General features: G+C 40.4%; 11 protein-coding genes, 4 long non-coding RNA genes and 1 pseudogene across 41 annotated transcripts; 8 read left to right on the forward strand and 8 right to left on the reverse strand.

Moving 5' to 3' along the window:
- Nucleotides 1-16,526: 16,526 nt before the first annotated feature.
- On the forward strand, nucleotides 16,527-47,894 carry LOC102085211 (opsin-5). The gene is made up of 6 exons (XM_013367426.3): nucleotides 16,527-16,763; nucleotides 25,477-25,682; nucleotides 40,140-40,239; nucleotides 42,220-42,324; nucleotides 45,247-45,470; nucleotides 46,026-47,894. Exons 1-6 carry the CDS (start codon nucleotides 16,643-16,645, stop codon nucleotides 46,461-46,463), a joined length of 1,194 nt encoding a protein of 397 aa, XP_013222880.1. The 5' UTR covers nucleotides 16,527-16,642; the 3' UTR covers nucleotides 46,464-47,894.
- On the reverse strand, nucleotides 33,752-74,437 carry LOC135579095 (uncharacterized). Of its 2 annotated transcripts, none has more exons than XR_010471527.1 (4): nucleotides 74,325-74,437; nucleotides 72,898-73,009; nucleotides 70,360-70,438; nucleotides 33,752-33,868 (listed from the first exon to the last, which is right to left on the reverse strand). It is a non-coding gene; the product is annotated as an uncharacterized LOC135579095 (long non-coding RNA). The 2 variants fall into 2 exon arrangements; XR_010471526.1 differs by lacking the exon at nucleotides 33,752-33,868 and adding an exon at nucleotides 45,403-45,539.
- VIT (vitrin) lies at nucleotides 68,793-122,227 on the forward strand. Of its 4 annotated transcripts, none has more exons than XM_065057970.1 (19): nucleotides 68,793-69,088; nucleotides 81,359-81,428; nucleotides 83,262-83,327; nucleotides 84,268-84,424; nucleotides 86,374-86,507; nucleotides 90,751-90,828; nucleotides 94,023-94,103; nucleotides 96,384-96,590; nucleotides 97,238-97,288; nucleotides 101,273-101,311; nucleotides 101,412-101,468; nucleotides 102,103-102,165; nucleotides 105,876-105,923; nucleotides 111,987-112,049; nucleotides 114,768-114,915; nucleotides 115,110-115,213; nucleotides 115,731-115,957; nucleotides 117,944-118,457; nucleotides 119,068-122,227. In XM_065057970.1, the coding sequence occupies exons 2-19, from the start codon at nucleotides 81,398-81,400 to the stop codon at nucleotides 119,244-119,246; spliced, it is 2,247 nt and encodes a 748-aa protein (XP_064914042.1). In that variant the 5' UTR covers nucleotides 68,793-69,088; nucleotides 81,359-81,397; the 3' UTR covers nucleotides 119,247-122,227. The 4 variants fall into 4 exon arrangements, with proteins under 4 accessions (XP_064914042.1, XP_064914043.1, XP_021145077.2 ...); XM_065057971.1 differs by having other exon boundaries at nucleotides 105,879-105,923; XM_021289402.2 differs by having other exon boundaries at nucleotides 68,814-69,088; nucleotides 84,253-84,424.
- Nucleotides 84,925-107,462, reverse strand: LOC110359718 (uncharacterized). Its single transcript, XR_010471525.1, has 7 exons — nucleotides 107,089-107,462; nucleotides 101,526-101,651; nucleotides 100,783-100,905; nucleotides 98,548-98,800; nucleotides 91,527-91,702; nucleotides 88,970-89,079; nucleotides 84,925-86,553 (listed from the first exon to the last, which is right to left on the reverse strand). It is a non-coding gene; the product is annotated as an uncharacterized LOC110359718 (long non-coding RNA).
- Nucleotides 122,228-124,594: 2,367 nt separating the features above from the next.
- STRN (striatin) lies at nucleotides 124,595-195,736 on the reverse strand. 5 transcript variants are annotated; one of them, XM_065057965.1, is made up of 19 exons: nucleotides 195,206-195,736; nucleotides 181,518-181,621; nucleotides 174,112-174,185; nucleotides 171,173-171,251; nucleotides 169,002-169,166; nucleotides 157,628-157,763; nucleotides 156,528-156,663; nucleotides 152,673-152,783; nucleotides 150,278-150,364; nucleotides 149,597-149,740; nucleotides 146,806-146,942; nucleotides 142,447-142,622; nucleotides 141,340-141,387; nucleotides 140,542-140,663; nucleotides 139,855-140,022; nucleotides 137,540-137,680; nucleotides 135,052-135,156; nucleotides 133,624-133,710; nucleotides 124,595-133,537 (listed from the first exon to the last, which is right to left on the reverse strand). In XM_065057965.1, exons 1-19 carry the CDS (start codon nucleotides 195,719-195,721, stop codon nucleotides 133,368-133,370), a joined length of 2,706 nt encoding a protein of 901 aa, XP_064914037.1. In that variant the 5' UTR covers nucleotides 195,722-195,736; the 3' UTR covers nucleotides 124,595-133,367. The 5 variants fall into 5 exon arrangements, with proteins under 5 accessions (XP_064914037.1, XP_064914036.1, XP_064914038.1 ...); XM_065057964.1 differs by having other exon boundaries at nucleotides 131,339-133,537; nucleotides 135,052-135,159; XM_065057966.1 differs by lacking the exon at nucleotides 150,278-150,364 and having other exon boundaries at nucleotides 131,339-133,537; nucleotides 135,052-135,159.
- A 1,131-nt stretch (nucleotides 195,737-196,867) lies between these two features.
- On the reverse strand, nucleotides 196,868-256,001 carry HEATR5B (HEAT repeat containing 5B). Of its 4 annotated transcripts, none has more exons than XM_065057957.1 (36): nucleotides 255,879-256,001; nucleotides 253,170-253,337; nucleotides 252,425-252,636; nucleotides 250,714-250,822; nucleotides 249,587-249,736; nucleotides 248,918-249,089; nucleotides 248,438-248,595; nucleotides 247,240-247,489; nucleotides 245,478-245,633; nucleotides 243,779-244,029; nucleotides 243,219-243,330; nucleotides 241,847-241,999; nucleotides 241,471-241,570; nucleotides 240,655-240,764; nucleotides 239,638-239,801; nucleotides 237,585-237,760; nucleotides 236,251-236,356; nucleotides 234,266-234,456; nucleotides 232,569-232,728; nucleotides 229,606-229,795; nucleotides 228,553-228,722; nucleotides 226,757-226,901; nucleotides 225,676-225,915; nucleotides 223,554-223,805; nucleotides 221,413-221,594; nucleotides 220,308-220,376; nucleotides 217,813-217,992; nucleotides 216,574-216,811; nucleotides 215,674-215,934; nucleotides 214,588-214,715; nucleotides 214,277-214,421; nucleotides 209,171-209,440; nucleotides 206,860-207,084; nucleotides 204,276-204,427; nucleotides 201,102-201,315; nucleotides 196,868-199,557 (listed from the first exon to the last, which is right to left on the reverse strand). In XM_065057957.1, the coding sequence occupies exons 2-36, from the start codon at nucleotides 253,293-253,295 to the stop codon at nucleotides 199,253-199,255; spliced, it is 6,222 nt and encodes a 2,073-aa protein (XP_064914029.1). In that variant the 5' UTR covers nucleotides 253,296-253,337; nucleotides 255,879-256,001; the 3' UTR covers nucleotides 196,868-199,252. The 4 variants fall into 4 exon arrangements, with proteins under 4 accessions (XP_064914029.1, XP_064914032.1, XP_064914030.1 ...); XM_065057960.1 differs by having other exon boundaries at nucleotides 255,898-255,916; XM_065057958.1 differs by having other exon boundaries at nucleotides 255,850-255,916.
- Nucleotides 255,867-261,730, forward strand: GPATCH11 (G-patch domain containing 11). Of its 3 annotated transcripts, none has more exons than XM_065057979.1 (9): nucleotides 255,867-255,991; nucleotides 256,252-256,384; nucleotides 256,472-256,698; nucleotides 257,443-257,484; nucleotides 257,564-257,684; nucleotides 258,407-258,497; nucleotides 259,631-259,735; nucleotides 260,535-260,616; nucleotides 261,165-261,730. In XM_065057979.1, the coding sequence occupies exons 2-9, from the start codon at nucleotides 256,338-256,340 to the stop codon at nucleotides 261,218-261,220; spliced, it is 771 nt and encodes a 256-aa protein (XP_064914051.1). In that variant the 5' UTR covers nucleotides 255,867-255,991; nucleotides 256,252-256,337; the 3' UTR covers nucleotides 261,221-261,730. The 3 variants fall into 3 exon arrangements, with proteins under 3 accessions (XP_064914051.1, XP_064914050.1, XP_005503834.1); XM_065057978.1 differs by having other exon boundaries at nucleotides 255,869-255,991; nucleotides 256,238-256,384; XM_005503777.3 differs by lacking the exons at nucleotides 255,867-255,991; nucleotides 259,631-259,735; nucleotides 260,535-260,616 and having other exon boundaries at nucleotides 256,107-256,384; nucleotides 261,165-261,484.
- On the reverse strand, nucleotides 261,360-279,697 carry EIF2AK2 (eukaryotic translation initiation factor 2 alpha kinase 2). Of its 8 annotated transcripts, none has more exons than XM_005503840.3 (17): nucleotides 279,468-279,697; nucleotides 278,936-279,062; nucleotides 275,245-275,359; nucleotides 273,919-274,085; nucleotides 272,988-273,114; nucleotides 272,078-272,160; nucleotides 271,130-271,214; nucleotides 270,633-270,661; nucleotides 270,329-270,460; nucleotides 269,759-269,878; nucleotides 268,390-268,527; nucleotides 266,599-266,791; nucleotides 264,518-264,643; nucleotides 263,851-263,946; nucleotides 263,041-263,103; nucleotides 262,908-262,958; nucleotides 261,360-261,941 (listed from the first exon to the last, which is right to left on the reverse strand). In XM_005503840.3, the coding sequence occupies exons 2-17, from the start codon at nucleotides 279,037-279,039 to the stop codon at nucleotides 261,600-261,602; spliced, it is 1,971 nt and encodes a 656-aa protein (XP_005503897.3). In that variant the 5' UTR covers nucleotides 279,040-279,062; nucleotides 279,468-279,697; the 3' UTR covers nucleotides 261,360-261,599. The 8 variants fall into 8 exon arrangements, with proteins under 8 accessions (XP_005503897.3, XP_064914044.1, XP_021145082.2 ...); XM_065057972.1 differs by having other exon boundaries at nucleotides 271,130-271,211; nucleotides 279,427-279,642; XM_021289407.2 differs by having other exon boundaries at nucleotides 279,427-279,642.
- Nucleotides 279,698-284,247: 4,550 nt separating this feature from the next.
- Nucleotides 284,248-286,782, forward strand: NANP (N-acetylneuraminic acid phosphatase). Its single transcript, XM_065057980.1, has 2 exons — nucleotides 284,248-284,593; nucleotides 284,844-286,782. Exons 1-2 carry the CDS (start codon nucleotides 284,504-284,506, stop codon nucleotides 285,537-285,539), a joined length of 786 nt encoding a protein of 261 aa, XP_064914052.1. The 5' UTR covers nucleotides 284,248-284,503; the 3' UTR covers nucleotides 285,540-286,782.
- A 78,063-nt stretch (nucleotides 286,783-364,845) lies between these two features.
- LOC102085752 (cytochrome P450 1B1) lies at nucleotides 364,846-372,711 on the forward strand. Of its 3 annotated transcripts, XM_065057983.1 has the most exons (4): nucleotides 364,846-366,201; nucleotides 366,347-366,427; nucleotides 367,025-368,250; nucleotides 369,865-372,711. In XM_065057983.1, the coding sequence occupies exons 3-4, from the start codon at nucleotides 367,241-367,243 to the stop codon at nucleotides 370,475-370,477; spliced, it is 1,623 nt and encodes a 540-aa protein (XP_064914055.1). In that variant the 5' UTR covers nucleotides 364,846-366,201; nucleotides 366,347-366,427; nucleotides 367,025-367,240; the 3' UTR covers nucleotides 370,478-372,711. The 3 variants fall into 3 exon arrangements, with proteins under 3 accessions (XP_064914055.1, XP_064914054.1, XP_064914053.1); XM_065057982.1 differs by having other exon boundaries at nucleotides 364,846-366,646; XM_065057981.1 differs by having other exon boundaries at nucleotides 364,846-366,427.
- Nucleotides 372,712-391,793: 19,082 nt separating this feature from the next.
- RMDN2 (regulator of microtubule dynamics 2) lies at nucleotides 391,794-440,866 on the reverse strand. Of its 2 annotated transcripts, none has more exons than XM_065057985.1 (11): nucleotides 440,697-440,866; nucleotides 439,674-440,140; nucleotides 432,017-432,212; nucleotides 430,722-430,824; nucleotides 428,621-428,681; nucleotides 415,729-415,804; nucleotides 413,976-414,053; nucleotides 405,143-405,241; nucleotides 403,355-403,408; nucleotides 403,186-403,266; nucleotides 391,794-392,013 (listed from the first exon to the last, which is right to left on the reverse strand). In XM_065057985.1, exons 2-11 carry the CDS (start codon nucleotides 440,126-440,128, stop codon nucleotides 391,927-391,929), a joined length of 1,290 nt encoding a protein of 429 aa, XP_064914057.1. In that variant the 5' UTR covers nucleotides 440,129-440,140; nucleotides 440,697-440,866; the 3' UTR covers nucleotides 391,794-391,926. The 2 variants fall into 2 exon arrangements, with proteins under 2 accessions (XP_064914057.1, XP_064914058.1); XM_065057986.1 differs by lacking the exon at nucleotides 391,794-392,013 and adding an exon at nucleotides 392,068-392,764.
- On the forward strand, nucleotides 440,779-442,305 carry LOC110359750 (uncharacterized). Its single transcript, XR_002415129.2, has 2 exons — nucleotides 440,779-441,082; nucleotides 441,176-442,305. It is a non-coding gene; the product is annotated as an uncharacterized LOC110359750 (long non-coding RNA).
- A 47,313-nt stretch (nucleotides 442,306-489,618) lies between these two features.
- LOC135579189 (uncharacterized protein ENSP00000471857-like) lies at nucleotides 489,619-511,497 on the reverse strand. The gene is made up of 3 exons (XM_065059534.1): nucleotides 510,610-511,497; nucleotides 491,410-491,517; nucleotides 489,619-490,843 (listed from the first exon to the last, which is right to left on the reverse strand). Exons 1-3 carry the CDS (start codon nucleotides 511,495-511,497, stop codon nucleotides 490,769-490,771), a joined length of 1,071 nt encoding a protein of 356 aa, XP_064915606.1. The 3' UTR covers nucleotides 489,619-490,768.
- On the forward strand, nucleotides 500,768-538,386 carry CDC42EP3 (CDC42 effector protein 3). Of its 3 annotated transcripts, none has more exons than XM_065057988.1 (2): nucleotides 500,768-500,790; nucleotides 536,266-538,386. In XM_065057988.1, the coding sequence occupies exon 2, from the start codon at nucleotides 536,545-536,547 to the stop codon at nucleotides 537,307-537,309; it is 765 nt and encodes a 254-aa protein (XP_064914060.1). In that variant the 5' UTR covers nucleotides 500,768-500,790; nucleotides 536,266-536,544; the 3' UTR covers nucleotides 537,310-538,386. The 3 variants fall into 3 exon arrangements, with proteins under 3 accessions (XP_064914060.1, XP_005503836.1, XP_064914059.1); XM_005503779.3 differs by lacking the exon at nucleotides 500,768-500,790 and adding an exon at nucleotides 510,618-510,761; XM_065057987.1 differs by lacking the exon at nucleotides 500,768-500,790 and adding an exon at nucleotides 511,118-511,261.
- LOC135579096 (histone-lysine N-methyltransferase SETMAR-like) lies at nucleotides 511,571-536,259 on the forward strand (annotated as a pseudogene).
- A 23,053-nt stretch (nucleotides 538,387-561,439) lies between the features above and the next one.
- LOC135579097 (uncharacterized) lies at nucleotides 561,440-574,967 on the reverse strand. Of its 2 annotated transcripts, XR_010471529.1 has the most exons (4): nucleotides 574,809-574,967; nucleotides 574,292-574,481; nucleotides 563,386-564,525; nucleotides 561,440-562,123 (listed from the first exon to the last, which is right to left on the reverse strand). It is a non-coding gene; the product is annotated as an uncharacterized LOC135579097 (long non-coding RNA). The 2 variants fall into 2 exon arrangements; XR_010471528.1 differs by having other exon boundaries at nucleotides 561,440-564,525; nucleotides 574,809-574,962.
- Between the last annotated feature and the right edge of the window lie 1,749 nt (nucleotides 574,968-576,716).

Genomic DNA, 576,716 nt, shown 5'->3' on the forward strand with positions numbered 1-576,716 from the left:
TTGTGGTTTCTCTAACAAGAAAGTGGCCACTTATTTATTTAGCTGATACATTACAAGCTCATTATGGCATGCTTCTTCTATAGAAATACTTGATGTTGACTATTGATGCCTGGAAACTGGCAAAGGGGATGACTCTTTGCTTAATTCTTTAAAAAAGGTTGCATGTGTGAATCACAACATGTCTCAATCTATTCAGAGATGTTTCAATCTAATTTTGAGGTTTGAGGTGACAAAACGGAACAAAAGAAAAAGAAAATTAAGGGAAGAATTAAAAAAACAAAACCAAAAAACACCCACACCACCCTACTTCTTAGTAAAAAGTTTGTATTATTGATTGTAGCCGATCTTGGATGACATAAATTTACAGAATACTAAAAATAGTAAAACTTGAAAGAAAACCCAGCACTAAAAACCAGAAACAGTTTTAGTACAGTAAGCGTCTGCTTGGGTATATCATGCCCCTCAACAGTCTAAACAAAAGTTCATTATGAAAAGTACCTGTTTACCTTTTATGTAGAATCCTGGCATTGAACAATATCTGCCAAAGGTGAGAAGTGTTACATAAATATATATATATATATATACACCTATATATGTACAAAAAAATAGATCTCAAAGTACTTGAATAAAAAGAACCGTGCAAATCTGCGTTTCTGCTGAGTTCTGTGTACTTCATAATCTATTAATCCTTTTTCCAGATGCATTATTGAATCTTGCTTTCTTTCAGGGACCTGGATTTCATTATTCTTTTTAGTTTTAGCATGTGCTAGCTGTAAATGGCCCCTCAAGAACAGCTGGTGACAAATACCCTAGAAGAGGTTTGTTAAAATACATTTTTACCAAAACCCGTTTCATTTTTAACATGAAGAGTCTTAAAAGCAAAGTTCCCTTAAAATCATTGAATTTTGAGTTACTTAAAGTTAGGCTATTTGTATCGCTTGCTTTAGTAGCCTTGTTTAGTTGGTTTTTAATCCAACCCTTCTTCTGGGTTTCAGCTATTTCATTTGATATAAGCTTATTCACTTGCTGTCTAGAGTCAAATTTTGAGTTGGGGACTGTCTGGACAGTACGTCAGAGATAGGCAAGAGTCCTAAAATTATAATATGTTGTCTTGGTTATGAAAAACTTGAAAACCATGTCAATTCCCTTCTGGTGAAAGATAATGATGTAGCTGGTCTCTCAGCTGGTGTGTAGGTAAGTGGTGATAGAGAACATCTGCTGTAGACTGTGCCAGGCAATCGTAGCCTTTAACTTGGAGTGGTGCCCATCATTGTTCCTTCCAGCAGGTTCCTTCACTGAAAACAGCATCTACACCTTCGCCTGGGAAGGGCCTAGAAGCCAAGCTTTCTAGTGAAGGGTTCTCACTTCTGATGCACTCAAGCCTGAACTTACTGACTTGTCATTCTGCAAAGCCTATCTTTCTTTTGGGCGATGAGGGTGTATTGTGATGGTGTCACATCCCGCCCTCAGGTATGAGTTGCGGGGAGAAGTGACTCAGGTTCGTGGGTCCCCTTTGGTTGGAAAACAGTACACACAGTATTTCAGGTCCGCAAACAAAAGGCTTTTATTTTGCAGATTGGCCCAAATGGTATATGATCTGGTGACAGAAGGTAGGTTCAATTAGTAAACAAAAAATTTGTGGCATATGCAGGGCTGTAAATCTTATGTTACTTTTAAAAGGTAGAAGTATGGGAAAGAAAGAAAAGAGAGATAAAGATTTCACCATCCTTACGTGTGATGGAGTTCACAATCTCAGATCCAGCAATGTGTGGCGTCCTCTGGTGTCTTGTTCAGTTCATGTGGTGAGATACGGTGGGCAGAGTGGTCCTCAGGATGGTGGGTGGGCGCCGCCAGTGCTTGTGCAAGGTGGGCATTTATAGCCCTCTGGGTTGCCCGGTTGTGTAACTTTTGGTCTTTTGTGGAGGTGTTATTGAATAATGTTGGGTGAATTTAGTATTCTGCTTCTCTTGGGGGCACAGCAGTGTTTATTTTAAGCCTAAAAAGAAACTCTCTGATTGTCATACAGGAAATCTACATGTTCTAACACAAAGATAATACAATTTCCTCTCAAGATGTCTACGATTCTGCAGGTAGCTGTGTGTGCTAGGAGGGTTTTATAGGGCACATTTAATGATGGAGAAGTGCTAGATACCTTCCTTGCAGAGAGTTTATCGATGAAGAACTAGAACCAATGTTTTCATTTTTTAAGTGCTTTGTCCTAGCTAGTGAAATTAAGTCTCTTGTTTCCTTGCTCATGTTGTTTCGATCAAGACCTAACTCAGGATTTCTTGCCTTTTTGTTTGAATGTGTTGATCAGTGATGGCTCTCTGGATTAGCTGGTCAGTGTTTAGTCCTAACAATAGTGGTTGAAGAAACTGTATGACCTGGAGGAACTACTTAACTGACTTTTGTTGCTGCATTTTGTATTTTTCTCCTTAATAATCTGCAAAAGTTGGATAGAAGCCTCTTTTTGCACTGAATGAACAGAGCTCATAATTTTGTTGTTCATTTTCCAACCTATCTTTGTGTTTGGATTTTATGTTAACTTTATGTAATAAATATTGATTTTAATTTTCTGTAGCATTGCATACAAATTTATGAATGCAAGTACATATTTATTGGAAAACAAGACTGAATACACTGGGATGAAAAACTCAGAAGATAAAGTGTTTGGATTTTCTTGATCAGGAGAGTGTTTAGAGAATGCCCCTGTTCTTTTTTTCAAAACTCTGGAAACTCTAGAAAGATGTGGTAGTTAGGGGACTGACCAAGGAAAACAATCCAGATTTTCCTACTGACTGCATTTTTGGCCTTCAGGAATATTCCATTGCCCAGGTCAAGCAGGCTGGGGGTACAGAAAGTCTTTTGAGTGGAATGGCAGCATTGCTGTTAAAATGTCAGTTCATTTTTGGCTGTAGATAAACCATTGACTGCTCCCAGGAATGTTTCTCCTTCTGCCTGTGTTGCCCTCATGGGAAAACTAATCATGCAAAGTAAGCCCCATATAAATCATACTGCTTACCTGCGTATTTTGTAGTCTGGGGTTGGAAGATTCTTAAATTAGCGTGGAGGTCTCTCAAAACACCTTACAGCTTCTTCCTTCCTTATTTCAACATGAAAAAAACATCTACACAGTATTACGTGCATTCATCTCTTTCCAATTTGAGGGTTAAAAATGGTCCTTGAGATAAACATGAAAAAAATGCAGAACCTCTGTCACTTTCAGTTCCAGAAGAAGTTGATATGTCTGCTAGTGATATCATGGAAATAGTTGAGTAGAGAGCTACCTCCTGCTACACGCATCTGTCATTGGTGCATGGAGGGAACAGTCATATCAGCCTGATCTAAACCTCATTGTCACCAGAACCACTGAGCTTTTGCCGAAAATTGAATTATTTCTTCCTGTAAATGCATATCTGAGATCGTGAAAGACTGAGCCCTTGAAGGCTTCACTTTGCATTTGGTGCAGTGAGTGATGCTCCTGTGAACGTTCTGGACATGGAAGCACAATGTGGTGCTGGAGTTTCCTGTTACCCCGGACAGCATGAGAGCCAGCTGTGCTGCATGAGAGCCAGCTGTGAAGCACAAGCACTTGGTACTGACAGAGGGTCTTGCAGAACCACTGTACTTTACAGCAGTGGCAGCTTCAGTAGGACAGGGCCCTTCCATCCTTAAGGTTTCTACAGACCATATCAGCCGTGAAAGACAGAAAGGTCTTTTTTTCCTCTTTCTGTAGACATTGCTTTTCCAGTGCCTCTTTACATTTTTGATTGTGCAAGAGCCGGCGCCCAGTGGCATCTGGCGGCTGAGGGAGAGAAGAGTGGATCACGTCACCCATGAATCAGAGTGCTTGCCTGGCTTTCAAAACATGAAGCAAGAAGCAGCCTTTCTCAGGAAATCACAGCTCTTGCACAACCAGGACTTTGTCATGGTTGTGCAGGAGCTGGTGCCTGGCAGCATCTAGTGGCTGAGGCCAAGGCAAGTGGGTCACATTGCCCATGAAGCGGAGTGCTTGCCTGGCTTTCAAAACTGTGAAGCAAGCAGCAGTACTTCACAGATGGAAGAGCTCAGGAGTAGATGGATGGACTTCGGAAGGTAAGATCAGATACTCAGCATTACCAACAGCAATGACATACTGACTCAGGAGACAAAACAGCAGGACTAACTGGAAGGTCTTCATTGCTTCCTTCTGGCCTGCGTTTCCTGGGCAGGGCTGAGTAGCACAGTGGCCAACCTGCCCTGCCTCTGCCCGTGTTCCCCTCCAGGTGGCCCTTCCTGACCGGTCGCTTGTTTGTGCTCCTACAGCTCCCCTTTCCTGTCTGCCTGAGGCTACCTTTTGGTAACCCTCGCTCCATGCCTCAGTAAGAGGAACATGATGGGACCACTATCCTCCTACCCTCCTACTCCAAACCGAAGTTTTTCTTTCCCCGCTTTCCCCCTAAGCCTGGTGGCTCTTCATTTGTGTTACCAGCTGTAATCCCTTTCTCCCTTTTAAATACCCCATGGGACATAAGTAGTTTAAGACTAATTTCTTTGAAGAGGGAAAAATCATGAGGGAGCGATGTGTTGGGGAAATGGTGTCTGAGTAAGCAAAGAAGCGTCTCAGAAACTGAGCAAGGATGTGTTGTGGGTTGCTGACAACACTGAGGGCAATCAAGGAGTGGCAGGGCTGGCTGTGGTGGGCTGTGAGCACAGAGAAGCACTGTCAGAGCCAGAGGTGGCTGGTGGGCAGAAACACTGGCTCCTGCAAGCTATGGAGTGCTGAGCCCAGCAGAAGGGAAAGGGCTGTGAGAAGGAGCAGGTCTGGGTGAAAGAGAGGAGGTTGTCCATGTGTGACTCAGAGAATAAGAAAGAGTGTACTGGGAGACTGGAAGTCCCCTTCTGTCTGTTTTGGTTGATTTGTGGAGGCTGTCATGGTTTAGTTCTCAGCTGGGTATTGAGGGACTCTGTGGTTTTTCTGCCTGCTCTGTCATCGTGTGCTAAGGGGAAAACAAGGCTGGGCTACATATGCATCTGTGGGATGCAGTCCTGCTGTGGTCTGTAATGGCTTCTCATCATCCTTGCACAGATTTCACAGTTCAGAGAAGATACACCTTCCTAGTGTATACCTGTCCTTTAGGTTTAACAATCTAGCTGAATGCCTATTCTGCTGAGGTCTTGGGCAGCACAGGTTAAGTTAGCAGGAGGTGGGTGATACCCACTCTGGTGTGAATTGGACTTGAACCCTCATAGAACCTGGTATCTGCAGGGTGGAAGAGTCTCTGCCCTCACACTTGGAAATTGGAGCGTGCACAATCTGGCGTCAAAGGCAGGACTGACACAAGTAACCTTGGTGCTTGTGAATTGTTCCCAGTGGTGTCTAAGGGCTTATATTATGAAAGATTGGGAACCAGTCTGCTTGCAGGATGTGTAGGAGTCCTGCAAAGTTTGCTAAACAGTACTGTGAATCCATCGGTGTGTCACTTCATGGCTTCTTCAACAGGCGGATGCCATTGTGCCTGGGAGGGACACATTAGTGTGGAGAGTGTCTTGCTAGAGGAGCCTGTGGGTGACTAGGTGCAAAGTCTCCTGCGGTCCACTCTGTCGCAGGGCCTGTTCCAAAGATACAGCGCAGCTTGCTGTAGGACACAGCAGCCTTACGTAGGATACCAGCTAGTTTTCAGTCCCTGTGAAGTCTTTGGTTCTCTAATGAGACTACAGTTCTAGAAATCTGTGTCTCAGTTGTGGCCATGTTTGCCAGGGCTTGTAGAGTCTCAGGTATGGTGTCTCGGTCCCACATCTTGGCCAAGGGTGAGATTCAAGTGTCATACCTCAACAGTTCTGGTCTCTTCTGCAAACTGTAGCTTCTCCAGAATAGTGTGATCACTGTGCTGTTTGAGGGGGCTCATTTTTTTTCAGGCTGGGGTTTCTTAAGCCTTCAGTTCATCTGTATCTGGAGTGTGCAGCTCATCTGGAGCTAAAAAGCATGTTGCTGTCAGTCTGCAAGTTCTCATGTGTCCGCAGGTACCTGGGTCTACACAGCCATGTTCTAGAAAACTATTTTTCCCTCAAAAGACCGAAACTGGGGACAAGACGTGAGAAATAGATTTTTGGAATTTAACAGCTCATTTGTCATCCGCTGGTTTATTTCTATTCCCCACCCCCCCACACACACACACTTTAGATTCAGTGTTAGGAACAGTGCTATTGTGTTGTGCTTGGATGCAGTCATAGCAGAGGACTCACGTTATCCGAGGCATCTGATGGCTTTTACAATGGAGGACACCAGCAGAGTTACCATCAGAAACAGGGAGATCCTTGTAGTCATGTGCATTCTGGAACTGGCAGTCTGATAGCTGGGTTAAGGTTAGAGCTGTGTTAGCATTGGCATCCCTTCTGGAGTTAGACCACTGAATACTGCATTGCCTCCCCATTTAAAGGGCAGACATGAGCCCCTTCTCATCTTGTCCTCATCTTCTGATTAGGAGAGTAATTTCTGCTAGAATCACTGTAATAGCCCGTGGCTTTCCAAGATCTGAAGACTGTTGTTTACAAATGACTAGCTTTCCTTTAGTGGCACTTAAGAATAATACGAGTTGGTAACCTGAGTTCTTTCTAAAAGGAGACTGTTTAAGGAATATTTTCTCTCTGGCAAGTGTCAGTCTGAAATACATGTGTCTGCCACAGGATGGCAGCAATCAGTCACCTTTGAAGCACTTTAAATTTCGAGTATTGCATTTCAAGATGAAGTCCAAAGATAAACTATTCATGCTAGGTCACTTTGTGAAGATGATATGACAAACACAGGAAAGCCTTTGTGTATTCCAATTCATAATTAATGAAAACCGTGTTTTACAAAGTTTATTACAATGTGATAATTTGCTTAGCTACAAAAGCTGGCCTGGGAGATGAGCTCTGAATACCTTATCATATAGTAGTTTGTATAGGAGTTCATCCTTTGGGGGATTAAATACTGAGAGTGAGGTATGAAATCTTTTTTATGCTCTCAATTGAGTATGTATTTAATTCTTACCAAAATCTGAGTGGTTTCCACTTTTAGGCCTGGGTTTCCCGTGCCTAAGGTCATCTAAATGATCCATCACTGCAGTTTCATGGGGTTGCTGTAGAGTGATGCCCAGCTGTGATATACCCTTAGTTTCACAGCCCAGATCTACCATCATCGAAGGTGCCAGACCATAGGTAGGATCAAGGACCTATTTGACAAAGCATACCTCCTTCTTATCCCTGATATTTTAGCAAGTGTACGTAAGGAGAGGGAACAATTGAGCCATTGGCAAGATCTATATGATCTCATATGTAACACAGGTCTAGGTTATAGATTTAAAGATTTAGGAGGATAATTCTGAATTCAACGTCTTCAGTCAGAGCTCTCTACTCGCCATTGCTGCAGGGCGCGTGCAGGCACCTGAGCTGTGTACTGAGTCACAGGGATGGAGTCAAGAAAGCATCTGAAATATTATTTCCCTTTGCTGTTCACACAGGTCAGAAAATTTTCTTTCCTGGCTAACAGTTGATTGCAGTCTTTGTATTAATCCATTCTCTGTCTCCTGCTGGCAGCAGCTTTTCTTCCCTGAAATCCCAAACAAGGTGAAAAATCCAGCATTTCTGCAGAAAGCCGTCTCGGCCGCCAAGCTGTGAACGATTTGCCTGGCTATTTTGCTGCAGGGAGAGAAGGAACATCAGAGACCAGAGACATGACATTCTGTCTATGACTGATTGCTACCATTTTTGTGAGTTTGTCTCTGTCATTTGGAATAACCTGGATATCTTTCCGTCTTGATCTTGCACCAAGTGGAACTAAACATTCAGTAGTAGTACTGCCACAGTATGGACAACTATATTGGCTTCTCTTTCCTGCCAGGCCATTAAAGTATCAGTTCTTGTAGCCTTTTAAAGAAAACTCTTGGTAGCCTTGAGCTTTACAGCTCTCCTTCTCAAGCAACACAATATGATTTAAAACGTTACAAGAATGCAAATGCATTTAATCTCTGATCTAGTATCAGAAGAGATCCCTAAAACTCACCACAGGTGCAAAAAAGGCTCAGATCACTCAGCTGATGTGTGACCAAGTCCTGAGCTTGGCAGGATTCTGTTAGGTTTGCCTGGACAAATAAAATGTCCTTTGTGGAAAGCCTTGGCACCCTAATGGTGAAAAGTGCCATTCAAATTTTAGGCTTTATTTTTCCAGTTTGCATTGGGAAAGTGACCCAAGGACTGGCTGACAGGGTTTTTGTGTATCTATGAACAGTGATGGTCTCTGTTTTCCCCTCAGGAGATGGAGCCCTGGCTGACCTGCTTGAAGGATTATGAGTAAAGTGGGCAATGTGGTGCAGTGCCCAACTCCTTGGCCATGTTGTGAAGCTGCGCAGTTTTGATATAACTCCTCACCTCTTCTGACCTCGCTTGGCAGTGTGTGCTCTTGCCCAAATAAGCAGGCTGTTTACTTATACACCAAGCAAACAGGCCTGAAAAGCTGATACTGCTCCTTTTGAAGTGCTGAAGAACTTTGCCATTCATTTGCAAGATCAGAGACACTGTATTTTTCAGGCAAGCTGCTCTGAAGTCCATACTGGACTTGTTTGTTCCTATTTTTTCACTGAAAAGTCATCTGCTCCATCCTGTCCCTCAAGTGCGGTCAGAGCTGAGTGTCTGCAAACAGTACTGGTGTTCTAAAACTTTTCAGGGAAAGAAGAGGTGATGTTCTCTCTTCTGCAGGGCTTATGTTGTGCTGAGTCTTTTTCTCTAATAGGAATGTGTGGAAAAGCTGTTTGTAGCCTCATATGGTTCTTCAGTGGAAGCTACTGATACCTATTACATATCCATTGTCAGTATTTTGATTTGAAATTGCAGTGTTAATATCATTTTGTTAAGTAGATCAACTTGCAAATGTGAAACGATTGAAAGTTAAAAAAAAAAGAAAAAAAAGGAATATTTTGTCTTGAGATATGTCTTGCATCAGCATTTACCATGAGAAAGGCTGGCAGCCATAGCCTTTCTGTGTACCACCATGGCATCTTGAAGACTGCTGAGGGGATGGTATCTCTGACTCCTGTGAGACTGTTGATCTCAACCTTGTGGTGAAGGCAGATAGATCCCACTATTGCCCTTTCTTAACGTCCTTTTAACAGAAGAGGTTAGGAAAGCATGTTAGTAATTCTCACTTGGCCTTCTTAAAGGCTGAGAAAGCTTTTCCTGAAGCCTTTTGTCTGAAACTACTTTTCTGTTGCAGGTGGTTGGGACTGGCACATAGCTTCAAAGTTGCCAGGGAGGAGCAGGCTGATAGAGTGGTGGCACACATTTTTCTTTAGGAAATGATGCTGAAAAGCAGTCATCTTCAAATAAAAATCCAATGAAGTGAGAGAATCTACCTTCTGGTTCTGTACAAGACCTGGGGTTTGGATGGCAAAGAAAATACTTGAGAATTTCAGCTCCATGAGATCTTTACAGGAGAGACTGTAAGGAGAATCAGCCTTTCCCTACACACAAAAGGCTCGGGAAGAGAGAGTGAGGCAGGCAGTGGTAATGGATGAGATATGAGCTGAAGTGCTACAACAGACACAGACATCTGCCTCTGACCCCTCATCACACCAACTTCGTTACCCCTATTGTATGGCAAATGTGCATGGCTGCATGCAGGCTTTATCCGTCACAGAGTCATAGAACAGTTTGGGTTGGAAGGGACCTTCAAAGCTCATCTAGTCCAACCCCCGTGCAATGAGCAGGAACATCTTTAACTAGATTAGGTTGGCTAGAGCCCCATTCAGCCTGACTTTGTATTGTAAATTCAAGAGGCACGAGCTGCTCATTGGAGATGTGGGACTGAATCATGGCTGATGGGGATGTTGGGGCTCAGGTTTTAGAAAGTCAGTGAAGCAGCAGTGCTGCCTCTCCTGCTCAGACTCTGATGTGCACTGATTGCATTTTATCTCTAGGGTAACCTATAAGGTATCTATAGTGCTTCCAAAATATTCTTAGGCAGAGACTGGAAAGCCAAAACCCTAACGTTTGACAGAGCTTTCTGGCATTACAAAATATAGAGATTGTGCCATTTTTTTTTACTTTCTTTTACCTGTCTTGTTGCAAATGAGCATGAGTCTTTAGTAAACAGAAGTTTAATGGGGTCAAAGTTTCTTCTGTAAAATCTCACTGCTTACATGGATGTGCAATGCTTTCCTCTCTAATAGAGAGAATATACTTCAATGTGATTATAAAATATTGTATATACAGTATATTGGCAGAAAGCTGTCTGCTATCAAATGCCAAACTAAATTCTGAGCCAGAACAGAGTACCTGCATTAAATGTCTTGTATTCCATGACATAACCATGTTTCTGTTAAAACCATTCATGTGAGGAAATAATGTCTGTGATACAACTCATGTGCTTTACTACATGGCCTAGATACGTGGGATTTATACACAATTCCTTTGGCAGTCACACCAGTAGGTACCCAGTAGTAATCCAAACCTCAGTTTGCTTTTCCAGAAATTGCATTCCTGATTTCTTCCCCAAGTTTGGAAGAGAAACTGAAGTGGCTTGTCCAAAAATAGTTGTCCCACTAACTTTGCAGAATGTGGACATTAATCTTATACCCATATAACCTGTTCAACAAGGGACCTTTACCCTCGTGTAGGTAACAGTGCAACATCTAACTTTTAAAATATATTTTTGATGTATGGAAAAGAATTAGTGTGTTATAGGAAGTCCAGAAAGGGTAAGAGCGGAAGAAACCAGCCTGTCTAGGATTCCTCTACCGCAGCAATCTCCTAGACTGGTCATTGTCATGAGACACTTCTATTATCTTCTCCCACACCTGCTGGAATGCTAGTATTACATAGGAGCCTATGGTGTATAGTTTATAATAGTAACCAGCACCTGGAAACAATTAAGTGGATTCAGCTGACAGAAGCATAATACCAAGTAAAGATTACTTGTGTTTTCAGTTATTTCCTCCTACTGCATTGTATTGTCTTAATCCAGGATTAAATTCTAATTGTGGCTAAATCTTTGGAAAGCTCATCAATTTGAATTGAAGTTTTAGGAAGCCAACGTATCTGAGGTTTGAATGGGAAGTTTTAGGGTATGAACCTCACTGCCTTGTAATTTCTGGATATTTTGTAGCAGGCAAGCAAAATTACATAAAATTAATGAAGAGAGAATCCTTGCAAGCTCTCAGACATGATGGCAAAGGCAATAAGGTGAAAGCACAGTGCCTTGGGTTTTGCTCTCATTTGTGCTGCCTGCACACAATCTCATATGAACACGCTAAGACAAAAATCTGTGTTGTCTTGCTGGTGTGAATGTTAGAAATGAGCACATAAAGCAAAAACATAATCAAAAAGAAAAGCCACACTTTTTTCCAAGTGGTCAGAATCAACCTGTGCGTAATTTGACACAGGACAAGGATAGATGGAGTTTAGCAGGAGGTTTGCTTTGTTCTATAATTTTTATATGAAAGAACAAAATTTCACTGAAGTCAATGCAGCTCTATCCAGCTACTGCCTGATCTGTGTAACCTCTATCCCCACAAACGGTTATTGATATTGCTAGTTATCTGCCACAGGCTGTGTACTAACAGCGCACTATTAAGGCATGTCAGGCTTGCTTTGCCTCAAATTGCCTTGGCCTGCCTACAACTTTGTTTTAGCTGCCTTAGCTATGACAGCATTTCTTTTCTTTTAATTATCAGGTGAATATATCCTGATTTGTTTTACTTGTGTCTTTTTAATTTGTTGGGGGGTTGTGTTTTTTTTGTTTTGTTTTTTTTTTTTTTGTATTTGTTTGTTATTAATCATGGGATATAATCACAATTTTTGTACAGCCGGGAGTAGCAAATTTTTATTCTGTGTAGAATGAAATATTTGTGACACCGTCTTAATGTTGCAATGTAGGAGAATATAGTCCCGGCCTGGCAACAGAGGGCTTGCCTGTGGCAACCCGGGGTGCAGGGGAGAGGAGTGTGGATGAGGGGGCATAAAAGAAGAGGCCACAGAATGTCAGTTCAAGGCTATGAACAGCTCCGCAGCAAACAGTTAAATGCAAACCTCTGAGCAGGGCCAAACCGACTTACAGGTAGCAGAGAAAGCAGATATGAAGTATGCAACACACGTAAGATACTTTTTATATAGGATATTCAGACATAATGTGGAGTTGCAGACCAAATAAAAAGAGTGAGGTGTAGAGCATGAAAGAAAATGTACAAAAATAGCCCCAAGTGCACCTTTTCAAGAGAAGGAAGAAATCAGCAACTCCAACATCGTGCTTCTCCTGGCAAAGAAGGGGGAGAAAACTCTACCACCACCATCATATTCCTACCTGCAAAAACCTAGGAAAACTGAGGACTCCCTGTAACCATTCCCTCTCCTGACTGAAGCCAACAACCTGAGGACTTCAAAAGAAGAGTGGAAGGGTAAGTATGACACCAGGGAGAAGGGTAGATGCTGGGAAGTACGTGTTTTACTGAATTATTACGGAGACTTTTTTCCCATGTTAGTATCCTTTTTTTTTTTGGTCATAAATTAAATACATTTTGGGACGTTTATGTTTCCACTCTTCCTCAGTGGCTGCTGAAAGTTCCTGGTCCCCTCTCTTCCTTAGGAAACTCTTTCTGTCATCTCAGAAGCAGGACTTCCTGCTCTTCACCGTGATCTCTCATGAACTGATTCAGCTGCCCAAAGGGTTTTAGTTTCCTTTAGCATCACCTAACCTGCTCAGCGCACAGCAGGGAGTTTAGATAATACAAAGCCTCAGCCACCTAATCTGCACAAGGCAGTTTTCCCCTCTCCGGAATCATCTTTCAACATGGAAGTAGCATATATTTAAAGCTGCAAAGTAGTATGTTTTCATATTGGCATCAATTTAAACCCAGTGGTCCCTCAGAAATTGTTCATTTCGAACTATATATTGCAGTAATAGGCACTAACCAAGCATTTTTTCTGACAGGTAATTTTATAGATCTGTCACAAGCCACAGAAAACAATTCCACAGAGAAACATTAGCTCTCAAGATTGATGAGAATGAGAGTGAAGTATGAAGCAGAGTAAACTAAACTCCATTGAAGTCATGGCAGAAGCATGGATTTTACAATGTATTAATTATATGATGTAATCATTTTCTTAACTGAATTTGGCAAGTAACCTAAGACAGGACCTGAAATGTGGTTTGGACATTCAACCAGGGAATGCATCAAATGCACTTGTTTTCATGCAAAAACGTCATCGCAAAGTAACAGTCTACGGTTAAACAGGCATGTTTTGAAACATAAATGGTGAAGAATGTTTCATATTATGATCACTCATCAATTGAAATATTTCAGATGTGTTTTTCTGCTATAAAATTGGAGGCTGTTATTTTACCACCAGGTGAACCTCAGCTACAAAAAAGCAGATTCAAGTCTTCATTCTTATGGGGGAGCTATTCCAAGTGGCATGCAGCTGGCACAGTCATTTCCATTTAGCCACTGGTGTGTTTTAAGCATTACTGACCTGATCTGTTTATAGGAGTTTTTCTTTTAATTCAGTGGGTGTTAGAAAGATACTGTGTAAATCTTTCAACAAATGTATTTTCTGGGAAGCAGTGAACAAATACTTGATATGATTTTGGAAATATCATCTGTTAGCGATATGAAACGCATTTTCTGAGTACCTCAATGAAATCCATAGGCATAACTGAGCATTACATGATTATTCTTTGCAAGGCTAAGTGATGTCTTGTTGGATACTAACAGCTTTTTCATTTTATAATGAATAGTCTAATGAGAAATGTGAAGCAGAAATGAAAATAATTTATTTTTTAAAAATCTGTATTAAGATGTTCCTACCAACATGGCATTGTATTTGCCTTGAAATCCCCCTGATTAATATTTCTATAAAATTTCACAAAGTGTTATGCCTTCCAGAGACAAAACTGTATTTTTATTCCACAGGGGAAAAAAAAAATATCTGCTTATGTTTGTTTTTTTCTAACCCATGTCTTCTGCATATTTTTTCTTTTGCCTCCTCCCTGTTTTGTCCCTTTCTTTAATCCATATGTAACAGGTATCATGCAGAAATAGTGCCATGATAACTTAGACTAGCTTTCTGACAAAAGCATTCCCTTGTCAACTGCCAAATTCTTAATACTCCTTAGGGGAAACAGGTGCTTCTTAGAAACATACATCGTGTGTTTTCTGTCGTACATAAATTTTAATTCTTAGGATTTTTCTGTTATGAGGTAGTGGAAACAGCCTGTAAACTGAACTCTGATGTAACTAGCCTGAATATCTCAGGCCAGTTAATGCTGCTGTGATACTTCCCTCATTGTGCTGGTATACATGTCACTTTGAAAGCATTTAGAGAGATAGTTAGGGATTAAAAGGCTGTTGCACAATTTTACCAGCCCAAATAGGGGCTACCTGCTGGCTTATATCCACTCTAAATTGGCTTTGCCTGCCATCTCAGAGACCATTGATTGGTTTGCAGTGTCCATAAAATGGGTTTTATTAACTGGTTGTATCATAACCCGGCCATTTCATCACTTGCTTTAGTCAGGTACCCTGAGGTTTTGATGGTTTCAGAGGGTTTCTTCCTTCATTAACCTTCCAGTAACAGCCGCATTAAACCCTGAAGTGCAGCCATGAGTATTAATTTCTTATATTCTTTTATACAGAGCATAGACATTTCAGCTTCTGTTAAACTTGAAAATGTGGCTTACTGATGGTCTTAAAACCCCAATTCTACTTTTACCTGCAGCAGCAAGGTCATCAAATTTCATCTGGCAGGTGGCGTGCAGGACTGACCCCGCTCTGCTCATTGTGCAGCTCCTTCCTGCAAGGCCTGTGGAGAGCAGTTCAGGGGACAGCTGCAATGTCCGGCTCCAGTGGGCACTGCTGGGCACGGACAGGACTTGCTCCTCCAGCTCCCAGACCTGCGCTTCAGACACACGATGGGTACATGCCTGCTCCCCCCGGACTTGGCAGGGAGTGGGAAAGGTCATCTGCCATCTGCTGAGAGAAAGCCCTTATGGCCAGTCTGCAGTACCACTACAGTGTCTCCTCCCGCAGCTGACAGGAGATGGGTTGCACGACTCTGCAGGCAGGTCACAGCAGCGATGAATGCACGTGTGAGAGGTTTGGGCGAGCAGAGAGAGCTATAGCAGGAGTCATGGCACCAGTCTCCCAAGGTGCCTTTGCATTGCTTGTGTCCCTTCTGTGGAGCCAGCCTGCAGCTTCTGTTTATTTAGGAGTGTGGCACTTTAGGGTCCTTTCACAGACTCGTTTTGGTTGCAAAAGACCTTTAAAATCATTGAGACCAACCATTAAACGACCACTGCTAAGTCTGCCTCTAAACCACGTCCTTAACAACTTCATCTACTCATCTTTTAAACCCCTCCAGGGATGGTGACTCAACCACTTCCCTGGGCAGCCTGTTCCAATGCCTGACAACCCTTTCCATGAAGAAGCTTTCCCCAATATCCAATCTAAACCTCCTATGTCCAAATAATTTTTTTCCACATCCCTTCCCACGGTCATAGCTATGCCAAACACAGTTATTTCTCCATACCACCACAGCATTTTAGTTTTCTCCTTTTTATAGAACAGCCTGCAGCATATACTGTTCTAATCTTTTTAAAGCACTTCGCAGAGTTAGTAGAGGCATTCAGGACTAATCTCTGTGAGGTGAGTAGGTTGGTCACCACCGAAGCACTGAGAGACATGAGACAAGGCAACTGTAATCCGCAAAGGGAGCCTTCCTCTCCTTCGGAAGAACAGGGACCGGTGGTCGCATGAAACAAGCCACAGGAGTCTGCAAAGCCTCTGGCTTTTATTGAAGGATGCCGCCAGAGGGAGTACGGAGAAAACCGCAAACAGGCCAAGATATTAGCCTATCAGTGTAGTGTGTGAAAACCAGGGATTAAAAAAAAAATAATGATAATAATCAAAAGGGATCCTTGACCACGAAGAACAATTCAATGTGATTATTTTTTTCCTCCTTGATGTCAAAAGACTTTTCTTTTTGTCATCTCACTATTATTGAAATGTGCAAGGCTTGGCAGAAGACTTTCTCATTGAAATGCAAAGTCAAATTGAAGTGACTATGGAGCTGCAATATTTACATAAAACTAAGAGAAACTTGCAGATCTATCCTCAATTTAATTTGAACTAAAACTCTACTGATCTCCAGTTGTCACAGGGGAGTGATTTAGGTGTGGGGGGGTGTAGAATGCATCTGCCTCATCAGCAAAGACAAAAAGACATAAGTATTGTCATTTTAGCAACAATCAGTGTGCACAATGTTTGTGAGTGTGTTTGTGAGCCTGCAGGTTATGTGGTATGACCCTATTTTAAAAGAAGTTGTCTTTTTGTCAGATACAGGCTCTTCATTCAAGATTTGTGCACGTAACACTAATAAGGTTAGGAGGAAATCTGCTGTCTTGGGCTGGTGACAGATTCACAGGCTGTATTAATAGAGAGGATTAGCAAAGAAGAACAGGTCAGGAGGCTGCAAAGCTCCTGTGCCTTGAGATTTCCTTCTTTAAATCATCAGTCTCATTGGAGAGCTCCCCTGAATACAGGGAGCAGAAACTGAGGAAAGGGCTTGAAACCAACGTATTTCACTGGGACGTAGTGAGGAAAGGAGAATTTCTGGGCTACAAACTCCACTGAAAATGTCTGTCCAGTTTTCTCCACAGGCACCCTGGAGGAACAACAACATCAGTTTCCTGAGCAGAGAGGCAGCTGTAACAGAGCAAGGAGAGACTATCATAGGTTTCTACCTACTGGCTTTAGGTATGTACTCGGCTTGGATGAGAAAGGAAACTCCTAAGCAGAGCTTGGCATAAAGTTCTAAGTGGTTCATATGGGTTTCATCCCTAATGGAACAGAATGTTAGAAAATGCAACTTTTTTTCTTCGGTTATTACAAGATCAGAGGAGCTACAGCTTTCTTTTGTTAAAAAGAAATTAATAAACAATGCAGAAATCTTGTGGAAGAAAACAGTCAAGCCTGTAAATTTTTAAGTAATGTTCACATAAGTTAATATATGGGAAGATAAAGAAATACTTTATCAGAAGTGCATGATACATTTGTGTCTTCTCATGTCTCAGTAGCACTGAATTAATGTTCTGTAATTTCCAGAGTTTTGACTGCTGACTGTCAGTTGGCATCCTACAATCAGCTCCTGCAGAGACAGAAAATATAGTTCTGTAGTTTTAGACTTTTTAAAAACTATTTGTACTGCTCTTGGTTTGACTGTTTAATGCACATAGAAATAAACTTCTTCAAACAGGATCTATGAAAGATCTAAGTACTAGGATATTATCCTGTGTTAGCAGTCACAGTACTTTGTGTTTATTTTGGTTCTGCTGTAAGACAGCTATTCTAAGTGTATAATAAGGATTTGAAAATGCACTCAATATGAACTGTCTTGGATCCCAGCTCAATTTTGTTTTGTTTGTTTAAATATTGCCTTTTTGGGGCAGATTCATTGCAGGATCTAAGGAAACTTTATGACATTTCAAAGAATTCAGGCTTGCTAGGTAATCAAAATTTTCAACCAGAAAACCTCACAGGAAAATACAAAAAAACCATAATTTTTATCCAATCTGTTCTTCTAAACAGCATATACTTTTTTTTTTCTGTTTTTGAATGATTGATTTAAACAGTTTTTGTTGTTGTTGTTTCTTTTTCTACGTTTATCACATATTGCAGGTAGCTCACTTAGCCCTCAGCTTATGCTCGAGAAAGGTCTATGGAAGTTGCAATGTAAAAGGCTAATTATTTTCATATGTTTATATGAGACTTTCTTTTTTACCTGTAACAACTAAGGAGGAAAAAAATGTGTTTTGAATAAAAACAGAGATTCTAGTAGAAAAATTTATGGTTTCTATTTTAGGAGGCTTAATTAGAAGAGTGGCCATAAGATAAATCAGAGTTGTTCCAGTTTATCCCCAATCTGTTCACATCTGCGTATCCCTTCATGAATGGCTGGGAAATAGCTGCACCATCAGCTAATGGACTAATCGGTTGCACTTGAGACTAGAAAGAACATCTTGGGTCAGCAAGGCCAGTCCCCTGCTTGACAATATATAATCTCATTTACCAAGCTATCATGCTCCCTTATATAACTGGCTGGGGTTTTTTTGGTGTTGCTACCACTCTTCCAAATGACAGCTTGTTCCTGATTTTGTTTCTCTGTTCGGTAGGAGCCTTTTCCTAAATTCTTATCTAAAGTGATCACACCAACTTTATACTCTCTGTGTCACTCCTTTTAACTGAAATAGGTTTTTTTTGCCTGCAATTAACATCCTATGGCCAGCCTGTGTTCCTGAGGGAACAATCATACCTTGTGGTTAATCATTGTAATCCTATATCAAGCAAGTGAGGTGGGTTTTTTGTTATTGTTCAGTTGATTTGGGGAGATGTTTTTATTATAATTTATTTATCTGCTGTCATAATATCCTTCCACTTGTCACCCCAGCAGGTCATTCTGGCAGCCTTTTACACTGTCTTTTCCAACCTGGACTCTTTATTTTTCTTTTTTAACTTATAGCCAGGACTGAATGGAGCAACCAAGCAAGGTCTTGACATCACCATTCACATTAATATTTATTCTTCCCCAGCTGCACTGATCCTTTCTAGTGTTGTCTCTGTATCACACTGGTAATTCAAACTTCTTCCACCAATTGATCAACAGAGGTGTTTTCCTCTGCTGCTTCCTAAAGGTCACCCCACATCTTCTAGCAAATACTTTAAAAAGTACCTAGGTGCCTGAGATTTTAAGTTGTATGTCTGTTGGGCTTTGATTGCTCCAGATCCTTCTGCCAAGCTTACAAGTGCTTGTCATGTCATTTGTGGCTATCCTTGACACTCGAGTTGTATTTCTTGCTAAGTATATATAACCAGCAACAGCACTACGCCAGGTTATCATTGTGTCGATCTAGTTAAAATGTGATGGAGGTAGGTAAACCTTTTTGCATTAAGAACTTTTGAAAAAAAAAAATCTTTTAGTAATACAAAAATCAGAAAAGTCCTCAAGTCTTTTTCTTCTTGAAGGTCTACTGCCTCACTTCTGCAAGCACCAACCATGACAACCTGCAGCTTTTATTTTATGTGCACAAATAACTCAGACTATCTGGGGAGCAGTGATGTGGCAGAACAAAATACTCTGTTATGCAGACACCTTCTTGCCCTTCTGGCAGCAGAGGTCAAAGGAAAAGATGCAATGCCAATCCCATGGCAGCGAGCCATCATAGCATGCTTAGAGGGACCACGTGCAGGTGACAGCAGCCCCTGTGTTACCCTTCCTTAGGTCAGCTGTGTCAGCATCCCTGTTCTGAACGCAGCGCTCTGTTTCCATCCTTCCTTTCCATGAGCTCAGAACTGTCTTTAACAGAGAGGTGGGAGCTTGTCCTGTTGCTAGCATTACATCTGACCTCTTTTTGCCTATTCCATAAGTGGTTATACCACTTATAGTACTGTGGAAAATAATTGTATAGTTTATATTATTACATGCAAATTAAAAGTACTATCCACAGCTGCTAGCTAAATCAAACTTAGTTCTATGGGGGGTGGGAAACTTACACATTTTTTTCTTCATAATTATTGGTTGGAATTCTTTAGGAAATTTTTATTTTCTGCATTTATACACATTTTTTTCTGTGCTCATTTTCCATAGTTTCACAGTTAACTGGGATGGTTAAGAGTGAATGCTTGGCATAAAAGGAAATTTTAAGTTAGTAAGAGATAATATTTGTTAGAGAACAAATTCTGACTTTTTATGAGTGCTTATATCAGAAAGGCGTGATGAGAACATTACCAATCCCATCAGAAAGCTGGAACAGACCACAAGACCCAACCATGCATTTAAATGGCACATTTCCAAACAATAACAGTAAACCATTATCTGACAAGTGACAAAGTGACTGTTATTTTGGGGACATTGTTTGACGGAAGGTGGGAAATGAAACAAACTATTGACAAAACATTTATCCACAAAATGACTGTATTTATTGAACAAACAATCTCTCCATGCTTTGTCAAGTCTAAAACATGATGACTCTTCTCCTTCCTGCCAAAACTGGCAATGTGCCATAGACAGGGTAATGTGTATATATATTTAGCAGCAAAGACTAAGAACAGAGCAGGGTCACTTCACGGTTGCAATACTCAATAACAGCATGGCAAATTCTCTAGATTTTATCATTTTCTTAAATAAAATTACCTAGTCTGAAAATTTTTACAGCTAACCTCTTTAGACATTTATGCTAATGTATGGGTAGTTGAATTGGTAACTGACTTCATTCATGCCTGCTCTATATCTAGATGCTCAATCTAATCTCTGTCCTAGAGATAAGATTATTTTCTGAGAGAAAAGCGTATCTTGTCTTGTGGCACTAAGCCTTCACCTTTTGCTCTTGTTTCTTGAATTCTTCCACTTAAGGCTTCCTGTAAATTTTAAACTGCAGATGGGTGAGTTGTAGCACCCATTTTTCCAATTCATTCTTGTCAGATTTTACAAGTAAAGGCCATGCAACAATGTCTAATAAGAACAAGTCTAAGTACAAAGCATAATAACCTATTTTAGCTGGGCATGTATGCAATCATCTATTAGAAATGTAGATGACCAGCTTGGAGCTATCAGTTCCCTTGTACCAAATTTAATTCTGCAAAAACATTAATTCAATGTTAGCAACTAAATTGCATGCAGCCTCAGGTGTTTATTGCGTGTTCAAAGACCACTTCAGGTACATGAGAGAAAAATAGGTTATGTCTGGATGCTCAGACTTGAGTGATTCAGCAGAAATTATTGTAAAATTATTGTGTTCCCTCTTAGCTGTTCCTGGCGTTAATCTCACTGTCCTCAGTTGTTTTCAAGAGAGAGATTTTCAATATCCTTAGTCACACTTGCTGGCTACTTCTTCAGTGCTTTCTTTCCATGGGCTGGTGAACAGCATGCTGATACAGGACTTTGTGGATAAGGTTTCGGTTCCTAACTACCACCAGCTTGCTTGGCAACCTTCCTACGCCTCCACCAAGAAATCATAGATAACAGGACCAGCTTCCTTTGTGGAGCACTTTTCACATCTGTGGACTACAATGCTCTATTAGAGGGTATTATTCCAGGGGAAATATTACTACTGAACTACATAAGGGCAATACAACATTTTTATATTGCTGTCCATCCTATTCCTCCTACCTCCCAATGTTTGCAAATGTGGTACCAAGTTGTTGAGGGTTTAGATTGTGGGGTGACAATAAAACCCTGGCAGATGTATTGTTAACCTCCTCTCCCCCCTACTTCCCCCTTTTGGCCCTGCCTCTCCCCACTTCCCACTCAGGACAGGCGATCGGGAGGGAAAGGACAGAGAGAAGAGAGTTGGAAAAATTAACAATGTTTTACTAATGCTACTAATAAGAATAGAGAAAATAATACGGAATATACAAAACCAATCCTGAAAGTCTCAGCAACTGCAGAGCCGGCACCCAAAGTCCTGGATTGGACTCTGCAGCCAACCGGAGCTGGATTCAGTCTGTCACTGGGCCTCAGTTCTCAGGGACAACTAGCAAGGTCCTCTCCTAATGTCAGCCATAAGCAGAAGGGAAAAGAAGAAGAGAGAAAAGGGATGAGATCCTCATGATCTCCCACTTTTATATGAAGCATTCACGTGAATGGAATGTTGATCAGTTGGTCGGTTTCTTGGCCACCTCTCGTCGCCCCTCTCGCGAGATGTCCATCCATGCTTATCAATAATTTCGCATTCCATTGCTAGGTTTACCAAAACATGTAACTGGTTCTCCAGGAAAATGCAGCTAATATGAAGCCTTAGCTGACAAGCAAATTCACTGAAAGAGAAACTTGTTTTTTAACAAAACCAGGACACAAGTACTTTTCTGTGGGTGTCTGAGGAGTAAAGATGACTCATTAGCTGTTCGATATTTAGCATTTATCAACTCTTACTTAACCTGTTCTACTCTGATACTGCCAGTCTCACAGCAGCTGCTCCAGTCCTGCTCTTTGCTAATGAACTTCAGTAACTGCGTGTTACCTGTGTGTATTGCCACTTCAGAAGGGCCAACAGATCTGGTTGATGAACAGCCCATATCAGACAGCCTTACAGCTTATGGGGCAAATGTGGTGATTCCTCTCGGAACCTTGTGTTTGGTGTAAGTGCTCAGTGTCTTCCTGTCTGCTGTTTTTTTCTCAGTCACATTTTGATCTCAATTGGAACCTGTCCTTTCTCACCAGGATTACCTTAGAGTGCTGGGGTTGGATTTTGGGTTTGGTTTTAGCCTTTTTTCATATACTCTTATGAGTGAATGTTGCTGGCTGTTTGCAAAAAAAATGAAACTAGCTCCCTCAGTTATTTCTTTTCTATCCTCTGTTTTATTGAGATGCCATCTGGTGACACCAAGGCCTTATAGCACTTCAAAGTTCAGAGGATACTTCCTGGGTTCTTGATCTACCTGTGATCTACCCTGAGGCACACGCCACCTGCATACAGGTGACACTCACTGGGAGTGTCAGAGCTATTGCTGTGCTTCCTCCATAGCGTGTTTGCAACCTTTTCCCCGGTTGTGCTCTTAAGGTTTAGGGGACAGGGGGAAAGAGGTTGTTAGGTTTAAGGTGTTCTTTTAGTTGGGCGTGGCTGGTTGTGGGGTTTGTTCTTGTTTGTGTTTTTGATTGTTTGTTTGTTGTTTTGTTTCTTTGTTTTTTTTAATTAAAAAAAAAAAATAATAGTCAGTCAATATAGTCAGCAACCACCGATCAGCACATCTGTCTGATGGTGCAGAGATCCAGTGTCCCATAGTCACTGCTCTAGTTGATAGCACTTCTATGTGACCACTGTTTTTGTTACTCCACGGTTTACTGAGAATTTAGTTCCTCCAGGTTTTTTTATCACAGTGTTGATATGGTCTGCTGCCCTGACAGATCAGCCATTTTAGGGATTGGATGTGCCAGTGCAGGTTTTTCACCTGTTTTGGTTAAAAGGATTGTGCCTACCTGTAGAAGTCATATTCTCTGTAACCCTGTCACCCTCAATGCTTCCCTCATCCCCACCCTCAGTGTGTGACTGTAGTTTCAAAAAATTATCACAAATGCTAAGTCTTTGTCACCTCCATCTAAAAGACGTATTGTTATTTTACATTCTGTTTTGCTCAATTTCTTCTTTAAGATACTTAAAATGAAAACTACCTTACCTTCCAGGCTAGGAGGAACTTGCTCTACGTGTTCGCAGGGAGTTCACATTTCTGACACTTTAAGGTTAGCCCTCCTAGCCATTACATGGCATTGACAAAATTTTGCTATATACAAAGGAGGTGCCATTTTATTTTGTCTGCCATTTTACCACTATGTATTTATATTGACAGGGAAAATATTTCCATGCCTACTGCCTTAAAATCTCTCTTACCTTACAGAAGGTAAAGCTGACATACACAAACACAACTACCATGTTTGCATTGCAGACTATCCTGGTGCATGACCAAAGCTGCCTTCCTCCAGTGCCCTGCTGTGCATATTTATAATACCCAGACTCAGACAAAAGTCAGAAACAATTTCTGACTTACAGTACATGCAGCTGTTGGAAAAGAGACTCGATTAAGAAACATTGTCACCTAGTGGCCAGAATAAGATATATTTATTATTGTTGATCTTATCCTTATAACAAGATATATATAAAATATATGTATGTATCTCAGCATATCATTGCATCAGTGACTTATGGTTAATACGATACGCAGACACGTCAGCTCTTCCCAGTTCAAAAGCTCTTTAGTAAACCATGTGCATTTGCTAAGCAGGCCAGAGCAGCAGCAGCAGTTTGGCAATTTTGCAAAGAGAAGTTTTTAAAGGAAATTGCATTGCAGAAAAAACAGTCCCTAGTGCTGTACAGAGTCTGTTCCATCAACCATCTCCTCTCCCACTCCAAACTACCCAGAGGACCTCACTAGGTGGTAAGTACCCAACCTGTTTGTTTGGAAAACAAGTGCCTTGCTCTTTGACATTTCATCTTGTGATCCTCCTAGATGTCATGGAGATTCGGAGGTAATTTCCTCCCCTCCCTTCCTAGCTGAGGCAGCCCAGCATGCTACAGCATTAAATGTAACAGCCATCTTTCATCTCATGAACTCCTCTGAATACCCAGAGATGCTGTGCAATGCCACCATGTCATGTCCCTCTTCAGTGCATATATTCACGTCTTGCTGTGCCTATATGCAGCACACTTACCCAGGCATAGCTACCGCTTGTGCCTGGAGAGAGGGCTACAGGCCAACTCTTCTCCCTCGCCTGGTAGTTGCTGTTGTAACCCGGCATCAGCTGTCGGGAGCAAAACCACCAGCTGCTGGGTTCCCAAACCTGTCCTAGGCTGCAGGCACTCAAAAGAGGTGGTGTTTTGTTCCACATTACCAAGGTGAAGTGGGGCCACCTGTGTTGGCAGTGGCAGAAACGGGATACAACGGCGTGCTGCCTGGCCTGCTGCTCAGCCCCACTCCAGCAGCCACCCTGGAGCCATCCCCTTCGCTGGCTAAGCCTCATTTTCAACACTGAGCCTGGCACGTATGAGAAAACATTTTGATAAAAGCCGTTTGTTTCTATGTGTCTACATCATTCCAAAAAGTGGGATGCAAACTACCAAGGTCTTAGACTGATGGGTGGAGTAATAGCCATGCACATTTGGAAACTCTAGGTCTCTCTGCCTGCATAACTGGCTGGCTTTCACCAGATTTACAGTCATCTCCCTTGTGTTTTCCTCATGTAACAAGAGATGTAAAAGTCAGGCACCTCTGTTCCTGCAGACAGAACACAACTTTCTTTAAAAATACATTTTAAAATACTTCAAAGCTTCTGAAAGGTCTGTTCCAAATGTTCTCTTCATACAAATTATCAGGTGTATTACTGAAAAATATTCCCATCTGGGACAAGCTTTGCTGCAAAGAGATCCCAGACAGTTCTAAGCAAAGAAACTTAATCCTATGAGCTGCAGTTCTTGGGAGAGGACTGACAAAGCAGCTCTCTGCCTACATGCATGAACTTTCAGTATCCATTATTATATATAATGCACCTAAACAGCTGCAGCTTCTGGTAAGTTGTTTGTAGTCTCTGCTCCAGCCTACCAATCTTTCCTTCTTCCTTTTTTTCTCTAGGTGTTACATTTCGTGAGTTTCATCTGTCCACTTAGGAAAAAAAAAAACAACAAAAAAACACAAAAGCAAACAACTTCCCTAAGCCCTTAAATGTCAGATCTTTGACAGATGCAGTAGCAGCATTTTGTGCTTGTTCTGCTTTATTGCTGGAGTCATTTACTTGTTCCTGCTTCTGTAATGTACCCAGCAACTTAAAGAAGGCTTCTTGCATATGTTTTGCAGTGGATAATCTGGTTTTATTTGTTTATAACGGGACAAAAGGGTAATTTTAAAGGAGACGTCACACATTTACACACTGAACTGCTGCTTTCTTTATTCGCTTTTTGATTTAATGGATGATTTTTTTTTTTTCCAGGTTGGCTGTCTTGGTTTGGAAACAGCATTGTGATTTTTGTCCTGTATAAACAAAGACATCTTCTGCAGCCCACTGACTACCTCACATTTAACTTGGCAGTATCAGATGCTAGTATCTCTGTGTTCGGTTATTCACGGGGGATCATTGAAATCTTCAATGTCTTCAGAGACGATGGATTCATTATCACATCAATATGGACTTGCCAGGTAAGACTGGATTACACTTAATCAGACAAAATAATTACAGCTATTTCTGTGTATATGCTGTGTATAAATAACCAGACAGGCCCAAAAGAGTGCAAAGAAATACTGACTCATCTTCTAAAAGGACAGCGTTCTCTTTTGTTACAGACATAAATCTATTAATTTGATCAGAGTTTGACCAATTTTCGGTGATTTCTTTTTTCTATCTATCCATGATATTTCCTACTTCTTTGGGTTATTTTAGCATACAACTTCTTTTACTAGATTAGTTGTAATTCTTCAATCCTTCTCCTAAATTCTTGGTTGATTCATTGCCTGTGGTAAGACGTGTGACTTAACTTTAAGGCACAGTCATCCCTGAACTTGGATACAGTTTTTTGTTGGAGAACTCAGAAAATGTTATTATTGTTAATTCTGAAGCACACCTGTGAAAACAGAATATAAATACATCCCATGGACAGATAGGCACCAGCCTGGCTTCTTGGTGCTTTTAGTAACACCTGTGAGAAAGATTATACTTACTGTGTCTATTTCAGGAGGGAATAAAAAAATCTGAAAATGACATGATGGCCTACGGCAAGGTGTAAGAAAGATGATGATTAACGAAAAGGGAGAGAGAAATAATCCTCTTTTCCTGTTGTTTATTTTTTTCTTTTTTCCTGGTTGTTGAGCTTTTTAATTTCTTTTTTTTTTTTTTTTTAAGAGGAAGTTGGTCTGTTGTGCAACATAGATGAAAGAACTATAGCTCATATCCCCTCCCTTCCAGTACAAAGGTTCTGTTAATCCAGCGAGGAAGACTTCCTATAGAAGACGCTTATTAACCTAGGAAATGTACTTTGATCTAAAATTACAATCATTTTCTTCTTGAAAAAGTATGTCTATAACCATTTGGCAGAAAAACGATTTATCAAAATGAAGCTAATTATTTCCTCAGAAAAATCCCACTGTTTATCTAATGAGAACACCTACAATGGCAGTCTGAAGTCTGTTAGGGAGAAACTTCAAGGACACCTCTTTAATTTTTTAGTTAATGGAAACCTTTGAAGTCATCAAATAAACAAAGACATATCTGCAAACTGTAAAACTCACACCCACACTCAGAATGAAACAGATCCCCATTTTGCTCTGTTTCAAGGAAGTTTGGAGCTATGGTTAAGAAAGGAAAGCTGAACTCTGGATCTCTGGGTTCAGTTACAGCTTTGCTACAGAGTTCCTATGTAAGACAGGGTAAGGCATTGTGTGAAATCCTGAACCAAGATCTGTGGCATAACCTAATGTTTACAACCACATGGTTTGAAAGAGGTAACATGAAATGACCCTTCTGCCTCCCCAGTCCAACCTTTTCCAGAGCCCCATCTATGCCGTGCCTCCTTTTTTGAGCTGTAAAAATCCAGCACACACAGGGATTGACACAGTACAGCACACTGTGTCCATCCCCTTGTTTGCATGGAGTCTCCTGTCAGTAGCCTTGCAGCCTTCTCCAACAGAGCCTCTGCCTGGGAGTCCTTTATTGGCTGACTTTGAGCTATTTAGAGTCTCATTACGATGATCTGGCAATTTTTTTCTTTTTTCTTCTTTTTTTTTTCCTAAGATGTAAAAATCCTGGGATGGAGGTGTGTTTGAACTTAATGTGGTGGAGATGTGCTTAATCTTGCTACGCTTGAACCTCCTTTACAAGGATAGAAGCGGTCTGTAACACTTTTGGGGTACTCAGTTTGCCCATCAGGGTTTGTTAAGTAATCTTATATTTTGTTCAGGATATTAAAAATGCATCAGATTTTCTAAACACTCTGATTTACAAAATATTAAAATTTCTGCTTTGGTAATCCTCTGTAGTCTCTAAAAGTTAACGTTTAGCATTTCAAACAGGAACTGATACTGTATTAATGCTAACTAAAATGCATGGTAACCTGGAAAAGTCAATCTGTACTCTGAATGAGTAGTTTGAATTGGTTGTGACTTGTTGAGTGATTAAGCTGGTTGTGGCTTGTTGAGAGAAAGTCATGTAGGACTCCTGTTTCCATCGAGATTTTGTTCTTTGTTGGAGTCTCACAAACATGTTTAAAGCCAGATATCCAACTTATTGATTATTAAGCTTGACAAAAAAAATAGATACCAGTGACAAATAAAGTAATTTATGGAAGTAGAGTGGCTGTTTTTAGGAATAATATTGTGTAGAAATAGCAGGAAGCTTCTGTGCATGAAAAAAATATGTGAACAATTTCATGTGTGAGCGTGGACAGCCAACAAAAAGGTCATCCTAAAAATATTCAACGTTGACCAGCGGTAGGGTTTTGATTGCTTGTTTTTTGGTATTTATAAAATATGATACATTCATAGTCCAACCAGAATGGGTCTTACATCTGGAACATGAGGAGGAGCTTGGTGCCGGGAAGGTAAAGCCCATCCTTTCTGTCACAGCTCTTCAAAGTTGTCTCTTGTTCCCCTCACTGTACCCAAGCTCCTCTGCAAGTAGCTGAGATGACAATTCAGGCTGTTCCATACAGGAACATTGCTCTTTCTTAGCATGGCCTATGTGTTTTCCCTGACTTTGTTTATTTTGCTGAGTCCAGAGGACAGCCTTACTTGGCTTGCTGTCACTGGCTATTTCATTACACATTTGCTCCTATTTGATCAGTCAGCTTCTGCTGTCAGGTATGTTTAAGGAAGCTTTATTTTCCCCAGCCAGCCTGTCATTTCTGTTTTTGAAGAAATTTCATGAGCTCACCCCACTTAATCCACCTAACTATTTTCCCTTCCTCTGACTCTGGCCTCCTTCTGTGCCCTGAGGTAATATTCTTCAAAATTAAGGTTCAATGTTCTTGGCTGCCCCAGTTAGAGGGAGTGGGAAGAAGACAGACAGATACTACTACTTTTCTTTCAAAACAGCCTTCTCTGTGAAAACTCTCTCTAACAAAATATGCATCTCCAGCTAAAAGGACCATTTGGCAGCATACCTGCTGAATGGGACAGATATGTGTGGTCCTGTTCTCCTCTGTATGGAAGAAACACCACTATTCTTCCCCATGCCAAACATTATTTTTCTTTTTGGAGGTCTGACAGACCTGACAGGTCCTCTCAGGAATGAGGTTCCATGGTAGGTCTGTATCCAATGCTGCCCATGCTGAATGCTGCATACAGATGTGGTTTTCCAAAGGCGGCTTTTAGACTCTGCTTTCACTTCTTTTTTCATCCATTCCCTGCTCCATCACTGTGCCTTAGTCCTGCTGGACAGAAGCAGGACAGCCAGTCTCTAGCACATTTGCTTTTTAGCCTTTGGTAATATTATCAGTAAGTAAACTAGTTCTTATAGTAAAGTTTAGATCAAGGAATGTAAGCCAGTGACCAAGAGCCGTCTGCTCCTTCATTGACCGTATATTAAGTGAAAAGTTACCTCAGGATATGCTTTTGTCCTTCCTAGGTGTTTTTTATTTGTATGTTCTGCTGAATCAGAAGTTGCACTGAAACCTGTAAATAACATTGTGCACAAATGTTCTTACATGTACGAAGGAAGTATAAATTATTTTCAGGTAAACAACACAGTTTCCTCTAAACCTTATTAATCAACCAACAGAAAGCTTTTCTTGTGTCTGCTAGTGGTGAATACAAGAGATGTAGGCTTCAAGAAGTCTTTAAATATAGGGGAAGGATTATAACCTATCTGATTACTGTAGATTCATTGTAGTCGTGTCGGAAACAAAGGATGGGCTGTGGAGTGCCTTGGAATTTGAAATCCTTCATCATACTCGTACCTCAGTTTAAACTTATTTCCACTAGTCCACTCTTCTAATCTGTTTTGGTTTGGTTTGGTTTGGGTTTTGTTTCTTGGGGGAGGGGGGGAGATGGTTGGGATTTTTTCTTTCATTGTTTATTTGAGAGTATAGTTTGGTTGTTTTAACATTAACTTTATAAATATGTAAGAATTTTGCTTCGAGTGTCAAAAAAAATTGACTGCTCTTATCATATGTGTCCTCTGTTGGTATAGGCTTCCTTTAAAAAAGTTACTTATTTCTGTTTCTTACGTATGTGTGTCAGCTGTGCACAACAGAGCACAAGGTAGTTATCTCCAGGTCATTGTACCATCACAGATATACCCACTACCACTGACATGCTGACTGCCACTATCATCACAGATGCACTTATCTCACTATCAGTCTAGGTAGATTTGGTCCATCTGGCCAGCCAGATGGTGCCAGAGCATCCCCAGCAGATCTGGCTCTGCACAGAATGAGCCTTCAGGAGGAACCAAAAAAAAAATGTTCAGCTTTGAGGTATCAGTGAGCAGGACAGTAGCCTGTCTGACAGGACTCAGCCCACACTGCCTCTGTCCCTGCACCCTGCCCTCACCATCCCACCAAGGGCCAGCCTGAAAGGGCCTGCCCTTACCCTCTTTTGCTGAAGCTGCTTTGTGTTGTGTAGAGTAATAAAGCTATAGAGGGGAGTTGGAGAGGAGTGTTGACTGTCTTGCCCTGTGGTTGGGTTTGCTACATAGCAGAAAGCAAACCTGGAATCCTGCACTGCTTAATGTTTTATAGGGCATTTTTGCCTGGCATACCCTGGACAGAAGCAAGTGGTGATGTAGTGAGCAGCAGTGAGCCCCACCTTGAATGCATGTATTGTTTTACTCAGTTATCCCTAATTCATTTGTGCAGGGCTTGCCTAACGGCACCAGACCTGTGGCATATGTGCACTCTGAAAGGTCACTGTGTGGCTGGGAAGTCCAAAATGTTCCACAAGTGACAGAATAAGTGTGCGTGCATTGGGGATGATGTGAACCATGGAAATATCTAGGATTTCTTACATTTTAATGGACTTTTCTGAATTGTGGTGATGTAGCTGATCAAGCTGCCAGCTGAAATCCCAGAAAAATAGGGATCTCTAAGAAAAGCTGGATGTGCAATAGCTCTGCTTCAACAATGCTGTTGGACAACGAGGGTTCCTCTCCTTCCAGTGAGAGCCTGACCACTCAGGCAGGGAGTTTGTCTTTATCTCTGGCCCTAGTATTTATTTTCTCTAAGGACAGCAGAGCATCACAGTGTGATGAATAGTCTTTGGGCTTATGTTCCTAGGCAGGGAATGTGGATCTGAGAACCTTTGGATGGAGAAAAGTGAATCCAGCTCTCCCACACCCTCCATGAGGGAAAAGAGAGAATGGATCAGCAATCCTTCTGCTTTTCGCAGTGATGCTGCTTAATTTTTGAAAGGTCTTGCACAGTTAAGGGACGGATATGGCTGTGAATACCAAGCCATTCTAATATTTTGCAGCCTGCAGTAAGGCACTAAAAATCAAAAGGGAGGTCAGATATGCCCCTTGCCTTGTTCTCTTGGCTACTTTAGGAGCCTCGTTTGTCCACTAGCTTTTGCCATGTCCGGTCTAGGAGAAGCACTCAGAGGCATGACTGCCCTTGCACCAGGCAAACAACCAGAGCTGCAGCCCTGCAAAGCTGAGCACAGTGGCCCTTACTCCCTCTTGTAGATTCAGCTTTCAGTCACTGTCTCTTGCTGACACTTAAAAAAATCCAGCATTTTCAGTGTTATTAAATGTTAGAGGTCTAGTGTGATGTTTCTGAGAAGTAATAATGTCCATCTTTTGTAAAAATTAGAGGTGGGATCTGAAACAACAAAAGGAAAATTGCAATAGTACGAAATTCTGAGATCAATAAAGATGAAAACACATGGGGTCTTTTCAGAAGTTTTGAGCGGAGGACTTGTAATCCTGATTAAATTATTTTATATATTATTTATGGCATTTGCTTCCTCAGAACACACATTTATCTCATTTCCTATACACAGATTGGAAAACATTGCTAAATTTTTTCTGAGGAGGAAACAGAAGACTAATACTTTAGTTTTTTAACAGAATGTTCAGGAGAATGTCTGATAAATCAAAGACCATAGAGGCATGTATGTTTTCTTATAGAGCAGTTTGAAGGACATATTGATTTCTACCCATTTGATAAAACCAACAAATTGTGGACTTAGTTATACTGTTCACACTGTTGACTCAATTTAAGATTTTATGTATTTGTAAATGCCAAGATAGTGTTTACGTATTACTGTGTGTGGTATGGTATTCCCTCATGTTCTGGGTGAGATGACTGAGCAGTGGTGGCTCAGCAGCTACCATGACCAAGTAATAAAAGCAATGGCAGATGGAAAGGACCCAAATGAAAGTTCTCAGGCTTCCTTTCTCCTTCCTTCCCAATACCTGCAAAATTACTGAGGTATCTGTGTGCATTCTTCATTGAACTTCTTCCAGTACAACCACCCATTCACACTGCTCCATCATCCATTCATTTTTTCCTTCACAAAATCATCTGACTTTCAACTCACTGCATATGTAACAACCACCCTTTGCATACGTCTCACCCCCCACCTCTGCCTCTCATTCACCCCAGCAGCTGTCCATGTGAGTAACCTACTCACCACAGAGCTCTCATTCATAAGCCCCAGACAAATCCACAAGCTGCTCATCTTTTCCCCTCTCAACATCCATCAAGGAGGATAAAGATTTGCTCCTGCCCACCCTCCCTCCTAGCTGGATGCGGGGAGATCTAGTGATGGTTGCTGTTATTGCCCTTGCCCACATGTGAGAGCATGTGAATGTTCTTCCATGTTTTTCCTCCACTCTCTCCCTGTGGGAAACAGTCTGTGCAGATGCACCTCGAGTTCACTAGTGTTTGTGCACAGGGAAACCTTCATCCTCAGCACAGCTTTCTGCAGTGTCTAACTTTGGCAGAGGTTTCCCATCCAACGACTGAGCTAGCTAACCTTGCTTGGTGTAAAAAATCTTGCAATGTCACTGTATATCCCAGTGTCCAAGCGTGTACCTCTAAGACTGAGGCTGGGACAGAAGAAAACAGGTTTGTTTTTGTTTTTTGTTTCCTCAAATCATAATAGCACAGGAATGTGGTCTAATGTCTGCTTAGTTGAAAAATGTTCAGCTATCTACCTGTAAGATGTTAAAATAAATTGAACCAAACACAGAAAAGGAGTGAAAAATAGTTATCAACTACCTTAGCACAGTACTGTGGTGTGATATTGCTGGGATTTTACTTATATATAGTTCACCATTCCTGACATTTCAGTAAGATGAAAATAATCCAAAGTCAAATCATGGAACTGGCACTAAGAGCATTAACAGATAGAACAGGTGTTAAAGGTGCTGAAGAAAATCTCCGTAACATTAGCCTTGTATTCACCTCACCTTAACACGCTGATTCACTGTGAAAGGTAGAATGTGGAGACCAATCTATAAAGCAAATTTAAAAAAAAAAAAAAAGGAGTGCCCTTACTTTACATGCTGCGCTACACAAATTTTCCTCTCCCAGATGCGTTTCTGACCAATTTGATGTCTCGAATATTATAAACACTGGAATATATCCTCATCCTTTTTTCCTTGAATAAATGAGATTTGGATACTGAAAAAAATAATAAGTTGTGGAGATATTAGTCTTTCCCATTTCTTTATTTCTGGTCCTCCTTGATATTATCTGAAGAGTGTGCACATTGCAGTCAAAGAGGTAAAAGCAACTCATGCAGACATCTGTGAGCTGAACTTTAATGAGAAAAATGCTTCATCTGGAGAGAAGGGAGGAAGAATGGTGCTTTTGCACAAATAAAATCATTAGCAACATAGAAGATCATCTCAGTGGAACTAATGAACTAATGGGACTTCAGGGAAGTTACAGCCATTTTCATTAGCCATGAATTTTTCCTCATTTTCCTGTAAATGAGAATTTTTGTAGCCAATTGCAATAAATTAAGGAAGTTTTATTTTGGGTACTTGAAAAATTGTGAATGCTCGAACTATCTATTTCCCTGTTTAACAAGTCTGATGTAGCCCAGCCCATGCCACCCAAGCACTGCAAACCACACACTGCTGCCCAAAAAGGGCATTCGTTGTCTGATAGTGCTCCTACAGAGACAGGATTTTCCAAAGCCTAGATTTTAACTCCTGCACTAGGTTTCTCTCAGAGGGCTTTGAAACATCCTTTTCTTGTTTGCTTATGTGGAAAATAGTAGCCTTCCTCTTTATTCTGTGCTAATGCGTGTTTCTAAGAGATTAAATGTCTTCACTCAAAAAATGCTGTCCATGACTTACCTTCATTATTCATGATCTTCTCACCACGGGGGTGAACAATTTGTATTCTTCTGGCTCCTCCCTATGTGCCACATCTTCTCACTGACTTTAAAGCAAAATTTCATATGAAATTTAAAAATCTTTCCAGTAGTATCTGCAAGTATCTTAAATAGTGCTACCTCACATTTACCTGTCTTCTATTCCATAAATATGTATTCCATTAAGTCGACACACCACTAGTGTGTAGGAAGCAATTTGTACTCAGGTCCTGACTCTGATTCTGTCCCGATTTAATCAATGAGAAGACGACCTTTGCTTGCAATGGCTGTATATGACGTGACATACGTATGACATGACATATGACATCCAGTTTTTCCACACCACTGTCCCTACCAAAGGGATGACATTGCAATTGGTAGCTTTCCAGATTTCTTGGCCTTTTAAGGCCAAGAATGGCCTATATCTTTTACACTTTCTTTCAGACTCTCTATGGGCTACTAGGACTCCTTGGCAATGCATGTGACTTTCCTGTTAGGAGCTGTTAGGTCCAGCTTATCACACACAATTGTGATGTGAAGACCCTGACAATCCATATCCATTTTAGGCCTATAAGCATTTTCTTGGGATAAATCAGTTATCTTATGTTTCTTCCATTATTTTGGGACATGATCCAGAGGAACTAAGAGTATCAATCTAAGAGTAGATCCCCTAGCAGCCATGAAGCTTTTTCAGGCTTTCAGGCTTTTGTGTCTTGGCCACTTTAGGAGTGGCTGAACTAGTACTGTTAACTAGCATCACTAACCCACCCTGACTTGTGCCCAGGAGCTGAGATGACCTTGTATTAACCTAACGGTGATTACAGAAGCAGATTCCTTTTTGCTGGGAAACAGCACAGACAGTTCTATTTTGGAGAATGTGGTCACTTGTAATCTCTGGGCTGTCCTGACAGAGCCTGTGAACAGTCTGTGGGACCTCTGCTTCCCTTGAGACGTGTAGGACTACAAAAACATTTACCATAATATTCTGAAAGACGAAGATCGTACTTCTTTGCTTTGAAAATAAAAGTGTCACTTCAATCTGATGTTAATGAATCTCAGTAACTAGGGTAGGATCACCACTGGCCGCACAGCCAAGTCTTGCTTCTTGTGGAAATGTAAAGATGAGATGGGTGACTTATGAGGCCATTCTCCTCTTTTATCTGTCTGTGTGTTTGTTTCTTTATATTAATCATGTTGCTAGCAATAAACAAGCAGGTTCTGAATTAACATCACCAAAGTGGAGAGGACTTTTGGCTCAGGCCCACTGAAAAGAGTTTTACACAGTATAGCACAGAAGTTCCCAGAGGGCAATGCTATCTAGTGCTTCTTAATTTTCCTGTACAGTAATTCACAGAAAGACAATGGCAATACAGCATTTAACCTGAAGATGGGAATCTTTTCACTGTATCTGGATTATCAAATGTTATGAGCTACGTGTTTGGTTGCTTCCTCCCCATTCATTCTTCATGGATGATTGGGAGAGACATGAAACCTGCCATAGTCCCATGGCATCAACCCAGAGCTAGGAAGCACATGTTCCCAAGCATGTGGAGATGGGGTACTTGAAGTAAGGTTATATTCTGACGAGGCCGTATAAGGAAACTCTCAAAGAAATTTCTGTCTCTTTGTTAAATGATGTGCACTTGGTGAGGTTGTTACATTTATAATTGTGCTTATCAGTAGGGGCATGTACTACTATGAATATAAATTGTGACCTGAGAGGGCTACAACCATAATAGCTGAAAATCAGCCCAAAGGAAGTATATGTTGAATCTCACTTGACTGAGTATATAAGCCCAAAACAGCTACAAGCAAACAAGTAGATTTATTCTGGATTCCATAACATTATGAAAGCCAAAACCTGACCTGCGCATATAAATAGCTGGTACTAAGTATACATTTAACTATATGGCATAGTTAGTATAATTACATATCTGTACACAGAATTGTATAGCCTAAATATCACATTCATATTTTTACTATATTTAAAATATATAACACCAACAGACAGGTTTAATCACTTGGTGAATGAAAAGTACTGTGTGTCTGATACTCTCACTTAATGGCTTAAACTATCTAGTCCTGTAGCATATCAGTTTTCATTGTTTTTTAGTAAATGAAGTGCTGTTTATGTCAGAGACCTAAAATGTCTCAGATTAATGCAATCACCTCAAAGAACAGTTACCCTTGAAGCCTGCTGAGACATTTTAAAAGACAGAATGCAACCATAGCTGAGCAATGTCATATGAGCAAAAGATGTTGTGTAAACTGTGGTAAGTCTCTTTCCTATATTGTAGTAAATGTTAAACAATTTGAGTGCTTTAGGAATACTACGAATTGGGAGTTTTAAGTAGTCTCCTGTGAAGACTGATTTTGATTATGAAACTTGGTTCTTCCTTTTGACAGAAGAGTTACTATAGTCTGGTTGACACATTATTGATATATTGGAAAGATGGGAGAATATGTTGTCGTCAGACATGAGTGGAATATTTTCTCACTTACTGCAAACTTTTGGTAAATTTTAAATTAAGGATTGATTTAAGTGCTTTTTTGTCTAAGGATGAAGGAAGTTTGTTGCTTTTATCAATCCCTGTTTAAAGTTTATATTTTTCTTTGCATATTCACTATTTCGTATTTAATAAACGATAAAAGCAGGACAATGTGATTCTGAAAGAAAACAAATTGGCTTCAGGAAATTGCAACAGATTCACCAGTTTGCCAGAGGAGGGAGCGATAAAGCCTTTCTGGCTGGTGAGATCTGTGCTTCAGCCTAAATTGAAATGAAATAGCTATTTTGGCAGTCTGGTTTCGAACCATTAAACATTGAATAATCCAATAATAAGAACAATAGGTTATATTTTACTCTGTCTACTTTAAATGAAGACAACCATTATGAATTCAGTAGGGACGCATAAGTATTAAAAGTAGTAAAAGGGGGGGATACCCAAGCTCATAGCTGAACATTTCATAGTGCACCGGGGATTTCTGACTCTCCCTGTTTTGAAGCAAAGTTTAAGAAATGGATTTGCATGCAGTAGGAGGTTTATGTATTGTGGGTTGTAAATACTAAACCGAGAACATCAGTGAGATTTATCATCAAGCATAAGTACAAAGCAGAAATATCACAGCCATTTTTTCAGTTCTGTCTTAGCTTCCAGGCAACATAAAGATAATGAGTGAGTTCTGTGAGTATCTATATAGCCAAGGGAGTAATATCGGTATAGCACTGAGAGAAAAGCTTTTAAAACTGCTAATCTATTTCTGTTTCTTAATGAATACAAAGGAAAGCTGGTGGATCAAAATTACTACACAATCAACTTTGTGTTTATGTCAGAATTCACTATTGCCTATTAATGCTGCTGCTATTTGATTGTAATTGATAGTATGAAGGACAAAAATTGCATTACACAAAAAGGGAAGAAATATTATGACCGTGGAAAGAGGGACCTGGCTGAGGGGGTAGGATAAAAGAAAAAGAAAAACAGAACTGAGGAAGACAAAGAGCATCCATCTTTCAAAGTAATTAAATATTATCTACTATTCTAGTATTTCCTTGGTTGTCACGCCATATATCTTTAAAGATGCAGAAAACTGAAAATACAATGTATTTTTGTTACTCACATATATTAATATCTCTGCCTACAGAAATCAGTACTGTGCCAAAGCAGTTTTTCTATTGCTAACTACTTTGGGTTTCAAGCAGTCACTTTGGTTGCTACCTGCAGCCAGTGTTGTCTGTTCAGGAGCAGAAAAGGTAGCAGAGATCTTTCTTCCATATCTGGCAAGTGTATGCTTGAAGCACGTTGGCTACAGCTAGAGTAAGATCATTCGTTCTCTTCTGAAGACATATGTCTAGGTGACACCAATATAAATGTATTGCAGAATTGATAGACTGGCTGGGAAATTATGTATGCATAGCTCAAGAGCTAACTTGCTGATAGAAGTTTGGCAGGGACAATACTGCCTTGAGAACTATATTCCCAAAGCAGCCCTAAACCTGTCGGATGCTCTGCCATGTCTTAATATTCCAGATACCGTGGCCTCTGTACAGGCTGTTCTGCAGCTTGAGAGCCATCTCACTTACCCCCTTTATTCATTTCATCCCAGCACTTCTTGTCACCCCCATAGCTCCCTCCCCTCCTTGGCATTTCACCCTGCCACTTGTTCCCAAACCGTTGTGCCTGTGGCTGGCACAGGGCAGTGAGCACACCCTCCTCTGGGAGACCGCTGCCACTTCAGCCACTTACTAACCATACGGCCCTGGCTAAATCTCTGATGGTAGCCTCCACACTAGCAGAAGCAACAGTATTTTGATCTGCTGAAATGCTGTTACAAAATAGTATGAAAATGAGACACGGCACAAACAATGGCGTGGTCCTACGAATGAGGTTGATATAGGTCAACCTACTTTTTTTCTTTTTTTTGCTTTCTTACGGTGACAGAGTTTCATCTTGAATGGTAAAGGACAGAAGTGTATTTTTAGGTCCACCTTCCCCCCTGGTTAGTGTGTTCAAAGGCTGTTTGAACTGATCACTTAATACAATTGTCTCTCTTTTTTTGGCAAGAGGGAAGGAAGATGGGAGAATAAAGGTGACATCTGCAAGTGATAAAACATACATTGATGTATTTCAGAAAAACTCCGCTGGTTTCCGCATAGGAGTGCTAACTGTGATGCAAACTAACAAGTTTGTCCTACTACTTCAGAATTCAGTTGCACAGCTCTTTAGATTTAATTTCCAAGTGTCTATTTGCATCATTGCTGAAATACTTCTTCCTTTCTAATCTAATAACTAATTAAATTGCTTAAGCTTATGCAGCATGATTTCTCAGTAGCCCTTGGCCACACTGTTTTCTGCGTTTATGAAGCATTGTTAGAGCAAATGGAGAAATGGCAGCTGTTTGCACCAATAAGGGACTGATTAAATGCACAGCACATTTGCATATCCAGGTATTTCACTAATTTCCAGGTATTTCACTAATTTCCACAGTGCATAGTGGGTCAAATTCAACCAGCTGCAGCTTCTAGGATGTGGCAGAGACATCCAAGGAAGTCTGTTTTCTGGTGTAGAAATGGTTGCATTTCTTCACCAAGCATGAGCTGATTGTAAGTCGAGCATACGTGGATGTAGATTGCTGTAGTATCAAGTCTCATGTGTTTAAAATGTGGTGGGTCTGTCAAAGTTGGCACTAAGAAGAATATAGAGTGTAATATATAGGGGTATTGGTGGCAAGAGAAAACACCAGTGAAAGAAATTATGAAGCTGCCCTTTCCTAACCCTTCACCCAATTTAATTTATACAATCTGCCATGGTCTCAGCTTTAAGCCTGGATTAAAGCCCCACATTCAGCGCTGGGATAAACTGAATTCCAAGGGAGTCATGCCCGTTCACACAAAGACATTTTGTTCTGGTAGAATAATGATGTGCCTCTCCACTGATAATTTTACCACTTGAATGCCAAGTGACAGTCCAGAGACACTTGTTTAATATTCCTGCTTCACTTGGTGCAAAACTGGAACCTCCAAGAGCTCCTCTGCTCTGGCCGGTTTGGTGTATCCTTGCAAGCTTTCAAAAAAAGGACTGCCTTCAGCGTTTTGCCTGGATCATTTCCCAGCCATACAGTGCTCCCTAGCAGATGGCTACAACCATCTCCGCGACAGTTAGCAGCAACTTCCTTCCTATACCCACAAGTGAAACTCTCAGAATTTTAACCATCCTGTGCATATGTTGCTGAAATGCTGATGTCAGTGGGAGCCTACACAGCCATACGGCTCTGCCTGTGTCACTCGGAGGTGGTGAGGATCCGGGCTTAATAAATAGCGTGCAATCAGCGGCACCAGCGTTGAGACACAATCTACTTGAATGATTTAGCTGTGGATGATGTATTTTTTTAAAAACCTTTTCTCAGTCAGTCAAGCCCGTTACCTCCCATGTTCTTCCCTCTTTGACCTGAAATTCATGGGTTCAGTTTGCACGTTTGCTCTGCCTAAGGAGGGCAGCTGCATTCAGTGCATTTTTGCCTGTTCAGGGCTTTTTGTCTTTTCAGTTCAACATTTTTCTCCTTCATTTGGCAAGTCATTTCAGGAAAGCATAGATATGCGGCTGTGCTTCCTTATTTATTTTATGTACATGACAGAGCACTTATATAATTTTGAACATTACTTGCTCACTGATCCTATAGAAGATAACTGCACCTGACATTTTATATTTCCCTGCTAGTTCAGTTTCTGGAAAAACTTTCAAGAACACGAACATGAAAATGACAGGAGTAATCCTCATGGTTCTTTTCCCCTTCAGCTCACTACAGTAAGAGAACATGCTGCACTGCTTTGTTTTTCAGGTCGATGGCTTCCTGACACTTCTCTTTGGCCTGGCTAGCATTAATACCCTCACAGTAATCAGTGTGACTCGCTACATCAAAGGCTGCCATCCTGAGAGAGGTAAGGAATAAAGGCAGGTCCAGTTCTGCCTTCACTGAACCTGGTGCAGATCTGTATTCCTTTCAGTAGCAGGCTATATCAAATATAGATTAGATGCATTGAAAAACCAGAACATGACACAGTCATTCATATTGCAAACATGTTTGCAGAGAATCCTTCAAGGTTAATGCAAATAAAAGCCAAATTATTACTAGTACACTTTGGTCACCATGGATTAAATTCACCCTTGCACCGAAGATACAACAGGTCCTGCTGACCCTTTGTGTTCCTCAAAATGCAAATTAAATTACTCCAAAGTGATGCATGCATTGTTGTCTGGATCTCAATGAAAGCAATGAATTTCATCTCCTGTGAGATGATGTTTGGGAAGTTCCCAGTCGTTGATAAGATCCTTGGTTCCTGACTACAATCATTTTCACTCTTCAGGGTGTTTTGCTGAGGTTTATGCACAGCAAGCATCAGGCTTTAGATGGCACTGGGAACATTCAGCCTGTGCATCTTGCCTCCAGCTTTTGTAGCACTGCACAGCCTCCCCTCCCCACATGTCTCTCCAGCCTCCCATCAGTGGACAGGTTCACACCATGGGACATGAAAATTATTCCCACTGTCCCCAGAACTGACCATGACCTGACTCTGCCCCGATGGTCCTTGTTGCCTGTCTGTCTCCCAGGTCTGCAAAGCATCATCACCACAGCCTCACACCTGCACTTCTTCCTTCTCTATTGCCATGTTGATCTGTAACCTGAATATCTCAACCACCCACTATTCAGTACTGTCGCCAATGCTAAAAACCTTTTAAACACTCTCTTTCTGTGTTTGTGTTGTGTTTGGTTTGATTTTGGTTTTGGTTGTTTGGATCAGTAGAAACTCTTCCTTATCATTCATCCTGGATCTCCTGTCTGCTGAAAATTTTGACTTCCACTAGGAACATCATGCAATCTCTTTTCTTCATGCCTACATCTTCCACAAATTCTCCCTAGTTTTCCTATTACCCATCCACAGAAAATGTATTATCAGTTTTCCTGCCTTTGTTATGACTGGCTTGTACCAACTTTCAGGCAGAAATCTATTAATGTCTGCAGGTGAAGCATGCATAAGTACACTGGATACATCATGTGGGTTTTTCTCTGTAATTGCATCAGTAGTATTAGCTGTGAAAAGAAATGCTGCAGGGCAGTCTTCTTTTCACAGGAAGTTCTTTAGCAGTTTGTTATAATTGATAGATTTGTTGAAGTTCATTTCCAACACAAACTGCTGTTGGAGCTGCTAGAATTTGGCTGTGATGTATTCTACATCTTATATTAATTTAATACTATGAAGTCGTATTTAAAATCCACATTTCTCTTTTGCAAAGCTGTACCATGTTCATCTGAGGGTGTGCATAATTTATGTTTGCCTCTTGAGGAAATCTGAGCAAGCACCCAATTTAAACTTACAGAAATGTTGGGGAAGAGATTGGTGGATGCATAAATATTTCCCATGTAAATGCAGAAATAACTGCAATGTATGGCAACAGCAGGACAGACTAAATAATTCGTACTGAATGGCTAATGTAGTTCGAGCATCTAATATATTCTCTCCTGTTTAACAGGGAAAATCTTGAAATGAATAAGAAAATCCTCAGAATTTAGACTTGTTTGTTTCTATGTAAAACTTAACATACAACTAACTGTTTCATGTTTTTTACAAAATTGCAAAACATAACTCTAACTAAGAATTTGCCAATTTTGTAGTGCTCAACAAACATGCTGTATTCCACTTAGAGGTCATTAATTTCCACTGTTCACAAATGGTCTTGAACACAAGCCTGACAGATGCTTTCAAATTCAAGCTTTTCTTATGAATACGCATTTTTTGTCTCTATATTATTTTTTAAATGGCTATATTTTCAGTATTAGCTGTTGATATGAGTGCATTTAGATTTCAGATATATGCTTGCCTTTCTAGATACTATTTTCTAACTAAACCATGGCATTGTAGGTCACTGCATCAGCAACAGCAGTATGACAGTGGCTCTGGTTCTCATCTGGATAGCAGCTTTCTTCTGGTCAGCAGCTCCATTACTTGGCTGGGGCAGTTATACAGGTAACAGGTACCTTTCAGTTGTAGTTATTTGGCACCTCTCTGCTTAAATAAACAAAGATACTTACCTTTCTTTTTTGCTGTTTGTGATAAACCAGACCAATTATCAGTTGCACTGAGAAAATCATTCATCATGCATGACGTACACACAGAGTGTTGCCTGCTTTGGTATCAGCTATAAAGAGATTTATCTGAGGATATCACAGGAAAGACTTGGAACAAGTGCATATCATATATGAAAAAAAGAGGGGCCAGAAATATTTGGCATCAATAAGTAATGAGATAAAGGAAACTATCAAAAGACATACTTCATAAACTGTCAAGATTAGGAAGCTAGAAAAGAACACAAGTTCCAGCAAGTTAAACTTGAAACTATAAGACAAGCCAAAAAGATTTGATGAAACAGTTTGTTGAAAATATGAAAACTAGCATAGCAGAAGAAGAAAAAGATACCAGAAAGTTTGTCAGTGCAAGAAGTTATTAGGGTGCAAGACAAGGCCATAGCAAAAAAGGAGGTGAGTGGGGGAAAGGAAAAATTTTGAATAGGGGATGCTGTGAAAATTAAGTGGTTAAGAGATATTCCCACACCAGAAAATTTCTTCATATGAAAAAGTTGGAGAAATTGTCTCGAACTAAGTCTCGAAAATTTCAACAAAACAAATCTCTAGGAACAAGTGTCAATGATACAGGAGTCCTAACAACTGAAATATTGTGACTGAAATTGTCCAGTGCTTATCTGCCTGGATCCTGTAGGCATCTGCATCCTTTTAGAAGTCATTAAATCTATGAAGACTTATTAAAGCAGCTATGTGAATATATCCTCTTACTTATTAAATACATAAGCTTTGAGGTATCTCTGGACCCTTGAAATAAGCATGTGAGAAAAGTATTCATTTCTATGATTGGTTAAGTCTTCTTCCCAAACCAAAATGCTACCAGGATATTAGGCTCAATGGATCCTTTATTTGAATCAAAACCAAACTGTTTACTAGACTGTTCTAATTTTATGTCATGTTTTTGCACTCTGGATATGCTATAAACTTGGGGTGTTCGGACTGCTCATTTTCTTTCTATCTTCTGGATATCCATGTTTTCTTTTTTACATTAATGTTATTAGCTCTTCATTTGTAGAACAATCTCTGATGACCATTTTTGGCCTTTGCCTGGCGCACTGTCTTGCAGTGTCTTGGGCATCCAAGTGCCCCTATGGGTCCTGTTTGTACTCCGGATTCAACTCCTTGACAGTGGTCTTCAAGACTGCTTCTAGGAGCACTCTTTCCTACTGAGAATCATACCAGTTTCAGGTTCCTGGGCTCACTCTAAACACATTTCCATGGAGGGCACCTGTGGAGATGTGGGAGCCCAGCAATGGCAAGTCCAGCAGTGGAGCACGCAGCAGGTGCTGGCAGAACAAAACACACTACATCTTGGACCTCTCACTTCTTCCCAGCAGCTGTAGGGGTCCCCAAGGACCCCACTGATTTTTGGAAATGCCACTTGCTAGGGTGTCTGCAGTAGGAGAAAACAGCTCTGAATTCTGACTCACAGAAAAACTGCAGAATTTTCTTTTCATGTCACCTGGTGGCTGCTTTCTTTTTTCAGTCAAAAATTTTCACAAACCAGAAACCTGGAATTAAGCCAGCTTTTATAGTTATCTCTTTGAAACTTGGGGTCTACTGATGAAAAAGGCAAAGGAGACAAAAATCCGTTTCTGTTACTGAACATATCCAGACAGCAACAGCTAGAGCTTTTGGTATTAAAAATACTGAGTTCTTTTTGATGAAAATCACAAAGAAGATTTTAATCTTTTGCTCCTTTAATTCATCCTGTTCAAACCTCCTATCACCTGCGAGGAATTAAGGGCATTTTTTTTTTTCCAGATTTATCACTGGATGTCAGGGAGAGATCAGTTACGAAATCATTCAGGCTTCACCTGTATCGTATCTCCAGGACTTGTTAATACTTGACTTACATAATTTTGGTTCATGCTTCATTTATTTATAATTAGATTTGCTGCGATAGCTGTCAGAAAAAAAAACAGCTTTTTCCACTGGAAAAGAAAAATCAACAATTCACAATCTATAGAAAACTTCTAATGCTATCAAATTCAAGTTTTATATGAGGATACATTTGCAAACACATTAGAGGGTCTAAAGAAGTCAACTGTTTTTCATAAAAGTATTTAAGCAGAGTCTGCACCTTATTCCCACTGCCCTTTAGTTCCTGACCAGCTGGTGTCCTTTTGTGAATCCCAGTAGCTGCAAATCCTGCAATGTGCCTAACTTCATTTTTAAGAGCCTGCAGCTCCTTTGTAGTTGCAGAACTGTATGCTTCTCATTAAGCAAAGGGTCTCATATCTCTTTAAGTATTTATGTTTCATGTTCCCATAATCTTTATCATTAGGTGTATTGGTTTTATTTCATGGCTTTTTCTACAGTAAAAATTTCATTGCCTTTTTGTTTCTACTAAAAAACCATCAAGATTTTTATTTCCTATTTTATTAAGTAAGTAGTGACTTTTTACATTTTGCATATTGTCTCTTTACAATTGCTTGTTATGCTGATACAGTTACTATGTAGAAAATTATCACAAATAAGGGTAGATAACAGTCAATATCAAACCTGCTGAATGAATACCTATTTTATTTCTAATAAAGTATTGTGATTTCCTGTTCTGAAACAACAGTTTGTGCATTATGAATTTACACTGAAAATCTAAACAGGACAGAATTACAATACACATAAAAACTTGTTACAGTGTAGCTGGTCTTGAAAAATTGTTTATGAATGAAATTATGCCACAGAAAGATGAATCCATTCTTTAATGCTTAAAGGAAGAAAACTACAGCATTTGAACTGATAAATTAATCATTCAAAACCAGATTAATGTTCTAAAAATGCTAACCAACTGATTTTTGCTTTCCAGATCGTATGTATGGCACATGTGAGATAGACTGGGCAAAAGCCAACTTCTCGACAATTTACAAGTCCTACATTGTCTCCATTTTTATCTGCTGTTTTTTCCTACCTGTAACAGTCATGGTCTTCTCATATGTGTCAATTATCAACACCGTCAAGCTAAGCCATGCATTAACAGGACTGGGTGACCCCACAGACAGACAGAGGAGAATGGAGCGGGACGTCACAAGGGTGAGTTTGGGTTTCATGTTGGGTGGGATTTACCTCAATTAAATCTGTCTTTCCCAAAATTGGTCCCAACTAGAACAGAAGAGAATAGAATGTATCAGTCACATTTCATTTCTCTATAAATTCTATTTAGAGAGTCTGAACTCAGTGAAGAATATGAGGATTGTTTAAAACTGCTACCCTAACAGTTGGTTAGTATTTGTGCTACGTAACATGTGAAAAATAATCTAAATATAATTGGAGTGGGTTATACTGCCCAAAATCAAAAGTTTGGTTTGGCATATGCTCTTTTCTTTCAGAAGTTACCTTACTTCTAAGCATATACAGAAGTTACAGTGGAGCTTTCAATTTATTTACCATTGACTTATGTCCACCCAAAACCCTCTTAATTCATATAAACATGCAGGAGACTGTAGCTACTTTCATTCCATTAGATGAGGCATTGCTCAAGCACACCACCATGTCAAAATTAGCATCCAAGCTGCTATTCCCAGTGTATTATTTCCTTGATGTAGTCTTCCAGAATAGATTTAAGACTATTCTTCTTCTGTTTTTTAGGTTTCTATTGTCATTTGCACAGCCTTCATTATTGCATGGTCACCATATGCTGTCATCTCTATATGGTCTGCCTATGGTTACCCTGTGCCCAATCTTACCAGCATCCTTGCCAGTTTGTTTGCTAAGTCTGCCAGTTTCTATAATCCCATTATCTACTTTGGAATGAGCTCCAAATTTCGGAGGGACATTTTCATCCTGTTCCATTGTACCAAGGAAGTCAAGGACCCTGTGAAGCTCAAACGTTTCAAAAACCTCAAGCAAAAACAAGAACCTTCTCAGAAAGAAGAGAAGTATGTGGGAGAAATGCACCCTGCACCAAGCCCTGATTCTGGGGTGGGAAGTCCTACCAATACCCCACCTCCAGCAAACAGGGAAGTGTATTTTGGTATTCTTGATACACCATCTAATAACCCTGATATTGAATGTGATAGACTGTAAGTTTTTTGGCCACCTAACACATACACTCACTTTGTGTTCAGGAAGACCCGTTTCAGATCTGTGCTTGAGTGATTTCTTAATTTCCAGTCCATCTGTTTCTTTCTATAGCACTGATGACTATGCAACTCAAGCAAATCAGATGGTAAAGTGATATTTTCCTTCTATGTAGGTACAAAAAGCCATGAAGCACATTACAATGTGGGCATAACACCCAGTGCCAGAAACATTTAATCTTCGCATTCATGCAGGAAAAGGAGGAATGTCTTGTGAAGAGCAGGCATTAGCTAACAAAAATAACTAATATGTGGCTATCCAAATGTTACTAATTAGGACATTGTATTTCCAAATACGGTTTTTGCTCTTCAGGAGTCCCACCCATAGAGGTCAGTTTTCCATGGTGCTGTAGGAGAAGACAGGCCCTGCTGAGACTGCCATGGAGCTGCTGCAGCTCCAACAGCTGTGGACTGGCAGGCAAAGCCATTTGCTCCCTGCGGGCACCGACGGGTGCCTGCCATGGGCTCCCAGATCCTGTCCCTGCATGGCTGTGCATCTGATCCGCTGTGCCTGACTCTGTGTGTGTCTAAATGGGTGCTAGGAGCTGTAGATCTTGGCACTTGCTAGTGGCTGCAGTCTGAACAGTGGCTTCATACTTTTCCTCATTGGTCTGCAGAACTATTTCCTCCTTCCCCGACCTTCCCAGCAAGCAGGGCTCAGGAAAGCTGGCCTTTAATTTTAGTGATCTGTCTCCAAACTGGTTGTTTTTCTACCTGGTGGAGCAAAAGATGTTGTACAGGCAATGAGACCAAAAATGACACTACAGTTTTAAGAGTACTGATGAAGTGTGGCATCAGAGCTATTTACAAAACATAATCCAACACTTCACTGCTGCTTCTAAAGAAGGTTTTTGTACCTGCCTATGGGTAAAAATGACTTTTAGGTAAACGTAACTAAGTAGCAACTAAGGACATTGATTCAAATAGCTGAGCTGTAGGCTTAAATTGGTAGCAAGACTACAATTACTACATGTAGTAATATCCAATTATTCCAGTTTATTTTACAGATTCAAAGGAGATATATCTTCATAATTTCCCATCTTGGAAATTAACTGCATAATCAGAGACTTCTGTAAAAATGTCTCAGGATTAACTGTGGAAATTGTGGGTTCGTTTAGTGCCATTTGCAAACTAAACAAGGAAGAAAAGAAAAACCCAACAACATTAATTGCTAACTTCACTGCTATTTATGACTTTCTGGAATCTCACTGTCTGGGTGTGCTAAATTGTAGCTGTTTTGCGAAAGAAGTATGCTTTTCCAGATGTGTTTCTTGGGACAGTTGCAAAGAGAGCCGCCTTCATTTCCCCCATTGCTTTATTTGTTTTGAGAACATCACCTGTGTTTGAAGTTAAAAACAAATAAACATTATAAGCGACATTGAGGAACCAAGTTTTCTTTCATGGCCACAGAGCTGAACTACAAGAGTATTCATTTTTGTGGAAAATTTTAAGATGCTGGTGCTATTTCATTACCATAAATAATTAAAAACAAACAAGCAAACAGTTTGCTTCCAGATAGAAGTGCATACCATAACTGCAGAAATAGATTAAATCATTTAGGGCAAACTGCTGTCGCAGCTGCATGAAGCCTGCCTGGGTTTGCCAAAGCTGGCACGCAGTTTTGAAAGCTCCTACGTGTAGCATGAAATCTGCCTTGGTAGCCACACTGGACTGAGCCTTCTTACTGCTGACAGTGCTCAGGTTTTCCTCCAAAGAGGATGACAGTCACACAGCTCCACTGGCTGCAGTTCTCAGAGGTATCTGCAGCCACATGTGTGCCAGACAGGTGTGCCAGACCTGCCCATAGATGCTCCAAGGCCATAGATGCCAGGCTAGGTTTCAGTCTGTATTTCCACTAATTTATGGATGGCCGGGAAAACTGCTGCCCTGCTGCACTGTAGTTGATCTGCAGGAGTCAGACTCTCGACAGAGAAAGATGTAAAAAAGGCAAAGGGTAAGGTGGAGCAACAAGGCCATTTCCAAGAGCACCCACAAATTCCTGCACTGAGCGTGCCAGCTGAAATCTCTGCTAGTTCATATGCCATTGAGTCCATATGGTCAAGTTAGATTGGGGGAAGAGGAGGGAGTAGAAAAATGAATCAGAATAGGAGCAGAGGAAAATATGAGAGGAGGAGAACGAGATAAGCAGGGAAGCAAGAGGCCAGGAGCCAAAGGATGCATACCCGCTGACAGACAACTGGAAACAGCCAATACAGCACAAGCCTTGGCTGGGCTGTGGCAGACCTCCTTCCTGCAGGGCCTACGGCTACTCTTCTTTGTGGAGATATGATAATATCATGGGACTGCATAACTGTAGACCAGAATATCTGGTTTTGCAGGTCACACAAGGGAAAAGAGGATGGATACCTTTGCAGGCAGCAGCTTGTGCTCCAGGTACAGTAACAGCAAGAGCACATTTGTCACTGAAGTTATTCAGGCTAAAAAGCTTCCACCCCAAAAGCACCAGTGCCCTGTAGCTGCACCTGTGACAGCAGCAAGTGGCTGAAGGCAGATGAAAAGGTCCAGAATCCATTACCACTCAAGTACAGGTAAGGAAATGTTCTGCAGAGTTTCAAGCATCTGAATCAACACAAATCAGTTTGTAAAAAAGTTTGCCTACGTCCTGTGTTTCTTCCCTTGTCTCTGGTCCCACATGTGCCCAGACAAGGCTGGTCACTGCTGCTTCCTCCACAGATGGGTTCCTCTGCCTGTCCAGCTCATGCTGCTGGTCAGGGAGGCACAAAGACCCCAGGGGCTTGAGACAGTCAGCAAGGCTAGACACAGTTTAAATATGCTGAAGGGACATGGTGGGGTTTTGCACTTTTTACTCCGCAAGAATGAAGTACAGTGCAAACAGCATAGGGAGTCCTGGAGTCAAATTACTCCTCCCCATAACCTCGTTGCTCCCCACAACATGGATTTTCTTTTACAATGGACCATCCCATCTGGGATGGTCTTACAAGAGAGCTCCCACTCACCTTGTCGAAGCAAAGGACTACCTGCTTCCAGTGCTTTCTGTTTAGAAACACTATAGTTTTACGTTAATGCAAAAAGTCCATGGGTGTGCCAAAGGCAAGGCCAGATGTCACATCTCAACAAGAGAGGACATCCCATCCTAGTGCTGCCGCTTCACCTTGTGTGAAGGCACACGGTAACAGGCAGCATGGGCTGGCAAATAGGACCTGCTTCTTCTGCTACCTCTGCCAGAGGCCTTTTTCAGTGTGTTTTGTATTGGAGGGATTGGTGCCAGCCTGCACAAATGAGCTCTTCTGACTATTACTAGTATCCAAATGGTCTCCTGTCATGTGGGTGGAGTACAATATTCAGATCTTCCTTCCTTTGGTGTAGAAACTCCACCAGATAGGCTCCTTCTGTCTCTCCGGCTCAGCCCTGGACATGATTGTGATATTTTTTAAGTGCTGGGGTTGGTTTCATATATGGCACACTAAAACTAAGTAGCGTCGTTTGGCAGAAGGCAGTAAGGCCAAGCAATCCTACCATTTCCAAAGGATGCTCTCAGCATTTGCTGGCTTGTTACACCAGAATCTGAGACAGATTAGCTATGTTTCACTGCTAGATGCAAGAAACTCGGCCAAAAAATCCCTGCTAGCTGTTCATCATCCATTTTTGTACTTACAGCCCTGTTGACATCATTAAAGCACTCCAGCATAAATGACATGCCTGAATATAATAAAATTCATTCGGCAAAATGGTTGAAGCCCTTAAGCCATGCTTTAAAATCTGCCTTTAGCTACTCTACATATTAATTTCCAAATGTTAGCTAATTGTTTTGTTTAGCTATTGATTAGTACACTCAGCAGGTGAGTTCTTAATGGCTATGTAATTAATGTACTTACACGTGTTTCAGAATCTCATCAGCTCTTACTTGATTTCTTCTTATTACAAATATTACTCATAATCATCAACAGGTCAGTATTATACCATAATCACTGCAGTTGTTAATCATGAAGGGCACTCATTAATATTTATGTGTACAACTTGGCATTGCAGGTGGATTACCAACATCCCTGTCCCTGACCAACCCTTTCACTTGGGCTGCTTACTTGTGTTCAATTTCCACATTTCTCATTTGGGGGAGAAAAAAAAAAAAAGTTACACTTATCATTTGTTCATTTATGCCAAGAAAAACTTTTGGGCCCACATTTCCTCTGCTGGATTTTTTGCCAAGCTGAAAATCCTTTAGGGTGTCAGCACATTGAAATGCACAGCAAAATTTCTTAATAGCTTTGACATTTCTAATGGTAACATGAATAACTGGAGTGTGTAGTTAGAGGGAGTGGGATAGCATACTGCAGTCCACTCCCTGTTCTCAGTGCTATTATGCCTTTTTATCTAATGACTCATGTAAAAGCATTTCTTGAAGCAGAGACCAGAAAACAGGAAATCCCCCTCTACCTCCCTTTAGACAGTGACTTTGTTACAATATGAACTACTCAGACTTGCACCCCATTGCTGGTTCTCTCTCCACTCCTACAAATCCTTCATTCTTTGCTGCTTAGACTGACAAAAGAGATCCATCCAATCATGTTCTGCTGTTTGGCACTTTCCTTAGGAGCACAAGATGGAGACAAAGTTCTGTCAAGAGGGTATGGCTGGACAAGAACATCATTTTCCTTCAACCCTGGTGAATGTTCTCACCCCAGCCAATAATAAAAAAGGTGGGTAATACTGCCAGGTGTGTATCTTCAACTATCCTGGAGACAAGCCAGCCTGGCAAACCACGTTCTCTTGCAAGGCTGTATGTGTCCCTCTGCCTAACTCTCAAATCACAAAAAGGTTGGAGTCTGAACCTTCCCAGTACATCAACAAATGCAAAGGATCTTTGCAGCACTCCAGGAACTCTACAGACCAAAGTGAGGATGCCTGCAGGGTCAAACGTGGTTATGTCTAGTATGTAGTCTGAAGTGAGTAATTCCAATCTGCAGCCAAGACTCCACAGTAGCTGGCCCAAATCCATTCCTGCATTGATGATTTAGGTATATGGAAAGCTCCAATACTGTGCAATTGTAAAAAAGAAAAATAACCTCAGAGGTCTTCATGGTCAGCATATGTTCCTGCAATGGCAGTTATGTGATTCCAGATGAAGCAGGCTAAAAGTTGAAAATGAGATCTTCTTCAGAAGAATAAAGGTACTATTTGATATACATCTACACAGATCCTTCAAGATGCTTTGTGCCTGGAAGACTTATAAAACTTCGTATATCCACATTCAGATTAAGAGAGGTAGCTAAGTGAACTGCAGTGACTGCAGGAGAGAACAGGAGCCTGTCACCTGGGCCTATGTTTTTCTCTACAGTTTTCAGTGCACAAATATGTATTTAATACATAGTCCTGAGAGTTGGGGTTTGGATTTTTTTGGAGGATGTAATCTCTATATAAAACAATAGCTCTTCATAAAAAGGAAGAAAGAATGCATCCTTCTCGATACACAGGAGAAAGACAAAAATAAATATAATATTTAAGTAATAAATAGTAATACAATAAGAACGCAGAACAATAAGAAAATTACTTAATGGAAAGTAATAATCCCCTTATTAATACAAAAATCAGGGCCACACTGAATGATAAAAACTAAAAAAATCCAAAAATAAATGTCTACCAGCTGTCTGTGCCAATAGTCATCATCTTCAATCCTCATTGAATGAGACAAAAGCCTTTTGGGAATAAGAAACACACAACATTTATTTACGTAATAGGATGTAACCATGTAAAACGGGACTGGAAGGACTTACAGAAATCACTTCAATAAACACCCTCCCTTGCTGATATCTGACACCCTCCAGTAGCTTTTGACACTGTATGCCAGCCAGCCTGGTTGCTGCAAGGAACCACCATGAGAGCAAAGCTGGGCTGGTCCTGGAGGGTGCAGATGTGGCCAGAGGCACATCAGACAGGTCCAGCACAAGGTCAGTGCAAGCTGCTCGAGCAGGAGCTGCCTGTGTGTGTCACATCCACTGCAGTATTTGCAAAAGGAAATATGAAGTCAAGAATAACGTTTGGTAGCACAAATGGGAGCATGAATGTGTCTTAGTGATGTGACCTGGCAAAGCCTTACCATGAGCCCAAGATAAGTTTCAAATGGATTCACACCATATAACCTTCACACAGAGAAGTGGGAGAAACTTAGTGAACTCAGAGCATGTTTTTCACCACTGGTAAACTGCTCTATGAAAAGAACAAAACTAATTTATCTGAGAACAAGCTAGCCAATCCGTGGGATAACATGTGGCCTATATGTGGATTTAAAGGGAATGGAAAACAGGCTTTAGCTCATCCTTGATTGATACTGTGTTACCTGACAATCCAGTCCTCAGCTTCCTCTGCTGGAAGGTGGTCAAGTATAGCAGCGTTCTCATGTGCACTATACGAAAAAAATCAGCCCAGGCAAATGAATTTGAGAGTTTAAGTCCTAGTTCAAGAATTTGAGAGTTTAAGTCCCAGCTCCAGAGATGAGACCCATATCTCCCCACAATTTAAGGGAGCTATTACCAGACCATTCCCCATCCTTGGAGTCATGGCAAGGGAAAACATTCACTTTTGGAAAACTGATACACCTTATTCTTTGAAAAACATTATACATTCTTAAAAACACACATGCCTGGAAAGATAATGTACCTTAATTTGATGGCATGGACAGGGCATCCAAAGGAGGGAAGGTAGGACTCAGTCACTGATCACTGCCTGACTACCAAAGCACAACAATACCTTGGCAAGTCAGGAAGACTCAGGTCAGCCATGCAACATAAAAAAGGACAAAGTAAATGGGCTACCAGGACAGTAAAATTGCTATGCTTATCTCAAATTTCACTTTTCCCTGGGATGACATAATCCAGCTGAACCAGGCAAACACCTGCATGGACTGGAGGTGTAGCACAGTATATTTGCCCAGAAAATTGCTTTCATGGGCTGGGAGTGCAGATTAGACCCATGTCTGAGGAGCTGTTGCCTTTTTGGTTAGCTCCAGTACTGCTTGAACCAGCTATCTTTTCTTTGGGAGACAAATATCACTGCTAGACCTTGGCTAAATTCACTAGAAGGTCTTAAACATTTCAGCTTCTGAAAGAAGTCAGAGCTTTTACAAGAGGTGGAGCATCTGGGATCAGAAAGTGTGGGAAAAGGTGACTCTCTCTTAGAGGGATATGAGGAAAGACCAGGAGAGCTCTAGGATAACCAGTCAGATAAAAAAGCCTACTGATAAAGGAGCTGAAAACCTTGACAATCACAACTCACGCCTAAGAAGAGTAAGTCTCTGTCAGCTTCTGGGCTGCAACGGTATTTAGCGAACTTGAGTCTTCCTCAAGATAGTTTAGACCCCCTCTTTGCTCATGCCCCACTCACTGGCTTTGTGTAATGGTTGCTGGTGCCCACCCACATCTCTGTTGATTTGCTATGACTCTGAGGAGAAACGGCACCCTAGTTTCACATTTTCAGTCTAACAAAATCCCATGTTCCAAGCCCCATGTTTGCAGCTCGTTTTATTGCCACATACCATATTATACCCAATATGTACTATTGGTAGGTACTTTGGCAACAGATAAGGAAGAGCACAGCCAACAACCAGGAAGTTAGCACAGGTGAATACAACACCAAAACACTTTCTACTAAGATTTCTTGCTGCGAAGCAGGCACAACTTTTCCCAATTGCTTTTCATCATCCAGCCTACTATGAAAAGAGAACATCACCATGGAATAGTGAAACATGAGAAGTTCCCACAACGTTAGCCCTTACCAGTTCTGTCCATAAGGAGCCCTTTAAGCATTTACCATGCTAGCAGCAAAGAATAGGCCTAACATATGTATCAGAAAAACTCTATCAACAGTAACCTCCCTGAAGTCCTCCTGCAGAGACTACATGAATTTGAGGCCATTTCCCCTTTACAACCATATGCAACAGAAATGAAGTTAACAGTGTTAGTTATATTGCCACAATCTGCACCCAGGACAATACTTCTGGCTTCATTAAGTTATATTCTCCAAATAAGACCCACTCAGTGAATCTGCTCAATAACCTAAAGACTTTTCCCTAATGCCTTCATCTGCAAAATCTGGAGTTGTACTTCACCCAGCAAGTTCAGTTGCAGTTCAGTGGGCACAGTCAGCCCAACATATGGTCTCTCAGCTGTAGATCCCAAAGGTTTTTAATGAAGATGACATGCCTCAGCTGCCTCTAGTTCTGAAGAATCTGATTGCTTTCTGAATAGCAGAATGCACCCAAAGCACTTCCTCCATGAAAAAGTCAGGTTTATCTTATTTTTTAAATATTGTATCTTGCACGGTAAAGCAAACTAAAAACTAGCTGTAGTCTAGGCAGTCACACTCATTAACGGTGTTGAAATTATTTGCTCTACTTAATCGCAACAGCAGGTTTACCACCGTTGTTGGTCTCGTGGACTTACTGACTTACTTTCACTGACCTATCTAATCTTCAAAAACCAAAACTGTCCTGCCACCCTAACCTACAGCTGACCATAAGAATCCCCTATTTTGAACTGGGCATTTTCAGTCCTTAGGATAAGGACAACACGGCAAAGCAAGCTTCTCCAGACCATGTAAGAAAACTAGCTTATCACCGTTGGTCTGTAAATCCCTGTATAAGCCCAGACTATAAGGCAGCAAGGGCTGCCATTCAAGCCCTTCCTTGACACCTGGATAAACCCAGCAAGGAGTAAGTATGATCAGTAGGGCCAGAAAACTAGCCTGGTCTGTGTGGCTGATCTTCCCCTTCAGCACTGCTTTGACTTAGTCACTATCATTTCAGGCTTTGTTAACCAGATGTGGGTCGATTTGACTTGCTCAGCAACAAGCTTTAAAAACAAATAACCAAATTAATGAACGAAGCAGAGTGTAAAAGTGTTGGGAAAGCCAGGAGGAATGGCTGACACATCCCTGGTGGGACATCTCCCCCCAAACACAGGCACACAGAGGCACCTCGTTAACTTGGTGGGGACAACAACGTGGCTGCTCTTTGAACCCCACAGCCCTCGGGACTGTGACATTTCACTGGGACTCAGAAAACCAAGGAGGAAAGGGATAAAGCCCCATATACCATGCAGACATCCAGGCTTGCAGTTAAATAAACTCCAGAGACAAACGCCAACATTTGCAACTGCTGCCCACTTCCAGTCCTACAACATCTCAGCAAGGACTTACATAAAACTTCCCTTTAGCCCATCAACCCAGCCTTCATTAGGCAACAACAAAGAAATGTCAGAACTGATTTAAGAGTATATCTTTAGCCCTGAAATGAGTGTTTGTGCTTAGGCTGAGGGAGGAGAGTGGAGTGGGAAGGGGAAAATTGAGGAGCGTTCACAATTATTCACATTGCAGTCACAGAATATATGTGTAGGGCTATTCATTTGAAATGTTGTCATTGATTATGGCATTTAGCTGCAGAAATCCCTAAATATATTTAGAGAGAGACAACTCCTCTGCCTGCCTGGAGTGATGAAAATTCTGGGCTCAAATTCCTTGTGCCACTGCTACAGTCCTAACCCTCACTGTATAAAACATTGTGATTAAGAAGCAGTTTAACAGCAACAAACCCCACCGTCAATGGTCTCCTTCACAAAGAGTCATGACACCTGCATCCTCCCTGCAGCTTCTCCCCACAGTGCCAAGGGAAGGAGAGACAGAGGGCAGCAGAGGGAAAACATCTCCTCTTCCTTCTCAGTCATGCCCACGTGATGTGTTTATCTGCTTCTTGGAGCAGGGGCAGAAAAGGTCATTCGTTTTTATGCTAGAGATAGGGGACAGAAATCCTATTCCCTTGAAACCAACAGCAAACCGATTAATTGTAACTCGCAAAGATTTCATCCACAGCATGTCAACATGAGGCCAAGTCACAGAACAAGTGAAATGTTTAGAGACAGGAGGACACTAAGACCAACTCCTTGTGCACTACAAGATAGATTTAGTCCCTCTTGTCAAAATTATTGTGCCTAAAACTGTTGTCAGACTTTTTGAAGGTTTGTAGATTAGGAAAAATAGCCACAACAACAACAGCAAATTACATACTAGCCAACAACCATTTATGGTGCAAAAACTCATGAAACCTGCACATATCCCTTCTGTCATCCGTCCATGGGGTCTCTGGGACTGCTCTTTTCCAACCTGTTGATTTCCACTCTATATACTAGTTGACGTCAGAAGTGACGATGTTGCAAATCTCTTCTGCAATACCAGCCCAAGCACTAACGTCTAGTTCCAAGGAACTAGTTTTCATAGCAACTGACTCCATGGAGATTTGCTTGCACTATGACAGATTGCTACAGATGAAACAATAAAGACATCACAGAATGTCTTCAAAAGCTCTTCCCAGAAAAAGAAATATAAAGACAAAGGTAAATGAAATCTAGCATTTGTACCAGTTTCCTCAGTTACAGGTGCTGCTAAGTTCTTGATCACCCATTTTCTGCACTCAGCCTGTTGATGTGTCATGGTGTGCATGCACAGCTCTTGTAGAAAAGCAGACGTGATGACAGAAAAAGCTGATGTGCAGAGGGCCATACTCAGTTTTCTTTTGAAGTCCATTTATCCGTTGTCTTTCATTTCTTTGATCTCTTATCAGACAGCAGCCTTATTTTATGCCCTGACTGTGACCTTCGGAAAGTCCAACCTTGGAAATGCAAACCAAACCAAATAGGGAGTTTATTCAAAACTTCCCATAACTAGGTAGAGTTGTTTGGCAAACTGCATCTCTCACAGTAACACCAAATTCTTTCCCCCCTGCATGAGAAAATAAATAAACAGAACAACAGACTAAAAGCAAACAATTACTCATCACAAATTAACCCAATTTATTACACGAAATCAGTACTTGTTTCAATTTTCTTACTCATTCCTGTAAACTGGTTTTCTACTAGGTGATTAAAGGTATTCACTTATTGAAAGAAATTGGGAAAAAAAGCAAGCTGTAAAGCATTAATTTTGTGAAGACCAAAGAAATCCACTTCAGAGCCACAGAAGCTTTAAAATGTAATTAAAAAAAAAAAAAATCACTGTCTGCTTAGTTCGGCAAAAATAACCAAAAGGAAACAATTGTTGTTAGCAGGTTTCTTTACAGACTTTCCCGTGCAGTGCCACAAAGGAGACAAAGTGAGCTCTTGACAGCATCCCATCGAGCACCCAAGCTCCTTTAAGTGTGGATGCAGAGTACACATACAAGCTCTCCAGGTTCATGGCAAAGAGGGCTCAATGGCAGAAAGGCTGTGTGAGGAGGACACAGTGAGGGGGGAGCTCAGCAAACACAAGGGGGGCTGAATGCTGAACCACAGCGTGAAGCACCAGGGCTGTCAGCAGCAACTCCACCACACCAGAGCAAACAGCCAAGGCAATCAGTGAGCTGTAATGCAAGGCAGTGTGTCATGTTTAACACTGCAGCTGATGCAGCCTGGTTACGTACTTTATTAGCTCACTTAGGAGGGGAAAACATCACTTTACGTGGCTCTGCAGGCCTCACACCTTCTCTTATGCTGAATCAGGATGATCTTCTCCATTCTCCCTGAAAGGACATTACGCAAGTACAACGTGCCAGCTGCCAGTGGAGATGCAGAAACTGAACCAGGATCTGGACATACCAAGGTATGGCTGTAGCTGTAACTCACCAAACTTAACACAACAAATGCCTTTCTCAGCCTTCCTCTGGCCCTAGTTATTCCCTGGCCTTCCCAACCTCTTACCAGGATGCCATAGAAGCCATTAGGATTCTGCAAATCAAAGTTGGAGCACTGACCTCAGCACATGGTGTGGTGTTGCAGGGCTGTGAGTGCAGCAGCAGGAGTGAGTGTGAGCAGCTCCTTCCCCAGCACGCACATCACGGCATGTATCCGCAAAGCTCTGGATGTCTCCGGAAGCTGTGAGGGCTGTGGGCATCCCTCACAGGGCTGGGAAAACCAGAACCTGCCTGCAACACCTTTTTTGTTGTTGCTGGATTAAATAAAAGGCAATATCCTCATACATCTCTACCTCTTCTGACAGAAGTCACCAGTTTCAAAGCTACTTGTTGAGCTATTTGCAGAAGAGCTGCCTTATTACCATCAATCCAGAGGAAGCAGGCCAGGTTAGAGGACAGAGCTCTCCTACAGCAGCTCAGGTTTGGGAAGGCAAGGGCTGGCCAGGACAGCTGCAGAGTGGTCATTGGCAGCTGGAGATGGCAGCAAGCAGCTGTGGGGAATTGCCACTTTTAGGATGCCTTTTGTGGAACAAGCCCTAGGAGATAGGCTCCTGGTCCTCCTACAGATACACATCCTCCTCTCTGTCTTCAGTAACCCAAGGTCCTTTTCAAACTTGGTTCTGTAAGCTCTGTGATACTCAGCTTTCTTTTCTGCAAAAGCTGCTTGCCTTTCTTTTCTTCTGATACTTTATAAGAACATGCATATAATTTAATTTTCTCTCTCCTGAAACATTTTTTTCACTTTCTTTCATTGTTTGCTTTCTTCTGGAAAGAGCTTTGAGAACTTAAGGTGAAAAATGTCAATTATTAAAGTAGTTCAAAAGCCTTTATGGTATTTTGCATAGTATAAAACACTCTAAGGAGTTAGCAAGCATAAAACGTAGAGGCTTTCCTCTTACAATTCTTATGGAGATTTAATGCCAGCAATTATAAGAATGCAAATGGTATTTCCAGCTTAACTGTGCTTGTGACTAAGCAATTTATTGGAAGTAATTTACTTAATTTGGGGATCAAAATGCAGAGCTCACCTTATAATATGTGGTTGTGGCACTGAAGGCAAGGAACAGAGGATAAGAAGATAGGACTTATTCAGAGAGATTTATTTTTCCTAATAAGATTTGAAGAGTTTTGGGTGGGCTTTTTTTTTTCCTAATGTAACAACAGCATTTCTTCCAAAGGCTTGATTTCAGAGAAGCATTTAAAAATGCACTGGATCTTTTGGTGGCCCTTAAAAGAATTATAGAAGAAAGATGGCTCTCACTTGCTATTCTATTGCTACATTACTGAGTTTATAGTTAACTGAACTACTACAGCACAGAGTGATATTTATGCATACTGTCTGCTTTCTGCTTTTTTAAGTGGAAATGAGTTGTGAGAAATTACCGGCTTACAAAAAGCATAGATACATGCTACTGCACTGCAGAAACTTGTGTCTACATCTTTTGTACCTTAGGGTACACCTCATAGCTCTGTGTGCCTGGAAATGCCCCAAACAACTTGATGCTTGGATGAAATGATGAAAATTAGCAGTAAAAAGGTTCATAGCAGTTCTTCACAGCCTGCACTCCCCAGCCCTGACCCCTTTGCACACACATTCAACAAAAGCTTAGTCACAAATACCCTGAGCAGAAGGAAGGTATGTGAGTGTCCTGCTTGCAGCCCTGCCTCACAGCCCCCAAAGAGGCAGAGCTACTGTCCAGCCCAGCTGCCCTGGGCAGACAACAGCATTTCTGTTGTTGGGCTGGTTCACACACAGCAAAGTAATTTTTAAAACTTGTTTTAGTGACTGATAGCACTTGGGAGCTTCAATATCTTCACTGGTGGTGACCAGTTAAACAACAGAATCACCATTACTCCCATCCCACTGGAGGTGAGAGCAGCAGAGAGATGGGGCAGGGATGATGGGGGAGGCAAATGATGACATTCCTGCCAGTCCACTGGGGTCTGCACGCCCAGAGAGGTCCTTGCCATCGCTCTACACTCTCCTTGTATCCATACCACAGAGTGCCTAGGTGCACTCCCCAGCACCTTCCCCCTGCCTCATCCTTCCAGTAGGACCCCAGTTTTCCCCTGCCATTTCTCCATTGCCTTTCCCAGCTCTGCCAGCCCTCAGTGCCAGGGCTCTACAACCTCTCTCCTTTCCTTCCCAACTAAATTTAACCTTGCTGAAACATGGGACTGTCTGTTTCTACTGTGTGTACCATCCCCCAAGGAAGGTGTTGACAGCATCTGGATCCACACAAAGAGAGGTTTAGGTGGGTGCAGCACCACACAGGAGTTTGGGGGACCCAGTGTATTCCCACCGTATGCTGACATCCCCTGTTCCTATACAGGTACATGGGCATGATCCCTCCTGGAAATTTTCCATCCCTAGGGGCAAATGGGCCTCTACAAGCACAGTGGGCAAGGAGACCACGGAGAGGAGCCAAGCCATCACCATTCAACTGGGAGAGAGCGATGTAAGCCCTTACATGGTGAGTATGTGCACAGGGGTGCATGCAGAGGGGCTTTTCACGAACTCTGGCAAATAACTGTTTCAAAAAACGCATACCAGTAAAGAAAATACCCTAATCCGCCCATTAAACAGACTGGCAGCTCTGGCTCCACTACATGTTTGGACACTTCTGCTTGCCAGAGCAGCACTCTGATTTCTGCATTTTGCCTCCAGAAACACTGCATTTTGTACAGTCCTCAGTGCTGAGAGCCAAAGCTGGAGAAGACAAGGATAAGGGCACCACAGAGGGGATGCATTAAGTTGCTGGGATACAGCCATGAGCTCTCTACTGTGAAGTGGCTTTTACTGGCATCACCTACTTGCTCTGACACCTGATGCCCTACAGAGCATAAACAGAAAACACATCAGGAATATAGTCAGGAAGAACAGACTGAAGACTGTTACTGGGTTTACATTTTCCAGGCCCGATTTGTAGCGAATAATCAAGCTTTACTACCAAGGTAAGGAGCAGTGGGATCCAGAGTGAGACCTGGTATTCTGGGCAAACTGAATTAACGGTGACAGTGATAGCACATGGCTCACGCTGGAAGTAAACAGATAGGGAAAGCATGCTGAAAAAGCCATTTGTATTTTCTGAGAGCTGTAGTCCTCAACTGCAAACTTCAGCACTGAATCCAGCACTGCTGAAACTTTTGATTAACAAAGTGCACTCTCCGAAACAGACAACTTGATTTCTTATACAGGAAGCTTTATGCTAAAGATTCAGGTTTTATACGAGGTAGTACAGCAATGAAATATATTCCACTTACTCTGGGAAGACTCAGTCCCCACCCATGCTGGATTGAAGATGAACAAAACCCATATGTTGCACTTCCTACAGACCTAGTTCTGTTCAGTCATAACTGCAAGTTTTGCCAAAAAAACGGTTCTTAAAAATGTATTTCCATTGTGGTGCCACTTGGTTTCTGATAGTGGACTGGTGAGATACAAGCATCACAGTCCACCTCCATAATGTCCTCCAGCTTTTAAAGCTGGTTACACCCTTTCAGATCCAAAGGCCTGTGGTCACAATCAGGGCAAACTCCTCCCAAGCAGCCACCCTTGGCATTTCCTCATCCCAAATGTGACAGGGGCTGTTCCAGCCCCAGTATTTATGGTTCACTTTATGTTTCAATACAGCATTTGTGGCAGCCTCTGCTCTAAATCTGGCATGGGGAATACGTGGCATAGGAGGTATGGGTAGATTCAGCTACATGGTGAAAATACTAATTTTGATGGTCGTGATAGTTCAAGTGCATCCTCCATCTGCTTTCTTTTTTCCTACAGAGCTATATCTTGAAATAATCAAAGAAAAGCAACAGCTGAACATCACTTCTTTCTGGTATGGTCAAAGCTCTATAGGCAAACCCAGCTGTCTAATTGGTCCTTTTATTGTCTACATACCCACAGCTACTGCACTACACATTAAATTGCTATCCGAGTATACAAACACTCTTTACAAATAACAGTAACTTCTGAGTTTGCTCAAATGCCACATTAGATTTTCTTTTCAAGCCTGAGTCCACTTTTCTTGTCTCTTAATTATTATAGAATCAGATTAGGTCACATTTTCCAAAAGTAACTGTCCAGAACTTTTAAAAAAGAGCAATTCAAATTCATGACAGTTAAAATTGTCAGTGTTCAATAGAAAAGACTCAAGCTCTCCACATATGATTCATAGAAAAGGGTCTCTTTCCCATTTCCCACAATGAATCCTCATTTTTTGAGCCTGCCCAGCCAGGCCAGCAAGCTCCCAGCCAAGCCCCATTCCCTTGCCACACACTGCAAGAGATCCAGGGTAAGGGGCTTGCCACCTCTCACTTGAACATTGCCTCCTGGTAAACCTGAAAAGGCTGATTTTTGTTGCCTTTTTTCCCTGCCTTCCCTGTGGAGCAAACAAATGAACCTGGGGCCTACTGACAGAGACCAGCTTCTCTACAGTCTCGGGAAACATGGCCATTGCCATCTTCACTAAGAAACACTCAGTGGGTCAAATTTACACAGTGTAAGTTTGGTATTCATCCATTTAAGCCAAGCATGCCAACATTATGCATTCATTTGGCCCATGAGGTCTCCTCAGTCATGAAAAGAAAAAAAACAGATGCCTGGCTACCCAATTGCTCTAATTATTTAAAGACATTTCTGATGCTGGCAACATCTACAGCATACATAATTCAGCCTCCATAACTTTCTCAAACACAAGACAAACACATCAGTGTATTTCAAATAAGCCTTCTAGGGCATTTGTTATTTTATTTACCTAAGGTCAATTTAGATGCAGGTGCTTTAAGAAGTTAAAGCCAAACAATGTTAACCCCCTACCTGCCTTGCCGTCTCAATTATACTTGCAACTTTCTATTGTGTTCTCCCCATGCCTTGTTTTCTTGTATAAATGGTTTTCAGTCACAGATTACCTTAAGTGAAATAATGCATAAGCTAATATTCTATTTCACATAGCCTGAGAAATGCGGAAAAACTGCAGAATTTGAACTCCACTGCCACTTGTTAGGAGTTCAGCTCTAAAAAGCGTGGCTGCATCGTCTTTGAACAGAGCCAGCACTGCCAGGCTGTGCATGACATCTTGGGGTGTTACAGCTTGGAGAATATTCTGCTCTCTGATTCCTGTGGTAGTATGTGGTAGAAAAGACTTGAAGGTACTTGCTTGAGAGCAGAAAAGTTATTCCTTTCTGTTGAAGCACTTGGATGGAATTAGATGTGACATAGCTATGCATGACCTTGCAGAAATCATTTGTCTGTCCTTTCTGTCCTTATATGCAGTCAGGACTTTATAGTACTGGCTTACTAAGCTTGCAGTGGTCAGCTGAGAAGATACGTTTAACAGTGGCTGTGTAATGATCACAAGCCAGTGATCTCAGTCCTGGTCACTTTAATTCCTTGTACATTTCCTACTCACAATCTGGAGAGCAAAGGATATCATGGTTTTAAAAGCGTGGCCCACAGCCCCATGCCAGAAGAGCAGCATGCACCTTGGGTCCCACAAGTGGGACAAAGACCCAGCATGTACGAGACTCTGCACTTCCCACTAAAAATTTCCCAAGGAAATTTCCTATTTCTCTAAATCTTTTGCAGGCATAGCTTGTTCTGTAACACAGATTATTATTTTCTTTGTCTACATCTACACTAGTAGATCCAGGAGACTCTTTCGAGTGCTGGGGAGATGGGCACAATGGGTTGTGCTGCAGCACGCACCTGCTTCACAAGATGTGTGTACCCATCGCCACCTTGTACAGACTTCTTCGAAACAATTTATGGCCTTTGAAGCCACCATTCTCTGCATTCAGAGGTGGACCTACTATGTGAGCCTGCTATATAGTAAAACCTTTCTTTAGTTCCCCTTTCTACAAAAGTTTGACCTGTTCGTGTAAATCACTACAGAAAGGCCAACTGTGATCAAAAGATTATGGGCCAGGTGAGTAAGAAATTTGGGCTGAATCTGGACACCTGTGTCCAAAACTACACCTATCTCTGGTGGTGCCATAAAAGTTACATACAGTCATGTTGTTGCCTGTCCTCACCTCAGGGGACTGACCTGGTTTTGTTAGAAATTTTTGTTAGAAATTTTGTTAGAAATTTTAGTGAATTCTCCTGTCAGCTAAAGTCTTCTTATGAACTGCACTTTCCTGAAAGTTAGATACATATTTTGGTAGACATAGTGATGGTATGCAAGGTCATTGATAAGGCTGGATGTACATCCCGCGAGACCAGTGAACTGAAACAGGTGACCAAAAACTGACCAACTAAGTATTCCATCCCATTCACGTGATACTTCATATAAAAGTGGGAGATCACAAGGATCTCGTCCCTTTTCCTTATGGCCGATTTTAGGAGAGGACCTCGCGAGTAGCCCTGCGAACTGAGGCCTAGTAACAGACTGAAGCCAGATCTGGTTGGCTGCAGATTCCAGTCCAGGACTTCGGGTGCCAGCCCCACATCTGCCGGAGCAGTTGCCAGGACTTTCAAGATTGGCTTTGTATATTTTGTATTATTCTCTCTATTTTTATTAGTAGCACTAGTAAAACATTTTTAATTTTTCCAACTCTCTTCTCTCTGTCCTTCTTTTCCTTCCGATTGCCTGTCCTTAGTGGGAAGGGGGAGGGGTTAAAGAGGGAGAGTGGGGGAGAGGGGGCTAACAATACATCTGCCATGGTTTATTGTCACCCTGCAATCAAACCTTGACAGGGACATAGCACTTGGTGAGTGTCAGACCCTGAACAAGTGAATTTATTTGTCATTTCCAAATAGGAGAGGCTTCCCCTACTTAATTTACCTGTGAATCACTGCACAAAGAGGGAGGGAGACATGAGCGATCTTACGTTTTTGTGTTGACTGAAACATGTAAGTCTGCTAGTTAAATTATTAAAAAAACCTTCATTAAAAAGTGTTGAAGTTAGATGTGTAATGAGGATGAGATGTAGTCTAGTGAACTTCCCTTTACTGAATTCACATTGTCAGCTGCTGACCAACATAGCCTTTACCCAGCTGTTAGCCAAAGCAATGCCTTTTAAACAAAAACTGTATACCTTAAAAATCCTGCATGAGAGATGATCTCAAAACTAAGATTTATTTAAGGGTCTGTGACTAAGATCCATCAGCAAGTGCCTGATCTTCTAGGCCTGCTGCTAAACCTGTTTGAAAACACCAAACCCCCTTAGCAAGTTTTTGCCAGATTCTCTCTTCTGTCTACACTGACATTGCTTGTATGCATCTTGTCATATCTCTTGCTTTCTGCTGTTGTGTCTCTCGGAGCACAGGTAATCTCTGTGTAGATCACAATTCAATGCAGCCACTACATTTTGCTCAAAAATGAAGAATCTTCTCAAACTCTCTTTGAAACCGAAGTATTTTGACTTACTGGTCTTGTTTGTTAGCTGCTTCATTAAGACTTTCAGGGGACAGGTTAGAGGTCTGCATGCATTTGCTTTCAGTCTTCATATTACAGTGGAAACAAAGCTACTCTGCATGTCAGTACTACCCACTTAGAAAGGAGTACTGCAGTAATTTTGGTGAAATATTTTAATGAAGAGAGTTACTGAGCTGCTGTTGCTGTGGTAGAGTGAGGCTGTAATATGCATCAGCCTTACTTACTAGGTGTGTATGTGTATTTGTGCATATCTGTGTCACAAAATAGTAAAGACTTGAAATTTGTCACCTACTCTAAGTGTGCGTTCATATATTTAATATTTTCAATGGATCCTACTAAATCCTTTTTTACTAACTAGCAAATGAAAATACAGCATAGTAAAACTTAAGTACTACCAGTTAGCAGAAAACACAAGGCCTCTGACTAGAAGCGATGGTAGAAGACATGAACATGTGCAGATACAGAGCATTTGTCCAGCCCCTAGACAATAGTGTTCAATATCTATTGTCTTCAAATGAGTGGCTTCCTGATTGCATGGTCAGCTCTTCTGCAAACAGATCTTGCCCTGTGGCAAGTCCCAGCACAGAAGTCGAGCCACGCAATGTGGTTTACCTCTTCTCCTGCACTTTGTGTTGCCAGATCTTGGGTGGCTGGAAATTGCTTCTGTCAGGAAAGAGCACAGGCAGCAGCATTCGGAAATGTTGTGATAAAAAGAGACAGCCAGTGCCCTCCTCAGTGTTTTGTTTTGATACTCTTCAGCTCTCCATTACACATGATAATGAGAGGCTGAATACCCTGGATAATGACAAACCTAGATAGTTTTTCTTTTTCTGCCCACTCAGTGTTTCTGCTCCACAGTTCCTGGGGTGCTCATTTCCAGGATGCCGGGCTAGCTCACAGGCAGTGATGCAGAAATGTGCCAGCCCACTGGCAGCATCCTTGACCCCAAGCCCTGAGTGGAGCCAGCCAGGCCAAGAGAGCTCAGGTGGGTGCAGCGTGGGCAGGGCTGCACCACGGCTGGGTTTCTGGAAGCAATAGAGCTGTGTTCACACACCGCTGCATTTGAGCTAAGTCCTGCCAGGTCCACAGTGGATCTTTGCCCTTGATACAATTTACCCGCAAATTAGATAATCTGTCCATGAAAATGAGAAATGGATCTATCAGCTGTTCCTTTTGTAAAACTACCACCCTGCAGCAGCAACAAGGAAGCACAACCACGGTGTAGACACTGTTGCTTTGACACCTTGCCAGCCACTTTCTGCACACCAACAGCTATACCCCTCAATGAGCTGATGCAAGTACCAGAAGCTGAACTTCAGGAGGACTTCTTGCCTGCGCCAGTTATCCTGACTGTCTGCTGCATCCAACATGTCAGCTCCATCACTCAGCACTAGTCCAGCTGTTTTTGTGCATTCCTGTCGTGTCCACTACGGGCACATCCTGAGCCTTTGCTATCCAACCATGTCTTGGTTTGCTAGAAGCTCGCTCTTCAGAACTCTCACTTTTGGTTTAAGATCAAGAGGCTTCTTCGATAACCCACTGACTTGAGTCTTTAAAGCCATACAAGCAAGTCAGCTTGTACATAGATACCCGCGGATTTCTGAAAATAATCTACTGGAGTGGAAAATAAGTGGCTAAATACCAGTGAAGGTCTAGTGCACAAAAATTTTAGAGTATTTCTGTCAGCATCTGTAGGTAAGTTGTTGTCATGGGGACTTCAGCCTTCTACTAGCACTGGGAAGTAATACATAGCCGCTTAGCTGCAAAACCCCACTATTTAGATGTTTGGCTTCCAGTACCTGTGTACCTCTAAATTTCCAGTCCCAAAGCCTCAGTCCTTTTGCCCATGGTTATCTGAATAAATAAATTTCAGCAAGCCTTTTGAAAAGAGTGGTGATATGTTAACTTGAATTAATAAGCCTTTGGGGTTTTTTTGTTTGTTGGTGTTGGTTTTGGTTTGGTTTTTTAGTAGATCTTCTAGGTAGATCTGCTAACAGATTTGCTGTCTGGAGAGGCTTTCTGCTAGTCCACTGCATTCTGCCTCATAAGGAATTACCATGGCAAGTTTGAACTTCTTTATTGAGAGAATCAAATGAATTATGAATCATTATATCTTAGTAACACAGTTAGGACTTCTTGATAAACCTTTGTTGCTGTACTGTTTATTGATATGCTGAGCTGTAATACAGTTTCCATAAGAACTGGAATAAAGATTCACAAATAACAGGTAATCACTTTCCCTTAAACCAAATGTATTTACAAGATTGTTAGATCAGATGTAGCCAGGAACTACGTATCTTTTCAATGTGCCTTCTGGACTTTTTCTCCTGTATTTATCATATATTTTGATATGTAAACTTTCACTAATAATGATCTTAGATAAAACAATGTATATGCACTCATATGTGTTACCTACACACTTCTGAATCCATAGGTGGAATTGCAGATTATAGTTTGCACTCCAGCATCCTGGAATATTACACCAGCCCTTTTTGTGATAATCTTATAACTACTGTGATCTTGATTCTCTCAATAACATTTTGTTACCAAAGAATTTTAGGAGATCCGTATACAGATATTACTTTAAAAAATCAGTCCTTTTTTGTACCTCATTTGGCCATGTCACACTTCATGAGTGCCAGTTTAGAAGTCTTTGAGAGCATTTTATTAAATTCCCTCAGCCAACCTTGTTAGAAAGGAGTCCTTGCTAACCCTTATGTCATACTTGTACCTCTCTGTGCTCAGGCTCACATACTTGCTCTGTCACTGATCCTCCAGCTTCAGGGAAGCTGTTGAAGGAACACGATGTTATTCACATGAGTAAAGGCATCAAAGCCTATCTCTTCAAAAGCTATTTTTTCCTCTTTAAATTTGACTTGTGCCTAACTAATCTGCTATTTATCAGCTTTAGAGCTGTATAGTTAACTCCTGGCTACTACTAGTTGTAGTCCTTTTACTACAGTGTTGAACTGCACAGGGAGTCTGAAAAAAAAAAAAAAAAAAAAGAAAAAGAAAAAGAAAGAAAAAAACCCAAAATATCAGTCAAGTAAAGCTTTGCTTCCCAGAAAAGAAAAACTTGACAAATCTGACAGGCTAGTGCAAAAAGGAGCATAGAAATCCCTACCAAAAACATGTGGGAGGGAACATATATTTAAAATAGGACCGCCTAATTCGGCTGCTAAATCAGTGTAAGGAGCTCTGTACGTCTGTGTGTGCGGGAGGGAGAGACAGAGGGAGGGAGAGAGACACAGGGAGAGAGGAGCAGAGGGAGGGAGGGAGGCAGGGAGGGAGAGCAATGTGCCTTTCACAGAGCTGGGAGCTTGATGGGAATGTTTGATTAGCTCCTCTCTGAAAGAGAAAAGGTGTCCAGGCCTCCCTCTGCTGCCTGTCTCTCTTTCTGTAGAATAATGTTGACTGGAGTTTGGGGTACAGAAAAGCTTGGAAATAATAGCACTTTCATACTGTGTGGAGAAAAGGAATAAAAAGTTGCACACCTCAAGCAAGGTAATTCTGATGTAATTTCTCTGCTCTATTTATTTATGGGGGAGAGGGTGAGTTGCTTTTTTGCCTGTTGATAAGTTAAATACTTTCACTGCTAAGAAACTATAGGGATGTAATTTTTTGTTTAGCTTTCCAGCTGTGTGCATAGGATCAAAGACCTAAGGAGATAAGGACATAGACATAGAATGAAACTGTACTTTAAATTATATATAGTTCATTAAGTATTTATAAAGGCATTAAACCCCTATTGTTAAAGTGGACACATATACTCACTGCCTGAACAGCAAGGGCTTAACTATTTGATAAAGAATGGTGTATATTAATCACATACAAATAGACATCTCTATGTGCCCACTGTTCAAATAGTGTGTAACAGGTAATGCAACTTGTTCCCTAGGTTTAAAATTATTTTGCTTTCAAGACTTTGTCTCTTTGATCAATAAGTAGGTGTGTGTTGTATCATTAATTAGCACTACCTGACACTGGGAAATACTCATCTCCAAGATACAGAATGGAAAATTGTATTATTCCAGTGATATGTATTTATACAGTGTGAACTCCCTTGCTAGATGGATAGATACAGATGTATGAGCAGTACAGTAGCCTAGACGCTATGTATCCTTTTGTGCTGAGTGCCTGTTTTGCTGGTGAGGCTCCAAAAATGAATAGCATTGTCAAGCCTGCCACAGCCGTTCAGCTCTCTGTGGGGAGATTAGAGTCTCGATAAGTCTCTTCAAAATGTGATTTCTCTCAGACTAGTATGAACACGAACCAAATGCCCCAAGCAAACTTTCAACCCTAGTTAATATTTTGTTCCTAGAGTTTATGGGAACGATGCCACATCCAGAGCAAAAAAGGAATTACAGATTACAGATATAGATCCTTCTTGGACCACACTGCTTTTCCTCTAACCTCTCCAAAATTTAAACAAAACACCAATACCAAGCAAGCACACACAGAGAAAAAGTAGTTTAGACGGTTTTTGATTGAGAACAGCAATAAAGTCCTATATGTTTATAGCTTGTATTTTACCATATGCATCCTAAAGTTGAAAACACCTTGCATTTGACCACCCTCAAAGAATATCTATGCTTTTCTGTATCAGTGTTACTATGTTCTTCAGACTTTATTCAGTTGATCACTTGAATGACAGTCATGGTTGTAAGACTGGTTTCTTTCAGAGATGCAAAGAGAGTTCAAGCAAAAGTAACTGCATTACACACACACATTAGTTTTGGAACATTAGATTAGTATTTTACTTTAAAGACACTTACCTTTTTTGCTTATTTTATCTAATCCTTCAAGTTGCTGGGGTTGCTCTCAATTGGATGACAGAAAATATGTCTTGTCTTTCTGTTATTAAAGACATAAAAAATACTTTTTAAAACAAGAAACCTTCACTGTCCTGCCAGTATAATTGAATATTGCTTTGTGTTTCCACCCGTAGTAGGTATGTTATGTTCATAACTTGCTCACTACTCTAAGTAAGACAATTCTTTCCCCGGTAGTATTCTAACACATGACTTACCACTGGCTAGTTGAACCAAGTAGTTTTACTGGCTAACCCAGGTTTCCTCACACTTGGGATGCAAGAAAGCTACCCCGTATATATTCTCCGGTGTCTAATAAGAATGAGATCCTACCAAAGACTTTCCTTTAGTGGAGACATTAACAAGGTGTTCCCCCCTTCACCCAGCTATTTACTTTCACAGAAATAGTGGGAAAATAATTTTTACACTTCCTTTTGTCAAAATTGATTAACTGGAATATTTCTTAAAGGGGATTGCCTGAGACACAGTGAAAACACAGTGTTTACCTCATGTGAAACAACAGAACTATTTCTTATTTCTGGCCATTGCTTTTTAGAAAACATTGATTAAACTGCACCTGAAATTTACATAACAATGGCATCAAAGACTTGATTGTACCTGATATGCCTGGAGTTTCTTTAAATTTTTCCTTTTCACTCCTGAGCCACAAAAAAAGCTCTAGAAAGAAAATACTGCCCAGCAGCTTAACATGCTAATCCAAGGTTCAGGACATGCATGTTCAAGTCTTCGTTTTATCTAAAGTCTCCTAATTGATGATAGATAAGTCATTTAGGGCACCTGGCTGAAATGAGCAATAAAAGTGATAGTTCAGTTTACCATCTGCAGCTGTGTTGTTTCTCTGATGTCTTGAGGCTAAACCATAGGAAAGAACACTGTGGCGTTTATAGATATTAATTACCCCTACAGAGGGAACTGAACGTGCAGTGCCAGACCAGTAAGGTTTGTGTTGGCCCATTGTATTGAGGTGGGGAGGCATCATCTTTTCTGGATGGGTAGTGAGCAGCAATAGCCCAGGATTTCCTGAGAGCCCTGGGGGATGTTTGGGCCCCCTGGAGCTCTGAGTCCACCAGGACTTCTCCAGCATTGGCTGAGTTTTACACTTCCCATTCAGGGCTCAGAAAGTGGACACTGAACAGATATGTCCTTCTTTCTGAAAGCCCATCCATCATACAGGTCTCATTGGTCTGTGTTTGAAAAGAGAAACACAGAAAAAGAACAAATGAAAAACTAAGTGTTGGTTGGTTGGAAGTTTTTTTGGTTTTGGTTTGGGTTTTTGTGGGTTTTTTGTTTTGTTTTTTTAAGGAGAGAAAACTAATAGCTATAGTATGTGTTGTGCATAAATCCAGGGAGGATGCAGCTATACCAGCTACAGGTCTGCCCTCCCCACCTTTCTCCTGTGCGTTACTTTTTAAGTCCAGAGTCAGAGAGAGGCAGATAGGTGCTTAACACCTACTTAGAGCACTTCAATTCCTCTTTTGAACTTGTCGGGGCACAAGGAGCCCCCTTGTCCCAGTGCTGGCCTGGGGTTCCGTGAGAGAGCTCAGCTGGGACCTGGGACAATGCAGCCCCTGTTCTGCGCCCGGCTGTCACACAGAGACTATAATTATCTCTCTTCTAATGACCAGCCAGGCAAGATAACAGTTTTTACACTATGTTTAGAAAACAATGTCTTACTACAAATTGACGGTTCAGTCGCCTGTAAAAGAGCCTCTCTAACAGTCCTGGAGCAGCTGCCATTCTTTTGCATCCCAGGTCCTTTATTTGCTGCACATTTCACACTTGGAAAACTTTAGTGAATGCTGTGCAGGCAGCACAGCCTCCCCCTGCCACAGCAGAGGCTTGGAGAGGTGCAGAAGTGCCCAGAAAATTTGTAGCCTTTTCGATTGTGTCTGTATTAGCAAATTAAACTCTGACTGCGTGGCTCACACCAGCCTGCATCACACTTGTGAACTCTTTTAGCCCCTGCCCCGAAGGGGCACAGGCACTGCTGCCAGTGCTACAGAGGGGAGCTGTGAGACTGCCTTTTACTGACTCCTGATAATGCCCTGCGGAAAGCAAGCTGCTGCAGAAAGTGGGATGTGAAGGGACTTGCTGCAGATAAAACAGGAGCCTGTATTACTGATGAGCTTTTCTTCCAGTGCTCTGGCCCACAGACAAGTTGGGGGACTACTGAAATTATGTAGGCTCCTAAGGCATCTATGGGGTAGCTGTACTCACCAGCTGAATTGCAGCTTGTGTGGATATATCTGACCCTTGCAAATACTGGGAGTAATCAGACGTGGGCAGTTACGAGAGCATGGCACTCATGGATTAGCTACTTGAGTATTTGCTCCGTGCTCTGCAAACATTTTCCACCAAACTTGGTGCTGGGGCAGCTGTATATTTAGTGGTGTCTGAGGGCTGCTCCCACATCCTCTGCTGGTGGCCATGCCAATGGAGGAGCAGAGCCTGCTCCACCTTTCTGCAGCAGGATCACCTCACCTCTCTTGCCACCTTCTCTGAGCTGGCATCTCTGCTCTCCTCTGCAGCAGGACGTGGCTGGGTCACCTTGGGCTGCCTTTTCTATTCAGGCTCATTTTTCAGCAAATGAGTCCTGGAAAAAAAAAAAAAAAAAAAAAAAAATTAAAAAAAAAATGTTGATCAGAAAGAAAATTTCCCAGTGAGTTGGAACCAGAAACATTTCTCATGAAAATGTATTTTAATTATAAAAAAATAGCACCATCTGCAGCTTTTGCTTTCCATTTTAAAGCACAGCACCCGAATCTATAGCTCATATCCCAAACTGGAAACACATTTGCATTCAGAAGAGTATTTATAACCACCTCTTCTTCATTCAAGTCATCTAGGTTTAAGCAGTTCTTAACCTGACAAGTCTTACTGTCATGACTGAACTGGCTTTCTAGTACCCATCAAGTCTATCCTACCTTTGCTTTATCTCCAGAGCTTCAAAGTGCATTAAGAGGTCAGTGACACATTAAGAACATGATCTGTGTCAGTTATCCTTTATGTGTCTTATTCTACAGGACATCCCATAGACACAGATATGAAAAATACTTTAAAGATCAACTTGTATTTGCAACCTGCTTTTTCAGCCTGTCACCTTATAAAATAGCTTTAGAAATGTAACACATGTAACACAGCAGCCAACGGTGTCTCAGCTGGCAGCTGGTTTCATACCAAAAAAAGCGCATAATTGCCAAGTGACAGTTTTACTTGTGCCAAAATTTCTGGAAAAATTCTGGAAGATTTTGTTTAGCTTTATGCAGTCCTTTAATGTCCCCACCAGGAAGAGTTGGGGATTTCCAGCTCCTCCAGGCTTGTACATAAAACTAAGGAAATTTTTACCTTTCCAAAATCACATATTTACAGGAAAGTTTAGACGTAGCCGCCTCTGTGCTTCTCGATTTCCCTGCCAGGTTCCTTTAGAGATTCAGAAGGCTCCATTCTTTCTATTTTCCCCAAATACATAGTTTACCTTTGAGTCTGTAGAACAAGGGTGAGACATTGAGGAAAGCTGGCAGCAGCACTGTGTATCCTGGCCCAGGCCACCTTCAGTGAGTCAGAGTGAGGAACAGGTAATGGCTCCATCACTCCAGGGGCTACTTTCACAGCTGCCAGCCAGCTGAGGACAACGGGAGCCCATCCTGCTCACCTTGGTGGTAGCCCCTCTTTCTCACCTCTCTTGCAATGCGTCTGCAGCACTACAGCATTTTGTTCTCTTGGGCTTGGTGGAAGAAGGTTTTGGACACGAAGAAAGAGAAGCCTTTTGGACAGAAGGCTAAATGGGAAGGAAAAGAGTGTCCAGATGAGGGAGAGGACAGGTTAGAGAGTTGTAGAATAGTTGGTACAAATGAGATTGCTTGCAAGGTCAAACTCAGGCATCACACACCAGACAAGTCTTCTCTCACCCTGCTTTGGGGACTCTCTTTCTACCAAACTGCATCTCAAAATATGTGATAATTTGGGATGTAAATTCTCAGGCTTCCATGGTCTACATCTTCTGTTCTCAATGATGAAATCTGTGTGTAGAAAAAAATATATGTTATGCAATAATTACATTTGAAGTAGAAGCTCGTATAGTAATCTCCTAAAGCCAAAGTTCAGAACAAACTTCATGAGCATGGAAGTGGATTATGCAATATTGAGTCTGCAGGCTTAGTTTTGTTTTAAAAACAAGAGATCTGAAATTATGAGTTCCTGCTTCCAGACCATATGATAAGCCCAGTTCACGTTTTTGATCTTGTGGTCTCAGAAACAGAATCCTGTGATTCATTTCTATGCCAAAACATCAGGTTTTAAAAGCTTCTAGTATGCAAAATTAGTGAATCAGTGTCAGCCTGGTCCTGTGGCACATTTCTCAATGATTCCTTGCTGCGCCTACACTGTCACAGTATCCAGGACTGGCCTCTGGCTGCTTTCTCTGCCACCATGTTTTCTAGCTTTTCACGTGCCCTCCAGGGCATTCGGATATTAAGTGATGTAGTTTTGGAAGCATAATCATCCCTCATGTTGCCTGCATAACCCATATGCTCTCTAAGCCCACTCCTGCCAGTTGCCAAGGGCTGCCAATACACATGCCATAAGGCTGCACAGCTTGGCCCACACTATGTCAGGTCTCTCACCAGTATCTCCACCAACAGCATGTCTTCAGAAACCCAGTGCTACTATAATAGCCTCATTTATAATGCTGGCACCTATGCAAATCCATAGCTCACTTTCCTCCCAAAAGCAGCATGGAGTGCCAAGATATCTTCTGTACTCATTAAAAAATGGAAACTGTGTTCACAGGTCCACAGCTTTCAAATGGGTCCCCACAACAGCCATGTCTGGTGAGAGACCTAAACTTCAACGTGCTTGTTGGGTTACAGGTGGGCTGCAGACTAGCACCAGGTGGGAGGGATACAACTGAAACAGCCTGTAGCAAAGCCAAAGCAGCAATGGCCACTAGCTGGGGATGTCAGCCTGCTGCTACTGCATAAGGCTCCCTCCTCCCTGCAGCTTTGCACCATGAGCCCTTGAGGAGCAGGACTCAACTCCAACCCAAGAGGAGAGGGGACCGACTTCCAAACCCTGAGATCACTCTGGAGAAGACGGTAGAAAAGCATCGAGCTTATCCACAGAAGTAGTGGTGGACTCTGCCTAAAGACTAGACTAGACTAAAGACTAGCCATTGATATTCTCTGGGAGGAGTAGGAGAAAGCAAAGATCTAGTGAGTGACTTTAGGAGCCCCTCATGGCCTAGACGTGCAGGACACGAATGCCACCTCCAGCGGGGGATCCACAGATGTGCCTTTTGTGCCTGCCTACCAAAACTACTCATGCGTATCTTCTGAGCATCCAGGTGGCACCTCTGTACCCCATGCCCAAGGAAGGCAGGAGCCTGGGCTCCACTTGCAGGGCATGTGGTAGGGTGGCCACACACCATGCCCTGGACTGTGGGGTCAGGCATCCTGGTCCTCGGCAGCTGACTCTGCAAGGAGGCAAAGGATTTGGAAGTGCCAGCACAGCAGCATCAGAAGATGACCAAGGGCCATATGGCATTTTGGGGTTGTTTTCTGATTTATCTTTTGTAGCAATCCCCTTTGTAGCAGAGATTGGACTTTTCTAAACTAAAGGTATTGGAGGCATTTCTGAGAGAGCTGGAGGGAAAGGTTCCCAAACAGGAATAATGCAGTTAGTCAGGAAGTAATAATATTTTTTGAAATGCACAAAATATATAAGGGGAAAATGTTAAGTAGTGCAAGGAGCATGAAAGTATCATTTTTATAGAGAACTATAACATGAAACTGAAACTGCTTTCTCAACTTTGTTCCACTGGTTTCCACCACAGAAGCAGCTTTCAGCTGAGCTTTCCAAAATGCTTTCTACAGCTTCCCCAGTGCTTCCTGATTTGCTGAAGATAATTTGTGTAAGATGTTTCCTTGATCAAATTGTTATTGCTAGATATCAATAAACTTCACCACCTACTGACTTATTTCAGAATGCAACCATCCTAAAGTTTCTCTTAATTTCTGCTTCTAAGTTTCTACCAAAAAAAGAAAAAGGTGTCAAGTTTTGTTTGAACACGCTACAGAAATTCCAAAAAACATTCCCAGGGTGGTGTGCAGTTTCTTTAATGCCTTTAACACAAATTCTTCACTGATAGACCAAATATGTACCTTCAGGGGAATTCTGACACACTACAATAATTCTTAGTTTGCAGGCAGCACAACATCATGGTTAGTCAGCACTCTTTTCATTGTGCATCCAACCTGAGAAACAATGTATTGCACTTTAAAATGTCACTTTTACTTGTTAAAACCAGTTGTTGGAAACAGAAACCAGTGCATTTTCTAAAAAGTGAAAGAAATGTGGCCACGAAACTCATATCCCAAATTCAACACAGCCCTCAGGCACTGCTGAATTGCAGGTACTCCCCTTTGCCCTCAGTTTCCTGGGGAAATGGCAGTGCCAGGGATTGATGGTACCTGACTGGTGTGAAGCAGAAGTAGTTAAATTAGAAAAGGGAAAGAGGTTCTCTGCAACGGTGAGCAAGCTCCAGCGTGCAGAGGGAGCACAGGCTTGAGCCTGGGAGCTGGTGGGGCAGATACAGGAGCAGACAAGAGCCGTGGTGGGGAGGAGGATGGAGAGAGGGAGTTGTCTGGACAGGGATTCACAGGTTTGAGCTAACAGTGATTCCCAATGAGCCATAAAACCCGCTCATCGAAGTGAAAAACAATTAATGCATTATATATTAACAGAAACTAGGAAAGTACAATGCAATGACCTGCACACAAATGGTCATTGGGATAGTCCAAATTATATTTTCTCTGTGAGTGGGTGACATATTCTAAATGTATCTCTTCCTCTGCTGGAAGGGGCAGGTCAGACCAGCATAATTGATGGTTATCTTGCTGAGACAGATGAAAAAGTATAATCATTGCAGTTTTATTTAAGCTCTGAGAAAGGTCTGGCAAGTTAAATCACACTGCAGTTTTAAATAAATTACCTTCTTCTGAGAGAGCTCTGTCAAAAGTAGAGAAATCATTCGTCACTGTTACTTCAAACTTATGTTGGTTTAATTTCAAGGCATTGCATGAACACAAAATGAATAGCACAGGGCTGCTTGGGTGTTTTTATTTAGCTCTAAATTGCTAGGTAGAACATCTCTTCATTATACCTACCTGAACTGAGCTATTTTGGACTAAATTCTTCTTGCAAACTTTCATATAAACATTTCTTAAAGCAGCTCTGAAAAAAAGTACTTCTGTGCCCAAAGTAGAACTCAGACCTCTGAGTCCACCCAGACTTGAAAGTGATGTGAGAGGCACCCTGCAAGAGGTACTGGCTACCAGCAGTCCCCTCAGCCCTCTTCTGAGTCAGGGACCTCATGGAGCAGAGCAGGCACCACTTAGAACATGATGTGGCAGTCACAATAATCAAAGCTTTCGTAATAAGAAGCAAGTGGTAAGAACCCTTATTCAGGGATAACTGCATCATCTTTCTTATAGAGAAGGTGATGAAGTCTGTGGTATTTTTTAGTTCCTGGATGAATACATTCTATTTCATACCACTCAAAGAGTACCAGCATTCCATGCAAACAAGCTCACCCTTGCAAAATAGCACCCTGGATCTTACCTTTTGGTACCCAGAGGCCTGGCCTGGGATACCTACAGGTCAGTCTAAGCCTCTGAAATAAATATATCTAACAACTTGGCTTTTCTAGCTCAGCAGAACTCATTACTCGGCTTTTTAAAATAAACAAACAATAGGATTTTTTTTTAATATATAGACTTTCGGATCAACACAGTGCAGTGAGTGTACACCATTCCTTCTCTCTGACAAGAAAGAGGATGAAACTAAATTGCATGTGTTAGCCATATTACCTGGTGTGAAGCAAAATGAACAGCTATTATACTACTGTGCAAGGTGCAATACCATGGGGACAGAATATAAGCATGAGACAAAGAAAAGGTTAAACATTTTTTTAAAAAGAGACAAAAAAAAAAACAGCTAAAACATTTTATTCTAGAAGACGACAATCAGCTCTTATTCATTCAAACAAGTTTACTCACACCTACACTAAGCCCACTTGATTTTCCCATAAAGGGCACATATTTGACTCAACCCACAGTGCTTAGAGATCGTGCTGTTAGCTCCATGCTACTTGCTCAGAGAGCTTTCAAACAAAGTCCCCTTCTGGTTTTGTATGGTGCCAGTGCTGCTGCAATATTACAGCCCCTTGAGAAGGCAAACAATAACACACGATTGCGGTATAAAGAGAGTACACAAATTAATTTATGCAGCACAGGAGATTACAGGAAATAAACTGCTTACTCCTGCAGAGACAAAGCACGTGGCACCAGCAAAGAATTTCCATTTGCACATGGAACAGACAGCAGTGCCTGACACCAAATATCAAGGACTTAAAACCTACACCTCCATCAGAAAATGTTGTAGTTTGCCATACAGTAACAAGTAATATGGATTTAACCATCTGGTTTTTTGTAGCATATAGCAGCTCTCAGATCTTTATAAAAGTCAAGCTGCTAATAAAAGGTCTGTGTAAAAATCTTATTTTATATGCAGAAAGAATAGTTGGCTAACTCTGTCTCTTCCTTAACATTCAAGATTTTTCAAGTATTATTTCTGGTTGGAAAAAAGTAATCAACATTATTCCGAATTGAAATTTGATTTTAAAAAATAAAATAGGACCTGCACTGGAAGATACTGAAGGAGATGCTTCTTCGTACATTTGTACTTGACTTAGCTGGAATTTAAGCCCAGGTTACTGTAATGTATATACTTAACTACTTTGCAGGTATAAGCATAACTTCTGTTATGCAGTCTGAAGGATACCAATGAGAAAATGTACTCTGATAAACAAAGATCCAGAATACGTTTTAGAAGGTTTACTGAACAGTCACTAGTTACCAGTACTGATTGGGACTGCAAATACCATATTAATGGAAATCAGGTAAAGAAAAATCTCAGCAAAGCTCATACTCCAGACTAACCCAAGGTAGAAACTTTCACATTTGTTTTAATGGGATCCACTCATTTGTTAAAGGAACAATAGCTTTGTGTTTAATAGCAAAGTATCATTCCCGATCTACAGATAAAACGTCCCAAAACCTCACATTGGATCTAAACGAAATAAAAAGTCTGTTGGATGCGTCAGTCTGTTTGCAGGATCAGAGCCCTGCTTTCCCTTGCCTTCCCAGAGACACAAACAAACAAAAAACCACTGTTTTATTCCATTTACTCCGTTTACCATTTTGAAGTAGCAGATGCCGCGCCTGTACACGGTATAGGAGATCTCATACGACTTAAATCAGGTGACTCCCATGGCCCCAAATACAATGAACACACACAGACTTCCCACAAGGGAGAGCTTGGAGCCTCTGAACCAGACACTAATGGTGTAAATCCTCCTGTGCCTTGCCCTGTGTGACAGCTCAAGGCATGAAGGCCAGGACCTCCCTTGAGAATGTGGCCACCAGAGCTGTGTCACAGGATGTCTGTGCACTTTTCTTGGCATACCAGTGCCTAATGCAGAAATTAATACAGTGGCAAAAAATAAGTTTATTCGTTATTATAGTTCATTTCCATCAGGATCATAGCACACCAGCACTGCACCAGCAAAAGTAGAGTCCACAACAGGATGCTTTCAAGTGTAGCTATGACAACAAATCTGTTAAGTAAAACTAACAGACTTGTCTCAATGCTTCTGTTAGCCCCTCTATTGATAAAATACCTGTTATTACAAGCTAAGGGGTCTGCTGAACTCATTTGCCCCTGATTGGCTTTATTTGTTAACTCCTTTTAGACCTGTTTGCCTCCTTCTGCAGGAAACTGTTTTAGGAATAAAAGAAAGGGGGGGGGGGGAGGGTGCAAAACAAAACATAAAACCCCAAACAAACAAAACACCAAACACTTTCTGCTACCTTTAAAAGCAATATCAGCAGACCAGGTAGAGATTGCATTTGCAGCCAGGAAGGACTGGGATGGCTACTGGGTCACCTGGCCTCGGCTTGGGGACAGCAGGGCTTGGAGATGGCAGAGCCTCCAGAAAGCAATGAGAAGTCTTGTGCTGCACTGGTGGTACAAGTGATTTATACAGGCTCTTTCAAAAAGATGGACCAAATATGTTACAATTACACAAAAATTTACAAATGGTTTAATGATTTACTAAGCTTTAGTAACCTTTTTATAAATGCTCTATGTTCCCTCCACCTGCTGTACAGACGATAGTTGATAGTTTGTGGTTGCAGAGACATAGTGATTTCAAATTGGCTCCACCTTTTGAAACACCCTGTACATTGTGTAAGACAGGAAAAGTTAGGTAGAGTTGGACTGTCACCCCAAAGCACACAGCAACTCACCCATGAATCTGGCTTTTATATGGATCCTTTACCATCTCAGACCTTTTCTACTCTAGTTGAACTGCAGATGAAAATACCTCAGCACCAAGAAACCAGTGTCACCACAGTGTCACAATTGCAAGATACTTTATGCAACACCCTGCAGGAGTGAATGGACTTACAGTCTTTGTATCTTCATGAGATTACATGGTGCAGTTTGAGGTGCAGACAATACAATTCTGTGAATATGCCCTACAAGATTAGTGAATGAACTTGAATAGCTATCAGAGCATGTCCACACCCATCATGCCGTCTGCTGCCACTGGCTTCAGAAATAAGTTTGTAGAATGAAATATTGGTTTCTTGAGGCAAAAGCCAAATCTTGGACAGAAGTAAAAAATCAGTCTGTGGAACTGCCACAGCCCAGATACTGTCTCCTCTGGGGACATCATCTGCTCTACAAAGCGTGAGAAGAAGATGCAACATGTGAGGACTGTGTAAGATTGAAAAAAAGTGCACAGTCCCTCTTCCCCTGCTGTTCCACTATCACCTGTAGTATCTCTGAATGCAGCCTGATGTACTCTTCTTTTCCTTTTCAGTGCTCCTTAGTGACAGATCCAGATTTTGCTTTACTCACCATGAAGGTCACAGTCATTGCAACCTTCTTTGGTAAGTACAGCTGATGTGTTGCAATCAGTTTGTGGGTTTGTGCTCTCCTGTCCTGTCTGACCAGTGGCTCCTGGCTTCTCCTCTTTCCTTTGGAACCCATGGCTGATGAATGTCTCAGCAGTGGGTGGAGTAAGCCTTGGCACAGCTTTTCAGAAACGGGCTACCCAAACTTCTTGACTTTGGCATAGTGACACTATTATTTGCAGAGATCTCTAAGTACATGACCAGCTGTATGCAGTCCATATCAGATAGCACAACTGGGCCTGAAAAATGTCTGTAACATAAAGATTCACTCCAAACTAAAATCAGCTGTGGGAGCATCCCCTCTGAATTTTTCTCTGTGGTCTTCCTCTCTCCATGAACAAGAAGGTGCCAAAGGAAAAAGTGTATAAATGTGTCTCAATTCCTTTCTTCTGGCAGTCAGACAGGTTATTGCTTTTTGGGAACATGTAGAGACTCCAGAATTTGCAGTTCATCTTACATGAATAATCTGGTTGACCAAGCATGATTTCTTAGTATACTTTACTTATACGTCTCCCTTTGATGAAGATCCAGCCACCACGTAGCCCAACAGCACTGCATGACTTAAAATGTGATATTCTGAGGCAATGTTCCCTCTAGCTGGGACCCTCAAGTCTGGTAGAACATCAATTCTTAGTTCAACTTCACGGCTATTTATGTGGTTCTTTTGTCTTTACTAAGAGACCAAACTACTTTCTCCACATTAAATTATGCCCTAACATTGCATGTAGTTAGAACTTTGCAGTCTGTTTTCCTCTTGTTCTCTCCTTCTATTTTCTATCTATGGTTTTGCCTTGGTTACACAACTGCACTAGTGACGAAAGGCCCCAATACTACATCTATATGCTTTCATTTCAGATATTGTGAGACTGATTTTTCTTTTGAGCAAGTTCATCTGTAAACTCTCTGCAACCAGTCAAGGGGGAGAAGAGTGTAAAAGAAAGTAATAAGACTGCTATTGCATATTCTAGCAATATTAACTTAACAAATGATGAGAGGATCAGCCAGCATATCATAGAGAATTTCAATTCCCTCTGAAAGTTCAGGGAAGGGAAAGGTGAATAGCAAGGTCAAGTTATTTGCAATGAAGTTATTAATTACCCATAGTATAGAGCTTATAAAATAACAATGTCATGCACTTAGCAAATACACCTGACAGGGTAAACGACATGCATATATTGTGATGTATGTTTTAATACAACAGAGTTTGACTCTTCTACCATTACACTTTTCAAATAGTATTTCTACTTACTAAAGAAAATCAGTTCCCTTGCTGGGACAGGATACCGGGACATGCCATGCTAGAACCTCATCCAGTCCTTCATGTTGCCCAGTATCCCATACCTGCTACCACCCGAGATATGCCACAACTCACAGGATAACCTCTCCATGGGGTTATTAAGAAGGATCTTTCTCTCCTAACTTCCCTGTCACTTTAGGCACACTGCATATTGTTTCACTGACATCTCTGTCACACCAAAGAGTTTCCACCACCTGTGGAAATACTGGGGCCTTTCATGGTTTTCTGGACCACGTGGAATCAATGGCATCTTTTGATCCCAATGACATCTTTCCACAGATGAACATGTGAGCTGAATTCATCTTTAATCCTCTTCAAAAAACTACCCCACAATAGATGCCATCTTGACTGCAAAGCTAACCAAGTAGAAACCTAGTTGTGGCTGAGAACATTCCAATTTCATTTTTTTTCAACCTATTGATTCCAATTTGGGAAATCTGATGCACAGGAGCTTGTGGTGGCTGATGTTTATAGTCCCACTTTTTCCTAATACTATGTTTTCTTCGTTTTAGGTGTGTTTCTTTTATGTACATACGCAGCTAAGGAAGCCACAAGGAAGACAAAAAAGGCTAAGCTATGTAAGTGGACCCTTTAGTATTCTCGGCTGCTTTACAGCAGACATGTCTGATGCATTAAAAAAAAAGTGCCTAGTGAGCTTATATTCTGGTAACCCTTCACAACACAACGGTTGTTGTGCAGTCAATGCACAGTCAATGGGATCATATGGTAACTCACATTACTCTATTGAAATCAAGTCACTAAGTACAGTGTGTGCTACTGAACGTGCATAAAGGGGAAATTGTATACTTCACTACTAAAATGTCTTCACAGGTCGTTAGTTACCACACAAGGATCTAAGCAAGCACTAAGATTTTCACAGCAAGACATAAGTGTGTGAAATGGACTTGCTGTAACACAAAGCATATGTAGCTGATTAGCATGAGACAAGTGGTGCATGTTCTGTGCATTAGGATGTATAACTTTCACTATACTCCTGTAAGATTATTTTTGTCCACAAATTATTTTGCTCATTTAGTTGAGAAACAAGCCTCTCGAGGGCAAGCTAATGCGATGTGGCTGTAGCCTGGCATTATAGCTGGCACAGAGCCACATAAGCACAGATGGAGGCTTGGGAGACATCCCTCCTCGTGTGTGCAGAGTCTTTCCCCTAATCCTTCCCTCCCACATGTTAACCACAGTCTGGGTGACTACATTGCTTTCTCTCTCCAGCAAAGAATCATAATGGGTATTTCCTTCAGAGAAGCAAACACTGAAGGTCAGAAATATCCTCAGGCTTGTTTAATCCATCTTTAGTTACAGCCACATCCCTTAGTAAAGGGGTTATTATGTGTTATATTGCAGATGCAGAACACATAGATGTGTCTTGTATTCCAAAACCACTGATACAAAGACATAAGAAGAGGGCAACCCCGTCACTCAGTTACTCATTGTTTCATGACAAGATCACTCAGCTATAAAAACATTCGGTCTGACTTTACCAAGATTTTGTACTCACAGATGTACCCCAGATCGATTGCGATGTCAAGGCGGGGAAGATAATCAATCCAGAATTCATTGCAAAATGCCCTCCTGGATGTCAAGATGTAAAATATCGTGTTTATGGCACAGACATTTATGCTTCCTTTTCCAGTGTGTGCAATGCTGCAATTCACAGGTGAGTGAGTCTAAATGAGCAAAGCACTCAGGCAAAACCATCATTTCAGCGTAGGGAGCTCTTGGATTTTCAGACCCTTTAAAGTTCCCACTGCCTTGTAGGTTTGGCTGCAGGCTGCTCTTCTAGTAGAAAAAACCTGCAAGAAAGACCATGTGTGATGCTATGGATCCAATCTTATAAAGTGCTGTCAATCTAGTATTCCTCTTGAAATCAGTCATGTTTGAAAATGTTTCTCAACTTTAGGAAAAGTGTCTTGAGATTTGAAGATCTCTCATTCACACATAGCAAATCACTATTGTATTATTATTATCGAAGTGGAAGATCGCAATGGAGCTGCTGTTACTTATAAAGCTTATAAAAAAGTAGGCATACTACCAGTGATGAACACATACAACTCTCACACTTCTGGGACTGGTTTTGGTTCTCCAGATTTGAATTTAACTGTCCTTGACATCAAAGGCTGAGTAATGTTCTTTCCTGCCACAGAAAATGACACTGGATGAGAAAAATGTATAATACAAATTTTATAGCAGAAATTTTGCAGAGTTCCATTAGCCATGCAAAAATGTGCATAAAATTTTAATGGAGAATAACTTCACAAGCAAAACACACCATCATTGCAGACAGGATGCAGAGGCAACTGAAAATGCAGTAAGAACTTACACAGCCTGACTGACAACTTGACTTTGTTCAGAGGTATTTGAGCTATGGCAGTGCTTCCAGTTCTGTAAAATAGCTGGGATCCTGAGTGAAGTTAAATGAATAGTTCAGGCTTTGGGACTTTGCACCTTCTCTCTACACAGTGCAGTGCACAGGCTGACGTGTCGCTGCGCGTAGGGCTGCCACCTCCTGGCTGCAGCTCCTGCCACTCAGCCCCTCGCTGGGGAGATGACTGCCCGGTGACTGGCTTCAGATGACAAATTCTTCCTTCAGATGCTGTGCACAATGGAAATTGTGTGTCTCTGCATGCAGAGCTTAACCCAAAGGGAAGTTACAAAATACTGATGGCGATTGTGACTTCCCCATAGGCCCAGTGCTGGCTGCTTGTATTGTTGCTGTGAGGGTTTCAGTTTCCCCATTTGCCAGCTGGGTTTGGCTTTGTTAGCTTACATGTTGCATTTCTGCAGACAGTGGCCTTCCTTTCCCTACAGTTGTTTTACCAGCAGCTTCTTGCAATCATCAGAGAAAGCTACAGCTCTAATATATTCTTCACTGTTTGCTGCCCATGTCTTGTTTTCCTGCACAGTGTCATTCCTGCCAGTCCTACCACCCCTCTAGTTTCACAGGCAACTCGTGTTTGCTGCTTTCCTAATGACGCCACAGCAGGTTGCATGCACTCAAGGTTTTCTGTTTGTCTTGAGATACATGTTACATCATGTGTCAAATACCATTGAATGTGCACCGCACATGGAGCCTGCCAGGTTTTCTACAGCTTCCAGCAATACTGTTTACCCCATGCAGAGGTCAGAATCAGGCTTAGGTTTTTGCAGATAACACATACTGGAACTCAAAGAAAACATTGTCATTAGAAAAGAAAAAGTCAAGCAAGTGGGAGGTTTGCCTCATATTTGTATTTCTGTCACATAGTTGGCCTGAAAACTCCTCTGAGTACCTCTCCTGTATCTTCAGTCGTTCAATCAAGCTTACAGGAATTTTAACGAAGACAGTAGCTTGTTCTTGCATACAACTAGGTCAGCCTTAAACACAGGACCAGTAGATCAGTGGGAAGAGCAAACAGATCCTGACAGCACTTTGTAACAAATGGCTCTTCTCTATGTGGAAGAAGCACAAATATTTCTGAGCAGCAGGCACAGCAGTAGTGTTGCAGCTCCAATACACCCCCTGGTTTGAAGGTAAAAGTGAACATTTCATACCTCTTGCACTGTTGAACAGTTTCTAAGGTTGGGGGCGGAATTTCCACCTTCAGACACCATGTTTTCCCCTTGCAGTGGCATAATTGACAACACAGGTGGGAAGATCCTTGTCCAGAAAGTTGCTGGCCACTCTGGTTACCGCGGGAGCTTCTCCAATGGGGTCCGGTCGCTGTCGCTGCCGCGCTGGAGGGAATCCTTCCTCGTGTCAGGTACCGCGGGGCCACCTGTACCCCCTGCTTGACCCCCACACAGCAGCTGGCAGAGGAGGAAGCAGCCTTCTCATTTTAAAGATCTATTCAGTCAGCGCAGGCCCACCCCACCTAGCTTTAGCCTAAATAATGCCCTTCACGCAGTTTTTATTCTGGGCATCCTACATGGCCTGCAGGGAGACATACACACCACCAGCCCTGTGCTCAGTTCAGCCCAGCATGGGTCTGAGCCCACTGCAGGAGGTGACAGGTGCTCTGGGTTTACTCCCTGAGGGCACCTTAACTCCTGATATCGGTGCATAAAATTCAAGCCTCAGTACTGAAGGGGAGGTCTTCCCATTGTATTTGCTCTCCACCCTGGTAAGAAGTGCTGCTGAGGGAATTAACGAGCCTTTTGACCATTTGAAGCATCCTCAGCCTGCACCTGAGTTCACATCTGAAGTGACTTCTGGCTTCTGTCAACCCACCTCAAGCTATATATAGCCACACTGTATTTATGCAAACTCTCTATTAAGCAATCCTACTGGTGCATTCCAAGCATGTTATGAATTCTTCCCACCTCTATTAGTCATACCGTTTTGATACCTACTCAGTGCAGGGAAATCCATCTTAATTTAATGCTCATTCCTTTTTTCTCCCCATAGTATATACAGCAGCTCACTTGCATCCATTGACAAAATTCACAGGGGTTTTTATGGTCGTTTTTCATTTGTTTGTTTTTTTTTTTTTTTTTTGTAAATTAGATCCCCTTTATACCAGCTTCAGATTAGCTTAAACCTATTTGCATTCATTTTACCTGTGTGAAAGGAGGATCTAATTTACTTTGCTTCACATACAATTTCTACATCTAACTTCTTGTTGCATCCATACAGCAGGTAAGTTCTTGCTGGTCTGTACTTTCAGAAGTTTAGGATAGGTATGACCAGCTGATGTTAGTTAACTACATCAAAATCAACAGCTCAAGCAGCTGAACAGCCACTGAAAATAAACGTTTTCTTCATGTCAAATTTTGTGCACAGCAAAGGAGGTATGAGAAACTGACCAAAACAAACTGTCATCTGGTGCTTGCATTAATATATTTGGATGCACTTTTTACAGCATTCTGCCATGGGTACACCACATTAAGAGGAGGATTTATTTTTGATGAGTAGGAATTTCCTGGAGAAGCTGAATTGCTACTTGTTGCTGTTTTTTTCCCCAACAAACAGCACATTGTAATTCTAATACATAAATTGGAAATACACTGCTGCTCAGTTGTTATCTCATAAAAGTGTAGGAATTTTTGATTTATAGTAACAAATCCTTATTCTTAATTAATGAGACACTATAAAAAACATCCAAGAAGAGGTTGTTATATAAGCACATGTAACAGGGGATGACGAGAAATCTGGGTATGTGTAAGCATGATGAGATTTGTCTCTCATGCACTTAATTTTGTGCAAGCTGAGTGCTCTCACTCATGTGAGTGGAACTACTTAGTTTATAGACTAGCTCAAGCATAAATCTCACAGCATATCATATCATATTTCATATATAAATAGGAAGAAACTCTCACAATACCTACTGACAATGTGGAAATTTTAGACTTTTAGAGAGTAACTTAGAAAACTAAAACCCCAGGAAGGGAGGGCTATTCATCTCAGCAGCCTGAGGCTGAATGCAGTTAGATCTCACTGTCAAAAAGAGATGAGTTGTTTGTTGTTTGTTTTTTGGGGTTTTTTTTTGTTTGTTTGTTTGGTTGGGTTTTTTTTACAATTATGAGTCATAAAAAGACAGAGTTGCATAAAGCATTCCGCAATAAAAATATGAAGTCACCTAAGGCATTAATTTCAGGACAGCTTTAGATCTTGAAGTTAGTACCCTATTCTCCAGCTGAATTCCTTCTCAGCAGACAAGACACATACACGCTACGGTACACTGGAAATGTACCAACAGTTTATTCCAAGTTAGGATATTGTCACCAGGAGTTTGTGATGTTTAAATTGTGAATGAGCATCCACACAAAAGAGCACAGAAAGGGGATCCTCGGGGGACCCAGGCAATGAAGTGGCATGATTTAGGGGCAGAGGGGGACAAGGTCTCTCCTCTGGGATGAGAGCAGCCAGCACACCAGGAGGTATGCAAATGTGCTGGTATTCACTTTCAAGCACTGAAATGCCTTGGCACTCAGTTAAATGACTCCATTCAGTTTAGTGGGAGTTCTGCAGCTAGTGGGTTAAGAAAATAGAGTCGTAAACCTCTGGGTTTGCTCATCACAAATAAGCGTGAGAGAAGGAGCAGCCACCACCCCATGGCTTGTACTTCAACGGCCAGAAGTTGAGGTTTTCAGCCCACATGTAAATCCATTTTGAAGTCTGTTAAGCAAACTCCAACCTAGATGCAACCTTTTCCAGACAGTGGAAAATACTTATAACCATTGCTCCAGAGAGCAAGGCCACATTCAGGTCAGAGCTCAGACCTACCTCTTGATCACATATGAGATGCAAGTTGCTGTTGATCAAAAACTCCAGCATCCAGGAGCAGCCAGCCTCCTCACGCCAGCTAGTTTTTTTGCACAGTAGTGGACTTCAGACTTGCATTAAAAATCAGATTAGCACAGAAAGATTCTAAATTAAGATCAGATTATTACACTATTGCTATGTCTGTGTACCAGCCACTCACACCTGGCAACTCTGCCTCTGTGTGGAATAAAGAAATGCATTTAGAAATCATCTGCAGTCCTATAACTTTTCCGTCTTTCTATAAAATTGGCAGAAGAGTTCCCTAGTCCTGCTTGGCTCCTTATCCTGGTTTTAATTTGGGGAGAAATGGAAGGGAAGACCTGTTTGGCTTCACCTAGGTCAGCCTCTGTGAGAGACCCAAGGACAAGGAGGAAGTTCATTCCAGCTTGTCTTTGCATGCTAACTTGCCAGATCTGGTCTTTGCCAGATCTGTGTTGACTTCAGTGGAGCTGCTCTCAGTTTATACCACTGTAAATGAGAAATGGAATAGCTCTTTACATTGTTGCCCTGTTAGCAAGTCAAACTAACTTCTTCATTGAGGGTTTTTTAATGACATCTGAAATTTCAAAGAGCAGCAAAACAAAGGAACTAGAGACATGAAAAGGGAAAAAGGACAATGCCTCTCCAGCTCTATGGCCATCCCTGCACATAGAGGACAGGTGAAACAGCCCCCAGTTCCCAGGAGTGGCTCAGACTGTAGCAGCTAATTCTGTTCAATGCTCTGTTTGTCTCTGGGTTAGTCACCCAGGATGATAACTGACATGCTCACAGTGCCATATACACCTTCTGAAAGAATCCACCAAGGGGATAAAGTAAAGCAAACGTAGCATCACCATCATGACTTAGGTTTTGCAAGAGGTGGAGGTAGGTCTCACCTGAGGTGGTCTAGATGCATGACATAGCACAGCATCTTGTAGAGACAGCCAGCAGGTCTGGAAGTCCTACATCCACCAACTCCTAGAGACCTGTCTTCCCTACACTGGGCTTCTCTGCCACACTTTGCATTCAGTGATATAGACATACGTTGGGAATACAAAAATTGCCACAAGAGATGGAATTGCATGGCCACATATACCAGTAGAGATGGCATCTGCTGCAGTACTAACAAGACTTGTGGTTTAAAGCTTAACTGGGAAATATACCTCATTGTTTTAAGTCAGGACCCTCATTTTAGATCTAAATGTAGGTACCATATGTTCCCACACACAAGCACAGCCTTCTCTCACTGTTATTACTGCAAAAGACTGTTGCCAGAAATGGCGTGTTGCAAAAGTGAGGTCAGAAAGGAATGCTGCGTGTGACGAAATGAATCCCACATCAAACATGCTTTCTAACTCATCTGCATAGTTGGACACTGGAAAAGGCTGCCTAGGGAGGCTGTGGGTTTAAGTATAGGTTATACAGATGTCCATCAGAAAAGGTTCCCTTATGCTTAACACCATTTGAGAGCAAAGGAATGAACTACCTGACCTCTTCAAATCCTTCCCATGACTATGTTTTCATGCTTTCTAATTTTGTTTATCTGTTTGTTTACGATGGTGGATTTAGGCATTGGTATTTTTAGTGGCATGGTTTTGAGATTCTACCATCAGATGAAAGAAATCTTCAAGAAAGTTAGTTGGGCAATAAAGAAGCAGGGCCTGATTCTGAATGCATATGTTAGATGGGAGTTTTGTTGCTAGAAAGCTTAGAATATTTTGTGATGGTGTCTAATGATTTTTTTTTTTTTTTTTTTTTTTTAGAGGGCAAGCCAAGAAAAGGTGTGACATATCCATCAACTCTTGAATATTCTTCCTCAAAAAGCACAATTGTGAAATCAGGCAAGTAATTTTGACTGACTTTCACTTACTTCCATTCACAACTATCTGTTGCAGTTTCTCAGTTATATTTTGTAACCTTTATAAGAAAGATATAATTATTCAAAGTGAGAAGTCAATGCATCCCTTAGTATCTAATTCAAATCTCTCGTGGCATTTTTTATGTTAAGCATATGGAAATCATTCCAGACATTTTCTATTTTCTGGTCATACCATGTTTCACAGAATTCTGTTTCCAAGTGGTTTCCCACTTGCTTCGTATCTGTTAGTGAATATGATGCTGTACTAATTATACGAAAGCATTTGAGGTTTGACATATTAACTTTCTTCTAATGTTAGTCATGTTATTTGGGGGATATTCAGTGTTGAGAACATAATAATAAAGAATAATAGTAATTACAAAGATGGCAATGCACTGCAGATTTAGCTAAGGATGATACGATACGGACCTATTCTGTATAACCATTTCAGTTGGCACCCTACTCTGTTAGACTCAAATCAGTTTAAATTATTAGCTGTTTTCAGAGTTCCTTAATTAAGTTTCACACAAGGTGGTAGTTGATATTTCAGTGAACATGAAGTACCTCCATCACTGAAATGACACTTATTTGTGCTCCTTGTATCAAGTGTGTAATGTTCAGACTCTTCCTTGGGGGTGTGAATGAAAACAAAATGAATGTCTCATACTACTACATGCTTACTTAACATGGCCCTTTTGCTGATTGCTGGGCCTGAGTTTATCCACTGTGAGATGGAGTATAACAAAACATGCGGTATCTTCTCCATGAACTCACATGCCTGTTGGTGGATGCATCCATCCAAGGCCACACAGAGGTTGCTTGAAGTCCTGCTCTTCTCCTGTACGTTATTGTTTGGTCTGTGGAAGCAAAGTACAGAGCTCTTTCCTCATCTTTAGACTTTTACTAGCACAAAGACAAATTTAAATCTCAAAGTTGTAGTTGTTCAGACTGAATATGCATCATTCAAACCATGCCTCTAGTTTGTTATTCCTTTGCACTTACAATCAAATCTGTACAGATTCATACATATCTTGACTGGGTATGCAGGAATTAGAATCATAAAATAGTTTGGGTTGGAAGGGACCTTCAAAGGTCATCTGCTCCAACCGCCCTGCCATGAGCAGGGACATCTTCTACTAGATCAGGTTGCTCAGAGCCCCATCCAGCCTGGACTTGAATGTCTCCAGGGATGGGGCATCTACCACCTCTCTGGGCAACCTGTGCCACTGTTTTACCACCCTCTTTGTAAAAAATTCTTCCTCATGTCTAGCCTGAACCTCCCTTCTTCTAGTTTGAAACAATTACCCCTTGTCCTATCACAACAGACCCTGCTAAAAAGTCTGTGCCTATACTTCCTATAGGCCCTTTTTAATTATGGTAAAGCTGCAATAAGGTCTCCCTTCTCCAGGATGAATTACTGACTGAAATATTATGCACTACTGGAAGGGAGGGAATACCTTACAAATCTTTGCTTTTTCTAAGAAATATTTACTAAAACCACATCTCATCATTCCAAAATGTACCCACGCTTCAAGTATCAGCCCAAACATCTCACTCCAGACCAGGGACAATCACAGCCAAGGTTGAGCTCAGCAGGTTGCAAAAAACTATTTCTTTCACAAGAGCTAAAATCCACATTATGTAAGGATAAGTACAGAAATGGGAAGTGTCATCAATTCATGTTTCAGTCATGCAAACAAAATACGATGAGCCTGTTCCTGCAGCAAACCAAAGATGCAAGTGGCTTCCGTCACTTCATTCTTGAATCGAACAGCATGAATGAAAATGTTAGGATCCTAGCAACAAAGACTAGCATGCACACAAAGAAAACCCACAATGATCAAAGGAGCCAATAATAACTGTTACATAAAACACAGTGCTTGAGGACGCCACTACCTTGCTTTGCCCAGCCCTGTCCCACAGGTAGCACAGAGATCTGATGGTCACTGTCCACTGTCCCCAAGACCCCCTTGGCCCCATCAGCCCTCTTTAGCCCTGCCACCTTGGCCCAGACATCTCAGCTATAATGTACTAGAAATGACTTGTACTTAAGGTGAAAAATCTCTGTAATATTGTGCTGGGCCATCTTGAGACAGAGGATTTCCTACTTCTTTCTGAATTTTAAAAAAGTTACCTTTTTTCATATGATTTAAATTATGGAGACCTCATTGCACACTTGGATACTTCAACCCATTATCTGTAAGAGATCAAGGCAGTCCTTTGAGGATTACACTCACTTGCTGCCAGATCAGTCAAAAAAAATTCTGCTTCACACCTGATCAGTTGTCAGAGATGCGATTTTGGTTCTCATCCCAGTGGCAGTGGAGATTCATGGTGCCTGTCATTTCACTAAATGTTGCTGGTGGTTACAGTGCTTCCCAAATGCTGGGCATGAAGAAACCTTCTCAAAATTATAACTACTCACAGATGGCAAAAGCAATTGAAAGATGTTGTTCTAAAAAATAATACCATTTTTTTGGAAACCATTAACCCTGAAGTAATTTCTCAAATAGGTCAATGCTACCAAAATAGCTAGAGAAAAAAAAAAAAAATAGGAGATCAAAATCCTCAGACATAACAGCAGAGGTAGATTCTTTTTCAGGGTAGCAGCAAATAAACTGTAATAAATGTTCCAAGTACTTTTATGACTTTGTGTCTTAGAAGAAAAAAAAAAAGGTCTAAGAAAAGTCCCCCTTTTCCTTCTAAGCCAGTTCATGGCATCCAAGATGATCTGACAATGTCAGGCAAGAAAGAACTACATCTGAATGTGAATTAGTGACTGAAATAGCTAGTATTAGCTAGTATTCCCCAAACACCCTACATACACTGTGACCCTAATTCTCAGGACATGCTGCTACTCAGAGGAAAAATCAACACTATGATGCATTAATCTTACGAATATTTATTGCTCACTTCAGAAATTCTATTGACGCTGGCAGGAGCTTTTGGGCAGTGAAAATGCCTAAATTGAGCACCAAAAATATGAAGTGACTACTCTCTAGAGGCACCCAGTCATCACTTTTTCTCACTAGGTGAGAAAGCTCTTATTAGATTGATTGACCTTCCTAATGCCAGGTGATGGGATATTTTCCTTTGGGGCCGATAATCTCTACATAGGAGAACTAAAATTATTTTCTTCCAGAGCTGAATTTCCTAATATGCTTAATTTTTCTTCAGAGCCTAAAAAGCCAGAGCAAGACCTAAAAGCTATGAAGAGTGCAGATACCGCTAACGCATCAGAAAAAACATCGGAACAAGGTATGGGTTGGGGATCTCAGTGCTCTTTTACAGCATTTATCCCAGTCTAAGCTGCCTGCAGATGTGTATAGGAAGCAGACACTGGCAACATATACAGCTTCAGCGCTCTCATCCAACCTCCTCTCTACAGCCTCTTTCCCACCAAACCAGCCCCATTATGTGACCATCTATAACAATGCCTGAAGGGCATGTGCCAATTCAGAGAAGAGAGGGCACCCTCTCAGTTTAATTTCTGGCTGCGCTTTGGGTGAGTTCAGGTGCCATGAACTTCAAAAGCCTGCGTCACAGCTCTTGGCAGTTTCTTCTGCAAGGCATGTGCCCTGCAAACCCTTTGATGATGCTGTGAGGGAGATGGGCACTCTGCCCATGGGAGCATTGGGAACGGCTAGTCCTTGACAGCCCTGCTCTTGTGTGAAAAGCTCCACCAGAAACCCAGCCAACACACACCAAGGCAACATCTTTGCTCTTGCTATGCTGCTTCCTTGGGTTTTCTGCTAACACTGTTAGCTCTCAGCTCCCTTGCTCCTCGCAGCCTGGGGTATAAAGCTGGCTGATGTGCCTGCTCCCCGCTCCTGCAGCACCAGATTGCAGGGGAAGAATCACTGTGCCCTCTGTCTTCTTTCTTTTAGTGCAGCGGCGTGGAGCAGGGCACCGTTCAGCCCAAAGAGAGCCATTCATACTGATTTTTTTCAGCTGAGTTGCTTTGTTTTTCTTTTGAACTCTCTTTCAGCATTATCCCATTAAAACTGTCTGAGATCTGAGTTTTTCACTGGCTAGCATTAGGTGGTAATTAATCCACCAGACAGTTTCATGGCGATGCTTTCCAAAAGCAGAACATCCAGCTATAAAATACAAGCTTGTGCTGTGCAGCATTGAATAGGCTGCACACCGTTGCCTTTCAGTGTACACAGCATGTCAGGCCATCCCTGGGGATATGGGCAGGGAGGAGAGGAACAAGATTGAGGTGAACATGGGATATGTTTTAGGGCAGTGTTTTTGTAGATAGGTGGAGAAAATAACCATGAAGGCTGTTTTTCAAGATGATGACTTGAAAGAGCTGTAAGCATGTTAACAGTTTCATATAAGGATATTTAAGATGCAAATTTTGCAACTAGAATTGTCTCTGTTCTCACAACAGATGATACATTTTAAAAGTAGTAGGAACTGTGAGATGAGTCAAAGATGAAATCAGCACCTCCCAAGTGGTACTCTCCCCTGCTTCCCTCAGCTAAAGCCCTATCGTTCCTTGCTCTAGCTCTGACCTGTTCCCTGAATCACCTTTACATAAAATTTGTCTTTCTGCCAAAAGCATTTCAGTGCTGTGGTGGGCAACGCTTATTTTATTCTGGTCTTGGACTCCGAATCATCACCTTTTATGTCAGTTGATATCCATTTATGTAGACTTTATTCATTTATATTTATCCATTTATATGGACTTTCTATCTGCTTAATTACACTGAGAAAAGATGATGGCAAAATGGAAATGCAACTGCAACTGGCTGGTCAAATCATTTCATAGGTCTGAAACGTCTGTCAGGTTGAAAGATGTTCCTGGCCAAAGAGAAAGTGTAGGGGCAAGACTAAGTCTATTACAGGCTGTGTCAGCGCCCTCTGCAGAGCAATGTAATTCTGTGTCACACAGGCACCTGGGCCACACATCCTCACAGCAACAAAGGCTCTAATGGCTGCACAGGTGAGGATGCTAGTGGACATCCTGAGGAGAACACCGGTGCCTGCGTTGCCTTAAACAGTGAGTGCTATTAATGATGGTTCCATGTGTGTCACACATCCAGCTGCAGTGATCATAGAATCATTTTGGTTGGAAGAGATCCTTAAGTTCATCGAGTCCAAACATAACATAAATCTAGCATTAAACCATGTCCCTAAGAGCCTCATCTATGTGTCTTTTAAACACCTCCAGGGCTGGTGACTCTGCCACTTCCCTGAGCAGCCTGTTCCAGTGCTTCACAACCCTTTCCGTGAAGAAATGTTTCCTAATATCCAATCTGAACTCTCCCTGGCACAACTTGAGGCCATTTCCACTTGTCCTATCACTTGTTACTTGGGAGAAGAGCCCAACACCCTCCATGTTACAACCTCCTTTCAGGTAGTTGTAGACAGCAATAAGGTCTCCCCTCAGCCTCCTTTTCTCCAGGCTAAACAGCCCCAGTTCCCTCAGCTGCTCCTCATCAGACTTGTGCTCCAGGCCCCTCACCAGCCTTGTTGCCGTCCTCTGCACTCTCTCATCCAGCTGCAGTGATCATGTCAATGTTATTACAGGGGACACAATCCACAAAGAGCATCAGACACCTCCAGTGCCGACACCAGCTACACAAATGGCCACCACAACCCCGACACCAACAACCACAACAACGGACCCTTCCACCACAATGCCAAAGCCAACAACAACAGCTGCAACAACCAGAACCACAACACTTGCAGCTGCAGCCAAGACTCGACCTGGACTGCATAGGTTCAGAAATATAGGTCAGTGGCATGGATGTCTGCATTGCTTTCCTCCTGACTTACAGCTTTTCTAAAATTTAAGGAACAGGACATGCTGCTGAATATACCATAATTTAGTGGCTCATGAATTCAGTAGTTCAATGCAGAAATATTCGGCATGGATAAAGAAATTAATTCCGGCAGATGGGCTATGGTTAGAGTTGTGCCTTAGACATAAATACAAAATTAGTGTGTCTTACATAAACACAAAAGCATATAGATTCTCTGAGATCAGAATTCATCTGCAGTAAAATTGTGCTTAGTCTTTATCTTTATATATAATATACTGGCATATAAACTGATTCATATGAGAGTAAGCTCTCCATGCCCAAATGCTGTCATGATTTTCAGGTATAGGAGTCAACAAATACTTCTTTGATCCACTGAGAGTTCAAAAAATAGGTCAAGACTCATTTCAGAATTAATTTTGTGATAACTTTCAATAAATGAAAGTTGTAGTAGGCATTTTTTGTAACAGCTTTTGATTCTTAAAGATTTAAACACTGTGAGGGAATTCTCATATGATTTTTGCACACCAGGTTTTCCTTAATCTCTCCTCCATTTATTCCTATTCATTAACACTGGTGTTTTTTGTTCAAGAGGTGAAAATTAAAATCTCTTATTTTTAGGTTCTAGCAATGTCCACCCAGCATACTCATCTGTGGTAGCTGCAGCATCAAGTAAGTATGGTAAAGAAGTATGTGCCACGAGGCATGCAGTACAGTGTATTTTAAGGCAGCAATGATTCAATAACCTTTCAAGCCTCAGCAAATTCAATGACTGAATCCAAGTCTGGATTTAAACTGAAAAACAGACACTTGGCCTGAATGTCAGAGGTGCTGCTCACCCACAGCTCTGGGGAAGCCTTTCTAGTGAATATCTGCTCATTTCAGCCTTGACAAATGCTGGGTTTTGGAACACTTGAGACAAAGCTTGTGCTGTTTGAATTGTGTTTTCCTATTGCTTCTTTCTGTCTTACTCTCTCAAAGGGAGACTTGATTTAGTTGTAAGATACATGATGAAGAGGGCTGCATAGCTATCTAAACTTCAGGCTGAGAGCTCTGAGACTTGTGTTAAACCAATGCTCTTTGGAAAACCTTGGGCTGTGGTTCTGAGCCTGGTATAAATGTGATGTTATTCCTGGCATGCCTCTTGTATTATTGGCAGCAGAGCGGCGGCTGCTCAGAGCTCTGCATCTTGATCCAGAAGCCTACTCCCATTGCAGCCCACAGCCTCCAATACAAGTATTTAGTGGTGTTTTCAGATACAATGTGTAACTACTCAGCTGTGCAGTCAAGTAAAGGAGAATATTTTCAACTGTTTGCAAGTTGCTGAGCATGGGGATATGATTGCTTTTGAGTGAAAAGCAAGCTAGGCCATCATTAGGTTTTATGCTCTATTGCTATTTCTGAGTGCCTTGAGCTCAGCTTTGCTCTCACATATGTAACTGCAGCCATCCTTGCTGCCGAGTAATTTAGAGCCAAGCACGTAGCAGGTATCATCTGGGCAATTCAGGGCCTGAGGACAGGCATCATTAAGTCAAATTTACCTGTGAGCCCAGAATAAAAGAAAGGGCTGGAGGGGTTAATCTTACAGAGACAAACATGGAGGTATGTATATAGCATAATTTACAGAAGTTCCAACACAATTCAAGAGGATTTAAAGTCAGTGGGAATCTGCATAATTTGGTACTTAACATTCCTGTAAACCTGGTCCTGCCTCTTTTCTATTTCCTATTCCTGCAGGCTGAGCACTGAAGAGGCCATTATTGTCTTTACTAGCAATTAGAAACACTGTTTGAAGTTCCTCAGTCAGTGAGAGGTGCATGTTGAGAGTGAAGTTCTGGCAACACTGAAATCAGTGGGAAGGTTGCATTTGTCTTTAAGAACACCAAACTGTTGGTCAAAAAATGAAAAAAAAAAAAAAAAGCAACACTCACCTTTTCAAGTCTTTCAATGGTCACTTCATTGCAATTTGGATCCATCTCTCTACACAATTTTCTTTACTGAAGTTCTAAGCATAAATTAACTCCCAAAATATTAAATTGATCAGTCTTAGGAACAGGTTGTTGTGGGCTGGAAGAGTGGTGAAGACATACTTCTGATTTCACAGACATACAATTTCCAGGACCATGTCTAGCATGTCTGTTCTCAGTATCTGGCTTCCTGAATTCTCCTGGTCTCTTATTGATTCTAAAAGAGAAGAACTGGCTAAAAAAAAATACAGAAAGTACACATACAGTTTTGAAGCTATAACACAAAGCAGTTTATCAGTTTTCTCTGAGAAGCCTTTAGGACTCACTCCTATTATTCAGGCTAGAGCTTCTGATGATGCCCTTGGCCTTAACCAGAGTTTAGCTTGACCAGATAGAATGAAATGTTCTGTCTATCTTGGCTCAAAGGGACTCACAGATTGACCTCTCACAGGGCTTTGGTAGTTTGCCTGCAAAAGACGCCTCAAAAGTAAATAGCCTTGAAATAGACCACAGGCTGTGGCTGCTGTTGTCTCCAGTATTTCCAGTTCCAGCCACTGGTACTGGCAAAAGTTCACAGGGGCAAGAGAAAAGCAGGACTTGCCGCTTAGAGCATTAGAGCAGGGGCAAAGCTCTTCTGTTCTAGCTCTTGTTATTCTTTCCCCTTTATCTTCTGCTTGTCAAAGATATAGAAATGGGAAAAGTATCTGAGACTCTGCTTCATTACAGGACCCCTGCTTTAAGGCTTGATATGGCAAAACTGCTAAATGAAAAACCACTGATGTGACTAGGATGACATCTGACAGCTCGTTCCTACCTGCCCTACCAATGAGTGCAGCACTTCACCAGTGCAGTATGTAGTCAGGGATGATCCTGGGGGAAAGCAGAAATGGCAGTGAGCTTTGAAAGTAGATGCAAACTCTCTCCTGCTCAGGGCACAACTTTGACTTCAGCCACACTCTGGTACAATGACGACTTCTTCTTTCCAACGGCAGTTAACCAAGCACGCTCCCAATGGCCACCAACCCACTTGCCCCCTCCTATCCCAGCTCTTCAAGCAATCCTTTCTTGCACAGCTGCTTGGACCCTAGATGAGGACTGGGAATTAATCCAGTGCTCGTGTGAACACTGCAGTCATCAACCATGCCATGATCCTCAGTGCCACACAGAGGCCAGACTGAGTGAGCACGTGGGGCACAGCAGGAGTGAAGAGTCCCAAGGCCAAGCGCAGACAAAAGGAGCATAGATAGAAAGCCAGGTTGCGGAGGGTAGGGTAGACATGGAATTAAAAATGCGGCATAAAATACTGCTGATACTGAGCTAATCTCTACCCCATTGTAATCTGTTTCTACTGACCTTGTAACTGGTGCTATATACACTTTCGGGCTTGCTTGTGGGAAACCCAAAACAAGGAGATCTCTCAGACTCAGAGTTAATTTTCTTCCACCTCACTGGCATATAGCAATCTCCCGCAAGGAAAGTGTGCCCTGCAAAAACCCACACAACGCTGCTGCACAGACAGACTTTTCCCTGCACAGCCTAAGAAGTCAGACTGGGCCAGCCATGGTTCACCTGGAGCCAGAGGCACAAGTTTACCGAGTTTAAAAGCCTTGCCGGTTTTGGCAGATGAGCCTGTTATTTTCTTAAACAGGATCTCTTTGGCTTCTGGAGTTCACCAGGTCTCCCAGGACAACTCCTAGAAATCTCATCAAAGGGCTTCCAGTGGCCTGTGAAGGGTCAAGTTTGGGTCAACCACAAGCTATTTGCTGTCATGTAATTTTGCAATATCAAGTTCCCAAGGAGCAGCAATTCCTGTTTTCTGAGGCAACCATGCAAAATGGTCTCATTTATGATATCTTATTGATAAAAATGTCTCATGGGCCCCGTCCAGTGTTCACAGGAGTCAGCTAGAACATTCCCACTGATTTCAGCAGGCTTTGGAATTAATCTTTCTGGGAAAATGAACGAATAACAGCTTGTTAAAGGATAAGTTTGTTAACAAGCTTCTTGAGAATAATTAATGAAAGGCATGATTAAAGATGTGGTTTTCATCTGCAAATGCTTTGAGCCTTTAGTATTTTTGAACAATGGGAATTTAATAACCCAATCACCTTAAAAAAAGCCTTTTGTGTAGATGGTGGTGAAGACGTTTCAGACACATGAATTCTCCCACATTATTTTTGTCATTGGCTCATTACTTACAGTCTGCCTGCTTGCTTGTGTTCACTCACTCTCTGCAGAAAGGGTAGAATCTGGTCTGGGGCATTGTTTTGGGTTGTATTTTTTTGTTAAGCTTCCTCACACAACTAGGACAATTGGATGGTACTGAAATAGAAGTAAACATAGATAACCAGGGGGAGTGAGAGAAAGAAAATTATAAGGGAAAGCAAATCACAGCAGTAACTACAAACCTTTTAAATGCAGACCAGAGACCTGTACAAGTAATATTCATAACTGAATGGGATGTTAACTAGGCTGATCTATGACAGAATGAGCAAAGCCATCCTTTCTTAAGTCAGGTCAAAATGTATGGAGTTAATATCAGAGAAAGTATATTAATAAAAGCTTTCTCTATACGAGCCATTAACTCTGACAGCTATAAAATGAGAGTCAGTGAAAAAAAAAAAAGGTAGCAGTAGTCCTGACCCCAACATGGTATAAATTGCACTTTTCCATCTTAATGTCTACTTAGGACAGGTTCAGACTGCACAAGGAAGAGGACAGAATACAGGTATGTCTTAAATTAATAATCACTAGTCATTTATATTGCTAGAATACTAGGAAATCTTGTATTTGAGATCCATGTACTAACCAATGTAATATTTTGAAAGCATTCAGGGGAACTTCCACCTCTGCAAGTAACAGAAATATTTTACAACCCAATACAGGTAAAGACATTACAATCCCTTCTCTTGTTCCTGCCCGTAGCTAGTTCTGCCACTCACCTCTCTTGACTCACACAGTAATGCTCTGTTTTCCACTCCTTACCACGTTCATAGCAGGGTGCCGTGGGAGCAGGTAACACACTGGTTATTGTTTTCAGGAAAAACAGACAAACAAACCAAAAAACCCTGTGGAATAATGAAAATTAGAATTGTCCTCAAAATAATATTCTAAAACAATTTATAAAAGTTTTTACAGCATCTGCTGTTGTAATATGAAAGGGGGACTTTGCATTTGCGTACGTTTGGAGGATGAAGGCCTGACCCTTAGAGGAGACACTTGCTTTCAGTTTCCAGGCCCTGAGCATGATCAGTGTCTTAGGACCTACTACTAGCTGGTCTTGTGCACAGGTGTATAGCTACACTGCATAGCACCTACTAACATTTAAACTCTTCACTTCTGCCAGCCTCTTTCAGCTTTTTCTTTTCTTTTTTAATCCATAGTTTCCATTTTCCTTTTCCATTCAGTTTGAAAATATGTGCAGAAAGGCAGTTCAGGGCCACCACGTCCCTTGTAATCATGCTTCTTTCTCCTTGGCCACTGTCCTCTAACCTCTCACCCCTTTGTTGGCTCATGCAGGTCTTCAGCGCCAAGAGCCTGTCGCTGCCTTCCGGAGGGCTGCCGCCTCTCCAGCCCACCTGGGTGAGCAAGATTACTAACAGCAGATTCTTATGCTCTCTTTCATAGTTTTAGCAACCTAGAATTAGCTCTCAAGCAGTACGGCACATCATTTTCGTGTGTCCTGGAGGAGGACCAGGGCAAGCCTCAGGCACTGCATGCCAACTAGCAGCTTCCTGAGTGTGGAAGGCAAAGGACAGCTCAGTCACTGGAAAGCTGTTGTTTCAGGCCGTGGGAATCAACATCCACCACAATGCTTGCCCTTTTACTTATTTGTTAGTCAAAATGAGGAACAAAAAAACAGCTCTGTGCAGCCTATCTGGTCTGTGATCAAGCTGAATCTTCTATTCCTGTTGTTGCCAGGAGCCTCCAGGCTGACTGTGGCTGTAGAGTTTTCCTTTAATAGTGAGGGTAGAAACATCACCAGTACTTTCCTTCTTCCTTGGCTGCGCAATTCAGCATCATTGCCAGAAAGCAGGCCCATCAAGTGGGCATGCAGCAAGAACACCAACTTCCTGGGGCAACAGACTGCTTGGTGCATGTACAAACACTAACTCTCACTTGACAGCAAAATTTCTCAGAGGTGTTTTTTGTCTGGGAGCAGCCAGAGCAGGGCGAGGGATGGGAGCCAGGGTGGCATCAAGGCAGACAGAGATGTACCTTGCTGACAAGTGCTGCAGACCCAGAAAGCCCCAAGAAGAAGAGCAGAGCAGGCCCACTGGTGGTACCTGGGGCCAGCTGACAGCTCAGGCTGCCAGGCAAGTCCCCAGCAATGAGGCAGGTCTGACCAACTGAGGCAGGATGCCAGACCAGCAAGGCAAGGTTGGATGAGGATCAGGATAGCAAGGTACAAGTCTCAGCACAGATGCAAGGAGCAAAGGTAAGGGTATGTGTTTACATGATGTCCCTGAGCAGCACAGATGGAGGACTCACAGATGCTTCCCACAGCCCTTGCCAACTGTTGTACTCAAGCCTAGTCCAGAGCAACAGAGCTGTGCTGCAGAGGAGCTGACCTTGAACAAAATCCCAAATCCCTGGGGAGGGAGAGGTTGCAGTGCTGCAGTGTGTCCCAGGGCCCTGAGGGCTTTGGTGAGAGCTGGGAAGCAATGGAGGAAGCAACAGGAGAGAGCAAAGTAATCTTTGATGCTGAGGTTAGAGGACATTATTATACAGTAGGGCTTTCTAGATAATACAGGCCAAGTAAGTTTACGCAGCAATCTCCCCATCAAAATGACAGTTTGTAGCTGACCTAGTTGCAGCATACTTAAAGTGGGTATACTCCTCTTCCTGAGATTTACTCTGTTCCCTCACTTTTATACCTCTCTTCCTTATTTCTGTCTCCCTTTTCTTCCCTCTGGTTTCCATCTGTGTGTCATACCCTTTTGGCCATACCAGCACCACAGCCATTTCTCTTTTTTTTTTCTCATCACATGGTTTTTGTGGTCCCCCAACTCTCTTTGCTCTTATCAAAAACAATGCTCACCTTTAGACGGGAGACAGCAGGTCAATATTTGCCTCTGCAGAACAGCAGAGCAAATATGTTGTCTGCAAACATGCCAGTCATGGCACTGACTATGTGAAACCATGTACAGGGCAGGTATAGCCTGTGGTGAGAGGCCTGCCTTCCTGGCAGGGCTGGAATGGGACGAGCCCTAACATCTGGACCAAAGGGTGTGCTGGTTAATCCTCAGGCTAGCCAAATCTTTGCCAGAGAAGCAGGATGATCACAGCGCTGAATCTTGTTTAAATCAAAGTCAGAATTTGACACCACCTAATTGCTTAAGGCATCTTAAGGTCCCACCAAAGGTTCATATGAAGTACAAATTTTCCATCATGAATGATTCTGTTTTCTCCATCACAGAACAAGAAGGTAAAAACCCACAAACACATACTTGCTATACTCCCAATGAGTCCTGATCTTTTTTTCAGGCCAGGTTTTGGCAGCTCAGATGTGCTGTTTCCAAGCAGCCAATTTTTCAAATGATCAAAGGGAAATTCCTGAACAACTCCTTGCTTTCTTGGAAAGAACAGTTGTTTTTCTTGATCCTACCAATTGTGCACATGCTGCTCTGCAAACAACAGTGATCAGTTCTGCAGGTTTGGCCGGGCTGTCGAGGAACTTCTCATCGGCTCAGGTTAGCAAGAGGGTGTGCTGGGAAAACACCCATCCCAACACACTGGTTGCCTGCAGAGCTTCTGGCTGCACATTCTTCAGAAAGTCTCAACTTTTCCAAGCTCTTAACAATGCACATTAACACTCTTGAAATTCCATACTCACTTAGCCCAGAGCTTTTTTTTCAAGACAATTATACTGAAGAGTTGTGGTGGTGGTGGTGTCTTTTTCTTTTTAAATGCCAGTCTTGTAGTATTTTAAAAACCAAACCTTCATTTTTATGGGCATCAACAAGTGAAAAAAGAAGAAGCCCTAGTGGCTTATAAGAATAATAATTTCCTTTTCAGATATGCATTTCATCAAGAGCTTTCTTTGTTATGTGCTTAGGACTACATGCAAGAAGGTGCTTTTGCCTGGATTTACAGGTCACTCAGAAAGCTGTATATTCCACATGTTTGCAGCCAGCTACCCAAAACCCTTAGCACTTTTCCAGTGCTTTTCTTCATTAAGAAGGAAAAAACAAGGGCTTTCTCACCACAGCAAGTTTTAAAAGGTTGTGAGACGTGAGAAGAGTGCTCAGAGAACCAATAGACAGCTTTTACCCGTATGGGTTTGGACAGACTAGAGCACCTGCGGTCATTGAGCTGAAGTAGTTCTTGAGAAGAGTGAATCTCAGAAAATTTCAGTGTTGCTCCTACTGACAAAAAAAAAATTTTCCTGAAGTTACCAAAAAGCATCTGCATGTTTTTTGAGCTTAAACAGTCAGAGAAGTGAGAGGAGCCTGTGCAGCAGTCACTGAGGACAGTCCCTGGCAATGCGCCACCAGCAAATGCAGACCTGTGACAAGTGGGACAGGCACTTACCCTTGCTACATTGTGCTTCAGCCATTTGCTCTAGTCAAGAGCACACCAGCTGCCGGTCTGGGCAGGGACACTCGGGCATGGGAGGCAGTATGGATTCAACAGGCCCGACATGTCTTTGTAAAACCCTCTGAACAAACCTGGAGATGGACTGTCAGGGGCCAAGGATCTCACCAGTGCTCCTTGTTACCGTCCTTGTCCTAGTCGGCTGCAAGGGCTTTCATGGGGCTGTAGCCCAGAGCAAAACATCACTTTTTGGGAAAGCTCTTAAGCAGGTTCCAAAAAAAGACACTTTGGGGTTTATTTATGAAAGCAGCAGTTTTGGTAAAGTTTTCCATGCCTGATAGGCTGCAAGAAAAATTTAGACAAATTCTTTGTTTTGGATGGGTTGAGAAGACAGAAAAATCATAGATGAGAGGTACTTGCAGATTTTCAATGAAAACCAACCTAAGCCAAGAAAAAGTATACTGAAGTCAGTATACTTGCCTCAGTATCAATGCAATTTAGAGAAGCAAAAGAAAAACAGATCTGAAGAGGCATATTTAAAATAATAAAACATATTAATGCTCTTGAGGCAGTTATATGAGGCTCCTAAATATGGCTGGAAATGTGCACATAAATGTTTCTAGGTTTACCGATTTCCTTAGGTCCTAGTTGTTCACTGTATGATTGTTCACTATCTAGACTGAGTCAGAGCTTTGTAATCTCTACTAATTTCATTATTTTCAGTAATAATTTTTCTTCTCTTTCATGTGCAAAAGCAGTGGAAACAGACTTGTGGAAACCTGGATTGAACCTTTTTGATACAGGTAAATATTTAAAGCATCCAGTAACTAGTTTGGGAACATCTGGTTTCCACAGCACATGGGGAAAGCTAACCCTATTCATCAGGCCCATGACATTGCTGATAACAATCTAATTTTAAGGAGTAATTGCAGTATTTAAAATTATAAACGAGGCATATAGTTTACATCTTAGTAGTTAAAATTATTCTGCGCTTGCACACATCTTGAGTTCCTGCCTAAAGTATGAGCAGAACAGATGAGCTCTAGAAAGAGTTGGCAGGTACACTGCAGGAAATGGGCTCAAACCACTGAAATCCATCTGTAAACAAGGTATTTTGGGAATGCCACAGTTGGATTAGCAGTCTAGAATTGCAATCTGTGAAGGAGGTGACAGATTATTCTGATGTCAATGTACTTAGGAAACACATTCAGATAACTAAGGAAGATGAGCATAAAGAATGAATATCATTGAAAATTTCTGACATTTTAGCCTTTAAAATTGATGTGGTTTAACGTGGCAGACAGCTAAACACCACACAGCCATTCACACTCAGCCCCACCTTCACAGTGGAATGGGGGAGAGTACTGGGGGGAAAAGAACAGTAAATCTCTGATGTTAGGATAAAGACAGCTTAATAGGACAGAAAAGGAAAGCAATAATAACAACGATAAAATAATACACAAAACAAGTGTTGCTCAATGCAATTGCTCATCACTCACTTGCTGATGCCCATCCCATTCCTGAGCAGCGATCACCTTCCCCAGCCACCTCCCCCAAGCTGATATGCTGAGCACGACATCATATTGTATGGATGGATTGGATTCCTTTGGCCAGTTTGGGTCAGCTGTCCTGCCTGGCTGTGACCCCTCCCAGATTCTGGTGCACCTCTCACCTTCTCGCTGGCTGGCCAGTATGAGAATCTGAAAAGTCCTTGACTACTTAGCAATAACTGAAACGTCAGTGTGTTATCAACATTATTCTCATTCTTACAGCACTATACCAGCTACTAAAAAAAAAAAAAAAAAAAATTAACTCTATCCCAGCTGAAACCAGGACAAGTGACAATATGGAGCTGTCAACATTTTTATAATTACTGATGAGTGAAGGAAAAAAAAACCCCTACATTTGTAGCAGGCTCAAGTAGCAGCAAGACCCAGACTTGCACAGCTCTTAATCAGGCACACTTACCAACTGCAAATTCTATGTGTTCAATATTTAAGAGATCCCTTTCCTCAGGAGCACTTAAAGCAGGCTGCATGAACTACAGGCCAGTTCATTACAGGGTACTCTCTCTCTTACGAGTGGCTGGACCATCCAACATAAGATGTCTTCTCCATCTCCGGTTTTGTTGTTGGAGAGGGAGGTACTGATGGCCCTTGTAAAGACCATTCCCTTGAACACTCTGCTTACTTCAAAGCTGAGGCATGACTAACCCTTGCACCAGCTGTGACAAGCAGCACAGCCCGCGTGCATTAGCTTGCAAATCTAGTGTCAGCAGCTGCCATCAAAATTTGCGTTGTCCCAAACACAAACAGATCTCCCTTCTCCCACAGCGGCAGTCTGAGCCAAAGAGAGGAAGTGTTTCTATTTGCTGTAGCCTCCAGTGTGCTTATTTAGAAAAAAAGCTACAGCACTAGCACCAGATGTGCAGAGGGGTACTTTGAGGCACAAAGTGATGGATCACATTAAATGCAATGAGAGGGTGAGCGTGGGGGAAGGGATGTTGTATTAATAGTTTCTCAGCAACTGAAGTGCCTGCATAGACTAGTGTGATAAAGTTTGATGAATTCAGATTGTCACTTCAAAGGAATGTTTTCTGGCGTGGATGTAGTCACTGCTGTCTTACTTAAATGAATGGGAAGTTTAATCAGGATGGACAGCTGTGACAATCAGTGAAGGGAACTTTAATTAGCATGGAGTAGACTGCCCATGCAGCAAGCTGAAATTCCCATGGCAATAACAACATTAAATTGGACTGGCAGAACAGGGAGGCCCATAGAAACTGACCACCTCCCCAATTAGTTGGGGAAGATTATTTGGTGGGTGACCTTGTTGTTATACTAAGCACAAATCAGCTAGCTGACCTACAACCTTCAAGAACTGGTAATTGCATTGGCAAATAAAAATGAAAAGTGCTGTATCACTTGGGTTTTCCATACCAACAAAGCTAATGTCAGTTGTATTCCTGGCTAAGAAATATGGATTTTTATTGGATGCAGATAAATGCATGAGGCAGATAACTATGAATTATCTACCCTATACAATTTAATTGCTAAAATGAATGGCACATGTTAATATCTAATTTCACTACAGTGTTAAATCCACCTACTTTCTGTTCTGCAAATAAGGCGAGTGTGGGGAACTGCACATTTGGGATAGCAAGCTGGCACATGTGAGGTATGTGGTGCACAGGCTGTGGGACAAAGCATGTCTTTGGTCTATTACTAAGGAACTGTTATGGGCCCATGGAATTAAAGCCTGTACTGGAACATACAAAGTCAGGAGGACAAGCCACCAACTGTTTCAGGTTTTAAAGAAAAAAAACCCACAATCATTCTCATCCATGTGCCTGTCAGAGAGGCTACATAGAAGTCCAAGCTATTGCTTCCTTTCTCTTTCTCTCCCTCATATCACCAATAACTTCCGCATCAGATAAAACCACCATAAGCCAGCACTGCCAGCAGAAAGAGCCATTGTGCCTCCAGCCACCCTCTGCCCAGCCACCTGCGTGGCCAGGGCTAAGCTCTGTCAGTGGGCTGGTCCAGCCCACCATTAGCCTTGTGCTTTCCTCAGAGTTTTAACTGCGTTCTTTCCCCTTTCTCATTGCGTCTCGTCGAGACCAGGCAGGCACTGGGGCTGGCGGTGGGGCAGGAGCAGGTGGGAGGGTGCCTGGCCAGAACAGGGCAGTGAGGCTGGTTTGGGCAGTTAGGCTGGTTTGCACCACCTGAAAGTGTCTGTGGGACTGTGCCTGCAGGCATTTATACACAGGCAAAGCAAGGGCAAAGTGGGGGCATTGCCAAATCATACTGATGAGATTTTCCTCTCCTGGGTTTGGGAGTCCACGGCTGCTGGTGGAGCGTCAGGGTCACCAGACGCAAGTACACAGCCCAGCCTCAGCCTGCAAGAAACACTTGGTCCTGTGGCCTCTTCGTTCAAAGTGCCCTTCTGCAGTGCCCACTGCCTTTGCCTGGCTGCTGAACTGCCTTCCTTTGCATTTATCCAAGGAGGAGCCATCAACCACCAGCCTAACCCTGAAGTTTAGTCTCTGCCTCTAAGGCTGTCCTGTTTCCCCTCCCTGCACTGCTGATGTTTCCACCTCATGGTGACAGTGCCTCCCCAGGTCACACTCATGTCTTTCCACATCTGCAGCTGGTGGGTTTGCTCTCATCAAGTATTTTCAGTTAAAATACTCCTCAGTCACCCACATCCCACAGTGCCTAACACAGCAGAGGGTTTAGCTCTCAGAAGCAGCAACTGCACCTGTACAGGATTTGCTTTGTGTCCTTCCTCAGGCAGATTTCATCCCTGGCAGCAAGACTTTTGGGTCTGAGACAGAAGTGTTTGCTACAGCAGATGTCACTGGACGGAGCTGCTTTGCATCTGTTCCAAAACCATCACTTTTCCTCAGTCGAGAGCCAGTGCCCAGCCTCAGGCAGCGCTGCCCAGCATCACCTAGCTGCCTCCCCCCACTGATGTTCCCCCCATCCAAATAGGTCTCCTGTAGGCAAGCACATACCCCCAGGAGCCCTGTCCCCTGCTACTTGCTTGGGAGCTTGTCCCAGGTGTGCAGAAGAAGGGCAAGATGAGGCACAAACCAAAAACATGCTCGACAATAGGTCCAGGTGGGAAGGATGAAGCCAGCTGGAGCCTGGCTCCCCAGCCCACCTTCCAACAGGGCCAGCCTGCTCTGGCAGGAGGGGGCTGGCTCTGCTAACTGGGGGGAGTGAGGCTTTTCTGGCACAAGAGCCCATGTTGGGATGGGTGGAGAGCCCCTGTGCCCTGACCAAAAAGTATCTGCTCCAAAGCCTGGGTAGGAGAGCAGGGAGACGTGCCGGGGCTGTGGGCACCGCAGTGTGCCAAGTGTGTGGTGACAAAAAGTAACACCAGCCAGGGGAATTCTCAAACAAAACACACAAAGGAATCACCAGCTCTTGCCATAAACAAAGAAGAGCTAATCTTTGTGTCCTTTACCTATTTTATTCATTCACAACCACATGGGCTCCTGTACAAAGTCAAGCCCAGCACTCCAGCTAGCTTACTGTCCCTTGCCTAGACAGGCAACAGCAGATGCCTGGGGACAAGCAAAGCAGAGGGAAACCACATAGTGCTGCTGTTAATGGGTCTGTTTAGTCCCTGCAGCAGAAACTTTCTTCACTGGCAGCTGAATTAAAAACAAACAAACAAACAAACAACACGAGAAGCCAAAGCAACATTTCTGTCCTGTAAGGATGTTGTAGTGTGCTATAGCCACCCAGCGTGGGACCAGGCATCAGGCCAGCTTTGCGTTAGGCACTGCATACTCAGACTTAATACAAACTTGGCCATGACCCAAAACTATGTGTGGCTTTCAGCATGCGGGTGTAAGGACTCAAGGTAGTTGTATTTGCCCCTTATGAGGGGTGGATCATTAGACATAAATGGAATAGAAACAGGAGTAGTGATGGAGGGAGCTAGAGCTGGTATTTCCCCCCATTTTCTTGGCTATTTTCTGCATTATTATGGCATGATCATGAATATCTTCAGAAGCAAGCCGAGGTGGTACATGCTCTCAGAACTGTTACACCTCCCATCATATTTAGGTGGTGACCTTCACTGATGTCCTTTTGCCACCTGCGTTCTTTACATACACTGATGCCCTCATGCTTGGCTTGCTGGTGGCTGGCTGGCTGCTGTGGAGAGACAAGCTCTGTGGCACCTAGTAATTTCTCATCTTTTTTCTATATTAAGCTCATGCTTTCTAAAGTTATCTTTTTACTGTCTCTCTGAAATGTGCAGTCTTTCTTTGACTTATTTGGTGATGAAGATTTAAGGAAGCCTTCCTCCTCCTTTTTTTTGTAAAAGTTAATACGCATTTACAAACATAAGCCATTCTGCTATTATTTTCAACAACTGCTTCATTAGTGAGTATTGGTTTGGGGCTTGCCTGATCACTGCGGTCTCTTCTGGGGATTATCCCAGCTAAATTCCCTTAATCTTGCCTTCCTGTAGTGAAAAGAAACAGCTCCTTGCCCTTTCTTGCGAGGGAGATCCTATACTGTAGGAGACTCTCACCAGACATTCAAGTCATGAGTAAGTTTAGCATTTTCAAACCTTCTGATGCCAGCCTGATGATGCCCTGTAAGTCAATACATCTCATAAGGAGATACTCATGTTGCCAGGGCTACTACCATCCAAATACCTCAGTTGGGACTTCAGCTAAAACTTACCAGTGACCCATGAGACTGTTTCCCATGACTGGACTGTAGCTTCATGCCACCATTTACCCTGTTTCTTTTGTGCTTTCCAAAATAACCCAGCCCTTTCGGAGCACCTGAAGATCTGTGGCTTGCTTTACATTGCAGCCCCAGCTGTAACATGGTGGGGGTGAGTTGCTGCCGGTGCCTTCCTCTCCAGACAGAAATGTGCTAAATCTGTCACTTATCTGCTTCAGATGTGCAACCCATTGTAAAGCACAGGTGAAGCATGATGGGCAAGCAGTGGAGCCGCGCTGGTTCTTTCAGAGGCAAAGTGCTGGGAGGTTACCACCCCACACCATGGCCGCCAGCCTCCGCACCTGAGGAACCCTCTACTTGTGCATGCTGCTCTCAAGCCCTTGCAGTGAAGGCATTGACTCACAAAGAGGAGTCAAAGCTGGTGCTTGGAGAGATTTTGGTGGCACTTCTAGAAATGCCTCCACTCTTGTTTTATACTAGAAGTGACATAGGTAAAAAAGGTAAGCTCCAAGGATGTGCTCCCCATCCTTGTTTTCCTCCCAAGTCAATCCTCAGGCCAGGGGGAACTCTGTAGTCACCCCATTGCCTGCTTCCTTCCAGAGCAAGGGCAGCCACCAAGCACACACTGACAGAGCCTTTCCTTCCTCTCTCTAGGCTTCAGTTCAAAGGAAAAATTGAATCCGAAGCCGCTGGAGTCCATCTCCCAGGGGAACCCAAGTACGTACTTCAGAATTAATTTTATAATTAAGCAATATCATTTTATTAATTACACATTGCTAGAACGCGTTCAAATTAAATAGCAAAATGTAAGTTTTCAAGAAAGCCAGAGAAACTCGAGGAACACGTTTTTCCCTTGCAGAAGAACAGTGATCGCTCTCCACTGGCCCCTCTCATACACATAACTGGTTTTTGCTTCTACAGGGGAGGAAATAACAGCCAAGATTTATCTTACCTGGGTGGGGAGATGGTGGCTGCTCACCGCTGCCTCTTCCCAGACGGTATCAGCTCCACGTTCCTGGGGTGCAGAGCTTCGCTCAGGGACTTCAATGGTGGAGGACAGCAAACCAATGTGTTGCGGCCAGGGTTAGACGAGCGAGCCCTGCTGACCAAAGCAGGCTCCTGTAGCTGTGCTGGGTGTGGGCACCCTTCCCACCGCAGTGGGTGGGAAGGAAAGAAACCACCTGAGAAAGGGACCCAGTGCCTGCCACAGCAAAGAGAGAGGGGAGCATGGAGGATCCCTCCGTCCGGGGGTGGAGATGTAGGGTCCCTGCTTGGAAATCTTCTACAGCCCTTTATAATTAAGTCAGATTTTCCCATTAACTCATCTTTAGATGGGGCCCAGAGTAGAAGGAGAAAGAGAGAGCAAGCTCTGAGTGGAGAGATGGGGTCGTCTGACGCGTCCTCATGGGAAGCTGACCTGGAGAGGGGGCTTCACCCTCCCACCAGTGCCTGGGTCCTCTCTTGCCCATCCTCCAGCAGCTGAATGCCAACTCTCACAGAATTGGCATTTCAAGGACTCTTTACATTAACTACTGAACTGAATGTCTGCACATTCCCAGGCACTGCTCCTAATAGTTAAAAGTGTTTATTTCCCCTATCAAAGATGTCAAATACACCTAAAACTGATACAGAAACAAGGGAAAGAAGAAGAAAATGGGAAGCATTTGCCCTACAGACCCCATTGCACTGGAGGAAAGCAGAGCTCAGTGTAACAGAGACGGAGGCAAGCACAGCTGTGTTTCCAGCAGCTAAACTGAGATAAAGCACACCAGAATCAAAACTCTCATCCTGCTGATACCTCTAGGACCATAAAAGCTATAATTCAGATCTTGCCTCCTTGCAAATCAGAAAGCACTCCGCTCCCTCCAGAGCACCTTTTGGCTGTGCCCTTGCAGAGTTCCACTGATGTCCCAGCACCAAAATACTCCTGTTGTCTGAATCCTCCCCAGAAATTAAGTCTGTGTGTAAGAGTATGTAAATCTTTGCATGCCCAGACCCTGCTGTCTAACAAACTCCCATTTTCCACATATAGACTGCATGGTGTAGCTCCCTTTAAAGGACAGGAAATTCAGGAAAACTTGGCCGTTAATTGAGGTATTATTTGTTGTGGGTTCCCGGCCTTGCCTCATGATATGCTGTGAACGAACACGGTTCTCAGTCACGCTTCTATAATTCAGCATTATTAAAATTAGAAAAACAGACAGCTACGGGGGAAAAAATTGAAGGTAATGAGATGGGAGACAGTTGCATAAGCCAGTAAGAACAATCAGCGCTTTGTAGCCTTCGGGCTACCTAATGATTAAAACACACTATTTTGGACAGTCTGATTGATAGGAGACATCATCGGGGGGAAATCAAGAGATGAGGATGACCCGGACACCAGAGGGGGAAAATGTTAATTAGCGCTCTAGTTAAGCCACGTTTTGATCCGCTCCTGGTCACAGTCCAACCAATGAATGTTTTACCACTAACTTGCAGAGAAGTAAAAGCAGGCCAGCAGTGATGAAGACAACATTCACAGAAGGACAAAGGTTAGGTTCATCTGTTTAATTAGAAGGAAGAGAGTGTCTGGGTGCAGGCATAGCTTTTCTAGAATATTGCTTTCAGCCCAGAGAGCCAACACACAACAGCACACTGCTGCTGCTGTGCACGCAGGTAGATGCCTACAGCCGCATGTGAAAAGAGCCCCCACTCAGTCCAAATGCACCAAACAAAATCATCATCCCCGATCTTAGCTCCAGACCAGAATGCAACTGCTGAACACTTCTCATTCAGAAGCACAGTGTTGCCAGGACTGCTGTCAGCAGTTCCTCAGAGACCCCACAATGTCCTTTGCCGCAGGGTGCATCCTGGGCATCAGGGAACTGAGCCTTCCCTCCCTTCTGAACAGCATTAACATCACATGTGAAGACCTGTTCCTGTTATGTCTATCATACTAATTAAGCCCATAAAACTGTAACCAAGGAAATCCCTGCAGCCTGTGCTCTGCAGGCAGCCAGAATTCAAAATCCAAGGGTCTCGGCTGTCTTTACAAACTTTCTCCACCCCTGGGCTGAGAATAAAGCGGGCTGAGCCCAATCTGCATCTCCGAGGACACAGGACATAAGACAGCTCACTCTTGCACAGCCAGCCTCTCCTCCACAGCCCCCAAACACAGTGCTCCCAGACCAAAACCTGGGGGCAGCTTCTTGCACTCTTGTCACCTAGCTAGGCTTGGATGTTGTGTGGGAGAAAGTCACATGAAGAACCATGTTTACCAATAAGCAGGACAGACTTGAGCCCCCAGCTGTAACCTGGCTTTGTCAAAGGCTTTTTGTAGAGCTTGCTCAGCAGGACAAGTCACTGAATGGACTTTTTAGGCCTTTGCTCCTCATGGGAAGCACAGCTATCAGAAAGGACCAAAAATATTTTCCATGGTTCTGTGTCTCTCCTCAGATTGCAAGGTTGATTTGTCCTTCTTGATGGATGGGAGCTGGAGCATCGGTAAACGTCGCTTTCAGCTCCAGAAGCAGTTCCTCGGTAACGTGGCTCAAGCCCTTGGCATCAGCAGTGCTGGTCCTCTGATGGGCATCGTTCAGTATGGGTAAGAGCTTCTTGTGTAGCTGCTCCCATTGCCGTGGGGCACAACTGCACACTCTGGCAGCTGTAGGTCTGCAGCTGACCTGTGCTCAAGGTCTCACTCCAACTCACACCCAAGAAGCACAAACAGGTCCTACAGTGTTTGTATTTTTGCATGTGAAGTGAAAAACTGACAATGGCTTTCATTTCTCCTTTTAGTGATGATCCTTCCACCGAATTTAACTTAAAAACGTATGTCAACTCCAAGGATGTAAGAAATGCCATTGAGAAAATCTCACAGAAAGGTGGACTTTCCAATGTTGGTAGGTGATGGGCTGTTTGCATGTCCTCAGCTCAAGGACAGCTCCAGAGCTTGGGCTGTGGTGATCCCACACCTCCTCGCTGGGTACAGAGGCTGTGACTGAATGGTGCTCAGTGCTAGGGCAGGGCTGCGGGGGGAACTGTTCCCACCGTGACCTGTCTGCGTTAGTCCAGGGTGCTGTGAGTCCACCACAGGTGGACAGGACTTACCTTTCTCCTCACAGGGAGGTCCCACCAACATGTTGGGGACCCTTGCTAACCCAGCTTGTCACCCCCAGCCCATCTGGGGCATGGTGAGGGGGCGGATGTGGCTTGGCACACCTGGGCAGGAGGGCCCAGGAGGAACTGGCACCAACAGCAGTGACCTCCCCTCCTGCTCACAGTCACAGAAACAGCTTTCCCCAGCTCTCAGCAGGGCTCCAGCACTTGAGTCAACCCTCTGCCTACCATTTTGTGAGATACTATCAGGCAGAGCGCTTCAAGGCCTGTAACTCATCCTCAACTCCTCTTTTATTCCAGGGAAGGCACTTTCATTTGTCAACAAAAACTTCTTTTTGGATGCTAATGGTAATCGAGGTGGAGCACCCAACGTGGTTGTGGTGATGGTGGACGGGTGGCCAACAGACAGAGTGGAGGAGGCCTCCAGGCTGGCCAGAGAATCAGGGATCAACATTTTCTTTGTCACTATTGAAGCAGCTGCTGAAAGTGAGAAGCAGAATGTTATCGAACCAAATTTTGTGGACAAGGTACTTACTGGGCTGGGCTCTGACTCTACATCTTCCAAGCTATTTCATTAAGGCTTTTCCCGTTCCTTCTTACCACTTATGGTTATTTCTTGTCCTGCTCATACTGTCTTGAGGTCTCCCATGTGAAGAGCCAGGCAGAAATGCTGAAGTCAGAAATGGGATGAAGTCAGTAAAGTTCTGGTTTGAGGTGCAACATGGAGCAAGTGGCATTTTACTGACTAAACATTGGCACAAACCTGCAGTCGTATTGAGATGGGACATTTTCTAAATATACAGTACGGTTGCAAAGCACAATTGTGGCCTGAGCTTTCCACAAGCCTCTTGCTGCACATCTCCCACTTTGCAAAGGCTGAGGAGCCCTGTCAACCTAATGTCAGTGTTGCCTTTGCAGGCAGGTCCCACACACGCAAATGTTGGGATATTCCAAGGCAGTTGTTCAGCTATACTGGATAACTCAAACATTTATTTCCACTGTTGGTCCAATGTGAGTTATTTTTCTGTTGTTTGTTTCTGCTGCTTTGGACTTCACGGTATCTCTCAGAAAAAGAGTAAATCCCTGACATCTGCAGGGAAAAAAAAAAAAGTAGTGCAAGCCTTGAATGGTTTGTATCTGGCATTAACAGTAGCTGCCTGCTCAACAGTGCTTCAGGGCAAGCTGGCACCCCGTTAGGGCAGGAGGGATCTACCAAGTGCCAGACCAGGCTGGGCTCAGGAAGCAGATTTGAGTTATCAGTTACTTTCAGAAAACAGATTCCCATCTGAACCACATCGCTCTGCCATTAAATAATCTCCCGTGAGTTTCAGAGCTGCTCCAGAGAGCTGCTTCATCTCCGGTCAGCATTTAATTGGATTGTAGTCTCATTTGCATTTAAGGTTTTTAAAAGGGCAAAGCTACGCTGAGTCTCTGCAAACCTGCCAGGGATATGGCAGAAAGGCGAGTAGAGTGGGGTCAGAATAGGAAGGGGAAAAGGGAATGGTGACTTGATACTGCTGCATCGTAACACTAAAATAGCAGCAAGACAGTAAGAGCAAATGAGAGCAGGACATGGCAAGAAGCCCAGGCTGGTGGGAACCATAACTCCCTTGGAGCTGTTGGGCTTTATGGAAGTCAAGACCAGGCACCAAGAAAACAGTGCCTCAGTCTTTTAAAACACACAGAGACACACCAAAGTTGACAGATAAAGGCTGGCTTAACAAAATATTCTTACCCAGAGATCGGAGGCATTAGCATTTAAAAGGCACTAAAGCCAAGGACAACTTGATCCAGCCTGTCCCCACCACCCAGCTGACTTCTCCCACTCCCTCTTCTATGCCACCCCTTCTCCTGACCCACACTCACTCGACTCCCAACTAATCCTATAGAAGCCTCCCACACATCCACTCCCTACAAATATTCAGTTATAAAAGTTAATGATTTTTCTTTTTACTGTTTGGCAGAACCAGCACAATGGAAAATCCTTGTGGGCTTTTTGCATTTTCACTAAAATTGCCTGGGTTCTTTTCTTCTTAGAAGGGTATAAGCCAAGGACAACCCAACTTCAGTCCAAGGTTTTAAGTTCGAGATAGTAGGGTTTGTCAGCCGGCAAAACTTTCCTTGTTGCCCTAAATGTCAGGAGCTGAAGTTGCCACCCGGCAAACACACAGGCTCCATAATGCCCACTGGAGCCACACTAACAGCAGCTCTGTGATTTGGGTGCTTTTTCTGCAAACAATCTAACTCATCTAAAAAAGCTTGACAGGTGGCAAACTTGCTTATTATATTTCTTTCACTACTATAATATCAGCTCCAACCCACAGCTTAAAAAAAAGCGGGGGCAGGGCAGGAAAACTGTCTTGTTAGACAAGTGTCTGTGATGTTACACTGCCATAATTTCCCAGGGAATCAGCATTGCCCTTTCCAGGAGTCTATATTTACAATTTAGATACACAGCCTGGCTGAAGCAGGCGGGCTGAATTTCTGTTGCATCCATCCTTGTTGCCTTGCAGGCCGTGTGCAGGACAAATGGTTTCTACTCCATCAATGTGCCCAGTTGGTTCAGCCTCCACAAGGTGGTCCAGCCCTTGGTGAAGCGGGTCTGCGACACCGATCGGCTGGTTTGCAGCAAGACGTGCCTCAATTCGGCCGACATCGGCTTTGTCATCGACGGCTCCAGCAGCGTCGGCACCAGCAACTTCCGCACAGTTCTCCAGTTTGTAGCCAATATCAGCAAGGAGTTCGAGATTTCGGACACCGACACCCGCATCGGAGCAGTTCAGTACACCTACGAGCAACGGCTGGAGTTCAGCTTTGACAAGTACAGCACGAAGCAGGATGTGCTGAGCGCTATCAAGAGGATCAGTTACTGGAGCGGCGGGACCAGCACGGGAGCAGCCATCAGCTACGCCTCAGAGCAGCTGTTCAGCAAATCCAAACCCAACAAGAGAAAGATCATGATTCTCATTACAGATGGCAGGTCTTACGACGATGTCAGAGTGCCGGCCATGGCAGCTCACCAAAATGGTAAGCCCTTCTATTGCTGCCTGCTCTCCCTACATGCCTCGTTATTTATCCAGGTCAGAGAAATGCAGTTTGCTACGATTTGAAGCTTTATAAAGGAAGAGTTGTGCCTCACTCTGGGCTCTCATTGAGCTATAACAAGACCAGCATCTGCTTAATAGCTGAATGAGGAACTTAAACAAACAACAACAAAAACCCCATAAATCTGGCAAAATGCAGCTATGTCTAGGAGATTTCAGGGGATTTCTACTGTCTTAGCAACACATGAAGCCTCCTTTGGCTTTCCAGTCAGGACAGTCACATGTCTTCCAACATAATTATAAGACATTTGCATTGGAACAATAACCTGTTGTTCAGTTGCCTCTTGTTCAGATGCAGAGCAGAAGCTTTACTATTTTTTAAACCTTTTTGCTCTTGGCAAAAGGTACTTGCAAGGCACGATCTAGGCCCTTTCTGCAAATTTGAAAGTACCATTTTTTTTCAGAGATAGAGCACTGCAACTCACTGCCCACATTTTTCTGGCCTGGCAACTACCTTTGCAATATTGGTCTTAAATAAAATTTAATGCAATGACAACTTTTATGCTCATTGTAAACTCTGGGTTTCTTTCCAGGAGTTATAGCTTACTCCATTGGAGTTGCTTGGGCAGCCCAAGATGAACTGGAAGCCATCGCAACAGACCCTGACAAGGAACATGCCTTCTTCGTGGATGAATTTGACAACCTCTACCGCTTTGTTAATCAGCTCATCCAAAACATTTGCACAGAATTTAATTCCCAGCCACGGAACTGAGGGACTCAGGCAAGGCGGGACCCTCGAGCACTGCACACACCAAGTGCCACAGGCAAAACATCGGCCCTCAGTTCAAGAAAGAGTGGAGGTGCTTTTCTCTGGTTCTTTCCACTCAACAAGGTTGATCGCAGCTCTGTCCCTATGCATGATAATGCTCTGCGTAGACTGTTGTTTTTTTGGTTTTTGGGTTTTTTCCCCTCTCTGCTTTCAGGCTGCAGTAACTCTGATTTGGATGGATAGCAAAAGAGGCAGAAAACATGGAGGAAATAACTGGAGCTATTTGAAAAGCTGCTTCTGTCATAGAGCCCTGGCTTGTCTAATTCCCACCTTTGGGCACAGGCACACACAAGTTCCTTAAAACATACCACCTGCTCCCTGAAGTGGCCAGGTCCCTCCAGGGAGCAGCCACACTGCTCAGCCCCTCTGCGTGGCATTGCCCACCAGATGACACCCACGTCAGGGCTGAAATACCAGTCACTTTTTTGGGGGAAACAGGATTCAGATTTGAGTACGTTCTCAAAAGCAGGCACTCTCTCCATACAGCTGTTTTGCCAGCAAGATAAGCTTCAGCTAGTGTAAATTAAAGCATTGAGATTTATCCAAACCCAGAGACTGGAAAGCAAGTGAGAGGAGCAAGTCAAGCTGTGGGACTCTACAACCATTTGACAACCCCAGTAAAGCCCCAAATCAACAAAGCGGCCAACGGGAATCTAGTGTCCTACAGTACTACATCATCATTTGATTTTGATAAGTGTCTCATCCCCTTAGCTCTCTTGCTCTGTTCTCATGTGGCTCAAGGCCTGCAGGAGAGTTGCCAGGACAGAGGTGACTCTTTGAGAAAAATGGTGGGTTTAAACTGCTCACAATGGCAAAAGCATTTGAGACCTGCTGCTCTACCGTTAAACCACAGCTCAGTAGAGTTTACAGCAGTCTCTAATGTGAGGAGAGCTATTCAAGAGCCATTAACAAGATTTAATTTAAGGGCGAATTATCTGAACTTCTGCACTATACTGGGAAAAGCAGCATTTTGAGAATTTACAGATGCCCGCTCGCAAATCTGGGATTGACTGCCATTTTATGGATTTATTTCAAAATGAACCTACTACAGCTCTGAATTATTCAAACAACACAGTTGTTCCTTAAGTAAGAGATAGCCATATCACTGGTCAGTAGCGGAGGAGTGACATGTTATTATAAGAAAGTCAAAAGAATTGCACTTTATTTAAGAAGCAGCAGTTGCTGGCTATGTTTCCATCCAGTACAATTTAAGAAAACATGTTCATTAAGCAAAGTTATCAAAGGAAAGGAACAGAGTTGCAGAGCCAATAAAAATGTGTGTGTTCATGCACCTTATGGCAACCAAAGCCACACCACGTCGTGTTTGTGGAACTAACAGGAAATGGAAAGCAATTAAAACTCAAATTTCACATCTTGCACACAAACCAGGCTTCTAATAGCATTTATAGTTTCAATGACCACGACCCAGGATGTCTATTGTTCACATAAAAATGTTAATTGAAGTATATCTGTCAGTGAAAGCCCAACCTTTCAAATTGTTATGTTTAGAAATACGACACAAGTAGATAAAAAATTACCAATTATGTAAGCATAATGTAAATTAATGAGAACGGCAGTTTCTGCATGATCTCCCTGGTATGGTAACACAAGCCAGGCTGGGGTCCTCTCAAGAGCTGTCCTGGATGAAACAGTGGTTCTACACAGGGAAGGTTCAGATCTTCCTTCCAGAAGAAACAGTTCCAGCTTTAATAATGCTATCCAGAGAGAAGACACCGGGCACTGCCAGCTTCCAAAAAAAGCAAAACAAAGACGTAAAATATACATGTACACAGAGCTTTTAGCATTCATCTGTGCCACTGCACTTCCACAGCAGTATCATCTTGGCTTGAAAAAAGTAAAGATTAAGCATAGAGAGTGAGGTAGAAGCAGTGCAGCCCCCGATGCTCCCATCTCCTGACCCACCTCCCTCACCACTGTTCTGCAGAAAGCATCTTTCTCTGTCGACAAGGCACATTACACAGGCTGGACAAAATTAAAATGAATTTACTATGGACTTCAGTTCAGACACCAGATTTATTGTCTGGAAAACCTGTTTTCTTGAGGTTTAATTTGGGGCTCTCTGAGAAAAAGGCCTAAGTCTTACTTTTTAGCTACCCTTAATATTGTGGTTTAATTTTTGATGCAACAGCTTACCACCACATACTGTTTTCCATCCCATACTTTAGCAAAAATGGAAGACTGCAGAGACTCACCATTTTACTCGTGCTCTGCTGAAACCACAGCACAGACAGCAGAGACATTATCAGCAGTTAGAGCTACATGGGTTCTTTAGGATATGCATTTTAATTTCTTCCAAAATCTTAAACTTCCAGCAATAACAGTAAGCTTTCAAACGCTCTTTTACAGGGAAGTTGCACAGCTATCTTCTGTGTCAAGCGTCAAGCATTTATAAAGGGCACTTCAAGGTTTGTTGCTGTTTAAAAGGTTTATCTTACATTTATAGAACTATAGCCCTCAGTTGACAATGTGCTTTTTTATTAACTTCTCAGGATGACTTTGAAATTGTTGTATCTCAAAGGGCAAAAGTGGTTTAATGTCTATCTGATTCTCATCTCAACTTAGATGTCCTACTCATAAACACTGTAAACTTGAGCATAAGCCTCAAAACTTTTAAGAAAATACCCTTCCATTAACAAGAGTGGATCAGCACAGAACACAGTCCTCGTAACCATTACCTTTCATAACAATCAAACTACTTGCCATCTAATAAGGTCTCTAAACATTGTTTTTTGAAAAAAACCAAGATAACTTCCATCTAAGTCTTCATAAATGTTTGAGGGGGTATATTTGTTTGAAGAAAGCAGCAGAACTCCTTCTGTAACATATACAAGCTATTTTGAGCTTATCAATACAAGTTGCCATATCTTTTGCAATAAAATTGTCCCAAAGGCGTATGTAATAAACGTCTCGTTTGTAGTTAAAAAATAAAGACCAAATATGGTCCATGCCATTTTAGTTTCTGAGATGCCGCTGAGGTTCTTACTAGATTACAGAAGATCTAGCAAGGTTGGTAAAGCCCCAGGGGTTTCAATGTCATGAAAAAAGGCCTAGGAGTGAGCTAGCAGGGGAAGGATCACCAAGTTACCTATCAGAGGAATCAGCCGTCGAAGCAGAGCCTAATGGCCAAAAGGCATGAAAATCATATGTACTTTTCCAAGTCTGCAAGATCACGTATTTGGAACCAGACTTCTTTTGGAAGCTGGAAAAAAAAAAATAACTGTTTACACACTTTCTAAATGCAGGGCTGAATCAGAGAGCATCTAGATGTCCAGATGCTTCATGCTGGGCCACTTAGTTTCCAATGCCTGACCAGCGCAGTAGAACCTGTGTCTGGCTGAGGCATCCAAAATCAATACAGGCATTCACACTCTGGAAGACTTGGGAGAGATCTATGGCAGTATCTCTTGCCTTTAACTCCAGCATTAGCTACTTACGTTCTGGGTGAACAACCAAAGATCAAAGTTCAGCCATCACTTCAGAGAGACGTAACTCCAAGCCCTGTTTCCCAGCAGTATCTTACCTTGCTGGCCCAGGGGCAAGATACTCAGCACCTCTGTTGTCACTGTGCCACTCTGCTGTGTTTGCTCTCTTGCTCCTCAGGTGCTGCTGCTTTCGTGGGTTTCCCCACGGCAGCTGCTGAATTTTGCTTTTCTCATCGGCAGGCAGATGATCTTCCCCTTCGTCCTGGTGTTCCTTCCCCCAGGGCTCTCCAGCACACAAGGGGAACTGTTCCAGGACCAGTGCAATCTAAGTGTCCTTAATGGTTTTAACACCCTATCTGTAAACTCCATAGAAAATTATCCACGTTATCTACTTGGCAAATCAAAGCAAGCTGCAAATATAAATATTACCCAGACACCAAACACTAAGTCAGTCTTCTGTGGTATACACACCTTAAATTACTTCATGGTTGAACAAGGTCACTCTCTATCATTCTTCCAGTTATTTTTCTCTGCTCATCAGCAACATTACAGAAAAAACTTGATCCCTTTTCTTTCCCATTCCCATCTCAGTTTGAGAAGTCTTAGATTTCTCAAAGGCCATCTACATTTGCTAAATCACCTACATATTGAAAACATTGCAAGTGTACATCTATATAGCTGTGTGCCTCAAATTCCTGAAAAGCAGTCTTTTTTTTCCTTGATAAAAACTTACACTGGGGGGGTATCACAGGTTTTAGCACGGCATCAGCTACTTCACCTGTGATCAGCTGTCAGTCACACTGAATGGCAAGAGACATAAGGGCTATTTTCCTTAACACCAGTTTAACCCTTTCTCCGATTTCTAATAAAAACTCTGATAATGCAGTTCAAGAACTCCAGTACTCACTCATGGAAATTATTTAAGCACAAATGATAGCTAAAAGTTTCACCATACAGAGAGAAATATGCTCACTTTTCTCACACTCAAACCATCACGTGGACATGTCTTGTTCATAAGCAAAGCCATAAGGCTGCTGAGAAAGGCCTCCCATGTGGGAAGGTCACCCCTACATTGTGAAATCTTCTTTCTCTCTGCCTCAGGAATCTTCTGCTGACCCTCTCTGGAGGCAGAACAGCAGGGTGAGAATGCAATTGTATTCTCATTTCATAAAGTAATTCCTTCTTTCCTGTAAGAAGCGAAGATGGGTAGGACTAAATCAGGAGGGTTATTTTACCTACCATGGAGAGGAGATGAGAACTTCACTTATCCCACCCTACAAGCATAGAAAAGCAGGTTGGACTCGCTAACAAGTTGTTCTGCTCAGTTCTGTGTAGGTTCCTGTACCACCCCCTCACCAGTGCCATTCTGAGCCTCTTCCCGTAGCAACGCGACTGCCATCTGTGGTGTGTGGTTTGCTCTCCCTCATCCCCTCCCCAGGGGCAGAACCATGTGCTTATTTTTATGTTAAATGAATGTTCTCCCTGAGAAGTGCACCATGTCTCACCGGGATCAAGGCACCGCTGAGAGATCAGCTCCTGCGCAACGGCACCGTGCCCACCCTGCACGTCTGCTCCCCTCATGAAGACACAGGGGACTTAGTGCACGGAAAGACATAGGATGCCAGCAGTGACAAGACCACAGAGCTGTACAAAACCAAGACATATGGAGAAATGAAAAAATGAGACGCTATTGAGAACGGTAACACTTTGCACAGCTCGAGAGGAAGTTCATGTGAAGTTTCCTCACGTCCCTCCAAATGCACGTCTGAGCGCACATCCCCCTCCCAGTGCACGCTCCAAGACCACACATCTTGTGATAAAACACAGAATTACGAACACAACACAAAATGTTGAAAAATAGTATTTATTAGCACCCAATTTACATAAGTATATGGTACAAATGACACTTACTTGCTGCCGTAACATTAAATAAAGCTGCTCTGAAAAACCATTGCTTTTTTCTGGAAGTCCATGTGATTTTGCTCAGCACAGACGGCGGGTACAGCACACAGCTACCCCACTGCACTACTGTCATACCAACACTAACACCTGCAAGGTTACCTCAACATCGGCTCATTTGAAACTGCACACTAACATAAGCAGATCTATATAAACTTAATGACAAAATATTGACTTGATGTATCCAGGCAAGTGGATAGGTTATATTTAAAGCTGCATTCAAGAAGTTTCACAAAATAGGAATTGCAGTGAAAAGGAGAAAATTCAGGGCTGCAGTTGAAAAGCTCAAAAATAGACTGGCATATTTCAAAATAATCTCCCTCTGAATCTTCTGGTTTTGCCATTTTAAATGCTTATCCAGGATTTTAAAATATTGAATTTGAGTAAGAAGTTTAATATTGTTTGAAGAATCATTTTCATTTAAAGCAAAAATGTATACTTTTTATAATAAATGCTTATCAAATCTTTGGAGAACTAATCACTTTTTCACTTATGTCACATGATTAAGAAGCCTTTCTAAAATCATGAAATACATGACATTTATGGATCCCAAGAAAACGATTTCCTTTCACAAGTTAGAAAACAGACTTTCTCACTTAAATTGACATTCACTTTTGTACGACAGTAGCACTTAAACAAGGTAATTTGGTGGTACTGAAATTCTGACACAGCCTCGTACTGAGCCATACACAAACTGACAAGCAGCCTATTCCTCAACTAGCGGGTCTTTCTCATTTGGATCCACCACTTTGCAAGACACTTGAAGCCCAACATTGTTTCAAAGTAGTCATTCAAAACTGGCGTGCAAAATCATAACTTCAGCGTAATTCTGAAGGAGAGTCTTAATTTCCTTTAGGTGTTTACATATCAGTCACAGTAGCCTTTTTGTATCAACTCTCTGTCATGGAAGTGACCCAAAAAAGAAGAGGAGCAACTGTAATTACTAACATTTAAGTGGTTATCACCTGTGGTATGTTCTCCAAAAGAGAACTGTCAGGTAAAGCTAAGTTCAATAGTTACTCTTGAAGAGAGAGAAAAATAAAAGTATATTAACAGTAAAAAAAATAAAAAAAATTTTTTAAAAATCACACTATGCTGCATAAAGCAAATAAATTTGTCTGGATTTTTTTTTTTTTTAACCTGACAGCTTCTTTTAAAAGAAATCGATTGAAGATAGTTACACAAAATATGATGCAGGTAGTTGATATGCTGACAAATGTCAACAGAAATCTTACAGCAACAATGGTCTTCTTATCACAGACCTTCTCCTACAAGTTGTTTCAGATGCATGATTCACAGAAAATATAGCACAGGACCGCTTTTCAGTCTGTTTGGGCTATACAGGTACAAGAAATTATTACCTAATGTGCTCAGTTTGCATTTCCAGAAAAAGTGCTACCACATATGACACAGTGTTCAAAACCTATGTATGTTTGTAAATGGCTGACTGCAAGGAAACACTTCTAGGAGTCACACATCTGAAAACAAGCTACATTCAGAAAGCACTACCGCGATGACAGGAAGAATAAAAAAATAAATTCTTAATGGAAAAATATCAGCTTGAACTCCATCGTTCATCCCTTATACAATGTTTTTGGCTGCTTTTAGTAAGAACTCCAAAAATAATGAAAATATTTGGTTTGGCAACAAGTCATCCCTTCGCTTTTGGAATAGTACAAATCCAGCTGCGTAAATCTTTTCTCAGTGTCCCAGTTTAATACACTGGTGTGAGGACCAAGGGCATCTTGGAATAGCAAGGAAGTAATTTTGGGAGCCTGCAATTCAAACGGAGGGAATGCAAGTAGACTGGGCTTGAGGACCGTGCCCACACAAAGCTCTGAGCAGCTTAAAAACCACATGTGCAGGGATGGTTTACACATGGGTGTGATCTTCCAGGATCACAACATGGCTTGTCAACATGAGCAGGGCGAAACTAGTTTAACACACAACTCCAAACCCCAGACCTAATCCGGAAGATAGCTGGGCTAAAAAGCACTTCTTACTAAATGTCTTTCTAGGTCAGCCATAGTTTGGATTTTGTCATCCAGCAACAAATCTCTTCTGACAATGAACCAGCCGAGATCAACAAACTGTAGTACTGAACTGGATTTACACTTTCTGTAGTGGAATTCAGATTCTCAAAAACATCTTATACAGCACTTCCTAAGTTTCCACAACAGACAACAAAGCAGCAAAATGAAGTCAGCAGGCAGAGTAACTCAGTAGAGTTAAATGAACTGGAAATAAAGAGGTACAAATCAGCCTTTTGATGGTGGGAGGGGCAGGGCTGAAGCAGACGCCCCACCACTGTTCAGAAAACACTCAGAGAAAAATCAATAGCCCTTTATGAAATTGACCCTGCAATGACAGTACACTGCAGATACAATTTTTAAATCCTTGGAAAATATAGCCTGAAGGAGGATTTAAGTGGGAAGATAAAAATCAGATATCAAAAAGACAGATAACCTGCCCAACAGGTACGTTCATTAGCACAGGCAGAGACATAATTTTAAAGGTGTTACTTCCCACCATCCTCCCTCCTGGGATGAGTCCCACCAGCTGAACAAGAGCACTTGCCCGGGCAAGGACGATTTACAGACAAGTCACCCTCGTCGTGCCCGCTACCCCCCGCCTCCCCAGGTGTTTGTTCCTTTGCTCTCTTGTATGTGACACTATCTGTTACAATATGGGTTATTTCTTGTAAAACACTCCCTATATAACTGGATGGATTAAGACTGTGGTTTTCATCAGGTCCTCTGCTGCTCAGTAGAAACATTGCAGAGGTTCCGAACAGCAGTTACGGGCCATGCATTTCAGTCATGGTGTTTGTCTCTAAGCTTGAAGACACCAATGATGAAAGATTTAAGACTAGCCACCTATTGTAACCCTCTTCAACCAAATACATTATCAGATTTAGATAAAATATTCTCAAAGCTTTCATGTCCTTATGGAAAAAGAGAGCTTCCTGCAACATTTGAGTAGTTTTTTCTGGGAAAACTTTGCTTCCTCTCTGTGACTCAATACTAAGAGCTATGCTGTGCAACCCTACAATGCCCACCCACAGCAGATGCCCAAGAAAACTCAATCTACCATATCAAAGATTGCAACATCTTATACAAACCAATTCATCATATGTAAGTGGTTTGCTATCATATTATGATTTCTTAATTCTTAACAGTGTATCCAAAACAATTTCCACTAAGCAGCCACAAATTTCAGAATCTTTTTAAATTCTAGATTATAAGCAGCATCATGTTTTCTCAGTTATTTCCATCAATCTTATCAGCTCACCCATTGGCAAGCTGAAAGACACACATGCTAAGTGACTCACAAATTACCTAGAAGCGGGGGGATGGGGGGGGAGTGGGAGATAGAAACAAGCCTAAAATTCTACTCTGCTTCCAAAATGTTGTGGTTTTGGTTCAATTCTAACAGACATCATGAGACAAAGTCTTAGTCCTGCAATCCTGTTTTTAAATAAATGTTTATCTGGAAGCAAAGGAGTAGTCCCACTACGGTGTCTGAGGAACTTAGCTTCACATAACTGTGTCCCCAACATGAAGACTATCTATGTCAGCAGAAGAGTAAGCTCTCTTCTTAGACTTAAGTAATCAGCTATTACAAATCTCTTGCCATGTCCTCATCTAAAGTGACATAGTTTTGAAATCTGAACCATCTCCACCTTGTACTTTGACACAAAAGTGCATAATTTGGAATCTGGATATATACTAGATTTTCTCCTTCATAGGACCTGCAACCAACGGACAAATTAATAAATCTAAGGAATCACTATGGAAAAGGCTCCCTAAACTTGCTACGCTAACCTTTTAATGTCTTCCTCTGTGATACCATTGGGCTTAACTCCACACTGCTCCCCAGCCCAGTTCTCCAGAGACGACACCAGTCACATGGAGGACACATCAGTTCCATCCATCCCCTAGAGAGTTCAGCACATGGTCTCCCTGCTTCCCTTGCTGTGCAGCACACAATCCAAACGACCACTGCCCACAGCTCTGCAAACTAAAAATACAAATAATCTAATGTGCAGATACTCTCACACTGCAGAAATTACTCAGACTGCAAACCTGATGCTTCAGCAAAGACGACTCCAAGGACAAGACTGCTGTAGTCTCTTGCACAGGCACAACCACAATGGCTGCATTTTCTTCCTTAACTAAACCTATATTACTAGGTTTTATGAGGTGTACTAGATATTTCACACAGGGGTCAAGCAGGCTCCTTAGGACAGTCTGCAAAGACACTGCCAAAGCACAGCCTGCAAATGCTTCCATACACACATCTTGAAATGCATTAAAAAAACTTGAAAACTTGCTTATCTGATAGTTATGCCCGCTTTTTAACTTTTCGTTTCCTTTAGGATGGAATAACACTTCTGCCAATCAAACATTGCTCAAACGACACATCAGTTTATGGAAATTGCTGCTTCCCAAAATTACATTGTTAAAACATAAGGAAATGGGTGAGGAAAGGGGGCACATCTGTGATCAAACACATGTACTGAAAAAGGTGGTGTAACTATGTCCTTTATCTCTTACACATTTATTCAAAAGGACAAGTTTCTGGTTACTTTAAGTTCACAACTGCAAAATGGTGTCGCATGACCTAATCACAAAGCTGTGTGGTGAACATCACACACTTAATCAAATACATTACATATGGGACTGCTTGAACATAACATTATTTGAAAACATATGGCCTAAAAAATAACCCACAGTACGTGGCATATAGTTCTACAGGTTTCTCGATAATAACATATTTTATCAAAATAAAGATGAATAAGATCCCAAAAATATTCATCAAGTGACTTTCTTACAGTTAATAAAATCTTTCACAGGGTATGTCAAAAGTTTTCCCTTTGAGGCATAAAAATAAACGCAGACACTAGGATTTTATAGGAGTGAAGAAAATGTTTTCCACAATAGAATTATATCTAGAGCTTCTTCCAGGTTACTCCAAATCATTTTGTGCAAGCGTTTAGTTAACTGAATTAAACATGTGAAAGCAAATAGCACAGTGAAGTAAATTAGTAATAAAAATGAGAGTACTTAAACCTAGCAGACCAATTTTCAACATACGGAAAGACCAAAAATTCTTCCATTAAATTAGTTAGTAAAACCAAAATTAGCAGCACAGGCTAACATGCACACAAAATTAAATGAGTTAATCATTAAAAAAATGTACCATGTAAATTATATACGGGAAAAATAGTAATGGTAAAATGCCATATACCGATGTTGCACAAAAATGCTTTTTCGCAAGAACAAGCCTTAGGTCCAGTTTTGTTTCCATCTTCAACAGATGTATGCATCACATCCATGAAAGCTACCAATTACATTGAGCCCAGAAGAACTGCACATAAAAGGGAAAAAATAATTTACTGCCCTCAGAGATCCGAAGTTCAAAGCTTATAAAACCAAGGATCATAATGCAATGGGAATTAAGCATCTAGCTGCAAAAGAATCATAACAACATACTGAAAGAAGAAACTTCAGAAGTAACAATGCTCAAAGTTATTTAAAACAGTTGTCAGAAATAAAGAAATATTATTTGGGTTTGTGAGACACCAGCGGGAAGACCAAACGTTTGGTCTTCCCATACAAAAGCATCACATTAGGGAGGAACAAACTAACCAAACAAAAACTACACTTAACAGATGACCTTCGGACTAGGTCAAACGAATCATGGACATGGAATGGAGGTGTGGGCACGAATATATGAAGAACTGAGCTAAAAACCTGCAAACAAAGTTGTGTAAAAAAAGCAGACTAAAAAACAACTTGAAGAAAGTGGAAATGACTGGAAATACAGAGCTAGAACCAGTGCATGCATGCAGCTTCCAAATTACAAAGATGATGAGGAATATGCAAAATGGCACAAAACATGGCTTGGGATACTGGCATGAAGTTATAAAAAAGACCTACTACATATCATGTCAAATCCTCCTGTCAGTGAGACATAATAATTGAAATAATCTTCGAAAGGAAGCCAAATTGTTTAGAACATATATATAAAAACCTCACTGGCCAAGACAACGTTAAAATGTACAAGTCTACAACCTTGCTTTAGCAAGCAGATGGACTAGATAACCTAAATAATTTTTTCATCCCTAACTCCTATGATGATGTTCAGAAGATCTGACGGGCTCATGCACAATACCCTGCAGTCCTACAAATATGTGAGCAAGTACAGTAAAAAGACATTGACATCAATTATGAAGACCAGCACAAAAATATATATACTCCACAACCTCTTTGTAAGGCTACATTTGTTTTGTTTTGTTTTTTAAAGGCACCTCATCCTCTAGCTATTGCCAGCTTTTTAAAAAAATCTCTTTTCAGTTTGAGCAAGAGCTCACTAGTGAGAAGGAAACATCTTTCAATTCACATTTGAACGGCCACTTCTTACATTCCAATTGTAATCAGAATGACAGTCTTTAAAAACAAGCATGCTGGCCTATTAGCTTTATGTACAGCAATTTAAACAACTGTAACTACATATTGTATTGTGTAAGCCAAAGCACAACATTCATTTCATACTCACACCATTATCCTTTGTATACACAAACTCAAGAGAACTCTTAATACTAAAACATTAAAATGCACCCATGAAGTCTTCCCTTACTAGACACATTTAATACATGTTTACAATATATATACACAAATATAATATACATAACTTTTAGAATTTTTCAAATAAATCTTTGTAATTTCCTCTTCAAAAAGCAATAAAATGACACTGAAAGAATGAGTCAAGTACACAGAACTCTCACAAAGTTGAATGCTCAGTTTTGCAGCCAAGTTCCCCCCTTTCCATCATAAACAAAACACTTTATAAAAACTAAATAATCTGAATTACTATTGTAGTCATCTGTTTCATGGTAAAAGTTCTAATCTTATCTATGGAAATATATTGCATGTCAATATCATGAAGTGACATATCTGAATATTCTGAGCAATTAAAGTATTCCAGGATATTTTAGCAGTAAATATAATGTGTTTCAGGCTCAAACAGCACAGATCAACCTTTTATTCTAAATAATATAGTTGATTTAAACTCTGAGATCAGCTTCAAATGTGGTCCCATCCCCAAACACCACTCTAAAAACAACACAGTCAAACCCTTTCCTGATATCTTTCAATGATTCCTTTTTAAAAAGTGTCAGTTTAAATAAAGGTAAAGATTTATTTATCATTTTCCAGTCTTAACCTCAGCCTGGTATGTAGAAGAGCTGCACTGGGTTCTTTACTACTCACATCAGCATCAGAAATCATCTCCTGCAGAAATTCTGCCTTCCATTCCCATTAGAGGAAAACACCAGCTTCAGGCTTATGAGCAGTAATAACTCTGACGATGACACATAATAGAAAAGAATCCACTCCCCTTCCCTTAAGAAGGGATAAAAAGACTAAAAGATCAGATTAAAAGTTATTTGTCATTCAAATCAACAGAGAAGCCCTGAATAGATAAAGCACATCTGTCGAGTAATCACAAGAAGCACTCATTCTTCAGGTAACCTAACCAATGGCACGATACACCCAGTAAAGTTGACAAGTTTCGAGTTCCACAAATGGCGAAGCTGGGAAATACCTCTAGAAGTAGCAGAATGTCTCAAACTGATGGAACTTCGTATAGTCTCCACATATTGCACTAGTAGGACTCATACAAAGCATCGGGTATAGGTTTAATTGTCAAAAGAAGCATGTCACTTTTATCTTTAATGCCCAGAATGATACCCTTTTCAGAAGGAATAGAAAAAGGAGGTGAATGTTTGATAGTTAAATTGTAGGAGAGCTTATTTGGAAATCTTTCTGATATTTTCCGGTGCCAGATCTCCAAGAATAAACAGCATTATAAATCTGAATAAGTTAAATCTGCTACTACAGTATATACAGACTGCTTCAGCCTGTCGTTAATTGGGACTAGACTAAAGGCTCAGCTTCTAGCCACACGCTAATACAGTTTTAAAAAAAATTATATCATTTTTTTTTTGCAAACTAAATATTTGCTGTATAACACAGAAGATGTAACAAAAAACTTTACTGCATTTTAATTTATGTTAGTAATTTGCTTTCCTTTAATTGCATTTATCTTAGGCTAGCAGCCAGGTGGCTGAGATTAACTATCCGCTACTGCTCTCTGAACAAGATCTACATTATTAATACCAAAGGGATGACAAAGTGCCTCCCACATGACACAGTAATGAGCATGTGAACTGTCACTTTTTCCAGGTGATTTAAGTACATTAAGATTCCTCAACGAGAAGCATCCTAGAAGTTTCCCTCTTGTCCTACTCCCTGATGCAATTAGACCCCTTCTTTCCAGTACTCCATTTTATTAACAGAGAATACATAGACCTAGTTTCACCCAAGGCCTGCCTGGACGAAAATTCACACCCTCTGAAATAAAAGCATTTCTTTTGTTTTTTAACTACCAGAAACTGAGAGTTTCCAAGCTCTCAGCACCAGCTGAGCTCGCAGAAATCAGAACAAACATCAATTTAGAAAACAGCACCCTGCAAAACTAAACACTTACAAACATTCTCTGAATTACACGGCAGGATAAGAAGACACATGCCCTCCTCTTCTCTTTTGTGCAGCTGGTTAAATATATACAAAGCTAGAGTTGAAAGGGAAGCACTCTGTCATACGAACACTTTAGCCAGGGCATCTGCTCCTGCACTGGCAATATAACATTTGGAGGGGTGGAATGCCACATCATGAATGGACTCATCAAATTTTTTGCGATGAGCAGTAAATTCTTGGATGCAGGTCTTGCTTTCAAGATTCCACAAGCGAATCGAACAGTCATGACCTAAAGAAAGGGGAAACAGTTGTCTTTATAATTCTCTTGTCTGCCACCATTACGAGAAAAAGAAAATGAAATCTGAATGTACTTACTGCCAGACATCAAATACAAGCCATTAGGATCAACAGCTAAACTTGTAACTGCATCTAAGTGAGCTACCATGGAGTGGATCAGTTTTCCTTTGAAAAAAAAGATTTATTTAGGTTATTTTCTGCAATTCAGTTTGTTATCTGTGTTCACTGATTAAGCCCTACCACAGCTCACATTATAAATACAATGTCTTGTCCTGTGACTGAATTACGCAAATGAATTACGAAAATTATGGAAGAAGTCATTCTTTTAATATTTACAGTTTCAGAAGAGCCACAGTGCCAATATCACCAACTTTGCTAGACCTTTGTTTTATATCTGCAAAATCACCGCAAAGCTGCAATCACTGTCTATGTTAAATATCTGCTCCTTAAGTCAATTAAGCAAGTTCAGGAGTAAGATCTTGACTGGGAAGGATGACAGGGGCTGAGTATACTAATAAGCAACGAATATAAACTACATAAGAATATGGGATAATTTAGCTAACTCAGAATTAGTATTCTGTTACAGCTTATTATAATCACACTAATGATTTCATTTTAAAAATAAGAAAACATGGGTCAAATGTACTTTTTTTTTGGCTGCGGAAGATAATAAAACAACAAAAAAAGAGCTTCTGTTTCCTCTACTGTTCATTACAGAACTATATCATCAAACAAATGAGCTACTTTTGGCTTTTTTTCTCAGCTTCCTTTGGGTCCTTTCACCTCTTCTTATTTTACATACATCTGGGAATAGTAAACTTAAAATCAACAAGAACACTGACAGATCTCAATTTAACTTTTTAGACAGTGCAGCCTGGAAGCAGTCACCAACTGAAGATTATCAAGGCTCACAGTCAGAATACTGATTAACATATACTACTATTCCTATCAAAAAGTCTTTTAAAACCCAAGAGATTTATAATAACACATCTTAGTGAGACTCTCAATACCAATCAGAAACAAGTATTATAAGCTCTCTAGATATTTCTGCAGAAGGGAGAGATCTGGAGAAACACACTGGCTCAAAAGATGAATGATGCCCACAAGGGGACTTCTACTTCCAAGCTGTCAGGCAGAGATCTTACAAGCATTAATGGAGCTTCCTGCCCTCAGATCAAAATAACATAGACAACATCAGCAGAAGCAGCATGAACGTAAGCACATAAACATTTTGAAAAAGCTTCCTTTTATGTTAAATATTTATAATCCCCATGCATAAGGCTTTTTAAAACAATGGACAGAGAATGATGCAGGTTCCTTATCACTTTGCCAATAAAGTTGTAAGTGGGCTGGCAAACTTTGATGACGAGAGATTTCTGTGTCAGAGAATATCCAGTTCTTGACAACACTCATCATTGATGTGAATAATATTAATCATAATGAAATTCTGCTTACGTATTATGTTATACAACTGCTGTGACCAGGACCTGCTGAAAAGATGCATACCTGTATTGTTGTCGTAGAATTTGATGTGTCTGTCTTCATGAGCTGTGATACTAATTGGAAGAGTTGGATGGCTGATGACTCTGTTTATCTGACAGGAGGAGCTGACTGCTAAGGAAAAACCCACACGTGAATACATGGAAAATGCTAACTTCTTTGAAAGATTGCTACTAAGAAATATATACATATTCAATCTTCTTTGCAAAAGAATTCCTACCTTTATTAATAGAAACTCTCAGCTAGCAGCTTATGTAATGTGGTTTACTCCAAAATACTTTCCAAATTACACACACACAGAAGCATACGCAAGCTATATGTACGAGTGTAAATACAAACATACATGGTTCAACTTTTGGCCGTGGTTTTAGACGGCTGCATCAGGAAAGAATGTGAAGCCAAAAACTGAGGGAAAGTACCTTTTTTTCCACTTCCCTACCTCCACATTACTCCTCCCGTCAAGCCAAACTTTCTTCATAACATATAGACAGTACAGGAAAATTAGTACTGCAGGCAGTTATGTTTCCAAGCAAACAAGATCCTATGCCCTCACAGAGCAAAACCCACCTACTATTATTTGATGGATTAAATTTCTTCTTGAAGAAAGGATGGTAGACTATTCATAGGACAGTCATTTTCCTAGCCTTCAAGAATCTTGAAATATCATAGGCCTATATATATATGTATATATATGTACACACACACACATACACACACAAACACACACACAAAAGAAGAATAGGAGTTTTTTAATTAGAAATCTAGGCATTGCTGTGATGCACAGACTAGTGCATGTGTGGTCTTAAAAGGCATAGATTAACACAAAAACACAAATAGCCATGTCACAGAGCATCAAAATACAGTTATCTTGCTTCATGTGGGAGCTGACTGGTTTTGTTAAGCTGATGCCAAAGAACACACATCATCTAATCAAAATTCTTACTAAAATAAGCAAAATACACTACTATAGGATCACCTGCTACTAAGGTGGTAAAGACTTCACTTTACATCTTTCTATAAAAATTTGAACTCTCAAGTAGTGTCAGCATTCACAGGACACTTACAAATTACAGAACGGTAAATTAAGGAAAAAGCACATTCATACTAATAAACCCCCCCCTAAAATTACTAAAAGTACGTGAGACTGTACCTCAGTCAGCTATTCTTCATTTTAAAACGCCAAGAAGAGCAAGGCTTATAGCAAACAGCAGTGTCCCTAAATGGTGGTGGCAGGGCATTTCAGGTGACTCATTTTTCTCTTGCCTAGTTCTTGTAGAGATAATTTTATATATATATATAAATATATATTTTTTTAAAATACATACAAGCTTTATAGCACTATTACATAACTAAAAATACTAAATAGGGACTGCTGCTTGCTATACCATGGTCTCATTTCCTTAAAGGAATGTTACTGTATTACAGTAAGGAGGAGGTGGTGAAAAAAATAGAAGGAAAACCAAACAATAATCCCCCACCAAAATAAGAAGCAAGGTAACTTCTACTGAATAGACATAACTGATTTAGCAGTGCTTTCTCAGACAGGAACAAAGATGTGAGTTAAAAAAATAAATCCTGCACAGTAAGGAATAATATAAAGAAGGGAGATGGCACTTCCCATTCCCTCTTATAAAACAACAGTCATTTAGCTGTTTTAAAGCAAATCCAACAAGAATGGCTTATCCCCTTTTAAAAATATAATTAAATGGTGGAATTCCGTGACATAAAACTTCTAGGGGAAAAAATTTTCGAACCTTTCAAAGGCTGAATGTTTACATTGTTATCAGGTCACAATTTTGGCCTGAATACAAAACCTAATGCTTCAGCTCATTCTGGTCTCTTTCCTAATGCCAGGGCAAAATAATTCACTGATAGCAGGCTCCTTAGTTTCCTCTAAAACTTCTGATACTGGCCGCTGCCACAATCCAAAGCATTATATGGGACCTTGTGAATACTCTTTCACTGGAGCTTTGTTTTTTTCCTGCAGTGAAAATTTCAAGTAAAGCCCAACAGCAAATGAGCCAAGAGTGCATATAAAACTTAGAAAAGGGATACCTCTGAGGAAAAATAAAAAGTATCCACACATATGCACTCCCAAATTTTTCATTAAATTCACCTTTAGATTTTCCTGATATTACCTCTATCTTGCAATTTTGGACTGCTGAGAGAATGAAAATCTTGAAGCTTCAAAGATCACTGGGCTTTAATAAAGAAACCTGTGCTGTTCCTTGAAAAGGAATCCATACAGTCTGCGCTTGTTTCTACTGCTGTCTTCCAAAAGTATATGCACTCTTTTGCTACTGAAATAGCCACAAGGTCTGTTGTAGTATTAATAACTTACCATTACATCTCAAACACAGGCTGGTAACATAATTCACGTTATAATTTAGCATGACACTGCCTAATTGTTTGGAAACACTGAAAAGACCATCAACAGTGGCAATCTTAAACAAGTTTTTTTTGGGTTTTTTTGTTTTGTTTTTCTGATACATACTAGTGTCTGCACTGGACTCCAGGATAAGAACTCGTTGCCGTGTCTCCATGTTAAAAATGCTAGTGTGTCCACTGTTAAATGATGCTACCATGAGGCTTGGGTCACTGCTCACAAGATCTACTGATGAAGGGATTCCCATTTCTAGAAAGCAACACAGTGAAAATTTTTGTAAGATTTAGTTTGTGCAAAGAAAACAAAACAAACAAACAAAAAACCCCAACAACAACAAAATTTTAAAAAATTCCAACCAGTAAGCACTTTAATATCAAAAGGGCCATGATTCCAAAATGTTACATTTAAAAATCTACATTATGCCAATCTAAACAGATTTCCCTGTATGATCACTATTTGAATCCTATTTTTCTGATACGTGTATTAACAACATTCTTTACTAAGATGCTGTATCTGGAACTGTGTCTGGACAGAAATCTGCTTTGAATTCGAGAAAGTAAGAACTCCCTGCCCCCTTTTCCTTCCTTTAATGGTAAGAGCAATTCTTAAACAAACTTCCATTGCATCAAGTAAAAGGACATGAAACTGAAGTGGTAAAATAATTTATATGATAGATGATTCATGTTGTTATTAATCTGGGCAAATTCAGAGCTTAAAAAACCCCAAAGCTTTCTAGGTGAAAATTTTATATGCTGGCACTGTCAGTATGGGAAGTTACATCAATACATACTCGTATTACCAAACCTTCATCCTCCTGCCTATTATGGTATACATCTGATACCTGTACACAGTAGCTATATGAACACTACAGGACAGGCGGCAACATCAGCAGACCTTGGTACAAGAAATATCCCTTCAAATTTTTGTCCTCAAATGTCCTTTCACCACTCAACTATGCGAAAGAACACCACTGGTTGGAACAAAACCAGGAGGGGGAAGAAAAGGTAGACAGTGAGACACCAAGTGTCCATGGATCCAACCAACACAGTAGTATCATCACCTCTCTCTAAACCCAAGATTCATAGGAGAAGCATCTTTCTTGGACACACAACCTCAGGAATGTTGCTCGGGAATGGTGGTACTTATCTACTGGTACTCCAAAAAAGCCAAAAAGGAGTGGTGTGAGTAGACAACATGTATTATTTCTGAAGTGACTTTTTCTACCACTGCCGTGCCTGCTTATCCGCAGCCTACAATGGTTCATCTAATGGACTTAAATGATGACTGCTAGATATTGTAGAGAGTTTGCTCAAAGTTCTTAATAAGCCATAGGAAAACTCTTTGAATTTCACAACTGGGTTTCAATCCAGTTTGGAATATTAAAAATCCAAAGATTGTCTCTGTAAGGCAAGACTACTCACCTCTCCCACTTAATTTAATAATTAAAACCAAAACAAACAAAGAAGCCCAACCCAACAAACAAAAAAGCCACCACACTGTACCAGGAAGTTTTCAAAGTAGCCAGGTAGGCAGGCGGGCAGCAAACCAGTTATGTTTTTCACAGAACCCTGCAGACCTTTAGAAACACAGTTCTGCAAGAAGTACATGAAACATTTCTGTTTTGCTCAGTCTATTTTAACTAATGAGTAATGGCAGATATGACCAGCTTTACACCACACATCCACAAGTTTGTTCAGTTACGTTCAAGTTTATGTTGCCTCAAAGTTGCTCTGAAGAGCCAAGGAACCGTCTCAGTTTGTGGGTTGCCTTTACGACCATCAGCTCTAGGAGAGCTAGGCAATGTCAATGGGCTTATTCTAGAGCACTTACTCAAACAGCACCTTCAAGAAATTAGGCTCTAAACAGTAGGACTTTGATTCATTCGTGACATTTCAGTAACTAAATCCAAATGAGAATTTTTTCAACTAGAAGTGTAGGATGACTAGGTTATTGCTATTTAGTTAATACAAACTCAGGAATTCAACTGGAACCTCTGTATTAGAGGCACAAGGAATGTAATCTGGAAAGTACAATGACACCAGCCCGAGACAAAGCACTGGTTACTCCAGAACTCTACTGGCCAAAAAAAAAGGGCTTTTTATTCTGGACAAACCAAAAGCAACATCCTAATGGAAACTCAGTTTGAATACGAACTATGGAGTTGATATATTACACTCCACGGTTCTAGTAACATCAGCAGATAATCCACGGCTTTTAGATGTATGTGACCATCCCCCCCGCATGTAGGTATCTATTCAGCTGGTGTCAAAGGAGAAAAGACCCAAAATTTATTCTTACCAAAAACATTCATTAACAGACAAATTCCAGCAAAGCAAACAAGAAGGATTTCTATCCAGCAGCCAAAAGGATGGCAGCCTGAACAGTGATGCTGATGAACTTTAAGGTAGGGCAATTTTCTGTACCTTGATTATCATTAAATATACTGAGAGCTGGAGCAATTTCTGTAGCTTTCCATAGACGTATAGTGCCGTCTGCTGAACAGGACAGCAAACGCTGGTGAACTCCACTATAAACCAGACCCCACACTGCACCTGTATGGCCTACAAAAGCACCTCTTAGAACAGAAGGATCTGTGAACAAAACACAACAAACCACATTTTAAAACAAAATTTGAATTAAGTCAATACTTGTATCTTGGTCTGTGTTTATGGACCAACGTTAAGAAGCTAGTCCATAAAAAAAAAAGACCAATCAGGTCATACCAATATAGAAGTCTCAATTCTTGTATGAAGATGCTTGAGTTTCACCAGCATACGTGGCATTCAGTGTTCCACTTTACAACTAAAGGAACAAAGCAATGTTTCTGCAGAAGGGACAGTATCAAAATTGGTGAAACACACTTGGATTTTAAAATTCACTTTCAAACAACCATTAATGGCACCTCAGTCTCCTTTTTTCTGAAATCCAGCTTTGACGTCAACCACACCTGAATCTGTGAGAAGTGAAAAATGTTTTAAAACACAGCCATAAGGCTGACATTCCACTTCTCTTTTAAGTTTTAAGGAAGCATCTACAAATTATACTATTTTAGCCACATAACATTAATGTCACTCAACATATCATTTCAGTGGTGTGTGAGAGCAACGTACCGTAAGAGTCATAGGGGTCGATGTTTGGGTTGGTTATATTCCAGCCATGGATGAGGCCATCCGTTCCCCCACTGTAACACTGTTCACCATTGCTGCTCATCACCACACACAGCACCGGGCCACTGGAAGAACCACCCCCCCAAAGAAACGTTGACTATTATTAAACATTTTCATTATGTGAAAAACGACGTCAACAGAATCTTCAAATTTCCCTGTTAGATACAATTCAATTGCTGCACAGAATGCAACAAAAATTTTGCATAGTCAGATCATATTGTACAACACTTCCCACAAAAAAGCCTCCACAATATTTGGTAACGTAACTAAAATCAGGAAAATTTAATCATTATGCACATGAAATAAGAAAAGTGTCAGACTTTCAAACTATAGGCTTTGTTATTTTGCATAAACAGCTTTTTTTCCTTTTTTAAAGATCTAAGGCTCTTCTGTGAAATCAATTCAGTCAATTTAAATTAACTGCAAACAGCTTCATTCTACAGATGCACATATCTGACAAAAAGGTACAAGCTGCAGTGATGACCAGAACACCTAATCAAATTTAAACTGTAAAATTTGTAGGTTTTTCTTTTCAAAACTGTGACATACCTAGCTCCAGACATAAATAATTAAGCAGAAAGGAGATGAACGTAAGCAGATATTTTAAATAACATGGGAACTTAGAGCATGACATGAAACCACCAGTTGACAAGATGGAAATTACTTTTTTAAAAAGTTCTGTGTCTGTTAAAAAGACACATATTTCTCAAAATATGACAATGTTTCTCAGGAAATACTCACTTATGTGCTCTGAAGGTATATATTGGCTCTACATCAAGAGAAGCACTCCTAAATGAAGTACAAGAAAATGTTAACATGCATATGATCTTACACAATGCTTTACAAAAATGTGCCAGAATCGCTACATTCTTAAAATCACTGCTGCCTCTTTTCAAGTGTTTCTCCCACAACCTGCTCTCCCAATATGATTTTTCATATGTCTAGAAATTCTTTACATTCTTTCAATATACAATAGGATTTGCTTGTTTGGTGGCATTGCTTTGTTTTGGTTTGGTTTTGTTTATTTGTTTTTGTTTAAAGACCTTCAACCTTCAAAGACCTTAGAGAGTCACCAAACTCTCACACACCAGTCAAACCAGTAGGTAGTAGGTAGGTAGGTAGGGAAGGAGTAGGGGGCCATCATATGGAATATATCATTAAGTGTTTCCAATCTCTGCCACAGCAGAGGAGCTTACAACACCATGTTTTTACAGCAACAGTGCAGCACAGTTACAAACTACTTCAAGAACTGCTGCTCTGGACTTCACCAGCCTGGTGCTTGTCACAGGCAGTGGGGAAGCCCACGTGCTTTGGCCAGTCCTCCTAAAAGGTGTGATGCACTCCCTTACTGTACACGCCCTGCTCAGAATCTGCTCTTGTTTCCACAAATCCCAGCAACATGCAAGAGACAGTGAACAAAGGAACCTTGCAACATCTCAGTCAAAGTTTAAAGCTTTACACATGTATATGCATACATATGTATACATACATATGCACATATACATAAAAATGCATTTTTTTACATTTACATACACATGCAAACACACTACCAGGCCACATCCAAATATTTTCACTAGTAAATTAATTTGCCATGTTATTGATATGGAGAATATTAAGAAGTGAATGGTTTTCCTTTCCACAAACAAAACACGTTCATAAACATGCACAGATTTCTTCTGCCACTCTTTAAAAATCTCCATCCTTCTCTAAGAACTTGTTTTCCTACTCTCAGATTCAAGGAACAATTTCCATTAACTCAAAGGGCCATCCAGTGAATGGACATCTACAATTTTTTTCTTCATAAATGAATTTTTTTTTTATATACAAAGCAAAATAATAAAATCTTACTTTTTTGCTGGGGCTGTTTTTTGTAAATTCCACATTTTTAATGTATGGTCCTCTGAAGCTGTTATTAAGACTGGTTCAACCGGATGAAAAGCGAGACCTCTTATTCCATCAAAGTGACTTCTTAATGTGAATTTGGGGTTCCAAGTCTTTCTCAATGCATCCTTATTGTTTGCTATCTAATGAAAAAAAAATGCCAAACTTGTAATTAATCTGGAAGGCACAAGGAAAGGAAGAAATCAGAAATTTAGTTTGGCATTTTCAGAGGATCGCAAATTACCTCACCCACTTTTCACAAGAACCTGCTCTTGAGCAACAGTCCATTTAACACTAAACAGACAATCCAAAAGGAGAACAAAGGTAGATGTATTCCACAAAGGCAACAAGTAATGTCATCTCCAGAGTCATACATTCTGTGCAGGTCTTAAATACTCCACATGTCTGTTAAGTTACACATTCTAAAAGCTGAAAAGTATTTTTCTGACTGACAGTGCTGTGAACTCAGTTTGGTATTTGAAATTTGATCTATACCTACTGGCTCATTCATGAACATTGGGCCTGACTCAATCAAGCTGTGGTCCCTGAATATCCAAAGTATCACTGACATGGCATCTCTAAAAGTAAAGATCTAAGAGAAACAGAGAGGAGTCTAGCAGCACAGAAAGGAACACAACCTAACTCACTTAAGGCAACACAAGCCCTGTAATAAGGCACGACAAGTAAAGCTTGCCAGGAGAAAGAAAAAAAGGCAAAAAGGACTCGGCTACACACTAAGAACACAACTGGCAAGCAATAAGCTATCATATAAACAGATGCAATTATTTCAAAATAAATGCATTTTTAGCAGAAACAAAAAGAAAGCTTAAAAACAAGTTACTTCAACATTGCTCCACTGAACAAATGTTGACGTAAAATGCTGAACCGACTCTTATTGCTCTGTCAGTCAACAGTCATAGTTAAATTTACCTTCCCATAACTGCTGCTAATGGTGGTTATGGAAAACCAGGAAAACAAACAATTGCAACTCAAATATTGATGGTTTCGTATGTTGAAATCTACAGATATTCCCAAATAATTTAGCATCGTTAACTGCAAAGAGACAATTGATTTGGACCACTTCAAGAATCTACATTTTATTCTGGAATGTGAGGCCTGGGGGAGGTGGGAGGTTTAAGAACAAAAGTGGTTTTTTTTAAAGTTTCGTTGCTTCTGGATTTAAAAACAAAAATATGCTTCAATTAACAGTTTCTATAGATTTTAAACAATGAGAAAGTAGCCCTGACAAACAGCAGGTTTAGTCTAATCATATTTCTTAATAATGATGTACTGTCTTGCTTATGGAGACAAGCCAGTTTCTTTGTCAGTTTACTGAGCTGCGTTGGCTCAAGGAGGGAACAGCCAAATGCTCGAGCTGGTGCAAGGATGGGGCAGGACTGCAAAGTCAACAGCTCTGGCAGATTGGCTGGAGAAGGTCCAAGAAAGTTTCAGAAAAAAGGGTACAAGACATACAGAGTATTCACAGATATCTGGAAAGGAATTTGGTTGCCTTGATGCAGGCAGCAAATGCCGACTAGGTGATGGAGGGAACCACGCCTGCCAGACCAGCAGCACAGGTCCTGTGTCACATCTGCGAAAGCCACAAAGAGACCTCAGACAGCCTAACAGTGCAGGCCAGTTCTGTCAGGAAAATGTTCTCCACTTGCTTCTCATACATTCAATGATGTTCTTCCAAAGGAGCCAGAGATGATCAGCTTGCCTACCTGGCTGCACTGTCACCCCTCTGCACCCACTTGCCTCTCCCAGCCTGCCGGGGCCACTGCCACAGTCACTGCCAGCCCCCTCTTCTCTCTCCCCACTAAAATAAAACACTGAGGTAATCTGAGTCTTGAAAAGCAGTTGGTGGTCTGGAGGGAAGGGGAAGATGATGTTCAATTAATACCTGGTCTAGATTTGCCACTAATAGTAATATTTGTGTCTACACAGACAATTTGAAAACTCCAGAACCAGCAAGTAGGATTATGGACACTTTTCTTGCTCAAAGTTGCAGGAAATCAAGCAAGAGCCAACTGCAAAGTCCAAAACCTCCAGATCAGTACACAATATTAAATGTAATGATTTTGTAGTCCAGATACTCTTATGTACAGTAATCAGGGTATTCTAATTTTATGAAGCTTCTCAATCTACCCAGGAGACTAGGGAAAAAAACAGAATCAACCAAAGTGAACAACTGTTACAAAAATCATTTGTAAAGGAAAAGAAAAACACAACAACAACAACAACAAAGATAAACTTAAGAGAGTTTTGGCTAGCAATCTGGGATATTTAATCTCATTAAATATTTTTAAAACTTACCCAAAAGGGAAAGTTTTCTGTTTAGGTAATAAATTCATAATCTCCATTATCAAGTCAAAACCATTACTTAATTTACAGACAGCGAAAGCAATATGTAAAAAGCTTAAATCATAAAATGAGGTGGGCTAATGCTGCCATGTTGTAGAACAATACAGTAAAAATGTCAGTGGGAAGAAAGAGATTTAAACCAGGAAAGTGTCTGCAATTCTTGAAAGCAAAAACATTTAACTACCAATTGACATTAATCTTCTAACTTCACTCTCCTTGATTCAAAACTGATACTTAAAAAACCCAAAAACAACAAAAAATGGAATTTCCACTAATTCTGCCTCATTCACATTTGGCTGTTGGAAGAATGTATGAAGCAGTCCAACATAAAACCAGATAATATTATTTGTAAGCTAAACTTCCAGTGAAATTTGAAATAGAAAAACCATCCTTTCATTTTGCTTCAATAAAGAGTACAGTGACAAGAGCAAGGAGCTTTATAAAATGATTTTTTTTTTAAATTGTCAGCACTAGGAAAAGGTAAGAGTTGAGCTGAAAAGGACTACGAATTCCTGATATAAGTATTCCATAAAGCCATTTAACAGGGAACAAACAGAATTTAATATTCTCAGCTACACAGAATAGGATAAGGGTGGATAAAGAAAATAACATTTCATAAATGAAAGCTGTTAGTTCAGGATATAGACACATGGACAAACACAATAGCTGTTATGGACACTTAAACAATGAAGTCATGCACTGAAACCATTAAGAACTTGTACACATGGTTTAGGTTTGTCATCTCCTCTGAATTTACAAATTCAGCATCTAAATTTTAGGTGTAACTGTAAAATAAATTAAATTTGTACACCATCTTAACCCTCTTTGGAGACAAAATTAGGGAAGATATGTAAAAAAATTAAGAGCTGAGCCCAAATTAGGAGATAATGCTAAAGTCTGAATGTTAGTAGAGACGCTCTGTATCACTGCAATCCTGATGGTTAACAACATATCATACGCTCAGAAACTTGCTTTAGTAGTAGAGCACATCTCTGCAATGTCACACTCAAAATGTGTGTAACCTTTTATTAACTATATAATTTATTGCTTTACAAGTATATAAAAGTCTAGAACTTCCAAGTAAGGACCTGCAGGTTATTTCTGAAGTCTCAGATTTAATTTGTGATAGCAAAATCCCAGATAGTGATTACTTAAGAGTCAGATTTACTGAAGGGTAGGATTCATCCCCAGTACGGAACACTAAAAAACCATCTCTGAAATCCCTCAACCTTGGCAGAGCTAGGCAATGCAATAGCAAGATTAATCTGCAGTTCACAGAGCATAAAGGAGCAGATGATTAAAGTAATACCTGAAGTATTTTAAGAAATCAGAAATGCAGACAAAAATTGTGTATAACTGCAAAGAGGCAATTTTAAGAAAGATTTTTCACAAAAAAATGACAGAAAAAGAAGCTGTAGGCTACATACATCGTCACAGAAGTGTTGTCTACAAGAGTCTCCTAAAAAGTCTCTGGTCCAGCTTCCCATTTGAAATGAGACAGTTGCCCACACCAGGTAATATAAGTCACAGCTCTCTCCCAGTGGAGTATTAAACACGTCCCAGGAGAGGGATTCTACAGTTCCACTGGGGCACTTGCTTCAGTACCACCTCCTGCATAACACTTTTTTTCCCCCTAAAGACCAAACTGAACCCCCCAAGCCATAATTTGCTACTGTTTCCTTCTGCTTTAACATGTAGCACTATGAAGAAGCTTGGCTCTGTCATCCTTGTAAGCACCTTTCCAATACCTGTAGGCTGCTATTTGAGCTCCCCTTATCCTCCTAACAGCTTGAAGGCTGCTGTGGATGGGAAGAACAGATATGTCAAGTAAAAATTTGTGACATCCTTTGGCAGCATAATTTTAACAGGCAAAGGTTTTCTGCTGAGTCTACACACATGTAACTTGCATCTGCCTTCAGCAAGCAGACAGCAGATCTTGAGTTACCACTAATAACCACTTACATCGTAAGTCAGTGAATCTGCCTCATTGGCTACTGTAAGGCCTGCCAGTTCTCCAAGACCCAGTTCATTTTCAAGGGCTTCATCTGTTCCCATAATGAAAGATTTCCCTGAAGAAGGAGGGAATGTTAAAGCTTCCACTGCAAGAAAACAAAACAAAAAAATCCTGAAACATGGGTTTATATAACATTGATTAATAAAAGCATATTTTCCACTTCCAATATACTAAACATCTCTGAAGTAGCTGAGGGCACAAAGATATAAAAAGATGCATTAAAAACCAGCCATTCTAAAGAGAATCACTGCACTTGCCAATAAACAATATCTTCTGAACAAAATACTTACACTTGAGGTGTGCATGACTCAAAAGACTAAGTGTAATTCACCACAGGAAGGAAGAGTACACTACCGTTCACCCATATATAATACAAAAGTAACAAAGAAAAGCTCAGGCCCTTCTCCAACTCCACTATAAAATATGCTGATAGGCCCTGGAGAAGCGGAAAAATGTTGAGAAGACCTGATGGGAGCAGCTGGACTCTTCCTTCCTAGCACCGTATCCACATGCATCCAAAAGCACGTCTACAGTGAGGCTGTTTACGGCACTCTGAGCTAGCAATACGACAGGAAGCCAACAATTCATTGCTGCTTGTAAAATCAATTTAACTACCAGACAGGTTAGTCAGCACTGAATTCCAGGTTTTTACTAGCAGTTTATAAACTGACTAGTTTACAGCTGCTGTAGCATGCTTATAGGAGCTCCACAGTCACTAACATAAACACATCCGTAGGCAGAGTCACTAGAAAGAGGGTCGAAGGCTAAGAGGAGTCTAGTTCACACGCTCGTACCACGTAAGGTTCTGCACCAAGTGGTACAACTCAAAAGTTGTGCCTTTACCATCTTCCCTGTACAATAGCTCCCCACATCTATACATCACAAAAGGGGCACTGAACAGATGAAAATGTGTTATCTTCTGGACACAAGAGACTTCACTCAATTTTATACATCTTTTGTCTCAAATTATAAGGGCTTTTCAATAAATTATATTTTTTTCCCGTTAGCTCCACTGTAAATATAAGCCTTAGCAAACACTGTTGCTACCAGGGAGAGAACAGGAAACACCACCTTATTCACCATCTTATTTAGTCTAACAGCATCAACTCTAAGTTAAAACCAAGCAAACAATGATTTACAGTGATGAGCCTCATGTGGTCAGGCTGCTTCTCTCTTGTCCCGTAGGCATCAGGTTCAGATGCTACTCAATTTCCCTCCAGTACACCCAGCACAAAGTAAGCTAATCTTTCCGTGGTCTTTCTGTTCCACCCTCACACCTCTATCGAGTGTTCTGTTCACTTCCTATTACTTTTTACAACCAAATAAAAGCCCGTCAAGCTCTGACGTTTGATTAGGTCTTGGAGTTATTACCTTTTAATCACAAGCATCTCTTACCTTCTTCACCTTGAAGTCTAAACTACCCTTTTCTTTTTCTCTCTTTGGAGCTTATGATGTAATTTTCCACTCAACACACAATACACACAGGACATCAAATTTGAAAGGTTACTAGAATTAAAAAATTGTATGCCAAAAAATCATAGTCTCACATTTATAAAGGCATACACAGCTTTGTAATGCTGAACTCAGACTGATAACAACTAGCTGTCCTCTTCTGTTTTTGTGAGGGTCCATCTGAATCTCTGAATTAAAAAACACATTCTTGAAAGGACATGAAAATAGAGCTCTGCTAATATGGCTCTCAGTACATGTGAGAAAAGTTGGAAGGAAAACATCCAACAAGAAATTCCTCCACTTCTCAAAGTGTTGCTAAGTTACCCCCTTCTTTCATAAAGAAAATCACTGAGTATGTAAGAAACAGAACTACTGAGATCTTTGGTAACTACACCACACGCCAGGGCTTTTTATGCATCTTAATTATAACTTGGCTGACCTACTTTTTCACACTCACTGAAAAAGTGTTAAGTGAAACCTGTGTTTTGCCCATTTTTCAAATGACATATTTGCTATTTAAATAAAGAGCAGATATGATCTTCTACAAATTAATATAGCCTCATATGTTTATTTTATTATGCTGTATATTATAGAATTTCAAAAGCTGAATTACATAGGTGATTTAGTGATTTTCAGAGATAATTTTAATAATGGTAACCACACGCCTCATTGCAAAGATGCATGGTTTTCCATACTGCAACTAGCCACTGAGAATATTTTTTAATTTTTGGAACACATTATGGAAATTAACACACTGGCAAGGGGCAAACTGTTCCGTATTATTCACTACACAATCACCACATACATTTAAAAGCTATAACTAGACACCTGCATTTACCTGAAGAGCCTTTATCTTTGCACTTACAAAAAAGAACACATACATATATGTGTATATGTGTAAATAAATATATACACTTAAAATTATGTTCATGGGGAGAAAAAGCAGATACTTTTACGTCCTGAGAGGTTATATTCCACACTTGGCTGCCAGGCTTGAGCACAAACAAAAGCAAGTGCCTTAGAACTTCATCTTACAAAGCTGCCAAGTGAGTTTTTGCCATCATGTTCACAGGTATTCAGCCAGGACTTCACCTAGGTAGGTGTTTTGACCTTACTAATAGCGACTGGAGGGGAGGAATGGGAATGCCATTTATCACATAGAGAACTCATAATCCTGAAATCAGTATTTGTGCAGTGTTTGCAAAGTCTTAGAGAATAATCTTTAAGCAGAAGTAACCATAAACATCTGCCCTTTACAAAAGGTGTACGCACATTTTTAATACTTACCTTCATCCGTCCTGTTTATCTCGTGTTCAATGAGCCTTGAGCTACTGGGCCTAGAAGAAGGTGCAACAGATGGTTGTAATGAAGGGAGATCATCAACATCTCTCAAGTTTGCAAGCATATCTTGCAGCTTTGACCTGTTGGGCCCTAACCAGAAAAAAAAATTAAATGGTTTATGCGTAGTTCATAACAGCATTGTTTACATCAGATATGCTACCGCAGCACATGCAACAATGGATCCTACCTTGCATTATAACATTACCACAGAAAAACTAATGAGCACCTATTTTCAGCAGTAACTAATCATCCAGCATGAAATGAATTTCTTGAAAAGAAAGTGATAGAAGCAACTGAGAATTGTGAACACACTATTTTCCCCACATTTATGAACTCATACTGCTACTTGCATGGGATGCCGAAGAATGCCTCCGAGTCACACTGATTATTAGAATATTTACTTTCCAAAACAATAGCTGACATTTGTGAATATTTTAAAATTTGTGCATTGGGTACTTTGTGCAGCATATTCTTATGAAAACATGATTATTTTAAATTTAGTTGTGCAGTCATGAACTACATAATCCAAAAGGTTTTATTCGCATTAAAATATAAATGCAACTGGATTCACTGGCCTACGTCCTGAAGCTACATATGGTGAAGACCCATGCCCTTCTTGCCACTTACCTGTGCTTTGCTCCATCATTTTCCCACATCCCTGTTTTGACTGTTTTATATAGGATTGAGGCTGAAACATATCTTCGGTAGTTTTTCCTGTTGTAAGTTTAATTAAGAATGGGAAAATGTCTTACCCATAGTCCATTATGTTTTCTCCTAGACCAGTAAATAATACAGCTATTTTTAAGCAGCTTTAACACAGAAGTGTACTCTAACATACGTATTCTCTCATAAAACCATTCTATGATTCTATTTTCTTATTACTTCACAGGAGTGTTTACTACAGCCTTGCAAAATCGTAAGTTCACTAATGCAGTTGCAAACTACTTTGTCCACCCTAATCATAATGACAGATAATGAACTAAACTGTATTTAACTTGTCTGTCACAAAAATTTTACTTGATTCAGAAAAACAGCCCGTAGGATTTTGCAAGATTGTTTTACTATAATATCTGATTTATAAAAACAATATTTTACTTAGTAGCAGTTCAGTGTCTAAGCACCATTTAGTAGAAACAAACTTCATACAATTTAATGTCAAGATACTCAGTCCCTACTTTTTCCCTGGGCTTCCTTCCTTACATTCTTCATCACTACATGCACTATTATGAATAGCTGAAACAGGTTGTGATTCTTCCTGATTTTTCCACATTGATGCCTTTCCAACGATGGTTTGTCCATGGAAAGATGCTTAATTTCTGTACTGCAATAAACCATTTGGTCTCCCAAGGTCAAACCAATCAAATCATTCTGAAAGGTACTATAAACGTACTGCGCAGCAGTTATCTTCATGAAGGAGCACTGCATGTCCAAGTGCTGCCTTACATCAGGAATTTTTCTCATGAATATATAAAACATGTTCCAATAATATGTCTATATTAACTATTAAAGATTATTTTTATTATCAGAAATAAAAAAGCACTCAACAGCTGTTCAAGAATTGCAACAGTTTGATTAAATAATTTCTGCTAAGTTAACCCTACAACTGTTTACCCTGAACTACATACCGTGTCTGCATACTTTTAAAATGACAGACAAGTTACAAAAATCAATTTCACTGAAATCACATATTGGTATGGCCTCTCTATCTTAACTATAAAGAAATTAAGAATCAATTTTGTGAAACATGAACACTTTACTTGGCCAGCTCAGCTCCTTGTCAGACCTGTAATTTCCAGTAACTTACAGGTTTCCAAAGATGACAAAAATATCACTTGAGAAATTTAAAGTATGGTCATTACTTACTTTTTTACATTTTAAAAAAGAAAAAAAAAAAACAAAAACAAAAAACCAGGTTCAGTTTGTGTATCTGATAGCATAATTTCAGCAACATAACCAACTGCTGAGCAGCAGGTTATCACAGTATCAATACAAAAACTAACAAGTCAGCCTCAATGATGTGAGGATCTGACACCTTTTGCATCGTTATTCATGTCCCTTTGGAAGTGAGAATTTCCTTGGTATTCATAAGCATCTTCCCACAAAGGGAGAAACATCCCTCAAATTTCTTACTGGGCTACATGCAATATAATTAATTTACATCATTCACATATGAATTCTCAATATGGCTAGATGTTTGAAACAGCTGTGAATACAGTGTTTCATTTTAAACTCTTCATCTGAGTTCAAAAAGCTTTAAGGCTTACTTATCAAAAACCATTGATTTTACAAAACAGATCTGCATTTCAAGAAATGTAACAAAAAATATAATACAGGGCTAGAAACTGTATTTCAGACACTGATCACAGGTTTGGTTTTACTTTTGGATAAAAATACCCAACATTTTTAAAAGCTAGTCCCACAGGTATGAAAGTCAATAAATAAAATACTGTGATTTACGAATAAACTGATGGTCAAAGTTGCTTCCTATTTCGAGCCCTGCATAACATATTATGAGGACAGCATGACTTTCATGTTGTGAATGTTAAGTATAAACAGGGGTAGAAATTAACCTGTTTTTGCCCTCTGTCATCTAATGGGATACTCAAGACAGTTTCTGTTTTCTTTTTTATTTACATACCAGACTTTAACTTGTCCTGTGAAACTGGCATGTTTCCAGCTAAGAAAAAGTTCTGAAGTCTTCTATATTAACATATGAACTGTTAAACCAATGCCTTTTACAATTTCAGTTTCTGAATAACAAAGTATAGTGCATGCTGAAAGCAAGATTTTTTTAATTAATCCAGCACCTGGTTGGAAGAAGTTGTATCTAATCCAACTGTTTACCAGGTAACTTGATTGACTGTCATTAATTTCAACCCCTGAGAACTGGTGAACAGGAAAGCAGTCAGGAGCAGCAAAGTAAAAGAGTAAGTAATTTTAGGAAAACATTGAAAGAGAGATAGAATTAAGGGTGTGAAAGATGTGGGATTTATGATTTTAAGGTGCAATGTTTTCCACTTACTCTTCACCCCCTTTTTCCCCTTGCGCTCCTTTTTGTATTGTTCCTTGAGTTTGGTTATTACTCCCTGGTCGACATTCCAAGCTTCAGGCATGAGACACTGGTCTTCCTTTTCTAAACAAAGTGAAACAAATGAAACATCCTTTTTCAATAATGTCACCAAGTGATCTCCACTGAAGGAGGTAACAGCTGCTGTCAATGGCATTTGTCTTATTTTAAACAGACAGAAATAGCACCAAGCTCGTGAAAGCTGTAAAACTGCTACTCACATTCCACTTCTACTTGCTCAGAATTTTCTCAACATAAAATTGAGATGAAATTTCACATGCCTAAATTCTATGACCGAGCACATAGCTGTTCATAAATGTAAGCAACACTTGCTTTATAATAAATCAGGAGATATTTTGCAGGTTTTTCTTTCCTCCAGGGAAAGAATTACTACTGGTTGATGTAACTTTACAACTCGGATGAAGCGTCACTGCATTTCAAATTCTCATTTCATTGTCTTTGTGCTACATTGTCATTTACACAAAGCAGCAACACCTTTAAATCTTTTTGGAACATAGTACATGCCACCAAGGTTTGAATAAAATCTTAAAACACTAAAGCTATGCAATTTCACAAAAAGGGAAAGGCTTGAGTTACTGAGTTACTAATCTTTGAAAAAATACACAAAACATTTCAGCATACCTGTGACAAAAATATCTTTTTTTTTTTTTTTTAACGTCTCTCAAATTGTTTCCCCTGTGACATGATACAGAGAAGAAGTATTCCTCCAATAGTACGGTATTTGGAGAGTTTGGACACAACATGTTACACGAGTTCAAATCTCTAAGTCCTTTTTCCATATATGGAAAGAATGTACTGAGGCAGCTTAGAAAAATAATTTGTGATAGAAGGGAGGTAGTGCAGCTTTTCCTGATATATATTTATTTTCATGACCATTACAGCTACAAATTTTTTTAATTACATTATATTTTTGCTTTCCTCATTAAAATCTCAACCTTATTATTTAAAAATCAATTCCTTTCAGATCAAGTTTTCTTTCTACATTAATAAACTGTTCTAAACTTTTTAAAATACAAACAATAATACACTTATCCTCAGACTAATATGCAGAAAGGGCATTAAGTATCTGTAGAGGAAGCACAACACTATCAATCACAACCTGAAGAAGTTATTATGATTGGATACAAAAACTAACATGGGTTGTTATTGGGACTAACTTGTTAGAAATTAACTATGCTGAAAAAAACCTGAGGATCCTATCAACACCAAACTGACCAGGAGTCAGCCGTACCCTCTTGCAGTAAAGGCAATCAACCATCCCCTGGGCTGTATAAACAAGAACGTAGCCTGAGGGAAGTGACTGTTCCCCTCTGACCACACCTTGAGTACCGTATCCAGTATAATATTTCTTATACTGGGAAACATTGTAAGTGTCATGCCAAGGACCCAGTATTGACCCAGTATTGACCCAGTAGAGCAAGTCCAGAGGATCCGTCAGGATGGTTAAGGCAGTTGGAGCAGAAGAGCTACAAGGAGCAGCTGAGACCACTGTGAGCACTCAGTGATGATGAAAGCAACACCTTGGTGCTGCTTACAACTACCTACTGGGAAGGTGGAGAGAACACAGACTCTGCTTGGCCTCGCAGCACAGGACAAAATACTTATTAGCATAGGGACACCAAATACCAGAATACTACCCATGAGAGTTTATGGGAACTCCTTTCTTGGAAGATATTAAAAACTTGACCAGAAGGCAGCCAAAGTAACCTGCTGGAAATGGACCTGAGCAGGAGGTTGGACTAGCTGATCTCTCAGTCCTGTGAAGCCTCCAGTCCTGATCCTACACTCATAAGTGACAGATCAATTCAAGACTCAAATTCTTGAGGCATTAGTGTTTTTGCAGCAGCTATGAAAATAAAGAGGTATTAATATGCTGAAAAGAGACTCTAAAAAGTCTGTGGGCTAAGTCATGTCCTCTTAATACTTATGCCCAATTAAGTACTACTGATGATCAAAAATTGCATGAAGAACTCAAAAAAGGAAAGAGAAAACCATGTTTGAGAGAAATAAGTATATATTTTTTCTGGGACCACATTATAAGTTTTATTTGTGCTTTTTCTCCCTGGCCTGACAGGATTTTTTGCTCTCCTTCAGCGAAAAGTTTAGATACATTTGTATAAGATTCTACTGTTTCTAGGGAAATACTTAATACACTAATTTTCTACACACTGTCCCAGATGCTTCCTGCATGTCCCACAGGTTCTGTTCAACTTCACAAGTGGATCCTGAACTACTAGTGTGTGCAAGTGCTTTATAGCTTAAAAATTACCTGAACACTTCTGAGGACCTTTTCAGCCAAATGGATTCAACAGATTACTGTAACTGATGACTAAAGCCTGGGACACAAAATGAAGTAAAGACTTCCTCTGTTTGCTTCTATCCTCACCACACAACATCACTCTTCTACGCTACGTGTAACAGTTTCACTTAAATTAACGGAAGTAATTCATAATGGCAGTTCCTTGAAGAAGCCTGTTCTCACAAAGAGTCACCATAAAAGATACAGGTGGTGAAACAAGTATTTGAAAAACATGAATGAATGTCTGTACCTCAAAAAATCCCTTATATATTTCTAGAAATGAAAATACTACTTTCCATGACAATTTATTTTTAATGTTAGACTTTTGCTCATTTGTACTCAGCTGTCACCAATGAAAGTAAAAATAAACCAGAAGTGTGAACTTGAGGAAAAAAGCTCCTGTTGGCATACTAACTTTTTGGTGACACAAGCAACAGCTACACTTATCAAGCATAAATGGATAAAATTTTAATATTAAATAGAAGCATCAGAACAACCTAATATATTTCACAGAAAAGAGTAAAATTCCTAAACTTGTTAGGTGAGCAGAACATTGACTGCTGTATCTAACAATACTGAGATACAGCCTCTTAAGAAGAGAGACTACACCACAGTGAACAATAATTTGGAGTCCAACCAAGAGCTGGACGTGGCTTCAGTGAAATACAACATCTCTGAGCTGTTGGCTCATGTGAGAGCCACAACTAACCATGGTTTATTTGTCTGTCAATGTTTCGGTTCCATTATAAAGCTCAATTATTTCCCATTCACCTTCCGAAGCTCCCTCTGTGTCCAGAGCAGCTTAAGGAGGTAAAAACTCCCCATAAAGATAATTAACCAGTCTCTTCCTTCTTCTCTTACATACACAGTGGGTTTATGCAGAATAATTACATCAAGGTAAGTGCATGCTGGCGTTCTGGGTTGCAGTACATGAACCTCAAAGGACAGACAACAGTTTGTGAAATGCCTCTCTACGGCTAGGGGGTTTAAAGATATATTCTTCTGCTAAATTATTAAAGAAAACTTGAGCAAGTGAATAGCTCATATTGCCCAAATTGCTAACACACAATAAAAGAACAACTAATTCAGTCTTTATGACTCACATTATTCTGTGTATCAAAGTGAGAGAAAGCAAAGATGGAATAACTCTAATGTCATAATTGTGAAATACACCTTTATCAGAGCCCTTCATTAGCAGGGGTCATTGGAAAAAACATATTGAAATTCCACTTATAAAATTCAAATTCTCTCTGCCTTACTATTAAAGGAAAAAGACAAAGACCAGAGGCATAAACCTTGAAGAATCCCTACATTAAAGCAGCATATAGAAAAATGAGAATATTTTGTCCAGAGGACTTCAGTGTGCCAATTATTTACTGCAGGAATATTCAATATGTGCCATGATTGTGACAAAAATCTTCATCAACCACTCACAATATATTCTTAGCACATTTTTTTTTCTCCTGGTACAATCCATTAGATTTTCTTACCCCAGTCTGTTCCATCTCCTGAACTTCTTGAATCCCCATCACCTTCATCTGAGGTAATCAAAAAGTCAAACTCCTTCAAAGCTTCTTCTGTATCTCTGTCTTCACTGCTGTCAGACAGCACTCTTTTCCTTACAATCTAAAAGGTCAGGAAGGAGAGAAAAAAGCTGAGTTAAGTAACACACACATCTTTATACCGAGCAGTACTGTCTTGTCTTCTACGCAAAATCCTAACGGGAAGGTGAAGAAGAAACAGAAAAGTGTATACTCATAAGCTATCCAGAATAAGCATACAGACTTTGTTCAAATTTCTAAGTCAAGAGGAAATTTACTATGGAACTTTCTTCCTGTGACAACCAACAATCAATCACTTGATAATGAATCTACACTGACCTAGGAAACACAACTCATTGAATAAATATTAATTTTGAAAAGAAGAGAGGATAAAATGGATCACTGACTGTATGTATCTATTTTATGTGATCATATGACCAAATCATAGAGCAAACTATAGATCGTGAGGGAATTTCAGTATTTGACTGAATAAAAAAACCCAATTATTAATCACATATTAGAGTTTCTTCCAGTTATACTTTTTCTTCCTTCCACAAGATATTTAAAGAGAAATGCGGTATTTGAATCCTGTATGTCACATGGATAATTTTTTACAGGTAATTTTAAATATCAACACATGTATATAAATATTCAATAAACAATGTAGTTTTGACATGAAACATTACAAACAATACCTTCGAACTGAGCTGAAAATTGTAAAAAAAGACATCTGCTACCTTAAAAAAAGCATCCAATATATTATATATCAAAAGTACTAGGCAATGTGGAATAGCAGAAAAACAATCCAAAAATTTTTAATCTGTCACTGCAAATTTAAAGCAATAAAGAAGGCAAAGCTTAACTTGTACCTACAAACTCAGAAATCCATATATAATTCCTCTTACGCACACATGCCTGGACAGACCATCGTAAAGATGCATTAATGATTTGCACGTGTACATACACAGTCATATACTTTGCATATAGGCATCTCATTAACCTCACTTTTTCTGTTCTTCGTAACTTTTTCAACTATTTTTTCCACTCACTGTTGCGCTATCAATGATTGTTTTCTCTCTTCCTTCAATATCTTCTTCATCTTCTTCATCGCTAAAGTCCGCAGCTGCATTTTCAAGAAACTTGAAGGTCTCTAGCAGAGAGGCAGAGTCAGTCAATTCAGGTTTCCTAAACAACAACAACAACCATCATCATGAGTAAAAAGAAATCATAACAAAGTCACTTTTGCAATTACCAGTCTGTTCTGTATCAATATTCAGCAATACATGAGACTTAAAGAAGCCTATAGGTAAAAATGGACCATTACAGGTAAAAATGCCTGTGGGTTAAAAAACTAAACGTTATCCATAAACTATCTCATTAGAACCAACAATTAATCTTCATCCAGCTGCAATTACCAGGGCAGACACTTCAAATTTTAATTTGACAAGCATTTTAAAGCAACGCTCATCTGAGCACCCAAAAGCAACATCAATACCAATACATCATTACTGAAAGCCTCAGCAACAGGGACGTGAGTTACAGCTAATAAGCTGCTCTCTCACATGTACATCAGGGTACAGGAAAACTTTGCTCCTGCCCTCTGATGTTCCGCACCTTGCTGGGAAACATGAAACTCCAGGTCTATCATTCATTAACTTTTGAGACATGGTAAATTTACCACTATAAAACAATATAGTAGGAAAATACCACTGATGACGAAATAATGTTTATGTAGACGTTAACAATAAGCAATAAGGAAACAGATAAGGGAAGACTGGGTAAAATTATGACTGCACTGGCACAAATTCAGGCAGTGCCTCAGAACATGAAGCATAAGGGTAGTCATATTGAACAGGAAGAAACCAAGAAGGTCCCACCATAAATAAAACTCTGATGAAAGTACAATTAAAGGTCTCCTAAAATTAACAACAGGTACCATGTTTTCTATGCACAGGATGCACTTCTCTACAAATCACTCAAAGTGGTGAAAAAAAAATTATTCCGTTTGAATTATAATTATTAACTCCAGTAAAACCTTGTACATTCTTTATATGGCTTCACAGCAGTGAAGACAATCTTTATTGTTTTCTTACCTTTAATCAGTAGTCTGTTTTTCATAGTTCATCACTAAATGCACGCCATCTTGATTTTCACAACCACTGAAACCATAGAAGTCTTTCTCTATCATTTCGGAATTGTAGCTCTACAGTGTCTTGCACAGTCACCCGTGTTACCAGCAAGTGCCTCACTAATGCTGTATTTTGCTTCTGCTGTGACCCATTTTAAAACATTCAATCAACCAAAAAGTCTATATAGTACAGCCTTTTAAACTCTCTGCAGTGTGAACACCTGATTATCCATCCTTTACCCACTTATTCCAGTGTTCCCTTATAACACTCTTCAAAGGTCTATTACAGGATACATCCAAGAGCAAAAGCCCTGATGTGTAATAAGGCATGACAAGCAACACACTTCCTTCCCTACACAGTCTCTGCCCAAGCAGTTCTATGCTTACATGGCAACAATTAGCAGGAGTGGCTACTTCATAGCCCCAGTATGTCTGCATCTCATATACGACAACTTGCTATGCTACACTTTCTGCATTCACTTATTTCTACATCCCAAAAATACCAATAAAGATTTCACTTGCCACTAGAAATTCCATATATACAGTAGTATAATATACCATGATGTACAGTATGTTTTCATGGTCACTGGTTTTACTGAGAATATTCCTTCCAGTTTCCCATATCTTGGATAAGAACAATCTCAAACATGCTTCCAATTTGCCTTGCTTCCTGCAGTATTTTGTTTCTATGGCAAACCTGAAAGTACTCTGTAATATTTTTCTTTTTCCTTAAGTAATCACTACTCTTGCAGATTATAATACCTCATGAATCTGTAGTAATAATGTGTATTTTCATAGAAATCCTATGGTACTGTTATTTTGCTGTTTCCAACATACAGATCTTGATAAGACAAAACTTGTGATGTGCTTCACCTCACTAAATTCTGGATTTTCAGCAAATTTTCTGTGTCCTGGTCAACTTTTAGTGGACTAAATCATCTGACAACAATTGTATTTGCTTTTTCCTCTGTATTTTGCTGTGTAAAAATCTGCCATGTAAAAACATTATGGTTGCTGATCTACATTAGCAACTATGCGACATGCTATGCTAAACAGCAACATATGAACCAATACCAAACACAGAATATAAAATTTTAATCTACTAAAGAGACATATCCTTCTACAGGTACATGTATTTGCAGTAATTCATACCCAGAGTTGGTTCTGTACTCATTTGATCTTAAATCAGGCTCTCTCACACTGAAGTTCAAAGTGACCACCAAAAGAGAAAGTTTTACCTTTTTAAAGTAACTGGTCTGAATTCAACAATCATACTACTTATTATGTATTTTAGTGCAAAAGATATATACATAATTGTATATCTCCATTTCAATGGGAGTTACCCATATCTCATGCATTGGAAAACACAGTCATTTACCATGTATTTAAAAACTCCTGCATAGTACAAAAATGTACAAAGTCAGCATAGTGCCACTGAAGATTATCTGTGCCAAGGCACAACTTCCAAAGAACTCATAAGAAAAATCAAAACCAAAACCACAACATCAAAACCAAAAAACCCCACAAAACAAACAAACAAAAACCAGACAGAATTTACAGAATATTTAAATCGCTTAAAGGTTCTACAGGGAAAAGAAGCTTCAAGTAAACAGACAGGTTGATTTGCTGTATTGTACCCCAATGCGCTTTAGCAGTCAAGTCAAAATTAAGTCAACAATTTAGCTATTTTTCACCCTTTAGCAGCACATACCCATAATGTATTTTAGATATTACTGTCAGTATGAACACTTAGCAATACTATGAAATATATTCAAGAAAACGCCAAGCCTTAGCTAATTTATATTATGTAATTTGATTCAATTTGAAGTTTGCTTGTTTCATTATCATCCGTTTGTTTATTTCTCTTATGGGGTCAGTCACGAAGCAACAAAAAAGTAGAAGTGGCAAAAATATATTCAGAGATAGGGTAGTATGATTACTTTAAACTCCATTTTCGAAAAAGAAGCACAACTCAACCTTTCCAGGTGTTTTGTAGTCTAGAATACATTTTTTAAAAAATAGTGGGTGAAAAAATAGAGCAGAGCTCCACAGGCAGGGGCTGATGCATGAACTGTAGGTACTACAGGCATGAGCGAGGCAAGACTATGACAATGTTCAGAACCTGTTGCAAATAAAGGGAGACCAAAAGAACCAAAAAGGTCTCAAAAAGGACAGTTCCTCTTTACTGGACTATCCTGGATCAACACATATGCAAGGGAGAACATAATTTTCAAAGTGCAAGATCTTAAGTGTTGCTTTTTCCTTCTTCCCCAGCCATACTGTCTAAAGAAAAACTGCTGGGGAGGAACAAGCCAGAAACTCCAGACAGCAGGAGCAGCTACAGAAGCTGCCAAAGCAGAGATCACAGAGCAAACTGATTTTGTCAGGACTTCCCCAACCCTGTGCTCCCCAGCTGCTAGTTCTCACTCTTTCCCACTGCCCCTTCCTCAGCTGTGCTCCGCAACAGCACCCTTGCATGGTTTTCTCCCAAGCACCTAACCTGGCCCTCTTTCCTTGAGGGTTTCATCCCAGTTGACTTACTACTTCCAAACAAGCAAACATACAAATATATATATATATATATATATATATATGTATATATATATATATATATATATAAAACTTTACCAATATCATGTTTTCTATTAGGTACCATTAACTGTGCATTACGTTCTCCTCTCCAGTAGCTTTATCCAATTAGACAGGAAAGTCTCTGGGGCAGAGAGACCACCTGCTATTCATGACTGCACATTATTAGATACAACAGGACAAACTGATGTCACAAACATAACAAGAACAATAAGTAGTGCCAGAACATAAAGTATAGCTACATTAATGCTGCTGGGTTTCCCATATTACTCCCAACAGATGGGCAGTGTGCAGATTTTGTGAATATTACTCTTGACATAAGGAACTTCTGATCCCTAAAGATAAGAAACTTTTTCCTGTTTAAAACACAAAATTCTTGTTACAAGTGGGTTGGTAACTGAAGTACTTACCTCCCTTAAAGCAATATAAACCTGAAATCACATTAATATTTTTCTCCTCAGGAAACAATGCCAGAATTTTCTGCAGCTGTATTTTACAGGTTGTTTAATTATCCAGATTTCTCTTAACCCCCTGGCCCCTTCAAGACTAAAAATAATAATAATCTCTTTCCATGAAATCTAACAAATATGATTTGTGGATGTTCCACATGCACTAGTTAAAGTAAGCGTGGCTCTCGCTTGGTCTCAGCAGGCCATACAGCCAAGTCTCCATCTCCTGCCCTACAGTCACACAGCTCAAGGCAAGTATTTTGTGTAAAAATCCAGTTGGCCCTGACACTGAAATATTAGCAGCTTTACAAAAAGTATAGTGTCCAGTTGGCTCTCAACATTCAATATTCAGGATCTTAACAAAAATCCTATTTCTTACTGAGTGACACGTAGAAACCGTAAACTATAGGAAAGGCGAAGTTGTTATGGGGAAACCAAAACAGCACATTGATGACACCTTTCCTACTCCCAACATGATACAGTACATTTCATATTGCAAAGTGAAGTTTAGCTTATACTAAAGCTACATTACAGATGTATTTTTTTTTCTAACCAACACATTCAATATTTCTACCATTATCTTCTCCTTTGTTGAGAATAACTCTTGGGAGCCTGTGGTCATGTCCAGGGAGACCCTTATAAACTTCTCCCACGAACTGCCCAACCACAAGGCCATTGACTGCCTTGGTCCTACTCACTTCCCCCAAGCAAAAAAAGGAAGCAGAGGGGTGTTTTATCCAAGACATACACAAGTTATCTTACACAAAACCAGATTTTATTGGTAAATTCAGAAGCAGCAAGAAACACCGTAATAAAGTTAAATAAACACAAGTTCAGCTTGGGCTGAGAAACGTTTCTGGGGGCCCCTACAGGAAAAATCCTGTTGTGACCCAGCATTCAAAGAGCTATTCCGACATACTGTTTCTTCAGCCTTTTTTGTGGGCTCAGTTTCCTCCTACTATCAAAATGAGCTACTGCAAGATCATGAGTTTTATTAATTCCCCACAGAATTTAGTTATTTCATGTTTTCACACAGTCTTTTCACCATGGCTAGTTTAGCTCTTTCAAACTGGACGCAGTAAATAAACACATGCAAATTCAAACGTATTCCTTTCTATGACAGCTGTCTTTAAGGAACAGTTCATGATATCTTCAATACTGTGCAAAATCTTTCATAATGAAGCACAGAAAGCAGCAAACTAAAATTAAACTATGGAACACTTACAGTCATCAAAATTTACACACAAGGAACATGGGGCAAGCTAGACAGCCTGTCACAACCTTTGAAACCTTGTATAAATTCACACCACACAGTGCAAGAACCAGTGCAACACATACTACAACTAGTAAGCAACACTTACAAAATGGTTTGGATGTAAATTGGAATCATGAAGGAATGCCATTTAAAAAGGAAAGGCCACTTCTCTTGCCAAATCTAGTCAGATAACTATAATATGAAACAAGTTTTTTAAAGATCAAAAATATAAAATAAAATCCATGTTTGAAGAACCAAAGTAACTTTTCTGAGTTATTTCTCCATCCAACTCCCCTCTCTTTGCTTCTCTCCCACTGCACAACTTCTCCATGTATTTCTCCCCATTCCTTCTGTACCATGAGTCTTACGTGACATTTCCAAGAAGCTTCCCTCAATCGCTTAAGCCCTAGATCTGTACCAATGAAATTAAAACAGTGGTCCACTGGTACTACTTTCCTCACACAAAACTTGAATCTACCTATTTTTTTTCTGCTTCAATGCATCTGTTGCAAGTGTCCAGGTCTGGCCTACACCAGGTGCCTTTGAAACACTTGTCAGGTCACTGCAAGATGGAGTCAGGGACAAATGGGAAAAGGGTGAAAAAAACATCAGTAAAGTGAATAATACAAATAGATTATGGATTTTTTTCTTTTTGTAATTCAATATTTTAGTGTCACATAACATTTTGGAAATCGTTTTCATGGCAGATATTACCTCAGATTGTTAAATTCAGAGATATTTTCCCCAAATAAACCATTTTATAAGCAAGTCCACACACAACATTCATCAGCCAGTATGCAGCAGTTTCATTACATGGGTCAGCGTTAATAGGATTTAGAGATGCAGAAGAGTTACTCAAGGCCTTCTGGTATAGAAAGACATTCATTCACTGAAGTGTAAATTGGAATGATTTGTTGTACATCAGAAAGATAAGGTCTTCAAAATGTTTAATTTTTGAGAAGGTCTTTAGATTTGCTCTCAATGTTTTAGGTGTGATGCTTTTTTGTTCATGTAAAGTACAGACAGTGGAAGCCATATTCAGTCCAATAAAAACAAAGGACAACAGATCAGTTTCAGACAGAGACTGATATATCATTCAGGATCATTTTTCTTTAAAAGTTTCTACTTAAATATAGTTCTAATGATCAAGCCCTTAACAAGAACTCAGATAATTTATCTATATTGTTTTCATGTATACACACATCCATATATATGTGTATATACATAAAAATGCTTGGTATACCCTCATTCCTTTCCAGTTCTATTCCTTTATTATATTTGCTTCCACTCATATCAATTGGTAGTCAAATACACACCTTCAAGAAGGTAAACTAATTTGACTGTTTAGGTCAATAAGATAAAGCTATTAAAAATGAGGTAATAACTGCAAAAAAGATACTTGAATACTCTCATAATCTAAAGGCTACAAGTGACATTTGCAGGCAGCTTTCATCTCTGTTTCAGTTTGTTGGGGAAAAGCACCCATTCCTCTCACTGCAGATGTTAAGAATTTCAACCATTACTATAAAGTTATTATTTTAGTATCTATTTTTGAGTCCAGTCATGCCAAGTGGTACTTATCTTTTTTAACGTAAGTGAGCTGATCTGAAGAAACTGAAAACAGATTCCCTTTTAAATTCCATGAAAAAAGTGCAAACAGGACTATATTATCTCATGTTATCATATTAACATTTCATTTATGGAATCAAAATCTTCCGGGGTGTATTCAAAATCCACATGATGTCTTGAGTGCTAAAGTTTTCAAGAGGATCTGTACATTAGCAAATAAATAGGCAATGTAAGAAGACAAGTTTGGCCACAGATGTAGCATCTAGTAACACAAAGACAGAGGCTACTTCAGTTATAAGTAAGGAAATAAACTGATTTGGCTTTTCAAGGCTTTCAGGCAACAGTAGTTTGTTCATCACTGTACCAAAAGAAAAAAAAACAAAACCAAAGAGGTGGGGGAAGTCTTCTGATGTAACTGCAACCCTTTAAGATACACAATATTAAGCTGAGGGGTATGAGGGACCAAACGTCAATTTTCTAAAACAACTGGAGCTTAGCAGAATTCAAGTTACATATTGTCTGCTGCAAACAAATATTATTGTCTTAGGTATTTGCACTACGGTAACTACTGTATGCTTCTACATACAGCACCAATATCACCATAATCACCCCAAACATTCTAATAGCATTTCCCACAAAAACACTCAATTCCTGTCAATATCACAACACTGAGCATCCAAACTCTGGCTGTTGAGGTAGGTATAACTGGTATAACAGACAAGCTCTGATATAACAGACAACCCATTAAAATTTGTAAAAGGTGTAGTGAGTTGAGCAGAAGAGAAATATCCTCCCTACCCACCACAAAGTACACACATCACACATCCCTCGTGTCAGAGCAAAAATGCTTATCCTTACAACGACAAAAGGTATTCAGAAAAAAAAAAAAGGACAGAAGTGTGGGTGTCTGCTGTTGTCAGAAATACAGTCGAGTAGATCAGAGGTATTACTGAAGCAGGCTGAGTAGCAGCAATAATCACTATACACACATTAACTGGCTTACACAAAAAACGTGTTAAAATCAGACTGTGCTGAGAAGTATGTCAGCTCTTCTATTATTTTACTGATACCAATTTGTATTGTTCTCCACCACTTCCATTTCACTGAGAAAGTATTGATTGATTACTAATAAACAATAGTCAAAAGATAAAGGAAGTTTTGTTTCCATTTGATACTCTTCTCTCCTCTTAAAGAGGCAACCATATGGCAGCATAAAAGCATCAAATACCATTTTTTTGCTTTCTTTGGGATTCATCACATGAGTGTTCAGTTGTACAGAAGGCAGTTTAGCCAATCTGTTCTTTCTGCAATTTACATTGCTACATGGAGAAATCTTTAAGGAAATGTAAAGCTCACGCGCCTTCTATTTTCCTGTTCCTGAAACACATCATTGTGTCCATTTTCCTTCTGTTTTTCACTGTGCCATTTTCCTCTCTATTGTACATTATCTTCATCACATTCACTCACATTCTTTCCAAACTTCTGCTGATTTGTGTCCATTGTTTCTCACCCACAAACTTTCTCTTTCTTCAATCCCCATACTCCACTTCTCACGTTCTTCCCAGACTTAAAATCTGCACTCTCAGCTGGGTCCACAATATCATGCAGTTCTTCCAAGATCAAAAAAACCGATGTTCTATGGGCAGCGTTTCCTCACTTTAACTGAGGTCAGACTAGATTAGTTTCCGTGTATTACATTTTGTCCAGTACTCTGCTCTTTAAATGTAACTAAAACACCTTCAGGCTGACCACCAGCCTGAGACTTACTAGCAGACATTTGACATCAATGTTCATTAAATGTTTTGAACCACAAAATTTGCCAAACTGCATTGGCTTGAGCAGTCCACAGCTTTTTGTGGTGATAGCAGGGATTTCTCCAACAAAGAGTTTCACTGTATCCAAAAAGCCATCTTCCGTCTGCATTTTGGTTTGCAGCTGTCCCAATGTCTAGTGGTCCTGGCAAACACACACATACATCCTTACACTTCCTCAGATTGCAGTAAGGCTTTGCTTGGTTCCTTGTTCTTCCAGTCTGTCACCGTAACTTTTCTCTTCTATCACTACCAAACTGCAGACAGTTCTTCATCGTGTTCCTTCTAAACACACAACCTTTCTGTGGCCCCAATCCTCTTCTCACTTTACATCCACTCTCGGAATAGCAAGAGGCTGCTTAAAGAACTACCAGTCTTTGTGCCCTCCTGGTAAGTGGCCTAGCACTGGTGAGGTTGCTTCAAAGAGTGCCCCTGCCTTGACTGTGGGCCAGAATTTAGTTGAGCTACCTCAACTTTTCCCAGTTCTGACAATCAGGTAGAAAAAGCAACAAAATAAGTAATGCTGACAGCAGATGAGGCAGGGAACGGGTGTAAGCAGGAGCTGAGTACAATATCTCATCTCATTTCTGATTTCCCATCTGCCATAAAGCTGCACTGTGAAATCTCAAGAGGCAAACGATGATGCAGTTGGGAGGAGAAAAACAGTGCCACTTGCCACAGAAACAATCAGGTGTAACATTTCACAGTATCTAGTAGCACAAGATGAAATAGTTGTTAAATAACAGGCAGTCTCTACCAGGAGGAAAGCCACAGAATGCTTCCTGCACAAAAAATTGAAAGAAATGGTCTGAAAGCGTATTTGAAATGGCCAGAAGAATCACAGCATTGAAAGTTAGCCCTGTATCCAGACTGACCAAGGAATTTTTGTAAAAAAACAACATTCTCCTCTCAGTGAAGGAGCACTCAGCTGACATACACAAACTCAAAATCACCCAGGAAGTTTGACGTGACTACGCTGAAAAAGATCCCTGGAAAATTCCCTGAAAAACCCTGGAGTCACTTCTTGCCCATCACGTATCTCATACTGACGGCCCCCTTCTGCACTACAAGCCAGACAAAAACCCTCTGTCAAAGCATGAAGCCTGACCAGCCTTGCAGGTGACAAATTTGCAGAGCCACAATGGAAGTGAAGTCACTTTTCTCCAGCAGTGAATATCCTCAGCCATAGGACAAATGACAAAGTGTTAAACCTAATGTCAGATCTACCCAGAAAGCAACTAGATAGGAAAGAAATGCAAACGCATCCGAAAATGCTGTATTGAAACCACTGTCCAACCATCTCATCCATCAAATAACTACCTTACAAATGTATCCATTTGCTTCAAAACCAAAGTAATCATATTTAAATAAATTTTAAAGTGTAATAATTGGGTGACCCCTTCACCATAAATCAAACTAAAACTGTTATTGTAATCTATCAAGCTTTCCTTGTTCTTCAAAAAAAAAAGCTGCTGTACATAAAGGACATGGTTTGTCATCTATGTAGCAGCACAATATATTTTAGTAACTCGTGAGTTTTCTCATAAATTCAAATTTTCCACCTCACAGCATTAGACTTAATTACATAGCAATGAACTTCCACCCTAACGTAACTTGTTGGCCTGAAGTTGCTATCTGCTGGATATAATTAAATTTTACAAATGTTTTTTAAAAGACAGAATGTGTCATATAAGAGTATTAGACCTTAGGAAAACAAGGCCTTGCATTTTGCCTCATCAGTATAGAAAATGAAAAAAGAGGGAGAATCTTTGGGGAAAGCTGTGCTCCATCGTATAGCACAAACTACTGGGAACAGTTACCTCATGTGTTGTTCAGACAAACAATTCTGTACCATTTTCATTATTTTTCAAGTTTTGCAACTACAGTATCTTAAGCAAAACCAAGCAGATTTTTTTACTGAAGCCTCTACTGTTACATTTCAGATATAACTTACTCTTAAAAAACAAAACAAAACAAACCCCACACAAACCTCTGTATGGAAAAGAGAAGAAAATGAAAAAAAAAAAAGACTCATGTTTTCAACATTATTTAGAAGTAAAATTAATCACAACAAGCTTTTACATTTCTTGACTGACTTTTCACAGTATTATAAATATTGAAAGACACAAATTAATACCTTACATTTCAGCCACATTTGCATGTTTATCTATTAGTGGAAAATGAAAAACTTAAGAGGAATAGGAATGTAAGAAGTTTTCCTGATCCAGTCAAAAAAATCCTGTATCTCATACAGATTATCATGTCATAGCCAGCACACATCAGAAAAGCAAAGCCTATAATCGATACAGTAACATTTCCAGCAATACAAATAAACAGTCAACTTGAAACAACACTGACCTCTAGCCACTTCGGAATTGTTTCTCAAAGAGGCTTGATTTACTTTGTGCTGCCCTTCAACTGAAAAAAACCTTATGGTGCTTTTCAGCTGTAAATCTTAAGAGTTACTACCATACCTATTGCTTGATGTAATAAAATTAGTTAAAATTGCTCTAATCTCCAGCTAGGGGAAAAATTCTTGAAATCATCTCAGTAAACAAAAATTTGTTCTACACCATTAAGTGCATTTATGCAGAAAGATGACATTGTCATCCTGATGCTTACCCCATCATCGCGTTTTCTTTAATCTGCCCCTCTGTGCCATTTACCATTGGCTCTTGACTTCTGTTTTCCTTCTCTGAAGCATCACTTGAGAGGCCCAATAAAGCTCGTACTCGTTTTGACTTCACATCCAGTATCGTGTCGGTGTAGCCCACTTCTTGTAGATACCTGTAGGAACACAACTCATGCTAATCTTCCATGCGCATCATCTCAACTATTCAAAACAGTAAATGAAACCTTCTCCCTCAACTCATCTTCAGCCCCTTAGCTTAGCAAAGTGGGGTGCTGTGCTAATGAAACATGCTTATAAATGGCCCTGTACCAGCTGCCGAGGGATCGCCTCTTGCAGTACCAGCCTCTACAGTCACTGAGGGGAAAAAAAAATAGCCTAGCAGTCAGAGGTTACACAATACGTTATTCATTCATTTACTAAAATGGATGGAAAAGAACTTTAAATTAAAATATTTACAACCGCCTTACAAAAATCACCACAGTTGCATGTATAACATGGCCATTTTGTTCTTCAACACACAGAAACTACACATGAAGCCTTACAAGAAGTGTCAGATATGTTCCTTATGTAAGCATTTTTGGAAGCCTAGAAAACAGGGAATAAAAACAAATTCTGTAGCTGTAGCTACTAGCAAGAGTTGCTATTTATAATGCACTAGGTTTGATAAAAATCTTTGCCTTGTCTTTTTCTTATTCTGTAATGGATCTGCAAAACATTTATTTGCCTTGCATATAAAGGCTGGACAGCAAGAATCCTGGTCTAGCTTGTATGAAAACCTCAAGGTCTAAAGTTGGCTCTTTCATCAATATACCATACTGCCTTTGGAGGTAAAGGGCAGAGGGAAAATAATTATTTTTTAAAAAGTAGAAATCGGTCTCTGTCCTTTCCTCTAGCATATGGAGTTCACAGCTCTGTCTTCTCAAGAGCACTACATTGATTAAATGGTCAATATTCTAGAGAACTCTAAAGAGGGGAAATGCTATTTTATAGTAACAGTTGTTACAAAGGACATGCATTTTTTCTGCAAGAAGATTCTCCTCCAACTATTTAACAATATCCTCTACAAAACCACATAAGGAGATAAATATTGATAGTTGGCTATACAAAAATCAAACAAGTCAATTACACAAATCAGAGTCCATCAGCAATACACACTCTGTATTCAGCACTGTGTCACTTCTTTATTAATTACACTGAGAAGGAATGACTTGTCTTCAAAATCACTGATCCAAGTCAAGACCACTTTATATTTATTCAACATACACGTAAAGATTTGAACTCTTGAAAAAGAAAAGCATGTACAAGCCATCTAGCAGACCGATTTAACTTTTGTATGATTTCTTGGAAAAAAGTCTTTTAATATAAGCTCTAGACTGTCCTTACTGTCTCCCTTCCTGCTCATTTAATCCTATGTAATACACCAAAAATAAATTAGATATTAGTTTTGCTAGCTGATTAGAAGACCCTAGACTCTAACGACCAGCATAAAGGACCAAGCAAATGAATAAAAAAAAACAGATAAAGACTTCTCATCAGAATGTCTCTAAGTGACCTCTTCAATTTAAACAATGGGCTGTAACCAGGGCAAAAACCCCCCACAAAAATGTGACCAAATACCTTGGAAATTAATTAACTCATTATGACCACAATTCAAAACTGACTTAGATTAACAGACACTTGCTTTATTGAGATGAACTGAGAACTAGAAAACTTCTAGTCTAACTTTCTGGATAGCAGTCTTTTTTGCACCTAGAGCAGGCCAAAGTAAAAGTTATCCCACTCAAACACCAGTTATTTTTATTTTACATAGCTCTTAACAGAATTACTTGTGTGTGTTGTTTTCTCATAGCAAAAAGAATTGCAAAGTGCCATGACCCAGTGTTTTCCTAAGCAGACTGCCATATTATACTCAGTGAAAGAAAAGCAAAGGAGATCAGGTGCTTGTGATTTGACAAGACTTCTCATCTGAACTTCTGAAATATTAAAATTTTTCAAAAACCTAGGAAAAGCAGGGCAGAAACTAAATGAAATTCATTACACACACTAATGTTTCTTGAAAGAAAAACTAACAGAAAAAAATCAAATACCACCCTCATCACATTTCATTACCAGATTCTTTCTCTTGCATTCATTATTCAAGTATTTTTTTTTCAACACTTACTGTCTTAGCAGCTGTCGTCCTTGTTTCCATATTAGCTGACTGTTCTGTTGTGGCTGAATCTCTGTCTCATTCCCTTCATCTAGAAAAGATTATTTAATTACAAACATTTTTTTCCTTGTCCAACTTTTTAAAAAGATGCTCATCCACTTGAAAAGACAAATGTGATTTTTTTTAACGTTATTAGGAATGGTTTAATAACAGAATAAAAGATTCAAGAGAGAAAAAAATGCACATAGCACATAACTGTAGTACTACGTACACATGAAGATTGTCAGGTACATCCTGCTGTGTGACAGCAAGTTCCACTGTTCATTAGTGCCTTCCCTTCTGTCTCACATCCAAAAGCCCCATCTTACTCCTTTTCCTTTAAGGGAACGTAATGACATAGACAATCTGCAGTTCTGTTTTTGCATTAACCTGCCAATATATTTCCTGCTTATAATTTAAGTTTGAATAAAAACATCTTTAAATGCTAACACTATCAAATGCAACTGCAGCATGGTATCTATTTACAACTTACTGTTCAACCGATTTCCTTAATATTTGACTGTGCACCACAAAACCAACAGACCTACACACAGCAACCATATATGTATTAGTTTTCTGGAATGAAAAATATATATATACAATAGGAGTTGTTTATTTTTTTAACCTGAAAAGCTGTTGAAAAATTTTAACCACATTTTCCACAACTATAAATTTATATCGAAACAGTACTACTCCAGGAAAATCCACAAAAAAAATTTTGTGGCTGTTCTGATGAGAAACCTACCTGAATGCTAGCAACCAACTGCTCCACATTTATTCCATATATAGGTTCATGCTACATGATGGTGAGGGTTTTTCCCCTCCTCCAGGAGATACATAAGCATTTGCTTCCCAAGATAAAATATCTTGGATAATTATCTACAATAGCCTCTACAAAACTGGAAATCCTTGTGGTCTAAACACCAAAGGATGAACAATCTTCTTGTGTAAACAAAAATTAAGAACCAGAAAAACCTGTTGTATGAGTAACTCAATATATGACGTGGAAAAGCTACTGTCCTTACCGGGAAGTCATTGACCTTTAAACAACTGAATTAACACCACACAGAAAAAAACCCACCACCTATCCAAAGAAGCTATCAAAGACTAATCAGAATTCACCTGCAAGGAGAGTCATGCATTTTATCCACCTCAAATTCACAAATCCATTTAACAGCAACCATGGGAAATAATCAATGCACAATCATTTTTTGATCAAAAGTGAACACAGTTGGACCCCATACACAACTACCAAATCTCACTTCATAAGAATTAAAACATGACTGAGACAAATCTGTCTGAAAACTCCTTTTGAAAGCAAAACTCCTTCTTCCAAGGGCACTTAAGTACCTCTACAGGCAAGAATTCTGTTTTGCTTAGTCTCTTCAAAACTGATGACCACTGTAACAGCGCTTTACAGATCAGAATTAAGGGACTTGCATTATGAGCAAGTAATAGCAGAAGATATCACAAGCAGTTAAAGCAACCCTTCATCAGGAGATTGACCTCTTTCTTCTAAACTGTATCACTGGCTCCCTATAGCGAGAAAACAACCAACAAGGGCCCATTTGGAAGAACTATTAGAGACATTTCCATATTTTTTCCTGAATGGGCAAAAAAAACAGGGGCAGGGGAGTGAAGACACAGGCATACAAGTAAATATCAAAGACAACTCCAAAGGAGCATGATAAGTTTCTGTTTTAAGTGTGTATCTTCAATTAATGCAGGTTTGATACAGAACAAAGGTGCACATTTCTGACAGCTACATATGTAGAATGCAATGGGATAAATCAGGATAATGGACTTTTAACAAAGGAAATTCCACTGCTGTTCACTTCGCAGAAGTAATGCAGCTCTGCTGGGCAAGCCAGGCCTTGCACTACATTCCTCAGCTGGAAATTGGAGCAACATGCTCTATCTGCACCCTGAGAAATTACAAAAAACAAGGATATCTAGCATCTTGATATGATCAGGACAAAGTTTTCTAGTGGTCCTGATACAGATTTGGGTCTCCTACTTAGCAACTCCAAATTAAACTATTTCTTCAGTTAAGGAAATAACCTTGACAATAATGTGAAATAAAACATCTCAAAAATTCATTATATCTTCAAAAAGAAACACCTAGTGTAGTTTCATCAGTTGGTGCAGGGTTGGATTTTTTGTTTGTTCAGGTTTTTTTAATGACCTTCTGAATCCAATGAGATAAGAATTAACCATGACGGTAAATCAGACCATCCCTTCCACCAACCAAGTGACAGAGCTGAGGTCTGCAGACTTTCTATATCTTTGCTTTATGTACAGGTGGTTCTAGTTTTGTGGCTGTAGTAGGAGTATCAGGGGACTGAGATAGAAAAAGCATCACCTCTTACTTACACAGCACTGAAGTGAGTTGTATGCTTTTTCAACCATCACTGCAATTTTGTAAATAAATTCCCCACTCTCAAATTCTCACTTTTGTCTAATATGCACTTTCAGTATTTTTCTCCTGGAATACCATTGAGGTAATTGCACAAGAAATTAGGTACTATACATTTCAAGTCCTTTGTGATTAACTTCTTGTTCAGAAGAATTATATAAAGATAAAAAGATTCTATAGCTATAAATCTAGTATGGCCCTGTTCCAAAACAGCCATACACATTACTCACAAAGAGAAAAATTATTCTATCCAGAAGCAGATCGTTGGTTTGGGTTTTTTTTAAATCAAACTTAATTTGTTTTATTAATAGAATCTTTCAGAGCATTAGCATTCATTTTTAATTTTAGAAGAGTTAAATACAGAGTTCATTAATTATCTCTATTCCCATTGCTTCCATTGAGTGGCTTATTTTATCAACACTATCATTTCAGCATTTGCACAAACCACAGTTAAACTTTTATGCCAGTAACAAACATGTTCATAGGAAATTCTTACCAGAATCATAGTTGGGTGGCTTCATGTCTCCCTGATTTAATTCTGTGCCATATTTCAATTTGTGATATTTAGCCCTGAAAGAGAAAAAAAATTTACTAGCACATTTAAAGGCTCTCTCTAAACACATAAGTGTCACCTGTCACGCCACTCCTTTCTTCTATATTAGGAACAAAACAATTTCAGCAGGACTTCAGATATGTAATTTTGTTTAATTATTTTTTCCAAGGTTGACACATAATTGCAAAGTGATACTGATGAAACATGGGATCAGCAGACCCCAGATCTTATAAAATGGTCTTGCTACAAGAAAGGTTCCTTGCCTGCAGATGCGGGCTACTCTTTGTTTCCCTCCTCATTCCCCCTTTCTTTTTTATCTGTCACTATGAAACATTTTTACTATCTATGTCAGTTCAGTGCCACCTACTTCGTATTTCATATTGCCACCTCCATTAAGCAAACTTCGTCGCTTTATTCTTCAAAATGCCGTGCTTTCCAATGGCAGTAGGCCCTCAGACCTGTTCTAAATGAGATTTAGCACTAACAGCAGCCCATCTACACCGATTTCTCATAAAGCTGATAGATCTGCCACTTGACCAAGTTAAAAAATGGAGACTTCTCTTCCAAAAATATTTAGCCTACAGGAAGCCTATTGTAATAAACCCCACAGAGCATGCTATTCAATGACAATAAGAGTAGCAAGAAGAAAAAGGGAAATGCTTTCTAGTTTGAAACGCTTCAGTGTCTTTTAAACACACAAAATAATGCCACAGCAGTACACCACATATAAGTTATTAAAGATTCATTCGAGTAGTCTTATAACACAGTAAGAATGAAACTGAGGCAAAGAGAGCCTTAGCTAGTTTTGCTATCTGTTCCCCACTTCCATCATACTCACTGTAACTTCTTTCTGTGATTGTTTTCTGCCAAACACGAAAATTTAGATGACTCAACCCTGGTTCCCTATGCAGTTTTGTAGACAATTAAAACTGGGTAGAAAAGCAGCACTCATATATACTAATTTCTACGCTGAACGAAAGTTAGGGAAGAATTCCGGCAATGTTGGGCACACAGCCTGGCAGGATGGGAACGAGCAACCGGCACACGCACATATACGGAGCTCCAGTGCGAATATACAGAGCTGGGTGTAAGGCAGCAAGATACGAGCTACACACACAAAAAACCACCACCAAACTACCTCAAGTACACCAACATGACAATGGGCTTCATTAGCTTCACTACTCACATTCTTCCACTTAACATTTGTTTTTAAAATAAATTGATGGGTGTGACAGGTCATAATTGTATGAGGAAAGTCTCACTAAGCTCAAATGACTGTATTAAGAATGACTGTAGATAATGTTTTCAAGTTACCTGTACCTCTTGACTGCTTCTCAGACGTCCTCATTACATTACTGTTTCATTTTGCCTTTTCCCATGTCATCAAAAAAACTCATTACTTCTAACAAAATGGTGCTGAGGGAAGCAATGCTTGGTAGTTCCTATGCTGTCTACAGTACTAGTTTCCTATTAATTCAGCTTCAATTTAATTCTGGATAAGAAGGGAAAGTGCAGAGTGAATGCTTCTTAGGCACTGCAACAAAGACAGATGAAGGCACTGATCTCCTCCTCAAGAGCTAGAGCACTAAGCTCTAACTCAGCTGAGCAGCAATCAGCAAGGAAAGGAGAAAGGATGAACTTGATATGTCTTAACAGCAATAAGTGAAGGATAAACATTTTGGTTGGTACAGAAAAGAATAACCAAGAATAGAACAAAATTAAAGCTGGATGCTCAATCAAAATATTTAACTTTCTTTCCCCAGCTATCTGTTTCCTACATCTCACCAGCAGAGAGATGTTACCTTGGTAAAACACTTGCACTTCATTATTTTTAATACTGATGCTATGTATACATGTTCCTCCCATCACTAATAAAAAGTAATGCTTAATCAAGAAATAAGAAATCATCTACTGTCACTAACCTACCTCACCAACTTTAAACACTACACTTTGTCAAAAACTTCAAGGTTTTATGCAGTCAGCAATTCAAGTGACCCTAGTGTTTAATCTATTTTGATTTGACTTATCAAAAGAGAACAAATATTAATACTTCATTTTAATCTGGATTAGTGACCTATACTGTGCACTACTAAATTCCTGCAAATAATTTCAGAGAGCAGTTAGTTTTGTGGCAGAGGCATTTGCTTTTAGCTCATGGGTCTTATATAATAAGTTCCATTATCCTTCACACATTCACTGATTTTCTTATTCAAGTTTTGTTAATAATCTTCACTCTGAGAACCAAAGTAAAATGTTTACTAGGTTAACCGAAAGGACTGTTCCTTATGCTTTTTTTGTTCCTCAGATCTCTCACCTGTTTTGCAAGATCCATTTTTCAAAAATTCAACGTGCATTTTTAAAAATTTCTTAGTATAGTTATTCCAATCTTTTACATCTGCGTATGGTCATTTTGTAAATTTATTTCCCTCTTAAAACAACTGAAATATTCTTCTTGCTTCTGATTGAACTTTTCCACCCTTATTAAAGTCATTATAAAAATCAGTTCAGCAAAGTGAGATTATTCATTCTATCCACATTAGTAGCACATATTAGTAGGAGGTTTTTAACTGGTTCCTCCTCATAATGCAACAGTTTTTAAAGCCTTTGTTATTCTTCCTGACTTGAAGAGGATAACCAAGATTACATAGCCTTGTACACCACTGGCCCTTAAATCTATTTTAAGGCCAAGCTGGACTAAGATCTCATCTTTCAGAAGATTTAACTTTGTACATCACAGTCAGAGACCAGCAGAAATGCAGATACGGCAGAAGAATCATGTCCTAAAAAAGACAGGCAATTGAAGAGATAGAAATCCCAAAAAGCAATCCTTATTTTTAATATTGCTTGGAAAGTAAAAAACAAAAAGCCACAGACCTTAGCCTGAACAAAATGACAAAAAAAACCCAATGCCAAGCTCAAACCTGAATTAATTAGAATCAATTAGTATAAATTCAGGTATTTGAGCAAGACACCAGTTAGATGTGAAACAGAAGTATGAATACCGTGTCGGAGTGCATGACTCAGTGAACCCACCTTCAGCTATGGTCAGCTTCTAAAGTTCAGAGGAATATTTTTTAAGAAAAAATCAATATAGATAGTTAACAGTCCACCAAGGAAAATTTTTTCTAAACTTTTTCATGCAGTAAGTATGAGATTTATTATTAGAAACTTTCCTATGGTACAGGTGAAAATGTCTCAGGTATGAAAGACAAACAATCTTATTTCTAAAGCATATTAAGGAAAGGGCTGAACACAATGATTCAGACTCCAAGACTAGAAGGGAGAGTCTTGACCATTCGGTTACACATATTGCCGTCAAAGATGACGGAACTTTGCATAAAAGAAACTTTAATTCTTTTCTATACAAATTTTGAATATAGCTTATTCTATTAGCATGTTTATATTTAATATACTTCTACAACAGCAGAATATCTCCTGCCCACCTATCATGCTTAATTTCTCTGCTTTTTCAGAAATCATATAGTCCATTTATTAACAGCTTTAAACTGGCCCCTGCAGTGTATATTGAACTCTAGTTTACATATCACAGCAGTGACGTACTAATATCACAAAAAAGAGCAAATGTATTTTTTCTGTAAATAAGTATAAAGAAAAACCAAAGTTTCTCCAACCTTTGTATAATCTAGTCAAAAAACAAGGACAGTGGTTTTGGGGGAGAAGGAGGGAAACAAATCACAAAGATGTGCCTTTATTATCTGAAACTTGATTGACTTGGATGATATTCCTTCAACTTCCAAAAATTACATCTGAATTATTAACAATATGCAGAGAATGAAAAATTACTTGAAAATAACCAGCTGAAGGATACAACTTTACAAAAGGTATTTTCCATCCGAAAACTAGCCCTCAAGTCATTCGGAACACAGCTATTTTGGGGCTATGAAACTGTGTTACAGGGTAGATGCCCTTACTCAGATAAAAATGAATATTACCACTGCTCTGGCTTCTGCACTTCATTATGCAATTCTCTTTTTTTGATCAGCAGTATTTTCTTTAAACTGCGTGTCTTCTATGCAAATGGTGCTTGGAGACATCCAACATGGCTACCATAACACTTCAAGAGTTGCTTAGGAAAATGCTAAAAGCTTTCATCCTTTTAAATTTCCTAAGACTGAGAGCAGAGAAACTTTTCTGAATGCTTCACACAGAAACAAGTTTGCTCCCAGTCAAAAAAGACCATTATTTCTTGGAAATATCTGTCGCCAGACCTGAAGCATCTGATCCAGCTGTGCTGCGGGAGCCTGCCAAAACATCCGTAGAAGATCTGGGAGCCGCCGCCAAACCAAGAGACATAAACAAGAATGACTGCCAGAAACAGCACGGCAATATTCTACCCAGGGGAAAAGGCGCCAGCCTTACGCTGATCAGACACATCAGTGCAGAAAACAACATAAAATTAAATCAAGTGCTTCTAGAGAGATGGCTCAGGAGTCCAGTTCTTTGGTTAAAATATGTTAAGGCAGGAAATGAGCTAGACTAGATAAAATAGGACATGTACTTGAGAGAATCAGTGCTACATTTCAGCTGGCTCCTGAAAATCCAGAGGAAACAATGCAATTTACTGGTGTGGAGCAAGTATTGATAAAGTAACAAACATTAACCCTCAACTGTGAACAGCCTCAGACTGCAGTCTACTGGATGTTGGCAAAACTACACCAAAACTGCTGTCAAACAAATTATAGTGCTTAACTATTAATTACCTCCTTCTAAGCTCTTTGCTATTTAGTGTATTATGATTCTTCAGGAGAAATAACTGGGCTTCCTATACGTGCAAGAAAAAGGTCATCTTACAATTACTAATAAAAAGCCCAAACATTAAACTAGATGTGTCAGAAAAGCACGATAATCAGTAAGCAAACTCATTTTCTACCTTGCCCACCATAAAATTACATAAGTGCCATGAAATAGAGAACAATGACAATGCTTCCAAAGTTATTTACTTATAGTAAACTTTGAAAACATCTGGTTGACAAAAGAATGCTGAACACCCACTGTACAGAACAGCAGCTCATAAAATCATGTGTCTGAGAAAACCAGTGTCACTCATTTCTTGCAAACATAGACGACTCTGGGTCACAATTTCATGTTCTGTGCCGCTAGCCATAACTTATTTCATCAAGCTAAGGAAGATTTGGTGTGCTGCGAGTCCACGGCAGAAATGAAGGCAGGCAGGAATGGTTCCCTGCTGCCTCTCACCCGCACCACCCTTCCCCTAACTTGACCAGAAACGTTCTCCTCCTAACTTGTAGGATCCCGTTTCCCAGCTCTGAGGTCCCAGTGGACACAGCCAGCATCCCAGGTGACTACTGCCTGACCTGGCCAAGGCTGATTAAGGAAAATGCTGGGAAAGACAGCAATGCTTCCAAGCTCAGCTTGTTGCCATTCTTTTTAAGTATCGACCAAGAATACTTGCTGAGAGACATTTCCAGCAGAAATACAGGACAGTTTCTTCAGAAACTGGTAAATAATGCTGCTGTTTAAAACTACAAGCTCTTATAAATATCTGTCTCCAGTACACACCATTCACAAGCATCACATTTCTTTTAAAAACCATTGCACACCCATACTGAAACTGTCAAACTGGATCAGATCAGCTGACTGTAGCCTACTGACCTGAGTAACTGAGCCTCATACCATACACTGCAGAAAAAAATACAAGAAAAGATAAAAGATGCTTATGTAAACACTTCTAGTAAGAAACCACCGGGTGTTTTTTCCTAATGGTGACAGTGACTACTGCATTAGGATTTAAATGTCTTAATTTAGGTGGATTTCACTGAATGCAACTGAGGCACATTTTCGTTATCCATATGGAAGTTTGACTTTTGATTTTTTTTTTAATCTTACAAAGCTTCTCCGATTGTACATAGAAATGTATGTACATAGTCTGATACTTTTAGATAAATTGCTATTTTGTATGGGTTATAACCATGAAGTATTAGAGATATCCCTGAGTAACAAGGAATAGCTCCCTTGATTTTTAAATACAAGAAATCTTATTGAATTTAGAGATCTTAGAGCATATATTTAACTATACAAGAATGTGCTCCATTGCCTCCGTCTTCTTTTAAAGTTACTCTAATCTTTAGAATCGTGCCTTAAGTGTAAGCCTTTCCACAGCTATAAACCGCACTCTCCATTATGCATTCAATTGATATTTTTCTGTGCCACTTGATATAGGATCAGTGCCGTGACAAAGCCTGAGCAAAAAGGGTATCTACCTCAAGCATTCCTCCCCAAAGTGGAAGCAAGAACGCTGGAGCCCTGAGGCTGCTGCTGGCCAGGGAACTGGCTGCAGCTCCATCAGTTGCTACTGGAAAGAGCCAAACTGGATGCTGCAAGACTTGTCCCATGTACTACAGCAGCCCATATAAGACAAGCAAATCTAAATGCAGTACAGTGATGTACAACTATTAGCGTCCTTTTTAAATTACCTAGCTGCTACAGCCTATTCCTCATTTGCATATGTGTATACTTCTAATCTCATTTCTACTAATACAAACCATTTAAAACAGGCTTATTTTATTAATAGTTTATAAAAGAGAAGTAGGAATTATCTATCAGGAAAATGGTATGTAAGTAATGATTTGCAGTAGTACCATAAATTACTCTTTGGTCAAGAATTTTAAGAGACATTTTACCAATAAAAACAATTTTAAAGCTAACTTGGGCCCAAAATAAATCAGTTGAACAGAAAGACTTGTGGAAACATGATTAAAAAAAATTGTTTGCCTCAAAGATTAGAGGAACAGAAAAGTATATGTAAGAAAATAATGGTAGACTAGGGATTCCTGTTGAAATCCCTGTGAACAAAGAAACAGACATTTGATTAACTGCTAAACATTAACATTTTTCATTCCTCACACAATTAGCCTCCAGAAGATATTCTTGTAGAGTCTATCATACTGAAAAGACTAAAAATTTAGCATGATTAAAACCTAGTAATTACTAGACTGAAGACAGTTATTCAAGATTTCAGTTGTCAGAGATTATTAAACAAAGCTAGTAGTTTGAACAAAAAGAGAATACACTATAAGTCTGGGGTATAATTTGTACAGTTAGGTGGAATCTTACCAAGGAAAAAGTTTTTGTCATGGATCAATCATGTGTTTTATCCGTATGTTTTGGAGCCACACACTGTTAGCTATTGTTTTTACCATAATGCAGACATTTAGACTACTAGGCTTATTTAGTATACCAATACCTGTCGATTTGAGCTCCAGATATACTCAGAAGAAATATTTCTTGGTTTTATCAAACACAAGGACAAAAGAAAGTATCTGTTTTCAGAATTCCTACATCATGTACTCGTCACAAAAGCAGCATACCTTTCCTGTTTAAGCGCGTATTCCAGCATTTTGATTCTTCGCACCAGATCCTTCTTCAGATTTTCTTGTCCTTTCCTTTCACCTTGAAGAAAGGCGATCTGGGCCTGCAAAAGGCCAAGATCAATTAGTTCAACTAACCTTAATTAGTTCAATTTAGATCTGCTTCCTCAAAACCATTCGGCATAGCTCTTAAGTGTTTCTCCCCCAAGTTATTTTAAAATTGATTTGTACAATTCAAAACAATTGGTTTACCGTGTTTCATAAACTTTAAATGCTTAGACAAAACACTGCATAGATAAGCCTTTTAAACCGCATGTTCATTACAGATTAAAAAAAATAAATAAATAAAGCAATTTTCATTCGTTTGACAGAGTTTATTTCCTCTTCTAGCTGAACATTCAATAAAGGATAAGGAATAGATAAAAAGTCTTCAGCAGATAAAAGCATTTACCAACAATAAACAGGAGAAGATAAGAAAGTATTTCTGCTCACTAGCTGAAGTAGTATATATTTAGTGTACTGTTCTATAGATACATGCTAGATACATGATACTAGTCGAACTGAAGTACAGCATGTTCAGCTAAAAGAAAAATAAAACCCTGTTTGTAATACAGTGCTAAGTGTTAATTATAATACTTACAAAATAGGTTAAACAAAACTCTCTAGAAACACTATAATTAAGACAGAGAAAAATCGGAAAACAGGGAAAGGTATTTTGGTGAGTGAGGAGAAAAATGGTGTAGAAGAAAAGTGAAGTGGAAACCAGACACCTAATCTTTACCAACTTCCAGCAGAGAATAAGTATTTAGTTGCCCATGAAAAATCTCCTTTAAATAGAAAATTATTATACATACAAGATAGTAATTCCTAATCATAAAGGCAGAACTACTTACTTTTGTCACTCCTGCTCAAATCAAGTCCCTTATAAGAGGCAGGTTCTTGTGCTCCCTCAACTCATGAATACACTTGCAGACAAAAATGCCTACGGGCAGTCACCACTTCAGGCCTCCACCTCACCTGCATTGCAAGACACCTGCCAGTTCAGGATCAGAAGCTTTCTGCCACCTTTGCAGCTCAGTTTCCAAGTATCTCATCTGCCTCTTGAGAAGCGCAAACAGGATAAAAGGCAACTGGTCTAGACCATCAGCTGCTGAACATGAAGACCAGTAAGCCTTTCATTTATATAAATATGCATTGCAGTTCTATAAGCAGTGTTTTCTGTAGGTGCTGTAGTCTGCACCAATCTCTAGGTAAACCTCAGGAGCAATGAACAGGAACACCCTCTCTTCACCTGCCACAACCTTGCAAGCAGTACCCAGATACTTTAGTTAATGGAGACAGACACTTCTGAAGAAAAACTTATTTGACTTCAGATTTTTAACCCAAGGTGAGAAAAACAGTGTTTGTAAATACCATTTTCTCTCCACCAGCTATGATGAGAATGCACACAACAAACTCGGTTGAATTCTGGAGAAAAGGCAAGATGAGTCTTACTCCAAAATACCATTTGCTGGTGGCCAGCTAGAGCAGCTGCTTTAAAATAAGACACCAGCTGACATAATTTCATTGCTCAAGTACAGCCAGTAAATAGCTTGACAGACACCTGAAGAATCCTTAACTACAGTCACCAACTCAAGCAGCCAGTTTAAGATGAGTAAAAAACACTGGCTGCTCTCCAGTGAAGTCAGTCTTCACCTTCAATAGGGGAAATGCATTTGATTGCCAAAAAAAAACCCCAGCTGAATCAAAAGAAAGGCCTCAGTTGCTCTTGCATCAAGCTTCTCCTCACTCAACACTCAAACTGTGATGAACAAAAAACTACAATTGAATTCTAAAGTGAATTTGACACTCAGGTTTAGGGAAAGGCACAGAACAAAGAAATGCTGGCTGTGGAGGCAGCATTTCCCATCCAGATGAATGGAAGAGTGCAAGCAGAATGTCAACTCAACACGGTCACCATCCCTCTCAGTACCAAGAGGAGCACCCCAAACACAAGGAAACTGGTTTGCAGTAACTGGGATTAGGCTAGATGATCTTTGATGTCCCTTCCAATCCCTAACATTCTGTGATTCTGTGAACTGTGCAGACACTCAGATTATCATGCATATCACTGCACTAGCGATCCCTCTTTCCATGCCTCCAAACAGGCCCAGTGAAAATAAACAAATGCCCTTCTAGCCAAAAAGTGAGAGAATATCAAATCACACTATAAAAAACAGTGGAACATGATATAAATATGGATTTGGCTGGAATGAAAAAGATCATCCAGTGCCATAAGGACACACGCTGAAGTGATCTATGATGGCACCTGCTGTCTGCAAGCAATTTCTTGTTAAGAATGAACTGAGTGACCAGGCTGGAATGAAGCACGTTTAGCCAGCAGGTTGGCAAAGGGCAGCCAGTAATGGGCTGGCTCATGTGCTGCTCTACCACAAGGGTCAAGCCTGCATTACCATGCTCACAATTGAGGTTAAGGTAATCCTCCACTGGTAGCAGCTTAAACAAATCAAAAAAACCCACAACTTCTCAGTAGTTTGGACAGCTTACTTTTGTACGAAAGAGAGACATAAATGGATTTGATTAAGAAATATCACACAGCACCTCCTTCATGTGAAAATGAGCAGAGTCACGCTTCCAATAGAGGGCAGGCCTGGCTCCGTGACTTGCCTGACTAACTATTCGAGAAACAAGATTCAAAACTGTTACCAGAAGCTTCATAAGCATGTAAAAGAATGTAAATGTTCCCAACTCTGCCTCTGGAGCTAAAGCATCTATGTCTTATGATTCAAGATGAAGGAAAAGGATTGTGCTTTACCTCCTTGGGGCCACTGGCAGGCTGTATGTATTCTACACATATTGCACAGGAAGAAAGAGCACTGGAAGAAATATAGATTCATTGGACATCTTTTATTGTCAGTAGTATGCCAATGCTCTTACTGATGTCTTACAACTTCTATTTTTCCTGGACTTCCAAGAAATCCTTGTGTTTATTACTCAAAAAACATGCAGCAAAAAGAGAGTGGAATTCATGGTCCAAGAGCTGTCTCTCCAGCCACCCCTACACAAGCCTATTTGCCAGGATCTTTCAAGGTTACTATACACTTCACAGACCAGTAGTTTTATTCACAAATCAAGAAACAGAGAGGTGCACCAGAGGCCTTGAGAATAATGCTTGGAGGCTGCATGAATTTCTAGCAAAATTTGTTCCTGCTTTTTTTCTGAGTAGCATTCGTATGTCCAATACTCATTATTTTTGAGAAATTCTGGTGCTAAAATTTAGAATGATTATATTTTATCATTTGCATAATATATAAAAAGTAAGGATAATATTCTCCACCTTTCCCACAGGATGTTGGCAACCCTTATCCCTCATTTATATAATTACTGGATAATTACAATTAAGTCAGCCTCACAGGACAACAAAACATCAGTTAAATATGACAGCTCAAACTTTATTTAAGAAATTCTTAAATATAATATTCAGGTATATTTGTAATGCGCATAAAGACAGCATTAAAATAATAACTGAAATTTTAGACTAACAATAATACTGTAACAGTCCATATGTCCTAACTAAATTTCATTCTTTACAATGTTTGGCAATTAACTGAAAATAAGCCAAGGAACCTAAATTTTCATACCATAAATGAAACAATTTGTAGTATGAATGAAAACTGAATAAATGAAGACACCGAGTTTAAAAATCTAAAACGACAAATGATGAGATCTAGCAGGTTTTTCTCAGTCTCTAGAACAAACCAGTGATAACTCCAGGTTCACCATTTCCGATCAAAATATTTAGCCAACACCTGTCTAAATGTTTGTACAAATATTTAAAGTGTAAAAGGTCTACAGTTTTCTTATTATTCGGATATAAATGACAGAATTTTATCAGTAGATTGAGACTGCACAGGCCATTTCCCACAGTTGCAGCTTTAGCGCAAGTCAAACCTGAAGGCTGCGCTACCTGAGGGAGAAGGAGCACAAAGGAGGATGCTCCTGCTCTGAGTGATCCACAGCACTGATCCACGCTTCTGCTGCTCCTGGGAAGGTTTGCCAAAAAATTTCAAGAACTCACAAATATGCCCAACAAACAGGTTTTGCGACAGCTGACCTTCTAGCTAATAAGGTTAAAATGCATCAAGTTGTAATCTAGCCATCACAAACCTCTAAAATGCCTACAGGGGTCACACAAAACCTCATCTTGTTCCTCGCCTTATGGGTGGGGCCCATCATCTCTACAACGCACTCAGCCCCACTGGCTCCACGGTGAGGAACCAAGGCAGTGCCTGCCACAAGTTTATTCCAGGCCAAGGGCTACAAGCCACTGTACCACAGCGCAACTGCGAAATTAAAATCAAGAGAGAAAACAAAACAACAACAAAAAACAACACCAAACAGAATATTGGGAAGAGAGATGCTTGGAACAGTCTATTTCAGCTACAACTGTACAGTTCAGTTTGGGTTTTTTCTACTTTATCTCACTGAAGTTTTTAGTCTTACCAACTGCAAAAAACTTAGAAGTTTCCTGTGCATTTGGTCTAAATTAATAGCACTGTAGCTATCTTAACTATTCCACTTCTTTACCAAGAAATATTAAAAATAACATTCATCCTTGTGTTAAAAAAAAAAAATAAAATAAATAAAATAAAATCTCAAGCTACAACACTGTTGTTTTAAGAAATTCCCCAAAAAGACTCTAAGGTCACATTACTGTGAAGCAGACAAAAGGATGAGGCGATGTTTTAGGTAGCACTGGGTTAGAAACAACATTTTAAAAAAATGCTGTCAACTTCTTAATACAGGTTTAGCAGCTGTAACAACATAACCAAATAATTACACTGCACCTTAACAAATCTGGATTTTAACAGATTGAAAAACGTAAACAGAAATTTACGCTTCCTGGAATCAGCGACCATGACAACAAAGATGTTAAAAAGCATATTCATAGAATCATAGAATACCAGGTTGGAAGGGACCACAAGAATCACCTGGTCCAACCTTTCTTGGCAAGAACACGGTCTAGACAAGATGGCCCAGAACCCCGTACAGATGAATCTTAAAAGTGTCCAAGGCTGGGGAAACCTAGAATCTTCTGATGTTATATCTGCACACCTTTTTAAGCTGTCACCTTCACATTACGCAAAAGCGAGAGATTAAAAAATATTTTCCTTTAGCAGAAAATATTTAAAAATAAACAGTACTATGGCTGCTAAACAAATGATGCATCTTTAGTATCACCTTCCATTAGTTCCTGAATTTTACAACTATTTCAGATTTAAAGGTAATTTTTTTTTAATCCTTAAGACTCGAGAACTATAAAAAGCTTTTCTGTTCTTTTCTTTAAAATCTTTATCTTACTATTTTAAAGTAAACCTCACTTAAAATTTATGGGCACCTGAAGGTCAACAGGCATCATTTGACAAAGTAAGAGCTAGTAAGACATGCGGTCCTGTGTAGGCTGCTTCCATAATTCAACAACAAGGTCTTCATAGGTGGAGAGAAATGGAACAAGGGAGTGGAAAAAATGCAAGAAAAATACTGCACAAAATATGTAGATAGCTAAAATAATGAAATACATATACAGATGTATCAGCCGCAAACAGTCTTTCTAACCAGTCTACCGAGATCTGCCAGAAGCTTTCTGCAGGCTGTCGGGGTGCTCAGTATTTTAGATCATAGTTGGCTCACTGAAGCGCTACATATTTAAGTATATTTGTAAATAAGTGTAGGTATGCCTGGGGGGAAGTCAGAGGAGAAGAGATAAAAAACAGGTACAGGGGAAGGGGGAAGGGAAATACCAGTGGTCTAGTACAACCAGCAAACAATTCTTCAGGCACCATACTTAACATTGCAACACACACCCACCAGCACTCTGTGGTAGAAGAGCCAAAGAAGCGTCTGTAGCCATTTACAATCACAAAAGTGAAGCAGGGCCACAGGCTGAAACGAGTGGCAGGCACGGGGGTGTATTTAGCTTCACCCTCCCCAGACACACTTCATCCTGTTTATCACCAGCACGTTGGGCGATACAGTCCCATGGGACTAACACACAGCACGATCTGCTACTGGCAAATTATTTTTGCTGGATTTCTCAGAGATGCCCTAACACTGGCATCACAGCTAAGCCCTGAAAAAATTAAACCATCCAAAAGAGATTAAAGATTTAGCTTACAGTAAAAAAAGATGGTTGAAAAAGCCATTTACTTACATTCTTCATCTCTTTCAAAAGACTGCTTGAAAAACAATTTCTTATCGGTGGATTAAAAACTCCTAATAGATCACCCAGAATCAAAAATAATTCAGTAATTTATTCCTGGCAGTAATTTGATTACTAATTTAAGCATCTCAACCAGCAGGAAGACTTTTCTTTCTGCAGTTTGAAGTGTTTTACTAGGCAGATCTCTGTTCAGATAACCAGTCTTTTATCCACTCTGCAGTGCTGCCTTTCCCTGTTCTAACAACTGCAAACATCAAAATACTTGTTGAGTTAGCCAAGCAATGTATACTCAGTTTATTTAATCGTTCTTCATAAGTAAAAATTTTCTCTAATCCTCCACTCATTTTTGTAATGCACTTACTTAAGTGGCGAGCATTAACTTTTTATTTTCTTTTTGAATCTCAGCACTATGCTCCACATAGACTGATATAAGGACAAAAAGAGGGCAAGTTTTAAACGTAGTGTAATTTTATAAGCAACACTGCAATGACATGTCACAAAACAATCGTATGAGCTGGAATCCAAATTGCAAATGCTCAAATGTAATTCCGTTCCACCTACTGTACAATAAAGGCAGAAACGCAACAACAGCAATCAGCACCAGGACTGATAAACAGACTTATGGCCCACATTTTAACCGAGACAATAGAAGTTCACAGGCTGAATGAATCATTTGCTACGTCAAGACAAAGGAGAACAAATCTGGAGGAGATTTGTAGATTTGGATTCGGTAACAAAACAAGGAGCGAACCAGACTTGACCACACAAGCACTTGCAAGAGACAACTGGCTCCCTCCCGGTTCTCACCCCTGCAGCCAGGAGCAGCTCCTCCATGTATTCAGTCATGTACCACCACCCTGAACTGACTGCAGCACCAACTGAAACAGATACAAAAATAACTGATTTTGTTCTCGCCTCCTGTTTACAAGCTTGGATATATATATAACGTATGCCATTTTTGTTCCGATGCTTCTCCAATCCTGCCCTATGTGACTGCCCTAAAGGGAAACATATTCCTGGCTAAGCACAGAAAAAAGGCAGTATTTCCACACTTTGGTCATTAATTTATTTGTCACTGGATTATTTTCAAAATATTAGTTAGCATATATCAAATTCCTTTCCAATAGGAAAATAACATCTTCTAGATGAATCCACCTACAGGCCCATACAGAACAGGTCACTATGATAAAGTGAACCTTTGTTTTCATATTTCAGAGTATTTTTATTTCTAGTGTATTGTATGCAAAGCTTGGATCCTGGGCAGAAGTGATTCAGAAGAGCTGTTTCAAGTATCTACACATTTCTCGGCATTTAAGAACAAAACATAACAATCCTTCATCTATTTCTAAGTCAGTTCTTGCCACTTTTTAGCTAAGGAACTTAGAAAGGAGGACTTGACAAGATCTTGCAGCCTTGTGAAGCCAAAGATGTGAGTAGGTTGCTGACCAATACCTATTTTCTCAGAAAACCGTGTATGGATATCAACTTTAGTTGAACCTTGGCATTTGTACAGCCTTACTTCTTTTGGCATTAAACTAAGATGAACCAAAAGTCTCTGGGGATGCATCTTACTTGGGGAATTTTACACAACTTGTTCTAGAATTAGTAAATAAAGGTTCAGTGTCTACTGAAATGCTCATAAAGGCCAAGTTATATTTGCAACTTGCTGTTCAAACAGTGCAAAGTTACTTAGCCCTGATGCAATAAAACTGACATCAGCCAAGGTCTTCAACAGAAAAAGGAGGATTACAATTTGAGCAGGCCACAGAGATACTGATTTAAATTATAAACGTGCACTAGTAAGGACATATACGATGTTTCACCATATGCTAATCTGACATAGAAAACCAAAGTTTTCCCACCTAGAACATAACTTATTTCATTTCTGCTTAATTCAACAACTCTGTAGCAAATAACGAAAATCAGAAAATCCTTTTTTAAAGTACAACTTTATGTGAAAGTGTTTGTAAGCTTTAAAGACCACTTGGAGACAATGTAACATCGCAAAACTGACTGCTCATGCCACCTTGATACTTAGAGCAGAATTTTCCTAAAAAAGGTAGGCCCATTTAAGAAACACATTTTCATTACACCTAAACTAAATTACAGGTTTAAGAGATTTGAGAAGAATAGGAAAATCTGATGCTAGGTTAGGTTAGGTTGGACTCGATGATCCTGAGGGTCTCTTCCAAATGAAATGATTCTATGAAATATTTGGATCATTTATGCAATTAAAAAAAAGTAAAAAAATCAAGCTACTATAAAAACCAGAAACAGACCTGCAAAGAACCAGTCTCATCAGTTTCTTCTCACATTCTACTTCCCAACAAAAGCTACAGATTTCTATAATGTAGCTCTTTGATCACTGAACATTTACTCCCACTAGTCCTCCTGGCTTAAGTAAAAAAAGCTGTGACAGCTTATCAATGAGTATATTGGGATTAGCTGGCAAACACATATATAAGCAAACAAGAAAGAGGAGGACAGAAGCTTCTCTCCTTTGCTTCACATGAATTGGGCAACTAGAAAGTTTGCTAAAAAAAACCTTAGCAAATGAAAGGACATCTGGCAGTCACCAAGACACATTTAGCATCATCTTTCCAACTGAACATGCCTCAATATTGTGACCAGGGCTTATTTTCTGCCGCTTTTCTTTTGCTTTAGCTGACGTATTTAAAAGAATAAAGCTGAAAATATTGTCCTTCTGGGGTGGAGAGGAATTTAACATTAATCATTGTTTTCTTTGTAATATCTGCCTTATAAGAAAAAACATTTTATTGAAGACTTCTACAGACTTCTGCCAAGTCATATTTCACAGAAAATCTCAGAGATTCAACCCACATCATCATATTTGAAAATCTTACACGAAACTTCTTCAAACTGTATTACTTGATCTTCCATTTTATTGGCCAAACCAAATCTTGAGGAGTTTTCCATTAACTAAATAACTGATTTCATCAACTTACTGCTCATTACTTTTTCTCAGACCAATATTTGCAGATTATCCAACTATCAGAAGGATTTTCAACTAGAAACTTAATCCAATAAGAGGACCGCTATCTAAAAGCCAACAAACTGTAAATATCAACTATTTCTGAATCAAGTAACGAATGTCCTAAACCACACTATAAATAGCCACAGCCATCTGTCTGATTTGCCCCTTCTCCTCATTACTTTAACTTGTTTGTCTCCAAGGACACAATCTTACCACGGAGCGCCTGGTTTCACCGCCAGCCCCTGGCCTCGGAAAAGCAGCAGCAAGGGGGAAGATCACAAGCCCTGAGCCTCCCCAGAGAGCTTACACCTCCAAATCTGACCTCCACCACCCACCTCAAGTGCTTATCTAGTACTTCCATCACATTCCTTCTATTACAATTGTTTGCTATCATTTAAGTACATTTTATTTCATTTCATTAACTCCTTCCCTAACATTTAGGGTTTTTTTTGTTTGTGTTGTTGGGGTTTTTTTTTTGTTCGTTTGTTTTTGGGGTTTTGGTTTTGTTTTGTTGTCTTTTGGCACTGTCTCACAAGGAGTATTTTTAACAAAGTTCTGGAAAGACAAGCACATTGTATCCACCCAATCTCTGTAATTTCCTTGCAAACCTTTTCAAAGGAAAGTTTATCCAAGAAAAACAATTTTAATGTAACCCTATCAGGTCCTACTACTACTCGAAACCTGTCTACTACTCTTAAGAAACATTTACCAGTTAGAAGAATTGAAAACTTTAGCAGTGAAGAGGACAAGACCTAGAAAATTCCTTAGCAGGATATGAGGTGTCTATACACACAGTTACATAGAGGATAGCAGTTTGTTGCAATTTAGAACATTTGTGAAATGCGGAGAAATGCCAAAGTCTGCAAATCAGCATTTTTGCCAGAAAAATGTTTGTCAGAAGCAAAACTTTCCACAGCAACATATGCATTGCTTGCAAAGACAGAATTTCTAGTCAAAACAAAAGCCATACGCACACAAGCCTTCCAAGCTCACCCAGCCCAGAACAGCGGAGCTCAGCAGCTTTGTCGCTTGTGAGGATGCGCATCAGCAGCGCTGGGCTCTGCAGGGCCCCAGCCCCCGGCGCAGAGTTCCCACCGCTCTCTCTCCCAGGGGCGGAAGATGGATAATTAAAAGGCAAATAACATCCGCAGCAGAGGATCTCCCCCAACCAGTCAGAATACATACAGTTAAGGCAAGACACCAATATGAAAGGCATTTTCAACCCTGCTAGCTGCAAGCGAAGATATGAATTTTGGTGCCCTGCATATGTATTTGAACAAACTCTTGGCTCCTCTGGGATGGGCTTGTCCAATACATAATGACAACTCTGAAATGCCTCAGAAACACAGTTCAGAAAAGCGCAGAATGAAAAAAATCTGAAGTTTAAAACTTTTGCAGAGGAGGAAACCCTTCGTTGTCAACTATCCCAAGCAGCTGCTAGAAGAACCTAGGAAAAGGAAAATTACTGATTTCTGAAAATATATGAAAATACATGATAATGCTATAAAACACAGTTTCTGAACACTAAACTTAGGATTAATAACATTAGTATTTCTTCTAGTGAATTACTTCACAGAGCATCATGAAGTTTATTCTTAGGATAATTTTGCAATCTGCAGATGTCAAAGTACTGTAAACAGAAAGCAAGCACTAAAAGTGAAATATGTAATTAGCAGATAAGCATCTAGGGGAAGTCTGTAGGAATCTGTTTTCATTCTGATTTGAAATACACAGCTTATTAATGATACTTGCATAGACATAAATATTGAAGTCCCCTTTCACTGTGAATGATGAAGATTTATATAACAGAGGAAACAATAATTGTAAAAGATTAAAAAAAATAAAAAAAAGAAAACCAGAGTAAACAAGGATATTTGCCAGGGAAAGCAAAATAAAAGCACTTGATAGGAAGAAAAACCTTGGAAAGGCAGTAGCATACCTGTAACTTAAGAACAGAGAATGAGCTGCCCTGCCTGCCAGTTCACGTATGTTATAAACTCAGGTGTGTGTCACCTGAATAAGTATCACGTAATGCAACAGAAAGGTGCTCTACCTGAATATCACATTTAGTTCCACACAATTAATTACAAGGAAAATAAGAAAATTAAAACAAGCCCAGATGGGAAGAAAAGGGCGATAGGGAATCACAGTGGGACTGACTGACAACCTCATCTGGGTGTTCCTGCTCCGGCAGGGGGATTGGAGTAGATGATCTTTTGAGGTCCCTTCCAATCCCAAACATACTGTGATTCTGTGACAAGGTGTTTTTTGGAGAGAGAGTGTGCCTTAGCTAACCAGCAACTACTGAGCAGAAGCCAAGCATGTGGCATAAAGCATCTGAAGTATTTAAATATCATGGCAGGTGACAAATTGGATATTAAAACAAAAACAAAAAAAACTCTAAGAAACAAGATGAATTGCAGATAAAATTTCTGGAATACTAAGAAGACCACACAAAATCCATCCTCTGTCACACAGCCTCCCAAGAGAACAGATAATCTAACATTTACATTGGATTCAAGGCTGGTGAAGTACAATGAGGAGCACTGAATCTTTATCTCAAGAGAGAGTAACCGCTCGACCTCGAATTTCCATTATTCTGTTAAACACTTCCAAAGATATAGGCCAACAAAAGGCTTCAGAACTGTTTTTTAATTAACGCTTGTTATCCTTCAACTATACATGTACAATTTCTACATCCTGTAGTTGCTGAACCCCTAACACAAACCTCCCACACGGATCAAAGAACATTCAACTGCAAATGGTCACAGCAGATGTAACGTCTGATGCCTGTAGAGACAGCCAAGAATTTTGCACCTTTCTGAACATGACTCTGCGGCAGATAAATGCTGTTACAGCTCGTGGCAATGCCAGCCACAGCTAATTATAACTTTATTGAGATGTTTTGGCAAGAGCCAAAGGCGTTCAAGCAAACAACTTATAATAGGGTTATATTCCCAGTTCTGCCACTGATAATACATGACTTCGGCAAATAGTTTAAATACTCTTCCTCTTTCCTCCTGTCTCATCCATAACACCCAAGCTTTTGAGAGATACTTAGGGGAGGAGGGGGAAGAGGAATAGCATGTTAGACTCTGTCAAGGGGCATTATAAATCCGCAAAGCGTTATTAACACACTGGCAGAATTTCCTGGGTCCTGTAAAATGGATTTTTTTTCTGCAAATCAATTTTTGAGATCTATATCGACTATAAAAAAAGTGAAGATATTTACAAGACTCCACTGGGCATGTGACACATGATGTTCTTATACACAGTCAAGCTTTCTACATAGTGTATAATACTTTCTACAGAGTATTTACTAGATGTATTGAGTAGAAACATGACCAGTTACTAATGAATTTTTCATTGAATCATTGAAGCTAAAATTAAAATTACTCTTTTGTCCTCATGACCACTTCCTTTAAATTCCTACAAAGGAAACCTCAATGAAGAATGTCACATCGGCCACCCTTCTCAGAGCGGTTGTTTGATGTTACCATAGGAAGTACAATTAAAAAGATGACTTCCCTACTAATTAAAAAAAAAAAAATAGTCAGAGAAGTGGTTCACGTTGCTAAACAGGCTCAGGACTCCCTTGATAAATACAGTAGTTTCAAGCAATGATATAGAAAGAAAAGAGATGGACAGGAAGCAAGAAACAAAGAAAGGAGGCCTAAAAAGGAAACCCAAGTCGACACTTTTCAGTCTCAAGCATGGCCAACTGAGAATCAGACAGTGGGCGGCTGGTAATGTGGACAGTGTTAAGGTTTACAAGAGAGATTTTCTTGTAAACAAAGCCAAAGAGGAACAACGAAGGTTGCATTATCGCCTCGTATTAATGTAACGCGCCCGTCAGTGAAGTATCTGACAGCGACGGCTCCAAGCCAGCAGTTCACAAGTTCTTAAACCACAAGATCACTATCAGTCCTTCAATACATTAATAAGCGCATCAACCTCCCGCTTTTCAACTTAAAACACTACATAACGCGTCCCGTAACACCGAAGGAGTGACAGCCGGTGTCCCGGGCCAGGCCAGGGCCCGGCGGGGCTGCGGAGCGGGGGGAGCCGCCCGCCGCGGCGGGGCAGCGGCACCAGTGGTGCGGGCAGCTCGCCGGGAGCGACTGGTAACAGCGGGTTATGAAACCGGTGACAAGTTGAAGCAGCCGGGCCTGGAGGGGCACGCGGAAAACTCCGGGAGGCGGCGGGAGCCGCTCCCCCCAGCGCCGCCGCCATGTCACGCCCCTCCGCCCAGCGGCGGGGGGCGGCCACGCTCCGAGGGGAGGGAAATGGCCCGCGGCAGAGCCGGGTGACCGCTCCCTCATGGGGAAAGGGACAAGGGGAAAGCCAGGGCAGAGGGTAGGGCGGCCGCTCCCCTCCGGCTGCGCAGGGCCGGGGTACCCCGGCCCTGCGCAGCCGGAGGGGAGCGGCCGCCAGAGCAGGGACGGGGAGAGAGAAGGAGGTCGCGGCTGTTACCTGCAGCTCCGCCCGCTCCGCCTCCCACTCGGCGCGCTCCGCCTCGAAGCGGCCCCACTCGTGCTGCAGGAAATGCAGGATGCCCGGCACGCTGTACTGAGCCCGGGACGCCGACACCGGTGCGGCGGCTCCGGAGGCTGAGACCCCCCCGCCGCCGCCGCCGCCTCCTCCTCCTGCTGCCGCCGCGGCGGCCGCTGCTGCCGCCGCCTCGCCCGGCTCCAGCCCCGGCCCGCCCGCCGGCGGCGGCAGCAGCAAGGCGTTATTGTTGTTGTTGTTGCTGAAGAAAACGCCGGGCCCCGCTTGCTCGTCCATGGCCGGGCCGGGTCCGCCGAGCTCCCCGCCGACCGCCCCCTGCTCCGCGAGCCGCCGCCCGCACCCAGCCGCGTCCCGGCAGCAGCAACAACCTGGGCGCGTCCCGCCCGCCGTCACCGCCTGACAGCCGCCCCCGCCGGCTGCTACGGCAACGCGGAGGGGACAATGCCAGAGCGCGATTCGCCCCGGCCCCTCCCGCGGCATTCTGGGAAGTGTGGTTCCGCTGGGCGGCGGCGCGGAGGTGGGGAGATTGTCCCCGCCGCCTTCGTCGCCTCCGCGCTGCCCTTATTTCGAGGAGTGACGTTACAGGGAGCGTTCCTCACCCCCGTGACGTGGCGCCCTGGGGCAGAGACGAGCAAGCCGCGGCAGGGGGCAGCTGGCGGTGTGTCCCTGCCCCGGGGTGGGGGTGAGAGCACAGCGAGCCGCCCCGCAAAGCCGCGGCAGGAGGGGCAGGGATTAATCATAATCTCCACCTCGGAGCTGGATTTAAATGGCTTTGGCACACTCGCAGCCCACCCTGGGGACATGAGAAGGGCAGGTGTCTCGCAGCAGTTCCACAAACACGGGTGAAGCCCTGACCTCTCACCCCAGGCTTCTCCATTTCAGCCTTGTTAGGAGCAGCATTTGGCATCAAAGCACCAAATAGTATAGTACCATCCCTGGCTGGGATGAAAGGGAGAGCAAAACTGCATTTTTCGGGAGTTACCACTCTGCCTCTTCCCCAAGGAAAGGGAAGACAAGATCATTTGAGGCTGATGGCAAAGCCCTGGGCTGAGGGCAGCAGCTGTCAGCAGCACTTCTCTCTCCTCTGTCTCCCAAAGACAGGGTCAGGTTTGACTTCCATGCTGGTGAGCCCTGGTGAGGACAGAGCTATGGCCACCAACAGGCCTTACAGCACCCGAAAGATGGCCCTGCCGCCCCTCAGGGCGCCCCGGGAGCAGCCAGGGCGCCCGCTGCTTGCCCAAGCAACGCTTCCTGTTTCCTTCAGGCTGTTCTGAAATTGTACTCGTCCTCTTCATAACCCGGCCCTCGGAGATTAAAAGCATAAAGAGATCGTCCACCAGCCACAGCTCTACAGGGGGAAAGACAAGGAGGGAAGCTTATAGAGAGCGCTGCAGAGCAGGAGGGGAAGAGGAGCAAAAGCACAGAAGAGGGAGTGTGGTCTGGGGGAGCTCGGCAGGGAACCAGGGTAGAACAACACGGCTCACCCAGAAAGGAAGGAAACAGTAGAGAGGAAAGACATGAAAGGGAAACTGAGCAAACAAGGTTTTGAAAAAGCACACTAAAAAGGCCATCAACAAAGACAAATATCAAAAGGAGGGTGACAAAGGACAATAAGAACTATGGGTATTTCAAGTTGTTTTGGGTTTTTTAATAAAATGAAATTTCATGCCAAAATATGTAAAATCACAAGGCTCTACCTTTAGTACCAGGAACAAGCAAAGAAGGAAACAAGGACTAGAAACTGTGAAGGATGTATACAAATGGAAACTGAGCATGCTGTACACAGTCACACAGTATACAAAGAACAACCTCTCCTCTATCCCTCTACATCTGTCTAGTGCCATTTTGACTTCTGCTAACATTTTTCTATTTTTCTACACGCTTCTTAGTTATGCTTGATTGCTACAATTCCCCCCCCGCTTCGTGAGTCTTCAGATACATTGTAAACTAGAAGCTAACTAAAACATAGAAATGCTGAGATAAAAAATAAATAAAACCTTTTTATAGACAAAAAGTTTCCAACAAACATCGAAGTCATTAATTACTAGTGTATCTGCAGGGGAGGGAATCCAAAACTTATTTTCTTAGTTTTACTTTCAAAATTGTTGTGTTCAATTTTTTACTGAGTTCCCTTAATACTTTCTCTCCAATGTTAAACAGGTTCAGAACTTCTTTCTGAGCAAAAGAACTTTGTAATGCTGGAAATCCTTATTAGAAAGTGATATACGTTAATCAATTTAATTCCCACTACATATACAAAACTAAAAAAAGTAGAGAAATTACTTTCCTCCTCCTGTACGGCATATTGTTTTCACTTCTGTGTGCATCTTTACTCCTGTAGGACAATGGAACAAGACTTGGATGTTAGCATCTTTATAAAAAAAAAACATTTGAAAGATAGAGCATACACTCCTTGTTGTGTCCTCACCTCAGTACTAAAATATTCACTGTGAAATAAAAGCTTTTCTGATATTATGTTAAATATTTGGCACACACCAAACACAATAGGGCACAAGAGCATTGTCTTGTCCTCCGTTTTGCATAGGTACTCAAAGCGTTATATCAGATATTATGGGAAACAAGAAAGTAGGCAAGTGATTATTCAAAAATAATGATGTACAAATATTTCAACCAGCTATTAATCACTATCAGTACTATTCACTATTCCTTTCAGTTTTTACCAAGTATCCAGAAAAACATCAGAGACGAAACTCAACAGGCCTAGCTAAAGTTTCTAGTTATGTGGCTTCTCTCTAGAAAGCAAAATGTATAGAAAGATCTGCATATAAACCTACAAATTCAACAGCAGTGTCAAAAAATTCATGTCAGTCTTGTATACACAAGAAAATACATGGTTCTACACTTGTGCCAATCGGAGGGGTGAGGTCTGGCAGCAGACAGACATGGGGAATCACTGGCTCCGTGCTCCAAGGTTCGCACAGCACTTGAGCCCTGAACTCCAAAACCTGTAGATCAGACTCTCAGATGTGAGGGGACCCACGTGCTTTCCAAAAAAGAAAAGCCTGGCAGGGGAAGGAAAACTGGAGGAGCTTGGTTCTCACCAGTGTTCTGCCTCCTTAGTACAGGTGCAAAGTGCTCAAAGAATTTGGCTCTGCAAAATTTATCAAAGACTCCAGATAAGATATATCCAATGAGACTAAAAATCTTGCAAGAAGGTTAAATAAATACCTAGGAGACTGGACAAAGAGCAGAGCACTGAATCATCATATTCAACTGGTGTCTGGTAGAGCAGGAAGGCTGCCAACACACAGCACCTTACAAGGGCCAAAATCTACACCTACAAAAATGCAGATAGCAGGCAGTTCTCTTTATGAACTCAATTCCACAAGCATTCTTTAAAATTTATCTTCAAAGAGATAGGGGATCAGATTCTTTGCATTCTTTATTAATTTTCAAGCATGAAAATGGACCTGAACGAAATATACACCACAGAAAGAAAGACAACAGCATGCTTGATCGTCCACCTTGAGAAAGGCTGAAAAATTGCTTTTTTTTTCTTTCATGCAAGCTGAAATGATCTACAAGGTCTGAGAATCCCCTTCCCTTCTTTGTTTTCAGAAGGAGAAAGTGCATACTTCTACACCATGGTACATGGTAAGTGCGACGTAACAGTTTCCCCTCTTCCTCTGTCCCCACTGTGTTAGTGTGCACAATGGTAGGATAACAATCATCAGATTTCAAAAAACACTGAAAGGTTTGGGGTAGCTTTCAAAAATAAATAAAACTATTTAGTCAGATAGAGAATAGGGTTTTTTTTGTGGATAATTTATAACACAAATTCATAAATATGATCACATTCAACTTCCTAAAAATCTATACAAGTAAAACCACTTCCCTTGTAATGCATGGATTTCAAGTAATTACACAAAGCTCTATTAGACAGCCTTTCACATACAAATTACACAAAATTACAGACATATATGCAGTAACACATCAGGGATAATGTAATGCTTCTGACTACTTAATGGTCCAAAAATAATAAAAAGTAATTCAAAAAAAACTAGTTTTCAGTTTAATTGTTGGGGTGGAATGTACTGTGGGTGGTGGTTGCCTAGCAGCTGCTTTTGCTTTGCTGGCCTGACTTGCTCGGACTGCAGTTTCTAGACGTGTTTTTAATTCAGGAGCAGCTCCCATTACTGTCTTGAAAGCATGTGGGTAAAGTGGACCAATGTGCATTAGATTCTGAAGTGCAAATTCATGAAGATCCTTAGATGCTGTAGATGCAGAGGCAAATGCATTTTCATTCAGTAAATAGGAGATGAGAGTGGGAACCAAAAGGGCAAGCAACTGGACTCCTGAAAGTAAAAGAAAAATGTAATATTATGTAATGGTATGTAATATCAGAGAAGAAAAAAGAAGAAAACTAATTTTATCAGTTACTAGACTGATAAGGGCAATTTTGTTTACAGGATTGACAATAAACACACTAATTAAAGATGATAAAATAAAAACTGAAATGCAGATGGTTTCCTGTCCGTTGGTCACCGAAATCTTATTACCAGGATTGTGTTTCAGATTTCTCATTGTTCACGACAGTTATTTTGTTCCTGACACTCTTTAAAGATACCTTTGCACCATCAGATTACATCTTATGACCTCTTGTCAATGATCTGCAGAGTGCCTATCACATTAAAGGATTTCAGAACACTTTTCAGGCACACAGAAATATTGTTCAATTGAATCTGGATATCAGCCTCCTCAGTGAGTGTAACAGAACTGCCATTAGTACGCAAGTGTTCATGAAAAAGTCAGGACCAATTATCTGCTATATTAGCCCATCCTGGAAGATTCCAATCCAAAAACTAGCACCACAGCTGTACTCGGGCTAGCATGACCTAATGAGGCCACAGCCCAACATGGCACAGGGATCAAAAGGGTTTATCTTTGGAACAAAAAAGCAGCTGAACCTAATTAATAGGGCTAATTTTTGTGTCTAGCGAAATGTGTAACATGTTAATTGTAAATTTTAAGCTCAAAGAACTTAAACATTAATGGTAACTCATTTATCTGATAGCCTACAAAAATATAGATAATTACTGATTTTCTCCTAAAGTTTTTGATTAAATTCATACTCATTGGGTGATTGTCTCCAGCCAGCATTAACAAAAATCATGTTTTGCTTACTCTCTCATTTTAAATGTGCCTTAAACAACTGTGCCAGAAGCAGACTGGGGCTCAAGCAAACATACATTTAGTGTTTTATCAACAACGAAGAGAAATACCAATAGGGAGTATGTTGGGAAAACTAAACAAAACACACCACAAAAACAACAGCAGTATTTTTACAAGGAAATTTATCAGCATTCAAAGCCGAAGACTTCTTTAGAAACGGCATTGTTTCAGTTAGAGAATACCTGAACTTAAACTGTAAACACTGTATTCTATCTACTAAAGCAAACAGGAGGCTCCATCTACAATAAAGGTATTCTGACCAGTACAATTTCTTGAGATTTTAGATAAACTTTGAGCCTGTAGAAGCAACATGATAAAAGTGATGAGTCTCCTAAAATAAATAAAAGTTAACGATGAGAAAAAAGTAAATTGAAATGGCATGAACAGTTCATTTACAAACAGAAGAAAACATCACTCACTATTGCAGTTCACATTTAGATTTTTTTTTTCCTGCAATCACCAGAAATACAAAGGCTAATAGCATAGCATACTATATATGCTATACGAGGCCACACATAGAAAAGGTCTAGTACTGGAATTACAAAACCATGTTGAACAGATGTGGTCTATTTGTGACTATGCCATCAAGTTCCTAACTGCAAGATTTCTAATGCTCATTATCCTATTTTTAGCATTACACATTTCTCTAGAAAAACAAAATACTTACTATTCTGCTCCTCACCAAGGGCAACCAACGTTTCAAGGACTTTAATTCCTTCCTGGACAGCTAACAGTTCCAGGTTGTTGTTCGGGCGGCTCCTTTCCACAGCTTTCAACTTCTCAACCATGATAGGGGCCAATGAATGAATATATGGAGTTGACAGGGCACGATTGGTGTGTTGGAACACAGAAAGCAGAAGCTGGTAACACTTGGCTTGAACCTGATCAAATCAAGATAAATACATTGTCCTTGAAAGTTATTTGTTAACTCAGGGAATTCTAATAAACTCTGTTATCTATGTACGTGAAGTACACGTGATATCAAAAAAGAAGAGGAAAGCATAGGGAAACATGCTGCATAAGAGGAAAGCAGCAACATAGCCCACCTGCTAAAATAATATTAGCCCAGTTTTCAATCAAAGGAAGGCAAGTTACAAAGAGCATGCAAGTACTAAATAGTTGTAACCATATGAACACAGAGGAAAAAAAAGGAATAGTTAATGTCATACAAGGCAGTCACAGAGGTCCCAGAGAACTACATCTTCAAGTCTCAGAACCACCAGTACTAGAAGTAAATCTATCTGCAAAATCATAAAATGCTATTCCCATCTCAGAATGGTAAAATAGGCCATAAAATGACTCAGATCAAAGCAATCTTATTGCTCTAACATGAGCCATGGCTGTAACCAGAAGTGGCAGACATGTCCTTCCTTCCTTCTCATTCTCGATCTTATGCTGTCAGTAGTACAGGAGTACACACGGGGCAATCCAGTGAGCTGGACTGCAGAACCCTCTCCTCATCTTCCTTCCATTTTCTCCACCCCGCTCTGCTCATTTTCTCTGCAAAGCAGTCAATATTTGTGAAAATGACTCACTGATGATCTTGTTTAGATGAACTTACAAATACATTTGATTTGGGTATACAAAAGTCTTCCTCCAAAATCCCATACAAATAACCCAGAATTTCTGAAGAGGTAAGCAGCCTCACAAATACAAGGATAAAACATTGCGTGTGCTTTCAAATTGCACTCAAGTCTGAACAGTGTGAGGTACTGAGCACAATGTGAACAGAAACATTCTAGAGAAAGTATTATTGAACACAGTGATCTGTGAGGAGATCTGGGGATGACTGGAAACACAGATGTATAAATAAAATCATTAAATATAAGTCATAGATATTAAAAAATAATAGTAACAAAATACAAGTGCAGCTCAGGTCACTGTTAGTTCACTGCAGATGGCTGCAGATTTTTATACAATTGAATTTTTCAGGCCTGAAGTAATAACACTTCTTCTAATACCATTTCTAAGCTTTTTAAGAGAGCTGTCCAGAACATCATCTTCTAATGCCTTACTCAGCATCATCTTTGACCTGTTTCAACAAATTACTCCTCTATCTTTCTATATCACTCCAAATAATTCCCTTCCCTTTCTGTCTACATTCTTTAAACTTTACTCATGATTAGCTGTTAAGATTATTAACCTTTAAAATAAGGAGTAAAAGTATCTTTTCTTACATGCATGCACAATTCAAATAAGAGTTTTACAACTGCATCTGACAGCACAATTTCATCACAGTTTATTTTATTCCACCTATATAAATCTTTTGACTATTCTGCATTCACAGAAGTCTACAAACATTCCTGAAATGTAAAATCAGGGCTTCTTTGAAGCATGTAAGGCACTCTTTCACACAACACTTAGCCATTAGCATCAAGAGAAAAGGGTGTCTTGACATAGTTTCCTTGTTGGAGCAAAACGAAATTTTGCTCACCAGCCTTCTGGTTATTACTATACATGATACCAAACCTTTCAGACTTTTGCAGGTGGTAATAGTTGCAAAAACGCTCCTTTGTTTCTTATGAGGCAGTGGTATTTCCTCAGAAGTTTTTTCCAAAATTGGTTCAATGCTTGTAGTACAATCAGTATAATGCTTTTATCACAAAAAAGTGTCTATTTACTGACCCCAACAATTAATGTTTTGTATTAAAAAACTAAGACAAACACACAACAAGTATTACAGATTATATGTTCAGCACATCAACACGGAGAGTGGACACAATCTGGCTGCTGTCAAAGCATTTGCTGTGAATTACAAAAATAGTGGTAAGTTCCAGCTCACTGACAGCTTTCCAGCAGGGTGGTGGGCAAAGATGTGCTACTGTCACTATTCATGTGCTATAAAGAGCTGAGAGTATGACATAAAAGTTTCTGCTTAATACAACTGACACTTCCATTCACACACTAAAATTTTAAGTAGCTTTCCACCCAAAGTCAGGCTTCAAAACCAACTGAATTTTATGTTTACGCTGGAAAACGCCAGCTCTGCTGCAGAGAAGAATGATCAGTCTAAACAGGATTTTAAATACCTCATTGTGACCCTAAACATATCAGCATTTTTTGCATGTTTTTCTTCTTGGGAATCTTTGCAGTGCTTACTTGTGGAAACACCATAGATTTTTCTCTTCAGCTCCCACTGCAGATTTCTACACACACTCAAACAAACTGATGTATACCTGGCTGGAAAAGTTAAGCTTAACTATACAGTGCATTTGCCTGCTTGAACGAAGTAAGTCTATAACTTTTTACTTTCCCTCTCTAGTGAGAAAATAATTTAGAAAATAATCCAATAAAGACAAACCAAAGGGCAGAAGTGAAATCAGGAGACAGATGATTCACAATCTTTAGATGTTCTGATGGTGACCACAAAATTACATTTTGCACTCAAACTGAGTTTTGTATGAACACGTAAAATAAGCACAGGTTTTTACACAAACAAAATTCATGAGAAATGGGGGCTGTAATTTTATCTACAGAAAAAAAGTGGTCTAATTCATATTATAAGAGATCAACATTAATGTAGGAATGTCACCACTCTCTGGTAACTAACCTTTTCATTTGCTAAAATTTCACGTATCAGAGATTATTTTTCTTTTAAAAAGCTGCAAGTCAAGAACCTGGCACAAGGCCATGAATGCACATTATCCAGCAGCACTTAGTTTGGGTTGTTTCGCTCACTAAAGAATTTCTATAATGCACTGTTGAAAATTCTAGTTATCTTGACAAGCAGTATCTGTCTCTGAAGTAAAGGCATCACAAAGCATTCAAGAAATACGGTATATACATCACACTTAGTTTTTCTCAGCTATATATCATTCACATTCCTATAACATGGTCTTACCCAAGGATCACAGGAATTTAATGCACTTTTAAATCTGTTCATGCATCCATTTTGTAAAGACTGCACTCCAATTATTTCTGTGCTTGCTGACCAAAGGAAGAGAGCAATAGCTGTAAGTATGCTTACTTCATCAAGAATAGGTTTAGAGGCTTCTGAAAAACAAAAACAAAGATGCTGTTAGCTTACTCCAAAAAGGGTTTAGAATTTATTCAATAGAAGCCAGTGAACACAGATAATTTCAAATACATTTATTTCCTCGAGTTTACTTGCAAGTGCATACAAATATGCATCTGCTTATTAAAAAAAAAAATGACTTTATCATTATTAAATGTGACAGAAAAAGTTGAGCAACTCTATTCTAATTGTTGTTTTAATAAAGTAAATCAAACTTTCTGAAATTTAAACATCAAGGAGAAAACATCACAAATGCTTTCTCTAACCAAGTCATATTTTTTCTTTTCAATGTGCAAAAGAGAAGAGAACTGTGGGTTTTTAGATTTTTTTTCCCCCCATTAAAAAATATACTTAGCCTTTTTTTTTTTTTTTATCTCTTCAGCTGATACAGCAGAGCAAGAAACTAATAACCAGCGTGGCAACAGCTTTACTTATCACAAGGTTTCACAGACTAGCTGATCTGACAGCTACCTGTCACTAATAAGAATGGTCCTACTTTAACTTTTCCTGGTTTTCAGATAGTCTGTACTTGCCACATATAATTTTTATAATATACATATAAAGTACTGGTTTTGTTGGCCACATTGTTTCTGGTCTCCCTGAAGAGGCACAAAGAAACAGCAGATACATAGTCAGCAAAAAGAAAAACAGCATGACTGCCCTTTACAGATGTCAGCTAGTCACTCAATTGGCCTAACCATAATGTGAAACCTCACTTTGAAAAACTACTCCAAGCATTTTAAGTAAGAAAATTAATTTTTTTTTTAAATGTGTTTGAATTTTATTGAATCCTGAGACTTGAAACCACCTGCAGCAGACCTTGCTTAGATTCTTGTGTGTGTGATGTATCCCACTCCACAGAAGTTTGGAAAGGAAAACATACACTCTTGCAAGGACCTGAGGAAGATTTCTGAAGTCTGCCAAAAAGCCTAAAGCCAGTAATGTTTCTGGAAAGAAGGACTGGGAAATCTTTACAGCAACAACAGGCTGGAAGACAGGAGCTGATGTGACAAATCAAATTAGAAGTTTGACATGATTAACACAAATCTACTGATCCTACCCCTTCAGACATTTTCAGGATCGTTTGCAATTACCTACTCACTACTCGTCTCTCACATGAGTAACTCCATTCAAGCCACTCTTCAGTCTCTATAAATGGCTCCTTGGGGATGTAACAGGATGTTTTTTGGCTGAAATACCATTATGCAAATGACAAATCTTTGTCTCTCTGTTTTACTAACTACACAGCTGAGCCTGTACATCTTTTTTGCTTTTCAAAGGGCAAGGCAAAGTATGAATGTGAACCAAGAGCAGAAGCCTGCAGTTCTCTAAAGAGATGCAGTAGACAAACTGCTGCTGGGTAACAGATTTTTTTTCTTTTTGGCAGAGGTAGAATTTTTGCTCACCACTGAAAGCTTGTAACACTATTGTGAATATCCTACTCCAGTATGAGCCTTGACACAATTATCCCTTGCTGTCTTCACACTCATTCACCTTTAACACTTGCGGTTGTTAAGAGCATATAAATCGTGTCAGCAAACACTTAAAAGATACACTGACTGCCATTTTTATTGAGGTCTAATTCAAGGTGTCACATCTATGTATGATATTGAACAATTACAAATTCAGTAAGAGATTGATTCCTCTACAAACACTTTTGGCAACTAAAATCTCCTTTCCTTTAAACGAGCAGGTATTCTGTGGAAAGAAGAAAGGAGGGCTGGAAATGACAGTTTGCTCAGGCCTTGCCAACATGTCTAGAGTTGCTGGTAGTCACAGAAATTGAGGCATGGTCCAGGAAGTGAAGTGAATTCAGCTTAGAACTCCTTTAGATTCATTCAGCAGATCTCAGAAAGATCGACTAATATCAGAAGGTAGATTTCCAAGTTCCAAATACAAGTCACTAGCTGAAACAATGAAGACTGGGAAGGTCAAGCTGAGGAAAATCTAAAGCATTAAATAATTACATCATAATGGGATTCCAAATAGAAAAGGAAAGTCTGAACTAGTACAGAAAAAGACCCTACAGAAAGGACCTGAGGTGAGGTGGTGCTGCAAGATGAGTTGCAAAAGGCAAAATTTCTAACAGGAAGTTATGATCAATATTATCACATAAAACAAACCAACGAGGACAAATTCGGCATGAGAACTCGTGAAATGTAACTCTATTTTCTTAAAGTAAATGCTGTGCTTGTCTTCAACAGAACATCTTAAGCAACTCTGAGTAGTTACACTGTGTGCACTCAGGTCTTTCTCCCATTTCAATTTTACAAGCAATTCATCACCACTTTTAATCCCCAGCTCTGACATGAAGCCTATTAAATTACAGGCAGATACAATACTTGCCTTTTCATTACAGCAAAACCTAGTTCTCTTAATTTTAACCCTCCTACACTGGGAAACCACTTACCAGGTTGAGAGTATTCCAAGATAGATGCCAGAGTGCTGCGGATAAGACCTGTCCATTGTTTCTGAGTTTCATCAGTCTTGACTGTTGGAAGAGTAACAATAGTTTTTATTCCTTGAAGGGCTGCACTGACTGGAGGTGGGACCTGATTATCTGCTGATTTTACTGCTGTTTCTTTCAATACTCTTGTAATCAGAAATAGGATAGTGGGTAAGATTGTCATACACCCTAAAGAAAAAAAAAATTTCTGAAGTTAATTCCAACAATTGTGGTAGATCACCTCTTAGCTTTCCCAATGTGGATACATATAGCTAGAAGACAAAGGAGACACCAAGATAAACTGCAATTCAGGTAACAAGTGATATGTGCCATTCAATATTTTATCACCAAACTCATTTATCAGTACTAGTGAAGTGTATCATAGCACAAATCATGCAAGCCAACACTTAAAATGTTGCTGTCAATTCAGGAATGATGTCTCACCTAATTAAGTCCTGCCCTACATGGCATGTGATACATGGTATGTGTCATACTGAACACATCCAGATTTTTAAATATCTTCAAACAGGATCTGCATATTGCTATGGTCCTATCAAATAAACTACAAGAGGTCTGGAAATGGGTATCTAAACCAAGTTATTGCAGACATTTGGCATTTTCCAAGGAAGCTGGTGTGAGGTACAAGCCTCAGAAACAAAGTAAGGAAGTCATCTGAGTATCTGACATCCTGGGCAAAAGTTGTAGCCATCTGACCACTCTACAAAGAAGACAATTAGAAGGAGTTTCAATAATACACATAGATGTTAAGCCCATGTAGGACTGAAAGAAGGGTGCTATTTGGTTTAGGAGTGTAGCATCAATCTGTAGCTCACTTCAGACAGTCAAGTCTCTTTCCATATCTTTTTAAGCATCATTTTACCACAATCGTGGAAACTCGAATCCTGCCATTTTCCTACTTCTTGGAATGTTGTGAGGATAAATACACTAAGTAGAATAATTATGACTGGAAGGGACTGCTGGAGATCATCTAGTCCAACCTCCTCTTTTTCAAAGCAACAGTCTCCAGATCAGATTGCCCAGGATCTTGTCCAATGGAGACTGCAAGACGCTCATGTTTTAAAGGAAGAGGAAGAAATATAAAAACCCCACTCAGTCACACAAAGTGATGAATTATCTTTGTTCAGTTTCCCTTACATCCAAAGGCTCAATTAACATAAATGTCTGTGCATATACTATTGCCCTTCCCTACAGCTATCAGCTGACTATATTATCTAGATGAGACATAAAAAAAACAACTAGCAGCCTGTAGACTAACCATAGTTTCAGAGCTACTTTCACTGGCCACTTGTCAAATGCTGGGAATCATGTCTTCAGCCAATACAGAAGTAATACTGTTACTCTTTCTGCACATCCCACCCTCTGGGGGTGGGGGAAGAGCGAAAAGAAAAAGAACCACAAATCAAATAAAACCAGATCAGCTCAAAATCTCAAAATCTACTATTTCTGAAAGAACTGTAGGATTCAAATTGTCCATCTGATGACAGTCTATCTTGTGTTCTGAGTATGACTTTGTCCAAACATTTATCTACCATGCATCTCATTAAGGGACCAACCTCTAAAATGTGCTATCTACATCAGCGTATGAACCTTCCCAGAGATCCACAAGACAACTCTCAAGCAATTTGTTGTCTGAAAAGCAAAACTCGAAGGGCACAGCTTCCCATGCAATTGTGTCCTTTACCCCTGAACTCGGCTCAGTGCAATTACCCTAGACTACACATATTCTTTGTGACAGTCTCCCTGGGCAGAAGAAAGCTCCATTTAGTTTAGAGTCACATTTGGGATGACTGACAGCCAACGGCTGCAAAACCAAGTGCACCACAGCTGAATTGTGCTGTTTTTTCCTCAGTAGGATTCTCTTTTCATCCAGCTGCTATTTTTCATGAACTTCTCAGGAATTTAATTATCTCTGAGATGTCTATGTTCTTTTACAACATGATTAAAATTGGCCAAAAGGTTTCAAACTCCTGAAAAAAGGAAGGGAAAAAAAAACACCAATAAAATCATAGTTATATAGATCTCATTTCCTCAGCAAACCTGCAGCATACGTGCAAACTTAAAATCCAATAATTTGCTTTATGTTGCTCACTGGAAAAGCCTAAATTCTTAATTAATTTTAGAACCTAACGGTAATTTTCAACAGATGACCTTTAAAGTATCCCATGAAAATACAATTAGTTTGCTTTTAGCATCATATGCTTACTACGCTTCCCCTACAGTAACCACTCATATATATTTTGTTACAATACCTTACCTGCTGGAGAACACAGAGAAGGCAGATCAGATAGTATAGTCACTGTGGCGGCCACAAGACGAGCACTTTCCTCAGAGAGGTGGGATTTGGCAGCAACGTGACTTGGAGAATCTGACACTTTTGAACTCAGATGGGGCATGTGCCGCACTAGAATAAACATAAGCAATTCCATGGCTGCAAAGACTAGAGATTTTCCAGGCACAAGACCACCACTCTCACCACCCTCTCCTAAAGCAAGAGGATTTTCTTTTTCCTCAATATCTTCTTCATCTGAAAAAAAAAAGGAAATAAATGTCTGAGGAGACAGTTAAAGATCTGTAAGAAAGATTACATTAAACGCTTTTTAAAAATGTTTAAAATCAAGATTAAAAAGTTGCTTGACAGTAAGATATGACAAACATGGCTCATGTCAAACTGTTTTAGTTAGAATGACTTAAAGGGATTTAAAATACTTTACAAGTATTGCAATTGAAGCACTACTTAAAAAATCCATCCAGAACTAGAAAAAAAAAAAGTAAGTAGTCATACTTACACAAAATAAAAATGCAGGAATTATTCTGTTTCTTTTAAAACTGATCGTAAAATTAACAGAAATTACTGCCAAATAAATAGGCATGACAATATTTTTTTAATTTAATGGCTACTAATTAAATGTTCTGCCCTGACAAAATTTTACTTCAGCCTAAATTGATCACGAAATAAGAGAACAGAAAAGCATTGTAGGATTCTATGTCTGAGTTCATGACTTCAGCGCATTCAGTTCAAAAAGTCTCTCTTTTGAATGGCAGCTTGGCCAGCTGCAGTCTTTCCTTCTTCCATTAAACAGCGACAGAGATTCAGTAAGTCAAAGCTGGCCTGAAGTACCCCTATGGAGCTCCTATGAATTTAAATGATTGCTAGTGTTATCACATTCACCAATTTGAAAAATGCAACTTACTGGGCCTACAGTAAACAATTCCATTAATTCATATGAAGGAACAGAGCTTGCATTTTTAGCTGTGCCGGTTCCCCAAGTTTCAGCAATTTCCTCTCTCTGTATTTGTGTGGAAAACGGGTAAAAGCTAACAGGTTGTTTTTTCTTAACAGTATATTGTGCCAGACTAAGATGGTAGTTTTCCTTAGTAAGAGAATATTCTTTGGGTTTTATTTTACTTCTTTCAGGTAAAAGAAAACATGGCAGACCTAACCTAACCAGATATCAATGAACTATTTGCCAGGTAGCCACTTGGAAATAAATTTACCTGGCAACAATGGAACCAGTACACCCAATGTGACATTTTTAAAAATAAATAGTAAAGGGATGATTGAACAGGGAGATGCTCTGTCAAAAGGAAAAGGTTTCTAAAAGTACCTCAGAAAGTAGATTTTGGACTGATACTAATACCCTTATCAAGGATATTCTTACATAAAGTAGAAACAAACTAACAAAATATGCTGATGAAAAGCCTAAGCAGAACATCAGAAGCTGAAGCATCATACCAGAAGAAGCAAGGACAAAAGAAAAAAGAATTAATTTTACTAAAGCTCAATAAAAGTAGAGGAAGAGGATTTAGGTATATCAACACCTCAGAGAATCTCAGAAAAATTTAAGTTGAAAGGGACCTCCACAAATCCTCCAAGTCCAATCTTCTGTTCAAAACAGGGGCAGCTTGAAAGCTAGAGCAGGTTGCTCAGGGCTGATTCAGTTTTGAATACCTCCGAGCATGGAGATGCCACAACATCCCTGGGCATCTGTTCTACTGTTTCACCATTCCCACGGTGACAAATTTTTTCCTTGTATCCCATCTGGATTTCCGTTGCTGCAACTTGTGTCCATTGCCTCTTTTCTAAAAGTCATATGGTGGGTAGACGAGTCTGGATTGGTCTTCTCTTTAAATCCCCTTTAACAAGGAGGATTGCTATTCTATCCCATTTTAATTGTCTCTACTGCGGACTGAACAATTTCAGCTCTCACAGCCTCTGCTCATGTGTCACAAACATCATCTCCCTTAAGCAGCTTAGTGGACCTCCACTGGACTTCACTGAGTTTGTCAACATCTCTCTTATTCAGGATGAGGGGGGAAAGGCAACAAAAGATAGAAACTGCTCCAGATGCATCTTCAAAAGCTCAAGTTGGTCATGCTTTTCTAAGACAGGTCAGTAACAGTCTTCAGCATTGCACAGCCACACCCAGGTTTCACATTCGTCTTGTTATCCAGTGTATCTTCTATCCAGTCAATCAGCCCTCCAGCCTATACCAATGTACAGGGTTATTTCATCCCAAATGCAGGATTTTGTATTTGTCTTCACCAAACTTCAGCAGGTTCTCAGTTCTGCAGCTCAAGATTCCCCTGAAAGCCAGCACTGCCCTCCAGTGTATCCACCACTTTCACTACTTGGTGCCATCCATAAATCGGATGAGGGTACATTCTGTCCTATCATCCAGACTGAACTCTAAGGAATGTCAGCTACAACCAGCCAGTTAGACTTGAATCAACAAATTCCATTCAAGCCCAGGAGTTCATCTAGTTATTCTCCCACTTCTCAGTCCACATCTCTCCAATTTGACAATGATACTATGTGGTACTGGGTCAAAAACCTTGCAAAATTCAAGGTAAACAATATCGACCACTCCCCCTTCACCCAAAGCCAGTTACTTAATCACAGAGGGTGATCAGGCATTATTTGTCCTTGCTAAGTGTGTGCTCACTATTTCAAATCACATTCTACTTCATGTACTCAGAAGTGGTTTCCACAGTGATTTACTGCAAAATCTTTCAGCACACACAGTAGGCCTACTGGCACGTAGTATCCCAGAACCCCCTTCGTGCCTTTACTTATTGAAAATTAGGCATAGCCTCCACTTTTTGCCATTCATCGGAAAGCTTTCTTGAGGACCACAGTTTTACAAAGATGATTGCACGAGCCCTAGCACATTATCAGCCAGCCCCCTCAGATGCATCTCGTCTGGTGCCGGGTATGTCCAACTTTCACGTAGGTGGTCTCTAACCTAATGCTCATCTACTGTAGGCAGCAATTATCTCCCTTAAACTTGCTCACTAGACACAGAAACACAGGAGGACTAAGCAAAGAACGTAACAGTGCCTCAGTTTTTCCCCGATGTGTTTAGTCCCTAGATCCAGTCCATTCAGCAGTGGGTCCAAACTTCCTTGGTCTTTTTGCTGGCAACATATGTATAAAAGCCCTTCTTGTCACACTTGACATCCATCACCAGTCTCAGCTCCAGCCAAATTGTGGCTTTCTTAATTCCACTCCTCCATACGTAAGCAGACATCTTCAGAAGAATCCCTGGGCAGTTTGCTCCCACTTCCACCATCCATACACTTTCTAGTCACATTTGAGCTCAGTCAGAAGTTACCATTCAGCCAAGTCAGCCTCCTGCCACAACTGTCTTGACATCCTGCACTTTTGAATGACCTATTTTCTGTCACTAAAGGTGAACCAACTCTTTCCTTTGCCCTTCTAGGAAGCTTACTGCAAATTCTCATCTGCAAGCTCCCTGCACAAGCCCGAGTCTGCCAAGTCAGGACAAAGCTTTTGCTCTGCTACTTGCTTTCTTCATTTCCCTCAGGACCATGAACACCACCATCTCATGGCTGCTACAGCGACAGCTACCATTAACCTTCATAACCATTTCTTCTGTATTAGTCAGGAGCAAATCCACTGGGCACCTCCCTTATTTGGACTGACCAGCATTCACACTGAAAAAAATTGTGCCTCATACGCTTCTGAAATCTTCAGATTGTTAGCAACCTGCAGTACTGCCCTTCCAACGTATGTCTGGATTGTAAAAGTCTTTCATGACACTCCCATGGCTTGTGATTGCAAGGCTTCTTCCAGTTGGTTTAATATGGCTTCACCCATCCCCTCTTCTTGATTGGGCAGTCAGACAAGATGGGAGTTCCTGACTGGTATCACCCTTCACTTCCTCTTAGTGGTACCAGTTCTGACCTGCCAGAGAGGCACGGCTGGCCCAGATACCTACCCTCACAGCTTGCTCTTCTCCTCTTGCCAGATCCCTATAGTGTTCTCCTACTGGACGTCTGGAGATAGAGCCTTTTGTTCCTGGAAGTCACAACCTTGCAGTGTCCACCTTTGTGGGAGTCCCATCCTCCAGGGCTGTATCAAAACACGGCTGTCCCTCCTTCTGTGACACATGTGGCTTGGGCTCTGGTGCCTGCATGATCTCTATGAAGAACACTTCATTCTTCAATTTGCCTTTCCTGAAACTATACAATCTGTTCACCTTCACATGCATTTCCTTCACATCTCACAGGAGAGACCAATGTCACCTCCAGCCCTGGCTGCACAGACAAGCACCTGAGGGACAGTCGCATCAGGACTTTCATCCCAATTTCAAGCCAGGTCATTAGACCTCTGATGTGCCAGAGGTGATCACTGCTCAGCCAGCAGACCGTGTCTTGCTGTATGTCACTGTCATCATTATGCTGACTCAAGCAGTCTTGAGCAGCACTTCTGGGCTGCATGAGCATGCCTTTCCATGCCAACTGCCTTGCTCCTGCTTGCACACCCTGTTCCCAGAGCTCCTGGTTGCTGACACACCCTGAATGTCAGTGAAGTAAGAACTCAGATGCAAGTCTGCTCAGCTTCCTGGCAAGATCTCCCGGGCACGCAACTTTTCACATTGGCTCCAGTAGCAGTTCAGTGGACTCACAAATGCCAGTTGTGCCAGGGACCCACCACGAGACCCTGCATTGGGGTCTGAACCATTAAACTTCAGAAAAAAGGTAAATGAAGTGCTATGAGGCCATCAAAAGAGAAACATTAAGGAAAGCGAGCAAGGTATTAGTAAAACTTGAAGTTGTGTGCTGGGTATAATTTTCATCACTCATATTCAAGAAAAATGAATGAAAACCATGTGAATGAAAAGAATAATTGCCAGAATGATCAGAATAAGAAAAACTACATCCTGCAAAAGTTAAACAATCAGCAGGTAAGATTATTAATACATTTAAAGTATCTGTGGAATACACAGTATTTTCCTTCTCTATTTAACCATACTCCAATCTATTTAAGTTCTTCTCCAAATACAAGAACCTGTTGCCTATTAGCTCTGCAAAGCAAGCAGTGTTTTCAAATTCTTACTTAGGGTGTTCCTTTTTTCCTGCAAATAATCTTGAGCTGCTCTTACTATCTGCTGGACAACTCCAGTAACCAGTAGTTGGACTGAAGGAGGATCCCAGGTCAGGAGGAGGCGGTGAAGTACACTCAAGAGTTCAACACCAAGGAGCTACAGTAAAACAAAATACATATTAAAAAAAGTAATTAGGACTTAACAATTCCTAATTGTTAAGTCACTTGCTTATGATGAGCAAATACTGTTTTCATGCAAAAATAATTACAGTGAAAGACCAAGACCTAGAAAAAAGCTGATGGTTGCAACACTCATACAGTACCTGATCCTCTGCAATATGGATCCTGGCACAAGGGGAATCCAACAAAGTATGAAGTGCCTGTAAACAAGATGTAACATGCTCAACAGGCTCTTCAGGTCGTGGGGAACACAGAAACTGTATACTAACACCTGAAAAGAGTAATAATTAAAAAGAATGTTCACATCATCATAAAATCAAGTTTTCTTTTAAAAATTTCTTTACAAGTATAGCAGGTTCTTAACAACTTCAGAAAGATACATGTTTTTCTCAATTCTTCCTTTAAATGAGTTTATGTATTAGAAATAGCAGAATTGTATTTGCTTTCTCTTCTGCATCAAGTCTTCCTCAAAATTTGGCAGGAAAAATACTAAACAGTGACAGCAAGCAACTTAAGATTACTGAATGGAAATCCACACTTTCTTCTAAAGATCTGTAAGTCAGACTTCTGAAGCCTTCAGTTGTAAATTGAGTTTTATTGAACTCTTTTAAAGACAACTGAGATGAAATTAAGCCTAAAAATTATGCAATATCAATATTATACATACAGCACTTAACTCTGGTTTTAAATATCTGTATATCTCAGCAAACTGTTGGTATCCCTCAGATTAAATGATCATATGCACCTTTTAAAGTTGTTAGACAACTACGAAGAGAAACAGTGAGTGCTAGTCACAGACGAAAAACTGATGCAGAATGTACTGCATGTGACTTGTCAAATATCGGTCTCTCCCGAATCATGTTTTTATGAGGGTTTGTGCTTTAATTAAACTTACAACTTTTGTGTTTTTGAAGCATAACATTTTGTATCATCTGAATTATATTACAGCATTGAACAGTTCCTACCCATTTTATTCAATTACATTAAAAAACTAGATATATGACTCGTCTATAAAAATCACAATAATCACACTGACAGATACTCTGTCAAAGCTATATAGAAGACAGGAGGCAGAGAAATAGAGAGAGAAGGAGACAGAGATGTTTCAAAACATTACCATCCAGACATGTGATGCATTTTGAACTTCCCACTTTTCAAGCAAATATATTTTCTTACCCCCATAGCATTTTGTAGCATAATGTGCTGAATTCTAAACCTGTAACTCTTACCCAATATTAAGTGCATTCGATCTTTGTTTATCTCCGGCAAAGATTTAGTGGTAGGTGGAGTTCCAGGTGTCTGGTTTAACATAATTGCTGTAGCACGTTTCTGTGAATTGGGCATTGCTGCAGCAGTCTCTTCTGTTGACTCTGAAGCATTAAATCCCGTACTGTTTAGCCAGAGTGCCACTGCATGTAGTATGGGAGCCCAGGAGTTTCGGTAATGCAGTCTAGCTGTATCAATTGTTTCTGGAGTGTAAAATGCTCCCCCTGTTAAATTAGCAAAGCAAAGGTAAATTCTGAAATTCTCTGCAAATAATTGATAAAAAGCATTTACTCTGAACTTATTAGCTTATTTACTCTGGGTATATTTGATCACATATATGTTTAGATGTAATCCTTGTTAGTGACAGTGCATCCCAATTCTCTTTGTGAAGGAGCAACATTAGTACCTCTCATAAGAAAGTGCAACGGCCACGATGAAGGAGTAAGAGAGCAAGAAAGACAAACTCATAAGATTCTGTAGCATTTTTCCATACAGAACACTCGTTCTTAAATCAGTAAAACATTATAACTCAGTTTCTGCTCTAATCTCAAGGGCTACGTTTTTCTTAGAGTAAATGTCTTTTTGCATTTGATATAAAAGTATTAGAGGTGTAGAAGTATTCTTAATTCTAAAAAGACACGGTCTTAATGATCTCTGTGATTTAGATAAATACCTTCATTGCAGACTGAAGAAAAAAATGAACACTTAAACTTCAAACATACATTCTTATTACACATAGGCAGAAATTTATCACTTGCATAAAAAATGTGCCTGCCAAATAATTTATAGAATAATTCTGAAGTTTCAACTAAGGGTTTCTTTCTGGTTTTCATGACAACACAAAAATAAATTCCAGTGCTTACCATCTGGTGGAAGTTGAGTAGCAAATTCAGCTGGTAAAGTCAAAAGTGCATAATCTTTCAGTGCAGCTAACCAGAGACGGCTAAGTGCAGGCAGCTCAGGTTGTACAAGCGTTATCAAACTGTCTGGTGGTAACTCGTCTATAGTACCAAAATCATCCTCATCCTCCTCTGTGCTCTTTAAAACACGCTTTGGTTTAGTCTCTGCTTCTTTCTTAATTTTCATGGCAACAACATACACCTAGAAGAAAAATAGATATGAAAATACATGCTGTGAGATCCTAAAAAGAAAAAAACCAGCAGGCTTTCAAATGTGAAAGTAACAGATCTAATACACAGATGGCTGACTGTAAAATGACTGGGAAAAAGAGACTTACCTTTTATTTCAATATTTTTTATTTTATTTCTACCAATATATAACAGCTATATAAATGGCACTTTCCTAAAACAATCTGGCTACACACCTTTTTCCTTAAAAAGTGTCAATTACTGCTGCTCTACACAAACATATTGATTTAAACACCTGATTTCATTAAATCATTGCATCCTTATTGCAAAGTTTTCTTTCACCTACATTAAGAGCTACTAGATAAATTAGAGCAATTGTCACTCACAGTTGAGCAGATTAGGTATCATAGAGACAGGAAAATGGCTTACCATTTGCATAATTATATGTACAGCTCTACAGCATGCAAGTACATTTCAGGAAGAAAGGCAATATAAATAGTGCTAACTCTGTCCTTTGTACATAGTTGAAGATTTCTGGTATTCCAGCCATTCCCCAACAATATCTATATTAAGTCTGCCACTTATTATTAACACTTTGATAAACTTCTACTTAATTAACTGTGATAATTTACCAGAATAAAATTTAATGTTGTTTGGTCTTGGGGCCGGGGCGGCTTGTTTTGGTTGGTTGGTTTCTTTGTTTTTGGTTTGTTTTTCAGTTTAAGATCAATAAGATGGGAAGAAAATCAAAATCTGATAGAGTATGAGTGTATACACAGAGAAGTACAGTAAAACAAAGAACAACCAAGCATCACTTTAAATATGGATCAACAGAATGGAAGAAAAAGGAACAGAGAAATACATAGAGATGAAAACACCCCAGGACTGGAATTGCAACAGGCAACGAGAAGGGCAGGTGCAAAGTTCACTGGCTGAACAGCCAGTGAGGTGCAAGGCTGCTATTATGCTGCAAAGTATTTTCAAACTTTTAAAGATGTAATGGTCAGTGTTTACCTCAGCCCATGCTTTCAGAACTGCAAGTTTTTCCATCGTAGTTGCACTCTCTCGATAAAGCTGGCTAGAAGATCCCTTTCCTGCTTGCACTTTATCCAGGGAAGAGACAAGAAGGTTGTGAACTCGGCGGAGGTCATTCAGGTCACTTACAACCCCACTTCCTATCCAAGTGCTACACACCTAGACAACAAAGTTCAGAATCATTCTAAACTATCACAAAACCCAACAACCTTATAAATGTAAAAAAGAAAAAAAAAAAAAAAATCTGTAAGAAAAATAAACCAAAGCAACCACCACAAAAAAATATTAGAAGCCCTCCTCCTCAATATAAAAGAAGTCAAGGTTTTCCTTTTTCTTCCCCCTGCCATCCCCCATGATACCAGAATTGCTCTTACAAAGGTTATATTTGCAAAGCATATTACAATGGAACTTAAAAGAGACATAGAAAATACTTTAAATAGTTTTTTACTACTCCATAAATAGGTAATAACAATTTTTGTATTCTGTTCCCAAGTGTGTGTTCAAATCATTCAAGTAATGGGTCACTGCATTCACTGTGAATACTATCTTGGAGATCAATCAATAAAAGTACATCTTTAAAAACCCACACCTCTCAAATTATATACTAAGTCTCCATACTAACGAGAAGCTTTCAAGATCATTGATGTCAAGAAGATAAAAATCCTTAAACAACTGGGCTCTGATCTGGAACCAGCAGTACCACATTCCAGAACAATCAACACCAGACATGGTGGACAGACAGTTGGGTGTCTCCTCACTTTTCTTTCAAATTAAATAGACACAAACAGGTACCTAAAATCTAAACATCGTACAGATCAGCTGCTCCTGTCTGGTGCTACACATTGGCATTTATCTTCTGAAACACATTCATGCCCAGACATAACACATGCAATAGAAGAATGCTGGTGCAGCTGCTTTTCTACTAAAAGGGACAAAGTCTTCCAGAAGAATTGCTTTGGATTCTGGTGGTGATTTTACAAGGATGAGGAACAGAAGAAAAAAAACAAAACAAAACAAAACAAAAAACCCCACAGAATGCAAGTGGTTCAGGTTTTACAAACCCTTTTTTCCATGGCATTTTTGTCCTATTTCCAGTGTATTTATTTTGGTTTTATAGATCAAGTTCCACGAAAGCCTTTGGGGAAGGGCGTCTCACAATTGGGAACGACGGACATATTCAAAAGAAACACAAATAATGTCCCAAAGGTGCACAGGACAAGGCTGCTGTCACAAATGCGTAATTCATTTATAGTAGGACTAAGACCAGTTTTCACTCCTGCTGCTGGGCAAGTCAACGGTGTCTCATTAATGACATAAAACTAACAACATCAAACTCATTCAGTGTAGCTCATCTCTGTCCACGGAACTTCTACAGAATGAGTTAAATATCCCAATCATTTGATCCTGTAAGTGCACACATGCACTCGAAACTGGTTGAATAGGGAAGATTTTAACAAGTCACAAAGAAAGTTACATGTTTTCACACAAACTGCCTCTTCATCTAGTTAATTGCTTTAAATACACAGAAATTTTCCATAAGGTAACATGAGCATATTCTTTCACATGTATAGATACCAAATTATGCCATATTTGATCTATCCTTACAAGCTTTGCTGTAAATTAAGACTATAAAATAACAACACAAAATCATAATCCTGCCACACCAAGATTTACTAAACAAAAGTCACACACACAAAATTATCATATTAAAACTGACGTTGGCATAACTAAACAAACTGGTGTTTTAAACTACAATAGGAATTTAGCTGTGTAAACCACACGCCAGATACTATTACAGCTACAGTACTGATAGCTGATTTAAACTACAGTAGCACAAGACAATACATAATAAAAACCACACAAAAAATACTCTTCAACTGAATTTTCACTGAGAGGTTGTTACTATGCTTGTAATGAGAATGATCACTGCTTTTAAAAATGTAAAAGAGTTTATTAATGTCAATAAAACTTTTGAGCTTAAAGGTAAATTATCAGCAATCCAAATAAATGATCAGACTGAAAGGCATCTCAATAAATACATCACTATTGGTCCCGTTAAGCAAGGTTGTGGATTTTCACATTTGTTTGGTTTTGTTGTTTCACGTTTTTTGGTCTTTTTTTGTTTGTGTGTATGTTTTGGTGGTGGTGGGTTGGTAGGGTCTTTTCGGTTGGTTGGATTTTTGTTATTGTTGTTTTTGTTTTGTTTTTCTTTTAGCAACAAATGCAGAATTGACATGGAGACATAATTAGTTTCAGGAAGACTAGATATTCTCTCATGTAGCTCCTAAAAAGGACTTCTGCACTTCTGAGGAACAAAATATATTACTAAGAGACTCAAAAAATGTTGCAAAAACATCATGGCTTTGGTTTTGCAAATTCTTCCAGCCATTTGCTACTACTTCTCTTCTGCAACCTTCTTCCAAAGAGAAGGAAAATCAGCTTGGCTTATACTATCTGAACATTTTCCTCCATACCTGGCAGGCCTTTGCAGTTATATCAGATGGTGTATCTTGGGAAAAAGCTGGCCTCAGAGCAGCTCCAACCTGTTGAGAGGAAAAAAAACTAAAAATCCAACTACTTAAAAAATACTGACGCAACATTCTTGAGCTCACCTTCTTTAAGACTCAAATACACATACAGAACAAACAAGACAAGATTTTGGCATTACAGTTACATCCCAAACTTATCCTTCTTGTCTATCAGACATTTGCAATAGTATTCTTTAACCAACAGAATCCTAAACCAGATCTTTTTTTCTTGCACACTGCCTTTTTAAGCTTCAACTACCTTTGTCAAATATGTGATATTATCTTTCTTCTGTTAATGAGTATCTTTTTAATCATGAAAGTATCACAGGTGCAGTTTATGCTAAGGCTAAAGAGGCCAATGACTTTTTGATGTCCAAAAGAATAATGATATGAAATCAAACATTTATGGTTGGATGAGAAATTCTGACCAAAAAAAGCCTTTTAGGCAGTTGTTTTAAGGCAGCATTTTTCAGAAACAAAAGAAACCAAGTCAAAGACACAGAAGCAATTGTTACAACACTACAGCAGGAAGATGAAAAAGGCAAAAAGTGAAAAGGATGTAAGCCTTACTTCAAAAGGCATTTGCAAAGATCTTGAAGACACAGTGAGGACAACAGAGGTGAAAGAGTTAACCTATGCAACAACATAAAGCAATAATGCCCCAAAATAAATTTTCAGCTGTCCACCTCCCATTCCTATATTTTGTAGTTTTTATTTAAACAGAAGTATATTCATTAATTCCCAAGAAATCAGCGTTATTTCCCAATTCTTAACTCCACAAATGAAACGCCACTCTTTTGAAAAATTAAATGTAACTTGTAATTTGGCTTTCAAGAATCAATAGGTACTGAATTTTTAAATTTCATAAGCTACTAAATTATAATAAATAGGAAGAGATAGAAAAATAAATTTTGAAGAGGTAAATAAAAGTCTCTTTAGTACATTTTCACATACACACAAATCTCTTTTGAAGTTACAAAATGTTCTCAAAGCTAATACTGGCATATTGGCATAAATATACAGTTTCCTGAACTTATAAAGGAGGTCTCACATTAGCCTGATATTGCTCCAGTATCACATGGCCTGGAAATTCTGGCTCAGGAACTGATGCAAATTTCTTGATAATGTCTTCAAGAGCCTGAAGACCCGCCATTCGCAACTGGTTGCTGTGATCAGTCGCAGCCATGAATGCCATTCGAATAAGGTCAGAAAGATGGAGTACTAAGAAGTCATCTTAGAATGAAACAGAAAGAACTATTTAGTAACTTAAAAGACAGCTACCATAACAGATATTTGTAACATTTTCCTCACTGACATGTACAAATTTTGCCTATTTTACCTTTTTAAAAGGTCCATATTTAGAGCACACAAGAAGGTAGGAAATAATCTATTTTTTTCTTCTCCTTAAAGTGATACAAGGACTTTTGTTCCTAAGACAACCTTAAAATTTAAGCCCAAATTTGAAACGAAATTACATATATGATATACAGAAATTTCTTTGAGTATGCATATACAGCTGAGTACCTTAGAAGAGATTAGAACGTTTAGTAAAGCTAATTTTAGTGAGGTCCCCCAAACCTACAGAAAATCTCCAAGGCAATTCCTGTTTGAGTCCTATGCTTATAGTGACCCCTGCTGACAAAGGAAAACCTCGTCAGGTTTAAACACCTAAAAACTTCCACATCCAAGGCTGCAAGTAAGTGGCAGACAACATGCAGAAAAGAACAATGCATAACTAAGTAACATTTCTGGAAGGATTATTCTCCTCTATTTTTATTAATTTCATTTCTTTCCTTACTCTCAATTTGAAATTGCCAGATGTTGCACAACCAATATGAAACCAAATTATTTAAAAGTATAATGTCAAGGGTGACTAACAAAACCCACAAGCTATAACAGCTCTACATATTTCAAGTCACAAGGTAAAAAAAGTTTATTTTGTAGCTGAAACTTTTCAGAGGCATGTCAATAAAAAAAGACTGGAAATCAATTAGAAATTATGAAGTGATAAAGTCTGTGTTTACTTTTTCAGACCTTCACAGATGTTAGTAAAATTTAAGCATTTTGGAAGTTTTTACAATGATACCAAACACATCAAGTGCACTTTAAATAAAGAGACATAAATTCTCAAGATTCTTATATGTAGTCATCTGCAGGATCCTATTAGCAGCAGTAATTTTATTACTTTCTCTGTAATACAACCCTATCTCAAAACAAACTTTCCCAAAACTTTTCCCTCTTAGTCTTCAAACAGTGATCTCAGCCTGAAATCAAATCAGAAATGAGATTCTTGCAAAACCAATGCACAATGCTGGAACTAGGCTGCAACAAAGCAACATAAGCAAAGACCTAAATCAATCTCCATACCATACCAGACACTCTCAACAACAACACAGACACTAAAACCCATTAATCCCATGCATTCTAGGATGCTCACAATATTCATCCTACCTACCACAAAGTCCTCATGAGTGCCACATGGGGAAAGCAAACAATCACTATGCACCAGAACCAATACACATGGACGACTCAAGGACAGAAACTTCCCACCATCTGTTAAAAAATATTTCTTCACAAAACAACTATGTCATCTGATCTCTCAATTTTAATCCTCTAACTCATAAGAGTATCTTCAACACATGAGCTTTAAAACTAGTATTCATCACTGTCATGTATACCAAAAGAATGATCTTTATAAAACGACTGTCCTTCTGTAACTCTCTCACATCACTCACTCCGCAACCAATGCCACAGCAATAATTAACTAGCCTTATCTCTTTTCTTCCCTAGCATCCCTTCAGTCTGGAGATGCAAATATAATCTCTGAAGTCTAAGTCGTTGCAATCATTACATTAAACTTGGAGAAACTGTTACCAGCTCACCATTATCTAGAAGTTCACTGCTTCTGTTTCAGACTAGAGAAAAGGTTTCCAAATCTAAAGGTGTTTTTTCTCCAAGCAGATCAGTCTGCCAGAATTTATATCCTCCAGCAAACCTCATTCTTTGTGCTCATGGTACAGTACCTACAATGGTTACAGTTAAACTACAGTTTTATTGCCTTTTGCCAGTCATTTCCTCTGTTTCTAATCATTTGAATGCAAGGATTTTTTTCTTTTTTTCTTCATTATGTAATCTTAAGCTGTAAAATGGTGTCAAAAAATACTAAAAAAGCTATGCATGTCCTATAATTACTTTTTGGGTTTTTGAGTCTGGCTGAACGAGCCAGTGCCAGATCAAAGTGCGCCTTGTTCACATTCTCACACAGCATGATAACACGGCACAGACAGTCTGCTGCAAACACACGAGTTGCCCAGCGAGGCGCTACAGAAGGCTTGGATTTATCCTCTTCACCCAAGGTGGTAAACATTGTATCATCATCCATCTCATCCTTCTTCTCTGCTTCCTCATCCTTCCCTCCTCCCAAGGGAGCAGCTGTGCTCATGTCTACAACAGAGAACAATTAAAAAAAAAAAATCCCACAGTTACAATCTACAGGACATATTCGAGCCTTCCCGTAACACCCAGATTCAAAACACACCAATTATTCTGTTGAAACAACAATATTTTAAAAAAATGTAAAAAGACATAGGAACATCAGTAAAATGAATGTTTCTAACTTCTAATCTGGGCTTCATTTGGTTTAAATGAAATGAAAAACAATCCTGTAATGCTAATGCTCTACAGATACCAAGCATAGCTGAATCCCATATGTAAATTTCTCAGCTTTGAAAATTAACCTGTTAAATTGTCAGTACACAGGGTAAGGAAATTACAAGGCTCAGAATCAAGAAATCAGCTTGTCTTTGAACTGTTCAGCTCCTGTTTCAAGTAAAAACTAGAATGCATGTTAAACTGAAACAAAACTACAAAGTTCCACACCATGGGACAGATACACAGTCAAGTAGGCAGTTTATGGCATCCACAAATGGGCCTAACATTCAAAAAATTATTTTCTCTGATTGTGAGACTTCATTTCAGAAAAAAAAAAAAAAAAAAAAAAAATTACTCCAGCAATCACAAAAAAATCCCCAAAAACCCAAGCAAGGACAAAAAGCAACTCACCAAGCATGCATATAGACTTCTGCTATTCAGAAAACAGAACATAATGTCTTAATGACAAGGTCTATATCAGCAAAATGCCAAGATACTGACTAAAATTACTCTGGCAATAATAAGAGGAGAATAAGAAGAAATTATTGTAAGAGTAACCCATTCCAACTAAGGCTTGCACCTTTTAAAGTCTAAATTTAAGCAGCTGAATAGCCAAGCCATTCAATTAAGAGAGAAAGAGGCTACAGCAAATCAAACATGGATGAAGCCAATTCATAACAAGAGTGTTTTGAGAAGGCATCCAGAAACTTATCTGGCAGATCTGTAAATCTCTGCTTAAAAAGCAAAACAGATTTTGTTCACATGCCAGTTAGCTGGATCAAAGGAGTTCAAACTAAAGCTGCCGGCTTATTACAGTACAGCTGAGAGAAATTTATTTAAACAAAATTATCTCAGAGATTATTTCACCTACTAATAAATAAGAGATTGGACAATCTTGTTAAAACTTTAAAACCCAGCCCACATGAAATAAGAAAAGGACATGTCAACATCAAACAGGGGAAACAAGGTCTTTCTCTCTGGGTATATGGTAACTACACGGTAACCAGTATATATGGTAACTACTTTGCATAAAGAAATCACTGGTAGCATTACTCATCAGTAAACGTAAATCTGGTAACATTCAGAAAGACCTTCAGGATGAACTCACAGAATGCCAATAAACAAGTATAAATGCAAGGGAAATGAGCAGAATCTGCGTCACAACTATCCTACAATCTGAAAAACAGGAATAAGGTCTCGGAGAACAAGATCTGTGCAAACAAGTCTGCTAAGCTGAACAAGCAGCAAAAGTTTCATCACCATGGTAACCCAACATCACATCAGCAACTCACAAAACCTCATAAAAGAAAGCTCAGTGTGTACAGCACTCTTCCTTCTGTACAGTCCTGATGTATAAAGGCTAAAAAGAATATGTCTGCTTTCATTAAGATATTGAAATGTCAGAGTAACAATCACACTGTTTCTCCACTGGAAATCCTACTTTAAGGCAGCTAACTTTTTAACTCTTAAAAGCAATAGTCTAAAACTTAACTTTGATGATTTCTTCTTTCTAATGAAGTTTTAATGCATTATAACCAAAGTTGTATATATAATGTAAGCTATGTATTAGCTAGGATAAAAGACAAACTCCAAACAAATATTGCCAGAAGATGCTAATACTAAGGACATCCTGTCTCTTATGTGAACACTATACAACACTTACCACTAGAAGCTGCAAGGACATCCTTACAAAGCATTAGCCAGTGAGAAAGGTTTTCTACTGCCAGTGATGAAAGCATATGCCCCAGAGTATCATGGATATCTGAGCACAACTTCCGATCAGTCTCCCGATCCAACATTCCAAAAAGGACACCTTCGAGGCCTGTCTCTGTTATATTAACCCCCTGATGCCGGGAATGAGCATCTCGCCGAGAACCAGGTCCTGGTGCAAAAGGATTAATATCTGCAAAATGATAAGAAGAAATGTTTTCTGAAATCAGTAACTCAGTTTTAAAATTTGGAATAACAGCCTACAATTGGACATTCTGTATTTGTGTGCCTATAATTCAAGCAACAATACACCAAGATGTTACTGAATTTCTTCCAAATTAGCACTAGAAAGATTTCAATAGAGGAATTAATTTAATTGCTCCTCCTAGTTTTACTTCAAGAAAAAAGTCTCTCTCTCTTCAAGATATCTACCCCATGAATTTGTAAAAACCCCTATTGGTACTGAGCTCTAAAGAATCTTTCCAAAGAGAGACAGATTTAACTGGTGTGATTTAATACAAGTAAGCTCAAGATTCTACATTTGTAGGAGACTCTTCTGGTAGCACTGTTGAGCCTCCTGTTTTCAGAATAAAATTACAAGTCAGAATTGAACCAACCAGCAAAGTCCACAGGCTTTGCAGATGTGCTGCTAACAAAATATACCACAACCAGCTATCTCAATCAAACAGCATACAATTAAGTCAATTTTCAAAAGAACAAGACCTAAAATAACAGAAAAACTATGAAATGTTTCCATTGTATATACACTGAGTTACCTATTTGATTGACACTTTTAATGTAGCAGAGAAATTTAAGTCTGAACTTTACAAAAAATTAAACTAGAAGTGAAGCTCAGGAGGTAACCAAGAGTGTGGCCAGAAGTTATTGGAGCTGAAAAGGATGGTTTGAATTTTGTGCTCTGTTGCTGGGGGAGGGGGGGGCAGTTTCCCACCCCTCTCTGAAGGCAAAGCACACAAACACTCACATATGTGCACTCAACTGTTGCAAAAAGGCCACATGAGAGAAATACTTACTGATGCCACTGTTTTCTTTGTCTCCAGCCTTTTTTGCTAAGCTCATGGCATATTCACATACTTCTGCTGCTTCCCTCTGAGCAAGCTGTCGTAAACACGCCACTGCAGCTCGGCGAAGCAGCAAGTGGGAGCTGCACAAATGAACCTAAAAATCAGAACCATTATAGGTGAGTGAACGGCTGCACCCCTGTATCAATAAATCAGTGCTAGAGGACTAACAGCATTCTACTTTTCAATCACATGCCCATGTGTGAGCTGCTGGGTGCCAAGCTCTTTACAAGATCTTGAAAGTCCAGAAATAAGCACTTTTTATAATGTAAAAATAGGAAAATAAATCTGACATATACAGAGCTGACAGCTGTTATCTGGTTGAAGAGATACGAGCTCGAATATTGGAACTACTGTAACAGTGTGATTTAGATTAATTACACTTTCCAATCTGTTAGACTCTTCTGTACCACTCAATCTCACATTCTGCTATACCTGTAGATCACATTCTTTTAAACAAAAAGACATCATCAGGTGCCCCACGCATGACACCTATCATAAAAACTTTTATTTCAAACTCGTACTGGAATTTATAGCATACATTTTTATAAGTGCCTCTCAATAAGACAGCTTCAGATTTCTTTGCTAACCAACACTGGCTTCTAATTCCTTTTGAATCACCTCAAGTACAAGCAAATATTTTCTTAGAGAAGAATTGTGCATGGTCCCTATTTTCCTGAAAGGAAGTAACTGCACAGAGAACTGTATGTTTTTCCACAGTGGAAGAGATGAAGTGTGATCTTTAAGAAACTCCGATTCTTTAGTTACCCTGGGGAATTTGTTTTTAATAAACTGAATACACATTTGCCTTCTCAGTTTTAGGTTATTATGCGGATAGAAATTGCTTTCCTAAATGAAACGGCTGTATAGCTTATAAAGCATTTTAACAGTAGATCTTTATTCCACATATGAATATACAAGGTGGAAGCAACAGTAAGCATGAAAAGGGAAGCATATAACAATGAGAGGCTGCCCTAGGCAAAGTCTGGAGAGCAGGCTAAGAACTTCCAATGTTGACTAGGTAGGATTACATTCCTCCAGGTAACACACAACTACCATTTCCACAATTAATGAACAAAGCACTTCGCAAAACATCCAACAGACATCAGGAAGAAACTTTTCAAATTTCTCTTTATTGGACTGCTGGACCCCCTAAAAATATTTTTTTAAACAGTAATAACAACTAAAAAAAACTACACCAAAACACACACCCACACACACCACCTTTCCTCCCACAGCCATATTTGGCATGTTTAGGGTTCCAGCCTCTGCCTCACTTCCAGGCTTAGGCCTGGACTTGCTGACAGAACACTAAAGGAGGGAGAAAGCAATGCTAACAACAGCAGCACAGAATTTAAATGTCAGCATCTACTACGCTGACAGTGGTAAAATAAATCCAAAATCTCCTGCCTTTCCCCAACTCACTCACTGCCCTCTGTGCATGCAATCGGAAGAAACAGAGTGTTTCAGCATCTTTTTACTCAGTCATATTATATACTTACTCTTGCTATCTTGTGCTCTCTAGGGTGAAAGAGAATCAGACCCTATGACTTCAATTTGGGTAGCATTCTGGAAAGATCTAAAATGGCTTGGGGAGAGACATCTTTTTATTGCACTTCAGTGTTTTTGCAGATGTGGCTTGCTTATACTCATGTGTATCCCTGACATCCTGCTAAGTGCTTCTCCTGTCCTCCACTAAGCACATACATAAAACTTTGAGGAACAAAAGGGATGCATTCTGTACTCACACAGAGACTGGGAACCAGACTGGATAGGTTGACATGCCGTGGCGCAAACATATGAAGCTGCTGAAGGCAGGATATGGCAGCTGCCTGAACAAGTGAGTCCGAATGGTCTTGTGTGATTGCACATCCCACCAAACAGGAAGAACGGATTGTTGAAATTGTAGCTCCATTACCTAATGATTTTATAGGATATCTTTAACACAGCAAAATCTTTGTACGACAACAGTAGACTTTAAACCCTTGAGAAACAAGAATTGTTAATGCTTTTAAATTCACAGATTAACATGCAACTTTTCTGAATTCCTACCACAAATCACTTTATATACATCTTCAAAGAAACACTACAGAGTGCTTCAATATCTCTTTTTTAACTTAAACAATGTCCTGTTCAAATGAAATGTTGGATCTATAACCTTCAGGTCAGAAATACTTCAGAAATATCTTCCCAGGACATGAAACCAGTAAAATTATCCAAATTTTGATTTTGAAAGTCTCTTTCATTCTATACATATGGGCAACATTTCATGCACTTAACCATTTCCTAATATACCAGGTATAGTGTTTGGCATGAAAAGATCTTATTCTCTACAGCAAGGTACAGTGATTTAAGAATTTTAAGGATGAGTGGAAATGTGCTATAGTTCACATCATTGACAATGACATCAAACTTAAGATCTTGCCATAAATTAAAAATAAAATGAATACTTGTTAAAACAGCAGAGGAAAAAAAAAGTCTTTCCTCTTGCCCCTCTACACACAAAAATATACGTGGAAATATATGCAGCAAGGGTGTTTTTCATCTAATTTGCCATTAGCCCGAACGCCATACATCACTGCAACTTCTTTATACAAATCTCAAACTGCAGTCAAAAAAGCCCCAAGCAGTCATAAGTAGAATCAGAAGTGAGGCTGCTTGCATGACTGTAACTGAATTTGTCACCACCCACCCCTCCACCTGCAACAAAAATTTATTTTCTTCCACTTAAGATTGCGATATATTATCTTTACGCAAGTTACTTTCTTTTTTTTTTGCTTTCTCTTCAAATTCCCACTAACCTTGCAGCTCAGGCCCAACAGTAGTTATTATAGCTCCAAGACATCGACCTAAGCATTGATGTACTTCTGTATGTGATGGTGGAACAGTTAAGAGCAGCGTAAGAACTAGAGAAAGCGTTGGCTCCACATATCCACGGTACATTGGCCCACTAGAATCTACTATCAGGGCGAGTGAATGGAGAGACCAGGTCTATCAAAAAAACAAAGGAATATTTTTCAGTAAAACATTTAGGAAGTTTAAACAATTCTGTATGCAAACTAAGCATAGATCTTGTATGTCCTTGCTTAAACGTATCCAGTTAGCTACTCTTGGCTCCAGAAGTGTTCTAAAGGTCTCAATCTCAAGCAATCACCTGAGTGTTTAAATATCTCTAGCATACTCTTTGGCTATCAGTTTTGGGATAAGAGATGAAGATGACAAAGAATTTGAGCAAAAAATGGTTACGTACGTTGAGGAAGGAAAATACAAACAACACCTCCACTGAAACAAAAAAGGAAAAAAGAAGAGTGACTCTTAAGGCAGGAGAGAGAATTGTTCTGCTATAAAACTGGATAAAGAGTCTGAAATGGAGAGCTGACAAAGTCTTTAGTGGGGAGTGCCTTTGAAACTGCAGTAGAAATTTATTTCCATGACAAGTTGAAAATTTCACACGTATTTTCCAATTAATTTTCTTATTAGAGGATGAAAGAGAAGAAAGGAGTGCTGTGCACAGTCAGTATACTACAGGATGAGGAAAAAAAAAAGGTGAAAGATCAACCTATTTCAGTCACAAGATAAGTAAATAATAAGCAAGCAAAACCATTTACTGCAATTGCAAAAGCAAGAAGTGGGCAAGAAGACAGTCTTTTTGGTCACTGACATTTCATAGGAAATAAATTCCCCTGACAGACCTGAATGCGTTATATATCTCTCCATAATATCCTACTAAATGATCGTACTTCAGATTTTTCGTCCATTAAATATGTGACGAAATTGCACTGAAAGGACTAAGTTAAAAGAATATTAGTTACAAAGCTTGACTCTTAGGAGTGAGCTGGAAAACCTGCCTTTAAAACTGCTCCTTTTTAATCCTCTCCGATGCAATCCACAAACCATTAGCACTAGCAATCATGTAACTACTTTCACAGTCCTAAACACACAGTAGCATATTACAGCTTACCCTTTCACTCCTGCAAATTTCTATTACTTGTGTTCCCATACTGTTCCTGTGTACCCACCCTGATCTAGTAAGGGATGAGGTTTAAAAGCTTAGCTTTTCACAGGGGCCTGGTGGTGTACTCTCAACAGAAAACAAGGCAGGCAGGCAAGTTCCATCTGGGCTCCCCCCCTTTTTTTCATAAAGCAGCATTTCTATCCATTTTGTTATTCAAATACATGGTACACAATTATATGCCTCAAAATTATTATTACTTACTTGTTATAATACTTAACTCATACATGAAGTTACATATACAAGCTGAACTTTGTCTTACCTTAAAGAAACTAACGAAACTGAAAAGAGATTTTAAATTTATAGTTTACTATTTTTAAAACATTATCTCCAAACAAAACTAGGTTTGTTTTCCCAAGTAACAAGGCTTGATTATTTTGATTTCTTTTTTATTTCCCTGAGAAAAAGAAATAGGAAGGTATACTATTACATGTTCTATCAAGTTAATAAGTTAAACCCAGGTGGAAGTATGATTCTGTATAACTACTTGGGCTTTCATCGTCTCAGTCTGTGGGTATAAAGTGCCCACAGCTTCCTACTGCTAAAGCATAATAGTCACTATTTCAGGTAATCATTTATTTGCAGTAACTTGTGAAAAGAATTACAAAGATTACCTGTTACATCATGCAATTAACACCATAATCTTTGAAGAACAATTACAAACAAGACACTTGATTTTACTCAAAAAACTACTTCCCCCCCCACCCCTTCTGTAGTGAATCTTTTATTCTAATGGTTCAACAGATTTCATTGCTGGAGAGAAAAAAAAAATCAGCACATTTCCCTCCAATATTCAACTTCTTAATGTAAAGACAGATGTCCAGATGTCTATCCAGCCCTCTCTTCTTTTTACAGCAGCAGCCACAAACAGATGCTTAAAGGAGAGTAAAGACAGACCTAGACAATGACCCCTCAGGTTTCTCCTGGGAGAGTAAAGACAGTGTATTCTTCCGTTTTCAAGAATTTTCAACTTAGGAAACTTCCTGAACTGCACAGTGTTTACACATTCAGGAACTCCAGAGGCACTGCTCTTTCAGCAGCACATCTAATCTCCTTTTTACTTTAACAGCAACTTTTAGCAGTCAAGTTGTGCTCTTCTGAGATGTTCCACACATCTATAGTCCATAGTAGACAGAAACCCCTTCCTGCCTTTGCTTTGTCTTGGACCTGACTCTTGCTAGTTCCCCTTCTGTTTCCCAACTGCAGTTTAGCTTGCAACAAATTTTTGTTGTTATAATATAATCCCTTAAAGATGATGTACTGCCATACTGTGTTCACAGTATCACATATAAGGAAATTACTTGCCAAAGAAAGCTACTGCTCATCACCCAAGAATCTAATAACTGATCACATGTTAATGATTAGCCAGTTATTAAAATCTTTAGTTAAGGCAGCTAAGGTACAACTAACATGTTTTACTCTACAATTAGAGTCAGTTAGGAATATGCCCACAGTGATACTCTGGCTCAGCTCACAAGCAGATACTTGTCAGCCTGAAGTAACATGACCACTTGCAACTGCCTCCCTAACAGTAAGGTTACATTTTAATTGTAGTACACATTTAGGATTCTGTACTGTAAGAGTTTATAAAGCAAGTTCCACTTTCTTCATGCTCCCTGGTACATACTACATCCATATGATTTGGCTTGCATGTGACAATCTCTGTTAAAGAACATCTGAACAGGTAATTTGATTTTTAATTTTAATCCTGAACATTTTTAAAGTAGTTTTGTGGCGATTGTGGTTTTTTACCTGGACTTCAGGAGAGGTTCCATCTTGTGCCAAAGCCAAGAGAATACTGACGCTAGTTTTCAGATGTTGTCCAGAACCTATTCCACCCACATACCGATGGAGACAGCCCAGAGCCAAAGAATGGCCTGTTCTTGATACGACATCTCGAGCAGATTTTAACCTATCAATGTTTAAATAGAAGGAAATAATGTAATTCACTAAGTTCGTTACAAAGAACCCTTCAAGTACCATAACAGTGCAAATGACTAACAGAATTTTGCAGGCCACCTTACAAGACCTTGAAAAGCCTTAACAAAAAAAGCAAAACCAATGTACTTAAACTATATAGTTATTAAAACAGATTACATATAAGAGAAACGAAAAAAAAAAAATATTTTCATAGTTATTTTATTTTCTCCTGATCAGATCTGGACATTTTAGATGAAGAAGAGTTTTGGAAGTGAAAGAATATAGGAAAAGCATTTTGTGTTTTCCAGTGTTTCACAGCAGGCTAATTAGATAATCAGAAAAGCCACAGCTAGACCACCGTAGTGAAAAAGAAGAAAGAGTGGGAAAATGACAGCACATATTGAGAAATTACAAAGAAATCCACAGCTACATCTTCCACTGCAAAGTCAACTGAATAACTTTTTAATACAGCCGTTTTCCTCTACAACTGAATTCCATGACTTTTCCAAAAAAGATTTTTTTTTTAAAATAGTGTTTTATTAATGAAGCTAAACCAGAGTGAAAAGCATTCTGAATGACCTAGTTGTATGAAGTGGTGACTTGTTTAGTATTTTCTGCAATACCTCTGCTTCTGAATGCATGTCACATACAAAACTTTTTAACTAGAACTTTTCTGGGAAGAGGGGAAGAGAAAGAAAAGAAGGATATCCCAATTAGAAAAAAAGACAGTTAATTTTTTTTCTGATTTTCTGTGTATGAGGGGTGAGCATGCTCTTCACCAACAGTGAACAAAAAAGCAAATGAAAATCTCAAATATAAACAAAAAAATACTTGACAATGTGAACAGACTGGCAACCATAAACTACTTGAATCCCAGATAAGAATCCCAGCAACAGAAAATTAAGGAAAGACAGTAAAGATTATGCACTTTATTACAAGGTGAAATGATGGGAAAATTTGAATTATCCAGAGGTAGGAGAGCTGAACGGAGGCCATGTGCATGCATCCTGGCTGGCTAAAAACATGGGCTGCCACCCTGAGACAGGTGCATTCTGATTCACAGATACGCTCATGTCTTAAATTTAAGCCCAAAACTGGGAAACATGTTTACTTTTTATATCTACTAGACCTCTTTCTAAAGAGCTAAGATTAACAACAACAACAAAAATTATGGGCCAGTAGATAAATCAATATGTAAAGAGGATCTTTGGTTGAAACAGAAACACTATGGCACAATTCATATTACAGACATACTTAGTGTAACCTGCATTTACCTATCTGAAGCAGTTTAGTCACCTTAAGTAACTCATCAAAATGTACTCATTGGTATCATTTCACATTCCAGGTAGTTTAACAAGTCGGCTTTTATTGCAGGAAGAATCACATGAAATAAATCAAAAGAAGAAGAGCGTCTGAAGGTATGCTAGATCTACATAATCATAGTAATCAAGCATGAAGAAAAGAGAATCATCTTCCAAACTACATTAAATTATATTTTTATCTCATTTTCTGAGTCAAAACCAACTTACTTATCGAAACTGTATTGAGCCATTCTAGCGATGAAAGAGGCTTCTCCAACCACTTGAGCCATTCTGCCAAGAGCTTCACCTGCTGCACACCTCAAAATAGGGTTAGGATTATCAAGGGCACCCATTACAAGAGTCAGAGCAGATTTGCGGACTTCTTCTGGTCCTAATGTGCTTTTATTCTCGGCTAAACCCTACATGAAAAAACATACCAAATCAGGGGAGAAAAGGAAGGCATAAAAGTAATTTCACTATATTCTTCAGTTAAAAATTATACACTTAACTTTTGACTTTATGTCTTTGGCCATTCATCCTAAAATACAATGTCTGAAAATATTAAAAACACACACACACACACAAAAAAAAAATCAACAAGATACTGAGTCTTATGTTTGCCAACTCTCTACCTATGGCACATACAGGAAGACCTGTTGCACCATTCTTTTTTATCAAATGCATTATAGCACTAGACGCACCCTAACACTACTGAATTTGATCTAGCTTACACAGAATACCCCAGAAGAAAAGAAAAAAAGCACTTTAAAATCTAACTGCAACATCTCTTTCTGTCAAACAGGAAAACCACAGCTCAGTTACATTTCTGCAAGAAAAACTCAAATCGAAGATATTCTAGGCACATCATTTTTTTTTTCTTAACAATCTCATATTTGCAAACACTTATGCAGCCTCTTAAATGAACATTCTACAGAACAATAACACTAAACACTGCTTTTGCAGCTTCTTTATTTCCCATATTTCATTAATAACACATCACCTTTCACTACATCATCTTTTACTTTAGGAAAAATTATTAAACACATGTGAAGTATAAACACTGCATGTATTCGAGAGAAAGAAGTTGATGGCTCTACCAGAGATACTCTGTTCTGAGATTCTTGTTTCAGCTCTTACAATTTTGACAATTCTTTGGCCATTTGGCACGGGAAATGCTAGGCATCTGTCTCAGAACTTACTTTTCAACTTCTAGCCACATGGTTCTTATTTCTAAGAACAAAGTAAGGAAGAGAGGTGCTGCTTTGACAATGTATTTTACCCATTAAACAAGGACTTGGAGTCCTGGTAACAATTAGTTTAAATTAGGCAGTCATTTTTATATGGCAAAAGTCAGATGAAGAGACTCATCCAATCTTTAACTGCAGGCTGGCACTTCTATGATGGTAGCTTCCTCAGTGCACAGACCTTAATTGCTTTGAAGATCAACAAGGATGACAAGGACAGATGCTGTCCAACAGACTGATGAATTGGAAATTATATAAAGCAACATCAGGAAAACAGTAGAAATGCCTTAAGAAACTTGACTAGTGGAAAGAAAATCCTACACTCTGAGACACTGTTTCACAAAGCCATGAGGCAATGCAAGTCACTGAAACCACCTATTTTCTCAGGAATATTATTTGTGACTTGCTGGCTCACTTTCTGATTTGATGACATGAGTCTGCATTTCCAAGCGTAGACAGAGAACACAGAGCTGTAACTGAAGTCAGTGGGACTAGACAGAAGTATCTAGAATTCCATGCAATATCCAACCTAAACCATGCTTTGATTCTACAATTAGGGAGTATTAAGAACAACAACAAAAACATAATACATACAAAATGGAAACCCAAATCTGTTTTTATTTCCACAAGCCTCATTTGCACAATATTCTATGACAAGGGTTTTTTGAATATATATGAAAAAGTATTTAAATCTGTGAGTACAGTGTAAAGAAGACTACAGGATTGAAAAAGAGGAAAAAAAAAAGCCTGAATACTAAGAATGCTGACTACATAAGCCTCCTCTATTCATGCAGACAAGAGCTCACACTAAGAATACCTGAAAAAAACCTTCAATTTTGGTATTGTCAAAATTTGGAATGTTTAAGTGGTAACCGTAGTAACGTTCTTCTAACAGCCTTTTGTACCAAATACAAATGAATGAATCAAACTGCTGAACTCTGGCATCCATTACAAACTTACAAGTTTTACCTTCAAGGCACTAAGAACAGCAGTGAAGATATTAAGCTGCACAGCCTGCTGGCGAACACCTTTAGCCTGCTTGACACATTCAGCAAAGTGATCCAACATCTGTAATCTGAAACAAAAGAAAGAACATAATTTAAGTGATGCTCTTTCAAAATACAAACTGAAACACAGCTGGTAAAAACAAACAAACAAACACACACAACAAAAAGGTCCTTTTAAGTTCAGTCACAGAATTTATGCTTCAAGGGCTGAAGGTATTAACTTTAGACAGAAAGTGTACTGTTATTCTGAACATCACTTTGCTGGTTCTTTTAGTTCATCCACAATTTTTTACTATTCCTTTTGAAGAAAACACCACCAAGAGGAAGCGAGTCTTCAGACACATTTGGTTATATAACTAGAAAGCTATGAGGACAAGAGTGGAAGAATGCCGCCTCTCCACCACCATAAAAATACAGTGTTACCCACCATATTCCTGTTCCTATTGCTTTCTCCATTTAACCTCAGTTTCCCCCCATGCAACCATGACAGAAAGTATTACTGGGAAGACAAGTACTCCTTACAAGATACCAAGACCAGGAGTATAATTGATAATCTGCATTCTTAACTACTCAGCAGTTCCCCAGACAAATCTTTCCGTAGCTAACAACAGATATAGACCAAGTTGAATTACTGCAAGCTCGCCTCAAGTGTGTCATGCACTTTCTGCAAAATTAGATTGACTGCTAAGAAAAAACTGTTCCCATCAGGATTGTTCTGAAGAATAATTTTACTTTAAAATGCACTATAGAGTTGCTTTCACTCTGTGCTCAGTGACAAATTAGCTAAACTGAATGACAAAAGTAGTCCTGACAACTCATAACTCTGAAAAGGTAATGTGGAACACAAAGGAAACAAAGTTGAATTCCATTCTCTCTTTTTCGTCATGCATAAAATAATTTGCTGAGTATAAAACAAATGATCTTACTCATGGAAGCCAAATGAAATTCAATAGATGCCACTTCTACGTTTTCAAGGCTGATTTGCAGTTAACTGCAATGGACATTTTTGCAGGAAATTTTGGTTGCAGAGATATTACTATTGTTAGATGCAGTAGGAGAAGAATCCTACACCTCTGAACCCTCATCTTCAGAACTGATAAAACAGAGGAAATTGCCTTATTTCTAAACTGAGTGGACATATTCCAGTATCCTGAGACACAATGAACACCAAATGCTGAACTGTGAACTTAACAATAGTTTGTATCAAAGCAGATTATTATTTCAAGGAAAAAGACCAAAACATAGTACTATCCACACAACATTACATTCTAAAATTGAACACTGATGTAAACTAACCTATGTTTGTAAGAGACATGAGGAAAAACCACACCAAAGAGAGCCACGGATGCGTCAATGACAGATACTCCTAAAGGAAGAGGACCAGGTACAGCTTCACCAGCGGGGATGCGCAAATAAATAGAAGATGGATCATGTTCCAAGGCACCACTTCCAGATGCACTGTTTGGCTGAAGCTGCAAAACACCACATAATACCTCTGAATATATTTTTGCATGTAAAATTTGGAACTAGAGATAACGAAAACAAGTATGCAGTAGCTTAGAACAATAAAATAGCTTGAACACCTGAATGCAACTGTAGTGTCCCCCTGCATATACACTCTAGTGTTTAGAAGGCCAGCTAAATCCCAGAGGGTCGAAGCAGTTAACAGCTGGATAAACGCATGAACTATCACTCCTGGTAGTAAGAGATAGAAATTAGAGAAAAACTAATTAATTCTGATACTAACAGTAGTTTCTGAATCACTGACTACAAAGTGATATTTCAGAAAGAAAGGTTATTCATTCAGCATTGAGTTACAATACAGTATATTAAATGCTCAGTTTGGGCTGTACTGATTCCCTACACAGAAAGATTCAGAAACAGTACTGAAATCATTAACATTACTATCAACATGAAAATACTTCCTAACAATCTTTATTTCAGGAAACACAATTAAACAATCACCCATTTTCTCTGAAGAAAAACTTATTTTCATAAGAATCTAAGTATCTCAGTATTCTTCTAGTATCTCTGTATTCTTCTTAGAAGGTCAGGAAAGAGAGCAAACATTTATTGAGACCCCCATGTCAGTAAAATGTGACTGAGCCCAAGAGAATCCTGTGAGGCACTACAGGTTCAAGGCCAAGGTGGGGGGGTAAGGGGGGTGGGGAAGGAGTGGCTCAGAAAGCTCTGTGAATTGAAGACGGCCCTGGAAGTCTACTATGTCCACCACAACAAACAAGGCACCTTTTTCACTTTGACATGCTGATCTCTTCTCAGAAACAGCTTCCCCTTGGTTTCTCACACTTCATATCAATCTTGGCTTTTGCATCTGCTCAATCAAAACAGCTGCCCTTTGAAAAACCTTGCCATTATGTGGCAGAAGAGACATTTTCAGCTCCCCCTTCTTATACCAAGAAACTTCTGAGAAGGCAAGTTGCAAAGTTTATGAAGGCACAGTTCAGCAAATGCTCAGAACAGTTACCTGCCTAGGGAATACAGCTCACTGAAAAATCAAAAATCAGAGCAGAATTATGAAGACAGAGTTGACAGAATTATAAAGAAAGTTGGTGGGTATACCCAGAAGGACAAATATTTTTTTCTCCGTGTCATTCAGTCCTGAAATATAGGAAGGTAAAAGGCCAGCCTCTTCCTAGTCATCACAAATTAGGAAAGCAAAGAGAAGGCTATTACCAGATAATTTCCTAAGCCATTTAACAAATTGTTTCCTATGCTACATTACTTCTCCAAGGGCCATATGAAAAATGATAACCCAATAAACATCACTAGTTGACATGAAAAATTTTATTAAGAGAGAACCCACAGCAATGCTTGCTTCCTTTTTTAAAACTTTTAATTCCTATGTTTCAAAGACTCACTTTTTTTTTTTTTTTTTTTAGAAGTGCGGGAAACTCCTTATAATGCCGAAAAAAAAGTGTCAATATTTTATACTACACCTATAAAACCAGTTAAATCCTGTGTGTTACAATACCGTTTGCAATACTGATATTTTGACAGCAGTTTCATTATAAAAGGTGGAACTTATATTTCTCCTGTTCCAAAAAATTATATAAGAGAATAACTGCTAGACTAGGAAGATCAGGAGAGATGTTTTGTTTTAAAGAAATTGATTCACTAACCACAATCCTACATATTGCATAACACTACTCATATCTCAGCTGTAGACAGTTCTTGGTCAAAACAGTACACTGCAGATGGAAGGACTTACACCTAAAAAACCTCAGAGATAAGACTAAAGACAAGGTGTGAAGCTTCAGTTTTAGAAGGCTTCCCATACACACACATCACACAGAGTACAGATAATTCATTATTGTTCTCGGGTTATTACCTGGTCTTCAATTGACTTATGATCCGTTTCCTGCAGCCAAGAGCCAAGAAGAACACTATCATCATAATGACAAAGAGACCTTAGGAGTGATGTGGTTGTATTAGCAGAGTTGTCTGTCAACGTGAATTCTGCTACCAGCTCTCGAAGAAGCGCATTAAATGATCCTAAAAGGATGGACATTAAGAAGAATCATTGTTCCTTCTTATCCAAGACATTTCAGCTAGACATCAGAAGCTACAAATCAAAGTAGTATCATTACTTTGATTTTACAGGTAGCAAACAGAAAAAGTAAACCTAACAAGACTTGAGCTGAGAGCAAAGCTTCAAACAGAACCCTGGGCTCCCAGTTCCCAAATCAACATACTAAACATACTAAAAACAGATTAGGCCATCCTTTCCAGGATGACAATCCAGATTTTGCAAAAATTTGCTCATCTACACGATCATGTAAATTTAATGAATTAACAAAAGACAAATGAAACCCCAAAACGCAAATGTGTCAGATCATGTGACAATGCCTGACAATTTAATAACTACAGCATAAATCTGTCTAATAGATCAAATCAGGTTTTAAAACAAACAAACAAAAAACCCAAAACAAACAAAACAAAAAAACAAACACACACCAAACTGGAAACCAAATCTAAATCTTCACGCTCCCAGCTGCCCTTTGAATATACTAAGAAACAATGTTCACTACCTTTCTACCTTTTAAGTAACAATGACATAGAAAACCTAAATTGGACTTCAGAACATGATCTGCACATGTCTCAATCCTATAAACAAGACTGTAACTTTTAAACTCTTAAGTGTTACTCTAACATTTTGCAATATTCACACTCTTCAGTTATACTGTCAACATGATAGAGAAAAATAGGGTACATAGTACAAGACTCTTGAAGATCGCTAGTTTTCTATTTTGCATCTTTTATCTGCTTCAAATGCAAGCACCAAAGACTTATCAAAAGGAGTAAGTAGAATTTTTACTTCAATAAAAACTGTTAAAAATGTACATACCTTCATATGTCTTTGGAGGTAATAAAGCCAATATATCATAAAGTCTTAAACGGACCATAGCTGCACTAGCTTTGAGGTGAGCTCCATGGGCTTTAATTACTGATGGAATGCTATAGAAGCAAAAGATAAAAACAGACAGTCAGAAACATTGCAGTTACCAGAAAGAGTATTTTCAGATTTATTTTCACAAGATATGTTTCTAGCCAAGACAAGAAAACAGTGTTCAGACAATTCCTCTGAGCAGTATTACACCTAGGTATCAATGCATTTTCAGAGGTAGTTCTACCGAGCAAACTATTTTTCTTTAATCACACACTGCTGTAAATTGGAGACATATGCTTTCTTGGAAGAAACTTCTACTTTTAATCGGGAGACGTGGAGGGGATGAAAAAAACAAACCACAAAAGTTAACCCAAAATTGTGTTTTATCTTTTATTCTTAAAATGTTTAAAGTCTTTTCATTATTACATTTCCTACAAGAAGAATTTCTTGATTAACATCTAGTATCCAGTATCTTAGGTTTCTCACTTCTTGCACAATAATAGCAAACCATTAATTCAAAAGCTCACTGAATTGGAAATCCACAATGCAGTTAACAAAAGTTACAACAGTAGGCCCTTCATCACAGGTTATGCAATATATACTTTTTACAAAGCTAACGACCATAAACACTACGCTCATTAAAAGTTTTCTCAACATGGAAAAGCAGCGACAGCACAGTACTGGCTCAGAATATGAATTAAAACAAATTTGTTCTAGTATTTTAGCTGTGGGAAAAGACAAAAAGTGAATAAAGCGCAAGAACCGCCTACTTACTGTGACATCATTGTCATGGCACATTCTATGGGTGTCATCAACTTCCTGATCACATCCTCAGTAAGGAGCTCAGGACAGTGAGCAACAAAACTTCTCATAGCTAGTAACAAAGTAGTTTAAATTAAAATTTTATTGACACTAACGAATATAAAGCATAAGCAAGTAAGAGAATATAAAAAAAAGGGAATTAAAAGTATTTATTCAAAGACTGTGTGAGATGTTATATGCCAAAACCAGAAGAATGATGAACTGATGAAAATTTGACAAATTTTATTATTTTTCAAAGAAAGCAGGGAAGTTACAAGAGTCATATCTACACTTGGGATCACATTTTGGTTTACTGCACACTTGTAATCTCAAAGTTTGAAATTCTTACCACACAGAGCTCCAGCCCGACCTTCCAGTGTTACTTGCCAGGTAAAAGAATCCCCTCTTGCCTTCTCTGCTTCTAGCTCCTTCAGAGAACGTGGAAACACATTTCGCCACAGCAGTAACATCTTAGGCAGATGATATCGAACAACAGAAGGACCTATGCAAAAAAATAATTGACGGTATTATAAAAACTTGTATTTAACTAAATGTGAAAAATACACCATTAAGGCTTTTGGTCTTTAAGCTATTTTTCATCTTACTTCAACTTTTCTTCCTTTTTTCCCTACTTGAATAACGAAAACAAAGGAAGTTCATTCTCATTTCTAGGTTGAAAGTGTGGCAAATAAATAGTATAGATAAGTCTGTTTGTTGGTATCAGTACTAAAAATACGAAGTAGGCAATTGTATACCTTGTCAGGTAATATGTAACCACTGCCAACTGTCTTTTTATTATCATTTTATTCTGACTTCTGGGTTTTTTTATAGTACTGTTTTGAAGGCAAACTCTTTAGCCTATCCTAACTTGTTCATAAAACTACTAGAAAGATAACTGACAGTTACTGATTATGTAACTAGCTTAACAGCCAAATTTAAAAACTTCAGAAAAAGCTCCAGAAGATCCAGTGCAAGTGCATTAAAAATATATTGGAGAAGGTCAATCAAAATAGCGCTACATTGTTGGAAAAACATGCCAATAAGCTGGCAAAAAAGGGACAATTTAGAGAAGCAAAATGAAATACAAGATTTTATTTTCTGAGATCAAAATACTGCAGAATACATCAGAACCTTATCATATTTTCCAGTATAAAAAACCCCAAACACATCAGACGTTATTGCTGCAATATTCAAGAGTATACTTATCACCTCTCAAAATACAGCTTCTTATATTTCTGTGATGGCAGATACAAACATGAGGCTGGCTTTTTTAAAAGACAACTGAATGGCTTTTAAACTGTTAACATTTCTCATCAGTACTGCTGCCTACCCAGAGGCACACATGCAACTTGCTTGAATGCTCATTATATTTTATTTACAGCCTAGTTCTTCTACACCATAGTATTCAGGCACGCAGGCTGTGGGCAATTTTGCCTTTTTCATAGAGTGACTACAGGGTCAGTTTTTAAAAACAGAGCAGTTTTGGTTTTGTTTTTTTTTACACCACCTTCTACTATCGTTCAGCTTAAATAAAAACAAATATTTCAATTCTCCCCAGCACAAACAACACTGCTAAAATAAATGCACTAACACTCCATTTCCCTTGGTATAAATACTCTTGTGCTAGATACTGGACTCATTATATGTAGAGACCATTTGCCACAGTGAATAATCAGAAAAGTTGGACAAGCACTAAAACAAAAGCAGCTGTATTTACAAACCTAAAGTCATAAGTGCTCCAAGTAGAAGCCATCCAGCTTGAGTTCGTTGCAAGGAGAGTCTGCTATTTTGCGCAGCAGTTCGTAACAGATCCTCAGCAATACTCACCACCATCTGCATCAATGACAAAAAACAGTGGATTCAAAAAATATAAATTAAGCCACCGCAAGCTACTGCTACACAGCCACCCTTACAGACTATATGTAAAGATGTTTTCAAATCATTTAAATTGACCTACTATAAATAACGAGTGCAGATTACCTTTAATGCAGATGATTAGTGTTGTGCATATGACAATACAGACAGTAACATTCTCTTCAGTAATTATTAAATAATGTGCCAAACAAGAGTGAAAATTTGAAGGACAGGCTGAAAAAGCTGGTAAGTATTGCAACTGAAATACTACAAACACACTTGCTGGCCATTGCTTTCTTATTAGGCACGAGTTCAATTTCAATAATGCTTTAACTCATTAACCACGACACACATTTTGCAAAGCTATTACTTCTAGATAAAATGTATCTTTTTAGTACACTTACAGACGAAACACTCATTATCTCACCTTTCCTTTGGCATGAGGAATACCTAAAGGACACTGATGCACACCACCCAACAAAGCAGCCATTGCAAAACTGTAGCCACTAACAGCTTCAGGGGAGGTCTTGAGATTGTTGAGTCTTTCTGCACATCTGTCTAAAAATGGAGTTAACTGAAAAGGCAATGCCACAGCTACACACCGCAGGCACCATGCAGCAGCAAGTCGAGCAGCCATGCTGGGATGAAGAAGAACCGAAGTTACTGTCTCCAACAGACCTACAGAAAAGAGAATTTACAGTCTTAAAGTTATGATGTGCCTTTATATAAATATATATATATATATATACATAGACAGACAACCAAACTGAACCAATATCAGACAGGTAACATAAAAGTGAAGAAAGTCAGAACTAAAGTACCTGAATATTATGACTTTGACTTTCTCTTTAAGGAAAGACAGAAGTATTAACGTTAGGTTGCCCCACAGCAGGCTTTACCAGCAAAGCTGGAGCTGCCAGAGCTATAGCACTGACTTCCACTACTTCAACAACTGGAAAGAGGCAGTAACCCTATATAAGGGAACAGGCACTGGATGAGATCATTCCTACAATCTGCCCATCTTTTACATAGACTGCCAATAATACAGCAAGACTGATTTTTGGTTTTGTCTCACATTGTAGACAAGCACATACTATAGATGTCACTGACTGCTGTCCTCCACTTTTGACACAATGCTATCTCCGCTGCACCAAGTTATCATCCTTCTACCCTTTCCAAACCTTCATGCCCAGCTAATCCCACTTCCTAACTGTGAGCTCTTCAGTCCAATCTGTCTCCACACCAACACCTTCCTTTGTCCAGACCTCTTAACTTTGCAAACTCCTACTTCAAAGCTCCCACTGCTGCCTTATCTCTTGCTTTCTCTGTAGCTAGTGAACAACTTTCATCTGTTTATTCCATAGCAGCTAGGAGAAATAACACTGACATACAGTCCCCCCTGTTCTTATAGGGCATAGCAGCCATAAGGAATAAATATTAGTACAGTCTTCCCCACTACATAGTTGGGCAAAAGTCAGTATGAGAAGAATATCATATGCATCACAACAACAATCTACATAATGAAATGTTTAAAGGAGTTTGCCTTTCCACTGGAAAAAACACAGGCATCCACAAACTGGAAAAAAAAAAAATGAAAACTGCAGCTGGATTCACATGTTAAGAAGAAAATCGCACATAAACCCAAGTCAACTTAAGCCAAACAACAATCTTTTTAAAACAGGACTATCCACAGCTTCATCTTGACCAAACCCCCCTAACCTCCCCACAAAAATTTGGCATCTGAAGGCAATACAGCTTTCCAGGAGCGAATATTTCAGAGCTCACACAGCAAAACAATGTATTTCCTATAAAACCATAATCAGAAGCAAATCAAGGCTAAAAATCAAAACTTTACAACTTTATTTTATTTTATTTTATTCACCCCAAAAAAGAGCTTCAGGCAAACTTTGATCAAAACAGTTGCTTAATATTTTGTCATGTGTGAACTAAAGCTAGGGTACTAAACACAATGAGCTGGACAAACTTAATTACCTGGAATACTTCAGGGAGTGCCAGCTTCACCAATTTATTTCTTACGTATTAATTTATTATTTAACTAGATTTAATTATATTTCATATTAATTGCTCAAATGTCTCATTTAATCTATTTAAATTTATTTGCATACCAATAGAGGGTTCTTGAATAAGAGGAGATGCAGTGGCATTCAGACTCTGAACCAGACTACCCAGTTCCTGCAGGGCACACACCATTACATGCTGGCTTGCAGATACATCAGCAGTTCCTGATTTGTTTTCACTGTTAGCATCATTCACTACCGCTTCTGCAGAAAACAAAAGTATCTTGCTTAACTACCACTTGAATCACACCTAAATATAGGCAAGACAGAAAGGGACAGTTTTGACATCAACTCTATATTAAAACAAAACAAGTTTGGTCATAGTGACCAAACACTCAATTCTGAAGAAAAATAGTTTTATGACTATCAACCAAACACAATCATCCAAAGACCATCAAAAACAGAATCCCAGCAGCTACTGTGGATGGCAGCACACTAAGAGGTAGAATTAATAGTACAACAAAGCAAAAGTAAGTCTACACAAATGCAGCCTGTGTGTATTGTATCTACGTATACACAGTAAATAAAAATACAAACTTTGGATATCTGGCTTCTGCATATAAATTTGCATGCATATATATTTGGAATACAATTGTAAAAGAAAAAAAAAAAACAAAACAAAACAAAAAACAGAACTTCAGTAAATAATTAACCACAACCTTTATTCATCTTAAAGTCATGCAATTAAGTTCATAGATCCCATTGTATGTTCCTTCTCCTATCCAATATCCCAGAAGCTGCAACTATGACTTCAAATAAAAGAGATTTTGGTATCAGCTTGATGTTTCTATGTCTACTACAGTACAAATTTAGAAAACAACCCCCCCTATATGAAGTAAAGCAACCATTACCAAATTAAAACCCTTCCAATTTATCATCAAATTCATCAGAAATACTCAAAAAAATGAAACAAGTTCTTTCCATCATCCAAATATATAATGGTATTTTCTGAACCTTCTGCAAGGTGGCAGGAAGAATTTCTACAACTGTTTCACCTCAGAAGTAGCATTTCCAATATATGCGCTTTCCTGAAGTAATACTTATTGTGATCAGAACCCTTTTAAGGTTCCATGCATACCGTATCAAATCATACCTACACTATCAAAAAACAGTTATGAGAAGAATCTGCAAAAATTTCAAAATCAATTCCATTTCTATATGTTAAATATTATTTTAAACTCAAATTAGAAGGCATCAGAAAAGGAGAAGAAACAGATGTTTGGTAAATACATTGTTGTGCAATTCCAAGTTACTTTCTCAATCTCTAGCTTGAATTAATTCATAAGAAACAAATGCCAGAGTTGTGTCCGTCCTCATAGTGATGACATATTCTGCAAGGTTCTGCAAAGGGGCCATGTTTATCTTCTCCAGTTCCAGTCTTCAGACTAAATCTTTATTTGTCACCTATAAAATCTAACTGGATATCAGTATGGATATTAGTGGGGGATACACAAGGACGTACAAGATTCTGACCTACAGGATCTTTAACACTGGCAGTAAAGAACTCCACATGACTTTCAGTAGAACCTATCCCAAGACAGATTGCAGATGCACATTTGTTTCCCCACTTCCATTCTAAGCAAATGCAATGTCAAAAGCCATCACAGGATAACAAGACAGTATTACAAAAAATCACTTTTCAAGTAGAACTTACATTTTGGATATCATAATTCAAGCAGAAAGCAGTTGAATTATATTTTATCATAACAACAAAATTACTCATTGCAGTAGAAGAAAGCTAAAAAACAATCAGCCCAGTAAAACGACAGTAACTTTAAACCAGTCTCAAATAAAGAAAAATGGTTCTCACCCACTGCCTTCATTTGTTTACCAATGGCTTGACATACATCTTTGGCAGCTGCAATCTGTGCTTTCTCCCCGAGTAAGCTGCCCACAGTTGCTCTTAGGATAAAGGACACGCATCTTCGAGAGTAAACTGCTTCCACGTGGGTCTGAGTTGCACGAGGATGGGAGACCAGATCAAGCACATGCGACAAAAACGTAGCGAAATTGCGTTCCAACCACTGACCTCCTAATGTTGTAACAAAGACAACGTAGGCCTGCAAATTCAGAAGTTACAGACAGACCCAATTAAAAGAGAAACAAAATACTACATTCAGTCACAGAAGACTAAAGGCTACAGTTATGCATAATACAGTACAGTAGCAATACCAATTAGTAATAAGCAACCTTAATGAGGGTAAGCAGGATGAATCAATCCATTAGCCAGGTCTTTGTCATTGACACAAAACTGTTTCCAGTGCCAAGAGTAGCTCCCATACTGCTACATATACTGTGACGCACAAAATACTCTTTGGATGACTGCAAGAACACTCCATTTATTGCTCTAAATTTGTCTGTTTTCAAGAATTTTAAGAACATAATGTCACTAACAGCAACAACATAAGTATGTTCTAATTCACAATGAAGAACAGGCATTTTTGCCAAGTTCAGCTGACAGGTTGAAAAAAAATAAAAGGGTTTCACAAAATACCCTATGATCAAAAAATACAGATTCTGACAAGTTACTGCAGCATACTGAAGTATCTGTCAGAATGAGAATGCCTGCATTTGAAGAGATGTCGTCACCTTTCTCTATCAGACAAGCGGAGCTTCCACATTCAGATACTACTCAAGACAGACATATGTAGAGAAGGAATAGCTTAACAAATCTGGGCTGCAAAAGGAGAAAAGTGTATCCTCTAAAAAGAAATAAAACTTAAATAGGGAGCTAAAGTCTTATATATATAAGATTTTAATATTTTTGTGAGCTAATCCCACTGATCAATAAGCTTTTCTTAGCACCTATTGTTACTGCACATCAATAATAGAAGTAGCTTATGTGAATAACATCACATATATATCTCACAAAATAGGTGAGTCAAACCAGATTTGTAAGTTAACTTATAAACAAATGAAGAACATAAGCGTGTATATTTTCTACTAAAAGAGTTACAGTTATGTATAAACAGTGTGTTATTTAAAAAAAAAGACAGTTTATCACAAACCTGGGTAACACCGACTCGCACTTCCCTGTTGACAGATCCTCCTACTTTTAGCATCTCTCCACCACTCTTTAGGAAACCAGATCCTCCTCGTAGAAAGCCAGTGGCCATGAGCTCCAAGACCTCCTCAAGTGTGGCTCTCTTCACATTCTGTCGCATCACTTTTGCAAAAAGAAAAAATAATCATTTAATCCAAATTCCAACCAATACAAGAAATGATCCTGAAACCAGACATATTAATTTAAAGTTGTCTTGCAAAAATCTACCTAACATTTCAGATAACAGCTTGTTTTCATGACTAAGGCAATTTTGATAGTTTGTTCTCTATTTCTTTGCATGACTAAGACAGGGAATCTGTACTCTTCACTCTGTTTAGGTTACAGTTTATATAACCAAACAATCCAACTACAAGCTTCCATCTACTGGAATAACAATGTATCGTGCAGATTGTCCATCTGGAAATGGAATCCAGAAGGACTGTACCTGTTGCTTGTTTTGGTATCAGTGCTGTAGCCATGACCGTCCCCAAAAGCTTTGACACTGCAACTCGCACACCATAGTTTGAGTTTTCCAGAGCTTTAAAGCACAGCGTTGCAACATTCTCTAGTTCAGCTGTCCACATAAACACTGCTTCATTCTGTAATTCCAGCAGACACTGTAGGAAAATAAAGACTTGCTGAGCACTAGTGGAGACCATTCCTACCTTTTATCTAAGTATCAGCGTAGTTGCCAGGTTTATTCATAAAATCTTTTAATATAAGTATTTTAAGAGTTATTCCCCCCCGCCCCATTTACCCAATAACTTACCCAAGTAAACAATCTGAAGAATCATGAAATAAGTTAACACATAAACACAAATTAAAAGAGGAAAGCACAACACAAGAACTATGTTACCAAAAACCTCTCCCACTGATGCTAACAGGTAATATATTCTATCTCATATTTGTTTACAAAGCGGGGAAGACAACATTTCAGTGCCTCCTTTTACAAGAAATAAGACACATGTGTGAGCTTTGAGTGTAAACTACTAAGGACTTACCTTGCTCAAGTAATCATCAAATTTCCCATCATAAACAACTGGTCACAGTTCAACTGCAGGTACTTCACAGTCACAGCAGAAGAATTTCTAGAAATGCTGAGAAACATACCCACCTTAGCCACTGCACATCGTACAGCCATAGATCTGTCCGTCAAAAGAGATCGGGCATTCTTGTAAATGTCACGGTGACAAGAAGCTGCTGCTCCTCCAAGACCATTTAGGACTTTCTGTAAACTCATTAGAATTTCACTGCGGCCCTGAGACTGCACACACAAAAAAAAACATTCATGCAAAAATGTGGACACAGTAGTCATATCAAGAACCAGGTGCATAATTCTGGATTTTCCTGTTTGTGTGTAGGAACGTTTCTGGAAACATAATATAGTTCACTAAAGTCATATACAACCAATACCTAGCTGGTTTTAAATAGCAGTAGGCACTATAAATAGCTTTACTAAAACTGCCTCAGTTGTCATATAAATTAAGATGAGCCCAGGCAACCCAACAAATTTGCCCTAGACAAGATGCTTCTGTCCTGCCCCACCATTTATGTGCTGTAGCCTCAGGAAAAAAGAAAAAAATACTTCATATGAGAGAACAGGAAGCCCAGGTAGTCAACAGCTTCCTATGATACCTGCACACAGGCAGGAACTTAGAACTGGAGGGCACAAAAAAAAAGACAAAAAAACCCAAACAAACACCACCAAACACAACCAGACACACAAAAAAACCACACAGGTACAACAGCTGAAGAAAAACAAACAAAATCCCAACAGAACCATTTGCACCAAACCAGACCCACTGACAGCCCAGGACACATTCTCTTTATTCTCTCAATATTATGATGCACACCCTCTCTTCAAGGCACAATGCATCCTGCTCACATGCAGAGTAACATCTTTGTGGCAAAACTTTCCTGCTTGTTACTTTTAAACAACTGAATGTTTATTCATGGTACACATCCTAACCATAGTAGTTAGAAATGGTACATACAACCATTTTACAATTTTCATTATTGATACCACTATGAAGCAACTACTATAATATTCATATGACAAAATTCTAAACTCTGCAGTAATAATACATGCACACGTTTAACTTGATAATAATTACGGAAGTGATTTGAATTTTTCTACTTAGAAAGCAAACAATCCAGGCATTTTGGCAAGCACTTTTGGAGGAAGCAGGTTTCAGTTTAAATGGAATCAAGATCACTTATATAAAATAATCTGAAACTTACCTCTGCACTTTTCAGCGACTTTAAAAGATTATTCACTGTTTCTGGAAAAGAACTACCCAGCATTCTGCCCATTTTTTCATAAAAGGCTCCAACACATGCCACAGCAGCCCTATGGAAAATGCAATAATCAGTGTTTTTCTGTATCATATAAATGAAGACAAATACTTAAACAGAAATATATGTTTTAAAAATCACTGATGAATAAAAATCTATTTATTATCCACTCTTTATACTGGCTGTTTAACACTGTGCATTTAAATCACGTTTTTTGTTCACAAAAAAAGTTAATAGCTTCTAAGAACACAAAATGTATTTGCATGAGTACTATTACAGGATCCATGCAAAGAGTGAGAAATTCTGGAGAAATCTGTGCTGAAATCTCAACACGATCAGGGCATTGTGTGTTTCAATAAACTCTCTTTTCCACACACCTGCAAAGCTGTAAAGAAAATAACACCTACCTTTTAATATGCCCTGATACATTTTTTGTAGATACTGAATAGTATTTTTTGTTTTGAAGCCTAAGAACTTAAGATGTATAAATTATTGCATAACACAAGAAAAGTTATGAACACTGTAAAAAAATCACTGGATCCATAAACAGTTGTATACATGTTTTCCTTTCCTTGCCATTTGAGATTAGGAACGTTTTACATAACACCATACTACAGTTATATACACAAATTTCTACAGGACCATCAGACCATCACAGAAGCAACTCCTAACAACATGTACTTTCTCATCACAAAGGAACAAGGCTTTTTTTAAAAACTTCAAATTCTTGGGTAAACAACTTTTTAGCAAAGCTATTTGTTACAAATTCATTAGAGCCTACCCATTAATAGGCATGTATTTTAAACTTGAAATCATCTAGTAAAAACCTTTCTGAAGTTTCAAAGCATGTTATAGTACAAATCCCTTCCCATACAAGTTCCTCATAAAGTTGCAGCAACTTCAAATAAAAGGAGGACAGTATCTGCCCAAACTGTGACTATTTCTGATTTTGTTAAATCCTATTGTTATGAAAATGTCTGAAGGCAAGCCCAAATTGGGGTTCACTAGACACTGTGAACATATCAAACGGCACATGTGAGAAAAGTGCTATAACCAGTTTCAGTGGAAGCTGTTTGTAGCATTAACGAAATGCCCACCAGTGAGACTGCTCCTACACGTAAAGACAAAGTGGATCACACATACATGTACACACACATCCACATATACAGACTCTGTTTGAGATTCTTGTGCAGTATATATCACAGCAGGGGAATACAAACAGGCAATGTTTGATGGGGAAAAAAACCTGAATATTTGGTTACAATTCTCTGGGCATAGATAATGCTCATTTGGCAATCTGCAGGTTCCATCTTAAATGGGGCACCCGAGCGCAATCAGCAATAACACCACTGGTAGAATTTCTTCATCAACTGTTACCCTCTCCATGACACAAGCATGTGAAAAAACATAAGACAGTCCCTCGACCAGAGTAAAGCATCTCACATTCAGGTAGCCATGTATGTGTTGCCTTTGAGTCCTGCCCTCCACAATCTCACTCCTGCTCTTTCCTCTGCTGTATCAAGTATATGTGAGCTCCAAATAAGCATGCAAACTACAAGTAAACATAAGGGGCACATGTACAGGCAGATTCTCCTGCAATATCTAGGACCACTTTGCTCAAAAATCATTCTCCTTTCCTCAAGAACATTAAACATACAGTTTTGTGGGCAGGTAGGCTGCAGTATCATCTTTGCTCTTGATGATGTCATTACACTTGTCAAGTGTCTGAAAAACAGTAAATGTGTCTCCAATGCTGTAGAGAGCAGCAAGATTTTTTGCTAGCAGTTTTCGCGTAGGTGGCCCAGGGGAACTGCTGATGAGTCCTGTTAGCTGTTCTACAAGCTTCTTCTGTTTTTCTTTGACATCTGTCTGTTAATGGACCAAAAATAAAAATGTCATTTAATCCTGTGCCTTGCCTCCAACACCCAGAAAAACCTACAAGAGCTTTAAGTAAATCTTATACCATTCCCACTTGTAAGTAATTCAGCAAATGGCTTGTCTCAAAGAGATTTGAGGTACATTCAATAATAGCAGAGACAGATGCTAGATGCTCAAAATTAGCTGTTGCCCTACTTAATTTTATTTTTTCTTAAATGCTTACTAGAAATACAGTAATACCTGTCTTGAACATCTTTTAAGCCACTTTACCATCAAGAACCCCTACTCTAGGATGGAAAGTTTTGCCTTCCAAATATTTAAGACAATTAAGATCTCCAACCAAACTGTTACATGATAGTCTCATACTGACTGTTTACAATTAAACACTAAAAAGCTACAAAATAATACAGAAGCTCTTCAAGCTGAATGTGAAATTACACAGTTATCAACTGGCCATTACCTGTGATGTTTCTCTAGCATGAAATGAACACAAGTGTTTTAGAAATAAGGGGAAAAAATATTACCTTGTTAGCAGCTACCAGCACTTTATCCAAAAATCTCAACCATTCAAATATAAAGACTGGTCTCTTTGCTTCTGTGATTTGAGCTAATGCTTCCTCGTTCAGTAACAAACTATGAGCCAGCTCCATACTGGTTAAATTTCAGTTTTATTGTAAATTTCTGTAGCAACTCTGAAACAAAAATGTAAATATTAGTATAAAGTACAACAGTAGGAAGCTTTGAAAATCAAAGGAAAATAAGAAATCTACAGATTGCAGTATCAGATAAGCGGTCCCATATGAAAACTATTCACATATTTACAACTGAGTTACATTCCATTAGTATTTCAGGAAACAGAGTTGTTAATGTTATAAAGAGCCCCCATAGGAAACTTCAGGATGCTAACTCTTAGCCAAGAAAAATATACTGAAGTCCCTGTTTAAAGAGGAAAAAAAAAAAAACCACACACAAGAGAGATAAAAGAGTCATCTCACTGTCTCTTCTTACACAAAACAGAATAAGGGTCGTCCCTAATCAAAACTCTTGATCACACTCTCGAATCTTGGGTGTGAACCTGCCCACCTTCTCAAAATCTTCAACAGCCACTGACTTAAGACCTCCCAGATCCCACCAGCCTTGCTTTAAGGCCTGTGCAACCCAGCAAGCCTTAGGTGCGACAGCCTGGAATAGAAGCAGCAGCCAAACAACTGCAAGTCTCCCCAAGAGGCAAAACGTTACAGATCAAACACCCGAGATCCTGCTCAAACAGTGAATGCTAGGCAGCAAAGCACTACCAAAAGCACGCTATCATTGTAAGCAAACATTCCACAGACAAGTTAACCTTAGCAAACCACATTTCAACAAAGCGTAGCTGTTTAAAGCAGAGCAGCTGCTTCCTCATTCATGGTCAAACCCAAAAAATTCTTTAAGTCAAATGAAGCAATTTAAATTAAATATTTTTTTGTAAACAGTCCTGATTAGACAGCAGTAAAGGGTGATGTACTAATGCTACAACTGTATTATGGTTCTAAATTAACTTTAATGATTTGGTGCTGATGAAACTAAAGCACCACAAGGTCTAACGCTGAACTTGTTCCCTATTCTTTGGTAACTTGAATTATAATATTTTTCGCTGCACACATCTCTAGCAATAAATCAGCAAAAGTGGAAGAGCCACATATGGAAGCACATACAGCCCTGCCCCCAACACCTGGAAAGACAACTTCTGGCTTTTTTTTCCTTTTTTTAAAGTCACTGAGAATTGAGGAACTATCGCCCGTTGGTAATGCACAGACATATTGTCTCAAAACACCTTTGCATGAAAGCAGAAAGAAACACAACTAATGAGAGCACTGCGATTCTTTGGGTATCATCCCAGAGATCTACAGCTCTCATCACACCCACACAGCACACACGTACCGTATGACAGCACAGCTCATGACTCCTTTTCCTCCCCAAATAAAAGTTTTCATTTTCCCCTGGCCTTTAGAGCCATAAACCCCTTACACACCTTCCACACACTCCCTTATCTCTTCATCTAAAATTAGGAAACGCAAGCTCTGAGTTACCAAATCCGCACACACATTCAGCTGTGCCGCCAAAGCACAAGGGATCAGACACAATAACAATTACATGAATGTTCAGCTAACTGGAGAGTTGGAGTCAAAACACACAGCTATGCAGGCAGTCCAAAGCTCATCTATGCTGACCAAAGGTTTGCTCCAAATTTCAGCAAACAATGCCTATCAAGTCCTATGGATTCTGGTGAGGGCTGGGTCATACTGAGTGTGTTACAAGTAACAAATACAACATTATCTCCCACGGGATGCAGAGCAAAAGCCTACCAAAGCCAATTAGCATTCAGTAAGTTATGTGGTGTCTAATTATAGTGATTATAAAACGTTCAGATATATTAGAGTTTCCCTGCTATTTTCCAGTTGCTTTTTCTGTAGGCTAAATCAACCATTCGGATCTCCACCGGTACATGCACTTCAGCAGACTGAGAAAGCTGAAAAACAGGCAAGTATAGAAGTGACATCCTGAGGAACTGCAGCAGGTGAAAAGGTTTTTGTGCCTGGCTCCTTCCACACATATCAGCTACTTTAATAAAGCCATAGCACCTCTCCCCATGCATCGTGGCTGCTTCAAAATCCCCTCAGGAATTAACCCTTCCAGACCGTGTTACAAAGCCAGCTGAACACAGCTACACACCACAGCATCTCGGCACAGGAATGACCCCAACAACCAGCCAGCAGCGTGCTGCCTCCATACCCGCGCCGCCCCCGGGAATGTACACACGCACGCCAGCACCGGCTCCTGTGGGGACACCGGCTGCTGAGGGTAAGTGCGGACACACCGGCCCGCTCCGCCGCAGAGCCCTGCCCGCCGCACACCGCCTCCCTGCCGCCCTCAACGGTCACGGCGCGCGTCTTACGCTCTAACCGCGCGGCGGCCGCGTCCGGCCAGCTCCGGGCTGCGCGAGGCGTGACAAGGCGGCCGCGGCCCCCGGGGGGCGGGACACGGTCAGGGACACGCTCGGCCGCACGCGCCCCCTCACCCACGCCGCCCCAGCTCCGCGCAGCGAGGCGCCCCCTCCGAGGGGCTGTCAACCAGCGGCCTTGGCTGCTGCTGCAGTCCCCGCCTTGCCCTGCCCGGCTGGCAGGGAAGGAACCAGCGGGGCGGGGGGAATACGAACGGCTTTACCCCCAGTCCCGGCGCCGGCCCCGACGCACCTCAGCGCCGCGCAGGTACCTGCGGACCCACAGCAGGAAGTGCGAGGCGCGCAGGCGCCGGTGGGCGGGGGCCGGCCGCGCGCAGGCGCCGCGAGCGGGCCGGGCCGAGCTGGGTGAGTGCGGGGCTGCCCGGGCCGACCCCGCTGCTCCGCGCCGGCTTGGCGGCCCCTTTGGCAACGGGCGGAGGCTTTCGGGGCTTGCGAGGCCTCCTGGCCGCCGGCGCGGTTGATCCCGAGGGAGGGGAGGGGGTGGCCCGTGTTTCTCCGGGTTCCCGTGTTTTCGTCCATCAGGGCCGTACCCCTTCCGCCCCCGGCTGCGTACGGGGCGCGGCGGACCTAAGCGGCAAGTTTTCCTGGCAGGTTCTGCATTTCAGGTGACCTGCGGAGAAATAAAATGCGTGATAAGGCGTAGCGACAGTGTTTATAGGAAAGGGGTCGGAGCGGGGCGTGTGTGCTAAACATGGAGGAAGATGAAGAGGAAGACTACATGTCTGATTCATTTATTAAGTAGGTGGCTCTTTTTTTACTTCTTAAGTGATTGTAAACTATGTGAAAAAAATAAAACTGATATTTGCTGGAATTACTAACTTTTAGACAGGACGTAAGGCCAGGCTTGCCCATGGCGAGGCGGATGAAGCAAGCTATTCAGAAAGAAGAAAAGCAAAAAGAAGCCAATGAGAAGAACAGACAAAAGAGTATAAAAGAAGAAGAAAAAGAGAGGCGTGACTTGGTATTGAAAAGTGCATTGGGCAGTGAGAACAAAGGCTTTGCTTTGCTCCAGAAGATGGGCTACAAGAGCGGCCAGGCCCTTGGCAAAAGCGGTAAGCTTGTCACTGTCAGGAAGTGCGTGCCTGTATTCATATGTACCTGGATATCTAACAGACTGCAGCTGCCACTTCATTTATAGACAGGGTCAATAGCTGCCTCTCAGAGAACCTTAACATTACTAAACTGTCAGTGTATAGCGGCAGAAGAAAACGTGAGAGCAGATCTCTAAAAGCTGAAATTAATGCAGTACTACTATTGAGAGTTGGAAAGGAAGCAGCAGGACTTACCACTCAGTAAATGCACTTCCAGATGTGCATGCCTACAAGAATTGCATTAAGGATGTTTTGATGGTCTTGCAAAGCTAATAGATTCTAGAATGAAAAATGCTACAGAAGGCTGTAACAAAGTAGTTTTCATCACAGGTATGTTACAATTGCCGAATCAACACCGTTTTCTTTTGGTTAGGTAGCGTCCTCGAAAAAGTATATGGCAATCCAGCAGACAAGCCGAAAAAAGAGAGGGAATTCCTCTTCAGCTGGGTCATTTTCAATGCACTAAATGTACATTGAGTTGGGATTTTTCAACTGCCAACAAAATCCTCTAGGTGAACCTGCCTGAGCAGATGGGTTGGACTACATGAGCTTCAGAGGTCTCTTCCAACCCTAAACATTCTGTGATTCTGTGAGGATAATGTATGTATTTAATGGCAAAAGCAGCTTGCCTGCTTGAATATACTGTACAAATAATAGTTTGAGAAAGACCTTATTTCTTAAATTGGCCTATTTTTTCCCTCACAGGCGAAGGCATTGTTGAACCTATTCCTCTGAACATTAAAACAGGTTTGTGATACTTCCTAATTTACTTAGTGGGACATGAGAGTTTCTCAACTGCTTACATTCAGCTTTTTAACTTACATAGGTAGAAGTGGGCTTGGTCATGAGGAATTAAAAAAGCGAAAAGCTGAAGAAAAACTGGAAAACTATAGGCAAAAACTCCATATGAAAATACAAGCAAACGAGCAAGCTGCAGATCAGTTCAGGTAAAGTGATGTAACTGGTATTCCAAGCCATGTCTAAATAGGCATTCTTTTCCTGCTTTAAGTTTGGTTATTCGTTTAATGTGTTACTATTTTTGAATGTTGTTTGAATGAGAGTTAAGAGTTGAACTGCAGATTAGCTGTTTCTCAGTTCTAAAGAAGAGGCAGATGAACACTGTAATGCCTGTATGTGCTGCATCATTTATTTTTGTAAATGTTAATAATGCAAACAGTGTACATACTAACTTTTCTCAAGTCATTTGCAACTTTTTTAATCAGAAAACCGTGTCATCTTTTTTAATATAACCACAGGTAATCTTGCAGTGTTGCTACGATGGTTTTAAAAATCAGTGTAAATTTTTAAATGTTTTATTATTTTTATTTTCTCCTGATTGCTTGTTATATGTGGAGAAGGAAAACCTAATGAAGGCTGTATCTCTTGTAGATGTTTAGTGAACTGCTTTTTTCATGTCTTATGAAAACCTGCTGGAGAAACAGTCAGTGTAGTGTCATTACAAAAGCTCTGTCTTGAAGGTATAATTCCCAAGAAATACATGTGTGCTCCCACAGAAACAATGTCAGAAGGACTTCTTCAGCGTTGTCCTGGTCTGAGATGATTGGTAGGGCTAAAATCTTAGATTTTCTATGTAATCAAAGCTGTCGACTGGAATGCATCTCACTGTTTGTCTATCTGCTTATTTTAGCTATCTACTTTTTCTTTACAGAATACGATTCAAAAACAAACAAGAAGAACGTAAGATGGAAGGGGACCTTAGAAAAAGCCAGAGGGCCTGCCAGCAATTAGATGCGCAAAAAGTGAGACCTGAATTTTTGGGAGTTGGAAGGAATGTTTGTAAGTTAGAGATATACGCTACAAACAAAGTAGAGATTCAGTTCTTGGAAGTTCTCTAAAATTGTGGGATAACTAGCCTGAAGTCTCAGTGTTCAGCAACACTTCGGTCCTGTCAAAATATTTTGAAGAGTATGTGTGCACCATTAAGATATTTGAAGTTGTAAACTAACCTCATGGTACCTTATGTGAGGACCCGTGTTAATTTGTGTCATCAGAGCTCACCTCTTTTTCAACCTGCATTCTTGTGCTGGAGCTGGTTGCGTATCTTTCGGTAGCCAGTGTCAGTTTGTTCCTAAATGATGGTGCTGTTTGCCTCAAGTGAGGGAACAACCTCATCACAGAACGGTTGAGGCTGGAAGGGACTACTCAGCAGATCATCTTGTCCAACAGGGGCACCTAAAGCAGGTTGTCTAGGACTGTGTCCAGACAGCTCTTTAGTATCTCCAAGGATGGGGTTCATGGAGGGAATCAGCAGATTCACCAAAGAAGTATTTAAATAAAAACAAACCCGAAACAAATCACAGTGAACTACCATGAGTTTTTTGGCACGTGATTTCAAGTATTTTTCTTTTCACTATTAACCCATTAGAAGTTAATACCACCCCATGAGTTTTTCTGAAATTGCGTGACACTCTTCAGCCTGCTTCAGACAAAGTTTGTTGAATTAGCTTAGATCATCTTTGTTGACTCTTCTTTTAACTTTACCTGAGGTGGATGAGGAAGAACTGTGTGATCTCTTGACAAAAATAACTTGGGGCAGCATGTCTTCAATGGATAAAAACAGAGTGTCTGGTTACAGCCTTTGTGTGAGATTTTGTTGCTGGGTAGCCTTACACATACTGAATATAGATGGAATAGAACTTAATGTTATCATGCATTTACTTGGTTTTTTTTTTTAAAAAAAAAAAAAGTGGATCATCCTTCTTGTGGATTACTGTACTTTGTTTCCCACTACAGCTTTAGTAATTCTTGGTTATACTATACAGGAGAGTTTTAAAACCTAACATCCCACCTATTAAAAATTGGTTTTATCCAGCATCTTACAAGAAAACCTACAAAGGCAGATAATTTTCATTTAAATTCTTCATTATTTAAGGCTATTGATGTTCCCAAGGAGACTTGGTATTGGCTAGAACCAGAAGAGGAAGACAAAAAGGATGAGGAAGACAAGGAAGATGAATGCACAAGCTCAGAATTAAGTGTAAGCTCTGCAACTAAATTAGTGGCTTGATTCAGAATTAAATTTAATATTCCCTTAAAAAAGGTAGGTATATGTACATACATACATGTATAAAGGATACATGTATACATGTCATACTCCAAGCTGTAGTGAATGACCTCGTTGCAATTTTAGAGCAGTGATTTTTATAGCAGTTACATGATCAGATATAAAACATTAAACTACTGATTTATGGCTTATCTGTTTTGAAGCTAATTTTTGGAAAAAGTAGCCTAGAAATTAGGTTCTAAACATTTTTGTGTCTTAGTCAAGCTGTGCAAAATCACATAACTTATCAAAGCTACTTGCTTTTGTGTTTTAATTTTGGATGCCTCATCTCATGTCTTAGGCTGAATTTTAGAATCACTAAGTAATTTGTGAAAATGCTTCACAGACTATCTGAAGATGGGCACTGGAAATTCATGTATTTTCGAGAACTAGATTACACAGCTGTTGTTAGCCTTATGTGTTTGGCAGAGATAAGGTGTGAAAAATTCCACCAAAAATATCATATACTTGAAAAAGGGTAGCCAGGTAATATTTTCACCTCTCTCTTTAGTGCAGGTTTCTTAGTTGGGAAGAAGAACAGCCACTTTCCAGAGATCATGAATTCCTGTAGCCTGTGCTACAAATTTGGGAAACTTCATGCTTTACTGAGCTACAGTATTGTGTAGCTTTTCCATAGCAAAAGGTTAAACAATCTATTTCAGTGAAGCTAGTAGCTCAAACTGTTTTATGTCACGTGAGTCCCAGATTGTTGCATATCTGTATGTATCTCTAGGTATCAGAAAAGCTACACATCCTGACTGCCTATTTGAGAGAAGAACACTTCTATTGCATTTGGTGTGGAACAACCTATGAAGGTGAGAGTAAACATGTCTTCAAGTGTTTTACTTTTCTTATGCAGCTAGACTCAAATACTACATTATATCCTGTATGTCTCTCTTACTGCAGTCTTTTAAATTTGGATAGCAAATTCTCCTTCCAGGCTGCTGGTTTTTGCACAAAGCTTTGTACATTATGACTATAAGGCAATTTTTGATGTTTACGTGCACAAAATTTAAAAAAAAAAAGCCACACCAACAAAACACACCATAGTGGCACTTATTTGAATTGGTATATTAATTTTGTTTTGAGAAAACAAAATTCGGGTATTAAAACCAGTATCATAAAAACTGGCAAAAGCTTGCAGGTGTTTCTGAAGTAGTTAGAACACTATCCAGTTTTACTGGACCAAAGAAGGTGCAAATTGTGTTCACTGTTTTAAAACAAAGTTTGGAATTAATAACATGCAGACCTTCTTGAATTCTATATAATTTGCTTTATGGGGATTCTTCAAATAATTGTAGCAACTTTTTTTTTCCATCCTCTGTGTTGGAATTACTCACTTTTTCCTCTGCTTATCCTGTAGACTCTGAAGATTTATCTTCAAACTGCCCTGGAGACAGTGCTGCAGATCACGACTAAAGCCTTTTTGAAGGAAGGATTCCTAGATAAGTATGTATAGTACATAACATCTTTTAGAAGGTTTGGATCTGTGCTGTACTGAAAAATTCACACCGAAGTATGCAGAAGATTAAAAAAAATCACATTTTGAAGCATCTTATGGATTTTCTGCTTGATGCACAGTTTAATAAGAATTAAAACCTTGAATTTATAACTGAACTACCATAATTGAGAGGCAGGTTAGGCCTTCCACAGTCTCTGGTTATGCTCTGCACAACTGAACCATCAGCTGATTCAGGTTTGAGGAAGGGAATAAATATTGGTTAATTACTATGTTGTATAATGTGTTAAATAGTGTTGGTTGGTTGTTTTTTTTCAGTTTTACAGACATGACTAAACATCAGACTTTTTTCCCTTCCTTAGACCTGGTGAGGAAAAAAAGCTTGTGAAACATTACAGTGATGTTATTTGAACCAGTATTCTCTTGTATGTAAAGGTGCATATTTTTTATAATTAAATAGTAACAGACCATGTTGTTGTGTGGGGTTTTTTTCAATATATAATGAGTACATTTTAATAGACCTTTTATTTTAGGGGAATGGCAGTTGCTACTATAAACAGTCCCTAATAGAAAGGTACTGCTGAAGTATACAAATACATTTAAAAAAAAAAAAAAAGAAAATTCAAAAATTACAAGCTCAATATTACTTAACAGTAAGAAGGTAATGGCATCATGGGTGCTCTGTGCAAGAACTGTCAAGGATATTCAGCAAAAGTTTGTCACATATCAATTTTCTTATTATAAAAGTAGTTTTACGGGTGAAAGGAAGAGGGAGTGGAACTAGTGGTATTTTGTATGTGTCAGGATATAATTTCTCCCAGATCTTGACCACTGTAAAGAAACACTAATTAGTCCAGAATTGTGAAATGCTCTATGTATTTGTAATTCATTATAAGGATAAAAAACCAACTTCAGGCCTTACAAAAGGATGTAAAATCAGATTTCTTATTTAGCAACAAATACTTGCAGCACATCAACAATAATTTCTATAAGAATATAAAAAATCACTATGTATTTATAGTGTTCCTTTTAACGAAGCATCCACTTTTAACCCATTTAACATTTCAGAAAAATCATACTGTACTTTACTACACGTAGTACCTATTTTATCTCTGCTCATTTGCCTTTATGGAGTTCTGTGGGCTCCACAGCAATGAATAGTTTCACAAGATACAACTCAAAGACAAGCATCTGAAGACTAATGTGCCCGTCTTTTCCCCCTGCTCTCCACCGTCACACACACAATTCTTCCAGTCCAGTCAGATTGGAACTCTTTGAAGTATATAACTAAAGAGTAACAGGCAAACTGCTGTTACCTTTTTTGAGGATGATAGTAAGGTCATCAGAGGTATTCACTACACTTGTTACAGTGAAGGCATGCCTCAATATTACAATAAGGGATCAAAAAGTGGCAGCATGGGAGAGAATCTTCAAGGTGCTCTCTCAGCACAGGATTTCAAGTTGTTATTACTGAGGAAACTGGAGAATTTTGCTATATTAAGGAACTTGCGTGTTCCTTTCAGGAAAAACGAACAAACAAAATCCTACAGTTTTCAAAATGCCCTTTTAAAAGGGTGTTTAATAACTACGAGTTTTAAGTAAATCGTCTTTATCAACAGACTCAAAAAATTCAAGTATTTGAGATACAGAGTATCTTCCTTTAGGGTGTCCTGAAAGCATCTTTTTGATTATGGATGCCTGCAAAAGAGAAATTAAATATCAATACATTCTTTTTTATGAGTAAATAAACAAACTGAAATAATGTATTAAAATCCCATACCTCAGCTGGAAATTCCTTGGTGAAGCGCTCTGGAAGTTTACCTTCTTTGATATTAGGCCATATCTGAAATTCATAAAAGGTAACAGTTTCAGTGTGTTTTCATAGATTATATCTTGCTTTGCCCTTATGACCCATATAATTTACTGAAGTAATTATGAAAATATAAATCTACAAAAAAGGTAAGGCTTCAAAAAGAAACTGAACAGTCTGGAAGGGGTTTTTTCCATTTAGTTGTACTTCGTGTTGTTTTCATGGTCTTTTCACCAGCTGTTGTCCCTTTCTAAGCTTAAAAGCATTAGACTCTACAATGATGTGTTTGTTTCAGCAATCCTCTCTGTTTCAGAATTTTGTTTTCATTTTGGAAAACTGCAAGTGTTTTGGCTTGATAGAAACTTTATTCTTGCTCCACTGTGCAGTGAAGACAAAAGTGTGGCAGAGACAAAACTTGCCTGTTCATAATTTTTATTTTGTAAAATTAGAAAAGTATTACCTTCAAATACTCTGATCAAACAAAAAGATTTATCAGAAACTTGAAATCTTTTTTGCTAGACATTCTTTAGCATGCTGAGACTTTAATATGTATGTCAGTAGGACATACATGAAATAAAAGCAGTAACATTTCTTCAGTTATTACATTTCAACAGAGGTGTGAGGACTTACAGGCCTTACATAAATGAATCAAGGGGAAATGTAAAGAGATAGTACGCCAGACATATGGATTCCTTCTGGCATGCAATCAACACGGGATACCAGCAGCAAGGCAAAACAACAACGGGACTTTTTTTACTTTTTAATTTAAAGATTACATACCTTCGATTTCTCATGACCGCTGATTCCCGAAAGAATTTCAAACCCAATTAATCCCAGTGCATAAATATCTACTTCCTTTCCATATGTGTCCCCAGACTACAAAGATTAGAACAAGAACAATATAGGTGTCAAATCCAACTGGACGGCACTTCTTAAAGTAAAATTTGAAGTCATTAGACATTTCCACCCCAAGGCTACAGGACTGGCCCTACTTGATCTTCTTACTAGTTGTTAACTCTTTCTGCTACAAACCTATTAAACAGTTACTCTTATGTCACATTAAACACACACTGAAATTAAGACTCCTGCAGACCTATACAGATAAGGCACACTAATATCTCTGTCACAAATAATGAAACAAATAGAAGGACTCAAATGCCAGTTAACAGAGGTCCTAAATTGAAACTGAAATAAATGGCTGGCAGCTGGCTGGCAGCTTGGTTTGACGAGAGCTTTCCTTACAGCACACAGTGTCAGACCCTGTAGGTTAGCACAGCAAAATAATATCAGCACACTTGCCAACAGCTTTCTTCAGAATATAGTTATCCTTGCATACAGTCATACCAGGGAACTTTAGGCAACTTGGTTTAGGACTGAGTTTAGAATCCACTGCTGAGTTTCTAATGCAAACCTAGTTACAGAGACACTGATATAGCAGGATAATTACCTGTTCTGGTGCCATGTATGATTTTGTTCCCCTGTTCTCAGTCAGAGTTTCAGACGCCTGAGAAGTCACAAGACCGAAGTCACCTATTTTTATTTTATCTTCATGCGATATGAATATATTCTGAGGCTATATATATTAAAAAAAAAAAAAAAAAAAAATTAAAAAAAAAATCACTGTATGACCAAGGTTTATCATCAAGCATAATCAGCCACAGAAGTGCTCCCCATAAAATCTGGTGTTTGTTCACAGAAATTAGCATCAAGAAACCAATTGGGTGGGAAATAGAAAAAAAATGTTAAATTAATTTTTAAAAACAGAAACTAAATTTTAATGTAGTGCATGGCATAGTAACAGCAACTTTTTTTTTTCACTAGCTCAGTCATAGCCATATCATGATTTAATGCTCTTCAAATACCTTGTGTATATAACATTTCAAATCCAAAAGTGCTTTTTAGGCTTCAATCCTAGCCCTGGGATTTGATACACTTGGGCAAAGCAGGTAAATGCACGTGGAATTCCACTGAAATCAGTTTCTCCTAGGCACATCAGGATTATCTGTACTAAGTCAGTTGCAGAGTTAGGGCTTACTACAGGCATCTCAGTATCACTTTTAAGTTTCCATGGAACTTCCCATTTTTAAATTCAACAAAGTCATGAGCAACTAAAAATAGAGTTGTAGATGCTTGGATGAAGTTTCCCAAAGAAAATAAAGAAACTACATTTCTGAATGTTATTAAAACAAAACCAAATAGCCTGATGCCATCTTCTACTCAAAGAAGCTCCAGTGCCTTGTAAGGCCAGGAAAGACTTCATATTTAACAGGAAGAGATGTTTGCGTCAAGAATGCCCAATGCAGTTCTTTTGTTCAACTTTGGCCACTTCCACACACATTTAATACAGCACCTATACCTGGTTACACTATTTGAAGACTCTTTTCATACAAAGCACAAATGGGATTCAGCTCAGCTTGAACCTATCCTGCAGCTTTGATTTTGGGACATGTAGATCTCAGATGGCCAAGCATCTAAGTTGACAGCAGATCAAAGTGGGGAGAAAAGTTCCTAAATTCAAATGCAGACAGACAAGTTAGCAATAGGATTTGGAAGCAGGTTACAACCAGATGCCATGGAAAAGAGACTGGCGCAGCAGATTCATAGGAATAGGGAAAAGTAAGAGATTGATCTGAGATGAAAATAAAGTAGAACTGAAGGAGTAAGAAAATATAAAGCACAGAGAGGGAAGAGCTAAAAATTAATGGGTGAGCAGAGGAGGCACTTATAAGGCCTCTTTTTCCCAGGCATCTAAGGAAAATAATAAATGTATATTTGTGGTTTGTTACAGTATTGTAGCAATATGACTGATAGAAAAGGTCTAGAAGATATGAACATGTCTGTCCATGAGACAAGATTCTACGAGTGAGCAGTGAACATGATCTGGAACTACAACATGAATGCATAATTGCTCAAGAAGTCCATAAACTTTTTCACAAAGTGAGTGACATTATAGCTGGCATATGAAGCCCTGAAAACTTCCAAGTTCGTCCTTTATAATCTTTATATTGAAATAATTTTTTTCCATGATTGTGCACTTGTAGAGACAGTAATTCCATCCAACAAAGTAGCATTCAAATATTCGTATGCATACATGGCACAAGAGCAACTAGCACATGTTGTTACAAAACACAGCATGTATTAGCATAGATAAGCTACCCCTTTACGATATGGCAAGAACAAACTTCCCAGGCTCAACTTGTCACTTACATTCTTTAATTTATCAAGTACATTATTTTTCCAATAGGCAGTCTTGTGACCCAGTAACACAGATTGAAAATGCCTGTTAACTGACGACTACTCATTTTTTTAACTACTACATTCTGAGATTCTGCAGTTCACCTCCTGATTTTAGGATGAAGTCCAGCCAGTTGCTGAGGAAAAAATCAATCACTAACCGTGTCAGAAGAGGCACATTACCAGGCTACATTATAATAGACTAAACAAAGACTAGAAAAATTTAACATTTTCTGAAATTCCAAAAAGTACTATTTTTATCTAATTTTTATTTAAATTACCTATCCTGCTTACCTTGAGGTCTCGATGAATTAACCCTTCAGAATGGATATAGTTCACTCCTTTCAGTATTTGTAAAAATTTGTTTTTTGCCATCTTGTGATAATCCTTGTCTTGTCTATGCTTTGTAATCCAGTTTTCCAATGGTCCTTTTTCACAAAAGTCCATTTGGATGAAAAGACAGGGAATTTCTTTGTCTGACTTCTGCCTACAAAAGAAAATTGTATACCATCTTGAAATTGGCAAGATGCAATTCCTCACAAGTCATCAATGATTCTCAGGTTCCTCTTCTTTAAAAAAACCTTTTTGTTAATTATTATTATTTTTTGAGTTCCCCAAAACAAAGTCTGCAAGTCCCTTGACTTTAAAAACGTTTTGCTTGCTTCCTTGTTCACACTGAAATTTTTGAGTGCCCAAATTCTGCTCCCATCATACATAGAGGCACGTCCTGTACAGGAAAAAATAGCACTGTCCTTGGCTCCCGTCTTGTCCTCTAGGAGCTGCTGCAAGTTCCGGGCAGGTATTCTCTATTCTGCTCAAACAACAGAGCACTAGCTTTCCTTTCCAATCCAGAATGATCACACGTTTTCAAATTTGGTCCCTTCAAGAAGGTAGTGTGGTGACCATCTCTAACATCAGTCTGTGAGTTGGAGAAACCCTTCCGAGAGCTGGAAATCTAGATGGAATGTATTCACCAACCTGACAGGCTCATACTTCCAGAAGAGTTCCAGCCCACCAGCCCACAGGACAGGCTGAGGCTGGAGATGGTGAGGGGAAGGCCAATATGAAGAGGAGGCGACACCGCTTTTTCCTACATGCACTGTGTGATCTGTGTGCCCTGGAACAAAGTCACCTGAGGCACTGAAAGAACAGGCATTCAGTGGCTCGCAGCTCTTTGTAGCCTTGAGGTCATGACACTAAGTGGAATTCCAGGCTGCAGCCTCAGCTTCGAGCAGCTTTTTTACTGTCCTTTACCCTATAACCATTCAATCCAAAATGCATAGTTGATATTGAGACTCCAACATATTAACGGTTGGATTTTGACACATAGACTTTTTTTTTTTTCCCCATTTTCTTGCTTGTTCACTGAGCACACTGGACAGATACCATGCTAACCGTAACTTTGAATCCATTAATATTTTATGGCTCTAGGTAAGTGTGGCAACCTATCCAAAGGGTATGAATTTACAGCTAGTGAAAAAAAACACAGAAGCTTTGAAAAGTTAATAATCGAACTTATTAGTAAAACTCTCACCACTGTCTTCCCAGAAGTCTTTGTGTTGAAAGACTACCTCTAAATGAAAAAGCATTTAATTTTGTGTATCTGTTCTCAACATCCAAAACTGTTTCAGGCATCATGGTTAAAATGCTAACATAGAGAAATAATTAAATCTATGAGAGCTACTTGCTGACCAGTACTTATTAAAAAAAGGAAAGTCTCAATCAGGAATTTGGCAGCTATCTGCCAGGCAATTTTTTAGTTTCTGTTATTAATTCTAGCCCCAAATTTTGAGTTCTGCATTCTTAACACTCCTCTCTAGATTCAGCAAGTTCTATATATTAAGAGAGGGAAGAAAGCTAAAATGACGTAACAAATCTTATTCATCAAGAAGATATAAATATACATCATTATATATGACCTGCTGCTGAAAAGTACTGTGCCTTTTTTTCCTAACAGTAAGTATGTATGTGTATGCATTTATATTTACATAATGATTTATAATCAATCATCAGCCTTTCTTTTTACAACACAAAATCCACTATGGCAAACAAGTTTGTGAGTGCAAACTACTATCTTGTAGTTACCTGGAGTCTGCCCAAGTTACAGAGTCATATCCAGAGTCCGGCAAAGTTACACGGTCATATCCTTTCCAACAAGAATGATAGCGCACTACATTTTCATGCTCAAGTCTTGCAAGTTCTTTTACTTCACGCCTCACATCTCTATTTGGAAGAGGTAAAAGAAAGGAAAATAAAAGCTTGAATGGCATTTCCCCATAAAAATGTAATACCAACTCAAAGACATAATATCAAGTAGCAGTATCCACATAGTTTTACATTAATTTAGTAAAATAACATAATATTCTCCTTCATACAAGTTCAAAATTGCAGTTACAAATTCTGTGGGTTTTCTTTCATCTGCTCAGTTATTCAAAGTGCAAGAACATTTTAAGCATATTAGAAATGAAAGCCCCACTCAAAAAAGCCAAAAAGAGCAGACATTTGCAATGCATAATTACATTATGTGGCGAAAAACAATGTAGCAAACACTCATGTTTTCTTTTTACCTCTATAAAGTTTGTTTACATATACGGAAGTCAGTGTAAATACTCATGAAGAACTGTTACTAAATTTCGCCTGCACTTCTTTGTCTTTATATGAAGAATGAAAAGAATGTTTTTTAGTATAGTTCTCAGGATTTCAATATAAATAAAAATAACACACATTTGTGAAAAAAAAAACACAAGAATTTGAAGGCCAGTTACACAATGTAAGGGACAAGAATCTCCAAAAACTTGAAACTTTTCAAATAGATTACCTCAAAGAAATTCAAGGTTTTTAGCAGCTAATAAAAATTCTCCACTAGGTACTGGCTGCAGAAAATTACTTAAAAAAAAAAAAAAAAAATCATTCTCTGTTGAGATTTATAAAGGACAAGTAACACTGTGAGACTAATGGCTACATGACTCACATACAAAGCATTTGCCAATTAAAAACCGCAAAATACATCACTTTCATTTTTCTCTATTTTCCCTAATTATAGTCATTACGCATTGTAAATTATAGTCATTACTGATATGTAAATTTTCCATGTAACCTGTCAAAAGCAACAGTGCTGCTTTCAATGTTTTATCAATCAGCAAGTTTTCTTCAAATACATTTTGCAGTATTAATAAGCAGAGCACTAGTGTATTCAGGAAAAGTAGAACTTAACAAATCTACTTTTTTACAGCCGCATCTGAAATTATTGCAGTACATGCAAAAATTAACAAAGTTGCCTGCCATCTTCAGCTTTACTTTGAAATAAAGAAAACAGTTTACCAGAAAGAGTGGACAATTAATAATGAAAATTGCTTAAATGCTCCTAGGATTATTAAAGAGACAAAAAAAAGTACTTAAATCTTGATTAAGGTTGCCCTAAAATAAAAAACAGAAGTAAACATTCAGTACATACCTTGTGAAGCGAACGCGTTTGACTGCATAGGTTTTCTCATCAAGTTTTGATGTGGCTTTGAAAACATTCCCAAAACCACCTTCACCAACAGGTTCTATATTTTCAAAATCCTCAAGAAATCTTAATTAAAAGAAAAAAGAAAAAAAAAGAGATAACTAAAGTATACTCAACATGAAATGTACAAGATATAAAAATGATCCTGACAGATCTAATACATCTGCTGACATATCATTCTACAGGGATCACTCATCACCTCTACAGGTCTAAATCATAATCTTGTAGATTAAAAACCAAGGGAAACTGACCCTTGAAAGCATGTAGGGTAATTACAGTCTCATCTTCACACAAATGACTTTTGGTTGTAAGCATTAAATATCATTGCATGTCTGTTACTATACTGTATTTGAAATTTTCAGAAAATAATAAAAAAAAAAAAGAACAAACTCAAAAACCAATTTTCTTTTAAAGTTATTTTTACAGCAGTATTTCCTATTATAAATAAGCACAACTAGACTACTACCTGCTGTAATGGCCATACAGGTCTTATTAAAACAAAAAAATCCTTCTTACCTTTTATTCACAGTATATGGACTTTGGTTCTCACTGGTATTTGTATCCAAATCTTCCAAGCTGTCATTTGAATCTGACATCCTTTTTGCCTCTTCTTTGTTTCTTGCACTATCAAAATTAGCTGCCAATTTTCTTTAACAAGGATAAAAGCAAAACAGGATGAGCCATTTATCTAATATGAAAGAGGAGAGAAGAGAGCGGAGAGGTACCTCCCAATAGTGGCATTTCTTTGCTAGATATGGAAACACTAAAACGATTTGCAATATAGTTTATGGGAGGTAGCAACCTAGAAATAAACACATACCTTTTGGGTTTCACGGCATTTGGGTTTCTCTATATGAAAAAGAGGAAAAAAAAAAAAAAAACAACTGAGATATCTTGAATATTTTCACTATACTTAGTTTAAAATGTATCTGAGAATGCATCTAGGAATTGTCTGTAAATGTGTTCATACCTAATATAAACCATGTAATAAGAATGAAGCCGTATCTTAGCTTAAAATTTTTCACATGTGCTACGTATTATATCATCATTCTTCCCACAGGAAAATATGATCTCAGTTTGATCCCCTTTCTTGGGAGTACTGCCCACTCAGTCAACAGTGCATAAAATGGGTCCACAGCCCAGAAGTAAATGAATAGTGGTTAACAGTAGGAAGTATTGAATGGTCTTAGGAAAAATGCACATGTGTTTTCTAGTGATTAGTGGATAAACAACAAACTGATGCTACACTCTGACAAGAAGCTTGCTCTGTTCAGGGTCTAAAGTGTAATTATGAGGAAGACTGTTTTCATACTATACCTGAAAAGGTGAAGGCTTTTCATGTACTGCCATGGCTTCCATTTTTACTACTAATTTTGGAGCTGAGTCTTCAAAGCAAATACTGCTGTTATTGAAAAATAATAGGCTAGTTTTAGGTGAAAGTAACACAGTAAAAAAAAAAAAAAAGAAACATAAAAAAGCAAAACCTGAAGAAACATTAACAGTCATGACTGGTTTAAACTATGAAGCTTTATTCTGGAAAGCTAATAAAACAATAACATTTTGTAATATACTCCTCTATTTCTATGATCTGACATCATTATGTCTAGATATCTATGTAATATATGTTCTACTATATGCTTTAATGAAATAGGTTAAATCCTGAGGTTCATCTCAAGGCATTGCAGCCATCTCTAGCATTATTGCTTTACAATCATACAAAGAACATAAAAGAAGTGGTAGGGGCACTACAGTCAATTTAAGCATTTTCATTTTCCTTCACAAAGCAAATTTTCCCTTTGGTGGAAATGAGGATTTATGGAGAATGAAAAAGGGAGGGCAGGGGAAGAGAGAAGAAAGAAGAAAGCAGAATGTGGAGTACAGGAAAGTACCAAAATGGAATTATACTAAGTTCACAAGAGTGGCACAATAGAAAACCGAGTGTTTAAAATGGCATGAAAAATAATGCTGCTGAATGAGATAGATTATTCCATTTACATCACAGTAAAAATGTTTCTGAAGGAACTACTCATGGCAAAATATAAATATATCAGAAAACTCTAAAATTATTATAAGCTAACACATAAGGACTCAAAATTGCACAAGTACAACAAATTTTGCTGTGAAGTCTAAGAAATACAAGCTCAAATTAAATGGCTTTATACTGCAATAAAGGAATTATGACAGATTTTATTTACAACTAGATGACATGACCCTCTAAGATTAGTAAATACATGTTTTATCACATTATCAGTGAACCAAACTTACTCTGAGTCAGACTGAGTTGCAACTTGAGAGGAATTACTATGTTTGTTAAATGTAGAATTGCTGTCAGATTTTTCACTTCTAAACTGAAAACCAAAACAAAACAAAAAACTCAAACAAGAATAGTTAACAAAATCACATTAAAAAACCCATGATGCAAAAGATGCCATTCAGAAAGGTGGAAAGGAAAATTACAAGGTCGTAAGTGGAAGCATTGAACATTCAAAGCCCTGCAGAATAAAAGTATCTGCCTGGCTTCCACCCAGACGAATGAAACACAGGGCCCTGTCACAGTGAGCATTTTCCTAGCCATATTGAGACTATACAGACACATTTGCAGAAGTAGACTCTGGGAACTATTAAAAAATCGGGATAAGAGTAACAGTTATTAAAAGGAAATGTTTTCATTGTTTACTGCATATGCAATTGTCTGTGTGGAAAATGAGATATATTTAGGCTTTGGTATGTGTAATAAGCAGAATTGAAAATCTGAGTCTGTACAAAAAGACATTCAATGTCTTCAGCACGAAAAACATGCAAAACCCAGATTACTAAACCGGGGTTGACTAAAAAATAATTAATCCTGAATACTTAGTATAGGTTCTTTCTTTTTTTTTTGGCTTCACATCGTAAGAGCGTAATCGCAACATTAAATGAGAGCGTATCAGATCATACTCTGAAATATGCAGAGATCTCAACCATGGTATTTCTTTAATCCAGCAACTGAATATAGAACCACAACATAGATTTTACCAACAGAATCATGTAGCCCAAACAACCCACCACAATATGGATTGTTTCCCTTGTAAGTGGAATCCTTGGAATATGCTTTTAAATACAATGAGGAAATCTGTACAAAAATTAAGGATAGAAGAATTAAGCTTCTGTCTTAAGGCTATAATTTAACACATACTGTTAGAGCGTCTTCCTCTTGTAGCTTCTCATATGCTTGTTTTGCAGCAGCTTGTTTTGCAGCACCTACAGAAGCTCCAGTGCCAATTCCATACACAAACCCACTAATTGTACAGCTACAAGAAAACCTGTAAAATACAACAGGGAATGAAGTTTTATATCCCATATGATGAGCCTTAATTTAATTATTTTAAACACTACAGTCAATTGACATTATAGAATGAAAATCTGAAATATACATCTTCAGGACAATCTTTCCAATATACATTTAATCTAATTAATAACAGCAGATAACTAATTTGATATGCCTTCAAGACAACCAGTTTTCAGAGAGCAAATATTTAGCACCTTTTAAAGTTGAACTCCTAAAAGCATCATATCATATGCACCCACAATCACAAATGATCTGCAGTTTAGGTTTTAAAATGGCTGATACTGCAGGGAAGACATTATGAGTTTTCAAGCAGATACTGTCAAGAGTTAAAATATGCAGATATTCCTTGTTATCCCTCAGCTCTCATTAACCTGAACATTTCTACAGCTCACTGACAGCAACACATTTGGTAGGGGACACAAACAGGCTCTCCTTGGCATTTGCTTCCTCAGAGTCTCCAAAATACATTCTGAGAGGTCCACAAAGGTGGAGAGCTACAACCAAGATAACTGACAATTTGTCAACACTGACTACCATTTTATCATCATGAAAGCTCCTCCCAGCTAAACAAACTCAGTCCTCTTAGTCTCTCTGCCTATGTCCTATCCCCCAACTCCTTAACCACCTTAATGGCCCTCCACTGGATTCTCTCCAGAATACCTCCACATTTTTATTGTATTTCTAAAGATTCATTTAAAACTACTCAGGATAACAAATGGTAGTGTTAGTAAAGACAAAGAAGTATTAAAAGCAAGTACAAAAACAAAGTACATCTTACGTGGGAGCATGGTCATTTCCAGTACGGCTTATGTTATGATAATCAACTATTTGCGATGTCTTTTGTGAATAGGTATTCAGTAGGCTGACAAAGTTATTGGTTTGTAAAGCTAATGTGGTCGTTGGACTTGTTAATTTTGCAGCTTGCATATTTGAAGGACTCTCTGGCTATAAAACAAGCAAAATACGTAACTTAAAAACTTAAGCTTAATGAATAAACAGTACACAAGATCTAATGTAGCTGCAAGGTTTGTAAGCATTTCAAAACATTTTTAAGAAATCCCAGGTTTGCATTCACAGAGTCTCTTGTGGCGAAGGACAGCCATCCCAACCCAGAATTACTACACTTTGAATTCCCAAATAAATGTAAATCCAGTTTCTCAAGTATTGCACCAATATCTTCAACAACCTATCACCATGCCTCCTCCCACCTCTTTTAAGAAAATACAGGGAACAAGCTATGACATGTCTCATTTTAAAAAAGCAAATGCTGCTTTCTGAATTTTCTCACAGCCTGACCAGAGGCAAGAAAACTGATGGCAGCGAAGTGCTGCTGATGCTACCATTAGCAAGAGCTGCAAAAGCTCCAATGCACATACAAGAGCAGAAAGCAGAACTTCTCAGTGGTGTCATGATTAGGCAGCATTAATAATACATTAACAAACATGCAGCAATTTCATAAAGTAATGATGGTGACACAGTAAGAAGCATATGGAAACACGGAAGGAAATATTTCACTTAAAAGGTGCTAAAAAGCATTCAGAATCAAAAAGAAAAAGAATAGCTACGAAAAAACACACAGCAGAAAATGGAAGAGCAAAATTCAAACCTAGACTAAATCAAGGAGGATTAAGAGTATAAAAACAGCTATACCGCAAAGAGTATTTTGACAATGAAAAAAAGATTAATCGGATCAAGTGAAAGTAAGCAATTTTATGAGCAGAGTGGCAACAGGCACACTGAACAATGCCTTTACAAATGTTTCAAAGACCTCAAATTACTGAACAGTTATGAAGATGGAAAAGGAACATTGTCCACTCTGCATATACCAGGGCAGCTTATACAAAGGCAAACACATTTCCTCATCATCCCATAACAGCAGGGGACAAAACTCTCTCAATATTACACACCAACCCTGCAGTAGAACCATAACAAAAATTATTCAGTAGTAAAAAGTAGAAAAGTACTCAATGAGACAGAAAAAAGACAACTTAAATAATTAGAAATTCTTTCAAATTAAAGAAAACAATGGTATTTTACTGTCTACTTTTAGAGATTCAACTCCAAACTTTGTTAGGAAAAAAAAAAAATCCTACAGTTTCCTCACCTGTCGCTCAATCATTTCCCAGGTTACTTTTGCTGCTATTGCTTTTGCTTCCTTCTTGTTTTTACCAGTGCCAGTACCATAATTTTCACCATTTATTTGAACCACAACAGTGAACCTGCAATGAAAGAAACTTTTCTAAAACACTGTCACATTTTGTCTCATATATACTCAAGAACCTTCTCAGATTCAACGTCCTTTTTATTATCTACAAAGCACTATAAGTTACCTGTGGATGTATTTAAGTATTCATGTGTTTTTATTACATCTAACTCCTGATTATCATAAATCTTTAGTAAAAATATTTATAAGTGTTTCCTCCTCAGTCACAAATGCATGTACTTTATTAATTCTAACAGTATTTCTAAATGTCTAACTGCTTTTTAAACACAAAATTATTTAAATTTTTTAAAGCAAAGGAATGCATAAGGTCGGAATTGTTATAGACAAAGTCAGGAAGCCCTAACACCAGGACATATCTCAGCACTGCAAAACTGTATGTAAAGATTAGCTAATCTTGATTTCATGAATCCAGATGTGACATTACACTCATCTTTGCTACACTGCTACATGCACTATTTAGTAAGTGCAAAAAGGTGTCTGGTGCTTCGTAAGACATGAATTTAAGTCAATCACAAACAAACGTACCCTGTACAGTTCTGCCCTTCCCCACTCAACCACTGATGCCTTCCCTCTCTGTTGCACAACTGTGCACACACCGCTTCCCATACAGCAATGCCACGAGTCAGAAGAGGGAACTGATGCAGCTCAGGACTTTGTGTATTGGGTGTGACTGGGATGGAATCAGCCTTCTTCATGGCAGCTGATATGGTGCTATGTTGTGGATTTGGGAGTAGAAAAGTGTCGGTAACACGACAATGTTTTACCTATAGCTGACCAGTGTTTGCACAGCATCAAAGCCTTTTCTTTTTCCCCTACTCTGGCTCCCCAGCAAGTAAGCTGCAGTTGTGAGAAGCTGGGAAGCAACACAGCCAGAGCAGCTGGCCAGAGGGATACTCCATGCCATATGGCATTGCAGTCAGAAGTAAAAACTGGGGGAAGAAAGAGGAGGAGGGGACATCCAGGGTTATAATTTTGTCTTCCCAAGTAACCATTACACAGGATTCAGCCACACTTTCCTAGAAATGGTCAAACATCTGCCTGCTCCTGGAAGTAGTGAGTGAATTCCTTATTTTGCTTTGGTTGCACATACTGCTTTGCTTCATCTATTAAACTGTCTTTAGCTCAATCCACAAGTTTTTCTCCCTTTCACCCTTCAAATTATTTTCCCAGTCCCACTGTAGGTAAGTGAGCAAGTGGCTGGCTGGGGGTTGAGCTGCCACCTAGGGTCAACCCACCACAGTGACCCAAAAACAAATGGTTGGTTTTCAGCCAAAATCAGTTCTTATCCACATCAAACTGGTCCTGCAGCTGCAAAATCCCTAATGTTTCTGCTGCTGCCTTTGCACAAAGATCAACAGAGGGGAAAACAACTAGATTTCTGCTTTTCAGAGCAGCATAGACTTGCATCAAGTTGAAGTGACCATTATTATAACCTCGCAGTACATCTGTACTTCAGATTGCAGCAGAGCAAGTTCACAGTAAACAAGATAGAGTCACACAAAGAAACAGTCTAGGGATAGCACCATGAGTTTCTCTGTGGGACAATTTGTCTTGAACAGTGGAATGACTTCAGGAATTGACTTTTTTTTTCATTATTCCAACTTTATTCTCTACTTTCCTTTAATGAAACATTTGGGTGGAAAACAATGCAGATGCAGAATAGTGCTTGCATAAGCAAGCCTTAATGAGAGATCTTAAGGAGGTCAACAGTAGGACCAGGCACACCCCAGTGTGCCACATGCTCAACACAAGAACATATCAAGAAAAAGCATGAAAGATTGTTCTTTAGGAAAGGGTTTGTTACCCAACCCATATCTAAGTGCTGAATACTTACACACATTCAGCTATGACTCTGCATCCAAAATCTACCATTTTATTTAAGCATCCTGGGGAAACCTGCAGTCTGAGTCTCAGTGATCCATGAAGTTAATTATTCAAGTTGAGGATTATCTGAATGAGTGTTACATGACTTGATCTTACATGTACAGTCATTCTTATCCACCACAGACCCCAAGTTATTAAGCACTGCCCAGACTGGACAGTTTTAAGCACAGCTGGTCTGGTTGTTCCCACACACTGCATTCCCAGCCCAAGAAAGCTCACAATCACTCAGGACTGAGCCAGCCTGGGCTCTCTGAACCTTCTCACATTGCATTCAGCACTGACCCTGACAGACATTGGAGAGGAAGGAGCTACAACACCAAAATCAGGATAGGATAGGAGGAGATGACAGGACGTGCCTCTGCATCATGCCGCAGACAAGTAGGGAGGGACTTACGAAGTGGAACACAGCAGAGCTAGGGAGCACACTCAGGACCAGTAGTGACCAATGCATCCCACTGGCAGGCAGAGCACTGGGAAAGAGCACCAGAAGGGCACCAGAAGAGGTTTACCACACTCAGCACTGTAGCCAGACACTCTACATTGTACTCCTTGGAACAGCCCAAGTTATCCAGGATTTTCTTAGATACCACTGTCACACCTCACATCACTTACAGGTACAAGAGAATGGGTTGAATTATATTAGTGAATGTAGCAGAGCACAGAGAAAAAAAAAATAAAGAGGCCACTAAATGAGTAAATTTGAAATGTATGTAAATTCTGGTAGTCCCATGCCATCACTTTTGAAGCATGAAGATGTAGCTGTGTGACCACAGCTCTGGTCATGACTTCAATAAGCTTTACTTTTTTGAATTACATGAGCTGCATGATGAAAAAGAATTATGATAACTGACAAACATTTGAGACTCAGATAATACTTATTTATTCATACTGGGACTATGGTCAGGTCTAATAATAAGTCAGCACAGATGGCACTGGCTGGTAACATGGAAGACATTAAAAGAAACACACTAATTATTAGCATAAGGCTTGTCTTCATGCAAACTAGCAAAAATTAAAAAAAAAAAGTCACAAGGAAACATCATAGATCTTAAGTATTTATGATTTCTGTTAAGGGAAAAAAAAAATCTGTGAAACACCATATTTGTGTTAAAAAAATAAAACATATTCCATCACCTGTAATTGTCTCTAAAAGTAAAAGCAAAACAGCTTAAGCAAAAGACCCTTCTCTTGTAATAGATGTTCAAAAAATAACTACACATAAAACATGTTGGTACCAAATCATTTATACCCAAGCTTCATGCTTAGAAATTAATCACAATGATAAATCACAATAATAAATCACAATAATAAATCACAAATAATTTCCATGCTTTGTAAAACTAAATAAAAATCAAAGCACTTACGTTAGCATAAATCATAAACTGCAATTATGCTGCAACCCACCCTACCTCCTGAGAGGTTTTGTGGCAGATGCAGAACACACATACAATATGGTTACCGGTAATACATGCATTGCTTTTGCTTTCCAAAAGAGGGCCATCGACTCTGAAATCAGTTTCTTCCCAAACCATATGACATGACATCCTCCCCACCCACCTGTGGTTTCAGCCAGCTCTCCTGCCATATACACATCTTCAGCAAATTAACTTTCGTGATTGCAAGCTTTAGTCAGTTCCTTCATTGCAGGAAGGGTCCTGATGTTTATCGACATGCATAGTGAACTTACTCAGGACAATGACTTGGGCCGGTCATGCAGATATCAACATAACGCAGTTTAAGTCCCCTCTTTTGACAGTAATTGTTTATCTTCTCCATATACTCACGTTCCATTTTGACAAAATCTTCAAAAGGTTCTGCAAAGCAAAATTCAAAGATATGTCTGTGCCTCCAGGCATAGTATAGTGACAACCTCTAATCCTGGCAGAGCTCTGCTGTGATTTAAAATAGAAAACCAGTGCCAGTCAGACAAAGTTAACAGAAAACTGACTCTAATTCCAGTGGTTGATCTGCAACTGGTTTTGAAGAGTCATTGCTTGGAATAACAGATTTAGAAAGCAACAGCAGAGAATTTTGCGATTAGAGATTTCTTAGCAGATTTTTTTGGTGGGAAAAGGCTGAATCATTCACCGAATCCTGGGGGGGGTGTAGGGGCGCGGGTCCACAACGTTTCTTCGAACAGCTTCCTTCAGAGGAGAACCAAGAGGCATTTTAACATACCCTTTCAAACCGCGATGACTGTCAGGCTCAGTCACACGCACCGAAAATGAATCCCGGCTCCCGTTGGCGGCGCGGTCCGTGAGGGCCGGAGTGCGGGCAGCCTGCCTCGGCGGGACCGGACGGGTTACCTCCGAGCCGCGGCAGGCGCCCCGGGGCCCCCCAAGAGCTTCAGCAGCCGGAGCAGCAAGGCGGCACATGCGCGGGGCGGGTCGCAGGCGGACCTCCCCGTTTCGCTTCCCGCATTACCGCCCGTCTCGGCTGGAAGCGAAACCGAAAAGGCGAGCGGCAGTGCCGGAGACCCGGATGCGGCGTGGTGGGGACGGCCACCGCCGAGCTGCGGTTCTGCCGCCTGGGCTGACAGACCCGAGCCTCCGGTCCCGAGGCTGCGGGGACCCCCGCTCTGCCCACCGTCTGCTGTCCCGGCCCGGCCAGCCCGGCTTTCTCCTGAAGTGAGGGCTGCAGGGCAAGGAAATCGCCTCCCAAAGACGTTCCACACGCCTGCAGTGTCACCCCAGCGGTAGTTCCGCCCCGAGTACTTGCTACCTTTTCCTGTTACAAATTATACAAGGAAGCTACAGTAACCACATACTATAGCTCATCTATATGGACAACGAAGAGTAATGGCGCGCCCACCTTTTCCCACTTACATCCAAATATACATACGTACATATAAATATATCTATATTTAGTAGCCCTTTTCCCTCTCTAACTAGCCAGTCACCACTCATATCCCTTACAAAGTGTGACAGAATTAACTGGAGCTCCACATGTTCTTAGTGGTCACATCGGTATCCCACAACTCTGCAACAGTGCAACGGTCTCAATGTCAGCAGCTGCCCAAATAAATTTATTCCAAACCATAGTTACGGCACATAACAAAAATATTTCCTTTTACACATTTTGAATTTTCAATTCAGTTGCTAACCTTTTGGCTGGATATTATTTTATCGCATCTTACTACTTTATTGAATCCCATTTTACTGCAATCTCTCTAAATTTTTCCTCAGCCCTTAAATGCCTTTTCTACCCTTCTAATTCTACATCTGTGGAAATTTTCTAATTATGTGATCAGTAAGCACAAATAATTCCAAATGAAGCTGTACCACTCATTTTAACTAAGCGGGGGGGGGGGGGGGGGGGGGGGAAATCAACATACTTTTTTACATGCCACTTCATTGCATTCCTCTTGTATTGGTAAGTGTTGATTTCACAAAGGTGGTCTTCCACTTTTTAGAGATCATGAAAAAAATGCACATACTGTATTTAGAAAAGTGGGGGAAAAAAGGCATAATTTAAGTGTTTTTCCTTCCAGCCTGCATTGTCTGTATTTATCAATACTGAGTGGTGTTAGCCAATCCAGCCTGCTCAGATATTTTAAATTCCTCACAGTCTTGCTTTGGTCTCAGCCAACAAATAGCCACCTAAATTGTGAGAGCTATTTCTCATCTCTCATTGTTTAGCCCTTCTTTAAACTTAAAATATGTTATGGGTATCACTGAACATTAAGGCACTTCATAGTAAATCTCTTACTGAGATAAAGAAAAATCATCCACCAAATTAATAATATCTTCTGGATTTTAAAAAAGGGGAAAAAAAATAGGAGATCTCCAACATTAGTTTCCAGAAGCTATATCTAAAGTATGGAGCAGATGTATCTCACTATGGCACTCTACATCTATTCTTGACCATCCAGATACACAACCTTTTGGGCTTTGCTTTGATTCCCTTCAACACCCCCTGCAAGATCTCTCTGCAGGAGAAACCAGACAGCTGTAGAGGAGAGAAGGAAAAGAGCAGTAAGCTTGAGGTGTCACCTTTGGTATGAGGAAATGACTTAGGCACCCACCAGCACCCAGGAAGCACACCTGCTCTCCTACAGCACTGACATAACCAACAAGGAACCCATTCAGCCACCGGTGGGGATACAGAGGAAAACATCAGTGAGTTCAAAACACTAAATTTCTAAGGACAATAACCTTGTGAGGAATAAAACAAAACAAAACAAAAAAACAACAACAACAAAAAAAGAACCCCCCACAAAACAAACAAAAAAAACACACCACAAGTTATGAGTCTCATAACTTTGAAAGTATTGTTTATGTATGTATGAACAAAACAGGTTTTCACTGAATATGTGAAAAACACTACTCTTCCTTCTTAAAACCCACCTACTGAAATTCCATAATTTTATGTATGGACCTCATTGAGAGATACCAAAATGGCATTCTTACATTATAACTTCTGGTATGTGCAATACACCTCATGTTTCAACTTAGCTCCTAGTTAGGTTTCTGATCACCATTCCTTTCCTGGCACTGAGCTTCTGTGAGTCATTTTCAGACTCTAGAAAGCCTGCAGAAAGAACAATGAGAAAGTAATACAAATGTCTGAAAGCCTAAGATGATTACACACAGGTCATGCATGCTGACATGTGGATAGAAAAAGCTGTCACGAGTAGTCTTATTTACTAACAGAGCATGACAAACGGTTGATTGAAGTGAAATGACCTTGCAGTGACTTTTACAAGTATACAAAAAAGCACACTTTACTACTGCAGTCCTACTCTGAAGGGAATGTTTTCCCCACACAGTTAAAGGAAAAAATGAAAATAATAAAAATAAAGTTGAAATATAACTATAATCCATGGTTTAACTGCTTCAATTCTATCTCTGAAAGCTTCTAGTAAAGATCTATCTTAAAAAATCTTTTAAGACATGTTTAGTTTCCAATTATGACATCTTTGACCAACTGTTAAGCTGGTTTTGAAACCATAAAGATTACTTTCATATCAAATGTACCTTTTCTGAAAGGTACATATTCATGGGATCCAGCACACACTGACTGGAAAACAGGGCTGTCTGAAAAGGATACCATCTTCTTAAGCAGAAGAGAATCCTAGAAATTCAGCTACTTTTAAACATTCTTTGTGTAAATTCTGAAAAACAGTAATTCAGTAGAGGCATATTAAATCCACATACCCAACACCTTTTCTGTTTTATCAAATGACACTAGCACATTTTATATAAAGTCAACTAGAGCAATTTTATTAAAACTCCACCTGTTTCCTTAACTACAGGATCTTTAGCCATGTCTGTTTCTTCTCAGAGACCTTCCCTCTCCTTAAATACTACCTTCTGTAGTTTCACTTGCCTTACGCCAAGCCCTTTGGCACGATTTTTTTTTTTTCCCCCATGGGTCACCCAGTGTATTTTATCTGACAAGGAAGTTGCTGTCAAAGGTGCAGTTTTCGGAACTGAAAATGACGTAATGTGAACTTTCAGTTTCTCTGGTAAGATATAAAAAGTTTCCTGTAGCTTTGTGAATTGCATTTAATTATTAATGTCTAATCGACATTAGCAGTATTAACAGCAAGTAAATCAACAAAAACTGCTTGTTGGTTGATTAACAAAAAAAAAAAAAAAAAAAAAGACACCGTGTGGAATAGGACAAGGGGTAATGGGATCAAGCTGGAACACAAGAGGTTCCGCTTAAATTTGAGAAAAGCTTGTCAGTGAGGGTGACAGAGCACTGGAACAGGCTGCCCAGGGAGGTTGTGGAGTCTCCTCCTCTGGAGACATTCAAAACCCGCCTGAACGTGTTCCTGTGTGACCTCACTTAGGCGTTCCTGCTCCAGCAGGGGGATTGGACTAGATGATCTTTTGAGGTCCCTTCCAATCCCAAACATACTGTGATACTGTGTTATCAAAACATGTTGTAAAAGAACAATAGGAATATTACTTGAGCAATCAAGCCTGCTGTTTAACTTCACCCTGGTGAAAATGATCTGGTTTGAAACAGCCTGTGGTACAGACTAATGTAAAACCATTTCTGTCATGCCTGTCGGATTCATTTGCTCTAGAAAATATTTACCTTCGGAATTTCAAACATTCTAATATCATATCAGTTCCCCCAATACCTAAGTATTTATAACGGAGTCACTGTCTTTGAGTTCATCACGAACAAATCACGCAGGTGCTGTGGAACGGATCGCACTTCGCTTCGCCCCCAGGTGACTCTGCAGGAGGACACGCTCCAGCAGGCGACAGCGGAGCCGGGGAAGGGGCAGTGCCTGCCCGCCCACATGAACCGCCTCTCCCTCGTGTGTGTCCTCCTCCCGCTCACCAACGCCTCTTCAAGGAATGCTCCGCAGTACAAAACCTACGGACTTTGGCATCTTCGGGCGCCACGCAGCGACACCGTGACGAGAGCATTTCGCAGGGGTGATAACAGGCTTCACCAGTGGCGGGAGCCGTGCACGGCGGCACGAAGGCAGCGAGCCCCGGGCCGGCGCACGGAGAGGAGCTGCCGGGAGAACCGCGGGGGCCGCCGCGCAACCATTCCCGGGTGGAAACGGTGTGTGTGGAGGAAATCCTCTCATGGTAAAGCTGTCCCCTCGTAGCATTTCAACAGGTGTTTTCCAAATCGGGTGCCAGCTCTAGGTTGCCTCATCATGAAAGCAAGTCTTAACAGAGAAAGGACAAAAAACAAACCACAAAACCAAGGAGCGGACCCGCCCGTATCGCCGCTTTCCACAGGCCCCACTACCGCTCACCCCTCACTCCCCGGACAGGTGCCTCCTCCTCCTCCCCGCCTCAGCAGCCGCCGCCACCGCTGCGGCTCCCCTTCCTCTCGCGTACCGCACCCCCGTGCGGCTCCCACTGGCACGGGGGCTCGGGAGCTGCCCCCGCGGCGGCTCTCGCTCCTCCCCGCCCCAGCCCTCCACAAGCCCCGCCGGTCTGGGCAGGGTCTCCTCACTGCCCCACGCCAGGGCCCTGCGTAACCCCAGCCCTCTTCTCGGGGCGGAGCTGAGCTCCACCCGCACCGGCAAACGCCTTCTTTACAGCAGAACGACGGGGCGGCTGCCCCCCGCCGCTACCTCCCTCACGGGCGTGACGCAGCGCCCCACGGCCGGGCCGACGCTCCGCCCGGCACCAGCGAGAGGCGGGGCCGGGACAGGGCCGGCTGCCCCCGCCTCGCTGTGCCCCGGCACGGGCGGCTCTGGCGGCGGTCGGGGCGCTCCCCTCCGCCCTGGCGGCTCGGCCGTTCGAGAGGGGCGGCTCTCGCGAGAGGCGGCGCCATGGGGGTGCACGGCGTCAAGGCGGTGTTCTTCGACTTGGACAACACGCTGATCGACACGGCGGCGGCGGGGCGGCGCGCCATCGAGGAGGTACTGCCTCTGTCCCCCACGGCCCTCCGGCGCGGGGCCTGCGGCCACGGGCTCCCCCCGGCCCGGCGGCGCCGCGCTCCCCCGGCACCGACACGCAGCCGGAGGCCCCTTAGGGGCCGTTAACGGGCCGGCACCGACAGGCAGCCGGGGGTCTTCTAAGGGGCCGTTAACGGTCGCGGCGCTGGGAGTGGGGGGGCGCGGTGCCAGGCACTGCGTGCAGCGCGCTGATGGGGGGCCCTTGTCCGCTCAGGTGATAAACGCGCTGCAGTCCAAGCACCACTACGGTGAGGGCGAAGCCCGCCTCATTTGCGACAAGGTGCAGGCCAAGCTCCTCAAGGAGTGTCACGATCCCGCCAAGATGTGCATCACCGACCTGCGCATCTCGCACTGGGAGGAGGCGATCCAAGAGACGATGGGCGGCGAGGCCAACCGCGACCTGGCCGCCGAGTGCTACTTCCTGTGGAAAACCACCCGGCTGCAGCACCTCACGCTGGCCGAGGACACGCGGGACATGCTGACCGAGCTGCGGAAAGGGCTCCGCCTGCTGCTCCTCACCAACGGCGACAAGCAGACGCAGCGGGAGAAGATCGAGGCGTGCGCCTGCCAGCCCTACTTCGATGCCATCGTTGTGGGAGGAGAGCAGAAAGAAGAGAAGCCGGCGCCATCCATATTTCGTTACTGTTGCGATCTCCTGGGGGTGCAGCCCGCGGAGTGCGTTATGGTCGGGGACTCTCTAGATACAGATATTCAAGGAGGCCTGAATGCTGGTTTGAAAGCAACTGTCTGGTTAAACAAAGCAATGACAACCCCAGTAGATACCTCCCCAGTACCTCATTATATTATTTCTTCTGTTCTGGATCTTCCAGCAGTTTTACAGAAGATGGAGCACAAAATTAATGCTAAGTTAGGAACTGACCATACAGCTGGTAGTAATGAAGCACACTGACGATTCCAGCATATGATCAGGGACGTGCTGAGCTGTTAGGTGACTCACGCTCTTGTTAAAAATTTGACCCTAGGATTTTGAACTAATGTGTGGTATGTTGCTTTTTTTTAAAAAATAGCAGGTGAATTAATTTTTACAGATGTCAGTGAAAACAGGATAAAACCAAGGAGTTAGCAGATGCATGTGCAGTTAATTTAAAACAACTGCCTCTGGGAATTATTTTGGCAGACCATGGCTAAAGTCTATCTGTCTCTGACTTAAGTTGCCAGTCTCTTGTTTAAATAGTGGAAAAGAAAATGTGAATGTTTTTATCTTTCACATGCTTTGCTGACTTGTAAGTTTAGCAGAAGCTTCAGACCTTGTTTGCAGTGTGTAAAAAAAAAAAAAAAAAAAAGGTGAGAAAGAGCGTGGTACAGTCTAGTAAATATTCACAGTTGGTCTGCAGTTCTACTCAGGAACTGGAGTGAATTTTGCTATTTATAAAACCAGAATTTATTAACAGAATTTATTACATATCAGACCACTAGAAAATGCTCTACCTTTGATATTTTTTCAAGTTTTAGAATTTTTTTTCAGACTTTGCAGTGACTTTTCTTTTGTGGAATCTGTACCTCTTTCCAAAAGTACTTAAATGTACATTAAAAAAATGAATTTGTATAGGGGACCATTTATCAAAGAGACTTGATGGATAAGTTTTTATATTATCTTGGTGCTTATACAGATATGTGTGATATTTTCAATGGTCTTCTTACTGTACTGTGAAACTCTTTAAAAGCTAATATTATTGTTCTGTCTGATTTTATTTGTGAAGTTTGATCAGACCTTTTGTAAAAACTGTTACTGGTCTTGCTCAGGTGTATGACTACTCAGATTCAGCTGCAGGATCAGTGCTTTTTTGACTGTTTTAATGGCACTGCTATACAATCCCTCCTTACTCCAGTTTCTACATGTATGTCATGTCGTTTGCTCTGGAGAAAATAAGAGCTGGTTGTTTGTAAGTGGCTTTCATGACTCTCTTCCAGGAAACTGGAAAATAATGTCATATGTATTACAGTACTGTGTACAACTTTGTAATGTCTATGTGCTACTTCCACTAGATTGAGGAGACGACTCTATAAACACTAAGATTTCTCTTTCACAGATCATGATCTTAATAATTTATTTTTTTCTGTACTTCATATTCTTACTATATGATGAGGATGTATTCACATATTAAATGGAAATGTAAACACTTGTTGGAAAATCTGCATTTGTCAAAACCTATTTGCTCTATATACACTTTGGGCTGAATATCTCACCATATATGAGCAATCACATTTTGTATTTTAGAATATATCCATGACAAATCTTTTGAGAACAGGGATACTGAGTTGCTGGAGGAAGAGTATCTGGCGTGTGCGCAGCAATAAAAGATCAGCAAAAAGAACAGAAACCTACCAGGAAGTGGGTATGTAGAAGGAATCCTTTATACAAGAAAGGTTCATTTGTTTAATTAGACGTGAATTTAAGTTAATGTAGTTAATTCTTGCATAGGATGACAGGTTCAGTTTAGAGGAGGCTGCTATTGATCTGGGTTAAATTATCTGGCAGAGTTCAGGTTGCATCAAAACATGTCACCCCTACATTAAGGAAAAAAAAATAAATACTCTTTAAAGTTTGAACCCCTTTTATCCACTTGTCCCTTAAAAAAGGCAAAGCAGTCCAAGTTCTTCATGTTACCTAGTCAAGACCTTTGAGACATTAGGATGAATGCAGAGAAGAGAGGCAGGCCTCACCTATACCTTTGAGGAAATGGGCATGTGCCAAAAATGATCCAATTACAGTTTACTAAGTTGCTATATGTAACATGAGCCATTGGGAGTGACTTGACATACCTTTGTTACTGAAATAAGAGGCCTAAATTAAGATTTTATTTTGTGTTGAGAAGAGCATATTTTGTGTTGAGAAGAGCAGTCACTCTGGTTTAGCAGATGAGCGAAATGTTGTTAATAACGTTCCTTATAACCAAGGATTGAGAGAAAAATAATAAAGATCATTAAGCATACAAGGAATATTGTGTAAAAGTAAAAAGATACACAAAAGGTTAGATGGATCCCTGAAAATATAATGAAGTAATCTGTTTTAACTGTACTGTCTGATACAAAAGCAATAACTTTGCTTACAACAGCATCCCAAAGGAGCTGCAGTGTAACTGTGCTGTTTGCGCAGCATCAGGTAACAGAACTTAGGTCAGAATGAGGTTTCTGATACAGCTGAGGTTTAAAATAACAGATATAGTAATAATTTGCAATTCTCTCTTTAGGCTTGAAGGATCTTTACACACCAGTTTATAATTTTCTAATATAAATTGAGGCTCGCATTCTCTTGCCCCTGCATCATGCTGGAGTGGGATTATGAGCCTGCTTGTTGTACGAAGGGTCTCTTGTTTTAGAAGAGACTGCTCTCTGTTTTGCACGTGGCCAGTGGTTTTCTTAAATCTTTGAAAAAAACACTGTGACTGAACACTCAGGTGATGGTGTGGTCTGTAGAGGCCACATCCAAGTATATATATATATATTTTTTTTTTTTCTATTGCTGAGTTCTGTACCAGGCTGGAGGTGACTACCAGTGCCCAGAGAGGGCAATAGCGTTACGACGCTTCTATAAAGCAAGAAGAAACAAAGGAAGGATTTCTCTATCCAGGGGTCTTTTTAGAAGCGGTTACCCAATAAGCTGGATTAGATATCTGGAGTATCACTAAATACTCCAGTTGTTTTTCTTGGATGGAGCTCTTACAGAAAGTCTAATGAAAAATACTTATATTTAAGGAAATGGAAAAATACATGTAGTGATGAGATAATTTTCACATCAAAAGCAGGAACAGATCAATAAAACAGTCTATATTCAGTTCTAGTTCTGGTTTTGCTTAATGTTATGCTCTATTAGCTGTCTAGTTTAAATTATGTTGCCAAAATAGATCAAACAAAAAGAGAAAAATAAGTTCATCTATATTTTTAAAAGACTTTTTTTACAGATAAATATTACCTCCTGACATTAATCTACAGTAACTTTGACTTTAGTGAAATGATCTGAAACAATAGTTTAATACCAACTGTATTTTAATTCTTGATTTAAAATAACCTGTTTACTAGTCTAATAAAAGTGTTTTGTTTATAAAACATTTATTTTAATGCTCTGTATTACTGTGGACAGCAACGTTTGTGATCAGGTTTACAACAAAGGGCAAGAGTTGTTTGTTTTTTAAAGCATCACAGAGTTAAGCTTCAAAATCTGTGACCTCATGTCTAGATGTGGTGACTGAGTGTAGTTTCCATAATTTCAAACAGAGGTTGGAACTTAATTATGTATTTATGAAGCTTCTTGGCCAGACTGTGTAAACCCTATTGAATTCCTAACTGCAGTTCATTGCTGGTTGAACCTGACTTGCCCAGCTGAATGCCAGCTCAGATATGCCTACATGTCCTGACGTCATGGCATAAGAACAGACTGCAAAGCAGATATATAAATACGGTAAGCCCAAGTGCAGGGACCCATTTCAGCAGGTTATGGGTGCAGAAAGCCATTTCTGAGCTATTGCTACACTCACCTCTGTGTGACTTGGGAGAGGGGAAAGCAGGAGGTTGCTCACCTCATGGCTCTCTTACCTAATGAAAAGCAAACTGTCCCCGATAGCTTTCCATTAGGTAATGGAACAAACTGCCCGTCTTCCAGACCTGTGGAGGTAGATGGAGAGAGGTGGAAAGTTACTTAAAGACACTCAGGGACTCAGCTTCCAATGCGGGCACTCGGCTGTGCCAGCCAGCTGTCTGCAGTGTCACAGACCTGCACTACTCAGCATCTCGCTCCTCGTTGAGGAAGCTTTGTGCGTGTGTAGGGCACTAAGCTGGACAGTGAGAGCCTCAGAAATGAGGACATGTTCTCAAATGCTTGAAAAACTTTAACACAAAGTTAGAGTTTTTAGAAGGTGACCAGAATGTTTAATGCAGGAGATAAGTACGTTCCATTAGAATACTAAGTTAATTCAAAGAGATAGGGGGTAATGGGGTAACAACTAGAGGGTTTTGTATTTCCTGAAATACAGACAACATCCTGTGCCCCTGCTAACCTCAACCAGTTCTATTTATCTTTTCCTCTGAAGCTTCTGTTACTTTACAACACCATCAATAGGGTTTTGAACTAAATTGAAGTCGTCCGATCCATCAGAGCAATTTCTCCTGTTCACGTGTAGTGGTTCTTTTTCCAACTTCTGCACTAAAATGTGGGTATTTTTTACCCCCAGGTTATCTTGAGACCTTTAAATGAAATTTAAAATCCTATTTTAATTGTATACTAACAAAACTCATCATCTGGAAATCATTTGAACACACTGAGAATTACAACAAATAGAAATGCAATGTATCTCTGCTGTATATAGTGGTATACTGTTCTTTTGTGCACAGCTTTTACTATCAGCCTTGCAGTGGGATTGTCTCCATTATAACTCGCTTTCTAGATCACGCTGTGCACATACAAGAGACATAACAATGCAGAGATGATGTCAGCTGTGTCTAACGCAAAAACTGCAACTTTTTGCCTATGTTGCAAGGGACCTAGACACAGAGAATCACATTGCCTGCTCCATATAGCATATTTTGACCTTGTACTCCACCTACTAAAAACAAGATTGTATGAAAGCCTTCTACTGGACAGTCCTCAAATGCCAGAAAAAAAGATGCATTTTTAAAAATACGAAATGAAATTATGGTGCTAATACATGAAATTTCAGTCCTTCAGAATTGCAAGCCATGTTTGTCAAGCTAGCACCTAACCAAAGGCCAGATGATGACTTTGCATAGGGTCTAATTTAACATAGGAAAATGTTGCCATTTACGTCAGTGGAACTTCACAAGTTTATTTAAGATTTGTATGCTCATTTCTGTAAGATCAGCTGCAAGAATCTGCAAGTGGCTTCTGCCTTTCACTTCTCCCTCAGCTAATTGACCTCTGCCATAAATTGACTACATACATCGATGCATTTCCATATCTTTCTGAATCACAACAGTATCTAGCATTTGGGACAAAGTTTGCAGATGATCACAATAAAAAGTAATGGAAGAGAGCCACCTTTTGTGGCAAGATCATGCTAGTACATACACTTAGTACTAGCTCCTTGGCAGCTGCGTGCTGCAAGTATGTGTTTGGGCTGTGCTTGTTTTAAACAGTCTTTCCTCTAAACAAACTTCCATTCATATCACACAGACTAGGCAAATTTGTCAATTTGTTAACAAAACAAAACAAAACAACCCAAAAAGTAAAAATGTGGGAGGAAAAAAGTGCCTCCAAACAGAATCCACTGTTAGTCACCTATAGACATCAAGGTTTATAAGGCAAGTTTAAAATACCAAACCTGAGATACTTTTCTTTAAGTTTCAACATAAATGTTGATGGTTAGTTGACTTAAGAAGTGAATGCTGCGAGGGAAACAAAACACTACGTATAATTTCAGCAGATTCTCAGTGTCTGTTCAGTCTGTTATCATTTTTCCATCAACTATATTCAAGAACAACTTTGTCACACTGAGAAAATCCAACCTCTTTATATTTTGGGAATAACATCTTACTAGGCAACAGGGAAGAAACTATGCATGTAGCTTCACCTGTTTTAACATATACCTTGTTTAAAGTATTTAATGTATTAATGCACTTTTTTGTTCTGTTCTTTTTTGTATTTTTTCCCGGAAATGTTTATTTTGCTACACTATCAATATTGCAAAATGCAATAAAACACAGGGCCAGGAAGGTACAGAGATGTATCAGAGTGTATACAGCTGTGATCATCTAAGAGGTATGTTATAGATCAAGAATCTAGGATTTTTTTTTTTCACTTCTTAGTGATTCTGGGAAGTCACTTAAAATAGTTACGACTCAGTTTCCTCAGAAGTGAAGACGGGAAGAATGAAGATGAATTGGAAATCATTTCAACTTATCTTGCCTTTCAGTCAAAATCCATCCTGGTGAGCACCAGATGAGCACATTGTTATTTACTGGTGTTGTTGCTGAGTCTGCTCAGTGGTACGGTGTTCAGGTGACTTGGGAAGGCCATTTTCCCAAGCCAGTAACCAATGTAACAGAAAGGTACAACTAGAAGTGAAATCATTATGTGTCAACATTTATCAGCTACTGAAATATATGTATTATCAGTTCTTTTGCTATGTGAGTACTAACAATCTCAGTGTATTCTTGTCCTTCATTCTTTTTGTGAATTAGGCCAACAAGCGTCCTCAAAGTCACTGTGCAGTTTTCATCAGAGCACTAATGATTTGTCATTCTGTTTGATGAAGTCAGGCTTAACCATTTCCATTTGCGCTGCTGGTTGGGTGGTCTCTGCTGTTAGCGCTGTGGCCTGTTGAATCTCACTGGGGTTAGGATTTGTCAGGAAGTCTGCAGTGGGTGGACTGACAGCTTTTGTTTTCCAGACTGTTGATGCCTTCCATTGTATTTGGTTTCAGACATTTAAATGAGAAGGGTCCTGAATGTTCTAAGTCCTTTTTTTTTCCTTTCAGGAAGAAAATGCATAAACCACACAAACAGCTTGTTTATTTTTCTTTCAGTAAATGTAACTGGTTAAAAATAGTTTTTTGCTCCCATCCCTCTCATTTGAAAGTATTTTAAAAGGTAATAATAACTTGATATCTAAACCACTTCAATATACTTGTTATCTTTATCCTGTTACTTTGCAAAATGTTATATGCCTGTTTTAAAAACTGCTAATGCTGCAGCCAGAGGGTCATCTTAATATTATATTATTATTATAGTTTCACACTGTGTTTCTATGCTGTTTCTTGAAATGAAAACAAGCCCCTACCTCAGAGATATTTTACTTTGAGATAAATCTTATTTAGTTAACAATTTATTTTTATTTTATTTTGGATACTGTGCCCCCTGTTTAATGATGTTCTGTCCACCCAAACCACTTCCCATCTGTTTTTCTCTTTTCTGTAGAGCAGCAGTGTTTGTGTGTATTTGCAGGGTGAGCAGCACACAATGGATGTATGCAAAATGCAGAGAAAAAAAAACCTTTGGCTTCTGATATCCCCTGTGTTGGGTTTTGCATTCCCAGCATTTTACAGGACTTGCCAGTTTTTAGGTTGATCTAATAGCCTCTTCTGTAGCTTAAGTTCTGTCACCAGTGAATGATGAGCAAAGAAGATGCTTTTGAGTGCTGTGTAATAATCTTATAATACACTGCCAGGAGGAATTGTAGTTGGCCTAGATTCTCCATTTTAGTGCCCCAGTACAACTGTCCCAGTGTCAGCAGGTTCATGCTGTCATAAAGCATCTTAAGGATATTAAAAATTAGGCCTCACTGTTTTTCTATTTCTATTTCCTGTTACCAAGGACCAGTGCTTTATTTAGGGTTGTAAGCGTTTGCTCTATAATGGGGTTTGATTAAGAAAATGTCTTTTTGTTGGTTTTTTTCTGTATTGCTGAGTGTTAAAGTGATGGCCTTAAGGAGTCACAGTGCTGCTAATACGCTATCCTTTCCACATCAAAAAATGTGAATATATTTTAGGATAATTTGGGGGTGTCTGATTTAGGAGTTAAGAAAGACAAAATTAAAGTTGAATAATAGGACTATTTCTTGATCATAAGGAGTTAGTGTCTGGACTAGTGTTGAAGAGGAACTCCTATCATTCGGGTATTTAAAAATACACCTGGTTTATTATGCTCACAGTTGCTCATCAAACTTCTTAAAATCTTTTCAGAATTTTCATATAATACACATTTTAAAAGAAATCAATAACAAGAAAAATGCAACTAGTAGTCTGCTGGAGACTTAACTCTCATTTTCAGTGTTTCCTCAGTAGGTGGCATTAGAGGTTTGTTAGATGTACATACCCGCATCATTTTTGTTGTGATTTTTTTTTCTATTCTCCTTATTGTTTTTCTCCATCACTGTTTTAAAAATAAAAAATACCTGGTACCTATAAATGAGGTCAGAGCAGTTTTCATTTCACGTTACCCTGTAGACATCATAAATTATGAGATCCTATTTTACTGGGTATTATACACACACAGGGCAAAATAGCCCTGCCTAGAAGATTTTGAAGGTTTTGATTAGGTAGATAAGTATTATATTTAAGTATGAGGATCTGTGGCAAAATGCACAACAGACTGTTGAAAAAGAGCATGACTGAGAGGATCAACAACAAGTTGGTCACAATATCACGGTGCCAAACCAAATCCAGCCTTCTAAAGTACAGGTGCACTCTGCTTGAGCTGACTTTGATTTCTATTATGTAGGTATTGGATTTAAGAAAAATGTTTTTTTTTTCCTCCAGCTGATCTTTAAGATTTCAAAATTCTCCTGATGGTCTCCTCCTTCTATAATTAGGCAACAGGCTAGCACTTCATTTCTATGACGTAGAAATGACCTGCTACTGCATCGTATTTTCCTCAGTCTATGGTGTTCTTGGCTGCATCCCCAGACAAGTAGTTCAGGCCATGGCTGTAAAGTCAGTGGCCCCATTCCTATTCCGGCACCTGAAATGGTGAGCTAATTTTCATTCACAAGCCCAGTGACATTGTGTTTAGCATCTCCTCCTGGCTACTGCCATGAATTTTGGTGCTCAGTGAGAGCTTCATGTCCCATCGTGAGGAAGCCTTGAACACGGGCAGGAATTTCTGCTGCATTTTTTTCTCGATGCTCAGCAGGTGGCAGCTGAGGATCAGTTTGGAGCACAACCAGCCCACAGGTCACAACATCTCGGCAGTAGCCGACAAGGGGTATCTCCACCACAGGAACCCCATTGACCCTAAGAGCACAAACAGATCAACACCTGCAGTGGGCTTCTTCCTTTCAGAAACTTGTTCCACAACGTACAGGGTTCGTCCAGTGCATCTTACACAGTGTATACTTGGCACTCATCAGGTGTAGGGTGTGCAGGCAGGACAACTGCCCAACATGCCTGCCATGGGCCTCTGTGTGTGCTGCTGTTGAGCCATCTGGAGCTCCAGGGTTGCCAGATCACCAGCAGCACAGCTGGATCTGCTCCAGTCAACCACAATAGAAAAATGTATTAAAATTTCACATGTTTTGTTCTGACAGAATTTATAAGAAGACAAAGAGAACATGTCCAGAGAGATAAAGGGTGCTCCCACTGTGCAGTACAGAAATATTGCTGTCTCCATCTTCACAGAAATGGAGTGAGGCTCAGAAAACCAGTGACTGGCCTATAGTCACACAGCAAGCCTGGGATGGACACACAGCTCACAACCAGCTATGTCTGGCCTTGAAAGGTGGCCTTGGCCATTGAACATGAGGCAAGACCTCTTCTGAAGCTCTCCCAGGCCAAGGACAACAACATGGTGGCAGTGCCTGCCCATATAATAAGAGTAAACAGAGCATCATTTGAGTGGTTCAAAATGTTCACTTGCACTCAGCAACTCTTCTCACCTGAGAGCATGGCTGTGCAGGAGATGTATTGCTACAGTGAAGCACCTCTGAGAAGGAATTGTGAACTAGGCAACACACTCAGAAAAATCCATTTCTGCACTGACTGCCTGTCTTCTGAAAGTGCCTGGAAAATTTTGTGACTTTCTCAAGAGGCCTAGTGTTAGAGGAGGTCTTTCTCCATGTTAAGTAATATTATCAGATGTACACAGAGAAATGCTCTTAGACGGTCCCCAAGATCTTTCCTTGTTACCTAGAATGGAGGTTGCTGCATCGCCCAAATGTCTGCCTGTTTGACACACACACACCAAATGTGGGAAAATGCAATGATTTTGAAGAATCTTTGTGCCCTACTCAGGCTAGAATGATGCAAAATACTAACATTTTGATGCCAAAAATCTGAAAGAGTCAGTGTAAATGGTCAATGCGGCTTTGGCCTCCGATATTGTAAAAGGCTATATCACAAGGCTGACTAGGAATTATATGTCTCATGCTGTATTTTCTACCCTCCTTTTCCTTTTTTCTGCCCATGCAGCTCCTCTCATTTCATCCACTTTTCAGGATGTGCTTGTTAAGCTCCCTTGGGCAAGCAGTCTTAGTACAAATTTCTACAGTGCCTAGCATAAAATAAGCCTATGAGGTTGGTCAATGCATCATGCCCAAAGTAAGCACGGTTAATAGTTGTTTTGTTTTAATGAACAATATTTCTTCATTACGCAATGAAAAGCAGACCTCCCAAAGCTTCAGTGCTTTTCCATGAACTGGGAACAGCAAATTTAGAAAGTAAAAAGGCCAAAATCCAACATGCCTGCAGATTTCCACAGGTCATGTCAGAGAAAAAACTATTTGTCCTGTTCTTGCTGTTCTTTGTCTCAGACTCTAGCCGTGCTTTCACTGCGGTGGATAGAGAAGAACTCTGTTAAGAGCAAAGTGCCTATGACTAAGGTAAGCAGTGGAAAAGTCTGGCCTGCTGCTTGTGAAGTAACTGCTGTCACATGTTCTCGACAAAGACTTTAGCTGATGTCTGTTACCTCACTGGAGAGAAGCAAACCCGAATGATGTCCTCTCCTACAGATCAAAGTCAGTGGGAATTCCCTTTGAGCAAAACTAGCAGCTGCTACCTGCAAGAGGCTGAGGGATCAGGTTTACCTGGAATTTCCCAAGACAAAACCCATAGTTGCTGGCAGGTATTTGTCAGCATGAGGCAGTCTGGTGTGCAGAAAACGAACACGGTATGTAGAGTAGTGAGCACTTTAACTTGAACGCTGCTGGGAGGAAAATAGAGAAATGCTGGGCAATGATGCCCTGTGATCTCTGCAGATGAGCACAAGGCAAGTGGGAATTGAATTAATATCAGGAAACAGGTATACATAAATAACTCAGGTGCTTTCTCAGGACACCATATGTGTTAAATACAGAATTAATTCCTATAGGATATTGTGACTGCCAAAGTATAAACGGTTTCAAAAACATTAAATCAATTTGTGGAGGATGCATCTAAAATAGCATGCTAAACAGAATGGTCTGGATCCAGCTTATGCCTCTGGAAGTCTGTGCCTCATCTACAACCAGCAGCTAGAAGTGCTTACCAGAGAAAGGAGCAGCCCAGAAAATGCCTCACTTCCCATCCTCCTCCTCAGTCATTTCCCACTTTGCACTCCTGCAGACAGCACACTGGACTGAGTCTGAGCTGCTGAGTTGTCCCAGACAGATGTACAATATTTTCCCTCCAAAAATATCCCCATAATTAAGATAAAATTTATATAATTTGCATATAGCTTGTACTTCTTATTTAGCAAATATTATGATAGGAGGCTTCTTACACCTTGCAGACAAATACCTCAGAATACCAAACAAAAAGTTCAGGTATTTCAGACACAATCACTGTGCCAGCTGGCACCTTTTAAAAATATTGCTTTAAAAGAATATATTTCAATAAGTGGATGCTAAAATTTTGCCTATCTAAATGTGACATTACTGAACTTTACAGATTTTAATGTGAAATTTGCCCTGGGAAGAAGTTCTGCAGAAGTTTCAGTCTGAGACTGGCTCCCACAAAGCAAGGGCAGCCCCTGCAAGCCTACAAAGATTTCAACATGTGTAAGTGCCATCAGCCTGCTCTCAGGTTTAAAGATAGGTTTTCACCTTAGTACCCTGTTTAAGCAGAGCCTCATGGACTTGCATATGTGATAAGCACAAGCACATGCAACTGCAGATGGCCCCCTGGCCCTGTTCATTGACACAGCTCTGGTCATCTCCATATATATTTTAAACACTCGCATCAACCTTTTTGCCCCTTCCATTCTCCTCCAGTGCCTACAAATATTTTTCCACTGAGGTTTTCCAACAGCTTTTTCCTAGACAGGCTAACCAGCTTTCCTGGGTTGTGTATTTCTTAGGGCTGAATTGTATCAGAAGTTTTCTGTATCGATTCTTTAGCAAAAAATGTAGAAACTGACAAAAAATGGCACTTATGAATTAGATCTGTCATAACAATACCAGCTGATCATACAGTAAGCAATTCTTCTTAACAAACAGCACTAGATAAATTACTCCAAAATATATTAAGCATAAACCACAAGTCGATAATATCATTTTGATGAATAGCTGTTATTTCTAGCATCAAGTATCGGCAGGTGTGTTTGTCAGTCTCTGGTGTGAGACTATATGCCGGAAGTTCTCTGGAAATATTTACACTTTCACATTTATTCTATTTTTCATTATTTGGTCACTGTAATCATCTGAAAATTGGTTTTCACAGACCCTTGCCAAAGCTTTCTAGTCCAATTTTGTGTTACTTGGGACACAGTGATTCAGCAGTAACAGCTTAAAAAGCTTTTTCTGCACACACAAAAATCAGTTCCTTGCCACCGCCAGGCTAAACAAACTGTGGCTTCTTTCCAGAAAATAAGAAAGGAATTCCTTATATGAACCTAAGATGTTGTTGTAAGTTTATCTTAATGAGATGGTTACAGTCTCCAGCACTCATTTTTTAATTATTTGGAGGAATCCTCTCAGACAGAGGGAATAGGCATGGTAGGATATTAATCTGGGCTAGAAAAATCCAATTACCAGAAACAAGCAGGCAGCTTTTCTAAACAGCATCCATTACATTCTGCAGGATCCCAGTTTTAATTAAAACAAACAAAGCTCTGATGTTCTGTGTACAAAGAAGGACCCCAAACTTTCCAGTCCGGTTCAGGCTCAGCTGCCAGTTCTCTTTTCCCTTGGCTTTATCTATATTCAAAGTCATACCAATTTACCTCCCAAGTAGTTTTTATTCACAATTAATGAAATAGATGCTAACCGCTGCAGAAATGCACTTAATTTGATTTAAATACGGTTTATATCAGCCTAGTTAATTGAGTTTATCGCCACCTTCAAGTGGTATATATAACATTTAAATCTGAATAAAGCGTGTCTTCAGGTTATATGACAAAATGTATATTATAAAGCCAACCAGCATAATTTCAAAGGTGAATGTTACCTATGTTAGGGAAACCCAGTTTTGGGAGAGGGCTTTGGCAGCCACAATCCCCATGGAAAGGCCCAAAGGAGAGCTCCACAAATCACCAGGTTGGAGCTGGAGAACACTGAGGCCTCAGTTTGCACTGAGAGCTACTCCCTGTGTTGGAAACCACAGCTGGACAGGAATTTAATGTGCTATTAATTTAATGAGGGTGGCATATCAGTGAATGACAAATAAATGATCTGCATTCAGTGTTAAAAGAACTGGATAAAATATTATATGGAACTGCTGTGCCATGATAGCATAGCTGCAAAGACAGTTGCTTTCAAAAGCTGACGGGCATTTCTGTTTCATATACCAGAAATGAAAATGAAAATATGTACACATTCAATTATACGTGGCCTTGAGAAGATATGGTCCCTACACAAAGGAGCAGGAGTTCTAAATAAACAAAAAGGCAAAATTCTGTGATTGATAAAGAAGCAGTGATGAACCGACCCTACTGGTGACAGTGTACCTTATTCTGATGGATATCTTCTCCTGCTAAGAAAGCAAAATAACTTCCCTATTCTGGATGTAAGTAAATCTCATATTTTGAGATCTTAAACTAAATGGTTTGTTCTCTCACAACATGTTGATAATGTACCATCCAACTCAGCCAAACAGATCCAGCCACAAGCAAAGACAGATCTTTTTAATAAGGATGTCTATTTAAAAAGAACTTTAATGCTGTGGGTCATGAAAATCTAACCTGTTCGTTGAGAAAATGATGAACTGATATTATTAACAAGCTTTTTGCCCTGGCCTGTTCAACACAAAGCATTCCCAAATGTTTTTTTGCCTGCGTTTGGAATTTCCCCTTTATCAGCAACTCTCCACATTCATTTAAATAACCCACTGTCATTGTAGCCAAGAATATATTTATTATTTTAAGGATCCAGAAGGTAGGACAGAAATACTACTGGAATATATTGAAACAGCAGATAATTTTGGTGAAAGAAGCTGCACAAATGAACAGCAGAGGAGTTTAATTTAGTGGATTTAGTGTGTTCAGAGACTAGCAGCTAGTGGTACTGCCTCTCCATATCTCAGGTCACAGATGAAGCAGCTCCTATTTTGGAGCTCTGATCACATTGCATAGGCTTTGTTTGCTGCTGGGCTTCAGACTAGGGCAAAACAGCTAGTTCCATTGGTGACAAAGTCCAAACGTTTCTAACTGGAGACTAGCAACAGTGCATATTAATTAGCTAATTAGTTAGCTAGCTAACTATATTAATTAGTAGCCGCTAACAGACATCATTCAGATTCAGGTCTCACCAGGCTGAAAAGAACACATGGCTTCCTATGTCTCTCACCCATGTCAAGAGGAGGGCGGCCCAAGCTCTGCGTCCCTAGATGAGGCACAGGTTTACAGGACTCCTGATTCCTCTGCAGTAAATGGAAGTTGCATTTACCATTCCTCTTTCTTGGCAGTAGTAAACTTTGGCTTGCTTGGGAAGTGTAAATGTCATGGGTGAGATCCTAGCTGCTGCCAGCTGGAATAGCCCCACTGAAAACAGGGAAGCTCTGCTGGTGTATGTCAGCTGAGCATCTGACCCAGCTTCCATGGTAGGGATGTCTCTTCAGGTTCATAGTATTCCCAGCTGGAGAGAAACCCACCCTTCCTTCCTTCCTTCCTTCCTTCCTTCCTTCCTTCCTTCTTTCCTTCCTTCCTTCCTTCCTTTCTTCCTTCCTTTCTTCTCTCTTCCTCCCTTCCTCCCTTCCTCCCTTCTTCCCTCCCTCCCTCTTAATTTCCCTTGCTATTTTCATTATTCTTTTTTTTTTTTCCATCTGTATTATGTTCTAATGAAGATTCTAATTATTTAACTCCTTATTACCAGTCCTATTTCTTGATTTTTCCTATTTCTATTTTTGAAAAGTCCTGAAAAAAAAGACTCTGAAATACCTAATTACATGACAATGAGGATAATGTAGACACTACTACACTCTGGCGTGATTTACCTAGCTTGGAGAAGTTTTAGCATTTTCTGAGAATACACTTTGAAGCTGCCAAGTTTCATGGGAAAATTGAAAGAACTTAATTACATTGGAGTACAATACTATGTTGCCACCCTTACCATCACATTTAATAGCACAAAACTGTTTAATAGCTTTTGTCTTAGAAATTATTGAAGTGTTGCATCACTTTTACATCTGAGCATTTTTTTAACATCTTGTTTATAAAAAGAAAAAAAAAGCAATCTCAAGTCTAACAGTTTGAAGAAGAGTTGAGAATGCTGATTGTGTCTGGGAAACATTTTTGAAAATTGTTTTCCAAAGAAAACTCTGAAGCTGAATTTGACTAAATTATCTTTTAAAAGTAAGAGGTGTTGAACAAACCTATTTTATTTACTGTGAAGGCAACTGTGCTTTTATTTTTCCTGCTCAGTCAAAGAATTTAGAAACCAGTCATTCACACATTTCTGGTCTCTTTTTTTCCAGTCTAATAAATGCTTCATTTAAGAAAAACTACATTAAGTCAACAAAAAACAAATGCGTAGTTCCTAAACTGTGGACTGCAGATGATTCTGGAGGACATGGAAAGTGGTCCCGACCTTGTGTTTTTAAATAAAAGTGTGCTGGCAAAGTGGTTCCCCTCTTTCACTCCCAAAATATTTTTGTGAGGATGACAGTGACCATTAATCCAAAAAATCCTTGAGTATCACTGGTTCTCACAAAATGTCTTTTCCTCTAAAGGGAGGAGTTCTCACTCCAGCATTATCACCAGGATGCTCCTTGTTCTCCTCGGGCTTGTGTGACTTTCCCAATAGTGGGAAAGATCACTACGAGGATAATGAAAGATCTCCATGCCCACTTGAAGAATTGGACCTGAATGGTCTTCTGTGAAAGGGACCACCTGTGTTTGGACCTGTTCATCCTAGGAAGGCAGTACTATGATGATGATGACTGCTATTATTTCATTCACTCATCCCCAGGCTAGGGCCTGCTGCAGCAGAAATTGCCCACAGGAGGGGAGCCAGGGCAGGAGAAGAGCCACAGCCTCTGCCCCATTTCCCTGCCCCTCAGAGTCACCCACTCCCCAGGGCATATGTATATGTATATATATCTATGCATATACACACCCATTCATACACACATGGACAGATTCAATAATTAAACATAATTTATTTTTACAGCTGGCTACATCAAAGCCGGGGTTTGTCAAAACAGTTTGGCTTTGCGAGGTTGCTGGGTGCTCACAGTGGTCTTTGTCAAATGGTTCTTCTCACAGAGGGATTGTGCCACTAAGTGAAACTTAAAAATATGGAGTAGACGAACTCTTCCAAGGAACACACAGTCATGGCTCTTACTGCATAGTCCCTGGTAGGGAACAGTAATGATGTACTATCTACTGCCATGCTGGTTTATGGCTGCTGAAGTATGGTTACACAGTTAACAGTGTAATTGTTCAAAAGCATTTTGGAGTAAAAGGTGTACCTGTAATTTTCAACTCACTTTACCCTCCTCTATGAGACTCGCAGGGCAAAGAAAATCCTGAGCTTGTGAATATCAGCCTGTCCTTAGCAACGCTCAAATGCTGTGTTTGTGCTCCCCAAGAAAACAGCAATGCTGAACTGACCAAAGCTCCTAAGGATGACAAACACTGGTCTGCCACAAGTCAGATTTCCTGCTTCTCCTTAATGTGATGGAGGTAAAAAAAGCACACACTGCAGGGCAATAAAAAAATAAAAACACAGATACAGCCAACTTGCATCCTACAGGTGATACAAGAAGGTGTTCTATCAGAAGTGCTATTAGTAGAGAGAAAAATAATTATTGGAAGGAGTGTTTTTGATTTTCTAAACTGTAATTAAAAGCAGGAGACTGGAGTACTAGCAGTATAGTTCAAGTACCAAATATTCCCCCATCCAGAGGAAGCGACACTTGATTTTCCATAGCAGAGGCAGTACCCCTGCAGGGACATGGGACAGCCATTAGAGTTATGTAGTTACGATGCACATTGGGTTTGGGAAGCAGAAGTGACCCATGGGCCAGCTGGTGCTGCAAGACGCAGACGCAGAATCAGAGCCTTCAAAAGGGGACCTTGTGTGTGCAGAGTGCACAGCATGCAGGTGAGTGCTGTCATGCTAGCAGCTATTTCAAAGCTTTCAGAAGACTGAAAATATTCCATGTTTTGTGTTCCTTGTCACCAGTCACCATGTTGGCAAAATCAGGCTTTCACTACTGACTCATCTCAGGAGGCAGGAGCTGTGGGAAGAGTTTACTGAGGGAAAACTTGCAGGATGGGTGGGAACTGAGCTAGGTTACAAAAATGTCCGTGTTTGCTGCTGTGCCCTTGTGAGAAACAATTATCCTGAGAAAAGCAGGAGCAACATCATCAACAGGTATTTAAACACGCACAGGCAGACCCTCTCAAAAGCACACCCACTTGTGTGTGTTCACTGCTGTGCGTGACTGTGTAAAATAAATGGCAGCATTCGGGTTTTGCTTTTGCAAGCAAGTCACTGCAGCATTTCAGGGATCATTTCATGTCTTGGTCTTAGTTTTACAGATTGTGAACCCACTTGAGCAGCTGAACTCCTTTGCCTAGACCCTGACATGGAGACAGGGCTGCTATTCCCATCTCCTTTAGGTTTTTAAAGCATCTCTCTTAGCCACACATCTCCTGCCTCCCTGCTTTCATCTTTTTATCCTGTCTCTGCTCTCCTTTCTTATTACCAACCTGCTTTGCCCTCTCACCCAGCCCCATCTTTCCTCTCCCCTTCCTCATGCTGCCTCCTCCCTTCACAGTCTCCTTTCCCACTGGTGGCACTGCCTTGCTGCACTGGAGAAATGGCAGCACCAAAATCCTGCATCACCCACAGCTGCACCTCTCCAGAGCCCCAGGAGGAGAAGAGCAAACACCTTGTTCTTGTTGCCAGCTCACAGTATAAGCATGGCTGCATATTTATCTCTCAAAACAAAAAGGATAGGATGTCTGAGCCCCAAGGCCCACCACTGGTAGTCCAGGGGATCAGAGGAGGTGCTGCTGAGTTCCCAAGCACTTCACAGTCTTCAGCAGTGGTAGATGAATTGTATGTCAGCAGACAGAGACAGGTGCCTTTCCTTTTATCCTGGGGGACCTGAGGCATGGAGGGCACTGGCAGGAGTTGGTGTTGTTCTCAGCAGGCACTAGGGAGCAAACCTGCCCCGTGCTGGCAGCATCACCCTGCAGCCAGCAGACACCTAGCTGGGGGCTCCACCCTGGCAGCTTGTGCACCCCCTTCCTGAAAGCCAGAGCTGGGTGTTGGCCTCACCTCTGTCTTGGCTTGCCAGCAAGCCTCAGGACAGGCTCTGCCCTGGTGAACCCATTGACCACAGTCAGCAAAAAGCATTCGGCTACATAAACAAGGTGCCCCACGCTCCGAGTCATTAGTACCACCAGCTTTAGGAGCTAAGCCATTAGTTTCTCCCAGAAATATCACTTTGCTTTGGTAGCTTTCCAGGGTAATGTTGCCAAAGCCTTCCTGGATGGTACAGGTAACACCCTTTCTCTTTTATCTTCATTTCAAGTTCCCAGGCCAAGCTGTCAGCCAGGGATGGATCCCTGCGCGTGATACCACAGTCAGCAGAACCAAAGCTTTCACAGACTCTTTCCTTCTACAAAGCCTTGTTCTAATCCTCAGCAGAAAGCTGTAGTCCAATTTACAGTGTATTTTCTCACCTCTAAACACCTGGAACTTTGAGTCTTTCTGCAAATCTCACACAATTACAAACCAATGATGCATCATGAAATAACAGTGCCAGGTAACGGCAAACAAGCATCAAGAGCAGAAAAATATTTTTTCCTCAAGAGCATTTGTTCTCAGCACTGATGGGGCGGGTTTTAAGATTCTTGGACCTTTTTTGAAAATCACACGTAAGAATATGGGAAAGCATCTGCAAAACACATAGTGCTGTGTTCAGATGGCATGTTCTCAGTTGTCTTAAAATGCTGATGTTTAATGAATGCCCTCATGCAATTTTTCAGCTTGTTTTGGCCCTAGATATAACAGGCACAATGGGAGAGTACCTGATTAATTTAATTTTTTTGTGTGGATCAGTATTTGACAATTTAACCTCTTAAATCCTTTTGCCTTACCACAGTCCTACCCCTCTCCAGTTCTTCCCATTAGCATCTTCCTGTAATAGCTCTGGGCTGACCTTGGCTTTTGAACCAAAAGGAGAACTCTTGTGATCAGGCATTTATCAACAGATGAGAGAAGAAATACTGAACGTCAGTCTCCAAATACACCTAAGGAAACATTACTGTTTCCCAGCTGAGACCACAGTCACATGTGGGCCAAACTTGGCTTCCACTAGTCTATCAGAATTAATTTTCCCAAATATCTTCAGTGGTCATGGTTCTGTAGAAACAATTTCATTTCATTTTTATGGGTATGAGAATTTATTCCAACTGACTTGCTTCAGGTTGCAGAATAAACTCAGTATAAAAGGGTGGGAGCAAATACCCATATTCTAAGTCCAGTTCTTTGCATGAAGTCTCATCCCATGTATCAGCCCATGCCTGCCATGAGCATTTGTCCCATAAATGACATTTATGAGCATAAGCATTCACAGGAAAGATACAGTCACAGTAGAGCACAGTAGCTACAATCAGTCCATTCACTTACTCTCCGAAAGAACCTAAAGCATGTTTTAAACAGGAATATCACTGCTTCCTAGTATCACACATTTAATTAAAACAGATAAATTAAATTACTTCCTTTGCCTGTACAGCATAAGAAAAAAAAAATCCCTGTATAATTACAGAGAAGGCCATCCTGCAGGCCATTTTATGACATTATAGCTGTGCTGATTCACCTAATCTTGAGCCAAGCTTCACTTTAATCTTATGAGTCTTGATTTAGTTTGAGGAACAGCCAAACACACCCAGCTGGGCAGTATAGATTATGTTTCTCACTATGCAGTGAAAAGGGATATAAAGATTAAGTTACTTTCCTGACACAGGGATGTTTTTTTTCAATAATGGACTACTGTGATTCACTGTGTTCATTTGTGGTCCCTGCTGTACAAAAAAGATGAGGACAGGCAGGAGAGGGTCCAGAGAGGAGCCACAAAGGTGAATAAAGGACTTGGAAGCTGCCATATGAGGAAAGGCTGAGAACTAGGATTGTTCAGTATTGAGAAAAGAAGGCTTAGGGGAGACCTTATCACCATGGTCTTATATTTAAAGGATGGCTACAAAGAAGATGGAGACTCTCACTTTCGAGGGAGTCACATGGAGAAGATGAAGGGTAATGGGTACAAGTTGTTCCTGGAGAGATTCTGACTAGTCACAAGAGGCAAAATTTTCACAATGAGAACAACCAGCCATTGGAATAATCTCCCCAGGGAAGTGGTGGATTCCCCAACATTGGACACTTTAAAGATATGGCTGGACAGGGTGCTGGGCCATCTTGTCTAGTCTGTGCTTTGCCAAGAAAGGTTGGACCAGATGATCCTTGAGGTCTCTTCCAACCTGGTATTCTTTGATTATATGATAAGATCCATAAGGGTTTAATGAAAAAAGAGGAGAGGGAAGATTACTAGGCGATTTCTTTTATGCATATTATTAGTTAACAGGCAAGGAAATTTTCTTTGTTGCTTTAGTTGTCACAGTGTGTCCCTACAGCCCTCAGTACAAAGTGGCCCTGATCTACAGTACCTCAGATAATAAAGATAGTAGGAATATGGACAATGGTGATGATTATGATAGTTCTAATAATAACTTTCAGCTGTGAGAGCAAACAGCGTCCTAACCAGTACTGACCATCAGACTTGGTCCTGGTTTCAAATGTTGGTCACAAATCCACATACAGGACCCGCAGAGACCGGGTGACGGTGTACCAGGCTTTCTGGTTTAATGCAAACTGTGGACACTTGGCCAGCATCTGAGATGTTCCGTTTCCATCTGTGCCCAAGCGATGCTCCGTCCCTTGCAGCAACATCCAGCTTCGGCACGGGGACTCCAAGTGCAAGAGACTTTCTCACCTCTTGCCATTTCAGCAGCTAATTGCACCCAGTCCTAAACTTAGCAGACTTCAGCTTTGAGAAACTAAATATTTTTCTGCCTTTATCTGTGAGATTAAAGAGCGCCATAGTTTCAGGTATCCTCCCCTCACCTTCATGTACACATTCAGACTCCAACTGAATTACCTGTTTGCTTTCTCTCTAATTAGTTAAATGAACTATGCCCATCAGCCTCCCGTTTCCCAAACCACTGCTCTCTCCCCAGCTCTTTGCAGCCAACCCCAGCCCAGGGCAGGTGCTGATGGCAGGGAGAGGTGCCGCGGCTGTGCCCTTCGGCCCCATCCTGCACTCCTGGTGCTGGGGTGCTCAGCACCCCACAGCCCCCATGGGCCTCTGCTCAGGCACAGGCACCCCTGACATGGATGTTGTCTGGTACAAGCTCCCTGAGCGCCCACAGAAGTGATGTTCTGGGCCTTCCTGCTGGCTGGTTGCTCCTATTGCACCAAGGGAGTCACTAAGCACTTCTCTCCCTGTGGCGTCTCTCAGCTGTTAATTCCCGTTCCTGCAATTTTCGTGCAATTGTGTCTTCAGTCAGCCAGTAGTTTGTGTTTATATTGCTGGTGAATTCCAGTCTGCATTTTCATGTGATTCATTCCTGTGAAACACATTTTACCAAAATCCCCCATGGGCTGGTAATTCCCTGCTAACACTTTGTGATCCCTCTGGCCAGTTAATTCAGCAGATGACTTCTTGACTATTGTCTTTTAGACACTGTCTGCAACTGGAACAGAGTCAGTCCCCCAGGGCCTAAGTCTGCCTCTGATTTCTAAAGAGCAGGCTTCCTTTACCCAAAACAATTTTTTTTCCTTTTAATTGGAAATTGAATCTTGGAATTTAGTCTTTAATTGGAAATCTTTCTCAGCAGAAGACAGCATACACATGAGTGCCAAGGGGTTGGCAGGTTCCCACTGTACTTGTGTGCACCAGCCTCGTGGATGTCCTTGCTGTCTGTCCTACAAAGAAGTCTTGGGTGTCCCGGAGGGCCCCCACAGGGCAGGGTAGGCAGGCCCAGGTGCTTTAGAGGGAAACCACATTGGCCTTTGTACACAGTCTTTTTATCTATTTTCTGGAACTCTTAGATCCAGAAACGATCTCGACTATTCAAAGGATCAATGCTACGGTTTTGATTCTTATTTTAGTAAAGTTCACAGAAAAATAGTATCTTTTTCCTGCTCAGGAACAAGTCTCAACCCTAGCAGAAAGGTAAACAGACCTTCAGTGGAATTCGGAAGGAAAACCTGGTTGAACAAAACCACTCAGAACTATCAAAAAGAGCAGCCAACAAGAAAGTGTTTATGTTTATGGATGACATTGTCTTTCCCTACCTAAAGGAAGGGACAGACTAGAAATTACAGGAGTTGATTAAATCTTCTTATCCTGTATATTCAGAGTGGTGAATGCCAAAAACCTGCTGTCTTGATTTACACCAGGGGCCTGATTAGCTTCCAGCCTCACAGGACCAAGGTGAGCACTGACTTTCTAGTCCTCATAGTCTTTTCTACCTGCTAGCATTTTAGAAGTCCGGTGAAGAAAGTGAAATACAGCTCCTTTGGGACATGGAGCTGAACATCATACACTGTACCTTGCAATTTCAGAATTGGCAAGTGGTGAAGGCTCCCTTTGCTTCTGCCCATCATCTCCTTGAATGAGACTGCCCAACCACAGAATCACACTACAGCATAGGCATGGAGGATGCAGTGTACAAAGAATGAATACATAGCAAACATGAGGGTATTTGGTGATAGTGGCAAAACTGGTAGAAAAACAAAAGCAACAAAAAGCCATAACTGAACCAGAAGTGCACAGATAGATGCCTTTCAGTCCTGTGAGCAAATGGACAGTGAATGGCAAATTAATAATCATTTGGTTATGTAAAACCACATTTCTGCAAGTTTTGCACCTGAAGACCTGCAGTCAATATCCTCCTCACAAGTCCAGTCACCAGTGACAAAAACCACTTTTTCCTCTGCCCATGACCTTACTTTGAGATATAAACTTGCAATCACATCAGTGTTCCTAAACATATGATGAATTAAAAGTAAACATCACAGGCAGGAATACATCCTGTAATGCCTGGTTGTTGAAGAGATAAAGAAACCACTTTCTTTGCCAGTATCCCATGCATGTTGGAACCCAGTAATAATATGTTTTGATCTACCAGCCTGCTATATTGACATTCTGAAACAAAAAGTGCTTCCACTCAGCCAAAACCGCATATCTTGGCAGTCTACATCCTGAAAGACAACTAAGACAGTCTAAAAACTTGGCAACAGTCCTGGCACGCTACACCTTAGGCTTAGCAAGTCAGTCACGCTATGCTGGCTCTGGTTTTACCATAATGCAATAAGACAATGAGAAATTCTCGAGTTTTGGTCGTCAACACATCATCTTTGCTGGCCTTCAAAAGCAAGGTAACGCCCTGAGCTAGGAAGTCATGCTCCTTCTTGTAATCCACTCCTGGTGAATGAACAGTGTTAAATGGAGAAAAGTACTTAGCGCTTACTGTAACTCCCTTTCTCTTATTTGCCTATTCACTATGGTAGGTGTTTTCTAAGACCTGAATAAGGAACGTAAGACTTGCACACCTCTATTTAAACATCAACCAACAAATTAAGATATCGGATATCAGATTCGGACAGGGGTCCTGGAGGCAGATTTAGAGAAGTCTCTACCCTTGGTGAAAAGGCACTGCACTAGCATGTTTCTAGTGAGAAACTAGACTGGAGGAGAGCAAAGGAGAGAAGATGGGGGAAACTTCAGGGTTTTAGGAGGGGATTAAGCAATTTCCAAACAGAAGGCAGTTGTCAAATATTAGTTCTTACAGATGGACTGTGATATCCAAATTAAAAAGTCATTGTCCTAGTTGCATAGAATGGGAACTAGTCACCTCTTGGGATAGGCTTACTAGTTCTAACAGAATGCTGAAAGCATCAGAGCTATGTTAATTCGTGCCACTTCAGGATCTCGCCTTACTCTGAAGAATGATGGCTGTGAAAACATTAAATCAGCTTTTGAGGGCTTGAGAAAATATAAAGAATCTGCTGTAAAACTCCCATAACACAGTGAATCTCACCTCTTTCGGCTAAAACCAGTGCATAAACAGTGTATCGTATCAAAGAAATGGCGCTGGTTAATACTGGTAGATGTAAAAATCATCTGTTTTACTAGAGATTAAAAAAAAATCAAGGCAGATCAGGGAACTGTGAGAAAAGAAGAGCATATGTAGCACGTATGTGGATAAATACAGTATATCAATGAAAAGCTGTAGGGTTTCTAGGAAATGAAGCTGTATGTAACTAATCTACTAGTGTTATCTGAAGGCAACAAATGCAAACAAATCAGATCACACTGATCTTGTCTAACTGGGTTTCTAAAAGGCATTTCAAGTTGGTCATTCACAGAAGGCTCTTCAAGAAATTAATGTGATCTAGAAAACAAGATAGAGAGACTTCTCAGATTAATAAAGGCTGTTAAAAGTTAACGAATAACAGTGGGAATAATGTGGTGGCTGTAAAGATACTCGTCTTCTCACTGTCTTTTCTCCCACATCCAAAATATACCCAAACCTTCCGGCCCACACATGAAAATTTTCACCAGCCACAGTTTTTTTCCTCTGTTTCTCCCTTTCAAAAACAAGACTCTGTTTATAACTTGAGAAGATAGTACTGTAGATATTTTCCCTTTTCAGTGAAAACTTCAGAGGGAAAAAATGACACCACTGAAGATGGGAAGCAGTCGGGGTGCCCATTCTGTTGGCAGAAGATCAAATGTTGTGCCTGTCTTGGCAAGAACTTGGCAAACAGTAACTCAGTGATCCTAATCTCAATAGGAGCAAGAGCTGTCGAACAAGTGATTGTATCATCGATTTGCAAATACTTAGAAGACATCAACAGGACTAAAAATGATCAGCATGGGTACCTGAAGAACAGACTCTCTGGCTTGGTGGATAAGCTGGAAGCATTAGATACAGATAATACTTGATTTCAGTAAGGTTTTTAGTAGCATCACACAATACTCACAAAAGCCGGTTAATGGACATTGGTATAAACATAATGTGACAAGCTGGCAGAAAAAAACACTTTGAAGGAACACTTCTCAGGAGTTACGTTTGCTCCTGCAAGGGCCTTTCCTGAGCACAGATGTAATTAATACTCTGGTGAACAGTTTAGAGGACAGAGGAGAGTGGGCTGAAAGGTGACACATCAAGGTTTTTAAAGAATTTTGGAGAATGGGACTAGAATTCAAACTGAATGTGAGGAATCAGAAGGAGCAAAACCCAAACAAGGATGCCATTCAGTAATGACAGTGCACAGCACAATACTTGGGAAAGAAAAATCAAATGCACAAGTAAGTGTTCAGTCAAAAAGTGAGGCTGGCATTGAGGCTGATTCTAAGCTGAATATTAAGTAATAATTTAACACTGTTAATTCATCTCAGCTATACTAATGGCAGCATTATACATATCTCACAGGATATAACAATAGCTTTCTTCTCTTTGCTAGAAAAAATCTCAAATGCCACATTGTGTTTGGTCATAAAAGACATGGAGAAACTGGAGATAGAGAGTCTGGGTTACAGGATGTTGAAGTATTGACTATGAGAGAAGATTGGTCCTGCTTACTCTAGACACAGGCAGGTTTGGGGATGGTGATTAGGTAGTAATCTTCCAATGTATTGGTCTAAAGGTTATTTGAGAGAGGATTGTCATCAATTTCTCTCCAGAACCACTCAGCAAAAATAGGAAGAAATTTTATTTGCAAATCTTTATTTGCAGCAAAGAAAATTTAATTTGGATATTGGGAAAAAAAGCAACCTTTTTTATTGGAGTCCTGAACTAGTGGAATAGACCAATTAGGGATGTTGGAAGTTTTCAGAAAACCACTGGATAAACCCTTTTAGGGAATGCATAAATGCAGTTCATCCTCTTTTGGTGAAAGGACTTGACATAGATCTTCTCTAAGGGTTCTTCCAAACACCATCTTCCAAGTCTGCAATTTCATTTTTAAGTAGTGGATCTTTGTTTCTCAAGTTATATATATATATATGTTCACCACTTTTTATTCACACTGAGATTGAGTCAACTTTACACACAGTAATAGCTGGCCTATATGTTGCATGCTTCAATAATTTCCACATGACTGTCACTGTATTTGCTGTTCTCAGCTCAGCCAAATAGCATACAGACCATATATGCTCTACCAGTAAATTTTCTACCATCCACCAGTAAATGAGGAAATGAGTACAAAAGGTGATGATTCCACAGTATCTGCTGTCCGTGCTGTGATACTGCCCACAGGCATAACTGACAACCCACCAAATGAGCACAGTCCGTGTGGATCACTCTTACGAGGCATTCAGTACATTTACAGTTCCAGGCACACCTATAAAATCACATCTCGGTTGCCAAGAAAATGTCACTAAGCTTTGAAGATTTTTTTTTTTCAGTTACTGGGGGAAACAAAAATTAATTCATACATGTGAAGTTTTGACAATATTTTGTGACAACTGATAAGAAACCTCTTGATATAGTGAGTGGCATCTGTACAGAACAGAATATGCTGCATACAAATAGGAAACAGATGCCTTCTAAGTGAAAGGATTCATTTTAATCTCAGTCATTAAATGCTGACTTCTCTTCCCTCACAGAAATCTGTTCTTTAGGTTTTCATTTTCTTTTTTAAACTACACTATTTTTATTACCGAACACTGCAGAATATTTTGTGAAAGTCAGGGTTGTTCTTTTTGCCCCAAAGTAAATGTGAAGTTCTTGTTTAGTGAAAACATAACCTTAACGTATAAAAACCCCTTCCTAAGATAGCACATTTACCTACCCTAACAACCATCCCTACACAGGCTGTATGTCAGCTACTGCCATCAGTTTTTGTTCACTCAACACAGACTTCCTGTTTTTCTTCACAGTCCAGGTTTTGGGGAACAGACACAGAGGTAGTACCTGCAATATCTCTGCTTGTCCTATGTTAGGTCTTGTGACAAGTGCAACATCAGCTCATTCACAGACGGGGCCCCTAAACATTGGCCCCTGCTAGAAGGTGGCATCCAGAGAATTCAGTGCTGCCCTTACATGGAGCATACAGTAATGGAAGGAATAAAAAAAATCTTGGAAGATTAAAGAAAAACATTTTGAAGTGTCTATGAGAGACAAATAGACATGAGTGCAAGAATAAGAGGATGCTGAAACAAAAGGAGGGCATAAAACTAGGCTAATAATAACAATAAAGGTACCAGTAACGTATGGTAAGTTCATTTATTGCTCACCTGATTGTCCTATGGCAAGAATTTGTCACCAGAGAGGAGTATTAATAATGTCAGTCAGGCATGGCCCAATTCCTCTTTGATTCAATGTGCTATAGGAGACACGGAGAGCTGAAATCCCTTGCAATTTTCAGCTGAATGCTAAGGAAACCTAGCTAGTTTTTATCCAGATGTGTTCAGATGTGAAATTCATGAGTTTAGGTGGAACACATCTGAAACTCAATGGTTTTTCATGGCATAAAGCCTTTTGTCTCATTTTGGCTAGACTTTCCATTTGGAGATTTTGTATTAATCCCAGGCTATAAACCAGGGCAACATTAGTGGGTGTGAACCTGGAGGAACCATCCAAACAGAAAACGTTTTTCATGAAAACTCAAACCATCATATTTCGGGCAGCTCTGCTTTATTTCAACATTTTGGGGCTTAAGAGATTAGGCAGGTGGCTAAAAACCTGCTGGTCTCGTGCTCCCTTGTCTGCAGCCACTTTCTAAAAGAGAGGAATTATGTTTGAATTTCAGTTCCGTTGTGCACTGTTCAACATAGAGGCTGTTCGCCAATTCAGCAGTTGTGCAAATAGACTTCTGCCCATTAAAAGTCTACAGAGATGTGCTACTCATGCCAAGTCCTGAATTAATCCAGTGATAAAATAGTAAGTATCTTTATGGATATGGTTTGTGGTGGGGTTTTTTTCCCACTTGAAAATGTCTGAAATAATTTTAATGTGTTAGGACATTCTGCCTCTGAATATAACACTTTAAGAAACGCACAGTGTGGGAATCTGCTATGTGTCCTACAGATACAGAGAAAGCACTCAAAAAGGGGAGAAGGTAAGCAGAGATGGCTTTGACCTGTCCTTATAGCCCCTGGATACAGTGTTGCTCCAGCAGTCCAAGTAAATCCTCCTAGGCACTGCAAGTTGCCATAAATCACCCCTTTTGCGAAGAGCAACATTTCTGGACAGGAGTGCCACCACATGATTTTCCCACCTTCCAAAGGCAGCCCCGCTTCTGGTACGCTTCCCATGGTCAGGCCTGGGAGAGCTCATTAGATGATCCCTCCTTGCCATCTTAATTGCTGACCTGCAGTGCCATCCCTCTTCATTTCCAAAGCTATTAGATCCATTTTATGTATCTGTGTTCTCCTCAACCAAAGCACAAACCTGTACATTCTTCAGTTTCTGGGTAATACCACTGTGAAGGTATTTTGGCCTACTGCACATAACTGTATTGCAAAGCAATACGTAGATCTTATCAGATGACTGGGGTAAGATGAGTGTTGTCTTTCTGAACAGCCAACAATGGCAGAAATGTATCCCCATAATAATTTGATTCTGTTTCTCATAGTGGACAATTATGTGTTCAATTATGTGCTGACTTAGATTTAAACATATTCTTCATGTAGGATACTAGAAAACAGTTTTATTTAGCATCTGTACCAATAACCTCTGAGAACTGAGAAACAGTAAAATGGGAGCAGAGATAAGAAATGGGTAGAAAATATATCAATAGGCTTACTCTCTTACTCAAATGTAAATATTTACATTTGTGGGATAAATGCCTAATTGACATGACTAAGAAAAATGCTGGCTTTTTGTTGGAAGGATATCATTCACACACATGGTTCACAAAATGAAGAAATCTGGGAATATGATGGAAGAGATGTGAAAAACAAGGACTGGTGTAGAGGTCCAAGCTGCATATTAAATTGCGGTCCAGCTGCCACAGTGGGGGAGACCTTGTAGCAGAGTAGATGATGGATACTCTTGTGTTTTGCTGGGCTTAGAGAGGGGACTGTACCCTGGGCAGAAAGGCAGCCACATTTCATTTCTGCAGTGATTGGAAGTTTATAGTCCTACTTAGTCTGTTTTAATGTGGTAGGTTTCTGATTATATTACATTATTTTGCCTCAGCCAGGTGTTTGTCAATTCTGATCCCATAATGGCAACTTTTCTTAACCTGGAAATACCTTACACAAGATGACCAGCCTCAGCTGCTCCCTTTTAACTGGAAAAGCCTTGCAGATGCCTGATGCTACAGCTATGGACTAGTCCTGGCAATTTGTCATATGGCACAATTTTGTTAAGAAATGTATTAAAATACTCATATACTAACAGTTATGATTTTTGTCCTCTAAACTTCATTTCCAAGGACAGGTCTTTAAGCTGTTGGTTGGGGCTGAATAGGTAGGAGAAGATCACCACGGGTCACCTGTTGGCAGTGCAGATCAGAGGTAGGGAGCATCCGTCACTGTCTCTGCACTTGTTCTTTCTAATGCTGAAAAGCTTTCTACAATGAATGGTGCCAGTGATACAGTTAGTAAGAAATCTGGGGCTTGGATGGATGCAGGAGTACATAAACAAGCAAAGAAATTAAGAAGCAGTAAAATAAGCAAAAGGGACTTCAGTGGCTGTACTTGTTTTCCTTGGACCTTCTTTGGACTGTTCACCTTCTCTCTCTGAAATTGAGTGAACTGGTGACTCCACAGTGTTTATTACTTTAATTACCAATGAACCATGCAGATGACATTTACTGAATAATAAAGCTATAGACAGATGTACTCTGCAGGTTGTCATGCACAACTGTAAATTTGGGAAAAGAGTAAGATCTTACTTACCAAATTAATTGGGCACAGACCAGAAGGACTAAGGAATTTATAGCCAATGTTTTAATCCATTAAAAAAGAGAGATGTTTCCGATTTGTAAATTATTGGCTTAATTTAATTCACGTCAGCAGGAGCACCTCGGAGTCATCATTGCTTCCAGAGCTTGGCTTACTCGAGGGATGTCCAGAGGAGGGAGGAGTGGAAATCAGGAGGAAAACAGAACAAAGCACCCTAACCCTAACCCTAACCCTAATCCTAACCCCCTACCCCTAACCCCTAACCCTAACCTAACCCTAACCTAATCCTAATCTAACCCTAACCCTAAACCTAACCCTAACCTTAACCTAACCTTAACCTAACACTGACCCTGCTCCACACCAGCCAGCAAAGCCGGGCAAGTGCCAGGGAGGCAGCTGTGGGCCAGCCGTGCTCCATCTGGCCAGGCAGGATCAACACCAGCTCCTCTATGGGCTCCTGCTTGCATCGCTTCTTCCACGATGCATCAGGCTGGTGTCCAGAAGGAAAATTGCATGCCCGCTGTGCTGTCACCCCCACGAGCGTGTGCCCCACACTCTGTGAGAGGACAGCAGCAAAGAGGAGCAGGGATTCAGCCCTTCTGCCCACTTCCAGGAGAATGGTGCCAGGGAGAGGGCCCAGAACAGATCCCTACAGTGGGGCAACAATCTCCGCATCTGGGTTGTGGACACGGCAGACTATGAACACTCAGACAGGAGGAGGAGAACCAGTTCCCTGAGCTGTGACCGCAGTCACAGGGATGAGGCAGCTCCAAGACCTTCCAGCAGCGTCTCCCAGTTTGTATCAGCACCTCCAGTGCCACCCAGCAGCAGCTCCCAGTCTGTTCCTGCCCCCAGAGCTGCTCAGGAGCAAACCCAGCCAAGGCAGAGAGGGCAGAGCAGATCCTTGCAGCAGGGCTATGATATCCACAGCTGGTTTGTGGAGATCATGGACTAGCACCACTCAGTGAGAAGGACAAGGAGCTGAGGAACAAGTCCTCCACGGAGTCACTGAGCCCTAAGGGATGATGCAGCTCCAAGGCCCTCCAATGGCAGCTCCCAGTGTCCTTCCACACGCAAAGCTGCTCAGGAGCAAACTTGGCTGAAGCAGAGGGAACAGAGCAGATCCCGGCAGCGGGGCTATGATCTCCGCAGCCCGTTTGTGGAGATCATGGACTGTGACCCCTCAGCACAGAGAGGAGGAGGAGCAGGAAGGCTTCAGTGCCCTGGAGATACAGATCAGAAAAACGGTCAGTGGTGACAGGGGCAGATTGCAGCCTGGATGAGGGAGGACACAGCATCTGACGCCTGTGATGCTGGAGAGGACAAAGAGGAAGAGTCCAGGAAGCACCAAAGCTGCCCCAGCAGGGACCGAGCTGCGCCCAGGGCAGCAGGAGCCAGTGCTGCCTCTGGCAGGAAGAGCTCAGAGAACCCTTCCAGAGCCACGGGCAGCTCTGCCGGCCAGCCTGCCTGCCCACAAGCCCCTCGAGGAAGAGCTGCAAACTGCGTCCCACGGCTGGGATCACTTCTCGGAAGCACTCACTGGGCACCAGCAGGCAGAAAAGCCAAAGCCACAATTAAAACCAAACTCTTGTTGGCCTTGTGTGTGTTGTTTACAGGGTGTTTGCTTCTCTGAGGGTTTTGAGGCAATTGGTGAAATCCCCATTCGGAGAAGTGTCTGTGATGGGGTTTTGAGAGCTGTGTGCTGCGTGTGCCCATCTTCCCACCTCTTCTGTTTCAATATGGAGTTGTAAGGAGCCATTGAAGGGGGAATGTTGTTTTTACAACTGATCTGGCACCTGACCACAGCAGGGGGAGGACTGAGAGACATCAGACTATGAATCCTTAATGTAAAACAAAGTCTCTTTGAAATAATCCCGGAATCCAAACTGATTACTGTATTTAAAAAAAATAAGATAGGGAGAAGGGTAACCAAAGAGCCAGGAATCCATATTTCAAATAAATCATTAAGGTTAGAGGGTTGTTAGACTTAGATGACTGAGACAAGTAAACTGAGGCAGGTGTCGAGTAGTCTGTAAACCCTGCAGTACCCAATCAATGGGGAGGAGGGGAAGGAATTTGCAGCTGAGGTTTGGTGGGGATACAAGCAGGGGGTTTTGCCCTATTCTGTGTGCCTACCTTTGCGTAGAACACTCAGTCTTGCAAAATTGTTAATAAAATATGCTTTGCTGAGAGGTCCTGCTCGGGCTCCTACAACAGGATTTAGCAGCGGAAGGGAGGCAGAACAAAAGGGTCCATGAGGTCAGAAAGCACATCAGACAGCTGGTATGTGGGGTCATGGGCACCAAACCCAGCTCGGGTCGGAACAAAGAGGGTCCGCTCGTGTTCAGGGCCCAAAGCACCATCTGTAGCATTTGCCCGTCCTTTTGAGTGCCCAGAGTCTCCTTCTTGGGGCCCAAATCCTCATGTTTAGGGTCCCAACATGTCTTTCATGACAGACGGCCTTTGTTTAGGGCCCTCAGCTCCATTTTCAGGTGGAGCTCATTGCCTGGCAACAACCACCCAGAAGTCTACAGAGAGTCAGTGGACCCAGGACAGCCAATCACATTTGAGGAGGCGGGGAAAGTCATGTGACTGATAGGTAACCAGACAATCAAGCTTTGAGGCCTGCAGGAAAGGTGGCAGGAGTTGAGCAAACTGGGCAGCGTTCGGGGGCGGGCTGTGCTGGCTGCACCAATCACATAGGGAACTGAGTGCACGGGATTAAAAATACCAATTCACGTTTTCTTGCGGTTGGTGACCAGTGTGGGAAGCATATTAGAAGCACAGAAAATAAGGATTCCCCATTAGCACTGAGTAGGTCATAAAAAGCAAGTGAAACTGCCAAAAGCCCTAGAGACGCAGGCAACTACTGCCCAGCTCCCAGTTACGGACAGAGGTTGCTTGACGTGGCCACCTCTTTGCTGTACCCAGGTTTTACAAAGTACAAAGGCTCTTGCAAGAAATTAACTTTGAACTAGTCACTAGCAGAATTCATCTGTCTTCTCCCCTTCAACAAACAGCATCAGCTTTACTTGTGTAAGAGGAAAACAGAGCAGTAAGAACACAGCTGTGAGCAGCAATCCCAAGGTGCAAACAACTGCGCAGCTGCAGAGCCGAGGGAGGAAGAGGGAGAGCAGGTGTCGCATGGGAAGGGTCTGTGCCATGTGACTCACACTCTTAGTTTCTTTTTAAATTAATTATTTTTTAATCCCTCAGAGGCTGACATTTTCTAGACAGAAACCATTCTCTTCGTGCTGTGTTTAGAGTATAATACCAAATATAGGTCCGTTTGAATGCCCACAGGAACTCTTTCCATTGGCATCGTTGCTCTTTGGTATCCTCTGTATTCTCATCCCATTGTCAGCTTCTTGCTGATAAATATGTAAGAGAACTAATTATTGATACTTGTGGTGTGGCAAAATGGGATAGTAAATACCTAAGAAAGTAGTGCTCCTAACAGTAAGCAGCCTTTTCTGAAATTATATATTCTGTGATTTTGAACCGATATAATAAGAGAACATCCTAGCTAACAAGACTGTCTTCACTAGCCAAAAGCATCGTGTCATTAATGGAGTTACATAATGTGAATAACCTTAAATGCAAAGAACTAAAACCCTTCCTTCATCCGGTAAGCTACATGACACCAAACACAGAATTCGGGTCCTTTCCCCTTGGCAGAGGACTGGCAAAAGCACTACGTTTTTCACAGCCACCTTTAATCCCAAGAGGCAGAGCTCAGGAAATACCACAGGGGATCGATTCCTGGCTTACTTTGCTATTGCACTTCCCGCCAGTCATGGTTCGTTGGGTCTCGCTGGGCACTCTCGGCTGCAGAGCTGCCCGGCATCATTATGCACCAAAAAGCAACAAAGGAAGCTCAGTTGGCTTCAAAGGACGTGGGACCCATGGCCCAGGCTGAGGGGGGCTGACAAAGAGTGAGGAAAAGTCAGGCTCCAGTAACTTTTCATGACAGCTCTTGTTAGGGTTAAAAAAACAACTCAGCCATGGTGCTGTGATTTGATCTGAAGGGAAGCCCATCGCCCTGGCTGCTACAGGTCACAGCATTGTGAAGGAGGTCATTACCCTCAAAATTAATCATTCAGAGCTACAGCAACAGCCAGGTGATGCCAAGCTGAGATGCAAAACTTGCTGCTACCTGCCAGATTGGAGACTGATTACTGTCACTTCTGCCATCTCATCCCACTTGCAGGATCCCTCCTCGCCTATCAAACTACAGTTTTTTCCAAGTGAGAAAAAACAAGTTGTTTCAGCAGGGTCCATATTTGCCTCTTCCCTAGATGCCCTAATCAGCCCCTGGAGGGATACACTGACTAGTGCAGATGGACACTTCGAACAGTGCTAGATAGGAAAAGTCACAAATAAATTATCATCCTGGTTTTTTGTTCAATTTCTTAGTATTTTTGGGGCTTATAGAAAAGAAGATTTAACAATTTAGAAAGCTCTTACTGTCCTTTCCTGTTTTTACTGGAAAAAAAAAATTGAAGCAAAAATCAGCTGTCAACATTGGTAGCATTCAATGGAGGAGACTTCCTAAACCTTTGAAACTCACCAGAAATGCCATATACTTGGCCTTTTTGCTCATCAGTCCCACCTACATGAGCCCTTGGACATCTTTCTGGCTTCAAGAGCATTGTGTCTGCCAACATCAGGGACAAAATCTGTTCCAGTCTTAGTATGTTAGTCACACCCTCTGTGATCCTCTACTGAGGATAAACTCCTCATCATTCACCTCTCAGTAACTTTCCTGTGTCAAGAATGGAGTATGTTCTCAGTAGGTGAGCGAGGCAAAGTGAAAATCCAGCTGTAGATGCTTATTTTCTTCTCAGGAGTATTTATTGACTACGATTTGTGCCACAACAGCTCCTGAAAGCCCCAGTGGAGACATGGGCCCTGGGATGATATGGGCTGTCCATAAGTTACAGCTACACACCCCGCAAGTTTATAGTCTGAAATAAAAAGATAAACAACTCAGATGTTATTGCAGACAAAGAAACTCACATATCATTAAATTAAACAGTCCCAGTGGGAGAAAGATTTGCTTGGGTCTGTGGATAAGATCAGCAGAAATTCATCCCCTGAGAATATCAATATAAAATACAAGCTTAGAACAACATCAATTACCACATATTTAATAATTTAAATGACACATACTTAATCTGTCCCTCATTTAGCATCATAATAGCTCATCTATTTCAATGGCTGGATGACTTCTCAACTGGCTGCATTTCTGCTGTACTGCTGGTAATATTCACAATGAGTGTTATCATCAATTCCTTTTGAATTCCTGTTTCTCAAGCACTTTCATTCTGTAAAACAGCTCTTTGTGGTGGCAGTTATCTTGAACTTACAATAGCTTCACATGGAGAATTCTGAGGTATTACATGACTGTTATTTTAACATCATTTGTGTATTCAGTTGCACAGAATTATGAAATGTAATTTTGAGAAGGGGTTTAGAGAATTTATGTGTAAGACATTTCACAGTCATTAGTAACCTCAGAAAAGCCCCATTGGACCAACACAGGAAGGCAGAGAGAAACACTCCTATTTTTCTAGCGCTCTGGAGTGGTTTTCCCATTTGTTGACTCTAGACTTTTTTTCAAGCAAAACCTAGTTCCAGGAGCATGGGAAATCGCCCTAGATTTACATCCATACACTGCAGAGGAAAAAAACCCCTGATCCCACACAATAAATCACTTTCCATTTCATTTCAATATGCAATTGCGTGACAGCACGCTGGGGAGAATGGAAACATAATGGTATCGCAGCTGCGCATGGGCACACCAGCAAGAGGACAAACCCAAGACAATACTGAGTTCAGAAGTTCAGATCCAGCACAGGGTTATAGAAGCTGGATTACAACCTTTGCTGGACTCAAATCCTTGTAGCAACTACCCCCTTCCTCCCCTGCCCCCGCCCCGCCACACACACAGTGCCTTGTGTACTATAGCAGTATTACTGAGGTGCTTAGAAATGACAGGCTTCATTTGTGACAATTTCTGCCCTTTCCTTGCTATTTTTGGTAACTGCTCAGAAGAATCACGAACTTGCTCTTTCCTTTCTAATAATGGGAATTGCAAAAGATTTGCATACCAGACTTTCAATAATTTTCAGTCCTATTTTTTAGCATAATAGAAATGTAATGGCAATAGCATGATGCATTCACACATAATAATAGCTTTGCAGGAATAGAAAAATCCACAAAATGAACATAACCTCTCAGTGTACGTAGAGTAAAAACCTATTGGATTTTAATGCCTCAGGATGTGAAAAATCAACCTTTAACCCAGGGTGCTCATCAGGTTTGGATGGAAGCACCACTCCTAACCCCGAATGGCTGCTGGGGTGGCTGGGAGAGGAGGAGAGGAGAGAAGAGCTGAGAAGAATGCGTGGGGTTGAGAACCTCCTGCAAACTTACCTTCACTGGCTGGCTAGCTGACCATCTCAAAAACACCACCTCAGCCAGGGTAAGGCTTTGTTGGGGTTTAAACACCACTAAGTGTAATTTTAGGGAATGGAGCTTCCTGGTTATGATGCCCACACTCTCTTCATCCACACTCAGCGATTCAGAGCAAGCGAAGCCATAACAGCAGCCTTCCCTGATTTTTGTTTTAATGGCTGTTCATGTGTTTCTTTACTGGTTTAATTCAGAACAGTGCCCAGAGTAGGAAGAAGACATGGGGAGAGGGCAAGGGGCCCCTACGCATTTTCTCAAAATGTTCCTGCCTGCCACAGCTGAAACCACAGGGAATTTTGTGGGGCTTCAGCAAAGGAACATTCCCAAAAGGAAAGGCAAAGGGATCCAGTGAAGGAATTTAGCAAAAAGATGGTTTTGTTGCTGTGGCTTGCTGCTGGGCTCCTTGCTGACAGTGATCTAACAAAACTTCCAGAAGGCCAGAAGTCGTGTACTGAAGGGGTCTGTTGGCTTATGTGGTCCCAGAGAGACCTAGTTGGTGCTGTAGGCAGCAGCTCTCTAATTTGTTTTTGTTTGCTGTTTTCTTGAAGAGAGAGGTACCCTTTTGCTTCTGAGAAACTAAAATTAGGCTCATAAATATGAATGTAAGCGCTTAAATAAAGATTGCCAAAGATTTTAGTGGGATTTGGCAGTGCCTGGGCTATTACTGAATTCCTTATTGCAGGCAGCATCTCACTGCAATACAACCGCGTATTTTTAACACAATGGACTTCATAGCATCCATTAATTCCATCAGAGCCCAAGGAATGAGCCTAAGCCAGTTTCCACTGGACCTCTGTCTCACACAAGATATCTATCACAATCTGGCCAAAAGTACTGCAACAGTCACATCTCATCGTGATTCAGCAAAAGCAATCAAACAAGAGTTCCTGAAATGAAGCAACTGAAATCTGCTTCCTTCAACACATCTTACACAACCTTTGTCCTCCCAAATTTAACTTTCTTTTCTCATATTTAGGAATCACTAGAATTATAGCTCCCCTCTTTTAACCTACAGCCATTTCTCACTCTTTCAGTTGACTCACCAAGATCTCATGCCATTCCAGCCTCATTTTACTACAGGCAAAATCCAAGTACCACTTCATATTCCTCCTCCTTGCCTAGATTTTCCTAAAATACTTACACAGTCATCTACAACAAACTAGGAAAACACTTGGAAAAACTATTTATTTCCAGAGAGGAAAGAAATAGCTTTTGTTCCTCTTTCAGTTATATTCACTGCTACAGTGATAGGGTCCCTGTAGGAGCCTGGGTAGATATGTTCTGCGGCAGGCTTATTGCATTGCCCGTGGTTGCATTGAATTGTCCACTCAGAGGACCCTGGAACAAACAAAAATCATAATCCTGTCCTTCCATCTTCCTCAAACAATATCCGAGACTAGAAAAGAACACTCATTTGTCTTTTTAAAAATGATATTTTAATTACTCATGTCATGCCTCAGTAAAATGGCTAGCCTTTTGTTAAAATGGGGCTTAATTGCGTGACGGAGCCTTCATGGGACCCTCACACATAAAGCACTTTTCTTCAGACTTTCAAGACCTAAATTTGCAGTTGGCTCCTGACCAGCGCACTCGAGCAGATAGGCACGTAGGTAGCGGGCAGACCCCGTGTTGATGAAGTAATCATAGTTGACTGCCTCGCCTGTGCTATTCCACAAATATGCCCACAAACAAAAATTGGATATGCATGTTGGTTTTCATTTTGAATTCATTCAAAAAAAATGCCCTTGGTATGTCAAAAGCATGGAGACACCTTCACGGACTGTTGGCTACGCCTCGGCAAAGCTTTACAACAGTCTGTTAGACAAAAAAGAGACTGATGCAGATACCTTAATAAGCATCCCATCTGTGAGGTCATCGGGATATTTCAAACAACTTTCAGCTCTCATTAGTTTAGCGGTTTCCACAAGCATGTCCTTATCTTTTGTAACTTTTGCAGCCAAACTTCCTGGGAAAGCCTCTGAGCTGGGTGACATTCTTACCCATGGGTCAGTCTGCAGTAATGAGCCACCAATTTATGTGTCCTTTGCACTCTCGGGCAGTATATGTTTATATTAACCTTTCATGTTGTGAATTTTTTCCTTTATCCGTGTAATTCTCTGGCTTCTACCATGCAAATCTCATTATTCCTAATAGGCTGCAATTAGGATCTCCAAGCTGTTGATCACAGCCATTCGGAACAGTGAAGGGCATTTTCCAAGAATAAGTGCTTTTTCTCCTATATTAGTGATGGAATGTGTAACAGAGACTATGCCTGAAAAGTAATAGTGAATAATGGAGCTGCATGCTAATGGGAATTCTTATCAACTCTCTGGCTTTGTACCTTCAATTAACAGAGAAGGTATAGCATAGTCTATTGCTTCACATGAAACACACTATGCATGACGTTGTACGGAAATGAGATTTAAGATTTTTCAAGTCTGCTAGCCCTGAATGGGTAAATTGGTGTTTATTACAATTTCTTACAGTTTTATGCACTTGAAAGAGATATAGCAGGTTCATCAGCACTTGCCTACATGCTAGGTCTTTATCGCACTAATGAGCCCCCCTTTACAGAGGATGTTATACCGCTATTTTCTTTTCTAAGAACTCCCATGTCTGTATTCAGAATTCGTTGGGCTGAAAAACACTGCTTCTTAAGGTGAAAGTGGGTAATATCCACAGTCCTTATTCAGGTCTTTTTTGGCTGCTGTTGTTTTCTCAGTTTTGTGTGAAGAACATGGGTAGAAAAGGAGAACTGGTGAAGCACTGATAGCGGATGGATGCAGTATGATGAAGTAAGAAGAGATGCCAATGAATATTTATCTGCAGGGCCTTAAAAGATAACAAAACTTGGAATATAATTCAAAAAGCAAGGGCAGTCCCAGGAGTGAGCCAGAAGTGCGTATGCTTGTGCATTGTTGGAGGGGTGTCTGCCCAAATCAAGATGAAGGATCAAATTTGCTTTGGCAAAGAAAGTGAAAAATGGAGATCAGGCAGAAGACATTGTGTTTCAGGAGTGGGATAGTCAACAGCTAGACTGAGGTTTTGGTGGGAAGGCTGAAGTAGCAGTAAAATAGGGAAGAGATTAAAAAAAAAAAGGCCTGGATGGGAGCAGTGCAAACGAGGAGCAAATTGTCAAAGATTACCATACCTGAGGCTGGGCCAGGCAATGGCGAAGGTTAGGAAGGACAGAGTAGGACAGGAGAGACTGATCTCACACTTGGAGGTACAAAACTATATTCTGGTCACATTCTATATTCCAACTGCTTTCATTTTTCTTCTGCTGTAAATTGAACATAAGATTTCTTACCTTCATTTTTAACCTTCCTTTTCCAATGCTCACTTGATGTGTACAATGGCCTTTTCAAAGCAAATAGAAAAGGTTCATGAGGCCACAAACAGCCTGAGTAAGGAGAGGAAAACTCTCCAGTTCAGACTTTCTCAGCTACCCACTGTCTGCATGGACTCCTCTGCCTTCCTATGGATTCCCACCCAAATTAATAAAACCTGGAAAAAGTCTGTTGGGCAGCACCACTGAGATCATATTCACATCACCAGGAAGAGCCTTGAGTTTGAATGTAAATAGTCCTGTGGATTTGGCAACCATTTTCCTCATTTCCTTCTTGATGTCTACCTAACATACCCATTTTACTCTGTATTACCTGTTAACAGTTTACAGTAGACACCAGCAATGGCTTTTCTATTAGTATTTTCCACAACCACTCTTTCACATGGAGGTTTTTTTTGAACTGCACGAACAATCTGCTCTCCCAGGCAGACCGGCTTCTAGGTTTCTCCCTTTACTTTTTGTGCTCCCATATAAATCTTATAAAATATGATCTTTAAACACAACAGTAATCACATGCTTCATGATATTTATCTGTATTTTCCTGTGGGTTTTCATCTTTACAACTTGTGTGCTCAGATGGAGTCAGTATGGTTTTCCTGTCACTGTTCCATAAAATAGGAGTAGCTTATGCACATTTGAAAAAGGAATTTCAACAACAGTAAATCCCTTTCCTGTCAGAGAGAAATGTTATTGTGGGTTAAACACTATGTTTTTCTTATGCAAACAATGCAATTCAGAACAGACAAATGAAATGTACTCTTGCACCAAAAAACGTGAGGTAAGGAAAAGAGGTTGAATAGCCAGTCCTAAGCAATGAGAACTAAATGCAAATAGTAGCTGATGCTTTCCAAAGGGCTTATCCAGTAGTATTTGTATCAAAAAAGGCTGTATTTGCATATAAGACTGAAGATTTGTGTATGTTTTATGATCCTGAAATATCGCACAAAAACCATTAATGAAACACAAAGATTTTGCTGTGAATGTCCCCCAAAGATGTCACTTTTCCTGTACTTTGTGATACGGGATATTAACTTTTGGAAATGACGGAAGTACAGGCATCTAGAAAGAGATCAAATTTAGCCCAAATGTTCTAATCAAGTCTTGGTCTTCTCTTTTCAAAAGGCTTCATAGGAAGCCCCCTCAGAGGACTTGCAGTAAAAGCAGGAGGTAATGTTTTAGGCAGCTAAGATAGCAGTATCTCTTGTGCTTATTTGAGCTGAAACATCTCAGACTGCTGATTCTCAGCATCATGGTAACTGTTCTGTAGAACCAGGTTAAACAATACAATTTAGTGTTTTCAGTGACAATTTAATGGCAGGTTGTCAATAATCAGTCCACTCATCCCAGTTATTTGGGAAGCAACTAATCTGTGAGAAGTCCTTTCTCTCTGTTTCCTGGAAGCTCCTGGAGATACAATAAAGGCAGCTTTGCTTCCAGGAGCCTGGTGTATTCTTGCACACTGCCAGCCATCTCCATCTCTCCATCTGTGAGGGCACACAAATGCTGCGTGGTTCTAAATCCACAAAGAACTGACCTCAAGATGCAGATATGTGGTTAGTGGTACAAAGACTTATGCAACTGCAAAAAGATGTAAAACAAGTATCAGGCTGAACAACAACTGCTGTCAGAAACCTGACTTTATGCTGTGTAAGATAAACAAAAGCAGTATTTATGGGTAATTATTAGGCCTCCTGTGCCTTTCATAGATTATTTATTCTGTTGTAGGTTTTTCAGTGGGGCAGACACAGCCTAGATCTCAATGCAGTAGCTTAAACATGGGTGTTTAGAGACATCTGAGATGTCCTGTGTGTCTCTGCCCCCAGGTGCCACCCAGAAGATTATGTGACTCCTGTAGTTCCTGTGTCATGTTTGTCTGTCCTGCACAGACGTCTCCTATCCATATGTATGAGAAATTAATCATCCAAGAATGGACTTGCAAATTCCCAGAGCATCTAACAGCCAAAGAGTTTGCAGGGCAATACCCCACTGGCTCAGAGGCCTGCTCGTAATCAGGCTATGAAGGTCATCACAACATGAAGAGACATCTCCTTCAGCAGGTGGTAGTCCAGTTCTGTCAGCAAACAAGGAGAGAGTGGAAAGAACGCTCAAAACAATTTGGTCACCATGAGTCCTGCCACAAGGCTGAGAAGGGTCCCTGCCTAAGCACCATCCCCTCCCCCTGGGAATGTCCCCGTTTGCAAACAGGGAACTGCACACAGTGCACGAAGTGATGGAGAACCTACCTCACACCGGGGTACACCTCTTCAGTGTCTTAACTCCAAAAGCACCTTTCCTCCCTCAGGAGGTCATCAAATGAAGGAGATACCAGGCTTGAATTAGTAGCATATCAGCTACTCCTCAGCAACTGCCTGTGGTTACATGGTCTTACCCTGCAGTACCCAAAGGAAATGCAGGGGATTTATCCCTCCCAGGAGCTGATGCAACACAGCACAGAGCAGTAGCACCATCATGACCTGTTATTTCTGGCTAGCTGACCTACCACCACAGTAACTTGTTTACCCACATAGACCTAATGGAAACCTAGCGTATGCTAAAATGCCACCATGAAAACAAGATACATTTTCATCAGGTTGTCATCAGACCGATTTTAATCATAATCTTTCAGGGCTAAACAATCCCTTCTGCTGAGGGGTCCAGATGGGATAAAAAGAATGCAAATAGCAGCCTAATCAGTGTGACAGAAAGGGAAGATGTGGGAGAGGAGCCTTGTTTTCTACTATTTGAAACCCAGCCAATGAGTCATTTAATCTGCAGCAACATGTATAGTACCAGTAGCTTGTAAATGAGATGATTAATATAAATTTTAAAACTTCTTTTTTTTGAGATGTCAAGTTGCAGATAGTTTCCTGTAGGCAGGTGGAACACCACCTCTGGCAACAGCCTGATTGTCTGAAAGAATTAAGCATCAAATTTCTTTCAGCAAACTGTTTAAGTACGTGGCCAATTTCAGTAGATACAATCTCACTAATAATATTTCTTGCACTTTCTTTTATGCTGTTTTTCGTTGGATCTTTATAAGGTTTTGGTTTGGAAATCAACTGAAATAGAGAGGTTTTAAAAATTATATTCCCTCTTTTCCAAATATTTACTTTTCTCCCCATATATGACTAAGCTTGTATTGCAATAACTCCGTGTTTTCTAAGCTGGAAAGGTGCTTCATGCTTAATAAGTAGGTGCTGATGGGTTTTTTTCCTGCTCTCTATAAATAAATTCTTCATAAAGGGAGACAACAGGAAAAAAAAACAACACAGAAAGGTAGGCTACAGTAAAGTATCTATGTAAGCTTCAGTCTTTCAGCCTTAATCCTCCTTTTACTTTCAGCAGACTGAGAACAGTTATTTGAAATAATTCAAAATAAGGGACTCAAGAAGTGCATTGCTCACCCTCCCCAGGCTGAAGCAGCTTCCACTGCACACAAACATGCTCTGGCACCCAGGTGAGAAGGACAAGGACATGAGGAACTCCAATGTCTTCCTGTTTCAGATTAGTGAGAGCGAAATATTGCCTGCATTTCCTGGGGACAAAGTGCCAAACCACAGGCCTGTGCAGCCACATGAGGGTGCTGGGCTGTGCTGGAGGAGCAGGGGCTGGCTGGTGGGATGGGGAGAGGGCAGCGCTGCTCCGCATGCAGGGTGGGCTCCTCGCTGCTCCCTTGCACAGAGGTGGCTCAGGAAAGCTTCTCCTCAAAACCAATATGAGCCATGGCTTTCTTCTCAGCTCACCTCAGTAGTATTTCACTTCCAAAGATTGACTGGTAAGGCTGGCTCTACAGGAAGAGGTAGAATCTTTAATCTATATTATTTTAACTGAGATCTTGGTGTGGGAAAACATGGTCTAAGAGTGTGATTTAAAGCCAACGGAAATCACTGGAGAGACTCCTGCTGGGTTCAGTGCACTTTGAATGAGGTATAATGAAACATCTTCTGTCAACATATTAGAAACCATGGTTGAAAAGTGCTGACAGAAACAAGCTGGCTTCATGCTGGACCAACACGAGGGCAGTGCAAGATCCTCATGAAAAAACTACCTACAGACTTGTACTGCGTTAATATACTCTCCAGATTAATTTAAAGTGCCATTTGGAGAAAATTCAAGGGTTGCCAACAGCTTCTAGCATTATCCACATTTCTACAGATTCAAATGAAAAATTGATATCTCTGTTATATTAAATAAAATCAAATTAAGTTTTGTTCAAAAGACTAAAACATCTGCAAAATAAATTTAACTGTAGTGCTCTCGTTATCTTTCATAACTGTTCAAATCCCCCAGTCCTCTACATTTCCATGCAGTAGATATCCCACTTTTTAAACATTTGTTCCAGCACTAACTGCACTGATTTTATTAAGGTGACTCCATTTCTGCTGTGGTTGAAATTGCTGTGATGACTTTACCGTAAGGTTCACTGACCATGATGCAGGAAAAAAAAATGGAAGCCAAGTGTAGATTAGACTCTACTTCTACAAATATTTTTGTACAGATGGATGCACAGGCAGAAGTGATCTCACTGAAGCCAATGGGATGAAACACCAATGCACAGGATAGAGGCAAGTGCCTATGGTCAGGTACATAAACTTCCACAGCCAACAGATAAGTTTGGTATAACTGGGGAGGTATGAGTGTGGATGCATCCTGGAGGCAGCTAATGATGGGACATGCGCTGCAGAATTTCTTGCTGCAAGCACAGTTAAATGATTCTTATTAGAGCTATGGCCAAACACCCTGTAGGATGGAAAATATGTATTCAGTGTTGGCTGTGGAACAGCTACCCTTATAAAGAGCCCGAGAGAGGTCTGTCCTGAAGAAAGGCAGTGCTCTGCTAAACCAGTTTTAAACAAATTCACATGAAGTGGCACAAACTGAAAGTCTCTCTGCGACAGTGAACCTGTTTCAGGACAGTCTCAGGTTCACTACAGTAGGTTTTAATTTGTATGCAAAAGACCATGTTCAGTAACCTTGCTGCCAATTAAGATTATTTACAGAGAACACAATGTTTAATTTCAAACCTTACAGTTTCATGGAAGAGAGGGCAGGCCCTGAATGAATATGGATGGGAGACTCCCGACAGCGCTGGCATGTGGCAAGGAACAACATTTGGCTGCAGACAGACATCCCAGAGCGATACAGGGGTGTGGGGACAAGATGTCCCTGCCCTCCCTTGTCTGGGCTGCCACCTCCTGGCTTGTGAGAGCCCTCCTGTCCCTTTCAGTCCTCATGAGCTCAACTGGTGTTGGCAAACCCAAGTAAATTCAACTGAGAGTCCTGGGAGGAGGAGAGGCCGACATTTTGCAGGAGGTGGGGGCTGCAGCCACCCACTGCAGTACAGGTGGGCCACAAGCCACATCCTGGGACACTCCCCAACAGTGAGCCTCACTCCAGAAGACCAAGGAAACCTTGCTGCTGGCAGGCTTTTAGTCCAAAACTCTACTTTTAATGCAGGTATTTAGAATTTTTAAAATTATTTTAAAGTATTTTTCAAAGCGTCACTTTCCTGGCAGGCTTACATCAAAGCCAGGACAGGTCGCACACACTGCAAAGTCACAGAGCCGCAAACCAAGATCATCCCAGGCTCAGAAGCTGCCAAAGGGAAGTAGCTGCTGGCAAGTTTTAACAGGGTCCCTCCAATGGAGATTTTTAATAAGCACAAAACACCACAGCAATAAAAATGTAGTGTGCTAACCTAGGGTAAGCTTGAGAATCAAGGAAACCTTGCTGTTGATTTTCAGAAAGGCATAGCCTATACCTTATCTCCATCTATCCGGCCTGGCAGCTACCAAGCCTGTTGGCACAGGGCTTGTCCAGTCCCTAACCACAAATCTTAACCATCAAATTAAAATTACTTAAAAAAAAAGGCTAGGTGAGTTATTGCTAGTGATTCTCAGAGGCGATGACAGTGTGGTCTATGAAACTGGCACACGTTACACTGGATCCTGCCAACTACACTGCATTACGCTGAGTGTGATGTGGTGTTTCTCATTATTACCTGCTGAGAAACAATAAGAGTGTTTCCAGCAACAGCAATATTATTGCTGATGTCATAGATGAGTAAAATCTCAGTTAGAATGGTATATAAAGTTCTTGCTATCTGTCTGTTTCAGGGAAGATGAATTCAGTCTGAGACAGTCAAGGAAGTGCCACCATGACAGTAAGAGAAGGGCAATGCATGGTGCAAGAGAAAACTGAAGGAGTTCACAATCATGAGAGTGTTCCAGAGCAGATTGCCTGCATGAGCAGTGAAGGCAAGCAACCAAATCTAAGAATTAACCTTATTTTCAGGTTTTTACAGGTTTTAAATGAAATTGAGGGAGCGGGACGGGGGGGGGGTGGTGGCGGGAATTGCTGTGCAAAAATCAAAAAGAACCTTCCCTTTCTCAGTTCTTATATTTTACAAATTATTACACGATGTCAGCAGCATTTCTCAGCTCTGCCATGCTGCCTTGTGTATTGCACATTATCAAAATGCAAAATCCTCTAGCTTCTGCTAATGTGGTTAGCCAAGGTGACTGGTGCAGTAGCAACAGGCAGGAGATGAGAACTTGCCTGTGATCAAGTTGCAAATTATTGATCTACAGTCTATGACACTGAAAGAATGCTGTGATGCTGTATTAATATAGCTCCATATTTCTTAAGCCATCAGGGAGAAAAGCACTGCTTTCTGCTGTACACATTTAAGATTTTTAGTTGTTAAAAGAATTTAAAGTATTCATTAATCAATACCGGTAGATTTAGAGAAGGTTTAAAATGCAATTATGTAGGAAGCCTGGACTCACAGTCCCGCCATCAAAAACCAAAATATTAACTTTATGGAAGTAACAAATAAACTGGTGAGAAAATTCTTGGTAGTATTTTCCAAATATATCTCCAAATTTGCTCACAACCCAAATATCTTGCTAAGAAGAGTGCCAAGGTGGTTCGCACAGTAACAGTGACCAAGAGATGATAACTACTGAATCATTCCTATGATCAAATTGCAAATTAGAGATCAAGACTGGGACATATGGAGATGGGACAGCGGTCCTGACGCGATCTATCTTGGTGGGACTGATAAAACAAAACTGCCAACCCAAGAATGAAGAAAAACATGAGTTGGCCCCAACTCACAATAATGATTGAATTTTATGACATTTTTATGTGCATAATAGAATTTAGAAAATGCATCAGTCTCCAGGTTTTTCTTGAAACCAGCAAAATTGAGCCTTATCAAAAGCAAAAGGGCATTCACCTGTAATCAGGAGGGAGCAAGAATATTATGGGACTGTACGACTGAATTAAACAATGGCAATGACCGTTGGCTGAAATAAACAAAAAGTTCACATACCAACTATTTCAAAAGAAATTAAGATAAATTACCTTCTCAGAACAGCTCGGTTTTGTAGTTATTAGATAATGTTTTAGTCTGCAGTAAGGTAAGTTTGGTGAGAGATCTCTTTGATTTATAAAACACTTTCTTTGTTGCAAAATCCCATCTATAAACAAACAAATTTATTGCAACTTAAGCTGCAATCTCTTCTATTATACTGTCAGTTCTGATTAACTTCACCATAATCTGGTACATCAGTTTATTATAACAGTCAGACACGGGTTTCTTCTCATGAGAACAAAGTAATGGATATGGGGAATGAAGGCCTTTGTTTTTAAGGCTGTAATCCATTCTAATGCAGTGAAAACCAACAACAACAAGAACGAGAACAACGATTTTGGTGCTGGCCTAAAACAAGAGCTGGCATTCTTCTCATTGAGAAAACCCCCCATTATAAGACCTTGTCCAGTATCAGTTTAATAGCCTCTGCACCGCTCGCTGGAATGGTGAGGGTGCCGCCTTCTAACCCGCATCGCCCAGGCACAGAAAGTTTAGTTTAACAATTTTCCCTTGTTGTTTAAACAGGTTAAGTAGATTTCATTTTTTGCCAAATATTTTACTTGGAATAAATCATTCAAGAACCTGGACAATTATGCTGAAAGAATTAATTTCTGTGTGACAACACCTGTCATCTCTTTTCCATTGAATCACAAAGCAGGTCTCAAAGACAGCTACAGTTTAATGACTTATTTTCTTATTTACAAAGAAAAAAGTAACTGTGCTTTTTAAAAATGTCAAACATTTTGTTTGATGGCTAATATTAGAAGGAAATAAAACTGTTTAAAATCAATAAGAAGACAGTCAGAAACGTCTCACTATGGTTTGCCAAGTATTTTTTCCCAGGTGACAAAGCAAGCTTTCATCCTGCTTTATGGCTTGTTTGTCTAGATTTCACAATGCAGGTGACACAGGTGACACAACTGTGGGTCTACATCTCTTGGTCTTACCAGAGGGGCATGGCGACCACAGCCAGGTCCTTCCTCTCCTACAGTAAGAGCTTCACCTTTTCTTACCTGTAGATTCCTTCTTGACCTCTTGACACCACCCCTGCCTTTGAAAGAGGCACGCCCTGAGTGGATAAATATAAAAAGGAGCAAGCAGTGACCATGCAATTGCCCAGAGGGTGAAAAATAGGGAGGGAGAATCTCACAGGCTGACATCTTTACAGGAACAAAATAACATATCAATAAATCTCTTCTGCAATGATCCAGCAAGTACCAAAATCCTCCTTTTTGAAGAAGGAGCACTTAGATCTGGAAGTGACCAACAAACACTCGTACTAATAATGACCAGCCACAAAAATCCTACTCTGTTCAAAACTTACTTAATGTTATAAATATACAGGATTTGCTTAAATAAATCCCCCAAACAAACTTTTTTTAGGAGGTGACACTGAAAAGCCAAAGATTCTGAAAAACACAAACTAGACACTGAAAAAGTGTGGTCCATGAATCTGCAGCATCCCAGAGTAGCTAGGTACACTCTTGATACACAGGCAAATTAATATGTTGCTTAACACCAATGAGGTTTGACAGGTTTGTTTACCTACAGGCTCAAAAGATCAAATGATGGAGAGCATTTAAGTGTTAAGTTTAATGCAGAGAGGGTTGATTTGTGCTATTTGCACAACTATTTCAGCTTTTACATCCCTTCTAAACCTGTTTTTGAGACTTTTCAAAGTGCTTCTGAAGATTCCCTCTACTCACAGAAGTATCCAGTCCTCTTTCCAATCTTCCCACTCCTGAGCCTAGTTGCTGTTTTTTGGCAATGAGTCTTAAACTTCAGCTGTACATTACATAAAATGCATTTCCTTTAATCTATTTGGAATTTGCTCATATTTCATCTCTTACCGTCCCCTTACTCCTGTGTTGTGAGAAAGGTAATAAAAGCAACAAATTGATCAGCTCTAAACACTTGTCTATGTTATCTATTTTTATACATTCCTTTTTCCTTATGCCCTCCCAAAGGAAAAAGCTCCGATCTTTTCACCCTGTGGAAGGCTGGATGCATTGGAGAGGGCAGGAGCAGCCTCTTTCTCCTCTTCATGTGCTAGGAGAAGAAACTGTGAAAGCTTGACTACCTCTGCAATCAGAAAGGGGCTGACACATCAGGTCTGGTGAGGAATATCTGAAGACACAGAGATCAAACTGCTGGACTAAGCATGTTCCAGAGAATGCAAGCTTTTTTTTCATGTGTCAGCCTGAGGCATCATTAGAAAATCATCTGCTTGTAGACTTCTTGTTTCTCAGGTTGAGGAAGACAATGAGTAAATTAGACTATCAGGTACTTTCCTGGGTGACTGTCTCTGTGCTGTCAGTCACTAATAAAAGCGGCTCCCACCTCAGATGTCAGTGCACGAAACATGAGTAATGCATTTAGTCACCTTAAGACACTTCTAAATCCAGTGCTGCCTTCTTTCCTTTCAAGTTAGAAACTTCACTCCTCTTCTAAAGAATTGCTGACGGCAAGTGTTGCAGAGTTGTGCAAATCATTGTCTTTCAAACACATTTCTTTACTTATTATTAGGTTTCAATGCTACCATTTCAAGTCCATCTAAGAAATGTGTTTCCTAAAAGGAATACTGATGATACTGCAATGCTGGGCTAAGGAGAATACAAGCTTTGTTCTAGTGAAAGCATAGATTCAGATTTCAAATGTCATTGTTTGCTTAATACTTTTCACAGCAAAATCTGTTTTCCCATATTATAGCTATGAAATTACAAAAGAACTGAAAACTACCATGAATGGTTTGTACTACACGGTATAAAACTTACTGCAAGCAAGAGTCTTCATGTCAAAAACCTTAGCAGAAAAGTGAACCTGAATATCTGATTCATGTAATGAACCTAATTTTTAGAGAGTCAAAGATTACAAAAACTGAAATACTTGGGTTCTCCACAGCTCAGGCTATTTTAACTTTCCTTCTAGAGCCACTTCATTCCTTTGAGCAACGTCAGTGACTTGGGGAGGCCTCATTTATTGTTTTCTAATGCAAAACCCAAAAACTTAATCTGAAACAAGAAACAATTCAGCTACATCTGAAGCTGTAATAATGCAGTATGGGTAGAAACAGAGGGTTTTCTCATAAAAAAATGCAGATGAGCTGAGAGCACTAGATCTGGATCCCTACCAACTTCACCTCAGTTAGTGGCCGAAAAGACAGAGAGCAGGGTTTCAGGCAGCAAATCTGTCTAATAGCTGCAGATGAGTTTGTTGCTGCCCCAGAAAGAAGCCAGTTGTATCAACTGTGAAAAATATGACCTGGGATTGACTAGTCTGAGGCCATGAGGAAAAAGAACTGAGCTGACTGCAACAGACTTTGAATAAACCACCTGCTTTGGAAACCCAAGCCAATGGCCCAAGTCCTGAGTGCACATATTCACTGTAACCAAAGTATGCAGACTAAATAGTTTAGAAAAGGCTCAAACGATCCTGGCAGCAGTCTGCCTCTGCACTGCTGCGAGGTGCGCTCACTGCCCAAGTATTACCTGATACCAACTTTTACGAGTGCGCTGAGATGGGCACGTACCCACTGTGTACCCTGTCCACCCGTACACCAGTTCCTTCTGGCACTGGGTGCTCCAGCAGCTTTGATGAAGTCCCACACACACCACTGAGAGGGGATGTGGACAGAGGAGACCTTCTATCCTCAGCCCTCTGGGGATCCAATTGGGCCTGATGCTGCCTATTGGAAAAGCCATGTCTAAAGACATGACTGACTATCAGAGACTTCTTGGAGATGAGAAGAAGGAAAAGAAATATCAGTAATGTTACAATTCTATAGGTTAAAAAGAGATTATAAATAGAGGTTGAAAGGGTTGTCACATAAACAATAAAATTGGCAAAAGATCACTTTGGCTTTGCTGAGTATTGTTTTTTGATCAAAAGCTTGTGTGCTATTAATGCTCACACTCCAGCACAGCATGAAAGAGAAGAACATGACACATCAGGAAAGAAGTGCTGAAGAATGATTGATGTAGTGATGCCTCATGGCTCTTCAGTAAAAAGCTGGACTGAGAAACAATATATATGCATAAAAAGTACATGCAGTATTAAGCCCCGTGGGGCTCCATGATGCATAAACTAACTAGAAAACAAATTCATCAAGAGACTGAAGTGGAAGACAGGAGAAATATGCTCTGGCAAGATCTTTCATAAGACTTTAGCACCCACAAAAGCACTGTCTTACTCCTAGCCAAGAAACATGACCTACTCACCATGGACCGTTTCATCACTACAAGGAGTGATGTGAGCAGTGAAACTAATGAACCTTCCCCTATGGATTTGTGCCTTTTGGTTGAATTGTGCCTGTTCGGCCATCAACAAACTCTAAATAATCCACCTCTCTTCTGTCCAGTTTGGCTGAAGTTTATAGGTACGTCCAGGACCACCGGGATCTCTGTCTCCATAGTTCTGAGTGGCCAATGGGTTCAAAGGCTTTTTGTGGAGCACCAGGACACCCACATATGTGCAGTCAGCAAGTACTGTGCTTGCCTTGCCTCCCCAGGAAACTAGCTAAAACCAGATGCCCTCCTCATCTGCTTATTAAAGGAAAGCATCCAAGAGAAATGTGGACAAATATTTTGCAGAACTGCTGCCTACTTCTTCCTTTAAATAATTGCTGCATTAAGGGAAGTTGGAACAGCCTCAGAGATCAACACATAGTTCAGATTTCATGAATAGCTGAGCATGAAAAGCCAGGAAGAAGAACAGTCCAAAAAGGCTGTAGGTGGTCAAGCACATCTGCTAAGGCACTTTAACAGGATCAGATGGTGAAAAACAACAATTAAAAACAAAGTGAGGAACCAGCACTGCAATGGCAGTAGGACACAGAGAAGGCTCTGTGTATTTGTACCATTTTCCAACCAAAATATTCCAGGTCCTAGAGAAAGACAGCTGGGACTCTGTCCTGGAGCCAGGCACAGGAACTGAAGTGACATATAGAGAACCAGTTACTACGTTTTACTCCATTTCACATCTTCTAAGCACGTATTTTATATCTGTGCTTCCAATGTAAAAGATAGCAAATAGTAAACAGACTTAGCAGGCAAGTGCCATTTCCAGCCTGTTTAACTCTATGAAATTGTTCCAATAAACATAAACACAAAGAACATAAATTGCATCTAAAACTTCAATAATATTAACATTCTTTGGTTATTCAGTCCTTCGATGACCCAAAAGAAAAATAAATATGTCAAGCTGGCGGTGCAACTGATGCTTATTTTTGTCACTTTTCCTCCAGTAATCTGCTACTATGTATTATGTTTGTGGTTTACAACTTAGATAAAAACAGACCAGCATCAAGAAATACAGAGTTATAAATGTCAAAATACAAGCAAATTTGCTCCTGCACTATCAGGGTATTTATCTTATTAACAACTAGTCTTATTACATAAGATCTACGTGCTGTGCATTTATAAACCACTTTATCAGCTTCATTTAACTTCAGTCAAATTCATGCCCTAACAAGTATTTATCAAGATAAGATTAATGACATCACGTATTTTGCTATAAGGTGTTTTACAACTCATACCTGGCTAGACAGTATTTATTCCTCAAACTCTTCCATAATTACAGATATTGCTTAAGCATCTCATGTGTGTGCTAGTGCTCTGAAATGCACCATGTAAACACACCTTGGAAAGCTGACTTACCACCTGTGGGGAGATGATATCATACTTCCTTGGTGGCATTACCATAAACCCTTAGTTCACATTTGCTTGTAATACGAGACATGGGAAACACATGCTGTTTGTAGAGGAAAAAAAATGACACATCTCACTTTTTAATTATTTCAACTTTCTGTGGCATAGCCAAGTTTTTTTTGTGGTGTATTTTCAGTATGATCTTCTTTACCAATGATTCCTGTCTTCATTCTCACTCACAATCTTTTCAAGCTGGTGTTCTCATCACGACATATGCCTGTCATGCTAGAAGACACGGGCTTTGTCATAGAAGACATTTTTAGTGAAAATAAAGCAATCAGCTGCATATACAATGGAAAAACTGGTCTACTGTCAACACACAGGTTTAGCCTGAATCCTCCCATCTTCTCTGAAGAAGGTCCAAGTCAAAGGAAATGCTACTGGATGTGCTAAGACAGAGAAGATTTGTGGGGACTGAACACATGAAGAACCTTGCTGGTATACAGAAATGCCTTGTAACTTCCACCAAATCCCATAGCCATCCTGCATTTCATGCAGCTAATAGGGAAAGTGCCTGCTAATTGAGTGCAGTAATTACATGAGTCCTCTACATCAGCTATGGGCAGAGAAAAGTACTATGGCCAGGGAGCAACTGCACTTCAACTTCAGAGAGGAAATTTATCCTTGTAGGAACTGGTTTCTGCATCAGGGTCTTGCATGACTGCCCAGTTTTCTCTTTCTGTTTTCTGTACAAAACAGAGCAGATTTTTTAAATGACAAACGATATGCTATTGAAATATCTTATTTCCACAGTGACCAGAGATAGTTTCTGAAGACGTGTAATGGACAATTACTGAAGGAAATAAATGAAAAACAATTTTGATGAAGATGGTCCTACCTGTATGCTCTATCCAAATACTCACAGACTGCTGTATGTTTTCGAGCATGAAAACAGACTGGCAGGGAGAGGAGGAGAAGAAATCAAGAATAATGAAAGTGTTTTCTAGGCAGATCATAAAAATAGCTCCCCATAAAGTAAAAGTAGCCACTCTTGGGGACATGTAAACCCCTGCATCTTTCCCACAGGAACAGGAAATACTCTTAATTATCATAATACTGTTATGATAATAAATTAACAAAAGCACTGAGATTCAAAGGTAGCTACACACCCACATATTTAACTATTATAACTTCTTCAGACTGCACTTGTTCAACCTTTTTCATTACCCCACAAAATCTTGCTGCACAATACAAAACATTGACAAGACATTACTTCACGCACTGAAAAGAGAACCACAAGACAATAAATACAAATAGCAATCCTGGGGTTGTGTGCCACAAGATTTACCTTTAAAAACAACAACAACACACCAAAACCTCCTTTGTGTTCTGCTCACTTGTACTCTTTTGGATACTCTCTCCAGTTTTAGGCTCTGGCTATAACACAGAGCAATAGCAGGGTGCCTGGGAAAAAAAATTAACAAGAATCACCATGCATCTGGGAACTACAGTCTACAAGAAGGAGGAGTTCTCCATCTAGAGAAGACTGAGGGGAGACATGACAGCAGACTTCAAATATAAAAAAGGCTTTGGATGGAAGAATCTATTCGCCAAGTCCATGACGGATAAAATGTATGTGTCTGAACTGCAAGAAGGAAATCTGAAGTATGACACTTGTGAAAGGGCAACAAAGCCCCAGACATACTGTCACAGGACAAAGTGGGATCTCCATTGAGAAGGATCCTCAGGAGAGCCCAGACACACATCTATTGCAAGTGTTACAGGCATATTTGATCCGGGCTTGGCAGCAGCAAGGGTGGACTGTGTTATGCCTGGAGAACCCTGAGTCCTGCATGGCTCCAGCTCCACATTCCCGCTTTTCAATTTCCAGCTGTAGTTTTCAGCCACTTGACCTGCTCCACCTTGTGTGTGGGGACTCAAAGCCAAGGAACAAAGGGTGGCAGTGGAGAGCTCAGTGTCCTCTAGGTGTTCACACACGCATTGCTGATACTGTGAGCAGTGCATAGAATCACAGAACCATATCTCCAGGTCTCTGCATGTGAGCTGTGTGCGTGTTTCTTCCCCCATGAGTCAGAGCATGACTGTGTCCACAAAGGAGCCAGACTTGTTTGTCCCAGATGATACCTAACCGATGTAATAGAAGATGCACTCCCTCACCCAACGTGGAGTTGACTATTTTTTCCACAAGTATTCAAACCTGTGTTTTGTTTCTGGATTTCCTGAAAGAGTTTATAAGAGATGCCAAGAAAATGTTTCAAGTAAGGTGCACCAGTGTCATCAGTCAGCTTCCTCACCTGGCATTAATATGGAAGTGTGTGTGGTGCCTAGCTGATTTTAATACAGGTCTGGCTTGTCAGAACCAACCTTGGGAAAAACCAGAAGAGGGTGAATGTATTTATTTCTCCTGATATAGAAGATGCTTATTTTTAGTCTCACATTTTCTTAGTAACACGGAAAATATCTTTCAGAAGTTCTCTTTCAGTTGGAACACTTAGCAAGGGTCTGCGTGAATGTAAAAAGGTGTTAGGTATAACAGGCAATGCCAAGCAGAAGTGTAAAAAAGGATAATGAAGCTGTAGATAAAGTACAGGAAAGAAGTAATTAAATTTGATTTTCCTGCCAAGCAAGAAAAAAATGTCAGGGATGGCCTCTGGAAAGTCCCTAATCATGTTGTTTCAGTGTTTTCCTCTCTACAATGGAATTTTAATAATTACCGACCTCACAAGTGTGCTGTACTGCTATGATTAGAAGTGATTGCGAAAGGATCTGCAAAACACAAAGATGTTATTCGCGTTATTATCACTATGATCTGTGTACATTTATGCAAATACATCTGTGTCCCCAAGTGATCTATTTCAAATGTTGGCTGGAATTTAGAGGTAAGTTAGCTACTTACACTTAGATTGTTCTTCCATATCTTAGTACAATTGATTGACAGATACTTATTCCAGATTACAAACTGTTTTTCTGTATAATCTGGACAGTTGCCTAGATCTTAAATCAAGAGCAAATACTGAAGAGCCTATTCAAAATTAATCTTGTAATATGTAACAAGGATGCTGTAGACCAAAATATGTCAAGGAGTAACCACATTAAACAACCCATTTCAAAATGCCTGATGTGGGCTTAGTAAACAGAATTTGTGTACTTACCTGCTGAAATAATAATTTCAGCTGACCTTGCTGGAAGAGAAAGAATTACACACCGTACAGAATAACTCAGGCTACAACTCAATAAGACAACTCCACAAGGCAAGTACATTTGGCATACAGATCTAAAATGCCTGGGCTATGTCAAACTGTAGAAGTAGAAGCTCACTCTGTCAGTTCAGGTAAGTCCAGAATACTCTGAAGAGCTATCGTCACCTATCCGGAGTTCATGTCAGACTAGACAGGATTTTTTTTTCATGTTGCTTTTACTGGTATCGTATCTCTTTACACATGTGGCATAAACCGTGAGAATGGTCAGATTATATTTGTCCTGCCAGATGATCTGGCAGTGCACTGAGGCGGCATTAGTGTGCACCCATAGATCCTGCAGCTCAGCATGCTGGGAGAAAACTGGCCAGAGAGGTGTGTGCATGCTGCACCTCTTCTTTGGCTTCCTAGAAATAGAAGTTTAAAAGGGAGTTAAATGAAGGGGTTGTAGTCATTACCATTACCAGAAAGGAGGAATGCTCATCAACGTGAACATTAAAAATCACAGGAAAACAATCTAACAAGACTACAAACTAACAGGGTTGAAAAAACGCTTGGATATGAGTGACATCGCTAGGACTAAGAAGAGTCAACTTTAGAGCCGTGCAAGAGAAGGGGTGTATGGGCTTGCAAAGAGCAGGCAGCTCCCTAGCTGCCTTCCACCTGCACTGCCTGGTGAAAGTTCATTAAAGTCCATAAAAGTGCACCAGGGCCACCGTCATCCCTGCTCCGCAAAGCCATCTGAAGCCACAACAATCCTGAAAGAGGCCACAGTCAAACCCCTTCACCCCCACCAAAACAATGTAAAGCCATGTACACACCAATCACGGCAGACAAACACTTTTCTAACTTGCCAAAATCTCCAGTGCCAAAGCCAGCAGTGGGTGGCCTTTTCCAGTGCTCTGTTGTCTTGGTATAAAATTTTTCCTGGTGTTTAAATCTTGTGTAGTGCACAGGTAAGTTTTGACCATACATCCATTAGAGCCAGAAAAAAGCCTTGGGCCTCATTACTTTTTATAACATACACCTAAATACTGAAGTCCTTATCAGCCTAAGCAGGCCAAAGAATTTCCATCTCTTAAACTTCGTTATATTTCTTGCTGCTCTAATCTTATCTCCTTACAGTCTGTCCGCATGTCTCTTTTTATACAGTGCTTAAACTGAATACGAAAGAGTTCCCCTGCTGTGACTTCATCAAGGCAGGAAAAGTCTCATCTTACATATTATTCTGCTTCTTATCCATTACATACTGACATTTGCCTTTTTGCAACAGCCCCACACTTTCTGTTTAATGTGTGACCTATCATGACACCAGCCTCCCTGATGCTTATGCAGGGGCAACCATGCCTGAGAAGGCAGCCACTTAGGGTCACGACACTGAAAATACTGACTATCTCATTTGTGTCTAGACCTCTGCACTTTCATTACTTCATTTTGTTGGTGCCCAGTCTTCCTTGCAGCACACCCAAAGCTCTGGGGGTACTAAGCCTGTTCCCTGCACCTGCAGCCTAATGAAGCCTTCCTCTCTTATTTGAATCAGTGTGGAAATATTGACTTGTAACCAATGGCCCCTCATTTCTCATGATTGGAATAACTTAAAGAAGAGTATGCTGTTTAAGACAAGGAGATAATTTAGCAGATGTTGAGTATATAAACATTTTTAAAAACTTTTATTTTCTCAGCATTTTAAGAAATCTGCCATGCAAAAATGTTTAATATAAGATTGGCACCATCACCTTTTCCACAGGCGCTATGAACAGTGAAGCTGTTTGTGCGCTGAAATTGCTGCTTAATCACACCCAGACTATCTGTATCTCCCTTCTCTCTCATACCTGGACTACGTACTCTTTGGGAAGTGACTTCCCACTCCATCCTACCTCACCAGCAGTGAGCGTCGTGCAGGCAGAGCTCTGCCCACTACGGAAACTGCAACAGTAAATAACACTAAATCAGGTTGTTCCTGCTGTTGTATTTCACACGTGTACTGCTTCAGACTCGACATCTAGTTGTGTGATCCTTGTCCAGCTGAAGGTCACAGTAGTTGGTTTGTTCTCCTGATCTTATGTCAGGTTTCCTGTCTGGGAATCCAAAATCTTCAGTAGATATAGACATAATTCATGGTCCAGCAGCCACTGCTTTGTGACTTGAGCATTGCAAATGCTGAGTATGAGGTAGAGTGAACCAATCTCAATCACTCTACTTTCATCAAAAAAAACATTATCTTCAATAGGACTTTTTCTTGCATGTACAAGCGAAATGTGGGCCTGCCGCTTCTTTGCAGCTTCTTCATACCTGCCTCCTCACACTTCTCTTTTGATAACGTAACACAGGATAAGTTTAATAAAGGAAAATATTTTACTATGCTTGTCACATGCTCTTTCACAGCCGGTACGCTGGTGGGCTTTCTTGCCCAGGGGAAAGGGAAAGGTCAAGGCACAGAAATACCCAAGTCGTCTTCAGCTTTCGCTCCGGGATACAGTTTGTTATCTAAACATCAAATTCATAAAGTAACACAAAGAAAAGCTATTCCCTCATCCAAAGCCAGCTGCAGGGGCTCCCAGGCTTTCCATGCCAGAAAAAGGGCACACATCTTCATCTAAGCCTCTGCTGAATTGAGTGACATGCAGGCAGCCCGTAACCCTTTCCTGACTGTTTAACCCTGTCACAGCAGGGTTTGCTGTTGTGAATGTTTTATTTCAGTGCTGGAGCAGAGAGTTTTACACTCTTTCAGGTTTTTGACTGCACAACACTTTAAGGGTTTGTTCTATGCATCAGTACTTAGAGCAATATTATATAATTTTGCTAAACTTATTTAAAAATCAGGCTGTGGATTGCTATATAAGATTTTTTTTTAATGGAAACCTTTCTTCATCAGACCAAATCTATACATACATTTTAGCCTTCAGAAATATACTGACCACAGAAAGACCGACTGTGTGTTTAAGAGTTCATGACCTCTGAGAAGCTGCTGTTAGATGTGAGTTTTCTGTTCTCACCCAAAGTATCAAGACAAATGGGGAAGAATAACAATGAAGATATACAAAAGTATTATGTATTTTGGATGCTTAGAACTAAAAACCAAGATGGTAAATAGTAAACTAATAAGGAAAACATAACCTTTTTAAATAAGACCAATTCCTCAAAAGGGCAGATAAGCTGGAGGGATGTGAACAAGAAGCAAGAAATAACAGAGCAGAGAGGAGAAAAGCAAACATGTATTTTCAAGGCTGCTTCAGATAAATGCCTTCCACAAGTGGTTGCCTGGTCTACTGTGGGCTCGTGACGATGGAAGGCAATGTTGGCTTGTTTCACTTAAAAATAGGAGTAAAAACTCAGTCCCTCAATTGCTATCCTGCAAATTTAAACATCATTTTCCTGGATGCTGGCTGTACAGGGTCTACCTTAACAAACTAGAGAACAGTAGGACGGATACTGGGTGGATCCACATACAATTATCACTCCCAATTTTATGGGGAAGCTGAAGCACAGAAAAGATTACATGTGCTTATGTCCAGAAACATAAACTTATACAGCGTTCTTGTAACAATAGGTCCATCTTGCCTTCTGTTATTTTAACAAGCATTTTATGATGGCCTCATTTGTAAGAGTAGTACTTGACTCTCTGTACCTCATCCCCTGTCTCTGAGGCAAGTGTGAGTAGCAAAGTCTGTCCTGTAACTCATGTTGTTCTCACTTCCCTGGAGATAAGAAGTGGTGCTAAGAATGAACAGGATCCTTTCCCTTTCCCGAACCCTCAAACAAAATGTCTAATTAATTCCTTTGGTGCAGCACTGGGTTAAGACACGTGCCAAAAATAAAACCATTCAAGTTTCAGACCTCAAGGTTAGTTTACTTGCCAGGCAGATAAAAACACTTCCTTTCTGCTTGAAGACCTAGCTTATTTCATGTGGAATCACTGAAATGAAATGAAATGAAAAAAACCTCATCACAAGGCTTTCTCTGTGGTTGCTTTCGAGGGTGAGCACGTCAGTGGGCAGGCTTGGCACTGGACCCCACATCTCCTTGTAGTCATCTTCTGCTGTAACTACTAGACTCTCTCTTCCTCTCCTGCAAGACCAGGAGTGGTGGGTATTCTTTACATCCTGCTAAAGGAAGCTAGCTCAAATGAAATCTCACCAAGCAGCAAAGGGGGCTGAGACCCATGCAACAAAATGTGGATCCTCTCTCCAGCTCAGGCCCCCGCACCTCAGAAGTGCTGCATCCCCACACACTCAGCACTGACTCCGCTGTCACAAATCCTCTCACCTGTAGCTTCCTCCTCCAGTCTTCTCCCTGCCATGCCAGATTATGTACAAACAGGGAGGTGTAAATATCCTACCCACATTTTTTGCCGAATTTTCGTAAAGCTTTCATGAGATCAGTTACAAGAGCAGCCATGAACAAACTACAGCCTGGATAACGTGACCGTACATTTCTTGCCTGAAGAGAGGTCAAGATGTGGGTTCTACACAAAATTGCAATATAGACCTTTACGTAACTGGTGGATTAAGTAGGAACCAAATCAGTTTCTGTCACTTTAAAACTTTCCTCCACCCGACATCACCTCCATCCATCAGTTGCCTGCAGCATGTATATTAAGGAATCGCGTGCAAATGTTACCATAACCCAAGGCTTAACATAAACTATACTCTTTCAGGTCATTGGCAAATAACAGGTATATCCGGTTGTGCCTTTGTACTTGCCTGCACGCAAATTAAAAGCGCATGTAAAGTTACAATAATCAAAGTCAGTCAGGGGGAAGGGGAGGAGAGCAGGGGGATAATAACCAGGGGATCAGGTTATTTATCTTCACAGGGAAGCCACTGAGAGGAGCCTGCTTGCATGCCATTTACACCTCAAAAGAAAAGCTGGGGCAAACCTGGCTTTTGGCCAAAGCCATCCCCTACAGTGCCCCAAGCTGTGCCTATTCCTGCCTTCTTCCTGCATCTGGTAAAGCACCCTGTTATCTCCACTGCTGCTACCTCTTCCCCATGGTGCCGCACAGCCTCTTACGCTTCCTCCTTGACTGCAGGGTGACAGCGTTTCTATGGGAGAGGTCAGCGGCCAAGATGGGCTTCGACCTTTCTTCTTTGGGAGACTTTTGCTCTCATGGTCTCAGACGCCACTGCTCTCATTTTTGCCATGAGGGTGCACCTCTAGTGTGATGCTGCTTCATTCCCTATTCCTCAACAGAGCCAGCACTCCGTGGGGTGACCCCAGGTCCATCCTGCTGCTCCAGGGTGGGCAGGGTCTCCCATACTGCTGACTTCCTGCAGCCACCCTGAGCCTGGGTGTGGGTGCTTGGGAAAGGGAAAAAATTATGTTGTTTTTTTTTTCTGTCTTTCTCCCTTGGCATGCCATGAGATTAACAGACATTAGCAAATGCCTCTTCCCGGAGTGCTGCGACAAGACAAAACCTGTCCTGACGGGCACCTGCAGTCTGTTTCCCTCATGGTCTTTGATCTGCCATTGCTGAAGGTTAGAAGACCTGAATGGCTCAGAAACAGACACTTCCCTGGGTTTGCTTCCAAACGCTAGGAGCAATCTGTATGTGTCAAGAGTTTTCTGTCCCTGTTGAATTTACTGAAGGCTAGAGGAAATCTTTATTATTCTTATTTGTCTTACAGGAGGAGTCAACTGTCTTGATCAAGATTGTAGCCCTTAAACAGAATACTGTAAAAATCTCCTAAGCTTAATTTTCCATCCTTGACCACAGACACCACAAACGGAATTTCCCTTATGCCCTTGGTTTTAATATTCTCTCTCCAAGTCTTTCTTCAAATTAAAAGATGTGAAAATAAACAACTCCCATTTCCCATACCTCAGGGAAGAACATGAATAATTTTATAGGCTAGAGTGTTACCCGTGTACATCCCAGTCCCTAGTATTTGAATAATTTCATTTACCACTGAAATGCAGTTACCGCTGTAGGCAAATACACCAAACCCCTGCACAACAGAGCAGAGGAAGCTGCTGCAGAGGCATGTGCAAGTGTTTCTTCAGCTGAGCTTAAGCAGCCAAATCACAGAAGGTCCTGGTTTGGATTCACGCGTTTCCCTCTGACAAGATTCTTCATCAAAGCCAGTGCAGCTAGAACTACTGTTTCTGGTGGGAAATGTATCACTCTGCAGCTTCTTCACAAATACTCTTCACCATTTTATTGACCCACAGTCATGGAAGGAAGAAGGAGAGTGAGCATGTTCCCTGGCTCATGTGAGCAGGGCTATCTAAGGAGCGACATTTACAAGCAACTGCTTGACTGACAAAAAATTTCTTAGGTCTGCATCATGAATCTTCTTTAGGAAATCCCAGATAAAGGCCTGTCTCTTCATGATTAAAAGCTTGGGAAAGCCCGCATGATGCACAAATTATTGTGCTCCTGTTTGGCTCAGCTGCCATCTTGACAATCAGTTTGTCCCCAGAAGCAGCACTAAGAAGAATATTTTTTCTAAAACACTGAAAACTTCCCCTTATAAAATTTCAGTCCTTTGGACAAGAAATTACTCCAGACCCTATAGAGTCCACACCTAATAGCACAAGTAAGTTTAGTGTATCCACTTGAACGTGCAGGTAAGCAGAGCAGGCTTTTCAGAACTGAGAACTGAAGCCCAAAGAAGGGAGACACACGCTGCCAGCCCCATGAAATCACGGGATGAGCACAGGTCACCATGACCTGCCTTTTGCACTTGACATGATGCTCCAGCAACAGCCCTAGTCTGACTCCAAAAGAGAAAGCATATATACAGTTGTGCACACGCTATGCTAGACACCTGGCATCACTTTCTGAGGTATTCTTAGATGTTTGCAGCCCAGTACAAGAACCCCCTGAAGCAGCAAGACTGGAGGTATCATAACAGGGGACAAAGTAATACTCACACCTCTGTGCAGCTCCCTTACCTACTTCAGACCTGCATCCCCGCTACATAACCAGGTTCATTCTCCGAAGGAAGGAGAATTCTGAAAATAAACTGGAATTGCTCTAGAGGCTACTAGATTCAAACTGTGGTGCCTATTTTAACATTTTGGTGAGTTGTTCTGCTATTAAGGCACCCAAGAATAGTACACACGCAATACAGACTGAAGAACACAAATGACCAAGATTGGAATAATGGGAAATTATTGCTTGGGAAGTGGTGAGCTGAATATTCATAGGCTGAGGTAATCAATGCCTAGGACACCTAGGACACTAGACAGGAAAACCCACGTTCTCGTCAAAGAACTGTAAGTTTCTTCATTCCATGTGTGCTTCACTATCTTCTCTCTCTGTGCAGAAGAGTCATGGTCTCTGCTTGTGCGGTGTTCCCTAAGCTGGAGACTTCAGGTCCTCCATTACTTATAACTCTGTCGAACTTTAACCATCTAATCTGATATTTTCTATCCCCCAAAAATCATGTTTCACATTGTAATTTTTAGAAATGTTCAGTCCAAGATCTGTTGAATCTATTTATGAGAACAAGAAAAATAAGTGTTCCTAATAAAACATGGTGATGGCCTTTTCTTTGAGAAGCTTTGTAGCCTCAAGCCCTGAAGCAGGGACTTAGCATTTGTCTGGGTAATGTCTTTCTTCCACATTTGTTCATTTTGCTCTTTCCTTGATAATTCACTCAAATTTGGACAAATTTTCAAACTCTGAAAAATCATATTTTGCACATCTGTAGTAAAGACTTTGTAGAACTTTACAGGTAAGTCTTCATAACCTTCACCTCTAGAGAATATGCTTCTGACTGTGAGTGAAGTAGACTTTGCTTTCAGCTGTAGCCCAGGGCTGTTTTGAGCTAGTGTCCATCAGCACGCTGAGCATACAAGCACACTGGCATTTTCTAAAATGGCAAACACTAAAATCTTAGAGTTAGCAGAGTAATTGCACTACACACTCTGTATCACCACTACTAATACAACACCCAACAGAGTCTGCAAAACAAATAAGAAATAAAATAATACTGTTTCTTAACCTGTTAACAATATTGGCCCTAAGCAATGTTATAATTTTTGAGCTTTGGAGTGACCTAGCACATCATGCAAGCTGTAACAGGGGTGTCACATTCCTTTTCACTGGGGGGCCACATCAGCCTCGTGGTTGCCTTCAAAGGACTGAATGTAATTTTAGTACTGTATAAACGTAACTATTCCTACATTTATACAGTCCTAAAATTACACTCGGCCCTTTGAAAGCCACCGCAAGGCTAATCTGGCCCCCGGTGAAAATGAGTTTGACACTCCTAGGCTATAAGGTTTCTATACTTCAAAACAGAGGTGGACCTTGCCAATACAGGTCTTGGTTCTGCAAACCTCAGAAACAGGGTGAGGATGCAAAGGTGCCAGATGAGCCCCTTTGCTGAAGAGAGAGAGTGAGCAGGCACAAAGTTTTGCCCACACATCACATGTTGAGGACAGATACAACAATGCACACCCTGAGCAGTGTCTAAACTTTCCTAAATGTCATTTCATCCAGCTTCTTCAGAGTACTTCTTTAAGAGTGCTTAAGTATAGAGTTTTTGTATAGTATAAATACAAAGACACACACGAAACACCACAGATGAGTACCCAACAGTGTGCAAACTATATTTTGCTCTTTTGGCTCTTAGCAGAGGGCAGTTTAAAAAGGCTTCTCAAAAGGTAGCCACAAAGGGATCAGCTCTGTGTTTTCCTCTCAAGAAAGACTTAGTTATGTGGTTTCATCTCATACTGTCAAGAAAAGTCAGCAAACTTCAGAAAGACATATTGTAGGAATTTGGCAATGCAAAAATAAAACAGTTTCATAATCAAGTTTGATGACTCAATTAAGTATAATGTTATATCCCCATTTCTGTAATCATACCTGTGTGTTACCTGGGTGGAAGAAGACCATAATGCGTGCCTTTAATTTGCACATAACGTGGAAAATGCAAACAGAAGGAGAGGCTGCAATTCAGACTAGCACAGAGCTGAGCCCCATCAAGTACTGAGAGGTTTCTTGCTTTCCCAGAGCAGCTGGGGGAAATTGGCTCAGAATTAGGAGTGCAATTTAGGCTTTTCAATAGCAAGGGACTGTTGAAAATGTGAGCTGGGGAGTCACTAGAAGTGCAGCAAAGACTGAAAGTCCAAGGAAGCTGCAAGTTAATGAAGGTTAAGAATGTGATATGTAACCACGAATACATACGCTTTACAAAGCATACCACAAATGCTTCATTTTAAGCCACAGTGAGTGGCATAAACAAATAACCGTGAATCATGGAGCTGCAGCCGGCTCCTACATACGCCCGGCACTCTGGGTAGCACTGAGGATGTGTCTCCTTATATTTTGCTTACATCTCATGCTTAGCATGACACGAAAGCTGCCAAACTGAGCAAAACCAGGAACCCACATCAGATGTGATCTCATTGTCATCCACACTTGTGGTACCCCAGTCTCAGGTAAGTTTTAGTGCTGTACAATTCAGTACCATGTAGATAACCCTGAGCAAGCAGGCACATCTATCCTGTGCAGAGCAGCAAGCAGGGATGGTGGCTGCAGAGCCAGTTGCCCTGGGCTTGCACAGTGTCTGGACCAAGTGGCTGGTGCAGATCTTCTGCTCCTAGACCAAAACTACTTGAAGCATAGTGGTAACTCTGCATTCTGCTGGACTGCAGTGCAAGCATAATCTGAGCAAGCTCTTGTAAACGCAGAGGCTTACAGGTTCTAATTCCGATTATAATCTGGTTGTTTTAATGGTGATTTTCCTGACTTACAGCAGTATTGTTGAGACTAGAGTCAAACTCCAGAGGTACATAAGAATGCCTGTACCATTTTAAGCAGTCTGAATCAATAGCATATTGCTTTTGTTTAAGTTTCCCAGTGATTTGTGTTTTACAGTTACAGTACTTGTTTCTTCATCTTATATAGTATTGTGCAACGCTCAGAAACAGACAATCCAAGACAATATTTCCAAGAGATTATTTAATGAAGAATGACTTGGATCACTCTATAAACTGTAAACGTTTTGTACGAGCTCTGTACTGAAGCAATGCCAGGATAAAATATTGCTCAGCTGTCATAAAATCCACCTTGACACTTTGTAAAATTAAGAGAGAGGAAGAAAAGATACATAGTCCCAGGTATAGGAAAGAGACAGTGACCCCCAGTGTAGGAGGGCTCTCCATGGAAACCTGCAAAAGGAAGAAGTAAGAAAAGAAAATCGTACAAGGGCAAGTCCTTGAGAAATTCCAGTCGCTCCTCATGAGGATTTACGAGCACCTTGCCAGTGTCCAAAATAAAAGCCAATGGCTGTCATAGAAGCAAAACTGAGACCTGAGTCTGCAAACCCTTGTTTAGGTAAGTGATCTGTAGTACTTGTAAAAAATCTCCTAGGGGCTAAGGGCTTTTCTCGGAAAAGGGAGGACTGTGGCAGAAAGATACAATTCTCCTCTCAAAGGGCAAATGAAGACTCTCCAGGTTGTGTAATTCCTCCTTCTTTATCAAACTTTTATGCACAACAAGGACTCTTGTCCACATACATAAAGCACTTCATTCAGAGTCACAGGGGTACTGATGTCCACACAGACTCTGCCAGTTCCCTGCGTCTGGCTCTCCTGTCAAATCAATCAGGATTTTTAACAGATTAGGCTGGAATTCCTTTCCCTTAATCCCAAACACACACTTTTCTGCCCCTTCAACTCTTTTTGTCTTCCATATCTTACATCAAGTAGGGTTTTCTAAGGCTCAGAAATGATTCATTTGAGGTGGCGTACATTTTCAGTGATTCAGTCTTCAATGCCTAACAGAACTAATTTTGACTCAGGAACTGGGGACTGGCTGCAGTAGGACCTGCATCTAAATTAAGTCCCCAGAACCAGGAAAAAAAGAAACATGCATTATCTAAAAGCAGTTTGAACTTCTGTGCTTCTGAAAACAGAAGTAGGAAGAGTAAATAAAGAGGTAGGCAGGAGGCCAATTTGTGGAATATAACAGTGACCCAGGGCCTGATGCTCCATTGCCTTCATATTGTATCGCACTAATTCACTGGGGTGATAAAACACTTCACCCAAGCTATGCTTGATTGTAAGGGACTAATTAAGCTCACATAGAATAACAACCTAGAAAATTGGGTGCACATGTGTTGCATACAGTCAAAATAATACTCAGGCTGTAATATAATACATGCAATAGTAAGCCACAAGTGTTGTACAGCATACACTACAGAGGGACCAGCTGGTACTACTACCACAATAGAACAAAACATCTAAAATAGATCTTCCTTTCTTCCTGCCTAATAGTGACAGAACTCCTGAAGACCAAAGAGAAGTGAGGAAAAAAAAACAAAATGAAACCTCTTAGTAGTCAATGAAATTGTTTTTGTTTCAAGCATCTGATATTTTACTAAGTACTATTCCACAAGTACTTAGTGCTTGGTCTCAGTGCTGTGGTCTCAGTACTATGCATATTTTTAGCAGTTTTAGAAGACGTCACCTGTGAATACCGAAGAAAAGCTAGAGAGATGCTTCTTGTTATTGCTGACATGCCACATGGATCTTCCTGGCTACATCAGAAAATTTCAATCTTTGTGGTTTTGTAGGATTGTATGTGATGGCACCATGAAGTAGGATTTCACAGCAGGGGATCATCTAAAGGTTAAGCTGCCTTTTACCAGCCTTACTTTTTTTGTGTTCTGATATACTGTTGTAGTCTCTTGCCCTTAAAATGTTTTAGTACTCAGTATAGCACATGGTGACCAGTAGGCCTACCAGGATTAGAAATAATGGTATCAAAATGCCTAAACTGGAAGACGGCTCACTTTTACAGGAAACTGCCTCTGTGCTATTCCTTGTTTATCTCCCAGATACGTAGACGAAGATCACTTTGGGAAGGGTTTTATCAATTACACTGATTAAGAACAGGTTTTCGATACTTAAGATTGGCCACAGTTTTGCATTTGCTAGCTATCCTCTGTGATTAATTTCTGACAACTGCCTTGTAATTTTGATTATGATTGCATGAGTGCATCAATAACCAACCACCTTGTTCTTTGTTCAGTGCTAAACATTGGTTGTTCTCCCCATGCTTGTCTACAAACCATTGTAATTTTTCTTTGATCAGACATGCTTAAGGCAATACATCATTTTTCAGGTGGGTTGGGTGGACCTTCCTGTTAACAGCAGCATTTGTAGAAGACCATGCCATATTCCACAGCTCTGGACCAGCTCAGTACCATTGGGGGATGGCTGATGGGCAGAGAGGAAAGGCTGGAGACACTAGGGTCACAAAAAGTGCTTCTGAATAAAACAGAGTCAGGAGCCATGTGACATAAGTAAATGCTTGTCACAGAAAATGACACTTCATCACAAAATGCTGTAGCCAATAGCATGTGCTGATGACAGCAAGCCTTTTTCCTGGAATGCATTTCAGATTCCAGTATTTTATTTCAAACCTTGCTCAGCTGTGTATGACTAATGAATAATAGAGAAAAGTACAACTCCACAGAAAATGTGCAGATCTTCTTTCGATCTGGGGAAGCAGACTTCATTTGCATGATGTTCTTTTAGATAACCTTCGTAACTTTGTTGCGGGCTGTGATTCAACTCTGCTAGGCATTTTCACAGCGGCATAAAATATTTAAATCAAGCAATATCAATGAATATTATGGCATTGGGAATATCAATGAGAGAATCATTTGGATTTGTTAAAATGTAAAGCATAACTCTGCTTAAGGTACAAATGTGAGTTCAAGGCTTTTAATGCTCTTTATGAGAGAGGAAATTAAGTCTCATGTTTCATAGGAAGAGGAGCTGCAGTTGGTGGGTGCCCTGTCATTTGCACATTAGCCTCAGCAGGGTACATTATTCACAGCAGAGTAGTGTGTCCACTTGCTAAAATAGACAGATTTGTTGGCAGGCTGCACTCTTTTCCCCTATCTTCCTCAAAAGAGCATTTATCTCAGCTTTCTTCCTGGCATGGGGTCTAATTGTTTTTAAAGAGACAGCTAGTACTAGCATTGACAGTTTGGCTGGTTGCGGAGCAGAGAGAATGGGAAACATGGCATGGACTGGCTTGATGGAAGGAGAAGTGTTTTTCAGTGTCTAGTCCCATGGGCCTCTGATTTCAGTGGGCTGAAGCACTGAAGTAATACAAGTAGGAAATTAAAATGCAATTCTTTCCCACTCCAACTTCTAGAACATGATATTTTCCTTGATGTTATCTCATTTAAAATTGACACCCCTTTGTCTAGTCTTGTCTTCCACTGAATGCATTTCTAGATGTTATAAAATACTAGATGGCTTAATAGTCTGGTAGACTTCCATGCAATGATTTTTTGAATAGTCATTTATACTTGCCCTGTGTGTTAAAGCAATATCGTCATGCACATCCATTTCTTCAGAATTTATATTCTTTCAAAATAGCAATAAAAATTCCTTCACTGTTCAGTTGTAATTTATATGTTTCAAAGCCAGTCTGCTAGAGACATTTTAGAATACATTTCCTTCTCTAAGTTTTTTCTAGTGTCTTCTCCTTCAAGAGAAAGGGAGATCCAAGAGTCACCTCTGCTTCTTTTCCTTTGGTAATTTGCTCGGCTTTTCAACAAAGACCCGTCCATCAAGTGTAAGATACAATTATAGGAGGAGTCCCAGACCAAATTCCCATTGGGTTTACTGGTTTTTACTTAAGCAAGAATCAACTTCCCTCTAAATTAAATACCTCCCTCTTTCCAAATAGCTGGTATGGAGTGTCTGTTATTTTAGCATTTCTGCTAGAGTCAGGTAGGCTGCAAACTGTACTCGCTGCAAAAGAACCTAGAACAGATAGATTTCCAGTTGTGGTTGTGTGATGATATCTGGGTAAATACAGAAGAAAGTGGCCTGGGTTGTCTTCACATAAGTGTGCATACTCATGTCATGCACGCAATGGGAGAATTCACCTTTTAAACTCTGGCTTATCTCAGAAATGTGGGCAAGCTGTAGGGATCAGGCTGTGAGAAGGTGGCTTTGGCAGTCATAGAGCGAACAAACAGCCTGGTTCTTCTGGCCCAGAGGACAACCTGGAGGGAAATGACATTAGCGCTTCTATTCAGCATTGAAATTGCAAGGAAATCAGGTAAAATTATATCCTTTTCATTGCTACTTGTCATGTCAGTACACAAAAGGAATTGCAAACTGCAGATGACCGTAAGTCAGGAGTACTTTGATGTCTCCAGCTAAAGCAAGTTGTTGTAAGAAAATAACTTTCTGAACTTTCTGACTCATTTTTACCCCTGGTGTGACTCTTCCCTGAACTTCTCTACCATTTTGCTGTGAGTGAGGGCTATGAGAACTGACCTTTCAGTCATATTTGTTTTCTTCTTGGTAGAAGTGCTGCTCTTGCTTTTTGTGAGGAAGTTGCAAACAGCTGTTTTCTGGCAACAGAAGAGACAGTCACTGTGTTTGCCTGAAATGTGTAAGGCAGGTCATCATACAACTTCACTTAAACTCCCATACCAAGTATAAAATCTTGGTATGCCTATGTCTGGTGAATTAAATAGCCCTTTACTTTCATAGAACTACTGTCCTTGCAAGTACTTACAGGCTGCTCCTGAGATCTCTCTTGACCTCTGCACACACTCTAGCTCACTAGAGCTCCGTCAGACTTTGGTTCTGGCATGCATGTGACATTCTTAGTACTTTTATTTTGAGCCATATCTCATCTTCATCTTCTTTTAAAACTGTAGGCATAAAGACATTCTTGGAATGTTTTTTTCATTAGCCATGTCCTATTCTTTGCCATCTTTTTTAAGAAATGAAGACATCATAATGGTAAGCATATCCCAGTACAGCTTTTGCTATAAATGATGGAAAGGAACCCTCACTATTCCTCCTGAATGCTCTTCTGCCTAATAGACCAAGACTTAGTACCTTGCTTAGTTACATACATTGTTACTCAATGCTCTGTGTGCCCCTTTCAGACCTTTTGCAACTCACCATCCTCCCTTTCTTGATCACATATAAAACAACTAGTTCTTTATCCCAAGTTATATTGTTGTGATGAGTATTATTAAAAACAACATGATTTTGCCCCCTTTTATTAGACAATTCAAATCACATTGTGTGAAAGATCTATCATTAGCCTAATTTACCACTGCAGCAACTTTGTGTTGAACTTTTTAAGCATCACAGTGATTCTAGAAATAAATGTCACGTAGCTCATGAAAGAACTTGAACTTCAACTATTTGCACGTGTTTCTTTTATTTTCAAAAAGGGTGTCACTTTCTTCTTTTAAAATTAAACTACAAAAGCCAAACATGACGTAGTGTTTAGCCTTTATTCCTCCCACCAGAATAAGCAGAGGATTCAAGCCACCTCTATTTCCCACTCCTTCTATTCCTTTTGGGATTTGTAACATTGAAGATATGTGGTGACTGCTGAGGAAATTGCTTTAAACTATATTGGAGTAATTCCCCTTCATTTCAGTAATAAAGGTTGCATATGTTTTATGAGAATAGCACCCCTGCAGTAGAGAGAGCTACCGCAATCCATCACTTTAAATCAAGAAGTCATTTGACATGTTTATTTTCTGAACAAGGAGTGTTCTGTCAGATCAGTTGGAAACCCTGAAATCTGCACATTTTAAGATGGAAGTTGGAGTAGCAGATGTTATTTTGCTGGGTCAGTTCCATTTTCACAGGGAGGCCACTCTGTCAATGGGATGTTAAAGAAATATCTCTTTCTTTCCTTTCAAAGTGTGTATGCCTGAAAAAATCTATCAAAATAGGGATAGGGATTGTAGTGAGTCACCTTGAGAGGATTGTGTACCTGATAAATTATGTGGTAAAATCTGATCCAAAATACAAATGTACTTAAAATACATCGTATATTGTATAAAAGTGCTTTTAGCAGAAAAGGGAGAAAAAAAAAAAGTGATAAAATTTCCCATGTTATTTTAATCAGAGAGTTGTAAAGTGTATTTTGCAAGTTTGAAGCAAACCATAGTTGAATCAAATGTATACACAGTAAAACCAAATTGGACAGTTTTGAAAACAATGGTAAGCAGGGAGGTGGGAAGAATGGCCAGTTGCACCTCCCTTGAAAGCACTCGTTGCCCGATAAACATTCTGTCTGGATTGTAGGTATCGAAGGGGCTTCCAATCAGATTGCTAATTATATATGTGTTAAAGCTAACTGAATATTCTCAGGTTGGTCAACTTCAGCTTAAACACTACTAATACAAAAACTCTGCCTGAGACGCACAGACCTTGCATGCCAGCTGCATTTCTGTTGGCCATCTGCAACTTCAAAGGCTTCCCTGCTCCAAGGCCCAGGCAGGTACTGTAGGCTGCCCTCAGACCTGCCTTTGCTGGCTTATTGACTATCAACATGGCTGCACCAGGCTGGTGGATTTGTTCTCAGTGTGAAATTATCTCAAAAGCACATTCTTATTGACCTGCTTAAGATGTTTTTACACTTTTATGTCAATAAATATGCATCGCTGTTTTCCCTCTTCTTTGATTCTGTTATTTCACCTGTCAGAGAGATCTGTTTAAGTAACAGATGCCTGTAGTATTTTGACAGGGTGTTTGTTTCTGTTTCCAGCATAAAACTCATATGATGACAAGCAGACAGTAAAAAGAAATTTGCCCCAAATGTGCTAGAGCCCACTTTTTCTCTTCCCTTTCCCACTCGAAAATTAGCTTTTGTGTTATTACTTTGGCACGTGCCTTGCTGAAAAAAAAAAAATCCCTCCTTTCCCAGAGCCAAGGAGTCCTGATCTTCACTCTTTTTGAACTGATATTTCTTGGCAAGGTTCTTGGTGTGGTCAGGAAGAAATATTGATGTCTAAGAGTATTGTCGAAGACGAGAGAACTGTCCATCATCTTGAACACACAAGGCTTGAACATCTTGAGCAGCTGAGGAGGAATCCCAGAGATATCTGCTATACTCCTAAAAGTCAAGCATAGTAGGTGTGTCTTGAAATTGGTTTGAAGAGTTCATCTTTAGAGTCATCAGTGTGTATCAAAAGCAAAGACACAGAAGCATAACAATGTTTAAATTGGATCTGTCTTGGTTCTTGTGTCTGATATTGAATGACTCAGTTATTTCAGGTAACTGCACTGAATTCCGCTATTTTAGTTAACATCAAAACCTAATACCATACTAGTACCATTTGTGAGACAAGCCTGTGTTGATTACCACATAAGATGAACTTACTGCATTTTTAAGTTGTCATTTAGAAATGTATATTACTTTTGTCTTCATAGTATCTTTGCCTGCCCTAACAATGTTTTGTTATACAACTTTTTTCAGCAAAGCTCCCTACAGTCAATAGTAACTCAAGATCGGACTTTATAGACTCAATCACGTATGCAGTCTTGTTCTGGAGCATTGATTATACTATGCAGTGGAAGAGGGTTTAGAGATGACCCAATGAGCAGCACTCATGCTAGTCATGGAACCAGGTGGAAAATTGCCCTCTGAGTCTCGATCAAAGAATCCCTTCATTCTCACAGAGTAAGGCAAATGTTGTTATATGGTGTTAGCACCAAAAGTTTATTTACAGTACTGCAGATGTACCCATATGGGCAGATGGTATCTGAAACATTACACTGCACATAATTCTGCCCCTTAGACTGCAAGCTCTCCCTCGTTATGTCAGAGCAGCAACTAGTCAAACAGTGTCCTGATCTGGGATGAGGGCTTTAGATACTCTTATAAAATGATGTAGTAAAGACCAGGTTGTTGAAACCAAAAAATACATTAAGCATCCAACTGAATTTCCTCATTTTTTCCTATTCTTACCAATGAAAACACGGCACAGCATCAGCGTATCTGCTTTTCTGAAGTTCTTGTCTTAAAGTCTCGGGGTTAAAGTATAAGTAATGAAGGTTTACTTGGCTACAAAGAACATCTTTGCTATATGTTTTCAGGTGAACCATCCCCTGCCTGAGAAAGTGTTGGTGCTGTAACTGGACTGTAAGATGCTGAAATTCATTTTGGTCCCAATATGTTTAATGTTTATTTTCAGGCATAAGCCTGCAGATAAAATCAGTTCAAAAATCCATAAGTCAACATGGCAGAGACATTTCAGGGCAGCCTACCTGTCTGGGCATTAGTGGAGGAAAAGCCCTTTGAAGTCACAGACTGCCAATAAAAATGCAGCTGGCATTCAAACTTCAAATGGCTCCAGCACTGAGCTTTTATACTGTTGTTACTTAAGCGAAGGCCAAAAATGCGTTTGAATACTGGTCCACAGTAAACTTGTGTACCTACAATGTGACCGAACCCCATCACCCTCATTTTCTTGTCATTAAAGAAGTTGTGAGAAGCACTCCAGATAACTCACGATGCTGAGAACTGTGAAAGTTCCAGGCTGCTGTCATTCCTGTGGGCAAGGATGGCATAACCCTGCAGCAGTTCGTGGTTCCCTCTCTGCAGGGCAGGTCATGACACCAGCTGAAGGGCTCCAGAAGGTCTGTCTGTGCCAAGGTTGGGCAGTCACTCAGGAAGGGCCAGGTGAAATTCCTGGTGACGTCTCAGAAGTGGGGACATGCATCTCACAGCCTGCTATAAGGGCTATGTGAGTGCTTTGTTTCCTGTGCCTGACTGTTCACTTTCTGTGTGGTGGCTCTGTGGATGTGACATGGCACAAAAAGTCACAAGGGGGGTGAGCTCCATTTCCTCTGGCCTGCAGTGGGAACTGGAAGGGCTGGTGTGCTCTGTCTCTGCTTTGACCCCTTGGTGGATGCAAGCTCTTTCCAGGGCGTTGTACAGCCCTCAGCATGATGGTACAGGGGTTTCTGAGCTTACTGGCACAGCTAGAACACAAATACTTATGAATGAAGTTGGGATAGCTGGCTCTCAAATAAAATTAAAAATAGCCCCTGGCTTTCTGAATTCTCCTCATTTATTGGTTCTTGAACAAGAAAAAGATTTAAGGCAGACATATTAGATACCCTTAAGAGCTTAGTTAATTTTTCCTTTCCATATGATAGAATGTGATGTGTCTATTCCTAATCCTGGAAGAACTCTAAATGCTGGTTTTCTGGTTTATAAGGATATTCCAGGGAATCTCAAGTAGCATGCTTTTTGCTGTGGATGTGTTCAAGGGTGGAAGATGAGGGAAGTAGGCAAGAGTGGGGACATAAATCCGTTCTTTTGTTGTAACAGGATCATGGTATGGAAAGGGTTGGCAACCACCGCAATACGATTTTACAGGGAAATTCAAATTATCACACTAAAACAGAACCCATTTTTATCATTCACAAGTCCTGAAATAGCATGTCACAGATGTAAGCACTGAGTATTGCCTGTACTTGGCCTCAGGTTAAGCTAATTTGGAGGAATTATAGATAAAATTTTATTGGTTGGTATATTTTTTAATGACTGCTGTTAGCAGCTGTTTGGTGGTTTGGAGTGTTAGAAATAGCCCAAGCACAGCTAGACCAGTGAGCAGAGTTCAGGTAAAGCAGCAGTCAAAAATGCATGGGGCTTCACCATTTCCTCACTGAGTAACCCTACAAGCATGTAGGTGGGTAGTATAGCCAGTTTATTTCCAGATAATTTACGTTTTTATTTAACTATAGAGCACATAATAAAAAAAATCTTCCTTCAAATGTTTGCAGATGTTCCTTTTTGCCTTTTTTTCATTCCAGTTGCAAACTTCCTGTGCTTCCCATGTAGTACAGTCTTGTCTTTGAAAAAGAAAGCACATTTTTTAAGTTGTAGCTAGTTCTGCACCTCACAAATGAAATCAGCTTCAGCTTGGCACAATCATTTCATTCTAGTGGGAAAAGTCTCTTTACCCTATGTTAAAAGCCCACCTGATTAGACTCTAGTTTTGAGTAGAATGGTTAGAAAAAACTCAAGAATTGTTATCTACGCATTGAGTGCTTTGCTAGCCTGATAAAAACTTGCTGTTCTAAATAAATGTATCAAACATTCATTGGATTTGGAGTGTAGGAAATCAAATGTGTTCAAATCTTAAACACATCATAATTTTAAGCACCCACAAGTGTTTATAAATATTGGTAGGAATAAGAGCATACATCCATTCACTAGTTAAATATCATAACCTGTTTCTTTTAGCACACTTACTGGATAAATTTTGAATGAATTCAGAGAAGACTTAAAAAAAAAAAAATTATCAAACACTTTGGCTTTAGAACCATAAGAAAAAAAGATGTGAGTTAATAGACTATGGTGTTGTGTGGTTTATGTATAACTCCCAGCGAGCAAATAATAATAATAATTTTAAAACACACAAACAACAACAACAAAACCAACCAAACAAAACCCAAACAAAACAAAATTCAAACCCCAGATTTATGAACTGTCCTGTATCTGGTTCATGTAAATACTAGTACTGATCATTAGCTCCAATTAAAGGTCAAATTTGAAATAATTTACAAGGTGCATTTTAAACAAACCTTTAAAAACAAACCCAAATTTTAAGTAGAACACTATCTCATTGGCCTCCTAGATCACAATATCACAATCCCTGGGGACCCTAGGTTGGTAGAGTCAGCACAGCAGTACAGCAAGGGCAGTGTAGGGAGGTAACACTGCTAATCTTTTCAGGTGGGATTTTTAAAAGTACACTGGTCTGGCCAACTCTTCTTTTTTTGTTGAGCCTTTTCTGAGGCTTTGTGTAGTTTACCTTCCAATTACCATGGAACCAGAGATATGCTCAGGGCTTTTAGCCCAATGTGATTTGCAGGGAAGCTGATGGAGGTAACTGGACTTAAACCCACTGGTGAAGAAGATGCTCTCTGCCATTTGTGGTGCAAGGTACTTGGAGCCCAGTGCAATGCTGTGCAGGAGCTGAAGCTGCAGACTGAGGGCTTGTCAGATCCCAGGTACAGGCCAAAGGGTTCAGCTGTGCTGCAGGGTGCCGCGTGGTTACCTGCACTCACTCAGATCTAAAACAAGCTAACAAAATAGCCGAGTGAAACCATGGAGCTCTTAAAACCTGTCAGAAGTTGAAACTCTCCAGAAATGTGGAGGATAGCTGAAGGCAGTTTTAACAGCTCTTCATTGGAACTTTAGGCAGCAGGTGCCCTGGTAAAGAAAGACAATTAGAAGATAGTCTTATTGCTGACATCTCATCTTTTTTATAGGTGTAACTTAACTTGAGTAACAAAAGCTAACTCTTACTCTGTATAGCATACATTTGGGATGTAGTGCATTCCGCAGTACCTCTCCTCCCAGCGTATGAATGATACATTTTAGATTAAGATCATGAAAATAAAAGTAAAAAAACAGTGTAACTGATCTAAGGTTAAGAGCTACATTTAGGACGTTAAGGCTACATTTAAACTGAGCAATGGATGCTCTCCCATGAGGCATCCATCCAGCCATAATGCCTGGTTTTCTTCCCACGGATGTAGTGTGTATCCTTGGTAAAACACAAGATGACTGTGTGTGTAATAGAAAATCTCAGGATTATAAAAGGATACCAGACATGAAGACGCATGGGTTTCGAAGACAGTGGGAAGCAATGGATATCAGAATAAGCATAGCATGGCAAGTGATTGATGATGAAATGCTTACAATGCAGAAGGAGATCTTCATGGGAGTATTGCAGAAAAAAAAAAAAAAAAGGGCTTACATCTGAGAGTAAAAGAACATTCTAAATTTCCTGTTGGATACAGGAGCATTAGTCAAGATCACACTTTTGTAATACCAGGACTTTTGGTTAAGAGGAAAGCTAGTTTTGCATGGCAGTCTTGTTCAGGAAATAAAATCTGGGGGTTAATAACAACTTGGAAAACTGTAATCTATTTAAAACAAACAAACAAAAACAAAACAAAAAAGCAGTGGAACATAGTAGTTGTTGAAAGCATGTCCAGGCTTTTGTTTCACTCAGAGGGTGTCACCACTGCAGTGGTAAAGAATATGATCTTCTTACTGCCCTCTGGACTGCACTGGGCACCAAGACACAAAGATACCTGAGATACACAAAGGTTTCCTTTTCTTTATAAAAGAGAGAACACTAAGGTCTACCTGATGATAATATGACCCTATTTAAGATAAGGGAAATATCTACAGTTAACGTGTACCTAAATTAGCTGTGGATGCCTCCAGGGCTGTACTGATATGGAGGTTGTACCTTTTAAATACTGTGGTTAAAACTGGACACTAGGTGTTTATGAATCACTAGAGAAGACTACCAAGTGCTCATGTAGGTGATGATGTTTACTCGTGCAACTTTCTATCACCTCTTTCCTTCATGGAGTCTCCTCTGAAGCACCCATTCTGCTGGGGACCTCAGTCCAAGGAACAACCTGCCGTTAGGGTTCTGGTTCGTGTTAAGATTCCAAGAGCCACAAAGCCTACAGCGTCAGGGACACCGGAGCTGCAAAAGGCATGCCAAGGAGAGCCTGGCACTGAACCTACATTGCTCCTTCCACAACTTTCTCACCTGGACCACCCATGCTGCTGGGACCTTAAAATGTGGCTCATGCCTTGAGGTTGTGGAGTCTCCTTCTTTGGAGACATTCAAAACCCGCCTAGATGCCTTCCTGCATAACATCATCTAGGTGTTCCTGATCTGGCAAAGGGATTGGATTAGATGATCGTTTGAGGTCCCTTCCAATCCCTAACATTCTATGATTCTGTGATTCTTTGATAACTGTGAACCTGCAGCTCAGGGTAGTGGAAACATGCTCCTTCCTCTCTACTGCCTGCCAGCAGCCAGCAAGCAATCCCACTTGAAGATTGATAGGATGCAAAGCATACAGTGCACTGGACCCACACGGATTCACCAAATGGATGCGAAACAGTGAGGTGGGTGCAGGGCCACTTGCAGAGGTTAGAAACAGCAGAGCCTGTCACCTCTGGGAGCCCCATGCTGAGGTGTTCTTCCCATTACCAACTGAAATTAGAGTTTGTCCACCTTGAGGACACTGTTTCTTTACAAATTCAGATTTACATGGGAGCTGGAATGGAATCTGTTTGACTTGCTTTGGAGTAAATGGCAATCTCTTCCTTTGACTGCCCTACAACTAGCTTAAGTGCTAAAGCAAAGAAAGGATTTAGGAACTTACTAACAAGAGGTGTGACACTTGCATTTTAAGCAGCTGATTATCACAATCACCAGCAAAAAGGCAAATTTACCTACTGGTAATGGCAAGTGCCCACCACTATAATCCAAAGCACAGGTAACTGATCCAAGCTTGTCCTTAACCACTTAGACTCAGTGCCCAAAACACTCTCTGCAGGAGAAGTCTGTGTCTCTTTGACATGTGACCAATTAAGTAGGGAAGGGTGGCCCTCAGGGTGGGACAGGCCACTTCACCACAGCTGAGTGGTTACAGCATGTGAAATTTGGTTTCAGCCTTGTGGTGGTGATGGAGAGATCAAACTGCCTAATCTCTCTCCAAGCTTGCCCTGCCATAGGGATGGAGCTATCTGCTCCTCTTTGAAGATGGTCCATGTGCTGGCTGGACTGTAGGATTCTTCCAGTTCACTCCAGACATGAGGCTGGGAAGACGGGAGCTTACTTTTTCTGGCACTGCTTCGAAAAAGTAGTTTTGACATCTCTTTCACTTGGCAATGACAGGAAGAACTACAGTGCGCTCTTGAGGCATGCAGAGAGAGATGGCTGATGCTAGGCTGAGCAAGAGGTAGTACTGCGGACTGGAAGAGCCCGGGACATGACAGCAGCCATGATTACACTTAGCAAAGAAAGAAGTCATAGCAGCCTCGCCAGGCCCGGGTTCACACCCTGAGCTGGGCTGGCTCCCAGCAGCTAATTTTGTCTAATCCCTAAATGCTACCAAAATACCACCTTTTCTTCCCATGACGTGACTGTGGAGAATCTGAAATCAATGTTGTGTTTTTAAATTTTGCTTGGTACAGCAAAAACGACAACAAAGCAGGAGCATTCCGATTTCTTGGGGAACGGTTTCCTTGATGCCTGTGGGTTTTGCAGCCCCGATTTCCCCTGGGGCGCCGGAAAGCTGGGGGGGTGTGGAGCCTGGCCCTCCGCATCCACATGCCCCTCGCCAGCTCTCCTGGGGGCGGGAGGGGGAGCGGAGGTGCCAGATTTCAGAGTAAAATATCGCCGTGAGAAGGAGAGAAGCGAGCGCTGGGTGGGGGCGAGGCTGGAGGGCAGCGGGGCCGCCCCGGGTGCGAGTTGCCCAGCGCTTCCCTGTCTCCTTCCCCCGAGCCGGTGTCAGGTATTGCGAGGAGGGGTAGGGGCCCGGGGAGGAGATGGCTGGAGGCTTTCCAGCCCCGGCTCACGCAATGCAAGCTCCGCACGCAACGGGGAGGCGACAGGCGGAGGAGGGGAAGCTCTCCGGCTTCCTCAGCCCCCAAGATGCAAGCGAGACTTTGCCTCCCAACAGAGAGGGCTGCGAGCCCGCCCGCCACCCCGCTCCCCTCCCAGCACCTCCTCCGTCAAAACTTGGCCCCGGCCATAAAAGCATCCGCGGCTCAGCCGCTCCACTTGGTAGGGGCCCAAGGGTAGCTGGCAAAGATCTGCGACCCCTCAAGCCAGAGGACGGGCCAGGGAGCGGGGATTTGTCAGTGGGTCTATCTGCGGCACGCAGGCGGATACCGGCGGATTGAAAGCCGCGAGTACCAACACCAGGCGCCCGGCCAGAGCTGCTCCGGCTCCGGTTCAGCCTGGGGGCAGCGGGCCGCCCGCCCCCCGCTCTCTGAGCCGCTCGCCTTCACTCCCCGCAGCCGGCTGGGGTGGCCCCGTCCCTGCAGCCCAGCAGACGGGTGAGAGGGAGGGGGCGGCCGCAGCCCGCTCGCCTCCGGTCCGCGGGGTTGCACCAGGCAGGTGGTTGCCGGCGGGGCGAGCTCCGAAGAGTTAAAGCGCTGGGAAGGTGATAATAACTCTGCGCTGGGATCGGGTGCAACTGGCATTTGCTTGCACATGACCTGCCAAGCTCCGGGTGATAGGAACCGGGGCTCCTAATGAGTTTCCCAGAGGCTGGGATCTGAACGTCGCTCTCGCCGCTCTCGTCTCAGGGCTGCCCGTTAGAGCTGCCGCCGGCTGCCCTGCTCCTCTCCATCCTTCCCGAGATCTCGGATGGACGAAGTGTGCAACAGGTCAGTTCTGCTACAGGCGCCCAAGGTGGCCGTTTATTTCACTCCTCCTACCCCTCGCTTTCTCAGAAAGGCTGGAGCAAACGGTAGGAGCGGGTGGTCCCGGCCACGGAATGGGAAGCGGGGCCAGTCAGCTCTGCCACGCAGGGACCTTAGGCATCCTGCGCAGCCCATCCCCGGGGCCGCCGACCGCCAGCATGCGCTGCCGCCACGGGCACGAAGGTGCGGGGAGGGGGGAAAGGCTCAGGACAGAAGGGGCTGCGTGGCCATGTGCGGGGGTTTCCTCTCCGGAGCAGCGGGAAGCTCCGACGTCCTCGCGGGGAGCCCGTTTCTCGCAGGGGCTGTTTCATCAGGAACGATGTGCAGCGCCGGGATGAACCTGTCTTCAGCGCACGGCAGCCGCCTGCATCTGCGGAAGGCTCGTCAGGAGAGAGCATCCTCCTGACACCCTTTCTGCCTCACACATCACCTTCTGGATCTCCCGCTGCAAACTTTCCCTACAGAGAGGGAGAGAGCAGCGGCCCCAACGTAAAATATTATTTTGATCCCTTATTGAGCGCCTACCACTTAATTATCCATTATCCCTTGTTTTTCGCACAGGATCCGGGAGGCCTTTAGTCACACGAGGAGCTCATAACAAGGACGCATCCCGATTCTGAGCACCAGAAGGCTGCTGGTGCTCCCCTCCGACAAGCCAGCACGCCCCTGTCCCCTCGGCTACCCGGGAACCAGCTTCTCCCTGCCTGCGGGTGACGGCGAGCTGCCCAGCCCTTCCTGAGGGTCGCATCCCGCCTGCTTTCTCCTTTCACTTGCAGCATGGCCCTCGAGAGGCTCGGGGAAGCCCTGCGCAGCATCCCTCCCTTGCAAAGCTCCCTGCTGCTCCTCCTCTGCCTGCTCACCGCCATCCACCTGGGCAAGCTCCTCCTGCAGCAGCGCCGGCGGCAGGGCCAGCGCCGGGCGCCGCCGGGTCCTTTCCCCTGGCCCTTGATCGGCAACGCGGCGCAGCTGGGCAGCGCCCCGCACCTCTCCTTCGCCCGCCTGGCCAGCACCTACGGCGCCGTTTTCCAGATCCGCCTGGGGCGCTGGCCCGTGGTGGTGCTGAACGGGGAGCGCGCCATCCGCCAGGCCCTCATCCGCCAGGGGGCCGCCTTCGCCGGCCGGCCGCCCTTCCCGTCCTTCCAGCTGGTGTCGGGCGGGCTCAGCCTGGCCTTCGGCGGCTACTCGGAGCTCTGGAAGCTGCACCGCCGGGCGGCGCAGGCCACGGTGCGCGCCTTCTCCACCGGCAGCCCCGCCACCCGCCGCCTGCTGGAGCGGCACCTGCTGGGCGAGGCGCGGGCGCTGGTGGCGCTGCTGGTGCGGGGCAGTGCCGGCGGCGCCTTCCTCGACCCTTCGCGCGTCCTGGTGGTGGCCGTGGCCAACGTGATGAGCGCGCTGTGCTTCGGCCGCCGCTACAGCCACGGCGACGGCGAGTTCCTGCGCCTCGTGGGGCGCAACGAGCAGTTCGGGCGGGCGGTGGGCGCCGGCAGCCTGGTGGACGCGCTGCCCTGGCTGCAGCGCTTCCCCAGCCCCGTGCGTGCCGCCTACCGCGCGTTCCGCGACCTCAACCGCGACTTCTACGGCTTCGTGCGCGGCAAGTTCCTGCAGCACCAGCGCAGCCTGCGCCCGGGGGCCGCCCCCCGCGACTTGATGGACGCCTTCATCCGCCTGCAGCGGGAGCAGCCGCGGCTGCAGGTCGAGCATGTGCCCGCCACTGTCACCGACATCTTCGGCGCCAGCCAGGACACCCTCTCTACCGCCCTGCACTGGCTCCTCATCTTCCTCATCAGGTAGTTGTCGGCGGGGCGGAGGCGGGAGGCGGGGGTGCCCCACCTGCCCTGGGGAGGGGCACGGGGGTCAGACCAGGGCGTCGCGGTGACAGCGCCAGCCTTGGGGGATCCCCGTTGAAGTGGCGCTGCCCGGACACAATCGCCGCTGGGAAGAACCCCTCGGCGGTGAAAGCCGGCCCTAAGGAGCGCCGAAACCGCTCGGTGCGGGGAGAGCCGAGGGAACGACGCTGCCGGCGAGGGTCTGAGGGACCGGCCCGCCCGCCTGGTGCCGGGGTACCGCAGGGGCTTCCGATTAACTAACACGGGAGCTCTGGGAAGCCTGCCAGAAAAAAGATAAGAAAGGAAAAAAAAATATAATGTGGCGGTCGGGCAATGGTGCATAACGAGAAGCTGGCAAAAAGGCAACCGAATAAAACCTGAAAGTAACAGATTTTACCAGGTCAAGATCAAGGAGATCATAGGAACAGGATAACAACTGCTTAAGCAAGATAAAGAGTTCGTGCACCGGTTTACAAACCCGCTATTATGTTAATTTGCCGGCAGTGTGTACCCTTATCGCCGTGGCGTGACTTGGGGAACACCACCCAGGCAGCCGTGGGGGCAAGCGCACCCCTCTGCGCACCCCTTGCCCTGGCACCAGGTCTCCGAGGGGGAAAATCTCAGCTTGGGAAGGTGGTTTAATAGAAGGTGGCATAACACTGATTTTCTTGCCTGTCCTGGCTTTTTCTTTCATCATCCGCATAATTTGTAGGCTTATGAAAACATATCTACTCAGATGCTGCTTGACAAACTGGCAAATACTTAACACTTGGAGCTGAGGGTATGATGCCCAGTGGTCACATAACCTGTTGAGTTTCTCCCCATTTGCCCAGCATTCAACAGGCAGACCTGCTGCAGGAAGAAAAGGAAAGGACACAGAAACCAAACTTGAATACTTAAAGAGGCAAATACAGGCTCATTGAAGGAACGTTTTCTTTTGCCTGTCTAAAAGCACATAAGGAAAAATTATTAATATTTTGATGTTTGGTTACTATGTACTCTTCCAAATGATCCAGACTTCAAGACAGTTGTCTTAAACTACTTTGTAAAGAAAACATATTTTGATATTAATTAGAAAAAATATACACAAATCAAGAGTAGGGTGTTTATAAAGTTATTCTGACAATTACTAGCAGGGACTTTTTCAGTTTAAGAACCTGCAGACTTTCATAGGTATGTAATATGTCTAGTGATAATAAACTCCATGCTAACTTTTAGAAGTCACATACAGAGCTGGAAAACCAAATTCTCATTGCCACGGAAAGCCCAATATTTAGAAGGGATAAATAATATTAGGCCATTTTCAGGTAATTTCATTTTATGATGTTGAGAATCAATTACATATTCTATAACAGTAAAAACTGAGCAAATCTAAAATAATGCCATTGCACAGGAAGTTTGGATTTTTCTCTTGAAGTTTTCCACCAAGTTCTGCACATTCTTGCAACATACTTAAACTTTGCTCAAACTGCATTATTTAGGGGAAGGGTGAGGTTCTGTGAAAAATGTTTACATCAAGGATTATTTTTAATTGGAAGTGTTATGTACATACACATGTCTTACTTTAAATGACAGGTATCCGAATGTGCAGGCTAAAATGCAGGAAGAAGTGGACAGGATTGTTGGAAGAGACCGTCTGCCATGTGCTGAAGATCAGCCTCACTTGCCTTACATCATGGCTTTCTTGTATGAATCCATGCGTTTCAGCAGCTTTGTGCCTGTTACTATCCCCCACGCCACCACAACCAACACCTTCATCATGGGCTACCTCATTCCCAAGGACACAGTGATTTTTGTTAATCAGTGGTCAGTGAATCATGATCCAGCAAAATGGTCCAACCCAGAGGATTTTGATCCAACAAGATTCCTGGATGACAATGGCTTCATCAATAAAGATCTTACCAGTAGCGTGATGATTTTCTCAGTGGGAAAACGTCGGTGTATTGGAGAGGAGTTGTCCAAGATGCAGCTGTTTCTCTTTACCTCCATACTGGTCCATCAGTGCAATTTTACTGCTAATCCAAATGAGGACCCTAAAATGGACTTTATCTATGGGTTGACCATTAAACCTAAGCCATTTACCTTGAATGTTACACTTAGAGATACTATGGATTTGCTCGATCAGGCTGTCCAAAGACTGCAAGCAGAGAAAGCAGCCAACGAAAATCAGCTGTCAGCAAATACCTAGGCAACAAACCTTGCATTTAAAGATAATCCCTCTCTCTTTTTAGACTTAAATGAGTTATAGTTTTTTTTTCTTTTTGGAAATTAGCCTATGTTACAAGTTACAAGAGCAGGAAAGAAAACTGCACAAGGTATAATTCAGTCCTCTTTTTCATTCTAGAAGGAGAGCCAGGGAAACATTTTAATATATTAAATGATAAAACATATGAAATTTGAAAGTAAGCCTTTTCTTTTCTAGCTTGTTCACAGAAGTTGCCATTGTAAAGTGCCTTTTATCTACTAACTGGTTGGAGCATCTCCAGGAACTGTTTGTACAATCTTCTCCATGTCTCCATGTGCTGTGCCTTAACTCTAAGTTCATCTTCAGAGACTCCACATCCCAAAGTGAAATTTCTTGTTTAAGTAAAAAAAAAGCAACAGAAGAAGAAAGAAGGGGTGATCAAAACTGAATTCACTCCACTGGAAACTGCCATAGGCAGCTCCTGCGTTGTGACTGATGGGATGTTCATTAATGCCTTTATAATAAACATTCAAATAATTTTTTGTAAAATGACAAGTCTTGCCTTTAACATTTCAAAGTGTTTACATAAATGACTAAAAGAAAATAGACTTGAAAATAAAATCCATATTTTGTATGAGAATTACGAGAATGTCCTAATATTGTAACTTTTCATTAAGTTTTGAAAGATCAGATTTGATGTCACCAAATGATAAGGTGATGAAAACAATATGCTAATCTGTTCTTTAGCATATTCACAAACGAAGGAGATATTTGAGTTAGAAAGTTTTATAAAGCTATAGCTGAACTTTGTATTTCTCTAGTAAAGGGTTAACATCCCTGTCCCTAGGCACATGGGTAAGTCCAATAAAATCCACATGAGATGAGGTATTTAGAAGTGAGAATTTGGAGAATTTGGAGGTTTTATATTGAAACTTTCATGCTGCAAGCCTTGAGTAAGGCAAATACAGCAAATACAACCCTGCTCACTAGTCATTCTGTTAGGTAGAGTTAAATCAAATATCCAAAAATCAATAGGTAATTTTAGCATGATTTGCTTGGAATGAAGCCTCAGAAGGAAAACTAACATTAAATATCCTGATTAATGTAGCCATTAGCTGAAGAAAAAGTAGTTTGAAAATTTTTGTGAGGCAAAGGACATGAAGTTTAAAAAAACCCACCCTCCAAAACTATTATTTAAAAGTAAAACACACACATGAAATTTATGCCCTCCAACCTCTGGCTAATGTTTTTGTACACAAAACAGCATGTATTTCTCTAAAGAGCAAACAACCCTATGTAAGTGCCTGATTTTGAAAAGTGTTGGGCATTTCTTTGAAGCTGCCGATCACCTTCAATTACATATGAAATCCATCAGAAATGAGAGTACCTCACATGACTTGCTGGGTCCTGCCTGGTACTAAGTAAGGTATCAGTAGAGCTAGAAAAATAATGGTGCAGTGCTGCACAGTATAATCTGCTGGGTTAATGACACAATCCTCATCTTCTTAAGTAGAAGCTTCACAAATGATTTTAAAAACCTGAATCAAACCTAAAAGTACTGCTTCATAACTCCACACAGTAGTACCTGTTTAAAATCTCTGACTTCATATGGCATCTATCTTCTGTTTTCAAAGCTAAAAAAGCCTTCTGTTACATACACAATGAGTAACCTCAGGTGTTTTTCTGAATTATGTACAGGTTTGTGATGTCCCAGAACTTAGCCTATGCCTGTGAAAACCTTTACAAGATATTCAGCATTTTCATATGGAGATCTACATTAGATCAAATGCTAGCATGACAGTATTCCTTGTACCTTAGTAAGTATTGTTATTAAAAAAAAAATATGTAAAGGATGTAACCTTCAATTGAATAGTTATTCTAATGCAAGGATCACTGATTCATATTTTAATAAAAACGGCTTTTGCAATTTTGTACTCTTCCAAGAGCTTTAACTATGCATTGGCTACTAATGCAACTTCAATTCACACTGTTAATGTCTGACGGGGGTCACACACTATCTAGCTGTTGGTCAAATAACACCTTGTATAATCTGTGAAGTTATTCAAATTTAGTAGCATCTATTTAAAATGTATGGAGTTGCTCAGCAAGCTAAATTTTATGGTAATTTCGAGATGTATCATGTTACCAAAATACTAAATAAAATTATTCTTACACTGCCTTTGCTTAGTTTATGTAGGGCTTTCTAACATCAAGATAATTAAAATTATTGTTTCTGATTTGGAAGTTATTATTATTTTAGATATTCTTTGTTCACATACTTTTCACCCTCTTCACTTCTGGATTTTAAGGTTTTCCTCCATCTAGCCCTTAACAGCTTCTCAGGTCTGCCTGCTTATTGAGATCTTGCCATCTGTGTTTAATGTCCTCATGCTCCTTGCTAAGGATGTTCCATGCTGCTCATTTCAAAATTGATCTGAATTCTCTCATGTCCTTTGATTTCTTCTAGTACCTGTTAATCTCTCCTCAGCCTGCACAATCTCTTATGTTACGTTCTTCCCTCTGACATTTCAGTTTACTTCCATCTCCCCTTATTTCAAGCCCACAAACTGGTTTTCCCTTTGCTTTTCTCCTCCTGTATCTAGTGCTGGCATCAGTTTAGTGCTGAGACTGGATCCCCACTGCTGCCCTGGGGACCAATTTGTGCTTTTGTGCTGTTTTGGCCTTGGTGTATAGTCAGGAGTGCCAGGAAGGAAATCTCGGGGCCAAATGGGCCTTAACATGCCCTTGCAGTGCAACCTCTCACAAAACCAAGGCAATCCTGTGGTGAAGGGTGGCTATTATTGCATATATAAAACAGTTCTTAATGATGCAGTAGCCCCGCTTCCCCCACCCACACCCTGCTTGTCTGCTTTCCCCTGGTCTGCTACACAAGCCTGCTTATTTCAGAGCCATCTTAGAAAAGACTTTCATTTTTTCCCTAACCCCAAGGAAGTGGAACAAAAGCCAGGTGGGACAGAAGGCTGGGCAGACTGACCAGCAATGTTTCCCTCCTGATTTGTCATATTTTCAGCTAGAGCTTCTCCCTAAGGGAGCAAGATTCTAAGTACAGGCTGAGTTGGTGAAGTAAAAAAGGAGCACAAGGTGAAGATGACTTACAAAGACCCCCTAGGAGTAGCTAAGGGTGGGTATTAGTGTCCAAAGATACCCCAGGCAGTGCATACGTGGCTGGGGCTGCCAAGTGGGACACAGTGTAGATACAGAGCAGGTGTCCTCCCTGGGTGAAACCCAAGAACGACTTCATACAATCAAGAGATGCTGACACATTGTCCCTGCTGCCTGTTAATTTCTAGGTATTTTTCTGCTTTACCAGCTGTCTACAGCTGGAGTCTTGACTCCTTCTTCAGTGTTGACAGGCACTTTTTTAATACCAGAACTGCTACCTTAGTGCTGAAAGATGCAGTACTGATGCAGCCAGAAGTTGGCATGGAGGCGGCATTCTTGGAGAGATTCTCAGAGATCACTACAAATACTACTTATAGCAGTTGAACAGGGAACAGAAAGTTTCTGATCGCCTCCTGTAAGCCAGTACCAAGTGTTAAGAAAACAGAATAAGGCCAACACGGCAAATTGGTGGTGGTTTGGGATTTTGTTTTTGTTTTAAATTCTGTATTTTGATTTTTCATTGGTTTCACTGGAACAGCTGGTAGAAAAAACATGATTTTCAAAACTGGGCAGGGTCACATCTAACAGCAACTCATGCACATCTCATGAAACGGTGCATTTGCACAGTCACTGCCTCCCTCATCAACTTGTGACTGGATGTCGCCATAGCAATACTAGAAAAATACATGTTGCTCCTTCTTCATGAAATAAAGCACTCTTGTTCTCAGTACGAAAGCAAGATTTCAGTCAAATTTTGACTTCACAAAGCAAGTATGGTTTGCACTTATCTGTACAACAGCGTGAAACAATACTGCATACTTCTCGTTCCGTGAAAAACTTCAAGCTGCAGTTTGAAAATTTATATTTACTGTATATCTTATTTGTAATTGTACTTTTCCAATCTACAGAGAAAAACAATAAATGATTAAGCTATTCATGTTTTCTGGTTCATGAAATGTAAATAACTGAATCCATGTTTAAAACAAACAAACAAACAAACAAAACCTAAAAAACCCAAACAAACAAAAAAACCCCAAACAAACCAACCCCAAAACAAAACAAAAAATAAAAACCAAAGAGGCACCACCAGAAATTAAACTTAGACTTCACAATAATTACTCCAATGAAAAACAAGATTACTAAATGAACCTTTGTTTCATCATAATGAAACTCCTTTTCCTTCCCTTGGTTCATGTATATAGCCGCTGGGACACAGTCTCATGCTGCAACTTGTTCCAAGACACAACTATGTTCTTCTTTCTGTTTCTGGCAGAAGCAAGGAAGAGTTGTACCCACACTCCAGAACAACATGCCCTGCAGGGAAGCTTTCTGGGCAACCCTTCCAGGTGGCACAGGAACAAAAGGGAAGTGTTTTCCGCCAGCTTTCTCTGGATGAGCATTCCTTCTCTTGGGTGCCTAACAACCTGCCAAGTGTGTGACAAGCCCTTGTGCCCACAGATCAGCCATTGGGCTTGGGTAGGAAACACCACAGAAAACATTTAATAAAATTAAACAAGGACGAAATCCCATAAAGGAGGGGAGAAAAAAAATATCTGGTTTGGATAAATATTTAAATTAAGAAGGTTCCCCAGAGAATTACAAGGTAGATCCTCCAGCAACATTGTATTCAAACCGAAACCTTGTACAAAAAAAATCCTACTCCTGCTGGCATTAAGCCTAAGATACTTAGCATCTGTGCACACAGATCTACAGCACACTGACATTATTGTCCTCTCCATTTCAAGGATAAGGTACTAATTTCCTTCAGGACATCAGCAGAGCCAGAATTCAAAGCATGTGGCTGATAATGTATTCACTATACAACACTGTTCCAGATATCTTTGTCTTACTGAAAGCCAGAAAGATTCCTTTCTTATCTTCACAAGCTATTTCTTACCCCAATACAATACTTTTCTGCTTGGATAAATAGCTCTAGCCTGTTCCCAGAGTAAAGTGCAGACAGTAGTTTTCATTCGGTATAAAACCATAAAACTACAGCAGAACAGAAACCCTTAGGGAAGTTCTTGGAATAAATAGATGCTCCATCAATTGTCTGAATGGCTGAAATTGTGAAAACAGAACAGATACATAGGATTGGATACTAAAGATAACTTTTGCTCTCAAGAGAACAGATGCTTTCTTCTAGGGTTTATGAAAAGTCAAATGATGAAGTGATTGGACCTCTTTAGCTCTCTTTATAGCCCCCAAACCAGATCTTGATTAGACCATAATGTTTTCCCTAGCAAACTTCCAGTCAGCAGGGCTTCCTGCATCTTTACATTCACATACAGTCAAGGTCTTCATGTAATCATGAACAAGTCCCTCCCTAGGGATTTGTTACCCCTCTCTTCAAATATTTAGCTGAAATACACACAACTTTAGCTGGCAAAAGTATTCTAGTGAGTTATTTCACTGAACTGCAGTCATGTGTACTTTACTCTTCTAAATAGGCACCTTCCTGCCTTTTAGGGAAATCCAGCAAGGTTTGATCATATGCTAATAAAAGCAGTAGCTCTTCAAGCTCAATAGCAAAGAAGATTCTTTATGTATGGAAAAATAAACATAGGGAAAACTGGAACAGTTGAGAAGTGAGAAGAACCCAGCAGAGAAGAAGAAACATTAAAATAAGAGGACAGAGAAAAGAGAAAGAAATGTTTCATCACATGGAAGAGAATGAAAATGAGGAAAAGGAATGCAAGCAGCTGCTAATGCTAACTTGCTCCATTCCCAGGTCCAATATCTCCCCAGGGTACCCTAGGGACCACAGGCTGTAATTGATGAAGACACACACACGACCCTGCAGAGGGCAATTCATCCCATCTGCCCCTTTATCTCCACTGACTGGAGAGCACAGACAGCCTGCTATACCACCATTCAGGTTACTGATGCACCATGTCCCTCCCTTACTACTCACCATATGCTAGAGACAGATATTTAGGTCTGCCCCACTTAGAAAATGACATGTTAAGCTAAAGAACACCTTCAGTGGTTCAGTTAGATTAGAAGAAAAAACAATACTCTTACACTGGTGGGACAGATCTCCTTAGGGAGTGAGGAAATAAGCCACACTGATTCAACCAGGCCACCTTCCAGAGTCTAACCCAATTTAACTACCTGATGTCAAGCATCACAGACCGGTTGAGGTGGGAAGGGACCTCTGGATGTCATCTGGTCCAACTCTCTGATCAAGCAAGTCCTCCTGGAGCTGGTCTAATCATTCTGCCTTCACAATAATAATAACTACCCACCACAGATGTTTTACAGGAAACAGATAGCAAATAATACGTTTACCACTGGTTCACTTTCCTCTTGAAGCATGGGTATCACCCTGGGAAACACACTGCTGTCCCTAGGAAGAGTTTTTTTCCTCAGCACTGCCCCACACTGCATGAGAAAAGCATTCCCCTCACCTTCACTTATGAAGCATCCCCAGAGGCAGGAACAGGGAAAGGCCATACAAGAAAGGCAGCCATCACTGCCCATCTCCTGCTGTTTTGAGCTGGGTTTTATGGGATTTTGTGTGCATTTGCTCCCTGCTTCAGCACGTAATGGAGAGGATCTATCTGCCCAGAACGAGCTGTCACAGGCTTTCCTGCTGCCTAACCAAGCCAGTAAGTCATTCACGTCTCCCCCAGATGTTTCTGTTTTCTGAACTAACAGGAAACGCATGTACTGCAGCTCTCCCTGAAGACCTGGCCCAGCACAGACAGAGAAGGGGGGAATCCTCCGCTTGACTCCAGGAGCCAGGCGCTTGCTTGTCTGCAGGAGCAGGGTTGGGCCAGGAAGCTCCACAAGCCAAAACTCTGGCAAAGAACCGCTCCTGAACAAATAGTTTGACCCCTTGGTGGAACCGGCCCCCACCTTTGAAAGGTTTCAATCCTTTTAAAGTTCTAAATAGCACTATAGTGTCTTTGATACTTTGACTAACAATTAGGCACTACATGCAGCAACCTTACCTATAGCAGGAAGTGAAGTAGCCATGCAACTTAAGACATGGGTAATGAACAGTACCCTGTTTGTCACTGAGCTGTAGCACAGAAGTTGGTGGTTATTGCAGTGGTGACAAAGCAAAGAATCTAAGCTTTCCCCTCAGTATTTTAAAAATAAATTTATTGAAAATTACTGTCATCTATTCGCCTGTTTCCAAATATCGTGACAACAATGGTAAATGCACATCATGTCTTCAAACTTTGTAGTTAGGATTTAAGAGAGGAAAAGCTATAAAGCAACACACTTGCCCTAAGTCCCTAATCTGGTCATTGCATTTTACTGCATATTTTTAAATTTAGTAGACACTGAAAATTAAATTTTGAAGACGGGAAACCAATTACAATTTATGTCAATCCAAACCTGGACAGGAGAATTCAGACCACTGAACAGCATTTCAAAACAAACTAGAAATTATAACTCTACCTTTTTCTTCCCAGTTTGGTTTGTGGGTTGATTTTTCATTTGTTTGGTTTTGGTTTTTTCTTTGATCTCTCATCCTTGCTCAACTATTGGTCAAAATTATTTGCAAAAGGCTTGCTTTCCCAGTGTCCAGAACATTGTGTTGAGTTATCCAAAAGAAGTATCAAATCTGTACTTCAGATTTTTTAGAGGCCATTTTCTATCCAGCGCACAAAAACATTTATTCACAGATGTCCACTAAAACAAGTTTATCAAATTATGCCACAGAAATTGTCTCCCAATTTATTGGGAGATACAACATGTTTCCAGCTTAAATGCATGTGGTTGATTGCCCTTTTAATTTTGACTGCTAAATAACAGCACTATTACTGAAGATAGACTTCCATGAAATACAGCTCTCAGGGAAACATATTTCAGCAGTAGCATACACTTACATAGTAAAGATCAAAAAAAGGCCCATTGTTCTTCTCAAATAGTTATTTTAATTTGTCTAGCTCTAGCCAGGCTAGATTTTTCACACCGCTTCTTTCAAGGGACGGGCCCTCAACCTGTGCTCAGTAATTGGCTCGCACTCCTGCAGAGGCCCTATGAATTTCTCTATTGACACTTGTGATTCCCAAATCAGTTTGAGTCCATTCTTCAAAAACACACTTGGACACAAATAAATAACAAATTAGAGATATTCACCACATCCTTATGCTGGTCTAAAAAATTAGACCACCCTCATTGTAACTCTGCACTTGCAGTTGTCATGTTTTTGACATTCAACCCCAGGATCCTTTTGTACACTCTACCAGAAAGCTTTGCTGCCAGTAGCCCACAAGGCAAGATGAAGCCACTTATTTTGTCCAGGAACAAACTAAAACATGGGGTTAAAGTTCAACATTAACTAAAGCTCCATTTGAAGTCCAGCGACCTTGATGAATGTCAGTAAATTTCAAAGACAGTCAAGTTACTTTCCTTCCCCAGACAAGCAAAAGGGCTTCCAGGTGATAAAACAAGCTTGATCTCTGCCTCAGTGCTCCTGAGAATTATTATTATTTTTAATGAAACACATTGAGGGTCTGCATTATTGTCAGCTGCCTGCAACTTGGTTTATTTTTAGCTTGTAATATAGTTAATAAAAACCAGGTACAACCCTCATCCTGCTTTAGAAGAACATCTTGGAAATTGGACAGCTCTGCTAAAGTCATCATAGAACAAGATTTTAAGATGCATCTACAGAGCCATAAACCAAACTGTTCTTAATATGCCATAAAAGCATTGTTTATCCATGTGCATGCACAGAAACATCTGATGTTGCACTTTCCCATTTATCGGGAAAGCCAGCCCTGTTCAGGGAGACCACACACTATGTCACATTTAGCACCTGTTAGGAAACTTTCAGCATGATTTTAATTATTTCCAAGCTCAGTAAATCCCCTTCTGCCTCCTTGCTGGAAGGGTTTACACCAGTTAAAGTGGTATATCATATAAATGGCTTAGGCCCCTAGAAAGTTTCAATTTGCATCCTAGTTAGGAAATTTCTTTCCTTTTCACTCTCCAGCTCTGGCCTTGGTCATGACATAATATAAAATGTAGTTTCACAGGCAGCACAGTACCCAGAATTTAATCCAAAAATCCCTATATTGCTGTCAATACCTATGATAAATGTCTTGTGCTGTCTATAGAACTGTCCTGCACAGACAGAGAAACCAAGTGGGAGCAGATGGGCCGCATGGCTGCAGTGACATCAGACTCCAGGCTCTTCCAGCATTTGTATCTAAAGAGTAAATGTCTAGAAGAGCTTGGAACAAGAACTTGTTATCTACACCTGTGTCTGTTTGGAGAACGACACAGAGATCTTAGCAAGCAGCCTACTCCTGCAGTGGAACTGCACAGTCCTATCATGGAACAAGCCACATGGGTACTTCAAATCTACAGAGGCAGATCACCTGAAGTTTCCTCAGTTCTGAATGCTTGCAAATAAGCCTAAGTTTTTTGGATGTAGATAAAGGATATTTGTTAGCAAGGAAGTTCATCTGGTCCTTATATTAACTGAAGATGGATTATATCAGCAGGACAAAACTTCAGGATTATGCTTGAGTGTGACAAATATCAGATGCTTACAATATACTGCTGCTCTAACTCAGGGTGGAGTTCTCAAGTTTTCAATAACATATCCCCTAGAAGCCATTCAGGCACCTAACTACCCTGTACTCAAATATCTAGACACAGTTACTTGTGTTACAAAGCTATTTATTCTTTCATGAAGACGGTAAACCAACAAACAAAAACCCCACAATGCCAAACAAATAAAAATTTTAAAACCCCCTAACAACATGTTCATAATATTTCTGTGAAATATTTCACATAATGAGATACAAGTACTGTAGTTAAGTTTCATATTTCTGCAGGAGGAGGAGGAAGGAATTTGGACATAGCCCTGGCAATAAACATTCAACAATAAGGAGTTATCCTAGAAAAAGATTATATTGCCAAACATCTTCCACACAGATGCACGTTTGCGTGGTTCCTCCCTTGTGCTTCAGGAAACGGTAAATAATGCTGTGGGCAATACCCAAACACAAGGTGATTTCAGTAGAAGATCTTGTTTGGAATCAGCCCACAGTCACCAACAGTCAAATATAATCCCTTAAATTAAAAGCTACTAGCAGTGTCTAGTGAAATATAAACGTATAAGTCAGGGTGGCACTTGTACGCCCAAGCCAAGGGCAACGGTGGCACTGGGGGGCAGACAAGTCTCTTCATTTCCTAGTGGTGGATATATTGGTTTCTCCAGTAAATGGGTTCATTGCCAGGGTTAGAGCATGGAATGAGAAAACCTCACAGGATGCAGACATCCATGATACCTTGGGCATTTTAACAGGGAAGGCTGCAGACGCCTGGGAAACACATCTCATCGCTATGCTGTGAGATGCCTTAATTCTCCCTGGTCATTGCAGGGACTGGGATCTCAAGCAGGCTCGCGAATTTCACTCCCCAACCTAGAAACAGAAGAGCTAAGAGTAACACCATCACATCAAGGTGGTTAAGCCCCGTGCCAAAGCTCTTGCTGGGGTCTGCTGTTACCATGAAACCTATATGCACATTTAAAGCCACAGCCAGCCCAGCCCTTCCCCAGGGAAAGAGCCAGGTGTTAAGGAGGAGATCCTAGGAAAGTACATTGCTAATCCAACTTTCACCTCCAGGAAGTCTTCATATCCCAGGGCAATCTTTTCATCAAAATTGGGTCTGAATGCCAAAAAATAAGGAAATGAAAAATGAGTAAATAGTGAATTAAAATCCCATGGCACTTAATTGTGGAATCAACAAAATATGGTGTTCCTGGAAGGAGTGCTGTGCCCCAGGCACCTCAGCAAACCCCAGGCGCACATTAGGCTTTCTCATTTCTTTCTCTATTTAATGCTTGTACTGCTTTCTCCAATATGACTAACGAGAACTTCAACAACTTAAACAACAGATGAGGCTTCCTCAAAGCAGCATGTTGTCAGAGAGGGAACTGCATGGCTGGCAACTCAGCAGCTGACCAGCATCGCTAGTTCTCCTACATATGTCCTCACAGGGTTACCTGCTTATTAGAATAGACCTACAGGCTGCTATGTGGTCTCTGTTTATGGGAAGAATAGTGATTATGCATTTTGGTTTTCATTTGATTGATGGATATGACTTTTTGCATATTAATACCAGGGAAATGTTAAAGCTACTTTCATGAGAAAAAAAAATAGATTAATTAATAAGAAAAATACGATTTTTCTAAGTTTTTTACCAAATTGTCATACTGGTAACACTGCAGTGGAAATGTACTATTTTCCTTCCTATGCCACAAGACCTGTTGACTCCCCTCATTCTCTAAGTTTACAGTCAGCTTAGAAATTGTGGCTTTTGTAACATGCAAGCATCATTCTCTGAACACTTTCACTGGCTAGCTTTATTCCAGAGCATTAAACTGGTGTCAGTTTGCATCTTTTCAGGCAGTGATGGAAAATCAGAAGATAATGACAGTTCATTTTATGGCACGCTACTCACCATCACACCTGAGAACACTCTACTTGAAACCAGCAGGAAAATCCCTTCTGAACTGCAGGGCACCTGGATGCCTCTCTAGATCAGAGTTAGAGACTGGCTGGAGGGCTTATGTTGTTTGGGTTTTGGTTTTAAACCTATAAGAACATGAAGGATGAGGAATGCAGAGCAATTTGCAAGTGGTGAGTGTCAACCATAGGAGAAATGTCTTAAAAGGCTTATGCAATATTTCTCAAAATCAGGGAGACTAGGTAAATACTGTGTATAAAAAATTGCTTCAAAGGCTTACGGCACACAAACATTGGCGTGAAGTGCTTTGCACAAAACAATCCTCAGAAGGGTATCCTTTCACACCAGAAGTTTTCTAAACTATTGTGCAAAATTTATCAGATAATTCCACCTGTTCTGAAAGGCCATGCATCTCTCTAAAGCTGCTGTGACGCCTGTAATATGAAGAATCACTCAACTTGCCTCTGAATATGAGATATAGCCTTATGAAATCTGTCAATAACAACAGGAAATCTATCATGTCACTGGAAAAAAAGAAAATGAGGACTTGGACAACTGGGCTGCTTTATACCCAAGTTTCCACATTAGCTGTATTTTATCATAATTATACTGATGAAATAGGTGAGTAATTAGAAATAGCTTGGGAAAACAGTGATCAAAGAACAGAGTAAATACAGCATTACCTCCTGCAGTTTGATATATTGTATGCATTAGGCATAGTGGAGGCTGTACCTACTAATGAAGATACCAATGCAGAAAGCAAATGTCGATCTGAGGACCCAAACTTGCCCATTGCTGTCTGCCATGCCTCAGGAAAATCGGAGCCAAAGTCAAAGCCACTTCCAGAGAGGAGTCATCACAGAAAATCAACATGAAAAAACAGCATTTGCCAAAACCATTGGAAACTGAGCTCCAGGAGATGTACACAGCTCTGCTGAGGACTTAGTTTTTATGGACACCTTCCCTTCTGGCCACAGGGCCCCAGTTGCCTCAGGTCAAACTTAATGGCAGGCCTGCGGTCCCTGCCTGTCTGCTTGGCGGAAAAAGCACTTCCAGACCCTGCAACGTGGGCTCCAAAGCTCAGTGGTTTAAGGTTACATTTTGACTTCTCTTCACTTGGAGCACAACTGAAAATACCATTTGTCTTGGCAAGAAAACTGGAAGAGATTAAGTGTAATACGGGTGAGTGGACCAGCTATTAGCATCTCAGCAGGAGTCATTCAGGGATGCACTTCCATCTCCTCATACTTAATATACAAGACTGCTTCAATCTTGCCTGAAATTTCTCTCCCCTTCTCACTCCCACAGGAGTTACTTTACTTCTTGATGAATGAGTATTGAGTGCAGGAAACCAAAGAAGACCAAACACGCCACAGATGGGTATTAAGCAAGCCTCCTTGAGGATTTCTTTGCAAACTATAATCCTTACTTACAGAAAAACACCCTCAAAAGACAACCCCCTACCTCCAGACACATAAGGCTCTCCCTGCCTCATCCCTGCCCTTCAGGCACAGGCTCTGTAGAAGCAGATATGATGTTTTGGGAACACCCATTACAACCATTTCTCCTAGAGACAGGGTTGATAGCTGATTCCTACCAACTCAGTAAACACTTTAGAGTTCACAAGCCCACTAGTCAAGAAGCCATGGAAGGAAAGCTAATATATTTACTTACAGTTTATTTTAACTTTTTCTTTACCACCTGTCTGTCTCGAGTCGAACATGTAAGGGGCTTCCAATAGGAACTGATGGCTCGACATCAAAATGAGCCTGCAGTCTGGAGCAGAGTAAGCACCCAGCATTTCCCCTCCAGCATACAAGGGATCTGGCAATGCTCTGTATGCAACAGATATTTTTCCTGTCTTTCTTCTCAGAGGGAGGCCCAGTTAGGTGCTGAACTGTGGGAATTCCTTTCATCAGGTATTTGTAACTCTGCTTTTACAAGTTAGCGTATAAAATGATGTGCAGGCAGAATCTCTCTCCCTCATTTTCTTACATTTTAACTTCACACATTATGGACAGAAATTTCAAAGGGTTCACAAAGTAATTAAGTTTCTCACTGTAGCTACAAAATGCAGGAAATCATATCTATTTTGATTCCTTTGTTGAACTTATGGATACATCTCTCTACACTTTCATATATATATATATATACAGAGAAACTGTGGTCCCCATTCAATTTCTGCAAGTGTATTTACAATCTCCCATTCAAAATAAGACAGTATCCATAACATTCATACCAGAGTAAATCCAGTGCAACACAGAAATCAGGATGTTGAGATATAAGTGAACCCAGTCAGCCTGGTTGCCTTTATCTCGTACCATTGCAGATATACAAAACATTTGCCTCTGTTCAGCTGCTCAGTTTGATATAAGAAAAGCTCCTTCATTCAACTTCCTTCTCTAGTATAAATTTAAGGACTAAACCCTTTAACAGTTTAAGAAATACACAACACCCTTTAGCTTTGATTTGAGGTTGCAAATTGATGATCACAACCCCACACGATCTTCACACAGGTCCGTCAATGAGGATTTTAACTAAGTGTTGTAAGCAGTTATGGAGGAAACTAAGTAAAACATTGGCATTTAAAATATACCCCACAAAACAAAGCCACAGAAATGTTTTCACACCAGTGTTCTAGCTTGATTTTAGCACTCATTTGCTTAACAGTAACAAGTTCGTCCCACAAGAAAATGGCAGTTCATAGGTAAGAAGATGGCGGTTCATAGGTAATGCATTTGAAACCTCTTTTCTGTCTTATATTTTTTGCATATGAAGTTAAGTTAGAGGACATGGACAAAAAAATACATTTTTTTTTTTTAAGTAGGAAAGAAGAAAAAGAATATTTTAATTTCCCTGTCACCTACCACATGTACCAGTGCCCCAGAGGAGGCTGTGATGGTGACAAAGGAAGGTTCTAGAGCATCCCCACAGGTCTTGCTGTAGGGCAGTCAAAGCCCCGCACAGAGGAGTCTTGTATGTCAGTAGTTACAGGCTCAAGACTTAACATGTCTCCTCATCAGGAGCTACCAAATCCTGTCTGTCTTCCCTAGGAACACCTTCCAGATTCTCTCTTTTAACTGAATGCTGGCAGGTGCCACAGGCAGACACACATGCTTGTGAAACACCCACCGTTACAGTACCCATCACATGCGACACACAGACTCTCCCGCTCACACAGATGCAGCAGCACGAAGCTGGATACCCCATGGATCACGTACTCACCCTCCTTCACCTCCAGACCAACAGCAGCCAGGGGCTCAGCCTGTCTTACAGCAAACTCCTGCAGCAACACAGCAGAGGGTGGAGCATCTCCCTTATGAGGAAAGGCTGGGGGAGCTGGGGCTCTTTAGCTTGGAGAAGAGGAGACTGAGGGGTGACCTCATTAATGTTTATAAATATGTAAATGGTGAGGGTCACGAGGATGGAGCCAGGCTCTTCTTGGTGACAACCAATGATAGGACAAGGGGTAATGGGTTCAAACTGGAACACAAGAAGTTCCACTTAAATTTGAGAAGAAACTTCTTCTCAGTAAGGGTAACAGAACACTGGAACAGGCTGCCCAGGGGGGTTGTGGAGTTTCCTTCTCTGGAGACATTCAAAACCCACCTGGGCACATTCCTGTGTAACTTCATCTGAGTGTTCCTGCTCCAGCAGGGGGATTGGACTGGATGATCTTTTGAGGTCCCTTCCAATCCCTAACATTCTGTGATTCTGTGATCCTAAGTGACCAGCACACATCTCCCAAAGACACCTTTCATGAGCATTCTGGGAACATTTAGTTCAACCGTGGGCACCAAATTGTGGATTCTCTGCTCAGGGCTCACCTGAGCCCCAACTTCAGGCACCCTGGCCCTCTGTCCCTGCTGCTCACCCAGGTGTGCTGGCCTCTCCCTGCCCAGCTGACAGCACACAGCTGTGGGTAAGTAGGGCTGCTCCTGCCCCTGCACTGCTCCCCACCCAGCCACTGCACCTGTGTATCCATCCACGTATCTGCATGGGCTTTCCACGCCTTCCAAACCAGCCTGGAAATGCAACATAAATGCTTCCCAAGGCTTCGTCTTCTCTGACAGCTCTTCAGGTGCTGATAGAAACAGCAAGAGAGGCCTAAGAAGTGAGGCCTGTTTACCATGTACTGCTGTGTGTGTCCTCCAACCAGTTAACGCTTGGCTGGACCTTGGCTTGGCTCTACCCATCACTGAAAACCACAGCACAGCCTTCCCGGCTTGCAAGGCCAGCCTGGCAACGGGGGAGCCACTGCCAGCTTCAGTGGCAAGTGGGTGGTCTGCTCAAGCACTGCAGTTGTGGAGAGCTGTGTCTCACTTCCCAACATGTTTTTCTTTGAACCAGACAGGTAAAAAAAGCACTATCAGCCCCATTTTTTTCAGATGGGGAAATAAGTCAAAGGGGAGGGAATAACTATTAAAATGTAAAGGCTGGAAAAAAATTCTGTGGTGTGCAATAGGCTAGACTGATCACAAAGCTTCTGACCTAGAGAATAAACCAGTGCCTTTTACAGAAATCATGTCTGGCAGGTAACTAATTAAGAGTATTGGTCAAATGACCATACAGGTCCAGTTTGTTGTGTTTGGGTTTGTTTGTTTGTTTTTCTCCCTACACTATTGTTCTGAATTTCCCCCGTGACAGCTGAAATGACCTGCGACCTGCCTTCTCGTTTCATGAATCAACACGTTTGTTCATGTAGGAATGGCAGTAAAAGGGGCTGAAAGCAGCCTGCTGGTGGAACATGCCAAACCAAGTCTCAGGATGTACAGAAACAAATGTCGCACAGGGTCAAGTGGGTACTTTTAAAAATCTCATCCTGACACAAAGCATGGGTCTTAGTGATGGCCAGGGGCTGTTTTGCCACGTTCTTGATGGCAGCATAATGTCACAGGTAGATTTTATAAGGACAGATCAAGTGAAACTACTCTTCTATAAAGTAAGAACTTCTAAAACAAAGAAGACATGAAATAACTATGGGGTCACCCAGTTGACTATGGCAGTTTGAGCCTGTGTGCACTGGTAATTCTTGCACGGGGATTTGTGATGAATGCACCAGGAAGGCTGTTTTGCATGAAATTGCCAATACCTGTCCACTGGTGGTATCAAAACCAACATATAGTCTAGCAGTGCTTTTGTATGAACCCATTGCTGCACTTCAGAAGTGTTGCTGTAGAAGCATTCTGCTCTTTTATTTTGAAAAAAAAAACCAACAAAACAAACAAAAACAAAAAACAAATAAACAAAAAAACCACAACAACAAAAAACCAACTATGACTGCTTTAAGACTTTGTATATGATTTTATAGGGCACTGTGTGAGCTGGCCTGGCCTTCTGAAAACCATCAATCATTAACCCAGACCCACAGTCAGAAGCTCAACAGATTACTTCTTTTCTTCATAAATTACCCTCTTCCAAGATTAGGAAAACACAGATAAATTGCTGATTCCACTTTGCTGATTTGCCACATTTTTCTGAACAACAAAAAAGAACATTTCTCTCATCTGGGGGCTGAAATTTCATCAGCCATGTTGATTACCTTTATCCATGAACTAGAAACCTGAACTTAGTTTGGTACATTAAAAAGAACATCCACATTTGTGCCCATATCTTTAAGACATGTTTTGGTTGCACAGAGCTTAGATTGTTCCTATTCAAGTTCCCACTGCACATTGCTCCCACGGATGCTTCTAGAATGACGGGTTGTTTATTTTAAAGAAATCAGGAAAATATTTCCTCAAAAAAAATGTAATGTTTCACAATCTTAGTTCTAGTGCTTCATTTACCAGCATCATACATACGTGTGTTACACAAACATAGACGGGGCCAGAAAAGCTTACTTGTTTTTGTGTTGTCGAGACAGTTTGATTTTCTTGTTCTCCAAGGAACTGGGAGTTTGTAAGAGGGAAAAGTGCTGAAAAATAAGAATATAACCTTATGTACAGAAAAAAGAAAAAAAGGAATATTGGCCCTTCAGTCAGAGTTACTCCTTCTTGAGTTTGTACTGGATGAATGCTGCAATACAATTTTAACCCTCATGTTGCTGCGGGGTTTTCTAGTTTGGAGTAGGTGTAGTGCATCCATCATGACTATTGTACCCACTGAAAGAAAACACCCCAGGACTGCCCTCCAGGGTGTCCAAGAAATTGGCAGAAAACCCATAGACCTTGCTGGAATCAACAGTCCCTCCCTAGAGTTCTAGGTACTTCAGGCTAAACGTGTTTAGGTGGTGATGGCTGAAGATTAGTAGATCCAGATAAGCTGATTTGTTTGGGTTGAATATGGCTGGATCTCTGGTAGCCACTTCTTTTTTTGTTTGTTTTGTTGGTTCGTTGGTTTTGGTTTTTAGTTCAGGCTTTTACTACTTATACTAAGGGGGTTGCATGCTGCAGGCATAGGTTTAGCTTTTTTCTTTATTTTTTATTATTTTTTTTATTTAACTGGGCACAGGAACTGTCACTTTTTAAATCATCAGCTACTCACCACTGTTGGACAGCTTCCTAATTCATTCCAGAAGTCAGTGTATTGATACTACTACATAAAAATGAGTAAATCACCCTAAGACTCTGCAAAAGGAAAGACGGTAATTTAAACAAAGCAGTATGAGACTGTATCACTGTAACCACTTCCACAGTGTGCCTGTGATCAATTGCTACAAAAACTATGTAACTTGGTTTGTGATGACCTCCTGTTGCAGAGAGACAATCCCAAAGAGACCAGAATCAAATGACAGAGCCCTTAGCTGATTCACCACAAGAAATTAAAAGTATCTCAATTATCCAGGAAGGCAGAACTAGTAATTTTAACTGTAATGAAGCACTAGAATCCTAGTATCACACCAAGGCCCCCTGAACTCACCTGTTGCAAACATGTAAAGACATAAATTCCCCCAGAGAATTTCCAGTTATGTACCGGAGCAGAGAGCAAACAGGAGATGCCACGGTGGAAGAGAAGGAAGCGGTGGGCAACACGGCCAAGGCACCGTGGCTTGGGGCAGCCTGCAGCCCCATCTGCTCCACGTGGCCTAAAGGCCCCCAGGGTTCAATCTGGTTAACTTCTAGCTCCTCCACTGAGACAACGCTACGGAAGTGAATGTCTGCTTGTGGATACTTTAAACAAAAAACATATGGCCCTCTGGAACTACGTTTGCTGCTTTCTCCAGCTGATATGACACAGAGAACAGATAGCCTAGGCCTAGAACTAAATGCTAAAGCTTTATTCCAAGGAGCAATTAGAGAACAATTTAGGGAACATGCTTGAATTGTAAAAGTTCTCAGATTAGCAAAGCAGAAACATTAAAAAGTTGAGAATGCTCATGTACACTAACTAGTAAAAAATTTTAAAAGCAGAAAATAGCTGTATAAAACAGCAGTTTCTTATCTGTGTGAGGAATATTTCTGAAACTATGAAAGACAAGTTAGAAAGATTAATTAATACTAAACTTTTCTCTCCCAGATGTTATTTTGTGATTCTACACACAGACTAGTAGCAAGCAAAAAATTAAAACAGAAGAATGGGCTTAATTTAGAAGGCTGAAAAGAAAGATCAGTAATTTCACTTATAAGATCAGAAATTTTATTTAAAAATGAAATCACGTGGATTAAAACTGCAGGTATGATAAAGAAAGTCAAGGGCAGCCATGATACATGTCTTTAAATTACAGTCTTGAAACACGCTGGTAAACACTTCGCAGCACAAATTCATGGATCAGCCCGGGCACAGACACAGAGCCAGCGTGTGCAGACACGGTCCCACCGCCTGCAGACACCCGGGAGCCAGCGTGTGCTCCCCAGGGACAGCAGGGCCAGGAGGGATCATCAGAAGTCATCCTGTCCAACCTCCGCCAGAGGATGAGCTGTGCCTTAAGTATTGCCAATGCTTAAAGTCGTCTTTGTTTAACCTTTACTTTAAAACTTGTGTAAATGATTTTATAATGTTCTCAGGAAATGTATTGCAGGGCTTTGCGAAGTTACCATCAGGATTATTTTCTCCTAATGCCTCATCTAAAGGTAGGCAATTACTTCTCATCCTGTGAACTGGAGAAGAAGGTTTTGGGGTTTTATTTTACTGTCTGCTCTGTGATAGCTTTTTACAAATGTGAATACTCCTTCAGTCGTTGCTCCTGCAGACTAAACAAACCAAATTCTTTCAGTTTTTACATACAAAATGATGTTGTCTAGCACTCTCATCTTTCTTGTCTCTCTCCACTGGACTCTTTCCAATTAGCCCCCAGCCTCCTTGAAGTGTGATGTCTGAAACTGGATATAGCGTTCCAGCTCAGATCTCATTAGACCTTATTAGGACTAATTGGAGTAAAAGGCTATTTCATATGAATTTAATGGGGAATGCGTATTTATTCGGTCTAGTATGAAACTTGCTTTCTCACAATAACATGACATTATTGACCCATGATTAGCTTGCCACTCACTGGAATACGCATGTTCTTTTCCACAGGATTACCACAACTAGCCGGGTAGCCTCCATCCTCTATCTCTTACTTACTTCCATTCAATATTTTCTTTTTGCCCTTCATGAAGCAAATTCTACTTAAGTCACCTAATTTCAGCAATTAATTTAAATTACTTCTTGTTCTAATTTATTCCTCCAATACTCCTTCAGACTTTATCAGCAATAACTGCTTGTAAATGAAATACCTATTGCATAATCCAATGTATATTATAAAGTATTTCAACCAGCATAAAATTGATCTAAGTAAAGGCCTCCTTATTACATCCTCCCGGGTCACAATGAGTTGTTAACTACAACCGCCAATACACACCACTTTTGTAGATCCGTTTACATTATACTTCCTGCATTGGCTATGACAATGTGCAAAGCAGTTTTTACCAAAAGCCCCTTACCAAAATCAGGATATGTCACCTTTGCAGCTTCTCTGTTCACAAGTCGATTATTCTGTCACAGAAGGAATTACTTGAGAGGATTTATCTCATATGGTATTTCCCCTTTTCTCTGAAAATATATATGTGAAAAATAGAGAACTCTGGAATTGAAAAAGACCTGTGGGAACTATTTTCCCACAAACAAACATTAAGAACAACTAAAATGCATATTTCAATTTGTGAAGATCTTCAGGATAATGAAAAACAGGAACGTAACAGCGAGAACTCAGAACCAGTTCTGAACTTTCAGATTTTGTTCAGAGATATCTCACAGTAATGCTTGCACGTCTGACAACATGTTCTTAAAGAAAATGTTTTAAAATATGGAGAGCCCTACTTTATGAAGATAAATCTGTACTTTATGCCACGGAGTCAAGCTAAATTCAAATGTAACTCTACACATGTGTCTTCTCCAAGTCTACTGAATCTATTGCCTTCTGTTGTTAGTAGTTAAAGGTCACTCTTACTATGAGTCATATGTATACATACTCCTCCACGTATACCCAATTTTTAGATCTTTGTTGCGGTGACTGTAGCCCCTACTTGCTACTTCCACTGTTCCACATCTGTACAAAATTAAAGCCTCAATATATTGGTGCCATAGGACTCCTCCTTGTTTTACCCATAAACTGGTCCATGTTATCTTACACATCACATAGGTCAAGGGAAAGCATGGTGGTCCTCATCCAACTGCATTTCCTTTAGCAGAAATGCTTAGTTCTTCCAGGTACACTCCGTGCATGTAGATTAAGATCCCGAATTAAAAGCCAATGAAAACTGGCCTCTACTTTTCTACAGACTTTGGTGAATTCTGGATTAGTCCAATGGTGAACAGAATTCTTACCCTACCTGTTACATTTTATTGAAAACATTGCTGTCCTACACATTCACACAGAAGTAGCAGGTCTTTAGTTAGTCTATTTTTATGCACAGGTTATTTTATATAGATGATATAAAAAGTAGTGATGGTCACATGCTGGACTAGTTTCCCTGAAGATACACTGATGCCACCGTGCTCGGCAACTGTTCAGATTCAAAGAGCCAGGATTCACAGACTTGGTGGAGGTCCTGTAACAAATCCATTAAACATCACAGCTGTAATAAATTAATCTAAACACTTCATTTAATTGGTCTGATTTTTAATATTGTATTTGATATTACAAATAAAATATAGCTTTAATATTTAATTTATAAAGTTTTCACATTTCTTTGTAAAACCAAGAGTAGGTTTAAAGTAAAAAGAGCTCCATGGAGGCAACAGCTTTTTCTTTAACTTCAACAAGATTCTATTTTTATAAGAGTACAGAAATGTGTAAACATAAACATTCATGATTTTCTTCTGTATTCATCTGTGTAAATTAGCTGATACAAATATAATTTACTATAGAAACATTTGTTTGTTTGTTCTATGCTGGCATCACATACTAGTCAATTAATCTTTGACAGAATGAGATTTATGCATTTCGCATTCTAAATCCCTATAGGTCCATTGCCAGCAGTGGACTTTATGTTCAGAGAATTAGACTCACAGTGTCAGCAATCTAAAGTTAAACTTCAGTTCAAGATTATAAATAATCAAAAAAGAACGCATCATTTTCATATCATAATCGCCAGATGCTTAAATGCCATGAACTAAGCCAACTAAAATCAGTGACAGTTTTCCCACTGACATAGCTGGAATTCACCCGCAGTTCCCAGTCACTTCAGATTCTTATTTTAGTTTTGCAATTTTATCCCAGTGTGAAGAGTTAAAAAGTGCACAGTATCACAGCTTCAGTGTGAGAAGTAGAGCCTCTAAGTCTTTCTGGGCCTCTTTATCCTGAAAGAAACAGACAATCATGCATCAACTTAGATAGGATAAATCCCTTCATTTGCCTAATACGTGCCTGTCCACATTTCTTTACTAACAACAGACATAACACACAACTCCATCAGCCACAGAATATAATGACTGCACTGTAAGTTAATTTATCAGTGAATGCAAAAATAAAGTTTGAAGGGAAAACAAGAGCCAGATGGAAGCCCTCTCTTTACAGCTCTGTTAAAACACTTAAAATGTTAGCCACAAATAGCCTTCTCAGCAGACCAGTGAGCCTTTCAGTTTAGGCCGTAACTTTTACTGGTGCACTTTGCATGAAGTACTGCCTTGTCTCATAATTTACATAATCTTGCGACCCAACTGTGTACAGTTCTTCTGAAGATATTTCTGTGATGTCTGCTAATGATTTACTACGCAATTAACAGGAAAACATAGGGAAATGTAACACATGACACAGGTCAGATTGTGGTTTCAGTGCATACAGCCATATCTACCTGTAGTAACCACCATCAACTGACTACACCCTCGGTATCTTCCATACTGGTGTTGGTGGGCTCTGCCTATGGTGCTGGGCTCACAGCAGAGTGGAGCCAATGGAGGAGCAAGAGGCAAGTGCTGCGCTCAGAGCCAACACCACAGTATACAATACCTCCTATGGCAGAAGGGAAAGGCTCCTTTCAGCCCAGTGTGTATGTGCACAGTTTGCACAGGGCTTTAAACCAAACCCAGCCCACCAGTGACATGTTTTGGTGACTCCACGTGTAATCTGTTTGGAAAGGGGTAAATGCATACGAACGTGTAACCACAGTACAAAAACTCCATTATTCTACTCATTTTTTAAATGTCTCCTGGATATAATCCACTTGTTTTACTTGCCACTGCAAAACGTCTAGCTTGCAAAATGCACCTTGGTTTTAAAATCACATTTCTGAAACGTCAGCACCTCATACCTGCAGGCTGGTAAGCATCCAAACATCCAATACCTGCACCCATGTGTGCTTAGCAGTGCAAGTGAAAAGCACTTGCACATCACAAATTTTGCGCAAGTATTTCTAACAACATAGACCGATATTTCTTTCCCAGATAACGCCACAGGCAATTCTGAAAGAAAATACTGTGGACAGACAGTGAAGTAATCGCCGAATTTCAGGATCACTTCATTATCCAATCAACCAAAGAGCTGGAACAAAATACAGGACATTTTAAAATACATTTTACGGGTGAAGAAATTCCTGCTTCTCTTTATTTTGGTTAGTTGTCTATAATGTCATGAAGGAACAGAGAAGAATATTGAGATGATAGAAACCATATGCCAGACATGTCAAACTACATTATATTATTGGTCTGGATTAAGGCATTAATACATTAGCTGGACACTTCTCTTGGAGTCACTGCCTTGCTCCCACTGGCAACAATAGGCTAAATTATCTGCCTAATCATTTATCAGAGGCTTTAAAAGGCACACACTGCAAAGCCGGCAAGCTCTGCCAAAATACGCTAACGGAGGATATGTCCCACTGAATTCAGCACCCCTTCAACTCCATGACACTACAGGCTGCCTGGAGAACCAGCCCATGGCTTTCAATAAAAATTGGAAAATTCCACATTTCTATCAATATGTTGATTAATTCAGGGAAAATACACATTTCTGTACTGACTGTGGTCAGCTTGTGAAATGGTTCCAATTTCCACTAAACAAAACAGTAAAAAGCCAGATATTGTCTCACGCTATCAAGAAAATGAAAAAGGTTTTAATGCATCTGGTCCTACTCTTTTCACACTTTGGTAAGCTCAAAATGATAAAGATGCAGGTTTTCTTATATCTGAACGGTGTTCCGCTTTTCATGGGTTGATGGGATTCTTTACTCACTTTGCAGGATACAGCATTTTAAAAACATATCTCCAAACAACTTCATATAATTGTTTCTCTCCTTAGAAGCAAGGAATTGTATTGGGCAATGAGCTTTAAGGAGTTGCAAAGGTCCCAAAAAATATTAAGCAATCTTTCCTGAACCTTCCTCTGGGCTTTGGAAAAAGCATGAAACAATCAGAGGATTGTTCTAAGAACTTGTTGGAGGAGAAACTGCAAACATGCAAAACCTCCTACCTCTGGGCTGCCAGTTCTAAACAAGACTACATCAGTAAAAGCAGGAATTATTATTTTTGCAAACTACTTAACAGGCTGCATTAATTGAGCCAGCAGCTTTCAGTCAATAATAAGAACTTGGATGGCAAAATCATTAAAAACAAACAAACGAACAAAAAACCCCACTAACAACACAACAATATTAAAAACAAAGTTGAGAATGGTCAGTTAACTTTTATGTCACCTTTGGATAGAGTTCTTCCAGATCAAGAGGTGTGTCATGCTAAAAGGAGGGAGAAGCCACAACTCCTGGGTACCAATCTCCAGCTTTAAGGATGAAAACTTCATTAATGACAAAAGCTTGACTGCTAATGGGAAGGTAAAGCCCTAAATCCTGTATTTGGCCAATTTTCTTCCTCATTGATTTCTGGGTCTGTGGCTTTCTGAAAATGAACAATCAGGTTGGCCTTTTTTTTTGTTGTCTGTTTTTTTTTTTAAGATGGGCAGGCTTTGATCTCCCTTTAGACCATAGCAGGGAGAGGAAGAGGTGCAAGTCATAGGAGGAATGAAGCATATGTGCGTCAGTCCCACTTGTTCACCCTGAGGCTGAGTTCAGCGCTGACTGAATACACAGCCATTTTCAACCTTGACTTTCTACTGTCAAGGCTAACATTTATTAAACACTTCTCATATCGTTTTCGGAGTTGAATATGAGTACAAAATGTTCTTCAAACTGCTGCACAAAAGGTATTCAAATTACAGGGTCAGTGACTGTATTTTCCCCTCTTCCTATTTAGTTGCTTTTCTTTTATGTTTCATCATCCACGGGGAATATGCACAGGAAAAAGAGACCCAGGAGGCCAGGGACTGAACAAGAGAAGTGAGGGAGTTGAAAACAAGAGCGAGATGGAAGAGAGAGCTGGTGGGAAAATGGGAATATTGGCTTAACTGGAGGTAGTCCATATTTTGACAGTTAATTTCTGCTGAAAAATTTTACTGATAAATATATATACACACAGACATACATATTTAAATGTGCATGCAAAAATTAAATGGCAGAAAGATAATTTACCTTCCATCTCCGCTAATTATTTCCTTATGCGCTAAACACACTCAACCCCGGCACTGCACATGTGTGCACTTGTTGACAAAGTCACGACTGTCAACAGAGAACGATACACCCCCATGACCACAGCCAAAGGGGTTACACCAGCCAACTACAACATAGTTGTGTGCAACCACTGCCAAATCCCAAGCTGACATGCATCCTATAAGGTTTCACTGAAGTCAGCGGGGCTGCATTGGTATATTAAAGGAACTGGGCTGCCAGGGTGGTCCAAAGCTGTACTTTGATACGCACTCAGCAACGAGGTGCTGAGAGACACCCCTGCTTTTGGGTACAGCTGTATCATTCCTCTGCAGCTCCGGGAGAGATCCTGGACTGGAACAGAAGAGACTCCCAAATATGCACAAAGATCATTAATTAGACAGTGACAGCTCTTGCGGACAATATAAATCATATAAAGCTACATGCTGTCCATTCTTGGTTTCATGATAGACTCTCACAGATGGTGTGACTGTAGTAGGCATTGATTTACATACAATTGCATAATACTGTTTTTCCCCTTAGATATTTCAATAAACCAATGCAATCATTCACTTGCAACCTCCTGTATGACCGTTGTATGTCGCAAGTTTGGGCATTTTATGTTCTCTCATATTTTTAGTATCTCCCTCTGGGGAAGAACCATGACTTTTCAAGGCTTTTAGGATCAAGGCAAGCACAGCTTTAAAATATGTAGCTGACAATAATTCCACGTTTTCTGATTATACTTCAAGTAGAGGGAAAAACACCCATTCACACCCAGGACTGTGAATGAACAGTTCAGCTAGTTTGAGGACTGCTGCTGAAAAATTACAGAACGGCAGAATTCAATTTAGAATAAATGGTTGTGCAAAATTTTTATCCGCTATTTTTTTCTAACTTAAAAGACTAAGTTTCACCTGTAATCTGTTTTACTATTGTATACAACACGAAGCTTTAGGCATTCAAGATGTTCCCCTTTTTCTGTCCAGCCGTCGCCCCCACCAGGGTGGGACCTCCAGCCCTTCTTTCTATGCAGTCAGCACTGAAAGGGCTTGAACACGCTGACGTTGAGTTACAGCCCCTTCAGAAAGATGCCTGTTGAGGCTCCCTGTCACCCTCTGTATTGACTCTGAGATAATATATTTCAAACTCGTGGAAGCTTGACTTTCTCCAGCCGCTCGACAAAAACAGGAAATCAATTGCGAACCTCTAATCCCTCCCTGCACCACAACCTCCATGAGAGCTTCTCCCATTCTCCCCCTGCACGGTGAGGAGGCCAGCGGAGGAGATGCGCTCCATACCGTCCAGTGATTAGTCTTGCCGCACTAAGAACTTGGCCAAAACCATGTTAACTTTGACAGGATGTGAAAATGAATACTTTGAGACAAACTAGTTAATTTAACCATAAATAGAATAAGCTCAGTATTTATCAGGATAGACTTTATCCTTATGTATGAAACTACTACACTACAAAAAAAGTCTTCATTTTTGGAACTGTTTTTCTGGTTTTGGAGAGGGCAAGAGAATATGCAGACAATGTAAACAAACCTTTTGGCAAGCACTTCAAAAACATGCAGACAGCAAATCAGTCTGATCACTAAGAGAAAAATAGACTGCGTTCTCTGAAGTGCAAAATAATAGAAAATATAGGAGGTCTCAAATTCTTTTTGCAGCTCTTTTACAAATGTCTCATTTTTTCCAGCATTTTACAGTTTGAAATCTGATCTCTTTAAAATAATTTTTTAAAAGGCCCATTCCCTGAGCTTGAAGAACTTATATTCAGTGTAAACAGAATCGCTAATTAAGAAATAGCTTTCTAAAGTATATTCAAAAGATACTTTAATTCTGGGTTGGTGGTAGCTGCGGGGAAATACTTGTTCCACTCCACAAGCAGTATTATTCAAAATGAACACAAATCTGAACACTTCCGTTAGTTTGTAATTGAAACACCACGGATTTTTGCATGGAATTTGGAGAACAAATGTTAATAAAATCTAAAGGAACAAACATCCTCTGAAAACAATGATATTTTATATTAAGCTGGTTATGCTGAGAAGAGAAAATGTTCTGTTTGATGAGAGAACAAAAAACATTTTTATAAGGTTAACCCAAATTATTCACATAGTTTCAATGGGTAGTTTTCTCACAAACAACTCATAATTCATACTCTTCACTTCACAAGAAAAAGTAAATTACTTTTCTCGCCGCAAAATCTTACTTAGAAGGACAGATTACCACAGCAGCTTCAAATGAAATATTTTGGAAATATCACAGCAAAGTCTGCAACATATGATCAATCTATGGTGGTTAGAGGAGACGTTTCTTGGAAAATCTGCTTTGGAAAATTAAAGATACGCAAATGGTCTGTTGTAACAGGAATAACGGATGGGTGCTGACGTTTATACTCTGCCCTCTATTCCATCCCTCTGTAACTCCCACTCTTTTCCTAACAGACAATATAAAAAAATGTAAATTAATGACCAGGGCAATCAATTATGGTGATGTGAAAAAATGTAAGAAAGTCTTATGGGCATGATTTCTGCCCAGCAACTGCATTCTTGTGTAAAGATTCAGCCATTGTTCCTGCCCATTATTACATTTACCTCCTTCTCCTCCTCATGGGCTTTTCTAGAGTTTCAAATGTCACTGAGGCTGAAGGCAGAGTCTTTAACATGTCTCTGCTTCCTGCCATTCTACCCCTGTAAGAACTGAATGCCGTAATAATCAATTTCTATAATCTCTAAATCTCTCTCGCTTGTTCATTTCAGCTCTGAATTGCCTTCATTTGTAAGTGCTGGGAAGGAGGGAGTGTTTCTGAAACTACTATATATTTTTTTAATAACCAATAATTTTGTAACATATATTCTCAGCTTCAGGGAAGTTTTCATCTGCATTTAAGTAAGATTTTCAGCAGCTCTCAGTGCAAATAGATTTGCTTTGAATTCTTCCTGCTTTGCTGTCTTCAACTCTTCCAAGACTACATTTTTTTAAAATATAACTGCTACTTTTTAGATTCATTTTCAAAAAACATCAGAGAGACCAGAGCCTTGAAATTTTAATCTCGTTCTCTGCAAGGCTGTTAATCCCTTTGTGGTGAGTTTACCGCTCTTACAAGCACACAGTTCACTCTCACATCCATGCTTATCTCCAGATATAAGAAAAAAAAATATTCACTATTATACTTCATAATCCTACATTGAGACTTTAATTTTCTACAAGTTTCAGTCTTAAAAATACCTAACAATCTTTGTTATAAATTAGTGTCATTCCTTCTATGTGCAAAGTGCTATGTGTTTAATCAAGCACAACCCCCCTTGTTTTATCTTTCTATATGCAAGATAAATGCTCATGTTTTCAAATTTAAATGACATTCTTCTCCCCAAATTTAAAAAAAACCTTTTTTTTTTCCTGTCACAGTAGTCCACTACATTTGTTTTCAACAGCCCTTCATGTAGTCACACTCACCAAGGCTTTGAGCGTACTACAAAGCCATGAGTCTCAGTAAGGGGAATGCAGCATCTACTAGATAAACAGCGCAGCTGTTATGCTCTTTACAATAACTCACAGCAGCCCCGAACATTAGGATCTCTGTTACAGAAGGGGTGAATGTTTCCCAGGACCCTGAGGTTATCCACCTGGACAGCAACCAGAGAAAAGCAGGACAACTTAATGTCCCGTGCACCTCCAGCAGTGCAGTACCACTCTACAGTATGACAGTATTTATGGACAAGGAAGGACTGTATGATTCATTGGAGGTTTTTGTTTAGAGTAGAGAGGATAAAGAGAAAGGTCTCTAAAATATTACTGTAACATCAGTTGTGTTTTCCAGATGTAAATGGCACCAAATATCCTGTATTTCCTTTCAAAATAAATGCATAGACAGATTACTTAAAAATGCATCAGACTTTTTAAAAAAACCTGACATTAGGATTCCCATGAGTAACTGACTCAGAAGTTGCCCCTTCTTTGATATTTCCTTTGATATCCTTTATAAGGTTCACAAAAGGGTTGAAATGTGTCATCTGATTTTTTTTGTTCTTTAACGAGAATGACCTCTGTTTGTAAGCCCCTCTGCCCCTTGAATTAAAAACATATTCTTTAAGTGGTAGAAAGGATGCACAGAAAGTATATTTGGATGCAATACAACATTTAAGACAAAAATCATCTCGCTTAACCTGAAATGTTACATGAAATGAATCCTAGACAAAGTGTCAGAGAAGGGCCCTGACTTAGACCAGCTGAGAATTTGACCTGAGGATTAAAATGAGCTATGGGCTACTTTACTGATGCCAAACACCTCTGGTTCCCACTGAAGTCACTGGAAACTGTGGATGCTAAGAAGCAATAAAAAGTAAACCACTGACTACTATTATTTTTCATACTTATGCTGCAGGATGATTTGTATCGTGAAATACGATACATTTCCTCAATGTGGCATCTTTCCAACAACTTCGTCTCTCAGTCTGCTCCTGATTTTATGCCTTTATACACATACATGTTTCTCAGTAGAAGCCAACATATAAAAACAACGGAGAAATTCCCCTGCCTGAAGAAAGAGAAAACTCGCATGAGAAACTATGATTACACTTGGGAATGGTGAGATTCACATGACTGTGACACTATACCACGCTGCTGACAACATTGGGATCCTGTGCCATGGCAAACTGAAAGAAAACCTTAGATTGCTGCTGACCTGTGTTTTCTATTTCAGACCAAGAACCTCATTTTTTACAGGGCTGCAGTCAATTCAGGCACTTTATCAGCATCTCTTTATTACTGTCTCCCCAAAGTCTCCTTAGTCTTACTACAGTCTCTTCCCTCCCTTAAACTAACCTGACTAAATGTTATTCCTATGTGGAGCTCCTAGCCCTGAACTACTTCAGTTCCAACATGTTTCTCCTCAAAATCAGTAACAGTCTTTCTGAAACACAATAAGCAAAACAACACGTAATATTCTAATTCACATGGGACTTGAGGTAACAGCATCAGCAGAGTTTGTGTTCCAGACCTCCATTTCAGAGTAATTCCTTTCAGCATGCACTTGGTTTTACTTTGTGCTGATTGTTTCCTTTTTTTTTTTTTTTTTTTAATTTGAATTATATATTATTGCCCCAATGCCATATTTTCATGGACTTTTTTTCCTAAACTTGAAACACATTGATTAAGCACACAAATCTGTGATATCTATAGAATTAGTTAAAACAGAAAAGGACAAATTTTAGCATTCTTTTCAGATAGACAAAAGTTTTTTGGGGTCCATTTGCTGCTCTTCCTTCTGCTCACAAACCCCTATCATTCTCTTTATCACCTTGCTTGCCAGAACACAGACACAAATCTCACAGATTGCTTCCAGATACTTGCTTTCACCTCAGAGTCCCCTGTGGTCTGCCGGTACCTCAGAAATGTGACGGTGCATTCCTTTCACCAGCGACTAAACCCCTCCAGGTGGCCCAGGATGTGCTGAACTCCAGCTCATGTTTAGAGTGATGACACTGGACTTTAGAGGCAGAATTCACCTCCTATCAACTGCAGAGTCTAGGAGCCAGGTGCCTCAGACACATCTTACACATATCTTCACCTTTAGTCTCTCTCTGCCATCAGGGGACAGAGAGGGGAAGGATGTGGCACCTGGATGCATCCATCTCAAAACCGACTGTAGGAGGAGCCTCAGCAACTACCTTTGGTCACCAAAATTTTGTCCAGCTATTGTTATCAAAGATGAATCCGAATCTATGCTATCTCTGCACTTTTTCAAGGAGTCTTTATGAATTTGTTGAATGACTTCCAGTTTACTAAACACAGACAGTCTTCTGCCCACCAGAATTCTCTGTGATATATGTTTGCTTGCAATTTTACCAGAGAGCTTCCGAGTTGACTGCAAGATTACCTGGCCTGTAGTAAGTTGAATACAGGGAAAATAAAAAATTCACCAGCACAGTCAGTGCAGACATATACAATACAGGCTGAATTCAAACAATTTCAGTTGTATGCTTTCTCCCTTACACCATTGGTTCTACTTGTTATGCAAAGATATAAGGTGCCAAATAACGGAAATTTTATAGCAGTCTTTCACATGTTCTGTCACAGGCAAGTTGAAGGTACATTTCAACAGTAAGTAAAGAATAAAGCAAAGTTAAAAGACTATTAATGTCATACCTGTATCAATACAAATTTAAAGGAACACTGAACTTAAGCAATGATTGCTTAATTTATGATGGGTACATACTATAACTTGGGCCAAAAGTAAAGGCCACCCAGAAGCAGCTGCTGGTGAGGCATGCAATGGTCTTTCTTCCCAGCAGGAACACTTGACATAAACATGTTAGCGCTCCACACACAACATTTATTGTCAATCAAGTTACAGAGCTATTTAACAGTCTTTTTCCTTAACATCAAAGAATTAAATGGGATAGGGCCAATTCGTCTCTAGAATCACCTCTCTCTCTCCCTACCACATCTGCTGTGCTCAAAGGCGGTCCCTTAGGCTGACAAAGCTCAGGTTTGAACTTGTCACGCTCTAGGATGGTAAGACGTTTCCAGTCATAGGTCGGTAATTATGGAACTTGCTTCTACACGAGATCAGACAGAGTGAACCTTCTTTCCCTGACTTGGTTTATATTTGAGAAATTAAAATAACTTAAAATCTCTCAAATACCTGTAGAAAATTTATGTTCACATAGTAAAAATACTCTAAAAGGCTTACAAAGCAATCTAACAATCTTTTAGAATAAGAACTGGGAGAACTGTGCCTCCTTAACTGCACTGTGGTTGAAAACAAAGGCAAACCTGAATAACTCCTCTACCTCTGCTACAGATGACGCGCTGCCCTGGAGGCCTTGACGAGACTTAAAACAAGAGGCTTCAGGAGCAGGAACAGAGACTGTGGGACCAAAATCCAGAATGCTTTCAACCGAGGAAAAGTAGGTCCAGGGCAAAATTTCAGCACAGCTAGAGTGACATACTCAAATACTTAGGCCTAAGAGAATCTAATGAAATGGGTTGACTTACAAAGAGTGCAATTCAACTCCTGACACAAACAAGTCCCTGACAGTCCCCTAAACAAAGATTTTTTTTTTTTAAGCTGTTGATACAGACAACTGTAATGAGTCAACCTAGAGTGGAGGAAAAAGGAAGTTTCTGTGTTCAGAGGAAAAAGTGAAACATTCTGTTATTACAGACAGTGCAATAATGGGTGCCAAAGAGAAGACAGTGGTCACAAGAGAACAAGTTATAACTCTCAATACCCACCTCATTAGTAACTGAGAGAATTGACAGTGCAGAATCACAGTACTTCAGTGCATTGTTTTTCTGGCCAAGATCTTTATAGCACTGAGAAGAAAAAATATTTTGTTTCCAATCAGGCCACTGTAAGAATACCAGAGTCTACAAATCATTATTTTTAAAAGAACTTGGTTACCTTTGCCAAATACACATAATTGTATTTGGAATATCCTGGATGCATTTCTTCTGCCTAAATAATAAAAAACAGGAAAGAAAACAGACATAAAACTTGTGTGATGAGATTTATGTGGTCTGCATAACATTTTTGGTAACGCACTAAGCTTCTTCAAACATCAGACTAAATCATCCCTACTGTGTACACCACAATCTGTTTAGCACTTCAAAAAAAATCTCCAGAAAACAAGAAAACCCAAACTCAAACCCTAAGCCAGGCACATGAGGTGCTGATATTGAACACATAAAAACGTTCTGTACTGCTTGCTCTCCTCTCTCTCTAAGTGCTTTGTAAATGTATAGGATCATTCTATAGAATATTTATTGGATTCATTCACACAGCGGATTGGAAGTCACTGCTCTCTCTAGTTTATTAATATTTATTTTCTCATCAGAGAAATAAACAAGCAACCAATCATTCACACTTTGTGTAACAGGTAATGAACTGTATTCATCAACTTCATAAGTATCTTTCTTTCACAGACCCATATCTTCTAGCTCTGGGTTCGCCTTTCTTTTCACATTACCTTTGTCTGAAAAGTTCAGGTTTAAAAAAATTTAAGATTGCCTTCCTTTTAACACACCTTAAGGATGTAGAAGCTTGAAAGATGAATAAAAATCGTACCAACTCTCTACTAATCAAGAAACAACTTTAATGAACAAACAGCATTTGGGAGAGAAAAATTGCAATAGTGAAATTCATAGTAGCTATAATCCTTGGACCAAAACAACGCTGCTTTCAACACAACTGTATATTACCAAACAATTGAAAAAGAAACCCAAACAGTTGTCTTTTAGACAATAATCTAATTTTTGTTGCAGAAGATGACTTAAGACCACAGTTAACTCCGCAGCTCACCACAAAATGACTTGAAGCTAAAGTGAACATTTCAAATTATTTCTACCACCTCTGGAGTCTGACCTTAAGGATAAAATTTCTTACACTGGGAAGACAATAATGTATTGTATTGTCCAAAATTCAGGAGATCATTCCATCTTTAAATTTACTAAAAACAGAGAAAACAAGCACTTTTGGTAGTGAAGAAAACATGCTTGTCCAATTCCTTCAAGAAACTGTCTGAAAGTAATTGTAATGATGGAAGTTTATGCTTTGAATTTAGTCAAGTGAAAAACATGTATTTTTCAGCTCCAGAAGCAGAAATGATTAACACAAAAGACATTGCAAGACACATTTATTTTACTCATATGGTGTTTTCTCATAACTGTGCATTCAAGTAGCATTCTCAGGACCCATACGACAGAGCTTTCTTTTCTACTTCACTACAAAGGTAATTTCATCTCCACAAACAAGAAAGGCTTCTGCTGAAATTCAATGAAAAGACCTTCAGATCAGAAAAAGAGAAGTGTCACGATGTCAAAGTTTTCCTTGCCTATGTTAAGCCTCTTGCAGAAACAGGCAAATCTTTGGTTATCACTATGGTTAACTTGTTTCAATGGCACATATAACTAATCTATATCCATCTCACATTTAATCCAATAACTACTAACATGGCAAGTCATTGAAGAATTCCCTAAAACTAAAAAAAGAGAAGAAAGGTGCTAGCCACTCATCTCCAAAGTAATTGAAAAACAGAGGAGAAAAAAATATTTTAGCAGAGATCACTGTGCTAATTGGGAGAGCCCTGGATTTACAGCCACTGAACATCATCTGCGATGCAGACATCTCGACAACAGTGACCTATAGCAGCTGGTAAGCAGTTGCACAGGGAAACCCTTGGCTAGGACTTACCTTAAGGAAATGCTGCAACGCTTCTTCCACTGTTGAAGTTGGTGGAGTCCCAAAGAGAGCAGCAGCTACTTTCTTTTCAATCCAAGACAACTGAGCTACCTATTAAAAAAAAAAAAATAAAAATCAAAAGCCTTTAGGTTTGCTTCTCAGTTTCATAGTAAATACTGTCCTGTGCCATTGTACTTCTTACACAACCTGTTTTGCTAGAGAACCTGTAAAGGAATGTTTTATGCTGTTGATTCGCCAGCTCAAAGCATAGTCCTTTGGATTGTAGATTCTGTTAACAAGAAAGTGTACACATTAAGAAATACATGATGAAACATCGACATCATTGATATTAGTCTGATGTACAGGTACAGTTTAGGTTTCATAAGACCTTGTCATTTTTTAAAACCTAACATAAAGAATAGTGCTTTAAAGCTCTTAAGGTTTTCATGTGACAGTTTAGCATGATCATCCATGTACTTGACCACTTTTCGACATTACAAAAAGCAGTTGCTACAGTCAGAGTGAGAGTGCTTTTGTGCTTGTGAAACAAGTTCATTTATTACACAGAAGCTGGTGACAACCACTGTTAAGAAATAGGCTTCACTTTTTCCTCTTCAAAATAACACTGACAAATAACACTTACCAAAGACCTCATCTCATTTCAGGAAGATGGGTTGCTATAAAAAGACTTTGGGGAACTGTCTTATTGCCACACAATCTACATGACTTCCTTGCTTACATTTACCAACACCTGACAGAAACTGCTCTAGTTACTGGCATAAGGTATTTGGCTCCATCACCCAACCTGGTAAAACACATCTCACATCTATAACAAAGGATGGAGCTGCTCAGAAATGCAATGTGAGACTGGAGCCTGTTTAATGGAGAAGTGAAGCCACCCTCCTTTGGACATTTCTACTTCATCTGTGAGGAAAAGTCAGGACTTTATTCCTTCACAGCAGTATTTGAACCACAACACTGATGGCTCCTGTTACAGAGTACAGCTGAGTTTAAAAATGGTAAAGAAAAAAAACAAAGGTTCTGTGTCTTCCTCACAACTTCTGGCCTGATCTGTGCAGAGGCAACACGGAGAAGGGATACACTGAGGTAAAGAAAGAGAGCTTCTGATAAGAGACCTGGAGATGAAATATGAGTCACATAGGGACATTTCTTTTTCAAACGGAGCTGCAATCCAAATAACAGAGTTGAGCCTTGAACTCAAGTCTGTCCTACCGCTGTAAAAATTAAAATAGTTTTGGATAGGTTTAGATAATTCCTGCCTCACTCCCTGGCTTCCCAGCCTCTTCAGGGTTGTTACTGCTCCTTCTGCCTTCTCCAGCTAAATCCAGCAATTATTCAGTAGATGTCAGTTAATTATGGTAAAATGTAAGAATCCATTCACACATAGCTATCCACAGCCATCAACAAGAATGCTTCTCTTTTGGACTGACATCAAGCCCTATGTATTTCTAGTGTCCTAAATTTACCATTGCAAAGAGCGCAAATACAGGCCAGCACACAACAGGACAATGCACAGGACCATGTTTTCTCAGCTGGCCTCAACAATTACTCTGGCTACATCATAGCAACATTGCTTAAGACAGAAGGCATTCTGGTCAAGTCTTGCTGGTTGTTTGGCAGGTTCCAATGCCTTATTTGTTAAATGCTGTCAGTAAGCCTTTCACACAAACCCACTAAAAATTACATTCCAGAGAGAAACAATATTAAGAAAATAAAGCTTCTTGTTTGTTTGTTTTAGTTTTGTTTTGTTTTTCTCATTCTGTCTCACATATCCCACTTTTGAAGCCTCTTCCTGGGGAATAAACTGTTTTTCACAAGAGCTCTCCAGCAATCCCAGAGTTCTTATTCACTGAAGAAACAAGATGCTTCCCCTCTCTGCACTGCAGTCCATTCACACAGTGTTACAAATTGCAGCACACTGGTTAAAATTTCAAATTGTAGGTACATATGTAATTCCTTCATATACTTCATTTCCCTAGCTGCTCTATGGCTTCTGAGACATATTCGGCAAAAGATTGAAAAGATTTTTGCAAAAGTATTGTTTTCTTCGCACCAATCTACTGCTGCAGTGTTCACTCTTCTTTTAGAAGAGGAAGGAGTTTTTAATACTTCACGGTCCATCACATCAACATGGAGGCAGCTTACCGAGGGAGGAAGAGCAGGAAAAATATAAAGGGAATGTATATTCTTACAGTGTTCTCTGCAAGACCACACAGCACCCTGGAGATACACATACACTGCACAGATACAATTACCACACACGTGTCTGCTGCTATGCAACAATGAGGAAACAAAATTGCAGTTTTTCCATGTGCAGTTATAATTACCTATTGAAAACACAAGTTCTTCCTGGCAGTTGCTTTATTTTCTTGCAAGATTTAATCGGAACTGACTTACTGAGGTTTTAGTCCTTATTTTGTCTGCCTTGGGTGCTGCTTTGCACTATTCAAACTTTAAAAAGCCCAAACATATGCACTTGGCCATTTTTGTATTACAAATCCTGCCAATCTGAAACAATGCTTAAAAGTGAAATGCATGCATGCACAATAGTGTGGTTTCTTTAATGCAAACTGGCTTCAGCATCATAATTTGTGACTATTACAAAGATAGCCAGAGCGTTCTGTAATGTTCGGAGCAGTTAGACTTCTATACCACTGGCTGGATGAATTCATTGCAGCTAATTCAAAGCACCCATAAATGAAGTGCCGAGTTGTCCAGGTTCCTTGCATGATCGATACAGAGAGAGGCATTTCCATCAGGCAATTCCTCTTTGCCTACACTAGCCTGAGATGAACACTCCTCTTTTTCTCTTCATTCTTTCCTTCAACTGTTATACAAAAGGAGCACAAACAAATTATACCTTGGGGATAGCTAAGGGCAGGTGAGGCAAAACCCATCACAACAGCTTAATCTTGTCCACCTGTGTCAGTCTTCACCCCCCTATGAATGAGGCTGGACAAATGGAAAAGACCTGTTTCATACAAGACACAAAACTGTGTCCTGGAGCAATAGTGATGAACAGGAAATTATACCCTTCCCATAAACACACACAAGAACAGTCTTTTAATTTGAAATAACTTTATTAGAGTAAATCATATGCCATGTTTAGTTAAATGGAAACATCATTCCTACTGAACTAACTAACTTTATTAAGCATTCTCTGTGTGAGAAAGCACAGGCAACAGAAGCTCTGGTGCAGCATGCTCTAGCGTAGTGCAAATTTGACTTCTCCAGTCAAAGTTAGTCCAAATACTGCAAAGCACACCTGAAGGTCTGTACAAAATCAACTGCACAGAGACTGTAACTGTCATCAGCTTCACTGGAACCATGATTTCACTTAATGCATGTTCCAAGAATGGTATAGGACAGCAGAAAGTAGTAAGAAAAACAGCTACTGCAGCAATAATAGCTATAACAACAACAAAAAGAAAGAATAAATATTGCCATTGCCCTACATATGATTTACAAACATTGAGTTTTGCATGGTTTTTTTAAGTCTCCCAAGCTTTGATGTCAGTCCTCCCAGCAACCTGAAAGCTCACAAGAGCACTGCAAGGAACACTGTGTTTCCACAGAAAATCAGGTTTTAATTTATTGTGTTACTTGAGGAACATAACTCTTCAGCTGCCATACATGAGGAGTGCTAGTCCCACTCACTCAAGAGCGAAAATCAAGGGCCTGAGGGTCCATCAGCCAACTCCTGAACTTCCTTCCCTAGGGCTAGACGGGACAGCCTGGCCTCTGCCAAGGAGAGGAGACCACTCTTCAGTATCTCAGAGCTAACAGAGATGGTTGTCTCGAATGATCTCTCCCATAGATCAGTCAAACGGTAAACTCTCATCCATTTATTACACCCAAATCTCTAGGAAGAACACCACCCACAGAGTTAAACTGCAGCTGACAGTATGCTCCCATCAGGCCTCTTGTTCCTCTGAAGACCAAGGCAGAAAACGTGGTTCTCCCCTAAACAGCAAAGGGTTTTTCTAACATCTCTTTCTCCTACTTAGCCTGGGATCAGCAAAAATCACATATGAACTAAAACACTGCCTGGAGTTTGGTTTTTTTGTTTTTGATGAGATGAAAACCCTGCTCACTGACAGCTTTTTTCAACTTGCAGGATGTTGGCACCAAGGAAACTAACCCACTTGATCGAAAATTCAGCCAGGACTGACTTACAGCCCTAAAGGATCTCCTCCATGGATGTTTCCTCGCTAATAGCTCACTGAAGACAGATCACACAATTGTTTTCCATAAAGGAAAATCATCCCATTGATCCAGCTTCAGTAAAATATTAGTGGCACCTACTTAAACATCTCCAGTTAGTTTCCTTTTTTTTTTTTTTTTTGTAATTACAATATATTAATGTAAAATTGTATTAAATAATTTTGCAATGTTTTGACTTCTGGAAGAGATTAAGTAACCGGACAGCAATTTTAAGATACTGGCTTCCAACAAAAATATTCTCTTCCTTGCCAGCTGAGGAACCAGGACAGTCTGCGCAGGCATTTAGGTATTTATCCAACTTGAATCCCCTGGGCTTTTCACTTTCCAGTAAGGGGAGCAGACTTACAGAGCACACAGATGAAGGAACTGGGTCCATTTGTTCCCTGATGTAACCCAAAGAGACACTGGGATATACCAGAAATGAATCCAACACATGGCATACAACTTCCAAAAAGAAAATCCCAAAGGATCTAATTTTTAATACTCCACTCGCATTTACCAGAGGCTCTGATCTAGTTGCACAGTTATACACTAACTGTTCTGTGCCCATCCCGTAATGGCAAGTAGCCGTTATGTCTTAACTACATATGTACTCTGTTTTAAAAGCTATTCTAAACATTAAAAAAACCTTACAAACATAAAATAATAAGGGATTATCAGATCTGTGCCCAAAACTCTAAGGAAAGATAACTAATTCCTATACTCCACGCACCACAGATCAGTTCACTTCCAGTAAATACTTCTGTCTGATCTAATGAACAAAGTAGTTTTCAGTTTTCCCTTAATAAAAACAAAGCTGAAACTTGAAAGGGTCTGAACACTGTACTTATTTTAGATTATAAGAACCAAGACAAGCATATATTTAAAACATTAAACCTTCCCTAAAAGATACGTACTTAATAAAGCCTGCTTTTGTCACAGAAGGCTGAGAAGAAAATGTTTTGTCCACTAAAGACAATTTAAATTAAAATTATTTTACTGCAATTGTTTCCTTTGGAATAGTAACATCTCTTTTACAAAATAAACACCAGTTTACTTTGCTTACTAGATATTTTAAAGAATCTTAATTACAATTATATGTTAATAATTTTTTCCTAACACTACCACTAAAGCTATCCTGGAAAAAATTACTACTACACAGAAGTTAATCCCATCTCTGGAAAAAAGGAGTACTAAAATAACATTTGGTAGAGTTCTGAAGTTATCTGCTACTGGCAGTATTCAATTACATTTGCTCAATGCATAAATAAACAGGGTTGTGGGTTTTTTCCCCGTTGCTACCTCTACAAAACAAAACAAGAAACATTAGAGCTATACATGGTTTCTTGTATATAAAGCAGACCTCACAGGCAAAATTTTGCCCATCATGACATCTATGAAAGGACTGGGGAAAACCTTGTCTACTTGATTGTGATACCAGAATTAATTTTCTAACAAAGCTGAGATGATGCACACATTAGAACAGAATCTCTCTCTTCTGTATAGCTCTACTGGCTTTACAATAGTAAGAGAAATAATAAACGGCAAAAATTTATCTTTAGACGAGGTGGCACAAAACTGTCACTGGCTTTGCATCACAGACAAACCCCCACTGCTGCAAGGCAGTGAAAATTCAGCTCATCTCTCCTGCTGGAAGGTGCTGTGAGCTTCGGATCTGGCCCAGCAAGAATAACTGCTGAGTAAGAACCCTGGCACTGCTATACCACTGCTCTTTGTAAATGACTGTTAACACTGAGGAAGGTGAGACACAGAAGTCAGACCCAAAATCTGGCAAAACGTTACAAATCAAATAGCTTTACGAGTACACTATGCAGTCTCTGGATATAGATTTCAGACTTCAATAAATCTTTTCCATTTGCCTCCACTATACTTTTTACACAGAAGTCTTCAACTGATTTTCACTTGAGAAAATGAACTGGAGCCCAGATTTACAATGCTTGAAGCATCCCCTTTTGCAGTCTCTTATGCTATACCTGTTTTTTTCAGTGTGTCAGCCCAACAAACAGTACTAGAAGATAGTAATAAGATCCCCCAACATTAAATGGAACATGAATGGGAAGCATTTGGCTATACTAGGACAACTTAAGTACATCATGTTTCTAGAAAGTATCGAACACTAGTTGCCTTTTTTAAATTACACTGCTTCTGTAGAATATGCAAGCAAAACCAGACTATAATGTCCCTGGAAGTAACGCTTGTGAAAGAACAAATATTACAGCCAGATCTAACTGGGCCCCCAAGTCAGCTAGGCTAAACATAAAAAACTCACCTGCTTTCCTCAGTCATCCCTTTTTCTTTTTGAATTTCCTCACCTTGGACAACACAGCCTTCCCAATCTCAACCCCAGCTACACTAAACAGACAAACAGACAAAGGTCTAACAGGAGCGTTATCACTCCATCTACAGGTATCAGTATAGACAAGAAGCGATACATGTATTTTTCAAGCACCCTGTCATAATCCCTGCTCTGAAGAAGTATTTGGAACAAACACCACAGCCAACAGTCTACTTTTGGGGTAATTACCAGAGCATAAAACACCACAGTCTGCAAAACAGGACCAAGGAATTTCCACATCTTCCACAAGCTTCTAAGACTATACATCACATGTATGGCCCAAACCTGTATTAGCATATCAGCACAGAAACCTACTTATCCAGTGTGCTAAAACTAATGAAGATCTCACCAACTCCACTGGGCTAGGATTAATCTCTAATTTCCATAGAAGACACTCAAAACTAGCATTTCCAAATGATGGCCTCATCCTGCTACTGAAAGTGTGCAACTGACTGGAAGTTTTTAAGAGCTGACAGCCCCAGAAGTGAAACCAAAATGTTATTCAGTCCTATACTTGCATTGATTCGTGCTATGAAAATCTGTTCTGAGTGTTTCAGGTTACTATTTTGTCATGGCCATCAAGAAAGTCAGGATTAAAAAAAAAAAAAGAAAAAAAAAATCAATCTGTAAGTATTTCAGTGGCTACATCGCTTTAGGTAGATTGTTTCACTTAATAAAATGCAGGTCAAGTCATATCCTAATGCAAATGCTAATCTGTGGCTTTAATGTTCAGTAAGGAAGCCCTGCATAAATGCTGCAAGTGTGGAACATGAGTTTGTAATGATAAAGCACAACAAACCACATGTATTAATATTAGTCAAGAAGTGGGGATTGTCACTAAAACAGAACAAGTAAAAAACCAGTGCAATAAGAACAAAGTGAGGTATACTGAGATTACATGTAAAGTTTTCAAAAGCAATAGCTCAAGTGAGAAATATGCCATGAAAAACATCTGAGAGAGTTTGACATAAATGGAAGCTGCAGTCAGCTGTTGGACATGGCACGGTATAGAAGTCTTAAGGAATCACTGGTGAGAGAGATGCTCTTCAGAGTCAGGACAGCAAGCACATTGCAGGACAATCTTCAGTGACTCACTTTTGCCTAGCTAATGCTGATAATCAAGAATACAGGGTGATGAAAACCAAAATGAAAAGCTCTTTGTGAAAGCTGGAGTAATTCCTTATTCAAATCAACTGAGGAAAAAATGTAGTTGCTGAAAGCTCCTTGGAAGTTAAATATATGATCTGAAAAAAACAGTGAAACATTACTTTGCTTTAAGTTTTGTTGCAGACAAAGTCTGCAATGTATCACAGCAGCTCCTTCCCCAGTTCGCAGGAACTTCGTAGTGACTGGTGTTGGAAGGAGCTGGAGGAAAAAGGCAGGGCTGGCATTCACTGCACATTAGCAGTTATTATTCTGAGAAGCCTCCCAGTAATCATGTGCAGCGTAGACTACATGAGAACATTTTCTTCTGATGAAAGATTCCTCACAGCACTAAAGGTGAAGCAATAAGGAGAGCCATCTGGGCCATCAAAAATGTGGGCTTAAGAATAAGACAACTCTCATTACAAACACAAGCACCATTTTTCTATAAAAAATAAAATTAATCAACACCTAAGCTTGTAAAACAATTATTTTAATTTTTCATATAAGAATACTTATCACTATGTCATTAATACAATATTTAAAAGCACCTGTTGTGTTGGCATAACACTAATTGTATCACTAGCAAAACATTTTGGTGAATTATAGAGTTTTATGACTGCAACTTTGTTGCGACATTCTCCTGGAATTTAGCAAGCTGGTATGGTAGCCTTGTTGCCACAGCCATAATACCACAGCATGTAAGTGCCTTTAACTTCCGTTTCGGATGGGAAATAAAGTTACCAATGGGCTATGTTACAAGCCCAAGGTCACCTAGCAAGTTTGTGGCAGAATAAAGCACTGAAATCAAGGCTTACAATACCAGAGATCATCCTTCCTCTCTGCCCAATATCAGTTACTTTTCATTCATACATTCATATAAGAAACCTGAACATAACAATGAAGGACATACAAGCACAGCTTACTTAATGCACATGACAGGAATGGTCAGCAGTTCACACAAACATATTGAAGTTAATTCAAGAAACATAAATGCAATGCTTCATTTGGCACAAAATGTCAATAAACACATACTTTGTCTTAAGTCCCCCTATTTCATTTCAAATGCATTATCATTTTTCAGTATACTCTATTCATATGTTAGGTAAAAAACCAACTTACTGAATAGCACCATCTTCCATTTAGGTAATATAAAAAAGGATCTTGAGGCTTAAGTTCAATTGCTTTGTCTAGGTGCTCCTATTAGAAAGAAAACCAGTGTCACTTTAGACGTTTTTTTGGCAAGTGTGTTTACATTCTATGAAGTTTGCTGCACATTATAAACAAATTCAGAAATTTTCTTCTGCTTTAATTCTTTTCTGACAGCCTAAAAATATTTTAACAAGAAAACCCCTTCCTCATGGAGGGAAACCATAAACAAAATTATATAGCAACTTGGCGCACAAGGCAAGATGGCATGCTGGATTTTGGACATGACTAAGCAGCTCTAATGCTTAATCAAAAAACTCCAGAACTTAAAAAGGCAACAACGTCAATTAAATTCATTTTATTTCTAGTTAGTATTAGGAAACCATCTCACACCAAATCAGTGAGAAAGCAATCACTCTCTTTGATGGATCTTAGATGCCAGCACCCATCACTGAAGCAGAGTCTCTTCCACTTTGGAATGTGACTGCCCCAATGGAACGGTACATGACACAAAAATTGTTACTACAGTGTGAAATTCAGAAAATAAAACGGTTCTGTTTATACCGAAACCATAAAACATATAAAGTATCTAATGAGGTGCTTCTTCCAAAACCATTTTCATTACAGGTCATTAGTATTTTTATTTCTCTCATTAATTTACTAAAGAAAGCTCTTATTGTTCAATCTGAGTTTGAAGGAAAAAAAATGATCTGTTATTTGACTCCTAACTACCATTTGCCTCTCAAAAGGTACTAATAAGGTTTCTTCTCCTCCCTCCCCCATCTCTTTTTCTAATTAACCTTGTCACTAAAATATCTGAATTATACATATCTAAGAGCCTATCGTTTAATCATTTTGTCTACAAACTATTGAGATAGTAGCTCTGTTTTCATGCCACTATTTTCCTGAATTCGTAACATTTCAAAATGATTCACACAGATTTCAGCAATTACTTGTGAAGAGGAAAACCTCCCTGAAAAGGCTACTGCAAACACTACGGGCTCTTTTTAAACTCCATCCTTAAACAACTGCAGCACTTGTGTTATTAACCATTTTCCCCTCATTCTCACTTGTCCTGGTGCTTGGGGCTCAGCTCAGATGTAATAAATGCTCTCTCATAGGAAAGCTCTGCAACATTCCCAGCCCTGACACAGACATGATGTGACAGGGACCCATCCCAGGCATTGCCCAGGACGCGAACACGTCTGCTGCCTCTCACTGACACCCAGAAAAGGGGGATGCCGGCCAGGAGGGCAAGGGATGGAAAGCGCCTAAGTAATGCCGAACACAAGGAGGGGGAGAGTAGCACATGTAACACAAACCGCTAACTCTAAAAAACACAATTAGCTTTGAAAGGACAGTGTTAAAACAAATATTACTTCTTAACGATGGCTTGAAGGATGATTGCATAACTGTGTTAGTTCATCATTTAGTATTTCCTATGTTTTTATTTTCTAAATGGAATTGTTACTTCCTTCACCCCCTACCTTGACTACAAAATAAAGCAGAAATCTTAAAGCTGTTCCCAGAATCCTACCTCAATTCTTCTATTTTGTAAGTATCTGATTTATTTGCATACATAAAAATAACTTTTTCACTTTAACGTTGGCACCAAATAGACCTGTGAGGCTGAATCACTGTGTTGGAAAAAATCTGTCTTTGACACTATATAAGGAAATAATTTAAAGGAATAGCTTAAAAAACCCCAAACCCTACCAAAACATACCTTGAAGAGATAACCATTCCTGATTTTGTTTTGTACACTTTCAAATTGAGACATATAGCCACACATAATTGCAAACCTGAAAGGGGAAAAGAAAAACACACACACATACTTTTCATGATTGAAATAAACCTTTGAATCAAACTACAAAATATTTCAATACCTATTTCACAGTTTAACAACTGGTTTTGTTTCATCTTGATGGCTGGATAGAAGTTTGGCATGATCTGTACATACTCAGGAACTCAGGACCAGACAAAAAATAACAAAATAAAACAATAATGGAAACAAGAAGTTTAAATGACACTGTTTGGGCTGCCAGTGAAATGAAAAAACTCTTCCAAAATTTCTACCAGTTAGATCAGAGTGCGACACTTCCAGACTGGTTCCAGCTTTGACAGCAGTTGAACTGGACACATTGTGCTCTGCATTGCTCAAAAACTGTTCACAGTTATCTGCTCCCTTTCTCAAGCATCTTAGTGCATTCCCGCACTTCTAGCATTCCTTTAATGTCTTTAAAATTATTTAAAAACATACACACACACTCTGCTCTAAAAGGATCACTACTGCTATTACTCACTGCCTGTTGTTATGATTTTCATTATTACTAGTATTATTATTATAAATTTGGGACTGATAAAAAAATGTGAAATAATTTCTATTAAAAAATTGTATTGTTAAGCAGGTGTAACTGATAATATTTTCAGAGGTCTCTACCTATGAAGATTCAGATTTCCTAAGCAACATTATTGTCTTATTGACACTCCACCTAAACTTCCATTGCTCTTTTCTTATTACTTCAACAGCTACAGAACCTACTATTCTTAAGGAATCTCTGGTACAGACTTCAACTGTAATTACTCAGACCTATTTTCATTGGCATTAAGACAACTTCGCATTTCTGTATAAAACTAGCAGAACCACCCTATATATATTTAAGTGGCACTAACTAATACATATTAGTTTTCTAAATTTTTTGGAATTTTGTTTTTGTATTAAAAACTTTACAATGCAATATCAAATTAAACCAAAAATTAATCCTAAAAGACGGAAATCAAGTTGAAGTCCAGAGCAAAACATGAGAGTTATGCAAGAAACTTACCGAGTTAATTATGGTAACAGACCCACAATCTGTATGCCACACACAGTTTTTAAGCATTACTTAACCTCAGCTTTCTTGAATTTCTTTATATAATGTAATTATTTGAGCTCCAGTGAATCCTCATTAAAATGTCAGTGCTAACTAACTAAAGAAATTACTGCTTACAGTTATACCTAATGGTTTAAAGTTAGAAACACTCGTGCTGGAGTTGGTTGTGTCTGTGGTCAGTAAGTGTTCCCAGGTAGGGCATGCGAGTCAGAACAACAGTAGTTGGACTGGTAAGAGCTCCAGACAGACTGTCAAACACTGTTGAGCCGGATGGATGTTGTGACCAAGGTGCATGGAACAAAATCCGGCTAATGGCACCACCGCTTCTGACAGTTAAAGCTGCCGGGGGAGCACATTTCATAGGTGAATGAGCTGCAATTGAGGGAAAAAGCCAGGGGTGAGGGTCAGGAAAGTTCAGGTATTTAGAAAGAGGGGGAAGGTACTGAAAACTTTATTAGGCTTAAGTAACTCAGGCAACATTTCCCCTACTCCCTTCACTCATTAAGTGCTAATCAGATAAACTCAGCATACCATAGCTAAACGGATTGCTGCTACAAAAGAAAACAATGAAAAGCGAACAAGCTAATCCAGCATCTTGCAGTATTTCCCTGTCTGTGCGTGACAAGAAAGAGGGCCTCAGTTTAAACCAGTTCAAAGACAAACTTCTACTTACAGCTCAAATCTCTGGGGAGGGGAAATCCCAGTAAAATTTGCAACAAATGAAAAATAAGCCAACCTACTAACTTTTTTTTTTTCAAGAACAAAAATACGAAGGTCTTTCATGTTTTAGTGTTTTTTTTTTCCCTTTTCTATTTATACTTTTGAATTGGGATAAGGAGGCAATCGGCATAAATCAATTATTTACTTTTTTTAGTTGTATGGCATTCCAGATATTAATTTCATTTCTAAGGAAAAAAAAAATATTCTTCCCTTGACCCCCTCCAACCCCCGAAAATAATTCGTATGCATTTTAAAACATTTTCAAATAGCTTAAAAAACAAAACAAAGTTTATTTTCCCTGATACAAAAGGTAACATTAAGAAAATGATTGGAGGAAACGAGGAAAGAACTAACTAGAAATGCTTCCGTCTGGTTCTTGTCACTCAATCCCGCAGCCACCTTTCCAGGTGGCGGGCTCAGGTCCCGGCACAGCCGGCCGGGCCGGGCCGGGCGCCCCGCGGAGCCTCCGCCGTTCCCTCTCCGTTGTCACCCGCCCCACCTGGCGGTGACACTCGGACACAGCAGGCAGCCGCGGGGCCTGCGCCTGCAAGTGGGTTTTTGTTACATGCATCGTCACCTTGTGCACTATTATAAAAATTAGGAAGGGGGAAATAAATTTTAAAAATATTGTCACACAGTAATGTGGAAATATCCTACAAATTGGGTAAAGCGTACATATCTTTTGTCAGAGCGATACTGGTTTTCCTCACAACCACTGCCTGACTCACGCTCTTTGAACATAAAGATTAAAATACCCCCTGACAGTACCTTCACAGAGAAAAATAAAGAGAAAATTGTACCAAGTGCTGCAAGGAAGTGACCCAACTGCTGAGCTAATGCTGCTCCTGGATGATGTAAAAAAACAGCCACATGTTCATCTAAATGAAGATCATAACCTCATTGAGACAGAAACAGTGCTTCTGTTAACACCAAAAAAACAAGTTATTTCCAGGTGGAAGAAAAGTTACTGAGAAGAGCGTAGAAGCATACATGTTAGTCACTCACTTTCCTAAGCACAAACACAAGCAAACTAACCCACTGGCAACATGTCATTGAAACTCAAGACTCACAAGAAACAGCCGTTGTCAGAGATGAAGGCCAAGTGCCTATGTGGTTCTCACACAGAGGTGTCTAGGTCAAAGTGGATTAATGTTTTCCCTTCTGGTGCTCCAGAATTCCTATACGTACTCTGACAAGATAAAACTGTAAGGTGTATACCTCACCTGCTGCAAAAGGAAGAACAGCAAGTCGATACAGCAAGTTTTATCAAGCATGTTTGCAAGCAACTTGAATTTTCATGCAAAAAAAATGCAGAGATGCTACCAATACTTAGACTCTGGCACCCACAGCTTGTCCCATACGAGACGGATTTACAGAAAAGACTTAAAGTCTTAAATCAAGATTATGCCACATTAGAACGTAAGTACAGCAAGTTTTACCTTCTCCCTGGTAAATTTCACAGGGCCAAAATCAGAAATAACACTCATCTTCCCAGGCTTGTGCCTTGTTCTTCTATATCGCCTCCAATGTATCCCAACTCAAAAAAACTCCTTTTATTTCATGTAGACTTTGGAAATGCATGGGTACAGGGCTTGCACTTAGCAGCCTAGATCTCCCTTTTAGCAGTCTAGTGTCAAAAGGAAAGTTTTTCTTAACTGTATTTGGTATGACTTTGTGAATGGGAGGAAAGTTTGTCATATTTACTAATACCAAAGAACTTACTATAATTCATTTGTGTCATATCTATTTTTCACTCCCTATTCTTCACCTGAGACACATTTGACATGTAAGGTAGTATGAGTACAGGCTAATGCGTTGCTAACGTTGAGAGGCCCAGTAAAAAGTAAGTTCATTTCCATTCCAGATCTAAAAGCGTTCCTGTGTCTCCTCATCTCTGTACAGGCTCAGAGCCCTGTGCATCCCATCTTCCTTCTTTGCCATCGACTCTCTCACTCCCCAGTTTCATGCACCTGCATATTCTGACAGTCTCTGCAATGCAGTCAGACCCTTGGGCTTCCTCTTCAATATGACTCCATGAGATATCAATTCCTATGTAGCCAGATTTTGCAACTTACATAACTATGAATGACTCCGGTTGCATTACTCTTCCAGAGATCACAGTTTTCCATACTTAAAATTGTATCACTTTCCTACCATAATATATCATCTATAAAAATGCATCTGATATTAAGCTTCCATGGAAAATTAAAGTAACAGTTTGATATCACCTTCCTCATGGTAGTGCAGGCATGGAAGCAGTGGCTAAGAATGTGAAAGACTGTCAATATACAAAGCAAAATGCATCAAAGTGCAAAGCGATGGTTTTGTTTGTTTATTTTCTTCTTCTTCTTGGAATACAACTTAGTCTACATTGTAGAATTTGGCAGAAATATAGTTTTTATATTAAAAAATCACCAGAGCACTGGAGTTGAGCTCCAGGGAAACATCAGATGTAGCACGCACTTGCATAGGTGACACTTGCAAAAACATGGAAAACAAACCCATATTTTGGCAAAAAAAAAAAAAAAAAAGCACAAAAGCACATTTTAAAACTCTGGCTTTGTAAATTATTGCAATACATACTAATATACCAAAACAAAGAAAAATGCTGATGTTAATGCAGGTTCACAGAAATTCACCAGTAGGACATGTGGATGCCACGTTCTGTATTTCTGAGTCTGTGGAACCCGCAACTGTGTTAGACTTCTGTGTTCCAGAAATTTACCTTTCATTTTTATTACAGACTTTTTTAGTCATTATAGCTGCAAACACAATCTTGAAGAAATTAGCAGGATATAGTCTTCACAAATGTAGAAACAGAGTGAAACAACAGCTTTCAGAAACAATAATGCAACAACTCTCCTTGACAGAAATGTAACAGAGATTACTAGATTACCAGTATTATTTCCTCCGCGACCATTCTGACAAAAAACATGCAGTAAATAGTTCTTTTCACATTTCAAATGTACCTCCTTTGCACTTGCATGAGGATGCTGCAGTGTTTCACCAACGCACCGCTATTCCAAGGAGCTTTTCCAGGGGATGCATCGTACTCTTCCTCAGTCTGGAGTGCAAACCTGAGCTCAGTCCCTTGTGAAGGGCTACTGCCATCTGCCACTTCCCTTCACCGAGGAGGGAAATGCACACCAAGAAGAAAGAGCAACAGGCAGAGAACTTGGAGAAGGGACCGCAAATGCCCTGAGGCATTGCAGCATGTCTGAACTGAAATATTCCACCAACCTGCCAATCCCCCACTACATTGTGATTTTTTTTCCCCACACAAAGTGACTTTTATCAGATCTAATCACTAACTCCAGCAAACACACAGTCCTAATACACGTGACTTTCCACCATTCTGTCATTTAAATGCTCTGACCAGAAATACACAAGAACCTATGTACCCCTCTGATCCACTTACTACAGAACATGTAGCTTTTCAGAAATGGCTTCTGAATTCGCCTTTCTGTATTTGAAATTTTAAATTATTTTTACCAAAATAATAAGTAATTTAGACATCATTGGCTTAGATTAAGCACAATTAACAACAAAGATTGCTGTAAAAGTGTTTTGGTCTTCCCATGAATCAAATACAGGGCAAACAACTACTAACCTGAGACTTTGTTATACCAAGTTTTGACTGAAAGTATTTCTGCACAAGGTATCCTTAAAAATAAGACTGTATGATAGAAACAGATGGTTGTAGCTTCTAAGTTATCTGTCTCTTCTAAGTTCAAATAAGGGATAATTAAGGGCAGAATGTTGTAAGTATTTACTTAGAAACATGGTATGGATTCAATTTTAAAGTTATCAGTAGTATGATAATATTCCACAAAATACTCTATAGTTTTAAAGAGCTTTGTTTCACTAGATAATAATTTTGTGCCATTGCACCCCACACATCTGACAAATTATCTGTCATCATTCTGTTACTGAAAGTACATGACATTCACTTTTTTGCGGGAAGTTCATGCAAAGTCCCCTTGCACGTATATGCCACCTAATATAGCAGCTCTTCTTCCATTAAAATGCTTTTCCGACTTCTGCACAGCTCCCCACATTTCTGCAAAAATAACCAAGTCACACAGTTTTAAGAACTTGACTGCATCATGCTGGGTAGTAATATCTCTTAATCTTAAAAGTTAATCTATTGATTGAATTCCAGGAGAAACTTTATCCTGGTTGGGTCGAAATAGTAGTAGACTTTCTTCAGAACCATCTTTTCCTTCTTTATCCTATTATAAGTGAGTTTACCATCTTTTGTTCACAAGTCACACAAGTTAAAAGTTTGTACATTTCTTAATATTTTCTTTGTGCAGAAACACAACTTTCTACATCTCTGAATACTTTGTACCTCTCAAATAATACAAAACACCTTCTGGGTAGATACTCCACTGTTACATACAAGCTTCTCAGTATCTTTGCAATCTCTGGACTTCCCCAATGAAATATTTTCTACCTGGGACTATCAATTCTTTCGAGGCATTTTTGTGTATCAAGTACAGAAAGTCTACTCAGACGTATAAGTCAATAGCAAATCAAAGATTCCCTAAGCATCAGTTCTAGCCCAGACAAAAGCTTAGCACCAAATTATTTGTGAACATAAGGGTCAACATTTTTAATTAGTCCTGGAAGTGAATAACAGATCTTTACAACTAACAAAAGCTAATACAATTTCTGTGATTACATCCTTTTCCATTTTTTGGCTTACAGGTCAGTCAAAACACCAAGTAAGTGATAATTATTTAACGTCCCAAATGAAGTCAATCCACTCTCTTCCATTGTGTTCCCTCTCAGTGAAAGATCATCAGCTCTGGAACCCGCTTCCAGGGACAACCCTGGACTTGTGAAACTTGTTTCTGCACTTCCAAGTAACCCATATACGCACAACAGAGAAAAATATAGAGGGTAGCTGAGGTTCAGCAGGAGTCTTCACTTGAAATTACTAAGGTTTTACTTCATAACTTCATTCCAGTCTCAATAAGACATGCTATATGACTCCTATCAGCAGGTAAGTCCTATAGAGTAACCCCAATTTAATGGCATCACTAAGCTTGTTTGTGACAAACAAACCAAAGTTCAGTGCAAAGCATGATCTTTCTAAGTAAATGTTATGAACACTGGCTGCATCTGGTAACATTTCTATACTTTGCAAAGCCTGTAAGAAGTCCTCCTCAGCAAAGAAAGAGGTGTGGGGTTCTGAGCAAGAGCAGAGAAGCCTTCTGAACACCTTCCAAACCCCTGAAGAAAAAACAGCAACAAAACCCTCACAAACATAAAATCTCACTGGTTTTGCAAAAGAACTTAAAAGTGATTGTTTAGTTTCAAGTAAAAGCACTACTAATATGCCCCTACTTTCTGTGTTTTTTGTAATTATAAAGTTGTCATCTGAAGCATATAAAGCTGCCATCTGAAGTGGCTATAGCACTGAATTGTTTGCATAGCACTTCAAATTAAAGCTGGATAATAAAGATGCTCCATGGTCCAGTAGGAGCTGTGTGGATTCATAGCTATAATTTGGGGAACACTGACCCACAAAAAGATTTTGCCTGAAGCCTGGGAAAAACAAGATGACCCGCAACTGGCTGATGCCAAATTTTGCACGCAAGTTCCTTCACAACTTGAGTAATTTTACACCAGTTGAACAAAGCACTTAGAATATTTACTCTGCCTCTCTTTAGGGTGGCCACACAAATAATAAAAGGTTACAGCTATGTTTTTCCTTTCCAGTGTTTCCACTCATTTCAGTTTTTCAGAGGTCACCATTCAAATACATCTGAAGGTTTTTTGATTTCATTGGAAACTACAATATTAAGTATGATCACACGTTTTCAAAAATCTGGATTCTGGTATGAAAATTATTCACAGCTGCAAAAGTTCATTACCAAAACTGTCTGACTACTTCAAGATATTTTGCTCTGTTCTTTCTGCATGTAGAAATTTATTTGGAGGATGAATATTGGTTACTTGTCAGTATTCTGATCAGTAAATTGGCCAGTTTTATTGTTGATGTATTTTATGATACAGTTTTATTTAAAAATATGGCTGATCTAGTAAGAAGATATATGGCATTTTTTTTGTTCTTAACTGAAGTAGATATGAAAAGAGACAGCTGAACATTAGTGAGAGTTTGCTCATGGGACCATTCCACTTAATTATCTTAATGGAGACAAAAGATACATTCTATTTCCCAGACAGCTTATAGCAGTTCTACGAAACAGGAAAACTCCTGCTCTGAAAAAGGGTTGCTTTTGCCAGTATAATTCTGTCTACACTAGGGCTTTACTGGAACAGTTCTGTCAGTCAGAGTGTGACAAAAATGTATTTAAGCAGTAAACAGAGCTTTAAAGCAGCATGGATAAGCTTCCAAAAGAAACGTTCAAAGAGGCACAGTGTACATTTCTAATGAAGAAAACAAAACCATTTAAAAGTGTCACGTTATAAAAAGTTCTAGAGAAGAATTATGAAGAGGCAAAATTCGCAAGCACAGGAGCAAATTAACCTTCTTGATGCACAGAAGACAGGAAATAGTTTTAAAGGCTATTTCAGCTCCAGTGAGGTGTTCTCTATTGACTTAAAAATCCAAAAGTAACTGACCCTAAAAGTGAAAATAAGAGCACACAGCCAAGCTACAGATATTGGATGGGTAGTAAATATATATATATTTATATAAAAGAACTGGATCACATATTTGAAGATACATACATCAGAAATGCTAAATACAAACTGAATTGCAACTCGCAAGAGACATATGAGGCAATAAGAAGAGGTTCTACAAACACAGCAGAAGGAAAAGAAACATAAATGAAAGTACAGAACAATTAGCAATGAGCAAAAAAGACAAAAGACGAAAGCAAGAAGGCTGAATTAAATTTCTTCTTTGCTTACATTCTTCCTAGCCCCCAAGGGTCAATTGTAAGTAGAGAGCAAGGAACAGGACCAGGAAAAGAATAGGACTATCATTTAATCCTCACTCATTTAGTAAGTCATAATATATTAATATATATAGTCATAATATATTAAACAGTTCAAGAGAACATTAGAAATAATGCATGAGTTGACAATACACCAAATGTGAGTTAAAACCCAGTTGTGCTGACAGGAAATATCGAAACCCCTCAGAAATAGAAAGTACAGGTTAGTAAGAAATCAACCAAAACTTTCCTTAGGCAAGGTCAGAAAACCTGCATCCTCATCAGTAGTTAATACGGAATGAAATAACCTTACATGAAAAACGAGAAAACTGTCCAACAAACAGATGGGCTTCTCTGACACAGGTTAGCATTATTTACCTTGTACAACTTCAGAAAACTTTACATTGGTGGTGAGATGAAAAGGATTTTGTTCTGAGCCAGCACTGCTTCCACACTGAGCTTGTGTTCATGCTGAGTTTCTCATCTGTGTATCTAATCTCCTATTACAGCCAGTGGAGACCCTGATCAATTCACAGCATCCCTGCTTGGACGCAGGTGCTGACTGCCACCTGAGGTGCCCCAGGGTTTCCTGCTACTTCTAGCTGCTGGCTTGGAAGCATACACACCCCCAAAGATCTGGTGGGATATCTGCCGTGCCATGCAAATATCCTGGCTCGTCAAATGGCACATGTTACCTATCAAATGTTAAGTCTCCATCCCCTCGAAGTGGTGGACAAGGCTCTCACTTGCACGTAGACATATATAATGGATACAGTACAATTAGGTGTCAATCTGGAGTTAGGTACTGCCCTTCACTTCTCTACTTAGGTATAACTGGTACACCATTATTCTTTAAGTGGTCACTTACTAGCGATCCTAGTATTTTTGTATAAATATTTATTCTATTTTTTCTTTTAAGTTTTGTTTTTTCTCTTATTATCCTTTAAACTATGGTTTACATATTACATTCGCATAATATTTCTACATGCCTTAATTGTATTGCACTGTTTCCTGACCACATACAGTGTTGCCTATTTATGATTTGGCAAAGTTCTGCTTGTGTACAACTTTGAGCACACAGTTTCTACAGGGAAGATTCCCTGAAGCCTTATTTCCTGTTCACGGGTATTAATATGTAAAATAATGTTTAGATAAACTGGATAAATTAGCATGAGTTAGACTCAAAAAATCCAGATATGAGATATAGCTGACTACCAAAATCTTCTTGGTAATGTAGAAAGTCCCAGCAGAAAGGAAAAAGGCAAACATAGTTGCTATTTACAGAAAGAGGAAAGGAAATGGAAAAGGAGAAAAGGAGTTTGGACAAACCAACCTAACCTGAAAACATTCCAGAATAAATTATTCTGTAAGTGCAGAAGCATACAAAACACTTAACACAAGTTTGTAATGAACAAACAGTATCAAACAAAAATACTTATCATGTTTGACAACATAAACAAGTCTAGAATATTAGAGGAATGCAACAAACAGGATACAGCTTGAACTTTATGTGGCCTTTGACTTCTTCCTACCAGATGTTCATCAAAATCTAACCATGGAAATATAATTTAGATGGTTGCAGAATCAGGTTCAAATGAACCTGAGCATCATTACAGGTGTTCCACAAACATTTGTGCTGGGTCCATTATCTCCCAGTCATTTCATTAAGTCAAATATTTTAAAAAACAAAACACTTCGAAAGTAAAATGGTCATCTGGGAGGGGATGTAAGTACTTACAAACCTAAATGGCCTCAATAAACCTGAGATATGGTCTGAAATAAACATTAAATCAATGAAATGTGTACAAAGTACTCTACCAAGGAGGAAAAAAAGAAATGCACAGTTACGAAACAAGTCCATCTGGTGAAGCAGCAGCACAGTAGAAAAGGATCTGCTGGAACCACAGACTGAACAACAGTTGGCAGGCTACACAGAAACATACAAATGTGTGTCTGGAGCACGGAAGTCCATTCTGCCCAGAATTCAGAGCCTCAGAGTGGCATAACCAATATGGGGCATAACACTTCAAAAATTATGCATCAAGTCAGAAAGAGTTCAGAAAACATAGACAAGCAGATAAAATCTTCAGAAAAAAATATTATACCAAACTTTTCAAATCTGTGGTGTACACCTACATAACTAAAAATCCATCAGTTCAATAGTAAGTGATAAAACCTTCACATTCATTTGCAACCCATATACAAAAAGGATGAAAACTGTAAACCATACAGAAATCCATTACCTGTTACAACAAGCAGTAACTTACAAAACGTAAGATTTTCCTCTTAAACCTCTCAAATAGGTTTTTTGAGCTAACCTGTGGAACGTGTCTCCTTACACTCATAATCTCTCCCTTGCCAGATGTGCTTGACAGTACAGGATCTCACATTTTAAGTCCAGCAGACCACCTATATCTCCCTGAACAGCATGTAAGCTTTTATCAGCATAGATTGTGCCAGTAAAGTTGTATTCATACTAAGAGATTTTGTCAGTCTGGTGGACGGGGGAGGAAGAGAGGGGCAGGACTTTTGCTTTGCATGTGATTTTGTGGTTGTTTATACACACAGCTCTAGCTGAGAGGGGTACACCAGCATTACCCCAAAGAACTGACCATGGCTGTGGTCAGGCAAACAGCAGAAATGGCTGCAAATTGCTTTCAGCAGGTATTCAAGCTATATGGGCTTCAAAACACCTCGTACTGAGGAGCGATGCTCAGAGGATCCTTTTCTGTTACTGTCACTGTCACAGGGGCAACCTCCAGCTGATAGGAATTAACTAGCAGCCAGGTTAAGGCCAAAAGCAAAGGCTCCTGTCTTCAACTATCACATTATGGCCACCTGCGGCCTAGGCTTCACCTTCAGGCAGGCATCACCATTGCTTCCAAGACATAAGAAAGAGCAAATGCAAATCCATCTGCGACAGTGAATTTTAGTCAAAATTGCGATAGCACACCACTTCTAGCACCTTGTTACAGAGCAGGCGTTTGGATCACTAGTTATTATAAATAGAAGGAAAAAAGGAATCACAGAAACATGGCAATGCTCACAGGAACACAGGGTGGAGCAATAACATAGCCATCTTTGAAGTTCAGGAGGGAGAGGCCAAGCCAGAGTGTCACCTAATTAAATGGAAACATCTGTGCCTAATCGAGCATCTAAACCTGAGCTAGCTGACATGTGCTCTCTTTATTGGCCAGGGAAATGCTGTCAAATGAACCTCAGAAGAAATTCATCTCACTCTAATGCAGATGGGCAAAACGGACTCAGATGAACTGCACTCCAGAAGTGGCTACTTCTTTTTAGTTTGTGAAGGGAGAATCATATAATAAGATTTGGTTTAGACATGTAAAAGTTAAGTGAAATCCCACTCTACATGTGTAATGACAAAATTAATGAAGAATATAGAAACAAAAATGGAAAGGAAAAGCTACTAATATCAGAAAAGGAATCAGGAGCTCAGTAAAATTGATGAATAAAATAGTAAGCTGAGGAACTGTAAGCTAGAATTCAGCAGAATTATCTTTTACCTGGCAACACTGATTTGATAAAAAATATTAACATTTGCAAAGAGTTTGTTAGCACTGGCAAGGTCTACAAAATTGATTCAAGTGCCAAGCTTTGAGGAAAATGATACAATAAAACAAAACCTGAGAAGTTAATAGAAACTTCCGTAGTCCTCTCCTTGTGTATTTTTAATTACTAGAATTTAGATTATTACATGTAGAAGAAAAGACAAAATACGAGGTCAAATGACATTATTTCGCAAATTGTTGAAAGAGAAGGTAAATGGAAAGCTATGACTTCTCTGAGCAACAATATACTGCTTTACACAAATACTCCCTTCTACATTTCACGGTATGTACTGAAGTTTGGTTACTGAGTTGTTTCACATGCTATAGTACACGCTTCACAGAATATTTCAATGTAATTTTTAGCTGCAACTGATGATAATTGAGTTCCATAAAATGATGAAAACATTTATGAAATTGATGTGAAACTGCACCATGATGTTACTTGTTCTGGGCACTACTCAAAGCCAAAGACAGCTGGTTTTTTTTTGTTGGATTTAATAAATACTATAACAATCCAAAAATGCACACTTTCTCAAACTTACCACTGGTGACTCTCGGCACTCCTGGCATCCAGCTGAACAGCCTTTTCAGCTTTAATCTTCCCTGTAAATGGAATACAATATATCAAAGGATTTATTGTACTCTTCCACATTTTCGGCAACTCCCAAGGATAAAGCAATCTGATATCCTCTAGCTGCAAAGAAGAAATTGCTTCTTTCTCTTGTAAACATTTAGATGGACAATATAGCATCCTGGCTTTATACCATTTACATACCCATACATACATATATAAATATATGCATAAGTATATATGGGTGCAATTTTAGTATTTTCTCTTAAAATCAAATTCAGATGCAGCTAAAGGACTGGACTGAACTGCCAAAGGAGACCATGTTGTCTGCAAGACGCGTTGGAGAAGCACCTGCCAGAAGAACCAGCAAAGCTGTTTCCTGCTTTGGGTAGAGGAAAGAACTAGTTGACGTTCCTTTCCAGCACAAAGACTTCCATTAAGTTCCACTTTTAACTGAATAAAGATGACAGTAGGTGATTTGATCAAACCCATGCTCCCAGTAAGAAGTTCAGATGAGATGCTTGCTGTTTGCAAAGCCTCAGCTGCAACCAATTAAGCCACACTGACATTTCTGTACTGCAAGCTAACTTCATGAAAACAAAGAACAGCACACACAGTCCTCCAACCTAGTTGAATGAAAAAAGCCCATGAAACTGCTGCCAGCTCCCCCACAGTCTCAACCCCTCTGCATGACTTATAAAAGCTGAGACAAAAAAGGCTGCTGCTGCCACCCACCACTTCATGAGAATGTGCCAAACTGGGCTGGTTACTCAACACCTAAATCCAATTTCATTCCATCATTCTTCATCTCTCCCTGTCTTTCACTATGACATTGTCTTTTACCAGTTGAGGCTACATGTAGTCACTGGCAAAGGATCCAACAACAGTTTACTGTTGTCATTTAGCTTGTGGCATAATCCTCACTGCTCTGGGTGACTTCCATACAAAGATGTCAAGGTCTACTAAAGCAAAGACTGTATCAATTAAGTAGTTAAGACATACTTCATTAGTATTTAGATGGCAAACGAAGAGGGACAAGGACCTTGGATAAGCTGAGGTTGGCTATGGAATATGTAATGACAGAATAAAGGCACAACACTGCCTTTAAGGATAATAAAGGGCAGTCAAAACTGCTTTATCAGTGATGTTGTCACTGCTGACAGAACAAAAAGTAGAGAATGCGAAAAGAGTCACAAAAGACAAAATAACCTGAACTTGGAATACACTTATAAAACCTGAATTTGGTGAAAAAGGAGAGGCAATGGAGAAATAAAGGAAAGAGAGATAATCCCAGCTACAGGCAAAAAGCATTATTATAAGAACAGTATGTTGACTGAAGGAGAGTGACACCGGTAGAAAAGATTAAGGTTTTATTGAAATAAAGAGAAGAAGTCCCCAAAAAACATAGGGGAATGTAAACTGTACTGCTAGCCAATATGCATCCAGATAGTGAAAGAAAAGGCAATGTTTTTAAAAGCAACAAAGCGCTGTGAAGAAGAAAGTCAGAACCTTGTTGAGGTTAAGCTGTCAGACAGGACACATAGGGAGAGATTCCTGGAAGCAAGATCAATTGCCACACATTACTTCTGTTTCTGGTCAACAGTTTCATCCAGATTCACAAAGTTTCATCCCCACCATCATCACAACAGTGGCTACTGATATGCAGGAGCACTCCTTTCCCACAGGAAAGCAGAAAAACAAACCTTGACTTTGCCTTGGTATTTGTTTATTCCTCTTGCTCTCTCAAAGAGAGCGTCTGTCTTTTTTTCACATTCTGGGTCTATCTGATTGTCAATAAAATACAGTATTTTAAGGCACCATCCAGCGTCAATAGCCTTCAACTGTGACCCACAATACTACGTCTTTGCCAATTTTGGATCTCTCCAGTGAGGAAAGAATGAACTGAAGTTGTATACTGTGGCAGTTTAATGCAGAAAACATTATTATTAAAGTACAAATGCTCCCATTCATTGTATTGGAAATTCCTTGGACTGGAAAACTTAAACAAATTTCAAAGCATGTCTCACTACATTCAGATGGCATTCTATGTAAACATTTTTTCCTCTGCTTACCATCAGAAACATATTTCCTCTTCTCCTCAGCATCAGTAGTCATCTCAAAGAGATCTCCATAAGCGCGTGCAAGTCTCCAAAGGAAGTCCGCACAGTTTTCATACTGAAATTAGAGGACAGCTAGGTAATTAAACTGATCAGAATGTGATTTAAACAGTTTCCTTTCATAATGCTTAAAGGAGGTTATCAGAACATGCCATAAGTCTTTGGTTATTTTGCATCCTTCCATACTGCTTTTAGTTTATGTGAGAACCAGATGACCAAGTTTATATAACCAAAAGAGAAGACAGCTTTTGGAAACACTCTGGTCTGTCTGTAGAGATTTTATTTCATAATTCAATTTTTAAATTCTTTCATTATAAAAAATAAAAAGGTAACCCAGTAAAGCAAAACAGATTCATGAATGATCTGATGTATACTTTCTTTAGGTATGCCATAAGCACCACGTTCACTCAGTATCTCATCTACCTTCCTGGGTATTTCAATATGTGAATGAAATTATAATCAGAAGTATTGTTTACCAAATCAGAAGAAACTGATACACTGAATAAGCACTGCACATCAAATCACTTGGAAATTTTATCTGGAGTTACATACATGCACAGTAAAGCCAAAGGAAAAATTCACATTAAGTATACCAGAAAGGTATAAGCAGACCACAGGCTCACAGTTTGATTTCTTGAAGACACTTGTTCTGGTTACTATAATACTTAATTCCACAGGACTTCCTCACACAGACCATTCTAAAACCAGCAAAAGTATCATTTACATAGAAAAAAGCCCATGATCTTTCTTTGTCTCATGCAAAAATACATACTCTGTTTCCCACAACAATAAGACAGGGTCTTAAATTAAGTTTTGTTCCAAAAGATGCATATATTTTTACATGTACAGCTCTCTGGTCACTATTTAAATTGACTTTTTGTTATGAACTGTAACTAGGGCTTATTTTTGGAGTAGGGCTTATATTTTGAACATCCTCAAAAATCCTGAAAAAAATCATACTAGGGCTTATTTTTGAGGTAGGTCTTATTTTCAAGGAAACAAGATACATCAAACAAAGTCTCAAAGTTACTGAGCCTGGATGGGACAGAAAATAATAAAACTTCTATGCATACCCAACACAAATATTAGCACTACCTTGAAATATTTCTTTTTCACTGTATTTTAAAAATATGCAGGAAATTTCATCTTCCATTCCTGTCTACATTTTAATGCTTGGATTAAGGAAGTTCTCAAAAGCAACACAAATCATAAATTAATAGGAAGCTAATATTAAGTTTACCCATTAATACCTTTTCATCTTTCTCAAGTAGAAGTCTGAAGCCCTCCTTTTTATCATCCTCTGAACCCTTGTGCAAATTGTCTGCCTGCTGTAAAAGATTAAATAACTCTTGTTCTTCTTCTGTTTTCACAATGGCATCGGGTGATTTCATACATCCCTTTTCTTCCTCGGAGTCTCCTTCAGAATCAGTATGAGCTGTAAGATAACTAAAATCACAGAAAATAATAACTATTCTAAAAATAGGAATAAAGCATTGTTGAAGTCAAACACAAAAAAAGTCTGGAGCACAATTTCCTCCAGTTGTCCAACATTAAAGGAGTTTTTATTCATGGTATCAAGATGATTATTATTATTACAAAACCTTCATCTTCAAAGGGACAGCACAGTCGTATTCCAAACATAACAGGCAAGTAATTACACTGTCCTGCTGCCTAATACTGCATTTAAAAAAATGCAGATACATATTAGAAACACATGTATCCTTGTGTTTCAAATGCAGAACACCTTAAATCATTAATGTGTATTAAGACATGTTCTGTAACCCCAAATAGGCCTCTTCAACTCTTTACATCAATTTCCCTAATTTCTGAAATAGGAATGAGCTTGCTAACCAAAACCTATAGTACTATAAGAATCACTTACACAAGCTTTGTTAAACACTTTTAAGATCTAGGTATAAACAAAACCACCACTGTTATCAAGTCCTTTACTTATTTCTTTTGAACACTCTGAAGGTCAGAATATCCGAAACCAGGAAAAAACTTATATTAATTTATTATGCTTAGTGCACAAGTACTCAGCACAAGGCAATCAAGGGCAAAGAAATATCTACAAAAGCTATAAATACCATGCAGAGATAAGCAGGTGGCCTCACTGTCCAAAGTGCTGAGCATACATTAGGGTCCCCCAGTTTCATACAGGAGCAGCCAAATGGCACTAGTTTTAAAAAGCAGCTTTTTGCTTGTGTACTAAAAATGGAAAGAAAAGCCTATTCTTCTGCATTTCCACTTCTGAAAATATTGTTCTGATGAGAAATAATAATGTAGAAGTACTAGCTGTCAGGTTCAGAGATTTTTTAAATGGTAACTGTGCAGAGAAATTATGAAATGTACTATATACATTAAGCAACTGAATAATCAAAGTATGCCACAACAGTCAAAATAGATAGATTTTTTTCCAGAATAGACAGATAGATAGATTTTTTTCCAGAAACGTAACCAGTATAGAATGTTAGCAATATAAATGGAAGTTAATAATAATGGCTTTTAAATATTCTGTTTTCAATAGTTTGCTTTCAGAAGTGACCAGAACTAAAACATGAGCAGATACACTTACAGCCTGTAAATGAACAACTGCTTATCAAGCTACAGAAGTGCTAGATGTGGTATGACAGTTTCACTGCAAAATTAACCCGGTAATATGGGAAAGAGGAGTCAAAAATGTTTGGGTAAAACAATATATAAATAAGCCATGTGTACATGTTAAAACTGAAAAACAACATAGAGCAGAGATGGGAAACCTCACAGATTCCTAGAGATCTCTCTTACATAATCTTGATGATGCTGAAGTTGATGACACATCCTATGTTCTATCCTGCAGAATCTTTTTCTGTAAGTCACCAAACATTTATTTTGGTTTTCTGAAGCATCTTTAGAAACAGACCATCTTGTTCTTCCATAGTTATTTTGAAGTGGGTGCAGAGTTACGTCATACACAGGCTGCATTTGTGAGAGCGCTAACTTGACCAAAAGTGAAAGGGATTTGGGGGAAGGGCGATGGTATTTTAGCTCCAATATGAAATCCTATGATGTGCAGTATGTTTGGAAAGTACCTTTCCTCACACAGTTTGCATGCCCCCTCACACCCAGTTAAAAGACATGCACTGAAGGTTTGTGCAATTACCAACCTAAATAAGGTAATGCCAGTAATTCCTAGGGACTGTAACAAACCACACAGCCCTGCACCTGCTGACATAGATGAGAACACAATGAGCTACACTAAGGTGCAGGAGTTCCTACACAACCAACAGAGAAGAATGCTATTATCAGATAAAAGAAACTAAATGTTTAAAATCTTCTCCAAGTTTCATTTGAAGTGAGTAGTGCTTCTCATTGGAAGGCGAGAAATTAAATGTCCTGATATCAAAATGTCCAAGGGAGTGCCAACAATTGTTAGTGCTTAAGAACAAGGCATGCTAGTTACCCTGACATGCATCAGCATTCTTCTAAATTTTTCCTTGCTTTCCTCAGAAAAGTAACATCTTGATGCCTTCAGAGGATGCTCTCTTCCTTGTATCTTCTTTTTTTGGCTCCAGAACTGACATTGCTGCTTCCCAGCATTTTCCACAGTAAAAGCAACAAGGTGACAGCCAAAGGCTTCAAGAGTTATTGGTGATGAGCTCCCACTTCACTATCATGCACCCCAGGCAAGCTCCTACACTGCTCCTACACTGGGGTAAAACGACAGCAAGGTATTTTAATCAAGTATAACACACTAAGTATCACTTCAAACATTGTGGCAAGCTAAGCATAAATAATGTTTTTCTGCTTTGTTTCTGAGGACACTCATTTTCTTACTAGCTCTCTGTTCTATCCTTATCATAGCTGCAATGTTTTAAGCACGAAACATAACATGTTAAGAAGGCAATATAGACTGTTAAAAACTAAACAGCTAGGATTTTTCTTAACAACACAGGTAAGCTGTACTTTAACACTTTGAACTGAAACAAGTTTTATTACAAGATAGGAAGTCCTATTATCTACTTAAGTACAAAATATGAGTGTAACAATACTATTGATATCAAACTGCTATAAGAGCTGGATAACTGACTTCAACAAAGCAGCTAGCAGGCTTACTCATCTACTAAAAAAGCATGTTACGCAGAGCAATATTATAAAAAACCCACAAGAGACAAACACAAAGCAAAAAAGTAAACCAAACAAAACCAAACAAATAAAACATCAAAACACAAATACAGTACTAACACAAACAGAATGGAGATTCTTTTTAATGCAGTTTAAAAACTCCAAGAGTCTAAGGACCGATGATACTAACCCAATAGGAAAATTAACAAAAAACAAGGAAGAGTTATTACGGTTTGTTTTACAAATATTTCCTATAACAATACTGACATCTGCGATTTTACCTGGTACTTCTGTGCATGAGGTTTTATCAGATGATAAATAGAAAAGTGAGTATTTACACTTGACAAGCACATTGACCAATATTTGATAAAATGGAAGAACTTAAAAAATGTCTACAGTCAGTGCCAATTTGTTTTCATGCTTATTACCAAGGGAGTTTATTTAAAAGAGAAACACAGTTGGTAAGAATGTGAGGAGCAATGATCAATCAACAGGACTGAGCTGGACCACAAAGGACTGTTCAAAGTTCAAAGAACAAATGGGAACTGTGCTGGACACTCACCCCACTGTGGTTGAGCTGTTCAGTAAATCCAGGTACCTAGTACTGCATTAAGAAAAAACTGAGCTACAAGGTACAAAACACCACTGTTGTATAAAAGTGTTTTGCTGCTATCATCTATTCACAACACTTCAGCTTTTACTCAGATCAAATATCACCTCTTGTCTCCCTGCCAACTGAAAAAAGTCACAAGCTGACACAAACACAGCCTCATCTGCTCCAGCTAATTCAGTAGAAAGGTAATTTTGTGCCACAAATTGGTCTGGATCAAATTTGCACTGTATGACCCAGCAGAGTGCATATCCATCAGTAATGACAAGCGCCCTTCGAGGAAAAGTTTGGCAAACCAGATTCTTAGGTCAACTGATGGTTGCATTGAAAAGAAATGGGCAGCAAAAATAAATGAAGAAATGGTAAGAAAAGTGATATTCAGAAGCAGGCAAGAGAAATGTTTCTTCCTGCTGAATATTTAAACTATTTCAAGGAAAACTTATAAATAAAACATCTATAAGAAACATATTTACTGTAGTAAATCTTTCTGGTGACTGATGCTAAATGTAATTTGCAAAGTTTGGATGCCAGGCCAGCTGAAGACTGGTGCCAAACATGACACTAATGTCAATGGTTCATCACTGCTGTATCAGGGAGGAAACAGCTTTAAAATCACAAAGAGAAGAATCAGCTGACACTCGCCATCCCAGGTGATCATCTAGACACAATTTATTGTATTTGTAAATGAATGAGTGCTTGTTACACATTCTGAAATGTTAAAGATTGAGGTTTTCACTAGTAAATTATGGAAACTGAAACTAACTATTAAGAACAGAATACAGAAAAACGCAGACTAGAAACCGTAGGCTCTTTAGCATTCAATGTCTAATCCATTCAATGTGCCTTCCATTCAGCCTGTTATAATGAAAAAACACAACTCATTTATTAAAAAGCATGTGATATTTTTCCACTTACAGACATACATAATTTTTGAAAGGCAGAACAGAAAGGTTCTCTTCCCAAGGCTGAATACCAACAGTGACACTGAGAATATGACCCGAGTAGATCAAAGCAGTGAGGAACATATCAGAGAATTTCAGCTTCAAATATTTTATGGAAAAAGACAGGGAGTATTAAATGTTTTTCTGAAAGAAGTTTACAAACCTAAAACCAACGCAGTCATTCAGCACAAGTCCATAAAACTTATAAGATTACTTCATCTGTCAATTTGGCATCTAGCCATTTGTCAGTTAAAACCAGAAGCGCTCGACACGAGCAAAATCCTATATTCTAGATAACGAAAATACTCCAGGCTGAACAAACCAAGTGACTTTAGCCACTCCTCATATGGCTTCCTCTCCAAACCCTTCCCCAACTTCGTAGCCCTCTTCTAGACACTTTGTAGTAGCTTAATATCTTTTTTGATCCTGTGTTGCCCAGCACTGCACACAGTGCTCCAGGTGAGGCCGCAGCAGTGCGGAGCAGAGCAGGACAATCACCTCCCTCACCCGGCTGGCAATGCTGTGCTGGATGCACCCAGGACACAGTTGCCCTCTTGGCTGCCAGGGCACAACTGCTGGCTCATGTCCAACTTGCCATCGACCAGAACCCCAGATCCTTCTCCACGGAGCTGCCCTCCAGCCTCTCATCCCCCAGTCTGTATGTACAGCCAGGGTTGCCGTGTCCCAGGTGCAAAATCCAGCACTTGCTTCATGCAGTTGGTGATTGCCCAGTTCTCCAATTTGTCCAGATCTCTCTGCAGGGCCTCTCTGCCCTCGAGAGTGTCAACAGCTCCCCCCAATTTTGTGTCATTGGCAACCTTACTAAGCAAGCCCTGAAGTCCTGAGTCTAACTCATTTATAAAGACATTGAAGAGCACTGGCCCTAAGATGGATCCCTGTGGAACCCCACTAGTGACTGGTTGACACCCCAACATAACCCCGTTTACTAGAACCCTTTAAGCCCAGACAATCAGCCAAATGCTCACCCACTGCACTGTGTGTTTACTCAGCTGTATGCTGGAAATCTTGTCCAGGAGGATACTGTGAGAGACAGTTTCAAATGCTTTACTGAAATCCAAAAATATCACATTGACAGGCTTCCCTTGGTCAACTAGGTGGGTAACCTTGTTGTAGAAAGAAATTACATTGGTTAGGCAAGACTATCCCCTCATGAACCTGTGCTGGCTGGGACCAACGACTGTGTTGTCATTCGGATGTTTTTCAATAACTCCCAGAACAACCTTCTCCATGATTTTGCCAGGAACAGGAGCAGCGTAAACAATGCCCATGGTGTTACACCTACAGCACATGAAGTAGTGATGCACATTAACTGGAAAAAATACCTGTGTTGTTATTGGGTCTAATGGCAAACTCTAACAGAACAAGCACCACCGTCATAAAATTATGTAAGACCTCAAAAAAAGCTATATACATTGTAACTGTACACACATTAGGATTAACAACCTATTTCCACTTGCAAGAGGAAGAAAAACAATACAAAAAGAAAATTACTTAAATGAAACAAAATTGTATTAAATTTAGATAAGATATCCAAAAGAGGCACAAGTACAAGGAAAAAACCCACCTCTTTCAAAGGGGATTAAAAACAGCATGGCAGAAACACATATCCAAATAACTAACACTGTCTATAACCTTGAATTATCTTCCTTCCTTCTGACTGCATACAAGTACTTGTCAGAGAAGACCTCTCTTAAGGACACAATCAAATCTCTTGCACTCTACAATCACTTGTATTGGATCATCTTATCATATTCTTCGTCACACAGAGGAACCTGAACAGACAAGTTTCCTTGGCTAGTTCCCAAACAGTAATGCATCTCTCCTGATCAGAAAATGCAATCTTCTCAAATGCTAGGTGTGGAATAGCCCCTATATAATCTGTGAACCTGATTATTCATAAACTGGTCCTTTAGCCTTATCTACATCTCCAATATTCCATGCATAAAGGCCTCTGCAAATCAACTAATGATTAAAACAATCTGAGAAACTAATAGAACTGAAATGTTTCTACATGATATGAACAGGGAACATCTTTGAATATCCCTGCCAATACTGAATAGTTAAAATAAATAACTGGTTCATAATAGAACTGTCAGGTCTCAAAACACGGTATCAAAATGTAAGACTTGTGAAGCATGTGGGCTGGGAAATTCTGCCCCATTAACTGAAAAAAAATTTGGAGGAACTCTTAAAAAAAGAGAATTCAATTAGTTATTATATGAAGCATGTTGCTGTCTTCAGAATATTACAGAAATATTAAAGAAAAAAATTACTTAAGATAGGCAATTTACAGACATAAGGTTGCCTACATGAATGTGTATAACACACTGAGGAGATGGTTCAAAAAACTCAGTGCTATAAACATACCCTTATTAAATTGCATGTAAGTATCTAAAACTGATTATATCAAAACAAAGTGGAAATTATAGGAGAGCAATGTCATCGCCATTTTTACATTACTAATGGAAGGTAAATTAGGTAACATATAAAGAGATAAAACTACAGACCCTATCCTGGACTCCAGGTACATCTGATCCTTCAGCTCGTTCTTCAGGTCACACATATAAAAGATCCCATTAACCAGAATGGGACTACAAGATGTGCTCAAAACTAGGAACTTTCTCTGCCACTGAGTCAGCACCCTCAATTCCCCACAATTACTTTTTAAGCCACCAGAAAGTGTCTACAACAGCAAATACACATAAACATAGCGCCATTCGTACACATGTTGCATTTGGACATAGCTTTCATAGCACGTAACACCTTTATGCAGAACACCGTAATTACTCATCTTTAAGGCCCACAGAAGACAAATATCAGAAAAAGCCTAAGAGCATTCGTACAGTTTGGACAAACTTTGTTACAGACACGAGTACTTTCTTATTAGAAGCACTTTTAAAATCACACCATTATTGTGAACTTTGCCTCTCTTTGCACAGCTATGTAGCAATACTGTATCAGATTGTTACCAAACGCACCCTTAAAAACCTCTGTTACACTTGGTGTTGACCCAAGTTCAGCTGTACTGCAAATTCAGAGATAGTAACCCAGAGTTTTCTCTGGTATAAAAATTACTAATATGAATCTTATTTTTTCCCCTCTGAATATAGAGAGACATAAAATATACATAAAGCTTTAAAAGGGCTCCTGTTTACAATACAATGTTTCACACAGGTAGTGATGCAACTTGCATTGTATGTGTACTGTAGTATATACAAACTATTGACTCACCCTCCTTCACTTTCGGCCTCCTCCGAGCTGGTAGTTTCTGTTGCACCAGAAGCTGTCTCGGGTTTTCTCCGCTTCGTTGCTCTGTGTGACGGGCTAACTCTCTGAGCATCTCCCTTCCCTTGAAGCTCATTTCGAACAAGCTCTTCAAGCTTTGGAATTGCTTCTTTCAGAAATTTCACCTCTCTCTTCAGTTCGTCCACACTTACTAGCAAGCCATTCAGTTTTTCTAGTATCTGCAGTTGCCTTCCATGTAAAACCATTACTACTCCTTGCTCATTAGGAACTTCATTTTGCAAGCCCACAGAATTAAGCCTGTTACCTACATCTAGGAACTCAGGTATATGCATAGCTGCACTGGCTTTTCGGCTCTTACGGTACCAAATCAGCATCAGGCTTATTCCAGCAGTCCCTGCCATTATGCCCAGTATCAGTCCTTTATTTTCGAAGGGAGACATTTCTGCACTCTCCTAAAATTGTGAGAAAACAATAACAGTCAGAGATGTTTTTTCTATTCTCCCCAAATTACTTCGCTTTTAAGTCACAGAAGTATAAGTCTGGAATAACTGGTGCGTGCTGCAGACAGAAAGTTACAGCTCTGGCAAATTCTGCAATAAAAGGCTACGTGCTATGACAGCAAAAACAAGTCGGTTGTGGGTTTGGGGGGGCTGGGGGCATGAGGGGCACTCACTTCTGCATCGGCACGTGCGCAGCCTTCACTTTTAAACTTCCCCACATTTGGGGATTTTTTATTTTGGTTTTACCGCGAGAAACTCCTAAAATCGGATTTTCCGCAACTGCGGAGCGGCGGAAACCCAGCTGTCAGGCCTCGGCGCAGCCCGTGCCGCCCGGAGGGTGTCCCGCCGCCCCCCAGCCCCACAGCGCTAAGGGCTGCCGGAGCCCCACGGTCACCTTCCCGCGGGGGACCGCCCGTCCCGCAGCCCGCCCCAGCCCCGGCCGCCCCAGCACGGGGGCGCCGCCGGTGGCAGCGCCAGCCCCGGGCCCAGCGCCGCCCCCGTTACGTACCGGCGGGCCGGTCCGGGAGTGGGAGCGGGTCCAGCCCAGGCGCAGCACTGCGCGGCCCCGCAGCTCTCCCGCCGCGGCACAGGGGGCGGTGGCGGCGGCGGAGCCGCCCCAGGGCGGCGATACCCGGATCGAGGGGGACGGGCCTCCGCCACAGACGCCGGCCCGGTGAAGGGCTGCTGCTGGGCAGGGCGGGGCCAGGCCAGGGCCGGGCCGGACCGGACCGGACCAGGCCAGGCCTGCCGTGCCCTGCCCAGCTAGCCTGGCAGCCCCAGAGCGGCCAGACCCGCGGCGTCCGGCTGTGAGCCCGGGTGGGCCGCATCTCTGGGAATCCCACCGGACGGTGCTGCTGCGGGGCGCCTCTAGCAGCTGCTGCAGACTTTTCTCCAGTATGCTGGTCAAGTGCAAATTTACCTGTTTATGTGTGTCTCTTTACTCTGTTGGCTACTTGTTTTCCCTAACTTAACCTTTGCTGCTTCTAGGCCCTAGAGAAACAGTATTTCCACTGTCTTAGTGGACACCTGAAGCTGCAAAATCCTGGAGAACCCCTGCCCAGCTCCCAGGAGGAGGAGCAGTCCTGGCACAAGAGCTTCATTGCCATTTTAGCCATCTAAGGGCCCAAAGCTGGTTTGACCCAAGACCATTCTATAGTGCCTAAAGTCATGGAGCAACTTGCGGTTAACAGGGTGCAGGAGGTATTGCCTGTGTCCCACCTGAGACATCACTTTTAACGGTGATACTCACAAGACTCTTCTTTCTCCTTATGACTATTTATTTCTGCATCTGCCTCCCATGCCTCTTATTTCTGGCCTTGAATGGAAGAAGGATCATCACAGACAACCTGCTGTGCCCACTTGTCCTCCTGAAGGCTCCCGGGGGGTGCCCGTGCACAACATCCTGCCAGAATTTAAAAGCATAAAACCCATGGTCTTCTATGTGAGGGTTCAAGGAAACCATTAAGGAAACAGCTATATCTGTGCAAAGAAAGAAACTGCTTTTCAACCATCGGAATTTTCCTCAGCCATATCACTCAGAAACAAAGGAACACAACGTCATTCTTAAAAAAATCCTACTTACCTTTAAAAAGTGAACAAAATGCTGTTAAAAAAAAGGTACTTGAAACAGGTAGCAAGAAATCAAGAATTCTCTGTTTTACTGTAAATTAGTAATGTAAATCAGCCTGATGTCTATTTATCTTCAAAGACTTCCTTTAAAATAACTACGGCTGCTAACTAGTTCTCTACTAAGAATCTGAGGATGAAACTAGCCTTACCTGAGACCAAACTACAACCTGAAGGAAAGGCAGAAATTTAAGATGGAAAAACAAATACAGTTTCAGTATTCTGTAGTTTCCCTAGTTACAAAAAAAAAAGTATAATCTGTTCATATGTTTTCAGTTTGAGGTTTTTAAACTGAGGATGGTAATATGTTCAATTTTATGGAAACTTTAATAAAATATTATTATTTTAAAGAACAAATTTCACTATGAGCAATTGTTGTGAGTTATGTAATCCATCGGTGTTTTAAAATGGAACAGGACTACATGAATCTCCATGCTGATGGTATTTCACATGTTCAGGAACAGCAATAAAAATTTGTTGGAAAACCTTTATTTTTACTTTCTCTTCTCAATACTATCTGCCAAAACTCTGTCTATAAGCCAACTAAAACAGGAAAGGATTTTCAAAAGAGAATGAATCAGAGGGCAAACACAGCACAAAGCTGAAATGAATGATTATGGATGCAAAAACCAAAGAGAGTTTTCCAAAGTGGATGTCTCAGGCTGCAGGCCTCAGACAAGTGGCCAGTTTTTAGAAATAATGGCCCAGGAGAACTGCTGCCTACAGCTGCCTGGACATGTAGCAACAGTGAAAATCAGGTCACTGTCTGGTCCCAAACTCCTCTTTTTTTTTTCAGCTATGGCCATTTTACCCAGGCAAAGCAATGCAGAAGTATAGAATTATTGCAGCCAGAAGGGTGTGCTGCCATCCAGCGGGACCTGGACAGGCTGGAAAGTTGGGCGGGGAATAACCTGATGAAATTTAACAAGGGAAAGTGCAGAGTCCTGCATCTGGGCAGGAACAACCCCAGGTTCCAGTATAGGTTGGGAAATTACATATTAGAGAGCAGTGTAGGGGAAAGGGACCTGGGGGTCCTGGTGGACAGCAGGATGACCATGAGCCAGCACTGTGCCCTTGTGGCCAGGAAGGCCAATGGCATCCTGGGGTGTATTACAAGGAGGGTGGTTAGTAGATCGAGAGAGGTCCTCCTTCCCCTCTACTCCGCCCTGGTGAGACCCCATCTGGAATATTGTGTCCAGTTCTGGGCCCCTCAGTTCCAGAAGGACAGGGAACTGCTGGAGAGGGTCCAGCGTAGGGCAACAAAGATGATTAAGGGAGTGGAGCACCTCCCTTATGAAGAAAGGCTGAGGGAGCTGGGTCTCTTTAGTTTGGAGAAGAGGAGACTAAGGGGGGACCTTATTAATGTTTATAAATATATAAAGGGTGAGTGCCATGAGGATGGAGCCAAGCTCTTCTCGGTGGCAAACAATGATAGGACAAGGGGTAATGGGATCAAGCTGGAACACAAGAGGTTCCACTTAAATTTGAGAAAAAACTTCTTCTCAGTGAGGGTGACAGACACTGGAACAGGCTGCCCAGGGAGGTTGTGGAGTCTCCTTCTCTGGAGACATTCAAAACCCGCCTGGACATGTTCCTGTGCAACCTCACCTAGGCGTTCCTGCTCCAGCAGGGGGATTGGACTGGATGATCTTTTGAGGTCCCTTCCAATCCCAAACATACTGTGATACTGTGATACTGTGATGTAGAAACCCGCCAGAACACAGGAGCTTTTTTCCAAGCTATGGAAGTAAACACAAATTTACCTAGATTTGGCACAATTAAATTTGCCTAAATCTGACATATGTTCTAAAAACCTGAAACTGTTTTAAGAAAAGTGCTGTTCTTCTTCATGTGGATTTTTTTTCCTAGTTCAAAAGAAACTTTGTACCTGAAGTCTAAAACACATGCAAGTCCAGAGCACCATCTGTTATAAAATGGTTAGCCTGGTGTATTTTTAGTATTTTTGGTGTATTTTTATCCGTAGTTCCTAAGAAGACAAAGCTTATGTCTCCAGGTTGTCTGTGTGCTGTCTTTCTGTCAGGCTATGCCGTGACACTTTCTCCACTGAATAATAGCTCCTGAACTTGCAGCTTAATTTTAGCCAATTTTGACAGAAGAAAGATGTCAAGATACTGAAGGTGCAACAAATTTCGTGCAGGTCAGCAGCTCTGGGGTGTTAAGACCTTGTGAATCACCATCTCTGGAGGTATTCAAAAGTTGCATACATGAGGTTCCTAGGGACATGGTTTAGTGCCAGTCTTAGGTTAATGGTTGGACTCGAAATTTGGGCCTCTTCCAACTGAAATGATTCTATGCACATCCTGCCTCCCTCCACCCCTGGCCCCAGGCAGATGTTCAGGGATGAGCTCAGCACACAAGAGCTGCAACGTAGACACACCTGCCTCCTTACAGCACTATTTGGGTAAAACCAGGCTATGTAGTTTAACTGATCTTTTGGGAAATTTTGAACTTGGACAGTATTTTTGTCTCATATTAGAAAAGTTAGCTTATTATTGAGCAATTGTGTTCAATGGGTGAGAGAACCATTACAATGTGATGGATGTATGCTATTTCCAACCAAGCTGTACCTTAATTTACTGGTGTTTTCATTTCTGTATGGAAGACATTGGTGTTTTACAATTGACATAGAATTCTTTAGCTGTGATTCTTCTGTAAATTTTCTCTTGTGGTGTGCTGTTCTTTCTGAAATTCCCCCCCCCAACTAGAGATTAATCTACTGCTTGTAACAAATACAGAAACTTTTATTGTGTCAGTTACCTTTCATACTTATTACTTCAGCAGTTGTCTAGTAAGCGTATAATCAAACATTGTTAATAAATCACCAAATATTGTGAAAGCTTAAATACCTTTGACCAGACTTGCAACCAGCATGTCAGAAATCCTACTGTTCTGTCAAGTTGTATTGAACTCTCCTGGATCTTTTGCTATAAAAATAAATAAAATTGTATCTTACCTCATAGGGAGGAGAAGCATTCACTGTCAGACTTGTCAACATTTTCTGCTGCTCTTGCCCTGAACAATTCTCTGGTGTCCTTAATGAAAAATTAATAAATTGGACTTAATGTGAGATGGGTAATAGCACAGTGATCTCTTCTGTTTTCTTCAAGTACAGATATACTGCTTAACATAGTTCCCAGAGGAGAACAGTTATTGTAGCTGCACTGTTTTCATGTCTCTGTGTGTGCAAGTGTAAGTATACCTCTGCATCCTCTCCAGTATTTCTGAATCTTTGGCCAATCTCAGTCAAACTCAACAAAGGAATTAACTTCTGACAAGTTTCTTTGAATTAGTTGATCTTTTAAAAGAGAAAGACCTGAATTAGTGCCCCCACTATGGGAAAGGTTGCTCACCCCTTGTTACACGACTGAGAATCCACACAAGAGAAAAATAATTTGCAAGTATGGGAAAAGCTAAAGCAGAACTTACATTTGATTAGATGTGAGGAAAATAACTATAAGATATAACCTGATAAGAAACCTGGCTTCATTAGTTCAGCAGCACCCAACCATCTGTTTATTTATTTAGTGTGTTGATAGGATCCAGTGCTGCAATTTCAGCTAAGTACAAATGGTCACTGGTGCTATAGCATTTAAAAAAAAAATGTACATGCTGTTCCTACTTCTTTGCCTTTGTCTTCATCTCACCAGGAAGCTCAAGGACATTATCAAATATATTTATACAAGCTATGTTAACTTTTTAAGATACATTAATTTTTGAGGCCAAGGTACGTGATTCAGTCTTCTTGATGTAAGAGGAGAGAGTTGGCAGGACAGAAGACTGTGTATGTTGTGTTGACAACAATAAGAATAAATACCCAAGGCTACATTAGACGTAATTCCACAGCGCTGCCTGATTCCTTCAAAAAGAGAAATGACCCTGGGGTGCCTGGGTATACTCCGAAGAGGAAAAATATACTAATAGTCATAAAACCCCATAAGATTATATGTGTATAAATGTGTGTTTTATGTATATTGTATCTATTCCTTGAGAGTCAAAACTCAAAGATTTAAACTCTTTGTAAACATATATATGTATGTGTGTATGTACACATGCATTCCACATCACCCAATGTATTTTCTTCTATTTAATGAGCAGTGGGGTTTTTTTTCAACTTACCTATTCATATGCAATTTTATAGCATATTAAAGTATTTTAAAGAGCTTTACTGTTTCCGGCTGCAAATGGCAAAGTGCCCCTTCCTAAACTCCACAGATTGGTCACTCCAGGAAATATTGCCTAATACATGGTTCTGGGATGTCTGCAATTTCACATTTTAAAAAACCCTTCATCTGGGTGACATGGTGTGTTCTTCCATCATTTCTGCTCCTGTTCTGTACTAGCGCATGTGAGCTTATCAAAAATTTCCCTTTGATTTTAACTTCCCATCTAGGCTGCTCCAGTTATGTGTACACTAGCAAGCAGCAGGGACTGACAGGCATGTGCCTGTAGGCAAAAGAGCTGGTGCTGAGGACACGACACTCGCGCCATGCCCCAGGTTAACTTTTGACTGGCTCCAGTCTGACGGCAGGGGCTGCGTGCTCGTGGGCGACTGCAGCACCTTGGCTGGGCTTCTGCAATGGATCTTCCCAAAGTGCAACTTGTGTGCCCCAAGGCTGCTCTGTGGGGAGAAGTAAAGCTTGCTGAGCTGGGACGATTGGGAGATCTGCCTCAGAAGTGCACATCTAACCCAACCCAAATCATTACCCTATACATAATATATGTACTAGGATGTGGATTATTCAGGTAGGAGAGAATGAATGCAGGGCAGGAGGTCACCTCCCCCTGGCAGTTTCTATGTGCTGGCAAAGGGGTTCCTCCTTTATTGTAGGATTATTTTTGGACAATGACAATCGATAAATGCAGCAAAAAGCATGAAGAAAATCGGTGAAACCAGGAGAGTTAAGGGGAAGCAGAAAGAAACTCCTAATCGTTCACAAGATTTTTGCTATATACAATAACAAGACAGGATTTCTACAGTATTCAATGCACACACACATATTCACTCAGACAAATATACTTATATACACAGCATTTTAGTTTTGCTGACTGTTTCAAGTCTCCTGATGTGCTTTTTCAGTAGGAGACAGGTCTGTTAAAGTAAAGTGTAAATGTACATGTTATTATTTTAATTGCTGTTTGCACCCACTCCTGGTGTTTAAGAAGCTTTTCCTCTCATTCTGAGCTGCAGACTCCTAAAGACTAAAAGGCAAATAAACCGGGCAGCCTTTCTGAATGTTGATGAGATGAGCTCACAAGCCTCTTGCTCATTCATAGTTCTAGTGCTGCAGCCTTGTGGAGAAAAAAAAGGTTGCAGCAGCGTCAACACTGAATTAGCTCTCTTGTAAGAATGCTAATGATGGCTTTTCAAATGTTTGCATGTTTTCGCTGCTATAATTTTTTTCTTACTTAGAAATATTTCACCCAGCCTGTGTTAGTGTGATTAAAATAGCAGGTTATAAGATGAATCATTATTCAGCGTGGTCCAGATTGAGATTTGGGCTCTTTGCCTGGAATATTGTACTGTATTTTAGCAGAAGTAACAACATCCCTCCTAGTACATTCTGGAATATAAACAGTACTGCTGTGTGTGAAAGCAGTGAAAATGTTTCTTCTGTTGCCACTTCTTATAGATGCTATTTAAAGCTACTGCACAGTTACTCAACACGTTGTTTCAAAATTCCATACCTAACAAACAGCCAGAAAAGCATCTCAGGCAACATTATGCTGTTCTTCTTGAACAGGCAGATTTTTGGTCAGAGTAGTTGTTTTAGAAGCATTTTCATTCATGTGTGCTTTTATATTCAGACTGAAATATCAGTTAGTTCTGAGAACAACAGAGTAATACTCCAGCCTTAAAAATAAATGGTACCGACAACTGAAGCATGTTTTTCTGTTTTCTTGTTTTCTTTTCCAGTTTTCAAGTGCACATGCAAATACAGCTTTGTATGTCAACCGGCACATTAAATACTTTATACGCTTCTATTGCATGCTGATACAATCCACTTTAGCAAGTTGCTAAGCAGGTTTTCAAGATCATCCATGTTCATAAAGGAGATACTTTGTGTTTTACTCAATAGCCTTGGATTAGGAAAGCAGGACTTCAGCAAGAAAAACACCTAGAAAAGTCAAAGGCACAAATGGACGAGCTTGCCCCAGAGCCAGCAAAATTAAAAATAATGTCAAAGAAATTTTATTAACTTGCTTTCATTTCAATAAGATTGTGTTTGTCACCTTTTAAATAGAATTGGCGTATAAAGATTGGTTTGGTTTTACAGTTGTTTCAAAGGCAAGAAAACAATTTCCAGAAGTATTACAATGGCAAAACATGGTACACCTTCGAGATGCAAACCAAACCTTTTTGACTTTTTTTTTTTTTTTTTTTAAATTTTAAAATGCTTTTAAAGCTTTAAAGGAGTCTATAGGTTGAAGGATAAAATCCAGCACTACAAGCACTACACTGAACAAGTCTGATACATATCGAGAGTTACTCTGAAGAGCCAACAGTGTGCGAGGCAGTAAATGATGTAGGTAAGTTATAGATGTCGCTATTTTACATCAGATCCTGGTTCAAATATTCAGAAAGAATGCTAAAAAAATGTGCTTATTTTTTAACTTACTGCAGTGATTTCCTCAATGAGGGTGAAAATGGAATTTGTAAATATGAAGAATAGGAAATCTGCTTGATGTCATGGTACTCTGTATTCATTTGTGTTAGGCTGCCAACTAATGTTGGGTGATAACATTTAAGTCTTCCTTGATATTTTTATCAAAAACAGCATCATGCCAGTATTAAGTATCATGATTCAATTATGCCTTTGGCCCACAATGTTTGGAACTGCTGGTGAGGGCTTCCAAGTGGGAGTTCGGAGGGCAAAGTGAGGCTGCACAGCAATGAGCAGACACCAGGCTGGGAAGGTTGGGGCACAAGTCAGGTACTGGTTGGTTCCAAGGCAATGTGTGAATGAAATGCCTCCCCATAACCAGCCTTGGTTCCCTGCATCCCTGACAGAGAACCTTTTGCAGGGTTAGTATAAGGCACACGTGGCCCACATGATTTTCTCAAGGCATCATCCTGGGTACGATACCTGTCTCACAACCACACTGCATCCTGTCATTTGCTGTTGTCTCTTTGCCCAGAACAGTACCACCACAAAAACAAACACGCTACCCACATGCTGGGGGGAGGAGGCAGCGAGAAGGGGCGCCAGTGCTAGAGCAGACACTAAGCACAAAGGCAAATTGGTGTGTGCTGGCCATGGGCAGACACAGCCTGGAGACAACCAGCAGAGGAGGTGTGTTACAAAGCAGCCTTGTGACCGAGTGTGAAATGCAGCAACACTACCTGGTTTTCAGAGGGGGTATGGCCCATTTGAGAACAGAGGCATGTAACATGCCCCCGTGAGGAAGCTGGGCACAGGAGTTCATGGGCCCTTTCTAATTCCACACGACACATTGTGCCACACACACTCTCTGTGCATCCCGGGCACGAGGAGCACGGAGCCCTCCATGGTTCCCCAGGTGCCAGAGTTTCTCCTCACAAACAGGCTCTCGGAAACGCCCTGGGTCCGAGCAGGAGCTCGCCCTCCTGGCACAGACAGGGCCGCAAGGCCACCTGGAAGCGACACGATTTATTGTCACTTGAGAGACTCCCCTTCCCGCCGCCCCGCGGGGCCTGAGGACGTGGCCGCGCGCAACGGCCCCACTGGGTGGCGCGCGAGCGCCGCCGGCAGACGGAAGGGGGACGGACCGTGAGCGGCGGGAGCGGCCGCTCCCTCCCGGCGCCCCGGGGCCGCGTCCCACGGAGTAGGGGCAGCCCCGCGGCCTGGGCGCTGTCGCGGAGGTTTCCCGCGGCTCCCGCCGAAGCCGGCCCGAGCAGCCCCGCTGCGCGGCGCCGTCTTAATAAAACTGCCGGGGGGGCCGCCGCAGGGGGGGTGGGCTCCGTTCTTCTGAGGCCGAGAAAGGCCGGTGGTGAACCCGGGAACGAGCCCGTTTATACTGAAGGACATAATAAATACGTAGAAATTTTAATCAAATTAAAAAAATATAGTTACAAAAGCCTCAATGGAATTCTCTTCCTGACCTAACTACAGACAGATTCTTCACACACAAAAGATGTCTCTGAAATCAGCTGCAGCTCCCCTCCCTGCTCACTGGGCTTGGTCAAAAAGTGCTATCACATATCCTTTGGAATACTGTTAAGACAAAATAATATAGAGCACAAGAAACCTACTCCTAATTTTGTTTTTCGTATGCCAAGGGTGTAGGAAGCGACCATTGGTGGGGAACCCATAGCAGTGCACAGTGACAGTCACAGCACTAGAGTAACACGGACAGGGGTACCAGGGGAAAACAAAGCACAGAAAGGGAAGAGGGAGAGAGAACCCATAAAAGCTGGGAAAGGAAAAGATGAGCAAGTGCACACGCTCCCCTTGCCCACTGTCCCTTACTCTTCGTGATGCGTTTCAGGAGCAGGGGGGAGGTGGCGGCAGTGGGCCCGGCATTCCTGCTGCCCCAGCCATGAACATGAAGCCTCACGGCAGTCGTGAGATCCCTGGTCAGTCCCGGCAGAACTGGCCAGAGATACTCATCTGTGGTGTTTCATGGCTGGCTGCAGGTTTGGCTGGAGCATGAGTCTGATGAGGAGCGGCTGAGGGAACTGGGGCTGTTTAGCCTGGAGAAAAGGAGGCTGAGGGGAGACCTTATCACTGTCTGCAACTACCTGAAAGGAGGTTGTAACATGGAGGGTGTTGGTCTCTTCTCCCAGGTAGCAAGTGATAGAATGAGGAAATGGCCTCAAGATGAACCAGGGGAGGTTTAGATTGGATATTAAGAAATAATTCTTCATGGAAAGGGTTGTCAGGCATTGGAACAGGCTGCCCAGGGAAGTGGTGGCGTCACCATCCCTGGAGGGGTTTAAAAGCTGTTTAGATTAGGTTCTTAGGGACATGGGTTAGTGCTAGAGTTAGGTTATGTTTGGACTTGATGGTCCTAAGGGTCTCTTCCAACCGAAAGGATTCTGTGATTCTATGATTCCTTTCTGCAAGCGCCCCTTGGGCAGTGGCAGCAGCTGTGGTGCCCAGCAGCGGGGAGGGCTGGGGGACAGGGGGTGGCTGCTGGTCACTTTGGAGGTACCTTGGATTAATATAGGAGCCTGGCTTTTAAAATTTTGACCTCAGGAGGCTGATATACGAGCAAACTGCCATGTTAGGCTTTGATTTTCACTAGTTTTTTCTAAGAAGAGGTGAGGAAAGAGAGATCGGAAGTCAGGAAAAAGGAAAACAGAATGAGGGAGGAAAGAATGGTCAGTGGAAAACAAAGCTTCTTGGAGAACAGCATGCTGCCACCCAAAGCAGGTGTCCTCTTTTTCCCTGTGCGTTTACTCTTGCACTGAATCCAGTGTTCACTAGGTTGTTCAGCTCACTGACTTGGCTGGAAACCACTTTGTTTTTTTTCATTTTCTGATAGATTGGTGGGTTGAAACAGCTCAGGGCAGAGCACAGTGTGAGAAAAAAGGCAGGAGCACATGGCCAAGAGCTGGAGAAAAAAGGTGAATGAAGTGACTCATCTCCTGGAAACCACCTTGAGATTGCACCACTAATTGGGACTGTTGCATTAGAAAGGGTATGAGACACAAATGGACAAAGGAAAGACAACACTTAGCCGCTTGTATCCTGTACCTGTACCAAGGCTAGAGCAACAGATATCTCAGGACCAGTTAAGAAAGCAGCAGAGATCTATGTGGTGGTTATTCTTGTTTCTAGTGTAGAGCTGAATGAGAGTTATTCTCACGGTGTGTCTCTGTGTAATTTGACGCGTAGTGAGAAAGAATCAGCTCAGAGCATTGTGTCCTTTGAGTCTTAGAAAAAAAATACCAAAGAGAAACTGAAGCAGCAGAACAGATGCACAGGAGAAAAGTGGAATAATCACAAAATGGGAGGTAAAAGCAAATAAGCAAGAAATAAAGGGAGATGGAGAAAGTCTGTAAAATTTCACGTGCCAAAAGAGCTTGTTTCTGCAAAAAGTGACCATGACGTGGATTCCTTCCTTCTGACTATAAGTATGTAACCAGCATACATACAAATAGGTTTCCCATAACTTCTGTGGAGAGAAAGGCCCCTTCAAAGGGGAACAGATCTTCAGGATGGTTATCTGCAGTTGTCCATCTGCTGTAGGCTGCTGAATCTTGCTCTCACATGCCTAGGGTACACCGACCTCTGCCTATTTCAAGACATCCTTGTCATGGAAGTTATTGGAGACAGATACTTAGATAGTGTTATATAGGAGGCCAGCCCGTGTCATCATCATTGTCTCTTTGGCCTTAAAAAGGCTGACTTCAGTTTCAGCCTTTGGCAAGATGTACAATCTATTTTGAACTGAAACAGGAGGATGAGCAGAAAATCACGAAGCTGTGATAGCTTCCCTGTTTATCTTGGCTGCCTCCTCCCAAAGAGTTGTACTGAACAGCAGTCTGGTGCAGCAAAGAAGCTTGACCAGTGTTTCTAAACAAACATGGGTTTCTCAGTACATTTTTTCTTATCTGCGTTTTTTTTTTTTAATACTTTAATCTCTTTGAGACAATAGCAATCTTTATCTGTGATGGTTCTGACCATAATCAGTGTTTCACCATGAAGCATAATAAGAATTAGCTCAAGCTGAGTTGGAAAACAGCATCTTATAGGCACTTCAGTGTAACAAGTCAAGTTACTGCTTATAGTTCATTGTCTTCGTAGTATCTACATCTAAATACCATGAGAAGGCAACAGACTGGCACTGAGCACAAGTTTCTTATTTTCATCATGATTCACCTTCTAATATATGGAAAAGAGTAGTACATGGAGGCCTGCAATGTAAAGAAATAACATAACTGATCTACTGCTTAAACTGAGCCAGTGAAGTCACAGTAACAGCTTAACAATATTACTCATCAGGAGCAATGTCCCGATTCATTTTAAGAGCCTGGCTTCAGTGGCAGTAGTTTTGGACCCAGTAGTTTTGGTAGTTCTGTGTACTTTAGATAGACACCATTGTCCAGCTTAGTTATAAATGCGTTTCAGTCAACTAAGGTAACAAGTGCAAGTTATCATCTCCTGCTCCAGTGGGGGGATTGGACTAGATGATCTTTTGAGGTCCCTTCCAATCCCTAACATTCTGTGATTCTGTGAAGTTATGGGTGTTTAATAAAAAAAAGCATGCATTTCTTTGTGGATAAAAGCAGCAGAAGAATTCCCTTTGCTCTTAAATTCAGAGAGTTTTGATCAGGACTAGAACTCTAAAAAGAAGCAGAACTTTTTATCAGAGGACTACAGTGTTGCATAAACCCCTTTATTTAAAGTCCCTGGCAAGGCGCGTGCATTGTTTTGGCAGTCATACTAGAGTGAATACACATACTTCATTCTAGAGGGAATATCTGACATTTCGGAAGTGTATTTGTGGTTGGGCTGTGGCAGCCAGGACTGCAGACCTGCCATAATGCCAGGTCTCCCCGGGCCCTGCACCTTCCCTGTGCGAAGCCCTTTAGGCCTTTTTGCTTTTCTCATTTGGAGCAGCGGTAGCAACACAGAGCAGATCTGGCTGGAAATTTCTGACAGAAAGTTTCGCTGTGGGGAAAAATAACACAAACCCCCAACTAATTGGCAGATTTCTGGGCAGCACATTGGCCCTGACAGCAGCCAGGCGGGAGCCCAAGCTGCCTGCTTCCCCTGCAGGCTTACTTGGCTCTCTCTCAGCAGTTTGCATGCTTTCTGGGCTTCTTGACAGCTTGGTAGGGAAGCTACCATGGGTCATGGAGCCTGTGAACTTGAGAGGTGGGGCCAGGATCAAGCCCACCTTTCCATTGTAATCTCAATTTACACTGATAGTCTTTTCCAGAAATGTGGGAGAGAAATCCTGGCTCTCCAGGGGTCTAATGAAGGAAAGAGCAGTTGTTCTCCTATTCCAGAGCGCCTCAAGCAATGCCAACAGCAGAAAGAGCATCCATGCTTCTCCAGCCCAGAGGCAGCAGCAGGGATAAGGTGCTCAAAGGAAGAAAAGACATCCTCTCTTCCCTTTTTGAGATGCAGCAGCAGAAGGGACCTATCAAATTTTAATTGCTCCATCAGCTACATGGGACTATCGCTGCTTTTCCATTCCTGGCACGTAACGCTGTCCATGGGGATACAGTTAACAGACGTTTAACCTCGACCAGTGAGTGCGGTGACAAAACACAGAGAGCGATTCATAGTTCTCAATTGCTGAGAAAGGCACTAGTGCATCCTGGCTGCTGCCTCAGCCATGCCTAGGTCCTGTTTGAAAAGCTCCTTTTTAATTGCTAGACATCTACAGTTTTTAAGCAAGTGGTGAAATGCTCAACAGCTGTTTGACATGAATATTTTCAGGTTCTCTACCTGTTAGTAACCATTCTTCAATATAGCACGAGCATGTGTATTTTCTTTACCGTAAATGCAATGTAATAGTTTAGCCAGACGCCACACAAGGTTTCTGCTTCTCTTCAGCATAGGTTAGAAAGTGTTCTACAGTGAATTTGACCTAAGATCAGAACACCTCTGTTACGTAGAGTTCAGAACAGCTCCCATCCTGAAGTCTTTATTCAGGTCCTGATTAAATGAACTGCACAAGCATAAATCTAACTAACATAATGGCGTGCTGAATTTAAGTTCCAAGTCTGGCTCAAGCAAGCTATTCAGGGAAGTTAAAACTGGGCTGCAGCTTTGAATCTGTTGTTTCAAGTCAGAATCCTTACACCTGTGCATAAATCCCATTATCACTTTCTCTTTTCATGCCTTCAGTTTTTCACAGTCATCTGTAATTTATTTTTCCAGGTAGAGGTATTTGTAGAAGAAAACAGAATAGGACAGCCTTTTAAGACAGCTGGTCAAGAGGCAGAATTAAACTTGTCACAGCTAAGTGATTTGCCATAAAATAGTGAAAAACATTAATCTTTCACTGGTTCCATTTTAGATTGTGAGAAGAAAGGTGACTTTTTAAAAAAAATATGTCTTTTGTACACAATACCAGAAGGTTAAACACATATTTTCTTCTTTGTAAGCAAGTCCAAGCTTCTGGCTACAGTCCAGCAGACGTTTTTCTTTGTCCATTAAGGCAATCTCCTACACAGTTTACCAGGGGAGGATGAAATTCCTCAAGCTGTGTTATAAACACCCATATCTGAAATTATGCTCCTAATAATAAGAACAGCAGACAAAACTAAGGCAGCTCTACATTAGGTGTGCTTTAAAGATGGAGACTATAGAATCAGGAGTGAACCAGTAAAGCCAAATACCAAGTAAGCCACTGTGAAGAGGTTAAACAAGACAGTTTTCCATCACTAAGAGTTTTGAGGCTCAGTGAAAGGAGGAAAAGCCCAATTATGTCCCTCCAAAAAAAAGACAAAGTAATACTTAGATGACAAATGAAAGAGTCAAAGAAAGGATCTTTTTTTCCCTTTTGAAAAGTCTTGGTTCTTCCCTGTAGCAGCAGTTGACAGAGACAACCTGCTAGGATTTTCGAGCCACACACTCTCTATTTTCTTCCCTGAACAAGTTTTTTAAGAGCTCTAAAGAATCCTCCTGTTGTTCCTCTCTTCTTTTTCTTGATCAAGTTCATTCCTCTTGAGCAAAGAGATTACAGCTGAAATCAGGGTCCTGTTGAGACCATAGCACTCAGTGGGCAGCAATGGTTTTATTAATAATTTGGCCTGCAGTTCCCCGCGGGACTGAGAACGGGCAGCGTTGACAGCAGCGCCCACGGGCTTCTGGTCAGGGAGTCTCTCTTTATCGCCTCACCTTCCTGTCTTCCTTTTCAGCTGCAATTTACTCCCTTCCCTGCCCTTCTCCCTAATTAGTGCAGAGGATTTGTTTGTGTATAGCCCTAATAAATCGTAATCACCTTAGATATAACACTTCCCCAGGCTCAGACCTTTTGCTCTGCAACCACATCCCATGCCAAATACTGGGTGGGAGGATTGGGCGAGGATTTCCTATGAACTGCCGTCACCAGCAATGGTGAGCTCAGACTTCCCTTCCTTGTTTAGGCCTGTGCTGAGGGCTACCACCATTAATTAATTATTTCCTTTATGAAAGCATTTCATGAAATTCAATAGGGATAAAGCCAGAAAGCTATCAAAATCTTGAACAAGTTACTATGGACCTTCTAAAGCATTTTAAAAGAAAATGAACATTTCTTAGGGTCTGTGTTTTTGTGACAAAACCTGTTTTTCTAGAAAAATAATAATTTATAGGAGACTCCAGAAAGGTCTCTTAAGATGCTGACGGCAAGAGGCTGATGGGGTGGGATTATCTGGACGTACTGTGAGTGTGTGAATACCAGCCTCTCTGCCACTGCAGGCCACATCTGGTTTTCAAAGAGTTACACTTTCAGCAGTGTTGTTGGCAGGTTTCTGGTGTGTGAATCTAGTGAATTTGGGAGCCCCATTGGGCTGTAACTTATGCAGAAGGCTGCACTGAGTCCTGGCAAGCCCAGTCCTCCAGAATTTAACGGTGTAGTAGAAGGAAACATGCCAAACCATCTACCTGAACTACTATTCCCTCAACACATTCCTCTGCGGTGTTTCTTGGCTGGCTGCTCAGTCCCTCAGCTCTAGAATTGAAAAAAAACTGGTGCTTAAAGTTACAGTTTTCAGAATCCTTTATGTAGCATACGTGGTGAAAGTACCTCAGAATACTGTAGAAGTTCCATTTTCAAAACCCAACAAAATTGTCTTTTCCTAATATCATTATGTTGATGTATTTTTTGTTAGTACTCAAGAGTAGCAGATGTATACTCATGAATTCAGATACGAATATGTGAAAACCAGAAGCACATCTTTAGACATTTAGGTTTTTAGTTTTTGTTTTAATTAAGATATTGCAAAATCAAGACTTTGAATAGCTTGCCTTTTAAATCTGTCTTAATTAGAAAAGGCTTTTTAGAGTGATACCACAAACCTAAACAAACAAATTTGTCCTGTTTTGTCATAACCACTTGCAATTCTTTCTTCACTGTGGATGATTTGGTCAAAATCCCATCAACTGCAACAGTCCCTTCTTTTTCTCCCCAGTGGACCTCTATTTATGTGGCTATTTTAAGCAGATGCACAGCTTGCATGAAATTGTACTCCTACAGAAACTGAGGAGCTTTGCACAGGAAAAGACCCAACATACAACTAGCAAAATATTATGGAGGTTATTAATTTGGGTTGTTATGCTTTACTTATGTCGATGATTACAATCTCTGCTACAGAAACTAGAGAGGTTTCTGTGTTTGCCTGCTTGCTGTGTCACAAGAAAACAGTCTGGGTTAGCTGGGTCGTGAAAATCAGTCATGTCAGTCAATGGGAAAATGCAGGGCACATTTCCAGGGAAAAGATGGAACTGATATTTTTGTAAATTGTGAAGTATTTCAGATTCCAAGTGTATGGAATTGTTTTGTATTTGTAATTCTTTAGTGACTGTCATAAATATTGAAGGTTGTTTCCAACAGAAATAATGTTTAGCTTGAATATTTCTTAGCAAGTTTGAACAGGGTAGCAGTGACAGCACAATGGTTGATATGCACAACATGATACTGTATCTACTGCATGTACTCTATAAGCATCAGCTCAGCAAGGAAAGACAGGGATTTGGAAGTAAATTTTGCCCTATACATTTGTGGGCTCTTTCCATTTGTCTTGGCCAGATAAACCAAAGCAAAGAATCCTGTTACTATTCAGCTCACAATGGCCACTGGTAACTTCAACTGTCCCACAGATTCATGTCAAGATAGTCTCACACATGTAAAATTCCATCTCTGTGTTTTTCTTTTCCATAAAGCAGATACTCCTTCCAAATGCCCTGTGTCCAAATGACAATAATATGTTATAAAATTTGAGTCACAATTCCCTGTATTTCATGGTGCTACTGGATGTAGCAGAGTCCTCAGGCTCCAGTTGGAGTGAAAGGACTCCTTTCATTGTCTTCAACAAGCCTTGGATCAGACTCTGGCTTGCCTAGCACGTTATTTTAGGAAGTCAGTGACTCCCCTAGACTGCACCCTCTCTTCCTTTTGGAAAGCTGATGAATTTATAGGCCTTTAGAATCTTGACTATTGTCTTAGGAGAGATTTTGGGGTTTTTTTGTTTGTTTGTTTTAAAACCTGGCATTGCAACATGGGTTGTTCATAGACTAAGAAGCCCCTCATGTTTATAGGCCTCTTGAGAAAACTGAATCACAAATCTTCAATAAAATACAATCAACATTTTCAATTACTCACAGATATAAGAGTTTAACTAAACACAGAAAATACCCTGGTGTTCTACCCCACAGGGTCTCATCACGGTCAGCTTGGCTTGTATACTACATAAACATCCTCAGCTCTTCAAATATGCCAATAAACTTCCCCTGAGAGGCAGACTTTGGCCCATAAAGCCCTCCACTCATGCTACATCACCAATGTTTGCTTGTTAGACTTTGGATGAAAGAGTCAAAAATTTTTCCACTGAACCAACAAGCTGCTGGAGGAGCTCAAACTGCGGTAAGCATGGGAAAGCAGAGCAGTTGAAACCATAAAGATAGGATTTGGGAGAAGGAGATGTCATGGCCGAGCATCCAGCTTTTTTCAGTACGCAAACAGGAAGACATTCAAACTCCAGAATGCTTCAAGCAGCCAAGCAGTTCTGCTGTAACATGGATGTCACAGGGGAGGTTTTTAGTGGACTTGCTATACTGGACCAAATTGAGGTCTTTAGAGAGTTAGGGGAGAGGTGGAACATGCACATCTGGGAACCAAACCAAGGTAGCAAGGCTTTCACTTGCTATCAGATACAGAGGTTGTACATTAAGTCTTTTTTAAAATTCACATTGGTTCTCCAGACAACCGTATTATACATAGACACATACAGAATAAAAAGCTTTATTGATGGATATCAGATGATAGCATTAATAACCAGAATGAAAGTTGGTCCCTAAAGTAATATATTATTTTTCTTTGATTAAGTGTAAGCTAGAGGAAGTAGCATGTTACTAGCCCCTCCTTCTGAGGTGATAAAAAGGTGATTGAATACATCCACATTGTAATGATGTTCAGATGTGATACTGGGAAACAGAACTGCTCAGGAGAAATCAGTTAGTTCAAAGAAAGGAAATATAAAAATGAGGTTAGAAACATAGAGAACATTTAAAAAACTGTATTTGTTTTTTATAACAAATTATCTTGAGAAAAAAATATTTTCTTTTTTAAAGCAATTTATTTGAAATTGACTAAGAAAGCAATAGTTCAGTGTAAGGACAGAAGCTATTAAATTCCCAACAAGGATGTGATAGAAAATGCATATCTGCTATTAGATGCTAAGAAATGTATGATGACAACAACAACAACTTAATGAATGTTTCCAGAGAAGGGGAGCTCTGCAGGCCCCCTCGAGACTCAGAGAACTTCTGAGGTAGAGATATGCTGTGCCCAGCGCTCTCTCCTCTACACTTCACCCTGTGCTGACCATGACACAAGAGACATTCTGCCATTTTCCAATGCACCTGCCCAGGGAGGCACTGGGGTTATCTGCCTGCCTAAATCATTGCCTCTCAGCATGACTGGAGTGCTGATATGTCTGTGCTGTTACATGTTTAAGTCCTTCTTAAACAGGCTATTAGGAGATCTGTTTCCTACAGGTCTGCTTCCCCAGCCATTTTCTGTTCACACTGTCGCAGGGTCTGATACACGGTGTTCCTGGCAAAGGTGTTTCCTTCTGATTCAGCTAACAAGAGTCTGACCCACAATAAAGGGACATTCAAGGTATGTTGAGTAACCAGCACCCTTCTCATAAAGGGAAAAAGAAGGACAGTACCCTCTTCTCACGAAAAGGGGCTGACTTGTTTTTGGTACCTGTGCTGAGGAAAAGGCACATGGTAATGAATATAGAGATGTAAATGCATCCAGCCAGCATGGAATTAGGTCCCCACCTGCCCCAGAGCCTTGTCCTACCCCTCAGTATCTTCCACTGGCTTTGCAATCAGCATTTTGACTTCAAAGACACTCCCAGCATTCCTTACATAGTGTCTGACAAGGTATCCAGGTACTAACTGGGAACAGTGGATCCCCTCCATGGTTAGTGCAGGACACGAGAGGGACACGTGAACACGGAGAGCTGGGGAGCACAGAGTACCCTTCCCAGCCCATTTGACAGCCTGAGTGAGAAATCTGAAATGCATGGTTTGCAAAAGAGAGATTTCCTTCCTGCAACACTGGAATAAAGACTGTCTTTGCAAAAGATTGTATCTGATGCAAGTACTTTGCTAAAGCTGTGGTGCATACACCGTAATGAGCAAATGCAGCCTTTTGCGTGTACGTGTGTGTGATGTTCACCAAAGTGCAGAGCCGCCGAGGCCCAATAAAGGTCCTCTGCAATTCCCTTAACCATAGTGAGGTCATAACAGTAGCATTAAAAGAGATTGTGCCTACACTTGTTTTCCTAGACAGCAACAGACAGAGGTGGCATATCACAACTATTCTGTCATTAAAAAAATGCTCCTTTTTTTTTTCCCAAGTCACAACCAGGACTTTCTTTCCTTCTCCTGTATATTCTTTAGGAATAGGCTCATGCAAAGAAGTTCATGAGATGTTTGGATCTTGGAGGCTTGTTCAGGCCTTTTGTGGAACCTCCTGAGAGGAGGTTTAGAGGTCCTCTTCAGCTTCTCATAAATATCATGTCAAGCTGAGAGGGAAGGTGGGCCAGTTTCCTGTCTCAGCTGAATTCCCCTCTTTCCTTTTCTGCATTGTGGGGTCATAGCATATTTCCTAAAAATATGCTGTTTGCTTTACTTTTTAAGTGGTCTGCATCATACATGACATGAGCATGCACAGCACTCAAGGGTAACCTGCAAGTCAGGTGCCCCCAGTTATTTGTTTGTGCAAACAATGAGCCCGTTTACACCTGGAGAATGTTTTCCACGCTCAGGACAGACACACACGTTTCTGCAAAACCTGCCCTTCCATCTTTTCCAGACTATTGATAATAAGCATCAAAAGATTTTAACTGTATGTTTACTGACCCACTGTCCCATATACGATTTGTAGGTCAGTTTACGTACCCTCCATACAATCTTAGGGCTTTCTAGATGGAATCAACCCTGGACTTGCCAATGGGTGTTACGTGACATGATGGGTTTGTGATGTTGGGTTAACCTTCAAAGAAACTGGACTGAATTCATGTAACTATTTTCATTACAGCTTCCACCTGGACTGACATCACAGTCTCACATGATAAACAAGAGCCCTGTCCACTAAAACCTTTCAAGCTGAATGTTTTAATGAAGTTTTCAGTTTATATAAAGATTTTGCTGAAAATCCACTTTGAAAAAAATCACACCGTCAGTGCCTTTATATTTGTGGGTTTCCCCTTCCCTTGATCATATTTTATTTTGTTCTGTTTTCTTTACTAATTTTGCCAAAACTAACTTGTGCAGACTTCGGTTTCCTTTACTCCCAGGTTTCTACTTCTAACATTTGAGTTTTAAAGGTTTTAAAATTTGGACTCAAGAATAAATGTCTCAGGTTTTCAAAGTCGGAGTGATTTGCTTTAGTGAGCTGGTGTATTGCACCTGTATCAGCTTAGTGGCACAAAACTTCTTTAGCAAGTTTTTCATTAGAGATTTTTCACTTTATTTGCATTCAGACATCAGAATGAGAGCCTAGCCAAGAACTGAAAAGACTGATTAAACTTTAAATGGTTTTACTAATAATACTGAGGAGAAATGGGCTGCATAAAGGATTTGCTTGCTGTGAGCTTGGCCAGTGTGAATGCTCTACCATAATTACCAAATTCTTTTTACTTGTATTCAGCACTTGGTGGGTGCAAAAAAAAATAAAGTATCAGAAGTTTTAGGCATGGCTTCAAACTATGGCCTGAGGGAAAATATGCCACTTTATTAAAGCTGCAGAACTGGCTGATATGTCTGAGAATCATAATTGCCAATGTTTTAAACCACAGCCATATTTGGTGATACATGCTGATACCCTTACGTGCTATGATGATGAACTGTGTGCAGTATTTTGTGTGCCCAAAGGTAGAGGTGGTCCCACACATGACACTTCATGGTTCAGCTTGTGACCTCAGCATGGTTTCATATAGGCAAAACTTGAGATTTGTACTTTTGCTGCCATTTTAGTAGGCAAAAATATCCTTTTCTTTGATACATAAATTAAGCTAAATCAGCTTAATTGCATAATATGTGCCTGGTTGGACTGGGCCCTTTGCCTCATTAAATGGTCTGTCACGTAGGAATTGCTCTCTGCTATTTACTTGATACTTCTCCACTCCTGCTGCTCTGCCACAGCTTTTGCTTGCACTGGGAACACAAAGTGGGATGGTGATCAGAGTGTGCAGTGGCGAGAGAAAGCAAGGAACAAGGTCCATATTTGACAGCTTAAACGTGCTGAAGCCAGTCAGCACCTGGAGTCATCTTCTGATGCCAGTTGCATGGGGTGATGAGAACAATGCATACAGACACAGAGATGCACAGGCACGGAGTTCTTGTTAGCAGTGACAGCAGAGCTAGGCAGAGCTGAGCAGAGCTGAGCCGGGTTGAGCTGACTTTAATAAACAGTTCTCAATTTATAGGTTTACAGATATGGGCCTGCACCAAGAGGTCAGACAGGTTGTTTTTTTCAAAATTGTTATCCCAAACACACCACGTTCACGTTGTGTCCGTTTTCAGTCACCTTCCCATGCATATATTGTGGGAGGCGTTCTGACCCACTCATTCACACGCCCGGGCCCAACATTCCCACATCATACATACAGGGGCAGTTTTCCTACCTGAGATATCATTCTCACTGGCCTTACACTCATAAAAAACATACTTCTGTATAACCTGTCCAAAGCCCTTTAGCTGGAGCCCCACATCCTGCTGTTCCCACAGTTGCAGGCACATCTGTTGACTGAAGCTGCAACATTTGCAGGGAAGATACATATCTAGATGTGCTGACTGTGAGGAAATTAAACACACACGTGCCTCCCTGACAGAGAAATATAGCTCTTAGCTACAGGTACAGTACACTGCTAGTTAGACTGGAAGCTGCAGGTACCCTGGTCTCTAGTGGAGTGGTATCTCACTTCTTTCTTTAAGCTACAACATGTGAAGTTCATGCAAATAGAGTATGTATGTTAGCCCTCTCTAGTCCCTTTTCTCCAGACCGCTGCGGTGCTATTTTCTGGCACAAGGACCCAAAACAGACAAGGGAGATGGATTTGCTTCAGCCCATCCTTCTGCCGTCCTTATGTTGGGCAGTACTTTCCAAAGCTATCATTGCTGCACTGCTTGAGGAGTATCTACGTCATTTTGCCAGAGTGGGCAGGACTTGGATGATCAGCTAAAGCCAGTTGGGAGGAAAGGTGAGAGAAGCAGGTGGTGACCAAAGCTGAATGAGAAAGTATTCATGCCAGACCCAAGACTTTTCTCAAGGCGAAACACAGCATCCATCTGGGCTGGACACAACCCTGTACTCAATCAGCACTAAGAGGACTGATGCACACAGTGTGAGCCAGACACATCCCTACACCTACTGTGCCAGCATGTAACCCCTCTCCAAACGGCATGCTGAGACTCCACCTGCACTTCTCTTCTGGCATCCCAGAACCCACGAATTTCCTCACCAACTGCCTCCTGGTTCAGCCATCTGTAAGTGTCTGGTAGAGGAAATCTCAGAGCACTCCTTCAAATGCTTGATCCTTGCTCATGTCAGCTCTGCAGTCACCTCCAGAGCACCGTTCAGCAGCATCCCCGTGCTTTTTGCGTACCTTTAGAAATAAAGTAGTCAGAGATGCTCTGCAGAATATTCCCATTCTTGTCCTTCATTGTGAATAGCCAGTCATTTAATCTTCAACCTGTCATTATTGTTTAATTTTTTTTAATTTTACACAATCGCAGAATAGTTGACATTGGAAGGGACCTCTCATGATCATCAAGCCCAACTTTCCCTTGTTCAAAGCAGGGTCAGCTAAAGTAGGTTGCTCAGGACATCATTCAGTGGGCTTTTGAATATCACCAAGGGTGGAGATTCCACAACTTCCCTGGGAAACCTGTACCAGTGTTTGATCACCTTTACAGTAATTTTTTTTCTCAGATTTAAATGGAATTTGCTGCATTTCAGTGTGTACCCATTGCCTCTCGTCCTTTCAGTGGTACCACCACATGGCTGGCTTACAGCAAGCTTTTAGTCCACCAGGATCCCCAGGGCCTGCTTTCCAGCTGGTCAGTGCTCAGCATGTGCTGGTGCATGGGGTTATTCCTTCTCAGGGACAGGACCTTGCATTTCTCTTTTTTGAACTTCATAAGTTTCCTGTTGGCTCATTTATCCAGCCTGTCAAGGTTCCCCGGAACGGCACCAAAACCATCTGGTGTATCAGCCACTCCTCCTGGTATTGTATCATCTGCAAATTTGCTGATGGTGCAGTCAACTACGTTATCTGGGTCATTAATGAAGAACAAGCAGATTTTGACATGCTTTTATCCACTGGAAGCTCATTGTCTCATTTGAACATTTTATTTATGAATATCTTATTTGTAGAAAGTAAATCCAAATGATTCTCCATTATTCACCTTCATGTTTTAGGTGCAGCATAAAGCCATAGGATTATTAAGTGAATCATAATCCAATAAAAATTGTAACAACATTTTCAAGAAATTAGTTTTCTTTTCAGGATGAAGTTCATGGAACAACTTTTGGAAGAACACTAGGACTTATTTTTGACTAAAGTTCCTCTACAGAAACAGTCTGTTTTCTAAAGAGGGTTTTGTGGCTGAAACATAGAACAAACACACAAAAAAAGAACAAATGGTACATGACAGGATACTCCCTAGCCATGAAGTAAAACCTAGAAATGCTGTAAATAGGATGTTCCCACACAAAGATGTACATATATATATAAAACGTATGTATATACAAATGAAACTAGTTATATTTTTGCTTTCCATCCAGCATGAGCATAGCCTGTCTGGCAACTGCTGAGTATGGTACATGTTTTCATGCTAACACAGCCCCATTCTGTTGATGCAAACCGGTGTGCAAAGGTCAAGAGACAAACCTAAGGTGGGTAGTTAGAGTTTCATACACACAAGCTTGTAAAACTCTCCCGTGTAAGAGGCAGAACAACAGATAGTTTGCACAAAGCCAAGAGCACCCATCCTCTTTCCTAGCAATAAACAAGGCCCAAAAACTTCTCTAATAATGCTGGTCTTTGTTTCTGTCCTACCCCAACTGTCTCTTTCTTTTTTGTCCTGTGCTTTGTCATATTCGTTATTGTTCTCAATCCTGAGTGAGAATGGGGCAAAACGTAACTCTTGTTTGTTCCTTTTTGCGTTCCCAGGCCGTGTTCCTGTTTGATTAGTAGTGTTTCCTTTTTCCTGCCCTTTGTTTATTACTATAACACATTTCCTGTTTATTGATTTATAGTAACCAGACAAAAATAATGTTGTTTAGAACTTCAGGAGATCTCTGTCTTCGAAGTACCGGAGGTTCAATGACAGAAACATTTGAGTCTTAAAATCCTTCCTGATGTCTTGGCTTCCTCCTCCTCTCCATCCCTCCACCCACCAATTACCAACTCTGCTCCCTTTGTCATCACACACCCTGTCTTTGCTTTCCACACACCCCCAAATCCTTAACTAACCCCATCTTCTTATTTCTGGCAGTGGAAACTTTAGTATTTGGCAAGAATGAGGTAAAGGACCAAAAAAGGAGCCACGGTGCAGCCAGTGTAAACGTGAGCTTCACGGTGGCAAACCCTCTCGCTCCAGCATCACTGGTAAGAGAAACAAAGTTAGAGGCAGTTCTCCAAGGATGGGACACGTGCAGGGAAAGCCAAACAACTGAGTGAAACTGAGCCCATTGCCGGGCATCCACCAAAAGCTGGCTTAAAAATTCTAGATCTAAAAAAACACAGAAGTATTGCTTTTACTTCTTCATGGTTTGAGGGCATTTAGAGTTTACATTTTCAAGCTTCTCGTTATCATTTAAAAGAGTATTGCTTTTAAATTACTATTTGCCTTTTAATATAAGCTCACATTTACAAGTATTATCCTGACAACAGCATATGGAGCTTTAAAAAAGCAGAACAACACAGATACTGCCCCAAATACCAGAGGACCCTATCAGCAGAGACCCCTTTCTGCCTTTAGCACAGTGGGATGCCATTGTGGGCTCTGTGCCTGCAATTGCCGTGAGTTTGCAAGAAGCTTGGAAGCAAGTTATCCTGATTTCTTCATACATCAGGTTCTTCGTTTTCCAGCTACACTGGTGTCCCCAAAATGTACACAGGCAAAGAAACTGGAGATCTTCTTTAGGCCTGCCAGAGGCATTGCATATATATATTCATGGCACAGTTGCCTGAAGAATTAATGTAAACACACAGATGACACATTCTTACCTAGCCCCAGCAAGACAGCGCACTATAGGAAAACAAATGCATCTCTTCATGCCCAATGCAAAAGTTACTCCTTCCATCCACAGACAGTTACACCATTGAGTGCAAAGCCACAGACCAGCAAGCTGTGGCCACCTGTTGTCAGGAGCTCTTTGGTGATCACTGGCAAGTAGCTGCTCACAACCGCTCTTCTTGGCCTCGTATATCACAGACTGCTTCCCACTGCTGCAGAGTCCTGCAGAGCTGCCTCCTGTACCGCCACCGTCCCTCCTTCACTCCTGGCTTCATCCTGACAGCAGAGTCCTGTCTTGTCTGGAAGGGTTACCGGAGGATTTTGCAGCCTGAAGGTTGTAACTGGAGAGTAATGTAACATTTAGCAATTAACCTGATAGTTCATTGCAACAAATGAGACTTCATAACCAGAAGGCTTATATTGTAAAGGGGTGTCAAGAGCCATAATTTTCATTTTTGGTGGCTGTAAAACTAGTTCTCCTTCTTGCTACGCTTACAGTCGGCATAAACCATCTTATTAGCAGCTTAGAGCATTATTGAGAAAGAATTATGTTTGTCCAGAAGGTGAGGAAGATGTCCTAAAGACAAAGTTTAGATCAAGTGAGACAAGGAAGGACCATACCAAGGAAAACAGGTGTACCCTTTCATGATGGCTTTTGTTATTCTTTTGAGATTCTTAAAAGAGAGCTTGGAGAAGCTAACTGCTTGGAACCAGTGGTTGCTGCAAGTTCATTATGGATGTAAATCACAGCAGAGTGCCAAAAAACTGTTTCTTAATTAATAACCTTACTCCAGCATGTGGAGCTTTACAATGGCAAAAACCAGCTGTAGCATGGCATGTCGTGTGGCAAGTGAAGGGTTACAATCCCTCCAACTAAAGTTAACAGAAGGCATGGCAAGGTTATAGACAGCATTGTCAGACTTCGGTACTTATGAGTCACCTGAATAAGCACCTTCAGTTAACTTTTCTAAAGTAATTTTCCATTCATGTGCTCATTAGCTAAGATAATGATGTTAACTATTTAGGTGTCTAATTATAAACTTAAGTGTCTAACTTGAGGTGTAAAATGCTGTCCTGAGTTCCTTGTCAGTGCTTATAGTCGAGCACTGAAAGAAGGGTAACTGATATTCAGAGCACTGCATTCCTATCGCTTGGCTAGATGTTCAAGCACACAATAAAAAAAAATAATTGTAGGGTAATAAATTCTTGCCTTTAGTGTTTTCATTTCACAGGCATTCTTGTCTGGAGTGTCTTCACAGGCATTGATTTCCCTCAGGTAAAAATGTATGCACCAGAGTCACATTTACATTTTTGTCTGAGTGTTGCCACCCTCTGTTTTCCAATAAGTTTTTATGCCTTTGTTTAATGATATGTAATTTGTAGCAAATTTTATGCTTCAAAGGAAGCACATAAAATTCTGTTTATTATCCCATCCTTTATTTGTCACTATATTCAGCTTGTCCCACCATGGCATTGAATAGACGTTTGCTAACAACTTAAACAGTAGATAATTACCAGTTTCATCTCCAAGACTAAAAATAGTTCAGGGTGGTGCTCATGAGTTTTTGCATATACTTGCATACCCTTCCCCTGCCCCCAACAAGCCACAGTTAACCACAGACAAATCTCCACATATCTAAATACCGTTTTTCCTTGCGTAACAGCGGGATTATGTCCTCAGTCACCCCAGCACACTATTTTTCTTTCTCTCTGGAACCGTACAATTAGCATCTGTTTTTAGTACTTAGCATTCAGACAGAAGGGGATACAGAGAAGTCCCTGTTGTGAGTTGTTGCTATGGACTAGTCAGTAATAGTGTGCAAAACTGTAGCCAGCAGAAAGAACTTCAGGGATCACTCTCCCAAATACAACTCCACATTTTTTACCTGTTAGCCTCCTTTTTCTTAGGAAGAAATAAAGCCATTTGGAGATGGAGAATTAAGAGTCCCAGTAGAGGGCTGAACAGTGCTCTATCTATAAGCCATGGATGGAGGGGAGAACGGGGAAGGTATATAAAGACAAAATATTTGTATGTTGTATCCCTGCACAGTCAGTTATTATAAACTCAAGGCTTGTGTCCACAGAAGAAGAAAGGAACCCATCGCCTTCACTCCAGCACAGAGGGAACACACTTCATGGAAAGACTTGAGTTTATTTCTAGATATTTCCTCTCTGTTCCCACTGGTAATGCACCTGAGCATCACAGCAGGGAGGGCAGCACAAGAACTCTGAGCTGGCAATATTTTGCTACTCAGTTCCTGAACTCTTAAAAGAGCAGTTTATGGGGCTGCACAAAAGACATGGAGAAGGCTGAGGAGAAAAGTAACATGTTAGGAAAAATACACGTCAACTGTTGTTAAGGTCAATAGTTTGCTGTTATCCACAAAGGACTCAAGAGTAAGATACAGCTCTGACATTGCATCTAATTATCACCTAAAGCTCAAGTCTGTTCATGCTAGTTATGAACTGCAAAAATCAGGATAAACATCTCCTACCAGCATTTGCTGGTTTCCAGCTAGCTTCTTTGAGCAAGAACCACTCAGGTTGCTGAGGCATTTCTGTACTTCATTTCTTTACCAAATCAAACACATTATGCAATTGTTTCAGTACAGTTACAAACATTGTGCAACCCAGTGTGCCCCAGCTTCATAGGAGGTTCTTCCTGAGAGAGGTGGACAATGAGTCACGCCCAAAAGTAATGTGTGTGTAAGTGTGGCTGTGGAAAGGAAGAGACAGCAGCAGAGTGGGGAGCGAGAAGCCAGATACTGCAATTAGCTGGGGTTCGCTGGTGCTGCAAGCAGCCAGAGAGACATTAGCATTTCAGCCTTGATGCTCCCAGGTTCTGGAGAACAAAGTGAATGTATGGATTGGTGAAATCCTGGCTGAAATCTCTAGGCCAGTTTGCGTACTTAAAAAGGGACATAATGTTATGATTCCACAACGTGCAATAAAGAACAGGGAGGATCATTCTTAAAAATACCACATCTTTCCCTTCACAACATTCAATACAATAGTTTTCTACTATGCAACCACCATGACCTTAACAATGCACTGGTGACAGCTGGGTTTACATTTTTTCTACTCTTCCAGTCAGATACAGCCACAGTTTCATTGCAGCGTTTTCCACAAGGATTGAGTGAATTATGATTTTAGTTTACAAATTCTCTTACATAGGATACTGTGGTTGTGCAAGTAACGACACATGAACAGTGACCCGATTCTTTTCAGTTGTTGTAAGGTAAGCCCCAGACACGTATGCCCATATTTTCAAAATGTTTGCAGCTATTGTGTATATTACTTTAACTCTTCTCTCACCATTCAGCCAGCAATTTTGTCATTGGCTGCAAGCTTTTCATGTGAAGCAAAGTTTTCCCCTCTCTATTTTTGTTAAAGCAGCCAGAGAGGTAGGGATAAACAGCCCAACTTGTCACACACATCTTCATGAACAGAGGGCCAGATTGGCTTAACTCATACCAAGCATCTTGGATTGAGCAAGGAAGAAGTGTTTGTATATTTGAGTACACATCCCTTTTGAGAGGATGAGCTATTTTGGTGTCAAATCATGTTAGCAGTTAGACAAGGTGGCATGTCCATGATTTTCTTGACATTCAGCCCTGAAAATTGTGAAACAGTAATTCTAATACTACTTACGTTGGGTCATACTGATCCCATCTCCAACTTATGTCCGAATTCACACAGACTAGTTTTCTGCATGTCTTGTGCCAGGAAGAGACATAACCACAGACTCTGAATGCCCATTGCTGTGTGAAAAGCAGGAGAAATCCAGGCCATTGCCCATTCCTTCAGAAGAATCCCACCACAGGGGTTGCTATGACTTTCATTGGAAAAACAGTGCTTGATTATAGTATGTCAACAAGAAAGATGTTGCCTGTAAATTTTATGACCCACAATTAAATAACAGGTGTAACATGTTCCAGTTTGCTGCTGGATTCCACAGAAGTGGAATCAGAAATGGCACACTGGAGACTAGTGAGTCCCACCTCTAGCGCATAGTGTGCATCTGGGGTTGTGCTCTTGCCATACAGTTTGGCACCAGGCTTTAGGACTCACCTGTTCTGTATTTGAGACCAGCCTTAGGGTCTGATACTGCACTCCATCGCGGGGTCCAGTCATGTGAGCGTCAGTAGGACTTTACAGTTTATCCAGGGAGTTCAATGAAAATTCTTCAACCCAGCCAGTAGTGCAAGACTGAAAAGCAGCTTAACAGGAGAGTTTCAGCAGTCTTGGAGCCTGTAACGTGGTGGCTTTTATGTTGCAGATGGAACGTGGCACAGCAGATACATGCCCAAATTTCCAGCAGTGATTGCAATCTCATCTGCAGTACCAGCAATTTCAGTATGATAGGAACCCATTTCATTTAGGATTTCAAAGGATGGTTGTTAATAAAATGGCTCCTCTGTCTACTACAGACATGGTCTAACTTCAAAACTGTTTATATTAAGGTGATTTTGTTATCCTATTTATCTGAAGAATCCTTCCCAGAGAAGCTTAGCATAGCAAAACTACAAGCACCTATCTGTAATATTATTTGAGTGGTTCAAAAGAACATTTTTACCATGAAAAAGCTTAATGTTGACCTTGCTAATTAATAACCATTTTTCTAAAGATCAAAGAATGGAACCTGATCAGGAACAGATGCTGTTATGTACAGTTATTTACGTTTTCCTGTCTGATATCCTAACATAGTTTTAATGATTTATCTTCCTTTTGCAAAGGGTAATTCCATGGTTTTATGAAATACAATCAGTATGTCTGTTCTTGGCAGATGACTGCATACCTAAGATTGTACTGCTCTTGATCCATACATGGAATTATCTCCAGTGTGAACAGGAATTTCACACAACATGTCTGACCACAGTCCAGGAAGGGAAAAATCCTGCTGTTCTTGGGGAGCTTTTCCTGCGGAGCGATGGGACATCAGTGATACTCCACTGGGCAGAAGGGCTGCAGGACTCAGGCATAAAGACTGGAGAGCACTTGCAACACAGAGGCTTCCATCTTTCCTCACCTTCAAGAGTTAAGTCATGGACATTATCGCGGCATGTCCCTACTCTCCACATTTGGGTTTCTGCGGAGAAGTCTCATGTTCCACGTGTAGCACAGTAGGTGCTGTTGGTAACTCAGGCTGGAGAGATGACATGCCCAAGCACCAAGAACTTCTTATCACTGTGTTTATGTCAGTAATACAAGTTCAGATGTGCAGTCCTATTAAGGAAAAGTAAACATGACTTAAGCTGAAACTGGACAAAATTTCTGTGTTGGTGAAATCTAATGGTACTGAGCTCAACTTCCATTTAGAGAAACTAAAAATAATCACCGCAAACATACTTTTAAAAATACGGCAATTGATAGGCAGGTAGCTCGGAGAGAAAGCAGAAAGATGACAAATTATGGCAAGGGAGTAGGCGGGAGAGAACAGATGGGGAGAGAGGAAAAATCTCTTACTCTAGATTTTGTGTGTGTGCATATCCTGTATACAGGCCACCCACCCATGACACATGGCTTTTGGAAGGGTGTTATTCTACCCCTTATACATAGCACTGGCTTTCCCTGTAACTAGGAAAACATTTATTTTAAAAATTGAATCAACCCTGACTAAAACATGGGTTTCAGTTACAGGAAGAAGAGGTTCATGAACTCCAGCTAGATTTCTGAACCCTGCCATCTTAAAAAAAAAATCACGTCTGCAACACTCTAAAGCTCCAGGAGGGTTACCTCTCTCTGGATCACTGTGCAAACCACGCAGTAAGGGGTTTCAAACTGCATATAAGGCAAAATAGCTGTTAATACAAGCTATTAAATTATAAAAAGAAGAAAAAGAAAGGGAAAATGGGTACTGTGACCGTCCCAGGCAGCCATCATTCTTCTGCAGTAAGGCGGTAGTTGTAAGCCTGGCACCCCAAAACTCACAGTATTCTAGACAACTATTAATGCTAATCTGGGACATGTTCAAGTCTTGCAAAGTGAGGTTAGGAAAGACCTTCCATTCCTTCCAATCCTTTGCAATTCCTATGAGCTGAGATCTGTAGGCCCAGTGCAGTTACCTCTCCCTCCTTCTCCATAAATAAATGGTTTTGCCAATCAATGCATCCTCGCTGGCCACTGCTGAATATCTGCAGCAGCTGAGGCATAGTGTGAACTCACGGGACACTTGGGGATGACTTTTGTCCCTTTAAGAGCCCTTGGTGGACATACCATGGCAAGGCAAACAATGTTAACAAAATAGTCTCCAGATAAGCAAGTGGACATGTGTCTTCCTCATTGGTATCCATGACCTTGACAGTACTCTTTTCCATTCCATCATGTAGTGCAGAGCACAAGGTATGTTTTCCCTATTGAGTGTTGCTATTTTAGGGACATGCTCTTGTTTCTACATATTTGCATGGCAGTTTCCAGGATGGGGTCATCATAGATTCAGGAGGGATGAAGATTTGGTTCATAGAAACATTTTACTGCTGCTGAGTGTTTTGCAGCTTTCTGAAGACCTGTATCTGTGTAGCCAACTGCTATTAAACTTTGTGTGGACTGTTTCAATATAATGCAATAATAAACCTCATTTTCTTCCCATACCACTTTTATATCACTACAGCCTCACAAATTTGAAGCGAAGTTACTTGAGCTGTAAATAGATCCAAGCCTGTTGCTTCAAATCTGTATAAATTTAAAGATAGGGTTAATATCTCTGATCTTCGTGCAGTTACTTTGGATTGCACCTGAGAATAAGGAAGAATAAGAAGTCTTGCCCACCACATCTGGAGCTTTCATTTGTCTTAAGGGGTGTTTTTTAACTTTCCCCCAAGCCCCAAATTACAATTTTTGACAACTTCACCTCTTTTACCTCCTACCTGCCCCAAGATCTTCAGTGCACAAACAGCTTGCCAGTATATTGGTTTGACTAGGACATGAGCAAGCAAGGGCTCAACTGGTTGCACCTGAGAACATCTGGCACTTGGGGTACAGCTCTCAGTATTGTTTGTGCCTTTGAATTCAAAGATAGCACTGTGAATGCAGTAGCTGCAGCTTCCTCGCATAGTGAGACCCATCTCCTGCGTATATAGAAGGACCTCAGGAGGTTTGCCACGTTCAAGAGCAAAACTGTTGTGTTTGTTGTGGATGTTTACGTGACCAGATATGCTCCGCTGAACAGTACTTGAAAAATATCTGTGGCATGTGCTTCATCCCAACCACTCATTCCCTTTCCTTGACCTGCCCTTTGTGGAGAGCGTGGAATGTTAAACATTTCTTGTTGGTCTGCCCAGCCTCTGCTTTCTTTACACTTACTCTCCCATTCCCTTACGCTGGGGCACCTTTCAGGATATTTTCTTTCCTGCTCAGTGTAACGGAGTGCTGGTAGGGCCAGATTCTTCAGCAGTAGGAAATGGACCTTGGCTATTAAGGCTGGAGTCTGTATGCACTGGCACTGCATGTAGAGTCAGAGTTAAAAAGTAGTAAAGAAAATTAGGAATTACTTAATACTTTGTGACCTGCTGAGTATTTACAACATATCTATTTTTTGCTGCTCTGTGAAGAAGTGGCTTTTTAAACAGTAGGTAAAAAGCAGTTCTGCTGAAACATTTCTTCTCAATGTAAACAAGTTTTGGGCTCTTGAAACCCACTAGTTCAGTAATCACAGAATCATCTCTGCTGCATTTAGCAGAGATTACATAGCAAAGAACAATCCTTGCAGCAGAGCAGCCAAGAGCCTACACTTTCAGACAAACTAGTTTATGGATTTTTTTTTAACCTATTATAGCGAAACTAAACTGTCTGGACACTTCCTTTAAAGTCAGCCAAGTTTATTCCAGTTCCAGTAAGACCACTTAGAAGCTGCTTTAAAATGAAGTAAAACAAGACAAAATAAAACTCTGTGCCATTTTTGTGTCAGATTTGCCTGTAGATATTCTTGTATGCATATGAGAAACATAAAGAATCAGGAGAAGCTGACAGATAGGAAACAGCGCATTGTCCATCACCCAGAAATTCCCAGTTAAATAAGGATTCAGCTCTTCCTGAACACTTCAGCTATTGCCTCAGAATTCAGCTACTTTCAAAGCCTTACGTCACCTCTTTGTGAGATGCTGTAGTGCCAGAGCTCCAATATATGTTGCTTATTCCAAGTTTCAAATGCTATGTATTTTAAAAGCAGTTGCCATCTTTCCTTCCTCTGAGTTATTCTTCACATTAAGAGCAAGCTGTGAAAGAGAAAAGCTGTTTTCAGCAATGAATCATAGAATCATAGATTAGTTTGAGTTGAAAGGGACCCTGAAAGGTCATCTAGTCCAACTGCCCTGCCATGAGCAGGGACATCTCCAACTAGATCAGGTTGCTCAGAGCCCCATCCAGCCTGGCCTTGAACGTCTCCAGGGATGGGACATCTACCATCTCTCTGGGAAACCTGCACCAGTATTTTACCACCCTCACTGTAAAAAATTTCTTCCTCATGTCTAACCTGAATCTCCCCTCTTCTAGTTTAAAACCATTGCCCCTTTTCCTGTCACAACACGCCCTTCTAAAAAGTCTGTCCCCATGGATATAGATAGCATGGATATGGATATCTAAGGGAAAAGGAGGGAATGCTTTTATGGTCAGGAATGGTGGGACCTAAGAAAAATTTTGTGAGAATTTGCAAGATTCAGCTTTTAAATTTAATTAATGTGTTATTTTCAGTTTACTGTTTCATTCCACAATAGTCTACAAAAGTCAAATCTAAGTTACAGTAGAATAGTAATTTTAAAGAGGATTCTACAGAAAAGTGTGGAGTAGCTTCCATAACCTTTCTAAAAGAGCTTTTCTTATCCTAAATCATGTTAGATTTGAACTCCAGTAACCCCACCATAATGGTCTCTCATATATAAAGTGCAAGTTCAAAAATACTGGTGCTGCATGGATCGTAATCACAACTGAATTACTTCTGAAAGTTCACACTTCTAAGTCTAAAACATCATTAATACATTGCTATTGGCGTATTAGGTCCTGTTATCCTTATTAATTTTGAATAGAGCTTGCAGACCAAAGCAATCTTACTGGAAGTAAATAGCCGACTGACACAGGAGCAGGGGTAGAAATGGGGCCCCTCTTTGGCTCCACTGGGTACAAATTAAGTTCTTTTAGTATTAAGAAGTCTTCAGCCCAGCCCCTTGTCTGCATTAAAGTTATGCATGCCACTAACATTGCAGTGGATCAAACATTACTTTCTCAAAATAAGACCCTGACCCAAATTTTGAGAAGAACCTGCTAAGTACAGATGCCTTCACATTTAAGGTACTCAATTTACAGAACCTGCTGAAAATGCTGACTTTCCAGCCACTGTCAGAAAACTACCTCAATACCCAAAGATGCAGCTTTTGCAAGTGTGGTGTTTAGCTGAGGAATTTAAAATCCAGCTCAAGACCTAAGGCTTGCAATTGTATTTACTACCTCAGTAACAGTGACACCAGAAATAGGCACACATGCCAGTGTCACAGTAACTTAGTATGTTCAGGGCTGAAATACCGCCTGTTGGCCTCAGGTGGTCATGAGGTTTAGATCCAGCTCCTGACTGCCTGCAGAGCTCTGACCTGAGCTTGAACACAGCAAGTCTGTGCTTTAAATCTTAACCAAGTCATGGTGTGCTTCTTGATGATAGAGGGGACGTTTGTCTGCAGTGAAAGATGCAAAGCAGATCCATGGGTTTCTCGTCCTTTCATCTACAGAACAGGATAAGAAGGATCTTGGCAGTGGCAAAGGGCTGCACAGTTAATTCATTCATGTGTGCTAAAGGGAAGCCTGAAGGTTTCATGGTGAGGAAAAAAAATACCTGAAAGATCTGTCCAAAAAACAGTGCTATCATAATTTTCCTCACCACTGAACAGGCAATCAACATTTCTCATCAATAAAGCCATTATTCATGATCTCAGAAATGTGATGAAAAGATTCTTTGGGGACATCTGAAAACAACTTTGTTTCCAAGGATTTACTGGGGAAAAGGGTAGGAATTCCACACAAAGCCTATGTTCAAAGCACCCGGATTCCTTGTGGTTTCTCATCTTCCTGGAGGTAAGCTCATAAGAGAAAAAATGTGTACCAACTTTTATGTCATTGCACAAGAGGACTGTAAGATGATCAGAGAGATTTACTCACTAAATGCCAAGAAGTTTATTTAAGGTAAGACCCAGCCCTGAATAGAGGTGCATGAGGCAATGATGGAGTTGCAGGGAAGGAACCACCATCATGTAAGGCAAAAGAACAGCCCCAGCACCACCTCCTTCTCAGCAGTACTGTGAACAGTACTGCAGGAAATCCCAAGTAGGTTTTGAAAGGATGTGGAAATTGTGCGTTTAAGCCCCCACTGTGCCACCAGCTTCTTTGGTGGCCTTGGATATATCATGTAGTCATTTTGTATATCAACCCCAAACTTGATCCCAAATGTACAGTGTTTACTCTGTCCAACCTTGAGGGAACTGCTGAGGCCTGGATGAGTGCTCTGCACCCATCAGGGCTAGTGGTGGAAGTTGGGGTAATGCCACCTCCAAACCCAAAAGAGTGTGCAAATGGGTCAGGACTGCAAAGGCAGCCCTCACCACGGGAGCAGGAGGGCAGAGTTGAATGGCAACAGAAAAAGCAATGCTGAGCGGAGAAAGACGAAGTCACTCACTGTGCACCTCAGGCATGAGGAGGTGGGGCGGCTCCAGTTGCCATCCCCAGAGCAGGGCTGTAGTCCCAGACCTGAACTGGCCTTGGAGCTATTATACTTTGTGCTAGGAGCTCCATGCAGCAAGATGATGACTTTTGAACCCACAGCCAGGAGGGAAACAGCAACTTAAAGATGGATGAGGTAATGATACAGGACAGAGACTTAACTGGCATCATCATGAGTTAGGATTCTCATACCTCCTGTTGTCCATGCTGGAAGCCTGGGAGAAGAGTGTTTTCAATTGCACAGCTGATGAAAGAAGCTAAAATAAGAACTGGAGAGTGGAGGTGAAAAATCCAGACAGACCTAATTCTCCCCACTCTTGTCTAAGTCAGGAAACAGATAGAGGCTTGTATGGAAGGGGGAACCCTGCCACTTATATCATGCTCTCTCTCTCTTTTTTTTATCTACAGACTGAAGTTTTTGGAAGCCAGTGATTAGAGAGCCTCAGTGACAGCAATGAGGCAGTCACCTTAGTTGGGAGCAAGTGTAGTTTTTGCAGTTGTTTTGATAATAAGCCTTGGAAAAAGACCCTGAATAATCCAAATGTGAATGACTGAGTATCCATTTAGTCAACATGAAATTGACATTGTAAATACAGCATTAAACAAGAACGAAAAAAAAAAAAAGGAAGAAAGAAAGCAAAACAAACCGATAGCTTGGCATTTTGATTTTGTTTGATTAACAGCTCTTGAAGGGCAACTTGTCTCTTTCATACTACCAGAGTTTGTACCATAGTTGAAAGGCTGCATCCGAAACTGTCATTGTGAAATCTGATACACAACTTTGTTCACAGAACAGTATAATTCTCGTAAACCACTTCCATGTCATCACACGCCTGCCCTTTAAGCTAATAGTTTTTCAGTATTGGCCTTGATAACCACCTTCAAGGAATGGATTTGATCAGTACTCTGTACTATTATTATTCTTTTCCTCCCAATAGCAACAAACTATATGCATACACCAATGCCCAGTCAAACCTTACCCCCAAGAGCCCATAAATTGTTCTCCAGACCTTTTGTGGCCAATTTTATCTGATGCAAGGACTGGTGTAGGCTTCTGAGATATTTCCTTCTACTTTGCTTACTTGTACTGTTGCACTTGCCCAAGCAGCCTGTCATTCTCCATTATATAAACTTGACCTTCACAGCAGAAGTAGCAACACCTGGTTTTTGTCTTCGCAGATCCGACACTTGCCTAGAACATTTATAAAGACATTAATCCAAATACAAATGCACACAGGAGGAGGTAAGGAGAGAACAGACAAATCTGGTCCTTCCTTTAGGACTGATAAAGAATTGGCCTCAGGACAAAAACTTGTCTGAGCTACAGCTGTCCACACCAGGAAAGTATCAAACTGATTTTCTTTTAGCTATGGTTTTGTTTACTAACTCCTATTAATTTGCAGTTAACACAAAGCAAATCTTACATTACACTAAAAAAAAATAAATCACAAGCATACCTTAGTCCTGTTCAAATCTAAGAACAATATCAAAACTGCTATAATTAAGTGGTCAGCCACTGTGGAGCATATAATAGAAGCATCTTTGTCATCATTTTGAGGTGAATTAGAACAAGGAATACAAAATTCTGATCACTTTGAAACATTTGAAATTCAAAGACTGGTGACACCTTCACAACTGTTTCACAGGAGTGTATGTCACTTTGTGATTAGCCATTTCAGAATTTCTTGGATATATTTTTGGATCATCAGATACCGGACGGATGTGAGCAGTGTAGTATGGTAAACCATTAGCAATCCTACACACAAAATGAATACAATTATACCTCTCTTCCCATGCTTACTGCAATTAAAATACATTGTGAAACAAAAATACCTTTTCAGATAAAGAAGATTTAAGAAGGAAAGATTAAGTGATTAGGTGACTAGTTTTAGAGTTTTTCTGATCATGTATGTCAATCAGATTGGTAGGCACACACTCCTGAGAAGTGCATTCTAAAAGTGTGGAAATATACTGCAAGTCATTTGTAGATAAATCAAGTGACTTAAAATTATTCAGGGTACACAGTTCAATGTGCTTTTTTTTCAGAGTTACTGGGTTCTTAATTGTTTTGAACAATTTAAAACCACATCAATTGGTCAGAGAAGATGTTCTCCTTTTGCCTCCCAGACCTTCACCTTTCCCATTTATGAAATATACAGCTTTGTAAAATTTAAAAATATACAAAATCATTATAGCAGCCTATTGAAAAGTAGACTTTTTGCTCAGGCACTGGTGTCCCATCAAAAGGTGAAACATAAGCCACCTCTGAAGGAGGGAGTTTGTTATTGAATGCATTTGAATTTAATTTCCAACATTAACAGCCTTTTCCCTGCATAATCATAATCAGCAGTTAATCAAAGACTTTCCAAGTTTGATTCTCAGTTTTCCATATCAATAAGAGAAATTCTTCCAAAGCCACAAGCTCCATATTTTCACTTCGTGTTGAAAGAGTGACACTGGTAGCCAAACCTCAGTATGCTACACATTCAACAGAAGAGCATCCGTTACATGGGTAATAAATTGCCTCCAGAGGAAGAATTTTCCAGCTCAAATGAGCTTCCAACAGCAAAGCACAGGTGTTCCAAAACACTCCTTGGTTTAGATGTGGTGAAAGTATTTTACAGATGATAAATCATAACTATTACTTCACAACAACTACCTAGTTTTTATTTCTAAATTAGCCATGTGCATCACACCTCCTCATCTCTGTGCACTCAGTCTGAAACACTCCTTTCATTTGCCACCACCACTGGGCCACCCAGCGACCACAGAGCATGTTCTGAGACAGGGAGAGGTACAGGGACAGAGCAGGGGAGTGCGCAGCTGCCCACCGCCAAAACAAGCACCCGCGATTCATTTTGCAGAGTATGGCAGTCAGTTCAGATAGCCATCAAACTGAAATGCAAATCTATTTCCCTCTTTTAGATATCTAAATTTATGTGTCTAAATAGTCCCACTGTAACACACCACAGCAAAATGAGGGAGTGAGCCTGGAGGATGTGCTGGCAGACCTGGGCTGGCATCAACAGGCAAGGACAGAAAACAGCCAAGAAGAATTGGTGGCTTGGCCTTTGGGACATACTAGAAAGCAAAATACATATCCTGGATTCTTGGAGAGTTTTTACTGTAGTTCCTGGTGTGTGCTTGCACATGTCGGACTTTTGAGTCCAGTTATTATTGTCACCCATGCAACTGGGTTTCACTGGGAAGGTAGTTCTACCCGTGTAACAACGATACTTTCCTTTTCCTGCATAGACATAGCAGAACCAGTCCTCATCGAGCTTGAAGTAGAATTCAGGATCTTACTTTGAACATCTCAATCACATTCTTTAACTTCTGTGAGGTTTCCTGGCATTAACAGATGCCACAATGTTTGGAAATAAATTTTTGTGGCACCCTGTTGCTGAGTCAGCATTTCAGGTCAGGTTATACTCTGAATCCTTTATTCCACAAGAAAATGAGCCTCTATCTACACTTCTGCTACCTTAGATTCCACATGTCTTGTCAAATTATCTTTAAATTCACACACTGGAACCGTTCAGGTCTCTAAGGTGTAATAATAGCTCAGTAAGAGCCAAGATTTGTTCAGATGACTGCCCTTTGAGTTCCCAGATCAGAAACAAAACCAGTTAAAATTAGCACTTTTTAAATGTACACAAATATATGTTTAGTTTGAAGAGAAAATAAGTTCACGCTGCATGAAGCTTTTCAACATGCAAGTTTGAAATGAACTTTTCCTCCACTCCAGCACATCTGCAGTTCACCACATGCAGACACATAATGTACGTTTTTGTTTAAACAGAAAAATGCTGTAAAATGAGAGAAATCGTAGCCTCAAATGGCTTCTGTGGAGTCACTGAGCTGTTAGAAAATAGCGCTTCACCACATTTTCTTCTGGGCAGTTTTTGTTTTCTCCTACAAAGAAGACTGCCAAAGACCCCACACCCAACAAGCAGTCTGCCTCAGAAAGCCAAGCTGCTGTGTGATGTACAAGCCCTCTCTGGATAGTCATAATCTGGTTCAACATATTTGCTGATGAACATTTCACATACATAAATTGGTTTTATTGTTCCCTGATTTATACCTCTTCCAAGATCTTGTGCGATCAACATCTGCTGCCAACATCCAGCCAGCATCTGCTGGAACTCAACTTTTAGCTCATGCAGGTGCTTGTGCATTGGCCCAGGGTCAGTCAAGCACCACGCTCTTCATCTGAACGCCATGCAAGTAGAGAGGTGGGGGCACACAAAATTTGTTAATCCAGCTACAGACCTGCTTAGCAGGAGCAGTTGCATTCATTTTTAAGCACATGATATTACACTTCAAACTTCTATCTTACACACATACTTCAAACCATCAGTTGGTACATTGCACAGGATGATGTTTACTTCTAGGATACCCCTACATTTCTACTTGTGCTAGTTCTCTACTGCTCCTTCAATGAGTCCAACCACTTCCAGCCTCTGAATAGGGGAGAGAACTTGCAGTAAGCACTAACGTCCCACAGCATCTAATTCTCCCAGCCCTTTCATTTTCTTTAATAGAAATCCATTTTCTCTATTTATTGTTGCATGCAGCACTGCAAAATCTCTGTCTTTACAGCAGGGTTGTGACATATTCCTCTTCCCAGTTGCCTTCAGCCTGTTCCTGCTCTCACCAGATGCTCCACAAGATGCTGATTCCACTGTGGTGCTCAGGAAGCAACAGAAAAGAACCCTTTGGAGACACTGATGTGATTTTGCCTCCATCTAAAAGGATCTTTTAAAAGCAAAATTTTTGGAACATTTCAGAGAAAGTCAGATCATCTACTTAGGATGCAGTGGATGACTGCTATAGCTAGGAGAGGGGCTTTAGGTAAAACAGAGAGATGACACCTTGTTTTTAAAAATGCAGCAGTGTCTCTCCATCCTCCAGTTAGCAGGAGGAGAGGCACATCAGTCACAGCTGGAAAACTTGTCTGTACCCTTCTGGTTTGCAGTATAGGTTCAACCCTCCCAGTCTCTATCAGAGTACCTCACCAGCTACATTCCTAGCCAAGCTGCAAGTGCCCAGGTTTCTTTCTGGTTCCTGTCTCAGGAAAGGCAGCCTTTTAACTGGCTTTTAGCTCTCCAGTCTGTGTTTGAGATACATGGACCATATCAGAAGTTATTTTCTCAGATAAAACTATAATGTTCACAGAAGTAGCCAATGACAAATAGCTTCCTTCTGACTGCATTTTTCAACTGTTAGCATTTTTGCTACCGGTTTGTTTCAAGAAGACTCTTGTAATTGGTTTGAAGACTGGACATCTACATTTTAACTTGGCTAATAACCAGTCAAGAGAATACTCTAGCCATGCATTCTGTAAGTTTTTAATTAAATGACCTCAGTGTGCCTGCTCTTTGAAGTTGAATCTATCCAACATCATTAAAACTTACTCACATGCCCTTACTTTGGTATTAAAATCTACTGAATACCTCTGGAAGACTTTCATTCTTCACCCCTAGCAAGAACTGCAATTGCCTGACTATAATAAGAAGTAGAATAAACAACCTAGTCCAGCAAAATTTGTTTACTTACCCATCCCAGCAGGATAGCTCCCACTATTACACACATTTTTCCAGTTCTCTAGAAATAAAATGAAAAATTGTAGTCTTGCAAATGCTCGGTATTAACAAGAAAAAATTTTGCTTCTGACAGTTTAGATAGTACTTCTTTGAATAAGTCCTTTTGGACTATGCAGTTATGTTGTCTGATAATGCAATACCAGTTTTATTGGGTTTTTTTTCTAGGATAACATTTTAATTTTATTTTAGTGCTTAGTAAATGCTGGATTGTCATCCCTTTGAGACTTAAAGCTCCAATTCATAGTTAATGAAGCATAAACAATAAAGCAAAGCTCCTATTCATAGCTAATGAAGCACAGTCAAAAACAAGGCAAAAAGCCAATCTTTACAGGTAGCTAGGAAATAAAAGCAAACCAAAATATTATCTGAATTTAGAATTCTTTGAAAATACCTTGAGCAGTTACTATGATACACTAGTGTCGGTGTGTCCTAGCTGTACATGGGATGGAGTGCTTGAATGCTTAAGCATAAGTTGCAGTTGAGTTGGTGTTTTATAAACATGGGTTTAAATGCTTCAGCTAAGCCTACATGCTCATTTTTTATATAACTCTCAAGCATTATCTGTCTGAAACAGGCTCAAATACTTGTTCTAGGAGTTACAAGCAGTATTGTACTGGACACTGGTGTCCTGTACCCTATTGCTATTACTGCAGATAATTTTTATGCCAGTATAATAATCTAAACTCTTCATTTCCACAAATGGGTTATTCTTTCTGGGTGACTTCTCCTCTGTTCCCCTCAATATTGTCCTAAATAGGTGAAACAATTGCAAGTGAGACAAAACTTCAGTTAGGTAACTTATATTTCTACTGTATATGCCATATGCGGGAGAACTATTTGCCACCATTGTATACTGTGACTAAATTATACGTTGCAGCATAGTTGCAATGACTGTAAGAAACTCAGTTTCCTTTGTGACTGTGTACAATTCTCTGGGGTAAAATGATCTGTTCATTAAAACAGAAATAGGCAATGCTGTGGAATATTCTTCAGCCTCATATAATCACACTTGATAGCACTGTTGACTGAAGTGGGCATAACATACACTTTTTATTAACTTCCCTCTCCCTGCCGAGCTCCAGATGGGATTCCTGTGGGCTCCTTCACCTTGGAGCTGGGGAGCTCGTTGGCCTGTTGAAAACTGAGAGGCAGATCTGCGGACTAACAGGAGGATACATTGTTGTGTTGAACAACAAAACTGCTAGTTAAAACTCAATGAATACTAGTTTATTGAATTCCAACTGGTAAAAATAATAGAATACAAGTAGTGCAGACTTATACCTTTACACATCACTCAAAATACAAATTTCTAACTTCACTTTTTTCCCAAGGACAGTGTTTTTCACACTCTCCCAAGAGGATCTCTTCAACCACTCTCTTATTAATGCTGTTTACTGGTAAACTGATCAGTGCTCCTGCATCCTGTCTCTCTACAAGAAAACGTATCTGTCCATAGGACACAGCTGCAATTACCCTGCATCACTAAGCAGTGTTCAGGCACTTGGCAGCAAGACAGTGTAGTTGGATTACCCATAAATTTGGACTTTGCTGGGCTTCTACAAACAGGCAACTGGATACTTGGTGGTTCTTGTTTCCTCTGGAGATCCATCCACTATTTCACATTTAAAACAGAGCTGAAGTGATACAGGATATAGCTACTAGCATTGTTACTTCACTGCTAGAGTAATGTGATTTGCTTGCTGAACTGTAGGACCCCCATCCATCAGCAGAGTCTTCTCTCAGGGTTCCTCATCTGCCTTTTCAGTTGACCACTTCAGCGGTGGAAGCAGCTGTCACTAGAGCTGGTGTGTGCTCACCGCTAATGGTACGTGAGTTCCTCTGAAGGGATGCATGAAGAAGACTCTCGTCCAGTGGTTGTGGACCATGGCTAATCGCTTGCAGGCATGGGGTGGGGCAGGAGGGCAAACACCTCCCTGCAGGCCTTGCCGCAGGGCAGCTGAGGAGCTGGGGAGACCTTGGGCTGGCTGGGCCCCTAGTGTGGGGTGAGAACTGGCTAGGAGTCGTTTTCCTTCTGCATACACATCCTCCATGTGCACAGATATCCCCATGCAAACTCAATGCAGGACTCATTGCTGGATTATTTATGAAGAATCCTTGCCATGAGCTTTTGGCCTTATTAACAGGAAGTTACATTCCTTTCATTGTAATTCTTGGACAAGTTTGTTGATATGCAACGGAAAAATCCTGTCCCTCACATGTGCATGTGGGAGGCACAGTTTACCTTCATTTTATTCTGAGCTTTGCTACTGAACTTGCATAGAGAACATTTTGTGCTAGCACCAGCGAAAGATACATGTGCCATGTGTAAAGCACTGAATGGTCTAAGGGAATAAGGGCTAAAAACTACTACTGGCACAGGCCATCTCCTCAGGTGTTAACTGTCAGGGTCCTCCAAAGCTATCTTTGATTACCTTCAGACCAAGGAATGACACTTTCCTTTAAGGTCAAATTTTGACTTGTCCCTGGAGGATGAAAGACATAGTACATTTGAATCTGTTATCGCTTTGAATTGCAATTGAAGGCCAAACTGTAACACTGACACACTGAGTTGCAGCCCTTAGAAGGAGATACGATCATCATTACATCTACAAGTCCTGGCCATATTCCTTCTCCAGCACTCCAGCTGTGGGGTTTCATTGTCTCATGTTTCTATGCTTAAGCTGTAGGATTTGTCCTACCTCAGCCATAGATATGACTAGGAAATTCTTCGGTGCACATTCTACTCTCTGTCATCCAAGACAAACACTTGTTGAGGCTTTTGTTTCCTATAAATGGGAACAAGTAGTTTGTGTTTTGCCAGAAATGTGATGCTATCAACGTCTTGCAAAAATCTACAAGCAACTCACTCACCCATATGTTCAACAAACGCTCTTCAGCTCTATCTGGGAATCCTGGATCTGTCTAAAAGCCATATGGAATAATGTGTTGCCAACTTCTGATCTTAAGTACAGTAGCAACTTTCTGAGCTCATATTTGCTAAAATGACTAAATTTGGAAACATCCTAAAATCACACCGCAATGGAGGAGCCTGTTGGTGTTTTATATCCGCAAAAGCATACTCCAGTGTTTTCTTTTAGTCTTTTTAAAGAAGTATATAAACAGCTTGATCTGCATCAATTCCAGAAAAACTCTTGGGGGTAATTTTTCTATCATTTTTACTTTTTCTGAATCTGCCTTTGCCCTTTCTTTATCAGTTGCCTTTTCAGAGAAAGTTACAGACATCTGTAATTTCAAGCCTTTGTCTGCTTAACCTCACTTGTCATCAGTCTTGCTTTATCCCTCGTCTGTTCATCCACTGACTTTTCCTTTATCAGATGACTGCTCACACATATGGCCATTTCTATCAGAGCTGGAGTCATTAACGTTGGAAGGCATCTCAGGTCCTTGTATTTCCTTTGGAAATAACATCTTCCAAAAAGGTTTACAAAACTCACAACTCTATAGATGTCATCGGGAGCTACAGCTTGCTGGAGTCCCTAGACACAGCTAATAACTGAGTCATCCTGTCTTGAGCAACTGCAGGCATTTATGTTTGCAACATTAGCATATGCAAGCACTGATGCTAAATGAGATTTTGCCTAAAACATCTTTCAGAAGGTGTTGCTGTCAAAATAGATCCTGCAAACTGATAACTGCAAAAATGTTCATTTTGTCAACATTTTTCTGATGTTGCAATTAAGTATAATTATTATTAATTTATGCTAATCAGAAAGTTTTTAAGAAAAAAAGGTTGTGAATAGAAGGTTGTGTATAGAAGCCTTTTATCAATGGATTTTTATTGGAGTACATGATTTTGAGATCAACTTCCATGCCGAGAAGAATATACTTTTCTCTCTGTACTGTTTCACTGAACAGTTACAAATCTGTGAAGACAGAGCTGCAGATCAACAACAACAACAACAACCCCTTAGGCTTAATGAGTACTTATCTCAATATGTCAGTAGCACATTCTGTTATGCCTTTTTTTCTCTGTTCTTATTTCATGCTCAGAAACACCTGGAGCAGCTCATTCATTGCTATCTGGAATGCCTTTCGTAATGAAATGAATATTGAACATTTGCCCGGAACACTATTCAACTTATTGAATATATTTTAGGGCTGACTCCATGGCTGTGCTTCAATTTGGGTTTATCCACTGGCAGAAAAGGCATCAAACAGAAGGAAAGTTTCCTCCACTGCAGCAAATCAGTAAGTGCTTTTGACGTCAGTGAGTTGTGCTTATTTACAGTGTCTACAAGATATGCTCCCAATTTTGTTTTCCTTTTTGTTTTCATGTCATTGTTTCCCAAGATGATAGAGACTATCAACAAATCCAGCACCAGATCTGTCCCACTGAAGGAGCTGCTCTAGTCAGACGGGTCAGAGCTTTTTTATCTAAAGTCTTCTTTAAAAACACAGTCATCCTTCCCTCTTAATCGGTTTTCTGTTTAAACAGGAGTATTGCAGCATTTGAGAATAACTGTCCAAGCCTGTTCAGGAATGCCATTCTTAAGGCACAGATCTCAGCAAATACATACTATCCGCAGTCTCTGTTTCCAAAAGCTCTTTTCCAGGTTAATATGTTCTTACATTTCCTGTAGATTTCTTTTTTCCTTGCCACTTCCTTGCCTTTTCATCACCTCATGAGTTTTGTTTTGCTCTGAGTTGTCTTTTTGTCCCTGGCCTCCATCGTGCTTTTATTAGGGAACATGTATGGCCATTAGCTGGGTTGCACAGCTTCTAAGTTTACTGATTTGTACTATGTTTCTCATAAGAATCAAAATCTATTTAAGAACAAACTCAGCCAGGCTAGTCTTGGTGTTTACTATGTATGGACAATCTATTGGAGAATTTTACTTGTTTTCTTTGTTCCTAACAGCGCTTCATGGGCTGTTGGCGATGCAGTGCCCAAGCGGTGGAAAAGGAAAGTGCCAGTAGATGGTGCTGAAGAACACGCAGCATGTCCCGAGTTTTGGTTGTTGCTCCCAGAAAGTGGCTGCTGGTATTAAAGTACATACAGCTAAAGAAAAAAGTAGTGTGGATTTTCATCTTGTTATAGTAGACGAAAAACCATCCTGTTTTCTTGCAATATTGAGGGAAGAACTCTCAGCAAAAGGAGAGAATAATTTTGTCATCAAAGACATGCTATTGCCTCCACTGCAGGCCTCATGTTAGAACCTTCTCCAGACTCTTCTTGCTTTAAAAAAAAAATGCACATTATCGTATTTTGTCGTGTTCTTTACTCAACCACTGCTGCTTCCTTTTTCGTTTCTTTATGTCTCATTCCAGGATATGAGACTGCTAGGCACGGGGCAGCCACTGTGCACAAAATCATTTTGAGAGATTCAATTCTGCCAAACAGGCAGGAAACACCGGCCCATGTTGGTCAGATCCCCACCCCTTACCACTAAATGAACACTGAAACTCCTAGGACATGGTCTCCCATCTTTGTATGACTTTCCCTTTGTGACCTGGTCAAGGCAGCGGACACACTGTAAGGTTTCATTCTGTGCTGAGTTGAAGAAGACCTTCACTTTGCCAAATTACAGAGAGCACCACTTTTCTTCATTCAAAACCTATAAGCCCTGAAGTAGGAGGGTAGGTTTTGGATGGGGGTGAATGGACAGGTGGGGAAGGAGCACACTTGAAATAATTTAGATTGATGGTGGTTATATACATAAATTTGGTGAATGTGATTGAGGCAGTTTAAACGAGTGACTCTTGCCTTGTCTTTTACTGTATGAAACACCATAAATAAGAGATGCAGGGGACCAATTTGTCCGCCTGGGTCTGTTTTATCCCAATCCAAATAATTCTGAAATGAGGGAAGCCAGAAATGCTGCCAATAAAATATTCATCTGCAGGAGACCTTCCTGTTGTCATTTAAGGCATAGACTCATTTGGCAAATTTAGATCAGTGAATTTCAGAAAATTCCTCCGTGCTTGTCTGTCAGAGCCGTCCCCATCCAGGGGGGAGACAGCACAGAGAAAGTGTGTCATTACCTCCCTAACATCTTGCATACTGGCTCAATAGCACAACTCACCAGTGGTTCAACGCATTACCCAGATTTCTGAAATATTGCAGCTGAGACCAATGCAAATGCTTATTTTTGCTCCAGGGGTGACAGTATCTGGCAGATTCCCCCAAAACTGTCTTTGTCATATAAAGGTCTTCAAGTGTTGACAGTTCCTAGACAGTTTTGTGTATTGCCCTCATTTCAGAAGACACAGGAGTGAGGATTACAAGGACAGATGCACAGCCAAGGAAACCTTCTGTTTAACTCCTCCATATGAGAAAAACCAGCTCCACCAGCTCCTGTCTGCTGGGTGCAGGGCCGCACACAGCTTCTCTCCTGCTCCAACCACCTGTGCTGAGCCTGCCGTGAAGTACAGAAGGGTCTTAGCTGAGCCTCAGACACGCATTTGCACTGCTCTGCTGGAGTAGTGCTGGGTGCCAGGGCAGCGAGAGTACCTAATATTGAAGTGCTGTATTTCAGCCTTAAGGTCTCAAGATACCTCCAAAGTGCCTGGGGGATGTGGCAGCATTGCACATGGTTCCTAGTGCTGTTGGGAATGGCACATTTCCTGGCCCAGAGCCCGCAATCCCCCTGGAAAGGCTCCTCTAATGCTTGACAGTGATTTGTCTGCACCACCCACATCTGGCAGCCCTTCTTTGTAGTTCTGCATCTGCAGCGTTCATACCGTTATCCTTCATCTTAGAGTCAAAAGGAGGGGAGGACTCGTACAGGCCAAAGACCAGACCTGCAGGCTAACAGCCTCCCACATTCCTCCAGTTTTGCAACAGCTAAAATGCCTAGGATTTTTTGAAAAAAAAGAAAAAAATGCTTTGAAGGGAAGAAATCCCTATTTTGACTTTTGTCTAATGAAGGTGACTTATTCTGTGAAAAAGAATCCCCTCTGGATCTATGAAAGTTTCTGTTTCTATCCATTTTATAGTGCATAGTTTGTAAGAAAATTCTGCAGTGGCAAAAAGCGTGGTCTTGTCCAGAAGCTCAGCCCATTAATAACACACAAAGATGCACTGTATTCTGCCAGGCAAAAACACCAGACAAGCTGGAAGCCAATATGGAAATATTTAATGATTTTTTCAGTAGAAGTGCCAGCTACTGTATTTCATTAAAAGGGAGGAGGATTTTAAACTAAATAATACAAAGGTTTTGTAAAATGTGGGTATCATCATTTACAATGAAAATAACTTGGGTTTGGGTCACTGCAGTCACTGAAGCTAAGCTGTTATTGAAAAAAACAAACTGATTTTCATATATGGTGGCTTGGAAAAACGCCTCTGGAGAAAGCTCAATATATACTTTTTAAAAATTTATATATATGTGCTCTGATCATGTTATCATTTTATAATTTCTATAAAAACTCAGGTAAAAACATGGGAAAGTTTGGTATTACTAAGGACACAAATATATATTTGCTTGAGTTTTCCTTCCTTGAACGGATTTTAGAAGGTAGTGTACTTTAGCTAGGAAGATCTACTGGGAGTTTTTCTGATCTTTGACAGAGAAACTGACCCAATACTGTAACTGAGAGTTGTGACAGCAGTCTGAATTAAGTTATAAACTGTACTGGGTTGCATGTATTGCCATCAGAGAGATACTGTTCAGAACAGCAGAGACAAAATCTGTGGTAATTCCCCGGGCTGCTCAGATCCCTGGGTAATCAGTAGGAAGTGATGACAAAATACTACCGAGCCAAAAGTGTCACATTTCATATCTGCTTTCCACTACTGGAAGTGACCAGACAATGGAGCACAGTGGCTACTGGAGTTATAAAGCCGGATAGGTTTGTATTTTAGAGCATTTAGGACACATCTTTAGAACTTGATCTCCAAATTCCACCTGCACTTCTGCATGTACATCCACAAATGTACCTTGAAACGTGCTTATGCAAGCGGTCGTATATCACTACATGAATGACTTCTCAGTAATACGTGGAATGATGCTCACTGCATGATTTGGCGTAGGTCGTATAGCCAAGTGGTCTAACACTACATTGAAAAATAACCCATATAACTTTCTTACTGGAGGCAAGCATCTCTAAAATGGAAGACAATTTTCTTTTCATGGATTCAGTGGTATCATACCCATCACAGTGCAAGCTGAGTGTACCTTTTAGTTTTAATGTGCATTCTTCTGTTATGTGTCAGGTATGCATTTGAGTTCAAAAATAGGAGCGTGATCCTCCTGAAGATGATTTTAGTCCCTCTTCATTTCTCTCAGCATGTTTATTACATATTTTACTTCTTGAGAAAAATCACTCTTGAAAACTGTCTGAAAGGCAAAAGTTATAGTTCCAGGTTAACACGTGTCAAACTGATTTGTCTACAAAAATGAAAGAGGCATATGGAGTAAAGGAAGAGGATTTCCAGGCAACCAAGTGTCATGATAACTGAGTGACTTATAGTGTTACACAATCTCAGGGGCACTAATGCACTGCAAGATAAAATCCCACCCTTCGCAAGCCTCAGGAAATGCATATTATATGTGCTTCACAATCTCTGTCTGATTTAATGCTGATATTGTAAAGTGCTCTGTAATCTGCATCCAGGCTCCAACTGTACTTTAGGAGCACCATCAAGGAAATTAGCATTAATTAGATAGAGGAAAGATGAAAGACTCTAGGAAACATTTAGGCCCCAGTAATCATGTTTCCTAAAGAGAGAGGCTGACCGTGGTCAAATAAAGCTGCTGAGTGATTAAGTCAGAGGTTCCTGCCTTGCAAGGGCCAAACACGATGAAAAGCACTGAGCAGTCAGAGCTGAGAGGGGGGGGAGAGCAGCTTCACACTCGCTGTTTCCATCTGAACCTGTTCCCTTTCCTCCCCTGCGTGTCCTTACCTGAGCCCCTGCCACAGGCTCTGAACCAGAAGCACCTCTCGGGCCCAGCTTGGTGTTCCGTGGAGAAATGCTTCGATCACGCTTCATCTCTGAGGTATCATCCACAACCTGGAAAGTGAACAGTAGAAGGACTGAAATAATTGTTCTTACTGGGGTCAAGTTGTAGTGGCTTAAGCTTCAGCATTTCTCTGTACTCACTTCAGCTGCAGCTGTATGTAGATGTATGGAATGGTGAACAAACTGAGCAGCAGTTCCCCGGAGTGGTGACTGCGGCAAGGGGGGAAGTAAACATGTACTTGAAACAAGGCAGTTTATCTTCACCTTGTCTTGGTAAAAGCAGCCATGTAAACTCTGAGAAAATCTGAGAAAATCTCCCTGAGAAAAGCTGCAGACCTCGGGGTCAGGTAGATAAAATTCAGTCAGTAGTTAATTAATTTAAAATTATCCTTTATAATGCAGATTGGCTACTGAAAACCTTTGTTCACATTTACTCAGTTATATAAATTTAACAAATTATTAATTGCCAGTGGGAAGACAACATGCTCAGAACTTTGAAGTCTGACCTTCACTGCATCATTGAATCAGAATCTGGTGTCAGGTACATCTGGTCCATCTAAATCACTCCATGTATAAAATGGAAGTCATTGCTGTGTCAGAGAGGATAAATTAGTGTATAATTGATAATAAGTAGATAATTGGTTGATAATAGGTGTGCTTTTGATTAAAAAATTGCTCAGTATTATTATCACTACTTACCTTTTCAGTGGGATATGACTTAGCCTTCAATTTCTAGCAGTTCACATAACTATGTAATTTGATTTTAATGTTTCAATAAAATTTTCATTTTGATTTTATTAGACAAAATTAGAAGAGCCCTCTAGCGGACATAGTTTTGTCTAACAACAAGAATGTGACTGTGGTTTCAATCCTCAGAAATTAAAAAAGCCTTTCCCATTGCAATTTTATGATTTGCTTCCTCCCACCCCATCTGTAGGCCAGGCTAAAATGCTGAGGCTGAGGTCAGGTGCACATCTGGGGCCCTGACTCTTGGTCTGGGTAGATTCAGCGGGGCTCAGCTGAGGAATGGGGTTTTGGGGGTACCTGAGCTATTCATGGGCTTGCAATTTCAGATCTGTAGGAATGGCTGTGGCATGGTGGGTGATGTGAGCGTACCAGTGCCAGCACAGAGTCCTCTCAAAATCCATAGCAGTCAACCACCACGTCACCACGTAGGACTTCTCAATGAACAGTAGATCTGAGAACAGATTGTTTTGTACTTTTATGCTCTATTATGTCTCATGAAACATATTGATGTCCAAGTGTTGACAAACACTTTCATCCACTAGGATGTTGCTGAAGGAAGCGATCTTGCCCCGGCTGGAGCTGTTAATGCCCTCGCCCTGATTTTTCCCCTACTTGGTACAATACACATACTTGGGCAGCCACAAGGTGAGCTGGAGAATGGATCTGGCTGAAAAACAATTATATTGGCATAAGAGAAGCCCCTTCACCCTCAGAAGTGGGGACATGAATCTGGGGTGGACAGAGGAGGAAAGACAGCAGCAGCAATGTAAAACATTCGTCCAAGTAGAACTGAAAAGATCTGGTTTAAACACGGAAAATAGCTCAGCTGTGATTATCACGGGACTCTTTGAAAGCCCACTGATCCTACTGAGAGCCAGTATTAGGCAGCTTCAGGTGGAAGACATGATTAGTTTATTATTGGAACCCCTTCACTGAATTAGGAAGTACAGAACAATTTTCAGGGGTCAGTATGGGATGGGGGACACATTGCAGTTGTTGTTAATGCTGAAAGTGGCACTGAATAATGTAGCCAGTTGTTTCCTCATGTATTTGTTCATAATTCACACTAAATATGCCTGAAATGTGGGGACTGTGATAATGTACCACTTGTATTTCATGTTGAATGTATTTCAAGTATGGAGTTTACTGAAAAGTAGCAGACTGTGCTGTAGTTTTCACATCTGCTCTTGAGTTATTGTATTTTTCAAAACTGGGTGGTTTACCAGTATTTGTATACAACATAAAGGCACTGCAAACATTTGTGTTTCTGAACTATATACAGTATTAGAAATCCTAGCTTACCCCTCTGCCTACTTTCTCGCTTAGCATGGTGTAGATACAAGAAGCTGGAAATTTAAGATGGATTGTTTTGTTCTTTAATCCTTCTTTTTTTTTTTCCAGTTAACTATTCATTCCTTACACAGATTTCCTTACTATGCTTTTAAGTACATGCAAAAATGCAGGATCTATACTTAAAATGACAAACTTATTTTTGCAAACTAGACACTGATTTTGTGACAGTTTCTCAAGCCCTTTGTAGCCAGACTACTATATCTTTCCCCCATATCACTTCAAATGCCCTTATGTAAAGCTGGCAGGGGAAGAAAGCTGGAAAATTTTGAATGATGTTACAACTGCAGTCCAGCTGCCAATATAGCTTCTCACTTGAAGTCCTATGATATTTACTGTGTTTCATGTAAAACCTAGATCCTGGAATTCTGTGCTGCAAAAAACATGAACACATGGTACTATTAAATAAGTTATAAAGACACAAAAAAGGACAAGATGAAAAAAAAAAAAAAGAGTGCAACTTTTATTTCTGCTTTAATATTGTGATTTGTAGGCTGACCTCAAGGCTTGACTCCCATTTTGCAAAATGTTGGGAGTGGCAAGGCTAAGTGAAAAAATACGGTACCTAGCTTATGTTTAAACAGCATTAAATCTTCATAGTAGCTATTGCTACTATTGTGTAAATAGACACCATATTCCTGAGAAAAGTTGCACTGATTAATTTAATGCACATGTGGAATGATTCTTACTTAGAAATACTTTTGATTTGAGTAAACCTGCACAGAAACTGATGATATATCAGAGAGATCTGCTGAATGTCCAGGGACACAGTGGGCTTTTAAGGAGAGTGAAATACAATACCATGTGCTGTTTTTAGCGCAAGGTATGACGCAGACTAGGTAGAAGGTCACACAGAGTGTATCTAACATCAAGGAATCAACATTTTTATTACTTAAAATCTTATGATTTGGGGGGAAACTATCATGTTATTTTTGGATGCCTGACTTTTGCAATTGCATGAAATTAGCTGGATGATAAAACAGGTCCTGAAAAAAATTTAATTGATATGATCTATCTATTCTGACTGCTCTTACAAATTGCAAAGTAGCTTAGTTGGGAAGGGAGCTGGTGTGTTATAAATGTAGTTATTATTTTAAATAAAATATTTTAGTCGAACAAGCTGACTAAATTCCTTAGGAATTACTTACAATCTTGGCAAAAGATAATTCTCCTCTTTTAATGCTTGTTTTTTTTTCCTGTATCATATTTTTTCTTGAAAAGAATGGATACAGAATCCTTTCCTTACTGAAAATTCAGCATGAAAGAGTTGATGAAGCAAAACTATGTAATGAGCACAAACACAATCATGATTAAAAGGTAAACATCTATCTGACAAACTCACATCTATAGAAATGACACCAGCAGCCTTAGCTATATACAAATATATCCCATACATCCATAAGCAAAGGACATTGCTCAACCCAAATTGCAGGGCTTTTTTTTTCTCAAGTCTAGCTCACCAAGCACCAGACAAGCACATCTTCAGCCATGAGAAAGCCACAGGGCAGCATGTGCATTTTGCATAAAGGTCTGCATTCCATTCATGCACTGAAATTAAAACTAAATGAAAACTGGAGTTCCTCAGGGCAAGAATCATGATTTCTAATTACCAAAGGTAAAAGATAAACTGGAAAAGAAATTCTTTCAGATACGACTAAAATTATGATGTGAGTCTTAGAAATATTTATCTTTCTTTCCATAAGTGAACATTCTTCTGGTAACTTGAAGTTTTTCTTGGACTGTTATTGCTGTTTCATGATGATCTAAGGCTTTATTTGTAGTCTTAGTAGTGCTTATATAATTACATAAATCTAAAAAAAATACGATGTCTGATTATTCTAAATTCCAGTTAAAAACGAGTCAATTGAAAAAGGAACTATATGTCAGTGTTTCAGCTACACTTCAGAGGGTCATATATTCATGTGCTCGGTGGACTGCAGAATGAATGATCTTGTCACAGGAGATCATCGTGAGTTCTTTGCAATCCCAAGTATAATCAAATGTCTAGTGTGTATTCACAAATATATTAAGTCACAAGAAGCATCAGTGTCTAAAATCTATGGTAGTCCTGAAACAAACGTGGAGCTGAGCCAAGCGAGAAATGAGACTATCTCTACTGAGAGCTTGTCTTTGAGAAAGGCCTCAAAAAAGTCAGGACTAATTAACTGAAAGTACTGAATTAAAGCTGATTAAATAACTATTATCATGCAATTGAGGATAGGACCAGCTGAACTCTGCTGCGGATGCTTTCTCTCTGTGTGGCACTGCCATACACACCTCTAGGATTTCCCAGCCCTACCTACTGCCCCTCCGCAGTGTAATTCTGCAATACCAGCCCAGTCAGCAAAGCTGATTCTTGCTGTAGGTGTCAAACTGATTGTATGGGTCCAAGGTGGCTGTATTAGGCGTGTGGAGTTCATTCTATGCTTGCCAGAGCGTGAGGCATTGTGCCAGTGAGGTGTATATCCATACAGTGTGTCCATGTTCTTTGCTTGTCTAGGACCCCTCTACATAAGCCAGGTCCAAAACTGTCAGCTCACATGTCAGTACAGGGCAAAAGCAAAGCAGCATCTGACCTTTTGCCAAGAACTAGTCTCTAGGAAGGCTGAAAATCCCAGACAAATATAGAAAGTGATCAAAATTTGCCCAGACAAGATTTCCAGGCAGGATCAGGGCACACGTCGGGAACTAAAAAGCAAACAACAAACCAGGGGATGTGCCAGGAATGGCAGTTTTGATGTATCATTCACAGCTGTTACTGCATGCTATTGCTGTTGGAAAGTAGGTAAATACAAATTTTTAAAGTCTTTCTGCAGAAGCATGTCATCCTACTGACTAATCAAACCATGTAATCAAAAGTCTGTATTATATCATATATTAATGATTAGAGCTGGATCAAACTCAATTCAGATTAATTGCATAATTTTCCATTATTACAATCACCTTTTCCTGTTGCTTTGGTCAGAAAAGTCTTATTACAGATACATAACTATAATTTTTCTTGTTTAGGATTAAAGGAAAGCTTAGGAGGAACAAGATAAGACATGCTAAGAAGTTCCCTCAGTAATTGTTTGTAACAAAAACTAATCACCTTACAAGATACGTGATAAAAAATACAAAATATTTTTTAAATGCATGGTGCTTAAAAGGAGACATAATTTTCAATACTTTTGACTAGTACAAGTGCAATATGTTGCCAGTAGAGTAAACTGGATTTTGTAGGCAGGGTCCTTTGCAGAACACTGAATCTTACTCTGAACTTTTCTAGATTACAAACTGAGTAACAACTCACAGCTCTTGCATGTGCTCTCCCCTCTGCTCCACAAGAAACTCTTGTAGGTGAGAAGTCTCTCAGCTTTTGGCTGGCTGCCAGTCTCAGGATGTTCACTTTCTCTTGCACTGTAGGCTAGAGGTAAATGGCAAAAAGATGTAGGAAAACATTCAAGACAACTCTTAGCACTGGGAGTTTGGCTACCATGCCCTTCTCCTTCAGAGAAAACATTCTCCATCAAGTAAGAATTTGCCGAATGTTCAATGCCTCCCTATTAATTTTGAATATCCAGGCCAAGAAATGTGCACCTGTGGATCCCGATACGCAACTGGAGCAACATTCCAGGAGGCTCCTGCAGTGACTCATCAGCTCTCATCCAGTTCATCCCTCCCATTAATGAAAACTATGATACCTTCGAAGTCCAGTTTTAAGCCTTTTATCTAGAACCACTGGGCCATTGCTAAAAATAATTAATTACTTTCTCTGATGTACATGGACATTCAGGACATTTTATAGATAAGGCTGTAAAAGAACATTCACTCAAAAGATTATTTTCATGTCAGTTAGCTTACTCTGTTATACTAAGGACTTGCTTTTAAACAAAAAGTACAATGTTATCTACTTAGTGCAGACTCTTATTTCCTCTTTTATAAATGAATTTATTAAATTCTCCAAATATAAGGTAGAAGAAAATCTAGACATATATGTTTTTGGAAAATAAAATAGGCATTAAGTAATCACTGTCAGGCTAAGCTTCTTCAAAAATACAGGACAGACATGAACACTACATCTCGTCTTATAAATATCTGAGATCCAGCTGTTATCACTGATGTTTTCACATTACAGCTTCCCTGATAACTGTGGAGTTTCCTTCTTATTTACCCTGTGCTTAATGAGAGCAGAATCAGCCCCTTAAAAGATCACCATTTTATCAGAATTTGGCCTGTCAGCATACCCCTTTTTTCTTACTATTGGAGTCTGTTGTATTACAAAACCATGTGAAGTTGTCTTTTCATTCTTCAAAACCTGGAAAAGCAAACATGGTGAAAACATAGGATATGGATGAACTGTGAGGAAGAACGAACAGCCCTGGTAAAAGTTACACATTTATTGGGTAACTGCAGAGAGAGTTGAGAGAAAACACATAAATTGGTGCAGTCAGCCACAGATTTAATCCAGCCCCCGCTTTTCTTTCCAGATGCTCAGAGCAGAGCCTTGCTGAACCCAGCCACCATGTCCAAAGTAAATCCTTCATTTTTCTCCTGGCAGATCCTTACCCCATGGCAAGAAGGAGACCAGCACCCGAGGGGGAGTCCTAACCTGCTCGAAACTCCCCAGGGCTGCACACCCTCAGTGCAAGGAGTCCTCAGGTAGCAAGTGGGCAATGCCTGGTTCCTGCCTTCCCACCATTCCCTTTTCGAAATCAGCCCCTAATTACAAGTAACAACCATGGAAGAAGAGAAAGGCTGATGCCTAGAGGGTCATTACCACTGGAAGGTCAAGAAGCACCATATGGATGCCGTGAGAAGACCTTGGATGTGAGACGCAAATAAGGATGAGGTGTGGCTCACGTGTTTTGAACCTAGAGAGGGGTGACTCCTGTGGTCAAACCAAACTATCGCTGTAGAACCAGCCCGAGGCCTGTCTTAAACTGGTGGATCCAGAAGAGCTTCCTGTCCCCTGGGTGCGGGCAGCCCAGCCGCTTCCCAGCTGCTTGCTGGAGGGAAGGGAAGTCAGCCCCACGCTGCCTCCTCCCTGCCCCGGGTTCTGTGGGAAACAACACAGAAACTGAGCAGAGAGCTGCCATGTGCTCCAGGCAAGACCTTGGCAGAGCTGCGAGGAGGCCAGGGTCCTCATTGCAGACATCTGTCCTCAGCCTGGAGCCAGCCTGGATGTGCCAGCTGCATCTACTGGCGAACAGGGATACCTGTGTTCCACAGGGAGTGGGGAAGATCCTTGGAAAACAGGAGGGTGAGGCTCGTTTGAAGCAGCTGTCAGCCCAGGGTGATCTAATGGTGCTGCAATTTCACGTACTCACATTCCTCAATTGAAACCTACCATGAGCTAATCGATGATCCATTTGTCTCCCCATTGGATAGCAAATAATAGGGGTTTAGATGCCAAATAGCAATGCGGCACACCAGGGGAAGTTTAAAGCTCCTATTTATTTGGGACTTCCCCATATTGAGATCGGCAGCGATAGGAGGGCCAACTGAACAGGAAGGATATTATGGGCTATTGCCTGCTCTCTGCAATCAATTCCTTTCAAATCTCTGCAGGATGTAGCCTTGTCATCCTGTTTGAAAACATTCTTTGCACTTTGGAGTATTCAGTGCTAAGAGCAAAGGTGGCTGAAAGGTTTCTTATGGCCACAGGGATCAAGAGACACATACATTTGTGAGGATGAGCGTCACAGAATAACTCTTGCTATCATCCTGCTTGCTCACTGCACCTGTGCAGGCATTGTGTTTTTTAGGAAGTGTTTCAGTTTACAATATCCTGTACAGCTCAGCTGAAGCTCCAGCTATTTACAGAAAATGGAAATACTACTCCAAAATGAGAAGTGCTGGAATGTAGAAGTTCAGTGCTTCTTGGTCCTCCTCTAGTGTTGCCTGTAAGGTCCCCACCCACAAAAATTATTATTTAGCTATAAGGTAATTCAATTCAGATCAGTATTTATGGTCAATATTTTCCTTTCAGGTAATGCCTTCTGAGGAGAGTAAAACTGTCTTATCTTGCAGAAAAGGAATGCCCCAAACTGTAAGGCATGCATAGTAATGTCATTGGCACTGTGTCCTCATGAGTCAGTTTGAAGGCCAGGCAGGACTTTCTGTCACAGGTACATTTGGCCAAATGTCAGCCACACAGTACCAGCAAGTTCCATGGGAACTAACAGTGAACCATAAAGCCCACCTGTGTGCATGCTGCATCATTATGGTAGCTTGCTTTCAATGGCACTTTCCTTCCTACAATTTTTATTTCCATTTCAGTTTTAAGAGACTGCATATTTCAAAATTAATTTCACTAGGTGTTAATAATGTCAATCTGTTAATATTATGGGGGGTTATTTATAACAGTGTAGTTTAAAATTAGATATATATGTATAGATATATATTAAATATATCTAATGTGCTAGTCAGCATGCTACGAAGTTGTAAATCTTGTTAGGCATATTGCCAGGCAGAGAGCTACCTGAAGTCAACAAACTTGCCTTTAAACTCAAGTGGGCCGTAAGACAACCTCTCCCAAGCAAAACCCCTGGGACTGCTCCACAGCAGGCAGTGCTGGGCATGGTGGTTTGCTTTACAGACTAAATCTTTAGTTTGGAAGTTTGTATTTTAAAAATCCACCAGGTTTTCAGATAATGTAGCATTGAAACGTTTAAGCTTTTTAAATATGATGCCCTTGTTTCTTGTGGGTCAGTGTGTGGGGAGGAATGGGCTCTGTGGGTCCTGTGAGCTGCCACCAAACACTCTGGAAGCTTTTCAGAGGGAGTAGACCTATACTCTGAACGGCTGTGATCACAAAATAGGTTTTTGACAGAATTAAGTCAGAAGGCTTTGTCTGCACTTGTGATGTTTCACAGCTCAGAAATGCAGTTCCATACAGAGAGGGTATTATTAACAAGCATGCCATTTCTGCAGGATGTCGTGAATCACAGGTTGTGGGACACCCTCTTGAAAGGCTCCATAAATTCTGAGTCACTTTTAAAACAAACACTACACAATAGTAAGCCAGGCCAAACTAAGGTAAATAAGAAAACAGTGCGATGCAGAAATTGAATGCCTTCCTCTGCCTACTCCCAGCTGATATCTCCCTCCCTTCTCCAAAGCATTGGAAATGCTGAGAGCTCTGGCATCCCTTCAGGAAGGATCACCTCTGCTTCTCCACGTGCATATCCTACCATATCAGACCCTGAGCAAGTCTTTGTTCAGGACTTCAGGAACTGGTCAACTGTGAGTAAACGCTGAGTAAGACACATTTCTTTCTTGATAGAATTCACCAGGGAATTTATTGTAATCTGTTCTAGCATTTTTTTCAACAATGAATTTTTCAAAGTCAGTTTTTCACAGTTGGACATATCATGATTGAGTCATCACATGACATTTTTCCATTATGCCAAAGCTTTGGGGTTTTTTTCCCAAAGATGTGTCTGTAGTGGATAAAATGTGCAACTGAGATTTGCAGGTCAGTTAAAAGTGCAGTTAAAAACAGAATAGACTAAAATAGAGTAGAAAAGTCATCTCTTTAGAAATGCAAGATAGCTGCACAGGGCTGGAAATCCAAAGCTGAGCAGTAGTAACCTAGCTTTAAGCTGATATGGCTCCAATATTAAATTGAACATTGATTGATCTACATGAAATATTTGTAAGGAACTCAAAGTTGATGGGGAATAAAAAGACACCCACATCTTACAAATTGGATCAAAATAGAGGAAAAACAGGTATTAGAAAGCAATTTCACATTTTCCTATTTCTTTTAGGTTCATTTTTTACAGCCTGGAGTAGACAATCAGAAGTCAGATGTAAAGGTGCATGCAACAGATTTTCTAAGTATTCAGACAGGCTGAATAAGCAAATAAGCGTGTGGTTTTCTGCTTTCTGTGCTGTGCTGGCTCAGATCCAGCAAGGTTTGTTAGATTCCATATTGTCTGCACTTCCAGGAAAGCTTGTGACAAGCTTGTAGCCTTTTAAAAAAATTATTTATTTTTAATTCCATTGTCAGATGATATCAACTCAAATGTAGAATCTGGTTTGGGTTAATGCACACCTCTTTGTAGCAACCTGAAAATTTAGACCAAGTAGGAGCTGTTCTTAGAGGTTTCAGAGCACTGGCTGCTGCAAGTAATGGAAATCTTGTAACAAAAACACTTTGTGTGTTTTGAGGAAACTGGCAGATGTTACTAACTGATTCAATTTGTTCCACTCCAGTAGTTTTGACAGACATAAGTGTTAAGTGTAATACACCTATAGTAAACAACAAAAGCGGGGCGGGGGGGGAAGGCAACATTAAACATACCAGACCCCAAATAAAAACCTGTTAGTATTGTGGTTAGTTAAGAAAAACAAATTATGTCACTCAGCAGAAAGTCTGTTGATTAAGGTTTGCTACACATCTGTTTTCTCTAAAGTATGTATTCCAGTCATACCAGTTTGCTTAAGGGGTTACTCACTAAGAATAATTTAGCTAAAACAGAATGGGATTTAAGATATTCACCGAGTGTCAAAATTCCCCCCAAACATAAGCACCTGGTTCTGGACAAAGCTGGTGCAGGAAAAATTCCTACTGAATTAAGTGGGAGTTTTCTTATTCCAGGCTTTAATTACACTAGCAGGGCACTTTTTGCCTGTAGTTAATGGCCAGTTTATAGGCTGTTACCACATTTTAAAAGATTAGTTCAGTTTCTTCCTAAATTATCTTCTAGAATGACAACATATTTATATATGTGTGGGATGGTGAGGAAGAGAGAGAAGGAGTTAATGACAGTTATATTCTTTGGTTGAAAGTATTTTTGTCTGGGGAAAAAACCCCACCACTATTTATCACCAGCAAATGAATTTTTCCAGCACTGTCATATTATTATTCTATGCAATTTGATCAATGTTTTAATCATGTACAGTATGTTGTTTGTTTAGCCAGATGTCAGGTCATCTAGTTATATAACAGCAGCACTGGTAAAAACATTACCATAATTGGTGTGAATATTATGAAAATTAAAATATATATAAGTTACATTTGCTGTTGTGTTTCCAGACATTTTTTCTGCAAATGTACAAGGTATCTTACGAAACTAAGGTATCTTTAAAACAATTATTTCAGATTTTATCATGCTAACCATTTTTAAGCTTTCCCTATATTTTTTCCAACTAATACTTCTCAGTCTAAAATAAATGGCATAATCTTTACCATGTGTAAGAAAAAGGTGTGAAACTGCACGTCCTGGATTAGCTACTTCCACTGTTCTCAAATTGTGGACTCCTAAAAATTCTCCCGTGCAGACATGAACCTGCTGATGATGAAGATGCTTTTCTTATTTACCTTTCACGACCCTCAGAAGTGGGCACCAGGGGCTCACAGACAACAGGGTCACAACTAGTGCTGCAAAAATAAGTTGGCAGCTCACTTCCCTTAACTGCTCTGGGAACACACTGGACGACAGGAAAAAGTCAGACCTTTACAGTCTTGGGGGCTTTGGTGGTTTCAAGCTTGGTTTGTGACTTGTTTACATTGTGAACTCGAGAAAATTTATGGGATTGTGGAATAGGCGCTTTTTGCATTTTAAATGCAGATTTTGTTGATATTGTTGCAGAGGATAGAAAGAGCTAATCTTATTTGTGAGAAAGGATAACTCTCCAGTGCTTATGGAGTCTATGGTAAAGGCAGACATGCTCCCACGTTACAAGGCACAGGACAGGGACCGCACAGCTATGATAACATCAGGAAATACAGAAGCGCACATCAAATACATGGTAAAAACATGTCTCACTAAAGTGCATTTAGGTGATGATGCCTGCATGTCATTTCCCACCAGCACCATGCCATTGATCTTAATAATTATTCTCTACTCTCAGTAAAATTATCTGAGAATCAATTTCATAGTCCTTAATGTGCAAAGGCCAACACGAGAAATGATGAATCATTCCTTCATTTCAGTGGTCTCAAAAATCTATAAATGGCAAAGAAAATGGGAAATTTTTGATTGCTAGCTCAGGTCTGAGCACAAGAGCAGCAGAGCTATGCTCAAGTGTATCTATTCTGGTACTATATTCAGTTATGGGACATACCATGATGTCAGAAATTATATTTACTGGTTTTAACTGCATGCTAAATTGCACCATTCTGTGGCATGCTGTGGGAAAACTGGTCTGTGCTTTGTGAGTACCTGTACAGATGAGACTTTGTCCCACAAACATAGTAAACTACTTTCAGCTTGGCATGCTGAAGTTCTCTCTTTGCAACCTCTATTCGAATCCGTGGTAAGGCATTAATCCAAGTCGGAGTGCTGATCTGTTCCAGCTGTTGGCATTAATGCAACTTTCATTTTGGAACCAGGAGGTAAATGCAAGACATGAGACATGTTTTAAGGCATTTTGTCAGTGACTTGTAAGCCAGCAGCATGCCTGGCTAACAGCAATGTGCAGACACAGGGGCAGCTGATGCAGATTTTTACAGCTGTGAAATCCCATAATGTTGATCAGTGATGCTGTGGTAAGGCTGCAAGCAAAGAGCAGTGAAACAACGCCGTCTTGCAGAGCAGAAGGCATGTCAGAAGGGCCAGACCTACAAGAAGAAGCAGGTCTCATAAAGCTGTTAGGAGAGCTTGCCCCTTCACTTGTCCAGTAAAGATAAGCCCTCAAGGAATTTGTAAAAACCAAAAGCAAATCTCCTGTTGCTTCTTCTGATCTTCTTCTGATCAGATCTTCTGATCCCATCCAAACCCAAAACTGAAGAAAAACTGAAGGTACATTACAACTGGAATTGTGCCATCACCCAGATAGGACACTGTGGTCTACAGCTACTTGCTGTCTTTTGCTGCTGTGTTAATACCCAGCCGAGGGAGCATGCAAGGACCCAAAGGAGACCGCTGGCTTGCTAAGCAATCTTCTTCCACAGCAGGGCTTGTGTGGGGAGGCAAGGGGCTTTGCAGTAGGTGATGTTGGGGAAACACACCTTCTGCAAGGGCATGCAGAAGACCTGCTTCCTGGGAGAAACTCTGGCTGCCTCTCCCTGCAACCTCTTCCTTCCAGCACTCAAAGCCAGAACAGAGCTCTAATTCTCATCTGTGTCAAAAATAAGAATGTGACCAAATTTGGTTTGTCCTGCTGGATCCACAGAGTGTTTACAAAATAATTTCATGGAAGTGAAACTTGGGGAGCAATTGTTTAGCTTAGCGGTAAGGGTTTGAGGAATGCGAGATGCGTATGTGATATCTGGATTTGGGACTGAAATCTATATTGTTACCTTTGCTTTATCCTCTGTGAACTCTCATTTTCAGTGTGTGAAGGTCATGTAAAATGATGCTTTACCAGCCCACATCCACACCCAGCCGACTTCAGCATTTCCTAATTAGGCTATATTCAATCTTTATAATGTGCTTGTAATAGATGTGGTACTGGAGCGTAATCTCAACTGATATTATTCACTTCCCAGGAATGTACAGCTGAAGCTGCTCTGCAGGCTCTCACTGAAAACAATGGGTGTGCAGCTGACAAATAGGAGTAGCTATTTTACATGCCCTGGTCTATTTGGATGCCATTGTTTAAGCGATGTCTGCTGAACAGGTATTCACATTAGAAGAACAAGCACAATTACAATTTTCTGATGTGGCAGCTATTTTTGAAACTCATTAATGCTTGCTAGTGCTTTTCCCATGCAATGAAAAACTGGAATTGCCTGTTGTAGTATTGGCTGGGAGTTATGAATGGTTTCAGCTCACATTTTATGATGAAGAAATGAGTTCATGCTATGTAATTGTGGGCTATCCCCAGGAAAATTTTTATTCAGCAATATTGTCAGACTAAATTAAAACAGCCAAGGAGCCTGATTCCTCAAGATGCCAGTTGCTCTTCACTCCCACAGCAGATAATGGAAGGGAAGAGTACTCAGCAGTTTCAGAATTGGTCCCTAAATGCTCAGACAGATGCACAAATTTTCATATTAAGCAAGACAACATTTTGCAGAGCTCTCATTGTTCTTTCACTCTCCTTTTTCTTTGTGAAGTGAGAAATTATTACTAAAAGTAATATTTATTCTATGCTGTACCCATTTATTACATTTATATGAGCAACTGCAATATCCTTTCAAGTGACTTTTGTTCTGCTTTTCCCCTTCTAAGTTTAAAACAGCCATTAACTTCCTTTTATTAAAATTAATTAGTGATGTATTTGAAGCTGCTGGTGATCACAGACAGTGGCATTCATCTGGCACCAGGGCCTTGTTTGCATCCCCTCCCACCAAACACTGTGGAATTTTTGTCCTCCCTGGGGAGTTCTGCAGAGGAAAGTGCTCTGAGCTTAGGGGACCCCAGAGAGAAGATGACAAAAGAAAGGAAAAGCCCTTCAGGGCAGTGTGTGAACAGCCACCTCCTTTCACCAGCTGAATCACCACTTTACCCCATGCACTCCCCCAGACAGTACTGGGCAGCCTGGGAGGTGTGTGGGGGGGAAGGTTGGTGCCCACACACACACGCATCTTCCACTTGGCATTTCATGATGCAGTATGAAAAGACAGAATGGGAAAGCCAAACCTTCTGCAGTGTTTGAGTATCAAAAACGTTTGAAGTTAAACATCCATCATTAATATGTACCAGGTCAGGCCAAAGCCTGGTCCAAGCCATGGGTCAATTAGTCCTTCTTTTCTCCCCTGGATCCAAAGTGTTATCACCACAGAGGATAATGAGTTAAAGCCAAGTAAGGTCCTCTGGAGCTCAGAGGTCATGGAACGAGACTTGAAAATATAGGTTCCAAACATTATAAGTCTTTCAACACTGTTTTCTAGGTATTCTGTTAAATATCCCACTGGGAGGCTTCTTTTCGTCAAACCTAACCACATTTCTTTGGACTTTCTTCTCTGAGTGATTTCAAATATATAAAGAATTTAGATGAAAAACAGATCTGTATTTTTTCACTGTTTAAAAAATGGTAGTAAATGCTCACTTCTCAGAAGAGTGATAGCGATTTTATTTATAGAAATTCCCAAAGTGACAGTTATAGAAATAATCTGTGGCAAACAAGTTGCAGAAGATTTTTCCCTCAGTCAGATCATGTTCTTTCTTTCCAATGCTGCATAATAATTTCCATGAAAAGAAGCTGTACTATGTAGCCCTGATCATTGTTTCAACTTGGTTAGAGCAAACGGTGAGAAAAAACTATACAGTTGGGAAAAATAGCCTCCCAAAAGCATTGCTATATAGGACATGGTCTCACCATTTTCTGGATACAGTGGGAGAAGAAAGTAGACTCATTTGCAGCAAAGAGAGATGTAAGTTGTGTATCTGTCGGGAAAACAGAAAAAATATGGATAGCGAAGGGATGAGACTATGAAGCTACCTCAGGAGTTTGCGTAATTTCCATCAGTGGATGATTTTAGGAACAGAGGATAAAAGAACACGTGTAGGAAGAGCCTGAGTGAGTGGTTGCCCAACTTGCCCACAGTGCCACAGAGATGTGGGAGGGACTTTGGAAGGTGCCTGAGGAGATGAGCTTGTATGTGCTACATAGCAGCTTCTTTCATGGAACCCTAAAGGGGCTGTGTCTCCCCTTGGAAAAGAGCACGACGAGGTCCAGAGATTTTGGAAGGTTTTAAAAGCTGAGTGCTTGATCCTGCATCAGGGCACAATGTGGAAGAGAGGACCTCAAAGTCCTTCTGATCCTACAGTTCTGTCACTCTATAAAGTAATTTATCAGAAATGGTGTGTGTTTGGATATGTGTGTATGGGTAATCCACTGGAACTACTTAAAAAGAGAAAAATATTTAGACTATTCCTATATAGTATTGCTAAACACTATTTAGCAATAGTATTTTAGAATGTGATCTTCAGGAACCCTGGAAAATAGTATTAGACAGTTTTTGAAAAAAGGATTTAGTAAATTTTCTTGTTTATGGTGCTAGTATGAAGAGTGTTTACATTAAATAATTCAACTTGTTAGCTTCCAGAGCTTATGTTAATCATGTGTATTTTAAAGATCATAAAACCTTTGTCAAAGAACAACTTTTAAACAGACAATTTCAAAGCATAACAGACTGCTTAACAATCCTCACTAAATGCATCATCTAGCTCCAGCTGAAAGAAATGCAAAAGCACCATGGACTTGAGTTGGGCATATATAAATAAAACTAATATTATGGCGAACAGAAGTCATCCTGATTCAGCAAAGCACTTGAAGAGATACTCACATTCTCTAGATATCACAGCGACTTAAGTATTCAAGTACTTAAGTATTCAAGCATGCCTGCCATTTAGGAATCTTAAGACCATGCTTCAAACCCCAGCTTTAGTTCCTAATGAGAGAGGTTTGAAATGACAGGAGAGACAACATAAATCTGTGGTGGCAAGAGACTGAACAGCAGAGGATCTGATCACTCCTTTCCGGTGATCCATTCAAAATCTGCATGGTACTAATAATGCGATACTTTAACTGCTAAAAGTTGAAGAAATTCAGAACTGAGGTTTTCTAGAAATCTTTGTTCTCCCTTTGGCCCCTGCACTTCTGTCTCCCATGATAGGCTAAGCTGGGGAAGGGATTGGCATTTTTTCTGCAGAGAAACGGAAACTTTTCTCTAAGCCACTACTGCCTCAAAACACTAACTGTACTTATGTTTACATGTAACACTTCCCTATTAATATGTCCTTTGCTTCTTCATGAAAGAACAAACCAGTATTGAGTTATGATCCCTGGAGGTGTTTAAAAGATGCTTAAATGAGGTTCTTGGGGACATGGTTTAGAGGTGGACTTGAGAGTGCTACATAACGGTTGGGCTCAATGATCTTAAAGGTCCAAACAAAGATCCAAACAAAACAATTCTATGATTCTATGATAATGGCCCATGTGATACACTTGGGCACAGTGCAGGGTAAAGAACATGCTCCTTGTACTGGGGAATGAGCCTGCCGTTGATAACCTTGGTGCGATTAACGTGGGATTGGAAAAGGAAAGAGCAATGATACAAGAAGAGCAGAAATAGTGCGGGTGTGGCTTTGGGCTGAATACACTTTCAGAGCCAAAGAGAAGCGGGTCATCTCCTCACCACAGTGAAAACAAGCACAAATAGATAAAGACAAGAGAAAACTGAAGAGGAAAAGCTGGAGCAGGTGCTGCAGGTCGAAGGTGCGGGAGGTCATGATATGAAAGAGCACAAGAGAGAAACCCAATTGGGCTGCAATACAGTGACACACAGAGGTTTGAAACCCAGCTCTGAAAAAGAAGAGCCAGGGAAAGCATTCAGAAGAAGGAGAGATCTGTGACATGACTGGGACAAGATTTTGAGTGTGCAATTGCAGAATGTTGCCAGCCTGTTATTATAGCAAATGAATCCATGTGTTTGTTTTGTTCTAAGAAACCGTTGTGTAGGTTTTCTTCAGCTTCAGCACATGGAGCCACACACATGCATGCCTACGCATGTCCCTTCTGAACTAAAAAGAAGTGTGAGCAATGTCAACCCTAGAGTGTCCCTTTTAAAAAAATTTAAACCACTTAAATTAGGTGCCTAAATGAGAGTCTCAAGACTTTTAAGAGTAGAGTTGGTAGATTAAAGGTAGTGTGGAGTGCATTCATGCAGGATAAATAATTGAATAATTGCAACGTTGGAAATGTATCCAAGGAAGCCACGTTTTATTACAGAATTCTTTTTTCTTTTGCTTACACAAACTTTATAATAGCTGTTTTCTCTGACTGTCCTTTTGCATAAACTGGGAGCAGCCTCTGGGCCGCTCTCAAATTTACTTTGGCTTCTGCAATAGCAATTAAGAATTACAGGAACTGTGCAGTCTCTGGCCATGCCTTCAGTACTGTCGGAGGCCGGGGCCCAGAGCTGACCCACTCCCTTGGGCAGCGGTGGGGCTGCCCCCTCCAGCCCCAGGCTGGGCCGATGCCTGTTCCCAGCCTGGGGTTGCACGCTGGGCATGGGGAGGGACTGTGGGCACAAAGCCCTCGCTCCAACAGAGCGAGCAGCTTCACTCTCAGCTATTGTAACTGCCATGTGGAGGGCTTGGGCTTAAAAACCAAACCAAACCACCAAAACCAAAACCAAAACCAAACCAACCAAACAAAAAATCACGCTATGTAGATCAAATCCCTAAAAGGATTTTCATAGAATTGAAAATACTTCAGCAACGAGAACTTTTGTGTGACAGGGCAGTATTTTCAGTGAAAGTTTTATTTCAGATAGCAGGATCAGGATATAAACTGCTGTGTATGACCTGATGTTTTCTGCCCAGAGACTTCACCCTCTATGTGTAAGGGCACAGCAGTCTCCAGGCATGCTGAATATTATAATCTCAACACCTTGAAATGAAAGTGTTCTCTGAACTTGAGCACTGTGTTTACAGAAAAGAAAATACAAATGCCCCGTGGTAAAGTGCTTTAGCACTGAAGTGCTCCAATGCTAACAACGCAAAGAGGGCAAAGGGGAAAATTCTCTCACCCAGATGTGGGTATGTAAACATATTTTAAACTAAGTATATATTTATATACAATGCATCCACCGTTTACACTTACTTTAAAATGCCATATGTAATGAAAAACATGCAAATGTTTATAAAAATACCTTAGCCTGGGTAAGGTATTTACCACACTGAATATTTCAATAAACGCACATGCAGTGCTTGTATGGCAGTGCCAAATGTAACATTTTGAAAAATGACCTTTCGGTAAAACTGTCAGATGTGGAGTGTTGAGTTCAGGCACCTGCCAACAGAAACCTCTGGGAGGATGTCATTGGGAGAAGTAAAACAAAACCGGGGTCTCTATCTGGATCAACCAAGGAACTTGTAAAAAAATTTACCATCAGCCCAATATTTATGGGCTTCGTAGTCAGCAATCTGCTGGACTGCCAACAGCTATTTTGAGACCTTTCACGTTCTGGGCAAGGCAGTTTCACTTGTATAAAACAGATGGGCAGGTGCCCTGAAATCTGTCATTAAAGGGCTCTTAGCCCCGGCGGGTCCCGCGGAGCCGATGCTGGATGCTCCGCGCCGAGACTCCGGTCTGGCCCCGCCGCTGGGCGGGAGGAGACGCCCCCGCGCCTCGCCAGCTCTCGCAGTATTTGCCATTTACCTGCAAATCGCAGCCCGTGGAGTCATGAAAGCCTGAGCGCTCCTTAAAAACGCGTAAATGATGGAGGAAAGGCAGAATGAAGGAGTGCGGCGGGCGCTGCTGCGGAGAGCGAGCTGAAAGCCTCCCCCGTGACGGAGCGGGGCGCCGAGGAGGTGAGGGGGACGAGGGTTTGGGTGAAAAATGGTCAGCTTTTAAGCACCTCTCCGAGCTGGCCGTGCTCAGGGGAGGCTGCCCACCCCAGGGCTCAGCGGGGCACTGCCTGGCTGGGAGGTGGCCTTCCGGCGCTCCCCGTAACGCCCCCACTCCCGCAATGAGCTTAAAAAAAGCGGGGGAGGGGGGAGAGACCCCCTTTATTGTTACTGTGGTTGCTGCTCGCCTCCCCTGCCCGCCTCCCAGGCGGCGCTCCGCGGTGCCAGGATTTCCCTGCAGCCCGCCCTCCCCGCCGGCAGCGCCGCCTCCCCGCGGCTCCCGCTCGCCACCCGCGGCCCCGCGCCCCCGGCACACGGGGCGCCGCCGCCCGCCCGCGCACTGACGGGTGCTCGCAGGTGCCGCGCACGCCCTGAGCCGCGGAGGGGCGGCCCCGCTGCCCTCCCGGCTCCGCAGCGGCCGGAGGGAGGGAAGGAGGAGCGGCGGGGGAGCAGCCGGCCGAGCTGTGAGTCGGGGAGCGGGGGCAGCGTGTGCGCGGAGCTCCGCCGCCGCTGGGTTCCGGGGCCGGGGAGCGGCGAGGGGCGCGGCGTGGCCCCTCTTCCCTGCAGAGCCGCACCGCGGCAGTTCGGGGGACAGGGAAGGAGGTTGGGAGGGAAGGCAGGCATTTCGGGGTGGCCTGGGAGAGTATCCATTAATCCTCGTGTTTGGCTGCCTGGGGGATTTATGCCGGAGCAATCGCATTGCTAAGACCGTCTCGGGGTGTTTCTGCATCACTGAAATTCCGAGCTGAAATTCATCCCTGTAACAGGTTTAAATCTTCTTCCCTGCGTATTTTGACATACCTCATTTTCTGCCCTGCCTTGAAGGCAGAAGGCACACCTACATCGCCCGGAAACAGAGCGGGCATTTTTCGTACGGGATGTACCTTTTTTCGGCACCTTTCCGCGGGGGTTCCGAAATCCCCGTGCAGTGGTGTGCGCCGCTGGGGCTGGGGCGGCACCGCTGGGGCTGGGGCGGCACCGCGGGCACGGGCGGGGCCAGGAGAAGGGCAGCGGTGCGATGCTGGCTGTCCGGCAGGGCTGGGGTCGGGAAGTCAATTAAAATCTGTATTAGGTTGCTGATGAAGAAATGCGGGCGGGAGGTTAATAAGAGGGACTTGATTTATTTTCAGTTGAAATTAAAAAGAGACCAAAATAGAGGAAGTAATTAATTTGGGACTTGCGTCACTGTAGATTGTTGTTATGTTTTAAAAATAGGAAGAGGGCTCATTATGAAATGTATAATGCAAAAAAATATGATTCTGATCTTACCTTCCTTTGAAAAATATTTGAGGGAGGGATGCAAAGAAAGCTCCCAGGAGTGAAATTGCTCACGCATAGACCATTATTTTTGTTACATATAGGTTATAAGTATGTAACTTTGTTCAGCAAAGTGTAGGGAAAAAAAACAGAGGCTTTAAGGTATGAAAATCTAAAGCTGAACAATTCTTAAGAGACACAGTACCAGAAATCTTATAATCCATGTGCTGTGGTTCAGATGTTTGGAGGAATGACAGAGATACCAAAAAAGGCATCATGATACTCTGCGCAATTCCAGGAGCAGAATTTTTTCTTTCCCTACAGAAAAGGAAAGAACGTTTCTGGAAGCAAAAGTGACAGATGTGGCATCTCAGCAGCTGGCTAAACATAAAAGCATGTATCAGCAGGTGATTACTGTCGCAAGGATTTATTTTTGAAGTGTCTTGTACTGAAAGGGTCCAGCCTTTTTTAGCATTAGTGTTAAGATTTACTTTAGCTCAATGGCATGTTAAAAATAGTCTTTCGGCAGAAGCATTCAGGAAAGTAAGAGGAAGCTCCTCTGTTCAAGGCACTCCATGCTTTGAATTTTTTTTTTTTTTTTTTAATATTACAGCATGCAGAGGAGAAAAACTGGGCAGGTTCTTTGGTCGGTAGGATAGTACTGAAGGGAATGACTTTCCTGTCCTCAGCGTAAGCCAGCGGTATCTGGGAAGGAAACAATGGGGCCTATCTCATCCTTGGACTGAAGATAATCACAGTTACTGTTCTCTCAGGAGCACCTTGTGAATCCACAGAAGTAAAAATCGGGCTGCAGAAACTACCCCTGTGGTTCTGCCTCTCTTCTGTGGTGGGTAAAACCAGACAGAATCACCAGGAGGTGGCCTGGAATATTGGAAAGAGATGGCTATCACCTAAGAGGCAGCCCAGAGCCACTCTTTCCCTGAGGCAGTGCAGCTCTGAACCATCCCTATATGACTGCTGTGGTTAAATGTCACTTTGACTTCAAAGAGGCGTCTAAAACTGTTCCAAACCACTTATATCAGCTTTACTGTAACCAATTAAACCATGGTTCATGGTAAAGTATGTTTTGCTCTCAGCTTTTTGTAATTAGGTATGCTGCTTTGGTCTTCTAAGCTAGATGACTTCTTATAGAAGAAATTCTGGTCCTCTGCCCAAGTCTTGAGAAATAATTTGGGGTACGAGAAGCAACTGGCATTCAAAAACAGATTCCCTCTGCTATGCAGAATTTGCCATCAAGTTCTCCTTTGCGTCTTGCCAGTGAGTTGTGTCCCAGGGGCTCAGTGATGCCTCCTCCTATTCCTTGCCCTCATTGACAGAATTGCTGTGGTTCAAGTCACCTAGTTCCCATTTAGGCCTTTCATAATGATGGAAAACACCACAGCTTTCATCCTTCTGCATGCAAATGTTACTTTTTGGGGAAAAAAAATCAAACACGCACACACACAAAACAACAACACAGACATAAAAACACAAACATAACAAAAAGGCATCACTTATTTTTCTTTTTTTTTTTTTTTTCCTTATCATGATCAAGGCAGAGTAAATATATTTTCTCAAGATCTGAACCATCTTTGGGAGAACTGGCTGCCTCTCCCTCCACCAGAGGTAAAACTGAACTAATTGGGTGGTCTGTGCCCAATAGGTGTAGCCACGCTGTAGGTACAGCACTTACAGGAGTGGCAGTTGGAGGTGTATCCTGTGGTTGGTTGTTTTTTTGTTTTGGTTTCATTTGTGTCATAGCAAGGTGAGTTTCCCAAATAAACTCAAGTCTGAACTTAAATGGGGATGTGGGAAGAACTGTAGTCAGGCAGAACTGTTGGATGGAGGGGTGTTCTAAAGTGATTTCCTCTCACTGCAGAGCAGTTAGAGCCCCTGAAGGTAGGTAGCTGGTGCTGATGGAAGTGCCTGGGTAGCGCAGTGAGAGCAGATTAGGAGCACCACCTACGCAGGGGAAGCTTTTGTGTGAAGCATGATGGCAGAATGAGGTGGTGCAGCTACCAAGGACAAGCTCAGGTAAAGTTCATGCTCAAAAAAGGATCTATTTCTAGTGCTACATCAAATAAAGATTTCTGGGTAACATTCATGAACGTTAGCATTGCTTACAATATTTTACAATGTTCTGTATTTGCATTCATAATGTTATTGAGCAAAGATATTGATCCAGCAGGATGACTGCTGGGGAGATGAGCATAACAGGAGCAGCTGGAACTGGCTGACAAGATGACTATAATAGCTTCCTCATAGCTGAAGAGTTAAATCATGGTGCAGTAAAGCTTCAGAAAACACACTGCCAAGATAAAATGAGATGATCACAAACGGACAAAGTTGGCCAGGGTAGCAAGATATAAATATACCTATACTTGGATTTCATTGATATTTATGGAATAAATAGTTGCATGTAGGAATAAATGTTTGCCATATGGTTATGCCACTAGTTAAGTCCACAAGAGCACAGTTAGTTAGTAATTTTTGTAAGCAACTGTGAGATTTTTCTTTTGAGAGGCTAGTGAACTGTTGAATGTGTTTTACTCCTTTTTGCATGTGTTGTTCATTTTGGTTTTTAAGGGGGAGATAAGCCATTTGCAGGCCATTTACAGGCTGAGCCTGAGTTGGAGTAGCACCTTTTAATACCTAAAGCTCTGCAAATGTGAAAGCAGTAGCTGAATAATCAAACTAAATGAACTTCATGATCATAGTACCTTTTCATGTGAGACCATTTTACTGAAATGTATGTTAAGTATAACAGTATTGCAAATTACTTTTGCTAATCTTTGGAATTATTCAAGTTGCACAATACTCTTAAAGCATGATGACTAGTATCTCATGAATGCCAGGGAGCCACATGAAGGGTTTCAACCCCCACCATGTGTGGGACAACAACATACAACTTAACTATGTAAATGTTGTGTTAATGTTGTTTACTTGTACTGCATAATAGAAGAAAGCTCACCAAGTCTGATACACTGCTTTGATTTCTATCATAAAGGTCAACAGGGAACAAGTTAGATAAGAAATTAAATGGACTGATACCGTGAGTTATTGTGCTGGGGCTCATTCTGAGTGAGCTACGTGAACTTTCTGTGGTTATGTGTAAACAGCAGCTGACCTTCTGGAGAGATACAAGTGCTGATGATGAACTGTGGTCACTGAAACTAGGTATGACTTGCTTAGTCAGGTTTCTGCAAAGTTGTTTAGATGCATTTAGAAAGCAATTTTTTTTTAAGTCATCTGTGGAGAACTTTCTAAAAATAAACACTTCTTCATGCCTTTGCTGGAAGATCTAAAATGTACGGCTTGGTGTATATTTTTATTCCGTCCCTTTGAAATACCAGGTGCTTCCAGTCCGGTTCTATCTTTTTAGCTGTAGAAATTTTATGTGTATCTGAATATTTCTGTTGTGCCTTTAACAAAGGAAACAGGTGTTGAGTCTTCATTTCAAATGTGGGGTTTTTCCTCGTAACATAAAAATAGTAAATAAAAGCGAACTGTCAGGTTTAATTTCTTTTTTGTTTTCAGTTAACTTTTTAAAAAGTCTGTACAGTGTAACAGTGAAGTCAAGCAAACCCAAACACCTAAAGCTTGGTATACTGTCAAAAGTAAGTATCCATAAATTGAAAAATGCCTGTAGAAAATAGTGACACAAATGCAAGTGCATTATGGTCACATTATTTCTCACAGCCTTCTTGCTTCAAACAGTATGTGGGGTGAATGAGGTGAGAAGTAACAAAAAGAGAGGATCTATTTGAAATCCTGAGCTAAAGCTGAAGGTCCTGCTCTGTCACAGGGCTTATGGGTGGTGCTGGGCAACATTGTAATGCAGATGGTGAAGGAACCAAATAATGGTTGCACAAGTAGTATAATCTTGGGATTTCCTAACTTTGTGTTCTTTGACTTTGCAACCTTAGTGTTCCACATATGATATTTCTAATTATGGGGTTCAGAATTCTCAGCGATACTCTCCAAGGAAGATCAAAGGTGCTTTGCTGCCACCACAGTCAGCATCTATGAAGCATTTCTCCAAAGATGTTGTGAAATGAGCTTTCCAGCTGGCAGAGCTCTCTGTCTCTTCACAAGTAGAAACCCTGATACCTGGAAGAGTATGAGTTGAGTAATACAGTTTCAAATCTTAAGCAGGAGGCAAAGCAGAGGCAGGAAGGAGATGGTAGACAAGACTTGAGGCTAAAAGCCTTTAGTGAAGAAGAGGCTGATGGATCTTGTTTCTTTGATAAATATTTTCTCTGTTTATCTTATTCTAGTAAAGCTTCTAATTGACTTTCAAGAAGGTGGTTTTCTCAAGCCATACGACGGGGTCAGCTCCTCTGTAGTAGACAGTTTTTTGTTTGGTTGGTGTTTTCTAGTGTTTGAGTGTGCACTAGTACCACATGATGTACAGGAGCATGACATCAGTGTTGTTAGGGGTTTTTCCCCACATTTACGTTCTTGCCTTTTTGTTTATTTCTTCCCTTATTTTATTTATGTTGTCAAGAATTGTACAAGAGCACTGATGGGTTTGTCTCATTAAGAAAGCTTTTAAGTTTTAAAAAAATCAATACTTAAGTAATTGAGAACATTAAAAAAATCATTGTCATACCAGAAGAATTTTGAATGTTCCTCTTAATTCCAATACTTACTGAATCTAACCTTTTAAATTGCATTCAGCAAGATACTGTGATCAGAAACAAGTTCCATTCTTCCTTCCATGTGTTGATCAGACACAAGTTCTGTTTTTCCTTCTATGTGCATCTCCAGCTCTAGTTAAGTGAAGCCTAAATCGTGTGTGTTTACATATCTTTTTCGTGAAGGTCTAAGTATTTTCTAGAAACCTCTAACTTTACTTTTTTTGCCTCAGTTAATATGATTCAGTGTATACTTCGATTTAATTTGACTTTAATTCTGTTTGTTCATGAGACTGGCTAAATTAGATCTGAAACTCAGGCAAAGATTAGTCCAAGATGTGGTGAAACTTAAGGTGAATATTTCGTTTTGCTTTTTCTGTCCTCTTTTCCGTGCTCAAGATGCACACCATAAATATCCTGTCTTCAATGTGATAGACCACCATTAAGGAACAACATCTTGTTCAGGCACTTTTGCCACTGCTGTTAGTGATGAATTCTGTTGGGGAATTGTCATCAGTATTACTTTCTGGTCTTCATTTTTTGATTATTTGACAAACTGTCTTTTGGGAACTGAAGTATAGTTTCAGTTTGGTTAAATTTTATCTCCAGAGAATGATTAGGCTAATCTTCTCAATGTTCAAATTTCAAGTGATAGCTTAATCAATTTTAATTTTACAAGCTCCCTGTCATTTGAAGCTTTAACGTGACTCTTGTTCTTTGAGAGTATGTTTCCGTACCCACAAAGAATAAAACCAAAAGCGTCTCTGACACTAAAAGCTGCATGTGCCACAGTGAGGGTGAAGGAAAAAGAAGGTGCAGGTTCTGTCTTTTGTAGTGTGATGTATATTAAAAGCCAGCTGCACTATTTCTCCCCAGTGCTCTGGTCCTTGGAAAGACACTTATCTTTAGCTTTTGCATGACTTGTCTATATTCATTTGGAGGATACTATGTGGCTGTGTAGTCTTTGGTGTTTCCCTTCTTTTAAGGATGCCTGACTTCTACAAATAATGTCAGGGCTTAGCCTAGTTTAAGGAAGATGGGAACAGCCAGAGAGCTACATGGTGAGTGAAAGAGGGACAAGGAAAGAATAGTGCCATTGATGGTCCTGCATGTCAGATGCAGCTCACATGTTCCTGCTCTAGATACAAAATATTACTGCTCTTCATCAAGTTTAAGCTGGTTCTTTGCTCGCTTATGGCTCTCTTGCAGATGACCTTGCAAGAATTAATCACATTTAATAAGAGGGTAAGATGCAGTGTATCTGGGGGTGGCTCTTTTCTCCTTGGATGTTTAAAATCAGATGGGAATATGGAGGTAAAGAATGGAACAGCGTATCCATGCACAGGCTGTATATATGGCATATGGAATCGTATTTTACTTCTGTCCAAACTCTGGAGTGGAAAGCTGAAATAGGAGGGAGATGGTACTCACAACAGTTACGGTTCTGTTAGGAAGCTAGCAGTATTCCCTGTCCCGAAAGATACGGGAACTGAAGAACTGTCTTTTGTGAGGTTTTGTAGTTGTCATTTTATGTCTGCATAATTCTTAAGATACTAGATACCTGGCTTGTGATTAGGGCTCCTGATGCTGCAACAATACAAATTTATAGTATTACGTTGCTCAGTTTGGTCACTTTCAGTAGAAGTAAATGGTAGAATCTAGGCATTTTAAAGAAAACCTTAAATAATGGTTGTCAAACACATTTTCACCAGGGGCCACATCAGCCTCGTGGTTGCCTTCAAAGGGCCAAATGTAATTTTAGGACTGTATAAATGCAGGAGTAGTTACTGCCTTAAATGAAAAGGTTGGATTATTTGTGTTGTCATATATGCTCCAAATTGTTTCTTATTAATGATATGCAAAGTAATTAGTGGTAAGGGAAGTCATACAGACTGAACAGAAAAATCTATTGTTAGGAACAAGATAGTGAACTGAGCATACCAGTAATTTGTATGGTAGCTGCTTTGTTCTTGAATGTCCCTTTCCCACTTGCACCATATTATCTGAGTGGGAAGGGAGGCTATATTTCTTCTGTTTTGTTTTATTTTCTTTTCTATCCACCCTCAGGCATGATGAACATCCATCTCAGTCTCCAGAGTCTTTTAGATAAGATCCACTAAGGTCAACAGCAAAGACAACAAAGTCATTAATTTTATGGCAGAGTGGGCTGTACAGCTCTCTTAAAAATACATATTTCTATTCCCAAAGAAGAAAAGTTACAATAGCAAGAGCCCAAGTAGGCTAGGAATCTGTAGGAGTTCCTAAAGGAATTTGTGAGGACAAAAATAAAACCCACCTCTCCAGACAAAAGTGATGAACAATCAAATAGTTAGTTCTTAGACAAAAATATAAAAGCTGTCTGCAGCATAAATTTCACTTTTAGTTGCAGTAGCTGTTTTGCCTTGAGACTACAATGGTACCTCTACTTTGGCAGAGGAATATGCATTGTAAACAAGGTATTTTGTGGCATAGTATATAACAAGCAGATTGCTGGGTTACGCTCTGACAACTTACAGGAGGAAGAGACAAGAGAAGCAACAATAGAGAAGTTGGAAGCTTTTTGGCACTGCCTTTGGTGAGAACAATATATCCATTGAAATGTAAATCTTTAAGTGTATGCAAGTGACCTCTGAAAATACAAAGATATAATCTGCATGAAACTGAAAAATCTGTAAGGAAAGAAGCAAGCTTCAATGCCCAAATGAGTAATCAAAACGTGAAATTAAGTCCTGTTGCTAAATTCCAGCGGATTTTCCTGCATCAAGCCTGCTTATGTCTCTCTCCCTTGCACCTGTTTGTGAGGGTCCATCCCCTCGCCACTTCCACTGTTCTGCATTTACTGGTTCCACATTCCCAGTTCTCACGCAGAGGTTCTGTCCTTCGTCTGAATTTCAGATGATGGTCATCCTTCCTGCTGAGCTGTTTGCGGGTACAGAGCAAGTAAGCAGGAGGGACAGTATGTTTAATAGAGTGCAGATTTAGGAAGATTTTTGCTGGTAGGTGCTAAGTTACTGAATCTTGCAAAAATTGTACAATTAAAACACCTTAAAATTGACCATCCTGGTAAGTCACAGTGATAGGTAAAGACACATTCCCAGATAAAAATTTGAATGTCAGGGCTAGCTTTAAAAGTACAGAAGTGCCAGAACTTTTTAGCAAGGCTGTACTTTTTGATAGGTTGTGTATGCATAGGAGTAAAGGGCATTACAGTGGAGCAGGCCCGTAGAAGTATATAATTTTGTTTTTTCTCATTAGAGAAACAGTTTAACAGCTTCTGTTAAACTTCTCCCACCTCTTTTTAATCCTGCCAATAAACAAACATATACAGATTGCTGTAGATGAAGTATAGAAAATGTTGTCTTGAATGGCAGAATCTGATATTTATAAACAACTCCGAAAATGAGCTTTAAATTGGAAGCTTCCAAGACATCTGAAGGGTAGGTGGACATGTTAAAAAGGCATCATCTGAGAAACTGTGTGTATTTTCTCTGTAATAAAACAGCGTTTTATCTGTGGAAGTAGGAGCAGCTTTCCCTTTGTGTGTGTGTGTGTATTAAAGATCCGTGTGTGTGTGTATTAAAGATCCTTGTCTGAAATAGTACCACGTAAGTTTTCAGGTGCTCTGGTTCAGTGTGTTCTTTCAGACCATCTGGTGAGGTAGCTTTCAAGAGCTTCTGAGCTTTCTGAATTTCAAAGTTTGTAGTTCTTGGGTTAATACCCGAAAACTACAAATGTGGTCCCATAGTACAGCAGCAACATTCTCTAAGACTATCAATTTCTTTTCAAGCCACATCTCCTGTATAATGTCACAATTCAAGAACTATCTCAATTTCTCTTGAAGAAAAGTGAATGAAGCCACATCTAATTTTTTTCGTTGTGCTTTTCTTCAAAACTGAGTATCTGAAGTTGGACACTGGATTCTGCTCGGTCAGGCATTTGAGAAACCCTTGTTAGAAAATTGTACTTTAAAATGTTTAGCTTTGCTAGAACGTTGTACTTCAAAGTGAAAGAGCAAAGCTAAACATTTTAAAGAGGCTCAGTTGCTGTGAAAAGTGTGCCCTTCTGCTTGCACAGCATCAGAGGAGAAACAGCTTTTAAAGTTTGCAGATCTCAAACTGTTCGTGGCAGTTTGACAGGAAAGAATTTATTCAGTTCTCCATCCAGGATTGAAGTAGTATCAAACATAGATGTAGTTTTTGGAGTTTTTTGGGGTTTTTTTCTATTTTGTGCTGAAAGACAAGAGCTTTACAAACATGACAGTTTGGATGAGAGCTCTGTTTTGATAGCTTCTAGGAGATTTGCCCTTTCAACCTTCATAATCATCTTGATGGCCAAGAAAACACAATATGTAGACAGAAAGACTAAAAAATATTAGTATGTCTTTGCCTAGATAAGGATTAAATATTTTGCAAAATATTTGATTCTTAAGAGAAATGTCACGTATTTAGGAAAAAATACTCTTCGGATCTTGAATGTGAAAAGCCAGAGCAGAGCATTTGGAACCTGTCTATGATAAGATGTAGGCCCTTCCTGAACTGTTACTCAGTCTCTGTCAGTATGACTCCTGGCTCTGCCTGAATTGTTTGAATTAGACAATGGGCAGATCTTAGAATTTAAAAAAAAAATAAATAAATTAATAAAAATAAAAACAAGCCTTGGAAAATTGTTTCTGCTGTTCTGAAAAGGTACATTTTATTTCTTACCTTGCTTTGTCTAGCTTCAGTCTAAGTAACTAAGTGACAGTATCAGTCTTATGCCTCTCCTGAAACCCCCTTTTGTTTAGTGGCATTCTCTTGGAATTGTGGCTACTGGGCTGGACATGGTGATGGCCAAATAGAGGCAAAGAGTTTAAGAGTGTGAACTGGCAATGCAGGTTCAAAGTCCTTCTGCTAAGCAGAAAGCCCACATGAGTCCTGACATCCCTGTTAAAAAATGCCACAACTTCTATTTGTAACATCTTGTAACATCAGTCTGACTTTGGAGTGACATTAATCTTTTACGGAGTAAAAATGGGGAGAAACTCCTATGAAATCAGGCGTGTTAACCTGGTGTATAAGAAGTCACAGTTGATGAGTAATTCCATGACAGGAAAAAATAACATTCTTTTGGTTTTGAGTGGATGTCCTGGGCAGAAGAAGAGCCGTGTATATTGGGTGTTGTATAGACCTGTCCTTCCATTGCAGATATATTGAGTTTGTTATCTTGTCATTAATTTAGTAAAGCAAGAGTTCTGATTCTGATCTGATTTGCAGTAATTATAGCCTCCAGTAATTACACTGATTTTAATTACTGCTGAGAGAGAGAGAGAGAGATCCGGGCTAAGTGACTCAAAAAGTTAATCTTTGTTGGTTTTTGTGCTATCAGAAAAATGTCATTAGTAGTTGTCAACTGCTACAGTGTTTCAACTTATTTTGTTTTATTTTTGCTTCTTGCATTTAATATTGGATTATTTTAGCCAAAAGAACAGAAATAGGAGTTAATAGTACTTCCTGGGGTGGGGGGTCGTTGCTTTCCAATGCAGTATGTGTACCAAGGTGCGTATTGTATCAGTAAACTCTTTGTTACACTCTGCTAAGTCTGTCAAAGGAGCAGATGGCTATTTCCAGGTGCCCAGTAAATGATGGGCTTTCAATGGAAAGCCCAAGAAGAATACTTTGGTGTCTGGGAAAACATAAGATCGTTCTCTGTATCTTCTTTTGCATGAGAAAGTAGAATGGCAAGAGGTATGAAGGGGGTTTCATTATTTATTAGCTTAATCAAGTTCTAGAGCAGCACTGAGTTAATCTTGTTGGATAAGTCACTGGGAACGTAAAAGCCAAAATGCAAGGGAGATGAAGAGCCTCTCTGTATTTTTCAGGTATTAACAATGTTTTTGTTTTTAAAATCGAGATTTTGCTTTGAGATATAGTGCTCCCTCAGCCTGCATTGGCACCCAGGGTGAAACTGCTGCCCTGTTTCAAATGGTCTGAAACACTCACTTTGGGAGGCATGAACTTTCTTAATCAGCAGCCACTAACCTGGGATCCTGGTGACTCTTAAAAGTTAACTGTTCTACTACAAGCTGCTAAGGTGTTGTATCTGGATTTATCATTTATCGATTAGGTGCAGATTTTTTCTTTTTGTTTGTCCCTTTCTTATCTTCCTATGCTAAACTGTCTTTTCTTTCCCAATTGTGTTCTCCAAAGCGAATGGATTATGGTATTTTCAGGAATGACCAGAGTTTAGCAGTAGTGTCTGTGGCAGGATTTTTGTATAAGAAAATAGATATATTTAATTTGAATTATTGTAGGGTAACCCATATTTAGTGTTCTGAGAGATCTTAAGAACTATAAGACATAGCAATATGAGTGCCGATGAACTGTTTCTGACATGGATCTTTGTAGCGGTAGGTGAGCAATTCAACAATTTCCTCCTTCCGTAACTTGACTTCTGACTCCCCGGAGCTTGCAAGAGCCATTAGAAATTTGCTTGAAATAACCTTTAGTACAGGCAGAAGTTCATCTTACCCACTTATTAAAGGATTAAGTAAATAAATGTGCCCTTTACACGGGAAAGAAGGTCCCCAAATTATGTTCTCTTATGTGTCTGCCTACATCCCACTGCATTCCATACCAGCTGTATAAATTGGTACATGAACAACTTGCAGCGTGTGGTAACAGCTTGTTCTTGGTCAAGAGAGAGGTGCATCTGTGCCCAAGGGGATTACTGCGCCTCACCTCTGTGCTGTTAGAGTTGTATAAATAGGGCGTGATGAAAAAGCAGAGTTATAACAGTCTAGCGGCAAATGTCACAATGCAATGTAAGGCCTTGGTATGTGTGTGCTCTGTTTCAGAACTAGCTTTTCTCAACTCCGAAGTAATAAGTGCAACCTAGATGAAGTATTGGCTTAGTAGATTTAGCTGGTGTTGGTTTAGCCAGACAACTTTTGCCTTGTGCAACTGATTGTTTCTCCTACCTGTTCCCCAGTACTCTGTATCATGTGAGGGGCAAAATGTCTGAGACTTGTAAGAAGCAAGCTGAGGTATTACTACAACATCAGGTTGTTGTTTCATTTGGCTGTCAGATACCTGGTATAGGTCTCTTCAGTATCCTGGAAGTAGAGTGTGACTGCTGATTGGTCTTAATTCTTTCGACAATGGTTTTGGCAATGCACAATATATATTCATGATCGACTTCAGGATCTCTCTCCCCTTTGATGTCCCTTGTTGGAAGCAGCATAAGGAACATGGTGAGTGGTGCTGAGGAGCATGTTTAGCAGTTAGTTGGTGTTTGTAAAGGGGAAGGCAAGGGACCTGCAAATGCAGGGCCCTGCTTCTGAAGGGGGGGCAAAGAGTTGACTTGTTGGACTCAATGATCTTTCCCAACATAAATGATTCTGTGATTCTGTTTGGCCTGTGAGGGCTACAGAGCGGTGCAGCTGGGTGTTGTCATCTGCGTTACCTAAAGTCTAGCCTAGTTTCTTTTGAAATATCTGATTAATTTTGAGGTTTTCATTAATGTGGGTTTTGGAACAAGCTAAATTTGACCAAGGTCCCTACAAGGACCTGAAATTTGTTTTCTGCCGAAGAACTCTTTATACAAATGAACACTAATTTTCATCATTAAGTGCATTCACACTTCACTCAGGCTGCCCAACAGGACTGAACACTGAGACAGAAATTGCCTTTTGAAGTACCTTTCTTACAAGGTGACAACCACTTAGGCCCAGCTGATGCTTTGTTGTGTGTGTTCTTTTTCAGCCTTTCTGGTGTAGTTGTTTTATAGCAGTCTGAGTTTGCTGTGATGCTTTCCAAAAGAGCCACGCATCTTCTGTTTCCTTACAGACTAACTAGCAAATGGATATTGCCGCGCCCTCCCCATACACACACCAAGGATTTACAGTGTTTTAAGGCATGTGAGAGGGTTTGTTCAGGTATGAGAACTCGGTATTAAAAGTTGTAACTTGTTGCTCGCAACAAAGGCAAGTTGTTGTTTTGGTTGAGGATGGTATTACGCCACTGTGTTTGTCACGGTCAATTTATGCCAGGCTTTTAATAGGACGCTCTGCAATGAGTTTGTTTTCTGGTAGTCTATAATCCTTTCAGGCTCGCTGACATTAACGAGCGGCAGCATTACTGTGGCTGGTTTTCTTTTGATCATGCACAGCCCTAGTCAGGAAATGGGTGAGGAGCGTGAGTCATGATTACATTACCCTAAGGTGACTGCCTACTAGAAGTTTTCTTTTTGCCGCCAATACACTTTCCCTTGACACTGCTTCTGAAAACAAAATGTCCATTTTGGAGCACTTTGAAATACTGAACTTTAAACAGAGGGATTTATTTTCTCTTGCAGTCTCAAGGCAAAATTCTGAGCAGGAGCCCCTGCAGAGTGCAGAGAGAACATGAGTGTCTGCAAAATGCTTTTCTGGAAAGCTGCAAAGGACAGGACTTGACTTGTAGTACATTAGGTCTGCTTGGGTTCATTGGATACAGCATGTTTCCCTGACGCATTTAATTATTTTGTCACGCTGCCTGCACATGCAAGCTTGAGCTCCAGTCTTCTCTACATACAGATGGTGTCATCTCACTCACCATTTGGCTTAAGCTGTGTCTTAAGAGCTGTACTGGTCTTTTGAAATATGGCTGCAGTAATGGGATGATGGGTGCTGAGGACTGGCTGAGGTAAATCCCTGAGTGTTGAGAAGGTGCCTTTAGTGGGATATGGGACAACAGTATTTCAGACAGTTTAATTAAATACATGCATTTTAAAGTCTGAAAGAAATATCAGCTGCTAATCAGTAAACTAGCTTTAGCACTGAACTGTCACTGTGTCACTCTGTATATTCAGACAGTATATCTCTGTGCAAGTGCTGTGTGTATTAATTTCTTTCAAATTAAACTGAAACTCCACCTGATTTTTAAGAGCACTATGTGAAATATGACTGTTGGCACAGAGAGTGAATGCACTCCGATACTACTTGATATATTCCAGAAAAAATGAAGTCTGATCAGTTTAGTACAAGCAGCTCAAGTTAACAGAACTGAGCATCTGTAGCAAAGAGATTTCAGGAGGAAGCGGGGACCCCCTGAGCGGTTGTCCTGTCAAGCTACACAGCAGAGCCAGAATATTACATGTCTTTCAGTTGTCACATATTCCTCCAGGTTCTTACCTCTGCTGAAATGGTGCCTTCAAATAGTAGAGTTTTTTTGTTAGGAGTAGAGTTGAAACTGACAGTGAACATGTAATTTCTACTTTTGTTTGTTTGTTTTTGTTTCATAACAGTTACTTTGGTTGTTTTAACAATCTACCTTGAATTGTGTATAGATAACAAAATCTTAGAAGTTGTCTTTACTCCATGATTTCATCCCCATTCTTTCAAGAGGGCATGAATTGAACCAGAAAATAAAATCAGTGAAGGTTTTTTTGTAATCCATTGAAGAATTTACTTTCTTCCACCTACCCCAACCCCATGCTCTTTGATCTCATTTTGATGACCATTCAACTCTCTGAAGGAGGCAGAAGAACTGCAACATACCAGAGGGTTCATCCTTTTTCTCTGTAATAAAACAAATAAGTCCTGTGCAAATTTATATTTTTCCCTAGCTTTGTACCTCTACCTCATTGTTAGCCTTTGCATATAGAGGGCTCTCTTGCCTTCAAGTTTGTTTTAAACCTAGTTTATCAGCTACTTCAAGATGGTAAATATTTATTTCAAGTGAAATGCTTTGAGAATTGAATAATAGGAGAACTGGTGATTATAATATGCTTATGTCACTTGTGTGTTTCAAGGAGATGATAAAGATTATTTGATTTGGAGATGAAGGGTTTTTGAGAATTGGAGGTGGGGTGTTCAGCATAGGGGGATTTTTTTGGGGGGTGGAATGCTTTCATTTTAGATTGCCTGTTGTTAGAAGCAACTAGGTAGGGAATTGTTAAACTAAGGATCTTTTTAAAAATAATAATGATAAACTCTTAACTATAGTTGGAAAAACTTCGTTTTAACATTACTGCTACTTTGGGAACCCTAAGGCAGAAGCTAGTGGAGCTACCAAACCATTTTTGCATCAGAAATTAATAAAATCTGGATGTAATTCCATGGACACTTTTTCTTGCACAAGAGTTGGTTAAGAATTGCCCATCTCTTTTGCCAGAACTCCTTCCTCTCCAAGAACGATGTTTCCTGAGGTAGCTGAGATCTTCAAGTGATTTGTTGCAGCTGAAAGTAGAAGTCTCACTCCTAGCCTTGTGATTTTACACCCCTTTCCTGGCTAGTTTTTTCCCAGTTCAGTCTGCTGAACTGGCTTATAAGGGGTCAAGTGTGTGCACATGGTGGGGGGAAGGGGAGAATGTCTTCCTGACAGCAACAGTTATATTTGGCTTGAACTGGCAGCGTTGCCATCAGTCACACTGCAGCTGTTGGTAAGCCTTTGCTGGAAACTGAGTCAGAGGGAAGAATCGCTGCCGTGGCTGGTGTGCAGTGTGGCTTGTACGTCTGCCTGCCCACGGAGGATACAAGGAACTGCAGTGCAGAACCAGGAACCAGCAAGGAGGAGTGAGGAATCCAGCGTGGGAACTTCTTAAACCAGCTTTGAGAGCAGAGCTGGGCTGGGGAACTACAGCCTCTGTGTCAAAAGAGAAAGCCATCCATGCTAACCTGCCCAGAATTACAAAGGGTGTGGATTCATAATCCACTAAAATCTATATGAGTGCTGGCTGACATCAAAAGGAGCAGTGCTGCCTGCCTCAGTCCACAGCCTCCCAAGTTCTTCCCATTGGCAATACCAGCACTCAGGTGGACATACCTTGAGCTGCGTCAGGGAGCTGCTTTGCTAAAATCCGTTCCTTTCTTCTCCTGCAGCAGATGAGATTTCAAGCAGAGCAGTTACCCAGTCTCTTAGGTGACACATGGGCTCAGGTTATGGGGGTTTTTTGTCCCATTTGACTGTTGTTTTCCCTTGGCCTAAGACAGCTGATGGACAGGTCTTTAAGCCTCTCCCTCTTGTGCCCTAGAAGTTTATGGCCCCAGATGTTTGCTCATGTGATCTGCTGGCTTTGTAGGAGGAAACGTGTGACTGTGCTTCAGTGTACAGTCTGTCTGACGTAGAACAACCTCGCTGGCCTTCACCGGCTGCATGAGTTAAGGTGCTAGGCTTTGTACTGACATGTGCCTATGCCTAAATCTGCACGCCCTTGCACTCACCCAATTTTTGAAAGCAAATGATTGAACCGTATGGTATTAAATCCATATGTATGAATGTACCAGCTAACAAAGCTAAGAAGAAGGTAATAAAGAGGGACCTGTTCCAGTGCATGGAGCTGAACAACAGAATACAGTGAGCTCATTAAATGCCCATCATCTCTGGAGAAGAGAAGGAAAGAAAAAAGGCTTTTATTATTCTAGAAAATATGCTAACTTTACAAAGCTGAAAGAAAGCTGTGACTGAAAACTGTTGGAAGGTGAAAAAAAGTTTGCTTGATGAAAAAAAGAACTATATAAGACATTCTAAGGAGTGGTCTAAAACACAACTGCAGAAACAGGCTCTAAGGCATTTGACTTAATATTGCGTCACAGCCAAATTTTTGAAACATTAGTCTTCTGCAGTGTCAACAAATCATGCATTAAAAACCTTTAGAATTGCACAGTAGATGTCAGAAGTCGACATCAAAGAGGGATGTATTTCTATTGAAATAATGCAGAGATTTCTTTATACAGCATTGGGCTGCATAGTATTTTTATGAGGAGCCTGCAAATAAGTGTAAAATTGTTGTGGTACAAATTTGCAGGTGATGGAGGTGAGGGAGATGGAGAAATCTAAACCGATTTATCAGTTGACAGCTTGAGCACATTCAAATAAAATGTTTTTTCTTTCTGATGTATGGCCTCACTTTTTATCCTGAACAACATAAATCCAGATCATTTGCTGGAGAACGGTAGCTTGGGAAGCCTTTTTCTTTTCTTGAGGAATAGAGTCTTACTGGACAAACAGTGTAATATGAGCACCAGCATTGACCGTGCTGGCAAAATTTGATTAAATGAATATATGTATATATCCTAAAAACCAGAATGGGGATGCCCACTCTGAGTGAAGAAATGGCAGCAATAAGGAATTTCTACTTTTGCCAATATAGTTTATTCTGCTTGGAGAACTCTTCTTTTGTTATACCAGCACAAGAACTCTTAAATGGTTTGTAATAAAATGCTATCTTGTAAATGTAGGAAAATTCCTGTTGTAAGATGGTGAGGATATAAAAGCAGAAATATGATCTTGTTTATAAACAGTGCAGCAACGATAGGAAGAAAGAAGCGATTTTTATCTTTGTATATGCTGTTAGGGAGAATGATATTGAAATGTTGTCACTAATTCTGATCTGCTCTGAAAAGGAAGTTGGAAAATTGGAGAAGGTTCAAAGTGTGTGTGTGCGAGAGAGAGAGAGAAGACCTGAAGATTATACCCCCACGATTCGCGCACGAGGAATTCCCCCTGTTCACTTCGATCAAAAAGGATGACTGAGAAACTACTTGGTTAGCATTCAAGTACCTTAACAGGGACCAAGGTTACTGTTTGATAAAGGGCCTTAGTAGTCGCACAGACTAATACAGAACAAAATAATGGCTGGAGACTGGAGCCAGTTGCTCAAATTAGACAGTAGACCCAAATTTAAGAACTTCAACAGCTCCTTCCTGCTGTGCTGGTACAACTGTTTGAAGGATACAGTGAAAATTATTTTTTATGAAGCCAGGGTGGCTTTCCTTTATTTTTTTTTCTTACAAGCTAAAATGAAAAATCTTTAATATGTGAAATGCCTCACTCAATATAATGCACAAGTACTTTAATGGTTCAAAGTTGAAGGTATTCCCTGGTTAATATGATTTACTCCAGCTTGATCCATGTGAAAGGGTACTGTGCTGGGAAAGGTGGCAAGATTTAAAGCAGTCAACAATTAAAATCATTTAAGGAACTTGGTTTTTCTTTGTTGGTGAACTTAGGTTTTGGGAGGGGAAAAGAGGAGGGTGCTGGAGAAATGGAATATACCTAGAAAGGCACTGTATGCGGCCTGTCCCCGTGTGTGCTTACACCTAATGCCAATTAACACTTCTTCAGATGGACTGCTCACAGCTACTGTACTATTTACTTTTGATTTATGTGGGAAAAAGTGTTTATAGCAAGGGAGATGAAAATGTGTCCTTACGTGATTTTTCTCGCATTTGCTTTTTACTTTTCCTTCCAACAATGACTAATGAGTTAATTCCTTTGCTTAAAAGAATTCTCTCCAGTTAGTGTCTAGCCGAAGTTTTCCATACTTAGCCCTGAGCAGACAATTGTTTCAAGTATTCAAGCTGCATCAAGTAGCAGTACCTTGGAGTATTTAGCCACTATTAATCTGGAAAGATACATCACGAGGAACTCTGCAGGGTTACCTTCCATGTCTGTTACTACATAATATTTTCATGAATTATTTGAATGTATACTTATTACATCTGCAGATGATGCTAAACCCGCATGCTGTAGAGGCCAAAATCAAAATTCAAAATGATTCTGACCATCTGAAGTGTTTGAAATGAATAGAAAGCAATGCAGTGAGTGTGGAGGCCTTGCTACAGGGGCATAGCCAAGAACAACGTGTAGAATAAGCAGCTAGGCAACAGTTCTTCACTAAAGGAGCTAGGTTTTTAGGGGACCACAAACTAAATATAAGCCAACAATGTTGTGATGCTGAAAGAAAAATGCAGACACTTTATTAAGACAGAAGTTGAGATCTCAGCTTGAATTTTATGTTTGCTGTTGGGAATATTTAGAGAAAGATTTGAGCTGAGTGGAAGAAGACTGGAAATGGAGGTGGGGGGAAGCTATTCGAGCTTCAAAAAACATGACATGTGTTGAAAGATTGAATTATTTGTGTTATCTAAAAAGAAAAGGCTGACAGGAGATACAGAATGCATAAAATAATGAACAGTATTCATCAGGGCCCAGATTGGAGCAGAGGAGAATTCTCTGATGCATCTTCTCTGACAAGTGGCCTCTGTGACAAAAATTAATATTTGCAGTCTGCACCTGTAGAGAATTTTAAGAGGAAGGTGGACATATATCTTCCAGGACTAGCAGAAGGCATCTGGATCTTGGCAGATGGACAGAAAAATGAATGAATGAACTGCATCATATTCCTCTCTTGACCTGTGTTTCTGTAGCTGTGGGAAGGACTGGGGATTTATTTTCCTTAATTTTCTTAAAAGTGTATGTGACAATGGGATCAAATAGATGAGATTTGATCTAGGAAAGTAGGCTGAGTGAAGTTTGAGAAAATCAGTTGAGCTGAAGTGTGATTAGCTTGATTGTTTTTATCAATTAATTAAATTTGTAGCTTTAATCAAAAAGGTGCAAATTCTTTGATGGAGGGAGAAACAAAAGGGTGAGGACCTGTAATCTGATCAGGGAATCTGACTTTAATACAGATGAATTCAAAGCCTGCGCTTCTTATAAACAAGGTAAATTTAGATGAACAATCTGGAGGGAGAAGTGTTACCGCTTGGTCTGGTTAAAGCAACTCAGCGTGTGGCAGCTCTGTAAGCAGAGGTTACTGGTGGCCTGCTCTGGAAGTGAGCGGACTTTGGTCCTCTCATCTTCAGAGGCTGTCGGTTCATATGGACAGCCAAGTCCACAGGAACATGGGAGTTAAGCTCTATGGTGTATCATCTGCTGCTTTTCTTGTACTTGAAGACTTGGTTATAGTGCGAGTTTGTTTTACTTGATTTCAGGGATTGTGACTTCATGAGTTCAAACCCCTGTTTGAAAACAAACAAACAAACAAAAAAGGAAAAACAACAACAACAACAAAACCCAAGAAACAGAAAACTAACAAAACAAAAAGTGGTTTGCGCTGATGTTGTTTCAGGCTTAGTAAAAGTATCAGCATTGACAAGGATGTTCTCAGCAGTTTGTTTGTGCTGCCGAAAGCCACTGGTAACCAAAACTTAAAATGAACCCCTGGAGCCTAGTTTTTTCTATACTTGCATGTATTTCATTGTGTAGAGAAGTTGCAGCAGCTTGTTGCACAGTTTGGATCTCTCTTGTGCTATGTTACGGTATTCTCATTTGGGTATTTAAATAATGTACAGATTTTATTTTCTCCTAGTGACTTGCTCCACTAGATAATTCAATGTTATTTTAAACAATGGCTTTCTCTAAAGTTCACATGTTTCTAGCCAATTGTCCCATAGAAAGGCCATAGACTGCCCAGAGTGCACAATTTGCTTTTGGTCTTACTCTGTGGAAGTAGAATTTTCTATTATTTCTTTGCCTAGGATGCTGCTTAATGATCTAGGTCTCTTGGAGTTTGTGCGCAGATAAAATTTTGTACCTTGGCCCTTATTTGTCTCTGGCTTTGTAAGCTTAGCTGTGAAGATATTTGCTGATAGTCTGTCCTTTTAAAACTGACTGCGGAATAAACTGAGGCACCCATGGAGAACTAAGCTGTGTGGAAGGTGATGATTGCTGAGTGGACAGAAGGTTCGCAAGGCAGATCGAGAAGTGCCTCTGAAAATATTAGTCTTTGTTACCAAGCAAAACACTTATATGAGAGTGTGAAGTGATAGGAATGAAAATGAGCAAGTGCTACAGCCAAACTAAAACTTCAGGTTTCACTGGGCTGAAGTTTCTCTGGCTTTGTTTAAGCTTGGTTCTTTGTAGGAGAGGGATATGTCTTCAACTGGAAGAAAAATCTTTTCATGTTGTTTTTCTCTTAAATTAAGGCCTTCCACTATATCCTGGCAGTCTGGGATGGTGGACTGTTGGTTAGGTATTTGGTTTTCTGGTAATTTCTCATTCAGCTTTCCAGTTTGGCTATATGGTCACTTAGTTACTGAGTTAAAATTAGTCAAAACAGAGACTCTTTTAGCAGCAAGATCAGGAAAAGGTCTCATTTTAAGACAAGGCGAACTTTACTGTGTGGCCTGGTATCAAGATTGGACTGCATTCTGTCCCTTCTCTTAGCCTGTGTGTGCTAATGATTTCATTAAATCCTGCTGAATGCAGGGAAAATATGTAAGGTTCTTGTGAAAATTCTGTGGACTAGTTTTTTGTTTTGCAGGAGTTGAGCTGGAGGCATAGTCTTGTTAAGCCTTTCTTCATTTGCCAAAGTTAGAACTTTTATTTTCTTACTGAAAATCTACTTTTTTAAAAAACAGGCTCTTCCGTATTTAATTGTAAATGAAATATGAGTAACAACGGTATTTTAGGCTAAGTGAATATTTGCAGATTTACGATATATAGGTTGGTGCAAAAGGAATTGCGGTTTTTGCATTGTTGAAATTTGATGTTTGGTATTGGTTACATTCTTAAATGTGGTTATGTTATACATCATTTTAATGTGCTTTTCTCACTTTTTTTTTTTGCTTCTGAATTATTACTTGCTGCTTATTTTATAGTTATTTCAGACTATGGAAATGACATTAGACAAAAAGCAAATTCAAGTGATTTTCTTATTCGTGTTCAAAATGGGTCGTAAAGCAGCGGAAACAACTCGCAACATCAACAACACATTTGGCCCAGGAACTGCTGACAAACATACAGCAGAGTGGTGGGTCAAGAAGTTAAGCAAAGGAGACGAGAGCCTTGAAGATGAGGAGCGTAGTGGCCGGCCAGTGGCAGGTGACAGCGACCAAGTGAGAGCAATCATCGAAGCTGATCTTCTTACAACCACATGAGAAGTTGCCAAAGAACTTAACATTGACCGTTCTATGGTCGTCTGGCATTTGAAGCAAATTTGGAAGGTGAAAAAGCTCAATAAGAGGGTGCCTCATGAGCTGACCGAAAATTAAAAAAATTGTTGTTTTGAAGTGTCGTTTTATCTTATTCTATGCAACAGCAACAAACCATTTCTTGATCGGATTGTGATGTGTGATGAAAAGTAGATTTGATACAACAGCTGGTGATAATCAGTTCAGTGGTTGGACTGAGAAGAACCTCAAAAGCACTTCCCAAAGACAAACTTGCACCAAAAGGAGGTCAGCTGCCGGTCTGATCCACTACAGCTTTCTGAATGCCAGTGAAACCATTCCATCTGAGAAGGATGCCCAGAAAATCAATGAGATGCACCAAAAACTGTAACACCTGCAGCTGGCATCAGTTAGCAGAAAGGGCCTAATTCTTCTCCATGACAACACCCGACCACAGAGTGCACAACTAACGCTTAAAAAGTCAAACTAATTGGGCTACAAAGTTTTGCCTCATCTGCCATATTCAGCTGACCTCTTGCCAACCAACTACCACTTCTCCAGGCATCTCAACAACTTTTTGCAGGGAAAACACTTCCACAACCAGCAGGATGCAGAAAATGCTTTCCAAGAGTTCATCAACTCCTGAAGCACCGATTTTTATGGTACAGGAATAAACAAACTTATTTCTTGTTGGCAAAAATATGTTGGTTGTAATGGTTCCTATTTAGATTAATAAAGATGTATTTGAGTCTAGTTATAGTGATTTGAAATTTATTGTCTGAAATGGCAATTACTTTTGCACCAACCTAATGTTTCAGCTGTTCAAAGTAGCTTAAAATCTGTATTCCTTTGGGCAGCTTTTAACAAGGAGGATAGGTGTGCAGTAACAAAGTATAGATTCTCTGAAGCTGATGTTATGCTGTACGTCCGTGGAGGAGGGAACCCTTATCTTGTATTTACAAAATGTTATTTGCAGATATTTCAATAGGGTGGCTAATAAAATCTGCAGTGATGGCAGCGTTTGTTTTCAGCAGAGCAAACGATGCTTGCAGCAAGCATGTAATTGCAAAAGTTCTTTCCAAATGTAATGCCTCTTGCACTGGCCAAATGGAAGGTAAGGCCTTCACAGATACAGGGACTGCTGTGTAGGGAGGGATCATAATTCCTGGTGCCAGTCTCTTGCAGCATCCTCTGAGAAAGTGTGGTTTCACACTGCCCCTTACTGGGGCTCTCTCATAATGCAAGAATTGAAGGAGATCTGGATGCCCAAACATTTGCTCTGGTTTGGGTTTTTGCATTTTTTTTTTTTCCCCTGAGCTATGAGCCAAATAAAATACACTGCTCCTCTTGTGTGCCAAAATGGTTTGTTTATATTAGAAGTTATTTTATACTTGATTTTAGTATTTCTTGATGTTCAGATGTTTCATTGTGTCCTTCAGGTTTCTTTGAAATCTCCTTTGTGGTATTTGGTGATGATGGTCTCTGATACACACCCAAACTGGTGGAAGCCATGAATGAACTAGTATTTGTCTTTCATTTTTAAACTAGTAACCAACAAGTGTGACTTTGGACCACATGGACACTACACTGCCATTCATTCCAGATTAAAAGAACTGAAAAGAATGAGGATTTTGAATTGGGGAATTCTGCCTATTATTCCTGAGTAGTAAGATAGAGCTGAGTTCACTAGATAAACATAAAACAACCTCATTGTTTAGCTTTGTTCACTAAGAATAATCTTCTCTTTAGAGTTGAGGACATTTTGTTTTGCTAAATGGGTTGCTTAGGTAGAATGGTAATTGGATGGGTGAAGCAATGCAGTGAATTTTTCAGTTTAAAACTAAAAAGTAACCGATTTGACTCATCATTTCTGTTGCCATGGGGTGTGCCACAAGTAGAGATCTTATTAGGAATTACTTTTGTATCATACGGTACTAACATGAAGTTAAGTTGGTGGAGTTTTGGTATGTAATGTGAATCTCCTAGTATTCTATAGATCCTAATGAATTAGCATTTTGTTGTGTAGAAGAAAGCTTTGAAGTGCAGTAGATATCTGGTGGGAATCCAAAAAACCAAAATACTAACCTGGCTATATTCCCAGCTCCCCTTGTGATGCATGGTAAAGTACCCCACTGTAGGAACTAATTACTCAGGTTAAAGGATTTGTGAAAATGCTTAAATACTTCTTGACAATCTGGCTGTATAGCCATACAGTGCAAAGCTTTAAAACTGGTTATTCTTACTGAGCAAGCTCGTGAAGATGGTGATGGACAGAGTGTGAGGGATTTGGGGCTGAGTATTCTGGTGAGGAGGAGTGATCTGTGATGCTCTAGACTAGAACTTTTTTCAAGTACCTAAAACTATCCTTTTAAATGGGCATGTTTAACAGAAATGTTATTGATGTCAGTTTGAGGGTTCCAGCACTAAATGGGGGCATCTGAAGTTCTCTAATCCAAGGTGATCTACTGCATTTCCAGAAAGATTTCCTGAATGACTCTGTCCATCTTCCTGGGTCTACCAAAAGCTTAATGTTGTTGAATGTTATAAACGTGTTTCTGCATGTGCTCTCAAAGGCCAGCATTTTGAATGTCAGAATAAGGAGAAGAAAGATTGAGATTAGTGATATTTATCAAATGAATTGTGCTCAGCAACCGTGTCTAAGAAACTATGACTTCAAAAAAGCTATGAAGTCAGAGAAAGGTTAGCTAGCCCTTGTTAATCTAAACTCTTTTATCTTGCCTAATGAAGGGAAACAACATCATAAAGCTAATCTGCAGGCTGGAACTGTTAGTACCATTACTGTTTTTTTTTAAAAAAAAAACAAGATGGAATGAATGATGAAAAATAAATTAATGATAACCTGATTTTGTATCCCATGCAGGTTTTTTTCAAGTTGTGGAAGTAGCAGGGCATTTGGTCGCTAACTAACCTGAAACTTGTGCTTCACCTTGGAAAGATCTGCAGTGGGAAGCATTCACCTTCACATAACCTACAGCTCTCTGCATCAGAAGAAAGGAACTTCATTTACAAAAGTGATTTAATATGATGATGTAATGTTGATAACGCTGAAGGTCTCCTGAGAATAACTTATTTTGTAAGAGGCTTCTCCCTCCCCCTTTTTTTTTCCTAATAACTGCTTCTCTCAGAAACTACAAGCAAGATGCCTGCCAAGACACCCATCTACTTGAAAGCTGCTAACAATAAGAAAGGGAAGAAATTCAAACTAAGGGATATCTTGTCTCCCGATATGATCAGTCCGCCACTTGGAGATTTTCGTCATACCATACACATTGGAAAAGAGGGACAACATGATGTTTTTGGAGACATCTCCTTTTTGCAGGGCAACTATGAGTTATTGCCTGGAAATGGAGAAGCCAGAGTTAGCCAGTCTGGTGGCCACAATGAATTCTTAAGGGCAAACAGCACTTCTGAATCCATGTTTACAGAAACTCCATCACCAGTGCTCAAAAATGCTATTTCCCTTCCTGCCATTGGGGGTTCTCAAGCCCTTACGTTGCCCTTATTGTCACCAGTGACATTTAATTCAAAGCAAGAATCCATCAGATCATCAAGAAATCCTAGGCTTAGCTGTGAGCCAGTAATAGAAGAAAAATTGCAGGAGACAAGTAAACAGATAGAGGATGGAGAAACATACAAAGATGACATATGGGAGCAAAACAGTGGTTCTTCACATTTTACTAATGGCAGAGACAGCCACTCATCCAGCTTTTCTGAACGATGCACTGATTGGCAAACAGTTGATCTATTTGATGACGGTCGACTTCCATGTGAACTAACCAAGACAAAGACTAAGTCAGAAGAATCCCTTTCAGATCTTACAGGCTCTCTTCTATCACTACAGCTTGACTTGGGACCTTCACTTTTGGATGAGGTCCTCAATGTAATGGACAAGAACAAATCTTAGAACTGGTACTCCCTTGCTTCTTTATAAGTGATTCATTTAAACAAAAACAAACAAACAAAGAAGTAGTTCAAAAGTAGAGACACTTAAAAATCAGCTGTATTTACAGTTGTTTGACGGGTTTTCTAAAAGAATTCTTAAAATACTATTTTTTTACCTATTGTTTTTCATTATTTTTATTACACTAAATTCTCATAGCAGGAAGGTAAATTTTAATAACAGTTTTCAGCAAGTACAAATGTTTTTAAGTACCAGTATTAATGATCAGAAACTTAAAAAACAGAGTTTGAGGATGATACTCATTGTGACATTTGGTTAGTTCACTTTTATGGGCTTCTGAATATACAAGATTCTCTAAGCGTCAGAAAGGAGACTGATATTAATTATTCACTTTTATAAATTATTATGACATCACTTTACATGTAGGCCTCTTTCTAGAACCTTGTGTTTGAGGGTTTGATAGTGTTTTTCTTAATTTTCCGTAGTACTGTTCTGTTACACCTTCACTGTAACTACTTTCTCGGTCTTATACTGCCACTCTGTATTCAGATGTGAACAATTTGAAGGCTTTTTCAGCTTGAACACCTGGTCCAGAATCTCAGCCTCTTTAGATGAATATGCACAAATTTACACAAGCTGAGGCTTGGGCCTGACGTTGTGTATGAAATGATATGTTGTAAACAGGTGACACATGCAAGATATTATGGTTAAATTATTTTAAAAGTTGAAATATTTTTGTGTGTGTGCATATTGGCTTTTTACTGCAGAGCCTACACATACAGTATCTCATCAAAATAGTCGCTTGGCATTATCAGTGCTCTTCTGGAAACTGTATATTTGTGTGTTTGAAAAGAAATATGTATTGATACTACTTGCCTTTTTTTTTCTTCATTTATTGCTACACATGCTTAAACTTGCAACCGGTTATTTGAATTTTTGAAGAAGGCACTGGTTATTCACAATGCTTGTGATGTGTGCTGCAACAGCCAATGTTTTGGGAAATGTGGATCCTTTAATACAATACCTACATGAATTGCATAGATATCTTGTGCAATACAATAAAAAGAAACTTTAAATTGCTATGTCTTTGTGATTCAGTACATAACCTCACCAAACATGAAGTTTTGTTTTCTGCTGTAATGAAACAGACTGCAGTAGAGTTGCAGAAATACAGGACCAAGGGGTAGATCAGTTCTACTGTCGTAATTCAGTTTAAGTCCAAGCAAGTAGGACCCTGTGGGATATACACTGATTTTAAGTAGTTGGAGACAGGGGAGTAACACTTTGGTCCTAGTGAAGTTAATGGCAAAGTTCCAGCACCTTTCACTGAAGTCTTTAGGTAAGATCCTGACACAGTTTGTAGACTGTTCTTCATTAGATAATCGCATTTATCTGTATCTTTGTATCAGAACATATAAGTCATGGATTATTTAATATGTGTTACAATTACCCTTAACATTTCTAGGGAGTCAATGCCAACTAATTCCATTCCTTCAGAGTGTGTAAGGAATGTAGTCATTACCCCTGTTTCTGGTTAAGCACTTATATTATTTTGCATTAATGAGATATGCAGCTACATTCTCCCATATTATTCCTATAAATGAACAACAGAGATGTAGAATGGCCAAGAACCGTGTTTATTTTTAAAAGAATGCGTAATTGCCTTTGACTTCATATTCTGTGTGTATAAGCCTGAATCAAATTTCCAGTGCATTCATGATCCAAGAAAAATGGTGGTTCTGTCACCTGAAACCAGGTTCAAGGCTCTGCTTGGCCACATGTTTCTTATGGGACCTGGAGATTTAGAACCCAATGAGAATTTAGGCCAAAACTTTCTCTGTAAAAATCTGTCAGTCATTAGCATAAGGGAAGTTTGGGTGAAATAGGGAATTAGATATTTTCTGTGTAGACAAGCTTTAAATACCATGATTAGAAAATTAAAAGTATTTGCTGAATGAAAAGTCGTAATCTTGCAGGCCTTTTCAAGTCAGTATTCTCTAGAAAGCAGAAAGAGATTCTTAGAGCAGCTATTGCAGTTGTGTCAGTTTTACTTTGTCCTGTTTTATATTTGATTTCCTGGCTTAGTCTGCTGAAAAATGTCTCACTGTTGCAGGAGGTTTTTGGTCTGTATTATCCTTCCTATGTGATTGCTCTTGTAAATTTGTAAATCCTTAGGTCTTGTGATGAGGGTGGGTGGTCTGAACTAAAATAATAACCATCACACCAGGCAAAAAGAACTATGGTGTTGTGGAGAACTTTTGCTCAAGAACAGGACTTTTACACTAGCAAAGTAGATTTCCTCTTCCTTTAAAGCCTTCCTGTTACTTCCTTCAGAAACTGAATCCCTGAATTGTTCAGATCTGCTCAGTCTTACATGTAAAGATCTACAAGATGCAAAGTTGAAATGTGCTCAGCTTCTGTTCTGACATAGTCATCTGTAAAATACTACTTTGTGTAATCTGATATGGCATCTCAGCTGTCACAATACAGCTTGTCAGATTAAAACCTTGAATTTCTGGTTTGTGAGAAGTTCTGCCTTCCTGAAGCCTTGATAAAATTCTTAATGGAAATTTTCCAGGGGGAGTTACACAGCAATTTCCTGAAGACCAAGATAATGCTGCAAGTTGGCCTTCGAACTGGAAGAGAGACTGGAAGGTGTTCCCTTGGATCTAACATCAATTTTTTGTGGTCAGGGGAAAAATATGCTGACTGTACAGCTACCCAGAAAGGTTCACAGATGCTTCACAAGTCTTCCAGTATGCCAGAAAACACTTCCCCATCTCTTCTAACTGAAGAAGTACAGTGGAGACCTCAACATGTAATCTAAATGTCCTAGAGGAAGAAGGTGGAAGCCATAAAGCATACACTTAGTTCCTGCATGAGAATTTTCTGAATTCCTCATCTGTACAATCCTACAAGCTGGGCTATGCACAATACAATACAAAAACGTATTAGAAAGTCCAATAATCATCCAGTTCAAGAGCCCTTGAACCCCTGGCCCAGTTCCCCTGCCAGCCTAACTGGGGTAATTGGCATTTTGCCGAGGATGTCAGTGGGAGGTAAAGGGCAAATAAAATGCTGGGACATGCACAACCCCACATTGATCTCTGTCTTTTTCTAACAAGGACCAAATGCAACACCCTAGAGAAAAATGAAAAGTGAAACAAACCTCCAAGCTAGATCACAACTGGATGACAGCAAATAACCTGACAAGGAGGCTTAGCAGAAACCTTGAGACAGGGGGTTGATGCAAACACAGTTTCTTTTGAAAGCCCCTTGCAAAGGTACATAAAGTAATTAATGATTTCCACAGCAACCCCGCTTTCCCCCCCACATTGAAAAAGCTACATTTTGTTAATAAAAATTGCTCAGCATTGACATTTGTTTGAATTCATAGTCTTGAAACTCTAATGTACTCAAGGTATCCATTTCATTTCACCTGTTTACATAAACCACTACCAAGTGTATACAGGACCGAAACATTTGTATTTGCTGGCAAATGGGTATAAATAACTGCACAGTATGTGAACATGACAGAAAAGGGCAGGAAATGTTAAAAAAAAAATCTAAAGAGAATCGTAAACAATACCTTGTTTAAGGGTGATTTTACTTCGTATTCCTTTTCCCTTTTTGCATTGATAGGTGTTAACAAGGAAGCTATTGGTCAGGGTTAGGCCTGAAGGACATTCTCTAATTTGTGTAGAAATTTCACAACAATCAACAAGAATAGGCTGAGGCCAAGTTTCAAGAAAAACAGAGGACTTCACTTCTAGAAGGCATATCAGCTCCATTTTTTTTTCAGTCCTTCTAGAATTAGTGAGAGAAGGGACACTTCAAGTGGTTGTCTTTTTGAGAATGTCAGTTATGCCCAGTATTGGAAGCAGCTGTTTGATATGTCAAATATAAATAACCCAAATGCAAGCCTAGCAGGGAAGGTGTTGGACCTGGCATACTGAGGCCAAATAAAGTTCAGATGATACAAGAATCAGCTAACAAAGAGACACACTGAACTTCATTCCAAGGGAATAAATTAATGGTTCTTGTAAGCAAATTAATTAGATTAGCAGTGACCTAACTGTTCTGCTTTCATCCATTTGCTTTTCATATGAACACAAAGTACAATAGTGTATCTGTTTCCTATGAACACTTCCAATTTATGTGTTTTTTAAAGGGATTTCCTGGCTCCAAGTGTAGGGCTGGGTCCATCACTAACTGCTTCTCTTAAGATAGCGTATTACAAGTGCTAGAAAATGAAGGAAGTACCTAATACTTAATTTACTTTAGAATATTGTGATCTATTTTCTCACTATAACGATTACAAAAGGAATTATTTTCTCCTGGTGTAAATTAATATCACTCCAGTAGAATCAGGGTTTCTCATTTATATCAGAGTACTTCCAGGCAGATGTAGATTTCCCAGAATATTTACACCAGAAAGAATATTATTTTTCATAGATACATTGCAGTATGATCTTACACATTCTTCAATCTGTTTCTTCTCCTCATTGTCGAAGACAATTCTTTCTTAGCTTGTGCACAGACACTACGACTTTAGCTTTGTGAGTGAGTGACTTTTCACGTGTGCTCTTTCCTTTGCTTCTTGAGATATTAATATATTTACAGAATCACAGAATGGTTGGAGTTGGAAGGGACCGCTGCAGATCATCTGGTCCAACACACCTGCTGAAGCAAGTTCATCTAGAGCAGATTGCACAGGAATGTGTCCAGGTGGGTTTTGTATGTCTCTAGAGGAGGAGACTCCACAACCTCTTTGGGCAGCCTGTTCCAGTGCTCTGGCAACCTCATAGTAAAGAATTTTCTCCGCATATTCAAATGGAACCTCCCGTGCTTCAGCCGGTACCCATTGCCCCTCATCCTGTTGTTGGGCACCACTGAAAGGAGTCTGGTCCCATCCTCTTGACATCCACCCTTGAGATATTTATTAACATTGATAAGATCCCCTCTCAGCCTTCTCTTCTCCAGGTTGAACAGACCCAGCTCTCTCAGTCTCTCCTCACAAGAAAGATGCTTCAGACCTCTAATGATCTCAGTAGCTCTCCACTGGTTACTGTATGTAGTAACATTTCTTCTATTACAATGTCCTCTTAGGGTGCCATGAGAGCTGTGGCTGAGGTGGAGATGAGCACTCCTGTGGCATCGCTTGGGGAGGGACTGAAGACCCTGGGCTGAGCTGAAATGGGGCTCCTGCGCTGGTGGACAGGGGTGGGGTCCCACTTGAGAACCCTGACACCTCTGGCAGATTTTTTTGGGTAATACATTTGACCTGAGAGATGAAGCTTAATTATATCTCCAGTGGTCATAGTCACAGAAGCCATCTAATATGCTATTAGATTTTGTTGCCGTACAAATGAAGGAGCCTTGGGCTGTTCCCTGTTTGCTATGGCAAAGAAAAGTCAAACCCATTTGCTCTATTAGCAAATTGCTAATGCCATTCCAGGGCACCTAACTGCCTTATTAAAAAATGCTGCAGCTTTGCAAGACAAAGTGTTGACTGATAAAACTACTTCTCAAGAAGAAAGTTGATCCCACAGATTGCAGAGGTAACTATATTTTGATGAAATTGATAAAAAATGCTGAGTCAAATACCACATGTCAGCAGTTACCCAAGCAGATTTTTTGCCAGTCCATTCTTACTTCCTTTCAGCTGTAAGTGCTTTGAGGTCACCGTCCCCAGATATTCCCCAGAGATGATCACATTACACTATAAGATACTGTCTCATGCACTTTTAAAAGATCAGTGAACCTGGGCTTTTCGTTGCTTCATGCCAGATTCCTCCATATGTATTAAGTCAGCTCAGTTGCTCCTAATGAAAGCAAGTCAGGCCTAACCCCAACCCAGAGCCAGAACTAGCTGTAGTGGAAATCACATGCTCAGCAATTATGGTCACCATGAGCTATCAGTTGCCATCTCAACTGGCATCACACAGACCAGCTGAAAGTCCTGGGAGGAGACACCCAGGAACAGGCCCATCACTGGGATTGTGAAGAATAATGCTATTTCTTGTGCCAAACACATATCCTGAGGACCTAGACTGAAGTACCACCATGACTAGCCCTTCAAGATTCACCGTCAGGAAGGTCATGGGGAATAACAACAGGTTCCCTCAGTATGTGAGTGTTTAGCTTTACTGTCAGTTGTGTTCTTAGTCAAGTGGCAGATTTGGGTTTTGAACACAAGGGATACATGAGTGAGCATCTGGGGGGAGCCTTTGTTCAAGACAGTACCAGTCTTCCAAGGCAGGGGAGCAAGGCTGAAGCAATTGTTTGACCAGAGACACAATAAGTCACTGGGGAGCAAGAGTGGTGAGGAAGCAGGAGAAAGGTCCAAGACCAGGTCTAGTTGGAAGCCACAGGACCAAGAACCTCACATGAACAGCATTGCTTCATGTTAGGAGTCCTGCCTTCTGAACTGCTTTGTTAACTGTAAGGGTTTTGTTTTTTCTTCCTCTGGGCACGTTTGCAGATCCCAGGTGCTTTGCCTAAAGGGATGCCTGGCTCTCTGGTCTGTGCCTTTCGCCATGCACTGGCTGGTTGTGCTTGTCACAGTTTCATAAACACCAGATTTCCACTTGGTCCACAGAAGCTCCCCACATCCAACAACTTTAGATTTCCAGGACATTGTCCTCCATCCTCCTCCCAGGCTTATGTTGCCTGTACCAGAATAAAAAATACTTTAAATGCTTGTAGTCCCAAAGAGCTATCATTGCCATCTATCTTAAAAGGTAATAACTGGATGGCTTATTTGTTTTCTAATATTTATTCTCCTTATAGGACACAGAATTCTAGCCTTTACTTTGTTTCTCAATGATACTGTGGGATGTTAGCTCTGTCTCTCAGAGCTTCCACCTATTTGTTTTTGACAAAGCACTCTGTGGCAGTACAGAAAAAAATTCTGGGAATTTATTCTCTTTTCCTCCATCTTCATTTCTAGTAAATTTTATCTGGTTGGTTGGAAAAATTGTGAGAAAATACTTACTCATAATATTTCTATATGCTCTCCTGGCAGATACATGTATCTGCAGTTCAATATTCATGTATTTATATTTAATCTTCAAGTGTTTTCTAAATTCAGAAAAGCTTCACATCGCTTGTTATTTTATCCAAACTGCTCTCACTAGAAAAATGCAGATGGAGACAGCAACTTAACAAGCTGACTGTAAATGTTGACCTTCTGCATTCACAAGGTTGCAAGAGCTTTCACTACATTCGGCTTATGTAATTACTTCTGAATGTCAGCCACAAATATGCTAAATGTTAACTATTATTCTATAGTGAGCCCTGTATCCTGTGACAGTGTTGGGGAAATCATAACCACATTGAGGATGTGCACAGTGAGGAATGCCATTTCTCATACTGGAAATAACAGCAATGATGAGATATCTGCTTGGACTGGTACAGGGAAGGGATAACATTGTGTTTCTATCAACTTTTGTCTGTTCTGTCAAATTAGATGAAAAAGTTTGCAGGTAAATTGTTTGGAGGGCCCCACTTAGGCTAAGAGCATTAGCTGGAGTATCTAAGGATTGCTGTTACATGGAACTGCAAATGGTTGCTTAACAGACTGTATAAAGTTTCAATGATAGGTGCCTTAAAATTGTATTTTCTATAAACTCCCATGAAAACTCTATCATTTAAAGAAAACAATCCAGGTTTTGCTCTCAGTTTGAAATATAATAAATCATAAGGCAATATGATTACATGACTTGGAAAAGAAAGAGAGCAAGGTGGGATGGTGATGGCTTCAGGAAATGTAATAGCCAGGGAATACCAGCGAGCCATCTAATTTATTTGTTTGACTATTACCATTTGTCTTTTTGGAACTGCCCTTGGGAGCAAGGACTGTCTCATCCAATGTCTGGAGAGTCGTTAGAATAACATGACTGTCACCACAGTTCAATAAATAATCCAACACATGTCCAGCAATAGAGGGATGTTCACTGTGCCATGGCATGTTAGCAAAGATGTCAGGCAGAGGTCAAATTTGTGCAGAATCAGTTAAGTGTGAACAGGTGCAACCAGACCACCATGAAATAACCCTCTGGTTAAGTCATTCTAAATGAGGCTTGAGACACTTTACCCTAGTGGTATTTGCAACCTTAAGCCATCCTGTAGCCACAGAGTGTCTGACACTATTCCTAAAGCAAGCAAGCAAGCAAGCAAAACGGACATCCTTAATTAGGGCTGCATCAGGAAAAATATTTATCCTGTCATCATTGTGGATTGCTCCCTGATGTGGAAGCAATCAAATGACATTTTCCTTTCCTACTGTTATTGAATGAAAGGAGAAAAACTGTAAGCAGTCTTCATGGGAGTGGCATCCTTTCACCAGATCATTTCATCAGGGTGGGAGAGAGTCATATAGCAAGAGGATTACTTTGCACTTCATGCAACAGGAAAATGGCTCTGCGAGCCCAACACATAGCTATCCCACAATCTGCAGGAGGCTGTGCTGTTGCTCACTAAGTCTCAACAACTTCACACCAACTTAAAAACCCCCTAGGCTTTTCTGCTTAGAAATCAATTCATTCAAACTGTGTTGGCATTGAGCAATGGAAAGGCAGTGAGCACGAAAGCTAAGAACCTTCAGTGGAACAGCATCAAGAGATATCTAAAGCATGCCTAGCTCCCCTTCGCCCTGTATGCTCAGTTCCTTCTGCTCAAAAGTGAGCATAGGAATGGAAAATTAATGTCAGCATGGGTCTTGCTCTGATCTCAGACAGGCTGCTGGGAGGGCATATGCCCACAGCCAAAAGCCCAAGAGCATACCAGTTTACACATAGCCCTTGAGCTTTCCCCTGATGGAATTGCGGGCTTTGCCTCTTCTCCATGCACCTTGCAAAGTGTCACTCAGATCAAAGTGTGCCCGCTGTGCCTTGCTTTCTCTATATCATGACATGACAGCAAGCAAAATATAAATGACACACTTTTCTATTTGTAGGGCTCCTCTTGCAGTTCTGAAAACTGAATACAGATTTTTTAAAAAGTCCTACTGCCTGCCTCTCTCCACTGTTAGCTTGCATTTGCAAGGTGCAGTCTGAAAGCTTCCTTACTACATTAAATCATTTAGTCCTTGGTATATTGGAAGATACATCATGCCAGTGGGCAAATCTGAGAAAAGAATGTAAGTTAGTGGCTGACCCACTGGGTAATGCAGCTTTTTCTGGTATAGAATAAAACTCAATATACAACATTATATGCATATTAAGAAATAATAATAATAATAATAATAATAATAATAAGCATTGCTAATGCACCATGATTTTTAAGAGCTTTCATGTCTTTGAGAGCAGAGGGAAATCCTGTTGGGCAAATTCTCTCATGTCTAAAAAAGGCTTCTTTCATGATACACCTTTTCCTGAATTGGGGAAATACAGGCATACTGAAAGGGTCTTTTTCTGCTGCCTACCTGCTTATTTGTAGCAAACAGCTCTGAGCCATTCACCTGTCCATCAACTGACTGAAACAGTACTTTCAAAAGTACTTCAAAGATCTCACACACATAAGAACTCACAGGGAGATTTCCAAACCCCATTCTTTAGAAAGCTACCCTAATTGTGTGCTGTGTTGTAGCCCACACTGACATTTAGGAAGTCAGGCAAAATATAAATTGATGCTGAATTTGACTTGGTGTTTTGATATTCAGATGTGTGCTAAGTGCAAATAAATTTAAGTACTATGGAGTCCAATTTTGGATTGTTTGTTCATTGTTTCTTAAAACATCTTTTAATCTGCTGTGGACAATTCTATCTCTTCCTTTTTAGGAAATGCCTTAAAGATATAATTTAAACTATCTCATAAAAAGTTCATCACTGTCTGGCAGAGATATGCACAACTGGGTTTGCGCATGGCTATTTTTTGGATTCTGTGAGCTGTTTCCTTTTAGGGGAAAATCTATTGACAGTGCAAACTTCTACTCATCCTCATTCAAGCAAGGTTAATATATACTGTTATTTACATTCTATACCTGCTTCTTCATATTAATTATACTTTCCACAATGATTAAATTTATATTAAAAATATTAGTTGATACATACCAGCTTTTCAGAACAGACAGATCTTTTCACTTATATATGCAAAAGTCTGCAGATGATGGAGTCAAAGTAGAGAGGACACACAATCTGAAATACTGAATTTCAACATTTTCCTTCTAAAACTCATGCAATAATACGTTCAGTCACATTTCCTGATTAAAACTACATTTATTTTGAATGTGTTTTCCTGTCCGGTTAAAGTGTTTTTCTAGTAAAATATATGTGTATGAGGTAGGAGAGTTTAAAAAGGCATGAAGCTTTTTTTCACAGTTAGAAATCCATGCTACTGGGAAATACCTTTAGATATTCTAACTGAATAAACCAAGAGTTCACCACTTTGGCTGCAAAATAATACCCTGAAAAAATAAAAAAGCAAAATATGACACAGTTTGGGTTGTTTTCCTTCTTTCCACAGTGTAAGTTGTTGCTTTAAATAGGATTTTGCATATGTTCTACAAAACTCAGTGATGTCTGGACTTGATAAAGAAAAGGAAGAAACAAAGAGATGATACCTCAAAACCATCCATAAAGCTGTCACAATTTACACCTGTGAGGGACTCTCACAGTACCAGTTAGGCTTGAGGATATTAGTATTTTTCTACTGTAAAACTGTTTAACAAAATGAAAGTTGTAGATCCGACCTGAGGATAAGCAGAGTTCGTGATGCTCTGTGAAGTTTCTTGTTGAATATCCTTCAGATCATTTTACAGTGAAGCAGGGTTTAGCTCCTGCAGAATGAAAGAAGAATTATCACTTTAAAATATATTCTCTCCTAGACCTGAGTGGTTGTCACAAAGTAATCAGAAAATAGAGCTGTGTGTAGGAAGCTTATACTGTTTATACTGCTCCAGTGGAACTGGGTTTGCCCCCTTCCTTTTCCTCCCAGTTCCTTGCAGCAGGGCCACAGCAAAGTACTGAGTGTCCTTCTTCTGGCCACCACCCACCTCTTGGCCAGTCTAGAGCACAAGAAATGTATGCAGAAATGGATACTGAGTTAGGAAATCCTTCACAGAATCCCTGGTTATATTTCCAGTAATCATAGGTGTCCTTGGAATATTCCCATTCAGCCCAGATTAGACCATGGATCTGAAATGTAACCATGACAGGATACTGCTCTGGAATAAAGATTCAGTATTTCTTCAGAAAGAATCAGGTATTTCTTGAACTCATAGATGATCACCACTTGTCTTCTATGGTAACTTATTCCTGATGTTTATCTTGGGGGAATTTCAGGATGATCTCATAAATCTTCTTCATCTCATCCATTTATAGGATTGTTTTCGCCTTCTCTTATTCACACTGCTTGATCCAACTGGCCCAAATCCTCCCTACAGTAACTGCTTTACACCAAAGATCATTTCTTTATTGTGTTTTATAAATAAATAGTTTAGATCTTTGGGTAAAATTAGCCATCAGCTGAATATGCTGAAAGATAATAACTGATACTTTAACAGTCTGCCTGCAAGCACTTACTGTACTAGATGAACAGTTTCTTGTGATCAGACAAAATATAACAAGGAATTTAAAAACAGCAAATCTAAACCTGATCATAAAGAGACGAGGCTCTAATGCTTTGGTTCTGTTTCTTTAAGACTTGTGAAGAGGTGTCAGTCATTTTAAGACAAATCACAAAACCAAGCAAGGCCTTGCTGTGTTACATGAAAATGTGGCAGCCCAGCAGGCACTTCTGGATCTCCTTCAGCAATAGGACAGAAAAAAGACAAATAGTCTTTAGAGACTCTTTTTATCTGCTCTGACGAGGGGATCAGAGGACTTTCATCAGCAGCATGAGAATGCAGGGCCATGATGAGATTCTAAGAAGTTGTGTATAGTCTCTAGGTGTAGTACAGCAGAAAAAGCATTCTAGGAACAGTCATAAGCCTGCTCATATGTAAAGGCATTGTCTTTTTGCCAAATTAGTCGTTAATACAGCACTGAAAAACTTAGAGTATCTCTGAAATTAATTTTCTAAGTTCCTAAGATGTCTAAGAACACGTATCATAGAAGAATTTTTTTTTTTTAAGAAATGGTGAAAAATACTTCATTAAAGTTAGACACCTGCCTGTATTTCTCAAAAAAGTTTCGAAAATGAACACTTTATAATAGTTATGAAAATTACAACCACACTTTTCCCCAATTCACTCCCTCGCCCCAGTTGTAGAAATAACAAAAAGATCATTAAAATCAGAATGTGTCAATGTGCCTATAGAGCTTACTGTAGGAAATCAAGCAAGTTGTTTTATATTTAGTTATGAATGCAGTGAGATCTGAAGCTTATCCTTAGTTCTACAAGAGACATATTCCAAATGTAGTAAAGCCACGTCCCTGTCTCTCTTGCTCATGGAGGAGCCTGGACTCATTTAGTTGTTCTTGTGGAATGCAGCTGCTGTGTGAAGGTTCTGCTCGCAGCTGGAGAGGCAGTGGCTGGAGTTATTTCAGTATATGTTTGTTTGTAGACTAGGTCTTAAAAAGATAAAACTGCATGAAGTACCACAGTTATCAAGACCAATCTCTCACATCATAGCTTGTCCTATTACAGCTAGGTCAAACTCCATCCCTTTGTTTCTACTGCTGCTGTCATAACTCCAGCATTTCACTCTTGCAGCAATCTCCTTCTTGGTGTTGCAGTCTAAAATCATTAAGGGTCGGTTTGTACCCTTGTGCCAGTGCTGTCTTTCACCTTAAATAGCTTTTCCTCCTAGTGTTTAACCCCCTTCACCAGTGTATTTGTCGACGACAGCATTCTTTTTCTCCCTCGATCTTAATTTTGCTAGACTAAACAAGCTGCTCTATTCAAATCTCTTAAAAGGCCTTTCATTCCCTAATGATCCTTCCAGCTCTTTTCTGCAAACTTTCCAGTTTAAGTTCACCCTTCCTGTACATAGATGATTATGCAGTTTCGCAGAGTGATTTCACTAGTGCCTGAACTTTCCAATGTGTATTGCAAGAGACTGCCAGATTCTTGGGCCTTGATTAACATCAGTGATTCCCTACATCCTGCATGAAATGAGAAGCCACTACAGACTGCAAAGCAGTCAAGTGAGATGCTAGTGCTGGCTTTTGTTGCTAAGTGAAAAGTCTGTCATGTAGTGAACCAGTTAGAGGCTACATAACTGTGTGTTTTTATTCCTAGCTAAGTGTTATGGTAACATAGTCCTGAATTCCTGAGCTTACAGATCACTGTGGTCAAGCCTGCTTCTGAAAGGGAAGTCCAGCCTTAGGCACAGGCAGACATTGTTTGGATACCTAATAGCACTGAAATGCTTGGAAGAACCTAAAAGTTGTTGAGAGCTTGGGTGAATTAGATGTTTTTCCACAGGACTTCCCCCTTCTTGCTACAAAGCCATCTTTGTGTCCCACTCACTTCCAGATGGCTGTTCTCAAAGCAGTGGTTGATTTGGTTTGATAGAAAGCTGGAAGGTTGTGCTGTGTACACTTGAAAGGAAGACCCTGTAGACCTGGATGCTATCCACATGGACACTGTTGGTACTGCATGATGCCTTGCTGCCCGCCCTCCTGCACTGTGACCCAGACTGAGAAGCAAAACAGTTGGTTCTCTACAGGGTCTGATATGGAGAGCGGAGCTGTTGTCACCAGTAAATCCTCATGAACTAAAAGGATGCACCTGAGGTACAACCCTCCTACACATCTGTGGTGGCGACAAATCTCTGAGTTTCTACACAGTTTCTGTCTCGTCCTTTATTGATAAGTTGTCATGGGGTTCCACAGATCTGGGATGGATGGAATCTGATACAACTGAACCCCCATGAGGAGTCCTTCTGGAGGACATGGAATCATACCACAAAGGTAGTTCTCAACCCTTCTAGACATAGTGGCTATGAATATGTTGTGTGGATATGATTAGCATTTTCTGAGAAAATTTCTCTTTTTTTTCATGCCATTACAAAGAGGGAAAAAGTGCATCCTGAGTGTATCTGGACAGATCTAGTTGCAAAATCTGGTGAAATCTTGGAGTAATTTAAAAGCAAAACTCCTTTTTTACTTTCCTGGGGCCCAGATTGCCTGGATGTTAAATGTAAGGTATAATATCACAGCTTCGATTTGTTGTCCGCTTTGGTAAAGCCAAAAAAATCTACACGTCTTATTTTTAATGGTCATCAGCTGCTGAAAACTGTCACAGCTTAGCTGAAATCACATTATGTTAGCAAAGAATGTTCCCCACACATTCAAAATACAGGAATAGCAAAAGTGTCAGGAACTCTAAACATGTGTTGAAGCAACTTAATTATCCACTTCAGTTTAGTGTTAGGAAGCCTCAGCTTCATGTATTGCAGAAGTTCTCCAGACTATGTTAGGGAAGCTGAATGTAAAACATAACAACTTTGAAGGAAATGAAGCCATTGTTGCTGCAAGCACAGACCCACAAGCAAACAAATAATGTGGAAAAATTACGGGAAACTCACATTTAAAATATGATACCTTCCAAACATAATTTCTACAAGCAGTAAGAATTAATGCATTGTGAAAAAAACAGTGCTTTCACTATAAATCTTTTAAAAGGAAAAAAGGTTCAGCTCAAAAAAAGTCTGCAGTTAAATCTCTGATATTTAGGCTTTTTCTTCTTCAAGTGTTGATAATTTATCAAGAAGTTCAAGTGTTTTCAGAGGAACAACTCCATGCTCACTCATTTTGAAGGAACTTTGGGTTTTTCCTTTTGTTTTCAAGTTGTTCTAGTCACATTCCTTCTGATTGGGGGAAAAAAAACCCAAGTATTTCTAAGATATATATAGTTTAGAGATGAATAATTAAGTGAGAAGACACCAGAGTTGATTAGTGATAGATCTAAGTGACATTACAACGAAATTTCGTTCTTTCCTAATAGCTCAGCATCGCAGAGGTGATGATGTTATGAAACAATGCTCCACAAAAATACAGCATATTGGAGAACTTGATTACACCTGCCCCCAAAATTAAAAGTAACAACACAAAATAAACACTGAAATTACCTCTTACTTTACAAATATATGCAAACTGTGACACATTAGGTCATTTCAAGAGTTTTTCCAGGTGTTCTTGCTGATATTTTGGGCCTTGGGAAACCAGCCACCCCCATACTAAATAAGCCTTACTTTTCTTGAGCTGTCACCAGCTCTCACTCACCTGCCTGCTTTGGAACTTGCTCCTTCTCAGCAATAGGAATAGTAGCTGGTAAGGAACAGGCGCATTTTTCACGGTTTGGCACCCTTCTTATTACACCTTTAATATTTTGGTTTTCTTCCCTCAAAGCATAAGAGTGCAAAGCAAAAAGACCATAAAGGAATCAAATAGTTCATGCCTCCTGTTTATTTCAAAGTTAATAATGCTCACATTCCTCAAATAGAATCAGTAAATAGAAGTAAATACATGTAAAATGTAAATGTAAATACATGTATTTGCTTTGTTGAATTAATTGGTTATTTAGTTAAGTTATTTTAATCTCACTTAAAGAATTTAAAATAAATTCAATTAAAATGAAATTAAGCACATTGGCTCTACCTTGTTTTGCCATACTCTATTTTTACTTTTATTTCCCTGTAGACTGAGTATCAATGTGTCTATCACGGTGAAATAAAAGCTTAAAGGAACTGAAAAGAAAACATTAAGGCTTTCTGGATACTCTTTTGCCATCCACCCACTCAACTTGCTGAATTTTTTCTTCAGTGTGAAAGGTCTGTGCTATTGAAGTATATATTGCAAACCACTTTACGTCACTGGTGGAGAGAACATTTTAAAGGTTAAAGATCAAAAAGTGAGTCCTAATTAAAGGAGCAGGTGCCAAGCAAATAATATAATATACCATTGTTACTGAGGGAGTCACATTCACTTCACCTGGCAGGAAAATGAAGCTCATTGGTAAAATTGTACATCCTTCCTCCATGTTGTACAACAGTTTTGTAAAGTTAGGCTCAGGGAACAGGGGAAGGGCTTATTGTTTATTATTCCTAGATGAGCCATAAATTGCTAGAGGAGCCTTATCTACACTAGTTTTACTGCTACAAGGTTTTACAGAATTTTCATAGCACAGATGAACATGCTTATTCGAATATAGCTTATTGTAAAAGCTGTGTTAGCTATTTCAGTGTAATGCATTTACATATATGTGTCCACCCAACAGGCTTTCCTGCATATAACTATTTTGGTATAACAGTACCATTCTAATTAAAAGAGTGATAACTTTTTAAAGTATATCAGATTTGAATGACCTTTTGATTCTCAATAGTCCTGCAGTGGAAACTTCTCTCTCTTCCTTTTTAGGAAACCCCCATCAAGATTAGTTTATCTCACAGAAAGATCATCACAGGGAAACAATAGATTGGACAACAGAGGCCTTGTGACCTTTGTCACGCAACTAATGTGAATGTCAAATCTATTAATACAAAAGTCAAGGTGACGAAACATAAATTTATCAGAGCTGGGAATGCTGAAGGTTAAATGTAAAAATAGTCATTGTAAGCTCTAAAACTAGCCAAAGATTTGTGCTACTTAGAAGCACCATTGACACTATGCAGTAACACAAGAGGGCTATTTGGAGTAAAGCAAGCTCAGGTTCATTTATACTACCTCCTGTTATTGTAAAGGAATACTGACAGAGAATATACAGATAGTGCTAAATTCCGAATTATTACCTGCTGAAATTGTAATGGAAGGATTATGCCTACCTGGAGGGCTGTTCCTTTGAAAGCTTGTGCTTTCCTACGATTTCTGCTAGTAGTAAGGTGTCATCTGCTTGCCATTCACAGCAACGTTTTCCTTCTCATTTGGAACAAAGATTACTGCAAAGGAAAGAGAAAAAATTGTGATGTTATCAACTTTTGTCAGAAAAAGCAAGTAGTTGAAAAGGGCCTTATAGTTGGCTTTCTGTGCTTTATCCTGACAGATACTCCACAGCTTGTGCTTCTCTTTTGCCTTAGCAGCAGAAATACTGCATGTATGTCAACTAGTCCATGCCAAAGGCTCACTGAAGAAAAAGTGGTCTCCTTAGCAACAGCCTTTGAGATGCAAGGAGGAAATTGCCCAGTCTCTCCGACCTGCAGGCTCGAACCCTCCCTCTGCAAACCAGCTGCCGTCTTTTGTCTATAGCTTCATTTTAAAAACATTTAGCTTTGATCTGTGTTTATATTGACACAAAGAATCTGTATTAAATAAATGAGGAAAGTTCAGCTGTATAAACCTGCAGGCTGCCTCAGCAAGAGCCAGAAGCAACAATGCTGAAGATAGAGATCTCCAGCATATTCCATTAACATATAGAGACAAGTAAACTGACATTATTGCTGTCTTCAGTAGTTCTTACAAACAAGGCGAAGTATGTACTTCCACATGGACAGAAAACAAAGGCCACTTACATTCTTTCTTCTGTGCAGACCTATAGTTTTATTGGACCTGACTTCAACACCAGTCCTGCAAATATTAACTTGTGTTTAATTTCAAATATATGAGAAATCTATTGATGCTAGGTGACATTTGTTAAGCATTGCGAGATCAGGGTATCTGTCATATCTGTCTGTTACATCCATGCCAGCCTTCTGCAATATGAGGAACTATGTGAATATGCCAGTTTGGCTGCTGCTGGCTTTTTGTGTGGAAAAAGTTAGTAGGTCATTACATTACCACTTTTCTGCAGCTGCAGTGCAAAAAAAGCCCTGAGAAAGCAAGTATAAATAATAAAAAAATCACACTGTCGTGCTCTGGGAAAGCCTTTTAAGGAACAGGGCTGAATCCCATCCATATCTATTCAGTTAGCTCCCAGCTGGTAGAAAAGAAGTGGCATTAAGAGCAGTTGATGCTGCTCATAGAAAATCTTAGTCCAAGGAATGCTGACAGGGATATGGTCCTGGCTGAGTGAGCAAAAAGGCTGAGGGTACCTCCTAACAAAGTGGCAGCAGAAGTATTGACACAGGGTCCTAGCTGTTGCCTCATGCTAGGATTTCTCTCGGTGTTCAACTGTCTGTTGCTGAGTAATAAATGGGTACTTCAGAAAACGAATTACATGCTATCTGTCTAGTCAGAGTTTTGATGATGTATTGCACTGGCTGGCTTATGTGGCAGTGAGGAGGCCTAGTCCAGTCTCAGGCTTGATGGAAAGCTCTTGTGCATACACATGTTTATACTCTGGTTTGCTTTCTGCCCCAACAAGTGACCGTGAGCCAATGCTTAAGATCAAGTTTGTTTCCCTTGGTGGGGGCACAGCAGTAACATTCAATGCACTTCTTGTCTCATTCTGGTATTGCTTCAGTGCCCGAGAAGACCTACAGAACCTGTTAGTAAATGGATCTTCTTTTACCTCCATTTCTTCCTGTCCTATTATTCATGAGGTGGGAACACAAAGCAGCTTACGTAAATTTTCCACTGTGTAAAATCACTCTGGCCCTAAAACTGAATGTTAAAATGTAACTTTGTAAGTAAGAAGATCTAAAAGTGATATTGAGGTGCAATTACTGCTTTGCTCTAAAATGGTTTTGTTAAGAATGCAAACAAGCCACTGTTTAGCTTGAGACATTTTCATCTGTTACTTTATTTGCAAGAAAAAGAAAACATGCTAGTAGTACTAGCAAACATAAGAGCTGAGCAATTTCATAGAGTATATAGCAGAGCTCTGGAAACCTTCTGTCTACTGCAGCTCCTAGATATTAACACAAGCAGCAGACTAAACATTTGTACCCTGTTTGTACTGCCAGCTGACAAATGAAGGTAATTAATGGGCAGCTATAAGGTGGAAGAGTCTGGAAAATACCAAAACTTGTCATCCTGAAATGCGTAGCACTGATGCCAGAATATTGATTTAAGAGCAGTACTGGTGCTAAGTAATCTTGTGTACTTTTGCATTGTGTATTGATGTTTACAGCATAATATTTTTTCCTATTTCTTTTCTATCAAATTTTCTCTCTGAATATTTATTGCTAGCTGGACATTAGACAAAAAAAAGTACCCCATATCAAGTGCAGCTATTCAAGTCAGCTGGTAATAAGACTTGACACTCATTAGGTTTTTTTTTTAAGTTAGGTTTCAATTACCTTTTTTTTTTTTACTTTCTTTTTGTAACATAGACTCTTCTAGTGGATAATTACAATTAATGTGTTTATTGAAATTAAAATCAATTACATCTATTGGATGTCTTTGCTCTTTGGGGAAATTGCCAATATGGGAAAAAAAGATTTTCCAAATACTCTCTTGAAAGTGTTTGATACTAAATGAAACTGGACAGTGAAGATGCATGACTGTATACCTGTTGCATTACTCTGTGCTGATTACTTTCTCTAAACCCCGTAGTCATGTGAGGTGAACTCGCTGTATTTGGCCTTAACTGTAGAGTATTCTTCAATTCACACTCCTCTGCAGACAACTCGAAGCATCTACTTTTCACTGGCATCAGGGAAGGGAAAACTCCAGCTTCAGCTTTCAAGTCAACTTTTTTAGAAAATGTCATGCTTGTCTTTTTTAGATACAGAGGATGATAATCCTGCTTTGTAGTAAAAAGGAATGGTTATACTGGTCTGGCCTGACCTGACCTCCAGCTCATCTTACCGCACAATTTCCACGGTCACCCCAAAAACATCACTAGACAATATATTTTTGTAAAGACAGTCAATTCAGTTTTAAGGAGTGCAAAAGTCACTGAGTTTTCCAGTTATTTCTTTCAGTATTAAAAACATGTCTTATTTCCTGTTTAAAATTCACTGATCCAAACTTCAGCCGCTGCAGTTAGCTATGCTTATGTCTTCATACTACAAACTCTTCAGTCTACATTCAACACTGATAGAAAACATTCTGTCTGTGGGGTCAGAAGTGAGATAAGAGTAAAACTAAAAAGCAATGGATTGTCACTCTCCAGTTTTCCAGGAAAGGCATAAAAAGATATGTTTCATTAGTTGCTGAATTTTATCACACTCAAGAGAGCCTTCGAAGATGTTGCCTGTATGAACACATTAGTAGATCATGTTATTAGACTAATCCATAGGCAGATTATAATGCTTCCTTCTGCACAGCCTTTATCTCTTGGGTTTATTGTGTGATTTTTAAGAAAAATATTCCTATCCCACTTCAGAAAAGTGACAGGCATTTGTACGAGTGCGTTGGCTTGCACAAGGAGAGCTACCATTATTCTCTAAAAGGATGTTTCTCTAAACAAAACATTGGGGATGTGCACAGTGTGGTATTGTGGCAGGTTCTATTTTTCAGTCATTGAAAGGGGTTCAGGCTGCATTTTAGCCATTGTAGCATAATGGTAAAATCAGTTCCTAAATACCATAAAAGTAATTCTTGTCCTAGGAATTTTTTATTATTTTTGTCTTTGAAGGGAGCAAACTCATTGCTGATAGCCCTTGTGAGCAGTGAGAGGAGCAATGATGGCTGCTTGAGCCAGGCCCCCAAATGGCAGCAGCACTCCGTTGGCACGGACCCGTGATGGAGGGGGAAGGACTGACAGTGCCAGGTTGATACACTTGGTTTTCAGAGTTAAAACAAAACAAAGACTGAAATTCAATAAACTGATCAAACATGGTGGAGAGGAGACTTAATCTCTCCTCCCTCCTCTCCCCACTCCTCCTGCTGCTGGCTGTGCACCTCTTTCCTCACGCCTGCTCTGGCACGCTTTGGGCCCTTTTGTGACCAAATTTAACTCATTAGTACGGCAGAGACCTATTCAGTTTTTCATGGTGGGTTTTTGAATGTTTTTTTTTGCCATTTTAGCTAATGGAATTGGCACATAACAAGGGCTCTAGCAAGCGCCAGGGCCAGCCTGATGGTGAGGAGTGGAGAGGAGGCGGGTGAGCACACACACCTTTCTTGAGGACAATGAGCTTTAGTTCAGCCAGATGTGCCTTTTTAAAACATACTCTTCAAGTTTTAATCAGAGCATAATAAATGCTTGTTCATACCTTAAAATGAAGAGGCCTGCTGCGGGGCAGTGGGACCCCAGAGAAGCTGGAGCTGTCCAAAGTGAGGAGGTGGGGAGAGCAGACGGTTTCTCTCAGGGCTCCCGCTCTTTCTGTGGGGGCCCCATGTGCATCTCTCACCGAGGGGAAGAAGAGGCAGCTCTGAAGCAGCTCCAGGTAGGGAGGCAGCCCAGCCCAGCCATGCGGAGGCTGCTGAGGGGCTGGCATTGCTGCGGGAGCCCAGCCAGGGGTGGCCAGCCACAGGGTGCAGTGCCCTGAGCAGAGCCTCACCCTCTGCCCCAGCCACTGAGACGGTGGGTGAAGGGCTGGACTGAGCCAAACTGCTGTCTACAACTAACTGAAAGGAGGTTGTAGCTTGGAAGGTGTTGGTCTCTTCTCCCAAGTAGCAAGTGATAGGACAAGAGAAAATGGCCTCAGGTTGCACCAGGGGAGGTTTAGATTGGATATTAGGAAAAAATTCTTCACAGAAAGGGTTGTCAGGCCCTGGAACAGGCTGCCCAGGAAAGTGGTGGTGTCAGCATCCCTGAAGGGGTTTAAAAGGTGTTTAGATGAGGTTCTTAGAGACATGGTTTAGTGCTGGAATTAGGTTAGGTTAAGGTTGGACTTGCTGATCCTGAGGGTCTCTTCCAACTGAAGTGATTCTGTGATTCTAAGCCTGGGGATCTATCCACTACAGACAGGGAATGGTGGCTGAGGGAGGAAAGGCAGCCCCGGCCCCTGGCCCCTCAGGAGGAGAAGCAGGATCTCCTGTGAGACACCATCATGGTGAGTCTTTTTTTTTTTTTTTTTTTTTTTTTTTTAAATTTCTTTGAATTTGCGTTTTCCTTTCTTTCATTTGCCTTTGAACACTGTGGATGTTTCCCCATGCCAGGGGCAGTGAGGGGAAAGCGTTGCTTGTGAGGGACAGTGTGAAAGGATGCAAGAGGGCCCTGCCATGCAACTCACAGGGGAGAGGCAGCAGGTCCTGCTACGGCAGCACTGAGCCGGGTGCCCCAGCGGGCACGGGTGCTTTGGTGGCAGCCCTGTGTGGCACAGACGCCACTTGGGTCCCCCCACTGTGCCACATCCAGGCCTCACCTCTGCCCCAAGGCCTGACTGAGGTGTGACAGCAGTGAGACCTGCATTTTACCCAAATAAACTGACTTTTCATCCAGCAAAAATCCCAGGTTTTTGTAACAGGTGCACATGACATTTGACATGGCATCCCACAGCATTCTTCTGGAGAAGCTAGCAGCTCATGGCCTGAATGAGTGGACTCTGTGATGGATAAAAACTGTCTGGAGGGCCGGGCCCAAAGAGTTGTGGGGAATGGAGCCAAATGCAGTTGATGGCCGGTCACGAGTGGTGTTCTTCAGGGCTCAGTATTGGGTCCAGTTCTGTTTAATCTCTTATGACTCCAAAAAACTTACCATGCTGTACCTGTAGCTATTACAGAAAGACTGTCAGATTGGATTGTGAAAATAGAAATTATTTACACAAATTGCAGTGTGCTTTTCTGTGTGTCTTCTTGCTTTTGTTCTGTTGCTGTTGGATGCTTAAATTGAGGATCTGTGCTCCTGGGCATTTTTTGTTTTCTGTCTGCTTTCTTTTGTGCTGTTACTTATTTTGTATCAGTCTGCTGTTTCCATTAACTTAATGTTTTTGAGGTAAAAAAGTATATATCATTTACTGTTGCTTGATATTTTCATGTGATCCTGAAGAAGAGGGTTTTGTGTGGGTCTGGTGGTGAAACAAACTGTGAAAATAAAGTTGGCTAAAACTAGAAATGTGAGAGAATAGTATTCTTATATTGGTTTAGATAAGGCTGACAAAAATTTACGGTTTGGCTTACAAAATTAAATCTTTACACTTCCTTATATCCTGATGTACTCAGTGCCCTTTTTGCCAGGCTGGTGCTGCTCTCATACTACATGTTTCAATAAAATTTGCAAACCATCTCCTTATGGTTTATAATGATTTTTTTAAAGTAGAAATGCTGAAGCATTATACTTTAAATCCAAATTTACCTCCATTAAATAGAAAATGAACATTATAAACCCAAGAGCTGCAAGCAAGCTGTCAGAGATTAACTAACATTTATTTTAAAAAATTATTTTCAAAGCAGTGGCAATTTTGTATTTTCTAAATTGAAGAGTACGTACGTGACTACATTAGGATATTTTCTGTTGCCAAAGTAATGACAGCTGCCTTGCCTGGACAGAGACTGAAAAAAAGGACAGGTTGATGTTGAGTTGGGGCTGTTGTAGCAAGTCAAACAACTCTGTGAGGTGTTGCCTAGCCTGCCTGAACAAGGCCCATGTGAACTCGGTTTGGCTTGGTAATCATGGAAGCTAACATTGTTAATTCTTCTCATTTGTTCAGTTATGCTCTCAAGCTTTAGAGTATGTGTTTTCAAGGTTTGCAATCATGATGGATATAAACATAAGGGAAAGGAAGGCAAAAGTGCAGATATTACAATAAAACAAATGATTCCAGGACTTAGGGCTTAAAGCACACTTCATGTGTGGAAGGGCTTACAATAAAGTTGTTATAGTTGATAGTGCTGGTGAATGTGATGGTCTAGTGATGGCGATGATGGTGGTCTGTTCAATTCAAAAGCTTTTGCAATGACAGGAAAAACTGTCCATGTCCTGCTCTTTACCTCTCTCTGTTGTTACTGTTGCTATCACCAGGTAGGTAATGGTAGGTAGCATATGGTAGGGAAAAGGATTCTAAAGAAACTTGGGTTGTAAATGGCTACTGCTTCTAAGAAATATTGCTACAGGAGCAGTAGCTGACCACAAAGTCCTGCACATACTTCAGCTTCCAGGCTGGGGCACAAACTGTTTGTGGTGTGTATCCTTACCAACATTTTTGTAGCCTTTTACAGGTACTGACTGTCTCCCTAGGATACTTGTACACACCTGCATTTAAAAACAGACACCTCTTCTGGTCAAGAAAGTTCCTCACCTGCAGCTTGTAGGAACTGGGGGAAGGGAACGAGTGTAGCAGGACATTTATCATTTCATGCCTGCCCTGCTTTTGTGTTCTTCTGTAGGAATCCACTACCCACTTCTGGCAGAGATGGCTTTCCGTGCTAAGGGGACAGTGGATCTGGCTTAATATGGCCATACTTATGCTTAAAGACTGAGAATATTCTGGCCCTCAACAAGACATTTCAAACTACAAGGATTAATACAGACTGCGCAGTTAACCTGAAAGAGTTAAGTTTAATTTAGCTTCTTTTACAAACTGCTTCTTAAAGGCTTTACTGTTTGCTCATCTCCACTGGATCTTAAACAGAGACATTGTGTTGCTATGGAAAATAGTGAGCAAGCAATAACAAACGCTTCCTCACATAGAAGCAAAGCACCCTGTTAACCATCAGCCATGAAGATTGACTGAGAGTGGAAAAGAAAATATGGGGGAAAATATGAAACCAGTTCCAGCTTTCCTTGTGTCCTTGAGTGAAATACAACCTCGTTTTCTTCTTTCAGCACCGTGCAGTGGCATTCATGTGATCCTGAAGAAGAGGGTCATTTGCTGATAGCAATTTCATTATTCAAGGATACCCTCCACAGTTATGAGTATCAGTCTGAAACAAGAGATTTTGAAAAGCCTCGCCTGAGTTACATTTCGCATATGCACTTCTTATACTAAGCCAAAAAGAATAAGGGATTTTTTCTTCTATGATTTTTTTTAGTCCCAAGAAATTTCTTCCTGAGATGTATGTGGGAATATAATACCCTCAATCCAGTCAGACTTCATCTTGCCTCCAGACTCTCAAAGCATTGGAGAAATATAAATTAGAAAAATTTGGCATTGGCCTTGATCTTTGCTTTGCCACCTAAGATGCTTTCCAGGGTCAGCCTTGAAATTCAACACACCACCATTCTGTTGGAAGAAAGCAGAAGTTGCACAGTAGAGCTATTTTATTATTAAAAATACGGCTGTTACAGCTTCATTTTTTAAAATGGTCACATAGGACCCAACCTATTTTTAAACAACTGAATCTTTTCATTCTAAATTCTCTGCCTTTTTTCCGTCTATCTGCAGTTTTCTTTTTATAATGTTCTTGACTAAGCAAAGGTAAAGTCGATACTCACACAGGGTACTGAAGTTGACATTGTAGGTCATTGTTTCAAGAGGCAGTTTGCATTGTGACAGGCTCAGAACAGACCACAGTGACACTGTTGTTCTTACTGTCAACAGGCAAAGCTAGGCCAAATTTGATAGGATTTACTCAGGCAAAACTCCAAAAGAAATTTTGCCTCAGTTCATCTAAGAACAGTCAGAAATGGAGTTTAGCAGTTCCGTATTTCTCGCAGTGTACTCTAAAAAATCCAGACACATTTTTTTAGCCACTGTTCATGCATGGTTCAAAAATGTTTAATTCAAATGTAATGTGAATGGAAAAACTCCCCTAAAATTATACATCAGAAGTTACTTTGATATAAAGTTCCAATTATATGTGAGATGAAACCTAGTAAACAGACAGTTCCCCACTAGCTAATACTTAGCTAATTTGTGTTAACAATGACTGGTGAATAAGATGGTCTGAAAAATGCTCACTGTCTTGTGAACTTCATCTGCAGCAATTGTACTTTATCACTCTTCCTCAAGCAGCAACGTCTCCATTTGTCAAAAGAATTAAATAATGAAATCCAGAGTCTTTTTTTACACGTGTTTCCCTAGTCTTTTTCTAGGTCTACATGTTCATGCAAATGAGTAGCTGACTTTTCTAATTTCTTTCTTCTGTCAGAAGGCAGCATTACTTTGTAAGGAATGAGGTAAACCAATCATGCACATAAAATTTCTTTGGTAATACATCCCCATTTCATCTACATTTTTCAAGAACTTATTGAAAGAGCACTCAGGCTGTATATGGAGTACAGCACCCACAATGCTTTTTTTTTTTTACTTAATTTCTAGCTGTATTGCCTGAAGTAGATGAGGTTGTGGGTTATGCCCATTATTATGTTTTGAGTCAGTATATGAAACAGGATTAATAAAAGACTTTTACTAAGCTTTAGTCACCACTCTGTCTGTAAACAGAAATGTTTCCCAGTAAGTGGTTTAGACTAAGTTCAAGTTTATAAACCTGACTCTGATACAGTTTCCCAAAACAGAAAAATAAATTAATTGTCATTACTTACCAGGAAGGTAATGTACCTGCAACATAACAGGGTGATCCTGCAGCAAAAGTAACATAGACTTCTCTGGACATCAAAAACATACAATAATATTTTACTTCTCCCTTGGTAGGGAATCAAAGAGAGCCTTGGGTACTCCAGTTCAAACCACATCACAGCTGAAGTGTCCAAAGAGAATCTAAAGTTTCAAATTCAACCACTGCTATGTAAAACAATGCCACAGAAACATTCCCATGTCAAACCCACAATTTTTATGGCCAGCTGAATAGCTTTTTCAGACAATGAGAAATCAGTTCAAATATATACCTTATTCCAAGTAAAACAGAGATCCACTGTATATCTGTTCATGAAGAGTACTTAGCCTAGACTCTAATCTCTAGAAATTGGCATAATTTGAAGGCACTCAAGAGAACAAACACTCAAATTACAGACTGTTAAAATAGGAAATATGCTGGAGTTCTACTGGCACACTTTGTTAGACACTTCTCCAGTTATGCTGCTGTCCAAATGTGTATTAGTTTGAAAGGCATTAAGGGTCATGTTTGCTAAATGTGAACTGAGATGAGTGCTGCAGATTTGATTTGCAAAAATAAAAAGATGAGAGGCCTCAAGAGTATGTCCCCTGCTCATGTGTATGGAAAGGTCTTCTATGGGTACACCGTGATGGCTGTAGGGACAGAGCCGGCTTTTCATGGAGGATTGGTAGAGATTAGATCTCTGTCTCTTTTGATGTCTTGAGCTGCTTCCTACTTTTCCTGCTTTTACTGCCTAATGCCTCAGGAGATTACCCTAGCTATCCCAAAAAACAGTTCAGCTCCAGGTGGGCGCAAAACATGCCAGTGGTAGTGTCTACTTCAGTCCCTAGAAAAGCATGTGAAGACAGCTCAAATCCATAATAACTCACACAAGCTTGCTCCTTCTTTCTCTCTTCTTCTATTGCAAGCAGATTTTCCAGACTGTGCAAAGCAGGATGAATATCAAAGCATCCCATGATGAATGGCTCTGTCCTCCAGTTTCCTGAGTTTTGCTCACAGCTGAATAGGAAAACATTTCTTCTTAGGGCCGTTGCTGTGCAAAGCAACTGGAGTTCCTCTTTCCAACACTCTTCTGAATCACTGGAGCAGGCTCAAGCAGTCTATGGAGCTGAGAGCATCAAAGCAAGGAGAAAAAATAAGTTGATATTGAAGTTCCCTGTTTTCCCCAAGACAAGCAAAAAGGGAAAATCCCAGTTTCTCACTAAGTAAATGTGATCACATACTTCAGTGTTGTGTTGATTTTTAAAAAGATTATTTCTAGCTGTTTCTCGTGTTTTCCAAGAATGGATTTAACTGGGAGTTCACAACACCTACGCCCTGTGTTTAGTCACCCAAATGCCTTGAAAATAACTTGTACTGAATAAAGAGAGTAAAAGATTTAAAACTTCAGGTACTTCAGCAGAAAACTGAAGAAGCATCTCCCATCTAAAAGTCCTTTGTTTTCTCAAACCTTTCATCCTTCTTTGACTGCTTTTGCCACAGGACATATAAGAACTCCAGTTTTAACTTACTGTGCTATCCTTTATGAGGCTGAAAACAAAGGATAGTTTTCCCTAGTGACACCAGTCTAGTTGTGGACTTTCCTTACACACATTAAATTTTAGAACAACTTTTCAGTTAGCTGTTCTCAAAATGAGCAAACTAAATCAAATAACATATTAAAAAATAAACCAAATTATTTGCTCAGAAAGCATAAGTTGTCTTTACATCAGTTTGAATTCACATCTCAGGCTGTACTGAAGTTTGCGTAGATATGACCTCTGAATGTTAATATCAAGCAATGATAAAACGTATATTTTCCTTTTAAAGCCTCACAGTTTGGGGAAACCTCACTGAAGATGGTTAAAAGCCTTGAACTTTCCTGACTAGCACTCTCTGCAGTTTTTGGTGGAAGACCCATGGAAGGAAATAAACGCATCCTTGTCCTTTGGGTACCAGGGGAAGAATTTATGGGCTGACTTTCCTTCACCTAGAGCTGCACTCCCAATCCTCAAATTGCTAGAAAAAGCTGTTTGAATGGTGTTTCAATAATTTTGAATAATTCAGGCCTGCACATTTATCTGGACTCAAGAGAAATTTGAGGCTTGGAACTGGGACATTAGAGCTAAAATAACATAAATGTAATGACACATGTGACCTTCCAGGATCTGGAAGCCTGCTGCCCTCCAGGTCCCAAGCTTATTCAGGAAATTATCTTTTTTATAATGTTGACGTTCACATACACAAATGGAAATCTGTAGTGTTTCCCGGACCTGACACTAGAACCCACACAAAAGAGAGCAGTGGGCTCAGAATGAAGTGCTAAAGTAAATAAAAATAATAATATTGAATTTAATTTATTGTTCTTCTTTAAATATTTGTTTGGCAATGTTTCTATTAAAAGACTGAAGTTTAGTGTTTCGCACGTATTTAACACCTGATTAAACACCATGTAAACCCATGGCAGTGGCTAAATATACCTCATTAAGGAAAACTTGTGACTACTGTCCTTAGACTTTTCTATGTGTTGTCATGAATTGATTCTCTAGAAGTTTTTCCAATAAAGCATCTGCCCCAATTAAGTGTGTCCAGATTAAGTGAAATGCATTTTATTGAAATCACCACCTCCAGCTACGATTCTTTATATCATTTAAAAATGTGTTTCTAATAAAGCTCTTTGCAGGACAGCAAAGGACAAATGTTTTTACAAAGTACAACAAAAATACTGACTGACACCGTAAAAGAAAATTCTTCTTGACACCTGTCAGTATTTGGTCCTGCGGCTGACATGTCCCCCCTTTTTTGACTTGCTTTATGTGTTAACTCTTGCCAGCATCTTGGCAACATTCTGCCTTCACATCTTCTACAGAATGCCACAGATCAATTATCTTTTACCTCCCTTCTTTCACCCCCAGAGGTCAGAAGTTCATTTACATCACTTCGGAGCAGCCTGCTTCAGTAACAATTCGTAAAACAAGATTATGTTAAAGCAAGCAATGTAGATTGTAGGAAAAACTGGAGAGAAGAATTAAATGAAACAAAAGTTGAACAGAACAAACTTTCCTGCATCTGGCAACTGCACAAAGTCTAGCTCACCAGGTTACAATCTCATGGTTGTAACTGATACATTCAAGCAGACTAGAAAAATGTATCAGTGCTTATCTGACCTTTCTTCTCATAATACGGTCCACAAATATGTTACAACAGAAACTTCAGCCAGCAGCAGCTTCAGTGAAGAACAGTTCTGGCAGTCATGAGGAGCAGGGAAATGTTTCACCTTTTGAAGCTCCCTTCAGCTGAAAAAACTCTCTCTTGTTAGGATAACTGAAATCCAATTTTTTTCAAGTGGCAGGTTACGTTAAATATATTTTGAGCACACAGAAAATTAGTAACTGTTTCACCAGCTACAGAACATGCCTAATTCTGCCCAGTGATGACAGTGTTTCCAGGTCTTGGCGTGGCAATTCCAGCTTTCTGCTAGATGTGTCACAATATCTTGTCCTCATGAACTGATAAAAGGAAATCTTTAGCTTAGCCAACACACATTTTTGCATTTCTCTTTATGAGAGCTCCAGTGATCTGTGACTGGCTAAATACCTTCCTCAAAGGAGAGAAACAGAATTACTCTTTCAATACACTAATTCAAAATTAGGCATATTGTATTTAAGCATGTCTTCCACGGGCAAAGACTCCTGCCATAAGGCAGGAACCTTCACAGGTTGAGGCTGGCTTATCCATGTGCAGAACTTGATGTACTGATGACACTAAGCTGGGAGGAGTGGCTGACACACCAGAAGGCTGTGCCGCCATCCAGTGAGACCCGGACAGGCTGGAGAGTTGGGCGGGGAAAATTTAATGGAATATAACAAGGGAAAGTGTAGTCTCTTACACCTTGGCAGGAACAACCCCAGGTACCAGTATAAGTTGGGGAATAACCTGTTTGAGAGCAGTGTAGGGGAAAGGGACCTGGGGGTCCTGGTGGACAGCAGGATGACCATGAGCCAGCACTGTGCCCTTGTGGCCAGGAAGGCCAATGGCATCCTGGGGTGTATTAGAAGGGGGGTGGTTAGTAGTGTAAAGGGTTAGTGTCATGAGGATGGAGCCAGGCTCTTCTCGGTGACAACCAATGATAAGACAAGGGGTAATGGGTGCAAACTGGAACACAAGAGGTTCCATTTAAATTTGAGAAGAAACTTCTTCACAGTGAGGATGCCAGAGCACTGGAACAGGCTGCCCAGGGGGGTTTTGGAGTCTCTTTATCTGGAGACATTCAAAACTCACGTGGACACATTCCTGTGTAACCTCATCTAGGTGTTCCTGCTCTGGCAGGGGGATTGGACTAGATGATCTTTTGAGGTCCCTTCCAATCCCTAACATTCTGTGATTCTGTGTGTGATTCTGTGATTGGTTGGTAGATTGTAGTCTTTAATAGGAAAGAATGCGTTCATGGGATGTGTTCGTGTTTGTCTTGGTTGTTAAATCAAACTGTAACTTCCAGCACTGGTCTCTTCCCCACTAGAGGAGCTCTGCTCTCCCTTTCCAGTGTGTGTCCTCAGAGTCAAATTGCAGCCATCTCTTCAAAATGTCTCATTTCCCACATGTGCCGAATGTGGGAGCACACAATCCATAACCAGAATTGACAGGAAACGACAGCCGTGCTGATAAAAGTGTGAGTTTGGAAAGAGGAATGGAGGGCCAGCAGCAAGAGCAGGGAAGAGCAGGTGTGACAGCCTGCAGACAGCTTGGATAAGGGAGGAAACACAAGGAAACTATGTCAGACAAGGAGTAGGAAACTGGAAGCAGGGAATAGAAGCTATTCCTTATAGGTAGGGTAGGATGAAGGGGTTCAAAGACAGTAGAAACAGCAAGACAGAAGTGTGAGAGGGTTATGAAAGTGAAGTTAGAAGTGGTATAATAGAAAATTACTATGGAGGAAGTAGAGACAGCTGGGGAGGTTAAAGACTGAGGCAAACATCATGAAATATGGGGAATGGGTAAGGAAGGGAGAGTTTACTTGAGACTTGAGTTAACTATTGATAACAGCAAAAATAAATAAAACAAAGATGAGAACATTTGGGGAATGATAAGGAAAAGAAGGAATGTGAAGACATTGGGATACAGGGGGGAAGAGTAGACAAGAAAGGATACTTGAAGGCAGATGAGGAGCATAGGCAAAAATAAAAAATAATTCTAGACCCAAAATAAGTAAAACAAACAAAACAACAATAACAACAAAACCACACTCAAACAAACAAAAAACACAACAAAACCAAACCACCAACAACGTTCTTGTCTTAAGCCATCAAAGTAGGATAAAGAGATGAGGGGATATGTTGTTCACATATTGTTTCCTTTTGCAAAAGACTGTACACTGCTTGCAAATCACAGAAATAGCAGAGTAACTTCTGCTACCACAGTGCTTGCTGCTGCAAAGCTGATCCTCTTCTGGATGCCCTTGTTAATTCCTCCAGAGATGACCTTGTCATGCACAACTATATTGAAGAAGCAATATAAATGCATCCCAATGTATTAGAAAATTTCCGTTTATCCTTCTAATCACCTTTAGATTGGTCCTCTAATTGTAGTGAATGACACTTGCTTTGTCTGAACCTTTCCACGGTAAACCACTCCTCCAGGAAACCAAACTTACCTGAGCACACATCAGTATTAACTGATGTGTTCATATGAAGTAAGAGAGACATAAGCACAACATAATCCTTGCTGTGTAATATAATCCTCAGTGTTACAGGTGAAAAAGCTGACTTAGGAGTTTGGGGATAAAGGTGTTTTATTGTAGCCTAGAGATTTAGGCAGATGTCTGTACTACTGATTATGATTTTGCCATCAACTGAATTCCCCAGGAAAGTTACTTTGCATTTCATATTAGTGGGTATATTTTGATTTCCATGTATTTTATAGGAATCCTGCAAATCTTTCCATAATAGTAGTTTTATCCTGGAACAAGATAAGAAAATGCAACTTCAAACTTAACTAAGAGTAATGTTAGAGGGAGTGTTTCTGTGAAGAACTCTTTAAGGTTTCTGTATATTCACTGCCTATTCAAATCTCTCACGCTCTCTCTTGATTTTAACAGGCATTGAATCAGACTGAAAGTTAAAGCCTGATTGAAGCGTTCAGTTAGAAAAATATAATGAAGTCTGTGGGCCACTGCATCTCAACATCGTGACAGGGCCACAAAAATTGTAGCTTGAAACAGCTGTCAGACATTTTTTTGAGAAAACTGGTGCAATTTCAGACTAGTTTAATGGGGTAGCCATTTCATAAAGCAGTTAACCAGCTGCTCACACATGCCTATTTCACTTATCTGAAAAAAGTAGTTCAAATATTCATAGAGTTTTCTACGACTCATACACAGAATCACACTTTCAAATGGTCGTGCTTTGTCTGTATTTAATCCATCTTCCTTTCAACTGAGCAAACACGTGATGCTCATTGCAGGATACTTACTGTGTAGGAGGCCACTAAATGTGCAGCAAAGTTGCCTGGAACCTAATCTGTCCAAACACAGTAATATCACAGGCACTGAAAGCAGCTCCCTCTCTCGCGGATGGGAGAGCAGCTGCCTGTAATATGACGGCCGTGCCAAGGATACTTTTCACTCTGCAGATGGTTCTCTTCCATCTCAAGTCTGAAGATAGAGATGTGCTGAACAAGCCTTTTGTAGCATTCCTATTGAAAAGTTAATAGCCAACAACAAAATCTGAACAAAAAAAGCAGTGGAATATTCCTCCTAAATATAAAAATCTATCGATGGCCTTTTAGCAACATCAACTAATTTGGTATTTCCTAAACAAGGACTTGATTGATGATACTTGGAAGGGATCATGTTTTTAAATGTTAGAACTGGAATGGATTTAAATCATTGTTGATTGTAGTGCATGCCTGCTCACACCAGTTATCATCCTTTGCCTGTCTGAAGATTAATACTCTGTATATATACTGTGAGGGAAGAAATTTGGAGCAAATACCTCTCCAGCATTTTTTCAATTCAGTCAGACTTTTTTTTCGCCCAGTAAGAAAATTCTATTCCTAGCATTTTATATGCAACAACTGCAGGAAAGTGACTTGAAAAAGCTTAGTCCACAACATTTAGCACCTTTAGTCATAAAAATGTGAGTGTTGAAAACCTCATCATGTGCAGCAGAAATTGTCTGTGGTGTCAATCAGTGCCCAGTGCTCAGGGCTACAAATTCACTTGTGGAGGTATCATAGGCAGACAGCATCACTGCAGCAAGCTCAGTGTATACCTCATGCCACAGAAAACTTTTAGGGATGGTGTATAAGGGAATTAAAAATCCTGACTATGGGATGACTTTTTTCCCTGAGGAACTGAAAATTATAACCCCCTGACACCAGAAGGAAAATTTTAACAGCTGTTCGTACAGGTCAATTTTGGTCTTCTTTTCTAATGCCATTTACAAACAAGTGTTATTGTGTAGCACCAGTACTTCCTACAGCTTCAAAATTAAGCTGTATGAAATGTTACTGTATCTCCTGCCAGCAGAAACAGGGAAAGAAATGTTTTTTAGCATTCCATATCAACAACTGTCTCTGAAAACAAATTTGTGCTTTGTTTAACATTAAAATCGCAGTTGGTTTTAAACAAATAAGTGACGTGAATTAAAGGCTCTGGATGGTTGGTAAGAATAGTGATAGAATGGGAGTCTGAGGAGACTCCCTGTTCTTAGACGTTATGGCACACCACTCTCATTCGTCAACTCACAAAGAAATTAATGGAGCCTGCAAACTGCAGGACTCCAAACTGTAAAGTCCTGCTGTTAGTACTTTATTTTACACATATTGAAGTGGTATCCTGATGGGTATTTTTAGTAAGTTAAAATGGAATCATACTTATAACATGAAAATAAAGTAGTCTCTGCTCCTCTGCAACATGTAGACCTAATTACTTTGTCACTTAATAGATTCAACCCATATATAAGGCAATGATACAGAGGTGGCAGGATTTCAATTCTTTGTTTGCTTTGCTGGTCTTTTCCAGCATTTTGTGGATATCCATTTCTTACCAATTATCTCTCCAGTATTATTTCTGAAGAGGGCATTGCCTCTGACAGGTCTGCCTGTGTACTGCAAGCTTTCATCAAATTGCCAAAATTACTTCACTCTTCATTTGAGCCTTTCCCCACTCAATTTGGGAAAGATAAAGGCATCTGTGTTCTCATCTGCATACATACATATCATGTTTTTTTCATTATTTCTGACCATAAGGAATATTTTTTGGACTAGCTTTCAAAAAAACCCTCCTTTCTATCAGACCTTAGAGCAACTACAATTGGAGATATAAACTGACAGACAGTAACATGTTGCGTTTTTGTTTTGCTTTTTTAAATTAAAGCTTAATGAAATGCTAAAATTATAATGTATTTTTGTTCTGTAGTAGCCTCTTAACTCTCGTATGTTTCATAATTTTACAAAGCCTATAAGGCTTAGTACTTACTGAGACTTCTGTCGTTGATTTTACTCAGTAATTGTAATATAAATTCCCTTTAAATAACATGTGCCTCATCTTGGGTAAGAAAGTGGCTCTGCTTTTAAAATTTAATGTATGAAAAGCACTGTCTTGTCATAGTATCTAAAAAAAAAGTACGTAAATTGTTCCCCTTCTCAGTGCTGTAAAATAGGATCTCCTCTGAAGTTTCACAAGTCCTAAGAAGGGCTATTGCTACTAGCCCCCCAAAACAAAAGGGATATGAGAAGCATCACCCAAATTTGTGAATAAGTATCTAACATATTTTGCATACATTTTACAGAGTAGACCTCTAAGATGAACTTAAATTTTACCTTTTCTTACTGGCTGTGGTCTGAGACTGTTGACGCCACTAGCAGTCAAACTCTTAATATTTTAGTACAAAGTAGCACCGGTTTCTTTGACAGTACCATTTCTTGACCCAAAACCACTTCTTTTAAAATAATTTTGTCTCTATACCTGTGGATGTTTTTTTTCCAAGCGACTGCCTTGTGAGATGTGGTCAGTGTATTTAGTGCATTAATGAGCTACATGCCCCAGGCTTTGCGGACAGTTGTTCAGCTGTGTAAATCTCTCAGTTTTCTATTTCCAAAAAAATAAAGAAATACCCAAAGAAGGCAATAATGAGAGTTGCTCCAGATTTACACCTTTTACACTAGATAAAACTGTGTCTGGCTTTACTCTAGATTTAAGTTTCCCCCTGTGTAGGATAGCACATGATGTAGGGCAGGTTCTTAGTAAACTGCACTCTTCAGAGGACAAGCTAAAAACGTCTTTTTTTCTTATTTGCAATTTATGTTCATGTCTCATTGGCAAAATCCCAGCTCTGTGATGTTATGCAATTACTAATTTCTAGTGCTTATATGGCTGAATGCTGGGTAGAGCACTCACCAAATCAGTCATCTATAAAGATACTTGGCAATCACTAAAAATCAGAATAGAACCCCCAGAGGGTAAACATACTTCAATTTAGATTAATATTTCATATTAAAAAATGCATTCCTGTTCTATTTTGCTTTTCAGGATGCCAAATAACACGTTCGCAGCATGAGTTGTACTGAAAACCAGAGAAAATTTCACTTTTTCCTATCCCACAAACCTGCAAATCATTTATAGATAAGATCATTAGAACAAGCTCAAGTTGGAGTGCAAGATCTATATCTTTATGTCATTAATCAACCTTTTATGAAAATGTTTTTAAAAGCTCTGTAATAAATAACATAATCAATTTTAGCAGAGTGTCCTTGTTTTCTTTACTTTTTCTTTTTAAAAAAGGCTAGTGAAAAGAAAGGTTAATTAAAAGTCAGTTATTTATGAGACATAAAACTACTTTCCAAATAATGCTTATCACAAAATAAATATTCCAGAAAACTGATTTTTTTATGATAATGTAAAGGTCAACTTGTTCAGAGCTCCCTACAATTATCACTCCCAATCTATGGAACAACAGCAAAATATTAAGTAGCTAGAGAAACTTTGTTATGAAAAAACTTAGCAACTTGTGCACAAGTGATATACTTGTGCATGCATACTCATGCACAAACACAGGCACAGTGAGAGGGGTGTCCAGCATTTCTGGTTTTATCCTGTGTTTGAGATAGATAGAAACCTCTGATTTAATTTATTGGAAGAACCAGCCTAAATTTTTGAAAGTGACTTAATTAGCCTAATTCAAGGCACTAGGAAGATTTTGATTTTCAGTGAAAAGTTCAGATTGAAAATTAAGCTATGACTATTTTTTATCAGAGCCACCTTTTCAAAGTGCAAGCACCTAAAATACATCTGAACCAGGTATTAAAAATAACGTCTGTGACTGAAAGCTCTGACACATAAAGACCACAATTTTGACATAGCAAGGAGACACATTATACACTGTGGTCACTTTGATGCCATAGAGAATTAACAAAATGCCATTAAAATGTTATGAATAAAAAAAAGTAATTTTCATCCAAAATCCAGCTAAAATAAAAACGTAACTGTAAAAAATCTTGTACCAGAAGTTCTTTCTTCATTTTTAAAACTATATTCTCTGGAAGATCTCTAGATTAAGAAAATAGAGTAGTTTTAACCAATTAGTACCTATACAATTATTCTCTCCATCATATCTTGTTTCATTCACTTCCTGTCCATTAAACAAAGTTATTCTGTCTTCCTATTTCTACTGAGCAGCCAAAATCAGAACAAAATCAGAACATACAAATCAAATACACAGCAAGTTTCCACTCTTCAATGGGCAGCCAGGCTGTTCTCCAGGCTCTCATATTCCTGACAGAACATGGTGTGAAGGTCCAGCCCCATCTGCTGCTGCAAAATAAGAGCTCAACTGCTGCTAAGAAATCCTGGCTGTTGCCAGAGTCTTAGACAGATATTTGAAGGAGAAGTGGCTTACATAGAGTTTCTGAGTTCTTGTTCTGAAGTAGCTTCTTGCCTTCCTGGTCCAGCAATTCAGTGTGTTTGTGGGTGCTCAGTTCCATCAGTGCTGTCTTCACCCCAAAGCTGAAGGAGAAGCAGCTCTAATTTTTCTTTCTTCCATATCAGTGGACAAAAGGCTTTTCACTTGAAGCTGCTGACTGAGGGTGCTATTAAGAGAAGTTTTGAACAAAGAGAAGCATTTGGTGCCCTTCTCTGAGTAAAGGAGAATTAGTGCAGCACTCAAAATTAATTTTCATATAGTTCTTGTGCAAAAATGGTGTGCGGTTTGGAGGAATAAAGCCAAAATCTGATCTCACTGATGTCAGATGAGATACCCTACTGATGAATGTGGTTCTTGGCTTCCCAAGCAGCCAGCAGAGTCAATATGTTTCTAATAAGATGGAGACCGGGTAGGGGCCAGGTGCTCTATTAGTTTAAATTGTTAGAGTAGCAGGAGTTGTGTAGAAGGTTAGTGGATGGAAAAAGTTTCCTACCTTCCTTAAACCCATAGTCCGGGTCCAGAAATGCAGTTGCTGCAGCCCAGCATTTGTACTGGCTGAGCTTCTGACCGAGGCTTACTTTATAAGCCTTTTATGTAACAGTAATAAAGCAAATACTTGATGTTGTATATTTGCAAGAGAGCTCAGTTTCAACTGTTTAATTTCTCACTTAGTTTGGTTTGTGCAGAATTCTACCTGTTGCCCTCTAAGTAATTATTTTCCTTATGCTTTCAAATGCACTCTCGTTCCTACTGTTTACATAAATCTTTAGTTCAAAGGTAGCTGATGTTCATTAAATGTATGAGTGAATGAAATATTTAATGCAAGCTAGGCACAAAACCTGTGGCTGGATAATAATGCTGTAATGGAACAAAATGTTGTATTACAGGATGAAAGTGAAGTTTCGCACAGTCAGACCTGAGTCATTTCAGACCTTGGAGCTGTAAAGAGGCTGGCAAGTGGCCGGATGATTTGCTGTTGTCCTGATGGCTGTTCTGATGGAGAGGGCCCAGTCACATCTTGTAATTATTTCATGAGCACTTCTGGCAGCAGCATGGCACCCTGAGGACCAATGCTGGGGTGTCCGCAACATCGGCTTCCTGGCACCGAGATCTTTTTCCAGAACAGGTAAGCTGCTCACCAATAACTGGACTTCTTCAGGATACACAGTGTACACACTTCTTGGCACAGTAGAGGGAGGCTTTTTGCTTGGGCAACACCTGCAGCAGCACTCTCAGCACCTCCAACCCCTCAGCTGCCCTCCCCAGAAGGCAAGGCTCTGCATGGAAGTGGGGCTGCGTCCCCAACCTGCTCCTCTTGCCCTCATAAATCCTGCACATTTTCAGGAACCCAGGAGAGAGAGGTTGGGGAGAAAACTGCAAGCATACCCAGACGCAACACAGCTTGAAAGAATCCCAGTTACTAGTCAACTCTCTTTTTCCTTGAGTGCCCTGGTTTCCTTTAAATGAATCAAGATAGAAGGACTTTTTTTTTTTTCAGAGCAGTCTTGGGCCTAAAAGTAACTGCATTTGTGTAGGGCAGTTACAGAGAGGGTGAATGGAGTCCAGATCTCAGTTTTGCAATTTGCAGAGATGAAAACATCCTACAGAGAAGTCACTAGTACCATCTGAGCTGTAACGGTGGTTCAGATCGTACTGTGCTGCCCTGCCTTACTGATGCTTAGCAGGTTTTAACATAATCTGTGATGCACTAAGTCAGTCTCTGTGTGGAAATAACTGACCCCTTATGAGTCTGAGAAACAAATTTCAGAAGATAGGAAAAAAAAATGGTGTATGTTTCATGCTGTCTGGATTTTTACAAAGACATAGATTATGTAGAACATGCAAGAGTAGCTCAGGCAGAAAAAAATCACAGATTAATGTTTCCACTAAGATGGAAGCTGAACTTCCTCCCAGAGAGACACCCAGGAGGAGTCCAAAGCATGGTTGCAGCAGAAAAAAACCAAACTGTTTTCACTGAGATGAAGGAGGGAGCTCTGTGCTGACATGTCTGGGACAGGTTCAGCTCCTCCAAGGACTGGGACAGCTCTCTGGCAGAGACCCTCACTAACACATCAGTGAATTTCACTGCAGTGGAGCAAGAAAAAACAGAGCAGACTCTTACTGTGAGAACTGCTTTTCTTACTATAATACAAAGATCCACTGACTACTCCTTGCCTATGCTGATGGCTCTGCTGTTCAGTCCCATTTAACCACAGGTTAGGTGGTTTCATGGCAAAAATATACCGAACAGAATATGAGGTCAAGTTGGCTCTGTGGGAGCATGTAAATATAATCCTTTCTACTCCCATCAACTAAAGCATTTGCCATATGAGGTGCTCATGTGCTCTACATGTGAGAACTAACTAACCTCAGTGCCATCACATATGAGGTTCAGGAGAGG

The sequence above is a fragment of the Columba livia genome, chromosome 3 (genome assembly GCF_036013475.1).
Source record: "Columba livia isolate bColLiv1 breed racing homer chromosome 3, bColLiv1.pat.W.v2, whole genome shotgun sequence".
Classification (NCBI taxonomy): Eukaryota; Metazoa; Chordata; class Aves; order Columbiformes; family Columbidae; genus Columba; species Columba livia.

Excerpts from the sequence above, each read along its gene's own strand:
- LOC102085211 (XM_013367426.3), top strand. The coding sequence starts at position 16,643 with ATGTCTGTCCAGTTTTCTCCACAGGCACCCTGGAGGAACAACAACATC. Across the intron at positions 25,683-40,139 it reads CATCAATATGGACTTGCCAG|GTCGATGGCTTCCTGACACT; the intron begins GTAAGACTGGAT and ends TTTGTTTTTCAG. Across the intron at positions 45,471-46,025 it reads TGGAGCGGGACGTCACAAGG|GTTTCTATTGTCATTTGCAC; the intron begins GTGAGTTTGGGT and ends TCTGTTTTTTAG.
- VIT (XM_021289402.2), top strand. The coding sequence starts at position 81,398 with ATGAAGGTCACAGTCATTGCAACCTTCTTTG. Across the intron at positions 81,429-83,261 it reads AGTCATTGCAACCTTCTTTG|GTGTGTTTCTTTTATGTACA; the intron begins GTAAGTACAGCT and ends TCTTCGTTTTAG. Across the intron at positions 94,104-96,383 it reads AGAAAAAACATCGGAACAAG|GGGACACAATCCACAAAGAG; the intron begins GTATGGGTTGGG and ends ATGTTATTACAG.
- STRN (XM_065057964.1), bottom strand. The coding sequence starts at position 195,721 with ATGCCGCGGGAGGGGCCGGGGCGAATCGCGCTCTGGCATTGTCCCCTC. Across the intron at positions 181,622-195,205 it reads CGGAGCGGGCGGAGCTGCAG|GCCCAGATCGCCTTTCTTCA; the intron begins GTAACAGCCGCG and ends GGCCTTTTGCAG. Across the intron at positions 146,943-149,596 it reads GATAAACAGGACGGATGAAG|TGGAAGCTTTAACATTCCCT; the intron begins GTAAGTATTAAA and ends GTTTTCTTGCAG.
- HEATR5B (XM_065057957.1), bottom strand. The coding sequence starts at position 253,295 with ATGGAGCTGGCTCATAGTTTGTTACTGAACGAGGAAGCATTAGCTCAA. Across the intron at positions 252,637-253,169 it reads TGCTGGTAGCTGCTAACAAG|ACAGATGTCAAAGAAAAACA; the intron begins GTAATATTTTTT and ends GTCCATTAACAG. Across the intron at positions 226,902-228,552 it reads GTCTGGTTCCCAGTCTCTGT|GTTCATTTGTGCAGCTCCCA; the intron begins GTGAGTACAGAA and ends TCTGATTTTTAG.
- GPATCH11 (XM_065057979.1), top strand. The coding sequence starts at position 256,338 with ATGGAGGAAGATGAAGAGGAAGACTACATGTCTGATTCATTTATTAA. Across the intron at positions 256,699-257,442 it reads CCAGGCCCTTGGCAAAAGCG|GCGAAGGCATTGTTGAACCT; the intron begins GTAAGCTTGTCA and ends TTTCCCTCACAG. Across the intron at positions 257,685-258,406 it reads CAAGCTGCAGATCAGTTCAG|AATACGATTCAAAAACAAAC; the intron begins GTAAAGTGATGT and ends TTTTCTTTACAG.
- EIF2AK2 (XM_005503840.3), bottom strand. The coding sequence starts at position 279,039 with ATGGAACGTGAGTATATGGAGAAGATAAACAATTACTGTCAAAAGAGG. Across the intron at positions 273,115-273,918 it reads GGAAATGACCATGCTCCCAC|GTTTTCTTGTAGCTGTACAA; the intron begins GTAAGATGTACT and ends TGTATTTTACAG. Across the intron at positions 270,662-271,129 it reads AAAAGCCTTCACCTTTTCAG|AGAAACCCAAATGCCGTGAA; the intron begins GTATAGTATGAA and ends TTTTTCATATAG.
- NANP (XM_065057980.1), top strand. The coding sequence starts at position 284,504 with ATGGGGGTGCACGGCGTCAAGGCGGTGTTCTTCGACTTGGACAACACG. Across the intron at positions 284,594-284,843 it reads GGCGGCGCGCCATCGAGGAG|GTGATAAACGCGCTGCAGTC; the intron begins GTACTGCCTCTG and ends TTGTCCGCTCAG.
- LOC102085752 (XM_065057982.1), top strand. The coding sequence starts at position 367,241 with ATGGCCCTCGAGAGGCTCGGGGAAGCCCTGCGCAGCATCCCTCCCTTG. Across the intron at positions 368,251-369,864 it reads CTCCTCATCTTCCTCATCAG|GTATCCGAATGTGCAGGCTA; the intron begins GTAGTTGTCGGC and ends TTTAAATGACAG.
- RMDN2 (XM_065057985.1), bottom strand. The coding sequence starts at position 440,128 with ATGTCTCCCTTCGAAAATAAAGGACTGATACTGGGCATAATGGCAGGG. Across the intron at positions 430,825-432,016 it reads TACTTGAGAAAGATGAAAAG|TATGAAAACTGTGCGGACTT; the intron begins GTATTAATGGGT and ends CTCTAATTTCAG. Across the intron at positions 414,054-415,728 it reads GGAATGGTTATCTCTTCAAG|GAGCACCTAGACAAAGCAAT; the intron begins GTATGTTTTGGT and ends TCTTTCTAATAG.
- LOC135579189 (XM_065059534.1), bottom strand. The coding sequence starts at position 511,497 with ATGCGATTGCTCCGGCATAAATCCCCCAGGCAGCCAAACACGAGGATT. Across the intron at positions 491,518-510,609 it reads CCACGGGCTGCGATTTGCAG|GTTGTGGATGATACCTCAGA; the intron begins GTAAATGGCAAA and ends TTCACTTTCCAG. Across the intron at positions 490,844-491,409 it reads AGCCTGTGGCAGGGGCTCAG|ACAGTTTTCAAGAGTGATTT; the intron begins GTAAGGACACGC and ends TTTGCCTTTCAG.
- CDC42EP3 (XM_065057988.1), top strand. The coding sequence starts at position 536,545 with ATGCCTGCCAAGACACCCATCTACTTGAAAGCTGCTAACAATAAGAAA.